At 50.5% G+C, this 504,660-nt stretch overlaps 13 protein-coding genes across 39 annotated transcripts; 5 read left to right on the forward strand and 8 right to left on the reverse strand.

Moving 5' to 3' along the window:
• Positions 1-220: 220 nt before the first annotated feature.
• ccr12a (chemokine (C-C motif) receptor 12a) lies at positions 221-1,696 on the forward strand. The gene is made up of 2 exons (XM_018751512.1): positions 221-300; positions 528-1,696. The coding sequence occupies exons 1-2, from the start codon at positions 280-282 to the stop codon at positions 1,605-1,607; spliced, it is 1,101 nt and encodes a 366-aa protein (XP_018607028.1). The 5' UTR covers positions 221-279; the 3' UTR covers positions 1,608-1,696.
• Positions 1,697-5,200: 3,504 nt separating this feature from the next.
• hecw1b (HECT, C2 and WW domain containing E3 ubiquitin protein ligase 1b) lies at positions 5,201-50,825 on the forward strand. 7 transcript variants are annotated; one of them, XM_029253421.1, is made up of 28 exons: positions 5,201-5,357; positions 15,924-16,277; positions 16,743-16,850; positions 20,039-20,133; positions 23,023-23,098; positions 23,696-23,865; positions 28,088-28,230; positions 28,397-28,497; positions 29,078-30,454; positions 30,772-30,873; positions 31,247-31,397; positions 33,783-33,901; positions 34,064-34,185; positions 34,907-35,092; positions 35,881-36,015; positions 37,054-37,159; positions 38,078-38,174; positions 38,514-38,597; positions 39,087-39,193; positions 40,048-40,162; positions 40,621-40,734; positions 41,052-41,204; positions 42,476-42,574; positions 44,593-44,722; positions 45,037-45,183; positions 45,282-45,396; positions 46,050-46,248; positions 47,940-50,825. In XM_029253421.1, the coding sequence occupies exons 2-28, from the start codon at positions 15,989-15,991 to the stop codon at positions 48,049-48,051; spliced, it is 4,752 nt and encodes a 1,583-aa protein (XP_029109254.1). In that variant the 5' UTR covers positions 5,201-5,357; positions 15,924-15,988; the 3' UTR covers positions 48,052-50,825. The 7 variants fall into 7 exon arrangements, with proteins under 7 accessions (XP_029109254.1, XP_029109252.1, XP_029109253.1 ...); XM_029253419.1 differs by having other exon boundaries at positions 15,953-16,277; XM_029253420.1 differs by having other exon boundaries at positions 15,953-16,277; positions 29,081-30,454.
• A 2,679-nt stretch (positions 50,826-53,504) lies between these two features.
• Positions 53,505-57,342, reverse strand: coa1 (cytochrome C oxidase assembly factor 1). Its single transcript, XM_018751509.2, has 5 exons — positions 57,278-57,342; positions 55,827-56,022; positions 55,339-55,490; positions 55,153-55,229; positions 53,505-54,537 (listed from the first exon to the last, which is right to left on the reverse strand). The coding sequence occupies exons 2-5, from the start codon at positions 55,918-55,920 to the stop codon at positions 54,426-54,428; spliced, it is 435 nt and encodes a 144-aa protein (XP_018607025.2). The 5' UTR covers positions 55,921-56,022; positions 57,278-57,342; the 3' UTR covers positions 53,505-54,425.
• blvra (biliverdin reductase A) lies at positions 56,029-65,956 on the forward strand. Of its 3 annotated transcripts, none has more exons than XM_018751507.2 (7): positions 56,029-57,036; positions 61,072-61,198; positions 61,964-62,083; positions 63,314-63,411; positions 63,745-63,852; positions 63,946-64,114; positions 64,787-65,956. In XM_018751507.2, exons 1-7 carry the CDS (start codon positions 56,832-56,834, stop codon positions 65,058-65,060), a joined length of 1,101 nt encoding a protein of 366 aa, XP_018607023.2. In that variant the 5' UTR covers positions 56,029-56,831; the 3' UTR covers positions 65,061-65,956. The 3 variants fall into 3 exon arrangements, with proteins under 3 accessions (XP_018607023.2, XP_029109259.1, XP_018607024.2); XM_029253426.1 differs by having other exon boundaries at positions 63,946-64,305; positions 64,479-64,869; XM_018751508.2 differs by lacking the exon at positions 56,029-57,036 and adding an exon at positions 57,589-57,734.
• Positions 65,957-69,367: 3,411 nt separating this feature from the next.
• On the reverse strand, positions 69,368-99,989 carry LOC108934033 (TGF-beta receptor type-1). 2 transcript variants are annotated; one of them, XM_029253476.1, is made up of 9 exons: positions 99,806-99,989; positions 82,188-82,430; positions 80,656-80,892; positions 79,680-79,910; positions 79,397-79,564; positions 78,798-78,954; positions 76,164-76,288; positions 75,683-75,813; positions 69,368-73,465 (listed from the first exon to the last, which is right to left on the reverse strand). In XM_029253476.1, exons 2-9 carry the CDS (start codon positions 82,321-82,323, stop codon positions 73,340-73,342), a joined length of 1,311 nt encoding a protein of 436 aa, XP_029109309.1. In that variant the 5' UTR covers positions 82,324-82,430; positions 99,806-99,989; the 3' UTR covers positions 69,368-73,339. The 2 variants fall into 2 exon arrangements, with proteins under 2 accessions (XP_029109309.1, XP_029109308.1); XM_029253475.1 differs by having other exon boundaries at positions 99,729-99,989.
• Positions 99,990-104,463: 4,474 nt separating this feature from the next.
• On the reverse strand, positions 104,464-127,546 carry LOC108934014 (reversion-inducing cysteine-rich protein with Kazal motifs-like). Of its 2 annotated transcripts, none has more exons than XM_029253772.1 (21): positions 127,235-127,546; positions 122,275-122,333; positions 119,682-119,756; positions 118,327-118,363; positions 117,885-117,970; positions 117,645-117,692; positions 117,271-117,304; positions 116,560-116,757; positions 116,219-116,483; positions 114,728-114,901; positions 113,570-113,782; positions 112,879-113,015; positions 112,214-112,354; positions 111,622-111,810; positions 111,214-111,336; positions 110,806-110,977; positions 110,503-110,698; positions 108,532-108,742; positions 107,354-107,427; positions 106,475-106,630; positions 104,464-105,572 (listed from the first exon to the last, which is right to left on the reverse strand). In XM_029253772.1, the coding sequence occupies exons 1-21, from the start codon at positions 127,323-127,325 to the stop codon at positions 105,345-105,347; spliced, it is 2,907 nt and encodes a 968-aa protein (XP_029109605.1). In that variant the 5' UTR covers positions 127,326-127,546; the 3' UTR covers positions 104,464-105,344. The 2 variants fall into 2 exon arrangements, with proteins under 2 accessions (XP_029109605.1, XP_029109606.1); XM_029253773.1 differs by lacking the exon at positions 104,464-105,572 and adding an exon at positions 105,803-106,058.
• A 4,048-nt stretch (positions 127,547-131,594) lies between these two features.
• Positions 131,595-183,481, reverse strand: LOC108934015 (collagen alpha-1(XV) chain-like). Of its 8 annotated transcripts, XM_029253500.1 has the most exons (43): positions 183,249-183,481; positions 183,016-183,104; positions 159,919-160,466; positions 156,883-156,957; positions 156,430-156,576; positions 155,214-155,340; positions 154,246-154,286; positions 153,938-154,135; positions 153,069-153,095; positions 152,342-152,395; positions 152,068-152,154; positions 151,917-151,979; positions 151,458-151,580; positions 149,135-149,188; positions 148,816-148,851; positions 148,568-148,702; positions 148,429-148,482; positions 148,111-148,317; positions 147,961-148,011; positions 146,604-146,666; positions 145,897-145,932; positions 145,721-145,804; positions 145,156-145,221; positions 144,859-144,894; positions 142,689-142,751; positions 142,384-142,473; positions 142,262-142,297; positions 141,958-142,011; positions 141,748-141,804; positions 140,716-140,784; positions 140,544-140,585; positions 139,615-139,642; positions 139,298-139,393; positions 138,509-138,534; positions 136,372-136,479; positions 135,145-135,289; positions 134,946-135,019; positions 134,690-134,818; positions 134,356-134,457; positions 134,152-134,211; positions 133,531-133,728; positions 133,143-133,258; positions 131,595-132,489 (listed from the first exon to the last, which is right to left on the reverse strand). In XM_029253500.1, the coding sequence occupies exons 1-43, from the start codon at positions 183,266-183,268 to the stop codon at positions 132,273-132,275; spliced, it is 4,131 nt and encodes a 1,376-aa protein (XP_029109333.1). In that variant the 5' UTR covers positions 183,269-183,481; the 3' UTR covers positions 131,595-132,272. The 8 variants fall into 8 exon arrangements, with proteins under 8 accessions (XP_029109333.1, XP_029109334.1, XP_029109329.1 ...); XM_029253501.1 differs by lacking the exons at positions 183,016-183,104; positions 183,249-183,481 and adding an exon at positions 163,927-164,437 and having other exon boundaries at positions 148,111-148,146; XM_029253496.1 differs by lacking the exons at positions 183,016-183,104; positions 183,249-183,481 and adding an exon at positions 163,927-164,437 and having other exon boundaries at positions 139,298-139,390.
• Positions 183,482-201,631: 18,150 nt separating this feature from the next.
• Positions 201,632-244,038, reverse strand: LOC108934026 (solute carrier family 12 member 7-like). Of its 5 annotated transcripts, none has more exons than XM_029253291.1 (26): positions 243,838-244,038; positions 221,137-221,231; positions 220,607-220,738; positions 218,560-218,706; positions 218,053-218,107; positions 217,676-217,806; positions 216,635-216,876; positions 216,076-216,287; positions 215,396-215,563; positions 214,381-214,479; positions 214,114-214,171; positions 213,728-213,902; positions 213,348-213,466; positions 213,164-213,262; positions 212,761-212,880; positions 212,532-212,636; positions 212,236-212,404; positions 210,518-210,713; positions 210,138-210,304; positions 209,379-209,510; positions 209,122-209,229; positions 208,545-208,643; positions 206,890-207,059; positions 206,328-206,342; positions 204,791-204,924; positions 201,632-204,692 (listed from the first exon to the last, which is right to left on the reverse strand). In XM_029253291.1, the coding sequence occupies exons 1-26, from the start codon at positions 244,001-244,003 to the stop codon at positions 204,601-204,603; spliced, it is 3,405 nt and encodes a 1,134-aa protein (XP_029109124.1). In that variant the 5' UTR covers positions 244,004-244,038; the 3' UTR covers positions 201,632-204,600. The 5 variants fall into 5 exon arrangements, with proteins under 5 accessions (XP_029109124.1, XP_029109127.1, XP_029109125.1 ...); XM_029253293.1 differs by lacking the exon at positions 243,838-244,038 and adding an exon at positions 237,177-237,429 and having other exon boundaries at positions 201,634-204,692; XM_029253294.1 differs by lacking the exon at positions 208,545-208,643.
• A 10,649-nt stretch (positions 244,039-254,687) lies between these two features.
• On the forward strand, positions 254,688-357,094 carry LOC108934016 (potassium voltage-gated channel subfamily H member 2-like). Its single transcript, XM_029253491.1, has 15 exons — positions 254,688-255,056; positions 260,496-260,726; positions 303,418-303,579; positions 304,064-304,566; positions 305,158-305,382; positions 346,529-346,951; positions 347,966-348,362; positions 349,285-349,484; positions 350,023-350,275; positions 351,388-351,581; positions 351,813-351,915; positions 352,032-352,328; positions 352,789-352,975; positions 353,722-353,911; positions 354,396-357,094. Exons 1-15 carry the CDS (start codon positions 254,981-254,983, stop codon positions 354,594-354,596), a joined length of 3,642 nt encoding a protein of 1,213 aa, XP_029109324.1. The 5' UTR covers positions 254,688-254,980; the 3' UTR covers positions 354,597-357,094.
• Positions 357,095-363,371: 6,277 nt separating this feature from the next.
• On the forward strand, positions 363,372-425,413 carry LOC108934017 (microtubule-associated protein 4-like). 6 transcript variants are annotated; one of them, XM_029253816.1, is made up of 18 exons: positions 363,372-363,605; positions 372,885-373,071; positions 381,426-381,536; positions 381,946-382,014; positions 382,790-382,969; positions 386,360-387,616; positions 388,104-388,106; positions 404,367-404,914; positions 405,711-405,941; positions 406,768-406,954; positions 407,319-407,381; positions 407,830-408,074; positions 409,115-409,186; positions 411,479-411,571; positions 414,999-415,080; positions 415,753-415,859; positions 418,996-419,164; positions 421,451-421,621. In XM_029253816.1, exons 2-18 carry the CDS (start codon positions 372,897-372,899, stop codon positions 421,453-421,455), a joined length of 3,597 nt encoding a protein of 1,198 aa, XP_029109649.1. In that variant the 5' UTR covers positions 363,372-363,605; positions 372,885-372,896; the 3' UTR covers positions 421,456-421,621. The 6 variants fall into 6 exon arrangements, with proteins under 6 accessions (XP_029109649.1, XP_029109647.1, XP_029109650.1 ...); XM_029253814.1 differs by lacking the exon at positions 418,996-419,164 and having other exon boundaries at positions 421,451-425,413; XM_029253817.1 differs by lacking the exons at positions 409,115-409,186; positions 418,996-419,164 and having other exon boundaries at positions 421,451-425,413.
• A 6,140-nt stretch (positions 425,414-431,553) lies between these two features.
• Positions 431,554-448,028, reverse strand: LOC108934025 (myosin-7-like). Its single transcript, XM_018751493.2, has 37 exons — positions 447,828-448,028; positions 447,205-447,348; positions 446,962-447,118; positions 446,847-446,874; positions 446,429-446,534; positions 444,418-444,510; positions 444,271-444,334; positions 444,070-444,168; positions 443,865-443,968; positions 443,567-443,705; positions 443,262-443,380; positions 443,000-443,149; positions 442,664-442,834; positions 442,169-442,478; positions 441,918-441,994; positions 441,600-441,805; positions 440,864-440,987; positions 440,644-440,780; positions 440,283-440,538; positions 439,945-440,187; positions 439,680-439,856; positions 439,395-439,540; positions 439,211-439,301; positions 438,691-439,080; positions 438,377-438,503; positions 438,181-438,299; positions 437,890-438,086; positions 437,213-437,396; positions 436,963-437,128; positions 436,746-436,870; positions 435,665-435,973; positions 434,718-434,921; positions 434,336-434,632; positions 434,107-434,211; positions 432,821-432,916; positions 432,159-432,293; positions 431,554-431,599 (listed from the first exon to the last, which is right to left on the reverse strand). Exons 1-37 carry the CDS (start codon positions 448,026-448,028, stop codon positions 431,579-431,581), a joined length of 5,817 nt encoding a protein of 1,938 aa, XP_018607009.2. The 3' UTR covers positions 431,554-431,578.
• A 10,986-nt stretch (positions 448,029-459,014) lies between these two features.
• LOC108934018 (myosin-7-like) lies at positions 459,015-484,241 on the reverse strand. The gene is made up of 39 exons (XM_029253512.1): positions 484,214-484,241; positions 475,892-475,933; positions 475,404-475,612; positions 475,162-475,305; positions 474,919-475,075; positions 474,790-474,817; positions 474,106-474,211; positions 473,916-474,008; positions 473,750-473,813; positions 473,363-473,461; positions 473,169-473,272; positions 472,941-473,079; positions 472,682-472,800; positions 472,417-472,566; positions 472,109-472,279; positions 471,614-471,923; positions 471,198-471,274; positions 470,874-471,079; positions 470,520-470,643; positions 470,219-470,355; positions 469,887-470,142; positions 469,514-469,756; positions 469,221-469,397; positions 468,963-469,108; positions 468,786-468,876; positions 468,307-468,696; positions 468,032-468,158; positions 467,846-467,964; positions 467,564-467,760; positions 467,126-467,309; positions 466,876-467,041; positions 464,695-464,819; positions 464,231-464,539; positions 460,316-460,519; positions 459,934-460,230; positions 459,709-459,813; positions 459,511-459,606; positions 459,273-459,407; positions 459,015-459,035 (listed from the first exon to the last, which is right to left on the reverse strand). Exons 3-39 carry the CDS (start codon positions 475,602-475,604, stop codon positions 459,015-459,017), a joined length of 5,817 nt encoding a protein of 1,938 aa, XP_029109345.1. The 5' UTR covers positions 475,605-475,612; positions 475,892-475,933; positions 484,214-484,241.
• LOC108930074 (myosin-7-like) lies at positions 483,767-498,387 on the reverse strand. Its single transcript, XM_029253513.1, has 39 exons — positions 498,380-498,387; positions 498,061-498,096; positions 497,743-497,948; positions 497,307-497,450; positions 497,064-497,220; positions 496,735-496,762; positions 495,483-495,588; positions 495,309-495,401; positions 495,132-495,195; positions 494,915-495,013; positions 494,718-494,821; positions 494,421-494,559; positions 494,162-494,280; positions 493,897-494,046; positions 493,617-493,787; positions 493,122-493,431; positions 492,934-493,016; positions 492,559-492,764; positions 492,313-492,436; positions 491,947-492,083; positions 491,589-491,844; positions 491,206-491,448; positions 490,913-491,089; positions 490,666-490,811; positions 490,454-490,544; positions 489,977-490,366; positions 489,753-489,879; positions 489,544-489,662; positions 486,994-487,190; positions 486,568-486,751; positions 486,318-486,483; positions 486,102-486,226; positions 485,688-485,996; positions 485,371-485,574; positions 484,987-485,283; positions 484,667-484,771; positions 484,474-484,569; positions 484,214-484,348; positions 483,767-483,787 (listed from the first exon to the last, which is right to left on the reverse strand). The coding sequence occupies exons 3-39, from the start codon at positions 497,941-497,943 to the stop codon at positions 483,767-483,769; spliced, it is 5,823 nt and encodes a 1,940-aa protein (XP_029109346.1). The 5' UTR covers positions 497,944-497,948; positions 498,061-498,096; positions 498,380-498,387.
• Positions 498,388-504,660: the final 6,273 nt, after the last annotated feature.

The following is a 504,660-nucleotide window of genomic DNA, read 5'->3' on the forward strand; positions in this document are numbered from 1 at the left end:
CATCATTTTTATTTTACTGGAGCAGGAGACTACAGTGTATCAGTCACTGTAGAATAACGTACATTATTAGCCCGCTGATATGTCAGAGTAGCGGTGTAGAATATGCATTTTACCCTTTGTTTTATCCATTCTAAAGGTCTGTAAGCAAAAAAAAAAAGAGGATGTGGAACCTTGTCAGCAACTCCCACTTTGTGTCACAGCAGAGCAGCATCAGCTCTTCGGCAGACCTTTGACTAAGTGAGAGCTGAGCAGCTGAGAAGCAGAAACTCTGGAAACTCGATGTCTTTTGTGGACCCGTCGGTAAGTGCACTGCTGTACGCTGTATTGTTGAGCGTTTCAGAAATAAACCATTGACTGATTGATTGATTGATTGATTGATTGATTGATTGATTGATTGATTGATTGAAGCGAATCCCTGCCTCGACCTTCTGAGCAGCATATTTTCCAGAAATGCTTTGCCTCTTCCCTCATCATCTGTTCGGCTTTAAACTAGAGTTTTCTCACAGCGCGTGACTTTACGCTGACAGGTTGATGGCAACGGAACAATGGACTACAGCGATATCGAATCCTTCTTCGGCGGCCCGGGATACGGCGAGGAGGACGAATATGACATCAAAACAGATTACGTGACTTTGTGTGACAAAACCGAAGTGATCCGCTTCGGGGCGCAAATCCTGCCAGCGTTCTACTGCACCATCTTCTTGCTCAGCCTGCTGGGTAACGGCCTCGTTCTCTACATCATCTACATGTACGAGAAACTCGGCACGGTCACCAACATCTTCCTCCTCAACCTGGTCATCTCCGATCTGGTTTTCGCCCTCAGCCTCCCGTTCTGGGCCACGTACCATTCGTCGGAGTGGATTTTCGGAGTTGCCCTCTGCAAGCTCGTGGGTGCCGTCTATTTTCTGGGCTTCTACAGCTCCATGCTCTTTCTGATGCTGCTGACCTTCGACAGGTACTTGGCCGTGGTCCACGCGGTCCCTGCTGCGAAGAGCAGGAAGAAGGCCTACGCCCTGGGCTCCTCCGTGGTGGTGTGGTGCGTCAGCTTCCTGGCGACAGTCAAGGAGTTTTTCCTCTACAACGTGCAGGACATGGAAAACTACAAGAAGATCTGCGAGGAAACGGGCTTCTCCAAGGACGTCCTGAGCAAATGGCAGCTCGTGGGCTACTACCAGCAGTTCTTGCTCTTTTTCCTGCTGCCCTTGCTCGTTGTGCTCTACTGCTACATGAGAATAACGCTGAGGATCATTCACACGAGGATGCGGGAGAAGTGCAGGGCGCTCAAGCTCATCTTTGTCATCATCGTGACGTTTTTCATGTGCTGGACGCCGTACAACGTGGTCATCTTGCTGCGCGCCATACGGCTGGGCGGCGCCGCCGACTCCTGTGACACCGGACTCGACTACGCGCTCTACGTGACGCGTAACATAGCCTACCTCTACTGCTGCGTCAACCCCGTCTTCTACACGTTCGTGGGCAAGAAGTTTCAGAATCATCTAGTGAAGATGCTGTCAAAACATTTCCCCTCTTTGAAGGATCACGTGTTAGCAAGTCAGAGTAGCAGAACGACATCGTTCAGGAGCCCCACCACTGTCCACGAGTACTAATGCAGCTCAGCGCAGGGCTGTGATTCGGTTGTGTGTGTGTGTGTGTGTCTAAATACGTACATATATACTCTATATATACTGTATATTCACGTTCATATTCTTATTCACTTTTTCTGCATTTTTTTCAAAAAGAGGAAAATATATAAATGTGAAATTGGAAAGATGCTCAAAATGTCATGTTTCGTATCCCAACTTATTAACCGTACGCGAAACGGCCATGAAGATGTTGGGGATGGCCTCAGGTCAAGCTGGCAGGGTGAAGAACATCTACTGTACTGTCAAGGTGACACTCGGGTACTTTGCGAGGTTTGAAAGGTCTCACACACACAACACTCAGTAATAAAAAAATCACACCGGAGCTGCATTCGGCAGTTTCTGTGGTGCAGAATGACAAGACACGAGAGGTCTGGTGTTTAACACATTGAGAGAGGAACTCAAACCACAGCACAGCTGCCTTCACCGAAATCACATTGATCTTCGAGAACAAAATCAACATTTTACATCACATTTTTTGCAAGTATTTCTTATATTTAGGACAATAAAACAAAGGATTTAGACAAAAATCAGCACAAACATTTTAATATTTTCAAACTTTTTACAAGTTACATTCAAACAATATGGGTTTTAATATGTCTGTGTACCTGCACAGTACATGTCTTTATTCTGCTTATTGTTCTTCTGAATGGGATTTTTCTTTCTAATGCCAAAGCTAATGTTTGATCTCATATATATATATATGAAATTCAGTATTCATTTATTATGTCACTATATGAAAGCCCCTGCGATGTTTGCCATATACCGCATGTAACACTGTTCAGTGTACAGTTCATTTTTCGTCCATCGCTGTTCGTCCACAATACATTTGGCACCTTTTTGCCACTTTTGACTCTTTCTTTCCTCACTTGTATCTGAGCCACAAATGATACAAAAGTGCATTATGTTCACAGGAGCAATTAACACAATGCCTTGTTTTAATTTCAATAAACATTCTGTTGCCACTCAGGTGCTTCTGAAGCCTCATATTGTTTTCTTTGACTTTTTCATAATTATTTCTGGTGCTGTCCATGCTCTCTTCTACGTGCTCACCCTCAGGCGATGGCTCTGCGCTGCTCTGAGTGCAGCACAAATGAACTGGAGGGACTTAGAAGAATTGAGCATCAGGAGGAAATGATGAGTCAAGTTGAGCCAAAACCCTCTGTGGAAAGAAAGTGCCGGATGGAAAAGCAAAGTCCAAAAAAGCAACACGAAGCTATTCTTGTGTTGAGTGTGGACGGAGAAGGTTGGAAACTGGCGTGTGAAGCTTGGAGAGCAAGTTCTCCTTCTGCCCTTTCGCACAGCTGCTTCCTGAGCAGAAATTCGGGTTCTTCTAAATCAGTGGCGGAGCGCGTGGGACTTTCGCACGGCTCACAGCCCAGCATTTCGCTAAAGGGCGAACGGGCCGCGAAACTGCAGCATCGCTTGGCCTGGAGCTCCGGTGCGGCTGCTCGAGCGGAACGGTCCGGTCCTGGTCCTGGTCCTGGGGAGCCTCACCTGCTGCTCTGCTACTCTCCTCGACTTAGCGCCAAAGTCCCGCTCTTCTTCCGTGTTCCCGTGTGTTTTCTGTGCTCTTATGGTTCGGTGTGTGTGTGTGTGTGTGTGTGTGTGTTCCCAGTGTTGCCCAGTGTGTTGAACTCGAAGGCTGAAGCCTTTAGTCAATAAATAGTCAAAACTGCACAGTCTTTCTTCCTGGGCTGAGATGTTCCACAGCGGTCGAAACACTCACTCGCGTGCTTTTTCACACCTCTGATGAAATGCAGTCTTTGTTCGCTGACGTCTGCTGATAAATAAATAAATGAACAAATAATGTAAATGTAATTTCGTAGAATGGTTGCACTTTTCTCTTCCTCCTTTGCAACTTGCATTGCTTTGCAGCGGTCAAGAGCAAAGTTCACGTAGGTCCCGTCCCGTCCCGTCCCTTTACTGTACCTTCAGACAGAATGTGTCTCTCTGGGCTCCTACAATAAAACCCTTGACCTTCTGAAGAGCTGAACGCGCGCCTCTTTTGTGTCGCATCGTGCTCTTGGGCAGCTGGAGCTCAAGCGACACTTGCCCAACGTTTCTGGTTATCGTCCTTTCCACGACAGCGTGGTCGGGCACAAGGACACACGGCGCGTGGCCGCAGGCACAAACGCGGGCGCTGCGAGGACACGCCTGGGACAGGGTCTCCTGCAGCATTTCCGCAAGAGCACCGTCTTCTGCTCTTCTTGGAGATCTGCGTCCGACGACGTGGTGAAAGTTCATCCCTCTCGAAACTTTCGTGGGAAGTTTTTCTTCCTTGATTCTTCAACCCTTTAGGATGCGATGGTCCTCAGGAGTGTGTGAGAGCACAGAGAGAAGGGCTCACCTTTACCGCACTGCACCGAATGCCCAGCAATGCCTTGCGTCGCCCCCCCCCCCAGCGTCATGCATTTACTTGTTTGCAGACGAGATGTTGAGGGTGCGTGCGGTGGCCCTTCGCAGACTTGTACGTTCCCAGTCGCTGCTCAAATGGGCGTTCGCCTGGATGCGGTTAGAGCCGCTCAGGAGCTCACTTTGCTTTATGCGGCTCCAGGGGGGTCTCGGTTTTCACTAGATGAGCCATGGGCTGAAAGGACAGAGAATAAGCGCCGAAATAGTCCAAGGACAACAGCGCCGCCTACTGGATGTTCTCAGGACGGAGTGCAGTACAGTACAGGTAAGGCGTACGGTGCGGTGCGGTGCGGTACGGTACAGGTACGGCGTACAGTACCACTCCCTCTGCGGGTCTGAGCCCAGCCAGCAGCCCTTCTTCGTCCCGGTGCGGGTACTTCACCACATCACCGGGGTAAAATGTTCGGTTCGCCTCGGAAACACAACCCCGAGCACTTTGTTATTTTAGGCCGCATACTGAGAGCGAAACCGAGCTTGGGCCCATCGCTCTTCTTGCTCCGTTTCACGTTCTTCGTCACGTGTCGTACGCCGCAGCCTGGGCCCGGAATCGGAAAGCGCGCGCCGGCCGACCCGGGCGAGCGCGAGACTAGGCCGGCGGCGGATTCCTCACCGCGGCTTCGTGTCGCGCACTTTTTCGGTCTCGATTTCCACTTTTATTTCACCGCATTTTGCGTTTCGCTTTTTCCTGCCATATGATCAGAAAGTCACAATTCGAGACGTGCGGCGCTAGTTTCGAGCAGCGACGCAAAGTAACAAAACTCAAAGTGCGAGGGTCTCGCGGTTGAGGGCAATGACATTTTTTCATTTCTATTTAATTATCTTGAAATTACGTAGCTCCCTAACAAAGGAAGGGAACTCAATCGCTGTACGGTACTGTAGTACAGTAGCGGGCGTCGAACTGACTGTATTATGACGTTATATTATGTTTTGACAGAGTGAATTACGAAGGAAGGGCGAATGTACCGCGCGCCACAGCAGCCTCCCTCCTATTTCTCCTCAAGCACGAGCCCCTCGGGCCCCTGCTTTGGCGCGCTTGGCGCGCGACCTGCCGTCCCGCCGAAGCGTCTCCGGCGCGGGGGGGCAGATTGCTCTCCATTGGCTGCAGCCGCTCGCCTCCGGGGGGAGGAGGGGGGGGGGGAGGCAAAAGAAGGACGCGCCGCCGCAGATGATGCAGCGATCGGCAGCTGCGCGTTCTGGACGAGTCGGTGGCTCCGCTCGCGCGCTGGACATGGGCTGCACGCGCACTGCGACTTGGGGGCTCGTGACACGAGAATGATTCACAGGCAGGTGATATTGTCCCAGGTGAGGCTTTCCTTCCGCTCGACGTCGTTTGTTTCCCGGAGGGATGTGTGTGTGTGTGTGTGTGTGTGGGCGGGCGGAGGCATGCTGGGATACTGCGATCGCGAGGACAGCTGAGCCAGTCGACTCGATCCGTCGGAGAGCGGACGGAAGCGCAGCCCCCGGACTGCGGCAACGGTGCCCCCCCCCACCCACGACCCCCGGCGTCCCCGGGCCTCACGGCGTCCCTTCCGCAGCGCCGCGCGCCCGTCACCATCACCGAGTCCGTGCTCGTGCCTGTCGCGTCGCGTCGGCCCGCGCGCGCGCGCGCCCCCGCTTCTCCCTTCTGTGATCGGAGCGAAGGGCCGGTGGACCTGCCGTGTGTTTCGCTTCTCGAACGGTGAGCAGATGGTTCATCTCCTTGTGGGGCCTTTTTCACTGGGGGGGGCATCCTTTGGGGGGGGGGACATCCTTGGGGGTGTGTGAGTGGGCGGCGGCACTCTATAAACAATGGAGCGCAGCTTTAAAGAGCCCGCAGCCTCCAGGCCTCCATTTGTACCCCCCCCCACACACACACGCGCACAGAGAGCGCAGCCGTGACACCGCAGCGTGTCCACAGGTCACACCGGGCCACCTCATCGAACCCTGGACTGGGCCACATGTCAGTTCCCCATCCGGTGGGCAACACCCCCTGCCCCCCCTCTCCCCCCGTCCCCCCCATCACAGCAAACGTGTTCAGCTACCGACAGGCAGTTCCCACGTTGCACCCGGTTCTTCGCTTTAATGTAGCGCGACACGGGTTCGAAATGACAAAGCGTTGTTACGACGTACTCTTTTCCTGTGCGAAATATTTTTTCAATTTTACAAAGCAAAGGCTTCCTTCGTACGAATCCGTAGTTTGTTTGTGTGCGTGTGTCTCACAGAGACAGAGAGATTAGTGTGATTTCATGGCGAAAGCTGGCTGTGGATGTGTGTTTTGTGGTGTGTGTCCAGTAGTGAGACACACGCGTGCGCGCACACATCCTGCAGGGGCCCGGAGCTCCGAGCCCGCAACGGATGAGCGCTGAACTCCAGCAGCTTAAAGGCCTCGTTTTTCGTGGCCGACGGCATCCGGCGCTTTCCGTGAATCGCGGGACGATCCTGAGCCGAGGCGGCGTTTTCACCGCGCTCTTTACTCGCGGACGGCCGCCGTCCGTAGGAGACGTTTGCGGGGAGGTGCCGGACGGGGACGCTGGTGGCAGCGGCGTGAGAAGATCCGCACGGCACCGTGAACATCTAGCTGATGTGTTTCTCCAAAGGCGCTTACAGCGTTAGTGTACCGTGCTTACGCTTATTTACCCGCTTGAACAGCTGGGTCATTTTACTGGAGCAATTCAGGGTAAAAGTACCTCGTTCAAGGGTCCTACTGTCAGAAGCGAGACTCGAACCCGCAACCCTTTGGGTCCAAAGCAGCCGCTCTAACTACTGCGCTACCAGCTGTCCCCAGAGCAATGGGCCTCCTCATGTAGCTCTTTGTAAGTTATTACTTTTATTGTTAATAAAAACGTTCTCATTGCATTTCATCACTTACTATAATGTTTTTCTTCTGTTTCTTAACAAACTGAGTCCAGTAAAACGCTTTGCCAGTAAATGTTCTCGTCCCTCTTAAGGTCCCTCGCAAAATTGCGGTAGCAGCAGAGCGAAACATCCTACGGAGTGCGGCTTTTCTCGTACGGCTTGGGGCCCGTCGGCCGCACACCCTCCGTGATGCACGTGTCCCTCCGCGTCCCTCCTTGTCCCTCCGCGTCCCCTGTGGACGAGGCGCCCGACTGCGTTTGCGAACAGGACTTCCTGCAGAATGAGCGCTGCTGACAGGAAGTGAACGCGTGGATCCCTTAGCGCGTCGCCTTCAACACGAGCGCCTTCCGACACGTGACGTGACGTGACGTGACGTCCGTCCGGACGCCCTTCCTCGTTCGCACGGAGCACCCGGAGTTTCCCTCGTCCGTCCGACGGGCCCCGTTGCGTCCCTGCCCGCCGGAAGGCGGTTCGTGTGGCCGATGCGTGCGATGCTCGAAAGGACTCCCCCGCGCTCCGTCTCGTAAAACGCGTCTCGTCTCTCAGCCGTTTATTGCTTCGTCCACAAAGTCCTCGGGCGTGCGTGTGTGCGTGGCTCAACGGTGAAGCAACACACGCAGAAAATAATGTGAAACGCGAGGGTTTCGTGCAGCAGGATGAGCCCCTTAATCCCTCCAATAGATTAAAGTGAGAGTTTGTTGTTCGGATGAGCTCAGCTGTGCGGAGGAACCGGAGCCTCTGCAACATGACTGCGGCGTCGAGAAAAAACAAATGGACAAGCGAAGTGTGTGTGTGCGTGTGCGTGCGTGTGCGTGCGCGCAACAGCGTTCGGTCTAGTAACCGGAGACGTGGTAGAGCTGCTGGTAAAAGTGTGGTGCGAAAGCTGGAGGTCCTAAGCCAAGGACTTTGTACGAACAGCTGAGCGCCTCGGTTGGCGAAATGCTGACGCGCCAAACCGGAGGAAGGTTCGGGTTCGGGTTCAGCGCTTACACCTGCCTTTTACTACATTACAGCAGGAACTTGACTGGTGTGGCCCACCTCGGAAGGAGAATGGGCCTCCTGCCATTTTCGAATGTGGAGAAATATGGAAATATGAATGTTGAGAATATGGAATAGTGTACATTTCTCTTGTTGGTCAATGTGAATAAAAATCTCCCAACTGTAGCCCCACTTCGCTGTGTTAGTACACATGGCGATACACGTGTGTGTGTGTGTGTGCGCGCGCTCGCAATGGGTGAAGCACTCACACCACAGCAAAGAGCAAAACGGCCCGTAACTGAAAAGCCCCGGGGGGCTTCTTGCATACGTTTATTCTGTGTATACGGCTGATTTGTTATATCTCTCTTTGCAGTAAATTTTCATAAACATAACACGTTTGGCATTATTTGTTAATTTTTCTCTTAATTGTAATTTATTTGTAGCATCGTGTTTTTGTGGTGACGGGGTTAGGCGCTGTTTTTGGCTTCTTCTGTTGGATCACGTCAGGGCAATGTAACAGGTACGTGCGCACACACACACACACACACACACACACACACACACACACACACACACACACACACCTGAGTCGCTGATTCAACTCCAAACCCATGTCTTCGGACTGTGTGAGGAAACGGGAGCACCCAGAGGGAACCAGCACTTTACATGTTCAGTTGATAATAGGTGGGAAGGAGCTGCAGGCAGACAGTGGTACAGAATTAGAGTAATTAATGTAAATGTAATGAACGAAAGGAAACTTCTTTGTGTTGCATCAAGTCAAGTAATGGCCTCCATTTTAATAGGATTTGCTCATTTATCCACATAAACGGTGGGATTTTTGGGGCCCAGGGACACACACACACACACACACATACACACACTTGTAGCTGCAGAAAGAAGTAAAGCGAGTTTCCAAGTCATGAGAATCCCCCCGCAGAGTTTTCGGCACGTCCCCGCATCGCCTCGGCGCCTCTCCGCCACCGTGGATGCGTTGTTGCAGTACAGGTGAAGCACCTGCAGGGGCGCCACAGAGCCACCAAAGTGTCCAGGTTTCCCAGCAGGCACTGCTCTCGTCCAGCTCTTTGTGCCTGCAGGTCCGCTGGAGCTCCGATTCGTTGTGCGCCTGAAGGCACCAGGAAAAGGCGTCCGTGTCCTTGCGTCCGTGTGGCCTCGTGCCTTTGGAAACGCCGTAACCGTGCGTCTCATCCCTTCCTCGTACAAGTGTGGCCTTTGCGGGATGTTTGTGACGCAGCTACAAAGTTCTTCCTTTACCTCCTGGAAGTGTTTGCTTTCTCACGTTCATGTCCCTCCATGGTGTGAGGCGAGAGAGCGTCCTGTTCTGGAGTTGTGGAGTTCGGTGAAGCGTGTGGCGACGGCAGAATCTGCGCCCTCCTTCTGCGCGCACGCACACGATACGCTGTTGTCCACCAGCCGAAACCTTTGTCTGTTGAAACGTACAGGACTCGCTTTAGTACCTATCTGCTCGCGGTCATTTACCCCTTTTTACCGCGGGATTATGTTTCCTGGGGGACGGAGACTCAATACTGCGCTTCGTGTTCTACGGCGGAAGCCCGGGTTGGAACCGCTGCGTTGCACGATACCTCACTTGTGAATAACGTGAGAACCGCTGAGTATGTTGTTCTGTCCGCTCTGCAACACCTGCCTTTGGACAGAACCGCTCAAAGCGTCCTTGTGCCGCAGGCCGAACGCACTGCCGTCTGTCGCTCCTGTCAAAACTGCTCCTCTGGTCCCTTGTGCGGGCTTTTGCGGACGATCGCTTCTCGAGCGCTTCTGCGGGGCTCCCACACAGCGAGGGGCCCCGCGGGGCTCAGCTCAGCTCCGTGTCTAACCCTGTTTTCGCAGGACGTGTCCCTTTGTTCGTCCTGGGTGTGTGTGTGTGAGACCTTCCTGTAACTCCCCGTCTCTTCTCTGTTTTTCTTTCCCCTTCATGACACCATTGCTTTGTCAGCCTACAGTAAAGCTCAACCGGGAGAGATGGAGAGACCCCTGAAAAGACACCTTCACCAGTTTCCTTTGGCTGTCCGACAGGTCGTCCAACAGGAACAGCTTTGCACACGACCTGCTGCTCAGATGTTTTGCTGCAGTTTTTCTTTGAACAGGTGGCGCAACGTGGTTCCCTCTGTGCTCTCGTTGAACACACTTGCATTGCACTGCATCCCTGTGAGGCAGGAGGGACACTGCGTTGTCAAACCCTCAGAGCTTTGCCAGTAATTCCATGAATTCTTCCTCAGGACCTGAGGTCTTTTTCAGCGACTCGTTATGCTGCTGCACCTGTGTAGCGTGAAGGTCAGTGTTGTCCTCCTGTAGCCGCCAGCGACCATCTCATCCCATCTGAGCTTCACTCATCATATGGGTCTTTTCTGTAGACCAGCTCGGCGCCGCTGTCCCCATGACACGCACGTCTGACACGTACCCCCCGCCCCGACTGCGTTGACCGGTGGACCGTGGCTCGACTGTCCCGCGCAGAGGGTTTAGGGTGCCGTGGACCTGTGGAGCTTTGCTGGGTTTGTAAGAGCAGAGCCCTAACTGGAATGAGTCGGTCACGGTTGTGGTCAGACTTCCAAATCCTATAAGAAGTGTTAATGAGAAGGACAAATGATCACGTGTCCCTTTGTCACAGGGGAACGATGTCCAGCTTTGCGCTCTTCTAATGCATCTGGCAGCATCGGAAGTGCTGCTTGTAACGTCTGCTCGCAGTGCTGCGTAGTTTGGTCAAACCACTCTGATGTTGCATTCATGTGACACGTGGTGTCAAATTTACCACAGTACACTACGCACAGTCCTGTAGGATCTCTCTTTTCTAAACTGCCTGTTATGTCCATGTCTTGCCAGTAGTGTGAAACTCCAGGATTGTAAAAACGGCCGAGAAATGTGCGAAATAAGTCCGTTACTTGTCTCCCTTCGTGTACCTTCAGCAATGGCCATCACTCAGAGTCCGGAACCTTTTGGGGGCGGCACTGTCATCATACCACAGCGGCGAGTCGCAAATTATTCAAGGCTCGCGATTTCTGTTTTTGGTAGGAGGGAAATGCATGTTTAACAGCTGCAAACGAAAATGTGCAAAATTCCCCTTTGTAAGATGAAGGGACTCCTTCCTGGATCGGGGCCTTGTCGTGGCGGAAGGGCTTGCGTGATCTAGGGATCTCCAGAGCTATATTGTCGGGAGCAGTATGCTCCTGGTAGGGTATCCTATGGCGACCGGGTCTGGAGTGAAAATCCAGACTAACACGATCTGAAAATCCCCTACGGCAAAAGTGAATAAGATGTTTACCCTGCCCGGAATAGGGTCACCGGGACCTACCCCTGGAGCCAGGCCTGGGGGTAGTGTTCCTAGGCGAGCGCCCAAAAGGACAACGCGGGTAGGCCATGTGGGATCACCACCTGCAAGGTCAAGGATACAGTCTGGTATGGGCAACCCGACAATAAATCATTACAATAGTCCAACCTGCTTGAAACAAAAACGTCAACCAATTTCTCAGCATCCCGTCTTCATAGGAATCGCCATAATTTAACTATGTTTCTTAACTGAAGGAAGCACGACTTAGTCAAAGCATTTACATGAGTTACAAATGACAGCTTCCCATCCAACAGGACACCCAGATCCTTGACACAATCCGTACGCTTGAAGGTAATACCATTTCTTGTAAAGATTGGTGTGATTGTGTCGAGTTTTGGCATCACCACCCACCACAAGTACCTCTGTTTTACTGGCATTTAGAGATAAAAGAATTATTACTCATCCATAATTTTATACTGGTAAAACAATTAGCTAACGACACCACATGTGAAGGATCGTTAGGCTGAAACGATACATAAAGCTGTGTGTCATCGGCATACGAATGGAAATTCACATTATGTTTGCGAATAATGTCACCCAATGGTAACAGTGTGAGAAGAGTAATGGCCCCAACACAGAGCCCTGCGGCACACCATACTGAACCGTAGTTGAGATGGAGGGGGTGCAGTCATCAGATTTTAATACAAATTGTTCGTGGTTAGCTAATACAAGTCAAACCACTTCAGAACGGTGCCTCTTAGTCCAACCAGGTTTCCAAGTCTACTCAGTAGGATACTGTGGTCTACAGTATCGAACGCAGCACTCAAGTCTAGTAACATAAGAATAGAGATCTGACCAGCATCGGAAGAAATGAGAATATCATTAACAACACATGTGAGCATCGTTTCAGTGCTGTGACCAGTGTGGAAACCGGACTGAAATTTTTCAGATATATTATGATGATATTTTACAATTTGGGAAGCTACAATCTTTTCTAGAATTTTGGATAAAAACAGTAGATTGGAGATGGGTCTGTAATTACATGGGTTATTTGGATGCTTATAAGTGTACTTGGTACCAGAGCTCCCTAGATCAACAATTGACTTTGTAGTCGTTTCATCTGACTTGAGGTCAAATGTTCTGCACAGTCGGGTGAAGAGAGGTGCTGAGCTGTCAACCGGTCACCATCTGTTGGTAAGCTGGATCAGATGGTGGGGAAAACTGATGGACAGACCTTGTAGACCCAAGCATATCGTGAGGGTGTGCTGGGAATGACTGTCGTGTGCTGAGAATGACTGGAGGACCCTATCTGGAATGATTTTTACTCCCACCGCCGTGAAAACTTCTCCCATGTCCCGAAGGAGGTAGGGGACATGGAGTCTGAATGAACCCTATTCAAAACCACCATTGTGGAAGCAGCCAGGTGCAGCTGTGGCCAAAAGCTTGTTGGTGCCAGTCAAGGCAGCAACCAGAGAACCCGCTGGTGGACACCGGTGGTGAGGGAAGCTGTCAAGCTGAAGAAGGAGGCCTTTAGGGCCTCGTTGGCTCTGGGGGCTCCTGACTCAGCAGATAGGTACCGACAGGCAAAAAAGGCGGCAGTGACTGCGGTTGCAGAAGCAAAATCCAGAGCATGAGAGGAGTTTGGAGAGGCTATGGAAAATGACTTTCGGTCGGCCTCAGAGAGGCCCCGGTGGCTCAGGAGGGGTCGGAGGAGATTCGCTCAAGCTGTGCTCAGCAAAGGTGGAGGAATTCTGACCTCAAATGAGGACGTTGTTGGGAGGTGGAAGGAGCACTTTGAAGAACTCTTAAACCCGAGTGATATGCCTCCCTTACAGGAGTCAGGGGCTGAGGATTTCAGGCTGTCAGAGTCCATTTCCCTGGTGGAAGTCACTGAGGTAGTTGGTAAGCTCCACAGTGGCAAAGCACCGGGGGTGGATGAGATTTGCCCGGAAATGCTTAAGGCCCTGGATGTTGCAGGGCTGTCATGGTTGACACGCTCTGCAATGTTGCATGGACCTCGGGGACAGTGCCTTCGGATTGGCAAACTGGGGTGGTGGTCCCTATCTTTAAGAAAGGGGACTGGAGAGTGTCTGCCTACTATCGGGGTATCACGCTTCTCAGCCTCCCTGGGAAAGTCTATGCCGGTGTGCTGGAAAAGAGGCTCCGGCCGATAGCTGAACCTCAGACTGAAGAAGAACAATGCGGATTCCGTCCTGACCGTGGAACAGTGGACCAGCTTTTTACCCTCTCACAGATAATTGAAGGCGCATGGGAGTTCGCTAATCTAGTCTACATGTGTTTTGTGGACTTGGAGAAGGCCTATGACCGTGTTCCCCGAGAAATTCTGTGGGAGGTGCTTCGGGAGTATGGGGTGCCAGGGCCACTACTGGGAGCCATTTGGTCTCTCTTCTCGCAGAGCGAGAGCTGTATCCGCATATTCGGTATTATGTCAAGCCTGTTTAACGTGGGTGTTTGACTCTGCCAAGGTTTTGCTTTGATCTCAGAGTATAGCTGCTTCTCCTCCGTATTGACAGGAGCCAGTTGAGGTGGTTCGGGCATCTGGCAAGGATGCCCCCTGGGCGCCTCCCTTCGGAGGTATACCAAGCACGTCCAACTGGGCCGAGACCCCGAGGTCGGCCCAGGACCAGCCGGAGGGATTATATCTCCCAGTTAGCCTGGGAGTGGATGGGGATCCCCCAGGTTGAGCTGGAGGACGTTGCAGGGGACAGGGATGTCTGGACTTCTCTGTCCTCTCTACTGCCAACGAGACCCTAGAAGGAAAAGCAGGAAGATGGATGGATGGATGGATGGAAGCTATAGCGACATTGGAGGAGCAACAAAACTTTTACATTGGCATCCAGAGACCGCAGAGGTGCTCTAATGGTTTAAGGTGGGCTCTTCGTGTTAGGAGAATGCTGCAGGTTGCCATAGCGCCTACCAAGGTGGCACCACAGGACCGGTTCACTTGGGCATCGCCTTTGTCCTTCACTAACTACAGGAGACAAGAAGTTCTGCTGCAGTGCACAACAGTGGGCCCCGGGGGCCACATAATAGCAGTTACTGATCCCTAAGTAGCAGTCATGGAGCTGTGAGCAGGTTTTTTTTTGTGTGTGTGTGTGTGTGTGTGTGTGTGTGTGTGTGTGTGTGTGTGTGTGAGAATTTAATGCATAAATTGTACTTTTGCTGAGATGTACGTCGCTTTGGACAAAAGCGTCTGCTAAATGAATAAATGTAAATGTAAAGTCGCTACCTGTCTGTTGTTCTTTTTAATGAAGACATTTGTGTGGATGGTAAATGTAGTGTACAGTAGTTATACAGTAATGTAATAAAGAGCGTAATTAATAAAGAGTGTCATTAGAAAGGATACACACCTTAACATATGTAAAGAAAAGAATAGTAATAATGGTTATTACGGGGGGGGGCGTGGTGGGTTTGCCCTGGGCCTGTTTTGTGGTGGGTCTGGGGTTCGAGTCCTGCTTGGAGTGCCCTGTGGCAGACTGGCGTCCTGTCCTGGTGTGTCCCCTCCCCCCTCCAGCAATACGCCCTGTGTTGCCGGGTTAGGCTCCGGCTCCCCACGACCCTGTATGGGACAAGCGGTTTCAGATGGGGGGGGGGGGGTGTGTGTGTGTGTGTGTGTGTGTGTGTGTGTGTGTGTGTGTGTGTGTGTGTGTGTGTGGTTATTACATGTATCCGTCCATCCAGTAATAAAGTTATCGTTACAGCTGATGATCAGGATGAATCCTGTGTTGTGTTCATCGGTGTCACTATGGACCCCCCCCCCCCAGTAAGGCATGTAAAGAGACCACCAACCACATGTCACCTTTGCTCATTCACCACCTTAACCACCCCGCCCACCCCACCTTAATGCTTCTTACATCAGTATATCATTTTGTGGACTCGACACGTCTTTTTCAAGCTGAACCCTGCAGATGAGTGTGTGGGGAAATAAAATGTGCTCTTGCGTGTCCACAAGCGACACTGCTGTAAGAGACTTGTGATGCAAAAAGCTATAATGTATTTTTGACCCGGGGGGCGTGGTGACGCAGTGGGTTGGACCGGGTCCTGCTCTCCGGTGGGTCTGGGGTTCGAGTCCCGCTTGGGGTGCCTTGCGGCAGACTGGCGTCCCGTCCTGGGTGCGTCCCCTCCCTCTCCGGCCTTACGCCCTGTGTTACCGGGTAGGCTCCGGTTCCCCGCGACCCTGTATGGGACGAGCGGTTCCGAAAGTGTGTGTGTGTGTGTGTTTTTGACCCCATAATTAGCACACCCTCCACCCCACCCCCCATCTCTCGCCTGCTCTAACAATAATTGCCTGGCCATCTAATAATAATGAAGGCACGTTTCCACCCCCGTAGGCTCCCTGCGGTGCCACATCTGAACCCCCTCCCTTCCCTTTTTTTTTTATTTTTTTTATTTTTTTACTTTCACCTCTTGGACGTTTGTTCCAGTGTGAAGGTTTCGGCCAAAGTCACTTGTGTCAGCGAGGCCGTTTCTGCTGAAGATACCGAAACAAACGTGGTTTAGTGGCCTTTGACTTCCTTCAGCTGGACCTGTTACTTCCACAAAATGAACTGATGTACAAATAATGTTGGAGATGTGATTGCGGTCAGTGGCTGTGCTCAGAGGGCATTATGTGCTTAAGTGCGGTGCTCACATCTGTCACATGCTCATAGCTGTGCCATGATTGTTCACTGCACTCTGGTGTGCTGCCCCTTCCTCTTTGAGCTTTTCCTCTTTCCTCCGCTCTTTGTTGTACGCAGCGTCTGCTCTGCTCTCTCCCGGCCTCCAGAACTTGTACCAGAACCGATTCCTCGGCCTAGCGGCCATGGCATCGCCCTCACGAAGCTCGCAGGGTCGTCGGCGGTGCAAAGACCCCATCCGCCACAGCTACAACCCCGAACAGTTCCAGAACGTGGACCTGCAGAACTGCGGGCCGGAGGGCCCCCCCGTGGCTCGCTCCACCAGCGACACGGATCTGGTGACCTCGCAAGGCCGCTCAGCTCTCACGGTCAGCAGCTCTTTCTACACGGTTGGCCAGCCGCAGGATCTCGTCATCTGCTGGGACATCAAGGAGGAGGTGGATGCCGGGGACTGGATCGGCATGTACCTCATCGGTGAGTCTCTGCGAAGCTCCGCGACGGCTGCCGACAGATTTTGGCGCGCTCGTAGGAAGGCGCCGCTTGCCGAAATCAGCTACTACTTGTGGCTCTTCCATTATTGTTACTGTCGTTACTCCGTCGCTCAGGCAGTGCTGTCACCCGAAGGGAGCTGACCCGCTTGTCCAGATTCGTGTAAAGGTCACGTAAAATCCTCCTCATCATCTACAAGTCAAATTCTAGTCAGAACTAGAGCAACTGGTGTTCTCCAAGGACCTCGCGTTCTTAATGGATCTGCTGCACGCCACCTTCTGGGGCTTCAGCCAGCAGCTTCCAGGTTGAGGGTCGGTCCCTGGCCGCTATGGACCCTGCTACAACCCAGCGAAAGGAGAGGGTGGACGAGCGGATGGCAGGAAGGAGCGTGTTGGTTGGCAAGAGTAGTTGGTGGCCTGCACCGTGCCATCTTGTGCTCTCTCCCCGCAGATGAGGTCCTGTCGGAGAACTTCCTGGACTATAAGAACCGCGGCGTGAATGGCTCTCACAAGGGCCAGATCGTGTGGAAGATTGAAGCCAGCTCCTACTTCGTCGAGTGTAAGTGAACCTCTCGAGCCGTGCTTCTGTATGGATGGAGCATTCTTACAAGGCTTTGAATCCAGCTCATTTGCTGCTGTTTGCATGTTCTCACTGGTCTCTTGCATAGTTTACCATTTGGTGCTCTGGTTTCCTCCTACAACCCAAAGAGCAGTGGTTCTAAATTGCCCATAGTGCATGTGTGTGTGAGTGAATGAATGAGTGTGTATGACCGTCTTGTGATGGACTGGTGACCTGTTCAGGGTGTATTCTGCCTCACGCCCCATGCTTCATGGATAGGAGCACCGCAACCCCGCACTGGACAAATAGTTATTGATCACAAATGAATATATTTGCGAGAGAATGAGTGAGAGAATTTCCTTCCCCGCTCAAATGATACCTGTAGTCTTATGAAGATGTTTCCAACTTTTTCCGAATTGTCCTGAGAGAGATGGCGAATGGTCATTCGGTTTCATTTACTTCTCACTTACTGGGGTTTCCGGTGTCTGGTCTGGAACAGATTCTTTACACTAATTAGTGCAAATATGATGAGTTCCAAAGCATCTATACTGTGGATTAAGTGTTTACTAAGTTATTAACATCCATCAGGAAATATTTACCCTGGCCTTCTGAGCACAGTGATATCCAGCCACAGGAATTTATCTTCTAAAATTGTTATGTGTTCACAGTCTGTACTTCTGGAGTTGTTAGAGCTACTTGGCTTTGATGAATATTTTCTGAAGTGATTCTCAGTTTGACTAACAGAGATGGTTTCATATCAGTGATGTTGATCATCTTTGTACATTTTCCCCTGTACCGTACATCCTGAAAGATAGGAATGTAATGGCCGGGCTGCGTCACAGGTGTCCGAGCGAACCGTGTCCAGGGCTGCCCATCAGTGTCTAAATGAAGAAATTATATTTGTATAATGCTGAAGTATTAGATACATACATTTTTTAACAAGACACAATATTGTCATTATTAAATCGTTTACAGACATATAGATGGACGTACCCTATATACAGGGTACTTTTCTTGCCAGATGTAATTGTGATAAAAGTTCAACACAGATAACCTGTGGTCCAGGCCATGGTGATATCCCACCTGGACTACTGCAGCTCTCCCCTGTCTGGTCTCCCAGCCTCCTTCATCCAGTCTCTCTAGTTGATACAGAATACTGCGGTATGAGTCGTGTTTGACCTGCCAAAGCATTCCCATGTATCCCCCTTCCTCATCTCTCGCCGTTGACTTCCTATAGCTGCTCGGATCACATTTAAGACTCTGGTTACAACCTACAAATATGTTACGAGACCCGATCACTCGCTATACCCCAACCAGGGTACTACGCTCCTCCACATCTGCCTACACAATAGGTCCACAATGAAAAGCACAAAAGGTTTTTGGTTCTGGCTCCAGTGTGGTGGAATGACCTCCCGCTCTCACTCAGAACTGCCGAATCCCTCTCCACACTTAAGTAGGATCTCAAAACGCACCTCTTTCGCAGCCATTTCTCCCCTGATGTCCTGTGTGCTTAATAAACGTGTACTACGGTATCTGTTTAGTAATTTAAACAGTCTGTATACAGCTACTGGTGTAATGTACATTTGTTTATACTGTGCTATGTGACAAATTGACTGTACTCAGGAATCGCGTGTCTACATCCAAGTCTCTCCTTCTGTCCATATAGTGAGCTCCTATATTGTTCTCTGAGATGTACGTTGCTTTGGACAAAAGTGTCTGATTAAATGTAAGTGTGACGGAGGCTGGAAATGAGCACACTTCACTAATACTGCGGTGAACTGGAGTTGTATAGTTCTATCCATGGTGTAACTCATTTAGCCCTGTGTCCTGTGCTTGCAGGATAGGCCCTGGACTGCCATGACCCTTAAAGGATGGGGTGTGAGTCCAGTAGCAGTAATTATTATCTGGTTTTGGACAAATGTCAGCAAGTGCAGAATGCGTGTGCAGGGAGGTGGGCAACAGCCCACGAGGACTGAAGATTCATCAGGCTGAGATGAAGAGTTTGTGGGTAGAACATGTGTCACACAGGTGATGCAGGTGAAGAGACTCAGGTGGGGCGAGGCCAGGAGGCAAGCATCTGTGCCCAGAAGCTCCACATGATGCGAGCCTGAACTCCAGGCGGGGTAGCAGGAAAAGTAGAAAGTTGTGGGGTAGAGCGAGCTCAAGGTAACAGGAGGAAAGGGTCGTGTTCACTCTATAAAGATGTGGATAAGGTACTGGGGGCAAAATCGAAAGGTGAGGTTCCCGTGAGGCTTCGGACAAGAGAAGGGACTCAAGTCCCCAAACTAATTGAGCGTGGAGGTTGGAGCCGAGTTCAGTGCAGCGTCAGGTTGAGGAAGGGAAGGGTTGTACGTCTGGACCGAGGGCAGGGGGGTGTCGGAGAAGGAGGAATGGCCAGGCCTTTGGGTTCACTGGGCGGTTGCTGGGAGGAGGTTGATGTTCACAGCAGCGAGGGACCTGGGACCAGTGAACAAGGAGTGGCTTTTCTTCTCTCCTGCGTTACGCGAGATGGCCCACCGCAGGCCGGACGCCCCGCTCGTGTGAGCTAAACAGCCGAGCGCATCGTTTAGTCCGTGTGCGACTTGCTGCCGTTGGAGCGAACAGCACAGAAAGACGAGCCGATGTCAATGTTGAGGAGCTAATTTCATACAAGTGCAATTTACTCGCTCTCTATAAGACCTTTGACAGGAGCCATTTGTGCACAGAACTCACCAGAATGAATCTGGGCACTTTGACTGCACCTTGCTTTGGTGACACAGTAAAAGTGTCCCATGACACATTGGCCTCCAGGGATGAGCTTTGCTGGAAAGCAGAAAACAGGGAGCGGCACTGCCTGCGATATTTTCCACACTTGTTCTGCTCGTCCAGTCTTTCGCTCCTGGGGTCTGATTTCGCAATATAAAATGCTGCACGTTTCACTAGATCCCCCAGTTGGCAGCCACCCACGTGCTTTTGTGCCAACAAATTACTGTACTTGGCACAGCTTTGGCTCCGACGCGGACATTTCTGACACCGACATTTTCTGTGAAGCACCGGTTGACCTTCTGGAGAACATGAGGTTGCAGCTTGGCGTGTGCCACCTTTCTCCATTGCCTCCCGGTTCTGCCGAGCTTGCCAAGCAGGTGAGTTGTGTGTGTGTGTGTCTGCTGTTTGACTGTAGCCTTTGCCTTCCTGTCCTCTTCCTGCAGCGGAGACCAAAGTCTGCTTCAAGTACTACCACGGCCTGAGTGGGGCGCTGCGAGCCACCACCCCCAGTGTGACGGTGAAGAACCCATCAGCACCTGTAAGTCCAGCAGTCCTCTCCCTGCCTTGCAGTGTCTGTCCAGCACTCGGACTGGACTTCTTCGCAGCTGGTTGTCTCTCTCCAAGCCAAGTGTCACAGCGAGTTCGGCGCACAGAACGACGTCCTTCTTGTTAGGACCGCTTCCTCGGTTTATGCCAAGTGTTCGAGATGCCCCTACAATTTGTGTCCTTCACTGTCCGCTGCGGGAGACGGTACACGAACGTGATGTGGAGTTCGTGGCAAACGTCGAGCAGCGAGCTTTCGCTGCAGCAATGTCCTCTGGCTTTTCTCGAGGATCTTTCTGTGTGTCATGGGTAGTGCAGAAATAGGCCATGAGAAGGGCGGTCTTCTGGGGCAACATTATTTGTGAAAACATGAAAGCCCACGCAATCCTTCTTCCTTCGCTGTGGGAGAAGTCGCCACGTTCAGGACACCAGACACGTTTCTCTGAGCACCAGTCAGACGGAATGAAACGGCACCCAACCCTGGAAGGATCTCCGGTGCCTACGGGACGTGTCTGTGGCATCCGAGCGAGCGTCGGGCTGCTCGTTTAGACGAGCGAAAGGCCCGCCAGCACCGACCCCGCAAACGCAGACGACGAGCGGGTCGCCCCGTTTCTCTGGGAGAAGTCTCTCCTTGGGCCGTGTCCCTGCTCTCTCCAATCTGCCTCCCATAACCCTCTTGGCAGAGGCACCGAACGAGGCCGCCGTTCAATACGTTTCTCTAGATTTGAGCGCAAAGACAACGGTGCTCGGACGCTAGACTCTAAGGCCCGGTGGCCTTCCGTCAGCACAACTGCGCTGGAGATGCTGGACAACATTGACATACATACATTGACATGACATACATTGGCCGCCTACACTCTCGTGTCTTACAGAGGCATCATTTTGAAAACATGGATAAAATACATAATTGTTTCGAGTAATAAAATTGGCACACGTGTGCCCATCGAGTAAAGTTCCTGCACGAATAAGATGTTTCTTTGTGAGAATAGCAGAAGCTGCGTGGTTTCAGTATCGTTCACGGGGGGTCGCGGTCTCCCATCCATCCGTGGACCACAGCCAAGTTACTCCTGAGCCCGTGATGATCAGTGATGTCGCTAAGCGCTATGATGGTTCGGGTTCGTTTCACGCAACCTCAGACACTCTCACCTCGTGTCTCAAATATATCTGCTACCATCCACCTTTCCCTGACCCATCTGGACAAAAAGGACAACTATGTAGGATGCTGTTCATGGACTTAAGTTCAGCATTCAACGCAGTCATCCCTCAGAAATTGATTACAAAGCTGAGCCTGCTGGGTCTCACCACCCCCCTCTGCAACTGGATCCTGGACATTTTGACTGGGAGGCCTCAGTCCGTCAGGATCGGCAGCTCCACCTCCGGCACCAGCACGCTGAACGCCGGCGCTCCCCAGGGCCGTGTGCTCGGTCCACTGCTCTTTACCCTACTGACTCATGAGTGTGCTGCAAAGTTCCGTTCAAATTATATCATCAAGTTTGCTGACGACACTACAGTTGTGGGCCTCATCAGCAACAATGATGAGTCAGCGTACAGAGAGGAGGTGAACCAGCTCGCAGAATGGTGTAGAGACAACAATCTATCTCTCGATGCTGATGAGACTAAAGAGATCATTGTTGACTTCAGGAGGACCCCAGTAGACCGCTCACCTCCGCACATCAATGGAACAGCTGTGGAGAGAGTCAAAAGCTCCGAGTTTCTTGGTGTCCACGTGGCGGAGGACTTCTCCTGGACCCTGAGCACCACCTGCCTAGCCAAGAAGGCCCAGCAGCGTCTCCACTTCTTACGGAGGCTGAAGAGAGCAAAACTCGCCCCTCCCATCCTCACTACGTTCTACAGAGGGACGATAGAGAGCGTCCCGACCAGCTGTCTCGCCGTGCGGTACGGGAACTGCGCGGTCTCCGACCGCAAGACCCTACAGCGAGTGGTAAGAACAGCTGAAAAGATCATCGGAGTTCCTCTTCCCGCCATCGACTCCACATACAAGAACCGCTGCATCCGCAAGCTCACCGGCATTGTGGACGAGCCCTCTCGCCCCTCTCGCGGGCTCTTCGCCCTGTTGCCATCTGGCAGGAGGTGCAGGAGGTGCAGGAGGTACAGGAGCATCCGCGCCACCACCAGCAGACTCCGCGACCGTTTCTTCCCTGCTGCCTCTCAACTCTCACCTGGCGCAGTCGAACAGCGACCCCAACATGACTCCATACGCTACGAACTTCCTACAGTTCGCGGCCCATGTCCGCGTCCACGCCCTGTCCTGTGTATTTACTGTCTCGTACTCTGTCCTGTGTTGCACCGCCATGGTCTCCGGAGAAACGACATTTCGCTCCGCTGTACACAAGCTGTATGGAGGAACGACAATAAAAACAACTTGAACTTGAAAGGTGGACCTGATTGGCCACTGCTTCTATGCTCCACCCACTGTGGGCGGGTCACTGGATTGGGCCACTGATTGTTAAAGAGCCACCACATCATTTATTATTGACTATTAAAAAAAGGGTTATAATGTCTTACGTGTAGATAGAGTTGCTGTACATATAGAACAATTTAACCAGCAGAAAATTCCAAACTGACTGGACTAATGGGTGGAGACAGGTGAGCTCATGCAACGTTATCATAGGACTGAGTCTCCCAGTGTCTGTTTCTTCACAGATCTGGTCCACGGTTATTAATGCCGCTTGTTCTTAATAGGTCCCTATTTTCATATATCTGCTGTGCCGAGCCGCTGTGAGACGCATTGCATTGTGGGAGCTGCGTTGCCACCCTCTGCGTTCCGTTGCTGCACTCGACGTGACAGTTGCACCGTGTACGCTACATCGTGAGAACGGAGCTGACGCTGTTCCCCATCCCCCCGTCCCCCCATCCATTCTAGGTATTCAAGCCCATCGCCACAGAGGAGGTGACGCAGAGCCAGGGAAGCCGCAGACTCATCAGCTTCTCGCTTTCCGGTGAGCACCCCCCTCCCCGCGCACACACCCCCAGTGTAAGTCAGGGACCCACCCTGCACTGCCCTGGGTCATTAGGTTGCGGTGCTGACTTTACCATACTGTGTTACCGTACCTCTGCTCGAGGAGCGAGCCTCCCTTTCTTTTCCAGCGCTGTGTTTTTTGAAAGGTGCCGACTCACCGACCTTTGCCTTTCCTGCCGAGTCAGTCGTCGCGCTGCGGCCTTTGCGGAGTGCGAATGGCGCCGCTTCGTCGCCCTGATAGACAGTAGCCCCCGCGCTGATTCTTTCCCTAACTATCGCATGGCCTTCCTCACAAAGCTCAGTAATAAGCTTGCATCACCCCTGTTGGCACCCATGCACTTACTCTGTCATTGCCCACAAAACACGGTGAACCTGTCGAAGAGGGAATAGAGCCACAGAGACCCGTCACACAGATGTTGTGGAGAGCTTAAGGTTGCCGCTCACGCTGTTTGGATTATAAACACAAAGTAGGAGCTGGTTGCCGCTGTTGAGTAGTTACTCTGGCTGTACTGTACATACAGCAGTATTTGCACCACGTTGCTGACCACACCCCGCCCCCGGGTGTGTTTCTCCACAGATTTCCAGGCCGTGGGGCTGAAGAAGGGCATGTTTTTCAACCCCGACCCATACCTGAAGATCGCAATCCACCCCGGCAAACACAGCATCTTCCCTGCCCTACCTCACCACGGCCAGGAGAAGCGTTCCAGCATAGTGTGCAACACCATCAACCCCGTGTGGCAGAGGGAGGTGGGCTCTTCTACCGTGTGCCGAGGGAAGTGGGAACGGGAATCTGTCCAACTGGCCTGCTCACACCTCCGGGCTCTCGGTGTCCCTTCGCTCTCTGTGCGCCACTCGGCCTTTCCTTGTGGCCCATCAGGAAGCGCAGCATCTTGTGTATGGAGACGGAGGGGAAGCGCGTCGACGAGCATGCCCACGGGGTGCTGGCTGGAGACGGATACAGTACAGTAAATATAGCCCCCGCTCCTCGGAGCCCCAGCAATTAATCCTCGGCAGCGTGTTTGAGCGTTTTGCCGGACGCCTCGGAGTACCTCAGAGCACCACTAGGTCAGGCGAGTCAGGTTAGGGTTAGTCATGCTGTATTATCCTTCAGCTGCTTCTTCCCACAATGCACTCTGCTGTTTGACACAAGAAGGCTAGAGACAGGTAGGTAGTGGACCCAGTTGCGGGTTGGTTTTAATCTTTCAGCGAGGTTTGTAGGACTGGACGGAAACAAAGTCAGGGACAGACGAAGGTCTTGCAAGGCACGAATGTCACAATACGGGCAATCCGAAGGTCAGTAGTCGGGAAGAACCGGCGAGAGTCAGAAACCAGGAACACGGGAAGAAGCAAGGCAAAGACGCTGATACTGCAAAACCGCAAAGGTGTTTGCGAGAATCCGCGTCATGGTGTGGACTCGGAGCTCCTCATATCCCAGTGGTTCAATTAACCGCAGGTGCTTCGCTCGTTCCCGGGGGCGTGACACGTGGGATGGGGCTCCAGGCGCTCTGAGGTACTTTGCTCTGTCTCTGCACCATTTCCGTTCACTGGGTTACTGCCACTATTGCTGCATTTTTGTCGGTTTCTTGGTATTTTGTGCTTCTACCACAGTAGTACTTATCACCAAGTATGCGATTGTTGCCGACTTAATACCTCTGACTGTAAAGTGTGCAACGGAAGGTGCTACGAGAAGAGCTGCGCTGCCGCTGAACCCCATCAGCCCATCTGGGTGATGTCCCATTGCTGGTCTGGAAGAGCTCTTGTGTGTCGCCCGCTGGTTCACAGCTCAGCGTAACGTTAGTGAAGCACACGGAACCGGCATGTAAGGAAGCTTATTGAAGGTCTTGCACCGTCTCTCATAGCAGGGCTCTTCGTTCTGTGTGGACAAGGGTGCGTCTGTAAGCAGAATCCGTTTCGCAAGTCGCTTGCAGTGACGCTTGAGTTCGGGGGACTGTCTGATGACCCTCTGGCCTCTCGCCGATGCAGACTTTGGGGATCATCGTGCTCGAGGTCCGCGTTTGCAAGCTGGAGGACGTGCGACTGTCTGCGCCGAGCGGCTGCAAGTGTGACGCCGAGCACTTCCGCAGGGTGGCATCTCGATTTTCGGGAAATAGTTCACCTCGAGTCAGGGTCGAACGCCTCAAGTGGCAGCAGTGACAACAGAGAGAAGGACTCTTGATTTGCTCTCGGAGTCGGACTGCGCTCAGCTGAAATGTCTTTCTTCCGTATGGGGACGTTTGCACTTCAGCGCTCAAAGGGTCGAGTGATGAAAAGAAGCACGAGCTGTCGCGTTTGAAAGTCTGCTTTCCTTGGAAAAATGTGATGATCACTTATACCGGATAATCTGCGCGGCCGGTGACGTTCGCCTTGCGCTGCACAGCCACTGAGCGTCTGAAGCGGTAGAAAGAAGTCGGGCCGGGCTGCTGGGAGCACGTGGGATTTGTGGGAAGACTGGAATGAACGGGGCAGCTGTCAGGTGTTCAGCACCTCTTCCCTTTCTGTGTGTGTGTGCGCGCGCTCTCAGCAGCAGGCCTCGCTCCGGCTTGCTCTTTAACGCTTCCGTGATGCGGAGGACGAGCTCTTGTCCATGGCGTCGGGACACTTGCAGACTTAACTATGTGACATCACCATCGGGGGGCAGGATTTCCACACGCCTGCGGATGTAAGGGGGCGGGGCTCAGCCTCCGCCGCCGTTCTCGATATTCAGCACAGATGTGTCCTTCACCCCAGGGAAGACTTACCGTCTCAGCACAGCCAGGAAGGACGCGGTGGAGCCGGCCCTAAATATAGCTCCCCTTCCGCAGCTCTGCACGGCACGGAGGACCCGCCCAGAGCGTCACGTTTGCGTCGTCGTCTATTTCGAGCAGCGCTAATGGCTTTCGGTGATACATTTCTCTCTTCCTGCATTTTTAATAGCGCTTGTCTGCATGTGCATTCCTGTTCCCCCCGTTCTTGGGCCTAACGGTAAGCGTGCTTCTGGCCGTCGGGTTGCTCTTGCTGCGAGGATGTTTCTGTCCTGCGGATGACGTGACCGAATCGCTGCTCCGTCGGGCCGGACCTTTGGCGGCGGACGAGTAACGGATTCTCACCAGCCGGACAGGAGAGGAGGTTCGCTTTGTCACCTTGCTGTAGAAGTTGAAGTCGAAGTCTGTGTCACTACTCGCTCAGTCTTTGTTGGAGCTCTTGTGCCGCTCACAGTCGTGAGTACTGCGGACTGACCTCCCGCAGCGCAGAGTCCCCCCTGTGGCTCCGGCTCCTCTCGCGTAGAGCCGACGGGCCGTGACACAGATCGCTCTTGTCCCCGTGGAGTGGCTTGTGCTGCACCAGTACACTTGGGCCTCATGTGTACGTTTCCGTTTTTTTCATTTGGCAGGTGCTTTTCTCCCAAGACGATAAAAACCTCATTGAACGGAAACGGTTGGGTCTAGAGCTGTGGTCATAATTGGAATCCCGGTCTGGTTCCTAACTCCAGCCGTTGTGTCACGGTCAGTAATGGCTTAATAACACAGATGTGCTTCAGTCTGTTCACAGGTCAAGTTCTGTAAGAACACATAAAGCTACAATTAATTAAAAATTTGGCGTAAGACACGTTTATTTGCTTTGTCTTCACCAGCCGCTCATCCAGCGTGAAGTCTGTGCTTCCCCGTCCTCTGGCAGTGGGCATGAAGCACAGTTATCATTTATTAACCTCAAGTAACATCAAAGTCTATTAAATATTACTGAAAACCAGGATACATCATCTCCGCAATCTCCTGTTCACTGATGTTCTTTCCCATGTTCTGGGGTAGCTGGTAGCATAGTAGTTAGGTTCAAATCCCACCTCCAGCTGCAGTACCCTTGAGCAAGGTCCTAATCTTGAAATTACTCCTGTAAAAGTTTACCCAGCTGTATCAATGGGTAAACAGTGGTAAGTGGCTTTACACTGCAAGTGGCTTTGGAGAAAAATTTCAGATAAATGAATAAACATAAACGTCTTCCTGCACATCAACGAAGGACAGTGATGGGAGAAAGAACGTATTCAAAAGTGTTTGACTTTAAATAAAATTTTCAAATCTGACTTAAGATATTACTTATGACTTAAGAGTCTGACCTCTTACACTGCTGGACGAGGCATTAAACCAGACGCCCGGAGGCTAGCTTGAACCACGGACGAGTCCGTGATGTTGACCACTGCCGTACCTGCAGCACGTTTCAGTGAGCGTTTACGTACAGTATGTAGCTCTTCCTGTATGTGTTTCGCACGACGAGATTTTGGTGCTGAAGAGGGAGACACCGCAACTCTAATACAAAATAAGCAAGTGGACCCGAAGTGCAGAGTGTCGGGAGCTACTTCTCATCCATCTACACAGAAGGAAGGACACTGGTATTTGTCACTGTGATACAGTGTGCAGTTATGGAGCAGGCAGAAGGTCGGGAGGGAAGCGAGTCCAAAAGAGATGTGTATCGAGTGGGATTCAGCAGTATTGAGGGCCAGAGGGAACTCATTCAACCACATTGGAACTGGAATCGAGAACCTCTGGGCTTTTGATTTTGGACCTTAGCTGCAGCGCAGCATGTTGCTGGGCGCAGTGTGGACTTGTGGAGTTGTCTAGCGATGTCTAACCCGTGCATTTGCTCTCGTGGCTACGGGACTTGCATTCAGCTGAATGTTCGCTGTTGTCCAGCTGACACTTTTCTCCAAAGTGACTTGCAATGTTAGATTTGAGCAGCAATTTACACCTTCGCACAGCTGGGCAATTTGTACCGTGCCAATTCAAGGTAAGTACTGTGGTGAAGGGCTCTGCAACAGCAGTGCGATTGTAGAACGGGTGCTTAGAGTGGAAGGTAAAGGCTGTAAGCACTATGCAAACCCATGGAAGAGACACAGAAGTACGTTTAGCGTATGTAGGTGTCCTTCGACACGGGCGCATTTTGATGGCTGAATTTGGTCGATGGACTGCAACCCCCTTCTGTCCCTCCCTCCTCCACCCAGCGCTTCAACTTTGTGTCGCTGCCCACGGACGTGCTGGAGATTGAGGTGAAGGACAAGTTTGCCAAGAGCAGGCCCATCATCAAGCGCTTCCTGGGCAAGTTATCCATGCCGGTCCAGAGGCTGCTGGAGAAGCACGCTATCGGGTACGTGTCCTACGACGTGTCCGACCCGTCCGACCGTCGGATGGCGCACGCGCTCTTTTCCTGCCTGAGGTTCGCCGCTGGGCGTTTGCTGCCAGGAGCCGTGTAGAGAATGCTGTAAGAGGAAAGGAAGGACTGACACAGAGTGTCTCTCTGTCTCTCCCCACAGCGACCGCGTGGTGAGCTACACTCTGGGCCGCAGGATGCCCACAGAGCATGTGAGCGGACATCTGCAGTTCCGCTTTGAGATCACCTCCTCCATTCATCCAGGTCCCTCCGCTGTTTCACGTGCTGCTGCTGCTGTCTTGTGTACTTTCACTTCACAAACGAACCTGTGTCAGTCAGTGTCGCTGGGCTCTTACCGCGGTGCATGAGGGCCCACGGCTATTGGAGCAACAGGGATGCGGACCGTGGGGTTTCGTTTCCGTAGTGATGAACGTTATGGCCACGTATGTGTCGTTGGGACACCTTCTTCCAGAAAATAACCCTGGCGAGAAGGAGCGTGTCAGCTGTCGCATGTCTTCAGTTAAATAGTTTTGTGGCCAGTTGTGTTCCTGCTCAGTGTCATTTTGTATTTAACTATTAAATGAGTTTATTCCATAGTTTAAACATAAATGTTCCGTATTTGTCCAAAGTGACCCTGTTGATGGACAGGAATTACGTTCATGTTATAATGAACCAAAGACCTTTGAGGTCCAGCATGTGAAGTGGTAAAGTGGAGAGCTCTATCGTGGACACAGGGAGGTGTGAACACACACGCACACGCACACACTTGCACGCGTCACCGGCGCGCAGTGCTTCTGCTCCGGCTGCCCCTCGCTGCCAAGTGATCGGTTCTCTTCCATCCCAGCAGATGACGAGGACACCTCCCTCGGCATGGACTGTGGCGCCGGAGCAGCAGCAGCCGCCACCGCGGACCAACGGGGGGACGGCGCAGCGATGCAGGCGGCAGAAGGAAGCCCGGCCGATGACGCAGCAAGCGTGGGGCCCGAAGCCCCGGAGCTGCCCGCGGATAGGGTCCCTGGGGAGACGGGGGCCGGCAGCGATGCGGCGGAGCCCCCCCGCTCGGAACTCGGGCAGCCGGAGCCCAGCGGAGCCCAGGCAGGGGAAGGCGGAGGTGGCAGAGCTAGCGGAGGGGCTACATTGGGCGGCCCTGCCCAGGAGGAACACCGTGAGATACAAGCCCCGCCTCTGGTTGTTTTGGGTGCACCCGGTGTACAGGGGACGGCGGAGGGCACGGCGAGTGAGTCTGCAGGACGGTCAGACGTTACGGTCGGCAGACAGGAGGGGGAGGAGGCAGAGACTCCGCTGCAGGATGAGGAGGACGGGGATCCGGAGTCCGCGTCACCCTGCATGAGGGGTGGGACCAAGCGCAAGAGCAGACCGTGCTCTCTACCCGTGTCCGAGCTGGAGACGGTCATCGCCTCGTCTTGCACCGAAGCTGAAACGCCGCGCTCTCATTACATCCGCATCCATCACCTGCTGCACGGCCTGCCCACGGCCCAGCACGGCCAGGAGGCTCCCGGGGCCCCAGAAGCCCGTGACGGCGCGGAGGCCGTGGCAGGCGTCCAAGCAGAAGAGTGGCCCCCAAAGCCTGCAGAGGATGCTGGGGGAAAAGAGATGGGGAGCTCCGCGGACGCAGGGGCCCAGGAGACGACCGCGGAGGCACCCGAATCCCCGGAGGCGGCTGAGGCCCCGAAGCCCACGCAGGGCTCCCCAGGGCCCTGTTTGAGAAGGACGCTTCCTCGCAGCCTTTCCGTGGAGCGCCTGTCCGACCTGAACCAGCTGCTGGAGGGGGCGGAGCCACGTCCCGAGAGCGAGAGCGACGCAGGCGGCCCGAAGCCCCCAGGCGACAACGAGTGCGACCTGTGCGATACCTCCTGGTACAGCACCTCCTGCAACAGCACCTCCTGCTACAGCAGTTCGGCCTACGAGGAGCGCCAGGGACCCTGTGGCCGGCCCTGCTTCTCCTCGGTGGAGAGCGCGCGTCTGTCGGAGAGCACCGTCTTCTCCTCGCAGGACGACGAGGAAGAGGAGGAGGAGGAGGAGGAGGAGGAGGAGGAGGAAGAAGAAGAGAACAGTGCTTTTGAGCTGGTGGCTGACTCGGCGCCGAGCCCGGAGGTGCGGGAGCCCGGAGACGGGACGGCGCAGTGGCCGGGAGGGAGGGAGCAGAGCAGCGTGCGGAGCGCCGAGTCTCCGGTGGCCGGACCCAGCGGCAGAGCCGGAGGTGAGCGCCCCCCGGGGGTCTGAGGGGGCCCCGCACGCCACACCGTTGAGGTCGCATCCCGTTCATCCCAGGTGAAGAGACGCATCGTTAATTCTCGGTGTAGCCGTGAACGTACACGAGCTGTGGGAATGGAATTGTCATTGACCTGCACTGTACACGTCCACTGAGGTTCGTTTGTTGTCCTCTACCAGCTGGGGAGGGGCTTCAGCTCTGAGTCCTCCTCTTTGAACCCTCTTTGTTCTGGTGGAACCGTTGCATTTCAGTCATTCTCAGTTCCCGTTTTGGGACTCGACCCCCAACTTTGTTCCTGTTCGTAGGCGATTGCCCCTTGCCCGGCAACCACCCGCCAGTACGCCAGCTCCCAGCTTTGCGACCTGACGCCCACCATTACCCAACTATTGATGAGCCCCTGCCGCCAAGTAAGCTCTCCCACCAAACCATCTTGTGATTATGCCAGTAAAACACCGATTCCATTCCGCTCCCTTCCGTTGCTGCGCTGCAGTTTCTTACCGGCATGAACTGTTCTGCTCCTGCTTTCAGCTGTGTGTATTTTTCTGTGTCTGCTTGAGTCTCTCTCTCTGTATGTTTTGTGTGTCCTGTGACTTCTGCTACCCTCTACGTCTGTCTATGAGGGAGGGGATGGATGGATGTTCATGGCATAACAAAGTGCACAGTCCCCACAGTCCCTGTGTCTTCCCATGTTCCTGCAAACCCCCCGCTTGTGTGTCGCCCTAAAGCGGCGCCTTCACGCCATCAGCCCTGTCGTTGTTCTCTGTCGCCCCACACGGGTAGACTGGGAGGCTCGCATCGACAGCCACGGCCGAGTGTTCTACGTGGACCACGTGAACCGCACCACGACGTGGCAGCGACCCACCACGGCCGCCATGCCGGACGGCATTCACCGCTCCAACTCGGTGCAGCAGATGGAGCAGCTCAATCGAAGGTGAGCCTCTGCACGGGCGTCACCGTCGCTTGAGTCGCGCGGGACATGAAGAGGCCGTGTTGACGGTGCTGCGGGTGGGTGGGGGGACAGTAGGACGTCCTGCTGCCGAAACAAAGTCCACTTCCGAGCAGGTAGAAGGACTTTCGTCCGCGTCGCTGTATGAACGTGGAACGACCAGGCGGCTCTGGTGACACGGCACACATCCTCCCCTACCTGCACCGACGTTAATTTCTGCAGAAAAGTAATTTTTCACGTGATGCCTTTTACTTGGTTACGTTGATTTGTGGTGAATTCCTTCAGCCCTCTTTTTCAGTTCTCCTGTACAGTTTATGACTTTATTTATTTTTTAACTTTCTCCCCTTAAAACAAATCTTGTGACACTGAACCCAGAAGCGACACTTTTCATTGCAAGAGTTTTCTGTGCGTTTCATTGCCGTCGTTTGTTTTATTCCGGAATTTCCTCCTCCTTCCATCAAGTTCAGGAGTCATTGATGTCACGTCCACGCCCACAACACAGGCAACAACACCTGACCCCGCACTAGCTCCTGAGTAATCGCTCACCCTATAAAGACCCTCTTCAGCTCCTGTACCGTTGTGGAATCTCGTTTGGGACAACCGCCCTTCCTCGCGTTACTACACACACTCTTACTCTATTCACGATCTCCGGTTTTTTGACTCCTCGCTTCGTTCTCCGACCACGTCCACGGATCCTCGTTCCTGTCCTGTTCGCCTGTCCCTGGTTTTGAGACCTTCCTTGCCTCTTCCCTCAACTTCTGACGAACAACGCTGAACTGTGTTCCGCGTGACAGTTGAAACTTCAAAATCGAATCAGTTAAAAATATTTTCCTCATATTTTGTGAAGTTCATAAGATTTTGTCTGAATTGTTCTTAAATAGAGTTACTGGGGAAGTTGTTCCTCTTTTGTTAATGTAAGTCTCTTTACCGCGGTAAGAGAAGCGGCCGTTCGTGTTTTGCTGACATGTAAATCACGTTTGAAAAAACTGACAACGTGTTCAGAGTGGAGGTGGTATTTCAATGGTGCGCTACTTTTTGTTGCAACTGCCACTCACAGCGCCTGGACCCTTAGGGGCGTGGGTTCCAATCCCGGATCGCGTCGGTGCAGTCGCAAGTTCTCCCCGCGTTTGTGTGCGTTTCTCCGCGGCCCACAGACGGGTGTGCGTCACTGCGAACTCCTGCTGAGGATTTGGGGGTAAACATTCGTTTCAGAACCGTGTTGTAAAAAGTGCTCAAAGGTGCGTGAAGATGTTTGAACGTTTTGTCGAAGTGTGCAGGTCAGCTTGGAACCGCACTCGTCTGCAGGCTTCGGCTTTTCCCTCACCGAAGAGGCTGGAAAATGCGTGAGTGGCACCGTGCCCTCGTGCCGCATAGAGTAATTTAACGTGTCGTGTGGCGCTCGACACCTTTTCCCACCTTAGTGCCGTGTGACACCACGGCTGTGGTTACGTAGCCTCCTGGAAACGGCTCCGCACCCACACGCACGTGACCTGTCGGTGCCGAAGGAGCTCGGCGTCGCTGCTCGTGATCCTCGTGATCAGCTCTACTTTGGAGACGCTTTGCTCAGCAGGCGATGAGCTCAGAGCGCCGTTTAGCTCCTGGCGCCGAGTTTCTTCTTCCCTCAACGCGCACTCTCAGAGAGCGCTTTGCCTCTGTTACACACACTGCAGTTGAGCGCCGCCAGCACTGCAACCCCACTGGGAGGCTGCGAGAGGTGTTCGGTTCTGCAGTGGCGCTGCGATGTGCTACATGAACCTCTGCGCAGGGATGACTGCGAGGATGACTGGGGGTTACAGGGATCACTGTGAGGATGGCTGTGAGGTGCAGGGATGACCGCGAGAGCACAGCACCTCAACTGACTGAGTAAAGTATTTTCATGGAATGCGACCGACCGTCCCGGGTTTTACCTTTCTTTGCATCCTGAGGGTTGCTTTGCGTTACTTTGTGTTGCTCTGCGTTCCTCCATGTTACTCCCCGTTGCTCCGTGTCACCCGCCGTCACTCTGCTTATGTTCCGCGGTTAAGGGATCCGGACTTGTACCTTAGAGGTTGCGATGCTGGTCAGGGAGGCTGAAGGCGCCGGAATCTCCTTCTCCACTTTTGTCCTGTGCTGCGGAGGAAGCTCCCGACAGGGACCTCGTGGCTCTGCCGTTGTTTTCCTTCCGGATGGTCGTGGCAGGTCCAGGTGGGACGGCCTGTGTTGCTGCAGGGGCGAGGAGCTCCGGGTTCATCATGCTGCACCGAAGCAGCGTCGTCCTCTTCGCCGGAGTCCAGGACGGCGTCAGTACACTCCTCCTTGCGTCCTCCCCTGCGATGCTCCCGCTCCCCATGTGGCTCGTTGAGGACCTTTTTGACCCGAAGCTCCTCTCAGGTACCAGAACATCCAGAGGACCATCGCCACCGAGAGAACGGAAGACGAGGCCGGCAGCCGGAGGGGGGAGCGGATGGTGAACGTGGACGGCGACACTGACGGCCCATCGCTGGCTCACGGTACGTGTGAACGCGTGCAGCTGGGACGCAAACGTACGATGGAGTGCAGCGGGATCCAGAGGCTCTCCTGGCATCATCGCCTGCTCGCCAAGCCCATTTCCCACCAGCAGCACGTGATGTAGCAGACGAACATGACCCTGTGCCGTGTGTGTGTGTGTGTAGAGATGAGGAGGGAAGGATCCTCGTCCCCAGTCAACAGTCAGAAGATCACGTTGTTGCTGCAGTGCCCAGCAGTCAAGTTCATCACCCACCCTGAGTTCTTCACAGTCCTCCATGCCAACTACGTGAGTAGTAGAGTGTACTGGCGATACACTCCACACCTCCATCGAGTGCTGCGCCGATACTCTTCCGCCTACCTGACTACATTTACATTTATTTATGTATCAGACTCTTTTCTCCAAAGCGACGTACAAACACTGTGTGTTCATTACATTAGCAGAAATAGACCCTTAAACGCGTGATTCTAAAGTACAGTCAGTTTGTCTTTTCACCATTTCTCCATCATTCAGCACTTATCATCTGAACTTTATAGAACATGAGCAGTTACACATTACATGAATTGAAGAGATCATGGGAGAAGTGAGTTTTAAGACCCTTCTTCAGTATAGAGAGAGAGAGAGATTCAGCAGTTCCGAGTGAGATGGGGAGGTGGTTCCACAACATCGGAACCAGAACCGAAGACTTTGTGCTTTTGAGTTTGGACCTTTAGTGCCCGGGACCACCAAGCGAGCAGAAGTAGAGGAGCGAAGGGGTCTGCTTGGGGTGTATCGGTTCATCAGCTCTTGTAAATATCTGGGGTCGGTCCAGCTGATGTATCTGTAGCCATAACCAGGGTCTTGAATTTGATCCGGGCAGCTATAGGAAGCCGGTGCAGAGAGCCGAGGGGAGGAGACACGTGGGAACTTTAGGATGTTTGACGTCTTTCTTGCTCGTTCCACGTGTCGCGCTGCCGCTCTGTCCGTGCCCAGGAGCCGATGCGTTCGCTCCGTTCCCCTCTCCCAACAGGGCGCCTACAGGATGTTCACCAACAGCACGTGTCTGAAGCACATGGTGCTGAAGATCCGGCGCGATGCTCGCAGCTTTGAGCGCTACCAGCACAACCGCGACTTGGTCGCCTTCCTCAACAGGTTTGCCGACACGCAGCTGGAGTTGCCCCGCGGCTGGGAAATCAAGAGCGACCAGCAGGGCAAGGTGGGCACGGGGTCTCGGGGTGTCGGGGGGTCGGGGCGTCGAGTGCGCTGGGCTTAGCGAGCAGATGGAGCCTCCCGAAACACCGTGCGTGTTGAGTGTAGAGTGTTTGCCCAGCATTCCTGAGAAGCCCTCGTAACGCCAACTTTCGTGCCTCGGAGATGCACCGAGCCCGTTTTGCGGAGCCCCTGAAAGCCCCTGTTCATGCTGAAATACAAGTTACGTTGCCATCACACAACGTGACGAAACACTTTCCCTTCACTAATGTCCGTCGTACTCTGTGGCTTTTTGAGCACCGCCGGTATCAATGTGCTGTGTGTAGACCTGCACCGTCCCTACGTACACACACACACACACACACACACACACACAGCACACCTGCTGTATTCAGTGCTCACGTGTAAATTGAGCTTTTAATGCAAAAAACAACGCAGCAAAGAGAAAAGAAACGTATGAAAACAAGACAGACGAATTCGCGCTCGGCGAACAAACTGACGCGGTGTTTCACAGCACCTGGCCTCAAGGACTGGACATGGGTTCGATACCCACTCCGTCTGTGGGGAGTTTGCGTGTAATTTATCATTATTTATGCTTTGCTCAATCTGTGGCGTCGATACAAAATGATAATGCTGTTAATAATTTACACACCAGGGTGTGTAACTGGGCAGCCCAGGCTGAACGCGCTGCTCATGGCTGCTGCTCATGGCTGCTGCTCTCTCAGGGTCTCTCCTTAACCACAACGCGCCTGTTCGTCTCGTTTCAAATGACCGTTGGTCGTCTTTCTGCCCCAGTCCTTTTTTGTAGACCACAACAGTCGTGCGACCACCTTCATCGACCCCAGGATCCCTCTGCAGAACGGGCGTCTGCCCAACCACCTCACCCACAGGCAGCACCTGCAGCGACTGCGCAGCTACAGCGCAGGGGAGGTGAGTGGTTCCCTGGTGTGTGTCGCTGTGGTTTTGCGACGGTATCTACAGTACTGTGTTACATGTTCTTTCCCACATACCAGTTGCACTAAATAATAATAGACATTCTTTATTTTGACACTTTCGCGTAGATAAAAGATGCCAGGGTTCTAGCTTAGTCCCTTTCTACACAAGTTGAATTATGAAAATATTAACTTATTTTAAGTCCATATTATTATCTATGGCATTTTCTAACATTTCCACCATTAGCAGAAGGAACGCGGTAAACCATCATTTACCTGCCGAGCCAATAGATGGCAGTAAAGAGCACAGAGACAAAATTGGAGTGAGGGACCAAATTGTTGCCTCTGCAGTGTTTACAGCTCCTGTCTGCTATTTTTGTGTGTGTGTGTGTGTGTGTGTGTGTGTGTGTGTGTGTATCTGAGGTTTTAACCAGGAAATGTAAATGTACTGAGGAATGTCTACATGATTAAGCTTCTATTGACTGTAAGTTCAAGAGCCAGAGTATGAATGTTCTTCTCTCCATACCAGTGGACAGTATGAGCAAACCTGGTAACCTGGGCAACAGCTGAACAACTGGACGGAAAAGTGAACACACGGAACGCTCAGGTGTCCGGGAAGACGTATCTGACGTACCGATTTCCTGCTCAGGCTTTTTAACGGCCGTGCTGTGTGTGGTTAGAGCGTGATGTGGACACTGTGGACAGTGTGGATGGAGGAGGTCCTGCTTGCACAGGGAGGCCAGAGGAGCGGTTCGTGTCCTGCAGACCCGTCGTGTTGCGCGAGCGTCGCATCACTGTAGGCGTGCAGTTGTGCTCCAGCGCCGGCTCTCATAACGCCAGCCTTCCTCACGTGGGCGTCCACTGAAGTGTCCTCAGAGCCCTCGTGGCCTCACACACACACACACACGTGCGCACACTGAACGAATGCCACTGTAATTCTGCTGAGATGGACGACGAGTCTGAGTCCGTTGTGGACGATCGATCCCTAGAGAAGCGGAGCTTGTTGGCCGACGAAGGCTGTCCTTGTCATTGACAGGCATCGGAAGTGTCCCGGAGTCGAGGAGCATCGTTGCTGACAAGGCCCGGGAACAGCTTGGTGACTGCAATACGAAACCAGTACCACCAGGACCAGATGCCTCTTGGTATGTCGCACACGGGTGCACTTTTGGTCCATCTGTCTATCCACTTGTCCACTGTCTGTAGCCGCTTGTCTGGTGAAGGGTCGCAGTGTCAGGGGGCCTGTCCTGGAAGCATAGGGCTCAGGGCAGGGTAGTCCCGGGACAGGGCAGTCACAGGCACATACGTGCGCGTGCACACACGCGCGCACATGGTAAGGGTAATTCAGGGTCACTGGCTCCCCTGAAACATGTCTGCACAAAGATAGGGAAACACCAGAATATTTTGTCTCTTTTCATTTTTATTCTTCGAAGTTTCCATTTACACCACAGTGGCAACACTGGGATACACTGAAGTGCGTTGTTGGAAATGCTGTAGCCCGTCATCCTTCGTCCGAACCCTTGCAAAACACACCAGTGCCCAGTGACCTTTACTGCGGCACTCTTGCGTCCCATCTGTCCCTGCTGGGGGGCTCTGGGCAACACTTCCCGTCTCGCCGTACACTGACTCTGATCCCGCTCATTCACTCGGAAATCGGGAGGCTTTTTGTGGCGCCGCTTCCTGTAGAGTCCGAGGAACCTCCGACCCCCCGCGTTCCCCAAGGTGTCGCGATACAGCTGAACGGCGTGGACATGTGGTCTCGGGGCTGTGAAACCACGAAGCATAAAGGCTCGATTGTTCTTGTACGTTTGCGATCGCAGTAAATCACAGTATCGCTGCTCACTTAGAGGCCTGTAGAGATTCCGTTCCTGAACGTGTCGCTGCAAGAAGGCTAATCAACCAAAGTCGTGCAGCTCATGAGCTGCGATTCTCAGAGGCCATCGTACCCCCCTCCCTCCACCTCCCGGACAGTATCGTTCACTGTGTCCCGATGATCTGATGAGTCATGGTCATAGGAGTTTCTGTTCTCCTCAAACTGCCCTGAATGCTGCCGTTCCCTCCAGCCTACAATGACAAGATCGTGGCCTTCCTGCGTCAGCCCAACATCTTCGAGATGCTTCAGGAGCGACAGCCCAGTCTGGCCAGGAACCATGCTCTAAGGTAGGGGGACAGGATGCCTTCTCCACTGCTGCGCAACGAGATGGTTGTCTGACATCGCTGCGTTGCGCCACGGGACGCGCTGGGCCTCACCGAATGCGTAAAGTTTCCCGGTCCGTGTCCCAAGATGCAGTGGGAACCAGACATTGTTATGCACAAACGTTCTGCCTGGCATGCCTTTGCATGGAAATAAAATTTTAAGCATCACGAATTCCGTCGATCTGCTGTAGCCTTCGATGGCTGTCGGGTGTGCGGCCTTAGCTCTCGCCTGCAAAACGATGAAATCGTTCGGTGAACATCACTGAAAACGTCCCTCACGGTCATCGTTTCCTGCTCTGACAGGGAGAAGGTTCACTACATCAGGACAGAAGGTACCCACGGCGTAGAGAAGCTGTCGTGTGATGCAGATCTGGTCATCCTGTTGAGGTAGGGCTCCTCAGGCGATGAGGCGCTGCTTTGCAAAGTGCGGGGCAATCTCCTGCTCCTGTCCCTGAAGTTGAATGTCAGTAAAGAGGAACATGAGCATGCTTGTTGGGGCAGCTTGGACTCTTCGTAAGAGGCTTCTCCAGAAACACTGAAGATGCTGGCGCCGGGGTTGTGTGGAGAGCCGGGAAATGGACTGTTTGGCCTCATTTTACCTTGATTGAGGGAACCTCTCTGGGTTTCTGCTGGATCACCATACTTTGAAACCAAAGCAGACAACAAAAGCAGATATCAGTAACCTTTGTTCTGTATGGTAAATGGTGTCACACACTGATGTGGTCTGCGGTGCGCTCTCTTCTCTGTAGGTCCCTAGAATATATGGAGCCTCATTAGACCAGTAGGTCACTCATGGTGTGCAGTTGTTGATGTGCAGCTGACATGTCTTCTGCTTCCTCTCACCACTCTGAGGTCTTTCGTAACTTGTCTCCCCAGCCTGTTTGAGGAAGAGATCATGTCCTATGTCCCTCCCCATTCCTTCCACCCTGGGTTCAGCTTCTCGCCACGATGCTCACCGGGATCCTCCCCCCAGAACTCTCCGGGTGAGTATCAACGTGGCACCCCAACTGATGGCCCTTCTACGCGAGCTGTCGTGGAGACAAACGGTAGAGAGGACCGTGACTTTGAATTTCACCAAAAGACCCTATGGGTGAAATGTGCTATTAGTCAAAAGTTTGAGAACATCTGAGCAGTGCGGGCAATACATGTATCGTGCCAGCTAGACAGAAGAGTGACAGCAAAGCAATCCAGTGTCATCCATGTGTGGGAAGTGCTGCACAAGAGTCATTTCCAGCATTTTGAATGTCCTGGAAGCTGGCGGCACAGTGGTTTGAAGGACCCAGGTTTGAATTCCATCCTTCTACAGTAGTACCCTGAGCAAGGCGGTAATCATGAATCGCAGCAGTAAAACTCCTCCAGCTGTATAAGTCATTGTCAGCTGCTTTGGAGGAAGGCATCAGATGGACAAGGAATAACATAACCAAATGGCTTATGGAAAAAAAGAAAAGGGAAAGAAAAAACACCTAGTTGTGTACTCAAACTTTTGACTGGTATCATACAGAGGACCTGAGGTGTATGTCTCCTGAACCCCATGTGGCCGAGGGCGGAACGCTGCTCTTATACCAGAAGGGAACTATCCCGTGGCGACATTATTATTGTCCGAGATGCTCTTTGCTCTCGCGAGTCTGGTTTGTCTGCTTGCTTTTCGTCCGCTCTGTCGTTTGCTCTGTCACTGAGCTCAGCAGCCTGCTGTCCTTCCCTCCGTATTGTGGAACCGCTCGCTGAGCTGCTGCGGAGACCCACGAACATGGGAAGGACAGAAAGTCCGCTGTGTGTGTCTGTGTGTGTGTGTGTTGGCGGTACATGTGGCTAACAGTGTCGTTGCCCGTCTGCGCAGGACTGCAGAGGGCCCGCGCGCCCGCGCCCTACCGGCGAGACTTTGAAGCCAAACTACGCAACTTCTACAGGAAGCTGGAGGCCAAGGGCTACGGTCAGGGGCCTGGGAAAATCAAGTAAAGCCCGTCGCGAAACCGCTAACCATTCTGGAGACGCCTTAGTCTCCGTAACAGTTGGGGCGCTGTGTTCCGGCTCCAGGACTGCAGCTCGAGTACCGAACGGATCCTGCCGTTGCAGCGTTTTGCAGCTACGGTTCGGGCTGTAAACAGTGTGTGGCCGCGCTCTGGTCGGCTCCTAACAGGTTCACCGTAGGTCAACGTTGCACGCACCTCATTACAGAAAAGGCGAAGCTCATCGTCACCCGGCTCGACGTTTGGTGACGGTTCGGCCGTCGCTCCCAGTTACAGCTGAAATAGCGTGAAATAGCGTGGCGCAGTCTTGCCTCCGTGTGTCACCACGAAGGAGGCCGCAGACTTTGTTACCCGTCTGCGATCCAATGGAGGAGCTGGGGGGGCGGGGCGGGGGTTCAAGGCTGTCTCTCGCTCACTGCTGCCCCGACCCCTCTGCTTTCTAGGCTCATCATTAGACGGGACCATCTGCTGGAGGGCACCTTCAACCAGGTGATGGCCTACTCCCGCAAGGAGCTGCAGAGGAACAAGCTGTATATCACCTTTGTGGGGGAGGAAGGGTGCGTGTCCACCGCGAAAACAAACACGTGTCAAATGCAAACGCACTTTGGCTTTTGCTTTTCTGCTTTCTGTTCTGCGTGCTCACACCATCGCAAGGTCTGCAGTAACTCTCCGCTACCCTTCACCCTGTGGGTCTGTGTACAGTGGACGTGTGGCATTTCCGGCTCTCCATAAACGGCAGTGAAGAAATTCGCTACGCTTGCGGACGGGTCGCTCGCCCGCCTGTCACACGCCACCCCGGCGTAACTGTCTTTTGCCACTTTCGGGACCAGTTTGCCGTTTCAACTCGTCAAACTCTTGGTGTCCATCTCCACAGCCTGGACTACAGTGGCCCGTCCCGGGAGTTCTTCTTCCTGCTATCCCAGGAGCTCTTCAACCCCTACTATGGCCTCTTCGAGTACTCGGCCAACGACACGTACACGGTGCAGATCAGCCCCATGTCCGCCTTCGTGGAGAACCATCTGGAATGGTGAGGGCCTTCCGTTGTGCGCTCTGCCATCCACGAGCGTTTCTCCTGCCTCCTGCAGGCTGAACACTCTTGTGTGCAGCAGGTTTGAGCACCTGGGTGTCCAAGACAACTTACACTGTTAGGTTTGTACACAAACCCCCTTAAGAGTTATTGACTCAATTATACGGATATCTTACTGGGGCATTTCAGGGTAAGAGTCACTTGTTCAAGTCAGGGTCACAGCAGTTCAGATCCCATCCCAGAAGCATGGGGTGTTTCTGATGAACACTCACAGCAGCAGAGAAATGCCTGTTCGTGTCTGGCTGCAAATGAGTTCAATACAAAGCAAATATACTATGAGCCATTTGTCTCAGGGGCAGCTGGTAGCACTTAGAGCTGCTGCTGTTGGACAAATGTTGTAGGTTTGAATCCCACCTCCAGCTTGTTCAAGGGTACGACAGCTGAGGGTGAGATTCGAATATCTGACCTTTGGGTCCAGGCAGCAGTTCTAACCCCTACACTGCTAGCATTCATTTGCACACTCACACTGAAACATTTGTCCAGTACATACAGTATTTCATAAAAACAAGTCAAATCACATTGTTTTTTATTTCTTGACTGTCTTCCTGTGACTGACCATTAAACTTAGGCAACTTTAATGAACTTTTATTATTAATGAAGGAGATGAGTAGAGACATATTACTACTGGATGATTTGAGAACATTTTTTATATTCATTTAAAAAAATTTTTTAAAAAATGTTAATATAGCATGCCCTGCAATACACCTGTGTCGGGTGTATCCGGCCTCATAACCTCTGTTTCTGCGATAGGCTCTGAATCACCGTAGCCCTGACTTGGACAAGGGGTTACTGATGAGGAAAAAGTGAATGTGTCAAAGCATAAATAATTATGTGGCGACAGATAATCAAGTAATTGCTGATGTTATGTAGCCCCATCATACTGGGGGGTGGGTCACAGAGGTTAGCAGAGCCCCCCTCAGCAAAATATCGGTGTCTTGCAGGTCATCCTTGGGTCGTTGGTGCATCAGCGAGATCTGAATGGCTGAAGCTGATGGACAAGGGTCAGGGGTAGGAGGTCAGGTAGTCAGGGAGCCCATAGTAGAGGTGTACTACTGGCTGCATGATAGCACTGAAGAAGTTAGGAGGCCACACTTAGCAAGGCACAGCGGGAAGGCCACATAGAATCTGCTGCTTAGGGCTCATGGTTGTTGGGTGGTGTTGGTTCAGTGAATGTGGGTCAACTGAGCTCCCTGTGTGGTCGTGTCGCCTAGGTTTCGCTTTAGCGGGCGCATCCTGGGCTTGGCACTGATCCACCAGTACCTGTTGGATGCCTTCTTCACTCGACCCTTCTACAAAGCTCTGCTCAGGCTGTAAGTGTTCCTCCACCACCTTCTACACCTGCACAATCAGCACCCCAAACAAAGCAAAGGATGGTGCCCATAATCAGTCCAGTTGAACGTCCCTCTCAGATATTTCTAGGAGAAACATAAAGCCAAGATGGATCGTTTCAGTTGCACCTAAGAACTAGCAGGCTTTTTAACCCTTGGAGACTAATGCCCCCCAAACAGTGGCATAATAATTATTGTGGGGTGAATTTTAGAGCTCCGGATGCAAGTTAAATAGGTTTAATTGAAAATGCACAATGGTGAAAATTCTGAGTTATAGTGCATGAACATTTACACATTACATGGATTTAAGAGATTATGGGCAAACTGAGTCTGGAAGAGATGAGTTTTAGACCATTTTTAAATGTGGACAGAGATTCAGCAGTTCTGAGAGAGAGGAGGAGGTTATTCCACTACATTGGAGCCAGATCCAAGAGCCTTCATGCTTTTGCTTTTCAACCTTTCATGTGTGGGACCACCAAGCAGGCAGAGGTGGAGAAGTGTAGCAGTCTGGTTGGGATATAGCAGATGATCAAGACCTGTAAATAGCTGGGAGCAGTTCTGTTGATGCACTTGTAGGCAATAACCAGGGTCTTAAATTTGATCTGGGCAGCTATAGGAAGCCAGTGCGGAGAAATGAGTAGAGGAGATACATGCGAACGTTTCAGCAAGTCCAACACAACTCGGGCAGCAGCAGCGTTCTGTATCAACTGTAGAGGTTTGATGGCAGTAGCAGGAAGGCCAGATAAGAGAGAGTTGCAATATCCAAACGGGATGTCACCATGGCCTGGACGAGTAGTTGGGCAGAGTCAGCTGTAAGTTAAGGACAGATCCTTCGGATGTTGTGCGGGATGAATCTGCAGGTCTGGGTTGTGGCTTCGATGTGCAAGAAGAACATAAACTTGAGTCAATCATCACTCCAGACTCTTAGCCGAGGAGGTCGACAAAATGAGTGAATATAGACTGTGACAGGAGGACAGACCAGCTGGGAGGTGTAGGATCTCAGTTTTGGAGAGATTGATTTAGAGGTGGTGATCACACATCCATGCAGAGATGTCCGACAGGCAGGCAGCAATGCGAACGGAAATATCTGATGCTCCAGGTGGAAAGGAGAGGAAGAGCTGGGAATTATCAGCGCAGCGGTAATACTTGAACCGATGGGAGGCTAATGACTGGGCCGAGGGAGGAGATGTAGATGGAGAAGAGAAGAGGACCCAGTACCGCGCCCTGCGGGACACCAGTTAAGAGGGGTAGAGGAGAAGAACGAGAGCTCTACCAGACTGCTTGGTAGAATCTGTCAGACTGGTAGGACTCAAACCATCTTAGTGCCTCTCCTTTGATCCCAAGCTGACTAAGAGAGGAGAGTAGAAGCTGGTGGTTGACAGTGTCTAATGCTGCAGACAGATGGAGGAGGATGAGAACCGAGGAGATGGAGGCAGCTCTAGCCGACTGGAGAGCATCAGACACCGCCAGGAGCACTGTTTCGGTGGAATGTCCAGCTTTCCAGCTGAATCCAGACTGATATCTGTCAAGGATATGGTTCTGGGTGAGGAATTCAGACAGTTGATCACAGGTTGCCCGTTCCACAGTTTTTGACAGAAAAGGGATGAGGGAGACTGGTCTATAGTTTTGGACTGAGTTTGGGATCCAAGGAGGGTTTCTTTACCAGAGGTGAAATGAGGGCAGCTTTGAAGGCAGATGGGAAGCAATCAGAGGAGAGCGAGGAGTTGATGATCTTGGAGATGAAGGTGGCGAGTTGCGGGGAGATGGTCTGTAGGACTGTCAATATCAGTCTGTAAGACCAATGACAGTAGCAGTCTGTAGAACTGTAATTTGTTGCAGTAATACATTTTAATTTAATGCTCAGAACGTTCTAGAAATGGAACTCATCCAATGTGGACTTGCATGGGTTATAATTTCAAAGGCCCTAGCATAGCCTAACAGGGCACGTAGAGCTCAGACCGGTAGCACCGCTGTGCTCAATGAAGGCATTAACGTCACAGAGCCACTGACCTGAGTGACCTGGAGTACCTGGACGAAGAGTTCCACCAGAGCTTACAGTGGATGAAGGACAATGACATTACGGACATCCTGGACCTCACCTTCACTGTCAACGAAGAGGTCTTTGGTCAGGTGAGTGACAGCGTGCAGAGTCTCCAAACCAATGTGGTTTTTTTAATTGTGACAGAAATGAAACGGGACGATCGTACGGCAATTGTATGGTAATTGTAGGGTAATCCCACACTACACTGGACATTTACCTCGTCCGAGTGTCTGTTTCCGCAAGAAGCTGTTCTTAGACAATAAATTGTTGAATTTTCACTCATGGAGCAACTGCATTTCCTCCTGGCAAGTCATGGAAATATACTTTAATGTCTGTCATGGCACCCTGAAGGTCAGGGTTCGAGTTCCTGCCCTGAGGCCCTTATGTCTTTTCTCGTGGACAGGTCACGGAGCGGGAACTGAAATCGGGCGGGGCCAACGTCCAGGTGACGGAAAAGAACAAGAAAGAGTACATTGAGCGCATGGTCAAGTGGAGGGTGGAGCGAGGCGTGGTGCAGCAAACCGAGGCTTTGGTTCGAGGCTTCTACGAGGTCTGCGCTGGGGCTCGAGGCTGGCGGCGGGTGTGGGGACAGCGGTGTCTTACAGCAGCGATGAGTGCCGTGTGACGCTTCCCTCCATCTTGTCCAAGGTGGTGGACTCGCGCCTCGTGTCGGTGTTCGATGCCCGGGAGCTGGAGCTGGTCATTGCTGGGACGGCAGAGATCGACCTCAACGACTGGAGGAACAATACAGAATACAGGGGAGGTCAGTGGATGTGAGCCCACCCTCCACTACCTGGAGCGCCGTTTTTAAAGATGCGAAGGCACGGTCAACCACGCTCGCTCAAGAGGCCGTGGTTAGCAGATGGCTACGGGTTGTCCTCTGCCCCTCCAGTGCGGTGAAAATATCAAAAGCAGGCCACCGTGACCGTGCTTACGGATCCTTTCGAGGAGTTCCCTTGCTCTTGGTTTGTTGTCTCTAGTTTTGGCAGGTGACCCCATGTGTGGTGTTGTCCAGGAGCTCTAAAGCACCGCTCGCCGCCGTCTCGTGTTGCCCGTGTTACCGCTAACGCTCTAAAGCCCCTCTTGTGAGACTCACCCCGTGCCTCTGCACCGTGTCCAGCAAAGACGGGCAAAAAACGTAGTGAAACGTTTCCCAACGAGTAGCTAAGTAAAGTGGCGTCCCGGGGCACTCCTCGCAGCTGACCGCCGGGCACCTTCCGCGTTCACCCGGTGCCGCTCGGAGCCCGAGTCCCACCGCCGACGCCGTCCGTTTGCCCTGTTCACGCGCTCAGGTGGAAGGCGGACGGCCGGCGGAGCCGCACGCGTCGACTCTTCGGTGTCTTTTGTTGTACTTACCTCCCGCCTTGAGCCGCCACCTTTTCCCGTTGCCTCACTGCGTTTCCACCCCCGCTCCAGGGTACCACGACGGGCACATTGTGGTGCGCTGGTTCTGGGGCGCCGTGGAGCGCTTCAACAACGAGCAGCGGCTGCGGCTCCTGCAGTTCGTCACAGGCACCTCGAGCGTGCCCTACGAGGGCTTCGGCGCCCTGCGCGGGAGCAACGGTCTGCGCAGGTTCTGCATCGAGAAGTGGGGCAAGATCACCTCCCTGCCCAGGTAGGCGCGGCACAGCTGCGGCGAGAGCCTCCGGTCTGAACATCTTCATTTAGTGCCAAGAGTGTGCGGTAGTGATCGGGGCCACCAGAAGGATCTCGGTTTGAATCCCACTTCTGCCGCAGGTGCCTTGAGCACATACTTAGTGCAGCTCATGTTTCACTTCATCTACCAGCTGTGCCAGTAAGAGTCGTACAGACGTACCATCGAAAGCCCCCTTGTAAATAGAGGTTGTTGTTAATACGAATATGTACAGTATGTTACATCTCCAGCATGGAGCACTGAAAAAGTGCAGCAGGTTTTGAGAGCCCTACAAGTGAAGTGAGATGCTACAGTGTTTGAGTGCAGTGGGTCTAATCCCAGGATGTGAACCCACAATGTGTAACACTGATACCATGGAAGGCCTCAGAAGTTAATATCCACCCTGAACACTGATAATGCAACTTGTGTGAACAATTAATAACATTCACGTTACATTCATCTGACATCGTTCTCCAAAGTGACTCACAATGTTAAGGTATTTACAACTATTTACCCATTTATACAGCTGGGTAGTTGTACTGGAGCAATTTAGGGTAAGTACCCTGCTCAAGGGTACTACAGCTGGAGGTGGGCATTGAACCTGTGGGTCCAAGGGCATCAGCACTAACCACTACACTACCAGCTGTCCCCATCATTTAATAAGTTATAATAGCTGAGCAGTGCAAGGCACTGTGTTCAGGTTGCAGTCTCCCGTAGAGGCATGGGTTCGAATCCCTTTATACCTGACAAAATTTCATATTTCCTTCTTTTGGCTTATAGGTGGCATAGTGGTGAGAGCTGCTGCCCTTGGACTCAGAGGTCACAGGTTTGAATCCAAGCCCCAGTTGTAGTACCCTTGAGCAGGGTACTTACCCTGAATTGCCCCAGTAAAATTACCCAGCTGTACAGTATATGGGTAAATAATTGCAGGTAGATTAACACTAAGTCACTTAGAGAAAATCATGAGATACATGAATAAATGTAACTGGTCAGTGATCTGCATGGATGGTTAATGTTTTACATGAACTGTAGAGCATTTGAGAGAAACGTGTACGTGCTCCCACTTTACAAAAGCAATGTAAAGGTAAATGGGTTAAATCGTGGTGTCCCCGGTGTACTATCTGGAGTAAAGGGAGAAGAATTACCTCCTCCTTCAAAGAAGCCGCAACAGGGTGGTTAGTTGTGCTGAGCTGCCAACAAACACGCATCAGTGAGCAGGTCGGCCGGGAAGCACCGCGGTAGAGCAGCCAGATGTGTCCCGTGTCTTGAGGACAGAGTGTAACGGCAGACGCTGGAAGTGGACGACCGGTATCTCGGAGACACTGACAGCGGGGGTGAGGGTCGCGCAGGGATGCGAGCGCCATGAGCACAGCAGCAGGGACTCTCACCGAGCTGTACATTCAGCTTCGGTCCTCAAGAAACGTAAAGTGTTTCTCATTTCGTCGCATCGCTCGTCATTTCGATGACAGCAAACCGCAGCTTCCGAGCTGCCAACTCTCGCCGCTTTCCCACACGAGTGCTTTGCGTGAGTAGCTGAGTCAAGTACAGCAGCAGACCCTCTCCAAGGACTTGGACCAGGCAACTGCAAAGTTAGAGGTGACCCCCGACTCCTCCCAGACCCCTGTTTCCCTGTGCCGTGTCCTGAGGCCGTTCTGCATTGTGCTGTGTTTCAGGGCACACACCTGTTTCAACCGGCTGGATCTGCCCCCGTACCCCTCGTACACGATGCTGTATGAGAAGATGCTGATCGCCGTCGAAGAAACCAGCACCTTCGGCTTGGAATGAGGTTCCCGCTTGGTGACTGTAGGCAGAGACCTTCTTTTCAGACGAGAGTACGTTTTCAGCAGAAGCATTGTGTTTTTTACTGTCTATTTCTGGGGGAAAAAGAAAAGAGGGAAAAAAGGAAAAAAAAAAAAAAACTGCATGTGTGACTCACCTGATGTAACGCACTGTCTCTGGAGGCTTTGCACAAACCGAGACGTATGCAATGGCTGAGACGAGGCTCCAGCCGACTGCGCGCGCCGCCATCGCGCCACCCGCCTCCGCTCCGCTCCACCCGCGAGGCCACGGGCTGCTGCTATGCACCGCGACGCACTCCCCTGTGCCCTGAGCGAGGCTCATGTGGACACAGGAAGTGACGTCAAGGGAGACAAGTCAGTGGTGAATTTCACGATGGCTGCAGAAGAGCTTTCAATGTCCACGTTCCAAACAAGAGAGACGTTTTGTTCTGTGCCTCTCTCTCTCTTCCCCTCTCTCTCTCTCTCTCTCTCTCCCCCTCCTCTCTCTCCCTCCTCTCTCTCTCTCTCTCTCTCGCTCTCCCGCACAGGGAATGGATGCTTTTATACGTCATTCCAGGCTTGTTTTACATTCCTCGGAAAGTTGGGCTGGGTGGAAGAAGAAAGGTTATTGCAGCTGATTTAAGAAGAAAAGGGAGAAAAGCAGTTGGTTATCAGGGACACAGTGGCTCGTTCTGAGGACAGCATTGTCCACCCGTCGTTCTCGTCGCTTTGGCTCGGTGACATTTTGGTGGGCGGAGCCTTCAAAGAGTCCCGGTGCCCGTGAACACGTGTGGATATGAGCGAAGAAATATGTGCGTGAACAGCAGTCCTCCGGTCGAAGGCTGGAACCCGAAGCCTTGAGAAGGACTCTGTGACCAAGCACGAGGACTGTGGACGACACGCCTTACCGTCCGCGCCGAGCACGATGCCGGGCGACGCGCTAGAAGCATGTCGCTCGGCTCAGGATCGAAAGGACAACGCAAGGAAATGGCCTCATTCCATCCGTTCTTGCACGCGACTCGGTTGATTACGGAGATGAACGCGAAAGTTCGTCTCTTTGCGTTCGGTGCCGTGTTGGACTCGGCGGATCGGAGCCGAGGAGCTTTGCCAGCACGCGTCTCCCGTCGCAAAGCGGGGCTCTGCATGTGAGGCCCGTGCGGCTGAGGAAAGGTGCGTTTCTTCATTGCGTCGAACGCACTTGGAGCCGAAATGGGATGTTGAGTTTCATGAAGATTGTTTACAAACTTTCCTAGAATGTAGGTCATTGTCAGTGATTTTTAAAAGTCTCTTCTGGTTTAGTTTCTTTATGGAAGGATGCAAAATCACCCCCCCGACACACACACACACACACACACACACACACACACACACACACACAACCAGAGTCTGTGCCACTGTCCCACTGACCACATGCACCGGCCAATGAAATCACCAGGCTCTTTCACTGGAATGTGATTTACACTCCTGTTACACACAATGTGTCTCACAGCTGACTCTTTCACGAAGCAAATTTTAGCGACGACGTCCACCTGCGGGTCACGTGTCCTCCGAGGAGCGGTGGAGGAGGAGGAGGAGCGGTCTGGAAAAAGAAACTTTCCTGAGCGCTGCAGAAGGAACCCGTTTCCAGCTCTGCTCAAGTGTCCGATGCCTGATGCCGTTGGTTTCCACCTGCGTTTTGTACCCCCCCCCCCGTTCAGGTCATTGAGTGTCATACGCACTCATCGTCTGCTCTACGGCCAAGACCTTCTTCACGTTTCTCGTTTCACAAACTCATTTTTCTATTTATCGTAAAGAATTCCGCTGTCAGAGATCAGTCGCTCTTGACGCTGTCAGGGTTCATCTCAGTTGTTCCCCCCGGTGTACCGAACACCTGCTATGTCCGTACTGAAAGACGTGGTCTTCGTAAATCGGAGGTCATCTGCCGCTCATCGTGCATCGCGACGTTCATGTTGGAAACCTATGATTTGTGCTGACTTTCCTCACTGGAAGGTGATCGTCTCCTCTTGTGCGGAAAGTGCATTTATGATTGATAACTGACAGTTAAGAATAATGTAAAATGCCAAATATGTGGTAGGCATTTATAATATTAAGTAATATATATTTCTTAATGCCAATGTTATATCAAAAGTATTTACCCATTTATATAAAATCTATGTATTAAAATGTAATGTGAATGAATTCAGGCAAAGAAATTAAATTATGTTAAAGTTTAAATGGAAAGAAATCAATAAAAATCATAGTGGCTGCTGTAAAATGGGTTTGAATAGTGCTGTAATTTAAGCACAGATTTAAAACCCATTTAATATAATTCCAAAAAAAAATCATCCCTTAAGAATAAAGGAGAGAAGAAGCTGGAAGGCCGGCCTGCCCCCCCCATAGGTGTTTCTGTGTTCCACGTGTGTTGGTGCGCGGAAGGTGAGCCCACCTGCCCCGCTACGTGCGCTCTTTGGCTCAGCACCACCTACTCGCCCTTCCTGTCTTCCTGTGTTCTGAGCTGCTGCCGCCTCCACTTGCGGTCTTGGCGGTCGCCGCCGCGCTCATGCGGGAGCCTTCCGTTGGAACGATGGGTCGCTCGATTCTCAGGCTGCGCTTTCTATCCGGTCATATCACTGTAGACGAATGTCAATAAACAATCATTTTGTACCGTATCGCTGCCTCTGACACCTTTCTTCGCTTCGCTCGCTGTGCTCATGTACTCCGAAAAACACTGCATCGCAGAAATTTGGCATTATTATCGCAAATGAGGGGGCACGGTGGCGCAGTGGGTTGGACCGGGTCCTGCTCTCCGGTGGGTCTGGGGTTCGAGTCCCGCTTGGGGTGCCTTGCGACGGACTGGCGTCCCGTCCCCGGTGCGTCCCCTCCCCTTCCGGCCTTACGCCCTGTGTTACCGGGTGGGCTCCGGTTCCTCGCGACCCCGTATGGGACAAGCGGTTCAGACGATGTGTGCGTGTCTGTGTGTGTTTCAAATGATGTGTCAAGCGACTTCTTCCGATGTTTCGGGCCACATAACCAACTCTTACGTGCAGTTGTATATATGCGTGCGTCTGTGTACTCCTGCTTGTCGATTCGAACACCAAGTGGGATGCTGGTTAAGGTCTGTTCTCCGAAGACGCTTCTCCGCTCCAGCCTCCTCCGTCAAGGTGGCCGACTGTTCCGCCGAAGGGCCCGGCTCTCGAACGATTCCGTTCAAAACCTTTTTTCTGAAAAAGGACGGCGACGAGCCTCCTGCGCCAGTAGGGTGCGTGTCGAGTCCTCGCACCCGGGACGTACAGCCCTTCGCCAAGTGTCATTGTGTGCATAATTAAGTATTGCTATAATTACTTATTAATGATTAACGGCTGCATATTAAATGTAAATATTCAGGTATTCGTCACCAGCTGACAGGAGCTGCGTCCCTTCATTTCGCTGCCTTCGCATTTCTTCGTTTAGCGGATGCTTTTCTCCCAAGCGACTTAGAGCGTTAACGTACCTGCAGTTTTTTAACCATTAACACAACCGGGTGATTTTACTGTAGTAATGTAGAGTACTTACCTTGTTCGGGGGTACCACAACTGGAGGCGGGATTCGAACCTGCGACCTCTGGGTCCAAAAACATCAGCTCTAACCACTGCTACGGAGCTCTGCTGCACGTGGACGCCCTCTTAGTAATCGGCGATGTGTGTGACCGTGTGTCGGATTCCACAGGTTACCACGAACCCGAAAGGCCCCGTGACGCCGCTCAGCCCAGGTCGGAGCAGAAGGCACGGATTGGTGGTGCCGCTGCTGTGCGCGTGTGCGTGTGCGTGTGCGCGTGCGTGTGCGCGCGGCCCACAGCGCAGCCGGAGGGAAAATATTTGACCGGCGCGTGGTGGTGCGAGACGAGGCTTTTACGCAGAATAAGGCTCAACGGCTGATGAGGCAGATCCTCGAGGGCGTCGTGCACCTGGAGCTCAAAGTTCCCTGGCGCACGTCCGTCCCGCGAGGGTGCGAGAGCTCGATGCCGCGGGCCAGCCTTAAGAAGTGCCGAACAACGAAACGCCATAACTATAAGAGCCGCGTGCTGAGGGCTGAGCAGGAGCTCAGGGAGATCGTGGGACCCCCGAGTATGTCGCCGAGTGCCCTGCTGCGGCTCGGTGCTTCCGGCGCTTTCAGTTCTGCACCCTAAAGCTTGTTCTCATTCTTCCGCTCCATGTGTTTGCAGCTCCAGAAGCGCTCAACTTCGACCCGATGAGCGCGGCCACAGACGCGCAGTAAGACGTGTTCTGTCCTTCCTGTGTCGAGCTGCGTCACAGCGAGATGGTTTGATGACAGGTACCTATATGATGTGTTTCGTCTCAGAGACATGGATATATTTACACCACTGGAAGGGAAAGCTTCACTCGTCATGTCAGTTGGCTAACAAACGACCTTCTCTCAGTGGTCATGATCATTCGGATTGGCCCACAAGCGTTCCCCGTCACACGCCGTCTGTACCCATGAGCTGGTGCACTCATCTCGAGTAAGACGCACTACTTGGCCTGTTGATCGAAACACTTCCGAGAGCTGAGAAAGGCTGCTGCTCTTTGTTGCCGGAATGTTGTAATATGACAGACTGGCCACAATATACATATTTTGATCTCTGCTTAAATTCAAAAGCGATTTCTTGTATATTTCCATGTTTACTGTGTGGCGCTCAGCAAATGTAGGATGACGAGACCCCGTTCCCCAATACACACGCGTACCTCTGTGACCAGGTGTGGGCAGGCAGTCCTGAACATTGACCGCCTTTCAGATGAACCGGTGAGCGATGACTGCTAATTAATTCATCTTCATCACAGAAGAAGGGCAGGACCTGTCAGACTCCGCTGCTTTGGAAAACAGGAATCTCCAGTTGCTCCACTTAATTAAGGACCATGAGATGTTTCATATTTCTTTCTAAAACTGCAAAGCTAATTGTGACTGAAAGAACCTTCATGTGGACATAAAATGTAAAACTAAAAGTGAAACTAAAAACCTGTTGCATCTTGGAAGTTTACTTCTTTTTTATCAGACGCTTTTGTCCAAAGCGACTTCCGATGAACTCTATGTAGTGTTATGAGCCCACACACCTTATTCACCACGGTGACTTACACTGCTAGATACACTACTTACACTGGGTCACCCACCCATACGAGTGAAAGTGGAGATAAATGTTCAGACACAGAGGGTCATTCCCATTGTGCTTCACGCTCACATTAAAATTGTTTCATTGCGATTCCCTATTAAATATTATTACTGTTGCATTACAGTTATGTTATTGGATTATTTTGCATGCTGTTACACCACTGAGTGTTAAAATTGAAAGCGGCTGCCAGTTGCATCAACACCTTGAAGTTCTCGTAGGGGACGATGCTCTAGGTATCGCTGTAGCTGTACATGCAGTAGAGTAGCGGTAAAGAAGAGCCCACATGGCATCATTCATGATTACTTTGCTCCTGCGAGTCACTGAATGAACTGCATGTACATGTTGCATTTCTGTATTTATTCCAACACATGTAAAACAACAGTAGTTTATTTTTTTTTCTCCTCAACAAGTGATCATGTTTGTCAGGTAAGTTTTAAATCGCCTTGGATGAAGGCTTTTCAAGTTTCCACATTTCTCTGACAGTTCGGTCAATTGACAACATAAGGATTTGGTGATGACGGACCTTTAAGAGACCATCGAAGTGACCAAAAACCAGGAGCTGTACATTAAAGTGGGGCTTTCTGTTTCACACCATCTCCTGTATGTGTGATTTTACTGATTGATTGATCGATGAACTCGCACTGAGTTCTGCGAGGTTTGCGATGCTGAGATGCACCTGCCGATGGTGTAACGTTGAAATTCCCTTGTCCTGTTTTTCTTCATTAGGAAACGTTTCTCGCGATGCTCTCAGGTGCAGTATGTTGACTTTTTTGTGCTGTATTTGTAAATTACAGAAATAGGAATATTTCTCATTAAAATAATCAACACTATTCCTCAAATGACTGTATGTAATTGAATAAATAAATGTGTCAATACGTTGAGCAGACATGACCGTGATCTCAGACTGGTCTTTTCTCGGTCCTCATGCCGATCCCCACCTCCCCCATTAGTGGTGGTTGATGTAACAGGAGAAAAAGTTCATTCAGTCTCCTGCAAAATAATTTCTCTAATCTTTTTTTATATTTGGGCAGGAAGCGCTCATGTGGACAGCTGAAATAATCTCAACCGAAAACCCATTCAGACGAGCCTCGTGTTCTCATAGAACCGTCTGGACTTCACTCGTTGCTTCCACAGCTTGTCCTGGGTGGGTCTTCTCAGGCTGAGGCGATGCCCGGTTTGGGGAAGATCCTCCTGTTCGATGGATCAGTACGGCCGAGACCCGCGGCGAGCTGCTTGGTGACCAGTCGTCTTTGCTCGCGTCACAAATTTCCATCTTGGTCTCCAGCATCGTCTGGTTCATCTGAGCTGCTGCTGAGGACATCGATCCGGCGGCCATCCCTGAGCAGCAGAACAGCTTCTTGGAGACACCACCTGGGCCAAACGGAGACGTCAGAACAACGGTGCGTATCCAGCAGTGCAGATCATACATGAGGCTAACAAACGACTGCACGGAGGCAGGCTGTCATTTCAGCTCCTGCTAGATGTCAAGCTGCAGTAGCCTGGAGCAAAGTACGGTACTGGGACTGAGCTACAGCACTGCACCGTGTAAACTGGTTTCAGTCACACGTTACTCTGTGTGCCTCAGCCAACATTCACACTGGACACTAGTCTGGAATTGCTTCTTTCTATATCACGATCCTCGAGGATCTTTGGCCGGGTCCCGCTTGGGGTGCCTTGTGACGGGCTGGCATCCCGTCCTGGGTGCGTCCCCTCCCCCTCCAGCCTTGCGCCCTGTGTTGCCAGGTTAGGCTCCACTTCGCTGCAACCCCACTCTGGACGAGCGGTTTCAGACCGTGCACGTGTGTAACACGATCTGCCCAAGCGCCACGATTACGACCAACGTGATGCTCGTAAGCGAAGGCCTTTGGCAGCAGTGTGACATCTGCACGCTAACGGACGATCGGCTTGTGCTTCCAGCGTGCCCGGTACGCAGAGCACCTTTTCTTTTTCACCGTCACCTCTTACCGACACTGCAAAACCTCCCACCTGTTCAAGAGGGTGTCCTTGCTTGACGATGTGTAGAGGTATCCTGCCGATTTAGTTCCAGACACAGGGATTTTTATCTGAAACACACAGGAACAGAAGCACCGCTAACACCGAGTCCAGCAGGAGCTCCGCTACCCCACGGAACGGCGGCAGGAAGAGCGTGGGGGCCGGGGGCCGGGGGCCGACCTGAGCTCGGGCAGGGCTCACGCGGTTGTGTCCGTCCGTCAGATGGATGTTGTAGACCTTCAGTGGCGGAGCCCCCAGGCTTTCCATGGCCCCAGAATGGCGCTTCAGGTGCTCAAGAGCCACGCGGTAGTAATCGGAGCGGGAAAAATTCTCTGGAAGAAGACACATGGACCACACGACCTGGGTTGTCTCCAGATGTGAGCAGGACTTCTCCGTGCTGTTATCTGCTGTGCAAGTACAGCAGCGTGTACTACTGAAATGGGGACATTACATGTGTACACGATGCAGCACACAAAACACAAGTAGCACTTGCTGGGCCTTCAAGCACAAAAGGGCACAAACGTGACGAGTAAACGAGGCGCAGTCCGACTACTGAGCCCCGGACGACTGAAAGCAACGCGATGAGCGTCGGTTCCGCTGCTTCCCACAGAAGCGGTCGAAAGCATGAGTGCCCTCGGGAGACGCTTTCCGGCCCACGGGGGACTTACTTTGCATCAGGTAGTACATCGTGGCGCAGCCCCCTCCCGTCGCCACGGTGATGAAGATGGCCATCTGCTGGAGGCTCCTCAGAGGCACCGTCATTTCGCCCTGCGAGCGACGCACGCAAACCGTCCGGGCGGAGGCGAACGCAACTTGTACGCGACACCGCACTTACTCAACGCACTCTTTGCGCCAACTGCGTGCCTTGAAAAGAGGGGAGACCAAAGAGCAGGTCGCAACTCGAACTTTCTCATTCTTTCACATTTTCGTGCCTTGATGAGCCTCACGAGTCTGGTTCCGGTTGCAGATGGTGACGATTCGAGGAAAAGCGGCCGTAGACTGCGTAGTACACGAGATGAAAGATGACGCGGCTTCGCCCTCGTTGGCGCTCGAAGCTCGAGTTACGCGGGACGCGACGGGTGGCTTCGAACGAAGAGGCCCGAAGGAGCGCCGAAGGTACGGTCGGCTCGTAGTAAAAAAACCATTTCTCTTCTGCGTTCGCTGCACTCGCTGCGCTGGGCCGCGCTGGGCCACGCCGGGAACCAGCAAACGGCAAAAAAGGCGAAACTCCCAAGAATCAATGTGTGAGAGAAACGCGTCGAGCTATTTTGTATCACGGACGTTTCCGCGGAGCAGTAACGATGGAGCCGCGAATAACGTCACCGCAGCCGTAATAACGACCGGATGCACGGGTCGGGAGAGCGGGAGCAGGGCCCGGTCCCCGCAACTCGCCACGTGACGTTGGCACCCTGCTCAAGGGCACCGCATCAGGAGGTGGGATTCGAACCCACAACCTGCGGGCCTGAAGGCAGCAGCTGGGTCGCAGCCCGCAATTCCGTGTAGAAGTGGCTCGACTTTGTCCTATAAACCACGGCGACGTTTGTTACAAACATCATCATCTTTCTTGCTTTCTTCTCTCTTTGTGTCGCCCGAAATCATCGTGTGTGTGTGTGTGTGTGTTAGTTCACAGAGCGACGAATATCGACGTGTGTATAAACACAGCGAGCAGCACTATGCCATGGTGTGTGTGTTTTGTACTCCCTTTGTCGTACAGTGTGTTTACTGTGCTGTCAGCCGGTGCAGCTCAGCGACGCGTCCCGCCGCGAGACGCGGCGACGGCGACGCGACGCGCGCGCTCTGCCTCCGGCTCCTGCGCAGAAAAACCTGGCTTCCAGCAGCAAGCTGAGACGGGAATGATGAGTAGCGCCGCGTGTGACGGTGCGAGTGTGTAGTGTACTGTACTGTACTGTACTGGTATTGTATTGTATTGTATTGTATTGTATGTCACACGTCGTGAGTTAAGATAGAAATACTTATTTATTATCCCGGACGGACGCGCAGAAGTGCCCAGCACCACGCACGTGACGACCGCTTAGTTAGTTTATTAAAACGAATCGCTGAATTTCATTTTGCCAAGAGTGAAATCATAAAGAAATTCATGTACAGTGTGATGACTTACCGAAAACAGACAACGGATGCGCGACGCACCCGAAGCGTCACAGCAAAGAACTGGGCCGCCGAAAGAAAAGAAGAAAAAAAAAAAAAAAACATGGGGGCCGCCATCTTCCCTACAAAACGACAAAACTTTATTGACAACATGTGTTCACGTTCCTTTGGCCGACTCTGGATTTAGAAGCGTTACAAGAACCGAGTGTTACGCATCGGCCGTTATGTGAGCACTTTGCATGAGGAACCGGGCAGCAGCTGCTCTGGATATAGCGCTATAGCGCTGTATGTACATTATGTGTATATTCGTTCGGCGCGTGCGTGAGAGGAGATGACGTCACGGGGACACGCTCCCCTCCGGCGAGTTACGAAAGTTGCCGCAGCGGCGTCAGTAACGTCAGTGCGCGCGGCACGACTCGAGGAGCAGTTGGAGAAGAAGGCAGAGAGACGAGGGGGGGCGGTCGCGTTCGGTGAGTGAACGGAGGGCGGGAGGGACAAAGTGTCGCGGTTCTGGCGCGAGGAGCCGCCTGACGACGCCGGTGACGCGCCTCTTCTTTCCTTTCGTTTCGGCACCAACTTTCTTTCTTCTTCTCCTCCTTCTCTTCTCTCTCTTCTCCCCCGTCAGACCCGTCCGTCGCCCTTCTGCTTCTTTCTCTCAGTCCTTCCTGTGACTCAGTGTCTCCGGTCCGGCGAACAACAGATTCACCTCATCTGACGCGACTTGGCTTGGTTACACAGTTATTATTACCACAGTTAGAAACTTTTTATTATTTACCCGGTAATTTACTGGAGCGATTCGGGCTCAGTACGTGTTTGTTCAAGAGCCTCGAGGGAGGTGGATTTCGAACCTGTCCCCTGCTAGAGAGAGAGAGGGGCAGGCAGGCAGGCAGGCAGGCAGGCAGGCTCGTCTTGCTTGTTCCTGTTAGGTGGGGCAATGATCGCTTCTGGCGACCTCTACCACGTTTTACTGTGTCCCGCTCCAGACCACAGCGATCTGCAAAATCCATTCCTTGTGAACAGGAGAGAGACGCACTTGTCTTGGCAACTTGGACCTGGCCGGCCATCCATCCGTGCAGAGCGCAGAAATCATGCGACGCATTCAGTCCTTAGGGCGCAAGCCTCCTGGGCCTGCAGAACCTTCTGGACTCCGGCTCGTACTTCCCTTCCCTTCCCTTCCCGGGCTGAGGTGACGCCCAGTCTGAGGAAGATGCTCCAGTCGGACACGTCGGGACCCCGTGACCCCTGGCGAGCCGCCCCCTCTCCGGTCCCCTGCGCCTCGTACTCGCGTTTGAACTCGGACGGGAAGGATGACGAGGACGTCGTGGTTTGGAGAACCTCGCCGGAGGGCGAGCGCGGATGGACGGTACGCCAAGCGCCCGGGTGGAAAAAGAGCGCGAAAAAACAGTGGGATTCACCGAGTGCCTTGATGTACGAAGACGTTATTTGGTAGTCCTTCGTGCGTCTGGACGGTCCTGGGGCCGCTGCGCTCGCGGCTGTAATCGGGCTCTTCTCCGCACCGACTCTCTTCCTGCTTTTCGCTGGGCTCACGGGTGAGAAGGCCCCTTCACCCTGCTCGCTACATCCGAAGCGTAAAGTTGACCGCGTACCTCTTTCCCCGACTCGGCCTTTTCCTTCCTTCCTTCCTTCTCCGCATCCCACCGGAACTACGCTCTCGCTTTTCTCCACGTCTCTTTTGTCTTCGGGCAACGGTGCGAAGACCCGTCCGGCACGACGTGGCGCCGCCTGCTGCTCCCGCTGCTTTCGGTCGCAGCGAAAGGGTTCCTGGCCCAATCCAGTTTAGCTGACCTGGTTTCAGTCTCACCGAAATAAGAGTCCACTGCTGAGTTTGGACACGTGTGCGTCCACAGTTCTCTCTACGCACGCTGTCCGTCTCAGGGAGCAAGCTGTGGGAAATGGCTCGCATATCCATGCCTGCTTCTGCCCTGCCGCAGTTTGACCTTCCTCTTGAATCCGTTTGTGTCGAAGATGCGCGTGTCTCGCCGAGCGTGTCGGCAGGACGTCAGAGACGTGCGACTGCTTTGTGTCTGCGGCGTAGCTTTGGGGTGCAGGTAGTCCTTCAGAAAAGCGCGTACCCCGGTGCGAAGTTGTGTCTCTCTAGGGTTTGCCAGCTGTCCTAAGAGTGAAGCAGTAGCTTCTCGGCTCTCATCTGCTTTCCTCAGACTCCGAAATGTCTGTGACTCACATGTCTGGACAACAGGAAGTTGGTCACATTAACAGCTCTTAAGTGGGGGTTCGTTCTCTTGCAGTCAGTGCCTCCTGGTCACTAGTGCAGTGTGTCCACTTTGAGTCGCGGTTGATCTTCTTGGCAAGCTGGTGCTGTTGCCAACAACACGATGTCCAAACCACATTGTTGTCCTCAAAGTCTCTCACCAGAGAAATGTCCTCATTGTCGCTCTTCCCTGTGAGCGTTTTGCAGAACTCCGTGTGCGTGCGTGCACAGATACCGTGTCTCAATTCTGTCGTTGCACAATCATCACGCCCTCGTCCCGCATTCATGGCTACGACAGTCATGGTTTCTCACCGTTCCACAGCAGTCGGCACCGCCTTTCTCCCCGTCTTGCTTTTCCGGAAGTTCTCCAGGAACAGTGACGCATTTTCCGCCTCTGTGCTTGCGTGGCTCTCGCGCGTCCTGTCAGTCGGGTCCATCCCTAGTTGCACGACAGCGGTCATGCAAACGGATCGTTGATCTTTTCATTTTTCTGCCCATATTGCTGTGTGGAGTTTGCATGTTCTCCCTGTGTCTGTGTGGGTTTCCTCCGGGTGCTCTGGTTTCCTCCCACACTTCAAAGACATGCTGTTCAGATTTCCCGTAGTGTGTGAGTGACAGAGAGAGAGAGTGTGTGTGTGTGTGTGTGTGTGTGTGTTCCACTGATGTGTGGATGAGTGACCCAGTGTAAATAGTGCATCTAGCAGTGTAAGTCACCACGGTGCATAAGGTGTGTGGGCTTATAACACTTCATAGAGGTCATTGGGAGTTACTTTGGAGAAAAGCGTCTGAGTAAACGTAAATTTCATACTCTTTGCTGTCTGTGCCGAAACACTGCAGGGTGTCTAGTGACAACATTTTTATCATGTTTTCTGTTACAAACTCGGGGCTCGGCCTGGTTGTGTCGTCTTGGCCGTATCTCTCGTGGAACCTCCTGAAAGCGTGATGCTCTTATCAGACAGACACACACCACAGGCAGGCGGTACAGGGCATGTTAACAACACAACTGATACGACGTTGAGCTGCGTTTCTTCCAGGACCGCAGCGCTCGGCTGTTCGGGAACACGGGCTACGTAGGGCGGGGCTCGCTCCCAAAACGCCCACGCAGGGGATATGTTGTTCGGTCGCTTTCTTCACCTCCGCTGCTCGTGGGACAGAGCTGGACCTTCCTCAATTCCATAGGAAAGAGAGAAGTTCTGAGGCCTTGAGGGAAAAATTAATTTTGAGCTGAAAGGTTGCAAGTTTGAAGCCCTGCTTATGTGTGCAGTTGTGTCCCTGATGAAGGTTCCTGTCCCAAAGTGATGCTCTGAAAAGGGCGAATCGGCGCAAGTGTCTCCTGTACAGACTGGACCTTGCGAGTCACTGGGCAAAAGTCGTAAATAAAAATGAGTAAATAAAATGCTCTCTTACGACAACATTGAGGTCCTGGGCTGAGTAGCGATAGTTTGTCACTGCGTGTGTGTGTGTGTGTGTGTGTGTGTGTGTGTGTGTGTGTGTGTGTGTACGAATGTGCGTGCGTGCGTGCCCGCCCCCCACACGAACCTCTCTACAGTGATGCACTGTCTGACTTGATCCCCCAGGAAAGACCATGTTTGGCGTAGTGGTCGCAGGCCTCGGTATCGCGGGACAGGTTCGGATCAGGGACCTGCTTTCGCCGCTGCCCTCCAGCCCGGCCGAGAAGATGAGCATTAAAGGATTTGTGTCCAGGTGAGCGACCGCACACTTTTTACAGCCGGAACCCGATGATACGACCGGGCTCGGCTGCAGCACAAACGTCGAATCGGTCCCGGTTGCGTGAGCGGTGTTGGGGGGGAGGGGATGGGGTGCGGTTAGGGGGGTTCTGTTTCTGTTTGTGGGCCTGCGGGACGGTCGAGGTTTACTTTACCGTCTTTGTCTGCACCTTCTTTGGGGGAAATGTGGCCCCGGGTGTGGGACGGTGCCAGTGACACCTGCGTGCTGTACTGTTACTAGAGCAGCTGCTCGTCGAGTCACGGTTGATGGCGGCTCCCAGTGTCCCGGCGAGGAGAACCGTGGTCTGAGAAGTCGAGACGTTTCGGCAGGAAATGAGCTGGCGCCACTTCCCAGCTTGCCGGTTGCTCTGCGTCGGTCTTGCTGATCATCGCCAGTTGGGATGGCGACTAGCATGGGGTTAGAACTGTTCCCAAAGGTCGTAGGTTCAAATCCCACCTCCAGCCGTCGTAGCCTTGAGCGAGGTACTGACCCTAAATTGCTCTGGTAAAATTACCCAGCTGTATAAATGGGTCAGTACTTGTAGGTAGACTAACATGGTAAGTTACTTTGGAGAAAAGTGTCATAAATATGCATGTAAATGCACCAGAGTGAGAGTCACCGTGCTCTTTTTGGGACCTGCGTGCGTGCGTGCGTGCGTCTTTGACATTCCGTGACGTTCAGTCCGAACTGCAGCCCTAACCCAGAGGTGCGGGATGCCGTGATTCATCCTGTTTCACGCAGGAGGAACCTGCAGGAGCAGCAAGGGGTGACGCAGATCCCTCTGGATGAGGCCTTGAGCAGGGAGGACATCCATGCGGCCATCGTGAGCACGGAGAACTCGTCGCACGAGGACTACGTCAGGTATGGCGGCCCTCGCTCGTACAGCACGGTGCGATAGAATTGCGGTACGGTTTCTGTTCGGAGCTGGTCAGGTGTGTCGGAAGGAGGACTGAGTAGCTCCCCCCCCCCCCCCCCCCGGACATTTTACTTTTTCCTCCTTTTGACGTGCGCAGTATATAGTGTGCAGGGTCTCCGCAGCTGCCATGGAAGTGGTGTAAAAAGTGTACGAAGCGCTGACCTTGGAGGCCCTTGAGGTAAGCGGCACGGTGTACTAGAGCAGTGAGCTTTCGGTCCCATTTCTTGCTCAGTTACTCTGTTTTTACATCATTGTCACTGAGCTCCGCTTCCTACTTTGTTTGGTAGAGCAGCTTAGTCGTCGTTAACTAATGAACCAACCCCCAAGCACTCGTTTTCCGAAGGGTGCCGACCTACTGCACACCTGTAGAGTGGTGCCCCCCCCGAGTTGCTTTTGTTTTCAAGAAGATAGCATAAACTACCTTTTTTTTTTTTTTTTTTTTTTTTGGAGCAAATGTGTGTCATTGAGGAAGCCTGCAAGGGCGATGGCAGGTGCCTTCATCATCAGATGTTCACACTCTGCCTAATTTCTCTCCCTAGGATGTGTGTGTGTGCTTTTCCTTTGCCTTATTTCGAACCTGGTAACAAAAAGCCACGTGCTTTCAGCTGCATTGCGAGGGTGAAGCAGGATTAATGATGTGTTGCCGTTCGTCGCGCTCCAGCCGGCACAGATCACAGGAGCCGCCGTGTAACAAATGGATGGTTATTTCGGGGCCGTTTTAATGAGGTTTTATGAACATTTTCATGATTCACTGTCAGCTGTTTTGGGGCTAATTATCCTGCTGAACACCAGGTTCCCTCCTTCACTGGGACAGTTACTCCTCCTTGACTGCTGAGGATTCATCTCGCACTCGCTGTCCGCTCAACGAAGGCCCCGCCACTAAAACCCAAAATCTACGTTCTCAGCTGCAGCCTCGGTCTCTTGTGGCTCTTATGTCTTGGTAATTGCTTTTGGTTTCAGGAAGTTCTCCTCCAGCTCTCCACGCAAATGTTTCCTTTCCCCGTAAGCCTGACTGCTGTGACCGATTTTCGCCAAAGTGGTATTTAATGAGCCGGCTGTCGGTGAACCCGGCAGACCTGGCGGCTCCATTGCTTCGTCCCCGTGATGTTTCTGTGCGCTCTTCTCCAACCGGTCTGCGGCGCACCACTTATTTCATTCATTTCGCTAACAAACAGGAAGTTCCTGGAGGCCGGGAAGCACGTGTGTGTGGAGTACCCCATGGCCCTGTCCTACGCCGCTGCTGTGGAGCTCTTCCGATTGGCTGACGAGAAGGGTGAGCCGCTCCGGAGGAGATTTTGCGGTGATGCCGAGTGACCTGGACTGCGCTTTAAGGGGTGACGTGATGTGGCTCAGGGTCACCTGTGTGTGGCTCCCAAGATGTAGATCCTCGCGACTTCGTCCCATCTTTGGCAGATGGACTCTCGTTTCCCCTCGTGTGGGGTGTGACGGTCATTTGAAACTTGTAGCCGAGATCTTGTCAGAGGAGTTAGCAAACGCATCTTTGTGTTGATGTGTCGTCTTGGCGTAGAAAGTGCTCAGCAAGATTTGAGCTTGAGCATCCTGCGCCCTTGTAACGTGAGTGGCGCCGCGTGTCTCCGTGCCGCAGGGAAGGTGCTGCACGTGGAGCACATTGAGCTTCTTGCCGCTGACTACAGGCAGCTGAAGAAGGAGGTGTGTGGGAAGAGCCTCCAGGAGGGAAGCCTTCATTTCACAGGTGAGCAGCTCTGGGACCCTGCAGCTCAGGCCCTTTGGCCCACAAACGGCTTTCTGAGCTGCAGCGCAGCCCTCTGCTCTGCTTCTCCCGCAGCTGGACCCGTGGCTCCGGGCTTCGGGTCCCTGGCGTTCAGTGGGATCTCCCGCCTCACCTGGCTGGTGGACCTGTTCGGCGAGCTCAGCGTGACGGGTGCGAAGCTGACGGAGGAACCCGAGAAGAAGTACACGAAGCTCACAGCCCACCTGCTCACCCAGGACCGCAGGTACGAGTTCTCCGCCCGCGGCACTCGAAGCGACAGCTCCGTCGCGCGCGATGGAGTTTCCTCTTGTCCGAGTCGCTGCGTTTCACGAGGAGTGCGGCGGTGGACACTTAAAGCACCTCGGCGGCGAAGAGGAAACAACCTGCCCTTGGCTCGGGCCGCTTTCCTACGAACGAGAAGTGACGACGGTGAAAGTACGGGCGTCTGTGTCCTGTAAGCTTGAGCATTCAGGGCCCCCATGTGAACCTGTGTCCATTTGGTCAGTCTGTAACTCAGGGTTACTGACCGGTACGTCTGCGACTGCGTTGCCTCTTCATGCGTGTCACTCTGCTCCGCAAATTAATTCTGTCGTTGTGTCCGACGCCAGGAATTAAGGCAGGAGGTGGGATTTGAACCCGGTCATTTGGTGGGCCCTTCAAGGGCAGTGGCTCTTCCCACCTGTCCACCTGGAGACAGAAGTCCCCGCCGCTTAGAGGAGCAGGGCAGCGTCAACAGTCTGCCGCAAGTTCCTAGGGACTTGGGCGACTTCCGTACGTTTCCGCGCGTTCGTCGAGCACTTTTCCCCGACGCGACGTCGGCCTAAAAGAAAAACTACAAGGGAAGCATTTGACGTACCGCGGGAGGACCAGGACGTGCCGCCTTCCTCGCTGCTTTCACCCACTTGTTTCCCCGCAGGTCGCTCACCTGGATCGAGGAGCGCGGCCCTGGCCTGCGGCGCAACAAGACCATCGACTTGCGCTTCGACTCGGGTCGGGTGGACCAGCTGCCGGCAGTGCCGCGGGACCCCGTGGGCCTCTTTGCCCAGGACCTCCGCATCTTCGGCCGCAAGCTCCTGGGGCAGGTGGCTACCGAGGCTCTGCAGGCGGAGCGGAAGCGTGTCCTTCACTGCCTGCAGCTTGCAGATCGCATCTCCCAGCTGGTCCAGGCACCGCAGCAGAGCGCCTCCTAGTGGCAGGTGGCGTCACTCGCAGCTGTGGTGAGGGAGGCGTTGTAGTGCGGCACCGACACCCTTTAGAGCGACAGTTTAGCGGCGAGAGAGGAACTCGCCAAAATCTCTTAATGAATTTTACTAAGTGCGGGAGAGTGCTTTGATCATTTAAGTTACATCTCAAATGTTTTTTGAAAGAATGATTTCTTTTTTCCCCACTATGGTGGTTTTTCTGTTTTATTTTCCATATCACCTTCTCTTGAGCTCGTGGAAAATTGTGGATGTAGAGCTGATGAGAGAGAGGTTCCTCCCTGCGTGTGCGTGCACCATCAAGTGCTCTGTTGCGTTTCCAGTCCAGTCCAGTCCCGTACGTTGATCCTTTATTTGGGAAACTATGAAAGGAATGACAGCTGTTGTGAAATTTCAGAAGAATTGGAAGCTGAGATGTTCCTTTCCATCGTGCTGCTCTGACAGTCGGCACGCACGCTGCCGTAACACTCCGGTGCTTTGACTGGTCACTGAACAGGAGGTAATAACGTTAATGTTAATTTCTTGCATTTTTCTCCCTGTACTAATATTGAATTTTTTATGGTGTCATGAATTTCTCAGCACCAGGCCCGAGCCCAGTGCGGCCTGAGCGTTTCCGCACTCCACCCCGTCACAGTTCATGTGGAATGTGGCATTTCCTCTTAGCAGTGTGTCAGTGTGTGCCGAGGGCCGCGAAACACGGACTGGTACTTTTTACTTTAGTAAAATCAGTAAGGGGAGGAGGGGCTCTAGTTCACCAAATACTGTTAAAGTATGTAAAATACTGGGCTAAGGATAATGTACATGTTGACACTCACATTACCTGTGTCAGTTAGTCCACACTGCTGTTGTGCCTTTTTTTTTTTAAAAAAAAAAAAAAAAAAAAAAAAAAAACACTCCATAACCTAACATTTTTGCTTTTTCTTCATCCATTAAAAAGCATTTTGAAAAGCTGACACCTGCGGCAAACCGGTCTGGATACTTTTGTGTCCTTTACTTCTCTTGCCTTGCGCTAGAGGGGCGACATTCTCCAATAGGTCAGCATTTACAGCGCAACCCTGCAGTAAATCTTGTCGCTGTAGAAAGACACTTTCCTGTCCATTTCAACATCTGTTAGCTGGTGGCCACACAGTGTTGTCTTTCCACGTTTACTCCTCATGCAGAACGACAAAGCGTCACTGTTTTGTCCTGCTGCGAAGCTCATTCGTCGCCCAGTCGAGTTCTGAAGGTAATACCGTGGTACGGTGAGGATGGCACCAGGCCCTACGCCGCAGGCAGCCAAGCCGAGTTGGATGCAAGAAGCTGGGGTCCAGCGTTGCTCCCATCATCTGCTGGAGGTTTCGGTGAGGGAACCTGTGCGCTACGTCCAGCGAATGAGCTGCCGGTCGAACAGAAACAGCGACCGGGACCAAACGAACGCCAAGCTTTCCCCTCCTCCAGGTTTGCGTCACTGGACCGTTTCCATCGTGACTCTGCGGAGAGCCGCCTGTTCCTCGTGTGGACACGGGCTGGATGTGCACGGAAGGACCGCGTTCACCAGGGTACAGGGTCGGTGTTGACTTAATTTACTGTGTTTTCATGTTACTCTCTGCTCCCACAAAATGCTCCAGGTGACCTTGACTGCAGTGCAACTTTTATCATGCAAAAGAAACTCAAATTCACACCTTGTGCATCAAACAGTGATGGGACACAAGTGAGTGTTGTACATCGTTTTGTTTACCTCTGGTTGTGCCTGTTTTGTAATCAATGACTTCATGTAACATTTGACACTGCTTATTGTGTTCTTAAGTGAAATAAAGTGAGTTGTACAGAGACTTAACACACTGTATTTATTAAGAAGGGCAGGAAGCAATGAATGAATGTGGGTCCTTTAGTGCTGTCAACCAGGCTGTAACTGGAGAGTCCAAAAAAAAAAAGCTGCCTAATTTTAATGGTACATACTTACCCTAAATTGCTCCTTGTTCAATGGTATGTGAGCTTGAGGGGGGGATTTGAACCGCTGCCCTTTGCAGTATAAGGCTGCAGCTCTACTCCACTAGCAGCTCCCTCCTTTCTACTTCAGACTCACTACCATCCAGTTCCTATATTTCTCTAAAGAGCTTATGGAAGGTGGAAATTGCATTCAATGAGAATCACAACAGTGTCCCTGTCCCTGCATCCTGAGGGTGTCTCACTTTCACTCCGCTGCCAGTCAGATCCACTTTCTGCTCATTTCCCATTTCCACTACTGCTCCATGTTCACATCTCACCCTGGGTGGACTAGACACTCCCCTGTGGAACCCAACAGCACGCACACACACAAAATGTTTACAACTGCTTGTCCCAAGAGGTGGTGCAACAAGCCGGAGCCCAATCCGGCAACACAGGGCGTAGGGGACAAATGAGCGAGAGACGCAGGAACCCCTGCTGCAACGAGCCCTCACGTCCCTCAGCTTGACGTTTCATTCATCACGTGTCTTTTGGCTCTCGTCGGACAACGTGACCAGAGAATGATGGTGCAGCGGTTAAGCTGGTGCACTCCTTCCAAATCGACAACACCACACCAGTACGAATGAGTTTCCTCTGCCCGTACAGCGGCTCCGAAGCAAGTAAGGGCAGATACGGAGGAGCTCCTGTGTCACGGCAGCTGGAATTTCTAAGGGGCTCCAGGTGAAAGCAGGGAAATTAAAGATCCTCATTCGCGCTGCCCCCCTGTCCAGCCCATCTAGACAGATAGGTGTGAGGGTCTGCCGTCTTCACGCCCTTCTCCCTCTGCTACAGCAGGTTCCCGATCTTCTCCTGCACTCTTGCAGAAAGCCGAGCTCATCCGCGCAGGGAAGTAAAAGCCGAGAGGCCGACGTTCCGCATACCTCCGAACGCGTGAACTACTTTCTCGGATCCCTCGGAACACTGCTGCTTGGGAACGTTGTGGGTCCAGCTCACCTTCCAGGTTCATCACCTTCCACAAACAAACATCGCATTGCTACACCCGAGCTGCGAGAGGCATACGACGCACACGAAAAGGTCTTCGTGTGCCTTCCGTGCTAGTAAAACTATGACGTGGGTCGAGGGAAACGTCCATCAGGGGGCAGGAGGCCACACGGCCGTCCCCGAATCGGCGTTCCGGAGCTGCGGGGCTCGGCGGAAAGCGCCGGTCCTGAGGCCGAACGGACAGCCGGAGTTCGGGGCCTCGTGTCGTCCTGTTAAGTCCAGCATGCTGGACTTTCCCCTGTGCCACGACTCGATGACGATATTGCAACGAAGCCCCTCAAGTTTCCCGAAGACCATTGAGGAAATCACGAGCTTCTGGGGACCCTTAGCGCCGTCTCGCTCTCGGTGCTCGCTGGGTCTGACAGCGTGGAACCACGTCGTCTACACTGGCTCCTGTGGCTCGAATCAAAGGGGTTTCACGCAAATACGTACGTTTACGCTCAAGGCACCGGGGCTGAGAGGTATATCCACCAGCTGAGCGCACTCTCCACTAAGCGGTCAAAACCGCTGACTGAAGGCTCCTTAGATCCTCTGGAAACCCTCTTGTCCAGAACAGGGCCAGGGAGGTCTGGAACCTATCCTGTAGGCATAGCGCATGAGACAGGTTACAGTGCAGTGAAGAAACCAGCCAGCCCATCACAGGGCAGGCAAACGCACGCACGCACGCACGCACGCACCTACCATGGGCAATTTAGGCTCACCGATTCATGTGAAATAGGTGTTTGGATTGCAGAACGACACCAGAGCTGGATTTAAACCCGCGTAGCCCTCGCTACGGCGTCCAGCAGGACTCGGGACGTTTGGACCGTGCACATGCGCAGAGCAGGGCCTCGTTCCGCAACGTGACGCACGAGCGACCTTCTCGTTTAGGCCATTAGCTGGACGGGCTGAGTCACGACCCGAATCTGGACACGACCGATCGCTTCCCTTGGGGATCCGGCTTCCGAAGAGTCTCCCGTTTCCCGGAGGACAGACGTCGGCGCCTCGGAGCGACACGGTCCATCAGAACTTCACCCAACCGCTAGCGGAGTCCCTCCGTCGACCGGGGTCGGTCCATGGTTCTGTTTGATCGGTGCTTTCAGAACCTTTCGTAGCGACCTAAGCTAAGCTCCCATTGGCACATTTTACCTGGGTACCGGTACCACTTGTACCCATTACATCGAAACAAAGATCCACAAAAGCGTTGAGGTGACGCACAGCACTATCTACCCATTAGTGACTGTACCTCTTTCACTCACTCACTCACTCACTCACTCACTCACACCTTTTCACTGAAAAACAGTGAAAAGAATGGCAAGAGTTCAGGGGGAAAAAAAACAGCAGAACGAGGAAAATCTTTTATTCACATAACTGCTGCACCAAGTTAAAAATCAGCATAAGAACCACTTGTCGCTACTTTCCTCTGCTGATTGTTCAACCTTCCTGTACATGCGACAGCCGCCAACATGTGGCACTTTTGGACAACGGCTAGACGGTCCCTCGAAAAGTGTCTTTGGTGCCGCCCTCCTGACTGTCAGCAAAGCAAAATAAAATACACCGTTCAAGAAATTTTCTACATTGCTCAGAGGGAGGGGAAACAAAACAAAGGGGTTTTGCCATTATTTATATGCATCGCAAATATGACAAAAAGCATCAGACTAAATTGTAAAGGGAAACATTACTTTCTACAATATGGGCACAATACAATCACTATAAGCTTATGAGTACCACTGACGAAATGTGTAACATTTTATAGAAAAAAGGAGGGGGCGGCAAAAAAAAAAAAAAAACCTGCAGGTAAAACAAATTCATTATGTACACAGAGATAAAAACACATTGGTCTTTTAGAGAGGAGGTCTGTCACTTTTTATACCTTTTATCGCTATCCTTTCATTACATTTCATTAAAGTTCATTTTCTTTCCATAAATTAGTTCAGAAAAAATAAAGTTAACGCAAACACAGGAACTGAATCACATATAGTGCATAATTCCGGGTGGGAGGAGAAAAAGATATGGTAAAAGAGTGAAACTCAGGCACTAAAAATATAGTCAAGCTTTCCTCTACCTGTGCACAGTGGTCTCACTAATGCAGCCAAGATGCAGTCTAAGTGAATAAGCACCTTGGCTGGTTTAAAGCATGTTGCTCCCTTTTGTGACCAAACCGAGCAGCCCCGTTGGACCGGGGTTAAAGGTGACAAGTGTTGGCCTTTCAAAGCGGACAACAGGCAGAAAGAGACCAAAGCGTCGGGATTCCCTTCCAGCGCTCAGCTTTGACTCTGTCCGAGTGCTGCAACAGGAGAGAACCGGAGTCTCTTTAATGATGTTGTTTCATTAAACCGATACCGTCTCCCCCAAGACAAGGCCAGCGAAGGCAAAAATAAACACGTTTTGAGTCCTGCATCACATTTGACATTCACTTCCGGGAAGCGTACGGAAACGAAAGTTGTGTAAAAGGACCATAAGACGGCGGAGCACCTTGTACAAAACTAAAATTTCCTGCCCTACTCTACAACGCTTTCAGTGGCGTTTACTGCATCATTTCCTCCTGTTCTGAAGGGTGCAAATACTTCAGAACATCTCTGCTCTGTTAACAGGTATTGTGCCACTTCAGACTTACTGGTTTGGGTCACAAAAGGGTTTGCGGAGTAGTCCCCGTTGTTTTACGGCGATGGCCTCCGCTCCGCGCTCGGCGGCCGTCCATCTCTCCGTCGGTGCCCGAAGCCACGACTCCCCTTCTTCGCGAAGAAGAAAAGCTCACAAGCAGCAACAATCACGAACACCCGAGGAGCAACGATACGGTTGGCCGAAGCGGTCACCGTGGTGCGGGATACCCGGATGCGTGTTCCACCGAGGAATACCAAAATATGGTTTCCATCCCTTTAGCACGGAAGCGGAAATCAAAAGGCTGCCGGCGATTTAAGACTAGAGTAAACGCAGTAACGGAACGAGGACGGCCCGCTTGCGACACAGCGCGGCTGCGAGAATTACAGAGGATGACATTGCTACCGGCTCACTTGTGTTCACGGGCGTTACCAGCAGCAGTTTCCGATTCCACGTCTCTACACCTCCGTTGTTCGCACGTATTCGTTCGCCTTTCAGAGACATACAGCTGAAGAGGCTGACAAATGTCTACTTGCTCTGCACAATGATACTGTACTTTAGAACGACTCTCCATGTTAACGTGTAACGGGACTCCATGACACATTGTCTGCTCGGCTCACCATATTCCCAGGGCGAATTACTTCTGGTCGACGCCGTTTTGCTAGACTGCAGAGGAGGAGCCGGATCTCACGGTGCACTTTCACGCCTCGTCCGACTACGTCGAAGGGCAAAAGATGAGCTTGCTTGCAAAGTGGTCCCCTGTTGCTACAGACACAAGGGACAGTGAGGAAGACTGCTGCAGAGTGCCTCCTTACCCACGGGTCTGCGCTCGCCACGTCACAGACCACAGCGAACCGTATTATCGCAGAGCAGAGCAGACGGATGCTCAGAAGTGCACTTATTACTAAACAGAAGGAACCAAGCATGGGTGGGGGAGGGGGGAAATGGCTACATGGACACAGATTTAATACCTTCACAGAAACGTTTTTCCTAGCACACAAAGCTGTCTCAAAAGTAAATACGCTGTACGTTGCGTGCTAGGAAAAACGTACGTCGGCATACGCGCTAAAAATTCATCCAAATTCCGTAATCAGAATATCAGATTCACCCATCAATCCTACAAGCTGACACCCTGCGTGGTAATATGGTGCTTTATAAGTCCAACCCAATCGTGTACCTTTCTTCCTTCCAACAGGGTGATGACGGCCACAACTCCGCCACTCGTTCGGAATGTTGGGCCACAGCTCACAATTAATAAGATTAGATTTCTATTGGTCCCACAAGACATGCTCTAATTAAACTCGAAGACGAGCACTTGTAACAGCAATTTTTTTTTTAAAAAATGTACATTCGTGTAGAAAAATTGCCACAAAATGCTGAAAAACCTATGGCTTTGAAAATATGCACTTGCTATATTTGAATAAAATGTACCACTCTGCACACCATGAATACGTATGTGTAGAGATACAGAGGGGAGGAGGAAGAAAAAAAAAAAAGCACACACACACACACACACACACACACACACACACACCAAAACCAAAAGAAATCAAAAGCCTAACATGTGAGAACAGGACAGTTCCGTTAATGCTTTTGTTCGCAGCAGTAAAGATGTGCCGAGGTCCTGGCGTGGGGTCAGCAGCGGACCCCGAGGAGCAACGCGAACGGGCCGCTGCGTGGACGAGGAGGCTGGGTGCGGATGGCCGAAGCGGGAGGGTGCGGCGATGGTGCCGGTGGGTATTCCCACGCCCCTTCCCTGACAATTCGATCCAACCGCACGCAAGCTCCTCACATGCTGGCTACTGGTGATCGGGTCTGATTCAGAGTACTGGCACTTTCTGGTAAAACCTGGCTTGGAAGGCATGGTTAAACAAACAGCAGTAACTGTATGTACGTGTGTGCATACGTATGTATACATGTGAGCACATGCATAATGCATAAGCATGTAAATAGACATGAATACACGTGTATGCAGGCACGTTATATATTGCATATGTCGCATCTTGTTTGCCAAGACAGAATGAGGTCATGTTCAGTTTTTGTATGCAAAAAATATTAAAAGTGATCTGTCAAATATAATAGAAAAAAGTAAAGAGAAAAAAGGTGCAATACATTCCCAAAGAGACAGTCAGCAGGCAAACAGTTGTCTCTCCAAGGCAAAGCAAAAACGGGGGGGTGGGAAGGATGGAAACACCAACTTTAAATACTTATCCTAAAAACTACTACAAATAAAATGGAATACTATGCATTTCATTTATCTGTAATGCTCTCTTGATGTTGCTACACCAGTCTCCCACTGTTAGTAACATCGCTTAGGTGACTAAAATGTTCAAATGCAGCTCTTTTTTCCTGCTTGTTCTTTTTCTCCAGTTTTACTGATGACAGGGAAAGGAGGGTGGGTGCCCAAAGTGCCTGGGGGCGGGGGGGGGGGGGGGGTCCAAAAACAGGCAAACGGAAAGAACACCCTCGGCTCCGAGCTGGGAGAAGGGCTGCGGGGACGAGTTTTCTCGGGGGTGGGGTGGAGGTCAGAACTTGTCACCACCTTCCTCCGCGGAATCTGCAGGAAAATGCTGCAAGAGTGCAGGCCACTACCTCGGTGAGGTAGAACAAATATCCTTCCAAGTATTGAAATGGTTGTCCAAAGGGGGGGACCTCTTTACTGTATTGCTTTTCCCCTCTTCAAGAAAGAAGCAGCAGCACACTGGAGGACGACAGGAGCGGCTCTACATCTTGATGCCCTCCTGTTGGCTCAGCTGCGACAGAGACTTCTTGATGCGCAGAGCGGTGAGGCGGGCCGCCCCGCTGGCGTACCAGCATTCCCTCATGATCTTGGCCATCACACGTAGTGCCTGCGGGTGAATGGAGACAACGGTCAGCGTCACACGAACATACACACCGAGAGACTCAACTGTATCGAAAGACATGTTCGCTGCCGATTCCAGACTAGCAGACACACTTTACGTGTGGCGTACAAGCAAGAGCACTTAACGTGCATCTGTATGTACCTACAGTACTAGGCGGGGTAACAGGAAATCAAATCACATGCAAGGTAAGGGGGGGGGGGGGGAATTTCATGTCATAACTACTTAAACATGTACATGTTTAATTTGTTTAATAATGGAAGAGCCCAAGGGGGCGGCGGTGGCGCAGTGGGTTGGACCGGGTCCTGCTCTCCGGTGGGTCTGGGGTTCGAGTCCCGCTTGGGGTGCCTTGTGACGGACTGGCGTCCCGTCCCGGGTGTGTCCCCTCCCCCTCCGGCCCTACGCCGTGTTACCGGGTTGGCTCCGGTTCCCCGTGAGGGACGAGCGGTTCTGAAAATGTGTGTGTGTGTGTGTAAGAGCCCATATGCAGCTACTTGTGTAAGACACCAGTTTATAATGTGGTGTGCGATAAGTTGACTGTACTCTACAATTACACGTCTCCATCCAAATCTCTCCTTCTGTTGATGTGATGCACTTTTTGTATCATTTTCTGAGATGTATATTGCACTGGGGAAAGTGTCTGGTAAATTAATAAATGCAAATATAAATGCAATGACTAAAGCACTCAAAACTAAGAGTGAGTTACACTATGAACAGGAGGCATGCTTTCTTTTTATAAAAAACACAGTCCTACAGAAATTCTTATCACCCTAAACATTAACAGACACAGCTAATGCTACACATTTCAGAGCACAAGACATCTCAATTTTTAACCATAAGTGTGAGCACCAACTAAGCAAGTACACATGCTAATCAAAGCATGAATAAAACGCTTCCTCCCAGCCTGTTACAAAATAGCCTTTAATGTTTGCAGGTCTAATTGAGATGTTGCGTTCTTGTTGACATTTCCTGTCCAGGAACTGCCATTTCCTGTGACATCTTTCAAAAAAAAAAAAGTCGGGAAAAGCAAGTGTACAGTGACTGATGCTGTATGTGGCCTGACAACAGTATTAGATATCACAGAAATGTGGAGCTGAGGAAGAAAAGTAAAGAGGTGCCATAAGCAAAGTTTTTCATGTGCTTTTTACTGCAACTCCCTAGCAGCACTGTCACAATAACTGGGACTGCCCTGCATTATTATTATTGCTGTTTATTTAGCCTTTGTCCCACGTGATTTACAATGTTGGGTTTCTAGGCAAGGCAATTTACAATTTTTTTACCCATTTACATAACAGGGTATTATTCCTGTTGTACTTTGATGAAGGGTACTACAGCAGCAATGGGGGTTTGACATGGGAACCCAGAGAGAGAACCATTACAGCACTCATTGTCCCAACCTGATCTGTCATCTAACCCCCCCACCCCTCTCAACAGACTAAATTAGACTCCCATCAGGCTTAGCCACACACTGCAAGGGTTAGTGAGAAATTCAAACAGGCAAAGCTAGGCTCACCATGACTGTTCGTGCCTTGGAGAGGCCATTAAAACACTAATCCTGTTTTAAAGAGGCTCTGTGATCCAAAGCTACGGAGACATGACCCAAAGTCAAACGTACTCGCGGGTGGCTTGCAGCACTACCATGGTTATTGCTTCCAGCTCCCTGCTTGATTCACGCAATATGTTGCTCTCCTTGAGGGGCATGGTGTGCAAAAGTACTCCGACTGTAGCGCTACTGACAAAGAATCAACTGAACCATATTTACAAACAACCTGATTGTAGAGCCTGAACAAACAACAGCAGTCTTTCAAACTGTTCTTAATGTAGCAATTCCACTGTTTCGATTCAGTGATTCCTTCCATCCCGACATGATATTTTTCCACAAGACACTGAGACCAAAGGGGGGGGGGGGGGGGGAGTCCGATGTTGCCCATTTACTATTCAAAGCGCCTGCCCTCAAACGGCATCTGATGTTTTATACAGGCTGTCAGATATTGTTACCTCAACCCAGATTATTAGATTGGGGGTAGGGAGGTGGTTATGAGCATAAACTGGGTTTAAACCAACTGGCTGTTTTGCATAATAAAGAGCTGCCAATAAGGCAGGGAGACAATTGCATGTGCTGCACTCGTGAAGGGTGGGAAGAGGAGTGGGATTGATGGTGACGATACATCGTGCCATGCCCAGCCAAGGTCACATGACACATACCTCGCAGCTCTGCCACTTGTTTGGAATGTTGGGCCGCAGCTTCTGATCACAAACTACTTTCCGCATCTCCTCTACCGAGGGGTCCGACTGCACCAGGTCATAGTACGGCAGCTGGTAATCCTCATGGATACCTGCAGGTGGGAGACCCGATACCATCAAAATGTGACACAAAAAAAAAAACAAAACCAGGGAGCACAACAGATGGCAAAAAGTTTCAGGGGGATTAAACTATGCTTCACTAGGAGACTTTACAACACTAAAGGACAACACTAAAGGCATAAATTCAAGAGAATTATGATCACTGAACACTTTCATTAAGCTCAGGAACAATAAAAGCTTTCATTTATTTGCCATTATAACTTGTAAGGCCATAAAAATAAGCATTATACATCAATATGAAGTCCAGGAAAAGTTCCTGTAATCTTCCATTGGCTGTGCACAAAGACAAGCTATAGGGATGGGGTGAGAGAACAGTGCTCACCTCCAATGGAACAGCGGCGTGCAATTTCCCAGAACACCAAGCCCATGGCATAGATATCTGCTCTCTTGAAGGACTCAAAGTGCTTCATGTTTATTGAATCATCCAGGACCTCAGGGGCCATATACCTATGGGAAGAGGTACAGGTAGATTACAAGAGGTCAGTCAGTTCCTCAAAACTGGTTCCTCAAGTGAGAGCACTAACAAAGTAAGAACAGTTACCCTACTTCTGGAAATTAGTCTGCAAGATGCCATCTGCAACAAAAAAAAAAAAAAAAAAAAAAACCCCAAACGGCACAGCTCTCCGGCTGCTCTTCAGCGGCGTATAGCACCGCACCAATGACAACTCCTAAGTCGCCTAAAACTCAGTCCTGCAGCAGAGGGAACGCCGTTTCCAAAACTTACATTTACATGTATTCATTTAGCAGACGCTTTTCTCCAAAGCAACAAATATTTCATCGAAAATACAACGTGTTCATTACATTAGCAGGAAGAGACACTTAGATGCAGACATGTGATACTTAAGTACAGTCAATTTGTTTCTTTCCACTATATGAACCAATGTTCATCACAAAAGTTACATAACTTCCCACTCATGGTAGAGTTATGGTTTAATAAAATTAGTCATTTAAGTTTGGCCTCTGTAGCACGCCAAGGCGGCAACGGGAGGGGGTGGAGATGGGGGCAAAGCAGCCACAGCTGGGGCTGATTACACTCCCTCTTTCTTCCCCGGTGCCCAGCAGTAGAGAGAAGAGACTGAGGAGGGAAACGAGACAGAAACGAACCCGAGCTCGAACCCGACCCCAGAGAAAACGCCCGCGTCCCGACCGACCCGACTCTCCCAGACCCCTCACCCGCATGAAACCTCATGCTACCTGTTCCCTGGTCCCCCTTTTCCATCCTGTTCCTTCTCCCTGCTCTAAGGGCAAATAAAAGGCTTCATCTAGGGGCAACTGCACCTCTCGTCTCCTGCCTCGTCTCTTACAGCCTCATTTTTGTCTACCTTTTTTTTTTTTTTTTTGAAAGAAAAGAAAAATCTGCCACATATTTTCAGCTTTCAATCACAGGTTTGCCTGTGTTACAGAAAACACACAGAAACAAGGTACTTCGTTGCAGTTACACAGTAAATTGTTTAGCAGGAAGAAAGGGTATTGGCACAGCCAATCCCTCCCAGAATCCAAAGGGTGAAGTCAAAGCAACAAACCTGGGGCTGACATGGCGGGTGGGGGTGGGTGGGTGGAGGGTTAGTGCCCCTAGTATGGTTGATCACTGCAGTTGATCAACCATACCAGGGGCACAAGGGCAATAAAGCAATGAAACAGCAACACAACAGGGTAGGACACAACTATGCTTCGGATGGGATGGAACCCAGGACAAGGCAACAAAGCACAGGGCAGCTAAACCAGGGCAATAAAGAGACTGAAGGGTACAAAATGTGAACAATTTTTTCTATTTTATTTATCTAAAAGGCATGAAAACTTGATGACTAATTTTGAGTGAAATGGAAATTTCAGGGGGGGGAGGGGGGGGTGCAGTGGGTTGGACCGGGTCCTGCTTTCCGGTGGGTCTGGGGTTCGAGTCCCGCTTGGGGTGCCTTGCAATGGACTGGCATCCCGTCCTGGGTGTGTCCCCTCCTCCTCCAGCCCTACGCCCTGTGCTGCTGGGCTAGGCTCCGGCTCCCCGCGGCCCCCGTATGGGACAAGCGGTTCAGACAATGAAAATTACAAAAACCTTAAATACTAAGCAAAGGGTAAAAGAACAACAACTTGCAAAATGGCTTGATAAATCTGTCAGTCTCATGAGTTTCCTTTTAACGTGTTGATGGTCGCCTTTTCTCAACATTTCCGAAAGACGGGGAAGAAGAAAAACACCAAGAGTAGATGCGTGTGTAAACACAGCTTCTCCTCAAATCCTCTCTCTCCGAGGAGAAAGAAGGTGACTACTCTTGTTCTGTGTTTGGGCTCCTCAAACAATAGCAGACTCCCTGATTTGTCTGCTACTGCCAGCGACCGCACACAGAGTAGCAGAGCTCAGGAGAGATAGCAGCCAATTACACTGTTGTCACGTCAATGTAAAGCCCCAGCACCACAAATGATCTGTTCACCAAGCACCCAGACTTCAGCAGGACACACCCAAACTAAAATCCAATTTATCTACACCACAGGCACATCTATCTTTTCATAACTGTTGTGCTCTAGAGGAAGTTACAGTAACTTTAGTTCTCGAAAAGGTTTTAGAAGACAGTCGGCCAGACAGCGTGCCTGTGTCAGCAGCAGGCTGCAACTCAATAAGGTTTGTTTTTGTTCAGCAGACATTCCTCCGCCTGCCGGTGCTGTAAACATGCTCCATCACGCCAGAGCCAGCAGAAGGGCTGGGCTGCGGTTTGTGTGATGACTCATCCTCTGTCTGTGTCTGCGACTACCACACATTCTCTTTGTTCGGTGTCACGGGTACATGCTCCTGGCTTGCGCTTAAACAAAGAGTAGACAGACACACATGACCTATATAGACAGGCAGAAATGACTGAAAACATATGGACAGGATAGACAACACCCACACACGCACGCACGCACGCACGCACTCACGCGACATAAAAACAACAGACAAATTCTACCAGAAGCAGCACCCAACACTCACCTCTTTGTGCCAACTCTATGGTTGGGGGCAATGTCAATAGTGTCTGTGGCGGAATCATGGCGAACAGCCAGGCCCAGGTCAGCAATGCAGCAGGTCCCATTCTTTTTCACCAAGATGTTTTTCGATTTCAGATCACGGTGGGCAATTGCAGGTTTGCCTTGAGTAGCAGAGAGACAAAACAAGGTATCGGACAGAAAAAAAAAGAAAAAAAAAAAAGGTAGAAAAATAAACGGTGTCTGCAATTCACAGTAAATTACTCGGCTAGCAAAACAGTGTTAAGATAAGCAGAAATCAAATGAAAACCCCAGTCCACAGGTCAAGATTGATAGTGCAACTGAAGCAAGTGAACTTAAAATTTGGTAAAATGCTGGTCCAGAACATCAGTGGAAGACAACAAAGTGTGTGTGTGTGTATATATATATATATATATATATATATATATATATATATAGAGACATACACACATACTTGCACTCAAAACAAGCTCATTAAACTGATATTCCTCAACTTGTATGCAAAATACAAGCATGTGAGCATGTGTCAGAGAGCGAACAAGCGAAAGTGTGCGTGGGGAATGGTCAGTTCATATGGCCACTCACCCTGTGTCCCAACAATCTCCATGTGCAGGTGGGCCAGACCACTGGCGGTGGACAGGGATAGCTTGATCATGCCCTCCACAGTGACTGTATACCTATTCAGGTAGTCAAACAGAGAGCCGTGCTCATGGTAATCGGACACCAGCCACAGCTGTGTCCACGTGCCATTATCTGTGTGGGGTAGACATGCAAGGATGAGATCCAAGGCAGAAAGGCTGGGGGGGCATCAGCATCACAAGGCAAGTGACTCCAAATACAGAGTTGAGATACAGTGCCCTGTCCTCACCTTTATTGTCGGCAGCAATGAAACCGAGGATGTTTTCATGGCGAAGCATAACAGTCTGGTAGATCTCGGCCTCACGAAACCATGAGCGCTCCTCTCGGGAGGAGAAGATCTTAACGGCTACCTCCTCACCGCGCCAGCGTCCCCGCCACACCTCACCAAAGCGGCCTTTGCCAATGCTCTCTTGAAGAATAATGGTTCTGGCAATGGTCCTCTGCACGAGAAGGGGCAAGCCTGCAAAAAGTGGGGTCACATGCTGGTCACCACACTGGCTTAACAGGTCAGTCATACAGTCACCCGTCAATCACCTGTGCTTCAGTATTTTCACTCAAATGGTCTATTCCTACATAATACTAAAAAAGCTAATGTATTCCAGGAAGCTTGGCACAAAACTGAAAAAAAACCCTGCTATACACAAGGGCAAATCATTGCAGGAAGTAAATATAAATGGGTTATTATAAATGCACAAATCATAAGTAGCTTAACATTAAGCTGAAGAAAATCAGCTAAATGAATAAATGCAAGTTAAATTCTCAACCTAGACCATCTCAATGACCACAGGTCACTCATATTTTACATTAGTGAACTTTACATTAATGACCACAGATCTCTAATGCAATCCAAAGACATACTGTTCAGGTTCCCCTATAGTGTTTGAGTGATAGAGAGTGTGTGTGTGTGTGTTCCACTGCTGTATGGATGAGTGACCCAGTGTAAGTAGTGTATCTAGCAGTGTAAGTCACCGCTGTGAATAAGGTGTGTGGGCTGATAACACTACATAGCATCCATTGTAAGTCGCTTTGGAGAAAAGCGTCTGCTAAGTGAATAAATGTAAACAATGTTTTTGATGACTTCGTGTACCAATTAATCCAATAAAGGAACAAATACTTCAATTAGATCAACTGGAGACCTGCAAAACCTCCAACAGTAAATTGCAGCTGTGGTCAACTGTTTCTCAGCCACAGATGGTCATGTATACCAGAGCCAGAGCCTGAGGTGGTCATGTCATAAATGAGATCCTTAAGGGTGGTGCCATCAGCGAGGAAGGGGAGGTCCATGGAGGGGTCCTCCTCATTCGGCACACGCTGGTGAATGACAGAGCGGCTGTGGCAGATGTAGAAGACCAGCACCAGCACAAAGCAGAGCACACACACTGGGCCTGCAATGACTGCCGCCAGTGCCACCGGGCCCAAGGACGTGGGTCGTGGAGGGGGCACTGAAGGACATAGAAGGAATAGAGGTTAGGGTATCATAGCGCAAAGAACCCCACAGTGAAGAGACAAAATAGCTTTTACTTAATTTCCAAATAACACACAGTAATAACTGCTGGAATGTCATTACACTATGCTTACACCCTCAGTTTTAAATTAGTCATGGTATCCTACTGTCATATCGTAAAATCCCACTAGTTATCCATTATTAGTACAGATACAGGGTTACCTATGACCAGTTATCCTACCTCTATTTTCTTTCACAAATGCCCTCATTAAAATCCATTCCCTCACTCACATTTCAGCACTTCAACAAGTTAAACAGTTCATTTAATGTGCAGCATTTATGCCTATAATGCAAACCTCAGAAAGTGTCCATGCGTTTCACAGGGGGGACTGGAAAAAGAGATGATGGGAAATAATGCAAAACAAACCCTGGATGTTGGTTGTGAAATTAATGGTTTGTCAATGAGGTACAAAAGCAGCCAAGAGCATTCCAGTGTTGCACATTAGACTCTCTACATGCAGTTTTCCCACTCATCTTCTCTCAACGTCTCAAATGTTGTGAAATATTTTTTGGAAATGAGGAATAAGAGCCATGCACCCTTCCAAGAAGTCAAATCAAAGAATCTCTTCTGAAAGGCATTCTATTCACAGCGTGCTTAGCGGAAAGGAGCTCACTGCTTCCCTGAATATTCTCACCATGGTATCATTGACTACACACAGTCACTCACCTTCCTTCACCATGTCCACACAGCTCAGGTGCTGTCAAGTGGCAGCACTACCTACCACCATCTCTATGAACATCAGCCAGTTAATTTTGAAATGCTTTCCGAAATGTCTGCTCAAACTGCGGGAAGGCTATGTTCACTCGCTCGTACTGTCCACCATACCACGTCTTAGCAGTGTGACAGCAGAAACAAAAACATCACCGGTGATCACAGAAAAGTTTCAGGACACATCATCTGGTCCCTTTCCAGCAACACTCAAAAACAGGTAACAAGGGTCAGTTTTCAGTGGTAGGCAAAGCAACTGCCTTTTGGCCAGAGCATAGGTTATTAGGCTCAGACAGACACTAATGGTGAAGTGGTTCCATATGGTTATATGGATACCTGCATCTTAATTAGAAGAGAGTGTAAAGCAAAGAGGGAAACACTGGGGGGGGGGGGGGGGGGGGGGGGGGAAGACACACAGCACTGCTCTTGCCTTAAAATACCTCAGCTCTTCTTGTTTGAAAGGCACAGAAGTAAAACAGCAAACTGATGCTTCTCCCACCTGACAATGCCACACAGCATCTCACCTGGGTCTATTACGGGGTCTGTGTTGCAGAGGTCAGTGTTGCAGCACTTGGGGTGGAGACTGACGTCAGGCTTGACAGACTCGGTGCACACAAAGGGCCGGCCGTCGGGAAACAGGTCTTTCTTTTGGATGCACATCTTCGTCTCCACAGTGATCGTGCTACCTGATCTCTTGATAGATACATAGCACACCCCATCTGTCTGGCAGGTCGCGTTGCTACAAGGGTGGCAATAGCACTCTAAGGCTGAGAGAGAGAGAGAGAGAGGCATTTAAAAAAAGGTTTTTAAAATTTTTGAATTTTAAACCCATCAAACCAAATCAGCAATCTGTGGGTTTGAACACTGATCGTTAAGTACATTTTTTTAAAAAAAAAAAAACTGCTTAATAAAATGTCTTTCTGCAGAAAGGAGGCATGTGGAACATAAAACAAAGAATTAATCATGGACACTGCATTTACAAGCATGTTTTAACTGTTGAGCCTACATGTTGCACCACAGCAGTCTGTAGCACATTCATTCATTATTTATAGTCTTTGACTTGCATAGTTTCAAGCAAAGTCACAAAAAGTTAATACAAGTAATACAGCCCACACTTCAGAGGACACTGTTTTCGGGGAGCCTGTTATAGATACCAAGCACTTTGCATTATTTATTTTCTTTTGAGGATTTCAAATATCTTCTTGCATAAGACAACCTTGATTAAGCAGAATCTGCAGAACAGCAGGTAATGTGAAGACCAAAATTAATTTAAAACTTAACATAGCTTCAAATTAGCAGTCATCAGCCTTTATAACATTTTTGAAACATGCTGCTGTAGGGTTCCTATATGGTTTCAATATTAACAGTCTAGATGCTAGTTATTCACAAAATATTTCCTCGTACCAGTAAAGCATGGATGTTAATTACATTCATTAAGGGTCCATTTTGTTGAATTAAAAAAAAAAAAAAAAAAAAAAAAAAAAAAAAAAAAAAAACTTATACCCCCTTAGTTCCTTTCACAAAACAAGGAATTTACTGGAGATGTCTTTGGAAAACTGTTCAATATTAAAAAATAATAATCTAGACTGCCAGACTTAACCAGGGATCAGCACACTGGATGATAAAGGGAACCGATGGGTTCATAGGACTGACCATAGCAGCAGGACTCCAAGAACCAACTCAATGGTGCTAACCTTCCATCATCTCCCGCCAGCTCCACACCGCATCCCATTAAAAACAAGCCCGTGAAACAATTTCCGTTGGGTGGGGGGCACAAGTCCCCTGCATTATTTATTCAAGCAACAGATATAAAGCTCCATTTTATAGTGGAGAAACCAGTGTTTGGCGGGGTGGGAGGTGGGAGAGCCTTTAGTCTTACTGTGAGAGTTTTGTTGGGGGACGGAGCCGGTGCCAAGATACAAGCTTACAGCTGCCTAATGATTTATTTAATGATTTGGGGAGGGGGGTTGGGAGACGAACACCGACTTCCACAACTAGAGGTCCAAGTCCTGCATTTAAATGTGAACTTATTCCACAAGAAGGGGGTACAAAAGAACTATAACACATGAGGGGAGGTCAACTGCTGAGCACACTGCCAGTGTTGATTGGTTGCACACTTTCTTACGCATGCACATGCACCCACTGTCTTCATCCCCTGCAGAGCACACAGCCCACTGGTTTGACAACTGCCAACAGTCCAGCCAAGACCTGGAAAATGAGTCATCTTCACTGGGCGACAACTTCCTCATCCTCCACCAGACTGGGTACTGCTCTTAGCAAACACTTACTTCAGCCCAGTTTATCCTGCGTTTTGATGACCTTTCTTCTCCCCTCAGCTCCAGACTGTGTGGCATTGTCTACATTTACCACAGCTATGTGCTTTAACATGACACACAATGTGCATCAGTGACTGGAGAAGAACCAGTGGCTCTCAGAGAAGCTGCAAGTGTGGTGTCAGGCTAAATGGAGGCAACGGCAAATGCTAGGGAACAAGTACCAAAACGATGTGTGGGGTTCACAAGTGGGCTAGCCATGTATAAGTGGCCTTGATCCAATCTGTGGGTGCACTTCCACAATTGACTGAAAACCAGACAACTTTGGGATTTACATTTACTTTTCTCCAGGTGACACACATCTCACGAAAAATACGTGTTCATTACATTAGCAGCAAGAGACACTTAAGAATCACACGTCTGTATCTAAGTGCAGTTTGTTTCTTTCCACCAATGTTCATTACACGAGTCGCTACATAAAACTATCACCTTCCTAGTAATTTTTTTTAAGGGGATTTAAAGGAAAAAATACCATATATATATTCCCTAGCAGACAAGAAGCATTGATGGCACAGTTGAAATATATAAGTGCTATAAACAGACTTCTATGCCGATCCTTTTCCAGGAAGTACTATAGAAAGCAATTATGACTGTGGTTCAGGTTTGGGCTGAACTTGATGGACAGCTCCCCAATGACAACCCGATACCAATTTTTCTGGATGCTGAGGTCCAGATGCCCCAAGCTGACAATTAGGACTGATGTATATGCCGACCTGGGGATCAAGATGCCATTTACCAACATTATCATTATTACTTGTTACACACTGACTTACAAATTGTTACTTTCTAGAATGCCAGGAGGGGTGGGGCAACCACTGGCCCGTGGACCCCCAGAGGTTTTTATTTCTCCCTCAACCTTCAGTTGGGAGTTTTCGTTCCTTTCCCCGGTGGCCAGTAGGTATACTTATAGCTCTATAATTTCTTCATTATAGTAGCCATTAGTTGACTGTCTTCTTTGTATCAATTTTTCTTGCTTTATATCTGTGTTAAAGCACTGTGTCACTGCATGAGAAGAGTGCTCTATAAACAAAAATAAATGTACTGTTTTTTTAAAAAAAAAAAAAAAAAAAAAAAACCCTTGTAGAAATGCTGGTCTTCTGTTCGAAAACCAATCAAGCAAAGTCCAATTTGCTTTTCTACAGATCATGCCTGCTACTGAAAGTGCCGTAAGGCAAATAGGAGAACTGACTGAAAGAACGGAAAACATTTACATTTATTCATTTAGCTGATTCTTTTCTCCAAAAAGGTACTTACAATATTAATCTGCCTACAATTATTTACCCATTTTTACTGGAACAATTTAGGGTAAGTACCTTCCTCAAGGTGCTACAGTCAGAGGTGATATTCAAACCTGCAACCTTTGGCTCCAAAGACAGCAGTACTAACCACTATGCTACCAGCCATTCCCAAAACTCTCAGCAGTTCAGTGATCAGGCATCAATTTACTAAACAAATTAATGCAGCAGAGAGTAATTCTAAACTAAATCCAAACTGCCTTCACAAATGGAAGCAGCGCTACTCGCTATGCTGCCATCTCTCAGCGCCTGGGTAGTGCGAGAGGATGTGGGGTCGATCCCTTCTCAGTCTGTGGCTTTCGTTGTTCTCCCTGTGTCTGCGTCAGTTCCCTCCCGCAGTCATGCTGTTCAGGTAGATTAGTGACCAAGTCACCCATAGTGTTTGAGTGACAGAGAAAGTGCATTTTGCTCCTGTATGCATGAGTGACCCATTATAAGGGGGTCACTTATGTGTGGTGGAACAACCCTTCCCTCTCACTCAGAACTGCGGAAACTGTCTACATTCAAGAAGGGTCTGAAAACTGTGGCCTTTAGCATACACCCCCACTGGGCACGGGCCCTGCCAAACAGGGTGATCTCCAGGGAATATAAAGCATGCAGTTTATATTATTTCTGCAATTGTTTTGTTACATGTTTACTTTCAAAAGTTAGGATTCAAATTTAGCAGCTGGCTTTGTGACTAGTGCTGCCACTTTGAACAGAAAGGACAAAGGGTTTACACCCTGGATTTGCTGTAATAGCCTTAAAGGCATTTACCCTCAGCTGATACTTTAAAAAATTGCCCCGCATTTATAAATGGGTAAATTTTAAGTAGCTCTGGAGAAAAGCACCAACTAAATGAATCGATATTCCATGATGGACAAGACGTTCCATGCCGAGCTGGGGATTCAAGCTACCATATAGCAACAATATCATTGTTACTTGTTAACTGGCTTAGAATTGTTACTTAATCTCGAATGCCCAGGAGGGGTGGGCAGCCACTGGCCCTTTGACCCACAGAAGTTTTTTCCTCCCTCGATTTTCAGTTGGGAGTTTTTGTTCCTTTCCTCCGTGGCCAGTAGACATGCCTATAGCTCTATAGAAGTACTATATTATGATAGTAGTCAACTGTCTATGTTTATCTGATGTATTTGTTTTTCTTGCCTTACGCCTGCATTAAAGCGCTATGTCACTGTGCGAGAAGAGCTTTATAAAAATAGATTGAATTGAATATTCACTGTAATGCACACACTGTATTATAACGATGTAGTGAACACATTGTATTTATCATGTCAAACTGGAGGGGGATAAAAGGTGAAGGAATGTGTGGCCATTAGGTTTTTTGGGTTTGAGACACCAAGTGTGTCTGTCTTGTAAAATGTCAGACATTTAAATGTCTGGCAGTTCTACTCAAAATTCCTGTTGTGGAAGTAAAATTGACCATAACAAATGTAACATTTATAAAGTCCACTGTATTAAAAAAAGGGGGTAAATATTTTGAAAAGCCATTGAAGTATTTTTTGCTATATGGGACCCCTTTATATGAGGGCTAAGTGTACATGTCAAAGCTATTAACATACACAATGCATAAAACAACAAACCTTGCTTTTTAAACATAACTAACCGGGAAGTAAACCTGAAGTTTACACAAAGCTGATCTTTGCTACACTATCTTTGACAGCATTTCAGAAGAACTCATTTTCCTTGTGTTACAGTTACCTTGATCACTATTGTCTGAAATGTCAAAATGCTGTATACCATTTAAAAAGCACATTAATTTAATTACAGCAGACTGGGGCCAAAGTTGGTTTTAAAACATGGAATGAACAGATAGTACTTAGCAACAGAGCACCCAGACCTAAGAGCACCTTAGCAAAAGAGCAAGAGACCCTGGGGAGACAGAGAGGGAAAATGAAGAGGCAAAAGTTTAATTCAATCCCCAAGTCTACAGCCAACCAGACTGTTATTCAGAGTTCAGGAATCACAAATAATAGGATTCTGAGCGACACTATGACCTCTGATGCGGTAACTGAATCACAGAGTATTCAAAAGCAAGGAGCAGTGCGATTCTGCAGCTAGACAGTGGGAAGAGTCCCGTGCCCTGCGGAGGCAAAGATAACTGGACACGCTGCACTTTTCATATTCCCAATGGAAAACTTGATAAATACACACATCCGTATTAGCACGTACACACACGGGAATTTCACATTCATCACGACCCGGCGCTATCCACGTATGTATCCCCAGAAACACAGCTGAAATTCTACAAGGCAGACAAGCAATTGAATTCTACAGAATGTGGACTTGCCAGCAAATTGACTGACCGTGGAAAAGGAGAGTAAATGCTTAATTTGGCTCGCACACATTAATCAGATTTTTATGTTCATGGACGGGGGGGGGGGGGTACTTGGTACAAGCAATAACATATAGACAATAAAAATGTACAATTTCATCTTACAAATGGTCTAAAGTTTCATGGGAAAAAAAAACCTTTCTCCAGTCATACTTCAACTGGCTGAACAGACAAGCAATCAACATAAGATGATGAGATGGAGAAGATCCCAACCATAGATCATAGATCCCAATCATGCCTGAAGGAAAACTAAATGACTAACATGCTCTAAGGAACACTTTCAAGTTAGCTGTGGATTATAGAAACATGTAAAATACAGAAAAGGCTGTAGAGTAAAAGGTGGACAGACTCAGAGGAGAGCACTGGACCAAAAGGCTGCCCAAGTACACTGTGTATCTACAGGAATTCTACACACACTGTCCAAGAAGGGGGGAGCAGGGACTTTTGTTCCCAACAAGACAAACAGGATGGAGCACTGAAAAAGGCAGCGAGAGGAAAAAGAAAAGAGAAAGAGAAAAAGCCTTTCCTATACTCCACCATCAACACAACAGACAGTGAATTAAGCAGCCTCACAGCCATTTGTGATGAATGAAAACTGCAGCCCATTACCGATTACTTCATGAGGTGCTTCAGGCTTGAGAGGTGGTGCTTATATAACTTCAGGGATGAGTGAACACAGTTGTACAGAAGAGACGCTCCCCCACAAAGGCAGAGATGCCATTTTTCAAAGCAATAACTTCACAAAAGGCAAACAAGGGCTTTAAAGGAGATGGAAAAAAAAAATATATATTGCAGCTAAACTCTGTCCCTAGAGCAGTCATGCATCACAAGATTGAAAAGAGGAATAAGACTTTCAGTATGCTGCTCATGCTCCTTCAGACCATGACTCTTACAGATACATGCGTTGTGTTACGATTTAGTAGTCCTTCACGTTCCTATGCCCTCGGTTTCCTCTCCTCCACACATTTCTCCAGCCAGCGAGGCCTGGTGCAGGTGAGCTCATCCGACATTTGTCCATCCATACCACAGCATCACTGAGAACTACACATGTTGGTGGAAGTTCTTCATTAGCATATCTATCAGACCCTAGAAACTGAAAGGAGCCCAGAAAGTTAGTACTAGATCCATGTCTCAATGTTATCAAAGCATCAGCTGACATACACCTTAGAAAGCACCAAAGGAACTCAATGTCCTGCCAGCAAGGACGACCAAGTGTACACTTGCTTTTCTACATAAAGACAAATTACATGACAACTGAAGAAAGGCTGAGGATGGTCAATGTGCAAAACTGTACAATAAAAAAAGAAAAATGTTACTGCTGCACACACTCCCAGTGTATTTTTTTTTTTTTTTTCCTGGGGGGGGTCTTGGGGAAAAAAAAAAGAATCCAAAACATTTGAAACACATTCTTTATTGCACAACAAGGTAAGATTTAAAAGAATGCCAACAGAAACTTACACTTTCTCTTTGCAGGGGAGGGGGAGAGAGAGAGAGAGATTATAAATCAGACACTGCATGGGTGAATTGTGTAACAGGTACAATTGTGGCCAAAACTTGCAACCAAAAGGAGTTTAAAGTGAAAAATAGTAGTACAGTACTCCAACAGTGGTGTAAAGGAGAAAACCCAAGCAACGCAAGTAATTTTTGGTGAAGGAACAATATTTAACACACAAACCACTAACTCAGAGAAACTGACAATCAAATTCACGGACAACATTTTAAAGGCGAGAGCAACCGAAACTCCTCATAGGAAGAAATGATATCACACCACAATACTAGCGCTTGTTACTGTCAACTGCTACATTCAAACACTCAGGTTAAAAGGCTCTTTGCTCCTGAAGTACAGCAAGAAAGATGTTAATGTGGTGCTTAAAAGCAAAAACATGCTAGCATGAGTACACACGGAAACAGTAAGAGCTTGTGATGGCACAAGGAGCCAGAGGAAATGGAGTAGCATGAGAGGCTGAGAAGATTGAAGAAAACTGCCTGAGACCAAGGGTTCTGTGCTGCTAAAGGACCCCCCGAGGGCTCCAGCCACCACTATCACTACTTGTCAAGGCATTTTGTGTTAGAGATGACTTCACTCCAGCCTAGACACCAACTGCCTATTGCTTCTAGCTACTACCTTCCCAATGTTCATGTACACCAAGACACATGAGAGCAGGCTAGGTGTGGCCACAATAAGGACCTCTAAGGGTGGGACAGGTCAATGCCCATCAAAAGAGTTCCCCAAAAAGCTGGGAAAGCACAATATTTTTTTGTGGTAAGGGATCCTCAGAAGCCCTTTGTTACAAGCAACATTTAACTATGTACTACAAAGGCTGAACAGCTGAATTAATTACGGCATCTCCTGGCAACCTTCACACTCCCACTAGATGTGTTTGTGGGTGGACCACGTGTGTATCATGTGAGAAGGCAATACACAAGTGCAAGAGAGCACACGTGTACATGTACACACATACTGGCATTCCACATACAAACACTGAAAATCAGCTGGTGCATTACCATGCTTATACAACACTGGGAACTCCCTTCAGCCGCTATGCCGGGTCTTTCGTCCTGAGGAGGCACACTTGTCTCTGCCACGTTCTCCATCAATTGCTTTCTGGCACACCCCCATCCTCCGCTTCCTCTGTGTGTGTGTTAGTTGTTTAAGCATGTATATATACACACAAACATTAAACTATAAAATCCTTGCTATTGAAGAGAACCAGCTGCATGCTGTGTTTTACTGTCTGATAAACAAGGCAAGTATTACACAAATTCACTGTGTCAGGGCTTCTCAAGCTTGGGAGTGATCAGCTATGGGGGGGACGGGGGACCTCTCATTTAACCAGTAAACTCCCCCCCAACCCCTTTTAAACAAAAGGTCTTACACAGAAAGCCTATTCTAATCCAATTGCCCTCACCCTAAATTCATGCTGTGGTTTTCATAGCACTAGTTGCTCTCTCAGTTATTTTAATTGCTCTGGATTTGCTCTAGAAACTCACCTCAGGTTGCAGCCTGAAGCAATGAATAGACGAGTCCCTCCTACCACCCACCCACCCACCCACACACACACACACACACACACACACACACACACACACACACACACACACAAATCCAGTCTAACAAAGTACATGATCAGCAAACTGAATATGATAACCAAACTTCCGCTGTCGAAGTATCGCGCTAGGGGAGGGACCAGATGCCCAGGACCAATGAGGCAGTCCTGCAGTTATAGATTTACAATATACATTAACCACATAAGTGAAACAAAAAGAAAGAAAGAAAAAAAACCATACACCCCTACTTTCAAGAAACTACTGAGGTACATAAACAATGAAAACAAATTATATAGCAGATATTTCTCCTTTTCTCTCTTGTATCTCTCTCACACACACACACACACACACACACACACACACACACACACACACCCCTACACCTTCTCAGTAACTCTCCATGTGAACATAGTGTTAAACCTGGGCACCTTAAACAAACCTCTAACTCTGGTACATTTATTTCCTGCACAAAAATGGGTGTGCCTCCCCAAACATGTCACACATTCTCAGACAGCATCTCTCAACAGCACTGTCCAGCTACACAGCTAGCCCAATTCTGCCAATAAGAAGCAAAACACTGAAATTAGAAGAAAAGCCAAAGCTTGACTTCCACCAGTTCCTGAAATAATGCCGGTGGGCAACATTTAACTCAGGAAAGAAGTTAATAAACATCAAGATGCTACTGCTCACAGTTCCACTGCACAAACAACTTAAACTCTCCATCAAGGTTTGCACCAATTTGCGGATAAGTTGTTCTTCATCAGGTACATTAACAGGCAGGCAAAGCATATCAAGTTAAGTAAGCAGCCGGCCACGTCGAAGTTTACCACACAGCCCGCCCTCACTTCCATTCTCCAACACAAGTGAAGAAAGAGCTCAGCGAGACAGAGCGAGGACAGGGCTATGTGCCATCGAACTGCAGAAACCACGATGGAAGTTGCCTGGAGAACCAGCTAGCACCGAGTGTGCGCACGCAAAAACGTTCTTGCTTCTTTGTTATGGTGCACTGGATGTCTGAGATACGTGAAGGGTGAAGAAAATATTTAAATTAAAAAAAAAAAAAAAAAAAAAAAAAAAAAAATTACTTCTCAATCCTTTTATTTTGCTTCACATGAAAACATTCCCACCTGACTAACTCATCTAAGCATCAAGTGTGTATTCTAGCAATGATGCATCTCTGACTCCTCGTGCCACGTTAGCATAATTGGGCAGCTTCTGTCACCAGAGCACCTGCCAAACCCGCATAAAGTATTATCATTGGATCGAAGTGAGTGCCGTCTCCTGCGGCAGCCTTGCAAGCTTGTGACAGCAGACTTGATGAGGCGATCCTCTCACACACGCAGAGGGATGATGGCTGGGAAGAGTCTGGGATATTTCACACACTGGTCACGTACTCATGGCGGCTACACGCTTTACATACTGTATGGCTTCAGAACCTTCACGTTTCTATTTTGTGGACAACCCAGTCATTGCTCAAAAACACAGAAGGGAAAAGAATATAATTCATTTATTTTGTAGTGCAGTTTCCTTAAATGTGCAGGCTACAAATGAGAAAGAGCTGCAGGCAAATATTGTATTCACCTCCGCACCATCTTGGGTAAAACTGATTTACACCACGCAAGATGGGGGGGGGGGGGGGGGTGGTTTCAAAGCAAACTACATGTATGCTGATCTGCTGCAATGCATGGAAACCAAACCATTCCTGGTTTCTCTGGTTCAGATCCACCGAACACAAATGTACTACCAAGTACCCAAGCAAAAAGGTGGTAAGGTAACCTTTCCTAAAAGCCCAGTATTCTGATAAAGAAGTTCTACATTTCTAGGGTAGGAACACAGCTGTTCATTTACTGTCCAGATGTGGACCCAAACTGAGGCATTCTTACATTCCAAGAAGCAACACGCTTAAACAAAGATGTCTGGACTCAACAATAAACGCCTGTGTTAACAGCACTGACTTTCAACTAGGAGTAGACAATTAAATTCTTTTCTTCCTACATTATTGTATTTACTAAATGTTAACTGCAACCTAAACATGGCACCAGTGGGTGGCAGCGGGTTAATTGCTGATCCTCGCAGACTTGTGTCGCTATCCTTCCAGCGAGTTTATTCTCTTATTACTTATGATCGTCAAATACTTCTGGAAATATGCGAAACAGCACGATTAGAAAATTTGTAACAGTGCGATTAGACAATTCTTGGCATAAGAGAGCTCAACTCGCTACCTTCGCTCTGCTGCAAACACGGCCGCGACCCACCTGGGACCACTCAGAAGACGTGAGCCTAGAAATGGAGCCGCAGGGTGAGAGCGAAACGTTGTGAGCTACGACCTCCGATGCCCAGCATTTTCCTGTCCAACGTTCAGTCTCTGGACAGCAAACTGGATGATCTCAGAGGTCGACTTAAATTCCGAAGAGACTTATGGAACTGCTGCGTTTTCTGCTTTACGGAGACGCGGCTCACCGCCAGCACACCGGACCATGCGGTCCAGTCCATGGACCATCAGAACACCGCGCAGATCGGACTGGTTCGTCAGGGAAAAAGAGAGGAGGGGGCATATGCTTTCTTATTAACAACGCATGGTGTACAAATGTGGAAGTGATTTCAGAGAACTGCACTCCAGACCTTGAATACCTTCTGAACAAATGCCGACTTTTCTACCTGCCCAAGGAATTCTCGGCCGCGCTCACGGCCGCAGTTTACATCCCACCCCAAGGGAACACACACAGCGCTCTAAACAAACCTCTGTACCACGTCGTCACTAAGTACGAGAACAAGCACCCAGATGGCCTCTTCATTATCTCTGCCTGGGACTTTAACCAAGCCGACTTCAGGAACGTTTACCCAAAGTACCCTCAGCACACTGCCTGCCCCACCAGAGACTCAAACACCCACGACCACTGCTACACTTCACACAAAGGCACATACCCCTCCCTGCTGCATCCACACCTCGGGCAGTCAGATCACACCTCGATCCTACTGCTCCCGGTCTACAAGCAGAAACCGAAGCGAGAGGAACCTGTGACGCGCACTATGCGGCGCTGGACACCGGAAGTGGAGGAAAGGCTCCAGGGCTGCTTTGACTCTGTTCAGAAACTCATCCTCCAATCTGGACGAGTATGCCACGGTGGTCACGGACTTCATCCAGTACTGTCTAAGTGTCTGCATACCCCACAAAACAGTCCACTCATTCCCCAACCAAAAACCGTAGATTACCGCTGAAATCCAAAATAAGATCTGTGTGCAATCCTGCGCATTTCAGTCTGGAGACAGGGATGCATACAAGAAGTATAAGTACGAGCTCTGCAAAGCCATTGCCAGCACAAAACAGGAATACAGCAGGAAGGTAGAATCACAGTTTAACTGCACTCAAGTCGCACGTAGGTTGCGGCACGGAATCCAAACTAACAGACTATAAACCACAGACGCAGACATTAACAGGTGCCGCTGCGTTTCTCCCCAGCAAACTGAACGTGTTTTACGGCCGTTTCGAGCTCGCAAAGACCCCCAAGTCCAAGCTCTCGCAGCGCTGCATGACTCCAGTCTCACCGTCTCTGTGGCACAAGTAAGAAAAACTTTTAACCAAGTCATCCGCAAAGCTGCTGGTCCAGACAGAATTTCAGGGCGAGTTTTAAAAACATGCAGTGAGCAACTAGCTACTGTCTTCACGGACATATTTAACACCTCCTTAAAAAGCTCAACTGTACCCACCTGTTTCAAAAACGCCATCATCCCCGTTCCCAAGAAGAACAAAGTGAGCTGCCTTAATGACTATCGCCCAGTGGCACTAACCCCCACTGCAATGAAATGCTTTGAGAGGCTGGTGCTGGGACACATTAAGGACACCATCCCAGACACTCTGGACCCACGGCAGTTTGTCTACCGCCACAACAGATCCACTGAAGACGCAATATCACACACACTTCACACCATTCTGTCTCACCTGGATAATAAAAACTGCTACGAAAGGCTATTATTTGTGGACTATAGCTCGGCATTTAACACTGTCATCCCGACCAAGCTGATCCACAAACTACTAGGACTGAGTGCCACATTGTGCAACTGGATCCTGGACTTCCTCACCAACGGACCCCAGCGTGTGCAGATTGGCATTAATACCTCCACCTCACCTATCCTCAACACTGGCACTCCACAGGGAAGCGTCTTGAGTCCAGTGCTGTACTCCTTGTTCACACATGACTGTGTGGCCAGGCACAGCTCCAACACCATCATAAAGTTTGCTGACGATTACCACCATTGTGGGTCTGATCACCAACAACGATGAGACGGCCTACAGAGAGGAGCTGAGGCTCCTGGTAGAGTGGTGCTAGGACAACAACCTGTATCACAACGTCGGTAAAACTAAGGAGCTGGTGATTGACTTCAGAAAACAGGATATGGCTCATGCACCCATATACATAGGAGGGGACATTGTAGAGAGGGTCAACAGCTTCAGATTCCTAGGAGTCACCCTCACTGCCAAACTCACATGGACTGAGCACACAGCAGAGCATCAAAAAGGCCCATCAATGCCTCCACTTCCTCAGGCGTCTGAAGAAAGCCAGGATGTCCACTACAGTCCTCACCACTTTCTACAGGTGTGCTGTGGAGTCCATCCTCACAGGGTATATTACATCCTGGGGTGGTAGCTGCTCCATACAAGACAAGAAAGCCCTACAGAGGGTGGTCAAAACAGCTCAGGGAATCCTGGGCACACAGCTACCAGCAATCCAGCACACCCACACCACACGCTACCTCAAAGACGACGAGCATCACGGAAGATCATAGTCACCCCACACGGGCACTTTTCTCTGCTGTCTGGAAAGTGGCTTAGGTCTATTTGAACCTGCACTGCGAGGTAGAGGAACAACTTGTACCCCACTGCTGTAAGAGTATACATCACCAATGCGCCATCTTTTGTAACTACAGTTGTGCTACTCCTTCCAAGCACATTGATAGATTACATTGTCACTTTAAGCATTCTCATGTTCTGAGTTCTCTAGCTGACTACTGTTATTTATTGTTACCATTATTTGTTGTTTATTAGCATTACTCACTGTTATTGTTTTGTTCAGTATTTCTATTGTTTTTGTTCATAGTCTGTGGAGAAGCATTCAACAAGAATTTCATGATACTTGTACCTATGACAATAAACTTGTAACTTCAACATTTCAAAAGGGAGAGAAAAAAAAAAATCAATTTAGAACAGAAAATAATTAGGTACAGTCTAGGTAAAATCTTACCTCTAAGAAAACCTAATAATAAACAGGGCTGCACTTTTTCATGCTTGAAAACAAAAAGGCAACAGTTTTTTTTTTTTTTTAAAAACTAAGACCATCTCACCAAGCAGGCGGCAATTCAAACCGTCGTGCATTATGCTGTGCGTATTCAGGTTCAGAGAAGGTGTGCTGCAATTAAACCACCAGTTTGGGTAGACTGTATTTATGCCATCTCTCCAAGATGGAGATAACTTCATCTACTCATTATCTTGCCTAAATTCCTTTTAAATAACACTGCCAAACTGCAAGGTATATTTTAAGCCACAAGAAATGCAACAGGACCGCACAGATTGTAACACTAGAAGCCAATGCCCTTTCTCAAATGACATAACACTGGTGTATCCAGCCATAAAAACGGGAGGAAATTTGTTGTGTCCAAACTAAACGTCATGGAATTCAGGTCATACCTGCAATACAAATCAACACCAGAATAGAAAGATAAAGATAAAAGAGCGGCACCGAATTTGCATTCTGTCACAAGTGAACATTTTCATGTTTTATTCCCGAGTTGAGATATTTTGTATTTGTTAACTGCAAGTGCAAAAGCAGGAAAACTGCAGATAATTGAGCAAGTTGTGTGTAAGCTTTGCTATGAATTCTATGGCAACATGCAAAGGAACAGGAGGTACATGAAACTTCAGGAATCTATGTTTCTTCCAACCATTTACTTGCTACTGTTTGTTTACAAGACATCAGTATTAAACTATCTACTCTGGACTTTTCAGCCAGGTCCCCTCCGCCATTAATGTCTATTTCTGCTTTACTTACAACTAAGCAAGCAGACATAAGGAGAATATCAGCTGACTGAGCATATTGATTTTGAGAAAGTGGAAAACACCTGAGAATCAGCTACAGTAGCGGTAGAAGAGTGATCATAAAATAAATTGTTCCCCCCCAAATCTCCACATTTGAGCTACAAGAGGCATTTGCATCATGTACATCTAAATTCAAACGCTTACCGAACTGTTAAAACTAAGTTCTTAAGACAGTCCTTAATAGAGCACAACCAGACACTGAAGAGATAAAAAGACATAAAAAGTAAAGAGAATGGGAGAAAAAAAAAGAAAAAAAAAAACCTGTAAACCTGAGGCAAGGAAGTATTCACTGTAATACGGCAAAAAGGAACATTTCCACACATCAGTCCAGGACTAGACACACTGCCATACTGATCTTATGAAGGAGGAAGTGGTTGGTAAAAGCAGGAGTGTATTTTACAGGCACCACTTCTCTGTAAAATGCACAAGTGTAAGCAAATTTTACATAATAAGAACAGTCAAGATATTTATTGTAATATTCAAAGACTCACATTTGGGCTGGGGGACCAGCTTCCAAGGCCCTTTGCCAATTTGACTAGCAAGGATTTATTCTGCATCTAGAAATGCCTGCACCACAACTCCACTCTACAGACGCACATCATTCTGTTCTACGGATTTGGCTTACTATCCTCCGTTAAGATGTCAAGAGCGCCGATGGCATTTTCTGCCATCGTTTATTTGCCGATATCCCTCACGCCCCAAACGTTCCGTTTTGGCCACAAGGCCCTTTTCCGACATCGCCGAACTTGGAGCAAACTTAAAACTTGGACCGGACACACCCAATTGAATGGTACGGATGCTGTGTTAAAACGAACAGTCAGCGAACAGTGACAAGACAGCACAAGCCTGGGCAGCCCCACGAACTACATAACCCACGAGTGGACTCAAGGAGACCCTTGGCCTTGCCCTTGCCCTTGGCCCAAGGCTTGGGACACTGCAGCCAGGTAGACACGTGCACGGCAACGGCGCCGACACGACCAGGTGAACCGGCGGCAGACTTTGACAAACGAACAAAACAAATTCTTTTGTGTGGAGCCAAAATGTCAGAGTTTCGGGAATTATCTGGTAATACTTTTCGGTTCCCGGAGCCGCGGCTGTCCGTATTTTCTGCAACTACGAAGGCAGACAAAGAAAGAGCAGGGAGGGAACGAGCCGGTCCCCGATCCTCCAATCAGAAGGAGCGGGAACGTGCGCGTCGCCGCTACTTTCCGCACAGCAACGTGACGTGCGCGGGCTCGAGGTGCCCGGTCGTTAGTCCCCACGGCCGGTTTTCGCTGTATTTTCGCGCTAAGAGTCATTGGATTCGAGCAGCGCGTCTCTTCGCCCTGAAAATCCCGTTGACGCATAAAAACGGAGCCCAGTTTTACCTGTGGACCCGAAGGAAAGGCATTGAGGGGACGACGGTTATAATCGAAAGGCGGTGTTATTACCTCCATCATCATCATAAGCGCTCTCTCTCACACACACACACACACACACACACACAGAGAATTCGAAGATCTCACCAGCTGAAGTCGCGCAGAAAAGACGCACGCAGACACAGCAACGAGTCTCTCGTTCAACGAGTCCTTCATCAAACATCACATTTAGTGAACGCTTCCCTCCCGTCCTGGTGCATCGCAACGCAAAACATCCGTCCGTCGCCCTGCTGGACGTGTTGTGTGGTACACGTGTGTACCGTACACAGGCTACGGATCACTGCCATTTCACTTTATTACCCGCAAGTCCCAGGACTAGAACTGTCAGTGATCTCCAAATGCGCTGCCTTAATTCACTAAGGAGATCATGTATAAGGACAGTTAGTTGCTGGTATGAGTGGCGATGACGATGATGATAATAATGATATTTCACAGAAACAAGAGCACGAAATCCCGCCACTCCGCGTTCCGCTTTCTTCGACGTTTCCTCCGTTTATCCCTCGTTCGATGACACGCAGTAACAGTTAAACGTCTTTCTTACAAGAACTCCGACCCCGCCGCCCTAGCGGAGAACGGAGAAGGTAGACGCACCGGTTACATGTTACAGTTACAGGTTTACACGTGCGGACTGGACCAGTGATGGTCGATGGGCTCACACGACGCAGCGATTCCGTGCACGAACTGACACACGACGTGCTTTGATCATGTGTCACAATGTGAGACACCGCCCGTATTTTGTGTCTCTGCTGCATCTTTCTTTCTTTCTCTCTCGCTCACACACACACACACACACACACACACACACAGAGCCCTTAGCAAAACGAAACCCGCCTCACGGTTCCGACGAGCCCCTCGGTGAGTCACGGAAGTCCGTTACTCTCAAGCCGCCACAGACAGAGACTCGCTCGGCAGCCCGATTCTCTGCTCGCGAATAAGAACCCCACGATAAACTTCACAGTTCCGGGTGGACGACGGACGTGTCGTGTCGTGTCGTGTCGTGTCTCGGCTGGACGGAGGAGCGAAAGGGGAAACTCGTCTCTGGAGTCTGGTAACTAGCAGCCCAGTCTCTCTAGTGGCGGGTGGCTGTATGTAAATTAATCATTTAATGCTGCGTGTATCATACGTGCTGCTGTGTTTCTGGCTGTGCCGGAGCCCTCGATCGCCAACTTTTGCCAAGGCCAAGCCAAGGCTCCGCTGCCTGCCTGGCTACTCTAGTCGTAGCACTTCCTTCCCGGGCGGCGAGCTCCTCTCTTTCTCGAGTCGACTCAGCCTGAGGGAGGGACGGACGGACGGGCGCCTCCGACTCGAGTTCCCTTCTTCCTTATAAACATTCCTGACGGCGCGGCTCCCTCCCTCAGACCTGCGCCATCTTTGTAAGCAGCGAGTCTTCAGCCCGAGGCGAGGCGAAGAGGACGAGACGTTTTCTTGAAAGCGCCACAACAACGGATGTTCTTACAGCGAACGCCGGTCGACGAAGCCGCACGCAAAACTTCCAGTTGAAAGCGCGCCGCTTTACAGACACGGAATCACACGAATTCGTCCGCTTACCGTGAATCCCGCTCCTCGCAAGCAGGAGCAATAAGAGGAGGGAGCAGTAAAGCGCCTCCATCGCGCCTCCAACTTACTTCACACGAACGACGGCCTGTCCGGGAGACGGCTTCTCGCGCACAACTTCTCTAGTGCTCGCTCGAGGGCGAAAACAAACGTCCGATTGGCTGGCTCCTCCGACACGCCCCGCCCACCCCAACTCAACTCCGAGTGTCTCGCGCCTCTTTCCGTTGAGCGCGTTGGTCGCTCTTAAGTTGTTAATTTTCCATGCTAATAAATATAGATATGTAAAATATTAAGACGTTAACTAATCGCATGGAGTGCAGCTGCTTTGTTAGTGCATCATGATGGAGTCCAAGTGGAAGGTTCAACACGCACTTGTTTTTCCCAGTCATCAGTTTCTTCATTTTTAAAAGGTCTCGTTGGATGCAACGACTTTTCGTCTCCGAATCTTCACGTCCCCTTTAAGTTCAGTGCGGCTTCGGAGGCGCGCGCCACGCGCACAACTATCACGCGCGTTTGAACTGGTGGTGCGATGACAGCGCGCGGGCTCCAATCCCCCCTCGGTTCGTGCCCGCGAGCTCGGCGGTAAGGAAGAGTAAATTTGCGGGCGGTACGCTGGTACAGCAAGTACTAGTAGCGCTTGGGTTCGACCCCCCTCAGTCTATGTAGAGTTTGCATGGTCTCCCCGTCTCTGCGTGGGTTTACTCAGTCCGGGTGCTCCGGTTTCCTCCCACAGTCTAAAGATGTGCTGTTCCGGTTCCCCCTTAGTGTGTCAGGAACACAGAGTGTGTTTCAGTGATGTATAGATGAGTGACCCAGCATAAGTAGTGTAAGTTACTCTGGTGAGTAAGGTGTGTGCGCAGTAGGTGCTAGGTAGGTGTCTTTTTGGTACGCAATGCTGCAGTAAAACTGCTCCACGGAGCGAATCGAGGTGTGTAGCTGTGCCCTGGGCTTCTGCAACGTCCTCGTTTGTTCGCCTGTCAAGCCAACCGTGAACCGAGCGCAACAAAGCAGCAGCAAGCGGCACCGGTGGACCCTGGCCAGCCTTTGCCGTGGACGGCTGCTTGCCCGACCGCCTGCGTTGTCTACCGGCGCCCTTCTGTCTGAACGCGGCTGCTTCTTCTTCGGCCCCACGACTGCCCCGGGGGTCTAAGCAGAGGAGCAGAGGGGCCCGCGCAGCCCGTTTTGGGTCCTGGAGTCCAGCGCAAAGGACAAATTGTCACTGTTGCAAAGTATAATTTCCAGAGAGACAAATTATCTCGTCACTGCAGTAAGTGTCGCAACTGACATTTAAACAGCATGCAGGACGTAGAGTCATCACTTAGCAGTCAAATTCCTACTTTTCCTGAGACAAACACAGACCCAGGACAGACAACCCTGCCCCTAACCCTAACCCAGGACATATGATGGCATCTCAGGCTTCGCACACGTTTCCTCACTTCATTTATCACACCAGTTATTTCAGGCTTATTTCCACAGTGACTCACTTCCCCTGTTGTGGGAATGCGTTCTCTGAAATGCGCTGGACTGCAGCCCTGAAACACTCGATAAATGAGTGTATTTGAAAGGTGCTCTTTTTTTTTCAACGGGGGCGCGGTGGTGCAGTGGGTCGGACCCGGTCCTGCTCTCCGGTGGGTCTGCGGTTCGAGTCCCGCTTGGGGTGCCTTGCGACGGACTGGCGTCCCGTCCTGGGTGCGTCCCCTCCCCCTCCGGCCTTATGCCCCGAGTTGCCGGGTAGGCTCCGGTTCCTCGCGACCCCGTATGGGACAAGCGGTTCAGAAAGCGCGCGCGCGCGCGTGTGTGTGTGTGTGTGTGAGAAAGGTGCTTTTTCACGATTAGGGCCTTATGGGTCCCAACATCCTTGTGTGCCTTTCTTCTAATGGTGCACGTAGCGCATATTACAGCTTCTGTATTCCAGTACAACGGAAACTCAGTCACCAGGATGTGGAGAGAAAGCAAACCGAAAGCCTTCCTATGTTTCGTTTCTTACTACGTGTTCAGTAAATTCCACAGCAAAAATGTCCTTATTTCATAGTTTGTGCATTACTTGGAATGAAGAAGAGAAACTTTGCTGTCTGCACTTTTTCATCCCAAACAAAGAATAAGAAGGAAGGGGACGCTGAGCCGACGATGCCGTCACTTGGGACGGGGTGCGATCCAAACCGAGCCTTCAGAACAGAACGCTTGCGAAAAGGTCACTGACGTTCATCACGGCACAGATCTACTTCTGGAGCTCAGTTCCTCAAACTGGTCACCAGAGCTCGTCATGCTTGTCATCTTGTTTTCCTCAAAAAGACGGTGTGCTTTTTAGGTAAAAACAGAGACATTGTTTTCGAAGACGGAACAGCGGCGAACCCAGCGGACCCGTGACCGCACCATGAGACGGGTTCTCGTGGAGTATGAGGAGAATTAAAAACAGACATATGTGTCATATCCAGCTGGCATCCTTTTGTTCCCTTTTTCTTCCTAATACGGACCATATGACCGGACCCCCAAGATCATCAGGACATGGTGCAAAGTGGCAGGACGTTGCACTAGAAAAGCAGATGTGCAAACATGTCACCCGTTGCCTCTGGATACCACAAGGAACAACATTTAGTGAGCTTTCGTGTGCGCAACGGGGGATCGGTAGCTCTTGGACAGAGTTCCTTGCTCTCGGCGTCTGCTCTAATGGTTCACAATGGGGGTGACGGTCGAGGACACGGCTGACTTTTATAATAAGACGTGCTGATATATGACCGGTCTCTTTCCACTCACCGGAGCCCGTGCAGTAGGACACGTGTCCATCCACTCATATCTGCGTCCGCATTTTCGCCCGCGGCACTGAGTTCACTGGGGGACCATGCTTTTTTGACCACAAGAGATGCCGCTGAGTGAGAGATTTAGTGAAACTTTGGCAGTTATGATAATGATTATGACATCAGAGCTTTTTTGGTCTCCTCTTGGAGAAGAACCCTCACCCACCGTTACCCTGCGTCACTCTTCCGTGTCCTTTAACACCTGAAATCCGGCAATCCAACTGCACAGATGACGTCTTTCTCGCGTCGCTGAGATGAATCCCACAAGTCCCGACTGCATCGCTGACTTGTCCGTATATAAGGAGTTTGTGTTTGAGGCCAAGTGGAGCACGCTTGAATTCCACTGCTACTCCTGGTACGGACTGTGCCGGTGCAGACTGGAGCCCTGGCTGAGGTACGGAGGTGGGCCGACTTCCTGGAACGGCAGAGAGTGTGTAGGACACGCAGCCAGGTGGGACAGGAGGCTCCTTGGTGCCACACAACAACTTCAGTCTAATGTCAGGTGATGTGGAGAAGCTCTGAATAAATGTCTGCAGACAGCTGGTGGAGTCCATGAGCACCGGAGGAGTAAAACACCTCTCTGTCCTCTGCAGGACACCATTGTAACAAGTCGCTCGGGCAACTGGCACACGAAGCTAGAAAAATACCCCCTTGAGCCCCCACTGCCAAACTCCAACATGGCAGTGAAAGAAAAAGAAAAGGGACTAAAGGAAAGACAGTGGTAACACTCAGAGCTCCAGCTCAGTCTCTGTTCACCGTTTGTTACTTTACATTGGACATGGAGCCAAGTGACTGGAGGGATGACAGCACTTTGGATCATCACCTCCTCATTTGATTGGAGAGATAGAAGGGTCTACATTTAGCTGACACTTTACTCCAAAGCAACTTACACCGTTAAGGTACTTACAACTACGTACCCCTTTGCACAGCTGGGTCACTATACTGGAGCGATGTAGGTAAGTACCTTATTCAAGAGCACAGCAACTGGAGGTGAGATTCAAACCTGTGACCTCTGGGTTCAAAGGCAGCGGATGTCATCACTACACTACCAGCTACGCCAGGTTACATGTGTGTAGAAAGAAGAGCTGGAACAGCAGACAACGCACACGCTTCCATCCTGCAGGACCCGGCAATGAGTGTGGAGTAACACGTGTAAACTGGAGACGAAGTTCACCCGCTACAGCACACACGTGGTGTGACAGAGCACCTGAGCTTCCGCTCACCTTGTCGTCAGGTGGCCCCTTGACACGTTGATAGAGAGCAGAGCCGCAGGGGAGGCGTGTGTGAACTGGAGTGTGTGAGTCGCAGGTGGGTCAAAGAGGGGTACAGGAGAGGCCCTGGGAAGGAGGTGTGGAAGAAGAGATCAGAGGATTCAGACAGTTTGAGGGGGGCGGGGGCTACATCATGTAAACAACCCTAACGGAGTCTTTTCTCTGTTCTTTGCTTAGAGAAGCACATAATGGGCAGCATGAGGGAGGAATCAAACTCTCAACTGCGCTTCTTTATGCACAAAAACTATTAAAAGTTGTACATTTTACAGTGACACCTCGTGAAAAATATTTGTTTTGAAATGCACTGTTTCTGCACTCAGCACTTGTGTGATGTGCTTCTCTCGTACCGTTTACTCCCAAAAATGGTCTGACTAAATATTTATGCGGCAGCGACTGAACTGTTTTCCCATCTTTTGCTCACACACACACACGCACACGCCACTTCAGTAACGTCTCTGCGTCCGCACGACGGACGAAATTGCACTGGAGACCCAGGATGAACACGACGAAAAAGTGGCGTCAGTCAAGTGTGAGGAGGGAGAGAAACGTGTGAAAGCCTCTGTTGCCCCAGTTGCCCCACGGTGGGGTATCCAGACGCACAGTGAGAAAACACACCTGTGTGCTTCAAACATTACATTTTATGTTTAATAAAATACACATTTCTCACAAAAAAGACAAATAGTTCACAACGCGGTACATTGCACCTTAAAGTTACGCTGTAAGTGCCTAAACATTTGTACACTTTGAAGTATAAATACTTTTGGTGGAGAAAGTAAGAGGAGGCAAAAACATGGTAAAACACAAAGTGGAACAACACGAACGAAGGACATGAAACATCACAAAGGAACCTGGATGAAAAGGCACAATAATACTGAGAGGCTGGAAACACTTCTTGTGTCTTAGGAAGCAAGGACACACACACACACACACACACACACACACACCTATGCTGCCCTGAGAGTAGAAAGGCTACCAGGCTTCCCCACTGTGCCGCTGACACCCAACACACAATTACTGCTTTACGATACAGAGTAAACGCTGGGAACTACCCATGCGTGAAAATCACACGCAGGAGGCGATTGTCGAAATCATTGTCATGGCTACTGCTGTCCGTTCAGCAGGAACACGGCCGTTCGTCGTCTATGTGGAGCGACACGATCAATTCCCTTCTGTCTCTGAGCTAACAGAAGGTAGCGTGTGTGCGTGTATGTGTGCATGTGTGCGCGCCCTTTCCTTCTCCAAGCACATCTAAGTGGCCCTCTGCACGACGGCGCTGGCTCTGAGACGGCTTCGGAGAAGGGGAGGGACGCTGCGCTTCCGCTCAAGTTACGGTCAGTGCTGCACTTTCTCTTTGGTCCTCGGGGCTGTAGACCCACAGGAAGAAGGACACAGATGGAGTGCCCAAGCATCTAGTGGCCCCCAGCGGGACATGGCGAGAGGGACTCGTCCCGGGGCGGACGCACTCCCGATTGTCAGAGCTTTATGTATGAAGGGCATTTTAGCACTGGGCCCAGAAGGGACTCGTGTGAGGGGCGGAGCCAGGGTCAAAGGTCACACGCAGCTGGCTTCAGCTGGGCGACGCAGCCGGCGAGCACCGCAAGGGTGCCGAGGAGCAGGCTGGGCCCTGCAGGCGGGCGCGCCGCCTTGCTGAGAGCAGAGACCTTCACTTCCGACGAGCCGAAAGCTGAAAGGGGCACGAGGGACACCAGGGTCGGGCTCCCGTAGCTGATGAGCGAGTCGATCTTCTCTGCCTCCTTGTTGCACAATTCAATCTGGAGTGTGAAGAAAACAGGCGGTGTTCAGTGGAATCAATGCAGGACGCAAAGCCGAGGGGGGTGGGGCATAATACCGACATACCAAAGTCATGCACGGCCTGTTTGTCTCATTACAAACCCAAAGGTGGGACGATGTGTCCCTGAGTATGTAGAACTATTCTTTCATACAGCAGGGTAATTTTACTGGAGTAATTTAGGGTAAGTACCATGCTCATGGGTACTAAAGTGGGAGGTGGGAATCGAACCTGTGAACTTTGAGTCCAAAGCCAGCAGCTCTACCTGCTACACGACCAGCTGCGCCTTTCATTAACGGTTTGAGGGGAGGCGGGGTTCTGGTTCCCTACACCGACACTTAGAAATTGTTCAGCCCCGTTTGAGCTTCCCATGTAAAAACGTGGTACCACCAGCGCTTACTTACACAAAGGGGGCACCCTGCCGAGTTCCAGTGCCCTTCTGGGATGTCGGGACACTTTGTGTTCTGCTCTGGGGACAAGATGCGACACCTCAGCGGCTGAGAGCACAATGTGAGCAAAGAGACGCTCAACGTGTGGTAAAATGTGGTAAAAAACAGCTCGGTGCCCGGGGCCCCCGTGGAGCGTAGGATTTCGAGCGACGATGGGAGACGCGTCCTCTCGGTAAGCTCTTTGCGTGAGCCGACACTGCGGTCTGTCAGAGGCCGAATGCGGTCGAGGACATTGGGTTCGGACCCTAAGCTAAACACACGTACTTACCATTGTATTGAGCTGGGTAATTCGGAGGTGAAGTACCTTGATGAAGAGTACCGCAGCGGCATCTTTTCATTTCCAAGCTGCGACGGCCCTGCCTGCCACAGGAGACGCTGAGCGGCCGCCAGGCTATCGGCACGAGCGACAAGTAAAGATGACTTCCTGTTACCGTACCTGTAGCGCTGTGGGCTGTTGGTCCACAGGCACCACGAGCACCACCATCTCCGAGTCGATACTCAAGTAGCCGAAGACGTCGCACTGGGGCACGGAAACGTAGAGTCGGAGGATCTCCAGAACGTCGTGGACTGTCACAGGCTGCTCGCGGTTCAGCTAGGAGACAGCGGAGACGCTCGGTGTGAGTGACGCACCGCAGACGGCGTAGCCATGGAACACGTAGCGACTGCAGGCACATCCAGGACGGGGTTCAAACAGACACAGACACAGATGCTCGTCTCGTAATGCCACACACACACACACACACACACACACACACACACACACACACACACACAGAGGTAGGTCTTTGCGCTAAGTTAGGATCTTTCCGCACTTCTTCTTTTAAGAAGCAAACACAGCGAGATGAAGCGCAATGATCTCAGTTGATCACGTGACCGGTGAGCCGTTGCACCGCCAGGTAAATCAGTCGCAAAAGAGTTACAAATTCATGAGTGATTCCATGAAGACATTTCTACAATGTGTTATAAAACACTCTTGCAGCACGTTAACCCCCCTGTGACCCGACGCAATTTGAATTAACAAACCGATAGTCTATTTCGACTTTCAAAATGAAAAGGTTTCATTAGAAGCCAACATAAAACACCTTTTAATCATCATCATCATCATCATCATCATCACCGTTATCATTATCGCCACCACTGCCATCATCATCATTACCATAATCATAATCATCATCATCATCATCACCAGCAGCAGGCAGTGACGGCCTTCTGATTAACTGAAGACCATCTGGAAAGTATTTCTTGCTGTGAACACAAGGCAGAGGGTTTTACCAGGGTAGAATCGGGTCAGGTGAGGGGCGGCTGCTGGACTCACCTTGGCGAAGACGTCCATCTGCACCTTGTTCCACAGGATTCGCAGCATCCCAGCACAGAGTGGACAGCAGGCCCCTGTGGACAGCAAGGCAGTGTGGCAGCATCTTCCAGATACCACGCGATGCGCCGCCGTGCCGACCCCTTGGGTCGTCCTGGGGGGTGGGGGGGGCACTGGCCTTTAACGCAGATGTCCAACACTGACACATACTAGACTGTGCTGGATGTCAAAAGCCATTAATGTTTTGTATTAAACGGTTCATTGTGGGATTTCTTCTTAAATTCCTGAGTTCAGCTGTGTTTGTACCGCGGTCACCATGCAGCAAGTAGTCAAGTTCCGTTCCTCCCAAAACTCGGTTTACGGTAAACGACCCTAACTGCTCAACAGCAACATAATGGGTTTGGAAAACCACGTCTCTCATGAATGGAAGCATCAGTGGGGTGCCGTAGAGCACCGGTCCAATGAGGACAAAACAAGTAGAACACAGCAGAACGTGGGGTCTCATGTAAATGGATTTGGCTCCCATGGTCACCAAACGCTGGAACCGTTGGGCACCCAAACCACAAATGACCTTCTGTAAGTAGAGTTCATGGTAACGAGGGTCTGACAAACACTCACATGTAGATCATGGGATCACTGGACTTAGAAGACAAAGGAAAGGAAACCAAGGAGTTCCTGCGGTAAAGTGCATGAGAGAAAGATGCAGCTGGTCTATCATTTTGGGCAGTCGCCTGCAAACACACAGCTGGGACACACCGCTATGGACACACGGCCGGGACACACGGCTATGGACACACGGCCATACCCAAAGCCTTCTCGCTGTAGTATCTGTCAACGGTTCATTCATTCTCAGTAGATGATCTTCCAACACAGTCACTGTGGTCCAGACTCTATCCTCATAAGCACAGTGTGTGTAAGTGCGTGTGGGTGTGTGTGCGGGTGCCCAGGATGGGATGCCATTCCATCGTAGAACAATCTCTCTCTCACACACACATACACATACACCAAAGTTTTTCAGTCTCCGGCTGACCTGAGACCTCTTCGGACTGCAGCAGGACACCAACGCCGGCGAGGCAAGAAAACGTAGGACTCGAACCCGAGGCCCTGATGCCGCCCCAGTTGGAGACGCACACCGGTGTGGGGGAGACCAGCGATGTGAGGACCGGGACAGGAGCGCTCACCTGGTGGAGTGACCGGCTTGCAGCCTCTGGCGGAGAGAGGGGGGCAGACGACGCTGCTGCAGCCCGACTCGGGGGTGAACTCAGACACGCCCCCGACGGCGTAGCAGTGCCCGTGGTAGTCCAGAGCGACCCGGTGCGAGTGGGCTTCGCACACTGTGCCGTAGGTCTCCCCGTCGTGTCCACACACCGGCCTGCGCTTCCGACAGGCTTCCTGCGCGCAAAGGGACGTTACTGGAGGGACACCGTGACGTTGCGGGAGGGAAAGATGCGGGAACCACGGAGCCACCGAACACGTCTATTTGGAGGCGTCTCCGGGGACAACGAGGCTCTTGAGCTGACTGCTGGTTCTCGCTGCAACGACACACCTCACTACTGGCCAGGAACAAGGCTGTACATGTCCAGTGATCATGTCCAGTCAACGTGTCCAGTGATCGTGTCCAGTCAACGTGTCAGGCCCACTGGACCAGTTGTCCAGTGAATGTGTCCAGCGATCGTGTTCAGTCAATGCCCACGTTGCGATGTAGCTCTAGCTGTACATACCAGGCACTGTTTCTCTACATGTCAATACTCCATTGAGACACACAGAGAGACAGAGACCAATGGACTGGGGGGGGTTCAAAAAAAGTTAATGAAGCAACTTTTATAGTAATGCCATGATGTCATTTTCCTGCAGCGTGCGACTCATTACCTAAGAAGGGGTCCGAGGGCCTTTTTGACGAGTAGCTGGACAGGGAGCTGAAGACAGGCAGGCGAGCGAGACAGAGAAACCGAGAGCACCTCTCTGACAGCGGGGCCCAGGGGAGACGGACAGCGAGAGGGCCGGGCTACGAAAGTGAGAGCCAAGAGGGCAACGGCAAGCACGGCATCTGGTGAAGGACCAGGGGAAAGGCAGGCAGACAGACACACACAGACAGGCAGGAGACCGCAGTTGGAGGCCGGAAGAAAGAAAAGCTACATTTTCACTCTCTAACACAGTCATGGTGTCACCGAAAGCAGGAATGAGTAGGAAGCGGTGAGACAATGATCCCTGTTGGACGTGTGAGGGGACGTGTGTATTACACTTCACAGGAAGCTCCACATATAACTGGGTGAGCTTGTCAATAATTCTGCAATTCAGACACTTCACCTACACTATGTACACAAACGCTTCACACCTGGTATGGAGCCATTAACTGTATTAAATACTCTATAATGTGGTACAGCTGACTGTATATGGACGGCACAGTGGCACAGCGAGTAGTGCTGCTGTCTCACAGCGCCTGGGTGGTGCAGGAGGACAAGGGTTCGATCCGCGCTCAGTCTGTGTGGAGTTTGCATGTTCTCCCCGTGTCTGTGTGGGTTTCCTCTGGGTGCTCTGGTTTCCTCCCACAGTCCAAAGACATGCTGTTCAGGTTCACCCATAGTGTGTGAGTGACAGAGAGTGTGTTTGACTGACGTAGGGATGAGTGACCCAGTCTAAGTAGTGTATCTAGCAGTGTAAGTCACTGCGGTGAATAAGGTGCGTGGGCTGATAACACTACAGTATCCATTGGAAGTTATTATATAGACACACTAATCCAGGGGTAATTAAACACACAGCTGCAAAGGTGACGTGTGTGTGTGTGTGTGTGTGTGTGTGTGTGTACACTGTATATACACATGTACACGAACACAGGGAGCTGAGTGTGTTGTGTCCAGCACTGTCTCCAGTCACCTGATGATGGCATCACATCTTTACACTTCATGCTTACCACTGGGAGGCGCTCTGGGCACAACTGCTGGTGAATGAAAACATGGAAACGTCTCGCCCTGTTGAGCTGCGTGGAGGTGTGTGAAACCCAAACTAGAGGAAGGTCTTCGTGAAGACAAAAGGTCCTGTTCGACTCCAGTAGTGTCCACCCGCAACAAACCACCCTAAACCCCCATTCACTGTTCACTGGAAATGAGAGAGAGGCACGGAACAGTGTAAATGAGGTACCCGGGACCCGGTACCTGGCAGTGGCCGGTGTAAGACAGGTTCCTCCCGCGCTGCTGCAGCACGCAGAGGTTCGGGTGCTCTGTGTGTGTTGTGTCACACACGGGCTCTGCTCGGGTCGTGTCGCAGGTGAGGGTTCGAAACAGGCACTCGTACTGCCTGCAGGGGTACTGGGTGGTGCTGGACAGGCACACCTGCCGTTTGGGCGCGCACCTGAGGGCAGAGCGAACGACACGGCTCACACACACACACGGCAGTCTGCAGTTCTCAACATTCGCAACATGCGGAGCATCTTAGCACCTCCGAGATGGACTCCTCACCTCTGACCTTTCTGGCAGGGGTTGGGGTCGCACGGGTCACGGCTGCGGCAGGTGCCAAAGCTGAACTGGTTGTCCTGCATGCCCACGCAGCGCGCCACACAGCCGCTGGGGTAGGTACGCCCGTTGTGCGCACACACAGGCACAAACTGGTCGGGACAGCCGCAGGGCAGTCCTGTGAACACAAGGACACAGCGGTCTGCTTGGCACGGAGCTCACGAAGGACAGCAACTTCACGTTAATCTTTGGCGTCGGACACGAAAGCGAGACGTTAGTGCAGAATCAGCTCCACCGTGACTGGAACGAGGGCAGAAGGCAACGTGGCCAAGGGTCATTTTGTAATGGAGATCCCAGGTCATGGGCACCACCCCGGTCCAACCGCTCCTCCCCCGAGGCTCGGCGACCCCTCACCGGTAAAGCTCTGCCGGTCCTCCTCGGAGCTGAAGGGGCTCAGGCACTGGCGCATGGAGCACACGGGATCCCCGGCAAAGCAAAAGCACAAGTTGCAGTCCACCTTGAAGGAGGCCCCGTGGTCTGAGGAGAACAGCCAAGCCGAGGTCGTCAGTCATCTCGTGAAATGCACTCGCTCCTCATTAACACCCCCACCGCTCACCAAGCACAAACTTGTGCCAGTTGCAAAATAAAAGCAGGTGAAAAGGTCAAAGGAAGAATTGTGCCCCAGGTTAACTCAGGTGAACCCAGAATGTGTCTGAGCAGGTTGTCAGTCTGGGCTGTCAAGAGCATGCAGACGCGATACCGACAGCTCTCACCACTAGGGGGCACCGTTACTAAGGCTGCGGCAGCGGAAATGCCACGTACTCTTCCTTTGGCCTCCCACGATGCAGGTCTTGGAGGTGTCGATGCAGGGCATCTCCGCGCAGCTCTCCAGCCTCCCGCTCGGCCCGCAAACACACACCTCGTAGCAGCCGACGGGGCCGCTGCGCACCGGGACCTGGACGAGGGCCTCCATGTGCACCAAGACGTCAGAGGCCTCGCCCAGTTTGCAGCCTGCAGCCACAGTGGGCCCATGGAGGAGAAGACGCACGCACACACGCACACACGGTTAGAAAAGGCAGCTCCTCAATTCTTCATCACGACACCGCTGGGGGTGCCACACTGTTACGTGTAACGGGACAGGAGCTCTACTGTGACGAGAAGAGTGTCACATGGCAGGTGGTATTAGAACTTACTGACTGTACCGTGTGTGTGCTCATACCCAACACTTTACACAGAGGTGTGTTGTGGGATGAGGACGTGTGGAAAAGACATAGAAATTGAGACAAAAGTGAACAAACATCTATACATCGTAACGCATCATGATATATCATAACATCTCCTTTTTCCATAAGTGGACGGAGTACAGCCCTGGGATCCCGGAAGGGGTCTTCAGAAGGTCGTGGGGGGGACGTGCCTGGGACACATATATTGGGCAGGCAGTCGTGGCCTGTCTGGCAGCCCTTCCTGTTGACCTCACACAAATGGTTGCTTGGACAGGGGTTCGGGTTGCAGGGGTGGATCATCTCCTCCACAAGGTGACCAAATGAACCAGGTGCTGCGGGAGGAGGGGAAGGGGGGGCAGAACCTGCGATCAGAGTCATGGAGCAGCAAACGTGACACAGACCTAGAAGGAGCCCCGCTCGCACATTTACCTTTATCCACTTAGGTTCTCTCTAAAGTGACTTACAGTGTTAATCGACCTACAACTATTTACCCGTTTACACAGCTGGGTAACTTTACTGGAGTAATTTAGGGTAAGTACTTTGCTCAAGGGTACTACAGATCAAACCTGCAACCTTTGGATCCAAAGGCAGTCACATGAAGCAGTGCACTACCAGCTGGCCTACACAGACACACACACACGCGCACAAAATACTTACCCTAAATTGCTCCAGTAAAAATTACCATGCTGTACAAGTGGGAAAATCACTGTAAGTAGTTTGACACTCAATCATTATGGAGAAAAGTGTGAGGAAAATGTAACATTTTTAAGGAAAGGGCTCTATGTTCACATGCGTGCGGACACGGCAAGGTGAACACACACAACACGCTGCCCGCCTCCCCGACCCCCCCACTCACTGAGGTATCTCTCCAGGGGGATGCAGAGCTCCGGGTCTTCGATGGGGGACAGCAGGTCACAGATGCTCTCGGGAGTCTGGCCTTCGTGAAACTTGCTGTGGTCTCCACACTGAGTCAGAATGTCCACGCAGTCGGACCTGGAGCACAGGGGATGGGGGGTGTCAGCGTGAGCAAAACACTTCTTTTGTGCCTCGTGTACCTGTGGGTTGGAGAGCACAGAGCTTCCAGAACTCACCATGCACAGAGCCAGTAGGACATGAAAAAATGAAAGAGAGGGGAAGACCTTCATCACACAAACACACACACACACAAGGAGCCATCCAGTTCCCAGTGTGTGTCATGGCAAGCTTGATGTGTATCGTGGTCAAGCAGAGGGTCATGACCGCAAACTCCTCGACCGCTCGAGTGTGTTCTCACACCTGCCTCGCTGTGCTTCGGGCGCTCTGAGGGGGGCCCGGCAGTCCTTTCCAGAAGCAGCACACCAATGGTGCTCTTCTAGGCTCAAATGTTCACAGTCACAACGTATCTGTTCCTTTGTTAGAGCACACGGTGACCCCTGCTGGACCAGAAGTGGACCGCAACCCTAACCCTAACCCTGAAGTGGACCGACAGGGACCAGCATTGGAAAAGAACATGCAGTAAAAAGCCTGGAGCACAACAGGGTTGGGAGTGGGGGGGGACAGACACCTACTTGCAGATGATGCTGCTGCGTGACTTGCTGGAACATGGCTTGATCTGCAGCACACAGGCAACCGCCTTCCACACCTCCGGGAGACACCTGCTGATGTCCAGCACTGGGATGTTCATCAGGGGCATCTTGATGGTGCCCTTTTCCCACAGGCGGATGTCGTTCATGGCGCCCTGGTCAGCCTGAGTATTGCAGCTGCGGAAGAGCTCCGTGGGCCTGTGGGACAGAGAGAAGAATGGGGGGGGACACTTGCCCTCAGTCACTAACTCTGTACAGACGTCTCTTGGGTGAGCGCAGACCCGTCCGCGATAACGTGCTTGGCCTGAACACGCAGTCGGGTCCTCAGCGGTCCAAAAGATCCCTGTGGACACCGTGACCGCGATGGAGACGCAGGTGGACCGGAGTGGACCTCGAGACAAAGAGGTTGCGAGTGGCGCCTCGACAGCAAACGACGGTTCACAAATGACTAAACAGAACATTCACGTAATTAATACCGAGAAATGTTTCACGTTTTCACTTATGGAGCCGAACGGGCTGGACCGACAGACCAAAGTTCACAGCGTCCTTCAGCGTCCATCTCACTGTCACGCTACAATCATCCGGAATGTCTGGTATGCTCAGGATTTCCTGCTGCTCAACAGGGAGTTGTGTTTAAACCCCACCCCCCCCCAGGGATCAGTCTTCAAAGCTCAAATCGGTTCAAGAAAACACTGGGGGGGGGGGGGGGGGCACTGCTGCAATGCCCTGGAGTGGAGCTGGGAAGGCAGGATTTTGGGGGGCGGGGGGGCACACTTTTGGCACACTAGCACATCCTTAGAGTCTAACTTCCAAAACACACACACACACACACACACACACACATCCTTGCCCCCCGTGAAGTTCCCAGGCAGTACTTCTGAGCTGTGGGAACAGTGATGTCATCATGAGCAGAAACTATCACCGTGTTCAAGAGCAGCGTACCGTCCACAGACACAGAGGAGAGCAGTGAGGACTCAGGGTAAATACCGCAGTCAGCTGACGTGTGTCTCCCTCACACTCACTCACTCACTCACTCACTCACACACACACACACACACACACACACACACACACACACACACACACACACAGTCTACCAACAGTAATCAAAGTTGGTGCCGCACATGCAGCAGCGGGACTTACCTGTGGTTGAAGTTGGTGCAGTAGGTGAGGTCTTTGCAGCCCAGCTGACAGGGCTCCCGGACATCAGCCAGACAGCTCACCAGTTCCGTCTCCAACGGCGTGTATTCGCAAAGCTGGTCAAACTCTTGCCACGTCTGACCTCCCCAGTTGGTGCTGCTCTCCTGACACAGCTCCCTGCGTCGGGACGAGAGAGACGCAGCATCAATGAGCCGCCATCCAGCCCTCGTACCGCTAAGCCCCTCTCAACCACCGGACTCTCCTCTCCTACCTGTCAGGTAGATCATTCTAGGTGGTCTGGTGTGGCTCTGATCATTTCCTCAGCCTCTCTCACCTGGTGTTCCACAGGGATCAGTACTGGGCCCCCTACTCTTCTCCATCTGCTCCTATTCCCTCGGCCCAGTCATCACTTCTCACGGATTCTCCTACCACTGCTACGCCGATGATGCTTAGCTCTTCTTCTCGTTTCCTCCTGGAGCTACAGATGTACCCTGATGTATCGCCGCCTGCCTCTTGGACATTTCTGCTCGGATGTGTGATCACCACCTACAACTCAACCTCTCCAAAACAGAGGCCCTTCACCTCCTAGCTGCACTGTCGTCCTGTCGAGACTCTCTGTCAAACTGGACAACTCACTGATTTCACCTTCTTCATCAGTTAAAAGTCTGGGAGTTTGACGTCTGATTCACATCTCTGCTTCTCTGTCAACATGCTGATGCCACCAATGGACCAGGCTGGTCTTAGAGATACAGCCATCTCGACACTGGCTTCCTATAGGTGCTCATATCAAATTCCACACTGGTTGTAAACCTATGAAAGCATCAGTGGAACTGCTCCCAGATATCTGTCTCGATCTGGTCCTGGAGGAACGTTGTTTCCTTTCACTGTGTACTGTACCAGCTGTATATGGTTGACATGACAACAGAGTCACTTCGACTTTGGCTTGACCTGATCACTCGCTATGCTCCACCACCTCCCCGCACTTGGTGGTCCCACACAGAAGAGGTCCTCAGTCAAAAGCACAAAGGTTTATTGCTTCCGGTTCCACTGTGGTCGAATGAGGTCCCTCTGTCCCTCAGAACTGCTGAATCCCACTCAATATTCATGAAGGATCTCAAAACACATCTCTTTTGAACTCGCTTCTCTCCTGACCTTCTGTCTGCTCCATAACTGCACACTGTATCACAGCGACAAATACCAGTGTACTTCCTATCTGTTCAGCATGCTGTTACTCATGTAAGGATAGTGTTCGTGTTGCACTGTCAGACACTTGTCCTTTACCAGCCCTGTATGTAGGTACCCATGTACTGTACGCCTGTTTGAACGGTGACATCACTCAAACTCACCAAGTGTGTGTGTGTCTCTTGTACAGCGCTTGGCTACATGAACACATGAAAATGTCATTTAAAATGTTTTCCTTTGCAGTTCATGTGCAGCACTGCCCAGAGCTCTCCTCTCCCCTCCCCTCCCGTCCCGTCCCAGTCCTTCACTGACCTGCACAGCGAGGTATTGGCCTTCGAGCAGCAGTGCAGCTTGGCACAGTCCATCTTGGCAGTTGGGGAGGTGTCTGGGTCGCTGGGTGGGGGTGAGTGTGCGCTACCCAGAAAGCACTGCCACATCGGGTCCTGGGGCAGTGGCTGGCGGTCACAGTCTGCGATGAGCGCCTCGATGATCTCTTGCTCCGTGATCAGCGTGTGCAGGATGCGCCTGCAGGCGGCCTGGCAGGAGGGGTCTTCGGCACGATCGCAGCAGTACAGGCCTAGCAAGGCAACAGCGGTCCGAGGTGAGAGCGGCCCGAGGTCAACGGCAAGCAAGGGCGGCTTTCTGATACTCACTGTCAATGGGGCTCTTGACTGGGTACAACTTGGTGTAGTTTCCCACACAGCTGATGAGCTGGGGGCTGATGCTCTCGCAGTACTCCTTGAGCGTGGTAATCTGGGACAGGCTGGGGGAGGAGTCTGTGCGGAAGATGGCCTGGCAGTACTCCCTGCAGTTGGTGTGTCTCCCCACGTAGCCGCAGCACAAGGAACCCACTGGCGCGCGCGCACGCGCACACACACACACACACACACACACACGCCAAACAAACATGGCTTTAGTGCAGGCAGTAAAGAACACGGTGGTGTGTGACAAACACTGAATTTTTCACATGGTGTGTGACAAAGACTGGAACCGCTCATTGATACTTCTCCCCTCGCAGTGCTGCAGACCCAGAGGAGCACAACTGTACCCAAGCGGACGTGAGCAATTCAAGATTCATCTCGGAGCTGGGAACGCAAACAGGCTTTCCATGTGGCGCCCAGCTCAGCAGCGGAGGAGGTCGGAGGTCACGCCTGTGCCCGTGAGGCAGCTTACAGAACAGGCAGGAAACTCGCTCCCTCCCCTGGGTAACCGGTGCCCAAACAGCATGCTGGGATCTCTCATTTTAAAAGATTTTCCACACTAGGTGAAACAAAGGGGTCCCTCTGCCGTCCCCATGTCTGCACTTTCACATCTGTACGGACACTTTTTATTTTTTCTCTTGGAAATAAATATTTGAAACTTACTCTCATTTTTGGCGATACAGCTGTAGAGAGGTTTCTGTGAAATAAAAGCGCATCTGTTAGCAATTTTCATTCATCTACTTGTCACAGTCATATTTCTTATAATTTTGTGTCGTTTCAGTGGCTGCTGTGAACCCTGCAGTTCTTGGCGTTTTCCTGAAGCTCTGCTCTAAAGACACTTCATGTCAAGTTCATCCTCTACACGTCAATGTTCCTCCCTCTTTGTGGTGGAAAAATACAGAATGTTCTGCGTTTCAAAGCCCCCCCACCCCCGCAACAATAAACAAACACAAGGCCCCCTTAGAGCCCTAATGGCCTGATGGACCCCCTGCTGAGCCCCGGGTTCAAGCACCAGGACACGTGAGCGGTCTGCTTACCTCCGAGTCCTTCTTGCATACTTTGGTGATGTCAGTAATAGATGCCGCCTGCAAGGTGAGAATGTCCCTTCAACATACAGATACTGGTGGGGGGGGGGGGGGGGGGGTCATTGCAGGAGCGCAGATGTGGAAGGAGGAGTGTGTAAAAAAGCCACAGCTGAGCGCCACCATCGCTCACACCCGGTGCCTTTGCCACCCAAGACTCGCGTGCAGCTGCACCGTGACCACAGGGCTTCTTACCGACTTGCAGTGGCGCCTGCAGTCCACCGAGATGGCCAGTTCGCAGCATCCAAGCCCCACCCAGCCGTCTGACTTCTTGGACACCCCTGAGAAATTAAGAACGAAGGAACTGTGAGGTTAAGGCTTCCAGAGCGCACTGTACCGAGTTCCTGGCTAACCCCCTTCCGCAGATCACGCTTATGGACTCGGTTCCACAAGCTTTGTCGAATTTCGTACGAGCAAAGTTGTGCTCGTATCCATAGGGCAGTGGGACTCCAGCGGCTCTGCGATCGCTTTCTCCTCTCCTCTCCGAAGTGTGGGCATGAGGAGGAGCGACCTGCAGACCTGTGAGGATCTCCAGCACTGCGATCATGTTCTCATTCCCCGAAGATACATAACACCAGTGCAGCGGCGCGCGCGCACGCGCACACACACACACACACGCGATTAGTCAACGTCTCACCTGGTAGCGTCGTGTTGATGCAAGTCCACAGTTCAATCTGTATGTGAAGAAAATAATGCCAATTATATATCTATTTATTTTATTACATATATTAAATAATGTGTATTATTATTATTGCATGTAATATTGTATATATACTGTATATAATATGTATTTATTTTGAAACAGAACATGTTTGTAAAATGAAGGAGATGAAGAAGATTCCTTGATCATTAGTGAAAAAGCACAATGCAGCACAGAGTTCAGTGTGACTCCTCTGAGCCACACGACGTGACTGTCTGTCAGGTCTGCTTTCATACATTTCATACTTATATTAATATTCACCAGACAGCTGTGTCAGTTCTACAACAATGGAGGACTAAAGGAGAAAGTGAAACATATAAACTTCATCTGAGGATACAGTGTAATAAAAAAGTAACAAAACGGTAACCTGGAAACAGAACACATGCCATGAGCTCAGGTTCGGGGAGACGGGGAAGATCAGCCAGAGTCCATGTCCCTCCGCAAGGAATAGTTTAAAACGAAATGAGAAAGAACCAGAGCGTCGCGTCTGCACCATCAAGTCAAGCGACCGCACTGCCACCGGTCAGAGCGCTCGGGGATAAAGAGGCAGCCTTGTCTGCCTCACAAGTTCGCGGAATCTCGTCCAGTCCACCGCTCCCCTCGCGATAGCCAAGGGAGGACCGCTTGCCCCTCGTTCTCCCAGTCCCTCTTCGCCCTTTTCCACCGGTTCCCCGATCCCTGTCCTCTCGGTTCCGGACCTCCCGGTTCGCCTCCTAGACCTCGATTCTCGTCTCGCCCCACGGATAACGTCCGCACCTCCACCGGCCCTTGCCTGGCCTCTTGTTTAAGTGCTGAAGAATAAACAAGCCGCGACTGGGTCCTCACCTCCTCCTCGGTCTCCTGTTCTCGTCACTGACAGAGTTTAAAGATGTATAACAGCAGCCTTTGGTTGCAGGGCTTGAGTTGCATCACTTTACATTACTGTACGTTTACTGAGCGTGACACTGGGCCGACAACACTGCCCTTGGACACTCGTGGCAATCGGGTGTTTTGGCACAACCTGACAGTGCAGACATGGTGAAGATGAGAAAAACGGCTCCACTGCACACTGTGGTTCACTTCTTAGGGGAACATGGAGGGAGAAACATCCCCTGCTGAGCATCCCGAGGAAACGTCACATCAAGACTGCGAATGCCGCATAACACTGCAAGAGTGAGTGTGTGTGTGTGTGTGTGTGCGCGTGCACGCTTTCCCCCAACACAAACCTTACTGCAGCGATTGCAAAGAGTCCTTGAAGAACTAAGAAGTCCGTCATAGACAAAGGTCTGCAGCAGAGTAACGAGTCTTCTTACCATATGTTCTGGACAGTAGCTGGGCAGTCGGTGCAGGAGGTGTTTCAGACGCGACTCGCTCTTTATTATGGACAGCTGCAGACACAAGGACAGAGAAACCCATTTTACTATGGGAGACTGAGCCTGAACAAGGTGATGTTAGTCTTCAGAAGAGCCTTTGCTCTCAGTCACCACTAGGAAAGTGAGGGCAGCAAAACCGGTCCAAGGTTCCCAGACTCCTTTTCCAAAAACTGTGGCCCAGCCGTCACCGGATGGCGAAACACCGAGAGCTTCCAAGTGAGCAAACTTCACTGCAGGTCATTTTCCCTGCAGCAAACCACCGTCAATGGGTCCACAGGGCAACGCAGGAAAAAGGAGACGGTCACACGAGGGATACGCCAACGGAGTTTACGTTAACGGGCAGCGGCGTTTCCTGGAGGTCCCTCAAGGAAACGTGTGCAGGATGACAAATGTGCAACTTCCAGGCAACGGAACTAACGAGGGATCAAGGGCCCTTACTGCACTTTCACCATGTAAAGCACACAAAGAGAAGGGAGCCAAAGCAAAGGTGAACGATTCACTCCATTTAGAGGCGATACGGCTCTTAGAGAAGGACCCAAACCCCCATCCTCACCACATTCTACAGAGGGACCATCGAGAGCATCCTGTGCAGCTGCATCACTGCCTGGTTTGGAAACCGCACTGTTTTGGATTGCAAGACCTTGCAGCAGATAGTGAGGACAGCTGACAAGATCATCGGGGTCTCTCCCACCCATCGTGGACATTTACACCACACGCTGCATCCACCTTCGGCAAAAGGTACCAAAGCACCGGGCTTCACGGCCACACTGTGTAACACTTTCTTCCCCAAAGTCATCAGACTCCTCAACACTCAGGACTGGACTGGCAGTAGAAGTTGCGCGCTGGTCAGCGCTGAACTGTCTGCTATTGTACCCTTTGTTCTCTTTTAGTCATTGTTGGAATGTCTAGCGCTGTTTACACACGTCTTGCACACGGTCGTCCAGTGACCCGTAGAGCGGTAGGACGGTGGGCGGCAGCGGTGCTACACAGCGCTGCATGGTGCTACGCCATGTACCTGCAGTAACAAGACAGGAGTGAGGAACAGACAGCAGGAGGGTTCAGCTGGGAGGGTCCATTAACCTCTCTACTGTACTGTGACCCCCAGACCGTGGTACTTGGGGGGGTTGCCAATGGAGAGCAGCAGGTGTGAAACGTTCGGTACAAAAGGGCCTTTCGGACGCATCTTCCATGGCCCGCGTCACCAAGACGGGGTCCGGGGGGAAACAAGGGAAAGGTCAGCAGATCTGGAGGGAGGGGGAGAGGTGGGCTGGAGGGGGCGGGGTGTTCTCCTTTTCATCTCTGAACATGAAAAGAGGGGAGAGTTTGGAGCCCCTGTCTTTGGTTTGAGTTCTTCAGCACAAGGTACACGTTCAAAGCGATGCACAACTGCTCACGTTTCCTTTCCCCTCCATCCTTCAGGTGCCTTCAAGAGCTGTAAAGGTGCTAAAGATGGAGGAATTACTTCGTAAACGTCCTGGAGAACATGTCTCGCACTGATTCGGTGAAATAAAAAAAAGTGCTTTGGTTGGGGGGCCAAGCCACACACTTCTAGATGGGCAACATATACTCATCTCCATTTCGAACTGTGCCACAGTATCAGGGGAGCCACTCGGGCACCATGATCTCTACATCTGAGCCCTACAGATGCTATTCCTACTCGACAAATACAGACTGTTGTGAATTTTATTTCAACATAAGAGCTACAGCACCCATAAAAAGTATTTGCCAAAACTGTTTCAGTCTTTTTTTTAATCACCACGGGTTTCCCTGGGCTCCGTTGACACTGCTGAACAGAAAAATACTGTAATGTTAAAGTGAAAAGACAATTTTGAAAATGCACGTTTTAAATTAATTGCAAACGTAAAACACATAATAACTGAGTGCTTAAGTACTGTGCCCTTCAAGTTGACTTTTAGTAAAGGCACCTCAGTGACAAAGCAATTAGAGCTTTGAGTCTGTTTGGATAAATCTGTGCGACTGTTGCACATCTTGACACATTTTTGCCCATTGCTTTTTTCCTTCTTGTAAAACTGCCCAAGTTCTGTCAACTTGGATGGGGACCACGAATGAACTGCAATTTTAAGGTCTTGCCAAATTTTCTCAGTGGGATTGCGGTCTCAGCTCCGACTCGTCCGTTCAAGGACATCGAAAATGTTGTTTTTAACCCATTCATGTACTCTTTGGGGTCATTGTCCTGCTGGGAGTGAAAACTTCCCGCAAGTTGCAGTTCTCTTGCAGACTGCGGCAGATTCTCCTCCAGGATTTACCAGTATGTTATGTGGGTGTATTCGTTTACCCTCTATCTTAATGAGCCTTAAAGTACCCATAGTCGAGAAGCAGCATTATACTGCCACCACCATAGAGCACAGAGTAACCAACAAATGTTTAACGGAAGATGTTTTTTGATTGCAAGCTTGATGTTTCACTGACGCTAGAGTAAGGATATCCATGTTATTAAAGCTGCTCATATGACTGCGGCTTGTGGGTGTGGCCTCACTGCCAAATAGTAAGCAGAGAAGCACATGGATCCTACCTGGTCACAGGCTTCCCTACAAGGTGACAGTTCAGCAGCATGGTGACAGCACGAGGAATCTGTTCAGAAGAGAGACAGGGAGAAGGGAGATTAGTGCTTGTCCTTCTGTCCACTCGCTTTGTGTCTCTGTAAGACCATACAATAATACACAAGGAAAGATGTCCAACACTCTATCAGGATCGATAAACAAACAAAATGGCAATTTTTTTCTCTTTCACATCAGCAGGAGTCTTGAGCCAAAGGCCCACTGTAGGCGGTACGTTGAAGGGCAGGTAATGTAGTGGGTAGAGCTGCTTCCCCTGGACTTGGAGGTCCCAGGTTCAGATCCCAGCTCCTGCTGTAGTACCCCTGAGCAAGGTACTATAAGGTACATGCTCCAATAAAAATTACCCAGCTGTGTAAGTGGGTAAATCACTCTTAAGTAGCTTCAGACTAAGTTGAGAAGAGAAAAGCGTCACCAGAATGAATAAATGTAATTATGTAGCAGACACAGAACAAGAAGAGCTCACTGACAGGCAATAAGAAAAACCGTGGAACACCAGTGTAACAGTTACAAAGTGTGCTGAAGGGACGTCTGCTGTGTCCCTTTCACTGAACCCGGGGAGACGGTGATGCACAGGGGCTCATTCTTGCAGTTACACAGAAAGTTAGTGTATGAGCTGCAGCAAAAAGTTTTTAAGCATTTACCTTATTTCGTTTCTCAGATACTTTTCTCCAAAGCAACTTCCAATGAACTCTATGTAGTGTAACCAGCCCACACACCTTATTCACCGCGGTGACTTACACTGCTAGATACACTACTTACACTGGGTCGCTCATCCATACATCAGTGGAACACACACACACTCTGTCCTTCCAACACCTTAACAAGTGTAAAACAGAGTTATGTGCTACTTTGAAAACGTACTAAAGCAGCTCTTCTGTCCACAGGGACCATGGAAACAGAGCACCACGTACACAATGCGCAGCACACACACAGCACACAGAACACACACTAAACGATGTAAAGGCGGTTGTGCGGCAGCACCGAAACGAACTCTGGGCGATGACACCTAGCAGAGGGGACGAGCTGGACGATGGGAGCGGGTGAGGGGGTGAGGAGGTTCATCTGGAGTGAATAACGGTGCCCCCCTCCATACGCAGCCCCACACGGCCTCTGCTGTGGAGTTCGTGGTCTGGTGCCCCCCAGCACTGGCAATGAAGCCAGATGCCAACCTGCACGTGCTCAACTCCCACCTACAACCCCCCCCACGTACACATGGGGTGCCACACCCACAAACCGCACAGCTCTGTGCGTGTATGTTTGTGTTTGTGTCCGCGTGTACGAGGGCAAAACAATACAGCGAGGCCGTCTGTTTTGGACAGGGACTGCAGCCACTGGGACGGGTGACCGAGAGACAGGAGGAGCAGATCGAACGGGAACACGGAGCACAGGGAGCGAGAACTCTGCGCGTGCACATCACGGCAACATCCGCCGTTTGTCTGTGCAGTGCGGACCTCTGCGTGCCTTTAGTGCGAACGCACGAGCTGCTCCGTTTCCTCCTCTTGCTGTTCTGACCCTGCGTCCTGTTGCAGGTGACCAACGAAACGTTTCCGCCCGCGACACTTCTCAAACCGCACGAGTTCCCCCGCGGTCAGCGTCCACTGCAGCTCCGCTGCTTCGGCAACCATACGAACGTCCGTGAAACGACATGCTCCCGAGCGACTTCCTCCTCCTCCTCCTCCGGGCTACAAGTCGCCTCTGTAATGAGCTGCTGCCTTTCATTGGACCCGCAGTTAGTCTGTTCCCCAGCGGTCCTGCTCACTGCCGAGTCCTGGGCCGGCACCTGGGCCAAACAAACCAAGTAAACAGCAGTGAGGAAAGCCACGGGAGAGCTATCGGCACTTCGTTTCTGCTGCGCACTTTACTCACCTTGTAACGAGACCCTCCAAAAACCGCGCACGTTACACACACCTCACTGCATTCCTGAACGGGCAGAGCGGGCACTACGGTCAACTGCTCTCAGGGAAAGCGGCGGACAGGATTCTGCGGCGCACACGTGACGAGGAACAGGTAAACGCCGTGAAGGACCGGCCCTGCTGGGACCCCCTGAGCCCCTTTTAGTTGCCAGGTGCGAACACAGGATTTATCGCTTCGTGTCACTGGGAAGCCAGGGTGCGAGGTGAGTGCACGCTGACGATGGAAGAGGGCGCCGGGGTCAGATCGCCGTGTGCTCGCCCAGTGCAGGAGGGAGGTAAAGGAGGGTGCATTACCTTTATACTAGCACACATGTAGAGGTGGAGCACGGCGACCCACACCGTGAGCAGCTCACCTCTCCGTGTCCTTTCGCCGCTGTACGAGTCGTGCCTGACGGCCGCGTATCTCCTACGACACGAACCAGCACTCGTGTTCGTTTTTAAATTTAAATTTGAAATCCACCTCACTCAACGCTGACGCTGGAATTTACCACGTTCTCCGCAGCTTCAAAACATTTCTTTTTCACTCAAAGTATTAAGCTGCCCACGCCGCTGTGTGGCGACAGCCCCCGAATTCCAGCACGCTGCCCCCCCACGATGTTTAGAGAGCGGCCGAGAAGGCGTGTCCTCTACCGGCCACGTGGGGAAGAGCGGGGTAAAATCGTATTTCTTCCACGGCCCGAGGAGAGCAAGGTGTTTCCGAGAGCTGCAGAGGCTCGGAATCGACGCCGAACCCGAAGATGAACTCCAGCCGAACCCCGGCATCATTTCCTTCGTCTCCTAGGGAAGCGGCACAAGCGAAAGAAGCACACAAGTGACCGCTTCCCGTCTGCGCAGCACCACGGCGAAAAGAGCAAACAGGGCAAAGAGCGAATAAAAGAAAGAGTGAATAAAACGAACAGGACGAACTGAACAAATGAGGGCCGTGCGCCGCGTCTCCTCTAACTCGCTGCCCCGCTCCGTTCATTTCTCTTCGGCAGGAGCTCGCCTGTTAGCGGAGGTCACTTCCCGTAACCGAGGTCATCCCGCTCGCACTCGTTCAGGGTGACCTGACCGCGGTACGGAGATTTTGCTCTTCCTGCGTGTAACGGTGGCCCCACCCACCTCAAGCATAACCATCACCGCAAACAGAACAAGCGTGTGGATGAAATGCAAGAGCTGCAGCTGAAGACACGGTCCTGTGCGCTTTGTGGACGCTTTCAAAAGACGACAAGCACCCGACCGCTGCGTTTCCAGAGCAGCCCAGAGCGCCAGACGACGGCCTGCAGCCCCTCCTTTCCTTTCCTTTATTCTCACTTCCTTTTTTTTTTTTTTTCCTCTCCAAGCTGGTGTCCAAGCCGGAGGGTGTTGTGAACAACGGCGCCATCATCTTCGGCAACAGTCAACAGCGACCGGTACTGAGGGCACCGTGACCTGCCTGCCAAGGACTGTTTTGTTTCACTTTGTTTGCACAGACTGAAAAAGCACGTATTTTAACTGCTAAAGGGGATTTTTCAGAATTGAAATCTTTTTGCTATAAAATTATTTCGCCAAATGAATATTTTAAAACAATGACTTTATACTTTATTTCTCTCTGTTGTTCTCTTCACAGTGCAATCATTTGAAATTGTGCTACGGCGCTACAGCGAGTAGCGCTGCTGTCTTACAGCGCCTGGGTGGTGTGGAAGGACGTGGGTTCGATCCCCACTCAGCCTGTGTGGAGTTTGCATGTTCTCCCCGTGTCTGCATGGGTTTCCTCTGGGTGCTCTGGTTTCCTCCCACAGTCCAAAGACATGCTGTTCAGGTTCCCCCATAGTGTGTGTGTGTTCCACTGATGTATGGATGAGTGAGCCAGTGTAAGTAGTGCATCTAGCAGTGTAAGTCACCGCGGTGAATAAGGTGTGTGGGCTCATAACACTACATAGAGTGCACTGGAAGTCGCTTTGGACGAAAGTGTCTGATGAATAAAGGTAGCACAATTTTCCCCATTCACACAGCAGGGTATTTTTTTTACTCTAGTCTATCACTCAGGATGAGTCTCTTGATCAAGGCTACTAGAAGAGCGTGAAGGGACTGGAACCTTCTGACTGCAGGACAGCAACCCTTAGCAGAGCGCCACCACCTGGTAACCCTCGCTGTGTCAGCCTTCGGCCACACACACACACACACACAGGGGGACAAACTGGTCCACAGCTCGAGCGCGGTGAGTGACAGTGACACTCCGTGTTCTGGTCCCAACCAAGTTCGTGACGAGGCGCGTGCAGCCAGCAGAGTAAAAAACCTCACGCGTTTAAGCGCGAAAAGCTGACGATAAAGGCGGGATTTGTCCCCCGGCGTAACTTATGTTATTTTCCCCAAAATCAAAACCATGTCGCCCCGTCACGTTTTGCAGCGCGAACCGAGTAAAAAAAAAAAAAGTAACGTTTCCGCCGCCGGCGGACAAACTGACGACGTCGCGTAACGGTCGGTTTTAACGGGCGGTGGTCAGTGCGCGCGACCCGTCAGGCGGGCGTTAGCAGAGCAGCACTGTGTGTGTGTTTTAGTATTAGCCGTTTCCCGGGAACTGCACTAGTAGTAGTAGTATAATAAACAGCGACTCCCGCCCACAGCACAGAGAGAGTCCGGGTTGCAGCCCGAACGACTTTTTTCCACAAAAAACACACCGAGTTGCCGCGGGCTTCCAAACACCTTTTCCTACCACTAGCGGGTTTTATATATATATATATAATAACGTGTTCAGCTGTGTGTGAAAAGCCCACCGCGCGCTGCGTGTGTGTGTAAAACTCCGGCTCGGCTCGGCTCCTTCTTTCTCGAGTTCTGTGTCGCCGGGGAAGAAGAAGAAACACTCGCTGGAGTAAAAGATGAAGGAGAAGGTCCGACTTGACTCGAGCCCCCAACTGATCCAGTCGCGAGGGCGCGCGCGCGCGCGCGCACACACACACACACACACACACACACACACACACACACACACACACACACACACAGTGTAAAAAGGACCTCGGTCGGTCGCTGTTACGCTCACCCTGCGCGTGGAGGATGCGACGCACGTCGATCGCGAGCAGCAGCACGAGCAGCACGAGGACCGGCGGCATCTCCGCGCTCGGACTCATCATCTCACCGGGAGCCTGAAGAACGTCATCATCATGGTGCACGAGACGGGCCGCTCGCGGGCTCCATGGGACACCGGGCGGGTCCGGGGGCTTCGCAAAGCTCGCGCGCTGGACACACACACACACACACACTGCGGAGCTCTGCGAGCTGGACCCCACCGGCCTGCACTGAACCGAACCGAACCGAACCGAGCGGAGCCGAGCTCAACTGGCCCCTGGGCAGAAGGCTGACTGCGCATGCGCGGCAGGGACCCCCGCACCCCGGGGTCCCCCGAGGCGGAGGGGGGCGGCCGGTTCGACGAGGCTGAGCCGTCGCGCGACAAACAGGGTGAAACAGGGTGAAACAGAGTGTTTAGAGGACGGCTTCGGCAGGACTGTGACTTAGTTACTTGGCGCACCGGTAACTAAGATGTTGAGCTCAGTCCTCCGTACAGCGTTCCGTCCTCCTCGAGTGGCTGTAATGACTCGGCGCACCAGCAGGTGGCGCGGTGGTTCTCGCCGCTGCCTCACCGGGCGCAGGGTTCGAATCTCCCTCCTTCTCTAACGCGCTCGATCGAGGATGTTTTACCCTGAATTGCTGCAGTGAGAAAAGCCGCCTGTCCGGCATCGCGAGCCGCTTTCGCGACGAACGACCGTCGAAGCGGATGTGCGCTCAGCCTTCCGCTTCCGCGCAGCAGGGGAAAAGTCTCAGGCGTGGAGGAGGCGCCGGGAAGTGCCCCGAGTCGTGACTTTTTGGCCTCGGGGCCGCCGAAACAATGGGGTCCTCGCAAGAACCACGAACACGTGCATGACGCGCCGTGTTCTGCACTCAAAGAACATTCCAGAAGGCCTCTGGGGAAAAGCTGCTGAAGCCCGTCAGTCTGGACAGGGTCACGTGTTACTCAGATGAACCGCGGTCAGAAGCACGTTCTTGAAAGAGACAAAATTTTGGTGAGCGCTGAATCTCCTAGTGAGTGGCTCTCCTGCCAAAGTCTCCGCAGGAGGGGGGGGGGGCAACACGATGGAGGAGCTCAAGAACCGCAGAGAAACATCCAGGGAATCGTTGACGTCTCCTTCCTCAGCTCGGTCAATGGCTGTGGCCCCCGCATAAGAAGGACTCTGTGCCAACATGGGTGGGGGTGGGGGTGGGGGTGGGGTGGCAGGCAAGGTGGAAACCACTGCTCAGGAAAAAGAGCGGGACTGTTATTGACTGCGAACGTTGGCCAGAATGTAGAGGGGGACAAACCCAACAGTTTGTTACAGATTTGAATGGTAGAACGAACGCGGTTCCGGTGACCATGTGTCCCGTCACATTGTCACAACAACTGTGTCAAAGTGCCACTTGTTCCCTTTCGCTGCTCCAGTTGATTTGAGCAGCACAAATTTATTTGTAACAGTCGACAGCACAGGCAGACGGGGACGAGGTGTTGCGGTGGTTGGAGAGAGAGAGAGAGAGACACAGAGATGGGGGGTGAGTGGAGGGAGAGAGACGGGGACAGAGACAGAGACAGCTTGTCCTGCAGACATTCACAGCACCAGCACCTGCATCTTCTGCTGCCATGAGGCTGAACTATGAGGAATTTCAGCACTTGTCTGGGAGTTTGCCGAGAGCCACCGGCTCGTCCCCGTGTCACTGCCGGCTGAGGACGGGCGCCGGGCGAGATGGAGAGCCGCTCCGCGTAAAGACACATGTGACTCACACCCGTTTACCCTGGGAGGAGAGTCTTTGGTCCCGCGGTTCCTTCAGCCAGGCTGCCGGTGCACTGTGTAACGCAGAGGAGAATGTCGGTGGAACCAGTGGCTGTGTGTCCTTCCACACAACCTGTGTCAAAAGTTTGGGTACACCTGGACGACCTGGACAACACCTGGGTGAGACAAACACTGACAGCAAGTGCCCTGCATTACTGGGAAGTGCTCCAGAAGAGCTGGGGGGACAGTGTCCACTCGTTGACCTTTCCTGCCCCGAGTGCGACGTGGTGCAAGCTAGTTGAGAACATCGAGTCTTTTCCCTCTTCAGGCTCTTTGGCGCAGCGAGAGCTGCACAACCGAGTGAGACTTCTCTGCAGGACTTCTTCATCTCTAGAGGACAGCTGTTGTTATGGGAAAAGTCCACATCCAAGGACCAGTGGTTTTGGAGCTCCGCCGTATTCAAACGAGCTTTTGGAGGGAAACCGATCCATCGGAACAATTATTTTAGCTGTACGCTGCGGCGCCTCTGCAAACATCTCACTTCCGAGAAGGAAGTTCCAAGAAAGAGGGCGCAACTTCCCAAGAACAAAAGGAAACGTTTAAAGACATTCCTCCGAGAATGTGGTCCACACATGCGAGGCCATGGTCGAAACGCAATGAGCCTGAGCCGTTCTTTGAAATCCAATCCGCGTAAGGAGCGGAAGCCTCGTTTGAACCCCACATGTGCTGTAGCGCTCATCGTGCTTCAGATCCGGGCCACTTCCTTCTCATATCTCTCCTCGGAAGCCCACGAACGCCGAGCCTCCCAGCCTGCTGTAGGAGATCTGCCCAGCGAATGAACGACGCGGGACCAAGTGGACTTTTCACGCCCAAAGTGACGTTCAGGAATAACAGGAGAAAATTTAAGAAGCACAGCTCTAGTTTAAACATCATGACCAACACATGTAACTCCTATCCTGAGGGCTATGGGGAGAAGCACAGTGCAGTACAAACACTTCTTCATGATGGGCAGCAGGTGGCGTACTAGTTAGAGCATTTGCGGGGCGGTCAGAATGTTCCAGCAGAAATGACTCCACTGTATACCCTGGTAAATGGTTAGAAGTAGCGTGGTGCAAAACCCAGACGCTGTACGTCACTTTGGAGAGGGATTTGCGCTAAATACTTAAGTGCGATTCTTTGTTTCGTCGCTCTGCCTTTGCAAGTATGAACAAACAGCCAGCAAATATATTTCGGTACATTTTCAAATTCTGTTTCCATTTAAATCTAACCGTTTTTTTTCTCCACTGCAATTTATTCACCACAGTTTAATGCAAGTGCTGTGAACAAGCTCTGGTCACGTTATGTGAGGGACTGGTGGGCCGTGGGGAGGGAGAGAGGGAGGGGGGGCGAGAGAGTGAGTGAGAGAGACCCCCCCCCCCCCCCCCCCCCACAAGAGGCCCCCAGGCAGGAAGTTGTAAATTGAGCACAAGAAAAATGTGGTAACTGCAGCAGCAGGCAAAGTTTTAGGCAAGTTTGTCCACACACATTCTCCCAGCTCTTGACAAATACAAGCACCTTTAAATAAAAGGGGGATGAAAGGGAAACTGAAAAACATCACGTCTTTGTGCGCAACTGTGCGTTTGGGTGTCGTAGAGCGGCTCCGAACTCGACGGTCGTCCGGATGCTGCTCGCGCTTTGTTTTCCCTTCCACCCGCGTCCAGCCGTGTCGACGGCTATCGCGCGTCGGGTCCGGGCCGCGGCGGGAAAGCCGGGCCCCCCCCCACCGCGTTTCCTCGCGTTGCCATCGGCGCAACCCGTCTGCGGCCCATTTCACGCCCTCGAGTCCAGCAGCGCGGCCGTCACGTGGCGCGCTTCCGCGGCCCTTCGTGAAAACGCTGACCCATTTCCCCGGCGCGTCTGTTTTTCAGACAGAGTGAGTCCGCGGCGTGCTCGTCCCCCTCCCGTTCGCGTGTCCAAAGTGATGCGTGTGGCTAAACGCAAAAACATGTTCTCGTGTCCCAGGACCCCCAACCCCCACCCCCCGGCAAGTCGTCTGTGTCGCACGCGTGACGGTGGAAACGAGCCCATGGTAACTGTAGCCAAGCGGCACTCTGAGCGGACACAGCAGTCGTGCTACTACTCCGCTTGTGCCGTTGTCCCACTCTGCTTCTTCCTGAGGGTGGGTGGGGCTCGCGACGTTCATTCATACTGACATATGACATTTTTCTCATTTCTCATTTCGCCGAGCTCAGCAAGGTGACGTCTAACGGAGCAATAAAGTTTTGCAGGGGACGGGAAGTCCCTTCGCGGTGCGGGTGACCTTCAGTGGTCCTCACAGGACAGGTGGATGCAAAGAGAGGAAAGCGTTAGAAAAGGAAAACTGCGTTCTTGTCATTTCTCGCCCTTTGGTTGATTTTTCGTAGAGCACAAGTCCATAAGCACAAACACACAACCTTATTCCATTTCAGTTACAAAAGACGTATTTAATGTAAGTGAGATGAAGACCAATTATTCTGTTAAAATCCAAAACATTTTTGCTACTTTCAACTAATTTTATAATACAAGTACAAATCATTGTCACATTTTTTGCCCAACAATTAATACCTACTGCAAAATAAAGAAAAAAAGACCTGACAAACTGTTACTCTAAGTAAAAAGAGATGGACAAAAAGACTAACTGTGAAGGAAATATAGTAATTTCACACTGAACAACAGTTCTCGTATCTTATTGAAACAAATGAACCAAAGCCTAAAAACACTATTAATTATTCATCTGCATTATGTGCTTTTGCTGTACAAATGAAAACACTGAATTTTATTTAAATACTCAGAAAGATGTGTAGCCCATAACTAAAATGCTGGGAAATGTGTAAAAGACAAAAGATGTCAAGGATACAAAGTGACACACAAGTATTTGGAGGCAACGCACTGCACCTAAAGGGTTAATTAGGCAGCAATTAAAGTGTTTTCTTGCGTGAAAATGGATAAAAGAATCGAGAGCGCTGCGGAGCCGAACTACAGGAGGCGCTCGTACCGCACGGCTCGGAGAGGAGGCGTCCCGCCGAAGCGTCGCCTCTTCCTGCCGCTCGCACCCGCAGTATGATTTGAGAGCGCAGGTGGAGAAGAGCGATACTCTGACAGCGCTGAGAGGAACCGCGGATCGCTCGCCGAGGCATCGGTTCTTCGGCGTTCCTTCCGTCGGCCGAACGAGGCGAGGGCTACGCCGCGCCCTCGCGGAGCCATCGACACATATTTACACGTCCCGCAGCGCCGCGCCGCGCCGAGGTTGGGGGCGGCGGTCGCTCAGGTGCGCCGAGGCTCCGCCACGTAGCTGTTCTCGACGCACAGCACCACGAAGCGGTTGGAGCAGCCGCGCGTGTGTTGGCCCAGCAGCCGGCCGCTCTGCAGCGCCGAGGCTTGGCCCGTCACGGCCGCGTCGCCGGCGCGCCACGCTTCGCAGTAGCCGGACGTCGTGCGAATCCCCGCCGCGCTGGACCCGTGCCACACCATCTTCTGGGGCCTGAGCGCACAAGCACACGCGGAGAACTCGGCAGGATGAAGCTGCGGATCTTACGCGTGAAAGCTGGCGACACCTTACTCCACGTGCTGGGCACGTCCACATCTCGTAACGCTTGCTATTTTTTCATCGTTCAGGACAGAGGTGTGACTCTGCTAAGCGCGACCTGCAGACTTTAAGCACCTCTGTTCCTTCCAGACCTCCCGGGGCTGTTTCGTACAAAAAGAGCCTTTACGTAATCTCGGAGACCCGGCCACCCGTGAAAAGCAGAACCGTTGCTTTTCAAGCAGCTCTGCCAGCTCTACGTTGTCGGGTCGCTTTGCGCGGCATATACTGTACGAGGTATGCTTCGTTGGTCGTGGCCGTTGGAATAGACAACGACATCGGCCGCGGATGCTCGGAGACCCGTTTGCCCCTCTCCATGGGGGCAGATCCCAGGTCCCAGAACCCTTCCTTGGGCTGGCGAATCCTACCGCTGCCTGTGCGCCGACGGCAGATCATCTCCCACTTTTTCCTTTCCGCGCGCTAACTGTGCCTGCTGTTCACGACCAAGCATCGAGCAGCACCTCCGCAGGCGCCTTTCTCAGCCCGGCACGTGACGCGGAGCACCAGCTGCGCTAATAACACGGGGGGGGCCGGCTGGTGCCGACACTCACCAGGATGGGTCCGTCATCACGTTCCGTCCGTCGAAGGAGTAGATGGGGACGCGGGGCTCAAACGCGCCCCCATCCCCGGAGAAGATAGCCATCCAGTTGATGAAGAGCACCTCTCCCTAGGGAGACAGCAGATGAGAGGATGAGCCGGGATGCAGCGAGGACAAGGGCGGTTAAGGACACCGGAGGCAGGTTTCAATCCCACTGCCTGCCTGCTGCACGGTTAATGTTCACGGGCCCGTTCCAGTAAGCAAACCGATTGTGAATCCATGGGAAACTTACTCGTTTTCTCAGTAACAGCTTAGAGTGTTTATGAGGTTCTCTTTGCCCTCCCGTTAGCAACTGGGCAGGACCGGGCAGGACAGAGGCAGAGGCGGAGGCGGCAGCTGACCTTAAGGTTGACGATGGGCAGGCTGAAGCGCTCGCCCTTCTTCACAACAGTGGCCAGGTCTTGCAGATGAGAGGAGAGGAAGGCCCTGTACGTCGAGAGGAGCCCCATGGCGCGGGCCTGCTGGTAGCACTGGAAATCGGCGCCACGGATCCCACGCATGTCGCCCGAGAGCGGGGTGTTCAGGGCCACGAGGTGGAGCTACGGCGCATGGGTCACAAAAGCCAGACACACACACCGTGTGGCACCGCACTCGACGGTCAGCAAAGGGGAACCGCTCTGGCTCCGGTTGCACTTTTCAAGGAAGCGACTGGGAGAACGTCGCGTAAATTCCCCAGATGAGCCGTTCATTGAGGTTCATCAGGTGAAAAGATTTCAGTCGGGAGACACGCGGTTTTACTCGTGTCGCGTTCCGCACGATCGTAAAGGTCTGATACGGATGGAACGCAGTTTCATATGCTTCGCCGAAAATGCATTTTCATTACTAATTTTTTCTGGCTTGGAGCCAAACAGTTTGCAAATGAGCCTAACATACGAGCTGAACGACTGTTAAACGCTGCGGGCCAGTGAACTCGAACGGCTGTGAATAAAGCGGCAACAGGTGAGGAGCGTGGCCGTGCTTACCCCAGGAGCGGAGTGGTACGTGTTTGGCAGGATGCTGTAACCAGGCGGCTCCTGAAGCTCCTGCAGAGCATGGGATGGACACGCTTCACAGAGGGTCTCGTTCAATGCCTCTCGTGTTGTATTTCGCAATCACCGACCGAGTATCACACTCCTGTTCATCTCACGAGACAATCACGAGGGCGAAGAAGGCCGGAAAGCAGTTACCTGGCTGCGGATGCGTGGTCCGATTCGCTCTCCCGGTCGGCCCGAGTCCTGGGTGAAGGCGGACGACGGACCATCGGCCGGGATGGCGATGAGCTCTCCGAGCTGCGGGAACGACATTCGCACAATGACGTGAAACGCAGCGCACGAAACAACTCGAGCCGAGCAGCACGTCGGGACACGAACCAACGGGCATTGTTGCGCGGCGATTCCACGTGGAGTCCCCGCCGAGGGCACTGAGCGAAGAGCGGTGCCGCAGCCTTCAACCGCACCCTTTCGTGATGAGGATGATGACCGGTGTTCGCTCAGAAAAAGTGTCAGACTAACGGCTTGGTACCTGGACCTTCCTCCAGCCTTCTCGCACCCGGACGTAGAGCTCGCTCCTGTCGGATACGTAGGCCACGCTTCCCTCGGCCGTGCGGTACGTCTCCCTCAGCAAGGCATCCGAGCTTCGGAACGCGGTCACCTAGGATTAGCCCAGAGTCGTCACGCACGGAGCCCTTCCACGAAAACACAAAGGCTGGATACGTGTTTTTTTTGGATGAGCATCAATCCCAGAGCCCATCGCACTGACCCCGTGAAGCTGCCCTTACCGGGTTTGCGTGCCCAGGGGGTCCGGGGAGTCCGGGGAGCCCGGGGGGCCCGGGGAGCCCGGGAATCGACACGGCTGAAACCACACAATAGACACACGAGATGCGTAACTCAATTTCTGCAGATGTGTTCCTGGCTGTTGAAAAGAAGCCGACACTTTCGTTGTTCACGCTGTTTTTAGTGGAAAGAGGAATCAATTACCTGCGCCAAACATCGGAGGCGGCCCCGGTGGCCCCGGAGCTCCAGGGGGGCCTCGCGGTCCCGGCCGTCCGTACCCAAGTGGTCCCGGTTGCCCCGGCATACCGCGGGGCCCCGGGGGGCCAACAACGGACTCGCCTTTGGGTCCCTGAAAGGAAGGACACGTCCCCACCGACACGCTCACATTACAACTTTGCCCTTTCAAAGCAGCGCGACGACACACGCTGTTTACCGGTGTATTCACTGTATCGCTGTACTGTGTGTGTCGGGGGACTCGGGCCACAGGCCTTCTGACCGCACTCGAGGCAGAGGAGAGTCTGAGAAGAGCACAGTTGGTAAACTTGCGGCTGTCAGACGTCTCCGAAGCGGAGGGCAGTAACCCAGCAGTGTGTGTTCGCGCTTCGTTGTGCGCGCACACACACACACACACACACACCGCATCCACTTTCGGGTGTTTTGGAAATTACACGGCAAATGTGTCACACTGACAATGACGTTACCTTGAGGAGAGCTCGAAAAACGTTTTAATCACGTAACGTTGAGTGCGCACAGATGTAAGTATCGCTGCCCCGCGAGAGAACGAGAGGAAGAGGCCGACGTGGATCACGGCGAAGGTGCGTCGAACTAGGGGCTGAGCTCCTCTCCACCTGCTCGCGGCGTCCAGGACTCTAGCGAAAGTGCTGCAGAGTTACGCCAGTTTCGCTTCACCGGGACTGTGGTTCAATACCCTTACGTGCTGCGGTTTACAAGGCGTTTGTTCACCTTCGCGAGGATCGAATCGGGGTTCCGGGCCCCGGACACCGGAGCGGCGCGACACGCTTACGTTGATTTGCTCGCTTTTCGCGAGATGCTTCTCCCTCATTTATACGGTGCTTCTTCCTTTTTCTCCGCCTTTAGTGTTCTGTTCTTGCACCGAAGGTCGAATTAACACCGAACGTCAAGGCAGAGTATCGTATTTGTACGTATGTAGAGGGCCGGGCGCAGCGACGCGGCCGGATGGAGCGGCGAGCGAAGGGAAGCCCTCGTTCTACTGTGCGAACCGGTCAACGAGGGCTCACGCACGTACGCTATTAGTCTATATTGATGGTGTGCGTTTAAGGGGCACCTGCTGATATTTTAGCACGAGTGGATGTTAGATTCACCGTTGAAGCGCGTGACGATGGCGTGTGTGCGTCGCGGAGGGTTTGTCGGGGACCCCGAGCCGTGTAAGACGGGCGAGACCGCACTCACCACCAGGCCAGAGCGTCCCGGGGGTCCAGGTGGGCCCAGGGCTCCCGCCTCCCCCTTCTGCCCTTTCTGCCCCTTCTGTCCTTTGTAGCCTTGGCTCCCTTTTTCCCCCTGAAGGAGACACAACGCGAGTAAAAGTACGCAGCATCGGCACCAACGGCGAGGTTTGCGTGTTTCTCATTTGTGCCGTAGAACCTTGACTCGTAGGAACCACGTAACGCCGGCACGACGCTCCTAAAGAAGGACGTCGCCGAAAATCGGATGGGCGCCGTGGGACAGCGGAGGGAAACGGACTGCCGCACGCACTTGGGCCTCAACCGATGAGTGCGAGTGGCAGCGGAAGTCGCTTCGTCACGGTGAACGGAAGCTGAAGGACGGAGCGTGAGCCTACTTTCATTCACACGTTAGGTTCTGCCGAAAACGTCGCGCGGAGCTCAAACGAAACGAAAACTCGCCGCGACGCTTTATTCCCATAGTCCCCTTTCATCAAGAGCTCATGCAATGCAGCGTCTCGTTGCTCTTCCGCACCTCGAAGGACGCGAGTGGAACACGACACGTAGTTTCTCATCTCTTCTCGGCGTGAAGCAACAGTCAAGTTTTGTGCGCTTTGATGCGACTGCAAATAAAATGACGGATCTCCACAGCTTCCTGTCCAAACATCTGCGCTGTGCTTTACACAAGTAAGACGGCGCCGCGTTCCTCCCGCAGCCGTCAGCGTCGGGGAGGGAAAGGAGCGTGAGATGCGCCGCGGCGGAGGATCACATGGGGAGAACAAATCCAAAACTGCCAACTGCATGTCTCATGGTGAACAAAAAGAGCCACAAGGAAGCCACCCATGCATCACACAAACATGTCTGTGAGCGTGGGATTAATTGCAGTGTGGAGCAAGAAAAGCCTAATAATGGAAACATAACTTTTTATTTGTTGCCAAGTTTCTCTACAAGTTCATGATTTCTCAGTGACGTGGCGATAACACTTCTGTGTGGATTTCCTTCGGGTGCTCTGGTTTCCTCCCACACTCCAGACACATGCTGTTGTTCAGGTTCCCCTATAGTGTTTGAGTGATAGAGAGTGTGTGTGTGTTCCACTGATGTATGGATGAGTGACCCAGTGTAAGTAGTGTATCTAGCAGTGTAAGTCACCGCGGTGAATAAGGTGTGTGGGTTGATAACACTACATAGCATCCATTGTAAGTCGCTTTGGAGAAAAGCGTCTGCTAAGTGAATAAATGTAAATGTGAATGTAATAAGAAATTAACAGATACACTGTCCTTCCTTAAGGCCTTTAGCCCCCCCGATCCCACCCCCATCCCCCCATCTGCCCCCCACTGTGATTTGAGGCTCTATTCGATCTCAGTGCGTTTTGCTGCCACCCAAAGGCCGACAGAGGAAATGCAGGTAATTTTTCAGCGCAAAAGGGACTTTTGAGAGAATGAAAAGGGCAAAACGCAATTATAAATAAACATGTAAAGTGAGATGTGTCTGTATAGTGGAAAATGTATATCTTGGATGAGATTCAAATGTAAAAATATCACAAAAAACTGGCAGAAGGAAAAGAGCAGTGAGGAAGGCCTTAAAAGCACAATAAGAAAGCAGAGAAAAAACATTGGCCCCATCCTGAGCCTCCTTACTCTAACCTGTGGCTTTGCAACACGGAATGTAACATCGGGTAAAGGAAAGCATCCCGTCGCCACGCCGAGAGGAACAGGAAAAATTTGCAGCGTAAACAAAACTGGCACCATGAGACACGGAGAAATAAGCAGCGTATAAAAACAGGAGTGACAGACAGCGCTTCAGAAACATCGAATGTTTAGCTCGCAGCGAAAAGAGGCCAGCGGAGTCCTCGGGACGGAGAGGACGGCATCGCCGCACCCCGCGGTGTCGCGGGAACGCGGACTCAAAGCGCACGCACTTACAGTAAGTTTGCACGAATAAAAAAGACAAGCGGAGAAGTACGAGCCGCACAAGTTGCACGCGGGTGAGGAGCAGCCTCTTCTTGACCTTGGGCCGTTCTGCACGTTCTGTACCGACGCTGGCTTTTTATACGAAACCACTTAACGCTCACCTTGCGGTGCACGGACAGCACAACGTGTGCGGCGCACTTCGAAGATGTGTGCGAAAGGACGTGAATCCAGACTCACCACAAAGTCGTCCGGCAGATGGGGAGCTGCGGGGGGGGGGGGGGGGGGGGGGGACAACATGGCACTCAGTGGTCTCAATGGTCTCAAGATAAGCTTCACTCCACACACACCTGATACATGCAGCAGATCTACGCAATGAAATGTGTTGCATTTAACTCGCAACATATGCATATACAGTACATACCCTACAATGTATTATACATACATCTTGTGACAAAGTACACAGTTACATATTTACAAGAAACCAAATCATGTAATAATTACAATGATAGTACAGCAGGGCCCATGTGATGTGAAAGCTGATGTACATGTTAATCCAAGACATAAAGTTTTACCTGTGGGTGTATTACTTCCATTCATCAGACTGCAACACACACACATCGTCCGAAACCGCTTGTCCCATATGGGGTCGCGGGGAGCCGGAGCCTAACCCGGCAACACAGGGCGCGAGGGGACACACCCGGGACGGGACGCCAGTCCGTCACAGGGCACCCCAAGTAGGACTCGAACCACAGACCCACAGGAGAGCAGGACCCGGTCCAACCCACTGCGCCACTGCACCACTGCACCACTACGCCCCTGCTGACTGCGACACAACTTGCACTATTAAGCTACCTGTTATTATTTCCCTATTTTTAGAGCTGGGTAATTTTACTAAAGCACTTTAAGGGTAAGGGTCTTGGTCGAGAGTAATACGGCCGGAGGTGGGATTCAAACCTGCAACCTTGGCGCGCAAAGCAGCACCTCCGGCCACTACGCTACCAGCTGCCCCTACGGCGGTCACGGTACCTGGAAGACCGGGTTCTCCGGGAAGTCCCGCCTCCCCCTTGTCTCCCTTGGCCGCCACAGCTCTCCTCCTGGCGCCCGCTGGATCGAGGGAACCTTCTTGGGAGAGCAAGAACAAGAACAGTTTGGACGGTTTGACCGAAAGGACGCGGCAGACCCGAAGCACCAAGGAGGCAGCGAGGGCAGCGTGTCAGCGAGCCCCGACTTCCTTCCCGGCGCTTTCCCTTCCGCCGCTGCGGCTGCTGTCATCGCTATGACTCTCGTCGCTTGTATCGATGTACCCGAGCGCAGCAAATGTGCTCAAGTGCGGCAGAACTGACCTGGTGGGAAATCCTTGCTGGTTTTCACCTGGACGAAAGGCAATGCAGACATCAGGAGAGCCTTTGTTACAATGTCTCCAATGGCCACTTGTCCTTCTGAACTTTACAAAACATTTATTTGTCTCGGATCATGCGGTTGCACAAGAGACGAAAAGCTGTTTAGTAAAGGAAGACATTTAGAGCAAAAGCATCCAGTTACGTTCATTAAAAACGAGGGCAGAATTAGTCAAAAGACCAAGGACGTGTTCCTGAGCGTGCGCGTGGAGCTCTGGCGCTGCCCAAAAACACGGCACCACCGACGATTACATTCCATTCCCACAACGTACTGTGCGCTCATGACAGGGTGACCCTCAGGAACGGAAGAAGTTCAACACCGACTGGAGTTAAAGACGAACCCTGAAGCCAGATGCTCGTTTCAGGGAGAGAGGCAACTTACGTTTCTCTCGTTAGCTGTCGCAGCACAGTTAAGGATCCAGGAGACCCGTAAAGTCTCCGAAAGGACACTTCATGCAGCATGCGTACAGGGGTACCGTGACCATGCCTGCCTGGGCTCCAAGGCATTTACGTTTGGCCGGGTGTTCACCACACCAGCATGAAGCGAGCTTTCTCGTTCAGACCTATTGGCACGCGGGGGATTCGCCATTCTGACCCTCCTAAAACCCGCCACCTCCGTCCGACCGCTGGTGTCGTGACGCTTGGGGAGGATGCCGTTCGCACGGCGAGCCAGCGGAAGGCAAGCGCACCGCACCGAAAGCGAGCTTCATACTGGGGGTGCGTCGCAGCGGTTAGGGTCTCCAGACACGAAGGACGTGGAGGCAAAGAGCGAGATGTACGGGACGGTGCTGGTGAGTCTGTCAGCCGGTGGGGGGATGGGTACGGGCACACTCGAACCCCGAGCGCGAGGCTCTCCGGGGCTTTCTTTCACTTACTGGTCTTTTGCAGTGAGGTCTGGGAGGAACCGGAAAGACCCTCTTTAAAATTTAGAGGAGAACGCAAGGAGTTGAGCAACTGGGAGGCAGGAGGCGGAAGAGCAAGAGCCTAACAGAGCAACTTCACAGAACAATGTGGCTCTGCAGGAAGGAGGAAGGCGGCAGCACTCACTCCGTCGAGGCCCGTGACTCGACCAGGGGCTCCCGGGGGTCCTGGGGGTCCCGGGGGGCCAGGAGGACCCTGTACACAGGTAAGAGCGTTCACGAAGGCTCCCAAAGTGTGCATAGAGTAGAACATAGCAAGAATTCTCACTGCACATTTCCACAGTTGCTGCTTCACACACATGGACATGTATTTCATGGGTGTGTGTGTGTGTGTGAGTGACAGGGAGAGAGTGTGCTCCACTGATGTATGGATGAGTGACCCATTGTCAGTAGTACGTCCAGCAGCGTAACTTACCCTGGTAAATAAGGTGTGGGCTGATTACACTACACGGAGTTCACTGAAAGTCGCTTTGGAGAAAAGTGTCTCATAAACGAATAAACATAAATGTAAACGAGTTTCTTCTGCGAAGACGTTTCCGTGTTTTCAGCTGAGAAAACGAGGAAAGCGCCTTCGGTGTTTCCGGCCTCCTGGCCGTGTCGGTCCCTCGGGGCGCGGCACACCGCCGAGCACCTTGCATCGCTGCGTGGAGAAGAGCTCGATATAAAAACAAATGTATTTGAAGCGAAATTAGCGGAGTTCCGTCTTCCGACAATTTCGTATAAAACACCGCGGCATCGCTTGTCGAACGGAAAGAAGGGAAACGTTGCGTCTGTGAGGGTCATAAGAAGCAGTGAGACGAAGACACACCGAGTGTCACCTTTACGTTTACGTTCATTCATTTATTTCTCAGACGCTTTTCTCCAAAGCGACTTCCGACGAGCTCTATGCAGTGTTACCAGCCCACGCACCTTATTCACCGCAGTGACTTACACTGCTAGATACACTACTCACACTGGCTCACTCATCCGTCCATGAAGAACATTTACACGCACTCCTTTCGCAGACACCTTTCCTCAACACGACGCACACGCATTCCGAAGCGACCTGAGACTACGGGCAACTCCCACTTCCCGTTATTGACATATTTGAAGGTTGCCGACAAGCCAGAGAGCAGCGAAACGAGACAAACGTGCTTCGTGAAGACGAGGCGGAACCTACCGGAAGGGCCACGGAGTCCCCCTTCTCACCCTTCCTTCCTGCAATTCCGGGTCGACCCTGAAGCGAGACGGACGCCATGAGGTGCACCGTCCAAGGGGCCCAAGGGGCTGTGTTCAGAGCACGTTAGCGGTGCGTGCGTGGGTGAGGTGACACCTTCGCTCAACAACGTTCTGTCCTTGGATGCCAACGGCGCAGAGAACGAGCGCTTACTGGGCGACCGGGGAATCCGTACTCTCCTTTCGGTCCAGCTGGTCCGACTGGCCCCTGTGACACAGCACGAGCTCCGTCACATTTTTCGCATTTGTGCAGAAGAGAAAAAGCTTTTACTTGCACTTTTTACCAGTCAGTGTCACTTTGTTGCCGACATGTTGCCGAACACGTTTGGCGTGACATAATATTCCAGTAATATTACACGACACATTTTATAGTGTGAATAGGGAGCAAAAAAAAAAAAAAAAAACACACGGAACCGAATAACACAGATACGGTTCGTAAGGCACACGCTGCGTTTTACCATAATTCCTGGAGGTCCGGGAAAGCCGCGGTCACCCTGGACAAGAGAGACGAAGCGTGAGCGTCCAGCACGGCCAAAAGCGCACAGCGACCACCGAGCGAAGGAGCGGAGCGCGCGGTCACCTGGATCCCTTTGGGCCCCCGAGCTCCGATCGTCCCCGATACGAGGGATCCGTCCGCAGCGATGGTGACGCCAGACTCCCCCTTCTCACCCTTCACGCCACCGATGGAGAAGACACAGAATTAAGGCACTCCGCGCGCTACGTGGCCGGAGTGGACGTGCCGTTCGGCCCGTGAGGACTTCGCTGGATTTTACACAACGTCGGCACTGGGTATCCGCTACATAAGCACGCGAGTCGTACGTTTCTGGCTACGCACTGGTTAGAGCCGCTCACTGCACCAGCAGGGTCGCTCCTTCGACTCCGTACCTTTAGGCCCGGTGGTCCCCGGACACCTGGCGAGCCGAGCTCCCCCTTCGGTCCTCTGGGCCCCTGAGCAGAGAAAACACTCGAAATTCAGTGCAGCTTGAAAGTGGCAGGAACACTGGAAACTGAGTGCTTCTTAAGTGCTTTCCACCGCGAAACAGCGTCGCGAACGCACAGAGCCGTAATAAGCTGTTCTCATCAAAGCCGCAGAGGAGGGCGGTTCGGGATGCGACGAGAACCCGGAGGCGGCGAGCGAAAAGTGCGGAAGCGCGACATACACCGAAGATGCCCCGTGCGCCCTGATGTCACCGGCAGCTATTCCACGCGAGGCCGATGGGTGTATCGGTGAGTGCGCGCGGCTGTAGCGCCGATGTGACACCGACCCGCTTCTTTTTCCAGGACGGCGGGGAAAAATGTGAACTATTATTCCACGAGTCCCCAGAGGAAGGATGAAGATGTTATTACCGAGACGTGCGGCCACTTAGAACAGTTGTAGACGACACACGGCTGCACGTGACGCATATGGTACGTGAGGGTCAGGACTCAAACGTCGAGGCTCACGAAGCACAGGAGGAATTTTATTTTGCCACTAATGTCACAAGTTGTGGTCACATAAGCTTTGATGTGGAGTTGTAAAAAGCTGCAGAACAAGGTAAGATGAGTTTTTTCTCCAAACCTTAGACGGAAGATCAACTTTTATTGTTCTCGGGTCTTACAGACTCTTAAGAAGCAAAAAAAAGAAACATGTGAACCAAGTGACCACATACCCCTCAAGAATAACATTCGCTGAGCTCCTGGACAGCTTCCTGCACGCCTCAGTAATACTGCGGTAAACAGAGTTTTTTTAGTCTCTCGCGTACTACTAGGTGTCCGATTACCAGAGGACTCAGCCTGCCGTGAAACCAAGAGACAAACGAAATCATGAAGCAGTTCTGACTCTTTAACATCCTATAATTAAATCACAATCTGCTGTCACACTGGGTCGTGTATCACCCGCACGGCCCGTTCCGCTGTCATTGTCAAGTCACTCTCCTCGCTAGGGCACTTTCGCTGCTTTTGCTCATCGTGCGGATTTACACTGACACCCACTTTAATTTAATACGTGAATCTGACCCTTGGGCATCTCTGCATGGATGTCTGATCACCACCTCCAATTCAATCTCTCCAAAACTGAGATCCTACACCTCCCAGCTGGTCTGTCCTCCTGTCACAGTCTATATTCACTCATTTTGTCGACCTCCTCGGCTAAGAGTCTGGAGTGACGATTGACTCAAGCTTATGTTCCTCTTGCACATCGAAGCCACAACCCAGACCCGCAGATTCATCCCGCACAACATCCGAAGGATCTGTCCTTAACTTACAGCTGACTCTGCCCAACTACTCGTCCAGGCCATGGTGACGTCCCGTTTGGATATTGCAACTCTCTCTTATCTGGCCTTCCTGCTACTGCCATCAAACCTCTACAGTTGAGTCGTGTCTGACTTGCCAAAGCGCTCCCATGCGTCTCCTCTACTCATTTCTCCGCACTGGCTTCCTACAGCTGCCCGGATCAAATTCAACACTCTGGTTACAGCGTGCAAAACCACCAATGGATCTGCTCCTCGATATCTACAAGATTTCGTTGTCAACAGCCCAACCAGACTGCTGCTGCTCCTCCACCTCTGTCCGCTGGGACTGTTGATATAATGTACTTGTTGTGTTGTTCACAGGGATCCATGTCGCTTTGGAGAAAAGCCTCTGGTAAATAAGTCAGTAAATAAATGGGAATGAATAAATGTGAATATAAATGTGAAGAACATTAGGACGTGAAGAAAAATCATAGTTGATAAACTCTACGTTTTGCTCTTTCACATGCTTTTTATTTTACCTTCAAAGCACATCTGGACAAGGTATTTTCTCAAGGGAACCGGGTTTCTACTCCTTGTGGGAACTGCTGCTCACAAATCATGGCACACTGACACACACACACACACACACACACACACACACACACACACACACACACACTCAGATTAAGGTAAACGATGGCTGTGAGTTCACTTGTGCAAAACTGACAAACACACGAAAGGTGATGGTACGAAAAATTGCGCACTTGCACTTTTCGGAGACGCTCACAAAGACTGACGCGCACAAACGACGAGAGAGAAGAAAGGAAGAGCGGCGCGGCACTTACCGGGAATCCTGCTTGGCCAGGTTCTCCCTCTGGACCCTGTGACACGCAGAAGACAGGAAGTGAAGCAGAGGAGGCGCACGAGTGCGTTAACTACTCCGCGCACGTCCGCGGGAACGGCCCTGTTTTACAGCCGCTCGGGCCGCTGGGAAATTCATCACGCTTCGGCTCCACCTCGAGTCACGCACCTCTGCACTAGGCCGTGTACGCACTGCGCGCTCGCAAGCACGTGCGCGTACGTTTCTGTGCGTGCGCGTGTGTGTGTGTGTGTGTGTGTGTGTGGAGCGTGAGACTACTCACTGGAAGTCCCGGTGGTCCCCGGATCTCGCCGAACTTTAATATTCCCGCTGTGTCATTGAGAAGGAGCTGTGGGGGGTGAGGACACACGAGCGGTGAGGACCCGCCGTCGCCGCACACTGCAGCATTCGGGAGGCGCTTCACTCAGACGCTTCAGCAAAACACGCAGATGGAGCATAAAAACAAACACTGCTGCTAATCCCAGCACTTACTTCACATTAAATCTGCACTGACGTACAGTAAATATAAAGAGCCAAAAAGAATCTTCCATGAAGGGATGATTTTGATGTAACGTGGTAACATGGGACGAGGGGGGTGCGATGCTGCAGCAGGTTTGGCCGGGTCCTGCTCTCCGGTGGCTCTGGGGTTCGAGTCCCGCTTGGGGGGGCCTTGCGATGGACTGGCGTCCCGTCCCGGGCGCGTCCCCTCCCCTCCAGCCCTACGCCCTGTGTTGCCGGGTTGGGCTCCGGCTCCCCGCGACCCCGTCCGGGACGAGCGGTTTCAGTGTGCGTGTGGTAACATGGGAGCAGCGACAAGGTCTCTCTCCTTAGCAACGGGCACGGCTTACATCTAGAAGATTTACAACTGGCCCTGGTGGTCCGGGGAGCCCCGGAGGTCCGGTGATGCTGATCCCATCCGTCCCGCTCTCCCCCTACAAGAAAAGCCAACAGTCTGAACTGCCATTTTACTCGTCTCTACAGCCATACGACGAGGATGAAGGGAAGATGAAGGCGATGTTGACACCTTTGCTCCTGGGTCTCCCTTCTCTCCAGGGGGGCCCTGTCCGGGACACAAAACACGGAGCGTTGAAAACCATTCGCGAGGCTCTTAATACCGATTTAAGCACCGAACGCACGAGAAGAGCGACACCGCGCGTACAGAACCGAACACAGAACAAAGTCTCAAACATGTTGGTGCCAAACTGTCACACATCCACCTTCGTTCAGTTGCGAAATCACTGTGGCCTCTTTCCAAAAAAGTTTCTGAAACAGCTTTTGTGCTGTACAAATGTAACGTTTCAAAGTGCTTTGGAGAAACACGCATAAGGCAAATAAAAATAAAGATCAATTAAAAAGGTAATAAAATTGTGTCTCAATGCAGACAGCAAATTAAATCAAGCTGAATTCTAATGTTACAGACTTTCTTTTCTCGATCCCAGCTTTTATGAGGACCCCGAAGACGGCTTATGCGGACGCTCCACGGTCGAGCGGTAACTAAAGCGGATTCGATCGGTATTTCGGAAGCCCGTTTCTTCGGGATTAGCGCGTCCAGCTCTTCTGGCGCACCGAGGAATTTGCTCATCGCGAGTACCACAAACCAGGCCCGATACCGAGATTGCCACCTTTAGAAGGAAGCCTCAATCTCTGGCTTCGGGGACGGCGGCGGCACTTCTCTCCTCGGCTCTGACGACAGATCCCTCCCTAAGCGCGCCGGCTACGCGGAGCACTGACCCTGGATCCCGGTGGCCCGGCCGGTCCTGGGGCTCCCTCTGCTCCTGGAGCACCAGGCTCACCCTGGAGAGACAGGGACGGAGACAGAGAGAGAAAGAAAGTGAGAGACAGCGGCTTTTGGGGGCACTTAAACAGCAAACAAAAGCAACAGTCTGTCTCTATTAGAGCAGCGCCAAGCGGAGCTCAGGGCAATCACCTCGATACAGCCATAAATAACAGCCAGTAACACTAGTATAGCTGCCGACTTGTGATGGGGGGGGGCGTGTCACCAGTGTCACCATCGTCACCATCATCACCGCCATTATCACCATCGCTATTCCTTCTATTGCCGTATTACATTGCAGAAATAGACTGTAACTCGTTGACAAATTAACTTTTGGGCTAGTTTACTCGACATGGCGACAAAATTTTGCAGCACTGGTGCAGGAATCCAGGCTGCGATCACTTTTGTGACCCGATCGCAGAGGGTGAGTGCGATGCTCGTCCCTGGAAGCAAGTATCCGTACAAATAGTTGATCAAAAAGACGGATCAGAGACGAACGCGTGGCTGGTGGTGGGATGTGTGCTGAATTTATATTGCGGCTATTATTTATTTATTTATTTACCTCAAAAGTGGAATTTAGCAACAAAAATCCTAAATTTCGTACTCAGCGCTCAAAATGGGAAAAATTGCGGGAAAATAGGAAGCGTTGCTGTCACGCCCCCGACCGCCTGCCCAACTGACCGCCCCTGCAGCTGACCAAGAGGCAAAGGATAAAGAGGCAACCCGGACGTTCCCGAGTGCGGAACCTCGTCAGAGACAACCGCACCGCTTCCCGATCGTCCGGCACCCTTGCGCTTCTCCTGTTCGGCTACTCCACCCCGTGCTTCTGCCCTCCTGGTTTTCGCCTCTGCCCGTCCCGCCGGACAGCGCTTGTACATCGACCGAGCCCTGGCCGTCCCTGACCGTTCGCTCGCCTGCCCCGTTGAATAAAGACGCGCCTGAAACTGAGCCCGTCGGCTGGATCCCCGAGTACGACATGACAGTCGCCGTCCGTGCGCTCGCCTTCACGGATGGACAACGTAATTATCTTCACTGTAACAAAAGAGCTAAACGCAAACATCTTCAGCTTTGTCATTTGTTTTGTGATCCTACATATTTCACGTAAAATCCTAGACCTCAGCAGCCCTCACGAAACAGAGCAATGCGCTTCGGGCACAACGAACCACGGGGCTCGCAGTTCTCCCGGCGCAGATGCTCGGGAGTAATCGGGCGGGATCGGCAGAAACGAGGTGCGCGTAACGCGGGGATCCGCGGCTTCCTCTGAGCGGGATGAATGACGAACACGTGTAGCCTTGGCGGGCAGGATGCGCTCACCTTCACAGAGTCTCCGGGAGGTCCGGGAGGCCCAGGAGGCCCGTCCTCACCCTAGGGGTAGGAAATAGCGTTAGGCTCTTATAACATAGCGTAACGGCTAGAGCCGCGCTCGGCTCCCTGCCCGGCCCCGCTTTCAACCCCGTGTCTTACCTTTGGCCCCGGAAGTCCGGGAGGACCCGAAGGACCCTGAGGGAGGCAGCGAGACGAGATCAAGACCCGTATATCGGCACCATCGTGTCCGTGAGCCGTACCGCGGCTCCGCCGATAGGGAGTTTGCGGAAATTCCTGAGCAAGCGTTCTACTATCAGCTGAGCTGGGCAGTGAAAGAAAGCTGCTGAGAACTGATGGCAAAGCGGCCTATTAAGAGAAAGGGCGATACTGAAAAACTATATTAGTACTATATATATGATAAGAGAGGAGCTACATTAGGTAGCGGGACGCTCTGCCTCTCCTGGGATGTGTACTCACAGGAGGGCCTCTACGCTCTTCGAGGAGCGCTAGTTTTCCAGAGCCCTCCGTTTCCTGCAGAGACAAGAACGTGACCGCAGCTCAGCGGAGATCCTTCGAGAAGGGACGGTTGTTCCAAGATGCAACGGTAGACTCGCACCTCAAGGTCAAAGGTTACGGAATGGCCCGGGGGTCCCGGAGGTCCCGGGGGCCCCCGGGGGCCGGGCGGACCCCTCGGTCCTTCGGGTCCGATCGGTCCGGGAGGACCGGCCACCCCTGGTGCACCTGGATCTCCCTGCAAAGACAAGAGGAAGCACTAAAAATGCATTTGGCAGTACGTGTGAGAGCATCGTTTCAGCAAGAGTTACTCTGTCCGGTGCAGATTTACAAACTTTGAGTGCACCATACCTTTAGTCCAGGTGGGCCAGTTATACCCTGGTCACCCTGTAAGGGAGGAATACGCTGGTCAGCTTCAGAGTTACACAGTCACCGAGTAACAGCACGGCGTTGCCTGCAACACACACATACACACGCACTCACACACACCACGAGCAAACTCTGAAACAAACAGGAAGAACATGTGAAATATAACCCTGTATACTGTACGTCGACCAGTGAAAACAGAAGCCCATGAACAGTTCGTTGTTTTTATACGTACTGTATATACAGTAGGCATTACTCTATTACTCTTATATTTCCCCATCCCTGGAATCAGTCCTCATGGTACCTTTTCTCCTCTGTCTCCAGGAGGTCCTGGTTTGCCAACAGCTCCAGCAGGGCCCTGAAACGGGCACCAAAGCACACTTGAGCTCCCTGCCTTCAGCCCTTGCAGCAGATTCAGCCCTTGTTCCTAATAAGCCTCATGTAAGTGCTGGGCGAGCGATAACCTGTCAAGTACGCTTCCCTCTTTCTTTCTTTCTTTCTTTCTTTCTTTCTTTCTTTCTTTCTTTCGCTTCCACCCGCTCTGTGCAGCATCCACACTGAGCGGAACGGCAATATTTTTCATGCTCGCATGATGATATGATATTGTCACTTCTAATACACAGGCAAAACGCAACATGGAAAACATACCTAATAAATACGTGCTCTCCCGTATTTGCCTTTACATTTGTGTTTACAACCGTTCAATTTAAATGAAAGAAATTTAATGCAAAAAGAGCTAGTAAAGCTTCCCGATGCCTGTAATGAAAAGGCAGATTTTCTCCAACACTGTGCCAACATCATGTTTCCCAAACAGCACACAGCTCTGAGCCCCTGTTCAATGAACGTATCGATAGTCATATGTCAATAGTCACGTATCGATCGTAACGTATCAATAGTTCACTGTGCATATCGTGTGTAAGCTGTTAGCTCTTTATTGTTTCGCTAAAAAACACAAATAGAGATTTTAAAAAACACGTGTATTTTGCACTACTGCGCGATGCCACTTCTCTTCCTAGGGTGAAGTCAATGGGTACGCAGAGGCTGGAGGGAGGCGGGGGCCGACACGGTGACCGCACGGTGTCCCGCCTCACAATTTTAAGCACCGACTGACGTTCGAGAAGAACAGCTCGGGGACAAGATTCTGCTGTTTGTGGTCCTTTGCTAAGAGCTGCACGGAGACGGCGGCGGCTTCGAGCCGACCGGATGCGAAAATACAACGTAGGCGGGATTGACGGGGGGTGGAGGCAGACCACCGGTGGAGTGTTTACTCTAAGGGGAGCAGAGCCATTTGGAAACACAGGAGGCCGCCGCTCCACGTGCAGCGAAGGCAGCGCGCCGCTCAGACCGGACAGGCCGTCCTTCCGGGATGCTACAGAGGTGCGCGGGGCCACGGGCATCATGGCTCTTACAAGGGTGCGCAGTCTCACGCACGCACACACAAGTGCATATTTTATCAGAGAACTGAATTCTGACACTAATGTGTGACTGCTGTTTGCAGTTCCATTGCATACTAAATGATTTAAGACCCCTAGGGAGAAAAGGGCGACTGATGAACGTACATTAATTTCGCTGTAGTTACAAACATGCACCGCCAGCCCCATGCGCTTATTTCACGGCACGTTATTGCTCCGAAAGCTCAAGGTGTGCGGCACGTGCCCAGGTGGGCCGCTTCGGGGTCAACCCTGGAAACGTGCGAGCTTTGAGCTTTTGGAGAGGAAAAGCGCCTTTCCGGGCATCCCGGTTCGGCAGGCCGAGCGGAACCAGGGCGGTACCCGGCCTGAGCCGTAACCGGCGAAACCAGAAGCGGAGCCGGACGCCGAGTCACTAAACCACTCCTCAAATAGCTGTAAACAGAGGCCAAGCGAAACATTTCAGATGCATCTCAGGAGCTGCGGTCGAACATCACCAAAGTAATATGTCATTATAACCCTACGACAGAACAGCAGGAAGGGAAAACCTGAATTCCATGTTTTCTATCAGTAGTCAATAACATTCAGTTGCTTTAGTGTTTATGTTTTTGTCCACTAAAATCTCTAATAATATTACCGCTCACCTTTACCCAACACGTTCCCAAACTTCTCTCCTAATATCTACATTTAAACGTCCCGTCTGAACATCCGGACACATCCCTGATATCTGACTGCTGCGTATAATATCCTAGTGCTGTTTTCATTTAACTCCTCCAGCATCTTTAATGTTTCCCTGCTTAGCATCTTCTTACATGTGCTGTAAGATGCACCCTGGCGCTCATTATAAGATTCCCAAACATTTCCCTAAAATCAAATACAGCAGTGCTTCCAATGACTGATTCTTTGCTCATTGTTTAATTCATATATATATATACATATTTATACATATATACACACTTTATGTATAACTGTACACTGCCATTATATTGCATTTCATTCACTTGATTGACCCTTTTCTGCACTGACCCGAAAAAAAAAAAATGACTTGGGCACCAATGCCAAGCTGTTGAAAAGTCGATCCTTATATGTAATGCTCCCCTTTCCACATACTTCCATCTCGCGATTCCTTGTCGTTAAGCGGCGTCACCTATCATCTCAAATAAGTGGTAAAAAGAAAGTGAGACCGGGAGAGCCTCAGGCTGATGTGGGAGTACTTACAGGCAGCCCAGGTTTCCCCATCACTCCGTCCTTCCCATCCTTCCCTGGGGCACCTGGGGCAGCAGAGACTGCAGGACTGCTGGGACCAGGAGGTCCAGGCTTTCCTGGGGGGCCAGGAGGACCCTGGAAAGAATTATTTACATTTTTATTTACATTTATTTATCAGCCCACACAGCTTATTCACCGCGGTGACTTACACTGCTAGATACACTACTCACACTGGGTCACTCATCCACACATCAGTGGAACACACACACACACTCTCTCCGTCACTCACACACTATGGGGGAACCTGAGCAGCATGTCTTTGGACTGCGGGAGGAAACCAGAGCACCCGGAGGAAAGCCACACAGACATGGGGGAACATGCAAACTCCACACAGACTGAAGCGACACAGAGTTTCTGCTAGAGATTCTAGTGTACAACTTTTTGAGAAGCAAAATAAAATGTCCTACTGACTCGGAGGGGCTCTTTTTCACTGTCGATGTCACCGAACCCGGAGCCGTACGCATCCATCCCATCCTGCAAGCCACAAGGACAACCGGTTCACCAATGGCTGCTCCACAGACCCTCACGAAGAAGCATGCGGAGCTCCCATGCGGGCACTCACCGGAAGACCGTCTGGGAGGGAGGGGCCCGGCCGTCCCGGTGGTCCCGGCGGTCCCGGCGGTCCGGGGACGCCCACTCCGGAGTCGCCCTGTGGAAAGAGTGCGCAGATCAGAGGAGGAATAAGAACTGATTTGTAAATTTGATCAGTATCTGTATCATTACTACTTCAAACATACTTTTTATGAGACGTTACTGAATAAGTTTTGGCACTGAAGGTGTTGTTATCGTTTTAAAGTCACTTTTATTATTGTTTTTACTGCAGGTAAATGTGATACCTTCTCCCCTTTCGCTCCCGATTCTCCTGGAACACCCGGAGGACCAGTTTGACCCTGCGTGACAAGGGAGGAGAAAAGTGCCCCTGACTGACGGCAAGTAGCGGGAGCCACGCCCGGAAATCATGAGCAGCCAAACCGAGATTGTGCTTTAGAAATTATCAGAATGAAATTTTGAAGAGAGGCCGAGGCAGCATTCGGGTCTGGAGCAGCTGGTAGCGTAGTGGTTAGGGCCGATTTTGGACCCAAAGGTCGCGGGTTTGAATCTCACCTCCAGCTGTAGTTTCCCTGAGCAAAGTTCTTGCTCAGAAATTACCCAGCTGTGTACAAGGGTAAGTAGCTGTAAAGTAGCTTAATGTTGTAAGTTGCTTTGGAGAAAAGCATCAGCTAAATGAATAAATTTAGGTTGAGACACTGGGAGCGAATCATACGCTAAAAGTAATTTCTTTGCCATTTCTTAATTAGAAAATAAGTTCAGTGTCATTTCTTGCGTCTTCTGTCTCCAGACCTCAGCTATTTCGACGGATTAACGAAAGGACGGACGCCCGAGCGTGTTGCATCTCAAGCTCAGACGCTGCTAAAGGACAGTCGAAGACGCGAAAGAATCACTGCTCTTACGGGCTCTTCGCTGTACGCTGCTCAAGCGATGAAAAGGTGTTTCGAAAGTTTGCTCTGTGGTACAAGAGAAAGACGGAGCAACGAAGATCGAAAGGAAGCGAGCAGCACTTACCGGGCCTCCTTTCGCGCCCCCAACTCCCTGCGAAATAAAGGTCAATAGGTAAATTCTTCCTTCAAGTCGAGGTCTCTGCGAACGACAAGATGCGAGGAGGCGGCCGGCCAGTCGGCCGGCCGTCCGTCCGTCACGCCAACGCCCCGCGCCGGCCGGAGCCGATGACCGACCGCCATAGTGGACGAGACGTGTCCGTGTGAACCGGGACGTCAACTTAACCCTCAGCTGCAATGTTATGATTAGCTGTAAATTGACTTAAGAGTCTGTTTTAATCTAGAACGGCCGGTGGGCACTAGGACTGGAACCCCCACAGGTTCTTTTTTCCTCCTTCGACTTTCACCTGGAAGATTTCTGTTCCTTCCCTTCGTGCCCAGTAGAAATACTTATAACTTTAATAACTGTGTGGATAATGTATCATAAATAACAATAATATTGCCTCATTTGATTCTTTTATCCCTTTGTTGAGCGCTCTGCGTCACTACGTCAGAAGCTCACTCTACAAAAATACATTGAATTGAACTAAACCGAACTACACTGCGCGCTGGTTTTCATTATAATACACGTTTCGATTGCTTCATAGTTACATGGAGAGGAACTAAGGGGCTCATTCATTATCCTTCACTGAATAGTAAATTAAGTACTAACTGAAATAAGACTTGAAAAATATACGGAGTCTGCAGCCCTTGAGTTCGCCACTCTCAAGGAAACGGAAAACATGAGTAATATCTCCTGTTAAATGGCAACGGTGCACATTTGAAAAGAATGGAACGTTTCACCAGAATTACAAATGTTGGCTCTATTGATGCCGCGCAACTTGACATTTCGGTGAGCTGCGTGAAAAACGTTGGCAACGTGAGGGATACGCTTACGGGCCGGCCGTCCTTCCCCGGGGTCCCCGGCGATCCCGGTGGCCCGATAGGTCCGGGGGGACCCCCAGGTCCTGGCTGGCCCACCCTCGTGCTGGCATCTCCTGGGGGACCGGAGGGGCCGGGCGGTCCCCGTGCTCCCGGAGGGCCTGGAGGGCCCGGTTCACCGCGCTCCCCCTTCTGACCGTGACCGGGGGGGACCTGAAGGGCAATCCCTTGTCAGGATAATGGACTAAGCAGGAGGAAGGCATTAGTAGGGACTCTGAACCCAGTGTGTGCGTGCGTGCGTGTGTCTGTGTGGCTGCACTCACCGGCTCCAGCCTCTCCCCCACTTCCTCCTCCTTGGCTTGTGCTGCAAAAACAGCCGTCGATCAAGCAAACCGCACCCGTCGATTCCGTAGCGACACATTGTTCAGATACAGTACTTTCTCACGTCTGGGATATTCTCTTAAATTCCACGATCAAAGCACAGTGATTTCATGTTGTATTTAAGGACCTCACTTGCGTGGTGTGTTAATGAAACACTCCGTCCCTCCCATTGACCCTAGAAAAACTACGCTAGTACACTGACTCCTCCTCCTCAGCTTACAAACACGGTTGGGAGTGGAGGACTGTTCATAACTCCTGTTGTTTGTATCTCCCTTTCATTCTAATCACACAGTCGCGGTCAACAAAAGCCGAGCAATAAAGAAATGCCGCTGTTTACTGATGGATTCGTTACGACGGATACGATGGATCTCGGATTTAGTCGTAATAAATACACGTCGTGGAAATAAATACATAGAGAGACGACAGACAGAGACAAACATTCATCGGAGACAACTCATAGTTTTAGCAAAACAACTGAGGGAGCAGAGCAGAACTCCTGCTACTTGTACTCCGACAATCCTGCCGAAAGCCCTGAAATACTCTGAACTACTGTGCTGTACCACTATTCTCTGCCATATACGCTGTATTAATTCAATGGATGTTCAAAGCTTCACTTAATGTTTTTATTAACTTGATATTTGCAGTAGTAAAATGACGTTAACTCTATACTGTAACGATTTTCAGAGTGATCTGCTTATTCGGTGTTTTTCTGCGTTTGCGGACGAGCCACGATACAGAATTAAACAATAAGGTCTCTTCGACAGCAGCTCCATAATTTAAAAGGACTAAGTAGCAGCCAATATGAGAATAAATTTCCAGAGATAATCAAGAGTGGTATCAATTAGCGTCGTCCCAAAAAATCTGGGAACAAAAATCCAGGATGGCAGCGAAAGGGACGGCCGAAACTCACTGGTCAGAGCAACGTCCTCGATGGGTCCCTCAGCGGGGGACGGGTGACCCGGGTCCTCTTCTGGCCCCGCCCCCTCAGGTACCGCCGTGGGAGGGGCTCGAACCGGGGGGCTCGCGGTATCCTCCGGCTAAGGGATAACAAAGTAGAGGACATTGAAGCGCTTCTTTCCTTGCTTTTCTTTGGCCGGGAGAGATGCTTTCGTGACAATTTTACAGATTTATGAGAGCTTTGCCAAGATGCCTGGTGTTACAGTAACAAGGAGCATCTTGACTGGGGTTTAACCCGACAACGGTCCGGTCATGACCGCTAGCGGCTACTCATGTCATTGAGGAGGCACGCACACACACGCGCACGCACACACGCGCACACACACACGCGCACACACACACACACTCAGGGCCACAGACTATGTTCACATGAGCACGTTGACATGTTCGGATACCCTCGGGCCTTCTGGAGCCGGGCCATCGCCGCAACAACATCTGGAAGCTCCAAACACAAGGTGTAAGTGAACGTATTTAGTTTCTGTGTACGGGGGAGGATGTGGAGAGTAAAAGACAGTAAGAGACGGTAAGAGAGAGTAAAACACAGTAAGAGACAGTAAGAGATAGTAAGAGGGAGTAAGAGAGAGTAAAAGACAGTTAGAGACAGTGAGAGTAAAAGAGAGTAAAAGAGAGTAAAAGAGCACTCCTGCAATAACAAGCAGTTACAGCCGGAGGCCAGACACCCCACATCAGGAGGAGGGGGAGGGACACAAGTCCCAGAGCTGTGTGCACCCGCTGCCAGTCAGACCAGGTACCTTCCCTGCCTTCCTTATACAAGTATAACGGTCCATATTTGAACTTGTTCTCAGCTTACAGTTTTTGCTCTCACCACATGCATTTTTGACAACGAAACTGTAAAGTGCGAGCAAAAATTTCCACGAAGGGTCAAGCAGGCTACTGACGTGACGGGGCTTAGCGGGGGACACGTCAACGCAAAGAGTCTCCATCATCGCATGTCATGGGAGGCTGGAAAGGCAGGAGTAGCACAGAGGCCGCAGCGTGCACCTAACCCTAACCCTCCGTGGAAATAAATCCCGCGCAAGAACCCGAGCGGCGGCACGGAGCATTAGCGGCGAAGAGCCGGGCGGCAATATGCGGCGCCGGGGCGATACGCTCCGCGTCAGCGTATCCGGAGCAGGAGAGGCAGGAGAAAGACACAAACGCACACGTACGTATATCGGCGGCTCCTTTGACCGTGTCCCGAGGCCGCCGGACCCTCCGCCCACCGGTGACACGGCGTTTTCCCTCCCTCGCTTCGCTTCCTCATTCTCCGCGTCCCGGTCGTCCAAGTCATCGTCCCCACTGCCATCGCCGGAGGCCTGCTTGCACAAGCTCTCGTTATTAATGTACTTTCCGATCCAGTTGAGGGCTGCTGTGCTTTAAGATATTCAAATATTTTAAGAGTGGTAATGAAATGATGAAACAAGTAACACGCTGGAATTTCGAATCGCGGCAACAATAATGTTTCTAGCAATACAAACGCTTTTCAGGAGTTCTTTCACTCCGGTCACTCGCTTAAAAGCTGTGCCCGAACACAGCCCGACAAACACACCGCACTCACGAGCACAGGGAAGAGGGCTGTTCGCACTCAGCGCGCGAAGGGCTGGGCCACGGCGCACACTCACATAGGGGTCGTCGTCCTCGCACTGCTGGTCTGCTGCTCTGGGGTCTGGTTTGATGAGCAGCTGCTGGATGGAGCCCTGCATTTAAATGAGAGGAGTGAGAGACTCTGATAGTGGGCGCTCTCGCATACACACACACACGCACGCACACACACACACGCACACGCACACGCGCACACGCACACGCACACACACACACACACACACACACACACGCACACACACACACAGCACTGCAGCTGAACTGCCCGACACTTTATGAACTTCACTGTGAGGAGGACAGGGTGTAGTCAGAGCAGGTGAGACTATTTTTTCAAGTTTGGCACTAACATTAACTTATTAGAAGGTGGGATGAACTCATTAAAGGTGGCAGTTTTTAGGGTCAACGTGCTGCTCAGGAATAATTGTAGGAAAGACTTTGTGGTACGCCGAGGCTGGGGGAGAGGCGGATGGTGAGGAGCAGGGATTTTACCCCACCTGCGGGTAATAATGGGCCCTGTTTTACCCAGTCTTCCCAAACAGTAGGGGAGACCGACTCGGGAGTTCCAGACGGATGCTGGACCCGAGAGATTGAGGAAGAGGGGTTAGGGGTTGGGTCTCTCCTTGAGGGTTAGGGGTTGGGTCTCTCCTTGAGGGGTTAGGGGTAGGGTCTCTCCTAGAAAGGTTAGGGTCTCGCCTTGAAGAGTTAAGGGTAGGGTCTCTCCTAGAGGGGTTAGGGGTTGGGTCTCTCCTTGAGGGGTTAGGGGTAGGGTCTCTCCTAGAAAGGTTAGGGTCTCGCCTTGAAGAGTTAAGGGTAGGGTCTCTCCTAGAGGGGTTAGGGGTTGGGTCTCTCCTTGAGGGGTTAGGGGTAGGGTCTCTCCTAGAAAGGTTAGGGTCTCTCCTTGAAGAGTTAGGGGTAGGGTCTCTCCTAGAGGGGACGCTTGCTCCGCTGGCACTTCCGGGGCAATCGTGTGAAATCCCACCTACAGGGCACCTCACTTTGTGCCCAGGTGGTGGAGGAATTTACCTGCGTACCACTCAAGAGTCACTTTAGGTCACCGAGCGGTCAGAGCTCTGCACACTGTCCGCTGTACTGTCCAGTCCCGCTGCACCTTTTCGACTTTCTGTACGAACTCAGCCCGGTCCACATACAACAGCAGTCAAAAGTTTGAGCGCACGTGCCGGACACGAACTGGCGCTCGGCGTGAGCACAAAATGAGCCGACGTGTCTTTCCAGCTCTTCTGCAGCAGCACTTTTCACGCTCCTTTTTATGCTGCCGTAAGTAGCGCGGAAGAAGGAAAAGCAGCTTCTAGCAGGATTGTTCCACACGAGATGTGAGAATCCATGCAAAGGCCACAGTTAGTTACCTGAACGAAGGTAGCGGAGGGGAGGCAGACGGGGTGCGGACTTCATGCGCATGTAAAGCAACCCTTCGCTGTAGAAATTGCGCTGAACGGAAAGAGTTGCGGTTTCTGCCTCCATTTTCACAGCTGAACGACAGAGGAGCGCAGAGCAGAGTGTGTCCCCGTCTCCATACACGCAACACCGGAGCAGCAATCGGTTGAACTATCTGTCACCGAACTTGTTTCCCAGAGTCCGTCCCACGGTCGCACGGCCGTTCGTTGGTATGCGGCAGAAGCCAAGCAAATATGACACCGGATTCACCGGAGAACCGGAACGCCGCAGTGGTGCGACGGAGCCTCTTTAGACACGACTGTCGGGGGACCGCGTCCTGCGTAGGCGTGACCTTCTCAGCGAGTGGCTTTTCACTTTTCCACACAGGCACCCAGCAGCAGCTCTAAAGCACAGGGATTTTTGTGCATGAGGGTTAACGTTGCCGCCGACGCCCCACCATCAATGCAAAACATGTGGTGAGGTAGGTCAAGCAGTCCGAACGTACGCACGAGTACTAACCAAGCAACGCGCGAGGCACGAGGAGAGTCTACTGTATGTTACCCTTCTAATACGGAATCGTAAAATGAAATTCTCACAAACACGTTGAGGGATGCTGCGCTTGCGCACCGGAATCGTCCTTTGCACGTCCACTCCCGCACCGGAAGGAGCAACTCCCGACTCCGGCTGAGCACCTGGCGGCAATCGGAGCGCTCGGCTTTAAAAGACCCTCCTCAGCCCCTTTGCAGTCGCAGAATCTCATTGAGACAAGCGTCCCCTCTGCGCCCGCGTCCTGCTCTCCTCCGTCCCGCGTCCTGCTCTCCTTCGTCCCGTGTCCTGTTCTTCGTTCCCCTGCTTCTGACCATTCGCCTCGCCCCGACTTCATCTACGGCTCTCGGCTCCCACTCTGACCGCCGATCGACCGACGTTTCGCCCGTCCCCGACAACGAGAACTCGCCGGATCCCTCGGTTCCAAATAAACGATCCCGCACTTGGGTCCGGCCGTCCCCACGGCCCCCGTCCTGCATGACAGTAGGTTTCAGGCCCGCGGTCTAAAGCAATAATTTTCGCAGGCCATATTTCTGAAATTTCTCCCCATAACTATTTTAAACAAAAGGAAACGTGTGCAGCTTACACGCAAGCTAAGGAGACAGGAGATGTTTCAGCCCACATTTCTTACAGGAAAACTGCAGCTTCCAGCTCACGGCGATGAACACGTCTAATGCTTCATGAACGGGGCCCTGGGTAGTGCTGAGCCCAACACCAGAGGCTCCTGGCACAACACTAATCCTGTTTCGCAAGCCCAGAAAATACTGCAGCCCATTCTGCAATCGATCCATCAGCAAGGGAAACGTTTCAGGCCGTTTCGGTCTGTCTGGTGGCTGCCGTTCAAAATGACCACCTTGCAATTGAGTCTGGAAAGCAAAGCACGGGCAGATCCTCACAAGATCTAGGGAGTAATAAGCAGACCGGCTTCTTCCGGCTTGCACGACAATACCGCGAGCACCGGTGTTGCGCTCTCGCACGATAACCTTCCGCATACCGTACACCGCTAGCAGGAGCGACTCGCGCGGCGCGAGTGTGTCGAGTCGGAGTCCGCCCTGGAACGAGATGCCGGGCCGTCGCAGGAAATTGACACGGACGCTCGCGCGCGAAGGTCCACTCACCACAAAGCTCTCGAGGCCCGTGCCCCCAGCATTGCCCACAAAGATCCCCGAGGCGCTCTCGAAGCGCAGGGGCCGCGGGCCCCTCCGGAGAGCCGCAACGTGGAACTCCTCGCAGTCCATGTGGAGTCGCACCTCTCCCTCCTCCACAGTCAGCGTGAACCGACTCCACCTTCCTGTCAGATTGGGCACCTTGAAGGAAGCCGCTTCGCGGGAGCGCGAGGAGCCCGGCTCGCTGTAGTACAGGAGCACCCTCTGCGTTGAGTCCTCCACGGGCGTCAGGGCCACGCCTAGGTAGACCATCTTCTGGAAGGCATCGGCGATGGCGAACAGCACTCCGCCCCTGCTGCTGGCCGGCCGTGCCGTCACGATGACGGCGAAGTCGCGGTAAAAGGGATCGGGCACGAAGGTCTTGGTGAGCCGTCCGACGTTGGCGTCCGGCCCGAAGCTGTACGCGGGGAAGCCCTCGAAGCCCGCGGTGAAGGAGACGGAGGGAGGCAGCGGAACTCCGATGAGCTCCAGCAAGTCCAGCTGCTCGCTGGACCCCCACTCTGCAAAGCACAAAAAGTAGCGCTCAGTTTGGGAAGAGGCAGCGCTCAGCGGGATGACTTTCTAGCAGCATTTTCACCACCTTTCTTGGGAAGTTTTTTTTCACTTGGCGTTTGCATCACTCTTCACATTTGCGTGAAAACAATTCTGGAGCAAGCCAGGGTGACTTCTTCAAGGCTTTGACGGAGGAAGGTGGGATTCAAACCCGAGTCCTTCGACCGGAAGGAAACACTTCACTTCCTGGATCTTTGAATCGGTTCTTCCATTGTTGCTTGGGGTTTAACCCGACAACGGGACAATGCTTATCGTAACTTTAGAGCGGGAACCCATATATGGCTGGTGTCCTGATCTGAGCGTGTCCCCCTCAGCCTTTGCGCCCACCGATTCTGGGACAGGCCTTGGTACTTAACCAGACGGTGGCGCGGTACCACGCAGCGGCCACTTCGGGTCCTTTGCTGTCCTGTGCATCGACTGTCCTGTCCTGCGTATCTATTGTCCTGCACCCGTCTCGCACCGCGAAACTGAAACGACATTTCGTTCCACTCCGTACAGGCTATATAGAGGAATGACAATTAAAACCCACTTGACTTGACTTGACCTCCATGACCCCGATCAGGCCAAGCAGTTACTGAAAAGGGATGGAACCCAGTGAGAAACTGTTTTTAAATGTGCTGTATAAAACAAAAATTACATATATTCATTTAGCCGACACTTTTCTCCAAAATAACATACAATGTTAACGTATTTGCAACGATTTACCCGTTTATACAGCTCAGTTATTTTTACATGAGCAATTTGGAGTTAGTACCTTTCTCAAGGCTACTACAGCCAAAGGTGGGAATTTGAACCTGCGACTTTTGGGTCCAAAGACAGCACCTCTAAGCTGCTGGTAAAAGTATTAATAAGATTATTGTACCTATTGAGACAATTCTGCAATTCTTATAAATATTGTCATTACTCAGAGCACTTGCAAATCCTCTCTGCTGAGCTACTGTTACGAACAGATGGACGTGCTGTCGACTTGAGTTTGTGTCCCAGCGACCAGTCGTGTTGACTCCAAGGTTAGGGTTAGGTTAGGGTTAGGGTTAGGGTTTTCCAGTGCGAACAAGCAACATGTAAAGCGTGCACACCCTGAGCTGGACTCAAGCCCCAGACTCAACAAGCAGCTCATGAGCTGAGGCACCACCTTCACCCACGATCCCGCTGGCTCCCGCATTATTAGACACAGTAAATAAAACCACAAAAAAGTGACACGCGGAAAATCGAAGCTCAGGCTTCTTGTGCCTTTTCAGCCCGGCACTTTCTCTAAACCCTCTTCCCTTCAGGGTTCATCGCTATTACAGAAGGTAAAAAGTGACGACGCTTCTGCGATGACTGACGCCGCAGAAGCCCATGAGACGGTGATGTGAAGGAAAAGCCTTGAGCAGCTTGTGGAAGAGGCTGTTTGACCTTTTTGGTGCTGATGTTGCAGTGAAATTGCTGATGCTGTAAAGCTCTGTTGCTCCTTGAAAGCGTGACTTTATAATGCAGCTCATTACACACAGTTTACAGAAGAAACAGCACTGCTGCCTCACGGCGCCTGGGTGGTGCGAGAGAACGTGGGTTCGATCCGCGCTCAGTCTGTGTGGAGTTTGCATGTTCTCCCCGTGTCTGTGTGGGTTTCCTCCGGGTGCTCTGGTTTCCTCCCACACTCCAAAGACATGCTGCTCAGATTTCCCGTAGTGTGTGAGTGACAGAGAGAGAGAGTGTGTGTGTGTGTGTGTGTGTGTGTGTGTGTATGTGTGTTCGACTGACGTAGGGATGAGTGACCCAGTCTAAGTAGTGTATCTAGCAGTGTAAGTCACCACGGTATATAAGGTGTGGGGGTTAGTAACACTACATAGAATCCATTGTAAGTGCTTTGGAGAAAAGTGTCTTCTAAGTGAATAAATGTAAATATAAGAAATGACGGCGCTGTAAAACATGAGCCTATTACACACTAGAGCACTTTCAGGAGCTGCCTTGAAGTCTCACTCCTGCTGTTTTACCAACGTTCATCAACTTTCTTACCCTGAAATGATGCAGTAGGAACATAAATGGCCACATCTTAAAGAAAAGGTGACAAATTAAGGTGACAAACCTTGCATACCATGGGGCAACGCCCCCCCACCCCCCCACCCCACTTAATAAACTTGAAACACTTCCATACAGTCTGTTTCATACGAACTCTGACTGGACCAATTCATCAAATTGAATGAAATTAATGAAGTAGAACAATGTCACTGTAGGGTGTTGATCCTTCGAACATGTCTGCCCCCCCCACCTCCTCCCTAGGAAGTGCCAGTAGGTCCCCAGCGACCCCCCCCCCCCCCCCCCCCCCCCCGAGGCCTTTGGGCAGAAAAACACACATGACTTCTAAGCCCCTGCATAACAGGTGCACAACAGCTCAAAACTGAGAACTTGTCATACGAGGCTCTTCTGGACACATCGGCGTCACAGCAGTAATGTCTCTTCAGCAAAAACTTTCTTCCCGCAGTTAAACAGAGAACATGAGGAGTAATGTTCCACAAACAGTGGAAATAATGTTCGTTACTAAATGTCAAGTTGGCGTTTAGTTATAATCAGGCCTCAGATTTCCTGCACATGTAATCTGGCGAAAGGCTTAAGGTATGAAACAATGAAAGAGCATAAAGGTGCAGATGATAATAATAATAACAGCGGTAAGAAAGCAGCAGTTCAATAAAGAGAGCAGCGCAGCCCGGTTGTGTCAAAACCCACCGAAGGCTCATTTGCAGTAGCTGCTCAGCCCTCTAATTCTACTGTGGAGCAACGACAGCGTTGGTCCCCCTCGCAGATGCAAGGACGCACACCCTGTCCACGCGCGCGCGCACAATCGCCGTCCAGCCTCTTATCTCGCATTCCAGGCGACGTTTCTCAACTAATCCTCCCCAAATCCACAGCATCATGTGACGGAGCAGGACGCGGGAGCAGGACGCCGAACGAACGCCTAGAGCAGCGCATGGAAGAGAGCGAGTACGGCGAGAGCGGAAGAGTGTATCCGAGCACCGTGCGCAGAGAGAGCTGCAAAGGAGGTGTCGCACGTGACAAAGCCCAGGTTCCCTCGTCCCCGTTCGGTACGTCACGCTCTCCTTCGGCTCCGCACCATGCATGACGCACGACGCAACGCGGAAGAGCGCAACAGCGAGCGGCTCTACGTGCGTCGTTGGGGATGTTCCTTTTGCTTCTTACACCGGTTTCTATCGGAACAGCTGTGCAACTCCAGCAGTACATGCAGGACTGAACACTTGCTCCTCCTGTGCGCTCGGCACAGGATATCGCTGATCGCGTTTCGCATACTGAAAAAGAATCGGCGCAGAATTCTCTCCGTTTTATGTGAAACGCAAGCACATATTTCACGTGCGGTTTCAGCACCGCTCTGCTACGACACTAGAAGAAGTCTCCATGATCCACGCTGCAGCTCACCGTTCTTCCGCGCTTTCGGCGGTCTTTTCCTGGCCCTGGATTTCACGACCCTGTCCGCCGGTGCTCTCTGCGCCACGGCCGCCGCGGCGGACTCTGTCCACAGCCTCCCCGGGACGGAAAGCGCGGCGAGTGCCGCGGTGACGGGGGCCGCGGCGGTCTCCCCGCCGCTCCGCGAGGGCCACCGCCGCTGGCAGTGTGCGGGGGTGCACAACGCCAACATGCAGCAGAGGCGCACGAGCCCAGCCTCCATCCTCACTGAGCCCTGGGGCTGCAGCAGGGGAAGGGGAAGGGGAAAGGGTTAGGGGTGGGGGAGAACAGAGAGCCCTCGAAGCGCAAGCCGATCTGCTCGAAAACAGGGCCAGGCCCCTCCCAGCTCCCTGCCCCCCGGTGCTAACAGGCACCCGGCCCCACGCCAGCCTGACGATTCGGAAGCGGCCGAAGGGCCCGTCGAGTCCGCCGCACGGCCCATAGTGCCACGAGCTCCGTCCCTGCAAGTCAACCGCCGCTCCACCGCCGCTCCGCCGCCGCTCTGCCTTCCGTGACGCAAATGACACAGAGCATCAACGGCGGGTCGGATCCAACACCCGCTTGGCAAACAGCTTTTTGTCCCCAGCACACAAAACAAGACCCGCACAGCGGACGCTGGCTGCTGCGTCCTCCTCGTCGCCCTCCTGATGAGTTAACTCTCCCATCATGACTTTGACTGAAACACACTAGTGATAATAACAATAATGTGGCGCGCAGCGCCGTGGGTTTGGATGGCGTGAAGAAGGAGGCAGAGGCGGCGTTCGTTTCGAGCGTTTTATCCAAACACCGGCACGCGCGGAAATAGCGCTCTCGGTCCAAGGACCCCGTTTCCTCCGGGACCTGCACGTCTCGCCAGCCTCCCCAGCCTGCTTAACGCCCCCAGGCTCTCTCTCCACACACTGGCAAACACAGTCACACCATCATTTCCCACAGAAGTGCCCCCAGCGGTTTAACACGTTATTTATGTGGAGTTTGCATGTCCTACCCATGTCTGCATGGGTTTCCTCCGGGTGCTCTTGTTTCCTCCCACAGTCCAAAGACATGCTCTTCAGGTTCACCCACAGTGTGTGAGTGACAGAGTGTGTGTGTGTGTGTGTGTGTGTGTGTGTGTTTTGCTGGTAAAAAGCATTTTCCGGTGAATCTCTTAAGGGCAACAAAATTATTCACTTTAGCATTTAATTTTTCAAAAAGAAATTAAATACATTTTTATGCTCCGCTGCTTTGTACTGAAGAACGAATGTAACTCGTTCAGCACCGTCGATCCATCACTTCACCGTGCGAGAGCAGCGACCGTGCAGAGCCCAGGGACACCGAAGGCACACGGAAGGGGCTCTGAGGCTCTCCGGACGGGACACCGGAGGGCCTGCTGCTGCTGCCGCTGCTGCTACTGCTGCGATCCGCTCGTGGATGTAAAAACTCCTTTCAAGGAGGGGCAGCACCCAGCTCCCACTGTCAGCTCCCATCGTCCCGTACCCCATCCCGGCAGCGCTGTCGCCGGTCCCGGACGACGCCGGCGGTTTACTTTCGACGAGTGCCAGGAACTGAAAGGCTGCGGTTCCGAAGCGTGCGTTACTCTGCGCACGAAGCGGCGATTAAATGTTTCGCCCTCTGGAGAGACAAACGCTGGCTGGAGATACCGGCGAAGATGCCGGAAAAGCGGCACAGAAAAACATGTCCGTTTACAAAACATATCAACATCCGCACACAGGGCCGCACGTGGGAGAAAAAGGCAGAGACGCCGCATTACGGAGAGCTCTGCTCAGGACCCGAGGAAGGGAGCGCTCCCGCGCGCTCGCAAACGGAGCCGAGTACCCGGAAGGTGCGGCTCGTGGGCTTTTAACGCGTTTGATCGGTGCGGGAAAGAGGTTCGTATGAGTATTTGTGCTCTGTGGGGGGGCCATAGAAGCGCGCGGTCATTCGTGCAAGGCCAAAGCCTTGGTCGCCCTTTACAGGCCTGCTCCAGATGCTCCGTTCGACTGGGAACTAGGACCGATGCCTAGGTTTTCGCGAAGCCTGCCATTAGAGCGGCTCACTTGTCTGGCATCTGTAACCCACATGCACACGCACAGTCTGAAACCGCTTGTCCCAAGCGGGGTCACAGTAAACCGGAGCCTAACCCGGCAACACAGGGCGTAGGGCCGGAGGGGGAGGGGACGCACCCAGGACGGGACCCGGACCCCGTTCCTGCCGGAGAACAGGACCCGGTCAAACCCGCTGTGCCGCTGTGCCGCTGTGCCGCCACCCCCCCCGTAACCCACCGTAAGGTTTTCGCTTTAACCGGATTCATTCAGAAACTCACCACATACTCAGTTCAGTTCAAACGGCAATATTTACAGTGGTACAGATCACACACAGCGCTACGAACGTCATGATTTTTTGTGTTCGGACAACCCTGCTGTAAATCAGCTTCATTTCGCTTGGCAAACGCCCTTGTAGGAAGCCTGCGGATATATAAACGATAACATGCACGTGTGCTAAATCGCATAACGGCCGTCGCTGTGAAAAACAGGTTCGTCAGACCAGGAGAGAAAAACACTTCTGTACACGTCCTGTTACTTATCTGGGGTTGCTGCCAACTCTTGTGGACGCTCACCTGGCGTCCTCGCTTTCCCCATCCGAGCCCGAAACTGCCCTAGCAACGGCACCACGAGAGCACTCAAACTGTGCTTGCTAGCCATGTCAAATAAAAAGCGCCTTAAACGGCGTCACAGATGCAACGTTTTACTGCCGCTGGCACATATGCGACAAGCGACGTAGAGCGGAACGATAACACATAGTGCCTTGCAGCTGCATAAACTGTCAAAGCCTCCGTAGGGCAGACCTCCGAAGCAGCTGCAACCTACATGTCAGGACTTGAAGAACGACATGGTATAGTTAACGGAACAGCCTTCAGAGGTCGGGGTGGCTGCGAGTCGCGTGCTGTATGTCGTCACTTACGGGACTGCGTCTGTACTGCGCTCATCAAGGCAGCGCTCGGAGCATGAAGAACACGGGCGTGCAATCCATAGTGCTGCTTTGAGATGAGATCCTGGCCTTTGGGAAGATGCACGGCGCTCGCCAGATCCTCTTCGGTGTCGTCGCAGGAAAGACCTTCCGGGCTCGGATGAGCCGGGCTCTCGTCGTACGGACCCTGAGCTCCGTCCGGCGGCGGGAGTCCAAACGCAGGAGGTCTGGAAAAGCTCTCCGCTCCACTCCCAGCGGAAGTGGAGTTGTATGCTTTTTATGCTTTCCTAACAACATCATCATCACGCTGCAGTCCAGGCTACTCTGAAACAAGGTGAACGTGGTAAATTCTTGAGTAGATGAGTGAATACTTTGCGGTGATCAGAAGGTCAGTGCTCTTACTGCTACTTGTTTATGTGCGAGAAGGAGACAGCGTGCAGGGAGTGAAACGAGCCCAGGCTAGGAGGATGTTCTGTGCGTGCCAAAAATACGGTACATACACATACATATCTCCAAACAACATGACTTTGTGAATCTGCAAACGGAGTATTTTCGCCGAGTTCTGGAATCGCTAGGCTATCGGAATGTAATGATCTAACTCGCCCACTAAGCCTCGAAGTACCCGTGGCTGCCGTTGTGTATGCGACCCTCCCCAGAGGTCACGGGCTGCTGATCACCATCACGGCGGAGCAGCTAGACTCCGCACGACAGGGACCGCTGCTCCAGAAACAATTAGCGAGGCCATCGAAATCAGGGGCCGGGGAAAAGCCCGGAAACATCCAAATTAAATTGCGCTTATGAGTCGCCATCAAGTCAATAGTAGCCGGTTATTAGGTTTTTTTGGGCCTTTGGATCAAGACCAATTAGTATTTATCAGAGGGATTACAGTGATTTACTGAGACAGACCATATTTCAACTTTTCAGAGCTGGGTTTTAAAGAGTTTTTTGTGCTCAGACATTCCTAGGACTCACATGGCAGAATCTCTTGCCATATTTTATGTCGTTGGAATAAGCGCAGTACGTAAAGTTTCACGTTCAAAAGGCAGTTTCAGCATCGATTGTTCTTTTCAACCAGGTCTCTCCCATTCCTGACACGCATCAGCTTTAAATCAACTTTAATTTCTGATAAAAATATCATTTTAAAGCCTTTGCAGATCAATCACTGCATTTTAAAGAGTCCAAGAAATGAACTTACGCAGCTGACGGGGCAACAAATACTTTAACAGCACATTGTTTCATACTGTAATTATTAAAGATTAACAAGCAGTGGTGCCCTGAGGTATGCGAAGTACGCTGAGGGAGCAGCTTTAACCCATCAGCTGAGCTTCGGTCATTAATAAGCACAGATAAAGTCATAACTGCCCAAGGACAAAGCCTTTCACACGGGGCTGTTCATTCTATCCAGCGCATCGCATGAACGCTGCTGTCGGGGTCCCACATGTCCACGTTCATGTCAAGCACTCGTAACAGAGGCCGCGTAAACTCAGGCAAAGTGCATTCATTGAGGGGACCAGATCAGGAGCAGAGATCTGAGCCCACACCCTTCGATTGCAAGGTGATGGTTTTAACCACTACGCCACCTGTGGCCGTATCCAAGAGCCCCAGGATTACAAAGCAATTCCGATTCGATCCACATTGTGTGTCCTCATAAAGAACACTTAAAAGAGAAGAATGTCGTTACTAAAATGTTTCTGCTGGAAAATTTCATCGTGAAATAGAGCATCTTCAAAGGTTAACAGCAAAAACAACTGTAGTGCCCTGTCTAGAAATGTTGTCCGTCATGACAAAACTTTATTCCTTCACACAGACAGAGTAAAAATGAGCAGGTAGCTGTTCAAGGCTCCGCAGTTCCCCTCCTGGCGCCAACTTTCTCTTCATGCATCACACGCGTTCGTTCAAACCTCGCCGAAGCTCCACTTACCGATCAAACGTGAGACAACAGAACAGCGAAAGTACAACTTGGATCATTGCACTCGGTTGAAGATCTCACACTGAATTTATCATCTCAATGATTTTGAACAAGAGCTGCTCCACTTTACATACTCAAAATCATACATTTCCAACAGGCCTAAATAACTTCACCTCTCAGCAAGAAAAGTGGGCAGAGAAACCCTCCGGCTGACGTATGATCATGTCCATTGAGCTCCACGACATTCTGATAACCACGGCGCTCGACACACCGCGGAGCGTCACACAAGTACTTTATTCACTGGGTGGAGACGACTGAACGAACTGCTGGAGGTCTTACTGACGCGTGTTTTTCCATTCGCTTCCAGCACAGTGGTACTTGCCATGATATCGCTCCTTCCTCCCTTCCTCTCCTCTCCTCTCCTCCTCCTCTCCTCCCCACACTCACACATCTGTTTTTTCAGGGTTTACCCTTGTAGGAACATTCTTTAAAATGTTCCAAGATGCTCAAGGTATACAAAAACACACACACACACACACCCCCAAGGCCAAAGACTGCCTCGACTGTTCCCCGCTCCCCGATAGGTGTGAAGCCCACCCGATACTGCCGTGGCCCCAGTATCCTAAAGCAGTTCCCTTTTCCACATCTCCACTCAAAGCTGCCTCTGTATTTGGATGCTGAGCTCCTTCCTCCGCCCTCCAGCTTCTCTACATCCCCTCCCCTGCACTTTCAGCCGAGTGCAGCCTCGTCCAGCGTGTTTATAGTAGGAAATGTTTAACTGTATACATTTCCTCGTACTGTTGTGCCTAGTTTTCTAAGCACCGCTTTAAATGTCGCTGCTATGGTCTGTGCTTTTTTTGATGTTATTCGACAAAAGTGACCCGCAGGTTTGATCTCCAGCTGTAGAATCCTTGAGCAAGGTTCTCACCCTAAATTTACTTCAGTGAAAATTACTCAGCTGTATAAATAGGCAAACAACTGTAACTTTAGCACTCTAAGTTCCTTTGGAGAAAAGGGTGAGCTAAATGAATAAATGTAAATGTATGAGCAGCCAGGTGCTACCAGTCGATCGCATTTGATCAGTTGATCATCAGGAAATCTGAGCGCCTCCATAAAAGCGAAACTTTTGCCGTTTAGTACTCGGGGGTGTGTTGACACCGTGCCAAGGAAAAAAGACATGAGCTATGAAGTGAGAGGACCAATCGCTGCTGTTAATCAGTCTGGAAATGGTTCTAAGGCCATCCCCAAACAATCTGAAATCCATCATTCTACCGTGAGAAAAATCATTTTCAAATGCAGAACTTTCAAGACAGAAATTCTTCCCAGGAATTCACCCAGATCAGATCGTTAAACGCTCGGAGAAACTGCAACGAGCCCAAGAGTCACATCTGGGACCTACGGGCCCTGTTGAAGTTCGCGACAGTTGCATCCGAAAGAGACGGATAAGTACGGCTTTCGCAGAACTGTAGCCAGGAGAAAGCTCCCGCTTTCCAACGAAACACAGCAGAACAACTGAGATTTGAAGCGCTGCATCTGAACGAGATCTCTGGAACGATGCCCTTTGGACAGACGAGACCAAAGTGGAGGCGCGCGGTCATTCGGCACAACATCGCGCTTGGTGAAAACTAAAGAGCGTATCACCACAAACACCTCAGATCATTCATAAAGCACGTAGCGGAGCTTGTTTTGCAGCCACAGGGCCTGGGCACCTTGCAGTCGGCGAGTCGACCGTGAACTCCTCTTTATAGCACAGTATTGGAGAGAGAAAGGCGAGACCCTCCGACAGCTAAAGCTTGGCTGAAATTGGGTCATGCAGCAGGACAACGATCCCGAACACAGCAGCACATATACAACTGAATGGATGAAAAAGCAAAGAAGCAAAGTATTGGAATTGGAAAAGTCAACAGCCAGACCTCAGCCCCACTGAGATGCTGTGGTAGGACCATAAGAGAGCTGTGTGTAAACAAATGTCCTCAAAGACCAATGAACAGAAGGAATGTTGCAGAGAAAAGTGGGCCAACATTCCTCCAAAATGACATGAGAGTCGTACAGAAAACAATGACTTCAAGTTATTGTTTCCAAAAGTGTTTCTACAAGCTACTGAGTCACCGGGTCTACTTAGTTGTTCACTCATGGCTTCTGTATGCTGACTTGTTTTTTGTTAAATAATGACATAGTGGGATGTTATAGGGGCGGAATGGTGCTACAGCGAGTAGCGCAGCTGTCTCACAGTGCCTGGGTGGTGCGAGAGGATGTGGGTTTGATCCCCGCTCAGTCTGTGTGGAGTTTGCATATTCTCCTTGGGGTGCTCTGGTTTCCTCCCACACTCCAAAGACATGCTGTTCAGGTTCCCCCATAGTGTGTGTGTGTGTGTTTCACTGATGTACGGATGAGTGACCCAGTGTAAGTAGTGTATCTAGCAGCATAAGTCATCACGGTGAATAAGGTGTGTGGGCTGATAGTAACACTGCATAGAGTTCATCGGAAGTCACTTTGGAGAAAAGTGTCTAATAAATAAATGTAAATGTTCTTTGTCACCTGTTACATTTTCCTCATTTTAAGACCTGGTAAGGACCACAGGACTTTTTTTTTTAATGTGCTGATACATGAAACCATACAATTAAAAGAGGGTATAGTTTTTTTCACATGACTCTACGTTTGCAGAAGAAAGAGGTAGTTTTTTTACTCTCAACTTTCTGTACATTTGTTGCAGTAACATTTATACAATTCCACTGAACTGTTTTTTTTTTCTTTTTTGTACCTCGACATATTACCTCTGCGAAAAGCCCAGCTAAGAAGCTGCCGTAGTGAATAAGGGCACAGAACTGTAACCTCGAGTACGAACTCTGGGTTCCGAAGACACTTTTGAATAATAATCATATTATTCAAAAGTCACTGTGAAAATACATCCTAACAGAAAATCCCTAAGGGAGGTGTTTCATAAATTTCATAACGCAGAAGAAGCCACAAAACTTTGGCACGGATGGTATGAACACAAGGCCTTCTAAGCGAACAGTCTTCCGGCACGTGAGGAGCTCTCGGAGGACCGTCTACGATATCTACGGCCCCGTGTTCGCATACCGAGGAGCAGGAGAGCCAGTGAGGACATGACGTTGCTTTGCACAAACTACTGTGATGCGTTATGCCCGAGGTGAGGAGAAAGTACCCAGATGCACACGAGGACACAACGCAAGGAATGCCACATGTGAAAACCCCCGCCAACGCAAACAAAGAGATGTACGAAGGGTCCTTCGATGGACCTCCCGAATCGCAAAGCCGGATGGTAAGCACGGCCGCTTCCATCCGCTGCTTTGGCCTGGATTGACCCGGTGTTTGTGTGCCATATGATCGGCAACGGGCAACAGAGCAGGGTTCGAGGGTGGAAGCCACAGCGCGGAGATGTGAGGGTCACTCGGGTTTGTAGGGGAGGTACGGGTGAAGAATGAGGACGCAGGAGAAGTTGTGGGAACGCAGGCCAGCCGCTTGGGTGAAATGACACCGAAACCGTCCTCATTAGAAACTTGTCAAAGAAAGAGACCGGCAGAGGAGCCGCAGAGCCTGCGACGAATCTTCCGCGGCTCAGCTCACCAAAGGCTCCGTTGGTCCAGTCGCTTGTACCGAAGAGCGTCAACGTGTTGGATGTTGGGCAGTTACTGCTGTGCAAATCAAGAGTACATTACAACGATTATTCTTAAAGAGCAATTAAATACGAATTTATGAAGAACTTTGGGCCTTGGTGTATGATGGTTATGCTTAACGATGCAATTTTATGATCAACTTCAGACGTGAGGTGGACATAACTGACAGCGCTGTGTATTAACGGGCTGAAGGGGTCGTTATTTACACCCCATCTTCACGGTAAGTTTGCCATCGGTTGCATTTTCACGCCCTCGCTACCGTCCGACGCAGGCGCGATGTCCGACAAACGCCGAGCAAACAAACCGTAAGCTTTGCACCAAAGTGCTCGCGAGGAAGCGCCGAACGTTCGGCAGCACAGCCGAAGGGATAAAGCGGGCGCTTTGTGATGTAAATTAAAAACATTTCATATGTGTCAAAAGCTTCGTAGCGCAGCTGTGCTCAGTGAATTGTCAGTCGGGTTGTGAGTTCGTGAAAGCTCCTCCTGCAATGCGCGCATCGCCGTCCGGGACACGTTCCCTCGGCGACGAGGACGGAAGAACCCACGAGCTCCTAAGCGTCGAACTGAAAGCGCAGGTCATTCGAATGGATCTTTGGTCCGGCGGCAAAAAGCCGGAGTGTGCGTTTCACTACAAGCGCTAACAACGACACGTGTGTGGAGACAGCAGCCCCTGGGAAGAAGAGAGGGAGTCCAAGCACGGCGAGGGTCACGGTCGGCAGCTCTCGGAGTAAAAACGCGGACGCCGGCGGTCTCGTCCGCCGCCAATACGTTTTGAGTACGAGTAGCACTGCTGCACAGTTCCAGCATCGATGATGTGTGTGCGCGTGCGTGCGTCATCGCGGTAGCCTGCCCGCGGCCTTCCTCTCAATCACAACCTGTAGAAACACAGCGCAAAGCGGCAGGGCGACGTTTCCAGCGTCCTGGTTCTCGCAGCCCATCGGACGAGAGCGCCGCGCCGGAGGAGCCTTTACAAACGATGCGGTGCGCTACGTACAGTACGTGCAGTACGTACCTCATCCGGAAACCTGGCGAGGCTGAGCTCATTCGGCCCGCCTGTGACAGACTGAGCAGGTCGTCCCTAAAAACTTATGAAGGTGTGAAAGCACAGCGGGACATTAATGCTGAGAGCCATTCTCACCTCTTGCTCCAGCGGCAGACCCATACGGCCCCCCCCACCCCCCCCGACCACGTGCTCCCGCACGTTCGGTAAGGGCTTCACCGCGTTCTGCAATGAATGGGCCTGTGTTCACTGTGGCAGGAAGGAAATGTAACGTGTCTGGAGATTTAAAATGCACCGCCATGTTTCAGAGAAAAATCACAAATGATCCTCAGTGAAAAACATCATCGTCTGCAAAACCGGAGGGAATAAAGCGAATTTTTTAAAACACGCAGGAATAGTTTTATTTAAAAAGAAATGAAAATGAACTTGAATAAAACGATGCATGCCGAGTAGATCTGAAAGGCGAAGTTCCGTTTAGGACTACTACATCACCCCGTACGGCAGAATCAACTTTCAGCGAAAGCGACGCAACCGAACGGCCCTTCGACGAAACACATGTGCCGAACAAGTCTGAGTTGGGCAGTGGAACGCGACCCCCTTCACGATGGTGACTTCAGTGTCCGTTTGCCCTCGTCTGCATGAAAATGCATATTTCAGTGCTTTACTCTGTCCTGGTAGGGCTTTGCGTGCGTATGCGTCAGTGCACGAGGGTGCGCTCCCTAACCCTAACCCCAACCCTAACCCCCGACGCAAGCGGATTCTCAGAAGTCGAGCCCCCCTTGGAAACGTCGCAGTTTGACGGGAGGTTTCCACCGAGCGATATATACACACACACACACACACACACACACACACACACTGTGCTTGAATTGCTTCGTTTGCAAGGGCCGTATGAAGAAAGTGTGTGTGGCTCAAGACCAAATGCCCTTTACAAGCGCAGAGGGTAACTACATGCGCTCTTTGTTCATTGTGTTCCTGCAGGGCTTCTCCAAAATGGGTCTTACAGCATAAATGGCAAGTATTTCGTTGACATTTGGGAAGATGATTCACACCTCCAGCGAGTATCCTTTCCATCAAATTCCATTTTTCAGCTCTATAAACGCAAAGAGATGAAGAGAGGGGCTGAGTGGACACGGTTGCAGCTTGTAAAATCGTGGCATTTTCTGCTGATGAAAACATTAGCAGAACCACTGTTAAAATATACAAAACTATAATTAAAGAATTGAATGGGCCAATGTTATGGTGCGGCAGCAATGCGTTCCTACAGTTCTCTATGTACAGTTTGTACATGTCAGAAAACAAACGTTGTACAATTGTACAAGTGAAGCACATTCTTTTAGAAAAAAGCACAAGTCCAGGTTGCTTATTCTTCCACGGGGAAATGAACTCGATCATTCACAGGCCCGTGGGGTGTTACCTCAACAATACATGTGCTGTGCTGTACTGCCCCCCGCGTCTCTCTTCAACTAGCAGTGCGTCTCTTATTCGCAGGGATACGGCAGCCACGAGACACACTGCTGCAACTTTTGGGTACTTTGTCGTCAAAAGCATCAAAAAGTGAACCTTTAGCCCATGCACTCGAAACCCTACCCTCCCGGAGACGGGGAACTCGTGTGGACGCCTAACTTTGACTAGTCAGTTGGTTATGAACCCAAGAGAGACACCGTGGCCCTATAAAAGAAAAGCGATGCTCACTTCGGCCACTCTCCCTAAAGAGATGATGGCTCGCCTCTGACTACGTTATTATTTTGGCCCGAAAGAGGTTCCCACACGTTTCCCTGAATGAAAAACCACCGAGTTCAACAGTTCACAGCCCCACAGAAATAACTGTTGCAGCGTGATTGACTCTCGCTTATTTTCCACACAGGTTTCAGATATGTTATTTTACACTGAAGCAATGCTTATGGCCCCCTCACCCCTCGCCATCCAGATACCGCTCCAAAATCGCTTGCTTGCAGTTCCACTTTGGGGTTGGATAGGATGGGTATAGGGGGTTGTGTCCATAAAATAAATGGAACCATTGAATGATCAATGACTCTGGTGAAAGCTGAGATGCCATTTGAGGCTCCGGGAAAGACTGCCGTGTCCTGTAATTAGTGCTGCTCGGGGCCTCATTTATCTGACGGCACTTAACATGCCTGAAGATACAAGAGTACGCCTCTCTTAGGCTTTTTCCACATGTTACAAGTTACAGTTCAGGCAAAGAGAGCAAAAGCATGATGTTTAGAAGTGAAATACCCTAGTGAACTAGAGCAAAACTGAGGTCACAGTTCACCTCAGGATCATCTGGTCACACGCCAGGGGTCAGCAGTCATGTACGACCTAACCCCATCCCGAAACACTGCAAAAAGCCGTTTAAAGGATTATTAAGCTGGATCAGATACAACGATTGCTGGGAGTGCAACTGTTTACTCTTAGTTTAAAAGCACAGGAACCATTAGAAGGCCAAGCTCTAAGTCCCTTTTATAAGACTCACTTGAAAGACTATGAAACCAAACTCAGCTTCAGCAAACACTGTTATGGTAAAGTTGTGATGAGAGAAATATAGGATCCATATGATGAGTGTAGACTCGCCCTGTGAAACCTCCTCATCACCTCAAGAGAACACAGGAAGAAAGATGACAGGGTGGCAATTTAATGCAGACAACAAATGATCAACTGCATGCTCCAAAACTTGAAAAGTATCTCGTAAAAAGATATAAACTATTAAATAAAATGGTTTAGTAAAGGAAGCAAAAATAATTATTACACAGTAGTCACACATGGCTTCACACAACTAAGACACCCGAAATCCAGGTAGTCGGAGTACATGATGCACCGGAGAGTAAATCTGTCACGGCCGCGAAAACACCCCGGCCGAACGCACCTGGCACACGTCAGCGGGGGCGAGGACAAAGGAAGCCACGACGCTGCTGCCAGATTGCGGAACGTCTATGAGACAACCGTCCCCTCGGCGTTCACAACGTGCCTCCTCGGCCCTCGCCCCGTGTTCCTGCCTCGCCGCCCCAATCCCAAATCCTCGTACCCCGAGCCTTGAGTCCGTCGTCTCCGACCGCAGCTTTGTACGAGTCGACCTCGGACATCCCTCGCACCGATGTTCGCCCCCCGATTCTTTGCCCACGCCCGTCACTCACCACATCTCTTTCCTTGCCCTTTGGATGAAAGAACAAACGATCCCGCACTTGGGTCCTACCTGCCGTCTCCTGCCCTTGTGTGCGTGACTAAACCTGTGATGGTTTTTCTTCTTCAGCTGAAGAGGAATTACGGTCCAGTCTTTCCAAAGTCGTGTCTTTCCACGTTCACCTCCCTCCATTGGATGTCTCCATCATTCCATTCCAGTATCATGCCACATGGCAATGGGATACCCAATGAGATCATCTGGATACAGGACTAGAGGAGTGCAGGCCGTTTGGAAGTCATACCAGAGTCAGCTAAAAGCCTCCTCACAAGAGTGGACTTCTGCTGACTATGCTGGAAAAAACATCCCCAAAGCACAGAACCCTGCCAAGCTCAGAGGGGTACAGCAGGCCGCATGGACCTGGGCAGCCCTGGCACCCGTGTCTCTGAAACCCGTGCGATCCGATCCCCTTCGGACCAAATGCGGCGAGGCTTCATCCGCTGAGCGCTTCAGCTCTTCCAACCAGAATGCTGGCTTTTACCAGCGCAACATGATACAAAGGGTTATTCTTACAATTTCCAAAGCTGCATTTGAAATCACTCCCACTAAAGAAAACCTCTGAAGAAATTGTCATTAGCCGCCCTGTGTTTTCCAAGCAGATTCTGGAAGCAGGACAGCAAAGACAACAGGTGTAATGTGCTTTTATATTGTATTTTGGGATGTCGCTTTGGAGAGAAGCATCTGCTAAATGAAAAAAATGTAAATGTAAGTGCTTCATATGGTGCTGAAATCATGCTTTCATAGTTATGTACAGTAGGTGTATTACACTGTTGTAGTGATACTTGGGGAAACTGATGTAGGGTTTTCGAAAACATTCTCATTCTACCCATTTAACACAACGGGAAACAGGCTTTTGGTATCTGAGATTCGTATGTCCACACTGTTCTCAGGAATGGATGAATGCCCGTATTAACGTGAACCGAAATGCAGGGGGTTTAAACGTAGCACAGGGCTCATCCCATCTTTTCTTGGAACTCTTCCTCTTCTGATCTCCCAACAGCTGCATAGTTTTGTTCATTGCCACGTGCGACAATAATCGATGCGTTTGCTGCCTGTATGTCACCAGGACCAGCAGCTGCACGGGTAACGTGCACGAGCAAAATGGCGGCATCAGGCAAACAAAGTGTGCTTTAGAAATCGTGTGCGTCTCACGTCATCCCTTGTTGAACGCGGTTTTCTTTAATCCGAGATAGACGTCAGTTTGGGGAAAAGCGTCTCGCAAATGGATAAATGTAAATGTGAAAATAAACAGTAGTGGAACAAACTATTTTGCTTGTTAAGTCCGGTGATGTAATTGTGAGGCACAGACTGTAACTTGATTCCCCTTTCCTTGCTCTGAGCTCAAGCAGATGAGTCTTAAACTGGTCTTAAACTGTCAGAATCAGGATAAGCATTTATTATACAGTATTTATCAGTAAATATCTAGATATTTACATGGATAAACATAACAGCTGTCATTAAACGCTCAGAAAATCTTGAGCGTGAAACTGTTGAAGCTCTTGGTCTTTGACTTTGGCCCAGTGATGTCTGAACGATTCTTTTCATGGCTACAAACTCAACTCCTGCCAAAGCTGTGCTGGAGGCGACCAGGTGTTTTGTCCCTGCGAGGACAACAGGAGCAAAGCGGAACAAGCGACACGCTCCAAAAGCTTAAGTTTGCAGAAAGATTTTTTCCTTTCATTTTCCACCTGTACTCTCGGTCTTCCGGAAGGAAGAAATAATCCATCCGAGCCCATCTCGCTGCTTCTGCTCCGAGACGATCCGAAGCGTAACGGAAGGTTACGATCCCGACATTCTTACATCGTGTCTCCAGGGCAGAGGATGGAGATTTAACCGGAGTTACCCTTTTCATTCGGTGTAAGAGTTCAAGAAAACTCTAATATGTGATGGAAAAAATATTCCGGAATTCCACGAAAAAACTTTCAAAAACAAGCATATAAAGACATAAATAACTCAGGGAAGCATCGAACTTTCCAATGAAAACATAAAAGGATGTTTGAATACAAAACCCGATGGAAAAAACCCATGTGCATTATTCTCAATTTAGCTGCAGAAACACCCCAGCCCTGCGACCCTCACCGTTCCAGCTCCTGTTACGGTAAACAGTACAGTAAGTGTGAGGGCAGGTGCTCCTTGGAGCCTCTTCTCCTTGACCTCTTCAGGTTCAGCTCCAGCACCTATCAGCTGCGTCACGAAATTCTCACTGTCAGCTATTTTCATAGTGGGGTGGAGTGGAGTGGAGTGGAGTGGCATGGGGTGGCGTGGCGTGGCGTGGCATGGCATGGTGGGTTCAGATAGCGCCCGCTATGTGGTGGGTCTGGGGTTCGAGCCCTGCTTGGGGTGCCCTGGGATGGACCGGTGCCCCTCGGGACAAGCGGTTGTTGACAATGGATGGATGGAACTATTTTCGTCTGTCCCTTCTTCACAAAACAGACTTGTCATGAGAAAACCCTACCAAAGCAGCATTTTTTTTTAAACTGGTTAATAAATTTGTCTTTGTTTACTTTTTAAGACTGACAAGAGACTGCAAAGTTGTGTCAGTGTTCTGGCCGATGGAACAAATTTGACCAATTTTTGCTAAAATCCAGATGGTACGATGATATGCATTACTCATCTCATACTGCATTTTGCACCTTTTTCAAGGCTCTTTAGCTGCATAACATCAGCATTCCACACTTCGAGAGTCATTAAAAGGGCTTCTAATTTCGCCCTATTTGCGAGTTTGGTGTTTCACTTATTTGTTGCCCTTGCAGCACCTCTTTTCCAAAAGCGGTACTTTTTTGCCGCGCACAAGAAATTGAACCGGCACATTTTACTCCACGTTATGAAAATGTCCCCTTTGAAAGAACGTGAAGCACGAAGAGAAACGCTGCTAATACAAAATGCCAAGTTACAGACATGGCAGCATCCGTTCCTGTGCAGAAATACTGAGTTTTTTTCAATATACAAAACAACAACCCTTCGATGCTCCCGACCGAGAGACTTCCTTCTGAAGGATTTGTTTAACGGAACTTTTCTAGGCTTTTTTGGCAGCTTTCATCACAGTTTAAAAGTGAACATGTAAAGGGGATGGACATTTATTCAAGTTTCAGCCTTTTAAAAGAGACGCTTGATAATTCCGTCAATGCGGTGAGATGCTCTGTCATTAGAGCGCTGGTTTTACCGCGTCCAATTTCCTGCGGGAAAAGAGGATACTGATTATCGCACACAACACTCAATCATCTCCTGTGAGCCATGACAAGTACAGAAGAAGACCACCAATCCATCAGGTCACGAGCTCATGCGCAGCCTCCTCTGAAGAGGCAATCCCTAAAAATGAAGGTTTCGGCTTCTTATGACACAAATTTGTACTGTAACTGGAGGCAAATCTCCCACTGCGAATTTACACCTGAATTTGCCTGTAGTTTCAAAGCGGTCTGTAGCATCTAAGTTTCAGATGCTGAGAAGAACCGGTCCTTCCAGTTTTAGAATGAACTCGGCAGCTTCAGTGGACGAACCATTAAGGCTCCTGCTTCAGGTCCTGGCGTCAGCGAGCTGCACAGCTGGACAGTTGGGGCAGAGGACAAGCGTGGACTGTCCCGCTTAATAAATGTCTGTGATCGGAGCGAGCGAGTCATTAAAAACATGAAAGGATACTGAAGCAGGGAGAGGAAGAGGAGGAGGAGGAGGAGGAGGAGAAGGACACAAACCCAGAGCCCAGTGGGAACGTTTGCTACCAATAAATAGAAACAGGAACCAAACAGAAATGTTTTTCATATCATCCAATGCTCATTTAATGTGCAAAATTTAGCTCACTTGCAAGTGCACTGAGTCCACGCGATGTAAATTTCTCCTTTTAAACAACAGCCGGTGCAGCGGGGCTCACTGGAACAGTGGGATATTTGATCGCCCAGAAGACTCTGACCGGTTCTGACACCACTGCAAAGATGGAGCTGCTCTAATTCACACAGTTAACATGACAAACAGTGACTACTGCAGCTTATTCCGCTGGCGGGGGGCCTATTCACAGCTGTGCCACTGCGTTCACAAATTCTTTCTGCTTTTTCTTCACGCTGTTCAACTATTCAACAGTCCAACCTGCGGAACACTTGCCTAAAAGTGTTTACATTAGTACTGTATCCATGAGCACGTTGTCCCACGCTGTACTATACAGTGTTGCGCTATTATAAACAGAACAAAGACGTATTAAAGAGGCGGAATGAAAAAATGCTGAAATAAAAGCAGGGAAAACCCTGCAAAACTACGGTGGCTCTAATAGCATCAATAATCCAGTCCTTTCTTGCGGTGTCATCTTGCATTACGCTCATACAGAGCGCAACCCCGAACCGTTTTAAGCACCTGCTGTGTCCGAGCAGAGGAACCAGATTCACCTCCCAGTCAATCTACTATACTTATAATCTACTATATTTCTGTGCTCAAGTAATTTCTTCTTGTCATGAATCTGCAAGAAGGGAAACTCAGATGCTTCACATTCTCACGCCAGACTGCGTAACTGAAAAGCCAAGAGAAGCTGTTCACAAAATACCTACATGTCAAGAGATCCCCACGTGGACGTAAAATAAATTGCTCGGTTGGACTTTTCTGGTACGTATGCACTGCCTCGCCCCGTCACTAAACGCCTGACCAAGTTAGGGCGGCAGCAGTCCGAAGCCTAGGGAACCACAGGACACCAGGCGACCGAGGGTACGTCCTGGAGTCTGTCGTAGGGTTTGCAAACGCACGCTCCTTCACTCGCACAGACAATTTAGTGCGATCAGTTCATTTGAAAAACGTGTGTGGGCGATAGCAGGAAACCAGAGCACCACGTGGAAACCCACACAAACCCAGAGAGGACATGCAGACTGCACCCAGACTGAGCTGGATTCGAACCTATGCCAGAACAGCCCAGGCACCGAAGCAGCAGCGCTGCCTGCTGCGCCGCTGTGCCCCTTTGGTGTCCGTGCAATTCAGTCGAAAAAGATTAATAAAAGGATGAACATCACGGATAAAAGTGGCTCAAATTAGACTTCCGTGCAGGATCACCGGGCTCACTTTCCGTGAGAGGGCGAGGATTTCGGCAGTCCAGCAGAGCCGAGGAGCGGAGACACTGCTGTTCTGGATCGAGAGGAGTCAGCTGAGGTGTCGTAAGAATGCCCCCGTGGTCATCTCCCCCTGGAGTTATAGCAGACATGTCCCACCGAGAGGAAACCGCGGGGCAGACTCAGGACACGGTGCAGAGGTCAGATCTCTCGGGCGGCCTGAGAACGCTTGGCACGTCCCCAAAAGGAGCTGCGAACCACTGCTGGGAACAGGAAGGTCTGGACCTCCGTCCAAAGCCTGCTTCGCCTGTGCCCCCCCCCCCCATGACGAGTGCATGGAAAGTGAACTGAACTAAAAAGAGGAAGAAACTGGATTCAAAGTGTTCATATATGAAATGCAGGGTTTATTTCTAAGCCACTTCAACAACTGAAAAGTGTTTCAGTGAAAACTGCAATTCGTCTTTCTTTGTTCCTTGATGGTTTACAAAAAAAATATTTATTACTGCACTAAATATTTAATCTGGTAAAAATGTGGCCCCAGCTTTTAAAGGTTCTGCACAAAATTTACACAAATGTATGCTGTCATCAGTTGAGCTGTTTTTTTGCAATTCTGAAACACTGTCACTACAATGGAAACCATTGTTATTGAAACTGCCCGGGTTTCTATCACACAGCAAAAACACCTAATCAAAGAAATATCTGAAAACATATCAGAGATGATAATTAGAAGTAGATGGAAATGGACACGGTGTCTGGAGTAACAAAAGCTAAGTTTTGTTTTCCAGCAGTTTTTCTATCGACTAAAAGATGTTGTTGTTGTGATTAGAGAAGAGAAGAGAAGAGAAGAAGAGAAGAGAGGAAGAGAAGGGAAGACTCCGTGACGAGTAGACCTGGTAAAAGTACTGTACTTGACATTATTACCGTGTTAATGCAGTAAAGTACAAACAGCTCAGTCACTCTCGTGAAATCGCAGGTATGAAAAGTTGCCACGAAATGATGACAAGAAGAAGATTCATCGGTGTTGAAACAGAAAAAACAACGTTTTTCTCGGCACGTGAATAACTTTACATGAACAAATGAATCATGAGCGAAGCGCGAAACAACATCATAATTACTAACTATGAGTGTTTGTATAAATACATTTATTTACATTTTTTAAGTTTGTTTTATTTTTTTTGGGGGGGGGTGTTCCATCTCGGGCACAGATTAATTTAATACATCATCATGATGCCTTAACCGTTAACGTTCAAATCGCGCACATTTTACATTTTACTACAGTAAACAAGTAGAGCGGCTTCAGTTCTGGGGAAACGACGACGCCACGAAGAAGGAACGCGGAGAAAAGCGGAGTGTAAAAGGTGTGTGCGCGAGACGTACCTTTCATCACCTGAGCCTGAGCGCCGCACGCGAGCGCGTGGAACCACAGCAGGAGGAGGCTCACGAGACGCGGCCACGCGGACAGCAGCCTGCGGGAGAGCGCGACACACACTGACACTGACACCGACACCATCGCATCGCACCGCATCGCATCGCATCGTGTCACACCGACTCTGACAGTCCGAGAAAAAGCGACGCAGAGACGAGTTCGCGCAGAAAAGCCGCTCAGTTACCTGCGCTGCAGCATCAGCATGTTCGCTCCCTGGTGCTGCTGTGCTGCTGCTGTGCTGCTGCTGCTGCTGATGATGATGATGTTGTGCCTCGCGCTCGCGGAGCAAACAAAGGGCGCCTCAGTTGTGCTGAGCCCCTCGACCCGACCGACCGACGCGGTGAAACCCGAGTCCCGCGAGCGCTTCGGACCTGCGCGCCTCGACCCCCCGCGGAGCACCTCGTGCAGCTTCCAACTTAGCGCGAGCTCCTGGTCCTGCACGCGCGCTTCGAGTGAAACATCATCGTGACGTACTACTGTCCTCTACTGTACTCTACTGTACTCTACTGTACTCTGCCATACTGTATATGAACGCAGATCTCGCAGGGAACCACATCCTCCTTCAACACTTTTTCATCTTTTCATCACGTGACTCTTCTGAAGGCGCTTCGCTTCTCCGGTAAGTGCGCGGTGAATGTTCCCGCCTTTCGGCTCAGTTTCCGCCAAACCCTGACCCGCTCCGCGTGGCTCGTTCCGCCGAACGTGACGCCGAGTCTGAGCACCGAGGGCTCCTCTCGACCTACAGCTTCTTTTGTCCACTGCGTGAGGACAGAGTGTCCCCAAGTCGCGGCTCTATCGATTCTCCCCAGCGGCCCTTTCCCGTCGAGCGACGCCAAGACGTGTGCGTTGAGCGAGGAATCCGCCTCCGTTGCGCATGGCGAGCGTGCGAGACGCGGCTCCGCACAACGTTTCCTGAGCCGCTCGAGTCGGACGGGACCGCAGATGCGCGGCGTGCGTGTCTGTCGGTGTTTTGTGTCGTCCGCACGTGACGCTGCTTCTTCACTTGATGAACGATGCACGGTTTACGGTGTATGCAGTGAACATCACCAGTATCTCCTGGCATCTTTGACTCGGTGCCGCGGAAATTGGGATGCTAATACAGGACACTTTGATGACACCAAGCGGCACGAGCACCAACGTGGCTGTAAGGGCAGTGGGACGTGGCAGCGCCACCCTGCTAGGTCCAAATGCCAGCGTCGTCTCGTGTGGCGGAACACAAGTGCTTCTCCAGCTTCTTCCTGCAGCTTCCAACGCGCAAACTGCCACACACACTGAGCTGCGCTCAAACTCAAACCCATCCCCACCAAGCGGTCAAGCTGTGGGGCACCGGCGCTACCTGCTGGCCCACCACGTGCCACAGTGATGAGGTGTGCACCCGCACCTCTTTTTCAAGCGCTGCTGGAAACAGCAGGATAAAGTTCGTCACATGAGGCCAATCAAATGCTTCATAGTAACGAAACCCAAAAACCTTGAGTGCAGGTGGGGTTTCTGTGTTTCTGGAGGACAGCAGGCAGGGATGGAAGAGGCAACAACAGTGTTACATATGTTCTGTCCACACTGCCAGTCAAAAGTATGAGGACACCCGGAGAATCTAGGCGATTCCGGCGTGGGACAACCTGCGCAGAGCAGGGAGAGCAATGTGCTCGTGTCCTGCATCTCTGGGAATTGTACAAGAGCCGGACAAACATCCTGAGTGGTTTTCTGCACAAACGTGTCAATCGAACTTCTCGTGAAAAAAAAAAATGTGCTGAAACGTGTCACTTGTACTGTATTGGTATCGTCCTTCTGGATGTGTGTGTGTGTGTGTGTGTGTGTGTGGTGAGTAAAGAGGCCACTGCGTCGGTGTGCATTGCCATGCTGTCCAGAGCATCCTGCTTTCAAGAGAACTGTGTGAACATCTTTTTTCTCGCACATCACATCCTCCTGAATAATGGGACGACACATCAGCACCTGCGCAACGTGAAACATTTAGTGTGTGGTCCTTGAAAGGCGCTGAGTGCTCGCACTTCACTTGTTCTGCGATTCACACAATACACACATTGCACAACTGCCACCACTTCATGTGAGGTCTCTGGTGCTCACAAGAACTTGATTAATATTCTCAAAGAGGTGTGGAAGGTGCAGCTGCATCACCCAGTCTGTGTTTTCATCTCCATCTAAAATTTTTCCAAGCTCCTTTGAAACCAGAGGAACGCGAGTCAGCTGCATGTTCCTCGGAAGCGCAGTGTGTCTTCTGCCCGCTGCACCTCCCCTGACGTGCTGCTGGAGATCAGGAGACCGGCTTCCTTTCAAGTGCTGTACTGCCAACAATGGCTCCTAAATGCAGGAGGTTGGAGTGAGTCCCTTGTTGATCTTTTTTTTGTACAGCATATCTGTGAGGGGATGGTGTTGTTCCAGCACCGATGGTGACGGTAACCAAAGTTTGCCCACTGGTGTTTATCGCGCCCTCACAAATAGAAGCTTGTAGTGCTAATATTACTCTATATTACTGTAATAATGTGGTAATAGTACTTATATTACAGATATTGCAAGCTTCCAGGAACTTTACATATACATCATACATTTATGGTTGGGGTTGGGGTTTAGTTTAGGGTTAGGATTAGGTTTTCTACAAAACAACCCGCTAATCAGGATAAATGAAAATGCATTGCAAAGCAGTGAAGAGCTTTAGCAATAGGCACACGAGTAATGAAGTGCAGCTAGTTTGGCTGATACCACTGTTTTTGGTTGTACATGTTATTCGATTAGCTACCCGTAGAGTTAAAAGTCAGATAGGAACCACAAGGATGATGATAACAGATGATGGGATGCAATGTATGTCACCGTTGAGGCGTCAAGAGAGAAGAACATCCTTAAGAGATGTGCTTTGAGACCAATGAATGCTGGAAGGGATTCAGCAGTTCTGAGGGAGAGAAGGAGCTCAATGCACCACATCAGAGCCAAGACCAAAGAACTTCCAGCTTTATTGGTCTTCTGAATGTTTATCGTGAATGTGATTTAAGAGATATAGGACTCCAGGGTTCTGCTGATGTGCTTACGCTGTGGACAAAGCCTTTTTGCATCTTACTTCACCCCCCTGAAGAGCAAAGCAATGCAATGTGCTACGCACGAGATGTTTTTAATTTGAAGAGTACATTATGACCCTTCCCTGATTCATCTCAGCCATAGAAAACACACAGAGTTACTCTGCAGACCAGGACAGGACTTGCGGAAAAGCTGAACCTGCTGAGTGGAAACATTACCGCCACACAAATGAAATAATTATGTTCCAAAGTCCAAACAAAAGAGGGAATGAAGCCCTTCAAAGGAGAGCAAGGAAACGAGCCTGGGGTGTTTGTCCTCTTTTCATGGACTGTGCGTGGTCTTGTGGTGAGATGCTGGCTTGCAAAGCAAACAGAAATGTGTGCACTGATCAGCCGTTCGCTGAAATAGAAGAGCCTGAGAGCGGAGCTCCCAGTGACATCACATGAACATGTTCCCAGAGCCAGGAGGCATGAGGACAAGGCGAGCCACGTCAAGTCCTGCCATTCATCCATCTGCTTTTCTCCACCGATCACTGATCTAATCAATAGCAGCGAAGAACTGGGTTCCCATTGCATTTCTCTCTCTGAAGCTGCAGTAAACAAGGATGAGAAGCGAGCTGCAATCAGGCATAATTCCTTAAAGCTCAGAGAAAAAAGGAAAAATGTTGTAAAATGAATGTAAAGTTTGACATTATTTGAGTTTCCTTGCTTGAAACCATATACAAATGTGTGTGTGCGCGGAGGAGGACACACACACACACACACACACACACACACACACACATATCCGGGGTCCTCTCCTGTCCCAGGCCTGTCATGGACTTGCAGGGATTGGTTCCCGGGGGATTGTGGACTCCCACTCTGTGGCCTATTACTGGGTTTAACGCTGTGTCCAAATGAGTACACATAGCTGTCAATTTTCTGCCTCTGGGGTCGCGGGTCAAGCAGTCCTTTTGCAGACCCGAATGTGCATGTCCTTAAAATAAGATTGGATGCTCGGTGAAGCTCGATCCAAACTGAAGAGAGTTCTGCAGTAGATAAATGAGCCTGAAAGCTCTGCTGTCTCATTGGACAATGAGAGCATTGAAAGGGCTCTCAATTGTTCGCCGCAGTGAAAGACCTGCAGTATGGGATCCTTGTGGAAAAGACACAATCACCTCTTCTTCAAACTGTGGCTGAAGCATTATAGCTGGGCCAGTTTTACAGCTTCACACATCACTTCTCCTTCCCCCTCTGTCACCACAACCACCATTTGTTCAATTACACCTCTAAAATCATAAAATGCGGCTCCAGTTACGCTTGTTTGTCTGGGTTCTGGCACTATGGTCATTACGCATTTTGCACAATGAAGTACATATGTCACAGGCCTCAAGCATACGACTTTGTTTCACATTTTATACTTGTAGTTTCTACATTTATAAAGCCTGGTATCTGCTAAGAAATTGATTCAGTGGAAACTAAATAATAGCTGCAAACCATTTTTACTGGGTGCTGAGAGCCCAACTGGGGCCACTGGGTGGGTCTCCAGGAGGGACAAGGCAGGACACACTGCTCAGGCTGTATCTCTGTTGATCTTTCAAACACTGCTCAGGAAAACGGACGATTTCAGATCCTATGGAATCTGAATCAGAAGAGCCAGATATTGTCCATTCATTCTCACTTAACTCTCGGAACTGGAATTCTATGGGGGGGGAGAAAGAGGTTGCATTTCTGTCCCCCTGAATATCCAGCAAAATGTGGCAGAGTCACCCAGAAATAGCGTGGTTACCAGCGTCAGTATTCATTTTTACCTCCCTCTACATCAGGAGGCGGTGTCTCCCAATGAAAGGTCCTCCAGTCCACATAAAATGAACTCTTGAATAAGGGAACACCTAAACTCTACTGTTTATGGTGGGGAGCAGCATTCTTACAGTAGACTTGTAATTTTTAGCACTCACTTTCCTCCTCCGAGTGACATACAAATCAGAGCAAACAAACATATAGTATTATCACACCCCGACCGCGTGCTCAACCACCACACCTGCAACAAATCATGGAAGTTGAGTATTAAGAGGCTGCCCGGACTCCCCGATCTAAGCGCAGGCATCATCCGGCCCTACACGTCACAGACCTCCGCAGGGTTTTTCTTTATCGGAAAAAAAGACTGGGGGTTACGCCTTTGTATAGATTATCGGGGCTTAAACGCAATCATGATTCGATACCTCCATCCCTTGCCCCTGATCACAGCAGCCCTCGAACGGGTGCCCGGGGCCACTGTGTTCACCAAGCTAGATCTCCAGAGCGTGTGCAACCTGATCCGGATATGAGAAGGGGACGAGTGAAAGACTGCGTTTAGCACCACCTTGGGCCGCTATGGGTCCCTTATGATACCTTTTGGTCTGTCGAACGCACCCTCCGTGTTCCAGGCATTTGTTAATCATGTTCTCAGAGACCTGGTCAAAAACTGTGTCCTCGTTTATCTGGTGACATCTTAGTGTTTTCAACTGACCAGAGAGGAACATGTACAACAGGTCAGGGCAGTGTTGGAGCAGCTCCTACAGAATCACCTCTATGTCAAGGGGGAGAAATGTCTACTTCACTGGTCCCAAATGTCTTTTCTTGGTTATGTCCTAAGCAGGCAAGGGATGGCCATGAATCCCGAGAAGGTACGGGGTGTGCTGGAATAGTCGAGGCCGAAGACCGTGAAGGCATTGCAAAGGTTCCTGGGGCTCACTAATTTTTATTGAAGGTACATCCGGGGATTCAGCTCTGTAAGCACCCCTTTTCACAGCCCTCACAGCAGGTAAGGGAACCCGTCTGGCTTGGACTGACAAGGCTCAACACACCTTCGAGGACCTCAAAGATAGGTTCACGTCAACCCCCATCCTCTGATACCCGGACCTGGGAGGAGGTGGATGTGTCTGTTGTGGGAGTTGACCCTCTAAGCTCCATCTCTGCGCCTACTTTTCACACAAGCTGTCTCCGGCCGGGAAGAATTATGACATCGGGAACCGGGAGTAGCTGGCCGTAAAATTAGCCTTGGGAGAATGGCGGCACTGGCTGGAAGGGCCGCACACCGCTTTCTGATACTGATGGATCACCACAACCTAAAGAACCTCCAGTTGGCACGCCGGTGGAACCCATGCCAGGCCAGGTGGGCCCTGGTCTTCACCCAGTTCTGGTTCACGGTACTGTACTGACCGGGCTCCAAGAACACCAAAGCCGATGCCCTGTTGTGCCTCCATGACGGCGACCCGTCCCCCGAGCCCATCTTGCCTCGAAACTGTGTCGTGGCCCCAGTGCGGTGGCAGTTCTTCAGAGACCTCCAGGCAGCCCAGGTGGCCAAGCCCGGTCCCGTCAACAAACCTGCAGGCAAGGAGTACGTGCCCGTATTCATGTGGCTGTCCATCTTAGAATGGACACACAACTCCCCGTAGTTGGGCACCTGGGCATTTGTCGGACGCTCTCCCTCCTCCAGGGAGATTCTGGTGGCCCTCGATATGGGAGGATATGTGGGAATATATAGAGGCCTGCACCATCTGCCCCCAGCTGAAGACCCCAACCCAAAAGCTGCTGGAATGTTGGAACCCCTACCAGTGCCCTCTCATCCCTGATCCACGTGGCTGGGGACTTCCTGGTTGACCTTCCCCCATCGGAAAGTAAGACCACGGTTCTCACCCTGATCGATCGATTCTCCAAGGCCTACCATCTGATTCCTTTGCCCAAGCTGCCTATGGCTCTGGAAACAGCCAAAGCTCCATTTCAGCACGTGTTTCGCTTCTTCAAACTCCCAGAGGACATCGTCTCTGACCGGGGCCCGCAGTTCACCTCACAGGTATGGCAGACCTTCTGGAACAGGCTTGGGGTGTCCGTAAGCCTCAACTCCTCGACCTTTTGCCCACGTCTTCTTGACTCTGGCTTCAGCGTGCCCCCTGTAACGAAGAACGACAATCGACCGACCTCTGCCTGCCCCCGACTATTCTCCTGCCTAGCCCTGAATAAAAGCACCCACACCTAAGTCTTGCCTATTGGCTTGCTGTTTGAAACATGATAAGTATACTGTATACTGTACTTCACGCATGAAAGGTAAAGCATGGAGGTCCTCAGTTCTGGCTCCGTTGTGGTGGAGTGACCTGCCCCTCTCACTCAGAACTGCTGAAACTCTGTCCACATTTAAGAAGGGTCTGAAAACTAACCTCTTCTGGACTTACTTTGCCCATCATCTCTCAAACTCGTGTATGGTGTAAATGTTCATGCACCGTAACTTTATGATCATGCCCAGATAAGCCTTTACACAGCCGCTACTCCTGTATTACATGTAAATGTTTGGGTACTGGGGGGGCGTGGTGGTGCAGCAGGTTTGACGCAGGGCCTGCTCTATGGTGGGTCTGGGGTTTGAGCCCAGCTCGGGATGTCTTGCGGCAGACTGGTGTCTCGTCCTGGCTATGTCCCCTCCCCCCTCGGCCTTGTGCCCTGCATTGCCAGGTTAGGCTCCGGTTCACCACGACCCCGCTTAGGACAAGTGGTTGCAAACACTGTGTGTGTGTGTGTGTGTGTGTGTGTGTGTGTGTGTGTGTGTGTGTGTGTGTGTACCTTTAAAAAAAAAAATTGTTGGAAGGTGATCAGGAATTGTGTATTTGGAGTTTTATGCACCTACTCATGTGATGAACATCGGTGCATAATGTGGAAAGAAGCTAACTAGGTTCACTTAAGAATCACATGTCTCTTTCTCTTAATGCACAAATTGTATTCTCTGAGATGTACGTCGCTTTGGAGAAAAGCATCTGCCAAATGAATAAATGTAAATGTACATAGATTGAATGTTGAATGGACCTCTTGGCTCTTTGTTGGGTTTCTGAGCAGCGGGAGGACAAATAACAGTCAGATAGAAGCAAAAGGCTCTATTCCATCATGAGAGCTTAAAGGGCTGATTAGGTGTTCCGTCTCAATAGGGCTAACAGTATATCAGTAAAAGCTGCGGCTTGTAACACCCATTTTTATTGTGCATATTTATCAGAAAGACGTGGAAGAGTTTTTCGAGAGAGGAGCTGAAGAAAGGCAAGAGGACAACCAACGCAGCGCTCTTGCTGCCCTTTGTCTCACGATGGGGAGGGTGACAGGAACATGCAGGTCAGGACACAGCAGAGCAAGCGCCTCCGTGCACCATCAGCTCTTGTATCTGCGAATGTACATACACTGCGGTTCACACCTGGGACAAGTCCACAGCACATTCTGAGCAAACCTCTTTGGTTTCTCGATTGCCTCCTTTGAGACAGATATGTCACAGAACAGTCTTATTATTATTATTTTATATTTCGGGATTTTATGGGTCACAAATAAACTTTCCCCTTGAGCTGAGGAATGTGACAACCTTAATGTAGCTTGGACCGGCTCTTCAAATCCAAGATCATGTACTTGTTTAATCAGCACCAGCAGAAGGACCTGTGCAATATTGTACAGTCCTGTACCGGTGAAACGACAGGCTCCTCTGAACTGATCGCGACAGGTCGAAGGGGATTGAACACTGACCAGGTGGGAAAGGCCAAGGCCCCGGGACCTGCGTCCACACACTGTCAAAAGTTGGCTTCGAGGGCGAGCGAGGGAACGGTTTGTGTCGTTTTGCTGCAGTTTGCTTTCCTGTGAACCATCCATCGTGTGCGACTCGTGAGGAATGCTAGCTGTGGGAGGCCGTGGCTCGACCGCAGAGGTGGATTTGCACGGATACAGTGGCTCTGACTGTTTCTGCTGCTCTGCAATGTGGGACACATTGGCTCAGCTCATCGCACTGGGTGCAAGATGACCACAGTCACATTTAAACTAAAAACTTTATTCTGAACTTAAAGAAAATATTAGAGAAGTATTTCTGAATGGTTTTTAAGAAACTTGATGGAAATATGTGAACTGAAGTGATGCAACAAGAGTTTTAACAAACAGCGGCGGATAGGGTTCGATTCTATAAACAGCTTCATGGCCTCTCCCTATACACGGGTGTGTCTTCATTCGGAGCCAAGTCTTTCCTTGACATTAATTGAAAGTCCCAATTTAAAAGTATTCACTTGAGTGCTTTTAATACTTTATTTAGCTACAGGTATATTGGTATATTTCATGTAGTTAGTGTAGTTTGCATATTTAAATCCTATTTATTTGTCAAACTTCCTACCTTGCTATAAGAAGTCTCTCCTGCATCAAGGGTGAACAAATAAACTATACTTACTGAGGTAACACTATTAAGATAATGAGGACAGGACAACATAATATACACCATAGGACACAATATATCAGCTGTTGTTAGTAAATTGCTAATGATAAAACAGTTACATGTAAACACTGAAGTACCTACCCTCTTGCTGCACATAGAAGACTAATGACTGGCTGTGGTATGATGAGTGCAGTTCAGTCAGCCATTCAGCCATTCATTACAAAATGGAACAAGTGAAGACATTTTTACAACATGCTTGTGGTACGTGCTGTGCTTTTCAGAACTCGGCCTCTCAAGCTGAATGGTCTCCATTCAAGCCAAAAAGTCTGCTGCCACGTCTCTCCCAAACTCATTGGAGCAAAGCACGGAACAAGAATGAGGTAAGCCAGCGAAAGCATTGTGTTGTCATGGCAACTGCAAGACATTCAACCAATTTTTTCATCCCTCCTATGGCCACAGCAGCTAGTCAGCTCTTACATCTCAAATTGAAAGAGGCAGAGCAATGCAAACTTCCTGCTGAGGCTGAGTTCCAGTTCTCCACACAGAGTGCACTAACCATGGTGTAAGAGCCAGTGATTTGCTGCTTATGGTTACAGAAAGCCCAGGCAGTGTCATGATGAGGAGGAGGTTTACTGCCATTCTGAACGAAGCTCAAACCATCCCAGGCTGATTTCAGCTCTCGAGCCCTCCACCAACAATCCCCCCAAAACCAGGTGGTCTTTCAGCTCTCCATGCTATTTACCCTGAAACGTAAATGTCCTCAGCATCACACAGCATACGAGTCCAGGGAAATGGAAGGTCCTACAGCATAGCCTGGGAAGAGTAAGCCAAAAAGAGTAAATAGGGTTCACAAACAACCTCCCAGAAACCACACGGAAGGTCATAAAAGCTTCATAGCTGGTAGTACCAGTTAAAACTGCTGCCTTTGTAACCAGAAGTCACAGGGTCAAATCCCACCTCAAGCTGTAGTAGCCATAAGCAAGGCATTTACCCTAAATTGCTGCAGTAAAGCTACTGAGGTGTATAAAGTGGTAAATAATGTAAGTGTTTTTGGAGAAAAGGGTCAGGTAAATGACTAAATGCAACAGCTACATCACTGCAGGGATTCATCATGCTTCTGCGCTACAGACAGTATTAAAGGTATGCTTCTGAAGCCAAGGGTTAGTGGCAGAATTTACATGTGCATTTGGGGAAAGAGAGTCAGGACTGTGACAGTGTGAGTTTTAAAAGCAGTGAGGAGTAAGAGCATGTTTTTGGAAAAAACGCAGAAGACGGGAGACAGTTGAAAGATCATGATATTTAGGTAGAATTACATTAATTAATATAGGCCAGCACAAGGTGAAAAAAACCCTAGGCATCATTAAGTTAATCGGTAACGCAACAATTTAAAACAATTCACCAACTGAGAGACAGCATCATCAATGCAAGGCAACAAACAGGTTTAGGGCCAGTTTTTACAGCAATGACCACTGGATAAATGACTGTAAGCTACAGCTGCTGTCCAAGGCAAATTATCAAGGTAACCGTTTTACTTCTGTCTTCTTGCAGCATGGTGTGATAATTATGTGTGAAATAATTATTTACTTTGTTAAAATATTATTTTTGTGCCATATTTCTAGTTTCAATACATATAAATAAGTGAAAATGTGTTGTGTCTGAACAATGATGAGCAACAACCAGAAGGGTAAACATTATAATTACATTCTGACCCATAAATGTGGGTGAAAGTGTTTGTTTTTCCCGATTGTGCAGCTGGTGACACGACAATATCGGCACGAAAGCGGTAAAGACAAGGCTAAACCCCCAAGGCGCTCACTGAGATGGCAATCGGGCCACTGGGAAGTTCCCAAACGGAAGGAGCGACGGGAGCGTGCCGTACATTGTGCCTTGGGCAGCCGGGGCGTACAGGGGCAGGAAATCTAGAAGGCCAGACATATCCGCACCTCCGCATTTCAAAAACAGCCATTTGTAATTAGCGCATACCCATTAAGTGATTTGTGGACTGTGAAGGAAAGCATGTAGAGGCACTCGCATGCCAAACATACACAAGATGCCTTTTCCTCTGTTGGCGAGCAGATGCCCCGAAAGACAAGCTGCTCCATGTGAGTGACAGGGAGCAAAGTTCTTGGCTCCTTTGATTATGACAAGTCATAATAGTTGGACCTGAGGCAGCAAAGCATACCCACGCAATTGCACTCCCACCACCGTGTTTGTGGCAAAGTCTAAAGGGGAATAGTTGTTTAAGTGAAAAGATTCAGCCCTGCTATTAAGCTCTCGATCCCAAAGCTGTCTTGCTCCCAGAGGACACCAATCTGAAACAGTAACGCTCATTGCTGGCGTGTTCGTTCAGCACACACACCAACACACGCACCAGCACATGCTCACTTTTCAGTTCGGTGTTATTCTGCATTAAGTTCTTCATTATGGTAGCCATTAGTTGACCGTCCTCTTTGTTTGTATCTGGTTTTCTTGCCCTATGTCTGTGTTAAAGTGCTCTGTGTCACTGCGTGAGAAGAGTGCTCTATAAAAAAAAAAAAAAAAAAAAAAAATAATAATTTTCTCACCTAAGTGTAGAACCCAGTGATCTTATGCGCAATTTGTTTACACCGTCTCACAGGAAAGATTGCGTGTGGGCAAAGGATCCTATCCGCTCAAGAGCTATCACCCGCAACAGACAAGGCCCACCCTGTCCTTTGTGTGGCACAGTATTGTTCCGCTGCCTTGGAAAACATTAGAAGATGACACAGACTAAACCATGTCACATGAGCCCAATACCCCCCAGGTAAAAGCCAGGAATCTTGTGGGTTGTAGCAGAGGAGCAGTACAACACAGTGCTGATTGTAAGAGTTAACAAGTATGGTATCAGCATTCTGGGAACATCACAGGAATGTGTTGAAGGATCAGCAATTGCTCTTATTTGTTGAGGCAAAGCTTTAAAGTCTTCTTAACCAACCAGCTTGTAGAAAAGGGAAGTTTAGGCACTATACACGTGAAAATAGTGAATGTTAATGAAGAATTGCTTCCTGGGGCATTGGAACTGTAAACATGTAAACTTTGTTTTTGGAGTGACAGGTCCAATACAGCAAACGCAGAGCTTGAGACCAGGTTGCTCCACCGTCCCCGATTCTTCGGTTCGCTCCTTGATTCTTTGACCCACGCCAGCCCCAGACCATGATTCTTGCCTTGACCTTTGGACAATGAATAAAAGATCCCGGACTTGGGTCCTACCTCCTGTCTGCTGCCCCTGTGTGCACGACAGCTCCACAATCATAAAGATGCGGGGTATGCTTCATGGGAGAGGAGCAAATCAGAAATCACTGCTATCCAAGAAGATGACAAAAGCTCATTTGCCAAAGAGGACCTGGAGGATCCCCAAGCCTTTTAGGAGACTGTTCTATGGACAGATGACTCCAAAGTGGAGCTTTCTGGATGACATGATCCCACTATTACAGAGCAAACACAGCACTCCTCAGTAGAAACACGATAGCAACAGGCAGACATGGTGGTGGTAGTGTCATTATGTGGGTGTGCTTTGCTGCCTAGGGGACTTGGGCGACTTGCCACAGCCCAGGGAGCTGTGAACATTGCTGTGCATCAGAAAATTCTGAAAGCAAGTATCCAGAATATCCAATCATCTATTTATGAGCTGAAGCTGAAGTGTAGTTGGGTCATAAAGCAAACAAGTGATGCAAAGCACTAAAGCAAGTCAAGCTAGAGCTAACGAGTAAGCAAATAAATGTAAATGTAAGTCCATGTTTCTAAATGACATAAAGAGTGGGTTAAAATCCCTCCAGAGAAATGTAAAGTACTGATATTGAATTATAAAAGTGGTGCAGCCAGTTATTAAAGATACGGGGACAATGACTTTTTCCAGAGTGTCAGTGTTATTTAACTTGGTTCATTGGAAAAATGAAAGAAAGATGATGTGTCATTTGTTCACTCAGGTGCTATTTTGTGTAATTGTCACGTCCACGGCCGCACCACAATCGACAGCACCTGACACCGATCAGGCACCCGGCGGCAATCAGAGCACTTACCTTTAAAAGACCCTCCTCGGTCCCTTTGCGCTTGCGGAATCTCACTAAGACACCCGTCCCATTTGCCCCTATGTCCCGTTCTTCTTCGTCCCTAGCTCCTATTCGCTTCGTCCCCTGACTACGTCCCTGGATCCTCGCTCCCACTCTGACCGCCGACCGACCGACTCTTTGCCCGTCCCCAACAACGAGAACTCGGCTGACCCCTCGGTTGCTGACGAACGATCCTGCACTTGGGTCCAGCCGTCCCCGCGTCCTCGGTTCCGCGTGACGGTATTATTAGATTTATTTGAATACCGGAAAATATTAATTGTTGGAAATATTCAATAATAAAGGAAATCAGGAAGGGGGCAAATGCTTCTTCATAGCACTGTAGGTCTGTAATTATAATTTATTTTCCTACAGCTGTGGTTCACTGTAACAAGAACAACATTTTTTTTCAGCTCTGCAGCCACCTGTAACACATGGGTCCATTGATTATTCGGGCAAGAGATTTTTTAGAAGTTGGACAATGATCTGCCAGCCTGGGACACAATGTAGAAGGACACGCCAGAACGAGAGCACAAGTATCAGACTGACTAACAAGAGAGAGACACCTGGCATGTTGGGAAGTGAAGTTTGACCTCCGACCTCTGCGGGAAACCTCCGTGAACATGCTGGAATGAGAGGGAACCCCCCCAACTCCCCTGTAGGCGTAAATGGCTGTGCTGGAGTAGGACATGGGCTCCACAGCGTCGTCCGTGGACAAGGGGCGGGGGGTGACTGTTGGGGGTTTACGCCTTCAGGAGTTTGTCGAGAGGGGTGTACAACAGTGTTGCAGTGACACACAAGAGCCGTCAAGAGCTGCATCAGGGACGTCAAGATCTCGTACTTTGATTTTGATGATGCTGTATATATTTACTTATTGTATAACTCTTTAATCGTGACCTGCCCCGACTAAACCGACAAGGTGACTGGGCGAAGTGAGGAAATAGCGCTCCTCTGGCACTCAGAGCACAGCGTTATCGACGGCAACCCCCCCCGGCTCTCGTCAGCAGCTTCTCCGGTCCGTGACAGGGCCGCCGGGACCGAGGAAACTCCAGGCGTTGTCTCTGTTGCTCTGTCCACGGAGATTTTGGTGCGGCGCGAGAAGAGGATGTCTCCAGCCTCAGGGAAGTGGGAAAGGTCAGTAGCAACAAAGATGTGAGCGCAGTGCCAGACACCGAACAATGCCCTTTGAGTCAGAGTGGGAAAACAACCTTTTGCACAGGCAGCTATTTGTTTGTGCTCATCTTTAAAGTGTCCTCATGTTCGTCACAAAGAGCCACAGAGCATCACGCACTCAATGGGTCCCTTGAGCGCAACCGTGCTTTTAGACGGCCTCAAAATGCCCCGCACGAAAGGCCAGTTCCCCCCGTTTCCGACACATGGGCTCGCAGTGAAACAAACAAACAAACAAACAAACAGAATGGACCGAGTTTAAGGTTCAGGTGTATAAACGTGTGTGTTTTCCATAAAAGAAAAAAGTATCCTGATGGCCATCCAAAGACGATCGGCTGTAATTTTTAAACGCAACGTTGGCCAAATTTGGGAAGCCTTTGAGAAGAAAATGTCCATCCATGCGAGGCGAGGGACAGCATAGCGTTCCAAAATTGGAGACGCAATTACGGTCCGACACAGAGGCGTATTGTGGGCGACGGCCTTCTGCAACCCTGGAAACCTGTGCGTTGCGCCGACCGGCTGTTCCGAGTCGCAAGAAGAGACTTTGCCAGCAGGAAGAACCCGAAACAGGACCTCCTGTGAGACACGGGGAGGGAAATGTCCATTGTAAATATCGCGGCAGAGGGACACATAATTATAATGACGCCCTTTGTCATCAAAAGGATTCATCCGGCTTTCCGGTGCTTAGATACAAAATTAACCGTAGAGTCAGAGGAAAGTACGACACTTCACACCGCTTGGATTCCAGACATCTTCTGTCGCTTCACTGCTGACTTTCTGCTGAACTGTGCACTGCAGCTGTGCTGTTTGGGCTGTTCCGCTATACGTACAGTACGTACGGCACATGGGTACGTGAGGAGCGCTGTGCACCGCAAACACAAACGCCGTTCCATCCTCAACATTGTCACTGCGACGCCTGCTGGTTCCGCTCGTGGCTGTCAGGCAAACCTGAGGGTTTTAGACGACGTCTTACGTGTCCTTCAAAGCGATTCCGTGTGAAAACAGGGCTCCGCTCCCTCCGGCGGCCGAACGCGCACCGCCCAAGCTTCGCGCTCGTCGCCATGGCGATCCAGACACACACACACACACAGGAAATGCACCGCTGGATCTTCCTCTGACCAACGTGACGAGCAACGGAAGTCTGTCCGTACCCTGATATGTTCATAAATCCAGAGTGACGTTTACCACTCAGTCACATTCAATAATAGCTTATAATACAAACATCCCTGGATTTGTTTGGTGGTTAACCCTGTCGAAACGTCAGATAAAGCTAAAACAAGTTTAAGAATGTAACGTAAGGCTTTTATTCCTTTATTTTGAATTAAAGTGAGGGGGCGCGGTGGCGCGGTGGGTTGGACCGGGTCCTGCTCTCCGGTGGGTCTGGGGTTCGAGTCCCGCTTGGGGTGCCTTGTGGCGGACTGGCGTCCTGTCCTGGGTGTGTCTGGCCTTCCACCCTGTGTTGCCGGGTAGGCTCCGGTTCCTTGCGACCCCGTATGGGATGAGCAGTTCAGAAAGTGTGTGTGTGTGTGAATTAAAGTGCATTCAGAATGATTGGGGAAAGAAAATCCTCACCTGCACAATGTGCTTTGCAGTTTTCGTTGCTCACTTCATCCCAGAAGCACCCGTCTTCCTCAGCTTCTGGCCACTTTCAAATTCATCAAATACACGATAGACTAAAATGTAAACTATACACACATTCCTCAGTTTATTTATGGGATTTCTGCATTTCTTACTGTGTTACCAGTCTTGTCCTTTCTGCTCTGCCCACCTGCAGTGTCATCTCTCACTGCTCATCCCCACCACAGCTGCTGGGGCTCCTCACTGACCACAGTGACATCACTGAGAAGTCTACCAAGGACATCATTCCAAGTATAACACACACACACACACACACAACCCCTCATCCCATACAGGGTCGCAGGGAGCCGGAGCCTAATCCGGCAACACAGGGTGAAGGGCTGGAGGGGGAGGGGACACACCCAGGATGGGACACCAGTCTGTCGCAAAGCGGGACTCGAACCCCAGACGCACCGGAGAGCAGGACCCGGTCCAACCCACTGCGCCCCCCAAGTATAATAAACCAAATAAAATATGAAATGTGTCTTATAACACATGTACAAAGGTGGAGAAAAGCATGGGCACATGAGCGGAACTTTCTAGTAGCACTGACACATTTCTCCAAAGTTGTGCGAAAGGCGTTCAGCGGGGTGGCTACAGTTAGACTCCCCCACCCCCCGTATTTAGTTACGCCATCACAACTGGAGTTTTGTGCCTCGCGCAGCCCTGCCGATATGCACAACGGCTCGGAGGCCATCTTTTGTCACCGCTTTCTCGAACCAATATGATTATGAACCAGAAAACTGCAGGGTTCCTTGCGTTGTTCACGTGTAGAGTGTGTCGCACTGTCTGCGTCTGCACTTCAATGGGTCACCTGAGGTCGACACCACAGAAGCGTGCTGAAGCTCACGGCCGTTTTACCGTGTGTCATCCATCATCATTCGTGTTTGCACTGTGGTGCTCCATCCCAGTTGGATCCTGGCACCTGTATTTTCACCTCTGCCGTGGCCATTTGACCTGGTTGCACCTCGAAAAGGAAGAAGGAGACTCAACGGAATAGTAAGAGCGTAAGGAAAGTAGGGCGAAATGACCGACGTCCTCGAGGAGCCTTCGGTCATCTTTGTGTCGCCCTTGGTTTGAGAAAGCAGAAGTACGGCAACGAGGAGAAACGGTAAGAAGAAGAGCTGGAGGTTTGAGAGCTCAGGTGAAGAGCTGTGACACGGAAGCTCCGAAAGGACGATGACGTCCCTGCCGGCGTTCCCTGGACTCGCGTCCCACGGCCGTCCCCAGCAGTCGGCTTCGTCCTTCTCTCACAGCTACGCGACACCGCTCATATAAATACATCTACATATGTATGTAGAGTATGTGTATCTCTAGAGAGACATACCGTAGAGAGGAAAGGCAGAGTGACCTTCTGCAGGTCTCTGCAGCTGCTTCACTGAGCCAGTGAGGGTGAAACTCCGTCCTTCGAGCTCAGGCAAACATTTCCATAAAGCAAGTTGCGCATTTTTCACAGTCCGAATGTGGAGTTTCCCTCACCGGGCTTTCGGTAGACGAACCGACAACATCTGCCCCGCTCTTCGGAGAACTCCCCACCGATGAAGGATGCCGCTGGGCTTCTTTCGCTCCTCGCGCGCCGCACTGCGCAATAACGCTCGGAAAGCGCCGGAACGCACGGTGGAACGCTCGCTTGAGCTCTAGGAAGCAACCAAGGAGCAGCGAAGAGTGTGTGTGAGCATGAGAAGGGTGCACATGACACGCGAGGCGCAAACAGACGCTGGTGCCACGCTGGTGCCACGCTGGTGCCACGCTGGTGCCGAGTCGCACTGTAAGATGAGAGGCGTGGGACGTGCGTCACAAAGGTTCCCAGGAGGCAGCAGCGCAGCACGCGGGTGGAAGCGTTCCGTCGACCCCCGAGTGCGGGCTGCTCCTGACGCTCGCTGGAAAACAGAGGACCCCACACTGCGGTAAAGTGGCGAGAAACACCGGAAAGTTCCTTCGCTGTAGAGCAGTGTTTCAACCGGCAAGTGAACAGAGAGCGAGAGCCTCTTGTGGCCCTGGATGAACACTGCAAAGTGAGAACAAACACACGCATCTGGAGGAGGGAGAAACTTTAAAAGAATAAAAATAAAAATTGACACTTGAGGCCACAGTTTGAGAAATTACCCAGCGGTCACGTGGTAAAGCAGAGTTCCTCCAGCCAGGGGCGCCGCCGCCCTCTGCTCTCGGTCGCACACTTTGAGCCCTGGAGAAAGGTGCCGTACGCCGCAACGGCCGTGCCATCGTGTGTAGAGCGTGACGTGTCAAACACAGAGCGCGGGACTGCGGAAAGCCGCCTCTGGAAGGATCGCCGAGAAGCTGCGTCCACGAGCTCCTGCAGATCACGGGGGCTCCGGAGAGGACGCCGAAAGCAGCTCTTATCGGCAGCGCTTCCTCCAGGCCCGCTGTGCCGAAGCTCATCCCGAACGGATCATCCCTTCTTCCTGCTCCGAAGCCGCCTGTTGGCAGCCAGCTCTTGAGCGAGGCCTTTCGGCTCGCAGCAGCAGCACGTCTGGTCTCCTCTACGAGGAGATGATCAGGGAGTGACAGCACCACCTGCCCCCCTGGGTTGCTCCCCCCCCCCACTGCCCATGAATGAAGCTCTCAGAGCGCAGGGAGCCTTGGAAGTAGCAAGCGCTCAACGGGCGGATTTGGACAGAAGTTCGGCAAAATATTTAGCGATATTTGGGCGCGAAAAGTATTCTTTGTGAAGATCAGTGGTCAGGTGCGGTACGTTTCAAAGTACTTCATCGGTATTTCACTACTCAAAGTAAACACCACAGAATTCGAGATACGTGTGCGAACCTTAACTGCCAACTGACGTGATTCACGCCAGGAAATCAGTTCTAGCAGAAGGGCTTCATTCCGAACTTTTTGTAAGTAAACGCGATTCGCCTGCAATTTGTACATCCAAACTTAGGATATATATCATATCGCCAGTGGAAACAGCGGCGAAAACAAGCAGCTCCGTAACCGCGAACAAAGCGAGCAAAAAGAAAACGCGTCGACGTCCTCGCTGTCGTGATCACAAGGAGCGTGGTGCAACGAGGGTAAAGAGCGTGTAATTACAGCGCTAATATTTAGGCACGTAAGGCTCCAAACAGCTCCGTCAATGAACCCCCTGCTTTGTACTTCCGCACACCCTCCGGCAGGTGAAAGAGACGCGGGACTTAACCTTCAATTCCTCAACGGACAGACGGATTCGTCATTTACCGTAGTCCAGTTAAAGTACTTTCACAAATCTGCAGCGAATCCTTAATAGAATAACGACGGTAATGAAAAGGGGCTGCGCGTTCAGCACGTTCTCCACATGCGGGACGAGATGCGGCCCCTCCTGTCCCGCGGACAAACCCGTCCAGCCCAAGACGACCGGGTCGGAGACACAGGAAAAGACATTTTGAGGAAGAAACCGACGACACGTCGGCTGTCTGCGTGCGACTGCGACGGAAAGGACCACATAAGGTATGTGTTTACCGTGTGTTTACCGTGCGTTTACCGTGCAGCCAGCCGCCAGAAGACTCACGTCGCCGAGCGGGACGATGCGTTTCGGCAGCGACGCCCCGGAGCCCGATCCGCGTCCTCGGTCGGAAAGCAGCCGACGCAGTTCGCCCAGGTGACGATACGCAGCGTGCGAGAACGTCCGATGGAGCAGAAAAGGTGCAAAAAAGCACACATTTGTACAGCTTCTTTTTATTCTCATTGGCACGTTTGAGGCCATGCAGAGTGAAATCACAAGCACAGTTTATAAAGTCAAACTAAAAAAGTGCTGTACATTATGTTACATTTGCTATGCAGTTCGTACGACGACAATACAGGATATACCGTATCTAATTAGAGGTTAAAAAAAAAGCAAAAAACAGCAGTAGAGCAGCAGGCGAATGATCCACACGGTCTGTTCTTTCCGAACGGTTTCCGCCCCAAACATCGGGACACGCGAGAAGGATCCCGAAAAAGGAGCTTCGGGGTTAACTGTCCACTGAAGCGGCACGGCAGACGCCTCCAGCTGCTTTATTATGAGGTGCTGCTGGGTCGCAACAGCTGCTTAAACAGCGCAGACTCACACGCGTGCAGCGTTTTCCATTATCTGCGCCACGTCCGGCCGGTGGACTCCGGAAGCTGAGCTCCTCATACCTTCTATGTAGTTAGAGCGGGTTTCCCGGGAAACGCGGTTGAAAGAGATGAGGGCGAACGGAACGGGACGGGATCGTTTTCGGGAAACACGTTAAGTCAAACCCTACGCCGTAAACGGTGTGTCACGAGTCCAAGACGCGGCTTCTGGTTCGCGCCGACTTCACGGCTTCGGCGGAAGGGACCCGGAGGCCGCTCCGATGCGGGTGAGACTCGCCGTCCCGGTGGACGTCTCCACCACCTCTTAGTGCGGAAGCGCGTAACCGGTGCGGTGAAACGAGGACGCGGGGGGGAGCAGAGGGACGCGCGCAACCCGCCTCCGCACAGCAATAATTCGCTCGAATACTGTACGCTTGAGACGTACTTCCGGAAGATCCCTCACCGCACGACGCGTCCGCTTTAAGCCGAACCAAAGGCGAGGGTGTGCCGGAGCGTCCCGGCCTTTCGGGAGGAGCTAAAGTTTGAGCGTCGCTCATCCTCGGTTCCCGTCCCAGGTGAACGGATGGAAAATGAAAACGGACGCACGTTCGGCGCACCGACGCCTCGATCCGCCGGTCGGCGGTCTGAGCGCGAGAAGCACCGCAGCCCCCGTTGCTTTCCATTCCCGGAGGGGCAAACGCTGAACGGATGAGTTCTTTAACGCAGCGAGGTTGCGCTGCGCGCGCGACTTTCTGATATGTCAGCGAGAGAAAACGCAACGCCGTGGAAGACGGACTCGGCGCTCAGTGCCGCTTCCCCAAGCAAAGCTCTTGACGCCGGATGCACGAGCGTCTGCGGGAAAGTCGCGTTTCCGGTTAGTCCAAAACCCGAAGTAAAGTCATCCTGTGCTTGTCCACTGCGCTCCTGTAGTCGTGCAGGTGCACGCGCGCACGTTCCAGTTGGCAGCCATCATAATAGACAGTGTTACCCTCCCAGCGTACACATTAATGTCCTACAAAGTACTTGTAATGTTATATATGTCGACGTCTGAGTAACAGGAGAAGTGCGAACACACCCGGCGCTCCTATGTGCACCTTTTCAAGACGTCACCAAGAACAAAAAGCAGAGCGGATTTGTAGTCGGTCTACACTAAAAGGGAAAGAGCGGAGCACATCTGTACCTGCACCGTGTGCTCTCCCGTGTGCGCCTGCACACACACACGCACACACACACGCACACACACACGCACACACACGCACAGACGACATAAATGACAATGGAAACGTGCTCCGAACACTAACTGATTCGAGATCCCCGAATTGCACAAGAACAGTCGAAGTCGGGGGTGCCGGGACACATCGCCCTCCGGTCCGGGTGAGAGGCGGCTCCGGGACCGCCGCACCTCGTCCTCGGTTGGCCGCGAGAGGGCTTTCCCGCAGACCCGCTCCAGCGGCAGCGCTACGAGTAGATGGTGATGACCTCCCTCCCGCTTCCCCGCACCAGCAAGACCCGGGGCAGCCCCTCCATGAGGACCTCCAGGAACTCCATGTCTGAGGCGCAGCGGTCAAGGAAGGAACACCGGCTCCAAAGCGCGCTCCTTGCGGCGGGAACAACATCTGGCATCATTTCAACCCGAGGCAGAGGATACAGTTCTCGTCTCCGCCCTTGTTTTTGGGTGGACCCGGCATGTTGAGCAGGACCAGCTGGGCTCCTCTGGACTTGCTGCCGATGGCCTTGTTGAGCTCCACGGCGGTGTGCATCCTGCGCACGTTGGACTGGTTCCTGCGGCACGGCACGGTGTCAGAGCAGGCCGGAGAGTCCGCGGAGCAGAACGGTGACGTCCGTAGCGGCACCCTTCTGCTCCGCTTCTTCTCCCCTGCCTACGGCTGCGACTTTTCCCCGGCTGCTCTACAAGGGCCTGCCGCTGCGCTCGACCCTGTACCTTAGAAGCTCCGCCGAGATCAAAACTCGTAGCGGTGCGGCGACCGCGCCGCTAGCCAGCAGCTGGCAAAATTTCGATAAGGGGAAGCAAGCGGCAGGTCCGTAGATGACAAAACAAAATGCGGCGGCGTGTTAGTGAGCATCCTGGAGCTCCACGCGAGCGGTGTGTGTTAGCGAAGCTCAGCAGCTCTTGTCATCATCATGCAGCATCACGAGTTCTGCGACATGCAGCACCATCGGCGCCGTCGGTCGGGCATCGAGAGCTTCGGCGAAACGGCAAGCGAAGAGGAGAACGGAAGGGTCTTCGAGAGGGACACGTGGGTCACGATCCTCATCCTCTAGTTCGTTCTGAACACGTGGACGACGACGGATCTTTTATCGGACTTACGACCCGGTTCAGCAAAGGTTAAACATGTCGTGCTAAATGTACGCAGTGAGCCGACCGCACGCGATAAGATGCCACGATAGAAATGATGAGCAATTAAGAAATTCGGTACCATAAAGTTCTCTTTTCAGGAAAATTAACACCCGTTAACAGTCAGCTGTTGTTTTTTTTTTTGTTTTTTTAAATTAATAAAGATGTAGTTTTCAGCGACTTCCCTACAAACCACAAACAAAAGTGACTTTGGCTCCAGACTGCTTCTTCAGCGCTGGACCCGAAACAGCGGTTTTCAGTTTAATGAATCCAGGCCTTGAACCATATCGAATTATAGATTTGGATTCCGACGCCTTTTAATAAACGCTCGATCCGACGTGGAGCAAAAGCGGTAACTCTGCGCTTCTACTCCGAAGAGCAGGAACAGGAGTTCACAGGAGTGCGTATGGAGCATGATGGTAGCAGCGGGGATGGAGCCGAAACACACTCTGGGCGCCTTCTCCAGGTCAGACCGGTTACGCAGCCCACGCGCACTAAATGCACGACATCACGACATGCGAACCCAACTGGGACACTCCTCGGGGTTAGGGTCAGGGTCAGGGTCAGGGTCAGGGTCAGGGTTAGGGCTGCTCCCGAAGCTCCCTGGGCGTGCTGTTAGTGAAACGGTCTGTGTCTCTCTTCCTTGCAGCCCTGGACAAACTCTGAGTAGACTGAAGGAAGAGCACAGAGCAGCTGCGTGCGTGCGTATACACAGACACGCACGCACACGCATGCACACACACACACGCACGCACACGCACGCACACGCACGCACACGCACGCACACGCACGCACACACGCCGCTGAGACAAAGAGAAAAGGGACTTACAGACTCTCCCACTCTCTAGAAGAGGAAAACAAGAACAGAAACAACACACGGCGGTTTAGACAAGTCTGCATTTGAGTCCAGCACTCGTACCGAGGGTGCGGTGGTTTAGACGTCACGTACGAAAATGTGCGCTATGAACAAAAGCATATATACATATACACACGCATATACACATCGCACACTGTAGAATTCCGGGCCCTGCCGAAAGCTTTCGGCGCCTACGCTGTTTCGAACGCCTCTGGGCCGCTACGCTCGTCTCGACCTCCGGAGGTGCCGTCCGTCATCGCGGCATCACGAGGGGGTCCGAGAAGCCCCGAAAGAGGCAGCGCGGACGTCGGAGAGACAGCCTGGCGTATCTTTCCGAGGGACGGGGAGGATCGGGGACTCGGGCGGCACGCGAGGCTGGAAAGGACACGGCGTTCGCCTCCTACACACTGGTTTCAGGAGTCGGAATCCCTCAAAAGGAGCGTACGACACGACGGCTTTCGTGCATCGTCACATTTTCGCGCCTTTGGGAAGACCCGCTGCTCCTCCAGCAGCGACGGGCTGCTCTCAGACTTACGGCTTCATGTTGAAGAGGTCCCGCACCCCGACGTTGGCCTCGCGCTGCCGGTTCCGCTCGCCGATGAGCTTCTCCTTGGTCCAGGTCATGTGCACTCGGTCAGGGACGGGGCCGGCCTTGTCGTTGAGGGTCGCGTGGGACTTGGTGTTCCTGTCGTGAATGAGCTGGGCCTACGTGTGCAGGAGAGGGACCGGTCAGCGCGGGGGAGTCCCGCGAGCGCTCCTACACGACCGGACCGAACCGGAGCACGCGGTCCGCCGAAAGACAGCCTGCGAGGGGAAACGCAGCTTTTCTCCGCTCAAAATGCAGCAGGAAGTGGAACAAAGCGTAGCCGGTCGTGAGCCGACTTCAGGTGAACATATAAGGAAGACTCGGAAGAATTATTCTTCATTATGTTGTTCGTAAAACAAACACCTGACAATCCTGACTTCGCGCGCACGCACACACACACACACACACACACACACACACACAGTGTTTGCAACCACTTGTCCCAAGCAGGGTCGCGGGGAGCTGGAGCCTAACCCGGCAACACGATGCTGGAGGGGGAGGGGACACGCCCAGGATGGGACGCCAGTCCATCGCAAGGCGCCCCAAGTGGGACTCGAACCCCAGACCCACCTGAGAGCAGAAAAAGGTCAAACCCGCTGTGCCACCACACCCCCCCCCTTCGTGCAAAGGATATTTTGCAAACGAGGAACTCTTCTTTCTGTGGGACAAACCCCCCCCCCCCGGGGTGAAGGGTTTGACACGTAACCTAGAGCGACTGGTACAAGAAACGAGCCCAAGAGGGAATCTTGTGTGCAGAACATTCAGCAGAAGAGATGGTACCTTCACACTGTGGTGGAGAGTAACGGACGGAGCGGCGCAGCGCAGCCACTCGGTAACATGCAAAACGCACACCCTGGAACGTACAACTGCAAACAAACATGCAAAACGCTCTAATGATGCCATTACCAGCAGGAAATAAATGCTAACGTGACGACTGTGGGTTTTGCGCGCGTGCGGTTAGCGGCATTCCTGCAAAACGGTTAATGGGCCGAAAGCAAACAGGAAGTGGTGCGCGTCCAGGGTGGAAGAGACGGCGGACAGTGAAACTAGTCCATGCGGTGCACCAGGCTCCAGGGTCCAGTGGACGACACGACGGCGCTGCTCTACGACGACGCATGCACATACGGGGGGGTGGGGGGGGGGTCAGGACGTTTTCAGCTCCACAGTCGCTTGTCCCTTAGGGCTCACGCTTTGTCCTCCATTCGTCCTCGCGTTGCGATGCGGGTTGAGGGGAGCAGAGGGGGGCGAGGCTGGGGCGCGCTTAGGGAGCAGGGCTGAGACGATACTTAGGAGTGTGCGGAGCAACGTCCGGGGGGGGGGTGGTTACGGAGCACGGCTGAGAGGGAAGGTGCGTCAACCTGTGCGCTAAGGAGGGAGGGATAGCTGCGTTAGGGTATGAAACGGGGTACGAAACAGGGTGCGGGGCAGGGCTCAGCGGGCGGTAAGGACGAGGGTTCAGGGGCAGTTAAGGGCGCAAAGCGAGGCGCTAAGGGGCCGCACGGCGAGTCCCGGCGCGGGCGATGGCTACGACTGTGGCTCTGAAAGCGTCACGCAAAGGCGGAAGCTCTCGGCGGAGGGACGGACGCGGAGGCTGGTTCGGCTACCTCTCCTTGCCGCGTGTGGTCCAGAGGGAGCTGCAGCTCGTTACCGAGTCTGTTCTTCCTCTTGATGGAGCTGCGAGACTCGTCCGCGATGCTCTGAATCTGAGGCGCACGTGGCCCCCAGCCCCCGCGGTCAGCAGGGAGACAGGAGAGGCCAAAGGTCAGTTCCAAACCAACACGGCCCGTGATCCATGATTCCAGGGTTTCCTTTTCACGCGCTTAGCGGCCCCCCGCCCTTCGACTCGGAGGGATCATTAGTGCGCCGACTGACCCCGGACCCAGATGTGCGCGGTGTATGCGGGGTGGTGCCGTGGCACGGAGGTGCGGTGCGGCACACCCTATGGGTTCAAACACTACGAGTCGGGTTACGTGCGTGCGAGACGCTGAGGGCGTCGCGAGAAGGCCTCGGGACCCGATGTCCAGTTACGTGCAGTTTTGGAGCGGGAGGAGACTGCGCTGCATCCCGAACGCAAAACACTAGAGACTCTAGGCCAACGAGGCGAAAGTTTCGCGCCCGTGTTTCCGTCACCGAAAGCGGCTCCTCCGTAACGGCGTGACGCGGCCGCGTGCAAACGGGTACCTCTCTCTCGCGCTCCGTCCTCGACAGCTGCATCTGCTTGAGCATCTGGGAGCGCTGCTCCATCACCAGGGTCTTCTCGTAGGTGAAGGCCGAGATGTCGCGCTCATGCTGGGCAGAAAGCGGAGATCATCGCATCGTTACTCGGCTCGGCCCGACGCCGCACGTTACGTGGCGAAGGCGGGCGAACTCCGTGGCTTTTATGCACAGACACGTTCCACATCAACGCCGGTCATGACGAGCAGCGTCCGGATGCTCACCATCTCCACGACCTCCACTTCGGCATCGAGCCGCAGCTGGTAAAGGAACATCTGCAGGTCCTTCTTCATCTGGATGCTGTTGTCGTCCAGCTGAGCCACAGTGAAGAGGCGCATCTTGCACTTCCTCCACACCTGGGGAGGCGGAGGTTTGCGCGGAGACGAGTCAAGACGGAGAACGCAGTTTTGCAAAGCAAACGCTGTCATTTTCACGAACCCAGAAGCGGCGGCTTGAGATGCAAAGCAAAGACAGAGAGCGAGAGGGACCGAACACCAGCTGGCCATAGGAGCGGGACAGATTTGCACACAGACTGCTTTCGATCCAGACCCCCTGCACTCGCTACTTATTCTCCTTTCTTGGAAACGATGGTAGAAAAAGAAAGAGAAAAAAAAAAAAAAAAAAAAACTGTGCAAACATGGTAACTTTTATAGGCAAAACACTACAGCAACATGAGGGGAAAAGCTCCACCTGGACGAAACCCTGCGCACAGAAAACTGCTCTTCATTCCAAGTCTTGTCATTATTATTACAGCTGCAGTTAGGATTCGTGTTTCTCGCAACATTTTCAGTCATTTACACATTTTTCCCCTTCATTTATCTCACTCACTTCCTACACGTCTGCAGCCATGTTAACCCTTCCTCGCTTTTTGATTTTGTGCAGAAGTCGCCGAACGAGGCGTTTGAAAAGCCCGAGAGGCCGTGTATGCGAGGGAACGGGGGAGGGGTGGTGGACCGGAGGACGCGTCCTCGGCGGAGTCCTACTTTGTGTTGTCGGAGCAGAAAAGGCAGCAGCATGAGCAGCCCCCCGTCGTGCACGATCCACCACACGTCGATGGTGCCCTCCAGACGCTCCTGGTTGCCGGGAAAGCCGTCCACATTCTTGGCCACCAGCAGAGCCTGATGGGCCGCTGTCGTCTCCCTCACGGTCTCTGGGGGAGACAAGGTGTTGGCGAAAGCTCCGATCAATCGCGGCGACCGTTAAATGGCATTCGGTGCTCGAAGACACGAGGCGTCCGTTCTGCCGAACTCTGCTCCGCTCCCTGTTCCGCTATCCGTACCGGAGATCCCCGGTGAGGTCCGGCTCCGCCGGGATGCAGCTGAGCCCCGAAATTCTGAAAGGAAGAGACTCGACCGAAGCTCACCGATGAAGTTCCTCCGGGAGACCGAGTCCTGCGTGTGTTTCCAGCTCGTCGGCCAGGCCATCAGTACCGAGTTGTGCTTCATCCCGCCGAGCCCCGCCGTCTGGATGAGGTGGGAAAAGCCGTCGCGCAGGTTGGAGGACGCCACCACGTGGCAGAAGCCCTTGGTCTTCTCAGCCAACATGGCAGACTTCACGTTCTGCGGGAAGACCAGGGAGGCGGAGAGCAGGTGAGAGGGCACTTTGTCGTCGTGAAGGGCTGTTCCGTCGAGCCGGAAAGGCTGGTGCTTTCAGCTGTTGCTGTTGCGCGCCGTGCGCCCCGTGTGTGTGTGTGTGTGTGTGTGTGTGTGTGTGTGTGTGTGGCAAAAAGACAACGAAACAAGATTTTGTCATGTCACCCACTTGCCAAATGTCAGCCAGTGAGAACACAAAGGAATGGGCTCTTACAAGGTCACCGATGGTCCGGGGACATACGAAAACACTTCCAAATCACAAACTTGTAACGGGTCCCTTTGCGTGGAGGAAAAGAGGAGCCTGAGCTCACTGACAGCTACGGACATGACACTTCCACGGTTGCCGGCAGTTCAGGAAGCGACGGGTGCCGTCCATCCCGGGCGTGAAACCGGCCGCTTTGGCACCAGATGCCCGTGAGGAGCCCAGCTGTTCCGGGTGCAGCGAAATTTGGCATTAAAAACACGAGTGGAGCCTTCAGCAAAACTGCACTTGTTCCGCAGGGTGTGTTTGAGAGGAGCGCAGCGCGTACAGATTGTTGCGTATTCCGAGAATAAACCAATTAAGGTATTTAAAAAGATATTGAACAGTTTTGCGGTATGAAGCAGACAGACATGTAACTCCTGCAGAGAAGTGTCTGCAGAAGTAGAACTGACGGTTAGAGACTGTTACTGCACGCTGCCGCTGCCGCGAGTCGGGGGAGAGCGTGTCCAGCTGGGACCAGGGACCGCGCTAGGGACCGCTCCAGGGACCGCACCAGGGACCGCGCTAGGGACCGCGCCAGGGGCCGCTCCAGGGGCCGGGCGCAGGCTCAGCCCAGCCTGTTTGCTGAGGGACCATTCATGTTTACATGAGAATAAGAGCAGCCTTCGGTGGCTCCGCGATCTGGGTTCACCGAGGGAAACAGAGCACAAGTGAGCCATAAACAATCGGGACCGATCAAAACGAGGAGCTTGACGCAGACAGCCGAGGAAAGTGAACTTTAGCAAAAGGACCTTTCAACAGTGTCTTCATTCAAACGATACAAGACCGGAGCGAAAAGACGACAAACGCGGCGGATCCCCTCCGTCCCCAATTCCGCTGCGACTAAGAGGCGGTTCGTTTCTCGGAACGTTCACAAGTCGAACGCGACATGGAGCGGCCTAAGTCACGGGTCCAACACTCTTACCCCGTTAAAAAAGGCACCCTGTTCACTTGCGAGAAAAGCGTCTGCTCGACACGGTCATGCGAATGACCAGCTGCATCGGCCTCGACCGCCACAATCGTTCCGCGTTCTGCCAGGGGGTGGCGCCGTTTCCCGAGGTTACGAAGAGATCCCTGCCGTCTCCCGGGAAAGGAAGCCGACAACAACGCGATAAATCGAAGCCGCTCGGAACGCCGGGCAGCGACCCAGTTCGGCGGGACTCGGTTCCCTCTTGAACGGGGCCCCGGATGCTATAAGAGAGCCGGAGGGCAGGGAGTCTAGCCCGCGCTCGGACCCGCTCCTCTCACCTGCTCGGACCGCTTCGCCTCGGCCGCCTTGCTCATGTAGGTGCCCTCCAGCACGGAGCCGATGATGGTCAGGCCTTTGCCGGCCTTCAGCTGAGTGGTGAAGGAGAGCAGGCGCCGGTGCTTGACCCCCAACTCCGCATCCAGGTTGAGCAGCACCAGCAGCTGAGGCCTGTGGGGGCGATGGAGGGACACCGACGTCTCAGCGGGGACTACGCAACGGCCGCGGGACGGCCGAGGGGGCCGTGACACGAGGCTCCCGAGTCCCGGCGCCGCAGATGCCGTCCACCTCCCCTCACCTCCAGTTCTTGGTGTGCGGCGGCGCCTCCTCCAGGCGGATGAGGGCGTAGCGGGCGGCGTTGAGCGACAGCCCGCGGATCCCGTCTCCCCACTCCTTCTCTGCCCTGCAAAAGGAGGAGCCGACTGGAATGCGCAGGTACCGGAAAAAGCCACATCGCAGCCACTCCTTTGGTGGAGGCAATGCGGACAGCGCTGTGCGGACGGTACCGTGCCGGGTACTCATCTTACCCTCTGTATTCAATGTACTTGTAGATGCACCCAGCGATCAGCATGGCCACCAAGGCGTAGTACCAGGACGAGATGAACATCAAGGAGAGACACAGACTCATGCCGAGGAACGAGAGCGTCCTGCAGGAGCATCACCGACACACACATTTACCCTGTGTTTACCTTACCTTTACCCGGCGCTTTCCTCCAGCGTCGCTTACCGTGTTAATCTGCTTACACTTATTGTGTACCCAGCATTTGTACAGCTGGGTAATTTTACTGGAGCAATTTAGGGTAAGTGCCTTGCTCAAGGCTACTACAGATGGAGGGGGGATTCAAACCCGCAACCTTTGTGTTCAGCTCTAACCACTATGCTACCGGCCCACACTGGTCACTGACACATCACCCGGGGGGGGGCACTTACCAGTGGTAGAACTTGAAGCGGGGTCTCCAGTTGGGGGTGCGCAGTAGAGTCTGGACCGCACACGCCAGGTTCACAAACAAGTAGCACATCAGGAAGAACCTGCAGGTGAACACAGTGACGGGCTGTGAAGCGGGGGCCCCTGGAGGAGCGGAGGGCGGGGGTCCGGCGCAGGACTCGCACTCACATGGAGAGGATGGGGGCCACTGCGTCCAGAGAGGCTATCAGGATCCCGATCTCACATATGCCGGCGGTCAGCAGCAGGGCCCACGTGGGCTCTCCGTTCGCTTTGCCGTGACCGAACACCTGTGAGAGCAGAGCAGCCCACGCGGGGGCGCAGTAGTTAAGGACCTCCTCAACAACAAGTTGCCGGGTCTCAACGGTCCACCTACACAGCACGATTGACTTCATTTCGCTTCACTTTGTTCCCAGGGGCATGTGGACAATAGGTCAAAGGTCACACAGGGGAGACCCCAAAACCAGCAGGAGCCCAATAGCTAAGGCTGCAACTTGAGGTGGGACGCGGCGCCGCGGGGGTGACCCCGGCTGCACTTGGCGGGCTCTGACCTGCAGGAAGGGCACGATGCCGTCGCGGGCGATGGCCTGGAGCAGCCGGGGGGCGCCGGTGAGGCTCTGCAGCCCTGCCCCGCAGCAGGAGAAGAAGGAGCCGATGACAATGACCCACGGGGAGGGCCAGGCCAGCGTGCCGATCACCAGGTTCCTTTTGACCGAGTCACCAAACCTGCGGAGACCGAGCGAACCCCCAGTCCCACATTCGGCTCCCTGCGCAAGCGCCCCCGCCCCCACCCCCACCCCCACCCCCACCCCCGGTAAGGAGCGGCCGAGGCATCGCGAATGCGGTACAAGGGACCCGGTTCCACGGCGCACTTTTCTGGGGGAACCGCAGTGTCGCGTGCGAGAATGACGGGCGGCGGGAGCCGAAGAGCACTCACTTGTCCCTCAGAACAACACCCTCGATGCAGGCGCCAAACAAGACGACGCAAGACATGTCTGTGCGATGCAGTTAAGATCTTTAAAACATCTTTGAAAGTAAATGACAACGCGAAAACAAAAAAAGAGAGGCAGCCGTCTACATGAAGTGACATCTTAGCGAGAGACGCCCGTCAGTTCCACACTTAGACATTACGTGCAAACACCGTACTGCGGAGTTTTACTCTTCCTTACACACCTCTACCCCCTGAGAAAGTGAGAAAAGATACAGATAAAGGAGGTGGTCGCTATGGCCAGGATGGTCCCAGTGGGAATGGACCTCTGGGCATCTCGCAGGTCTCCGGACCTGTTGGATCCAGCCATAATTCCTGGAAGGAGCATGCGCAGGCACACACGCAGAGGGTTGATGTCAGCACCAATAATTCACTGGCAATGTAGTATTTTAAAGACGAGCAGTACAGTGAAAACACAAAATTCATTGCAATATTAACGTTAGCGGACCATCAGGGCGGCAGGGTCTCGCAGCAGCCAGCAAGGTGGTGCTGCCTCCCAACACCTGGGTTCCAGTCCAGCTCAGTCTGTGTACAGTCTGAATGTTCTCCCCGTGTCTGTGTGGGTTTCCGCCGGGTGCTCTGGTTTCCGCCCACAGTCCAAAGACGTGTTTCACCTTAATCAGGCTTTAGTGCGTGCAAGTCTGGCTGCCCTGCAGTGGACTGATGTCACCTCACCTCCAGTGTGTACCCCTACGAGCCTGGCACCCAGCGATTCTGGGATCGGGTCCGGACTGCCACGACCCCGACCAGAGCAAGTGGTTAACGAAAGTGAGTGAAGGGTATATCACACACACACACACACACACACACACACACACACACACACACAAAATTGCGACTGGGTGAGGGCATTAATTCATGGCAAATTGTAAATTAGTTTAGCGGCCTGAAAAACGCAGTTCCTAAAGCACTGCTCTATGAACCCAGGCCTGTACAGCGTTCACTGTATCACTGACAGTATCGCCCGTGTGAAAGACTCAGCAAGCAGCTGGCAACATTCCTTATTTGAACCCTAAAAGACCGGATTTCTGCAACGCAGCATTTTACAACTGAAAAAAGGAGCGAGTTACCAGTGTAAAAGAGCGAGTTACCACATTGTAAGCACAAAAAAAATCACTTTGGGCCGCGCACGTCTTCCAACGTAACAGCAGTTTGCGTTACGGTCATAACGTCTCCCCACGAAGGAACCGGAAGATGACGGCAGGTGGACGAAGCGGCGCGACCGGCGTACCCGTCACTGAGGGAAAGTAGATCCCCACCAGCAGCATGAAGGACGTGGCGATGTCGTTGAACACATAGGGTAGGTAGCCGTCCCTCGAGGCGTCTTGGGCAGGCAAAGAGGGCTGCCCTTTCTTCTCTACGAGCATCCCGGTCGGCCCGTAGTTGCTCCACAGGTTGTCTGCAACGCAAACGCAAAGAGAGCAGCGCTGCGGTCGTACCGACTAGTAAGACGGGGAAACGGAGCAGCGCTTCCAGGGCGCCGGCCTCCGTGGCCTCCGTGGCCTCCGTGGCCTCCGTGGCGCTTCCACAAGCTCTCCTAGGAGTCTGTCCTACCGATCCTCCGTCGCTTGGCTCGGACACGCCAGAACATTATGGGCCACGACTGAAGAAGCGCAGGCCAACAGAGCCCAAGCTGAGCAGTGAAACCCTTTCCAGCACCGAAAACCTCTGTATGGGGTCACGGTGAAATGCCCGGTCAGAACCACGTCATTAAACAGCAATTCAAGGTAAAGGTCAATCCAGTTCGACCCCCAAAGACACCTACTGTACAAATGTGCACAAAACCGACTTTTCAAATGCTCTACGTCCTTCTAGGCTACGCATGGACACATTACTTTTTACGTTTGTGCGAGGAACAGTAGAGGCCGAGGACAAGGACGACGACAAGCAGCCCGAGAGCGGAGCACTGACCCGAGATGACGCCGCTCAGGAGCCCGGGGATGCCCTGTATCTCGCTCACGTTGTTGGAGGCGAAGTACTCGTCGCAGGAGGCGTTGAGGAACGGGCTGTCGCAGAAGAGCTTCCACAGCTCCGTGCTCACCGTTGCGTTGCCGAACACCTCTGTCTTCAGGCACTTGTCGAAGTCGTGGTTCTCCAGGCTCCGGTTGCCCAGCAGGCAGACGCTGTGGGGGTGGGGGGCGGGGGGGACACTTTACCTTCTTCGTAACGCGTTTTTCATGGCGCCGCAACGCGTTTCTGATGGTTAGGGTTTCAGCTGTCCAATCTATGCCCGTGTGCTGCGTTGATGTCGATATACGGCGGCCTCCTGCCGCTTCCTTCGCACGCGTGTGGAATTCGAGTGGAACCTTCCCAAGGTTCCTTGCAAACGACTAACATGAGTCAAAGGGCTTCCTTCGAATGTATTCGCTTACAAGCGTGCCGACTGGACAGCTCCTCCACGCAGCCATTCGTTCATCGAACATCTGCAGAGAAACATGACGGGAGGGGCTCGACGGCGAGGCCGACTTACGGGAAGTCTGGGGGCTCGATGACCGTCTTGATGACCCCGGCGTACGTGGCCAAGATGGAGAGCACCACGCAGGACAGGAAGACCAACGCCAGCTTGTTGACGTACTTCACGCCCACGAAGACCACCAGGGCCATGAAGAGCAGGCAGCAAGTGCCGTAGATGCGCATGTTATTGAGCATGGCCTCCGCCGCGTCTTCCTTCTTCTCCGCCGCGAAGATGGCAGCGTTGGGCACTATGTAAGTCTGGGGTGCGGCACATCGAAAAGGCGGGGTAAGCATTTGCTCCGGGGACCTCGACATGTGTGCGGATGCGGGAAAAGCGGCCTTTCCGACCCGCCGCGAGCGGTACGAGAGAAAGCCAAAGCGCTTGAGGCCGTGCGATCGGAGGTTAATTCAAGCGGTGCTCAACTTCTGACGGGGCTCCGCTGCAACAACCTCATCATAAATCAACTTTGTCCTGAGTCACAAGTCTCTTTATACTGTGTTATGTGAACCGGAAATATCAACAATTAACATGCATCAACAAGCACGCTGTGATGTGTAAAAGGGCTTCTTACATTTTTCACAGATTTTTCACGATTCTCTTAAAAATGAACACTAATATAGATAATAATGAGAACAGTTTTATAATTACATTATGTATTATTATTTTCACTTTCATTGCAATAATTTATTGTATTATTACCATATTCCGCCACCTTTTCAGCACCATCACCAGTCACTTTTTTGCTTGCTGGCCATTTTAAATAAAACATAAGCTGAAGGGAATCAAAAAAGTTTCCGTAACTTTCGCAGCGGATGAACGAGACCCAAACGGGAGGAAATACGGGCGCCGTCGTACGGCGGCCTGTCGTCGGACGTTACAAGCAAGAATAAAACGAGGTTCGTTCGACGGCGTCGCAGCTCGGGGTTGTCCTAAAGCCCGCGTGTCATACAGCAACTCGAGGAGCACCTGTACCGCACCTTTCATGTTAAAGCTCTAGAATGCGACAAATCTGAAGTCGCCGTACGAGTCCGCGGCGAATCGTGTCGAGCGACTTACAAGAAAGATCTCGATGGTACCCAGGATGTACATGGACCCGGCGAACGTGGTGCCCAGGTAGAAGCAGAGGCCCACAGCTCCGCCAAACTCGGGTCCCAGGGAGCGGGAAATCATGTAATAGGAACCGCCAGCTGTGAAATGCAGCGAGACGTTTATGGGGTCAGTGGACTAACTGACGACGGTGACAGTTCCTGCCGAGCATCACGCTACAAACCAACGGAATGCACCTCTGCCCACGATGACGTGCTACTTGAGCGAGAGGGGCGCGGGTTAGAAGGACAAGCCTGAAGCTGAGGAGAAGGAGGAAGCGCTCCCCACGAGCACACCGTCCCTCGCTGCGCTCACGGTGCAGCGCCGAGTGCGACTGAGAGCCTCACCTGGTACCACGCCGTTGGTTGCGATGGCGCTCATCGATATGGCCGTTAGCATCGTCTGGAAGAGAAAGGAAAGCTGTGATGCGCTCTTCAACACGCGCACGCACGCACACACCAAACGGCTTTTCTGCATAAACTCATTACACTGAGTGAGGACAAAACGTTTGCATAATTACATCCACGCTTTCCAGGCCTTGTTTGTTCGTTTGTTCTTTTTTTTTCCTTTTTTTTACTGACGTCTGTATACAGCGGTGACTCGACTTAAATTGCTCCTGCACTCCGAGAGAGAAATCTGCACAGAGCACATCTGTCTACATCCGACCGCAGGACGTCCCAGAAGACTCGCGTCAAGGACACGTGTGCCAGCCAGGCGTCGCGCCTCTGAAGCTACACGAGTTCGGCGGCTGAAACAAATCTCATCTCCGGGGTCCCCGCTGCGGCGTAACCCATCGCGCTCCTCCAGGGTTCGACGCGAGCCGCAGCCAGGAGGGATTCACCGCGTTCACTCACGCAGGAGCAACACATGAAGACGATGGCGAAGGTCTCCAGGACGCCGGCCGTGCCCACGATCCAGGTGAGACGCAGGAAGAGGATGACGCCCAGGATGTTCTGCATGCAGGGCAGGTAGACGCCAATGAAGGTGCCCATCTGTGGATTCTGCAGCGCAGGGAGAGAAGGAAGGAAGAAAGTAAGAGCGAGGTGCCGTTTGGGACCGACGCCGTGAGGGCATCAGCAGTATCGCACAAGAGCGCAAAACGCAGCTCAGAGAAATAACGATGGCGCCACCACCGGGTCCGGCTCATTCCACAACGGCCCACGTCCGTATCGCACATGACCAAGATCTCTGCACCTACGTAGATCATATCAGGAGACATACGGCGCGCTGCACGCGCACGACGCACTGGCTCCTGTCGCCTGGAGGCGACGGCGCCGATGGCGTCCCGGTCACACGAGCACCGTGTACGACGGACGAGAACGTTTCGCAGCGCGAGCACCAGCGGAACGGTCGGCTCCCAATCCTCACAACTGCTCAACGTGTCAAAGCCAGTGAGCGACGAGCTGTAATCGACAAGAAGGTGCAGACGGTAACGGCGCTGAGCTGCTGTCGCTCAGCAAAGCGCCGAAATGCCCCTTTAAACGCTCCTTCGTCCACATGGTTCCTCGACTCCGCGAAATCGAAGCCCCTTCTCGACATGCCGCCCGGGGCTCCGTCCTCCAGCCGCAGGTGTTTCCGGAAGCCCCTCGCATCCCGCCGAGCCACAAGGTGGGAGCTCCCAGGGCCTCGGCCGCCACGTACCTCGTATCTCTCGATGCCTTGCTGGACTACTTGGATCATCCCGCCTGCGGACTCCCCGCCCCCCGGCCTGCCTCGGCATCGTACTTCCTCAGCAGCCAATCAGCAGGGGACTCGGGTTCGCGTTCTGTGGTGGAGCTCACAGCAGGAGCTCAGCGCCGGTCGCCAGCAGCGTGGCTCTTTTCGTTACTAGAGCAGGGTACCGAACGCCACGCTGGCACCTCGTCGTGAACCGTTCTCGGCACATTAACCGGTCGGGCAGCGGCACGAAAACACAACCCTGTGCACAGCGGCAATGTGGAATGTCAAACCTCTTCCTGTTTTATTAATTAATTAATTAACTTATTTATTGCGCAACAGTCCTGCCAAAAAGTTCCTTTTGTGTCCCGAGCTCAATTTAATTTCCTGAAAATATTTCGGCCACCCTCGCGGTCAGAGAAGCAGAATTCGTTCCGGGAGTGTGTCTCAGCGTGTTTTTTGTCCTTTGGGGACTGAGGGTGTGACGGTTTTCAGGACAATTTCAGTTCATCGTCACACAAGCAGTTCCTGCTTCCCGGCGGCATCAGCATGTGAGGCTTTGTAATAAAGTCACGTAGAAGGACAGATGGGATCAAATGTGTGAGCTGTTGCTTCGAAAGATGCAGAATATCATTATTATCCATCATTTCTAAGACTGATAATAATAATCATTATTATTATTTAGATGATGCCATTGTCTGAGGTGGGGGGGTGCGACGGCGCAGTGGGTTGGACCGGGTCCTGCTCTCCGGTGGGTCTGGGGTTCGAGTCCCGCTCGGGGTGCCTTGCGACAGACTGGCGTCCCGTCCCGGGTGCGTCCCCTGCCCCTCCGGCCTTACGCCCTGTGTTGCCGGGTGGGATCCGGTTCCCCGCGACCCCGTATGGGACAAGCGGTTCAGACTGTGTGTGTGTGTGTGTGTGTGTGTGTGTGTGTGTGTGTGTGTGTGTGTGTGTGTGTGTGTGTGTGTGTGTGCATTGTCTGAGGTGATTTACAATGTTCGATAATGAACTATTGACCAAAATAGGGGACAGCTGTTCTAATCAATCAGCTTTGTGCTGCTGCCAAATTTGTCCCAATCTATCATATTTCCATAGACAGACAGTCCCCATCTATAGCCATGCATTGACTACGCAGGTGGGTGTGCGAGCAAAGTCTGTCACAGCCAAGTGTGTTGTGCGTGTCGCCGAAGGGGGTCCAAGCACACGGGAACCCAGAACGGAGCGTAAACGGGGCCGACGTTCTACCTTGACCGTCTTCCTCTTGGCCCCCTCCTCGTTCTCGGCCTCCTCGTGCTCGACGACCCCCTGCGTCAGGTTCGTGTAGTTGGCCAGTTTGTTGAGCAGAGACGAGACCATGGGGTTGCTGTCCATCTCCTCCTGCAAGCACGCACACACACACACACACACACAATGACCCCAGGCACCTTCTCACCTCACTGGCCTTCACTTTCCGCCTTTCTTAAACACACGTGAGTCCGTCTCTGAAAAGAGGCGTCAGGAGCTGCTCTGCGGGGAATTTCTCCCAGCTAGTGGAAGCGAAGCGCTGCAGTCCGCAGACAAACTCGTTCGGACAAACAAACCTCTTTAATGGCAGTTCCTCAATGAAGGAATTTCCGCAGGCATGAAGAGCCAAGCATTTTCATCACTTTCTGCCGAACGCACTCAATACACTGTATGCGGAACGCAGACTGGGCTAAAAGCAGCGTTCTTATGTTATTTATAACTAACGTGGTACATGAGGCAACACTAAGAGGCACTGGAGCGCGGTGCAGTACCTCGAAGAGCGCCATGTTCTTCCCATCGTAGTAACTGTCCTGCTCCGTGTCGGCGTTGCTGATGAAGGGACTGCTCTCTCTCGGGATGCCATCCTCTGTGGACAGACAGAGAGAAGGTTGCAGGGCCAGCAGAGCTCATTGCAGCGCAAAGGTCACGTACGTCTGAGCGTGTGTGTGTGTGTGTGTGTGTGTGTGTGTGTGTGTGAGACAGAGAGAGAGAGAGAGAGAGAGAGAGAGAGAGAGAGAGAGAGAGAGAGAGAGAGAGAGAGAGCAGGACAGCAGCGCACTGCAGTTAAGCGACCGGGAAGGAAGAGCCCATTCGGTCGAGCAGTGGGGTCAGTTCACGTCTCGTACAGGTTGCCGAGACTACGCCTCTTTACCGGAGAAGAGTGTAAAAGTGGGGGAAGAACAGGCGACACTAGAAGAAACAAAGAGCACTCGACTGTCAGGGGTCCATCCATCTTCCTCCGCTTTTATCCGGGGCCGGGTCGCGGGGGCAGCAGTCCGAGCAGAGTCCTCCAGACTTCTCTCTCCCCGCACACCTCCTCCAGTTCCTCTGGGGGAACCCCAAGGCGTTCCCAGGCCAGCCGGGAGACATAGTCTCTCCAACGTGTCCTGGGTCTGCCCCGAGGCCTCCTCCCAGTGGGACAAGCCCAGAGCACCTCCCCAGGGAGGCGTCCAGGAGGCATCCGGAACAGATGCCCGAGCCACCTCAACTGGCTCCTCTCGATGCGGAGGAGCAGCGGCTCTACTCCGAGCTCCTCCCGGGTGACCGAGCTCCTCACCCTATCCCTAAGGGTGCGCCCAGCCACTCTGCGGAGGAAACTCATTTCTGCCGCTTGTATCCGCGATCTCATTCTTTCGGTCATGATCCAGAGTTCATGACCATAGGTGAGGGTAGGAACGTAGATCGACCGGTAAATTGAGAGCTTCGCCTTACGACTCAGCTCCCTCTTCACCACAACAGACCGGTACAATGACCGCATTACTGCGGACGCCGCACCGATCCGTCTGTCGACCTGCCGCTCCATTTTTCCCTCACTCGTGAACAAGACCCTGAGATACTTAAACTCCTCCACTTGAGGGAGCAACTCCCCCCTAACCCGGAGGGAGCAATCCACCTTTTTCCGACTGAGAACCATGGCCTCGGATTTGGAGGTGCTGATTCTCATCCCCGCCGCTTCGCACTCGGCTGCAAACCTCCCCAGTGCACGCTGCAAGTCTTGACTTGATGAAGCCAGCAGGACCACATCGTCCGCAAAAAGCAGAGACGAGATCTCGCGGCCACCAAAACAGACACCCTCCGTTCCCTGACTGCGCCTAGAAATTCTGTCCATAAAAATAATGAACAGAATCGGTGACAAAGGGCAGCCCTGGCGGAGTCCGACATGCACCGGGAACAGGTCTGACTTACTGCCGGCAATGCGAACCAAGCTCCTGCTCTGTTCATACAGGGAACGAACAGCCCGTAACAACGAGCCCCGAACCCCATAATCCCGAAGTACCCCCCACAGGATGCCACGAGGGACACGGCCGAATGCCTTCTCCAGGTCCACAAAACACATATGGACTGGTTGGGCAAACTCCCACGAACCCTCCAGCACCCTAGTGAGGGTATAGAGCTGGTCCAGTGTTCCACGGCCAGGGCGAAAACCGCATTGCTCCTCCTGAATCCGAGGTTCGACTATCGGTCGGATTCTCCTTTCCAGTACCCTGGCATAGACTTTCCCAGGGAGGCTAAGGAGTGTGATCCCCCTGTAGTTGGAACACAATCTCCGGTCCCCCTTCTTAAAAAGAGGGACCACCACCCCGGTCTGCCAGTCCAGAGGCACCGTTCCCGAACTCCACGCGATGCTGCAGAGGCGTGTCAGCCAAGACAGCCCCACAACATCCAGAGACTTGAGAAACTCGGGGCGGATCTCATCCACCCCCGGAGCCTTGCCACCGAGGAGTTTTTTGATTACCTCAGCAACTTCAGCCAGGGTAATGGACGAGTCCCCCTCCAAGTCCCAAGCCTCAGCTTCCTCTACGGAAGGCGTGTCGGAGGGATTGAGGAGATCCTCAAAGTACTCCTTCCACCGCCCGAGAACATCCTCAGCTGAGGTCAGCAGCGCACCACTTCCACTGTAAACAGTGTTCGTGGAACACCGCTTCCCCCCTCTGAGTCGCCGGACGGTTTGCCAGAATCTCTTTGAGGCCAACCGAAAGTCTTCCTCCATGGCCTCACCGAACTCCTCCCAAACCCGAGTTTTTGCCGCGGCGACTGCCAGAGCCGCGCTCCGTTTGGCCCGTCGGTACCTGTCAGCTGCTTCAGGAGTCCCATGAGCCAGCCAGGCCCAATAGAACTCCTTCTTCAGCTTGACGGCATCCCTTACTTCCGGTGTCCACCACCGTGTTCGGGGATTGCCGCCGCGACAAGCGCCGGAGACCTTATGGCCGCAGCTCCGAACCGCCGCCCCGACAATGGAGGCACGGAACATAGTCCATTCAGACTCAATGTCCCCCGCCTCCCTCGGGACCTGGTTGAAGCTCTGTCGGAGGTGGGAGTTGAAGACCTCTCTGACAGGGGCCTCCGCCAAACGTTCCCAACGGACCCTCACTATGCGTTTGGGCCTGCCAGGTCTGTCCAGCTTTTTCCCCCGCCATCGAATCCAACTCACCACCAGGTGGTGATCAGTTGACAGCTCAGCCCCTCTCTTCACCCGAGTGTCCAAGACATATGGCCGAAGGTCAGAAGAAACGACTACAAAGTCGATCATCGACCTCCGACCTAGGGTGTCCTGGTGCCAAGTGCACTGATGGACACCCTTATGCATGAACATGGTGTTCGTTATGGATAAACCGCGACTAGCACAGAAATCCAATAACAACTCACCGCTCGGGTTCAGATCAGGGAGGCCGTTCCTCCCAATCACGCCCCTCCAGGTATCACTGTCGCTGCCCACGTGGGCGTTGAAGTCCCCCAGTAGAACGACAGAGTCCCCAGTGGGAGCGCTTTCCAGCACGCCCCCCAGGGACCCTAAAAAGGCCGGGTACTCTACACTGCCGCTAGGCGCATAAGCACAAACGACAGTGAGAGACCGTTCCCTGACCCGAAGGCGTAGGGCGATGACCCTCTCATTCACCGGGGTAGACTCCAACACATGGCGGCTGAACTGGGGGGCTATTAATAAGCCCACACCAGCCCGCCGCCTCTCACCTTGGGCAACGCCAGAATAGTGGAGAGTCCACCCTCGATCGAGAAGAGTGGTTCCAGAACTCAAGCTGTGAGTGGAAGTGAGCCCGACTATATCTAGACGGTATCTCTCAACTTCCCGCACCAGCTCAGGCTCCTTCCCCGCCAGTGAGGTGACATTCCAAGTCCCAAAAACCAGAGTTGGCGCCCGAGGTTTGGGTCGGCTGGGCACTCGGCCCTGACCACCGCCCAAATCACAATGCACCGGCCCCTTACGGTTTCTCCAGCAGGTGGTGAGCCCACCGAAGAGCGGCTCCACGTCACGTCAGGCCCTGTGGGCATAGACCTGGCCACCAGGCGCTCGCATGCGAGCCCCCCCCCCAGGCCTGGCTCCAGGGTGGGGCCCCGGTGACCCCATACCGGGCGGGGTAAACGAAAGCCTTGATTTTTTCTTCATAAGGGGTTTTTGAACCGCGCTTTGTCTCGTCTGTCATCCAGGACCTGTCTGCCATGGGAGACCCTACCAGGGGCATATAGCCCCAGACAACATAGCTCCTGGACTCATTCAGGCACTCAAACCCCTCCACCACGGTAAGGTGGCGGTTCACGGAGGAGTCAGGGATTCCGTGTGAAAGATGCGCAATTGCGCGCTGCTCTTGGTGGACTGGAGAAGTACGGACCGGAGCTCTGAGGGAGCATGCGCTCAGGGGTAGAGTTCCCTGCAGGGCGTCTTGGTCATCACTGCCAGTCCACACGGAGCAGGGACGGCGCTCAACCCCCCCACTGTGCCCCCCCAACACGTCGGTGCAGTACCGAAACAGCCGTACGTTTCATCTGACATTTTGCTCCAAAGCGACCGACTGTGTCAAGGCATCTCCAATCATTTACTCATGTATGCAGCGGAGTACATTTACTGCAGCTATTTAGGGCAAGTACCGCGCTCAAGGGTAAATGTACATGTATTCATTTGTATCACATGTATCAGACACTTTTCTCCAAAGCGACGAACATCTCACAGAAAATACGTGTTCATTACATGAGCAGGAAGAGACACTTAGATACAGACGTGTGATTCTTAAGTGCAGTTAGTTTCTTTCCACCATATGAATCAATGTTCATCACATGAGTAGCTAAAACTTTCAGAATATCGATGATTCCTGATCACCTTCCTACTACTTACATTTTTTTATTTTTTAAGAGATACATATAAATATTTAGGTACATTACAGAAGTAGCTGCGTAAAGGTTTTTCTGGGCATAATCTTAAACTTATGGTGCATGAGCATTTACACTGTACATGAACTTAGATCATGGGCAAAGTGAGTCTGGGAAAAGTGAGTTTTAAGACCATTTTAAAATGCGGACAAAGATTCAGCAGTTCTGAGTGAGAGAGGGAGGCCATTCCACCACAACAGAGCCAGAACCGAGAACCTCCGTACCTCCGAACTTACTTTTCGTGTGTGGGACCACCAAACGGGGAGAAGTAGAAGAGCGTAGCAGTCTGGTTGGCGTGTAGCAAGTGATCAAGTCTTGTAGATATTTGGGAGCAATTTTATTGATGCATTTATAGACAATAATCAGGCTCTTGAATTTGATCCGGGCAGCTATAGGAAGCCAGTGCGAAGAAATGAGTAGAGGAGACGCATGGGAGCGCTTTGGCAAGTCAGACACGACTCAACTGTAGAGGTTTGATGGCAGTAGCAGGAAGGCCAGATAAGAGAGAGTTGCAATATCCAAACGGGACGTCACCATGGCCTGGACGAGTAGTTGGGCAGAGTCAGCTGTAAGTTAAGGACAGATCCTTTGGATGTTGTGCGGGATGAATCTGCAGGTCTGGGTTGTGGCTTCGATGTGCAAGAAGAACATAAACTTGAGTCAATCGTCACTCCAGACTCTTAGCCGAGGAGGTCGACAAAATGAGTGAATATAGACTGTGACAGGAGGACAGACCAGCTGGGAGGTGTAGGATCTCTGTTTTGGAGATGTTGAGTTGGAGGTGGTGATCAGACATCCATGCAGAGATGTCAACAGGCAGGCAGCAATGCGAACGGAAATATCTGATGCTCCAGGTGGAAAGGAGAGGAAGAGCTGGGAATTATCAGCGTAGCGGTGATACTTGAACCGATGGGAGGGTAACGACTGGGCCGAGGGAGGAGGTGTAGATGGAGAAGAGAAGAGGACCCAGTACGGAGCCCTGCAGGACACCAGCTGAGAGAGGCAGAGGAGAAGAACGGGAACCCCACCAAATCACTTGGTAGGATCTGTCAGATAGGTAGGACTCAGACCAACTTAGTGCTGCTCCTTTGATGCTAAGCGTGTTCTGTCCACTCCGTTCTGTTCCTGTGTCCTGCTGCTGACCGCCTCCATTGCCGTCGGTACGACCCACAGGTCACCCACGCTGTGGTCGAGGGACTTCGGCAGGGCGGCCAACCGTTACATCTCTGGGGTCTTTGTCGGTGCTCAACGGGTGGACGGGTCCAGCTGAACTCTCAGCGCAGTCTTCCTGTCTCCCATCTGAGGATTTGCCGTCCGTTTCCGCACCCATGTGTCTCGTGTCGGCGCTGCGCTCTCTGGCCACTTTTATTACATCGTGCAATTTCCGTAAAATATAACAATGTGTTTTCGATGCAATTAATTGACTCGAGTGTCAAAGTCATGCAGCGTGCTGTACATACAAGTGGGATGTACAGGGTACGGTATCAAAAAGCACAATCCCACGCAGGCTTCACACACTGCTCTGCCGCGGTTCCACGTATATGGACGGACACCACGCTGGCCTTTATAACCCACAGTTACAAGGAGCGAGAAGAGCTGGACACGGGTTCCATCGTTGCTCCAGAGAGGGACCAACATGCGTCTGCATGCTTATATATGATTGTTCAGAAAAACGAAACGACACTCAGCTTGTGGTACAATAATGAATGAAGGGACTCGGAAGCCCCTGTTGGATGTCGGATTTGGGGCGATGATTGAAGAGCTCGAGGTGCGCGCTCCCATCGCTGCTCAGCATCCTGTATATGATTGCTACCATGTGTGGTTATGGAGAAGCCACCTTTTTCATGTGGTCCCGCAAAACAGTGACAATGACAATGTCCGCAGGTGTATGTCCATGCAGTTCAATTCAATTCAATTCAGTGTATTTTTATAGAGCTCTTCTCGCACAGTGACACAGCGCTTTAATGCAGGCGTAAGGCAAGAAAAACAAATACATCAGATAAACATAGACAGTTGACTACTATCATAATATAGTACTTCTATAGAGCTATAGGTATGTCTACTGGCCACGGAGGAAAGGAACAAAAACTCCCAACTGAAAATCGAGGGGGGAAACAGTTGTCCATCTACACGACCTTCACTTGAACAAAGTCACACAGATCTCAACAGGTTTGAGCACCTGAACACCTCTATGACTAGAAGAACTTGATCTACAGTCTACAAGGGTTGGACCTTCTTTCACTTGTCAGGCATTCCAGTAACAGACACTCTTCTCATCATCATCAGTCTTTTTCACAGAATATTTCAATATCCAAAGTTATATATACATTTATCTATTTAGCAGACACTTTTCTCCAAAGCAACTTCCAATGAACTCTATGTAGTGTTATGAGCCCACACACCTTATTTACCGTGATGACTTACACTGCTAGATACACTACTTACAATGGGTCACTCATCCATACACCAGTGGAACACACACACACACACACACACACACACACACACACACACACACACACACACACACACACAATGGGGGAACCTGAACAGCATGTCTTTGGACTGTGCGAGGAAACCAGAGCAGACACAGGGAGAACATGTAAACTCCACACAGACTGAATGGGGACCAAACCCACATCCTCTTGCACCAGCCAGACACTGTGAGACAGCAGCGCTACTCACTGTACCACCAGGTCTTCCACCAAACTGGAGGCATTTTTCACTCTCAGTTCAAGATGCTGACGGAGCAGCACTTTCTGCAACTTCCTTAACACTTAAAAGGAAACTCTAGAGTGTCAGTCACAGCAGACTGACACCACCGAGAGAAACCTGGATCCAGACTGAAAGGTGGTTCCGAACCCATACCTTGGCTATTCATGCATCCAGCTGCTGCGGTCAAGGAACTCAGGGGTAGAGCTGGGCTGGTCTGCGGCGCCACGCAGCAGCTCCCTCCGAACGGCTCTCTGAAATCCCTCATCGGGCCCAAGAATACGGGGGGCAGGAGAGCCCCCTGCGGCCGCCAGCAGAGGGGTGAGACACCGCAGTCTCTGGGGTAAATACACTCGCCAGGGTTGGTATTTATAGCCCCGATCGTCCGTCACGTCACACCACTAATCCTCCTAGCTCACCTACGCTGGGCTGAGCCTCATCAACACCCGGACAGTAGGCCAATCCCGTTACCTTCTTCGAGTACAAGCACCTGTGCGTGAGCGCACACACACACACACACACACACACACACACACACACACCGCTCCACCGCCACCCCGACCCTCACCCGCAATGCTGCAGACCGTGACCTCGGCAAAGTCAGAGCACTGCTGACTGCTCGGTGCCGCAAACACAGCTGAAACACAATAGCTGAGGACCATTCATTCAAGAGAAGAAGGAAAGAAGTCCAGGTGCCATTACTGTGTCACAACACAGGGCTGAGCTGCCATCCCATAGGAAGGGGAACCACAGGTCACTCTCAGGACCTGCAGCTGCCGCTTCTGGCCTCCGGTCCAGGTTGCAAAAGCGTCTGCTAAAGGAATAAACGTAAATGTACGGCAGCTTGCGAAGGACCCTCCGCCACGGTCTCCTCAGCCCTCGCTCACACTGCAAGGACACCACCTGCAGATAGATGTGTCTGTGGTGTCAGGCAGGTTGACACTTTTCGAACTCGAACCAGGCTCATAATCGGTCACGTGTCCCTAGAAGAGAATGTTGAAATACAAAAAATGTGAAATATTAAATGTCGGCAGAGTGCAAGAGCACGACAGGAGAAGGACTTATCGACTGATGTGGGCTATAAGAGGCAGACTGTCCGCTTGCTGGAAAACATCATCTCCTGAAATTCTAGAGCGGGGCCCTTCTCCACATTCCACTCCAGCAAAATCAATGACAACACAATTAAATGGGCCCTATGCAGAAATTCAAGTAGAAAGAAGAGCCATTAATAGCAGCTTCTCCTCGGTGTGGCGGACAAGGCCGAAGAGGGGTAAAAGTAAGCCACGGAGAACGAGATCCGGGAAGCGACGGAGAGACACGAGGCCGAAGGTAATGGAGTCGGAGACCTTGCGCGGAACGCCCGAAAGGACGTTATCGAATTGCACATAAAACTACAATGAGTGCGAGAAGCAGACTTCCTGACTTCAGCAGGAGCGAAACAGTAAATCTGTTTTCGGGCCCTTTTTGTTCTCCACAGTAATGCAGGGCTGAAACAATGAGAAGGGAAAAGGCTCAGAGAGACCAGTTCAGAGAAACAAGAGTTTTTTCAGCACAGCAAACATCCTTTTCCTCAAAGCCACTTCCTTTAAAAAGAGGTGGGTGTGTGTGTGTGTGTGTGTGGGGGGGGGGGGGGGGGCAGAAAACGTTTCCACTTGGTCTCGACCTTTGAAACCTTATTCCACGATTTGTGAGAAAAGGGCACCGCATGTGGGCCGTGTGCCAAGATGTGCCCCCTAGTGGCCGTCAGCCGAATCGCCTGGTGGGCTTACAGGTGGGGGTGGGAGTGGGGTTGGGGTGTGTGTGTGGGGGGGGGGGGGCAGGCTGCGCAGACCTCACAAGAGCACCTTGGAGGTTCACTGGCCGCAGGGCTACAGACCGTCTGTTCGTCAAGCCAAGTCCACCGTTGTGCCACCGTTTGCCATCGCTGGACAGAGCACCGAGTGGTCAGTTCGGTCGCTTCGGTTAGCATCACCCACCCACCCGCCCGCTTCCCCATAGCCTCCGGCCCGGACACGTTACGAGTCTGACGCAAACGTGCGGGACATTCACGGGAAACGGTAAAAACACACAATGCTCCCTAACCGATTTAGGCCAATAACGTCCCCTCGGCCACAGACCCGTGGGGTCGTCGCTTTCCCGAGCGAACGGGTCACTCCGGCGCGAGACGCGTCGCCGAAGTGTCCGTCCGCAGAAAGGGGGCGAGAGCAGCGGCACTGCGTGTGTGTGACGCTGAGCTGGGTGTCGCGAGCGAACAGGAGTCTTATCTGGACATTGCAGACTGGGCTGCTGTGGGGTCTCCGGGGGGGACAACGGAACCGGTTGAGAGTGTGTGTGTGTGTGTGTGCGCGCATGAGTGCGAGTGTGCGTGAGTGTGTGTTACATTGCTCTTGTGTTTACAGGGTTGACTGACTGGCTGACTGACTGTAGGTAATGTACTGTGGTACCGTTCATCCAGTGTACTGTGGTATCGTTTACCCAGCGTACCGTGGTACCGCTTACCCAGTGTACAGCACTGCATCTTACCTTAGACGAAGAGGTGTCCGCTAAATACTACGGTACCCATCGTAAGCTCCGTGGTGACAAAGTGATTGTTGATACATTGTTATAACGAAGGAAAAAAACCTGTCAGTTGTACCAACTGAGTCATTTACTGCTTGTTATTATTGCGTTAAGCGGAGATGTTGCTGCACGACTCCACGGTCTCCTGAACCAGGATTCCGGCCACAGCGCAAGTGCGACGCGCTCACCCGAACGCCTGCGGGCAACGGACGGGACGCCGGCGTCATCGCCGCACAGTCCTCCGCACTTGCGCCTCCATCCTACCCCGAATTTTACTTCCTCGCTTGACAGCGTTTGCCGCTTTCATCCGGACCGTCGGTGTAAAAATGTTTCGTCGCCTTCGTTTTCTCCGTCACGAAGCGCAACGGTGACCGAGCGTCTCCGGGAAACGGGGACAGCGGCGTTGTCCGCGGGCAGCGGGGACGGTGTCGACACGGCGCCGTTCACCCACGTGTCCCCGGGCCTTCGGGAGGCTCGAGACCCCGCGGCGCAGCCAGGGAAGAGTTTCTCTGCAAACTCTGGCAAACCAGACAGGTGTCCCCTGTTTCCAAAGTCAAACCGTAGCCCTTGAGCTCCCGGGCGTCCTTTGGGTCTCCGAAAGCGCAGTTCCTCAACTCCCTTTATTAATTAATAATAATAATAATAATAAGAATAATAATGAGAAGAAGAAGAAGAAGAAACCATTATTAGCAAGAGGCACTCACTTGTTCTGCCTCCTTCCCACACACTGTCCTCTTGGTGGACAGTAAACAGCCGACATAAAAGAGGACAATGCCCACTTCTCTTACGCAACAGCTTAAATAAGGCGAGAAAGGGAGCCGCTCCACACCCCCCACCCCGTCCCCCACTCCAGGTTAAAGGTCCGGGTTCACCCTGCCGGCGGCTCGCATCATCTCGGCCCGTACCGCGGTACCGGGGTCATAAGAGAGACACGCCGGACTGGCAAAGAAAAAGTGGAGTTTCTCGAGTTCGCGTGTTCCTCCCTGTATCTGCCGCCCTGAGGATGGACGGAAAGAGAAGACGCCGGCAAACCGTTCGCACGGCTCCCCGGCCGCAGAAACCGCGTCGCGACCGGGTTGTTTTCACGAGAGCAGCTCAGGGTAAAGCGCCTTGTTCAGACGGGATTCGGATCCGCACAGCTGCAACGACTGCGCGACCTGCCGCCTTCACCGGTGGCCTTCGGACAGAAAAATTCGGCACCTCCCGGTCCCAGAGGAAGTACGCAATGCAAATTAAACACCGGAATTAAGAGGGTGAACGTGGACCGCGGGAGGGCGCGGGAAACCACAGCGGAGCTCCCGATCGATCAAAAATGCACGTGAACGTGGCAATGCGCTCTCTCTCTCTCTCTCTCTCTCTCTCTCTCTCTCTCTCTCTCTCTCTCTCTCTCTCTCTCACACACACACACACACAAGCAGGGTCCACGGGGTCGTGGGGGCGGAGCCAGAGAACCGGTCGCACCTTCGCGCAGCTGTAGTTGCTGGGAAAGGGAAAGTAGGAAAGTCTTCATTCACGTGCTGGGCCCCTGTCTGGGGTGCGCGCGCACACACACGCACACACGCGCACACGCACGCAGCGTTATGAGTTTTGTCACTGAAACGCGCTGGAATCAGAACAGATTTAATAGTCACTGAAAGCAGAGATGAAATTCTCCGGATGAAACAGTCAAACACACAAAGTGTTTTTAGCTTTTTATGCTTTTTCACGGCAGAAATTGGGAGTTGATCGGACAGGAAAAGCAGACAATTCAGCTGCCAAAATCAAAGCAGCAGCAAAGAGCAGCGTAAAGTAAACACAGCGACGGAGAGAAAACACACACCTGACCGGGGGGGGGGGGTCGAGTGCGATGAAGGCCCCCCCCACCCCCACCACTGCAGAAGTGACACCTGGAATATACAGTACGCCACATCTCAAAGGACCTCGACTGCGTGGAGTAAACTGCGCCCGCGGCACACAACAAGGGCCCAGAGAGTGCCGACGCTCTTACCGCGGTACACTTGTACTTCTGCTTAGGAACAGTGCTGGGACCAGAAGTCTGTTCATAACTTGGAACTGTACATAAGTCCAGACAGTGTGTCGCAATCGGTCTCTCGCTCACTTTCAGTAACCGCTCGTCCTCGCCAGGGTTCGGGGGTCGAGAGCCTATACTGTCCGTGGGACCCGCACACACGCACACACACCACAGGTCATTTAGTTACTAGGTTCCCACGCAGCTAAAAGCCAAAGAGACTCAGGAAAGACACACAAAGACCTCACAAGAGCACCTTGGAGGTTCACTGGCCGGAGGGCTACAGACCGTCTGTTCGTCAAGCCAAGTCCACCGTTGTGCCGTTTGCCATCGCTGGACAGAGCACCGAGTGGTCAGTTCGGTCGGTTCGGTTAGCGTCTCGAACCCATGTCTGTCACCTTGCGTCACAGCAAACAAAAGCTCAACGCTGCTGCTTCAGCCCTCACTTCATTCACAGATGAGGTTTATATTCTCTCATTTATTTCACACTTTTCTCCAAAGTGACTTATAATGTTAAAGTACCTGCAGTAATTTATCCATTTTTAAAGCTCGGTCAATGTGTGTGATGTGTGTGAAAAATCTGCGTGACGCTGCTTCCCTCGGCCGTTTGCTACCCCCCCCCCCCCGCCCCTCCCCTATGCCCCCCAACCCCCATCACCTCCCCATGCATTTTGCTGCCGTTCCAAGCCGGACAGTGGAAACATGGGCCATTTCTAGTCTGCAGCAGAGAAATCAGAAAAAAAAGAGGGGGAAAAAAAAGAAATATGTGAAATAAACCAGGAAATATTTTTGTCTTAGGGGGCGCGGTGGTGCAGTGGGTTGGACCGGGTCCTGCTCTCCAGTGGGTCTGGGGTTCGAGTCCCACTTGGGGTGCCTTGCGGCAGACTGGCGTCCCGTCCCGGGTGCGTCCCCCTCCCCCTCTGGCCTTACGCCCTGTGTTGCCGGGTAGGCTCCGGTTCCCCGCGACCCCGTATGGGACAAGTGGTTCTGAAAGTGTGTGTATTTTTTCTCTTCAAAAATCTGTCACTCGGATGTTCGTAGCATGAGTTTTCTTTCCACGACCGATTTTCTTCGCTCTCCACTATGAGTTCACATTTACACTTGTTCCGCTTTGTGCCATTCTGTGCATCAGCGCATTTTGTTTCCCACCAATACCATGTTTTTACTTCCTTGCCCTGACCATTGCCGAGATACCCGTTTGACCTCCTCGCCTCGTCCTGAAGAACCTGTTTAATTATTGCTCTCTCCTCCGCGCACCTCCATCCCACGTGCTGGGCGTGCCCGAGCAAAAGGGCAAATGTGAAGGAACCTGCACAGGAAGTTCTCGGTCCTTTCGTTTACAAACAAGCACCGAGGTCCCAAAGCTCCCGCAGCGGGGACTGAAGGGGAAGGAAAGTCTTTCTATGCCAAAGAGCACACGGTGCCACCTCATTTTATACCTCTTGTACTCTAGTAAGAGCACAGCAGACAGCCCCTGAGGTCATATGTACTCCTGAATGCAGGGAAATAAATAAATTACTGAAGAGAAGAACATTCTTACATTCCTGAGGGCCGCGTCTGTATTACGTAACTGCAGTGCTGTTCGAGCGCTCGTGCACTTTCAGACACACCTTTGCTGGGTGACAACACACACACACACAGACACACCTGAGACCGAAATGCCCGTCGAAACTTGTTCCACAGGGAGCCCTGCCTGTACTTGAGCGCTTTCGGCACCTGGTTTAAACTAAGCCGAACGGGGTGAAGAACAAGACAGATCTTGGGACTTGAATTCTCGCTCCTCTATCTTCCAGGAGTTTCACGAGCCTTCCCGTCGTACCCTTCGGGAACTTTCCTCACGCACCTCCCAGACAGCGGATCGTGCCGCTCAGGCCGCTCGGAGGCGCGTGGGAACAGCGTGCCGGTGGCCAGAGGTGTCGTCTCTGCTCTCCGGAAAGAGCCGAGCGGGAGAAGAAGCGCCGCCCGACACCCCGCTGAGACTCGGCTCTCCTACTTTTACCGAGGAGAAAAGCGTCATTTAGGTGACGGAAAACAATGGTCTGAAGGAGCTCACGGCGCTCAAAGGAATCACTGCTTTTCATTTCCGCCCTTTTCGCTCGCTCTTCCGAGTCTCTGAGGCAGTAGGGAGGAGCGGCATTAGCTAAGAAACACCGAAGAGGCTCGATGCACCACGATGACCAGTACAGGACGGGCCGTTTGCGTTAACGCCGAGGGAAAACCAAAACAACAGAGGGCGGCGCTGAACTTTTCCCGAAAAGCTCACAGGGAAACGGTCCTGGGAACAAAGTTACAAGGAAGACTCTAAATCAGTCCTGACTAGGAACTCATCTGCATTTATTGCACGGGCCCTCAGCGGGAACCCGGTAGGTGCCGCAGTGCGTAAAGCCGGTGCCTCGCAGCTCCCGAGCCGCATGACGGCTCTGGGTTCGAGTCCAGATTGGGGGGTGCGATGTTCGCAGACCCACACAAACACGGCAGAAGGCAAAGACAGACCACCTCCCTCCCTCCCTCTCTCCTTTGCCCTGGAAACCACATGAGCGCTCACCACGAGAGGGACTCAACGCGACGGCCCTTCCGTCCACCGTCCCTTTATGGCCGCTAGGAACATGGTGAAAAGCTCGGTAGAAGCGCTTGCCCGCCAATCTGAAGGACCCTGGCCGGAATCCGCACTCTTGCCCTAGTACCCATGAGCAAAGTACTTACCCTAATTCCTTCAAAAATTATTGTGCGGCCCTATAAGCACGTATATAATCGATGGGAGCTTTGCGTACAATCCCAATATTGTGAGTCGCGTTGGAAACAGGCATCGGCTCAAAAAATGCATATTAGCACTTTTTCAGCACAATTAGATGTCATTGTGAAACAGCATTACGCTTCCGGTGATTGTACGGTATCGTAACCTACGTCGTCCAAACTGTAAGTAAGACATTCTCTTCAAGCTGAGAACAGAGGCGCTGCAATCCATAAAAGGAAGAATCCAGAGATAAAGGAGGCGACGAAACTCACATGGTGTAAGTGATACAAGGGCAGCCATGTTTGTTTTGGAACACAAAATGCTGATGTGCGTCAAGGAGGCCCTGTTTGGAGTCAGACTGCCAGTCACGGAGGTTAGAAGATAAGCCCGGGCCTCGGAAGCGAGCGGGTCGAGGAGCATAGAGCCTTTGGGTCCGGCCAGAAGTCGGGGTTTTCGTCGGCAGAGTCACGAGCGACTTCCATGCTTCCTTACTTCCGAGCCTCTGCATGGACACGGACAAGCTCAAGCGCGAACAGTAACTCAAAGGAACTTCTACAGAAGAGTTCTTTCCTAAAAAGGCAGCGGTGGACGAAGAAGTGGACAAGCGGAGGTGCTAGAAGCAGAATTCCACGCAGACACCATTCGCGATCATTCGCGATGATGCCGTTGTCCTTCGCCTCCGTTACGAAGAGGTGCTGGCCGGAGATCGGCCGCTGCCTCGTGTGTCCCGGAGGCCCCGGGCGCAACGGAACCTCGCTTGTTCCGCAGCGCCCGGCGACCAATGGGAAAGGCGACATTGAGGCCAATCGATGAGTTCGACAAGTGGCGAGGGGGTGAGGCGGTGGCGAGTGGCCCTGCGACAGGGCACTTATACAACGGCGAAGAGAGCAACATATGGAGGTCAGCCGGAGCAGTTCGCTTTCACACGCCGTGAAGAGAAAAACACTTCTACACATAATATCCATCACTTCCCTTACGGTGTGCGGGACGCTTGGAAATGGGCACGGGAGCAGAGGAAATCCTTCCGCAGGCTACCGGGTGGGCAAAAGCACAGGATGAATTACTGAAATAGTTTACAAGCAATTCATACTTGACTGGCAGCAGAGGCCAAGAGTGACACACCACATGTCCACACGCCCATACGCGCGCACACGCACACGCGCACGCACAAAAACCGTCCGAAACTGCCTGTCCCGAGAGGGGTCGCGGTGAACCGGAGCCCAACCGGGCAACACAGGGCACAAGGCCGGAGGGGGAGGGGACACACCCAGGACGGGATGTGACACACTAGAACGGATTAAAATAACTCGGAATGAAACAAAAAGATGAAAAAATTGTGCGATACAGAGAGGGAGGGAGAAATGAGAGAAAAAAATGAAACGGACGCAGAGGGAAACAATGAGGAAAGCCGACTGCTTTGCATCTCAGGCACTGGGGCGCGCGCACACACGCACACACACGCACACACTGAACAGCACAGCGCAAAAAAACACCTCGCTGTCACGTCGGTGTCCGTTCCGCAACCCTTCGAGTACGCGTGCCAAAATGGACTCGGAGCCGCGCTCACGGACAGCAGCTCCGCTGCACCAGGGCTCACGGATCACAGGTGGCCCGTCGTCCCGGCGTGTCTCGCTCACCTGAGAAGGCCTCCTGGGAGCGGTGCGGGGCTTCCTCGTCCTCCTCCCGCAGGTCCACCTCTCCATCCTCCACCGGGACCACTGTGAAGTTCGTGGGCATTTTCAGTACGTGTGCCTTCCCTTCGGGCGTGTACTCGCCTCCCGGTATTCCGCTCTCTCCTCGCCCTCCGCCTCGACTCGATCTGCCCGCAGTTTGAAGTTCCCCGTTCCGTCTCGCCTCTATCGCTTAGATACTGGGCCCCCATGTGACCAGACCTCCCTCCATATAAGGAGCACTGGCGCTGGAGTCCTCCCTCTGGGCTAAGCCCCTCCCTCCCCGCACACGTGCCGGCAGCCTTGCCGCTCCCGCCTCTGCTATCAGGAGTAGCTCCGGCCCTGTCTGAAAGAGGAAGCCTGGAGGGGGGGGGGGGGGGACGGGACTGAGGCAGAGCGGTCCTGGCCGCTGTCCTTTTTGCACATGTGTGATTAGAGGGCGAGGAGCTGCTGACGGTCTCACCGACCGCTCGCCCACCAGCCCCCGACCCCCCTCCGAGGACAGGAAACTGAAAGAACAATGTCGTCATTCAAACACGCTCAGCAAACTTGACATTTACTTACGACGACTGACGTGTAAGAGCCACCGAGAAAGACGCACAGACGTGTTGCGGAGGGAGAGGCGCCTCCGAAGGGGCCCCTAAATAAGACGTGACTTTTTTAAAAGAAGAAAAAACACAACAAACGGATGCTGGTTTTGAGGCGACGAGTCGCCGAACTTCCGAACGCTCGTAAGGAACGTGTCACAGCGCTTAGAAAGGAGTTGCGCGGGAGCTGCCGCTGCTGACGCCAGACGACTTTTCCAAAAAGCAGGACTGGGAAACCGAAGCGTTTCGCCGGTTCAAAATTAAATCAAAGGACGCGTGGATTCGTCTTTTACATTCACACAGCGGCAGGAAGGACACTTCGTGGAACATCATCGTCCGTGTCGCCTCCGAGTCGCCGGAAAGACAGCGGAGCGCCGGCGCTCGCAAACAGCCTGGGGCCACTTTGTACACGAGGAGGGGGGACGGCGCAGCGCAAAGCGGCGCGAAGAGGAGCGTCGGAGAGCGTCGCCCTAGACGGGTGCTTTGCGAGAAGCCCGAAGACGCACACACACGCGCACGCACTGTTCTTCCAGTGTCTCACAAGCACTTCCCACTCTGACAGTGACTTATTTTCACCTTTTCAGCTTCCCACCCTTACTTTCCGAGGGACATCGGGCAGCAAACGCGTTCCGGACCCAACGTAACGAAGCGCCTGCTTCCCTCCCTTCCAGGCGACTCCCCCGACGCGGAGAGCTGCCGACGCAGCGCGAGTCCTCGGAGCGAACAGAGGCGAACGTGACGCATCGGGGCAGCTGTGCGGAAACACCTTCCTCAGGAGAGAGGAGGGAGAGCTGCGAGCAGGGGCTTCGACCCACTGCTAGTAACGCCGCTGTTAGAAAGGCCGCGCCACACACTCCAACTGTGGACCTCAGCGGGACCACGTCAAACCCTTACACGCGTCTTCGCAGCCACACCGTTTCTAGCCCGGCATTCAACGGACTGCGATTTCCCAGCATGCGCTGCATTCACATTATGTACCCGCAAGCGTCTTCTCCACGCGCATCACGGGCAGGACATGCAACGGCACAGGGGGACACGGTCCCCGCGGGACGAAGCTGTCGGGGCCGTTTTCATTTGGCGTTCGCGTGTCCCGGCGCCACGCGGTCGACGCTCGCAGCGTGAGAACAGTTGTCGCTCTTACCGTTTCACCGCAAAGGGACTCATGTCGCGTGGACACGAGAACTGCGTGTCCTTGTCAACAGCTACAATCACAGATGGGATGAGTAAACGAAGGCGAGGCCAGCGCTCTGCTCTAGGTCCAACCCGTAGTCATTTTCCACCACGGAGCGAAATACTAGAGCGCTCGGCGGAGCCGCTTGCTGCGAAATCTCGGAGGCGTTCCTGCGATGCATTTCACGGTCGAACGACTAACTGCCCGGGACAAGCTGTGACCGAAGGAGCGGCCACCCAGTCACGCCGTCAAAGTAAACAACAGCCCTCGAGTCCTTTCACTGCTGTAGCACGCAACTACGCTCCCTGGGGAGGGGGCTTTAAGCCACATCTTCTCTTGCCTCATACATGGACAAGGCATCTTACATTTGTTCATTTAGCAGACAGTTTTCTCCAAAGCCACTGACAACATTACTCTACATACCCCTATTTACCTATTTATACAGCTGGGTAATTTAGGGGAAGTACCTCGATGGAGGGTAGCACAGCCGGAGGTGGGATTCGAACGTACGACCTTCAGGTCCCAAGGCGGCAGCTCTAACCGCTACCAGCTGTCCGGCTCTGGAAGCGCACAGAAAAAGGTAACCGAGTTCGCCCAAGTTCAGCCGAAGTCAACAAGGCCGCGCGCCCGGCTTCCTCCTCGCACGCAAAACGGTCACGAACGGGGGACAAAGATCGACCGCGGGGCTGCGGGACAAAGGGCCCAGCGGCGGTGCCGCCTCACGGCTTCGCTTCACCGACTGCGGAAAACAACCGACGCCACGCTGACCCAATATCGCCGGCTAGTGGCCGCATCATGTCCCGCTGTATGTTTTCCACCAGCGGACAGGACTAATTTCAGAGGTTGCTAAGCACAGCCTGCAAAATATTTTCATTGGAAAATTACCTGTAAATAGCACCGTTTGTCACATAAGCAAGCACTTGTTACACTTTCGACTCGTTCCGACATTTTGCTAGCCCATCTTAAAAGGGCCCTCTCCGCTGCGCCGGAGTGGCCCCGCTGGGTGGAACGCGCAGTTTCGGGAACACGGTAACGCTGTACGAGCGCTGCGGCGCTTGAGCCGAACAGACGCTTTACCAAGATGTTTCACATTAAATTTATAAAAAATTTTTCTAAAGAAGAAAAAAAATCAAAACCGTCAAAAATGAAAAACATTCAGTTCCTTCTCAGTAAAGTTTTCCAGTCATTTCGCTATTTACAATAAAGGTCACTTGGATTACTTCAATTACTTTACTTTCATGCAGTTTTTTTTTTTTTTTTTTTTTTTTCCAGGACATAATCGGTCTAATCCTGAACCTCGGAAAAACAACCTGAAGCCGAAAAACAAGCAGGCGCCGGAAGAGGGAAAAATACCGCAGCGTTGCTGTCCATGAAAACGGAGCTCGTGCTGTTCGTGGGCATCCCAGGGTGTCCTTATTCTGAAATGACCCAAAACAAGTCACGTAGTGAAACGCTGCTCAGTTTGTTGATGTGCCGAACACGCTCGGGGGACGGGACTCCGCTCTAACCTACGTGCAAATCGCTACGATCCTTTCAAAAACAGCGAACGTTTCAGCACCCAGTGGAGCGAGCGCGAAGAGTCGGCGAACGACTTTTCCCGGGGAGCCCCAATTTAGCCCGTGACGGCCGAGCCGAGTCGAACGACGCGGCGCCGAGCGAAGACGTCGCCCTCCGGTCTCAAGCGGCCTGTCTCGACGGCCCAGCCGTGCCGCGGAGGCCGTTTCCTACGGTATTCCGATCGCCCGCCCGCCCGCCAACCTCTCCGAATCGGTTCTTACGAATGGACCGAATACGGAAAGGACGGGATTGTGAAAGTACCGATGCCGTTATTTCGTGCGGTGAAAAGTTCTGCTTCATTCACAGCGTGTCCCAAGCTCACCCCAAATCACCCAAACGCGACGCACTCAGCCCTTCATGTTTGCGTGTTTTCTGTGTCATTCTGCTCTTTTCCATTTGTTCCTGGAAAATAAATGTTTAAACTTTCTCATTTTTATTTGCAAAACTTTTTTTCCCCCTAATGTGCAGTTTCAGTAACAAACAGGCCTGCAGATAAAAACACTTCCTCACCGTTCTACACGCCAGAAGTTTTTTCCATCTACCTCTGGAGCAGAGCGAACAGCAACTCCTGCTCTTTTTTCCAGTTTATTTTATGTTTCACCTTTTCCTTCTCGAAGTTGCACATGAAGAAATTAAACAGTTATTATTTTACGCTTGCTGTTTTTCCATTTTCTGGAATTAGAGGGTAATGTTAAGCGATACAGAAATCTCATTTTCATAAAGGGTGAATGTGATGGGCCTCATGCATACTACATTTATATTACATTTATTCACTTTTCTCCAAAGCCACTAGCAACACACACACACACTTGTCCCATACAGGGTCACGGGGAACCGGAGCCTACCCGGCAACACAGGGCGTAAGGGACACACCCAGGATGGGACGCAAGTCCGTCGCAAGGCACCCCAAGCGGGACTTGAACCCCAGACCCACTGGAGAGCAGGACCCGGTCCAACCCACTGCGCCACCGCACCCCCATGCTACTAGCAGCATTAAGGTTATAATTATTACAAGCTTACAGTTATTTATCCCAGCTGTCCCTTATAAAACAAAGTTTAAAAAGTAATGATTCCTGCAATTACTTACTGCCATTACTGTAGTAGTGTGTGTGGATTCTGCCGAAGAAGATGAAAACGGGCAGTACGCTGGCACAGCGAGTAGCGCTGCTGTCTCACAGTACCTGGGTGGTGCGAAAGGACGTGGGTTTGAACCCCACTCAGCCTGTGTGGAGTTTGCATGTTCTCCCCGTGTCTGCGTGGGTTTCCTCTAGGTGCTCTGGTTTCCTCCCACAGTTCAAGTTCCCTCATAGCATGTGAGTGACAGAGAGTGTGTGTTCTACTCATGTATGGATGAGTGACCCAGTGTAAGTAGTGTATCAGGCAGTGTAAGTCACCATGGTGAATAAGGTGTGTGGGCTCATAACACCACATAGTTTCCATTGGAAGGTGCTTTGGAGAAAAGTGTCTGATAAATAAATGTGAAGCAATGTAAATGTAACATGTTCACACTCAACACACAAGTTGACATGGTATCTCACAGTGCCTGGGATGTGCATCTGACATGGGTTTGAACCCCACTCATTCTTGATGAAGTTTGCATGTTCTCTCCCCTTTGTTTCAAGTCAATCTGTGGCTCTAAATTGCCCGAGTGTGTGTGTGTGTGTGTGTGTGTGTGTGTGTCTCACACACTGCTCTGTTGTATATATGAATGCATGGCAGAAAGGAGTATAATTTAATGTATCTCACATTGTGAGTAAACATGGAAAAATGGTCAACTAAATACTAGTTAGTAATCACTGTAGGTGTGGATGAAAGCATCTGCTAAATTCATTAATGTAACATTTCTCCCCCCCCACACTTCCGGTGTACAAAATCCAAATTCTGTCCTCTAAATGCAAAGAAATGCCTGGAAAGTGGAAGGACGGGCATTGAAGGAAACTCCTTCTTGTGAAGTGCGAGTCTCCATGTGCCGACACTCATCGCGTTCTTCTCTTCGCACCTTTCATCTGTATCCAGCGCCACTTCGGTCTCCATGGCAACAGAACACTTCTTTGCAGCGCCGCGAGAACGAGCTGCTCTTAGGAACACCAGACAGGAGAGACCAGTTACCTGGCTGTGCAAAGTAAACACGAGTTACGTTCTCTCCATGTTTTTGTGGGTTTTCGGGGGGTGCTCTGGTTTCCTTCCACAGTTCAAAGACTGTATATTGGTGAAGCTAAATTGCCCGCGGAGTATCACTGTGTGTGTGTGTGTGTGTGTGTGTGTGTGTGTGTGTGTGTGTGTGTGTGTACAGGCGGTTATCCTGCGATTCCAGTAGGGTCCAGACCGCCAACACCCTGACTATGACAAACGGTTGTCAGGTGAGGGAGACCTGTGAATAAATCTTTGCTATCGAAGGTCACGGGTTCAAATTCCACTGCTTCTGCAGTTCATTTACATTCATCCTTCGGAAACTTCTCTTCACAGCAGCGTACGATTATTACCATGATTGTTACTACGACGATTATTACTGTGCAATGATAAGAGGGGCGGCTGGTAGCAGGCAGAGCTGCCTTTGGCTTCGAAGGTTGCTGGTTCGAATATCACCTGCTGCTGTAGGACCCTTGAAGAAGGTATTTACCCTGAAGTAGCGCAGTAAAAGTGCCCAGCCAGGTATAAATCATGGTAAAGAGCTGCCAGCTAGACGAGTAAATGCAGGAAACCCTCCGCACACGTGTCTTCGGACTGAAACACGGGCATAACACGCGATGCGAGCGCCACGCGGACGGAGAGGGGCTCGAACCCACATCCAGTCCTGTAGCCCAGGCGCCCTGAGCCCCCCAGCGCTACTCGCTGTACCGCCGCGTCCCGTTGAACGAGTTCCGCCGGAGCAGTTCTGGTCCTTTCCTTTGCGTCCCTGCAGCTGCTGTGCTTCCCCACCGGGAACTCGAACCCAGGTCTCCCGGGCCACAGACGAGATGAAGGATGCGAACCACAGAGGAGTGACATAAATGAATAAAAGAAAATAACAATCGTCGACGTCACGATTGTCGTGACATGATGACCGGCGACGGGCACGGCGCTGCTCTCTATCTCACGGTACTCTAGTAACTATGGTAACGTAAATGTAACCGGTGGTGCGCACGACGAAGAAGAAGAGATTAAAGAGAAAGGAGCAAAACCTTTAAAAGTCCTTATATATGATGAATAGTCTCTCAAAATACTAACTGCTCACGGGCTCCTCACGAAAAAGTGTTTGTACCCTGGCTGTACCTTAACCACATTGAGCAGGTGACTGAGTGTATCAATACGCGATCACGTTGTCCTCACTCACCGCGCGTGGATTCCTCAGATCTCTTACCGCCGGACTGCTCGTGCTGCCGCCCCCCCGCGGGGCTCACTCCCCCATCCTCTTCCACAGGTGAGATGTCTTCGTCCACCGCGTGCGGACTTTCTTCTTCTCGTTTCGGCACCGGGATGACCACGAACCTGTCCCCCATTGCGGCACCGGGCGCGAGTCGAGCGTAGTAAGCTGGAGCACGTGGGAGGACGAACGAAACAAACGTTCCTTCATTGATATATCGTAAAGGGGCGTGTCCTCGTCGCTCCCCTCTCTCGATTGGCTGCGGGAAGTTCGGACCGGACGAATCAGCGTCGAGGCGGGAATCGCGCGTCGCCGCGGAGGGTCTGCTTCGTTTTTTTGGAAGTCTGCTTTGATTAAGTTTCTCCGCACGCGTAAAAAGCGTCATTATTATTATTATTATTATTATTATTATTATTATTATTATTATTATTATTATTCAGTATTAACTACAGTTCGTTGTTTGTACATACTTTTCATGGTAAATCTTTTCTTACTGTCACAAGTATTAGTGTTAGTGCCTGAAATCAGTTTAACTGTCCTACAAATGAACTATTTGTAATAACATTAGAATACATGACATATAATTTATATCAGGCTGCAGGGTAGGAAAAATACTGTTTAGGACTCACCTTCCAGTCTGAAGGTTCTCACATTTAGTTAAATATATGCAAATAATCATATTTTTCACTTGTTGAAGTGAGTCACTAAAAGTCCCCCCCCGAAATGCAAGTATACACCGATGAGTACGCTGTGCGAAATACCGAATTGTTTTCAAGGTCTTGTTGTCATGGTCTGATGCTGTCAGTGATTCACACACATCCCATGAATGAGCCAACGTTCCGGAAAACATCCGGTGTGTCGCCATGCGCAGTAAACTGCTGAAACGAGCAGGAGCCCTTCTAGGCCAGGAAGGCAACCGCCATCTGCTGGAGAGGTCAGAGACCCCTGGTTGTTGAGAGAGACAACCTGCAACGCAGCACGGGAGGATGGAGGCAAATACGAGCGAGCGACGGGGTCGGGATGCGGGACGGCCGACTGCGGGCCACCGCTGGACCTCCTGCGGCTTCCTGCGGCTTCCTGCTCCTGGGACTTGTGCTTATGCCCCGACCCCTACGCCGTGCCGTGTGGCTGCCCTTCCCGTAGTCTGCCGTGGTTTAACTGAACTCCTCCGTGAATAAGTGTGCGGTGAGCTTCGACCCATCGTGTGCTGTGGTCCAGTTATTAATGAATGAGCTCAGTGCTTATTGTCACGTAGAAAATTGTGCCTATTTTTACTTCTTAATCCCCCCCGCCCCCATTCATTGAGCTGCACTTTACTCAGCTTCACTGTCCCCAGAATACAGGATCCCCAGAAGCCAATGAGCACAAAACGCTTTTTCACAATAGAGTGACGGAGAGGGGAGGAGAGAGGACAAGAGGCTGGAAAATTAAGGAATGTAATAGAATGAAACTATCAGCGCAGTGCCTTTAGATTGAGCTGCTTCCCATTTAAATTCAAGCACAAGTCTGCAGGCTTCTTTCATTTAGTGATTCAGCTGTACTGAGAAGTAGGGAGGGCGAGGTGCGGGGGTGCGGGGGTGCGGGGGTGCGGTGGGTTGGGCCGAGCCCTGCTGGCCGGTGGGTCTGGGGTTCGAGTCCTGCTTGGGGTGCCGTCCTGGGTGTGGTGTGTCACTTCGCCCCGGGTTAGGCTCCGGCTCTCCGCGACCCCGTATGTGTGAGAAGTATAGAATTTATTGTAATAGTTTTGTCTTGTGTTCTAGCAAACTTGAATACGAGGCACTAAACTGGAATGGAGGCCAAAGACACTTACATTCTGCGTAAACATTTCAAATGCCGTCTTTGGCTGTAGCGTTTCATGCTACGAGGGCGCGGTAATAAAACACCGTGTTCTTTGCCATCGAAGCATCAGAAGCAGCGAAGGGATGAAAGGAGCTTTATTACGGCTGAAGGCCATGCGCCCTCTGTAGCTCTAGAGGAAGTGATTTCTTTCGCTGCAGGGAGAAGCGTAATCGTCGCTCGGAGTCAGTCACAGTTATTTCTTTGTTTATTTATTTATTTATTTATTTGACTGGTGCCTTTGACCAAGGCAATTCACAATGTTTGGGATTTACGAAGCACAAGTGCTTATTATGATGACACATGATGACAATGCGATGACAACAATGCAGACAAAATATTGTGCTGCAGATGAAGCGAAAACTGCGCTCGACATAAACATTACGAACATAAAACAAGCACAGGCTGGAAATTGATGAGTATCATAAAAACGGGCCACAGATGTCAGATTTTACCAGTTTTTTTTTTTTTTTTTTATCCACAGGTGCTTTTTCGTGTCTTGAAGCTTTTAAACTTGAGTTCATTTATTGATATTTCAGTTTAAAAATATGGAAATTTCTGTCATTTTCATTATTTCAAATGCATATCTCATTCATATACCTGAAGTTTTCTGTCCACACACACACACATTTTCAGAACCGCTCGTCCCTCACGGGGAACCGGAGCCAACCCGGCATAGGAGGGAACACACCCAGGATGGGACGCCAGTCTCTCGCAAGGCACCCCAAGCGGGACTCGAACCCCAGACCCACCAAAGAGCAGGACCCGGTCCAACCCACTGCGCCACTGCACTACCGCACCCCTGTTTTCTGTCCATATTGGCAGTAATGTAATAATTTCAAAGTTAAACTTTTTAAATGACTCACTGTACACTACAATGGAATAGTAGGGTTACAAGTTTTAATGTAAAAATGTTTCTTTGAAATGATGTTTATTTAGATCATGTGTTTATTACTGATTAATATCTTGATATTAATTTTTTTTAATCTAGTTTAATCAATTTCTGGAATTTGTTCAACACACGGTATGCAACGCAGTACTATTTACAGCATCTACAGTATTTTGACATTTTATTGTCCTCTTCTGGTTAACTTGTGCACTGCAGTGCAGATGGAAAGTGGTACAAGTGGAGCAGAAGGGGTTTTGCACATTATACCAGCTTCACAGTCCACTGTCCTCCTTTGCACCCTTGAATTAAATTAAATTAAAAAAAAAATGATTGTTTCTATAGAAAATGTACACAACTTGTTTAGAACTCGTTGCTGAGTGGAAATAGCTTACTTTAATAATGAATTTAATAAGTTACTCCAGCAAAAGTCTGGTATTTTTTTGCACTCAGACTTGTATTTTCATTTTGCTCAGGAGTTCACTGTGAAGAAATGGTCTCATTCATTTTCCCTTCGTATTTCTATCAACGACTCATAGATACATTTTCCAATTTATTTTTTTGTTTTTCACTGCACTTTCTTCACTTGTCTATGTTCTTTCTTTAATAAATGAGTAAGAGAACAGAAGAGCACTGGGTTACAGGCAGAGGTGGGTAGTAATGCATCACCTTTACTCCTGTACACGTACCGTCACGTCACCGGACAGGAATTAGGAGCAAGAAAGAATAAAGGAGAAAAGCTCCACCCCTGCCAAGTTATGGAACCTCCTAGAGACCACAGCCCTACATGCATGTGCTCCTGTATTCTGGTCCTGCATCTTACTCTTGCACACTGATCCTGTATCCTGAGCTCAACATTCAAACCTTGGTTTTTGACCCACACTTTGACCTCAGCTTCAGATTTGCTGCCCCATGCCATAAACCACACGCACACACACTTTCTGAACCGCTTGTCCCATTTGGGGTCGCAGGGAGCCGGAGCCTAACCCGGCAACACAGGGCATAAGGCTGGAGGGGAGGGGACGCACCCAGGACAGGACGCCAGTCTGTCACAAGGTACCTCAAGCAGGACTCAAACCCCAGACCCACCAGAGAGCAGGACCTGGTCCAACCCACTGCGCCACTGCGCCACCACGCCACCGTGCCCCCCTGCCCTAAACCACCTCCAGAAATAAAAACTACACTTGTGGTTTCCCGTGTCTTTGCGAGTGACATGTTACTGCTTCAGTAAATGTCTTAAAAAAACATACTTTTTAGGGTCATTTTTCACACTGATATTTTTTACTGTTACTCAAGTACATTTGCACAATAAAAACGCACTTTTACTGAAGCTACAGCCAAAGCGTAATCTGTATAAATATTCCGATGTTGTAGAGTCGCGATGTTGAGATGAAACAATTTTATAACTGAGTTGTGTTGAACTGTGTTGTGGACCATTACAGTAAACATTTATCCTTTCACATTCCCAGAATAAACAAAGCGTCAACGTGTCAGGAGTGGCCTTGCATTTAAACTTGTATATCTTTTCTGAAATGTGTGTTTATTGCCGATCAAATGTTTACAAATCCTGCCGACAGGTGCCGGTAAACCACACACACACACAGGAGAGGAGTGCAGGAGCACATTGATTCAACAGCCCCCGTCTGCTTTCCGTTAGTCTTGATGACTCCAGTAGTGCCGGGAAGAATTGTAGCTCTGTTACCATGGAGACTAAAACGGAGACAAACTAGGATAAAAGTGGCAAGAAAATGGGAAATATCATTGAACAATTTTAGTTATGAGAAAAGTTTTTAATTAATAAGTATTTTAGTTTATTCTAGCTTATTACATCCTTTTAATTTATTCTGTTGTGGTTAATGAGATAAAAACTGCATGTTTAATGGACGAATCCATTTACAGATCAGACTCCGGCTGTTTTTATTGTCATCCTTCTATACAGCCTGTGTACAGTGGACCGAAATGTCGTTTCTTCGGAGACCATGGTGCAACACAGAACATAGTACAGTAAAGTAATGAATAAATACACAGGACAGCACGTGGACGCGGGTGTGGCTGCGAGCTCGAGGCAGTTGTGGTGTAGTGTAGTGCTGTAGAGTTAATTTCTTTGTCATGTTAATGTAGTTTGAAGCTAAAAAAGTATTAGAAAGTTTTACAAATCATCATCGGTTTTACAAATTCAGTTCAGTTCTAACTATAGCTGATGTTTTCATAGGACATAAAGAGCTAATAATTAATAAAGTGACGCCTGCATTAGCTTGTCACTTATTGTGACCCAACAGTAAAAGCGACTTTGGATTAACAAACAAATGAAGCAGCAAACAAACACTTGTGTCCATGAACTAAGGAGCTGGACTGTCTGGTTTCACATGATCACACAGTCATAAGCAGTTTTTAAGAGCTCAGCAGAATCTCTTCTTTTTTTGAGAGAAGCAGCACATGGGGGGGGGGGACTGAGAGTCGTTCAAAGGAGCAGAGATGCCTGTTGATGCTGATGGGAGCGACACAGCTCTGATTGGAGCCCTAAGCGTCTCGGAGAAGTGAGTGAAGGGTGTATTGATGAGATCTCTTCTAGAATTTTCTGCTGCACTGAAATCATTAGGCTGCCGTTCCCTGCGAGGAACCCGGGCTACGCCTTACAAAAGGCTGCAGTTAAATGCACTTGACTTCGGCTTTTAAAGCGAAGGCCTGGTTCTCCAGCGTAGATCTGGCAGAGAGATTCCGGAAAAGCCCGGAGTTTCGTTTGATTTTCACCTTGACAGGAAGAGGTATTTATATCATCATCATTTCATCGGCTGCAGCGCCGGACCTCAGACGTGAAAAGTGAGACGCTTTGAAGCTTCGGTTTTATTCTCAGCACGAGCGAAGCTGAGACCGCGTCTCCGAGGGAAAACACACGCAATCGATGGCCAGTTCATGGCGACAGATCTGTGGGAATTTCCTCGAACAAAGAGTTTGTGCAGGAAAAGCGCCGTGCAGCCTGGTTACAGCAGCCTGCACCTGCGTCACATTTTTACGTGCGCATTTGCCATGATCTCCTCACCGAACCCCTGAAAAACGGCAGTGTTTTGGCAGCGGCGCGCCTCTCACATCCATGAGCCCTCGTGCCAGAATCCAGTTACAGGAGATCTGCAGCACACGTTCAATGGCTTTGCTCCATTAACAATTTATGCTTTTTAAATTAGCATTGGATGCATTTCGGGGGGTTGCTCAGGCTGGAATCCAGTGAACCCACACACAAAATCGTTTTATTATTACTATTATTTCAATAATTAATTGGGAAAGGGTTATTATAGTTATTTATGAGTGTTTTTTTTAGGAACTCAAAATGAGTCGGTGTCCATTTCTTAGGCTTTCATTGTGTTTAGATCTAGTTTTCTCTCAGAACCGGTGCAGGTGTCTGGAACCCAGGCACAGATGGGACCGCTGTGCGAATGTCAGGGCACCGTTACCCCAGAGGACCCTGCGTGGGACCAGGCTGATGCGGCGCACTCTGCCACCCCGCCCCACCCTGCCCTCAGCCCGGCTTCTCGTCCTTGGTGCCGTTGCGGAAGGGCACACGGCAGTGGGATGGGGCCTGAACTCGTTCGCAGGAAAGCGAGACGCCAGTCAGGGTGGAACACAGGGCAAACCCTGAGTCGTGGTGCAGAAATAGGGGACAGGGGTGGGAAGTGGGACTGGGACTGGAACAGGGACAGGGACTGAGATGGAACAGCGACAGGGACTGGGACGGGGACAGGGACAGGGACAGAGACTGGGACTGGAGCAGGGACAGGGACAGGGAATGGGACTGAGACTGGGACAGGAACAGGGACAGAGACAGGGACTGGGGCCCTTTGGGTAATGAATCTATTTTACTGAGCAATGCTATCGAGCTCTGCAGCTTTTTCCAGAACAAGTACATCATCCATCTATCCATCCATCCATCCATTTTCAGGGACTGCTTGTCCTCATGAGGGTCACGGCGGTCAGGAGCCTATCCCGGAATCAGTGGGCGCAAGGCAGCGCAGGGGGACACACTGAACATAAAGCTATGAAATTACAGACCTACTCACACAAATTCACACATTAAAATGATCACAATGACCTGTTCTGATCAAAAGCTTTATTGTTTCATATGTTTTCCTGACACTTTTCTCAAAGCAACTTGCAGCATGAAGCTACTTACGCTCACTCACTCATACATTTTCAGAACCACTTGTCTCATACAGGGTCGCGAGGAACCGGAGCCTACCCGGCAACACAGGGCATAAGGCCAGAAAGGGAAAGGGACACACCCAGCATGGGACGCCAGTCTGCCGCAAGGCACCCCAAGCGGGACTTGAACCCCAGACCCACCGGAAAGCAGGACTGCAGTCTAACCCACTGTACCATCGCACCCCCTACGCTCATATAAGCGCGTAGTTTTGCGGGAGCAGTTTAGGGTTAGTACCTCGCCTAAGTGTACTACTGCAGCCGGAGGTGGGATTAGAACTTTCGACCGTTGCAACCAAAGGCAGCAGCTCTAAGCAGCCGTCCCTCTTCTTAGTGTTTTTTCAGCCGATGCTGCTGCCCAAAGGAAACGCGAATGTGACGTTTGTACACGACGGTACTCACAGCTATTCATCCATTTATACAGCTGGGTGACTTTTACTAGAGCAATTCAGGGTAAGTACCTTGCTCAAGCCCACTGCTTAATGAGTCATAAATCGTGGCTGAGATTTCCAAAACCCACTGGTGCAAGAGCCATTAGGAAAATGAACGTGTCAGTGTGGTTTAATTAAATAGCAGGTAAATAATGTCAAATGAAAAGAAAACTGTCCACATGAAACTGATAAATGGTTTTTAAATATTTCTGTTGGCCACAGATTGGGGAAGTGGCTCTTCTCGTGGCGCTCGGAGCTTCTCTTGTGCGGTCGCAAGTTCCCTGATCCGAACCCCTCTCCTACCGCAGTGTCCTTGTCCTAAAATGTCAACTTTGTACGGGAAGCCACTTTCTAACGATTCACCCGTTTGTAGCGCTGGGTAGCTGTTCCCGGAGCACTTCTCACTTTTACTCCAGTTTACAGTTTAAGTTCATGACCGGCTCCACATACTTGACCGTGAGTCTTGCTTTCCATCTGAGTCGAGTCGAAGCTAAAGGACAGTCCTGCCGAGGACGACGAGCGACGTGGGGACGGCTGTGGACGAGTGGCGCTGTCCAGAGATCTGCGTTGAACTGCCGGGTTGGAAAAACACAAAAATCATCGTATTTTCAAGACGACGGGACGGCAGCCGTCAACCCGACAAGGGAAACGTCGCCTGCGCTGCTTCCTTCACTACGTCGTTATTATTGTCATTATTTTATTATTGTTTATTAAACAACATTATGTTATTATCAGAGTCCTTTCGCTTACACGGCACGAGTGTTTCGGCCGCCTGTGGAAAGACACGTGAAAGACGAAGGAGCTGTGATCTGTGGGTCCTTTCTTGGACACGGAGTCCATACCAGGGGCCCTTTCCTGAAGGCTTGACCCCCCGAGGTTTTGTCACTTTTGTTACCGTTTTCTCCCACAAACTCCCAGCGCTCCCTCCTCCCTCCTTTCTCCTCTTCCGCCTTGCTGTTCTTTGTACCCCGACCCTCTTTATCTTCTCCTTCCCGCGCTTCTCCTCTGCAGCCTCTCCTTAACTCTTCACCTTTTCCCACCGGAGCCCGGGGAGCGGAGAAAAGGTTGTCGCCGTAACAACAGCCGAACTTAGCGAGTGCAAACGCTTGACAAGAGAACTGTGCAGGTCCCCTGAGTGCTTCTTGGCGTGGAATCTAATTTATTTATTTAATATTGGAGTTACAGCTGCTCACTTCACTGCAGTTCTTGGTGGGAAAACAATTTGCCGCCGCAGCGTTTTCCTGTTTAGTAAAAATATTCTGGGCCATAAACACCATACCTGGACTGGGATGTGATTTATATTCTTTTCACACACACACTGACTGAAACCGCTTGTCCTGAGTGGGGTCACGATGAGCCAGAGCCTAACCTGGCAACACAGGGCGTATGGCCGGACGGGGAGGGGACACACCCCGGAGGGGACGCCAGTCCGTCGCAAGGCACCCCAAGTGCGACTCGAACCCCAGACCCAACAGAGAGCAGGCACAGGCCAAATCCACTGTGCCACTGCACCCCCTCTATTCTTTTCACGTGCTGGTAAAATTATTATTTTCTTGTGGTTTTTAATAATAGAATTTGGCAAAAATTCTTAGCCCACTGACTGCTGGGACATACAGTAAACACACACACACACTCTGAAACCACTTGTTCCAAGCAGGGTCGCAGTGAACCAGAGCCTAACCTGGCAGTACAGGGCACAGGGCTGGAGGGGGAGGGGACACACCCAGGACGGGACGCCAGTCTATCGCAAGGTCCCCCAAGCGGGACTCGAACCTCAGCCCCCCCGAAGAGCGCAGGACCCGGCCAAACCCGCTGCGCCACCGCGCCACCGCACGTACAGTAAATCATTGTGAAATTTCTAAAACTCACACTTGCCAAAGTTCTTAGAAACATTAGTCCGTGAATAGAGTTTCACTAAATAGCAGGTAAATGAAGCCGAATTAAGAAGAAACATGTTTGTCCAGGTGAAATCGAGAAAGACTCTTGGAACATTTCTGCCGCCCGTAGGTTGAGGGAGCCGATGGCAGAGCGATGGGGTAGGCTACTGCCTGGATGTCTGAAGATCTGGGTTCGATTCTCCTAGCTGCTGTAGTAGCCTTGATCTTACTTGACTTACCCTGACTTGATACAGTAAAAATACCCCGCTACATAAATGGGTAAAACATTGACTGCTTGTCTAACAGGGTAACACACCTTGGACCTTGGCTCATCATACTGTGCCAGTTCCTACAAATTCACCGGATTCTCCGTTCAGTTCTGCAAATTCAGTCAGAGGCCTGATGCTGCACAGTTTCACCATGAGACGGACTTGGATCTTTCCAGAGAAAACCTGGAGGGCGAGTCTGCGCTACTGAGCGGAGGGGGCGGCGCGGGGCCCAAGTGCGCCCCCTGGCGGCGGTCCGTGTGTCGGCAGGGTGAGCGTCGAAGGGCGGGAGGCGGAGGAGCCGAAGCAGAGCACAGTAGAGTACTGTACTGTACCTCAGCTGAGGGTAAAATAACAGCGATCCGCGTTTCTTGAAACTTCACATATTCGCGATAACTGGTCCGAAAAGTGAAAGTGCAGCGACTGTAAGACGAACACAGTGAAAGAGGGTGGGGGGGTAATAAAACATACAGTTGTCATTGGGCTGCTTTAAATGTATGTTATGTATGTTGTATGAACACGTGATGTGAACATTTTATTTTGCAGTAAACACGAGCTCAAGACGACTTGTATTAAAATAGAAACATTCTATTATTTTATAACGTACCAATAGTTTTTGTACAGCGAACACCTTCGTCCGGGTCGGGGGGCGGGGGGGGCAGTGTCACGTCATGCTGAACTTTGCGTCGTCGGATCTATTGACACTGCAGGGTACTCTTACTGTAGTACGAGCAGTCCACAGTACAGTGTTTACCCCAAGGCTGCTGGTTCCACTCTCACCTGCTGCTCTCTTGTACCCTAGAGCAGGGTACTTACCTAGATTACCGCAGTAAAATCTCCGGCTGTATGCAGGGGTGAATAATTGCAAGTCGCTTTGAGGAAAAGCGTCCGAGAAACGAATAAATGTATCTGTGTGATCTAAGAAATGTACCTCTGCAGCAGGAGCGGGCTTCGAACCCACGATCAGCTGTGAATGAAGGGAACGGGCCGCGACCTCAGTTCACCTCGACATCCGTCAGCGCGACGAGAGCTTAAAAAAGGGAAGTGCGATCAATGCAGTGCGATGGAGCCCAAATGATTGATTTCCGATTGATTATGGACAATTTATTGGCTGCTTTCTCAGCAGCGACTGAGTGAAGGGTGGAGCAGCTGAGGGGACCCCCCTCCCACTCCCACTGCCACTCCCACTCCCACTCCCACCCGCGCGGAGAGATGCTCCGTCCGGGACGGAGGAGGGAAACGCCATGACGACACCAGAACCGTCACACCTCCGCGTGCCCCACATTTCGCGCGTGCCGCGCGAGGGGCGGGTCGCGAGGCGGAATTTCTCCACTTTCCCTGCGTGACGTCAGAGGAGAAGAGGAGCGGCGCGTTCCGCTCGGGAAAGTGAAGAGAAAAGCGCCTCGATCCCGCAGCATCTCGCGCCGAGCGCGCGGCTCCTGTCTGTCCGTGGAAGTTTTTTTTTTTTTTTTTTTTAGATGCGTGTTTCGGTCGTGGATCGCGGTCCGCGCGAGGAAGGCGCGGCGCTCCTGCGGGTGACATCGCCGGTCGTGTCGGACACCTTTGCCCCGTAAGGTCTCCTCACATCCAACCCCCCCCTCCCGGGGGTGGCACAGAGGGGGCAGGATGCCGGTCCGACGGGGGCACGTGGCTCCGCAGAACACCTTCCTGGACACGATCATCCGCAAATTCGAGGGCCAGAGTGAGATCTCTTTATTCTCATCATCATCATCATCATCATCATCTCTGTGTTGTCGCCTCCTCTCATTGTCGTCATGTCTTTATTGTCATCTTCTCTTTATATCAATGTGTCATTTGATTTGCGCCGAACGTGCGTCGCTCATCCCCCCCCCCCCCCACCAGACCCCCTGCATGGCGCCCGTGGCTGTCGGTGCTGCGAACACACAGTCCGTCCGCGACTCGCTGTCTCTCCCTCTGTGTGTGTGTGTGTGTGTGTGTGTGTGTCTACGGGCACCGGAGCTCAAGCGGACACGCGGCACACGGTGAAAAAGTGTGTGACGCGCGAGACACACACACACACACACACACACACACACACACACACACACGTCGGCAGCGCTGCAGAACTTGTGGGACGCGACGGGGACGAGCGGAAGGAGCAGCTCGAGACCAAGTCCCGCTTTGTGTTCGGACACATGAACGAACGAACGAACGAACGTGTTGCGCTTGATGCGTCGGAAATCACGGCGCGGTGACCGGCTTCGCTCGAGCTCGTGCTCGTTTACTTTTACGCTCCGGCGTCAGTACAGTACAGTGCGAGGTGCCCGAATGGACAGTGTGTGTGTGTGTGTGAGTGTGTGTGTGTGTGTGAGCGAGCGAACAGCGCAGTGCACTCCAATACCTAGGCTGGGGGGTGAAGGGAGGTCGTCCACACCTGCAGCGGTTCACACACCTGTGTGGTGCTGCAGCTCCAGCGCTGGACACTGATTGATCCCTTTGCTCTGTTCTCCACAGGAGTGTCGACACTTTCCCCCAAGGCGACTTCCAGTGAACTCTGTGTAGTGTTACCAGCCCACGCACCTTATTCACCGCGGTGACTTACACTGCTGGATACACTACGTCACTCATCCATACAGTGGAAGACACACGCTCTCCCTGTCACTCACACACTACGGGGGAACCGGAACAGCATGTCTTTGGAGTATGGGAGGAAACCAGAGCACATGCAAACTCCACACAGACTGAGTGGGGATCAAACCCGCATCCTTCCGCACCACCCAGGCGCTGTGAGACAACAGCGCTACCCGCTGTGCCGCTGTGCCGTCACACACTTCGCTCCACTTTATGGCTCAGCAGAAATTTCCTCTTTTGTGACTTCATTCACTCATTCAATAACTGCTCATATTCAGTGTAACAACCAAAAAAAAACTGTCCATAACCCTCTGCTCGTAAAAACGATATCTGAGCATGTCCTTGGAGTGTGTACTTTAGCAGTGTAATGGGTAGCTGTGTGTGTGTGCGTGCGTGCGTGCGTGCGGAGCGTGTTTCGGTTCGGACCGACTGCACTGTAAAGTATTCTTCCAAAGTGTTTTCCAGCCCTTCATTGCCACTTTGTGCAAAGCCCTGCATGGTTTTCCTCCCCCCTCAGCCTCCCGCCTCCTGCACCTGCGATATATGAGCCGTTTCCTGTCTTCTGTCACTTGTTGGCATTTTGCTGCATTTCCCTTTAACAGTTTTTTCTTATTAACGTCACTGGTGTGGTGGAAAAGGCTTTGAGGCCGTTCGTTGAGATGCGGCACAAGAAAGGACTGAATGGGCCGAACGGGATTTTACTGCGTTTACACACGTTTCCCACCTGCACTCACCTCTGCTGCTTTAACAAACTCACTTTAATTCTGATGAGTTCATGAAAGAGGGTATGAACTCACGTTTCGTACGTGTTTACAGGTCGGGCTCTGAACCGGTACCTACGGGACGAGGCATTAAAGACAAATCTGACCTCCGGCTGTCGGTCTTTATAAAAGATTAAAGAAAGAAAGAAAGAAAGAAAAAAAATAATAACCCTAATCCTCAGCAAGAATTGTCCTCCCCCTTAAAGATGAATACTCTTTGTCTTCACAAGGCCGAAGCTCCGTTGTTCCTCATTGATTCTGATATGTTCCTTTGATGTGCTCACACTCGTTCCCGGATTAATAAGTCACGAGAGTATGGTGTGATGAAATTTTGATTTAGCGTGACCCTTTGAGGAAATAAATTGATTTAATTTGTGCAAATTCTTTGCGAAAGAATAATATAATCTCAGCCTTTACACACGCAAAGAAATATTCTTTTAACTAATTGAAGGTGGCAATTAAAACTGCACTTCCCAGCATTATAGAAATAATCACAGTGTGTCGCTTTGGATGGGATTGAAGTGAAAACAATCATCCTTTCCCAATAGACACACTTTTAAAATCCATTTAGATCGCCCGTTAATTTCCGCGCCTCCTCGGTTCCCCCGCCAACCTTCAAAATTAATTCGGCAGCTGGATTTGCGACAGTGGGTTGCGGGAACAATTCTGGGAAGCGTCCACCTGACGGCGTGTGGCCCCCCCGTCCCTCTGTAGATAAACGGTGCTCATCCATTCAAAGGGGCTCACCAGAAATCCCTTCCGCTGTGCCCTTAATCACGCTTTCTGGAACATGTACCCTCCAATTAAGGGAGCGTGAAGCATGAAGGAGGGTATTTTTCCCTTTCGACGAGGTATCGCCCTGGCAACTCGCGTCGCTCCGGGCTGCCGGTGACAGGGACGGAGGGCCGCCGCAGTTGGCCTCGGGAAACGTGACGTCGATCTTTATTTCAGCTCAACTGGAAAATGTTCCCTCTGCCTTCGTGGGGCACGTTTTTCCGAAAGGAGCCGCTGACTGATGCCGCAGTCCATAATTTGGCGATTGGACACAAATAAGTGAGATTCACACACAGCGAAAGCGGCTCTCTCCAACAGCCAGCGTTCGGTTAGTGAGCGTGCGTCTCCAGCGCACATCAGTGATCGCGAAAACGGTGCCGTGAGCGACAGATGCGGTCCTTTGCGCTCTTATTATGCCTTGTTACGCATTTTTCGTTGCGCTCCCGGTAAGCCTGGAAACGCCCAGTTCCCGTCACGCTGTCACACACACATATGGCATGCCGGCGAGCGCGGCTGCCGTCCCGTTGCCAAGAAGCGTCCTCCTCTCCGTGCCGTCGCCCTCCTCTCGCTCAGCGGGGGGTCCGTGCGCGACGCGTCGTCCGTTTGGTTCCCGTGTCGCGCTCCCGCCCCGATGCCCTTTCCGAGCTCTCCGGGCGAGACGCGTCTGCGCTCCACGAGCGCTGCAAGGCCGTGGCGAAGAGCTCCCGACGGGTCCAGGGCCCCGGCCAGGTTCCTCTCACATTGGGGGGGAGGGGGGGCTGTCCGATGTACCCGCTTTGGGCTTCAGCAGGAAATGGAAATCCTTGAGGATCCGCCTTGAGGTCTCAGTAAATACCGACAGCAAAACAGGAAAGTACGCGTCGCGCTCGCCCCCCCGCAGCACATCCACAAACACGTTGTGGCAAGCCTGCCCCCCGTGACACGTTCACCCACACGGAAGAGCCGTAGTAGGTCGGCGGTCCGAGGGAGATGAGCGGTGTCCGCGCTCAGCCGCTTACCGAGCCGTGAACTGCAGGCCCACAAGTTGTTCCCCCCTCAGTTCAGCTCATTTAAGGGTTATTTTTTCATGTATTAATGGCGATATTAAGTAGTGTTTTCTTCTTGCGAGGGCCATCGTGTCTTTCAATCACGTCTCCTTCCCCTGGAAGCCTCACTTGGGAGTCTCATTAAGGTGTCTTCTCCTCCGTCTCCTGGGGACACGGCAGGATGAAGCGCTCCCGTCCAAACAGGAGCGAATAACGACACGTCCCGGACAAATTGCTGCCGCTGCCACTCGGTGTGTCTGTGTGCTGCCGCCACCAGTTCGCCTGTCACACGCTAACTTTACTCTGTCCTTCTAAGGAAGGACCCGGAGAAGTCCTGCAGCCCACCTCCAGAATACCGCCGATACGCCTCGAACGGCCGGCGCTCTACGGGCAGCTGCCTTCCTATCCCGTCCACGTGCCGTTCTCGCGATTAACGCGAGCGGCGCGGCACCACGCGCTGGCTGTGTTTCCAGGAATGGCTCGAACCCTGTGCCGTGCAAGTAGAATGTAGGATATGAGGTCAGTTTCGTGAGGTGAACTGCTAAAATAAAGTGTGTCAGCGGCGATGGGTCCCCGAGGAAACTCGTCCCTCCCAGCCGAAGCGGCGCATTTAACACGGGGCCGGTCATCCGTCGGCTTATCGAAGCAAGACGGTGACTAAGAGAAATCAGCGCGTTTCTAAAAGTGGCTCCAGCTGTGTGTGCGGCAGCACGAGCCAATAAGACCGCGCCTATGAATGTTTGCGGGTTATTTATAGCTTTTGCTAATTAAAAGTGACATCAATTATCGAGGGGGGCCGGAGGATCCGAAGGCGAGCGGCGGCACCGCGTTGCAGAGCGCGTGCGAGATGAGGATGCCGAAGATGTTGGGATCCCCCCCCCCCCCCCCCCCGAGAGGGATCGCGATCGATAGAGTCAATACGTGAGTTCGGGGGGCATCTGTAGGAGACGTGCAGTTAGAAGCCAGGAAGAGTTTCTGCTCCTCGTGAACAGCTTAGTCCTCCAAGTAATAGTGCTGCAGAAATGGAAACGAACGCAGAGACTTGCTGTGTTTCATATGAATGCAGAGGAGAGAGAGAGAGAGAGAGAGAGAGAGAGAGAGACGGGAACGCTGTGCTTCACGGCCACTCGTATCTCCAAGAACGCTTCGCCTACGTTCAGCACTCCGGCACATATGCAAACACTGACCGAGCAAATTCTCACTTTCGGAAGTTTTTCAAAGTTGGAACAGCTCTGCAACCAGGTCTTCCTCCCTCCGTAGCGTCTCCTCCAGAGCACCGGTTCGGCCTCTTCTGTGTTCCGCAGGAGAAACCAAGGCCGGAGAAAATAACGGCACATTTTGCACCGTGACGGAAACGTTGCCGTCTCATCTTACCGTATTGAGGACGTACGCGAGATCCCGGAGCTCATTGCAGTCACGTGAGATCCTTCGCAGGAATCAACACGGATTCTTAGGAAACCGTTGGGCGACGTGAGGCTCCCTGCAACGTGCTTCTCCGGGCGACGCGTTCGCGTACATCGTAAGGGTTTTCCCCCGTGTAACAGCTCGCACGTATCTCCTTCGGGGCGCGGCGCACATCCGCAGTGGGGCACTTGGGGAACTCGGGGTCCCGACTCAAGGGGAGGCTCGTCGCTGCTCGTTGAAGGTTCTCCTGAAGGTTCGCCTTCCATTCACGGACTCGGTCTGGACCGATGGGGTCGTGAAGATGCGTTCAGTAGGTGCTCACATCATCTTTGTTTGCTCTGGTTATCTCCGCTGTCATGGCCCGTTGCAGAGCGCAGGGGAACGCGACCATTTATTGCAGCTTTTGGCAATTCGTCTCGGACGCCACCGCTGCTCAAGAGACGCTTTTATTCCGCGCTTGAGGCAACGAGCGCGCTTGTCAGAGTCGCACGGGGCGGTGCAAGACTCTGGTACCGGCAGGGCCGCAAGCGAGCGAGGAATCCAGAGGCGACAGCGAGTGACGCTACCGTGTCCCTGTCCCCACAGATCGCAAGTTCATCATCGCCAACGCCCGCCTCGAGAACTGCGCCATCATCTTCTGCAACGACGGCTTCTGCTCCATGTGCGGCTACACGCGCGCCGAGGTCATGCAGAAGCCCTGCACCTGCAACTTCCTCTACGGGCCGCACACCAAGAAGCTGGCCGTGGTGCAGATGGCCCAGGCGCTGCTGGGCTCCGAGGAGAGGAAAGTGGAGATCGCCCTCTACAGGAAAGATGGTAGGAAGCCGTCCAGATGCGCCAGGGCCGTGAGGTTGGGAGGCACCCGGACACGGGAGTCCTGTGCTGTTCTGTCATGTAGAACATAGCGCTGAAGGGTCTCTCTGCTCGGAGCGAAACCGTGTGCAGTGCATGTGCTTTCCTCACGTCACTCGATAACAAGCAGCCCTGCAAATTTCTAGATTTCCGATGGAGCTCTTGACACGCTGATGACCTCGCTTTGCAATTTCACCTGATATCGTCGGTACCAGAATGCTGATTTGAAGAGCGCTGGATGTCGAGGCGAGATTAAGGGATTTGCTCTGCATCGGGGGTGGGGGTGGGGGGGTTGCGTCGCGCGTCGGTCACGAAGTTTGCTCTCGGTGCATGTAAAGCAGACTTTCCGCCACGAAGATCTGCTCTCTTTGAGCCATCAGCCAATCAGAGTTTCCGCTGTTTATACTGAGCGACGTGTGTGTGTGTCGCGTCCCACGTATACATGGCGTCCTCGCGGGATGGGCCTTAAAGAGACACGTGCAGGAGCTTGCTGGATGACTTGGGCCCGGTGGCTGCGGGCACCGGGGAGAGTCCGGTGATCCCCGCCGGACCCCAGACTGAGACCCCGGTGTCAACATGGGCGGGGGCCGTCGAACCCGTCGGCGTGCTGTGCGGCGGGCGGGAGGGAGCCGCGCGTTGGGACACGGCCGACGGCTCGTTGCCTTGGTTGCTGCAGAAACATTGCCTCGGCCTCAAGGACGTGGGCTGCGCTTGCTCCGAGACACAGTGCTGGGTGAGGACGCTGCTTTCCTAGAGCCCCGTGTTTACACTGCTGGGAGCGTGAGGCTCGCCGGCGCCCTGCCTTCCCATCGGGTGTGACGTATACACACACACACACACAGAGTCAGACACACAGACAGACAGAGCGCAGGAGAGCCATGGTCAACATGGGCTGTCCCACCTTGCCTTCCTATGAACCCCCTTGTCCCGTCTTTCTTCCGCCATTGCGCTGTGAGCGTCATCCTTGGAGATGATTTACAAGCTCACCCCCTACCTGCAGCTGCCGCTTCCGATCCGGGCAGCGTTCCATTAATCATTGTGAGATGTAAACTTCTTGCTGTTGTCAGGGTGGCTCTGCCATCTCCCTGCTGCTCCCCCTCCGAGTGTGAAAAAATCGCTCCGAGGACAGGCTCTGGGTTCAGATGTCCCGTGGACCGGCGATCCATCCTGAGCAGGTTTGTGGCGAGTGGGACGTTTGGCTCAAAAATACTATCCCCCTCTCCCCCCGCTGGACGTCGGGAAGTATGGTCTTTGGGGTATCACTGTGTACCTGCAGTAAGAGCGAGGGGGGAGGGGGCGCTGTCACGGAGCGGGGGCGTACCTCTCGGGTATCGACGCGCAGCCACTGCAAGAGCAGGTAACTGTAAGTGGATTCAGGTCAAGAATGAGGCCCTGAGGCTGGACAGTTCCTGCTCTGCTCTCCTCGTGAACTCGCAGGAAGATACCATCTGCTCCCGCAGCTCGGAACAAGGTGCGCACCTCGGCTGAGTCATTTCGCACTTGACACCCCCTCACCGGTGCATCGCTGGACCTCCTGTCTCTTTGCCTCACGCTTCTGGTGCGTTTACAGCATATATGCTTTTGAAAGGCCTGTTCCATAATTAATTCACCCAGACGTGTGTTCAGTCATTATTTATGTTGCCTGGTGCAATATGGTTTCCTTCAGAAATGAGATGGAGCAAATGATTGGACTCAAGGACTTTGCTTCCGGGGGGCACAGTGGTGCAGTGGGTTTGACTGGGTCCCGTTCTACGGTGGGTCTGGGGTTCGACTCCCGCTTGGGGTGCCTTGCGATGGACCGGTGTCCCGTCCTGGGTGCGTCCCCTCCCCTTCCAGCCGTACGCCCTGTGTTGCCGGGTTAGGCTCTGACTCCCTGCTACCCCGGATGGGATAAGCGGTTCAGACTGTGTGTGTGTGTGTGTGTGTGTGTGTGTGTGTGTGTGTGTGAGACTTGGCTTCCACTTTGACTCCAGAACAAGAAAAGGCAACAGAGTGTGAACAATCCACACAGCAGTGCTGCTATTCTCAGTGTCCTGTACCTTGTTTCCAAGTGTCCCTGCTCTGGATATTCATTCATTCATTGTCAGTAACAGTATGTGTGATGCAGGGTCATGACAGTCTGGATCCTACCCCAGATGCACAAGGCATGAAGAAGGGAACAGCATGAGACAGTCGCTCAAACCACAGCACACGGGTGGCAGATAGAACACAGTCTGGACAGGACCCTGGTCATCTGTCTCACACACACACACACACACACGCACACTACAAGCTATAGTTCAGAGAGACAAATTGACATGAAGCACACGTCTTTGGTCTGTGGGAGGAAACCTGAGCACCCGGAGGAGACGCATGTGAGACACACAGCTCTGCCAAGACTGAGTGGTATTAGAATGAGCCACCGAAGCAGCACGATGCCCCTCTGACGTGAGCGGCATCCGAAGGCGCGATGATATCGGCCACCTTGGTGGGAAGAGCCGAGAATTTGCCGCTTCGCACATCTTCGGCTCCCGGCTCTTGGAGCCGCGGTCAAACGGCATCGAGTCCTTCGGCAGATCGCTGAGGCTGAGCTGCAGCGCAATGATCATCCGCGAGCTTCTTTGCTGCCGGGAAGCGAGGCGACGCGCTCCAACCCGCCGCTGGCGCTACGGCCCACCTGCTCACCGCAGCACGCAGCCGCCACGCGGAACAGGCGGAGAAGGATGGGGCGAGAGGCAAGTTTCCGAACAAGGCTGTCTTTGGTCCTGTTTGTGCTCTTTCTTCTCTCCTCTGGACGACGTTCAAATAATGGATTTCGGGAAAGCAGCGCTCTCATTATGATGCCTCATTAATTGCTCAATGTGCTGAGATCGCCGGAGTGCTCATGGGAGACAATGCTGCAAGTTCAAGGCTTGACAGAAAGAAAATAATAGGGGAGCGAGCGAAGATACGGAGAAAAGTGTGTGTTTCTGTGTGTGTGGAGGAGCTGAGCCGCGGTGCACCGAACACGCTGTGTTTTATGGAACGTGAGAAAACGCTCGGACCGTAATTTCAGCCGCGCGCCGGAGACGCCCGACGTTATGCGGAGCGTAACTAGTTTACCGCGTTCCGTTTGCAGACGGTGCGACGTTTTGAGCTGAGACGGAAGCCGAACGTAACGGGCCTCCCCTCCACACAGCGCTCAGTGTGTGTGTGTGTGTGTGTGTGTGTGTGTGTGTGTGTGTGTGCGTGCGTGCACGCGCACATGTGAGACTGGGAGAAAAAACCACTGACATAGCCCGACACCGCACCGTGGCGAGTGCTCTAACGGTGCCACCAGGGCTCAGTGGGTGGTGTCCGGCTGCACATGAGTCACCACCTACGTGCCACGACGCCCCGCCGGGGTGCCCCTCTGAGGAACAGCCCTAGGACTCGTCGCGTGTCGGGTCAAGGTCTTTCGGGGGACGCTACCCTGGAAGTGCGGACGGGCCTCGGCCGAGCGTCAGTGACTCAGGCTCGGGGAGAACGTCCTTCCAGCGCTGGTGCGTCGCTCGCCCTCTGCACTCGCTCACGTGCACACACACACACACACACACACACACACACACACACACACACACACACACACTGCTGAAGTTTCCCTGGCCCTTAGAAAATGCCATGTGCACTGACCAATGCCGTTGGTTTGGTTACGGCGTGGGGACGGCCGGTACTGTAGTGGTTAGAGCCTCTACCTTTGGGCCCGAAGGTTGCAGCGTCGAATCTCAGCTCCCACTGTAGTAGCCTTAAGCAAGGTACCTACCCTAAATGGCTCGAGTAAAAAAATTACTCAGCTGTATAAGTGAATAAGTAGTTCTAAGCTGCGTTGTGAAAAGCATCAGCTAAATGTAAACCGAATTGTTTAAAATAGGTTGTGCCCATGATCTGCAAACGGAGCCGTGTGGCGATGGACCTTTCCAGCCAAAAGCATCGTGCCGCCTCAGCCCTCCCCCCCCGGCCCCAACCGAGCCTCCTGCAGCAGATCGTATTTTTAAACTCCTTGTGGCACCTTCTACTCACGAAAAGCTCGGAATGCGCGGGGCCCTCGGGGGCAATTGGGAGGCCCGGGGGCTCCGAGGAGCGAAGACGGCGCACCGCAGAACCCCCGCCGTCTCGTCGGCTGCTCCATAAATGGCCCCATCGGCAACAAAGGTCCAGCACAGAGCCAGCTGTAATGTACCGCTATCGATTAACGGTCACGGTTCTTCTCAAGCGCTCCAGGAAGACAGACAGACAGACAGACAGACTCGTGTTTTTGCTGCAGAAACATCGAAGGTACTTTAGGTGCGAGGCGTGGGCTACGACGATGCGGAGAGCTGCGAGGACGCTGTTACTCAGGAATGCGACTCTCGACTTACTACCTTTCTGCGCACGTATCGAACACGATATTTCGCGAGATTTCCCACCGATGTGCTTTTTACGGCGTCTGAGGCTGCGGCCGAAGGTTTCCTCCCCAGCTGGTGAAATTCCGGCGCGAACGACGGCGAAAGCAGGGGCTCGAGGACCGACGGCTCACGTCGAGCGGCCGGGAGACGCGCCAAGCGGTGCGATGCTAATGAGAAGTGATGGGGAGGACCGTACCAATCAGAGCCCCTTCCTCATAAATATGGTCCATGGCCACGTTTAAGGTCACCATCCGTCAAACGGGCCGTGTTCATGGAGCCTCTTTACGCCCATTATGTTGCATTATTTATTGGCTCGGCAGCATTTTCTATCGACTGGGACCTACGCCGAGGGTCACGCCGCAGCGCCCGTTTTCGCTTCTGCAGCCCAGCATTTACTGGAGCGACTGGGGTTAATACCCCGTCTGGGCTGTGCCCCCCCCAACCCCCCTTCGCTGACCTGTGCTACTTGAGCATCTTTCAGTGAAGCTGAGTGGATTAGATGGCTTTGATGGGTAGAAGGCACTTGGAGAAGGGGGTGCGGGGTGAGGGGTGTGGGGGCTGGTCTCACGGGGGCCGCAGGGGCTGAGGGTGTCTTGGTGAAGGTTCCCCCACTGCTCCATCTTGCTGTCCAAACTTTTGAAACATCAGACGGATGGAGTGACAAGCGGTCTCACTGCACCCACACACTCTCTACGGGGGGTCCCTCGAAGCTGGGGGGCAGAGACTGAGATGGAAAAAGCAGTACAAGTCCCTGCTAAAAGCAATACACAATATAATGAAGTCTGTCTCGCTGTCCCACTGTCCCACTGTCCCACTGTCTCACTGTCTCACTGTCTCACTGTGACACTGCGAAACGGGTTGCTGTTACTTTGGTGCACTGCAGCTGGGCCCAGCTGCTCGGACCTCGTGCACCGCACTACAGTCCTACTTGAGGGTTCTGCGAGGTCAAGGAAGCTGCTTTTCTCCAAGGACGCCGAGCAGCGTCTCGACCAGTGTGAAATTTCAGCAGCTGTAACCCTCCACCCAGCTCTTTCGTTCCTGGCGCGACCCGGTGTCCCTGGAGCCGCTCAGGCGCCGTTCGGTGCAGGACCTCCTCACTAGGAGCCGCGGCGTCCAGCAGTCGCCCTAGAAGGTCTCGCCTTTCATGACAACGACTGGGGACGTAGAGGGGTGGAGTTGAGCCGGCATCCCCCAGGTGGACAGTCGGACCCTGCCCTGGTACCCGCAGCTCTGTGGGACGCGTGGGCCCTGCTGGAGTTGCACCCGTGTCACACTGGGCCTGTGCCTGCGTCTCTCTGCTTTGCCCAGTGTTAGTGTGAGGGGCTGAGCTGGGGGGGAGGGGGGGGAGGGGGGGCGAACAGCATGCAGAAGATGGAGCTCAGAAGGGCTTTAGGTTCTCTGAGGATTCAGATTCTGAGAGTCAGTGAGTGAGTTAGTGAAGGAGGGTGTGTGCGAGTGAGGGCTGCACAGATACACAGATTGGGGAGGTTCTTTGTGTGTGTGTGTGTGTGTGTGTGTGTGTGTGTGCGCGTGTGTGTTGTGTGCGTACTCTCACGGAGCAGAGAGAAGTGGGGTCCTGCAGCTCTGCTCTCTGTCACCGAAACCCAACGTGACGGCGCCCATCTCTTCTAGAGACGTTCCGCACACCACGCAGAACAGACCAGGGACCACTGACAGGGGAGTGGGGGGGCGAGCTGCGGGGAGGTGTGCGGTGAGGGGGGTGGGCTCGGGTCTGGAGGACATGGTCGGAACTACGTGTACAAATGTGTGTCGGGGACCCCGGCAGGGGTGGTTTGTGGGACGGCACCCGCTAGGAGGGAGTGCGGCGTCAATGGGAAGTGTGTTGTGTGTACGCGGTGCGTGTCTTTTCAAAGAAGCACGTTAGCGGAGAGCATCGTGTCACACAGTAACGTGCGTTTCCATGATAACCGTTCTCAAGTGCTGCCATCGCCATGGAAATGGCTGTAGGAGAAGCAAACACCTGAGCCCCTGCGGATGGTTCTGCCGCGGCACCGGGGTCCCGGCCCTCGGGGGCAGCGTGACCGGGGCCCTGTGAATGAGAAAGCCCGGCCGGGTTCGAGTCCCACACGCCGCCCGTGATCCCGCGCCTCTGAAGGCAAGCCCAGCGAAGAGCCCCGTGCGGCCGAGCCCCGCGCCTGGGGGCGGAGCTACGGGGACTTCGTCACGGAGCCGTTCCGGGCGAAGGAGAAACTCACGGCAGGGCCGACATCGTATCGCGGCCAGGCAGCCTGATGAGCGCCGCCGGCGAGACGCGGGTTCGAGAGCTGAGCTGCGCCGGGGCCCCGATTCGGTCACGGGACCGAGGGAATGACGGATGGCGAGAAAGCGGTGCCACGTTCCACGGCCGAGCCTCGGTTCGGCGGCGTTCCGCACTCATCCTCGACGCGGGAGAGGAACTCCTTCTCGCAGGTCCATTTGTAAGTGGAGTCAAGCGACATTAACGTAAAAGTGTCAAGAAGTCGTACCGCAGTAAAATACCGCAGGCGACTGGCGGCGATGTCGTTGGGCAGATGAGGAGAATCCCCACGCCGAGTTAAAGGTCCGGCAGCGAACGACGACAAGTGTCCATTGTTAGCAGTCCATGGCCGAGCAGATACTTTTACTCCAAAATGACTCAACACTGTACCTCTTCATGAACTTGTACTTTTTACTGGACCAATTCAGCTGATGCGGACGTCCTCTACAGTACAAGAGCGAGACGCCTGCTGGGATTTGACCTTGGCGGCCGTCAGGTTTGCGTCCGCCGACCAGAGGCCTCCAGATGCTGAATAGTTGTCCGGTTTGACACAAGAGCCGAGTGTCTTCGTTATAGCGCCTCGAGGGGGTATGGAGCGTGCACACGCGCACACGCACACACACAGACAGACAGTATGCTTCTGCTGCAGTGTGTTGATGCCTCTCAACGGTCAGTATGAGCCGCTCCTCCGGCTGGGTCTTTTGCGGACCGTGTCCTCGTGGTCTGCGCCGTAGAGCCGGCGCCGGACTGCACTCCGCCGAGGCCGTGACGCCGAGCGAGCGCGCGGATGGCCGAGAGCAGGACGGTTGCGGGACGCCGGCTGCTGTCCGCACGGGGGTGCGTCGCAGCGTTTGACAAGGGACACCGGCAGCTCGTTGTCCATCCGGGGCTTCGGCGAACAGCTCATTACCTACGATTTACCATGGGACAAAAGCTCTGTGCCGCTCACGGGTCGCGGCGACGCCGGCGCTCCGCTGGTTTGTTGTCTCCGTCCTGCTGCTTCAGCAGTTTCTCTTCCTTTTTCGCCCAAAAGCTGCAGTCAGTCGTTGCCGTTCGGTCCGTCGCTTCGGGACACTTTCGTGACGGCTGACAAATTAATGTGACATTAAGGGAACTGCCAGCGTGTGGCACTCCGGACGTGCCGAGGACGGTTACGGGAGCTTTAAAATCTGCCGTCTCGGTGGGGGAGGAGAACTCCGTCCCTCCGAAAGCTGCGGGGTCTGCCGGGTCTTGAAATGCTTTGAGAAAAGAAGTAAATTTTACCTGGAACACCAGGTTTACCATGTTCCTTTCTACACAATGACATCACCGGTATCGCTCGGTACACGCAGCGAAATGTAGCGCATCCCTTATTAGGAAATCAATGTAAAATTGGCCAATAACCATGTTTACCTTCGCTTATCTGACATGTTTCCCGGTTAATACCATACATGGTGAAAGACAGCGTGCTTTTACAAGCATCCCGTTTTTGTACCGTGCTCATTAGTGTTACCTTCAGGGACTCTGCTCATTGGTACATTTTTAGTACAGTTGATGTCTCTGGCCACACACACACACACACACACACACACGCAAAACCTATCAGTGCTACTGCTCTTGTGCACATGGCACAGATCACCCGTGTGCAGCGTCGTTCACACGCGTGTCGTCAATAAATACCGAGATTCACTGGGAGATGCGGAGCGAACACATACACCGTTTACTGTACGTAAACATCACTTTTAATAAAGAAGGAAAGGCTTTCCAGTTTTATGTATTTTTGGTGGCGGGGGGGTGAGGGAAAGTAATTGTGAAATTAATAGACACAGGAAAGTTCCATTCCCTGTATTTTATGGTAAAGTGTGTTTTTACATTCTGCATGATATGACATCATGCGCAAAGGCAAGACATTATTGTACATAATTTTAAAATATTGTAGCGGGCCGTGTGTGTCTGGGTTCGGGGAGTGACTAGGTGGTGTGTGTGTGTGTGTGTGTGTGTGTGTGTGTGTGTGTGTGTGTGTGTGTGTGTGTGGGGGGGGGGGGGGATAGGGGGGCTGTGGGCTGAGCTCGCAGAGTGTTTTGTTAAAATAAAATAAACAATAAACAACGACAGCAGGGCTCGTTCCCGCCGGGCTACAACTCTGTTCGTATTTCTGCGTGCGTCACATGCGCTCCGGACGACGGTCCTTTGGCCGCTCGCCGCCTTCGCCATCGCTGCTCACCTCTTCCAAGTGCCGCTTTTACAGCGAGTTCGTGGAAAGGCGACACGCAGCACGTTGGTCAGAGCTGTCGCGGCGTCACGTCGCGGTGTCACGAGGACGTAGGAGACAGGTTCGAATCCCCTCGCCGCGGCGGCCTAGATCGAAGGCCTAACCTTAAATGTGTCGAGTGAAAAAAAAGCCCAGCCGTGCACACGGGCGAACGACTGCGAGCAGAGGAACGTGAAAACGTTGCGCCGCGGGTCGCTTTGGACGGTCGTCTCGGTCGAATAAAGGAAGGGCAAGAAAAGGGTCGTTAAAAAAAGAAGCCGAGACGCCGGCTCGTCCACGCGCTCGTGTTCGGGGAGACGCTGCGTGGGGACGTTCCGCGCAGGACAGCAAGAGGCAGAGATGTTGCACGGTGCGGAAGAAGGAACATTTGTATTCGAGACGCCGTTGCTTTTCTGGCTCTCCGTGATGCGTCGAGATTTCGGCTCAAGGGAAGCGGAGCTCGGTGCCGCTCCCGTTTCAGCGATGCTGCCGCCACTTTGACCGCACAAGTATGACCGCGAGGTAAATAACGAGGGCGAACGGATGAAAACGCTTCCTCCTCCTCCGTCCGGAGGTGTATTTCGTCTCCGGACAGTATGGACGCATATCGAGAAATACATTCAGGGTCATCGGCGGGCTGGGAGGTCGGCGTTTCGGCCGTTGCGACCGCTTTATCCGCACGCGTTCCCTCGACCTTTGACCCTAAGGAGAAGCCCCTCCCTGGCAGCTGGAGGAGCGGCGCGCAAGGCCAAGTCCTCCTCGATCCGCCCGTGTCGGAGGAATTCCCGAGGCGCAGAGACACGCACGTGGACTTCCCCGGACGCTTTCCCGGGCTCCGTGTTTCCCGAGCGCGTCGGCACGGTCCGCGCCGCGGCGGAGATGTAACGGCGGCTCATTATCCGGCCCTTTCTTTCCCTCTGCGTCCTTATCGTCTCGTCCCGTCCCGCAGTCCTGCTAATGAGGCCTCCCGTCCGCGGGCCTCGGCGCTCGGCGCTCGCTCTCTTCTCCGATGGAATAAGAGCCTAATTGCGATCCGCGCTGTCACACCGCAGGGCTTTGCCTCTCACCCGCTGCAACGGCGCCGAAAAAGGACCGTTCCTTCAGAAAGTGCTTTGTGATTCTTCTCAACTCGCGTCTCCCACTCGAATAATTAAAGCAATTTTATTCTTTTACTCCTAAAGTGATGACAGTTAAGAGGAGGCAAAGTGTCTACTTTTCGTTTTTGCCGATTTGCACTTTTTTCTTGCTCCAGGCAGCACGTTTCCCATCACAGGCGCTTTACATCAATAGCTCAGTTATTGTTGCGAGGCGAGGTCATGAAACGCACGTGTCGCTTTGGACGCCCCGAGGTAAACCGAGCAGCTGCGGCAGTTTCGGCGTGAAAATGATTCTTTATTTCTCTTCCGGGTCTTTCTCGCCGCGGCGCGTATCGCCGAAGAGCTACGGCTCGTGGTGCTCAAACCGCGAGTTTCCCTTCGCTTCTCGTCTCTTTGGTTATTTATTATTGCGAGATGAATGGATTGGCGCGCTGCACTGTTTTATTGCACTAATACTGCTCAGGAACTGTGAAGCGTGTCATTTGCGCAGAGTTTCATCATAAAAACACTGCAGGCTGATGTCTGCTGGTGTCACCGCGCTCACGTTGCTACCGACCAGCGCAGGGTTTCCCCTCTCTGTGTCCCTCTTCGCTCCGACGGGTGGATCTTGTCAGCGCAGCTCTTGCTCTCGGTGGCCTGCAGTTCCTCCTGAGCAGCAGCAGCAGCAGCAGCAGCAGCAACCCTCTAGCTTTATATAATAAGGTAAAATAACGATGAACGACCATCCATTCGGCTGAGTGTAACACGTACGCCCAACGAGGGAACTGCGGCGCGAGCTGGGTTCTGAACCCGGACCCTTCCGCCGAAACACGGCGCCTCTAAGCGCTTTGCTACCTGCTGCGCCGCTTCCTTCGGGAGACCTGTACCGGAGACGCGACCCGCAGGCTGCCGGCGCGTCCGAGGGGTTCTTACGGCGGCGTGCGCAACTTGACGGATCGCGCCGGAGATCCCTCTCACCTCGCTATCGGCACAGCGCTCCATCATTCGGGCCCCAAAGCCGTAGAGGCTCAGCTCGGCGCCTGGCGGACGGGACGCGTCGTTTCCTCCTCGGCGCTCTCCGAGTCACTGTACGCGCGGACGAAATCGCGGCGATGCCAGCGAGGACTTAACGTGCGATGGCGATGACTGCGCTGCCGTAACGGGACCCCCAAGGACAGAGCGGCGAAGGCTGCGAAGGAGAGAGAAGAAGAAGATTCATCTCCTTCCGCTGGCAGCGGCCCGACTTTGCGCCGGAAGCGAAGTGCAGTAGGGGAAACATCATGAGTCATGTGTCACCAGCCCAGCGAAGCCTCCGGAGGCGGACGTCCGATCGCGCGCCGACCGCCCCCGGCGGAGCGGGAAGCGAGCGACGAAGGAAGGTGCGGAACGTACAGGAGGTGTCCACCTGATGCACGCAGTCATCTCCAGACTAGCGAAAGGTCTCTTTCGGCAGCGAATGCAAAAAACTCCCATATTTCTGCGTCTCGCACAGTTTGGACTGCGCTGCCGGCCTCCCGTGAACACGCTTCTCCGGGCGTGTTCTGAGAAAGGCAGCGTTTCACATCTGGCACATCTGGAGTGGGTTATAGGGCGTGGGGATTGCGCTGCATCGTTCCCGGCTGGAATACGCACACACGCACACGCGCGCACTTGGTCCTGGAACGCAGAGTGACACGCAGAGCGGTCGGTGCTGCTGGAGTAACACTTCCTCCAGTCCTTGTGAAATGAGCTCGACTGAGCGAGTCCGCTGCGCTGGTTTTGCGTTTTCCTGCTTCGTCTCGGCCACTTCGGTCTCGATGCCCAGAGCCCCAGAGAGCAGAGCGGGAAAGTGGACGCGTTAGCTGGTCCGAAGGGTTATTGCCGGAGCTCTCGCTCTAGCCCGCTCTTGAGGGGGCCGTTTGGGGAACGCGGCTCGCATTCGCAGTTCCGGAAGGGACGCCGGCCTCGGATTCCGGCAGAAATGTAGCCGAGCGGCCGAGCGGCCGAGCGGCTACGCGTCGCTCCACGTCCCCCGGAGTTCGGCTCGATAGCCGGAGAGGGACCGCCGTCAACGTGGCAATTTGAAGCGAGACCTTGCTGTCTAGCGCACGCGTGCTCATCGGACGAGGCCCAGTTGCGCACGGGCTACTCGCGACGGGCCGACCGGTCGAAGCGCAAAGAATGTGAGCGAGAGCGTGCAACCGCGTGTGCGCTGGGGTCACGCAAGGCCGTGCAGGATTTCGCCCGGTCCTGACGGAATGTGTCTGCGGAACGTTCTTCGCCGTAATCGCTCCTGCAAAAATTCGCCCGAACGGAATGCTGATGAAAGGCTTCGCGAGATGTAAAAGTGCCAGCGCTGCAACTTGACCTCGATAAGGTAAATCCGAAGGCGTTACTTGGCCTGGGGAAAAAAAAAGAGAAATCGAAAGCCCAAGTGTGAGAGAGCTGAATGAAAATGTAAAAAGCTCCTGCCAGAAGCAGTTGGGCTTTGAGAGCCGTTTAGTGTCGCACCTCTGATTGATGTGGAGATGGAAGTTGGAAGAACGTGCAGCGGTTCAGGGGCTGCCGTGGACCGCCTGGACCGCCGTCAGCTGCTGTCGACCACCATGGACCGCCGAGCGCCACTTTTATCGCTGTCCCTCACGCGGCGTAATGAAATTTTCACGTTGGGACATAATGCCCGGCTTCGGCACACGGGAACCACGCGTTGCACGACTCTTGCTTCATCTCACCCCCCGGCTTCCCCTTCGACATATTTCCCTCCCATCTTGTCAGGTTTCATATCAGCGCATTGTTGATCCCGTGAGCTCTTAATACAGGCAGCTCCCATACTTTACTGATGCCTCCGTAGATCAGCGTATGAGCGCTTGGAGGGGGGGCAGCTTACTGGAAAGGCACATGAGTCCAATCAGACCAGATTACCTACCTGCTGCTTTTATATGAGGAACAAGAGTCCACAACCTTATAAGAGTCATTTCTTTCCTTAACCCTCCACTTTTCTCCAAAGCAACTCACAATGTTAAGGGTACAAACTGACAGTGACATACAAAGCTGGGTAATTTTACTGGGTTTCTACAAGTTTGGGGTAAGTACCTCACTCAAGGGCACTATAGGCAGTGGGGGGGATTCGAACCTGCGACCTCTGGAGCCAAAGGCAGGGGCTGTAACCGCTACAGTCCCTCTTCCTCCCGTCTTCCTCTTCTCTGTCGATGGAGCCGTAGCTGAACACTTTAATAAAAGGTAACGTATAAGAACATGTGAAGGTCAGGATAATGCTGTGGAAGGTATATTTATATTTATATTTATATATAATGCTATTATGTTACACCGTATGTAAACTTTCACTGAGTAAATGTCTACAAATGTGTTTTTACGGTGAGAAACAAGCGCAGACCCGACCTACCTATAGCAGCCTTGAGCGAAATATTTACCCTAAATTACCGCAGTAACACTCTCCTGCCTCTACAAATGAGTAACTAGCGGCCAGTTGTTTTGGAGAAAAGGTGTCGTACGGCATGTGGGTTTTGTCCTTGTTGTTGTTGCTGCTGTTGGGACGTTTACAGCCGTAAATGGAGCACAGGGAACTTGCTCAAGGAACTGGGCCTTTCCGGATCCCTGCGATCCGAGGAAGCGGGTGTCCACACGCTCTTCCGCGTAGACCGCGCTGGGGGTGTGTAGGGTGCGCGTGCGGGGGTGCGTTGCGCACAACGCAGAGGCCCGTCGTCCCGTCACTCGTAACGGCGCACGTTTCAGGGCTCGCTGTTGTTCTCGACGAAACAGCGCGTGCGGTGCCTCCCCCGTGACGTCGCGTACATTCTGATATTCACGGGAAGCGAACGCGACGAGCTCTCGCCACTTAACGTTCCCGCGTGGGGCTTCTGCGCAGGACGTGGAGCTGATCTCCGATGGTGACCACGTTCTGGAGAAAAGGCTCGGCCTCCTCGTTAATCCCTCTAATCCGTTCATGGCCGCTGGCCTTATAATTAGGGGGCGTGATGATTGAAGCCATTAGAGAATTTCATTATTCTTTTTTTTAATGACCGGCCTGTGAGCCGAGACGCACGCGCACACGCGCACGCACGCACGCGCACACGCACGTACACACAAACAGAGTCCCACACTTGACGCTGTCTTTTCTCGCCCCGTATTTCGGCCCCTCTCAGCCACCTGTCTTCGTACCGACACGCCTTTCCCGTTCGTTGACCGAGGCCGTCATCCCATCAAGTGCCGGCGATGACATTCGCACCGATGGAGCACGTCTCTCACGCCGTTCCCAGCCGGGCTCTGGGCGGCACCGCGGAACGAAACATCGTCTTCGGAAAAGGCAGCTTTGGCTTCGCTGCGTCTCGCCGGTCCTTCCTGCGCGTCGCGCACTCCATCGCCTCCGCGCTTCCTGCGATCTTGGTCTCGTGCTCTCGGAGGACGCGAGGGAGGCGAAGCAGAGCGGTGACAGGAAGGTCTGCAGCAGGAAAGGAGTGATGGTCACAAGGCCCGCAGGCTGACGCTGAGGTGGAGGTGGAGAAAAACACACATCTCGCCCGAGGTTTGTCCTCCAAGGTTCATCCAAGGCGGCAAGATACCGAGATGCTCGAACTGTTCCGGTCAAGCGCGCGGTTTTATAAGTGGCTAAATGGGGTGTTTTTGATGGCTGCATCACCGGCGTAATGAACTAATGAGCAGCAGCAGTGAGACTCGGTTCTTTCTTCTTCTTCTTCTCTTTTTTAATGCTCTGCTAAGCCCATTGTCATTGCCTTCACTCTGAATTAAGTGGAAAACGTTCCGTCGTGGGAACTGGCTCTGCACAAATTGCGCAGCGTGAAGGTGGAACCTGTGAAAGAAGTAATGATTTTAAAGAAGGAGACTCCCGGGGGGTCGTGCGGTGCCAGCAGTGCCGCGAAGAGACGTTCCTGCTCCATGGCGGTAACGTCCGCCACCCGACCGCAAATGGTCGGAAATTGCGCCGCGATGCCCTTCACGCAACTTTTCAACATCCGGCGCCGAACTCGTGTGTCCGAGGGATCTTTCCAGCGGTTCTCTTGTCCCCGGTCGGTCGAGACAAGTGGCGAGGAGGGCGGAGATCAGCCCTCCCCCCCCCCCCTCGGTGTTACTGCCGATTCGCTACGGTATCGACGCAAAAATTATGAATGAATTATATAGTGAAATATACGCTCAGTTAATACTAACGGCAGGTTTTGTGTCCAGAAAAAACTCGATATACCTTGGAGAAACAGCCCTGCACATCTCTGCTTCTGTTATTATTATTATTATTCCAGGGGCTGCCACCGTCAAACCCTAGTACAGAAATGAACAAGCGAAGGCTGCGCGCTGTGAGAACGCACTTCGAGGCCGAGCGCTGCTCGCCCAACGGCTGGTTCCCCGCTAGAAGGCGGGACGTCGTCTCGGAGAATCTGTCACGCCGAGTCGAGTCGCGCTGCTGGGATTTTTGAAATTATTGGTACATTTGTGTTGGTGAGCCCCTCTCTTTTCACTTGGCAGGGAACTGGCGGGCAACCTGCACACTCTGGGAAGGAACCTCTTTCGAACCGGTCTCTTCAAAGCACGTCGGTCGGTGATATGAGCTCGAACGTGTCTGTTATTATGGGATGCTGCTGAGAACCGAAGCTCCGAGGTCCGACCAGCTGAGAATGATGATGAGCATGATGATGAGGATGATAAGGTCAACACCTTTTCAAACATCTCAAGGTGTAAAAAAGTCTGCTCTGACACTTCTCGGAGATGATCAGCTTATCGCGAAACTGCTCCGCTGTCCTTCCTCTGCGGAGGAAAGAGAGACTCCTGGAAGTGAAGGTGAAACTCCAGCAGCCAGCTTACGGGAAACTGAATAGATGCCTGTGAATCGATAAATGGCCTTTCATTAGGGAGCCCTTTCTCATGCCTGCGATGAAGTAAGAGGGTCAAGCGGTCGCTCCTTCACTATAGACATCCATACTGAGAGGAATGTCCCCCTGTCCCCAGGATGGAGGTCTTGTGTCTCCATAGACACGTGGCTAAAGACCACCAAAGCGACTCGTAGAGGCTGCAGGTGAGACACAGGTAGAACCTCCACCGTAGGGTTCGCTGTAGTGCCGGTCGAGATCTATCTGAGATCCAGGTCCCTGACCCCATCCTCCCCCCCTCCATCCTCCTAAATATCACAGCCGCCGTTTTCTCTGGCTGCAGGTACCCACAAGCCCTTCGGATGTGAGTCAGAGAAGGTGTGCAGGAGCTGGCTGATATTTCCCAGCATGCCGTGGGAAGAATGCAGGAGGGGAGCCCAGGGTTTGGCCCGCAGCCGAAACGAGGCTTTGTGTCGGGAAGCAGCCTTTGCTGCCGCTCCGAGATCTTAGAGGCTCTCCCGGTCCTGCCTGCTCCTCCCTGTTCGGCCCTGCGGGTAACATTACCCTGCGTCCTTTACCCTGCGCTCGGCCGCCGCCCGCTCGCCGCCCGCTCGCCGCCCGTCCTCCTGTCTCCAGGAGGTGGATGAGACAGAATTCTCATTCTCATTCTCATTCTCGCAGGCGACCGAACTGATTCTGAAGAACAGCAGCAGCATTAATCGAAAGCACTTTCTCAGCGTCGTGAGCAGATAGGAGCAGAGTTACGGCTCCAGAGCGGAGCGTCTCCAGCAGCTGTGCGCAGAGCAATGTGTTTTTCCCTCTGCGCCCCGAGAAAGAAATGAGCTCAGCGACATGTTCATATTTTAAATCGGGTTATTATCCATTCCCAGCCCCGCCCATCTCTGTCCGCAGGGCGCGGAGCGTAAATCACAAACGGGTGGATGACCTTGGTGGCACTTAGGGAAGCTTGTGGACGCAGAAAGCCCTTAATCCCAGTCGCCGCTTCTCTCGCGCAGGAAACAAAGGGCTCTGATTTGCTGCAGTGTCCTTTGCTGTGCTCTCAGTGCTCATCATGTTTGTTACTGTGGGAGACGCTTTATCGGCGCTCTGACCTCTGCCCGTATTAGGACCGTGTCCTGTCCCCGTGTCTTATTCTCCAGGGGCTCTTCCCGAATTTGACGCTCTCGTCGGGTCGCCGGAGTCCGTCCCCGGCAACATCGGTAATATTTCGGAAAACGTTGCTCTTGTTGTGATTGTGATTATGTGTCATATACATCCTATTTTTATTCAGACTCCTGGCTGAAGTGTCAAATGAAGGGCACCAGGCTGGAGAGCAATTTATTGACTGGATGCGTCCCCAGAAGGTGGTCGGTTCAACACCCATATGAATGCTTGCTGCCGCGCCCTTGAGCACAGCCCTCGATCCAAGTAATTTCAGCCAAAATGCACAGCTGGATGAGCTGCAAAACAGTAAGTTGGATGAAAGCATGTGCCAGTATCAATGAATCAAGTTTAAGGGCGATGTGAGACGCAGGGAGAGCGGCCAGTTTGCGTAAAAAAGGGGGTTTCTTAAGTGCCCGCCGTTAATTGTGCCTTTTCTGCAGCAATGAAGACCGTGGCTCCGAGAAAAGGCGTTGAGAAAGGACAGCGGGGCGGTAGGGGTGGCGGTGCGAACCCTCAGCTGTCCGTGTCGAGAGCGCAACCTGCTCAATTGTTCAGCTCCTCACACCGGCGCCGCCACCGTGTCCGCAGCGCACGACGCTTCACATACCGGCATCCCATGCAGGGTGGATGCGGCGTCATGCCCCGAGCTTCCGGGATAGGCTCCGGACCCCACGACACTTGCTTCGAGATCACGCCGCACGCAAGGACACTATTTCCTGCACTGCACACCCAGCAAACACGTTCTCCTCAGGGTTTGGTCGTCGCTCCCGACTTCCTCGCCGCATTCCCTTCTTCACTGATTGCATTCAACTTGTTGTTTCCCATGTTTTTTTTATCCGCACAAACTGAAAGTATTTGACTCCCTTACGAATCTCTGGATTTCCCTTTGGGGCACTTTGCTACAAGTCCGTTGCTCACGGGTGCGACATCGGTGGCCGGTAGTAGGTCTCGACCCACTAATGTTCAAGTCACAAGTCAACGTGGAGAAGCTCTGCGCTTTAAACAAGAGTCAGGGCCGAATATCGATGGTATGTTCAAAATAGAGTCTTTAGTTTCGAGTGGCATCCCGCTGTCTGTGAGGACGTCCATTCGACGTCAGTCCGTTTGAAGATGTCACATCCCACGGGGTCACTGCCCCTCCTGGTCAGAGGCGGCGCCACTCAGTGCCGCTAGCTAACGCTCACCTATCACCTCACAGTCTCGTAGGACATGGAGGTATAAAAGGAGCCAGCGGAGCAGAACTAGTCGCGGATTCTTAATCAGCAGTTCTCTTGTGCTTCGTTGGCGATTGGTAGTCTCTTGTTCCCACAGTTTGTTTTCTAGGTGTGCATGTTCCAGTCCCGAGTGCCCGTCCCGTCAGTTCCTGCCTCTTGTTCTTCAGTCCTGGTCCATCGTTCCTGTCCGGTATTTCGTCACGTCTCAGGGTTGCGGTCAGACTCACAGATTAGCGTTTCACTGTTCACCGTAGTTCCAACACCGTGTGTGTTTCCTGGTCTCGTGTTTCTTGTTTCACTTCCACCGAGTGTCTTACAATACTCACCGTACACGTCTAACCTCACACTGCACGTGAAGTCATTATATATTTCGTCTGTGTTTGGACGTAATAGCAACGCGCGTCCGTGTCGGGCTCCCGTCCGGACGCTACAGAAGAATCCGCCTGCTAATATGACTTCAGCGGAATGGCGTGAGCTGGCGGATCTGACAGAGGCGAACCAAGAACGGCTCCTGGTTTGCGCAAATGCCGCTAGCCGCCTCACAGATCAGTTGGGGCGGTTGACACGACTCCTCGGTCGCGGTGGGCGGGGCGCCGATCCGACCAGTTCGCAAACGCATGATGATTGGCGGACATGTCTTTTTGATCGTCTTTATGCTTCCTCGGGTCCTCGCGCGGAGCCCACGAGCCCTGTGCAGACCAATGGGATCAGCGCTACTGAGCAGCTGTCCGTTCCCTTCCCGGAGGCTTTGCAAGGTAATAGAGGTGAGAACCAGAATTACACAGAATACTCAATCTCCAGTCCAGCCTCTCTGTTCCCAGGGCCCTACTCTCCAGAGTCACCCCCTAGCCCAGACAGAAAGACAGAGAGACAGTTCTTCCCCAGCACCAAGAGTTTTCAGGTGCGTTCCAGGTCTCCAGTGGAGAAGACATCCAGCCCCCGATTGTCAAGACCACTCTCTCAGGAGTTCTCGCCGGATTACCGGAGCAACTCCAGGTCCAGCCGGACCCCGACGCCGCCAGGGCAGCAGGTGCCCTACAGCCCTGTGGACAGTGAGCCGGCTCAAGCACGCAACCTTGTCAGCTGTGCAGGGCTCGAAGAACAGTGCGTCAGACAGGGAATAATACGACTCAGTAACGGGCGTTTGACAGAGGAGGAAAGGAGGCGCCGTTTTCTGCAACGCTTGTGCTTTTACTGTGGAGCTGCGGATCACGTTCAGGTTTCCTGTCCAGTGCGGCCACCCCGTGGATCCCAACGGACCGACTTACTGGTGAGTGATGTATCTCTCCATACCTCCCTGTTGACATTACCAGTTACAGTATCCTGGGGTTTCCAGCAGCAGCAGACGGAAGCTATGGTAGACAGCGGCGCTGCAGGGAATTTCATGGATCATGATATGGCCGCGTCCTGGGGCTTGCCCTGTGCCCGATGCCCAAAACCCCTGGCTATTAAAGCTATTGATGGCGCTCCAATCGGGTCGGGGCGTGTAGAACAGCGCACAGAGCCCGTTACTATGCAGGTAGGGCCACTCCATAAGGAACAGATATGGTTCTATCTGATTAAGTCCCCTGATAACCCCATTATTTTGGGATATCCATGGTTATGCACCCATGACCCTATTATCTCTTGGAGTGAGGGGAAACTGCTGTCTTGGGGACAGCAGTGTCCCAAACACCTGGAGACGTCTTGTAACTCCACATCCATAGAGAGCCCTAATGCAGATCTTCCCCTGCAGCTTCCAAGGGAGTATGCAGATCTAGTGGCGGTGTTTAGCAAACACAAGGCTGCAGAACTGCCTCCTCATAGACCTTGGGATTGTGCTATAGATCTTTTTTCGGGCACTACACCCCCTAGGGGGCGGGTATACCCTCTTTCTCAACCTGAACATCAGGCAATGGAGGCTTATATAACGGAGGCACTAGAAGCCGGATTCATCCGGCCGTCTACCTCTCCAGCTTCCGCTGGCTTTTTCTTTGTTGAGAAAAAGGACGGGGGTTTGCGCCCCTGTATTGATTATCGGGGGCTAAATGCCATTACTGTGAAGTACCCGCACCCCTTGCCTCTTATCACGTCGGCCCTCGAACAGGTTTCCGGTGCTACCATCTTTACTAAACTGGACCTTAGGAGCGCATATAACCTGATTCGCGTTAGGGAAGGGGATGAGTGGAAGACCGCCTTTAGCACCGCCCTCGGCCATTATGAGTACCTGGTCATGCCTTTTGGCCTGGCGAATGCACCTTCCGTATTCCAGGCTTTTGTTAATGAAGTACTCAGAGAACTAATTAATCGCTCAGTATTAGTGTATCTGGATGATATCCTGATCTTTTCTCGGTCCCGTGAGGAGCATATTGGACATGTCAGGGAGGTGTTGCAAAAGCTGGCAGCACATAAGCTGTACGTGAAAGGGGAGAAGTGCCAGTTCCATGTGCACTCTGTGGATTTCCTGGGGTACATCCTAACACCCAACGGGGTCACGATGGATCCACAGAAGGTCTCGGCAGTTCTGTCATGGCCCCAGCCAAAGACAGTAAAGGACCTGCAACGGTTCCTAGGTTTTGCGAATTTCTATAGGCGCTTCATAAGGAACTTCAGTTCCGTTGCAGCCCCGTTGACTGCTCTGTTAAAAGGAGCCCCTAGGCGCCTGACCTGGACTCCTGAGGCGAGTCAGGCCTTTGAAGACCTAAAGAAGCGTTTTACTTCTGCCCCAATCCTGAAGCACCCTGATCCCAAACTGCCCTTTATTGTGGAGGTTGATGCATCTGAGGCCGGGGTAGGGGCAGTGCTCTCACAGCGCCAGGGAAGTCCCCTGAAGCTCTATCCATGTGCGTATTTCTCACACAAGATGTCGCCTACTGAACAGAATTATGATGTAGGAAACAGGGAGCTCTTAGCCATAAAGATGGCCTTAGAAGAGTGGAGACATTGGTTAGAGGGGGCTACGCACCCATTCTTAGTGTTAACTGATCACCGGAACCTGGAGTATCTGCAGAAGGCAAAGAGGCTCAATTCCAGACAGGCGCGGTGGGCCATGTTCTTCACCAGGTTCCGTTTCACGGTGACCTATCGTCCTGGCTCCAAGAACGGCAAGGCCGATGCCCTGTCCCGTTTGTTCGAGGTATCGCCTCAGCTCTCCCCACCAGACACCATCTTGTCCCCGACGCAGTTTGTGGCTCCTATCCGTTGGGCTTTATTGGACGATATCCAAGCAGCCCAACGTCAAGAACCCGGTCCCAACGAGCAGCCCCAAGACAAAGAATACGTCCCGTCCACTGTTCGGTCCGAGCTCCTACACTGGGCCCATGATGGTCCAAGTACAGGACACCCAGGGGTCAACCGAACCTTGAAGCTTCTCGCTGAACGCTTCTGGTGGCCATCCATGAAACAGGACGTACGAGACTTCGTCCTTGCCTGCACCACATGTGCCCAGGCCAAGGTCCCACGGCAGCTGCCAGCAGGGCTTTTAGAGCCACTCCCGATTCCCAACCGTCCATGGTCCCATATAGCGGTGGACTTCCTTACTGATCTTCCGTGTTCTGATGGAAACACCACCATATTGGTCGTCATAGATCGCTTTTCCAAGGCCTGTCGACTGATTCCTCTGAAAGGTCTACCTACAGCCCTGGAGACCGCGGAACTGCTGTTCCAACATGTCTTCCGGCTGTATGGCCTGCCAGAGGATGTCGTCTCGGACAGGGGACCCCAGTTCACCTCAAGAGTCTGGACGGCCTTCTTTGCCCGCTTAGGAGTCTCAGTCAGCCTCTCCTCTGGTTATCATCCACAGTCTAATGGGCAAGTGGAACGCCTCAACCAGGAGGTTGGACGTTACCTGCGGAGTTACTGTGCTCAGAATCAAGCGGATTGGAGCAGATACCTCCCCTGGGCAGAGTACGCCCAGAACTCCCTGGTCCATTCGTCCACAAACTTAACTCCTTTCCAGTGTGTGCTCGGTTACCAGCCTCCGCTGTTCCCGTGGACGATGGAGACCAGTGGGTTGCCAGCTGTGGACGACTGGTACAAGAGGAGTGAGTCGGTGTGGGAATCCGCACATGTCCGTCTCCAGGAGGTGGTATCCCACCAAAAGGAGAAGGCCGACAAAAGGCGTAGGACTGTATTGTACCAGCCAGGGCAGAGAGTATGGTTGTCCACCCAGGATCTCAAACTGCATTTGCCCTCGAGGAAGCTTGCCCCCCGTTTCATCGGCCCCTTCAAGATCCTGAAGAGGATCAACCCGGTTTCTTACCGTCTTCAGTTGCCCTCGCATTATCGTATCTGTCCCACGTTTCATGTTTCGCGCCTCAAGCCCCATTGTGTTTCCGCCCTGCAGAGCCCAGCAGTTGCTCCACCTCCACCGTTGGATGTGGATGGTTCTCCTGCCTACTCCGTCAGGGCCCTCTTGGACTCCAAACGGAGACGGGGTACGCTGTACTATCTGGTCGACTGGGAGGGCTATGGGCCGGAGGAGCAGTCTTGGGTACCAGCACGGGACATCTTGGACCCAGCTCTTATTGAGGACTTCCATGAGTGTCATCCAGATCGGCCTGCTCCGCGACGGCGGGGGCGACCGCCTACCCGCCGGCGTTCTGCGGCTGGAGCCGCCCCTGGAGGGGGGGGTACTGTCACATCCCACGGGGTCACTGCCCCTCCTGGTCAGAGGCGGCGCCACTCAGTGCCGCTAGCTAACGCTCACCTATCACCTCACAGTCTCGTAGGACATGGAGGTATAAAAGGAGCCAGCGGAGCAGAACTAGTCGCGGATTCTTAATCAGCAGTTCTCTTGTGCTTCGTTGGCGATTGGTAGTCTCTTGTTCCCACAGTTTGTTTTCTAGGTGTGCATGTTCCAGTCCCGAGTGCCCGTCCCGTCAGTTCCTGCCTCTTGTTCTTCAGTCCTGGTCCATCGTTCCTGTCCGGTATTTCGTCACGTCTCAGGGTTGCGGTCAGACTCACAGATTAGCGTTTCACTGTTCACCGTAGTTCCAACACCGTGTGTGTTTCCTGGTCTCGTGTTTCTTGTTTCACTTCCACCGAGTGTCTTACAATACTCACCGTACACGTCTAACCTCACACTGCACGTGAAGTCATTATATATTTCGTCTGTGTTTGGACGTAATAGCAACGCGCGTCCGTGTCGGGCTCCCGTCCGGACGCTACAGAAGACGTATTAGAGGTAAAGAAAGTGGCCAGTGATTATGTGTGGGTTTGGCGCATTGATACACATGGACACTGCCGGTAGCCTTTAAGTCCCACGGGCTCCGCAGCCGAAAACCATAATGACATTCTGAGGTCAGTAGGGGGACATCGGTGACCTTTCTGTCTTCTCCAAAGAGCTAAAGCAGCATCTTAATGAGCAGAGTAGCCGTGCTGTACCTCCTGTCATATGCGGCCATCCTCCTGCTTCGAAGTTACCAAGCTGCGCCGTCTCCCACAAGGCAACAGGGCATCGTTATGCATCGAGAAGTTATTCCTGTTATTTGGTTTTCATTCATTTATGCGCTTTTCCTTCCAGATTCACTTTGTCTCCAGGAGGTGAATCTGTGTAGGACGCAGGTAATTTTGCCCGCTTTGTAGGAATCTTTGTCATTGGAGACTCTGCTTTCTGGATTCCCAGCGGAACAGTGTTTTTATCTGTATATTGTGTAAAATAGTGTGCATCAATGAAATTCCTGAAAGCAGTAGACATGTTAGGTTCACGTGACAGTCGGATCAGTAGTTGTGTTTTACCGTGTTTTCGGTTTCCCTTCGGAGGCTGTGCCTTACATGGTGCCTCATGGTACTTTTCATTTTTCACTCTCTCACCTTTACCCAAAGGCTCTCCTTCGATTCATTCTGGGGCAATTCAGGGTAAGGACTTCGCTTAAGGGTAATACAGCAGGAGCTGGGATTCGATCCCATGTCCTTCTGCTGCAAGGTTACAGCTCTCACTACTATGCTACCCTCAACCCAGGGGCACATGTATTCTTGGCAACAAAGTGAATCTTAGTGCTGGTGATGAGGATCACTCGTTGGGCGCTGCGTGCTGCCAACGGTCCGGCAGACGCGGTGTTTGTCGGCACAGCGGAAGAAAGAGCGAAGAAGCGCCGCTGGCCGAGTTGCCCCTGCGGTGTATGTGATGTTCTCTGAGTCCGGTGTCCTCGTGATCCCGCACAGCAGGCTCGCTAGACGCTGAAACGATGTGAGTGAGGGCCGGCGTTGGAGAGTCGCTCTTCCCGAAGGCCCCGCGCCGCTGCTGGGAAACCTCCCGAGCTGCTACGGGTTGAGAAGCTCAGCATCTGCCACAGGGGACGCCGAGCAGACAAGTGTCCCCGACCGAAGGGCTTTAACGCACGGGATCGTTCGCACCCCCCAGTCCCACCCCACCCCGCTCTCCCGTTCCCCACCCTCCACTCTGGAGGAGAAAACGTCGTCTCGCGAACTTTGACTTAAAGAGCTCAAACTGATGTCCCTTTCAGGGATCTGACCCTCATTTGTATTTGAAACTCGCAGGTATGTTGATTGCGTCTCAGTGTCAAACAGGGACGTTGCCGCGGCCCCACTCGCTTGAGGCTGTTATACATCAATGTCTGTTAGAGAGAAAAGCAAACACTCGCATGGTGCAGGGAGACGTTTCAGCTGAATCCAGCACTTCTGCATGGGTGTGTTACTCCCCGCTGCCCTTTTTTCAGGGGAGAGGGGATCCTGCCATCGACTCTGAGCATCCGGCACCTTGGGGGTCCTGCTCTTGAGAAGAATAAAATCAAACATCTGTAGGTCCTTGGTTGTGGCTCCACCGCACCGCAGCCACGGGCAGATGAGGGCAGATAACTAGATGGTTTTTCCAAAGCCGTCTACTTATCTGCCTTCATCGTCGCTAATATGAAGAAAGCCTCGGAAATGTGATCCGGCCACTGCAGCATCCTGTTTCCGGTAATATGCTGAACAGGGTGCGTTTCCTGTAAGATCTCACGAGGCCACGTGCTCTTCGGTGCGGCGGATCTGGTTTCTTTTGAACGGCAGCAGACGAAACGAGGAGGAGAAGGAAGTGACCGGTGGACACTTCTGGCTTTCTGTCTGAGTGACACCCGAGCGTCACCGTCCATCCGGCGTCACGGGCCGAGTCGCCGCTCTCGCTCTCGCTCTCGCGTTCGGCAGCAAATCACCGCACTCTTGATTCTGCCGGAGAGAAGATGAAAAAACAAAGATTGTTGCGTCGGACCTCATTTACCACGTCGGAGCTCATTTACCACGTGCTTTACCGATCTCCTGGGGTCACCCTCACACGTCACGCTCGTCTGCTTCAAACTGAAAAGTCTCTCCCCTCACGTCTATTGACCCACCTGTACGTTTCCTTCCGAAGGTCAGATTATCCAAATCTCTCCCCGAGACTCAGACCAATAGAGCGGCGACACGGGTCATTCCATCTGTTAGGTTTAGACCTCTTATGGTCTTATGATGGCTAAGAGCTTGTTCTCAGTCATTATCCACACGATCCTCTCAATATGCCTGCAGTCATTGAGCTCCGGTGATTTTTTGCTTTCGGTGCTGCAAGACGCCAGACGCAGATGCGCTCTGGACCTTGGGTAAAGGGCACATGGTCTGCAGAGGACATCGCGAGGCTCTTTCCATTTAGATAGAGAAATATTTTACAACTCATTCATGTTTCCTCACGATAAATGAACATCGCCGTGTGTTCAGTGGAATAAATTTCAGGATCGTTCTTTAAACGAATATAAAAAAGCAGGACGGAACCTGAACTAATGTTAGACACATACTTGTCTTCGCAGCGGCAGAATGCAGTTCATGCCACTTACAATATTTAGCGGGGCCGAGCCCTGCGTCTTCACGGATTCCATGGAACCAGTTGTGCTGCTGAGGACACTCAGGGAGTCTGATTGGAGACGAGGAAGCTTTCGGCATCGGATCGTTTTCCAGTGGAAGGCAGCCGTAACGGACGCCTGCGCTGGGGATGAATTAGTAAGATATGGTTGTGTGGTCCAACCCGGTCCAACCCGGTCCGGCCCAGATCAGCCCAGTCCAGCTCAGTCCTCAAGGTAGAAGCATTTAGACAGATAAACAGGCTACTCAGAGGCTGGGAAGGTGACACTCTGGTGCCTGCATTAAGGAAGTGACGTTGCTGCGGGTTCGAATCCCATGAGGGACACTGAGGTTCTACTCTTCAATTCTGAACGTCGGTGAATATGGAGAGAAGAATCCGGAAGCGTTTACAGCCTGTGAAATTGTCACATGTGACTGTTTGCTAAATGCCAAACAGTAATTTGGCCCATTTTACAGTGATTGTTGATTTGTTCACTGCCTAGTTTTAATGTGAAAACGCAGTTTAGGAATGTGAAAAAGCTTCACTGCGGGGGGCAGAGAAATCCTGTTTTTAGTGTCTTATTCAGAAAGATGTCAGAAAGGGGAAAAACGGAGGCGAGCCTTTCCTTACCGCTCATTCGTTATTAGTCAAAATTATTATCATCATTTATTTTATTTGTTTATTGTATATGTATTATTATGATATGCTTTATCGTTATATCGCAATTTCTCTTCGGCGGACATCGGCTCTGCCTCACTGAAACGTTGGAACTGAGTCCTCTGCCACGCGGGCTCAGGAGCCCTTGTTTGGTGGCCGCTGGATTTACTCGGAGGCCGAAGGAAGCTGAGCCCTCGGCCCGTGGGCTTCGGGTGCGAAGGAGCCGCGCTGCTCTCCGTGGTGCTGAACAGACAGCCGACCGCAGACTCACCTTCGCTCCCAGAATCTCCCTCCTTGTAGCCCACAGGTTGTCCCGCTTCCCGGGGTCCGATGCCACTGATTTCACAGCCGTCTGCGTGCTGGCCGGCCCATCTTAGTCATTTCGCTTGGTCTCAAAGTCATCATTGCTGTTAACCTGCAATTACATTTACATGTATTCATTTAGCAGACGCTTTTCTCCGAAGCAACAAACATTTCGGAGAAAATACAGTTTGTTCGTTACATTAACAGAAAGAGACATAGTTGCAGACGTGTGATTCTTAAGTAAACCTAGTTTGTTTCTTTCCGCTTTACGCGCCGATGTTCATCGCACGAGTAGGTGCACAAAACTCAGGAGAGTCGAATCCTCATCACCTTCCGGTAGTGCTGTGTAAAGGCTAAAGGAGAAGAGAAGAGGACCCCCCCTTTAGCGGGCCTGATGCCCTTGTCGAGGGCAATGTACAGCGTTACGGTGCTGGGTGCTGGGTGTACTGGAGCACCGGTCAAAAGTTTGAGTACACGCGGTGAAAGTACTTCTTTAAAGCCCTCGACTTTATGTAAAGCGTGTGAGCTGGAAATGTGGAATCGGCGATTTTCTGCTAAAGCTTTCTGCAGCTATTCATGTGATGAACGTTGGTTCATATGGTGGAAAGAAACAAACTAGGTTTACTTAAGAATCACACGTCTGCAACTACGTCTCTTTCTGCTCTAATGCATACATTGTATTTTCTGTGAGATGTTCGTCACTTTGGAGAAAGTGTCCGATAAATTAATCCATATAAATGTTAATGTAAATGTAAATGAGCTGACGTGTCTTCCCACATCTTCTGCGGCAGTTTCCCGAGCTGAGGGCACTTGTGGATTCCTTTGCTTTCACCGTTGCCTACACCCCCCAAGAAGATGTGTTGTACTACCTCTGTAGTACCCTTGAGCAAGGTACTTACACTAAGTCGCTCCGGTAGAGTTACCCAGCTGCATTAATGGGTAAAGGGTTGTCGGTACCTTACCACGGTGAGTTGCTTTGGAGAAAAGCATCAGATAAATGAATAAATGTAAATACTAGGTACTTGTGTTTATTTTTGCCCTTTATACTGTCTCCCGCATTTATTCCCATAAATAATTCTTCAGCAGATAATGTTGCGTGAAGAACTTTTTAAAATGATATTTAACGCAGGCAATGCAAGATGGGCATTTGAAATGACTAAGCGTGCGCTCCATACCGGGAGCTGGGTGTCATACAGAGCAGGAAGCGTCACCATGTCGTTACGCGCCTACGTTACTTGGCTCTTTCCGGCGGTAGAACGGAACATTAGGAGCGTCTCGGTTTTTCACTTGTCATCAGCTAATGGGCCCTGTGCTCCTAGAGATTGCTCCCAGCTCTCGAATCAAGACAAGTAGCAGCGAGATCTTTCCTTCCCAACCTACCTGTGGCCCCGATGAAGAGACCTTTGCAAAGCCTGCTGATGTGTAAGAAATAGCTTTTGGCTCATTAACGTCGGATCTTCTTGTAGGGAGATTGCCAGTGCGCACTGGGTCAGAAATATTAGTTCGCACAGCCGTGCCGTGTGTGTCGGCGTCACTGTGGAGCGGAATAAGTGACACACGTCACGGGGGATGTCATTACGGAATCACGGGGGCCCGCGGTGCACAGAACCGCTGAGCGCAGCTATGCGGCACAATAGAATTTAGCCAGGAAGTCGCGAGAAGCGTCCTGTTATACGATGTTTGTACCGCGAAGAGCAAGGTGACCACGCGGAGCTCCTGCTGCTCGCCGCTCCGGCTTCCCGGGGTCTCGAGGGGCCGGGCTCGGAAAGGGGGAGGGGCACGTTCATCCGCAAAGAGCATCCCAAAGGGCGGTCGCGCGAGCGAATTAGAGAGAGGAGATTAGGGACGTGAAGCTGATTTAATCCCCGAGACGATGCCTCGTGTCTCTGCGACGTGACCTTGTGGGCTCGAGCGGTGACGTGCGGGGCGGCACAGCGGTGGGCGACTCGCGCAGCGGACTCGACCTAGGTGGGCGTTGCTGGGAAATTCAAGCCGACCCCCCCATCCCCAGCCTCAGGCACCGTGACAGGAGACTGGGATGCGATACCACGCCGCCTTACTGTCCGCCTGCAGAAAACGGGTGCGGGCTCTGCAAAGTTGCGCGGATGCGTGTAACAAGGCCTGGGTGGCTCTCTGCGTCCCTCAGGGCGGCGCTGAATCCCAGGGACGTGTTGGATTCGCACGCCGACCGCTCGCCGTCAAACCCGGGGATGTGCGAGAGGACATGGGACTCGCGCCTGTCCCCGACCCCGCTGACCGCGCCGCTCCCGTTCTTCGGTTCCTTCGGCACCAGCCGGATCCAGAATGGGACACGAGAGACGTGCTTGGGGACAAAGGAACCGTCTGTCGGCATCAACCCAAACGGACCTGTGGCCGGAGCGCTTCACTGGAACACACTGCTGTGTCTCGCACTGAGACGCTCTGCTCTTGTTACTCCAGCACCGGATCACTGAGTCGATAGCAGTATTTGTGGTGCGTAATGTTAACGCGGTACGACAGCTTGCAGCGCGGTGGCCGGAGCCGCAGCTTTTAGACCCTAAGGTTGTTGGTTTGAATCTCAACCAATTGCTGTAATACCCTTGAGCAAAGTCCTTACCCTGAATTGTTCTGGTAAAAATTCCCCAGCTGGACGCAGGTAGCCTGTAAGCCGTTTTGGAGAAAGGCGTCAGTGAAATGGTATCAGTGTGGTATTAATGCGGTATGTCTGCCTTTAGCCAAGTATCAGCCTTGGAGTTGGAGGAGCCCCCCCCCCAGGTCTAAGTTTAGGGTGTGTCTGTCATTTTAGACCATCTGCCAAAACCTGTGTGTAGTGCTCAGTGTGTGTGGGGGGGGGGGTTGTGTCACTGCTGGGTGATCACCATGGCAACCAATCATGGGGTGGAGGTGACAGGAGCAAATTCTCCAATGGGGGGGAGACCAGTAATAAGGACTTAATAGCTGGTTCTTTTACGCTGTTTCTATGCAGCAGTTTCATGAGTCTTCAGCTCATCCACGTAGAGCCACGTAGAGCCACGTAGAGCCATTCACGTCTTCTGTCCATCGCATCTATTAAACACGGATCAGTGTTTGTGCTTCCCAGGGAGAATCGAGACGCCCAACAACACGGTGCTCTTGCATCTGTTGTCTTGTTGTTGTTTTCACTTTTACCTTTCCACGCGTTTTGAAATGCGGAGCCGAAAACCTCCCGGCGAACACGTTCCGCCGCGGCGCAGAAGGTCTCTTGTTCCGTTTCAATGCCGGAGCACAAGAAGCTTTGAAAGGAATCTGATCCGCAGCCTCCAGCGTCTTGCTAGGAGACGTGTCTCCGTCGCTCGAGGCGAAAGCGCCCTTGTCTGTCCGTCCCCACGCGACCTCCTCCGGCTTTGTGGGTCGAGCCCCGCTAATGTGGGATGGGAGCAGCGAGTGACACGGAGGCGATTCTTTGGTCGGATCCCCCCCCCCGTGTACAGCCAGCAACGCTGCTGTCGGCCACAAGGACACTTGTAAGTCCCAAACCCCAGGGAGACGGTGTGTGTGCGTGTGTGTGTGTGTGCGCGTGTCTCAGATTCAGGTGCCGCACAACAAACAGATCTCCTTTCAGGCTCTGACGATCCCTTTGGTCATGTTCGCTGCGGACACTTCTACACACTGTGACTCATTCGGCTGGACATTTTACTGGAGCAGTTGAGGTAAAACACTGTTGTTCCAGGTGCTCCAGCAGAACCGTCACAAGTCTGTGCCTTAACCGCTGCACCCCCTGCTGGCCCAGGTGTAAAAGTGCACGCGTTGTGTGCTTCGGACCGACCCGCAACGAAGTCCGGCGTGAGCTGCGGCACGGGCTCTGCCTTCGTTGGGACCCTGTACCACGCTAATGAGAGAGTGGAAGTTCTCCGGAGACACCGAGCTTCCCTACAAGATACCGTGGTTTTCCGCTTTCCGTTCGCCAAGCTCTCCGCACGGCCGCTCGCCGTCCCGCCGTTAGTTCCGCCAAGTCCGTATCGCTCGCGTCTCTCAGTTCCGGTCGCGCTCTCCGCCGGCTCCTCGTGCCGATTGGCTCCCGCTGCTCTCGGCCACTTTCTCCCAGTCATGAGCTCCGCAGACCTCCGCCGCCATCAGCGACGGCCTGCGCTTTACACCGCTGCTGCACGGCAGATGGAGTAAAAGCGTCGCGTGGAGCGGCTGCGCTCCTCTGTCTTTCTCGAGTGCCGAGCGTGTCTCCGGCCCTACTCAAAAGTGCTCTGCTTGTGCTCTACTTGTGCTCTGCTTGTGCAATAAATGATGATGGGGATGAGAAACGTGGCTGCGACGCCTGAAGGTTTGTCCCGAGGACAGACGTCTAAAGTGTCGCTGCCCATGAAGGGGTGTCGGGGGGGTCGTAGCACCACTGCAAGGTGCGAAAACTAATTAGCAGGCTCAGCGGGTGGGTGGGGGGGGGGGTGCCTAGTGCTGAGTTGCGCTGCTGAGGATTTTGACATTATCAGTTTTAAAAGCACGTCTCAAAAGCCCCCCCCCCCGCCAACTGCCCCGACAGCGCGGCAACCTCCGCTGACAGAGTTTGGCTTCGGACGACGCTGAGCACCGATCCGAATCCCGCAGAGGAAAAGGTTCTTCATCTTTCTGTCGCTCACACTCCTCTTCTGTCCCTCTGCGACGAAGGACGCCTGTCCGAAACACGAGCCTCGTCCGCAGAGCTCGCGCGTCCTTCGCTTTCTGCGTCTGCGTCTCAAACAGCGGGGACGTCTCCCGTTTCAGCCTCGTCCTCACGACCCGCTCCTCGCCACCCGGTCCCCTCTCGACAGTTAAGGCAGGAACGATCTGTCGTCCCGCAGGACTGTCCCACTCAATGGTGAAGCGAGGAGCCCGGAGTCCATGACCTTCAGGAAGAGACTTTCGGACAAACTGAGCAGAACCAGAACCAGAACCATGACCTGCTCTTCGGTTATTCTCGCTGTCTTCTGAATGCCGTGTTTCTCCGGCTACCCGAGGGCTCCGGGCCCTGCTGTTCGTTGTACCCCGGTGAAGCTGCGGTCCGGCAGCGCAAGGAACAGAAGAGCTGCAGCGCGCCGTGTCCTCCCCGTCCTCGCCGTCCTCCCCGCCCTCCCCGCTCTCCGGTCCCCCGGGCTGTTTTACCGAGAGCCGGAGGTTTCGGGTCCCCTGTCTTCTGCTGTAGGTCCGGCTCCGTCCAACGGCACGACCGGGGCGCCGCTCGCAGACATGTTTTTCTTTCATTTTTTTATTACATCATCCGTTCCTTTGTGTTTGCGCCGGCTTTTCCTCTCGGGTTGCTCGAGCCCCCCCAGCTGTGTGCGTTTGTGCTGCGTGCGTGTCCTGCGTGTGTCCTGTTTGTGTCCTCGCGCGCGTCCCCTGCGCGTCCCCCTTCTCTGCAGCTCATGTGCTGCGGTGCTTTGAAAAACTTTTGCCCACATCTGAGAGCTTTCGGTGAAGGAGCTGCGATGAAAGTTGTGCTCTGAGGTTCTACACACTCATTGTGTTTCTGTGCCCAACTCATGTGTCCCACTGCAGAGCTACAGTCGCCGTAACCAGTAGCGTTTTGTTCCATAAGCACATCGGCGGAGTCGTGGCTGGCTGGAGGGGAGGTTCTCTTTCAGGTCCTCTTCTCCATAGAAATACCTTTCGAGGATTCGGGTTCATTCTGTGGCCCCCCTCCAAAAAAATTCCTATTTTCTTGGCCTTTGAGAAGACAATCCTCCGCAGATTGCTTTCTTAACATTTAAGGGTTAGTGGAAGATTTGGACAGTACCGCGGTACAGAGGAAGCGCTGAATCTGGCTGTGTCTATATGAAATTGGCGCTTTCTCTCAGCGCTCACGTGGCCTTCCTTCTCTCCGCAGTCCAGCGCGTGTTTTTCCGGGGAGCTGGTGGAGCTAAATCATCCTGTGTGTGCGCGCGTGAGAAGCACAATCCGATCCGCTGTCGGCTACAACAAGCACTTAAGCTGCTTCCCCCAGGTTGGGTAGCGAGGTTATCGCCGCCTGCTGGGAATCGCTGACATTTACCGTGTTACTGCTGCTTTAATAGGACTCCGTGAACCTGGTCAGCTTCCGAAGCCCATTTTCCATCTTTCCTAAAGGGCTCCCACAAAAGGAGCACAGCAAGTGGGGGAAAAAAGCTCTGTGTCTGATTTCCGAGTGCTGTACCTCATTTTTCCTCTCCTTTCCACAGCCTCTCTTGTGTGTAATACGTGTGTGTGTGTGTGTGTGTGTGTCCCGGGCAGCAGTGGAAAATAACAAACGTTGTCGGGACAAGATTGAGTCGACCAGGTCAAGCGAAACAATCGCTGTGCTCATATATCTGCCGTAAAGTGTGCAAGGAAAGCCGTCTGGGGGTGCTGGGGGTGTCACAAGAGCTCAGCAGTAACCCGGAGCACGGTACTTGCTTCCTCACTTACGTGGTACTTACCCTGAATCGCTCCAGGGAAAATTACCCGTCCGCACTGATGGGCGAATCACTGCCACGTCCGTTCCGTCGCATCGTAAGCGACCTCAGCAGAGGAGAAGGTGTGCGTGTGAAGCGACGCTTCGTAATCGCAGACCTTTCGTCGCCACACAGCTGCGGGAAGAAACGGTGACGCTCAGCTGAGGTCCAGTGGATTGGAAAAGGTTCTCTTGACACATTTCCTGTGTGTTTTTTGGGGTCGGTCAGTGCTACGTGGGGCCACTCCTACACGAAATGCATGTGCGCGCGTGTGTCGAGATGCTCCTCCAGAGCCCACCTGTTTATAGCCAAGCCTGCTTTTCTCATCTGCATCTTGTTTCCATAGAAGTGCATGATGAGACTTGATCCCAAAACCCTTGGACAGGTACAGCGGGACGTGGAGAAACACGCGGCTGGGGGCCCGGAACAGCGCGCGAACTGAAGGTGGGCGCTGTCTCGTGGAGAAAATACTTTGTCGTTTGATCTTCGTGAGATGAGAAATATTTCGACATTTAAATATTCCAGCAGAGTGTGTAACGGTTACGCTGCGAGCACCTGCGTTTACCACGCTGCTCCTGCCCTACTATAAATGATGCTGCTATGCGAGCGAGCGCTGCGCTTGCGTGACCCCCCGATAGCGCACGCGCGGCGGAGTCGTCGAGAGACGCTGAAACAGGGGTCCGGGCTGCCGTCGCCATGCAGCGCCGCGCCAGCGACCCCCCTGTCGGTATCGGTACCCTACTATTTATGGGTGTCATCGAGTGCCCTTTGCGTTCGGGCCGCAGGAGCGACGTCGCGAGGATGACGACGTGGCGAAGGAGCGGTAAAGAGTTACCAGTGTTACAGTAACGCCTGCGGTGAATCGTGGTGCGACGGCGCGCTCGCATTCGCTCCTTCTAATTTAGATCCTGAAATCGGGGAAGAGAAACCTGTCGCCCGTTTACTCACAACCACAGAGTCAATAGAGGCGAGCGAAGGCTCTCGGTTCAGGGAACGGGACTCGGTCGCAGTCCGTGTTCCCCGTCTCACGGCCTTGTGTACGCTTGTTTCCGGGCAACGGGCGCGGCGTGTCGACGGCGGGCCTGCTGCGGGGGAGGGGGGGGGGGGGCTCCCGGAATAATAAATGACACTTTTTAATTTTATTTATGCGCTGCCTTTCTCGCGGAGAAGGTCACTCGACTTTAGAAAGCGGCAGTTGATTTGTGAGAGCAGAGAGCGGAGGAGCGGAGGTGCGAGATGAAGAAGATGAAGAATGAAGTTGCCACATTATACACAATATAATGACCCCCCCCAACGGCGCTGCTGATGATACCGAAGACGTTCCCTTGTTACGAAGTGTCAGCGAACGCTGTGAACGCCGCCTTCATTTGGGACATTAACATCTTTCAAACCGCTAATCTAATATGTGCCCCGAAATGGGTCCCAGGAGCTAATCGGGGCTGGACGGGGGGGCCGAGCGAAGGCAATTACGGCGAACCTCCGGGTTAATGGAGCCGCAGCGCCGACGCTCCGTCATTTGTGCAAAGCCGCTCTCCTCGTGCGGATGACGCTTTTAGATCCCAAGGGCACAACCCCCACCCCTGTAGGGTACGTAGGTGACCGCCGCCCAGCCTCCAGCTTCGAACCTTCAGCTTCATGGTCTCCTCTCGCACCACGGTGCTCCTTTAGCTTACCACGGTGAGGCTCCTACCTGGCAGGGAAACTGACTCACCTGCAGGTGCAAAAGTGTCATTGGCTGCTGACAGTGCTTCTGAGGAGCACAAAACTGGAGCGAGGGACGAGCAGCAGCTCAGGGCTCCCATTCAGTAGCTCTTCATTCACTGCACTAATTACTCTAATTACTCTCTCTTAATTATTAACATTTATTCGTTCTCTCCAAAGTGACTTACAGTGTTGAGTTACTTATTATTTACTCATTCCTACAGCTGGGTAATTTTACAGGAGCACTTTAGGGTAAGTACCTCGCTCAAGGGTACTACAGCTGGAGCTGGGATTCGAACCTGCGACCTCTGGGTCCGACAGATTTCTTGCACGGTAGATCGTGGGGTGTGCTCAGCGGAGTCTACGCGAAGGCGCGCAGAAAACAAGCTGGGGTAAAGAACGTGATTCTTACAGCACAATTTACCTGTCCCCCAGGCGAAGCCTCCATTGTCCTCTTGAAAGCTGCTCCGAGTTTCCATTTGCAGGAAGGTGAGAGAAGGTCACGGAGGTCTTTTTGTTCCAATGCGCTGTGTTTCTTTGGATTGACCCTTGGTACAGTGATGCATTTGCCCCGATGCGGTACTTGGGGTCACGGGTGAAATGGGGGAGGCCGCGCCCATCGAGAGGCCCCACGCTGCACTGGCCCTGCGACGCACTAATGCCGCTCATCAGTCACTTGTTTCAGGGAATAAGTCCCTATCGATCCGAACAACGTGTGTTCCTGCGCACATCGATCGCGCTGCGGGGGACGCCGGAAATTACTTCATTATTGGCTGAGGAGATTAAAGAGCAAATGGCAGTTTGTCCCTCCGTGAAACGCGACCCGCGGGGCCCCGGGGGAAGCGCGTCCAGAGGCACGCAGCCGCTCCTCGCTCCTTCACACACTCTGCAGACAGGCTGCTAAGGCTGGACGGTTGGGGCAGAACAAAGGGTCAGAAGGACGATGGTATTGCGCAATGTTGTGGGAACAGTTAAGGGCTCGCTGGGCTCCTGAGTCAACGGTTCGAACCCAGCTCTGTGTGGTGGAGTTGGCAAGGACCGATCAGGCGAAATTGCCCGTAGAGTGTGTGCGCGTCTGTGTGCGTGTTTGCGCATGCGTGTGTGTTGCTACCCCGTGATCGACTCCTAGTCTAGTGCCCGGTAATTGGGGGATGGGCTCCGGTCCCCCGCGACCCTCCGCAGCACAGCACAGGAGAGGAGAGGCGGTTGCTGAGACAGAGGATGGATGGGCGTTCGAGGCACAACGTTCCGTCACAATGTTACGAGGAGATCAGGCCCTTTGCTGGAAGTTTCCATGATTTGTAGAGCTGGTGTCACCGGATGTGGGAGACGCATTCGTGGTCCCTCCTTTTCCTTGCGCTCCTGTAGCTTCTCAGGCTCTCGGGCTTGGCTGAAGGACTTTGCTGCCTGCAGCACTTACTGTGACGTGGAGTAAAAGCGGAAGGAATGGAGCAGGACGACAGTCTTTGTGAAGCTGTGCTCCTCGTGGAGAGTAAGGCGCGTTTCCTCTCACGTGTCAGTTGTGCGTCTTCTCTGGTCCTGTGTGGAGCTGGACTGGAGCCGGACTGAACCCGAACTGGACCTGGACTGCAGCCACACTGGAGCCGGACTGGACTGTGGCTACGGCTGCAGCCGGACTGAACCCGGACTGGACCTGGACTGCAGCCGGACTGGAGCCGGACTTGACTGGACTGGGGCTGCAGCCGGACTGAACCCGGACTGGACCTGGACTGCAGCCGGACTGGAGCCGGACTTGACTGGACTGGGGCTGCAGCCGGACTGAACCCGGACTGGACCTGGACTGCAGCCGGACTGGAGCCGGACTTGACTGGACTGGGGCTGCAGCCGGACTGAACCCGGACTGGACCTGGACTGCAGCCGGACTGGAGCCGGACTTGACTGGACTGGGGCTGCAGCCGGACTGAACCCGGACTGGACCTCGACTGCAGCCGGACTGGAGCCGGACTTGACTGGGGTGGGGCTGGGCTGGAGCCGGTCATGAGCAGGCGTCTCATTGCAGTGACAAAGCAGGCCCAGGGGACAAGACAATTTGAGCTCCGAGCAGCTCTCAGTGAGATCAGCCCACATGAAGCAGTGTGTGTGTGTGTGTGTGTGTGTGTGTGTGTGTCTGTGTGTTCAATTTTATAAATAGTGTGTTACCATGGAGTGTAAAGCAGCCCATCCGTCTCCCAGTTTGCAAATATCTGCTGGAGTAACGAGCGTCGTTCTTCCAGGTGTATCTCAATGTACGTCCGGATTCGCTGACAGCGACGCGCGCGCACACACGCACGTACAGAGACTCAGTGCACAGCTGGTGTGTTTCACTGCAGTTTTACATTTGTTATATTGTGTGTGTGCAGCTCAGTTCTCCTGCTCTGTGGAATCGCGTGGGAGAAAAGTGCAAACTTAACAGGCCACATGGGATCACCTGGAGACACCGGTCCACCCGTCCATCTGTCCATCTGTCCATCAGTTGTCAGTTAGCAACTGTCCACTGTAGAGTCAAGGAGATCTGGAACATGTCATAACTTGCATTTCTTGAAATTTATTTAAATTGTTATATATTATTATTATAACGTTACGCTGTGACCCCACTCTGAATCTGCGTTACACACACTGTTATATTAGAGTAAATTGTACTGCACAGGGGGGTGCGGTGGCGCAGTGGGTTGGACCGCAGTCCTGCTCTCCAGTGGGTCTGGGGTTCGAATTCCGCTTGGGGTGCCTTGCGGCGGGCTGGCGTCCCGTCCTAGGTGTGTCCCCTTCCCCCTCTGGCCTTACGCCCTGTGTTGCCGGGTTAGGCTCTGGTTCCCCGTGACCCCGTATGGGACAAGCGGTTCTGAAAATGTGTGTGTGTGTGTGTGTGTGTGTGTGTGTGTGTGTGTGTGTGTGTGTGAGAGAGATATGTTGTAAGGAATACATATGCTGTGTCCTACTCCTGCACCCTCTCACCTGCTCTGCAGGGCTGTCAGTGCACATGCAGCAGGAGGGTAAACAGCAAGGTACAGTGAGGTCCAGTGAGGTGGCATCATCACATTAGGCAGCACACACTGCTGTCATCAGGTGCAGGACCTTTGTGTCACATGTCATAAGAAGAAGATGATGAAGAAGATGAAGAGTGTTAGGCTGGCACTGTGGTAAAGAAAGCTGCAGGGGGCTGATCGGAGAGTAAAATACAAGTGTCGCTTCGTACTCTAAATATGAGGCGGAATATTGGAAGAGCAGCGAAGACAACGTTACGATGACCTTTCATCCTCGGAGTCGTCGCTATTATTTCCCCAATTGCTTTTCCAATTCTCAGCCAGCTGGACGCTCTGATTTCTTCTCATTTTTCCCTCCTTCTCGCAGCGCTGTTCTCTCTCCCCTGCGGAGAGCGCCGGCGACGCGGGTGCGAGCCTTCGAGGAGAAGTGGAGTTTCACCGTGTCGGCCGCAATACAAGCGCAAAACTAAAGTGACCCTCGCGGCCGTATGGAGGGAAGCGAGACGAGCCTCCCCCCCGAGCCCCAGCCCCAACCCCAACCCCAGAAGTCCCTTTTGTGCAAAACTTAGAGGGAAGCAAATCAACGCTTCATCTCCGTAACGGGTTCCCTCCCTGCCGGAATCGCTGCGTTTCGGCGCCGTCGGCCGAGGTCGTCTCTTGGGCCCGTTGCCGTCGAGCGTTTTGTGACGACCGAAAACCCCCGACTGCAAAGGCTCCGCACATCTGAAGGAGAACTGAGGGAGGGGAGGGCCGCCGTGTCCACGCAGCTGGACAATGAAGAGGACCGAGGGACGATCGACTTGCCAGCGGGGGTCTTCGATGTGCGGCGGGACCCCCTGTGCAGGAGGTCGCCGTGATGCACCGTCGCCCCTCGGTCCTCGTCAACAGTCGCACCGCCCACCCGCCGTGTCTCGGTTCTGCGGACCCCCCTGTGGGCTCAGCTGGTGTTCAGGAAGCCCCCGCTGCAGCTGCGTGCGGGTGAGGAGCAGGATGGTGGGAGACACCTGCTTTAACCGGAGCCCCGACGCCAATGCTGCTGACGGCCCCATCCATCAGCGTCAAGCGGACGCGGAGTCCCCCCCCCCCCCCCCCCCAGGCGGCAGGTCCATCTGTCAGACCCTCAACTAATGCCGTCCATCTGCGTTCTTTCTCTGTCACTGCCGCTCCCTCTCCCCCTTCCTCCTCCTCAACCCCTCTTCTCTTCCTGCTCTCTCATTTCCCAAATGTTCTCCCATCATCCGTCTCTTTTCTTCCTGCTCCCCCCCGTCTCCCCTCTCCCTGTTGTTCCTCAATAACTGGATCTCTGACTCCCCCCTGTCTATTAGCAGTGATGTCCAGCAGAGGGTGGGGTGCTGTGCACACAGGACGCCCCCCCCAGCCCCCACTGAGACTCCACTCTGGTTCCATGACCCCCCCCAAAGTAGCTCCTGACATCAAGTTCGTGACACAGAGCCCAAGATCGGTAGTTCCGTGCGGAGTGTGGGGCTCCTTTGTGACCCTGCGACCTCCAGAGTGCAGAAACAGGACCTGTAAGGTTTTGTTACATTTTGTCTTAACGCCTCAAACGTCTCAAACACCCGAAACGTCTGTAACCCCTCTAACGCCTCGGCGGTAAAACAGGCCCTAAATAACGCGGACGAAAGGTAACCCATTTCCTGCGTGCGTGGCGGCTCGGTCGGTCCCTCTGGACTGGGCTGCGGCAGAACTCCAGACAGAGAGGAGTCTCGCCGGTCCTGCTCCTTCCTCCGAAAGAGTCTATTTTTGTAGCAGCGTTTCTCGGATGCCGTATTTTTTCTCATAATGTTCGTCCCTGTCAGCAGCAGCTCCCCCAAACCTAAATTTACCTGAATGATTTTCATTCATGAACATTTTCACTTCTTTCTGGTTTGTTTATTCTCAGTCGTCATAGTAACACACCTTAATGTGGGGTTTAAACGTATACGGCTTCTGAGAGCTGGAGGTTCCGAACCCAGTGCTGAGTTGGGAAATGAAGAAGGGATCATGTGATGAGGACCCCTCAGTGTGTGTGTGTCTGTATGAACATACACACACACACTTGAATTCTTTCAACGCCGGCTGCGCGGTAAACATACGGCCCGCTCAGTTTAAACAAAGCTCAGTCCCAGAAAACAGCTGTGCAGCTGTGGTTGTCGGCGTGTACGTTACGGAATGGCACGTTTAACGTGTCTTACTTTTACCACGGTCTGAAGCGCTTCACTCGGCGAACGCGGCGTCAGATGAATGTTTTCACTGTACGGTCATTTCCGGTCACGTTCCAGGGCTCCTGCAGGAACACGGACCCTCAGGGGCAACACGCCTGTCCGGGGTCTTCCCTACACAGCAGGAAATAGGGAGTGTGTGCAGCGTGTCTGCACCTCAGGGAACAAACTGCACTCTGGGGCATCGGGGTGGGTGGCCAGGTGTCGGTGTCAGTGGAGGGGGGGGTCATGTTGAGTCACAGGTCAGTCGCCGAAAACATAACTGAGCCTCGTCCTGCTACTGAATCACTGAACTGCTGCGTGCGTGCGTGCGTGTGCAGCATGCATGCATTCAGAGTGTTCATTTCTACAAAGGGAAGCTGGCCTTGGCCTTTCATAAAATATTACCATAAAGGCCACATCTGTAGAAACGGAGAGCCTTTCTGCAGCCAGGCGTTGGGGGGTGTGGGGGGTGGAGGGTTGTAACATCTGACTTCACTGCGGGGGAAGACGACCGAAGCCTCGGGCGTCCACGCGCAGCTCGCCTTCGAAGACGAGAGGCGGTGGCGACAGACTCGGCGCCTTGCTGAACGCCCCAGGCTCCCCCACCCCGAGTGGGGTTCATCTTCCTCGTGCCTGCGTGTGTGCGCGCGTGTGTCTTTTCTCAAATGATTCTATTGCCCATTTCTGTAAGCAGTGTGTCACTCCTCACCCCGAGACACAATGGCGGCGGGATGGAACCCGCGCTCCTGTTGCTGCGCACCCGGCGCTCTCCGGGACTTCCGTCTCCAGCGGACGGCTCTCCTGCGTCATCCCGTCTCCCCCTGGTGGAAGCGCACCGTGAACGTGCGTTGTCGGGGGCCGCGCTTCCCACACCGGCGTGGATGCGTTTTCACGTTTTTTTTTGCAAGCGATGAGAAAAAGTAAAGAAGCGGCAGCAAAAAACATCCGAAGGATCGGGCAAATTCCTGCAGCGTTCGCGCACGGAGCCAGAGCGCCCTTCGGCTGCGTAAATGTGGCCGTCGTGGTGAGCGGCGATGTCCAGGCGGCGAACGTCGAGCCATTTTGGAACAGTGTGTGCAACAAACAAATAAAAAATTGGCCCCTAACAGTTTGCGTGACTTGCGTGGAGTCGAGGCCTGGAGACGGAGCTCCGTCGTACCCGAGCGACGTGGCCGACCGGGGTCCCTCGGAGAATCATCCGAAATGCGCCATCGTTGCTGAAAGGACCGCAGGACTCGAGCTGCCGGAGCACAAACGCTCAGCTTGTGTTTGCGAGTACAGTCGCGTCGCATTCGTCACTGTCGGGACGCGGAGCCGCTTTCCAGCTCTCGGTCAATTAAGTGCAACGAGAAACATCTATTTTGGGGTAGAAATGCGTTCGCTTTTGGGCACTTTGCTACAGAGGCACATAATTCTTTAATGGAATAGTTACATTTAATGACCCCATTTGAATCGATTTAGTAAAAAAGGAGGTAAGTAAAGTAGCAGATCATCCATTGTCAACAACCGCTGGTCTCAAGCGGGGTCGCGGTGAACCGGAGCCTAACCAGGCAACACAGGGCAGGAGGGGGAGGGGACACACCCAGGACGGGACGCCAGTCCATCGCAAGGCACCCCAAGCGGGACTCGAACCCGAAACCTGCCACGCAGTGGGCACCGGCTGAACCCACCGCACCCCCCCTGTACTAGCACATCATGGGGACTATGAATGTAACCAAGTATTTCCCACAAGCAACTTTTTTTTTTTTAATGAACTTGCACCTAGTTTCGCCTGCAATGTTGGACATTCGGTTACGGTGGTGGGTAATGAAACCTGCAGTGACCCCTCATTTGTACAGCAGGGCAAATGGATTCAGGGCACGTTTCTTGATGAAGGAGGCTACAGCTGGGGTGGGATTCAAACCGACGACCTTCGGACTGCAGCGTGACGGCCATGAGCGCCATCGAACACAAGGGGGCAGAGTGATGAAAATGACAAGATCTTCATGAGGACAAGGGGTCTGGGCTGCCGTCTAGGTCCGTACAAAGTGTCGTGGTGACGCACCGCATGTCGTTCCCGGACGTGGGAACGTTGAGCTCGACCGAAAATAAAACACGTTGCGCTGATGCGGTGGCATCAGACTAGGGTTCGAGGACTTGCTGATATTACCGAGAGTATGACAGCAAGTAAAAATGCAAGATGTGTTTTAAAAACGAGGCTGCAGTGTTATACTGATGGAAACTATGTCTCTTACTCAGTTAAAGCGTTGCTTCTCCACAGATAGGCGTGGAGGTGCACTCTGGGTACCGTGTGGCATCGCTACTTCGCTGTCCGTGTAGGAATGCGGTGCCTCCCGTCTACGTGCTCGACTGCGGCACTTTGTTCGTCATGTAATTAATAGAACGTTCCCTTCCTGCGAGCCCCTGCTCTCGGACCCCACTGGCGGACAGGAGCCCACAGGTTTTGCTGTTGCTGCCCCTTCTTTGCGCAGGCGCGTGCTTCCCGTGCCTGGTGGACGTGGTGCCGGTGAAGAACGAGGACGGCATTGTCATCATGTTCATCCTGAACTTCGAGCTGGCCGCCGAGGGCAGGCGCCCGAGCCCTTCGGAGAGAACGGCCAATCACAAGCTGCCCATCCCCTGGCTCTCGTCAGGTACCGCCCCCTCGGCTCTAGTCCCCGCCCCCTTTCCCGCGACTCCTCCTTTCCGTGCGCGTTTGGCCGTGCTCTCCTTTGTCCCTCTCACGTAACCGAAAGCACTTGTGTAACGGAACGGCCGGGAATCGACAGAACTCTTCTGGGACGGCAAAGGTCAACAGGAGCCTGAGATTAAAACCGTCATTAGCATTTGTTCGAGCCGCTAAATCATAGGTTGAGCCTCACCTCACGGGGGGCCGCTTGTCAAGCTTTTAATCTCTGATGTGACCTGAAAGGACACTTTTGTCTTGCAGCTTCCCTTGACCTTTGAATCGAACCCAACTCATGGGGTCTCTTGGGAAGCAACGCTTGGCTTGTGATCCGGTGAAGTGATGCCTGTGGGTCACATCTGTTCCTCTCTCCTTTCCCTCTTTTCCCTTCTTCCTCCTGTCTTCCTCTCCTCTTCCTCCCTTCCTCCCCCTTCCCCTCTGCCGCGCCGCAGCTCGGAGGCGAGGGTTCAGACTGCCCCTGCCCCTCCTGCGCTCTCACAGCTCCAGCAAACAGTCTCTGCAGAGCGATCCGGAAGCGGGGCGGAGCCGCGACATCTCCTCTCACCTGGTGAACGAGTCCTTGGCCCTCGGGGAGCTCCTGTCCCTGGCAGAACCGGCGCACCCGGAGGAGCGCCCGCCCACTCCGCCTCCGCCGCCAACGCCGCCTCGGCCCAAAGGCCAGCGCGGCCCGCCGGACGACGAGGCGCCCCCGCCCCCGCGCCTGCCCCTGCCCCTCCCCTTGACCTTGTCCCTGCCCCTCCCCCTGTCCCTCCCCCTCTCCCTGAGCCAGTCCTCCGGCCGGCTGCAGTGCCTCAACCCCGACACCTCGCTGTCCAACTGCAGCCTGGCGCGCTCACGGGACAGCCTGCACAGCCTGCGCCGCGCTTCCTCTGCGGACGACATCGAGGCCATGCGCTCCGACTGGGACAGGAAGCTGCGCAGCCGAACAGGAAGCGCAGGCAAGGGACTCGTGCTTCCAGTTCCAAACTGGGAACCCATCTAACATGTTCTCTGTAGCGAAGAGTAAGAAAGAAGCTGGAGTAAAGGGCTCGCAGCGAAGTAGAAAACCTCTTTGGCTGGAGCTGTAAGACGCAAGGACTCGTAAGGAAGGAGCGTTCGGACCCGGGGCTGAAAGCAGGCGCCCTGCTCCTGTCCCTTGGACTCAGATATCTGGCTCCATCAGTAGTAAAGTGGGTTTCAGAATGTCCTTCGTCTGGTGCCTTCGAGCACAGCTTCGTAGTATTGACCTTTGGGATACCTGAAAAAGTATGCGGTGCTGCTAGAGAGTGTGTAGGGAGATGCTCATAGTTCTTGCATGAAACACTAAAATAAAACTAGAAAATGAATAAACGACGATGATTTACACACCTCCTTCTACTTACCGACTTGGTTTAACAAATTCAACTTGGCCTTCACTTATTTTTACGCCTTTACACCAACTGCGTGTTTCCGTATAGCAGAGCTCTCTCGAGGATGAACATTTGCGACCCCGAGCTCATCGCTGTGCGCGCTGCAGTGTACGGTGTGGAAAGGGTTCAGTAACGAGAGTTCCGTTGCAGGGGCGATAAACCACAAGAGCACCCTGGCGAACTCTACCTCGGACTCGGACCTCGTGCGCTGCCGCGCCACGAGCGCCGTCCCTCACATCACCCTCAACTTTGCGGAAATGAAGGCGGACCCTTACATCGCCCTGCCGGCCGGTGACATGGACATCATCGCCCCGTGCAAACTGATGGACCGCACGCACAACGTCACCGAGAAGGTCACCCAGGTAAGTGCCGAACGATGGAGCCGCGCGGTCGAACCCGAGCCTTCCCGGGGTCGGAACTCGCGGCCGCGCTCCTCCGTAGCCCCGCTCCACCGCGGGCCCGCGGGCCGCAGTCTGCGCGCGGGGATTCGGCCCGACCGGAGCGCTCATCTTCCGGGACTTACGCGCTTCGTAGCCCCCCACACATTCTCTACACGCCTCTGTTTTACTGCTGAGCGTGTGTTGAGAGACGGTGATGGATCACCTGCGTGCCGGGTGTGAGCAGAGCCACGTGGGTCACGTCGAGTGTTACATGTTATTGAGGGACGAATTCACCATGTTTGGCACCCTAATTACTTTTCTTCCACGTTGGAAGAAGGAGTAAGTGGTGCTCGAGTACGCATCCACACGCACGTGCGCGCGCACACACACACACACACAGAGTCACACATAGCGGGGTACCAGGGTTCACATGAGGGCATTTGTTCATGTAAATGATGTGCAAAAGGACCCCTTGTGGCATGTTGATGCTGCTCTCCTTTTGCACAACACACACGCACACACACACACATACACACACACACATTTTCAGAACCGCTCGTCCCAGAAGGGGTAGCGGGGAACCGGAGCCCACCCGGTAACAGAGGGCGTAAGGCCGGAGGGGGAGGGGAGACACCCGGGACGGGACGCCAGTCCATCGCAAGGCACCCCAAGCGGGACTCGAACCCCGTGTCAAACAAACTGGTTTCTACCACTGTTAATAATAATAATAATAATAATAATAACATTATTGTTTTTGTTATGGACAGAGAAGCGGCACGGCGGGTAGCGCTGGGGCCTCACACCTCCTGGGCTGTGGGTTCAGATGCGGGTTGGAATCCAGCTCAGCGTGAGCGGAATTTTCATGTTGTCCTGACGTCGGCACAGCTCTCCTCCCAAGTGCCCTCGGTGTGCTCGTGCGCGAATGAACGAGTGCGTGCGATCGCCCTGCTGCGGACTGCCGTCCCGCCCAGGTGCGTACAACCAACCAACGTCAACAACCGCTTGTCGCTACGAGCCAGAGCCTGTCCCGGAAACAGCAGATCGATAAACACGATCCTGTGGTAGAAAAGTGGATATTATTGTGGAAGAACAATTATTAGTAGTCATTATTAGTATCGTGGCACGCAGCACCATGGGTTTGAAGAGGACAAAGAAGATCGCAGAGGCAACATTCATCTCGAATATATAATCGAACACTGGCACACAGGGAAATAATGTCCAAGAACCCCATCTCCTCCAGGACCTGCACATCTAGCCAGCCTTCCTAGTCCACTTAACAGCCCAAGACTCTCTCTCCACACAGCCCGAAAGACAGTCACCCCATCATTTCCCCCAGAAGTGCCCCCAGTGGTTGCACACGCTATTTACAAGTTACCCACAATGCAACTTTTTATATTACGCAAATCTTCCCGCCTAAACACAGTAACGTGGGTCGTTACAGTATAATCCTCATTGCGATCGCTGTGTGTGTCCTCATTCAGGCTCATACAGGCTCATACAGGCTGTAAGGGAGCCACTCTGTCCCCACAGCCCGTCCTGGGCGTCCCTGACGTTGTGCCAGTCACACGTGGGGGAAGCAGGTCCTCGTTTGTGCAGCTGAAGAGCCCCATTAGTCTAGGTGGCAGTGTGTTGACAGCGCCCCCCCCGGGAGGCCGGAGGCCGAAATGCACACGGAGGGAGAGCCGTCTGATACCACCTGCCCCACTGTGGTCATCGATTGGTCCACGGTGTGACGGCCCCCCGAGGCGAAACGGAAGCTCGCAGGCTTCTGCAGGTGTGTTCGGAGCCCCTGCAATGCACCCCCACCCCAGTGCCGTGAGCTCCGATCCTCTCCTTTGTTTGCTGCCAGGTTTCTGCTGTCCTCAGCAGCGTGTGGAGACTTCTAGAAGCGCCCCCCCCCCGTCCCCGACGCGGTCGGCCTGCGGGTTCCTCACAACTTTTCTTTTCAAATGGTCATTGCTCCCTTGTCCTGTAGGTGGCAGCATCACCTCGAGCGTCTGCATCACAAAGTAGCAGTAAAATGTGCTGTGGCTTCAAGTTATTAAAACTGAAATGGAGCCCAAGAGCAGAGACCTTTTTCTGCACAGGAAGACTAAATTAACGTGATATCCGGCGCTGGATGTCGGGTTCATTGAGCCGAGTGGATGGCCGACCGTGAGCACGAAGACGTGAGTTGTGAGGAGACGACTGTGACTCAATTAGCCACACTGTGTGAGCGGTGAAAGGGCCCTTTCACACACACACACACACACACACACACACACACACACACACACGTACAGAGGTGAACACGCAATAAGACACACTGAAGCGATGAAACGGCCGCTGTGAGCTGTGAGCACACTGGGAGGGGAGGGACGGCGGGAGGGACGGCGGGAGGGATAAGGACGCTGACAGCGCAGCCCCATGTTATTGTGGGACATCGTTTCATCTCTCTGACAGGAGTGGAAATATCCCAGGAATGGCCCTCCTCAGGATACGGGTGCAAAGTGCTTTGGATCCTAGAACGAGCAAAGATGGGGAGGGGGCAGCGTTGCCGTGACTGTGACCTCTGTCTCCGGTGCTGGGGCACCTTCCGTCCGATTCGGAGCCCCGGTTCGAGCCAGGATGGGTCCCACGTGCACGAGCGACAGGCCACTTACGTCAGAGCCCCCGGGGCGATTGGGGGGTTCTGACGTCACAGACCGAGAATTGATGAGAGGCCCGTCAGCGTGCGGCCGCACGCGCACAAGCACGCACACACGAGCGCACGTACACACACACACACACACACACACACACACACACACACACACACACACAGAGGCGAGCCGAGACTGCTGGCTTTGCCTCCTGCCGCCGCACACCCCCCGGCCGCTTCCGCTCCCCATGTGCCCTGACCCATTTTAACTGCTATTAGCACATTAATCACGGTGGTGCTGTCAGAGGAGGAGGATGAACAGGAGTAAGAGAAGCAAGAGAAGGAAGGAGGAGGAAGAGAAGGAGGAGGCGGAGGAGGAAGAGAAGCGCGGCCCACTGCTCCTCTTCATCACAGCCACTAACTGAATGCACTAAAGGCCTGAATGAATCCACCAGCGATGAGGCACTAATTGCAATGAGTTATGAGGAGGTTGTCTGTCCTCCCGCAGCAGCGTCCAGACCCCTCCTCCCCCCCGTTTACCTCCTTTTACCTTAACGCGGCCGGCCGCCACCACGTTTTCCTGCGCGTGACGTCACGAGCTCTCTGTCGGCTCCTGCTTGTTTCGCAGTTTGACCTCAGCAGCTTCTGCTCGTGTCAAATGGGCTTCAGCTTCAGTTTGTCAAACTGCTCATGTGGGATCAATGGCCTGTTGGCACGCAGCTACTTTTCCTTCATGTCTGAATGGCGTCACCTTTGGAGGAGAAAACGTGGCACTGCAGGTACGTTCTTGACACGTACCTGAAACATGAGCGGCCGCTTCAGCCGTCGTCTCTTTTTTGGGGACTTTTACAGCACGCTATTAAAGTGCTCCATAACCGCACCCGCGGTACCGCGGTACAGTCTGTGTGGAGAGTGCGACGCCAGCGGGGACAGAGCAGGATGATCCATCGCTGGTCTCTGGGGGAGTCCAGGGTGGAGAGGACTTGAGGGAAGGGCTGGGGGGGCACTGTATCATCTCCACACAAAAGTGACACACTGACCCCTCGTATTTCCCTTCACTCACTTCTCCGTGGGCAAAAAGCGAACGTTCCGGGTCATTCCTCCCCGCAGGAGCCCTTTAATGACTCACCGAGTGGCTCCGTGTCCCGTGTGTGTGTGTGTGTGTGTGTGTGTGAGAGAGACACTCATCAAGCCTTTTCTCAGCTGCAGCCCCCTGGCATTTGCGGAGGTCCCTTGTGTGTGTGTGTGTGTGTGTGTGTGTGTTTACTGCCGGTGCCGCTGCCTCCAAGCTTTCTTTCTTCTCATGGCGAGATGCGAGGGGATCGATGGGCTGCCCCGCGGTGCTGTTTGCTCGCTCTGCTTTTGGACGCTTGGGTGCAGCTGGGTGGCCCCTTTGGGAGCCCGGCGACGTTGCTCGTTGCCTGGTAAACAGGGTAAACGGTATGGGGGAGCTGGGGGTTAATAGCGTGGGGACGTGAGCAGACAGGTGGTGAAGTGACCCGTCGGCTCGGGACGAGGGACCCCTGCGTGAAGTCTGCTCTCCTCTTCATGTGCCTGCACACCTGTACATCCGTGCCAGGTGTGTGTTTGGTTGAGTTTCCATGGTAACCATCTGTCTCGATGCAGCCCTTTCCTCTTCTCTGGGCTGCTGCGGAATCACGGTCCGGCACCCCTGGAGCCAAGAGCTGCGTCTGTGCAAAGCGTTAGAAGAATTGGTGGCAGAGGTGGGGGGTAGAAGGGCGGTCCTGCAACGACCATCGCGTTGCTCTGGAGGTCAGCCTTACTTTGCACATTTACAGTGCTTCTGAAATAACCGTGTTTCCTGTGAACTCAACTACAGTAAATGCCCCCAGAGCACATTTCAGCGCTTGAGCTTGAAGCGGAGTGTGGCGGCCGGGGGTCCCTTTGGGTTCGGCGCAGAGGGAATCCTGTCGAGATGATGCTCTGATGTTCCACCACTAGTAACGGTGGACGAGCAGAGGGACGCCGGAGAGGGACGTTCCATGGGCTCCACAGCGGGATTCGACCTCGGCGGCACGTGGTCCGACTTGAGCCGCTTGAACCTTAAGAGGAGAGTAAAATGACTTTGTCTCATCTCGCACTTTATGAGGAAATTGGGAAGTCTGGCACCAATGAAACATGAAACCTGGGGAAGACACTGCTGCTTCTGTGGCCCTGAGGCAGCGGGGAGTGGGGCTAGGGGGGCTAGGGGGGCTAGGGGGGCTGGGTGGGACCATGCCGAGGATGCTGAGAACAGCCTCTGTGTTCGTCCGCTTTTAGACCCTTCGGGATCTCATTTATTTCATCACCTTCTGCTCACATTCTTTCCTTTTTTCGTACCACCGACTTTGCACCCCCTGCACGACTGAAACAAAACAGAGTTGCAGCGGAGGGGAGGGGGATCACCCCCGAAGGCATCGGATAAGTGCACAAGTACTGGCTGTCTGTATTTCCCCAGAAGCACCGGCAGGTGGCGAAGCGGTTAAACTGTTACGTTGCGCCCCACAGCCCAGGGTTCGAATCCCTTTCTCCTGCAGCAGGGTACCGCAGCGGCACTGAGCAGCAAACGCGACCCTGAGTACAAAGAGGGAAACACCTGTAAGTAGCGTAACGTATAAATGTGATTGACAGATTGTTTGGAGAAAAGCGTCGGCCACAGGAACGAACGTGACGTGTTGCGCTCGGAGAAGCAGGCAGTCGTTCACCCTGCGTTTCGTCCTGTTCCCGCCACCGCATGGGATTCGAACCCTTTCCGAAAGGAACACTCTGGAGACCCCGAGGAACGTGGCACAGCTGCTGGAGGCGAAATACACATGCAGACAAGCGCAACGAACATGCGGTGTGATACCGTGGTAGATATCACCGCTTTACTTCACTCGTTGTTTAACGTTTGCTCCGTCCCGCACGTTCACCGTCTTCACCCTGGTAAAGCGGGGCCTGCGAGTGACGGCGACTTTTGAACAAAAGTGCTCACCTTCGTGCTAGAGCCACGGACTGAGTGTGTGCGGTGAGCTGCGCTCTAGAATGTTCCCTCCGTACGTCTCTGCTTCATTGTTCACAATCTAACGCTGTTAACGTTGTCAGAGTGAAACGCGGCGAAACACGGTGCGGGAGCCGCAGAGCCTTCCCGTCAGCGTATTGCTCACGTAACCGGGCTCTCGCTCCGCTGTTTCGCGCGGGGACCGCTTGTTATATCGCCGTTTTTCCTGCGCTCTTGCCGTACAGTTTAATATGCTGAGATTTGGAGAGGAAGGAGCCCAGAGCATCGTTTGGAATCATTAACATGGATGATATTAATGAAAAGGGCAGGTTTTGTCAGTTGAATCGGGGGGAAATAGGAACCTTTTTTCCAGACTCTGCAATCAAAGTGTGTGACGCTCAACACATTTCCACAGTGTGTCGAGGAACTGCTCTTTACGTGGCAGTACCGCGTTATTTCTTACTGTGCTCTGCAGGACTGCAGTATAATACCATACTGTATTTCGGCCGCTTTTAAAGGCGCCACTTTTGCGAACATCGGTGCCGCTGTTTGGTGGCCATCGGACCCCGAATGTCTGTGCCGAGAAGTGTGGTGAAGAGCCCTGAGCTGTTTAAAGGCACGAACCTCTTAGCTCTGCTTCTTCACCTTCGGAAACGGTGTGAGCGCACATCCGGTCCCACCACACACACACACACACACACACACGCACACACACACACACGTGATGCTCCGCTCATCTTCATGGCTCATGTCAGAGCGATGGTCCCGTTGACCCGCCGCAGTAAGGGAAAAAAGCATGCTGTGCTTCGTTGTTTGAAACACCCCTGGGCAGGGAGGGAGTGCGGAGGGGGGGTGCGATTCTCCCCAAAAGCTACGTTTCCACCTGACCGGGCGAGCGAGAACTCGCAGCGAACCATCCGATTAATACGGATACGAGCCATTAATGACGGCTCAGTGCGCGCGACACGTGACAAATGCCCTCTCAGGGCGACTTGGTTACATCACTGTCCTCCTGGGAACAGAGCGGAGGGTGGGGGGGGCGGGGGGAGGGGCAGTGAGTCATCACACCCGGGCAGAGTAAGGGAGCACCGGCCAGAACGGGCCAGCCGTTCTCCCAAAAACTCTCTTTGCGGACGTGGACGTGCCCCGGAGGTCCTGACACTCGACGCGTGGTTAGTTCTTCAGAACAGACGTCCCAGAGCTCCTCACCCCCGGACCTTGTCCTCTGGAGGAGGCCATTTGTCCTCGTCTCATCGGACGCGTACCTGAGGGTGCTCGTGACGTCGGGTGACACTCGCCTCTCCTCGGGCCTCGTTCCGTACCGCGGTGATGTCCTCCGCCCTGCTTCTCGTCCTGCTCCGTGGGGTCACTGCGGAAGGTTCCACAATTCCACTTTTTAGTCTCTCTGTGCTGTCGAGAGCATCAACTTCTACGTGTTCGTGTACTGCAGGGCCAGCTGGTACCGTCGTGGTAAAAAGGTCCAAAGGTTGCAGGTTCAAATCCCACCTCCAGCTGTAGTACCCTCGAGTGAGGTATTACCCTAAGTTGCCCCAGTAGAATTACCCCGCTGTGTATAAATGGGGTAAATCACTGTACGTAGATTAACGCTGTCAGTCACTTTGGAGCAAAGGGTGGGATAAAAGAATAAATGTCATGTTCTCATGAGGAGTTTGTGCGCTTGGGGAATGAATGACTCTGAAGGTCAGCAGTGGGGAACAAACACTGACAATAACTTGCCTGTCAGTGGTGCCCAAGCTGGAGTTTTACTAGGATGTGCTGCGCGGTAAAGATGAACACACCTTGCTCCCCATGCTGCCCCCCAGAGCCTCCTCCTGTCTCGCTCACGACTCCAACAGCGAGCGGAACCCTGAGCAGCGGCTAAAAGTGGACGCGGGTGTCATTTGTGTGGCCTCCCGAGCAGCTCCGTGTCCCTTTCCTTCCGCGGTTCCGCCGTCCTCATCCCGCTTTTCGCAAAGTGTACGAGTGGCACAGCTGCCCTGCTCTGCGTCGCTTCCAAAATGTTTCTTTCGTTCTATCCGAGTTTTTGCATCCACTTCAGCAGCAAGTCGTGCAACACCAGCGCTAAGAGGCCAAGGAGGAGCGAGAACTAAACGTTGACGTCTCCGTGTTGCCAACTGGCTCGGCCCGTCAATGGGGAGAGACGGAGGACGAGTCGCGCGACGAAACACACGAGCTCTGCTGTCGTTTCCACACGACATTTTTTAACGGAAAGTGAACACCGATGAGTCGCTGTTCCCTCCGTTTGTTTTTCTCCGCAGTTTGTGTCGCACGCAGCGCGATGGACACACGGAGCGCGACCCTTTCCTATCGAAACCCGTCCTGGTCCAGACGCTCGTGAGCACACACCTGTTGCAAATGGACCTTTCGTCCAGATTCTCGCGTCTCGGAGGCTCCGTGACAAAGCGCAATGACGGTTTGATTGGGTCCCGCGCAGTTTCGCCGGGTGTTGAGAGCCGTGGAGGGTGGAGGACCTCACAGGAACACGTGACGTCCGCCAGGTGTCGGTGCTGCCGGTCTAGTGTGGCGGTATGATGAGAAAGGGCACCACGTACCTCACGGTCGCAGCCCAGGTGCACTTGCGCACTTTGGACCGTTCAGTGTTTCTCGCTGTCCAACCTCAGACAAAGTGCTCAGTTTCACCATCTGTCTTCCTCCTCCTCCTCCTCCTCCTCCTCCTCTTCCTCCTGCTCTTCCTCTTCCTCTTCCTGTCATATCAGCACACCCACAAGCACAGATACGCTTTCACTCAAGGCTGATGTCCCGCTCTTTGCAGGACGCACAGCACCGACACCCTGGCGGTCAGTGGGCCGGCGCTACAGCCCACTTAGTGCACCCGGTGCTCTGGCCGCTGGCTCCCCAAAGCGCTCTGGAGGGTCCCTCTGCACGGGGTCCGCAGAGCTCCGAAGTGACAGCGCATCCCCTCAACAGCAGCGAGAGGCGCGACGTCGCTTTACTGCGGTAAAAGAGAGCCGCGGCTGAACATTTTGTTTCCTTCCGCCGCCACGAGGGACGGTGCAGTGACACATCGCGTCACCGCTGCTTTTCAAATAGAAATGGGAAACGGGGGTCAGAGGTCACTGCAAAATCTCGCTGCGACTCGGCGGATAATAAACTCTGAAATACGCAGGTAGGTGTGATGGAACGGGTTCCATTCCGTCCGTCTCTCTCACCGTCGCCGTCGTACTGGGCTGGAGAGCTCGTGTCGTGGTGGTTAGAGCTGCTCCCTGCGGACCCAAAGGCCACAGGGTCGCTTCCCACCTCTCGCCGTAGTACCCTTGAGCACGGTACTTGCTCTAAATGACTCTAGTAGGAAATTGTCCTGCTGAATAAATGGGTGAAAAATTCTAAGTCACTTTGTAGAAAAGCATCAGATAAATGTGTTTCTCCTTGACTTCTTACATATTTAGAAAATGTTGTCTCCTGAATAACGTGGTGTTTTAGCATCTAACAGGTTTTTTTGCACCAATGACCTTATTACAATAACGCTTACGATTTTAATGACCTTTTACTCATGATGCCTTTGCTGATTACGGAGCACGCACACATTTCCGGTGGCATTCAGGTAATCGGAAGCTAAATGGAATCAGATCGCGTCACTCGGGGAGACAGTTATTTTCCGGTGAACTCCGGCACTGCGCAGGGCTGCGGGTGGGCGCCGCGGGTCACGAGCGGAGCCGTCGTCATCGCCAAACTCACTGTCCAACGGTGGGACGGCGAGAGTATCTGAGTGAACCTTAAAGCTCCATGTGAGACAGGACCCCGTCGGGGGGCTTCAGCCCCACTGGCCTTTGACCCGTTCCACCCGTTCGCCCTTTTTATCGTTGCTCCCCTGTGCTCACGGAAACAGAGGGCAGATATTGGTTCCCTTCTCCTGTTTTACAAAGAAGGGGGGTGCGGTGGTGCAGTGGCACAGTGGCACAGTGGGTTTGGCCGGGTGCTGCTCTCTGGTGGATCTGGGGGTCGAGTCCCGCTCGGGGTGCCTTGCGATGGACTGGCGTCCCGTCTTGGGTGTGTCCCCTCCCCCTCCAGTCCTGAGCCCTGTATTGCTGGGTTAGGCTCCGGTTCGCCTCGACCCGCTTGGGAGAAGCAATTTCAGACAGTGTGTGTGTTACAAAGCAGGGGGGATGTATGTTGGGGGGGGGGGGGGGGGGTGCGCAGGCAGTGTAGCTGAGCTAATAAATTAGACACACTAGAGACAAAGAGGCAGAGGGAAGGTTCTTGGTACAGCAGCGGTACATGTCGTCAGCTTGTGGGCACGTGTGTGTGTGTGTGTGTGTGTGTCAGCAAAATTTACATCACACTGTGTCCATTTGTACAAAGGGACACCTTTCTGGAAAAGTGTAGTGCATTTCAGTAAAAACAAGCTGTAAACGTGCAAACTAAGAGCAGCACCCCCCATCCCCTCCCCCGGATGCATCATTAATTTCTTTGAAACATTAAAGTTTCTCCACACTTTGCAGTGATGCTCTTATGGTAACAGTACAATTTGCAAAAAAGAGTCTCAAAAGAAACAGCGGTCGTGTTGTTGTCATATAACTTGTTATGAACACAGGCATGAGAAAGGGGGCAGGGCTGTGCCCCCCAGTGTGCCCCCAATACCTGACAAATTGCTACAACATGCGGTGATGAAAAACTGCTCTCTTCTCCATATGAAGTTACAGGGATCTACCTCAAGAAGCACTTCTAACACTAGTTTTCCCAGAGTCTCTGTGCTCAAGTGTTGGGCCTCACAACTCCTGGGCTGTAGGTTCACCTCAGTCCTACTTGTCTGTGTGTAGTTTGCATGCTCTCCCTATGTCTGTGGGTTTTTTCCAGGCGCTCTGGTTTCCTCCCATAACACATAGGTGACTCTAATTTGCCCTTGTTATGCACATTTACGTTGATTCATTAGTCATTTTTCTCCAAAGTGACTTATGCTGTTAAGGTTACAATTATTTACCCCTTTATACAGCTGGGCAATTTCACTGGAGCAATTTAGGGTTAGTACCTTGCTCATGGCTACTACAGCCAGAGGTGGGGATCAAACCTGTGACCTTCAAAACCAAAGGCAGCAGCTCTAACCACTGCACTAGCAGCTGTCCCTATAAGCCCCTGCATGAGTGGCAGAGTGTGTGTGACTGCCTTGTGGGGAACTGGCATCCCATCCAGGGTACATCCTGCCTAACGGAGGCTCTGTTATGTACCTGGGTGCTGCACCCTGTCCTCTCACACACTTACCGACCTGCTGATTGCTGTACACGCGGCCATGATCGTGTCCTGCATGGACACACACACCAGGGTCGCGCAGCAGAGCCAACAAACACACACCGAAGCCCCCAGGAGCAGAGCGAGTGTTTGCCGGCAGTGAATTTGTGGAGATTCTGCTCTTTGTGGTGGAATTTTGGTAGACACAGCAGTGCATTGTGGGAATTACTGACAAATTTTCTGAGTGACGGAACACTTTCCGGTACCCCGGGGAATTTCTTCCCAGTTCAGCTCCTGGTAGAGCACTGCAGTGTAACTGAGTCCGGGACCCGCTGCCATTCTGGGAAGAGGGTCCGTGTTTCCGCCGACTCCTGAGACGTCCACATGTTGCCCTGGTGCCTGTTGGTGCTGCGTTGGCTCAGCGCTCTTCCGTTCGAGCCCGATGTGACCGCCGGTTCAAAGAGAGGGGCTGTGTGTAGGGGCAGGTGTCCCTGGAAAAGGGAACCACTCTGGGTCTCACTGTGTCATCAGCCTGCTCCGTGGCACAGCGCTCTATCAGAGATACCGGTGAAGGTAAAATAGCGGTACAGTTTCCCCCCCAGCCTGAGCTTGTCCATCTCCTTCCTTGCACTCGTTCAACGTGGGGTCCTGGGCAGCATGAGTGGAGGATGTGGGATGTGTGCTTGAGTGCGTGCATGCGTGTGTATGCGTGTGTGTGTGTGTGTGTGTGTGTGTGTGTGCGAGAAGTGCACATGTCCAATTGTGCGACTCGTGGGGAGTGGTGGAAAATCAATGAGGCTCAGCCTGTCTGGGTGGTACCAAGCAGAGCAGAGGATCGGACAGCCAGCAGCAATGAGAGCGAGAGAGAAAGAGAAAGAGAGAGAGAGAGAGAGAGAGAGAGAGAGAGAGAAAGAGAAGGGGGGACAGAAGAGTGTCCTGGACACAGAGCTGCAGGTCCTCAGTTTAAGTCTCAGACAAGGAGTTCAGGGAGAGACTTGGGAGGTGAGCGGGAGACCGACTCCTCTCTCCACTCCTCTCGCCTCCTTGTCCTGATCAGGAGAGGAAGAGAGAGAGAGAGTGTGTGTGTGTGTGTGTGTGTGTGTGTGTGTGTGTGTGTGTGTGTGTGTGTGTGTGCGCGCACACACATGGGAGGGGGAAGGGAGGGGCCTGGGGGGGTGGGCTGGGAGGAGGAGGGTGACCAAGAGGTGGCGACTGCCACTGCGATTCTCAGCAGAGTCCACGGGATGAGAGGAGGGAAAGAGGGAGACCGAAGACCAAAGACCGAAGCCTCCCTCTCTTCATCTCTTTGCCGGTCCTGTCCCTGCATTTCGGAGGGAGGAAGAGAGGGACGTAGAGGAGCAGAGTTCGGTGGGTTGGCGGTTGGGTGGGGGGGTGGCATGACATGACCCCCGCAGGGTAGTGCTACAGCGGGAGGGAGCGGCGGGTGCGCGAGGCGAGGCGAGGAGAGGCGAGGCGAGGCGATGTCCCTGAGCGGAAGAGACAGCATTCCCCAAGAGGGGGCGCTGGCGAGCGGCGAACGCAGGAACACCCGCGTGAAGAGGGCAGTTCGCATCTCCAGCATCGTGGCTCACGAGGTGAGTGAAGAGCCCTAGAGCGGTGCCGTGGGACAGCGATGGGGACAGGTGCATGTAAAGAGTGTTGACAGCACTCCTCTTCCTTTTGCTAGAGCCTGAAGTGTTTTACCGCGCTGGGGCACGACTGGTCGAGTGAAGCGTTTTGCACAATTAATGTCACTGATGTTTAAAATGTCTGATATATAATGTGCAGCGTAGCGTTTGGCACCTGCGTCGTACAATGAAAAGGACCCACAGAAAGACGTAGGTTCAAGTCCCTCTCCTGCTGCAGTACCCTGATCGAGGTACTTACCCTGCAGCGGCACAGTAAAAACGGCCCGGCTAGCAATGAGAAAATGGCGTGGTGCACAAAAGCGGAACACTGTAAGTTGTGGCGCTGGATGAATGAGCCAGTAATAATGTGGTATTTGCTGCGCCGTTACTCACTGAAGTACAGCGTTCCTCAGGTGAGTCCCAAAGCGCGGTATTTTAAGAACAATGAAGATGATGGTTGTGCTCACTGTTCTGACTGGTGTAACTGCTGTGCGTGTTTTGTGATGCAGTGTTTCCTTCTGCTCAAGAGCCAAAAATCCGCGGAAAGGTGCAACGTGCAGTTCACTTCCCCAAACGAAACGCTGAGCTTTTCCACTCGGTTCAGCGGTGCGTTTTCTGTCACGTTGCATTACAAACACGAAATGTTCACCGACTCCTTCGCTCCTTTACCTTGGTCTCAGTGACCACTCGCTGACCGCTTGCTGACCGCTCGCCGGCCGCCCGACTGCGTGCCATGGGGACCTTGGGAGGAGGAGACAACCCGTTTGGAGATCAGTAGAGCAAAGGGTCCCGCAGTGAATTTCCTCGGATCTTTAAGGGGATTTAAAGTGACGCGGCACACGTGTGCGACCACAGTAGGGGACAAGTGACATCTGTAGCGCAGTTGTGCCTTTTCGTGGGGTTTACACACTGGTGTCAGCTCTCGGAACACAAGCGCACGGCCTTGTTGTTGTTGCAGAGCCTTGCCGAGATGTCGATGGAAACCGGCATCTCCGTGGATGGGAGGTGTCTTATCGAGGAGCTCTTTAACGGGGCCCGTGTTCAACGACAATACAGAGGACAGGAGTCCCAATTCAGAGAACTTGTGCATCTATCTTAGTTCCTCATGGTGCCACATGGTGGAGACCTGGAAGTGCCGTTACAGCTGAGCTCAGGAACGCACAGAGGAGGAGGAGCCCTGCAGGCTTAGGAATGAGCTCGGCGTGTGTGTGTGTGTGTGTGTGTGTGTGTGTGAGATCACTGTGTGTATCCGCGTGTCTCTGCGTGTGTCTGTCCAGCCGCAAAGTAGGACATTCCCTCCATCGCAGGTCAGTGGCGACGAGAGGCGACCAAGCGCCGTCAGCAGAGAAGCTGTTGCGCTCGATTGTTTGTGACTTCATGAGTTTGCCTCTATGGTTCTGGTACCACTGGGCCCAGCGCTCAGCGAGCTGCTTTAGCGGAGAGTTTTTATGAGACCAGCCGACTCCTCTGTGCAGAAGCTGCAGGTCTGCAGATGATGATGATGGTTATTAATATGGGATTAGGCCGAGAGACAGCCCTTTCTTTGGCCGTCGCTCCAGGAAGGTTGTGTGGAATCCGCCGCTGTAAACAGATGCTCCTGGGATCACGTCACCTGTGGCCGTCCAAGCCTGCAGCGTTTGTGTTCTGTTGAGGCCGGCCGTTAATCCAGCACACAGTAAATGAGGGAGAGCGGCAGGCTTCCCCCGTCCCAGGCGAGCTCTCAGCTTTTTAGTGGAGACCCACATGCACCGAGGCTGTAGCTCGGCGTTTGCCGTGGTGTGTAGGGAATTCCCTCGCCCTCCCAACGTCAAGCCCTGTCTTGCCGGAACCAAACGCAGGAGTGGGACACTCTGACCCATATAAGAACGCAGCTCTCAAAAATGTTTGGATTTATTATACCCCACGGTGCTGTAGCGATTGTGTTCGTAGGTAAAACCCATCAATAAACATTCCCCCCAATCCTTTAACAAACAACCTCAGTAATGGCTGTGCTGCAGCAATAATCTAGTGAGCTGCCTGATTGGACTGGGATGTTGGGATGTTGTAACGGCTGCGCTGACGGTTTCGATGGAGACGTCAGACACACAGAGTGCAACTTGCTTTCTAATTCTACAAAGTCTCCAAGCCTGTTTTCAATACTGGCACTCTGCTGTTTCGGGGGCAAGTTAAGGCTTCGAACCTCAAGGCTGCTTCCTCCAGTCCTCCTGCTGTAGTACTCACGTGAACCATTCCTGAATTTGAGTAAAATAGCCGGTGGTGTAAATGAATAAAGTACGATTTAAATTTCGTCGTTGTTTGAACATCATAGAGTGGTGTTTTTATACACGCCTACATGGTATAGCCTCGATCACAGAGTGGTGTTCTTATATACACCTACATGGTATAGCCTCGATCACAGAGTGGTGTCCTTATACACACCTACATGGTATAGCCTACTACACACCTTGGTTATATGATATAGCCTATTGCTCCCAGGCTACAACCCTAGTAAATACATAAACCAGTAGCATAGGTGTTTATTATCATTATCAAGTATTATGTACTGTACATAATTGTATGTGCTATACTTTTATACGACTGTGTTATGCAGACCAGAGGACACGGGCAAGGCAGAACCCAAGTGCAGGATCGTTCATTCAGGGCCAAGGGGATAGACTTGTTCTCGTTGTTGGGGACGACGAGCAATTTGTCGGTCGATCGGCGGTCAGGGTGAAAGTAAAGATCTGTGGACGAAGTCAGGAAATGAGGCAAATGGTCCAGAACCAGGGAATGAAGGGGAACAGGACATGGACCGTGGTGAGTGCTGTTACTGCAGAAGGGCCGGTTGTCTCTAGTGGTTGAGTAGTGATTTTTGTAGCCAAGTGTTTCCAATTGAAATCAGGTGCTTAACTCGAGCCAGATGCTGCCGGTTGAGGTGTGAGTGTGGTCGTGACAGACTGGCAGCGCGGTAGGTTTGTTTACAGCAGCAGCAGCAGCACCACAAACACGTGAGTAACACATTGCACTACGACATTATGATGTCGTCAGTCGAGAATTTTTCATCTCCATAATAATCTTATGGGACCAGTGTTGTATTTGTGGTCAATCGCTAAGTGAAACGTCATTAAGCGGCGCATGACTGTACCGTTTTGCCAGTTTTATTACATGATTGCCAATGTAAAATTTGATTGCCTGCTTCCTTGATTGATAATCTTTGTCCTTTTCTCTGAAGGCTGCCTGAGAACATGTAATGCACCCGAAGGGGGGCGAGTGACACCCTATAAGCTCTGCCTCTGTGTTTCAGGCTATGAGCAGATCTACTCAAGGCCTTTGAGACAAAGACCTGCCCACCCTTTGCTACCTGACGCCGGAGGTACTGCTGCAACGGGAGCTCCTTTCTAACAGTGGACTCCCCCATCTGGGGACAATTGTCATTTTTAGCATGGCTTTTGGGTCGCTGCGTTCCGTTTGGAAAGGGAGTCGTGTCGATGAATCACAGGGGTTGCGGTGCCAATGTGTGCTGGTGCAAACAGATGGTCTGAACCGACCTTCACCTGTCAGAGTGTAGAGTGCTTTCCGCACGTTGTCGCCCGCTCCTTTGCAGCTGAAGCGTTCGCTCTTCTCTGCCTCGGAAGCTGCTGTCTGGCCTCGTAAGTGTCACAACATCCTTTGTCACCCTTTGTCTTATCATTTTGAAGCAGCACTTTGTAGTGCTTTCAGCTGTTTCCAGTGAGCTGGACCTCTGCTACTTCTTTCTTCACATAGGATATAACGGAACTTGTAGTATGAGAGCACACTGAAGGTAGTTCAAGTCCACTTCAGCTTCTAAGTGTTTAATGTCTTCATGCATTTTCTGACATTTCGGAGTTGTCATGTCCACGCCCACAACTCAACCGACAACACCTGACTCTGCTCCAGCACCTGATTAACCACTGACCCTTTAAAAGACCCTCCTCAGCTCCCATACCTTTGCGGAATCTCATCAGGGACAACCGCCCTTCTTTGTGACTCCTTGCTCATACGCATCTCCAGTTCTCAGGTCACGTTCTTTGGTTTTGACCCATAGCTTTGTTTCTTGACCATGTCCACGGATTTTCGTTTCAACTCCGATCGCCGTTCGACCAACTCTTTGCTTTGTCTCCTGACCTCGCCCATGGATTACCACTCTGACCCCAACCGCCGATCGACTGACCCTCCGCCTGTCCCCGATACCGAGAACTTGCCTGATCCTCTGATTCCAGATGAACAACTCCGCACTTGGGTCTTTCCGTCCCGGTTCTCTCGGTTTGACGTGACAGGAGTCATGTTTGTTTGTCACTGAGTTTGTTTTGTTGGGTTTTCTCTAGACCCCGAAGGAAAGTTGCTTGCTGACACAACTGCTGTCTGCTGAATACTGCTGACAGCTGGGAGATATCTGAACAAAGGGGGTCAAATTCACTGACACCACAGCCACCGAAGGCCCTGGGGCATAAGGTCAGGCAGCCATGTTCGCCAACGCCCATAGTGCTGGAATACTGGGTCCTGGACCCAAACAGCTGCACTCTTCAGCAGAGCAAAGCAGGTCAACTGTCCACCAGTCACCTACCTCTGCTTTCCACTGTCAGGGAGCATAATGTATGCTGTAATGGTGGTCACCTGTATCATCCTAGTGTTTGTGTCTTTTCAGTTCTCTGTTCAGATGAATAGTGGTAACAGTAATGATATAGTGTGACGAATGTGCACTAATACATCTTAAATCACAGTGTTTTACTGGAGTGCATAGAATCAAAGGACAGAGCTTCCATGCACTGATCAGATCACGTGATTCACACCACCGAGCTCTTTGGTTTACTAATGTGTCCCTGGTGATCTGAGAAGTGTCTGAACAGCAGTAGTATTCGTGACGTAAGGTAGGAAAATTTACCCTTCTCTGCGTTACATTATATTCCGGAGTTATGCAAGAAATATTCAAATAGTTAAGTCATCTCAAGAGAGACAACACATGTGTTCTCCACTTAACCTAGTGTACGTTCACAGGCAAACGCCTTTCTGTCACCTACATTGAAATCTGTCACTGGGGTCTGATGAGAAAACGGAATCTCGTGCAGACAGTTTTTTCATCATTCATTCTTTGCACACACAGATACGCATAATTAAATGTCTGCTTTTTGCAGTGTCAGATACGGGACGCGATGTCTTGGATTATCAATACATGGAATGGGAGAATTACGGTAGACACAAGTGCACAGTTCATTTCAGAATCTAAGGTGTCTTAATGGAATGGAAACGGAAACAAGAAATGAATGGAATGGAAGACAAGAAACAAGGAAGAGAATGACGAAGGACTGTGGGAGGCTGCAGCAGATCTTTCAAGGCGGGTGGACAAGCATGTAACGAGCAAGAGTCCATGGACGCCGTTTCTCACAGCTTTTCTTTTAAAGTTCTCCTTGAACATCTGATGAGAAGTGGTCCAGCTGCAGTGGAGGCAGGAGAATAGTTCTTGTCTTTAAGCATATTTAATAAATGATGCTTCTTCTCCAACTAATGTTAAGCTACCTACAGAAATTTACCCATTTATACAGCTGATGAATGTAATTGGAATATTTTATTATAAGTCCATCATATCCAAATACACTACCAACGTTCCCATGTTAATTGAACAACATGGCCCAGGTGCAGCCAGTCAGCCACTAAACTAGCCCATTAAAGCCCAGACCTGGAAAACGTCAGCAGAGGAAAAGGAAGGTTTTAATGCTGGTGTGAGAATGGTGTTCTGTGCCAGTGTACTTTGCTGCTGAGCTTGTGCTCCAGTTGTTGAATTATTGTCTCTCTTTGGTTGTTATTAGTAGCTTTGACTTGGTTTTCTTGTGGGCCATGAGAAGTAAGAATGAAAGGACTCGTTACTCAGCTGGTGATGTTGTGGTTAGAGCTGCTGCCTTTGGCCCTAAAGGTTGCTGGTTTGATCCCCACCTACATCTGTAGTACCCCTGAGCGATGTACTTACCCTAAATTGCTCCAGTAAAAAATTACCCACCTGTATAAATGGGTGGACAGTTGTAAGGACCTTAACATTGCAAGTTGCTTGGAGAAACGCATCAGCTAAATGAATAAATGTAAGTCATCCTTCTGACATCTCCTGGTGTGCTCATATACTGTTAGTGCTCCTGGGCTGTTGCAGGTTAAGCTCCTCGGTGACTCCTGTATCAACTCAGACAATGAACTGAAGTCCAAATTCAACTGATTTTTCATTTAAAAATTTTCTTAATTTGACCTACATGATCTTTATAAGAATAGGAACAAATTTAGTTGTCACCCAGGTAGATTAAAACAGATTAGTTGCTCATGTCCGTTAGAACTTCATTTGTGGATTCCTGGAAAATGGGTTACGTATTCACCAAACCAAATGGCATCATGAGATATTCATGGTGGCCTAGACATGTAATAAAAATTGTTTTACGCTCGTGTCCTCTTCCTGCATCCTAATGAAGTTTTATGCAGTTCTGAACTGCTTTAGTGGATGTGATGGCCTCGCTGACCTGTTCTAAGGTTTCAGTGACCATTAATTCTTTTATGCAAAAAAGAAACTGGCAAAGGCAGGTGGTGTGGACAGATGTATGATCCATCGTTCTAAGGCCTTGGAGGCGTAGGCCTCCATTGTCTTTTCTACAGGTATACAGAGTGGATAAACTCTCCCCTGTGGTGGACTAGTGCCAGGCAATAAACCGATGGCATAGTTCCAGGACCTCTGAGGGAGGAGCTCTGAAGCTTTGGACTTGAAGACATCTGCTATGTTCCTGTAATCATATCACTTCTGGACCTCCTAGGAACCCTGTTTTCATTCATAGCACTTCATCCATATAGTCCTGGAGCTCTTGCAGGTGTTGCCATGAATGTCCTAGAGACTTCTGTGCATGCTGACTGTATTTCCCATGGAGTCCAGCTCCACTTGGTGCATTTTTAAATTTAAGATATAATCTTCTCTCAGTACATGGGAGCAGAAATGCAGCAAAGACGAGTTTATTTCAGGGAGTGATCAAACTGAAAGTAAAAGCAAGGAAATTAATCATGGAGAACTGTGGAATGTGGACACTCGGAGAGACTGTGGACAATTTCTCCCTCAGCTGTCCTTTTAAAGTTCTCCTTCAGCATCTGATGAGAAGCCGGTGTGAGAGGAGGGGGTCACGCTGCAAAGAGGGGCCGGTGTTCCAGGTTCGTCATATGAAGAAGTGTGTTGCTGCCCTTTACGCTGCACACATGTGGGTTTTGGTGGGAAATCAAGCAGATATTCTTTTGTGTTTGTAAATATGAAGCGTTACTCACCCCCACCTAGCGTGAGTGTGGAGGTGGGGGGATGTACATTTACATTTACATTTATTCATTTAGCAGACGCTTTTGTCCAAAGCGACGTACATCTCAGCAAAAGTACAATTTATGCATTACATTGAGAAGGGGACATAGCTGCAGACATGTAAGTCTCAAGCAAACCTAGTTTGTTCCCTACCACTTGCTGCACTGAGGTTCATCATTCGAGTAGGTGCATAAAAACACAGGATAGACAAATCCTTCCACCATTTTTTTTTTTTTTTAAATATTATAAGATACACAAATGAGCAAGTACAATGCCAGAGTAGTGACTGAATAAAGGTTGTATCTGGGGATGCTTCTGGAGTTATGATGCATAAACAGTTACACCATAAATGAGCTTGAGAGATCTTGGGTGAAGTGGCTCTGGAAAAGGTGGGTTTTCAGACCCTTCATTGAAAATGGACAGAGTTTCCGCAGTTCTGAGTGACAGGGAAAGCTCATTCCACCACAACGGACCCAGAACCGAGAATCTCCGAGCTTTGCCTTTCGTGCGCTGGACCACCAAGCGAGCAGAAGTAGATGAGCAAAGAGGCCTGGCTGGGGTGTAGCTGTTGATCAAGTCTTGTAAATATTTGGGTGCAGTTCTATTGATGCATTTGTGCACAGTAACCAGGGTTTTGAATTTGATTTGGGCAGCTATAGGAAGCCAGTGCAGAGAGGTGAGTAGAGGAGATACATGGGAGCGCTTTGGCGAATCAAACACAACTCGTGCAGCAGCATTCTGTAGAAGCTGCAGAGGTTTGATGGCGTTAGCAGGAAGGCCACACAGGAGAGAGTTGCAGTATCCAGATGGGATGTCACCATGTCCTGGGCAAGTAGTTGGGCAGAGCCAGTTGTGAGGTAAGGACGGATCCTACGAATATTTTGCAGGGTGTATCTGCAGGACCGGGTTGTGGCTTCAATTTGTTGAGAGAATGACAGACTCGCATCGATCGTTACTCCCAGACTCTTAGCAAAGGAGCTAGGCAAAATGAGTGAGTTATCCAGTTTGATCGAGAGGTTGTGACAGGAGGACAGGCCAGCTGGAAGGTAAAGAATCTCTGTTTTAGAGAGGTTGAGTTGGAGGTGGTGATCAGACATCAATGCAGAGATGTTTGACAGGCAGGCAGCAATGCGTGCGGAGATGTCTGACACACCAGGTGGAAAGGAGAGGAAGAGCTGAGTATCATCAGCATAGCAGTGGTATTTGAATCCATGGGATGCTATGACCGGACCGAGGGAGGAGGTGTAGATGGAGAAAAGAAGAGGACCCAATACCGAGTCCTGTGGAACACCGGTTGAGAGAGGCAGAGGAGAAGAATGAGAGCTCCGCCAGACTACTTGATAGGATCTGTCAGAGAGGTAGGACTCAAACCATCTTAGTGCCGCACCTTTGATCCCAAGCTGGTTAAGAGAGGAGAGTAGAATCCGGTGATTTACAATGTCAAATGCTGCAGACAGATCGAGGAGGATGAGGACCAAGGAGAGGGAGGTAGCTCTAGCAGCTTGGAGAGCGTCAGATACCGCCAGAAGGGCGGTCTCTGTGGAGTGACCAAATTTGAAACCAGACTGATAACCATCAAGGAGATGGTTCCGGGTGAGGAAATCGGACAGTTGATCACAGGTTGCCCGCTCAAGGGTTTTCAACAGGAAGGAGAGGAGAGAGACCGGTCTGTAATTTTCAACCAGACTGGGGTCCAGGGAGGATTTTTTTAACAGAGGTGAAATTAGAGCAGTTTTGAAGGCAGCTGGGAAACAGCCAGTGGAGAGTGAGGAGTTGCTGATAGAAGAGATGAAGGAGGAGAGTCGCGGGGAAATGTTCTGAAGGAGTGATGATGGGATCGGATCAAGCAAGCAGGTGGTGGCTCTGCGCAATATCAAGAGGTCAGCAACTTCAGATTCAGAGAGCGGCTTGAAGTTGGAGAGGATAGTTTCGCAGGGAGGTCCAGCGTGAAGCGGGCAGGTTGATGGTGAGAATTTATCAGTGATTGCTTTGACTTTGTCTCTGAAAATCAAAGCAAAGTCTTCAGCAGTGAGAGAAGAGGGAGGAGGAGGTGGCGGGGGGCACAGAAGGGATGAGAAGGTGGCAAAGAGTCTGTTTGGTTTTTTAGATGCAGACTGTATTTTGTTGTGGAAGAAGGAGGTTTTAGCTGAAGAGACAGTAGACTGAAAAGCAGCTAAGAGTGACTGGTAAGCATCCAGGTCCGATGGAGTTTTGAATTTACGCCATCTTCGCTCTGCAGCCCGCAGTTTGGACCTGTTAGTATGTAACGTATCAGACAGCCGTGGGGCAGCAATGGGGCGTGCTGGTCTAGAAGACGGAGGACAGAGAGAGTCAAGGGTGGAAGATAGGGCAGAGAGGAAAGTCTTAGTGGCATCATCTGTAGATAGATCTGAGAATTGTGGAGCAGAAGGGAGAGCGGCCAGAGTAGCAGAGGCAAAGCAGGAAGGTGGGAGAGATTTTAAGTTGCGGCGAAAAGTGACATTGGATGCAAGAAGAGACAAGGAGTTAGTGGTGAGGGAGGGTTGAAAGGAAATAAAGAAATGGTCAGAGACATGCAGCGAAGTGACAGAGAGGGCAGGACAGCCACAGTTGTGGGAAAATACAAGGTCAAGACGGTTGCCCGCTTCGTGAGTAGCAGGGGACTGGGACGGGGAGAGATCGAAGGACTGTAGGAGCAACAGAAGGCCGCTTGCATGAATGTCATCGACATGCAGGTTGAAGTCACCCAGGAGAATCAGCGGAGAGTTGTCCCCTGGCAGAGAGCTCAACAAGATGTATGTCTGCTCAAAAGAGGGGGAGGAAGGAGTTGTGATGAGCTCTGAGGGAGGAAGTGATGCCTCTCTCCAGCCGTCACCTTCCCTCTCCAGCGATACAAGATCCACTTGTTAGATGGGCGATTGAGTGGAAGTTATTTCTACGAGGAAATGAGGCGTGCTTAGAATTTGATTGCTGTTGATTAAGGTGTCCACCAGTCCCCAAACGCCACACATCTTAGGGACTAAACGCACCTCCACCCCGTCCATCGGATTAATTAATTCGGTAAAATGAACCCGTTAGATGAATTTCCATTGTGAGGGGGTGAAATTACCATTATTTCTAATGGATAAAATTTATTGGTTCCTGAATAAAAAGAAGGGGGGGGGGGGGGGGTGCGGTGGCGCAGTGGTTTGGACCGGGTCCTGCTCTCCGGTAGGTCTGGGGTCCGAGTTCTGCTTGGGGTGCCTTGCGGCGGACTGGCGTCCCACCCTGGGTGTGCCCCCCCCCACAGCCTTTTGCCCTCTGTTGCCGTGTTAGGCTCCCACTCCCTGCGACCCCATATGGGACAAGCGGTTTCAGATGATGTGTGTGTGTGTGTGTGTGTGTGTGTGTGAATAAAAAGATCTCACCTAATAGTAAAACAGCACTGAACGGTGTCCTTGTGCACAGCAGTGACAACACTAACACATTTTGTATTTCTGTTTATGTCACTGTTGAAAGCACACCGACGCGGTGCTGTGCAGCATCCCAAACAAATTTCCAGCACCACGTGATCTTCATTTCATTTCAAGATGTAACTGTTATTTACAGTGGCTGTAAGGTACTCATGTTGTTAAAGCTCTTTATATCTATTTATATTGTGGCGCATGTGGGAACACCAAACAAAGGGAGGAGGGACAGCGTGCTCAACACGATGTATTTCCCAGCAGCGAGAGGGTGTGTAACAACCAGTGTGTGTGTCCCTGTTGGAGAGATTCCGGCGCAATCCCGCACAGGGAGCCGTTATTCGTCGCCGGTCACCAGTTCACTCGTTCTCTAGACAGAACTAACAAAAGAATCAGAATCAGAATTTATCTTCTCATGTGTGTCTTGTCACTGTCATTCTGTCTGTGCTGTGGAAGTTTCTGTCACCAAGACAAATTCCTTGTATGTGTGAACATACTTGGCAATAAAGCTCGTTCTGATTCTGTTCTGATTCTGATTCTAAATGAATGATAATAACGGCAATAACAGCTGTCGCTCTTATCTATGTGGTGTTTTTTAGTTTTCATATTAGAAGACAAGTCCCGCTTGGGGTGCCTTGGGATGGACTAGCGTCCCGTCCTGGGTGTGTCCCCTCCCCTCCGGCCTTACGCCCTGTGTTGCCGGGTAGGCTCCGGTTCCCCGCGACCCTGTCTGGGACAAGCGGTTCAGAAAAAAAAAGAAAATTAGATTTCATACTTTCATATTAGACATGAATTGAGTTTTGTGACAAGTTAAGACCGTTAATATGACAGGACTTTGGTTTCCCATGGTACAATAAGCACAATGAAGTTGCTCTCCAGAATTCTGTGTACCACAGTGTTTACCTCATCACTGGGAATGGGACTGGTGTTGTCACGAGTCGCTCATGTGCGGCTCAGTCACTGTATTCATGCTCGTCCTACCCGCTGCAAGCGTTTCGGGCTCAGCACAAAGCACGTTTCACCGGAAAAGCCTTTGCGCTGCAGTTATGAGCCCATTGTGTGAAAAAGGGGAATCTGCTGTATTTTCACGAGCTCTTCTTTCATCGTATGGGAGCCTGTTGCGTGAGGAACAGCTGCACTTTGTGTGGATTAGTTGCTTTATTCCACGACTTAGTTCTTATTCACGGGGACGCTAATTGGACACATCCACTACACCTAGTGGGGTGATTGACCACACCTGTACCCTGTTTATGGCTATGTTGACCGTGTCCACCTTAGGAGCTCAACTTACAGCCTCTTGTGGTCCTGCACTGCGCTGTTGCAGATTAATGTGGTGGAAGATCAGATCACGCGCAGCTCTTCTCTACACTTGAGCGCGCCGTTAGGTTGGGTTCTCGACTTCTCCCCGCTGGCGCCTGTGGAGAAATTTCTCAGCCGGGACTGAGTCCGCACTGCACTGCAGGCTGGGGGGGTCCGACTCCGACTGCGTTGTTGGGGATGTTTCCAAAGGGCCATCTGCTGTGGACACCTGTACGTGCAGTATATCTGCTCTGCTACTGCTTTACACACTCTCACTCTTACTTTTACTCTTACTTTACTCTTTCTTCACCCTGACGGAATTACGACAGAAATGAGAGACATTCCTCATGATTGACATGATCTGTAGAGCGGAAACATGTGGACACAAAAGGCCAATGATGAATTAATGAATCTGTCTTTACCCTTTTCCCTCTGCTAATTAAAGAGCCAGTTTATAGTATCAAATGGCATTTAAATCATTAACTAACTGCAGAGAAGACGATGGTGTCTTTCGCTGATGGTGCCTCCTGTTTGTCCCACCGTCTAAGGGATCGGATCTGATGAACGTCGGAGTCCAGAGTCCTGCCGCAGGCTCGCTGTAATTAATACCCAGCATGCCTTAAGAACCTCCTGCTGCCCGTCTGCGCCAGCGCACTCAGTCCTGCTCCTTGGATCCTTTTCAGAGAGCGAGTGTACTATAGAGCTCAATAATTAATTAATACAGGGCACGCGTGCGCACACACACACACACACACACACACACACACACACAGAGGCGTTTCTGAGCTCAAGTACGAGCGTCTGTATGAGCAACCTCAGCTTTCCCAGGCTGCCGTAACAGGGACTCCCTCTTTAAACCTCTTCGCTCCAGTCGGATCGCAGGGCCTGCAGTGTTGCTTTCTGTAGCGATGACATTTTTACCGGGTGGGGTCGCTCCACCCCAGCCCAACCCTCCTCCTTTTGCAGCCGGGCCTGGGACCGTCCTCGGCGGAGTCGATAACGGGCGCTACTGTAGCGCAAAAGGGCTCACAAGTGTTTGTGTTCGTAGTGCAGCGAAACAAACACTATCTTCAGCGCTTTTCATCATCAAGTCCATCGTGTACAGATTGACGTCTTTCGAAAGTGATGTTTCAGCTGAAAGGGGGCGCAGTGGGTTGGACCACAGTTCTGCTCTCCGGTGGGTCTGGGGTTCGAGTCCCGCTTGGGGTGCCTTGCAGTGGACTGGCGTCCCGTCCTGGGTGTGTCCCCTCCCCCTCCGGCCTTACGCCCTGTGTTGCCGGGTTAGGCTCCGGTTCCCCGTGACCCTGTATGGGGCAAGCGGTTCTGAAAGTGTGTGTGTGTTTCAGCTGATTTGTTGTCATTGCTGAAAGTGAATTTGGCAGGAGAAAGCTGCAGGCACATGAGGCTGGAGCGAGGCTTCGACCCTGTACGGCTACGTTATGCTTCGGGTGCAGTAACTGCGCACACAGGTACACGGCACGGCATGCTGGAAATGCCTTGCTCCTCTCAAAGTGGGTAGCAGGACATTAACTGAACACTTACAAATGAGAAAAAGCATCATTATTTGTCTGCATAATTTACAGACGCTTGCAATGGAATGAGTCGCCTATGAATAAATGGGAGTGAGTGTAAAAATGTTTAAACCCAAAGGGACTGACTTATTGTCATAAACAAGACTCGCAGGCAGAGCTGGTGATGGAGCCAAGTGCCGAGTTTTCAACTGAGGAAGCAGCAAAGCACGGTCGGGGCCGAAGCTCTTTGGATGAGAAAGAGCACAAAGTGTGGTTATAGGTGCAAATACTCTGGTACGCTGAGATGCCGCAGCTTCCCGGAGGTGACTCTCTCCAGTCTGTCCTTCCTCTCGGTTCTCTTCAGGTGTGTTTGCCTCACCTCTGGCACATCCTGTATGTTCGGCACCTATTTTGCTTCCTGTCCCTTGAGACATGTTTGTTTAATGTTGAGTCGTTCAGTAAGTACCAAACCCTGCATCCTTCCTGCCCACTCCTTCCTCACAGCCCTCAGCTCAGGATTTCCCTCATCTGTCACCAGCAGAGCCGCCACTTTTACTCTCCGTCTTCCTCTCTTGACCCGGTCCATCCGCTTACTTCCAAACAGCACCTCCCATCCCCGGCCTTGGCTGTCCGATACTGTGTGCACGAATCGATGAAATCTTCAGCTCTTCCCATGTTCAGCTGAGTGGAGAAACCAGGAATGTAAGAGTCCCATGCAGTTACCATATTATACTCTACCATCTCTGCTCCAACAAGGTATTTTCATGAAAAACTGCAGTTAGCATCTAATAATCCGCATGCACACTTTTCAACCTTCTCTACCCTCTTTGCTCCTCATCCACCATCCTCTGTTTTACTCCTCATACTTGAAGATTTTGCCCCGTTCTTCAGAAAAAAGAAATCAGTGCCCTTAGAAGTCCATCACATTCTCTACATCCTCTTCTGTCTCCCATGGCATGGCACCACATTTAAACCCCTCTTTGAAACCAACTTCTACAACCACCTACTGTCACACCACACCACCACCTGTCATGTTGTCTCCGTTCCCTACAGTTCATCTTCCTGCAACTAGTTTCTTTTATTTCACCATTCATCAATCTTTCTGTTTTTTTCTGGTCGCTTCAAAAATGCACATATCTCATTGCTGAAACCCTCTCTCAGCCTCTTAAAGACTGAAATCCTCTACCACCCTGCCAGTCCTTCCCTCTGTCATGAGATCTCTCTCTCACTGGACAACTTGCTCATCTTGCTCTCAGAGATGCTACAAAGTGTGGGAGTAACAGCTGCCTCTAACCTTTTCTTCTCTCAATACATTACAGCCATAACTGCATAGACATATCCTCTTGAACATGTTTTACACCTGTCAGTACTTCTCACCGCTCTCTAGCCAGCTCCGCTCCAGGCTATGGTGAAATCCCCCTTGAATTCTGCATTGCCGTCCTCTCTGGTCTTCTGGCCTCTGCCATCAAGCCTCGGTGTGTTACAGAATGCCGAGGCAAGCGTTGCGTTTGGCCTGTCGAAGAGTTTCCCTCGATATCGACTCCTTGCCTCTCTGCATATGTGTTCTGTAACTGCCCACATTAAGCTGAAGACTAGTTATGGCAGGCAAAGCGATCAAACGACCAACACAGGAGGACATGCAGAACATGACCCATCCCTACACCTCAGCAAGAACATTGTTCTCCTCTACCTCTGGCTGCCTGCTCATCTCCCTCACAAAGGGCTGAAAATCTAAAGCATGTCGGCTCTGTCTTGTCTGTCTTGGGTCAGCTGTGGTCGAATGAACTCCTACTGTCCCTCGAAACTGCTGACTCCCATCCAACATTGAAGGGTCTTCAAGACTATTGTCCTTCTCTGCGGCTGTAAGTTGCTTGGGGAAAAGTATCTGTCAAATGCGTGAAATGTAATACAGTATGAGTGTAATGTCTGTGCTGAGCTCCTGTTCTACCCCCATTTCTTACATATAAGATGCTTTCATCAACTTTGTTATTGGATTCAACCTATGTATTGGTTTCACCGAATAAGGAAATTAATCTAACGCCCACCAAGTACAGAATGGAGAGAACTACAGATTAACAGACACATTTGATGCCATAGGAAGTATGAAGAGTGTCGGGGTTCCGTTTTTTCTGTGCGTCTGTAGTCGTGCACAGCATGAAGCTTAAATGTAACCTTTCGTCGTTCTGGTGTGGTCTGTAAAAGACTCAGCCTTCCTCACATTGGAAATGAAATGATGGTAGAAGTTGTAACGCATCTTTCTGGCTTGTCCCTGCCGTGCTTGGAAGGAGACTGGCTTCTAGATGTATTATAATATATCTCAGGTCAGTTATTAAAGAAACTAAATTATAAGAAGGAGATGGAGCTGGTGAAATAGTACAAGTAATCTATCTTATGCTGAGCACAATGTGAAAATATCCATAAAGATGATGAAAATAGCCCACAGGAAATGATTCCTGTCCAAATTAATGTGCGGATGGGCATAGGAGACATCCCAGAGATGCTGCAGGTGAAAAGTCTGTAGAAGATCGATGAAAACAGTGACGGGTGCAAAAGAGTGGTTATTAAAGTTCCGACTTCCACAGTCAAGGCAGTGATAAATGTTGCGTTTGAGAGTGTCTGTGTGTCTATGTGAGTGTGTGTGTGTGTGTGTGTGTGTGAGAGAGAGAGAACAGGGCTGCTCGGTCCATTTATGTGTGCGCTTATATTCACCTTGATCACAATTAAGGTGGAGCATGGTAAAGACATGCAATTTTAACCTCGCCTGTTTAGCCGCCATCACCATGAATACCGCGACATGGTACCGAGCATGGTGCTTTCTTCTTGTCACAGCCGCCGCTTCAGAGGACTGAGATCTCTTTCCACTTGTTTATAAAAAGTGGTTACGTAATCGTGAGAAAGCGTGTTTCCACCCCCCGTGAAGGGCCACAAATGTAGTGAGTGACCCTTACACTGCTAATGTATCACCACTATTTTTCGATGCTCCAATATTTCACTGAATCCCAGTCTTTCATATTTTCCCATTTTCTCTGCGTTGATATTTTTTCATAGTATAGGTCACAATTTTGGACAATAGTTGACAAACTGCTGCGCCAGCCTGCTGTTTGCTGGTCACTGCTCAGTTGCTGTTCTCGGTGTTTGCAGCGCCAGATTCAGCCACTTGTGAGAAGATTCAGGGAAGAGAGGACGTTCAAATGCACTTAATTCCCCGGCTTTGGGGGAGAAGCTGTGTCAAGACGGAAGAGACGCTGCATGATCAATCTGCTTCCAGGCTGAGGGAACCCTTAGGTGATACCTGCCGCAGGCAGTTGCTCCGCAGAGCCTGGTCTTTCTATCACAGTTTATCGTGCAAAAGAAGGGCTTTCGGGGAGAAGACGTCCCCCCCATGCAGCTAGGTGGCCGCTTCGGTCTTCACGCCGAAATGTGAGATGGGCCCGAGGCCAGTGGTCTGTCGGGGGTTGACTCTGCGTCCTGTGAAATCGCAGCACATTAGTCGGCGTTGACGGATCCATTGTGAACGCTGAGCGAGGGGTTACGAGACCTCCTGATGCAGGGCTTGCGCGAGGGACTCGCGTACACTTTCCGAACCCCCCGGGGATGTTCCTTCCACCCTGCTCTATTAAGGTGTCTCCCTGCGCCTTAGTGCTCCATGGCAGTTTGGCCGACAGGCTGCCGTTGTTCTCCATGCTGATAGCTGGTGCCATGGGAAGAGCGGGTCAGTGAGGAGGACCATGTTCCTGTTCGTGTGTGCGGCTGGAGATCGCACCGTTTTTAACGCCACTGCCCTTGGTCCCGTGCCTCCCGAATTCACGGCGACCAAATGGTGATGCTGCTGCCTCGGGTAACTGAGCGACACAACCTCCTGCCCTGTTTTATGGTCGCTGAGAATATGATGGCCTTGCTCTGCATGCCCACGGAAGCTGATGGAAGCGTGCGGAAACAATGCAAGATGACGCAAATATGGAATTGTGGAGGAGTTATTGATAGAAACATGACAGTTGCCCATCACGTTTGTGATCAGCTTTGACGGGCAGGGGCCACAAGGTGAAGAGCCTGGAAGAGCCCTGAATGGGTCGCGTAACTGTAGACGAGCAGTGTTTATTTTTACCATGCAGTCCCGCAGGCCTTCACGCACAATACTAGTTGCATTAAATTACCGTCGACAGGAAACCGCCCTTTAGACTGAGCATGACAGACTGAACAGCAGAACGTATCGCTATCAATTATGTGCAAGCAGCGCTAGACCTTGAGCTTGTGTGGAGAGCTGGAGGAGCCACTGCGCTGAAGGGTCCTACCATCGCTTCATGGGGTGATGGATGGCCGGGAATGGTCCGGAAGGTACCGCTGCATGTGTTATTCCTGAGGTCATTCGCTTAATGAGAAACGGAGCAAAAACCATTTCATAGTCAGCAATAAAAACCAGCAAAACCTGCTTTTCTTTCAAAGAGGGGCTGTGTGTCGCATTATCCGTTTTTTAAACGTCTTCTCTCAGCATATTTTTAATATGACAGCCTTCATTTTTAATCTCAGCTCACTGCATGCAAGGATTATTTCCTAAAACCTGTGCACATAAGAAGAAGGAAAAAAAAATCCAGCCCAGATGTTAAGTCGGGGCTCAGTTTTCACTTTTTAAGCCCAGTTTCCTTTCGTTGGCCAGTGTGTGGGTCTCAGACAGTCAGAATTTGGAGGGTTAATAATTCGATCAGCACTGACAGTGCAAAAACCCATAATTCATGCCATCTTTTTTATTCCTCCAACTATGTGATATTATTGATATTATGATCTCAGAGCAGGCAGCAACGTGCTTTAAAGAGGTAAAAAAAAGCAGAAGTGCTACAGAGCGCAAAGGAAGCCCATGAGCAGTGATTTAATGGCTTTTCTAGGAGACCCAGTGCTTCTGTGTCTCTTTTCATTCCCACACATGTGGTGAAGAGATGTCAGCATCTCATCTCCTCTCTCGCTCCCACATGTAGGACCACGGTGGCTGCCGTCACTCAGATTTGTCCCTGGATTGAAGGACATACCCCCCCCCCCCCCCCCCCCCCCCACACACACACACACCAATGGGAAGCGCTTCATTCTGCAGGGGACCAGCTGCACAGTGTTCAGGGTCATCACTTCCCAAGCTGGAGGTCCCTGGTTCAAATCCCGACCCCTGCTACAGTACCCTTGAGCAAGGTGCTTCAGCAAGTTCTCTACTGTAAATGAGCCTGCTGTTTAAATGGGTGAATAATTATAGTTTCCTTGGATAAAGGACTGAGCTGAATAATGGTTAGTAATAATAACTAGTGAGAGGCATTCCATCATCCAAAGACAGGTTCTGTGTTCAGCCAGTGAGAGGTTATCCCTCAACCAGTGAGATGGTTTCCAGGACTTTCTGATACGTTTCCTCAACCGCTGACGGCTGCCTTGCCAGTAAACACCAGGATCGCCCGCTTCTCAACACGGGAAAGATGTGTCGCAGCTGCAATATTTACACCCTGCTCAACCTGTTCCATTGTGTGTCTCTGTGGAGAACAAGCAAAAAAATGTGTCGGATGTGTTAGATACAGGCTATAGTGTTCAGACCCAAACGCCGAACACAGTGAGCTGTGATGATGTGATTCTGGGTAGAATTTCTGCTCTACTAACTCCAGAGTCCTAAGATTCTTTCTCTCTCTCTCTCTCTCTCTCTCTCTCTCTCTCTCTCTCTCTCCAGCCTTGATTCTGAGTTGTGCCACCCAGTCTCTTTCTTTCCCTCTCTCTTCCTCCCTCCCTTCGTCTCTGATTATCCTCAACAGAGCATGTCTGCTCTGTGCTTTTTTTCTGTCTCATTGAAGCCGCAGCAGTGCAGGCAGGAGTAGCTGTTGTGCCTCAAAGCTCTCAGGATCATCGGTAAGACGAGAGCGAGGGATCTCCGCAGCCGTTCGCCTCCGCGCTCCCCTTCGCCGCAGTAACTCCTCTGGTGTTTAGAGTTTTTTAGTTTTGTTTCTGCACAGATCCTTGTGGAAGGCAGTAATTTCCAGAACCCTACAGAAGAGTTGGCTCGCTGCAAATCCCGGAACGTGCTTCTTTTCCTCCTGGGGCGGGAGAGACGGCACCCTCTAAACGTGCTGAGAGGTGAAGGTGGACGGGACGGTTGCGCCGTACGTGGAGCGCAGGGGCCAGCGGACAAGGCTTTCCCAGGAAGAGCAGCCCTGGAAAGAGGACTCGGGAGGACTGCCGGATCTGGGGGATGGCTTGATGCCCGCAGCAGGGGTCCCGGGATGTGTGTTTGGCGTGAGGCCGAGGCGGCGGCGCCCTGGTGCCTGAGCGGCACGTCAGTCCCGGCAGCTGCTGGCTGCGGCGAACCTCCCGCAAGTTGCTGAGGATCATGGTCCCACCGCTGGTCGTGAAGCTGCTGAATGAGCTGCTCCAGTCCAGCCCTCGTCCAGCCGTCCACATGCCCTGTGAGCTGGGACTGCAGAGCCTCTGGTGCTGGGACAAGAGGGCCCCCCGGCTGCCCGCCGAGGGCAGAGAGGTGAGGGCTGCAAGGATGGGGAGTTGGGGGGGTGCGATGGCACCGAGAGCGGCCGCTGGACTTTTGGTCATGTTTTCTTTAGAGGCAGCGGTGTGCTGAGAGCTGGGCCGATGGGTAGTTATTGGATCCGTCTCACAGTCACGCACCACCCCCCCCGACCCCCTCAATTTGGCTCCTTTACCCTGGAGCATCAGCAGGCACCTTGTTGGTAAGGAGGAGGGGGGAAGTGATTCAGACCTTGTGATTTTCTCCACTTTGACAACTTGCCTCCCCCCCGATCTGGGGCCGACTTGAGGAAAACAGGCAACGGGGTCAAGCAGGGCTGATTGTTGTTCTTCGGCTGATTTTGTTGTTTGCTTGACCTTCAACCCTTGGAGGCATTTCGGTGGACTGGGAATGGACCACAAGCGATCTCAGATGTGGAAGTGAGCGCTGGCGAGGAGCTCAGAGGCGAGATCTCCGTCACCGCCCTGCAGCTTTATTCTCACTTGTCAGCCCCACGATTGCTGCATGAACTTCTTCATAAGGTGCATTCATAGAAAAACCCTTGGTTGCCTTAGTCTGCTGTTAGAAGGGCCTTAGAGTGGTTGGTGAGGAGTTTCTGAGCGCACTGTTCCGAAAGAACCTCATTAAGCGTGACGGTTAATGACACATTGCTCTCCACACTGATTCATGGTTCTACCAAGACCGTGTGCAGAAGGTCTCTGCGGAGGGTCGTCCATCTCGGTCGAAAGGTTGGCGGGCGAGTTACATCTCCCTTGTCGGACCTTACCGAGACCCGCGGGATGCGCCGTCTGCTCGCCGTCTGTGTACGTTTGCCGGTCCTTGACAGCTGCTGAACGTCAGAGGGGCTGCGAGGCCTGAGCTGAGAAGCGCAGTGTGAAGACGGAGCTGTGTGAGGAGCACGTTTTGATTCACTGTGCGAACGAGCGCATCTTCATGTTTAATCAGTCACTCACTCAGTCGATCAGTCACGCCTCGGAAGATCGGTCCGAATGCACCGCTCTGACGTGTTTTTGAAAGGAACCTCAGCAAGGCGTGTCGATGCTCTGTCTTTCTACTTTTATGGGGCTCCTACGGACATTTCTAATTGTCGCGACATTTTCTCGTTTCTTCACGGCACACTCGAGTATTTCGGGAAGTGCTTTCCTTTAAAGGAAGTTTTTAATATGAAAAGACTGCCGCTGTCGTGATGTAGCAGTGTTTACATTCATCTAGGAATAAACTGCAAGGCTGAGCCATGATGATGTAATTATCACAAACGTACCACAGTTAATGGGATTAAGAAACATGTCATAACTCATATAAATTCTCAGTTGCGCTGTGGCACTTTGTCCCCTGCTAGTCACTCTCTTCCAGCAAATTTTCAAGCACTTAATGTAAGAGGGAAAATTAATGGATCTAATTTTATTCTTGTCGCTCTGTCGACTCTGTCAGGAGCTGTATGTTAACTGGAACCTATGTTTCTTAATTGAATGTTAATTGCAAGTTTTTAAGATCCAATTTGAAACGCAATGTTGTGTGAGAAGCTCAAAATGACATGTTAATGGTCACACTGAGAATATCCAAAGGCAGTGATGATGAGATGATGGATATTTATTATGGTCAAAATAGCTCTGCAAGGAATCCTTTTCCCTTCAGTAAAATTACATTAATACACTAGTGGACTGTTTTTTGTTCCGAATGCATCTCCCTATCGTAATAGCTCTTTCATGAGAAAAATTGCATTAATATAAGTAAGTGATGGGCAACGCTGAGGTCCATCCAGGCCTGTGTCAGAGCCTGACTTAAGAATTAAATTCTGGATGGTGGAGTAAAGAAGGGAAAGTGTTGCACCAATGCTGTTTTTTATGATTCATTATGATCACCGCCAAAGATTTTCTCTTTTCTTTTTTTTGGAATGAGTGAGTTTAATCATCTCTCTGCTGCTGTTTGAGGAGATTTACTTTTACTGAGCACATGTCACATGTCACGTGTCAGCAGTCTCTGTAGGTCCTTAAGTCACTGGAGAATCATGTTATCCATGATGAGAAAGCATGTGTGTGTATAATTGCTTACAAGTGTTACATCCAGCTTTTATAAATAATTTTTGCTGAAGGATGTAGGTTCCCTGGTCTATGCAGGACCATAGCTGTAGAAGACAGAGCAGTGGGCGTTTATATTACATTTGTTTGTTTTATCTGACACTCCTCTCCAAAGTAACTTATCATGATAATCTATTTACCCCTTTATACAGCAGTGATTTTACTGGAGCAATTTAGGATTGGTACGTTGCTTAAGGCTACTAGGGCGGGAGGTGGAATTCAAACCTGTGACCTTTGGGTCCAAAGGCAGCACTTGTAACCATTACACTCCAGCTGTGCCTGCATGTATGCTGAGGAGGTTTTGTGTGTGTCAGTGCACACTTGTCAGCCCTAGTGATGTACCCGGTGGCTGGTCCCCAATAGGGTATCTATCCTCCCTTGTGTTTAGTGACCAACTGTGCGTCCCTGGTCATCCCTTTGTCCTTAACTGTGCGCCCCTGATGCATGGTCCCTAAAGAAACATGTGCCGTTGACATTGTCCCTGGCGATTGGTCTCTAACAACACGTCCCTCGTGACATGTCCCTGGTGACATGTCATTGACTGCAGCCCCTCTGGCCCTCCTTGGTTCATGAGGTTGAGTAAGAATATGAGCTCTCAGCCATTTCAGCGGTGAGCGAGACACGGCGCTGACAGACGCCCCAAGCGCCTGACTGCAGCGGCTGGAGTCCGGTGAGCAACACGGTGTCTGGTGCCACACTTTCAAACACTGCTTTGCTCCGATGACGTCGGCAAGAGGGGCTGTTTAACTCGGGCCACGGGGAGACGGCTCTCCAGCTCCGGGAGCGCGATCCGGGTTCCATCCGTTCCTCGCAGTAGATGGTGTGTCCTCACTGCGTGAAACCCACTTCAGACGGCAGTGTCAGGTTGCTGTACAGTGACGGTGCGGTCAGGAGAGCGGGGTACTAGGTCCCAGTGGAATGAGTGGTCTCCATGAGCAGTCGTGAAGGGCATTCATGTCCTCATGTTGCTCATAAGGCATGTGCCTGTGTGCCTCTCATGTACATTGTGTACATGTACATTCTGTGGACAGGGGCCTGCTGCTGCGCGCGCACACACACACACACACACACACACACACACGAGGATTCATAGCCTTTCGAAGCACTAACTCTGGAAATGTTTATGTTTAAGGCTCTTAAAACTTTTGTTAATCTTGATTTTGGAGCCACACAGAAAAACTAAATCTAAAGGAGAGGCTGAAAAATCAGCAGCAGAAGAGCCTTCGTGATGGCGAACTCAGCCAAGTCTTATTCACACAAGTCTTCAAAACTGCTTTTTCATCTCAGATTCTCACTTTGCCCATTTTCCCTCCGCAGTTTTATTTGTACGTTTTTCACACAGAGCAGAGATTCTGACCCTTTCCTAGGGCCCTTAAAGAATCCGAGGAACACTGAAGACCCCTCCTGGAAAAACGTCCATGAATAAGTTCGGGGACGGTACTGCTCTCACTTCATTGTCGCTGAAACTTCATTTGTTCCACATATAGTTTTGTCTTGGATCATAATGGCATGTTCATATTTTCCTGTTGTTTTTTACCTTTATTTACTAGTGTTATTTCCAAAGCAAGGCTTGTGTTCATGGTGAACATTTGTAGTAAGACTTGCAGATCGACCTGGTATAGACAGAAGCACTTTTCTGTTGTATCTGCATGGAAACAGTCGCCAAAATAAAGGAAAGAGTGGCGCTGAAAGGGAGGCGCTCTCGAAGAGCTGGAACCTCCTCTCTGTTCTGTGTGTCCAAGGACAAATGCCAGCTGTGTTCTTATTATTTCAGGGAGTATTAGGTAAATATTGATGTCCAAGTCTCCACCAGCAGAGTGTGGCTGGATGGGCACAACACAGTAACCCTTCCGAGCAGAGCTGCTTCCTGAGCCTGAACCTGACCCTGAGTGTGACGCTGCACTAATACACCTTTTGTGGTTGAAGGAGTTCGGGTTAGCCCCTGGAACAAGTTTCACATTATTTGGAAATTATAAACAAGAATAAGAAATTGGACAAGAAAAAAACACCTGTCAATCAAACCTGTGCGGTCCTTGATCTATATGCAAATTAAATGAACTCAGATGAATAAACTGGGTGTAGGACCAGCCTCACACACACACACACACACACACACACACACACACACGCACACACTGTCTGAAACTGCTCATCCCAAGTGGGGTCGCAGCAAACCGGAGCCTAACCCGGCAACACAAGACGCAAGGCTGGAGGGGGAGGGGACACACTCAGGACGGGACACCAGTCCATCACAAGGAACCCCAAGCAGAACTCGAACCCAGACCCACCAGGACCCGGCCAAGCCCGCTGCACCACCGCACCCCCCAGGACCAGCCTCTTGTACTCAATAAGTCACATTTAATCAGCGCCTAGTTTGAGAAGGTGTGTGGTCTCCCTTCCGAAGCTCTTGTTTCACCTCTAGATGCTTGGCTGACAGACCAAGATCAGGACAATGACTGTACCCTGATTCCATTATTGTTGGGGTATCAAAAGACCCTCCTGAAAAACATTACAGCCCACATATGTCACATGAGTTTGGCATTCCAAATGTGGGCGCAATACATGCTTCGGTGCACGTGCGGCAGCGATGGACACACACTGCAACCTAATGATGCCTGAAGGAAGAGCGACGTTCCAGTGCCAAGGAGACCTTTGTAAACTAGCTGATGCAAACAAAAGCAATGGAACATCGTTGTGTCATAACGTGGCGTACGTTCCAAAGCATCTGTGCTAAACCTGCTCTTTAAATCATGTCCTTTGTCCTCGTACAGGTTCTTTTCTAATTGCTCTTGACCTTGTTCTGCCTTCCTCTGAATCTGTAAGAGGCACCAAGAATCCAGCTCACGTGGAACGAAGAAGAGAACGTCCTCGGACTGCTGGATGAAGAATTTCAGTCCCTGTCCCTCATATTATGCATCTGCTTGGAGGACTCTGATCCTGGGGGGGTACATTATAGCTTAATAGCTTTACACGGCAGCCATGGATGCAGCAGAATACTTAGAGATCCAGTTCTGTAGACCTTTTGCTTAGGAGCACAAGAGGAGGTCCTCCTTGAACCTACAGCTGCTTTTGGGCAAGATCTGAGCGCTGAGACCAACCTAAACTGTTCTGCTCCGCAGGAGACCCTGGCCGGTTCTCTGTGAGCTGCGGGAAGGGAAATTATTTATGACTAAGAAAAAAGTCCCAGATGAGCATCATACCAGTTATCATCTGATCTACGGTTCAGTTGGACATTTGTGTCGCAGGGCGGCGTTTGTTACGATATCACCCCTCAAATGGCGATTTCGTAGATGCAAAGAATCACAAAGGTCCACCTGGGCTTAGTGGAAGCTCCAGGCTCAGACAGCGTTCTTCAGCCACACTCCCATGTTACCCAGTCTGCCTGGTTCCACCAAAAGCCTAAGAACTTCTGACATGCCCCCCAACCTTGTGTCCTCCCCACTAGAGTGGGAGGTGTAGCGTCACTGGAGCGTGTTGGAATATCTGTGCCGGTTTATGTAACGTGGCTCTCTGGAGTCGAAGCCTCTGGGCTCCTGGAGGGATGTGGGGGGTGCCTGTCACCCTCCACCATCGTGCTTGAAGCCATCTCCTCTCCGCCCACTCCTGCGGCTTCCATCATGCACATGGATTCAGAGCTGGAACCGCAGCATGATGGTTCTCTGTGCACAACAAATGGAGGCAATCAAATGTTTCTCTGGTTTGTCCATCATTTTGCGTCTCTCAATATTATGACACTAATTGGGTGTCAGGGGTGAGGGACGGGACACTGTGGAGACAGAGGACATCAGAAATAGGCTTCCGTTGGTCATGATCCAGTATGTGCACAAGGTTTACACTTGTGATGTGCTGCAGGGTGGCGGCGCGAGGCCTGTGATCACGTCTGAAACGGCCGAAGGAATCCTGAGCGAAACATTTTCTGGGAAATAAAATAATCCTTCTTAATGTCACTGAAACATTATAAACATGGGATTGCTGCTCTTGCTCTTTATTTAAATGTTCTGCTGCTCTGGTGTGACAGCCTGCATGGTGAGCAGGGGGAATAACACCAGCGAGGACTTCGCTAATGAAACGTGATCTTTCACACGTACGTCACAGCGGAGGACACCCCAGGGTCGTTCCGACGGATGACACCGGTGCAGATTCGAGTGGGGACGTGGGGTTGGGAGACGTGGGGGAGGGGGGTCAGGACGCGTCAGCTGGGCTTCTGGCCCGAGGAGAAGGTCGGCTCTGGTGGCCAAGTACCGCGAGGGTGCGGGGGGGGGGGGGGGGGGGCGCGCTTCCGCATCTCATCCGCTGGTCGCAGCAGAGGAGCGCGGCCACTCGTCACATTTACTATTTTATAAACATTAACATCATTTCCATTTTTAACTTCTGCCTTCTTCTTTGGGGTGTAAATTGATGTCGATGCCCAATTTCGCCCAAGTCCCATCATCTCTCCTCAGGAAATAATGGGCCTCCCAGCCCTCCAGCGTTGCGTTGTATTACGAAGCCATGGATTATAATGATACTTGAGTGCCGTTTCAACTCGACTTCAATTTCATCCTTTCGTGACCTTATTAGCTTCTCCGAACTCGGTGTTAATAATGTCCGTCATTACAGTGACGCAGAACTGCCCTTCAGCTGTCAGGCCTTTATTTGCTTGTAAATCACGAAGAGTTTTCCTCATCGTCTCACTTTGAGCCTTTGTGGACGAGAGCTCTTTCAAATCCCCTGGGATTCGGTTTCTCATCAAACCGTCACGATTCGCGATTACTGGGCAGCGGCTCTAGGGGGAAGCTCGGCGTACTTCCCGTGGCTCCGTGTGTACTTCCTGTAGCTCGGAAGCTGCCGGGGGCCTCTCGGCTGCAGGACAGGCGGCGCGGTCAGAAATCCGTCCTTGACAAGAGATGAGCGTGATGCAGGCGAGATGTTTTCGCCCGGCAGCTTCGGCGCAGCGGGGCTCACGAGCGCCGTGCGGTCCGAAGGCGCGTTGCCGCCGTGTTCGCGACCGCAATTTAAAGCGCGATCAGCACAAGGGAGCTGAAGACGGGAGGAACCCGTCTCGCTGCTTCGGGACGTCCTCAGACGGTAGAGGGCGTCTCGCGTGTCGTCCGGCCTGGGTTCGGGGTGCAAATCTCGGTCAGTCTCTCCTCCCTCCTGCCCCCCCCCGGTCTGAGTTGGTTCCGAGTCCCTTGGAGCCCCCCCACCCCCCCACAAGCCCCAGCTTCGCCCTGCTGCTCCACTTCGCATTCAGGGAACTGGATGATTCCATCGCTAATGCTTGAACGCACCCCATCGGCACTTTCTAAAAGTGTTTGTGTGCTTTTGGCATTGCGTTTGTGGGGGGTGGGGGGTCTCCTAACCTCGGCTGAAGTATTGCCCCCCCCCACCGCCCTGCCCCTTCTCAGCTGCGTTTGCGCTAGTGGGTGTCGGCCAGTGCAATATTGTAGCGCTCTATGGGAGTGGGGTCGCAGTCCGAGAAGAGGGTTGGGTTGGGGGGGGGTGCTCTCGTGTCAGGATCTCTTTGTTCTTCAGCACTTTGACATTGAAGAGGAAGAGAAGCTGCTGTATGAACAACAAAATCATCTCCCATATTGTCACGGTGGCTCAGCGCGGTGCGTTACGGTGTCGCGGCGATGTTATTGTAGCAGCCCGTCGCTCATCAGGCCGAGTTGTGTCTGAAGAGCCGCTTCCGCGGTGTCTCCAGCGTCCGCGGCGTCCGCAGCAGAGACCCGCGGGGGCTGGACGACAGGTGCTCTGGGAGCTCTTTCCTCGCGTGATCGAGCCGAACGGAATTGAACCAAACCGAAGAGCCCGAGGACGTCGCAGTCCGTCTGTGTTCACACGTGTTTCTTTATTTCCTCTCTTTGTCACATTATTCACCTGTTTAACGTTTCCTCTTTGCTCAATTATTCATTCACTGCTTATCTTTCCATTTCATACTGGACTCGTTCTCCTGCTCACCCAGCACCTGCTTGGCTGTTGCTGCACCTGTGTGTGCGTGTATGAGTGTCTGTGTGTGTGTGTGTGTGTGAGTGAGTGAGTGAGTGTGTGTATGAGTGTGAGTGAGTGAAGGAGTGAGTGAGCAAGCGAGCAAGTGTGTGTGTGTGTGTCTGCTCCTGTCTCGGGGACGAACACGCCGTCGTCCCACAACCCCCTGCAGTGTTTCAGTCCGTAGCCAGAAGTGTGTGTGCGGTCCTGCGCTCCGGGTCACCTGTGTCATTGTTTCCTGGCGAAACTCCTACCGATTCAGAGGCTTCGCTCCCTCTTTTGCTGGTATGAAGCTAGGAGGCGCGGTGGAGCAGCGGGTTTGGCTGGGTCCTGCTCTCTGGCGGGTGTGGGGCTCGAGTCCCACTTGGGGTGCCTTGTGATGGACTGGCGTCCCATCCTGGGTGTGTGTGTGTGTGTGTGTGTTATGAAACTTTTATTCAGCGAGACTTGTCCTGCATCGCTGTGCTGCGGTGCGGAGCGAAGACACCCCGTCACACTAAAAACGTTGCTCTGTGTGTAACAATGTACTCTGTGTTGCTCTAATGTCTACGTGGCCTTATTGTTTTTGAGCACCATCACATCTCCATGGTTCCCTTTGGTCTCCAAGGTGCTGTCGCTGGGTGCCGATGTACTGCCGGAGTACAAACTCCAGGCCCCCCGCATCCACAAGTGGACCATCCTGCACTACAGCCCCTTCAAGGCCGTGTGGGACTGGGTGATCCTCCTGCTGGTCATCTACACGGCCATCTTCACGCCTTACTCAGCCGCCTTCCTGCTCAACGACCAGGAGAACGGGAACATGCAAAGCTGTGTCTACTACTGTAGCCCGCTTAACGTGGTGGACCTCATAGTGGACATCATGTTCGTCATTGACATCGTCATCAACTTCCGCACGACCTACGTCAATGCCAACGACGAGGTGGTCAGCCAGCCCGGGCGCATCGCCGTGCACTACTTCAAAGGCTGGTTCCTCATTGACATGGTGGCGGCCATCCCCTTCGACCTGCTCATTTACCGCTCTGGAGAGGAGGTGAGCGCCCACGACGTGTGGCGTAGACCCGAAGGGTTACGGCTCAACTCGAGCTCAACTCGAGCTCAACTCGAGCTGAACTAGCAAATGCAGTACGATCGTTGTTCTTCTTCCATTCTGCTGCAGTGATCGCGTGAACTTCATCGCCTCTTTATATCGTACATTTCCGTTTATGGTCGAATCTCGGTCCAGGCCGTACCGCGTTTCGCACTCGATGCTTGCAAGGTAGACTCCGCGTGTGTGCAATCCTGTGTTGGACACGCTGATACTGAGACACTGACTGAATGGGAGAATAACGTTTGAAGGCATAATAAAGTTACTTGTTTGAAAAGGGGATGCAGGGAAACCCTATTTTAAGGATTAGTGAGTTAAAGTCGGGCAAAAATCCGCCAAAAATAACGAAAGTGTGGCAGTTTTAATTGGTTTCCTTGTTGCTTTGATAACGAACACAAACTGACAAGTTGGCAACAGGATTGAGCGTTCGACCAATGAAGCAGGAATAAATTCCACGATTAAAGTGAAAATGAACTTCCCTTGAATGTCTTTGTTCAGACTACAAATCAAAGATGTCTGGTGATCCAAAAAAAAATCGATGTGAAGCCCAGAAAATGTTCCATCTCACAGAACATCCAAAACTCTATTGATGTCCTCCTCTAGTTTTATGTTTGGACCTGCAGTTCAATCTGTATTTCGGATTGTTGCCGTTACTTTGTGTTCAAGTGTAAGTCGCGTGTCCGATTTTCGTTGACACGGTGGACAGTGTATTGCAGGGACACACGGACACACAGGCACATGAGGACTAGGGTACTGTAAACGATACTGTAAACGATACGGTAAACGATACACATTGAAGCTGTGCTGTAAACTAGAGATTCCCAGGTGAAACAAAGTTTAAAGCCAGCTGATACTTGAGTCATTCTTCTTACCTCCGTCTTTCTCGTTTTGTTACTTTTTACGAAAGTATGTTGTCGGTACTCTGCCTACTTGTGTACCTGCCCCCCCCCCCATCTCCAGACCACCACACTCATCGGCCTGCTGAAAACGGCGCGGCTGCTGCGACTGGTGCGCGTGGCACGCAAGCTGGATCGATACTCAGAGTACGGCGCCGCCGTGCTCTTCCTGCTCATGTGCACCTTCGCGCTCATCGCCCACTGGTTGGCGTGCATTTGGTACGCCATCGGCAACGTGGAGCGCAACTCGTCGTCGCGCATCGGCTGGCTCGACTCGCTGGGCGAGCAGCTGGGGAAACCCTACAACGAGACGGCGCGAGGCTCAGGACCCTCCATCAAGGACAAATACGTCACGGCGCTCTACTTCACCTTCAGCAGCCTCACCAGCGTGGGCTTCGGCAACGTGTCGCCCAACACCAACTCCGAGAAGATCTTCTCCATCTGCGTCATGCTCATTGGCTGTAAGTGACCCTTTACGTAAGTCGGTCCGGCTCTACGCCGTAGCTCCTCGCGAAACGCCCGCGACCGGGTCCGAGTGAAGCTTGAGGCCGAATAAAAGCTTTTACGTTGTTTACGTTCAATCAGAGACAAGTACAATGAGTGCGTCGCGTGAGCAGGAACACGTTTCTCTTGTGTTTCTTCATGAATCCTGCTTTGCAAATGGTCCAAATGCTGGAAGGAGAAGGAGGTGTGAAACGGGCGGCTCACCAATGACTCGGCGTCCTATTAGTGCTCTCTCAGCCGGTAAAAATAACGGAGCCGCTCTGAGTTCCTGTCTCCTGCGCTTGTCCAGCGGCACAATTTACTGCGCTGCTAAAAATTGCACTCTGCTCGTGTAGTAAAATGTGCACCAGTGGGCTGAGAACAGAGAGCAGGTGTGACGGAACCCGCAGTCATTAAAGCGCTCGGCTCCATTCATTTGGGCGCCGTCTCTGCGTGCGCTGCGCTGCCTCCTGCCGCGTGACAAATTATCGGCCGTCAAACTCGGCCCTACTGAGCTTCACCGGGCCAGTGTAAATATCCGCGCTCGGTGCTGCCGGGGAGCTCTCGACGAGGTGTCCGCACCCAGTCTTCGGTGAAGACCTAGAAGCGCGCCTGGAACCAGGCCTAGATCCAGGATAGTAAGCACCGCCATCATTTCGCCGTGTGCTCAGCGACAGAAGCCATGTTTTCTTGTTGGTTTACTTCCCCAGTACCTGGGTAAATCTTGTCCAGCTTCCCCAAAGTGCTGCAGTCTCTCCGTGCTCCGTAGCCCTTCCCTTAAGGCCCCTAAGCCACGATGCAGAGTGTCGGTTGTGTCCGAGAGGGACGTCGGACACTCTCTAAGCTCCCAACCCTGTGTCCGTCCCCTCCTCCTCCTCCTCCTCCTCCGTTTGTGTGCAGCCCTGATGTACGCCAGCATCTTCGGGAACGTGTCGGCCATCATCCAGCGCCTTTACTCGGGCACAGCCCGCTACCACACGCAGATGCTGAGGGTGCGAGAGTTCATCCGCTTCCACCAGATCCCGAACCCTCTGCGCCAGAGACTGGAGGAGTACTTCCAGCACGCCTGGTCCTACACCAACGGCATCGACATGAACGCGGTGAGAACCGACACGCTTTCGTGGCACTTTCGTCTCCGCACTCCCTTCGCCGGGTCCGGGAACCGGACTCTTCAGATAGCCGTGTTCTCATTGGCCGCAGTGGACTCTCTCGCACTGCCTTAAAGGCTCAAGAGCATCTCTCTTCCAATAAGACGTTAAGCATCAAGTCACTTTGTGTTAATGACATCGAAGATGATGATTCGTTTATGTGATGCTTTTCTCCAAAGTGGCTTGCAGTGTTCAGCTACTTAGTTACTTGCTGGGAGGCCGTAGTGTCAGCGAGCACAGCAGCGCAGAGCGTTTCGTGCGACGGGGAGGGGCTATGACAGTCGGTGCCCAGCAGTCCATCCCCCCAGTCGTCATGGATAATGAAAACAAGGGCGGTTAATGGGGGGGTTCCCAGGCCCAAGGGACTGCAGACACCTCTCAGCGCCGCTCGTACAGCCCACGGCCTCGTACCGCAGCGGTGTCAGCTTTACTGCATCTCTCTCGGGTGTGTGTGTGTGTGTGCATGCGCATTTGGGTGTTTGCTGCCCAGGTCCTGAAGGGTTTCCCCGAGTGCCTGCAGGCCGACATCTGCCTGCACCTGAACCGCAGCCTCCTGCAGAACTGCAAGGCCTTCAAGGGCTCCACGAAAGGCTGCTTGCGCGCTTTGGCCATGAAGTTCAAGACCACTCACGCCCCCCCAGGCGACACCCTGGTGCACGCCGGCGACGTCATCACGGCGCTCTACTTCATCTCGCGAGGCTCCATCGAGATTCTACGTGACGACGTCGTCGTGGCCATCCTGGGTAAGCGAGTGCGGGACCGCAGCCCCGCGTAAGTGGGCGAGTCTCACTTTCAGTCCGCGGCCCAGACCCCCAATGCGGACGCTGCACACGCGACCGTACGCTTTCAGGACTCACCTACCCTTAGAGTGTCTATCGGTGTGAATGTGTCTCCTCTGCACAGAGCGCATTGCTGTGGGCACCTTGTATGTGTGTGTGTGTGTGTGCGTGTGTGTGTGTGTGAGGGCTATGCAGTGGCCCTTGGTGTGAAGACGGGATGCGGGGAGTCCTAAACACAGGTTCAGTGCGGAAACAGTCAACTGGAGGCTGTGGCCAGGTTGGCACCACGTGTTCTACAGCTGACTCCGTAGCGCCATCTGCCGGCCATCGCGCTGTCTTGCACTGCGCCTCACTAAGTGCACAGCGCCATCTGCTGGAGAGTAACAGCAGTACCAGAAAACTCTGCAGGTACATGTGGGACACGTGGTGGTGGAGTGGGGTTCGAACGCAGCTCAGGATGTGTTGATTTTGCGTGTCCTTACCGTGTTTAATCTCCTAAAACATGTACGGAAGACAGCAATGACAAACATCTTGTTTTCCCTCCCTTTTTATCGAGACCACGAAGAGTGGCCTTCCAGTGGATTCCACATCTCTCATCATACAACATAGTTTGTGAAATTATGTCTCAAGAGATGTCAGAGATACATTTGCAGTTAGTTCTCCAGTCATCTGTTAAGGTTGCGGTGGAGTGGAGTCTATTCCAGAAGCGCTGGGCACAAGGAAGAGGGGGTTACACCCTGGATGGGACACCAGTTCACTGGGGGGCAGCTGTGCGCACACACACACACACACACACACACAATTTAGCGTCACCAGTTCCCCAGAACTGCACGTCTTTGGACCCTTAGGAGGAAACTAGAGCACTTGGAGGAAAGTGACACAGACTTATTGAACCCACGTTCTCCCGCACCACCCAGGTTCTGTGAGGCAGCATTGCTCCTCACTATGCCACTGCACCGCCCTTCTTCCACACCTACTATAATTAATGTTATGACTATTATTAGTATTATTATTATTATTATTACAATAATTGTCTCAGTAGTGTAAATTATGGTGGCTCTCCTGTCCTCACAAAGGGAAGAATGACATCTTCGGGGAACCCATCAACCTGTACGCACGGCCAGGGAAGTCCAACGCAGATGTGCGCGCCTTGACCTACTGCGACCTCCACAAGATCCACCGCGAAGACGTCCTGGAGGTGCTGGACATGTACCCAGAGTTCTCGGATCACTTCTGGAGCAACCTGGAGATCACCTTCAACCTACGAGATGTCAGTAGCTTCTGGCAGTCGGAGGCACCCGCACATATTTGTGACCTGCGGCCTGATCTCGAACCGCCTCTTGTAGCGCGTTTCTCTCCTCGTGTTGCTCACCTCACACACTTGTCATGGAAACACACCACATTCCAGCTATAATGCGCAGCTCTCTTTTGCCTGTTTGCCTTCTGTGTCCATGACCGAGTCACGCAGCTCCACAGTCTCCCTGCTCGCTGTCCTCCGCAGACTAACATGATTCCCGGCTCCGCGAGCAGCGATGACTCCGACGGCGGCAGCTTCAACCGCCTGCGCCGCCGAAAGCTCTCCTTCCGCCGTAGAACCGAGAGAGGTACGGCGCCGCCGTTCGGGACGCTAGCAGGTACCGCCGGAGCGCCGCCGTGCCTCGGGACGCCTGCAGCCTGGCGACCCGCCTGGAGTCGCTACGACGGGCTCTTGTCTCTGCAGACGCGGAAGACGTGGGGGAGATCAGGCAGCCCCAGAGGAACGCACGGCGCTGTCTACGGCGGTCGGCCGGCAACAGGGTCGAGGGGCTCTGTGCCGAGCGGGAAGATCCTCGCAGTTCCGTGTCGACGCCCTCTCACTCTAGCGGCGACGAGGGGGAGGACCCCGTCCACTCTTGCCCCGTCCCGCCCCCGGCGCTCCTTGACCTTTCTCAGCGCCACGCCGCCCACTTCACCTTCGGCGATGCTCCGGACGGCGACGGCGACTCCCAGACCGGCAACACCTGCAACGCCTTGTCAGGTGGGCCTGTCGTCCTCCGTCTTCACCTCCAGCCTTCTGCGGCTCCTCGATGTCGCCGAGGTCACTCGCGCTGCTGCTGCTGGCAGGTGGGCTCTTCTAGGCCACTGCCCACGATGGAGTGTTTTCATCTGACGAGATCGGGACCCCGTTCGCCCAACTCTCACGTCACTGTGGTCCACGAAAGGAGGGTTGAAGCACAGAGTTATGTCACTTTCTAAAGCAGTCGACTGTCTCCTTCTCCTTATGTACTCGGGAGCCTGTTGGTTTACAGACAATACAAAATAAAACTCTAACCTGAGTGTTTAAGCCTTGTTGTACCATGTACCCAACACACACACAGACACACACACACACACACACGCACTGCAGTGATCTACTCCCTACATAGTCAATAGCACCTTTGATGTGTCTGGCACCGATACGCACCTGAGCCCCCCTCATGCGTCGCTCTCCCACCCAGGTGCCCTCTCCGGGGTCTCCAACATCTTCAGCTTCTGGGGCGAGAGCCGCGGGCGCCAGTACCAGGAGCTACCCAGCCGCAGTCTGCCTTCGCCACCCCCCCCCGGCGTCCCGCTGCACGGCATCACCCAGAGGCAGCGCAGTGAGCTGGAGAATCGGCTGGAGCTGCTGCAGAAGCAGCTACACAGGTGGCACCGCCTCCCGTCAGCAGGGCCTCCAGCGTCGGGCTTCGTCATTCGTACCCTCAGCAGGGTCTCTTTGGTTACTTCGATAGAGGGCCTCCTCAGCTCAGTGTCTCCAAAACGCGATGTCTCCTCGGTCCACTGTCCCCACGCAGGTGTCATCAGTGGGGTCTGATCTCTGGATTCTCCCAGAAACACTAGTTGTACATTAGGTGGGACAGCTGGTGGTGTAGTGATTAGAGCTGCTGCCTTTAGACCCAAAGGTCATAGGTTCAGACCCACCTCCAGCTGTTGTACTCTTGAGCAAAGTACTTACCCTCAATTGTTTCAGTAAACTTACCCAGTTGTATGAATGTGTAAATAAGTGTAAGTAGGAGTCATTATCATGGTAAGTTGCTTTGGAGGGAAGCGTCAGGTGAATGAACAGATGTCACATCTGCAGGCAGTGCTGTGTGTCAGATGGATGAGCTGTATGTGTGGGAGAAGACGACCTGGAGATGTTAGGCGGTGCAGTCCATGGTCTTCAGTGGATTAATGAATAAGTAGCAATGATAATGTGGTGAGAGTGATGTCTGGACACTGTGTTTGTGTCCCAGTCTGGTGTGGAATGAACTTTTGTTTGTGTGTTGTAGCTGCACACATGATGTGACCAAACAGTTGTCCTCGGGGGGGGGGGGGGGGGGGGGGGGGGTCTTCTACGCGCTCTCCCCCCCACGGCCTGTCCTAACAGCTCCTCGCGACCCTCTGCGCAGGCTGGAGACGCGGATGCTGGCCGACATCGGGGCCGTCATGCAGCTGCTGCAGAAGCAGATGGTGTCGGTGCCCCCAGCGTACAGCACGGTGTCCGCACCCCCGCAGCCCTCTCTCCACCCGCAGCCCGGGGGCCTCTCGCTAGAACCCCTGAGCTCAGCGGAGCCCCGGCCCTCGTCCTCGTTCTCTCAGGTACTTGGTTGGTTGGGCGTCTGCAAGGGCCGCCGGGTGTGTGGGAACAACACGTTCTGGTTCGAAGGACTTTTGTGACGCAAAAACAATCGAACAATAAAGCTTCCGGCGGAAAGGAAAGGGAGAGAAGTAACCCTCTGGGGGTCCGAGTGCCAGTGCACCCCCTCTCCCCCGTCCAAAAGACTTTCGAACAAACTTGAACAGCTTTTTATTACATTACCACAGTCACTAGAAGGCAATAAGTCAATGAGCTGAGGTCCAGGTGCAGGTGTGTCCATACTCTCCCGTCAGCGTGGAGCACTAGTGTGCACGTCCCAGTCCTACTCCCACACGGTGAAGTTGCACACCTGATGGTCACGTGACATGTCAAGTTTTCAGCAGCTATGTGTGGCTTTCACTGCTGTGTGAGGGAACTGTGCTTTTGGGTTACTGTCCTTGTTGGCACCCTCTTCCCCGCAATGTCACCTTCTGTGTCTCTGCCCAGATGCTGGACTCCCAGGTCTTTAAGAACCTCCCTGCCCCGTCTCACGAGTCCAGTCACGAAGGACCTCCCTTAGGCCTCTCCAGCCCCCCGGAAGCCGCCCTCCCAGAACCCGAGTCCCGGCGCCGGCTCTCGTTGCCGGAGCAGACGGCCAACTTAGACTCGCGGATCCCACAGAGACACGGCTCGGACCCGGGGAGCTAAGGTGGCGTCTCGCTGGGTCTCTGCGCACCAGTGGCCTCGTGCGGTTTCCTGCAGGGGAGGGGTCCGGTGGCTGTGGGCAAAAGAACGCGAGAGAAGTTTCACTCCCATCATCTGGCAAGGACTTGATGCACCCGAGGGAAGGTGGACCTGCCCAACTGCTGGAACCTGCTGGAAGCTGCTGGAAGCTCTTCATCTCCCCTTCCAGCCCCAGCTACCATTAGGGAGAAACACGATCCTCGCGCAGGACTGTCCGCCCTGCCGAGGGCCTTCTTGTGGACGTGTACAACGTCTGCACAAATGTCCCTTTACTGCTGTATGGACAATATACAAGTAGCCATTATGTCTTGCACTACTATTTCGGACTCTATATCTTCAAGTCCCCAGAGCTTCCGAAGCTGGTGGACGGACGTAAGTGTTAGCTGGCCTAACGCTTGTGGGCCGCTGGGACCGAGCAGCAGTCAGGTGCGCTGCGCCCACTCGCTCCTCCAAGGGGGGGAGCTAAAGCCATGAATCCCTGACGCGGACAAACATATCAGACTCACAGCGGACACGTCGTCCAGGGCTTAGGGAGCACTCAGGAGTCGGCGAGAGATGGCGACACAGTCTCAGTGTGTTCGTTCAGTAGCGCAGGTGTCACTTGCACTGCATGAATGGAGCGGTTTGGGAACCCCACCGCACCCCACCCCACCCACCCCCAATCTTTCACCCATCATCACGCTTTCTAAAGGATGATGTCTTCACCAGTCTGTGGGTGGCGGGGGTTCTGAGGTGGTTCAGCCTTTCCGGGCCATTGTGGGACGCCCCGCTGCGTATGATGGGGTGTAACTCCTGTTCGGTGTGCACGCACAGCAAAACGCCTGTCGCTCCATGGAAACGCTGAAGAGTTGACGGTTTGAACTCTTCTTTGTGTGAATATGCACCGAGTTCTTAACTTTTCCCAAAGCCGCAACCTCTTCTTCCTGTTGGACTTTGCTCTTCTCTGTTTTTTCTCGTACATCGCTGGCTTCTCCCTGTTGCCATGCCAACCGTGCACTGTCTCTCTAGGGGCATTACACATTTGTGAGGAGAACAGGCGCGTTAAACCCCCCCCCCCCAGTAGTAGTTCACTAGTTCGCCACACAGAGCGGTAGCTTAAATGTGACCAGTACGAGTTCTGTTTGCGTAGCCCTTTCCTAAGTGAACCTTTACTAAGTATCGTAGCTGAAACATGGACTTATTGTGGAGAGTAAAGAAAACTCCCACTGGAAGAAAAATGTGTGTTTATCATCATCAGCTGCTCTCCTGCTTTTTCCTGCTTTCAGAAACTTGCTTTTCTCCGTTGTGAAAAAAAAAGAAATCAAGGGGTGAGTTAATGGACTCGGTCCTGTGGAAACTCATTTGACGCGGCTCACGGACACATTCGATGGCCATTCGCGTTTCTGCACCTGTCCTGTTGAAGTATCGCAATCATGCTGGACACCACGAGTTCCGCATGTCTTCAAAAATTAGTCCAAAATGTTACTTGGCAGAGAATTCAAAGTCGTACAACAGGTTCATGTTTGGGCGAAAATGAAAAGAAGGAAGCGGTCAGTTTAAATGGTGTCTGGTAAAGCGTGGTACCGTGTGACAGCGAAACTGCCCTGGGCCCAGTGTTGAGTGTCAGTCCTTCTTCTTGTACGATCTGCCTCCACTGCACTCAGCTCACTGTTGCTGGGGGTGAATCTGTTCCACTGTCCTTTGGCTGTTGAACTGCACAGGTACACACACACACACACACACACACACACACACACACACACACTTTGTAAGAGTGAGATGAGGGGTTGTACACTTATATGTAACGTACAGATGTATGGAGGAAAGCCAGACAGACATTGTAGGGACGTTGGAGCTCTTATACCTACAATCCCCCGATCTTGTATGAACACACACATTAGGAACGTGAGCCATGACCTTCGAGCGCCGGAATGGAGCTGTTTGCAGCACCTGGAGTCCTGATGCTCGAGCCATAAAGAGTCTTTAATCGATTAGAGGAAAACATTATTAAGCGACGGAAAATTCATGCAATTATCACCATTATTAAAAATGATTCCAGGAAAATGCATATTGGAAATGAACGGGTTTTCACAGAAGCAGCGAAGGTGAAGAACCTTCCGGAAGGCTGCAGCGGAAGGAGCCACCCTAAATCAGCGCTCGTAACCCTGCGGCCCAAGGTTTTGTGTCTGAAGCGCTGCCACCACCTGCGGTTGCCTGGGCCGACCACCTACCTCCGAAATGAGACGAAACTGCAGGCTCCCCGTTGTCTGCTCCTCGCTCGTCCGCTCACATGGTGTGAGGCTGTAGTTGTGTGTGTTTTTTTTAATACTGGAGATTCTCCATAATGCCTGTGATTGAAAACCCGTCCAATTTACAAGTGATGTTTGTCCGCCTCTGAACACACTTGATTTTTTCTCTCCGCAGGCGGATTTGTTTCGTACCGCTGTATGTATGTATGTATGTATCTGTGTGTGTATGTGTGTGTGTGTGTGTGTGTGTGTGTGTGTGTTCTCTGTTTTTTCCTGCAGTGGTCGTTTGCTTTACTTCTTGTCTTTCATTTCCTTTCACTTTAGTTTTCATTTTAAAATCATAGAAATAATAATTACTGCCCATGGCTGAAAATGAAGGAATGAAGGCTTTTATAGCTTTTTATTGGCACAGTGGCTACCATAGTGCTTAGAGCCGCTGCCTCTGGACCCCGAGGGCACAGGTTTGAATCCCCCCTCCAGCTGTAGAACCCTTGAGTAGGGCACTTACTCCAAATTGCTCCGGTAAAATTACCCCGCTGTATAAATGGGTAAGTAATCGTTAGTAGCTTTGGAGAAAAGCATCAGATAAATTAGTAAATGTCATGTATTTGCCTCCTGCGCTTCTGTAATGATCTGTTTCCTCTATCAGTACAGCTCTTATTGCATGAGGGTCCATGTAATCTGGATCGTTTTGTTACAGGGCCACTGCCGCCGTTACCATTTAGGCCACACAAATGGACACTCTGCTGTATCTCGTATGAAGTCCACTGCAGAAAGGATTTGACCTCTTTTCCGCAGCGCACATGAATTAGGGTTGTAAAAGCGCTGTGCAACATCGCGAGGGACTGAGCGAGTTGTTTTTGCACAGCCAGAAAAGGTCCCCTGACGACAGCTCTGGGGTTCCGGCGAGGATCCTTGGGTTCGAGTGAATCCTCCCACACTGGACTTACTGTTTACTCTGCACTCTCTGCACCGAAACGGGACGTGACACCATGTCGTGGCGACGAGTGTCGCTTCCGCGCGCCGATTGGAGCATCTGCGCACACGGCACTTGCACCGAAAGGCGTCGAGGACTGTGAACAGCTCTTCCGAACGGTGCAGATTTGCACTCTTTATTCTCTGTACATACTGTAGAAACATGTAAAAGAGCCAATGTTGGCACTGATATAGCGAGCGCTATGCACATGCACACACACACACACACACACACACACACACTCACTCACTTGTTTGGCATGCTTCAGAATACTATTGGTAGAAATGTCCCTTCTGTTCACCCGCATCATATTTATGATAAGAACAGTAACCACAGTGACAAGGAGATGATCACATCACGAGCATAACAAAGACTTTTCATTTGCACGTCACGCTGCAGCTCTCCGGCCATCGAAAGTGCTACTTTCAATGTGCGGAGCCCACAGCGGGCAGTTCTGGGCTCGGTGCGACCCGGTGTGACCCGGCGTGACCCGGTATGATCTGGAGCGACCCAGGGCCCGGACACAACGCTCGCCGGGTTCCTTCGCTCACCTGTAGGTTGTGTGTTTGGTCATTCTTCTTCATTATGCAAATGCATGTTCAGCCCCCCCACAAAGATCACAACAGGCTCATAGGAATGAAACATGTAGCAGATGTTCTTGTCACTCTTTCGTCAGGCTGTAGTCACCCAGAGCATGTTCTGTCCATTATTCACTCAGCGTCTTCCTGGGGGGGGGGACAGAACCTGCTGAACACGCACCTCATTCTACTGCCCTGTTCATATCAGAGCTTTCGGAAAAATCACCAATAAAAAGCACATTTTGCTTGAGCAACAGCACGACAAATGGGTGACTGCAGTTTCAAAAATCCAAATATCTCTCAATAAAGCTCTTGGAAAAATGATTTTGTGCTGTTTGTGAGTATTTAGAAGTAGTACGTTTAAGTTGTTGCTCCGGTGTATTTACGCACGGTGCGTGGGAGTAAACGCCACAGATTTACTGCTGCAGGAGTTGAGAAATGGTGCGGGAAAACAATATCCAGCCCGCGTTGTTTAGGAGGAGCTCAGCTGGAGACACACCCTCAGGAGAAAGGAAAGAAACGGCTCTCATGGCTCGTCATCCTGTGACGGCCGCGCGGAGGAGTGCGGTGGAAGCGGCGCAGTGAACCCTGCTGTAACAGAACATGGTACAGTACACCGTGTACATGGACACGTTTTCAGTCTTTCGGTTCATTCAGCAGATGGGATGGAGTCGCTTTCAAGAGAAAGCATTTTAATTCAGCAATGATAAGTGTAAAAAAAAACAGCAAAAAGCACAAACCTTTGGGATGGGTGTAAAACTGTAAAGGATGATTTGGGCCAAAGGAAACACTGAGACTTGTAGCACATGTTGCAGCACTACAATTAAGTGTTAAGTGTGGCCACGGGTCCAATCGAATACAGTCATGTGAAAAAGTAAGTGCACCTCATGGAAAATTCTGTCTTTTTCAACATATTTGGACACGTAAACATGGTGGCACAATGGTACAGCAAGTAGCAGGGCTGTTTCACAGCACCTGGGTGGTGCAAGAGGATGTGGGTCCAATCCCTGCTCAGTCTGTGTAGAGTTTGCATCTTCTGCATGGGTTTCATTCGGGTGCTCTGGTTTCCTCCCACAGTCCGAATACATGCTGTTCAAATTGTTTTTATTGTCGTTCCTCCATGCAGCTTGTGTACAGCGGAGCGAAATGTCGTTTCTCCGGAGACCATGGCGGTGCAACACAGGACAGAGTACGAGACAGTAAATACACAGGACAGGGCGTGGACGCGGACATGGGCCGCGAACTGTAGGAAGTTCGTAGCGTATGGAGTCATGTTGGGGTCGCTGTTCGACTGCGCCAGGTGAGAGTTGAGAGGCAGCAGGGAAGAAACCGTCGCGGAGTCTGCTGGTGGTGGCGCGGATGCTCCTGTACCTCCTGCACCTCCTGCCAGATGGCAACAGGGCGAAGAGCCCGCGAGAGGGGCGAGAGGGGTCGTCCACAATGCCGGTGAGCTTGCGGATGCAGCGGTTCTTGTATGTGGAGTCGATGGCGGGAAGAGGAACTCCGATGATCTTTTCAGCTGTTCTTGCCACTCGCTGTAGGGCCTTGCGGTCGGAGACCGCGCAGTTCCCGTACCGCACGGCGAGACAGCTGGTCGGGACGCTCTCTATCGTCCCTCTGTAGAACGTAGTGAGGATGGGAGGGGCGAGTTTTGCTCTCTTCAGCCTCCGTAAGAAGTGGAGACGCTGCTGGGCCTTCTTGGCTAGGCAGGTGGTGCTCAGGGTCCAGAAGAAGTCCTCCGCCACGTGGACACCAAGAAACTCGGAGCTTTTGACTCTCTCCACAGCTGTTCCATTGATGTGCGGAGGTGAGCGGTCTACTGGGGTCCTCCTGAAGTCAACAATGATCTCTTTAGTCTCATCAGCATCGAGAGATAGGTTGTTGTCTCTACACCATTCTGCGAGCTGGTTCACCTCCTCTCTGTACGCTGACTCATCATTGTTGCTGATGAGGCCCACAACTGTAGTGTCGTCAGCAAACTTGATGATATAATTTGAACGGAACTTTGCAGCACAGGTTCCCCCATAGTGTGTGAGTGACAGAGAGAGAGTGTGTGTGTGTGTTCCACTGATGTATGGAGGAGTGACCCAGTGTAAGTAGTGTATCTAGCAGTGTAAGTCACCGCGGTGAATAAGGTGTGTGGGCTGATAACACTTCATAGAGTTCATTGGAAGTTGCTTTGGGGAAAAGTGTAGATAAAGAAATGTAAATGCAGACATTTGCTCTTCATTGAAACAGTTTCTGTAGATAAAGGTATATATATAATATATATAGATAGATAGATAAAGGTGATGAACTTCAACAAAACAAGGAAAGTTTCATTTTTCAATCATTTATTCAAGAAAAAAATGTAACTAATGGAATATTGCTATGTGGTAAAAGTACAGCCCAGGTCTCAGAAGCTGCTATTGCCCTTTCAGCAGAAATAACTTCTCGTAGCCATTCTGTACAACTGTCTACCAGTCTTTGGCATTGACTTGATGAAATTTTTGACCACTCTCCATTGCAGAATTCCTTTAACTGTGAGATGTTTGAGGGTTCCCTTGCACGTACAGCCCATTTCAAATCCCCCCCACAACATTTCAGTGGAATTCAAATCTGGGCTTTGACCAGGCCATTCCATAACCCTCCATTTCTTCTTTCTCAGGTATTGCTTGCTAGATTTACTGGTATGCTTAGATCATTATCCTGCTGAAGGTCAACTTCTGGTTCAGCTTCAAGTTTTGGGCAGATGGCTTCACATTTTCTTGAAGCACTCTCTGATATGATGCAGAATTCATAGTTCAATCTACAACTGCAAGTCAACCGGGCCTTACACAGCTCGTTAGCCCTGTCAGGCCATCCATTTAGGAGAAGGACACTGCGACACAACACCTACGACCCGGGGACCTCGCTGTCACCGTCCCAGTTGCTCGGCCATGGCGGATGAACACCAGGTATAAAGGGTGGGGCCAGTACTGCGCACACAGCACTCCACCTAAAAACTCCACTGCACAAGTTCGAAATGAAGATAAAATGTCTGCATGTCCAAATTTGTTGAAAAAGGCAAAGAATTCATTGGGGAGTACTTACTTTTTCACATGATTGTAGTTCTGTCCTCAGATTTCTTTTTTCACAAAGTCCAAATTTCCAGCATCAAGGGATAAATGATTGAGACTCACTCAGGCCTTAATGTCATGAAGATAAAGAGCAGAGTGTTTTACAGGGAGGAGCCACAACATAACATCTAATTCGTCCAGTTCTGTCCAGTTCTGTCCAGAGTGCGGGCCAAGTGGTACAAAGGGGCGAATGCGAGGGTGCGACGTCACTCCCGCTCGTTACACTCATCAAAGCGACGTGCTTCATTGGCGCAGGTGGAAAAATCGGCCGCTGGATGGCGCTGCAGCTCAGTGCAGTGAAGGAGGCGTCAGAGGCTTTTTCTCTTCGTTCTTTGCGAAAACTGTGTTGACTGAGATTTGTTTTAATTGATTCTGTTTGTTTTTTGATGTTCCGGAATATGTGCTCCTCAGGGAAATTCTCCTGAAACAAAATCATTAATTATGATGTCACGTCATTGGCCCCGAACTGAGCTCCGACGGAATGGCTGAAAAGCACAAAGCATGAATCTGTAAAGCGACAGATTTAAAAGTCGATAAGTAGTTTGGTAAAAGGAGCACAAGACATTTTGAAAGGAACAAATAAACTGTATGGCGCTGCCACCCCGGTTTGGACTCCCCTGTAACAAGATAAGATAAAATAAGATAAAATACTTTATTGCCATTGTATACAATACATTGTGTGTGTGTGTAACCCTAAGAGAGCAGCAGCAACAACAACAACACACCCCACAGGACTTTGAAACTATCTGGGGGGGCTCAGGACGACTGGTCCCCCGCGGGACTACTGTGTACTGCGTTATGGGTAATTATGTGAAGTTTCCTCATTTCAATCAGACTCCCTGAACTGATAGAGTAAGAAAATATTCACTGGTTGTAAAGTTTATTATCTGACTTTGTCCAGAACCTTGGACAGAGAATCCAAGTACTTCAAGGTTAATAATGAATAACTGATGAGAACAGTCATCCATCCATCCATCCATCCATCCATCCATCCATCCATCCATCCGTTACCAATGACCTGTGGTCCAGTGCAGGGTCGCAGTGGTGTGGAGCCTATTCCTGATGCATAGGCTGTGAGGTGGGGTGTATCCTGGGCGGGACACACACTCAGGGCAATTTCGCATCACCAGTTCTCCTGAAACATGTCCTTGGACTGCGGAAGGAAACCAGAGCACCTAGGCAAACCCAGTCAAGCTGAAACCCACCCCTACGAACCCAGAGCCCAGTAGCTGTGCTGCTCAAGAACAGCAGAATAAAAGAACAAAATGAAATGAGAAAATACAGTGATTGTAACAATAATAATAATAATGAAGCAAAGGAACGACAAGTCCTCAGTCGGGACTTTTTTTTTAAACCGGTTTTCGGTCACAGGAAGGGTCGTCCGTCCAAGTCACGTTTATTCACTCAGCAGATACTTTTCTCCACAGCAACTTACAATGTTGAACTCCTTACAATTATTTACCCATTTAGACAGCTGGGTAATTTTACCGGAGCAATTGAGGGCAAGTACCTCGCCCAAGGCTACTACAGCCAGAGGTGGGGATCGAACCTGTGTCCTTTGGACACAAAGGCAGCAGCTCCTGTGACAGCAGCGCTCGAGGCCCTGCAGGTTGCCTGTTCGAGTCCCTCTGGCAGCTGCTGGACGCAACAACCCTGGAGCCGAGGACCCCGGTTCGGCGAGCGCCGCACCTCACCGCCCGTCGCACCGAGATCCTCCTCCACCGCGCCGCCTGGTGGCCGCGAGCAGCTGCTGTCCAGCGATTGGACAGACGCGGCCCGTAAAAGGAGCCGAAGCAGCTCATTGGCCGCCTCAGCTGTCCGTCAAGCGCACGGGGGCGGGCAGCGCGTGTCCGCCAGCAGGACGAGGCGAGAGGCGTCGCTCGGGAACTCGCAGCGCGTCCCCGAGTCGCGCTCAGCCCACTTTCCGCCCAGCCGCTGGCCTGCTGCGTGAGCGCGCACGCCGGGGTCCGCGTTCTTGTTGTTCTTGCCGTTGTTGTTGTTGTTGTTCTGCGCTCGGCGCGCGCACGGCTCGGGAGGAGCGCGCATCATCGCGCGCGGACGGCGACCTGCGACAGAAATAGACGGAGATCACGGTGAGTTCGCCGAACCCACGCGGACTCACTGGCGCACACGCCACGCGCGAGGACGCCCACGGTCCCACTCCACTCGTCGTCTGTCTCTTTTTCTCCCCCAAAAAACTTTAGTTCTCAACTTATGACATCAACTGGTCCCTTCGCTTCGTCGCGCGCCTCCTCGTCATCAGTCATCCTCACCTGTCTGTCAGCATCCGATCACATCTGTCCCCCTCTGTCCCCGTCCCTGTCCCTGTGCGCGCGCACTAACCGTAACGTGTTTCCTCCTCGGCGTGTCGAACCGAGTCGAGTGTGTGAAATAGATCATACATGATATAATAATATAATTTAATTAACGGCACTGTGCTGTATTGTCAGGTGAAAGGAAGAAGAAGAAGACGGATTCATGATTGTGATTATTATTATTATTATTATTATTGTGTCAGTGATACAATGTAGCCGAGTGTGAGTTCAAGTGTAACCCGTTTGTTTCCCAGCTGCTCTGCGCTGCTTTTTTCTGCGTTTTTTTTCCTGCCGCTACAATGTATACTATTGCGATTCTAACGTGTATTATTATTGTGCGCAGTATTATTTATACGTATATTTTTTTCTGTAATTTGTGTAATAATGCTTGTCCCTCCACCCTGTGATGTTTTCCTTTCTTCTTTAAATCATAACCTGGGCAGCAGCTACTGTACTGTGGTCCCCTGATACCTGGATAATGATTTATAAAACTTACTTCCAAATGTCGAAATAAGTCTTACATCAGGGGTTACACATCATATTGATGATGCACGTATTATTATTATTATTATTATTATTAATAATAATAATAATAATAAGTGGGACAGCAGGCCAGGGATTATGCCTCTGCTAAGAGGACCCTCTCTTAGATCTCTGGGATTCAGAGGGATTACAGTGAAATCCCCCAGCGTGTCGCTCCAGATGAAGGACCAAAGCTGTGCTTGGGGTGGGGGGGGGGAGGGAGTCCTCATGTCTGTTTACCCCCCCAAGCCTCAGTAGTAGACCAGGGTTCAAGGCTGTGGTCCAGCCCTGGGACGTTGGTTCACCCCGTAGGTTCACTCCTTCTGTGAACGTGTGGTGTGAGACGCGGCTGCGGTGAGCTGACGTGGACACGCACTCCGTCCTCGTGACGACGAGATGACGCGGCGCTGTGCTTCCTCATCCTTTGCCCCGTCCGGGTGTCCAGCCAGGGTCCATTTCTCTGCCGTGGCGTCGGGCCCTCCTGTCACACACAATGTGCGTCGCCCCGCCGGACACGGGCTGAGTGTGATGGCAAGCGACGTCGCAGCCCTTCCCCGCTTGTTTTTTTTCTTGTGTTTGTATGAGTGTGTGTGTGTGTGTGTGTGTGTGTGTGTGTGTGTGTTCGCATGCTCTTCCTTGTTTCGCACTTGGCCCTTTTACCTTAAAAGCCATTCGTGACATTTTGCAGCCAGCGGAGACCCAGGTTCATACGAGCAAACGTGTCCAGTGAGGAGGCCCCTTTCCCGGGTTCCCACACCGAGTGCGTGAGCTCGGCTGGTGTGTGTTCAGAGGGATTGTTTATGGAATGATGAGATGAGATGGTGATCAGTGGTGCCAAGTCACATTTCGCTGGAAAGCTCTTTCTGGCAGTTTCTGACCTTCGGACTGTGGCTCAGCAAAAAGCCGAGAGAAATGTGATCGTGGAAGCGGAAGGACAGCCGGAAGGTTGCCGTTTCAAGTTCAACTTGTGTTGCAGTACCCTTGATGAAGATACTTAACCTGAATTCATTCACTCACGTCAGTAATCACTTGTCCCAATGTTGGGTTTCAGTGGTCCGGAGACCGTTTTGGAAAACAGCACGGTGGCACAGCGAGTAGCGCTGTTGTCTGACAGCACTTGGGTGGGGCGAGAGGACGTGGGTTTGATCCCCACTCAGTCTATGTGGAGTTTGCATGTTCTCCCCGTGTCTGCGTGGGTTTCCTCCGGGTGCTCTGGTTTCCTCCCACACTCCAAAGACATGCTGTTCAAGTTCCTCCGTAGTGTGTGAGTGACAGAGAGAGAGTGTGTGTGTTCCACTGATGTATGGATGACTGACCCCGTGTACGTAGTGTATCTAGCAGTGTAAATTACCACGGTGAATAAGGTGTGTGGGCTGATAACTCTACATAGAGTTTGTTGTAAGTCACCTTGGAGAGAAGTGTCTGTTAAATGTAAACAGAGCGTGAGGCTCTTACCCTGAATTGACACAGTTATTTACTGTGCTGGAGAAATGGCTAAAATCAGTAACAGAACTGAGTGCAATAAGTGAAGAAAAGCAGCGGAGAGGCTGTGGGACGAGATGCTGAGAACACTGCGAGAACATGCACGTGGGCCACAGTCCAGATGCCGTGAGGCACCGGCGCCGCCTGCTGTGCCGCTCGTCCGTAAACGCCGCTGCTTTTCCGTAAAAATGGGAAAAGACCCGAAATCCCGCCGAGATAATTCATGGCGTCGCTTTCAGCTGGGATTCCTTTTTCCGCTTTGGAAGCTCAGGACACTTTTTCTACCGCTCTCACTCTCTCTTCCCTCGCAGTTTTCCACGTGGCCCGTTCTTCTTGACCGTGCGCTCGCTCTCTTGCGCTCTCCGACTCGGCACTTCGGGAGCTGCGGGCCGGCGCGACGCTCCGGGTGCGCGGCACCGAAAGGGCATCAGTGGGTGCGAAACGCTGGTGTGGCTGAAGCAGGCCTGGATCCCGCACACACGCGGTCACGTGGACAGCGGCGGTCATCGCTCCGCATCCGCTGCTGTGTGAGTGACTGATGAGCGCACAGGAAGTGATTGTCGGTCAGGAGGGATCCGCTGCTCGCGCGCAAGTCGACTGCCGACCCACTGCAGGTCATCCCCGGTCATGCATGCGCACGCACACACGCAGTCAGCAGTTCGGGAGGGCGCTTCTCACTGTTCTGATCGATCGATCGATCGATCGACTCACCGTGAGCGTATTTAAATGAGCCCCGTCCCCAGCGTCAGCCTCTCTCCGTTTCATGTCTCGTTCTGAAGTGCGCGGCAGGGTCGCGCTTTGGCCGGATGCTCCCGCACGTGTTGGGAACCATTCGACACTCCCCTCGCGTGGGCTGGCTGTTTAAAAATGTTAATATTATATATGGGATATTAAAAAGTGTCGAGAGTCGTGAGTCGGGTCCACGAGATAATTGAACAAATGTAGGCTGATTAACGGTCTGAGAGTGAATGTAAAAGTTGTCCCAAATGCAGGTCCTCAGGAATTGGCGTTCGGTGCGTTTTGGTAACATGGGAGACGCAGCGAGACGTTTGCGATGAATCGGTTTTACAAGCAGGGATCAGCTCTGGTATCACGTGACTGTGGTTTACATAAGAGGCCTTCCTGTGTGACACACGTTTCTCCTTCTTCCCCTTTTGCTCCCGTGGAGAGCTGCAGTGAGAAGCGCATAGACAGACAGACAGACAGACAGACAGACACACACACACACACACACACACACACACACACCACTTGTCCCAAGCAGGGTCACAGCAAACCAGAACCTAGCCTGGCAGCACAGGGCTGAAGGGACACACTCAGGATGGGATGCCAGTCCATCACAAGGCACAGACACAGGCCAAACCCGCTGCGCCACCGCACCCCCCCCCGGCCCCAAGTAGGAGGAATAAAAAGGCAGCTGGACTGAAGGCTTCAGGGAGGAGGGATATTGGGGTCTTTTCTTTTCTTTTCTTTTCTTTTCTTTTCTTTTCTTTTCTTTTCTTGTTGCCACCTCTCACCTGGAAGGGCCTCTTTTAGTTCTTTTCAATTCTTTTTGGTTTTTGGTTAAAAAGTCCAGTTGTCCTGCGCTTCAGCCCTGCCTTGTTTCCGCCTCCGCCCTTCGGCCGGTCTCACCGCACCGGACCGCGGTGCTCTTACACCGCAGGTCTCTCCTGCGCCCTGGTGCCCCAGGATGGTTTCACTCGGATGGTTTCCTGCATTTTTCTCGTGCCTAATTTCCTTTGCACAAACACAGCGTTCATGTAGCACGGCGTGCTTCTCCATCGGAACTCGTCGGTCGCTCGCTCGGTCAGCAGCGCGAACGCATACCGGTGGGGACTGCAGCGTTTACCGTGGCCCCTTTTCCCTTTCTGGGCTCGTGACTAATTGCGAACGTCGGTGAAGAAGCGAGGCCAACGGTCACATGCAGCGATGCGGGTCTGCGGGACGCGCCGACAGACGAGCGAAGGTGAGAAAGTGCCGAGACGTTTGAGTTGCCGCGTCATTTCTCCGCGACTCCAACGGTCCGGGTCGCGCGACAGGCCGGCGTAGGAGGGGTGGGCCGAGCGAGACCGCCAGGCGTGGTCGGGACGGGATGGGGTTCCGGGCAAGTGGACCGCGGTCCTAATCCCCGACAGCACTGGCAGGGTTCCCAGAATTTACTGTCAGTGCTGCAGTCAGCACAATCTCACATCGTCTCCGCGTCGGGGTGGGGTGGGGGGGGGTGCACAGTGCGCAGACAGAGAGAAGAATGTGTCGGGTTGGGGGGGAGGTTGTGTGCTTCCAGCATCAAAAGAGACTGCAGTGAAAGCAATTTACTTTCATTTGTAGCACAGAAGATTATTACATAACTCTGTGTGTGTGTGTGTGTGTGTGTGTGTGTGTGTGTGTGTGTGTGTGTGAGATGGAAATGGCGCGGGTCCCACACTGGCAGAAAACAACGCAATGATCCTCTGAGGAGAGATGCTGTGGGTGTGTGTGTGTGGGTGTGCAACCGGGTGAGAAGAAATGAGAGAAAGCCGTCTGACTGGTTTTCCCACATTGCAATCCCAGAATTCCCCTGCACACATGTGGGTGGTGGGTCGAGACCCCGGGTGCCAGACGGAGGAGATCTTCGCATAGCTGGACCTGGAGTGGGAAATGTTAGGGGGACGGTGGATACCTGGCTACTCCCAGAGTGGGGGGGTTTAAACACCAGGGGAACGAGTGTTTCTCTGCTCTGTGTGTGTGTGTGTGTGTGTGTGTCTTCGTTTTACGGCGACTTCCCTCAACTTCCTGTGTTCACAACACAAGAGTGGTCAGAACCCCCTTGCTGGGGGGGTCACTGCACACAGGTGGAAGGGCACCAGATGAGCAGTGCGTCCACACACACGCCACTGCCCCTGAATACATACATACTGCACTGAAACACACGCACACACACACACTCTCCTTCCCAGCAGGTCCATCTGTGTGCCGCGTGCTCCAGGGAACGGCGGAGAGGCGCGGTGTCACAGGCAGCACCTGGTCCTCGACGGTCATGTCGGCTCGCTGTCCGGCCCTCCGGCGTCCCCCGTCCCCCCGGACTAGAGACACTGGGAGAGTCGTCCCGGCGCTGCGCTGCTTTCCCGTCCGCAGGGAGAGCCCATGCCGTCCGCAGGCATCGTGGGTATTGCGGCTGTGAGCCGCTCCCTCATCATGGCTGTGTGATGGTTGCGAGGGGGAGGCAGGATGTGGGGGTGGGCTGTGAGATGCCTCTTTGCTCGGGGAGAGTCATGCAAGAGCGGCGGTGCACAGGGGAAATTATAATAATAACAATATTAATAATCATAATTTTCAATGGCCATTTCAGGCCGTCAAGGAAGTGGGGGGACAAACGTGTATCGCGTACAGTGTCACTAAATAGAGCGTTACACATATAATATTTTCAGTACTACGTGTGGAAGGTGTCCTGGGGGGGATGAGGAGAATGGGAAACGAAGAGAGAGCAGAAGTGGTGATGATGATAAGCGATCGACGTGCTTCTTGCTGGAGAATGGGAGCCGCACCCAAAGCTCACTCTCACACACACACACACACACACACACACACCCTTTGCCTGCCGGCTGATATTCTCTCCTCCCAGCTGCCAGATTTGACTTGTTCTGTTAGACCGGCTGCTCTGCGCCCGGTCTCACGGCGCTCCACTTTCGGCACGCCGTAGCCCTGAGCCTGGTAGCGAGACGCCGCCGTTCCTGCCTCTCGACGCGAGCGCACGCTCTCTGCTCCTGCACTTTGCACAGCGTTCCCTTGAAGGTTGTTGGTTCAAGTCCCAGGAAGGGCCCTGCTCAGGGAGGTATTTGATGCGACTCATTCTTAACTTTGTGTGCTTGGCTACGTACTTCACCTGCCTACCTTTCAGTGTGTGTGTGTGTGTTCTAACCCCTGTTGAACACCTTGTGTTTCCTGCTGGTCAGCAGTGCAGTCAAGCGGCACAAAGACACATGCGGACGAAAGTGTGTAAATCGCAGAAAGGAAATTGCCGTTGTTTCCCCAGGAAAGTGTCTTTTGTCAAAAGAAACAAAAAAAAATCCAGGGATATTAAAGGTTTGTTGTGTAGATTTGAGGGTGACGTCCTAGGTGTTACCAAGTTGTTATTATTATTATTATTATTATTATTATTATTAGTATTATTATTATTGTCACTACTGACATGTTGTTTGTTACACATGTTGTAACCTAATCACAGCAGTCCTCATACTGTTACACTTCTGTCTCGCAGTGGAGTGGAGTGTGTGAGAGTCTGGGAAACGCCTCTTTAGCTCCCTCCCCTCCCAGGGCTCAGCTCTGTACCATTTCCGGTGTTGTCTCCCGTAAGGTTCCGTGTGGAACGCTGCGTGCATTACATGAGCCGCTGGACAGAGGGTTTTTTAAATTACCCAACAGGTACCGTAGTACACGTTTACTGAGCACAAAGGCAATCAGGGAGAAGTAAGTCTGAAAGAGGTGAGTTCTGAGACCCTTCCCTAGTGCAGAGAGGGATTCAGCAGTTCTGAGTGGCAAGGGGAGGTCAGTCCACCACATTGGAGACAGAACCAAAGGTCTTCGTGCTTTTGATTCTGGATGTCTTGCGTGTGGGACCACAACTCTCCTGAGTGTGTGCCGTTCAGTCTCTCACTTCGCACAGTTACGCACCTCAGAACTCACACTGTTCCGAAAGAGCAAGTCTGCGAATTTGCACTAAGTTCTGCATTGGACCTTTTTCACCGGAAGATCGTGTGATGAGAACCGATTTCACCTTGCTGTGGTTTTCGCTTCAGTCATCGTAGGTGTATGAAGGGGGACGGACGTGGACAAGTTACCGTGGACAAGCTACCTCGATCCTGCCCATTAATAGACTTTCCCACAAAAAGCACCTTCGCTCTTCAGCTGTTGCTAGAAGATTGTTGCTCGAGGTCCAGAGTTCGGAGAGGTGTTGGCACGGCGCCATTTTCACTTGGTCAATGATTTAGCTCAGAGTCCAGCTTTGGTCGCCCACAGGCCGCCTGGGAGCGCGCAGGACGTCCTTTGGGAAAGTCAAAGGTTCGGCGACGCTCGCTGATGCTGGTGGGACTCGGAAGGCAGGGAAAGTGCCTAGAGGCCCACGAGCCCATGTTGGATGAGGTGTGTGTTGTCCCCCCCCCCCCCCCCTTACATTGGGGCATGGCTGGAGGGTGCAAAGTGCTCCAAAGTCCTGGGTACAGAGGAACATGTGTCTTCACACACAGACACACGCACGCACCTGTTTTTCCGTGAGCAGTGAAGAAAGTGAGAAAGTGAGTGTTGCCCGACAGTGTCATTGACTTCTTTGTGCTTCAGAGCTCGCAGGACACCAGTGTGTTCAGGAGGAAGGTGAGTGACCGTCTCCACCGTGTTCTGCTGCGCTTAGTTCCCCGGGGAGGGGCGTCTCATGACACCCTGTCGAACCCTGGACCTTCCTCTTGGATGAGTCACGCACACGCAGCCGGTAGGACCGACGAGAAGGTGCAGGCTTTCGGCTCCTGGGAGGTGAGGTCGTCGGGAGGCCTCCCGGTGTGCACTGTAAACAGAGTAAAGTAGGTTCACAAAGGGCGCGCCAAGGTTGCGGAGCACACAGCCGAAAGGCCACGGCACGGCGTGGTGCCGCTTCCTGTTTGTGCGGCCGATCAGGTGCATGTGCAGCGCAAGGAAAGATCAGCGGAGAATGGTTGCCACGGCAACGCTGTTGACTATCAGAAATGGAAAGTGCCCCCGTTACTCTTACTGTGTGATGTAAAGAAGAGCAACACCCCCCGCCCCCCCCCCCCGTCCGTCGAGTGTCCCCAGACTAAGTAAACGGATGGCAGAGCCGCTGGATCTCCAGCGCAACAGTGGAACAGCTCCAGGGGTAACTGAGGACAGGCTTTCAGCCTCATTTCCAGCCAGGATGAAGGCAGCTGCACCCCCCCCCAGTGCCCCTTTGCTGGCCTGTTCAGGGTTCCTCTGCCCTGTCCTGCCCTTGTGGAGTGTCCAAAACGCCCATGTCCCTGCTGGATGTGGCCCTACAGGCCACCCGTAGCCCCGCCCTCGACCCCCTTCTCGCATCCTGCGCTGCTGCGGAGGCCCCCTGCCAAGCCCACCCCATGGCCAAGCTTTATCTGCTTAATGCGTCCTGATCCGGGGAGCCTGTGGACATGCCGAGAGCAGCAGGGGACTCGGCAGCAGAACCGTGGCCTCCGGACCCTTTCTGGACTCTCTTGCTTTTCATTTTCCGGGGTCTTGACCGGGTAAGAGGGGGCTGCGGTGGTGCAGCGGGTTTGACTGGGTCCTGCTCTCCGGTGGGTCTGTGGTTCGAGTCCCGCTCGGGGTGCCTTGCGACGGACTCGCGTCCCGTCCTGCGTGTGTCCCCTCCCCCTCCAGTCTTATAAGCAGTGATTTCTTGGAAATCCACCTCTGTCCAAACAGAGTCGTTGAGTGGAAGACCTCAAAAATGAAGGTGTGTGTGTTGGGGGAGCTGGAGAAGCTGGCCAGGGAACCCATATTATTAATGAATTAATAATATTGATATTCATATTCCCCCAAAAAGAGGGTGTTTGTGATGCCCTTCGCTCGCCTGCACATGACGACCGTGACCTGGACTACAGCACCTCCTCCCTTGTGGTCCTTTACAGTGTTTCCGCTGCTCCGTCCACTGTGTTCTCACCTGATGAGCATCGCATTCACAATTGTTCGTGAAACGTCTGTTTTCTTACAGCTGTAGCCCCGTTTATGAGTCACGTATCTGTCATTTATAACGATTATAACTGATAGAACGAGGTCATTTTTTCTCTGGTGATTTTAGGTGAAGGGCCTTATTCAAGGGTGCAGCTAGAGGTGGGATTCAAACCCGGGGCCTTTGGGTCCGAAGACAGAGGCAGTTAGTTACTAGTGCGCTACACTGACGCTGGTGCTGGGCTTAGCGTGGCACAGTACGGTAAAGTAGGGTACGGTACCCCTCTCAGAGGGCATGCTCAGTGTGGTGGCTCTACAGACATGTCCTTTGTGGCTCGGGGTTTAAAATGGGAAGTGACGGTGTCTCCTTCTTTTAAACCCCGCCCCCAGGCTTCCGGGACAATGGACCTGAGTTTGAGTAACGCCCTGAAGGACGCCCCGCCCCCCCAGCCTGAAAGCCTGGTGCAAAGGGACTTCATCGCAACGCTGGAAGCTCAGGCCTTCGAAGACAAAGTGGGGGAGACCGTGGGCAAGAGCGAGTACCGCCCCCTGTTGGACGTGGACGGAAGTAGAGCGGGTGAGTGCAGAGACGGCGAGAAACGCAGTAGAGTCGGCGACTCATTGAGCCAGAACACGAAGGGTGGGTCTCGCTCGTTGCAAAGACGCGTTACAGTTCACCTTCCCGATAATCTCATCGACAGCCTGCGGTGGAGGGTTGCGGAGGAGCACAAAGCACCTTCATCTCGCCTGCGCTCCCGGAACGTTCCGCCCGCTGCCCACGCTAAGCTTCCTTTAGCCGCTCGGGAAGTTAATCGGTGCGGCGACATTATTCCCGAAGTCGCACCGGGATTACAGGCGGGAGGCCAGAGCTCAGGGCGGCAGCTGTGAGGGGGGGGTGGCAGCATAGCGGTTAAGGGCACCGTGTGAGAGGGCAGGCACCCTGCTGCAGAGGGTGCCCTCACCAAAAGCATCGAATGTGCTGTGACCCGGTCAGAGGGTCGAGAGAGAGCACGGCGAGTGCTGTCCGCAGCGTCACCGTTGCCCCCCGTTTTCCCCGCTTTCCCACGTTTACTCTCATTCGTGTATTTTCACTGCTCCTGCTGCGACCGGTGTTGGTTCACGTGCGTTCAGCGCAGCTCCTCTCCACTTTCTCGTGCAGGAAGCCCTCCGTGAACCGTGGTGTTTGTAAATAAAGTAACTGTAAGCAGATTAAAGGAGTTTGCGCCAACTGAGCGGAGCTGATTCTGAGCAGAAGGGGCGGAGTTTCTGTTTAGTTCCGCCTTAGTGGGTGTTTGTGAGGCAGGAGGGGCGGGGACTGCCATTGGATCTCTTTTACTGATTGGTTGAGAGGCTCGGGGGCGGGGCTTAAAGACAAAGGGGGTGGGGCTGTGGTCGTGTTTTTGTGGATGTCATAGGTGGTACCAGGAGAGGTCATTAGCACATCTCCGAGTGTGGTACCCTTACGTTTACGTTTAGGCCGTGATGAAGACGTCATGCAGTCTGTGCAGAGGTGTGAGTATGTGTGTCTAAGGCTGAGTTGTAGATATAGACGTGCCCACGTGGTTCAGTAACAGGAGCTCCTTGCTGAGCTCCACAGCTCCTCTTTGCTCTTGTATGAGTGACATGTGACATCTGAGCTCCAGTTCCTGACCTTCGGGCTCCACTTGGGCGGCCGTTTCTCTCTTGGAATCGTGGGAATCGTCATACATCTGGAAGGATCTTTCCTGCCAAGAAGTGGCACCTGGTGGTTGGAGAAGCTCTTGTTGGGCTCCTTCTGAGGTCTCTTGTTAGTCGTGTTGTTTTTCCGGGAGTTTCTTTCGCCTTTCGCTGCCCTTGGGTCGTGCATCTTTCCTGAGAACAACTGGCCTGAAGATGGAGCCGCCGACCCCGTTATTCTGATATCATCATCATCATCATCGCTGTCGGTCCACGTGCTCCGACCGTGAAGGGCATGGAAAACGCGAGCGCCGTCGATGGGCCAGGAAGTGCGACGCGGTCTTTTTGCGGTCCTCCTTTCTCCAGCAGCTGACGAACCCGTTCCATAAATCCAGCTACACCCTCCCCCTTAATGAGCCTTTCTTTATTCAGCTCGGTACAGTACCACACTTTTTACACTGTTGATTTACCCATTTATGCAGCAGGGTATCGTTACTGCGTCACTTCAAGGTTCAGTAGCTGGAGGGGGATTAGAACCAAGAACCTTCACATTGACAGGCCTCAGCACTATGGTGTGTCCGTACCTCTGTGTGAAGGTTCTTGGTGTTAGTGCCTCTTCTACCTTGTTCTGTACCGTACTTTACTGTACTGTACTTCACTGTATCCCATCCCTCTGTGTACCCTGCTAAACTCGCCGCAATTACCACTCCCTCATACTGTTTACCATACTGCATACTGCGTCACAATTTACACCCATTTTACACTCCTGTCATATTCTATCGCCACACTGTGTCACACCCCCCTCCGTGTCAAAACACGCAGTGCGCACACACACACACACACGACAGATAACTGACCACTGGCTCCGTACACATTAGCGTCCTCAGTGTCCCCGTGGTGGACGTTTCTCACAGGCACCAGTGACCTTGGGAAGTGACCCTGCGCGGTGTGTGGGGGTTGGGGGGGGGGGGGCGGTGTTCGGGGCCCTGTTGTCGATACTGTCAATATTATTGTTGTTGCAGAACGGTGGAAGGGTGGCGCAGCAGAGCCCTCCTGGGATTATTTACTCCATACATACAGTATACACCTTTCTGTGTGTGTGTGTGTGTGTGTGTGTGTGTGTGTGTGTGTGTGTGTGTCTCCTCCTCCGCTTATCATTGTCCACTGTCAACATGTAAATACTGTGTGATCACTTTAGTCCAACCCACCCCCCCTTCACCCAGTCATAAAAAGGTGACTTTTATTTGTTGCTTCCTCTTGCTGTACGAAGGTTCTGCTCCTCACTGATGGACCCTTGCAGAGGTGTCAGTCGCGGTGCCCTGTCCCCTGTCCGCTGTCCCATGTCCCCTGTATGCCGTCCCCTGTCCCGCCACTTTGATGGGGGGTGTGGTAGCGGCGAAGTGTCGCCCTCTTTGCCACCGCCTTCTTCCTTCGAGGGAACGTGGGAAAGGGACAGGTTGGGTCGGTGGCTCCGGTAACATTGTGATCTGCTGCGTAGGTGACGACACACCTCTTTCAGCCGCTGATTACCGCGTTTGCTGCATTTGCTCCGGCCAGCGGTTCCACATTCCCAAGGACCAGATCGGCGGCTCGCGTGGCACGCGGACTTCTCCCGTGCACATCGCCCTCCTCCTCGTCTCTCTCGTTCTTCTCCGGTCTCACGCGCGCCGAGACACACTGAAACACACGCGTTGAGACTCGGTGCCGCAGAGCCCTTGTTTGCACGCCGGGGGAATCGGTGTGACAGATTGCTGGGACGTCTGTGTTTTGTCGTGTCGTGCTGTCAAAGTGGCCCCCTGTCGAGACCCTCGTACCCCAGCGGACACGGCGCTCAAGGACTTGGGTGCCCTCTGCTGGCCGAGGTGGCGAATACCGTGGTTCCTGGTTTGCGATTCACACCTTCGCTCGTCGTTTCTGCCCTACAGGTACAGTTACGCTTATTCGTTTGTCACGCTCTTTTCTCCAAGAGAACAACACAAAGACAGACACATGATTCTAGGGTCCATTACATCTGTCTCATATCATGGTAAAAACCAGTGTATATTGCACCAGTATCTGTGAACTGTATATATTCTTTTTTATGAGTAAACAGATAACACACGTACACATTTATTGATAACTCTGTTTGTGTGTGTGTGTGTGTGTGTGTGTGTGTGTGTGTGTGTGTGTGTGTGTTTTCTTCCATGTCAGGCCACTCCCCCCACTCCGCTGTTTGCATTACTGCTTAATTATTGCTTACTTTGAGGAGCCAGCAGTGTGTTTCTGTTTGGCCCAAACACAGTCCCGACACACACACACTCATACACACACACACACACACACACACACACACACAGAGTGCTGCGTTAAACCTGCAAACACTCCAAGCGTGGGAGTTTGGCATGTGACGCTTGAGAAGGCCGGAGCCCACAACCTCCTGGAAACTTTGCTGAAGCCCTGACAGCCCTAGAGTGGAGAGAGCAGAGGTGGTGATGAAGATGATGGTGATGATGGTGATGATGATGTTGATCACTGGAACATTTCAAATAGTGACTCTTTAGTTCCACTGACTTTCTTGTTTTCCTGTGAAAAATGTCTGTGAAGCTCAGCACCGACGTCGTCACTCTATCGATACTGTTTAAATATGGATGTCCTTGTGTGAACCGCAGTCGCTCCACGTTCACCTCGGAACCGTGTCACCATCCCGAGATGCTGAGAAAGCATGCGGCCCGTTTCCGGCATTTTCCGGTGCTTTCCGGCTGCCGTAGAACGGCGAGAAACATGGAGGCGCTCGGGATGTTTGGTCACAGCTGTTTGCCGAAGTCTCTTGAGGTCTCTTGTCCCTCAAAGGCGTCAGGAGCTCGACCCATGAAGGACCCGAGCTGCTCGCTCGTTGTGGACCGAACCGCCGCCCTTCCGGCCGCGCTCCCTGGGAGCCATATGGACGCCCCCACAGGGTCCGGCGATGGAGGGTCACAACTGCCGGGGCCCATTTGATGTTCAGTTTGGGTCGCAGAAGCCACTTCTTCTCTCGGTGTCCTAGCGGCGACTCGAACCCGTGTTACACACCTGCCTGAACCACTTTTGTGTTTATATCAACTTTTATTCCTTCAGCAGACACTGTTCTCCAAAGCGACACACATCTCTCAGAACACAGTATACCGTACGCACATCAAGAGAGGTTTGGATGCAGATGTCTCTGTTCTTGAGTACAGTTCATTGGTCACATACCACAGTATAAACCAGTGTACATTACACCAGTAGTTGCATTTGCAGTTTTTTTTTTTTTTATTTGTCACAATTTTAAACATATAACAGACAAGTACACATTTACTGAGTAGCTTGGAGATGAGGGGAGAAGTGAGTTCGAAGGAGCTGAGTTTTGACACCCTTCTTCAGCTTCGAGAGGGATTCAGCAGTTCTGAGGGACAGAGGGAGCTTGTTCTACCACAGTGGAAGTGAAACCAATAAACCTTTGTGCTTTTGATTGTGGACCTTATGTGTGTAGGACCACCAAGTGGGGTGGAGGAGTGCAGGACCGCAGCGGTGTGGTTGCGGTGTAGATATCGGGGAGCAGATCTGTTGATCTTTCCCATCGGTTCGGAACACAGCTACTTGTGTCAAGTCGACCAGCAAAAAAGAGAGAGAGTCCTGTGTCTCTATGGTAAAACTATTGACACACTTTAGTTTACTCTGTTTCAGCGCAGGGGTGGGGACAGTGCCCTCACTCGTTCCGCGCAAAAGTGTTCTTTTTGCCAGTATGTTGTGTGTGTTTTCAAGCTCTTGACTCTTCCAGCTGGTGCTCCGGCTACATTTACATTTATTTATCTATCAGACACTTTTCTCCAAAGCGACTTCCAATGAGCTCTGATAACCGTAGTGTCATGAGCCCACACACCTTTTTCACCGCGGTCACTTACACTGCTAGATACACTACTTACACTGGGTCACTCATCCATACGCTCACCTTACTAATCCTCACTGTGCCTTTGAGCTCATATGTGGGACGTGATTCATGAGACAGGATGAAGGGAAAAAACAGGAGCTCCATGGTGCTGCTCGTGGATCAGCTTCCCCGGCGCAGCAACCACGTCTGAAGTCACGGGGATAAGAGACGCAAAGCGCCATGATGCTCGATAAAGAGCGGCACAAAAAAGCGCTCCTGCGTTTCCATTTTCCATGGAGACTCGTGCAACGGTGAGCAGTAAATGTTCCAGTCGCGCTCAGAGGTGTTCGGTATTCACCGTATTCGTACTTCTCTGCTTCTCAGACGGAGTGTTTGAGCGCCAAGTTTTCCCCTGCAGTCGTTGGCGTTTCGATGGGCAGTTCAAGGACCCACACGTGTGTGGCAGCTGTCTGGGTCCAGTGCACAATTGGTTACGGTACCGCTTTTTGAGTGACCGAGCTGTTAGGTGGGATGTTCTGCAGAGCTGTGCAGACGTTCGGAAGCGAGAATAAAAACGTTCCGTCCTCTTCCAGAACGTTCTCTGCGCTCCGCTCCGGTCGGCTGCAAGGGGCCTAGTTTCGCCGCAGTATAATGAGAGAGCTGTACACTTCTATGCTGAAGAGGCCGAGGCAGCGGAGACCCCAGGAGCTGCAGACGCCTCGCTGTGCTTGTCTGCCCCCCCTTCCCCCCCAGGCATTGTGTTCTAACTGTATTTGCTATAACTTATGTCACAATTGTGAGAATCATTTTTCTCCCCTTATGTGCAGAAACGCCTTTAAGAGGAACTGACTCAGTGTTTCTTCGCTGGATATGTGGCACATAGAATAAAGTCAAATACAGTAAAAAATGTGGTGAAGTAAATTCAAATACAGTGTGGACTTTAAAAATAAAGAACAGCAGATATGAGGAAAACAAACACAGCAGAAAGTAGGTAATGAAGCAACAAGTGGCACAGCAGTCCAAGGTCCCGGGTTTGAATGCCTACCCCAGCTGTAGTACTGCAGTTACCCTGAATTACTCCAGTAAAAGTCACTTAGTGTACAAATGCAGCTTTGTTACTTGGACAGAGGTGTCTGAGTAGTCTGAATAAGAGGTTTGGAACGTCACATTTTGTGAGGACAGTTCAATGTGTGTGTGCGTGTGTGTGTGTGTGTGTTTGCATCAGTGTAAGGAGTTATGCTCAGGTGTGGCAGCGCCCCCCGGTGGCCGTCCTGTACGATGTCCGGGCTCCAGGCTCCAGGCTCCAGGCTCCAGGCTAAGGTCACGGAGAAGCAGCCCTCCTACCAGCCAAGCTCCCCACCGGGTGACAAGTCCCAGATTGTCCCTCACCCAGGGCAAGATGAGCCAAAAGAGAAGGGCCACTGGCGCCGGCTCGCCACCGCCATCTGTCCGCCCCCCCTCTCCCCCCATGCCCCTCCGTGTCCCTGGCTCCAGATCGCTCGCGGACGGGCCTGGCGGCTCATTCGCGTCTCTCATTCCCATCTTGATGAGGGGTTAGAGAGACGTTGCGGAGGCCAAAGGGCCCGAAGGGAGCAGTGTATGGAGTACTCACATGAATACAAATAGTAAAATTGCGGTCATAACTTCTCTCAGAAAGTGTCCTTTATTGAAGGGTTGTACTTTCTTAGCCCAGTAAACCCACGGTGTACGGTTTCTTGTCTTGATTATGCACTTGATTATGATTATGAGCAGAATGCGTGGGGAGTAGGAGGAGAGTGGGAGGGGAATGGGAGAAGGAATGGAGTAGGAGATATTTGGGAAGGAAGTGAGAGGAGGAAGGGAGTGGGAGGGGACAAGACATGTCCACTCCATAACCTTGACTTTTCACGCAGTTCTGCCCTCTTCACCCATGGTGGCATCTCCTCCCTCTGTAGGTGGGGGCCTTCACGGGTGATGCGACTGAGACTTTGCCTCCTGTGTTTTTCCTTTGAAATAATTCCGCTGATATCTAAAGGATTCCGACTTTCAGACGGACCGTACTTGTTCTCACCCCCCCCAGGGCACGGTGTCCGTTCCCTCTGGATCTCAGGGAAGAGCTGAGAACATTGAAGGTATAAATTCATTCAGTTCTAAGAGAACCTTTCTCAGCACCTGTAATGAGACACTGGTACACCTCCATGGATCAGCAGTGTTTGCTGGCACTCGAGGACCTCTAGCTGATACACTCGTGTGTGTGTGTGTGTGTGTGTGTGTGTGTGTGTGTGTGTGTGTGTGTGTGTGTGGTCCCAGCGAGAACTCTCTGCCCTCCGGTTTTATTTCAGCACCTTGGACAAGGACACAAGAAACTTTTCGGGATCAATCAGGAAGTAGAAGAAGAGGAGGTTGTTTCAGCACGGCCTTGAACCAGTGTGGTCCACCCATAGTGTACCAGGTGTACCATGGTCATTCACAGTGCTGACCATCCTTTCTGCTTGACCGCCTGGGCTTGAACAGCAGGGCCTCTACGGCACAGTGTGTTCTCATATTTTACCACATTCCTTCTGTGGTGAAAATACGACTTGGCCAAATACAAAATATGAACTTATAGCAGCTAATATAAGTGAATTTTGTGGATTGTTGGTTATTGTCACTTTATGTGGAAAAGTAGCATTCTACTGTGGCAAATGTGAACTTTTTTGAGTTGAAGACGAATGTGTTGCGAGGGGGGGGGCGCGGTGGCGCGGTGGCGCAGTGGGTTGGGCCGCAGTCCTGCTCTCCGGTGGGTCTGGGGTTCGAGTCCCGCTTGGGGTGCCTTGCGACGGACTGGCGTCCCGTCCTGGGTGTGTCCCCTTCCCCCTCTGGCCTTACGCCCTGTGTTACCGGGTAGGCTCCGGTTCCCCGTGACCCCGTATGGGACAAGCGGTTCTGATAATGTGTGTGTGTGTGTGTGTGTGTGTTGCGAGGGTCGCTTAGTGGTGGTTAGGGTTACATTATGGTTATGGTTAAGTTTAGGGTTAGGGTTGTTCCTTGCACCATCTAAACAGTGGCTTCAGTCATAGGTTTGAATCTCACTTCATCTGTGGAGTTTCCACATCCTCTCTGTGTTCATATGGGTTTCCTCTCACTGCTGCAGTTTTAGATTGTGATGATTCTACATTGCCTGTAGTGTGTGTGTGTGTGTGTGTGTGTGTGTGTGTGTGTGTGTGTGTGTGTGTGTGTGTGTGAGACTGCCATGTGCTACGACTGTCATCCCAACTAGGGCTTTACCTGCTTCACATCTAAAGCTTTTGAGATGGAGTCTGGACCTCTGCAGCTCTTCATTGAGCTCAGCTTTTTAATCAGTATACAAACGGATGGATGGATGGATGGATGGATGGATGGATGAATGAATGAATGAATGATAAGTCTTGACCTGTGTCCCTTCATGGTAGATCCTGTGGTGATGCCAGGTGGACAGACAGCAGGGCAGTACCAGCAGCCACAGGGCGACATGTGGACCCATCCCATGGAACAGCAGATCTGGACCGGGGACTTGCTGTCAGGTGAGACCTCAGAGTGCAAACCGCCGCTGCGGTCCGGCGTCAGTCTGCTCCCGTGCGTCCCGGTCGTGGTCCCGGTCCAATTGGCAGCGCAGTTCTCGCATCAGCTGTGCTTCTCCAGGATCTTCATCTCCGTCCTGGCGTCTCCAGCTATTTATTGTGTTTCCCCCCCAGACCGATGGCCCATCAGCCTTAGGTATTCATGCTGTACTTTAACCGCCAGGGAACTTGTGCCAGTTCTTTGCGCGATGATCCATTCTCAGCCCGTTCTCCAGCTGAACCATGTGGCAGAGAAGTCCGAACAGGACAATTTGCACCATGAGGTTCTCATCTGTTTTTAATTCTCTCCAGTTAGATGTGCTCTGCGTGCGGCTCACCTTTTGTATTCTCTAACTTGTGTTTCCATTGCCAGGGATCCCACCTCCCGACGCCGATCCGTGGGGGTCCCTGCCGTCAGCCCCCCACACGGACACTTTCACAGGTGAGGTGCGAAATGCCGACCTCATCACTGCCGAGTTTGGGGTCTTCTGTTCACAGTCATCCTGACGGTGGAGAACGAGCAGATCGGTGTTTCGTCTCAGTGAGCGCAGTCAGTTGCTGGGCTTTTCTTCCTGCTCTTTGCCTGCATTCTGCCGTAACGGCGCTGTCGCTGAGATCACTCGTGTGTTTGAGTGTGTTTTCTACTGTTTCTAGGTGGTGCTTTTCAGGGAGGATGTTGCTCGGCAGTGTGGAGGAACTGTAGGGAGCAGCATCTTCGGCCTCCGTGTCTCTGTTTGCGTTTAGCATTTAATTAAATAGATACTGAAAGAATAAGTTCTCCTCGATCTGTTTTAGCATGTTGAAGTTGACTCAGCCTGCACAGATTCTGCATTTACTCCTCTTTCTGCATGTCTCCTTAGCCTTACTTTTTAGTTGAAAAACATTGAAGTATTGTTTTTTACTTTCATTGACACTGTTTTTCGCCAGTAAACTAAATAAAAATTATTTAGGTAATGAAAAGATACACTTTGTGAGATGGGTTTCTTAAAGTGACATCTAGATGGTAAAACATGGGAAAGTGCTTCTTTCCTACTTGAATGAAGAAGTCTGTCAGGAATCAAGTGCACAGAAAGTGCCAGTGTGTCCCGTTCACGTCGACGTTTGAATTAAAGCGGTGCACGTGTGTGTGTGTGTGTGTGTGTGTGTGTGTGTGTGTGTGTGTGTGTGTGCGTGCATCTGTGCGCGCGCCACACAGTAATCAGTTTGTGGGATTTCAGGATTGTCTCAGACTGGGATGCCGATGAATATGGATGTGGGCGTAGCCCCCCTTCCGACAGCAAAGCCCCCCAGCATGCCCGAACCTCAGAAGGCGAACCCGCCGCTCGCCCCCGAACCCCCAGATCAGCCCCAGATGCCGAACCAGGCCAGAGAGCAGAACGCGCAGGACAGCACGGCGGGTAAGGAGAGGCAGCGCTCCGATCTGCAGCGGTGGCCCTGCGGGCGCCGACCGCCGTGTCCGTTCTTTCAGTCTGCTGCAGAAAGCTTCCGTCGATGCGCTTCCGTCGGGTTAATGGTTACAGTGTTCGTCATTTCCAGTGTCTCTAAAGAACTTAACGTGCCGCAATGACCCTAAATCAGTGCTGTTAGCGAGAGCACGCAAGAAAATACTTTGGAGCGGAAGGCGTAGTTTTACGACAGCAGCAAGGAGCCGAGCAGCCCTCTGAGCCACAGCGGTTTTAGGTGTCGAACCCCTAGTGTGGCTCTAGCCACGAGGTTGATTCCAGAAGATTAGGGATGACAGTAGGAAGCTCCTGCTGGGCTCGTCTCACTTCGAAGTCAAATTGAAACCCAATTTGTACTGAAAGGCCCTTGGGCCGATTCTGAGGTCGAGCCACCAGGGGGCGCTGCATCGAAAGTCCCCCGCGCTTGAGCTGTTAACAGCTCGTGTGCCGCACTGCCTGTCTTTCTGTGTGACGAGACGCTCATAGATCACCCGAGTCAGACCGTGATTCTTTGCAGTTCATTTTTTACGCATCTTTGAGATGGGAAAATCAATGGTCTGAGAAAACTGTGATTCTCCTGTAAAAAGTCTGGAATTTTTCCAAGACCACGAGTGAGGGACCGGCTGCGGATTCCTTTCTGACCGTCTCCAGACAGTCATCAAGCCTGCGGGTGTGAAGCATTGTGAAAACAAGGGTCTGTCCACACGGAGCAGGTTTTCCCCATCCCTGCAGCAGCTCCTCCTGTGACTGTCCCGTTTTGTTCTGGAAGTTTATTTTGGGTTTTTTATTTTTAGTTCCAGCAGTTGCTGCATTAAGGGGACCACCATCTCTAAGACATTCTGAATGAATGGAAGGCGCTCAGTCCCCACAAATATGGAATTGTGGCAGGTCTACTGACATGTCTGTTACCCAGCATGCCCTTTTTAGCGCTCGCTGTGCTTTTGCTATGAGCAGAGCAGTTATGCATCGACATTGCGACAGGAAGTGAAATGTGGAGCGAAGGTGCTGCAGTGGAACGCAGTGAGCAGAAATGGTGCAGTGACTCCCTGGCAGTGTGGGATGGGCTCTTGCCGGGAGGGTCCAGCCCAGGTCTAGAGTGACCAGGTGAACGACTATGAGTCACAGAATGGTTACGTGACTCGACTCAGGAAGTAAAGCCCTCCACACTTCAGAGCTACTCAGTGTGTCTGGAGCCCTGGGGTGTAAAAGGAGCTTGAGGGAAGGAACAAAGGTGGGTCAGTGAGTAGCTGGCAGGGTAGTAGCTGCAGCTGCCGATTGCTGGGAGGAGTCCGGTTCAATTCCCAGCACCTGCTGCAGTTCCTTAATCCAGGTGCGTTCCCAGGAGCAGAAGGTGAGAGTCAAACCCAGGCCCTTTGAGTGCAAGGAGGCAGCTCTGCCCACTTTAATTCAAATTACTAATGAGAATTGTAGCCCTCGTGCCTCATGATGGTTGGCGTCACTGTCTGAAGGTCCACAATGCATTGTGTGGGGAGCAGCCAGTGATGGAACGTGCTGGTGTTCCAGTGAAAGACACGTCTTCAGGTGCTACATTGGGGCTTATGGGCCATTGTCAGACCCGATTCTCTCTGCCCTGTTAAGTGTGCAGTGCACATAGAGTCCAATTCCTTTGGGGTCTTTCAACGCCCAGCAGTCACGGCCAAACCTCCGGTCCATTTCCAAAGTCCCAGGTGTCCGGTCTCCTTCCCCAGAGACTGTTAACCGCACTCCGTCCGACACGGTGACCCTGCAGCAGATGCGACACAGACGCAGCACATGAAGCTCCCGCTGTTTGTGTTGGACAGCCCTGTATGAAGGACGCCGGGAGGGGGTCCGATTCCAGCAGCCAAATTAGAGGCGCCGGCCGAAGCCAAGGGGCCCCGCCGCAGACCGGGAGGTCCACATTGTATAAGGAGGTCTCGCTCCAGGGCGCTCAGAGCGCCACGACATGGCGCCACCCTCAGTGGCCGATCTGTTCCGCATTGCAGACTCCCAAAGTGCAGGAGAGAGCCGCGGCGAACCTAAATAGGCCGCTTTTGCCCCAGTTTCTCGCTCGCTCTCTGGCGCCGTGCCGCAGCACTATGGGACTGTCATGTGTTTCACTTCTTGCCTTTATCCCCTGGAATATTCTCCACGAAGATCTGTCAGCGTTGTCTTTCCGGCACAGTGGAAGATTTATTCTGCTGCTAATGGACTGACAACATTTACAAAAAATACATCAACACATGTGCTGTGGGACTGTTTTCCTGCTGCTGCTACAAAGTCAATTTCACAATGTTTTTATATTCGCCCATCCTTCACTTGTCGGGGCTCCCATGTTGTCTTGCACTGAACGTAATTTAGTTTCAGTACAGAGTTAAATGAATCTTTCTTTCCATGACTCTTCATTCCACGTTGCTGTGTTGAAAGACTGGCGAAGCGCTCACTGGCGATGGGAGTCGTGCTGTCGGGAGTTGATTGCCTGTACGGGATTGATCGCAACCGTGTGTTTGTGCCGTCCGTGGCGTCTCGATCTGGATCGCACACAGCGCATTTAGGGTATTGCAGGTTTTGTGTGTGTGTGTGTGTGTGCGTGTGTGTGCGTGCGCATTCCAGAGAGCTATCTGCTCCTTTCTCACCTGTGACCTTCAGGGTCCTTGGCCAGCCGCAGCTCCATTTTTGACTCGTCATTTCTCCACACGTGCTCACCCGCATAGCGCTGCCACACAAAGCCGTGTCACCAGGTCCTGGAATGGAGACATACCATGATGCCCTGGGCCGTCGCATTCGGCGGCTGGAGACGGCTGCTCGTTGTGTCCGTTCCCACTGGTTTTTCCCGCTCGTTCAGAGAGCGAACGCAGAACTGTCTTCACCGTGTGTTCTTGTCCATCGTTGAGCTGCTCTGTCCTTACACACCAAAGTCTCCGTCAGGAGCGTCATCAGTTTTCACTTGGTTTCCAAAGTCATACATGTGGACTTTGTGATGAAATGTTTCCATTATTTGTTACATAGTTTCAGCTCAATTCAGTGTAAAAATCTGTGTTGTTTTTTTTAGCCAAAACTGTTTTCAGGAGTTTTCAGGGGTCCTTAGCCTTCTCCATATTCGTTCAGGGTCCGTGGCCTAGAAAAAGTCGAGAACATTTCTCCCAGCAAAAGGTGAAGCTGAAACGTGGCTAATATGCCAATGTGGAAAAAGCACGACGTGAAAAGCAGATGATCATGTTAACAAGACACCTTTTGCGTATTTTAATTCAAAGGTGTTTGACATCTTAGTCTTTCCACTCAGGCTGAAATGTTTCACTTTTATGGTTTGTACCTGGTGCTCAGATGTGGCTCGAATGTAACTCTCTTTCCATCTCTGTACATGAGCGCACCTGGGGGGCCCCTGGGTGGAGGAGGGTGGTCCACCGGCCGACGTGCCCTTTGGTCCCGGCTCCTCCGCTGTGTTCGGCCTCCCGAGCCCCCGGCGGCAGATGACCTCGCCCAAGGAGGACTGCGAGGGGGATGTGTCTGACAGGAAGCAGCAGAGGAAGAAGAAGAAGAAGAGGCCCAAAGAGGAGCCATATGACTTCATAGAGGACCGGGGTCCCCTGGAGGCACTCGGTGCTGGGGATGAGCACATCTTTCCAAGTGACATTCCGAATCCGTACAGAGACGTGGGATGGCATGGCGAGGAGGGTGGCCGAGGGGTGGCCAGGGGCAAGAAGAGCAAAATCAGGAAAAAGATCCCAGAGGAATGGAGTACCTTACAGGAGTCCCCCGTGCCATCTGCAACCGCTGAACCTCAGGAGCGTCCCGAAGACTTGCTCACTGGCCTGGGCCCGCAGCCTATGGAGAACAGCAGCCCTGGCACAGTGGGCCCAGTACTCAGTACCACGTTGAGCCCAGAGGAAGGACTCAAAGCCTTGTCCCATGTTGACATGTCCGTTTCTGAACAGTTCCTCATAGACGATGATGCCATTAGCAAGGAATTTTCCTTCCTGCCCTCAGATCCTGTGACCCCTGACATCCCTCCCTCACCAATGAAAGACTTTCCCTGTCTCATCCCTGCAAGTTCTCAGCCTGGGAATGAACCCATACGGAACACCTCAAACGCCAGCTCACCGAAAGGGTCTCTGATGAGCAACAGCGCTGTCCCCTCCTGCCCACCGCCTCCTAAAGAGCCCTCAGTATCCGCTGCAATGGCCCCAGCTCCCACGGAGGAAAAAAACCTTCCTCTGTACACATGCGTGACACCTAATGATGATGCCACCCATACGAGCACCAAAGATGCTTCTTCCTCCCCCGCTGAGGTTGCTCTGTCTCCCGAAGCTGAGCCCTACGTGTTGCCATGTGCCCCAGCGCCCCTTTCCTCTAGTGTCACGGCTCGTTGTTGGTCTAACCGAAGCGAAGAACATCACGTGAGCACCTCGCCACCCCAACTCACCACTTCTGTGAGGAGCCCCACCTGTCGAATGCCTCCAGCGGCCAGCCCCCTTGTCTCCTCTACCAGTCCCATCCCCCCAGGTAGCTCAGGCCTGAACCCTGCGGCGCCGCCATTTTTCCCCAGCTTCATGGAGTACCAGACACCCCAGCTGCAAGGCTGGAGTGAGGAGCAGGTGCAGGCGGGGCCGTCCACACTGGAAGGTTGGTCCGAGCTCACGGCATGGCTGTGTGGAGGTGCTCTGGGCTGCCACCCCGACCTTCCAGTCCCTCTCACTAACTGTGTGCTGCTCTGAATCTTTCTCGGGCTGAGCGTTGTGGGTCTAGGCTCCCTTTCTTGGGCTTCGGCATGATTGGAACTTCCTTGCTGTGCTTCCCACAATGCACCTCTGGCTCTCAGTGGCATTGGGCGTACTGATACGAAATAGGGTTTATCGAATCAACCGACCCCAGTTTGATTTGTCCTTCTCAGCTCCTCTTTATTTCTAACATTCTTGCTCTTTCTGTCATAACACTGCAGCCCCCCCCGCCGCTGCCCCCTCGTCTGCCGCACTTTTCTTTGTTTGTTTGTTTGTCAGGTGAACTTTGCCTTCAGGGTGAGATGCAATGAAAGTAATTTCTCTCGTTTCATGGCCTGCTGCCGGCTCGCTGCGCACACGTCTCCTGGCGATGGCTGGCTGTCCTCGGGAAGTAGGTAAGTCCCTCGATTCTGGTCGCCGAGCCTTTTCTGTGTCCTCGGCAGGGGGGCCGAGCCACTCCCTCTGGGGAGACACCCTAAGGTGGGGGGTGTGCACAAAGAGCGAGGCAGCGTTGCACTTTCAGTGCTCAAGAAGAAGAACATGAGCTGTGAAATGATGACGATGATGATGACCATTTTAACGCTGAGCCTGTGTGTTGGTGGCTAAAAGAAAAGCTTTTTCCCGGCGTTTCTGCTCATTTCCGCTCGCATCCTTCGTCCTGGGAATGTCAAGACGTCCTTGTTTTGACAGCTTTCTGAAGCATAGCATAAAGGTCAGCTGGAGCAGCCCCTTGTATCTGGGGGATGTGTGATCGCCTCCCACTTTCTCAGTCGCGATCTTTGCTTGTCTTCCAGCCTCTCCAACTGTGCTTTTCACTCTGTTTTTGCAGCATAGTTCAGGGTTCGGAGGACCTTAATCTCCATCCTTTAGCAGGCGGCCACCTATTTATAGATGACTTTGCACAAGTGGCAGCGCGAGTGCATCTGTGTGTCCCGCGTCTCTCCCTCTGCACCTCTTGCTCACCGCAGCACTTCCTACGGCTAATGTAATATTGATGGGTGACGCACTATCCGTTGTTACATAAAGGTGAGCAGTGCCTCCCTTTCTGTATCGGGGGTCTGTGCTGGAGGGGTCCCGTAGTCACTCTGGGCTGAAGTCTGAAGGGCGTCGCTCAGCATGCCACCGGTTCACCGTGGTACCCTTCACCAGCCGACCGGACGAGCATCACAACGCAGAACAGAGCCGTCACTCCACTTTCTTGGGGACATTTCTGTTTGGTGGGGGAGGAGAGTGTGTAGTTACTCCTCCATTGTAGTAGTTTGCACTTAAATTTATTCACTTTCTGACACGTCACAAAGCAACTTTAAGTGTTAAACTACTTACAATCACCTGTTTACCTATGTATACAGCTGGATAATTTTTCTGGAGCAATTTAGAGTAAGTGCCTTGCTCAAGGATACTGCAGCCGGAGGTGGAAAGTGAACCTGTGACCTTTGGGTCCGAAGGCATCGACTCTATTCACTACACTACCATCTGACCCAGTACTCATCCTCTTTGTCCTTTATTCTGGTAAACAGCCATGATGTGCATTTGACTGCCAGGGATCATCAAGAGGACCAGGTGGCAGAAACATGGTGTGTGGAGCAGTGAGTCTGGAGGAGAGGCGCTGAGGTCAGATGTGTAGAACAGAGGTTTGAAGTTTGAGGAAGATGCAGTGAGGCAATGAGATGAGCCGTTGCGATGAGGCAATGAGGAGATGAGATGAGTCCAGGTGTCTGTGGGACGGGTCATCACACCGCTGTCTGGAGCGTCTGCAGGAGAAGAGGCGAGAAGAGGTAGGTGTTTGGTGGGACGAGAGACACTGAGAGCCGCTTACCTGTAGGAGAGGCGACAAAGTCAGGTGTGAATGAGGCTGTGAATGTGGAGGAGATACAAAGAGGTCGACTGTGTGCAGGACGGGAGGAGAGAACCTGGCTTTATAGGCTCCCCAATGGCGGTCTGTGGTGGTCTCAAGGGACCCCCCTCCCCCAGCTGTCTGGTCCGTGGCTATAAATAGAGGCCCTCAGACGGCCTTGGAGGCCTCTCCCACAGCACGAATGCAGTCCTCCCGCCATACTGCTCCTTTTTCCTTCTTTTTATAGGGAAATCGTTGCATGAGGTCATATCACCAATGGTTTGCTCTGCCTCTATGTTGAGTAAAAACAGTTTACGGTCACTTCCTGCTGCCCACGGTCCTCCAGTAATCACTGCTGGGCATTTAGCAGTCCATCGCATCGCAGTCCAGTTCGCCGCTGAGTCTCTGTGCATTGACAGTAATGTCTTGAGACAATGAAAACCACAGTACTGGCCGCAGGGCACATTATTGTTAGGCAGCCGGGGGGTTATTGTGTGGTTATCGATTGTAACAGGATTTCTAATGGCAATAGATACGCAGCGATGGACGTAGGTAATAATGGTGCTGCGCAACGGGACTGAAGGTCAGTTCTCCTTCAAGTGGTGGATGGAGACCTTCAGTCAGTTTGCCTCGGGTGGTGGGGAATGATGGGGGTTGGGAGTGGGCCTGTCTGGTTTCCATGGTAACTAAGCTGCTAATGTTGCCTTGACAACAAGGACAGCTGCTGATGAGAATGTAGGATGAGAGCAGGACGGGCTTGTACACGGCTTATCGCGCACGTAGAACCAGAAAGGAAACGCGCCAGCACACAGATGTGTCATCCGTTCACAGGTACACACCAATTCAGTAACGCATTCCGGAAGCATCCCGCAAATAGAAAAACTACACGTTGTTTCAAAAGTATCAGTTATAACGCCGAGTGGCGCAGTCATTCACCGGTAGCTTTGTTAACGACTTGGGCTTTTACCTCCAAGGTTGAAACCCTCACTGCTGCTATAGTACCCAGGATCGAGGTCCTTAAAGTAACCGGTACAATACCTGCTACTTTGAATGGGCTGTAAAAATGTGAGGCGCTTTGGAGAAATGTCAATTAATCTAAATTCTAGGCTCACAAATTTGGTAATTACACCCCACAGTTAGTCATGCAGTCAGTATTTCATAATTATGCTGTATCACTTAATATGGAATATCAGGAGGCCTGTCTAATTTTTCTGTTCATAAGGTCCCCTGTTGTCAGAGATATTATCAATGATCACTTTATTATTTTGTTCATGTTATTCATTCATTGTATCATTTATGTTGTGAATGTTTCCAAAACACCTTTTAATGTTAATCTACTTACAATTATTTACCCATTTATACAGCTGCGTAATTTTACTGGAGCAATTCAGGGTAAGTACCTTGCTCAAGGGTACTACAGCCAGAGGTGGGGAACCTACAGTCTGTGAGTCTAAAGGCAGCAGCTCTATCCACTACGCTACCAGTTGTCCCCACGTTATTTCTGAGACACACTGCGCTTTGTGTACGTTGGCTCAGATTGTGAGAAATATGGCAGTTTCAGCCCAGATTTGTTCTGAAGAAATTGCATTAATAATGAACTTCCTTCGAAAGAAAGGAACCCGAAAATAGAAATGATGAAGCTGGACCTTCATAATGATGTGTAACAGTGTATCACAGTTGTTCAGTACCTGTTCAACGCTCGACCATTAGCTCGACTTAGTGGGTGGTAATGACAGCGTGAGACATGACAGCGCCACTCGTGTTTTATCGGAGCTTCGGTGAGGCGAAGGTTGAGTCTTCTTTCCGACAGACCAACTGTCCACATCTGTGACTTCTCAGTGGACAAGATATGTCCTGGTAGCTGACACGTGCTTTGATTGAAAATAAATGTGACGTTGGCAGACTCCGGGGTCTGGGGGAAACGCATAAATATTGAAAAGAAATCATCTGAGAAGTAGGGCACTTGAGAGGCAACACCACTAATGTGAAACGCTCGAAGTGTGTGCGAGCAGTACGTCCACCGCTCTCGTGACGAGATGGTTGCGTGAACATCTCCGGTTGTTGCTTTTTGAAGAGGCCTGATTTTGTCGTCCCGTAAGGGTACCTGCCTTGTGGCCGAGCATGAGACAAACACGGTAGAAGTACAAAGTTCACGCTCGCGCACGAAAAAGAGGCACGAGAAAGAGGCCAATAAGCAGCAGAGCTCCGAACGGCAGGTCCAGCAAACAACGTCAAACCAATATTTTATTGCTCTCCTTCTGTTGTGATGAAAAAAATTGCTGTTGTGAGTCGTGCTACGGACTCTCTTGGCACTTGAGCAAAGTGAGGGAATGCTTTACCTCCTTCGGGCCGCAATGACAACTGAAGAGATGGCAACGTTTCGCGGGAGTGTTACTGTAGCGCTCGAAAACAGGACCCTGCTGGTAGTAAGTCGCAATTTTTCCACCTTCAAGTAGCAATTAGCTTTGGAAGAACTTGTCTGCTACACAACGTGTTCGTTCTCTGCATTCACTTGGGCAAACTTTTGTTGTGCACCCTGTCTCATACGTAATTGAAGCGAATTCCCGCCGGTGGGAGCGGGCTGCTAGGTCAGCGGAGGTCTTCCTGCCCCATCTCAGGTGCTGCTGCTGAAGGTGAAGGCAATGCTCATTCAGTTCATCACCCTAGACGTGTTCCATCGCTGAGGAGAATTCCTTCCGGAGGCAAAACAGCTGGAAGAAACAGTAGGTCTCTGCTTGCTTGCAGTTTTGAGCTGCCTCCTCACTACCAAAGTCATTGAGTAACGTGGCCTCTTTCTATTCTGTTTTCTGGAATCTTCCTTCTGCCGTTCCAGTGAGAAGGAAACCAGCATCAGTCTTGTATTCAATTGGTAACTCTTTTGGCAAAGGGGCATTATGATGTTATATGATGATTAGTGTATTATTATTACGTTAACATTAAAGAAAATGGTCTCGGCTTCTTGTGTCACATATACTTCTGCTCTGTGTTTAGTGAAAACATCCGTTTTATCTCCTGTGCTACTTGTTCCTGCTCAAAGCTGCTTTGGCCAGTTCCTCTCGTAATTGCTGTCACACTCATTCTTGTAAACCGTTAGATCACTTGACGTGTTTCTTTCCCTCCGCAGAGTCAGTGATTCATTGACAAAATCAAGTTATTTTTGATATTCTCACAGATGAGCCCACTCACTGTCTCTCTCACTCACTCAGACTGGTCATTAATACCATGGATTAAGTTTCCTTATTTTACCGGGTTTACAAGTTTTAAATAAGGCTGATCGAATTTGGTGCAGCCGACACAGCGGTGGACTGCCCACCGTCTGCGTTAAAGACGATGCTATATTTGTCTTCACGTAACCCAGTTTCCTCGCCTGCGTAGCTCCGGACATGAGGAAGGGAAACAGTCGTTAAGCAGTGTGCGGAAAAGCTGGGCTGGACCAGCCAAACTCGAGCGTTAAGGCAAAGTAATGAAGAAGATGTGTCTGTAGTGGTGTCAGGCGCTTCTAGAAGAATTGCACGGAATTGGAAACGACAGCAGACCAAGTGACATTTAAATCGACAGCTTGTGAATCGCAGAGCTGGGCCTCATGGGCAGCTTGTTGTTCCTCTGCAATTCGGGGCCGTGTGGAACACTTGATCGACTCTCTCAGTAAACCCTAAAGGAGGAAACGCGGAATCCGTGAGCTCTGTCCCTGTGGTCCCTCGGCAGTCGCCACGTTTGCACTAGGAAAGAAGGCGAAAGCCGACGCACTGCTGCCCGTCACTTTCTTCACCTTCACCTTCTCTCATTCTCCTTGGAGCACAAGCGTCCTCAGATAGCGGTTATCTGTGGTTTCTGTGTAGCAGCCTTACCAGACATGACCGATAGAGTTCCCATCAGGCAGTTTTCAGGGTAACGAACGACCACAACTGTGGTGAAACCCACAGATTCTGCACTCCTGCTGTGCTGTTGGTACAAGACCAACCCCCTCAGTTTGCCTTTGGGAAACGGAAGTTGCCGTTTGCTCCGGACATCGTTCCGTTTCGCTCTCGGTAAACTTGTGCTGTGGGCCGTCCTTAAAAACTTGTTTGCAATTCCCGAGGTTTTTGTCTCTGAAGGTCAAATAAAATGTGAGGCAAAAATGTACCATGTTCAGAATTCAGAATTACGATGCCTACACGGTGAGAAGACTGTAGAGAATGGATTTGAATATTGCAACATTCTTGCCTGGTGTGTGCGTGTGTGTGTGTGTCTGTGAGTGAGACCAATCCTCATTGCATGTAAATGTTGTAAAGCAATGACAATACTTGTTCTATTTTGTTATATATTAACAGGAGAACTGTTAGGTTTGATCGGTGTAGATGTTTGCTTGGAAACATAGTACAGGTCTACACATCTTGCGGGAATCCAAGCCCTCTGGGCACATTTCTCATAATATTTTCCTCTCCTCTTTCTTTTTGTTCTTCTTTCACTTTTCCCATCTTGCACTTGTCATTCTTCGAACCTTTCTTTTTACTCCTTGCTTTACCATAACTATACAGCCCCTAATCATAGCAGCCGCTGTCACAGGGAGCCTGTTTCCATGGAAATGGGAGGCTGTTGCCCTGGAGATGTAAGGAATCGGAGCAGCCAAGGAAACGATGGGGTGTGACACAAGACCAGAAATAGAAACACGATAGACCCCCCCACCACCCAACCCCCCATGCAGCGGCAGCAGCAGCAGCAACTATTTTTCTGTAGTGTTCTAAACAGCGGCATCTCCACTGAAGCAATGATCCGTTCCACCCATCGCAACAACGAGGAGTCCTCCTTTTGTCCAGCCATAGCGCAGTTATAGACACTGCCTTATAAAGCACGCGCCAGTGTTACACTTCTTGTTCCGATTATATGATGAGTAACGTTACACTCCATTCACAGCGTTGCCTTGAGTTACATCACTGATGGCTTCGCTGTACTTTCACACAAGCCAGTCTTCACACAGCATGCTGGAGGCTTCCACTGAAAACAAACAAACCCTCATCCGCTGATGAATGGCTGGAATTATACCCAAAATAAGAGTGCTTTATCTGTACTTCAAGGCTCACCCACGATTTTTCTCAGCGGACCCTGAAATTCCCCCATCAAGTGTTTCTTTTCTAATTTCACTGTCTCCGTCAAACAGTAGTAGACACTGGTCCCTTCGCCGTTCCGTACAGCGGACGAGTGACGCGTTTCACTCGTTTATCATTTGGCCCATAAAACAAAGACATTATCTGAGCGTTGAGAGAAAATAAAGACTTGAAATGAGCCGCATCTTTTTTTACTCTCACGTTACTATTTTTGGCTCCAGATTTGTTTCGCTTTGCGAGTGTCCTTTGTTTAAGGTTTGAGCCAATGGCTGCTCCTCGTGTGCCGTACTTCTTTATGCGCTGTAAAGCCAAAGCAAACAACTCAGTGTTCTTCACTAAAGCTTGTTTGGGAAAGGAAAGGACTGCATTGTGATGGTGACCGTGGACTGAGAACTCAAGTGCCGCATCGGTGCTCGTACTCTCTGGGTCACACTTCTGCATCGGGTTTTGGAGCTTCGCCACTTTAGAGCATCAAGGCACTTTGGCTCATTTTTAACCTGAACAGGCACATGCTGTCATTCGCAACAGGAGGAGTTCACCAGATCCTGAAGATGCATACTGAGGATTGATTCTACACATCATCCAATTATTCATGGTCTATGAAAATATAGACCATGGTATATCTATAATGATATATATAGACTATGACATATAGACCTGACATGATATATAGACTATGATATATCTCATCCGCAGTCCCTCATTCCCTTCGCACCTCTTTCTGAATGAAAAGAATCAATCGATTGCTGTGTATAGTGGGTTCAGAACAATGAAACACTAGCTGGAATTTAACAGAGTAGTCTGACTGGTGGCTGCCGTAATTGGTTTGGTTTGGTTTTACCGTGTTATCACCTTGCTTACTGTAATCAACTTGACATCCTGCCTTGCACTCTGAGGATGTAGGTTCGAATCCTATGTTCTGCTGCAGTGCGCTTGATAGAAATACTTACCCTGAATTGCTCCAGTTGAAATGTCCTTCTGAATGAATGGGCGAAGTATTATACATAGCTTGGAGAAAAGTGTGTGTGTGTGTGTGAGGAGAATGTGGGCCGAGCCGCGTACACCGACCAGTTTGCTGGGTGGACCATTATGTAATGTGCTCTCATTAAAGTTTGAGGAAGTTTTTTTTTGTCTGAGGCTCTTTGCATGTGCTGGTGAGAAAATGGCGAGTCAGCAGCCCCCCGTTGCTGTGTCTGCCCCATAGCGTGCATACACACGCACGCACACGTGCACACACACACACACACACACACACACACAGAGTGGATGACAGGGAGGAGCGCCTGGCTTATGTAACTGGGGCCACAGCAATGAATGAGAAGAGAGGACAAGAGGCCCAGTTTGGGAGCACAGCACTGTTGGAAACACTAGCCCCCCCCCCCAAAGTGCTTGCTTTAATCCAAGGGAACCAAACTGAGTGGTGCAGCAGATTCTGTTTTACACACATTGTTCATATTCTTCTATATTATGTAATGAGAGGTTTGAATGTCAGGTGACACAGTTGGACAGGTATCTGGACTTGTGCAACAGCAGCGGTTGGTGCTCATTAAAATCTGTGAAGAACTTCTGCACCATTTGTGTGTCTTTCCCCACGGTTGCGGAGACTCCTTCTCCGAGGTGTGCGGCGGCGCAAGGACCAATAGCAGGTGCCGACAGCAGTGAAGCCGGAAGCAGGAAGCACTCGGGGTTCAGATCTTTGGGCTCCTTGAGCTCAGAGTTGCCGTTTGCCTACATGAGGTTCATGTGCGGTCACAGAGATGGAGAGGACAGTGAGCAGGTGCTCCGATTTGGCTTCATTTAAAGTGATGCACTGCTTGTGCCGCAATGATCTTCATGATGAATTACAGTCTGCTGAGCCTTTGGCGATGTGTTCCAGCCAAACGGCCTTCCTTGAAATGAGCTTTTAAGGCACCTCCGTGCTGCCCTCACACGCATTTTTCATCTCGTTGTAAGATGTACTATAGTACTCTAGTACGGCTTCATTGTACCTTTCTGAGCTGGAAGTGCCGCTCCTTTGCATGAACGGCAGCGCGACCGGGGTGACATCCCGCTGCTCTGCGTGGGGCGGTAGCCACAAACACCGGCACCCAGAGCCTAGTACCGCACAGCCGGGGTACCGGGCAGCTGCAGGCACACAGCTGTGGGAGTGAAGTGCCGGAGCGAGATGGGGGCACTGAAGGTCGGGAGGAGTAAAGAGCGGGAGGAGCACGATGAGACGCCTTGGATTCCGAGTTGTGGCTGGAGAAGGAAGCACGCTTGCAGGATAAACGGATACTTTGCTGGAGCGCGATCGTGCTTAGAAACATACCTGTGGACTGAGAACAGTTCCCTGGGTCGACGCAAAGCGCAGAGCTGCGTGTGTGTGTGTGTGTGTGTGTGTGTGTGTGTGGGTGTGTGTGTGTGTGTGTGTGTGTGTGTTTTGCTGTGACAAACTGCTCTTCCGTTGTTAAAAAAAGACTGACCTGAGAAACCAACCCTGGGTCTCCATAAGCATGGTAAAGGGGGCTTGGGGCAAAAGAAAGAGGGGAAAGTGAGAGTGAGCGAGAAAAAACAACAAAGAGGAGGAGGGGGGCTGCTGCTCTCTGCCATTGGAGGAGAGGCCTCTCGGCACTAGCCAATAGGGACCTGCCGTGGAGTCATGTGACCAGAGGCAGCGCTCGCCTGTGATGTCAGGAAGAGGGAGAATAAGCAGCGCGTCGAGCTCAGCCTCATTGCTCCTCCCGGCCGGCTCGGAGCGGACAGGCTCGACGAGAAGCTCGCCACGTTTGTGTGAGTGAACGCGGACACGCACGCACGCGCACACAGGCAAACGGCAGAAGAAGCACCTCACCTGCTCTGTGAAAGAAGGGGGGACGGCAGAATATATCATCAGGCCGGAAACGAGAGAGGCCAGCCGGTAGCGGGTGCGAGAGAGAAAGGGGCCGAAGGATGTCTTCTTTCTCCAAGCAGCAGTCGGCCGATCCCTTCTCGGAGTACAGTGAGCTCTGCAAGGTGTCTTCCGTGCAGGAGTCGCAAGGCCCGCAGGGCTGGGCTTGGCAGCACGGGGAGATCGGGCCTCCCCGCAGCCTGGCCGGACCCCCCCGCGTGCCCGGGCTCACCGATGAGGACAAGCTGTGCTTCTTTGACGGACCGGCAGGAGTCGGTGTGGAGCCCGACCTCAAAGTGCCGGGAAGGGCCGCGGGAGGCGTGTCCCTGGGCAGCGCCGGCGAGAGCCCCGAAAGCCCCCTTTCCTCCTCCCCCTCGCCCTGCAGTAAGTCTCCTGCCTCCCCTGGAAAACTGGGTGCCTCACCCAGCTACAAGAACAGTGCGGCGACGGCGCCAACCAATGGTTCGCCCTCGCGCCACTCGGGCGGTTCAGTGTCGCCCGACCTGCACAAGCCAGCTGACATTAGCGTGTGGAACCCCTCCTTCGGCGGGGCGCCAGAGTTCAGCCCGAAGCCCGGCGCTCAGGCACCGCCCAACTACTGTGTCATCGGCATCGTCAATGACAACTACCTGGACGGTGGCGATGACGTCTCGGGAGCGTCTTCGGAGGAGAGCGAGGACGAGGTGGCGCCAACCCTGATGGGCCGTGCCGATCAGCAGCGCAAGGCAATGAGGCGCGCCATGTCTGAGTGCTCCCACCTGTCGGTGCCGGCTAGCCTGGAGCTCCCGGACAAGTACCCCGACAAGTACGGGGCGCTGGACGAGCTGCCCTCACCGGGGGGTGGACCACGGCATCCTCTCTCCTCCATGAAGCGCTCGTTGACCGTGTCCGACGAGCAGCCGCCCACACCGCCGCCCACGTTGTCTACGGCCGGCGTCACCAGGAATGACCTGAGGCAGGAAGCAGAGCCGAGTCCCAAGCGGGCGCCGTTCCCACCGCTGCCGAAGGGCGGCGGGAATTTCGCACTCGAGGCACTTGATGTCTCGCAGCCCGAGAAGGACCAGGGCATAATGCTGCTGGTGCCCATCGGTGGCCAAGCCTTCAACACCACCGGTGTCACCAACGGCAAAAATGCCGTGGAGGGTAGGTGATGTCACCAGCGGCCACCTTGCCCAGCCCCATCACCCACCGGTCACTGTCTGACAACAACCTCTACTTCATCGCACACGTTTTGTGTAGATAGTTTGGTGAAGATCTGTTCAGCAAATGTGCATTTTCTGTTGGTTTATTCCGGAATAAGAGAGTTGCCGTGTTACAAAGGGGGCAAACAGGTGGAGGGGCAGGAAGCACAGGTGCTAAGAGGGGAAGATGTGAACCCGGGTACCAGGCAGAAGCGTGTGCGTGTGTATTGTTTGTGTTCTTGATTTGTTGCTGTTGCGATGGTGAGATGCAAATGGAGGAGAAAGTGTCCACACTGTTAAGGAGGAAGGGCAGTGTGCAACCGCCCCCCTCTCCCCCCATTCACCACACCTTCTTCACTTCCCTGGACTCCATCAGCGATGACCCACATTGGATTTCTCTCTTCGGTCTGACTGATGGAAAACACAGCGAGTGGTTTTCAATGAACGAGAGCGCTCGTCCCGTGGACGTGATTTTGACCTCCTCTTGTAGTGTCGAGTTCACTGGGAATGTGCAGCTTATTGTACCTTTTTTTTACCTCGTCTCATAGGGAGCGGGAGCAGCCTGGAGTGGCGGAGACGTTGAAGGCAGTGTGCATCGCTTGTTTTTCCTGGCAAGGTCATTCAAAGACACCGTGGTGGCGGTGTGTTCTCGCAGAGGGGGAGCGGTGCACAAATACTTATTATGATAATGATATGTGGGGTCTGACGCTGTGCCCTTCCCTTCTGAAGGCAACACGGTAGTCAGTGCTGCTCCCTTCAGGTTTCAGGGTTTTATGCTCAAATCCCATTACTGCTCTAATACCCCTTAGCTAGGTACTTACCGTGAATTGTGCCAGTAAAGAGCGCCAAGGTGTATAAAGGGGTAAATCGCGGTAAGTGACCTTAGAGGAAAAAATGTGTCAGTGTCCAGCCTTTGTCAGCTTTTCACGTGCTGTCTTCAGGCATTTGGACATTGAGTCATTGACATTTCTTTGCCTAAGTGAATGTGCTATGCATTGTTGAGAGGGAAAAACACAGTGTGTTTGAGTTGTGGCCCTAAACTCCACCAGTACTGAGGCAGCTGGTCACTCATACTCAGGGCGCTTTCTAAAGGGGGACATGAGTGCAGGGCTGTGTCCCATATTGGAAATCCAGTCTACTGTCTACCGGCTGCGACTCTGTTTTTGATTTTGGCATTTCTGTAGCAATGTCCGCAGTGTCATATTTTTGAAACCTGGATTTTGTATTCATCATTTTTTGTGTGCAGCCCCTCTTTCCAGTGACCCCCACTGATGACCGGTCAGTGTAGACACAGTATATGTTCTCACACTGACCGACCACCAGCTGACTGTGAGATGCACAGAATGAATCTTTGAATCTTTACTCTATGGTCACAAGAAGAAGCTTCTGTGACGACTGTGTGTATGTGCGTGTGTGTGTGTCTCTGTCTGTGTGTCTGTGTGTAGCTGTAAGCTTTTATTTTTTAATTTACCGGTAAAGCCGATGCCTCACTGCTCCTGAGCTTCTTGCTTTGGTGTAGATTTGAATGCTGCTCAGGGTGGGTGGAGTTTACATCCTATCATTGTTTGTAGCCCAGGCATGAAAGACAACAGTGGTAAACCACATTTATACCCTTCCGTACCAAGAAAAACACACTAGCAGTCGCTGTGAGTCATTTTCCACTCAACGGCACTTGCCTTTCCTTTACCATACCTGGAAGTTTTCATTGAAATGGTGAAAACCAAAACCAGGACAATTGCCCCATTAAATCAAGTGGACAATGATACAAGCAGCAATAGTGCCCAACAAAGTTCATGGAAGCCGAACAAACATTAAATAGGCAACGGTGTTCTTCCTCCAAATTCTTCTGCCTTCTCTCTGTTACTCTCAGACAAGCTGCCTTATGTAACTATCTCAATTGTCTCTTCAATCTGGGGCAGCTAGTCTTCCTTCTCTGTGAGATTTGCCCCGTGCCATGGTTCCATGTCTCGCTCGCGCATGAAGGCCCTGGTGTCCACAAGGGAGTTGGGTGTTACTGCTGGGCTCTTCATGGTCTTGCTATTACCAGCGGTGTCGGCACAGCAACGCTAGATTAGGCAACCGCACCACTGAACAGCTGACGTGAGCTATGGGGAGATGCTTCGCTACAGTGGCGTAACCGTTGGGATGTCGTTTTGTCGATTCGAGCGAACGGCACAGTTGGCGTTATTGTGGGGAGAGGATCGTTCAGCAGCATCACACAGCAACGGCAGTGTTAGGTGAGGTCAGAACAGGCTGTGCTGTTCTCATTTGCCTACAGGATGTTCATGTAATTGATGTAAAGTTGGTAATTGATGGAGATATATTTAATAGTTCAACCATGCTGCTTCTTGAAAACTCAAGTTCCTGTAGGAAGCACATGGCTCATGTTAATTTTCAGAGACATGCTAACCAGCAGACCAGACAAGGGAGTCTTCGTAAGCTTAGCACACTAACCACTGGACCGGTTATGATCACAACCCCATGGATGGAGATGAACAGTCACGAACCAGAGCTACGAAATGCAAGAATGAATAGCTGTTACTTTCACTGATTGTTGCCCAACCGTAACTGATGTGCCAGGTGACCTTTTGGTGGCTCTGCCACAGTTTCGTGAAAAGGCCGTCAACGCTTCCTTTTACAAACCCCACCGTAGAGTCCTTTTTTTTCCACTCGGCACATTTTGTTTTGGCTTCAGTGCTGCTGTTTTTCTCTCGTGGCCTGTCTGCTCCACAAGGCCCCTTATTGTCCGCCTTCCTCGTGTCTCCGTCCGCGGCCCTGTCTCCTGTCTCCTCGGCTCTCGAGCTCATCCTGCCCCCATCTGTTTCTGAGGCAGAACAAACCAGGGTTATGTAAAGAGTGGCAGCCAACAATGTGCTTTTCTGTCAGCTCAAGGCTTGTCATTTTCTGTCTGCCACACACTCATTAGACCCCCACCCCAATATTCACTCCCTTTCCCTGGCCTCTCCACACTAATCTCCTTTCTCTCACTGCTCTTGGTTCTCGTAAACAACCAGAAACGATTAATGCAAAGCAAGGGACTCTATAGAAACGAATGAGATATGAAAAGAGGTGGTTGGCTGTGCTGCAGCCTCAAAGTCGAGAAAAGTGTGAAAGTCAAAGTCGAAGCTGCCCTCCAGGACAGACTTCCCCGTTTATTCTGCTTGAATTATCATCTCTTTTTTTTCAGAATCAGAATCTGATATATTTGGCCAAGTATGCACACACACATAGGGAATTTGGCTTCGCTTCCCAAAGGCTCATAGTGTAGAGTAGGCAAAAAAAGCACAACACACATATACAGACATATGAACATATATATATATATATATACGTACAGCAAGTGCAGGGATGGGAGGGAGAAAATAATGAGGGAGGGAGTAAGCAAGAGGGAGAAAGTATTGCAGAGACTAACAACAATCAGCTGTTCATGGACATGACAGCGTGGGGAAAGAAGCTGTTTCTCTATCTGGTTGTTTTGGCGCACAGTGATGTGTAGCGCCTGCCGGATAGGAGACGTTTGTCCCCCGCCGTCAACGTTTACGTCGACGTGTACATGTAGTCATTTAGCAGACACTTTTCTCCAAAGCGACGTACGTCTCAGAGAACAATGCAGAGTGCATCACGTGTGCGCAACACCCGTCTCTCAGAGTGAGACGTGAAAACATTCCGGCCGTACATCTGATGACGTCTTTCGCCGCACGGTGGTTTGTCTGCGAGAACAAGCAGTGTGACACCGACCTCACGTCGCCGACCCGTGACACTGCAGAAAGCAGGAACACGGCAAGGCGCCTCTTCCGCCCGCGGCGCGTGAGCGTCTCACGCGGCGAAGCGAAAGAGGCCTTCGTTCTTTATGTTGAGTCTCTAAGTGTGTTTTCTTGAACGTGGTGTTGCTGATGATGGCACAATGTAAGTTGTATTGAAATGCTCTAGAGAAAATTTCATGCTTTAATTTTTTGCAGATATAATAACCCAAAATGGTAAATTTTGGTGTGTTATTCTTCGAAGGTACGACGAGGTGCAGGGTGTGTTTGTAGAGTGTGCTGTGTTTTCAGCTCACAGCTTTTGGTACACAGGCAGTGAAAACTTGGAGTGGCTGGTTAAGATCAAGTCAGTTATTCCTGCTATTGTCACTCCTTTCGCTTCAGAGAAAGCTGGATATAAGCAATTATTCAGTGCTTCTTTGCCAAGTTTTTGCCAAGTCCGTCAGTGACTGCCTAGCTCACGTGGAGTGACTACCGATGCTGTTACACATCTTTTTAGCAGGAGAATAACTGTCTGAAAGTTGTCTTACCAAACCTTGCTTAGAATTTCCTTTTCGTAATATTCCCTCAATATTTGCTCTGATGCTCAACAGTATATATGTCTGTTATGTTGACTTATGAGCTGAATATGAATGAGTGAAGTTATAATGTGCTAACATATGTCATAAGTACACTGTAACTACTACAAGAATGATTTCATACTTTTCATCTTGGTAAATATAAGCATAATTGACATGAATTTGTGTTCGCTTAGGTACATAAATCACTCCTCTTTTGTTGACGCTAACTTTCAGTGGAAAGAACCACATTTTGCACTGAAATGCAGAAGCTACTGTGCTCCAGATTGTTCGCAATCCTCTGGTGAAGTCGATGAGTGTCGGGTTTAAAAGACGGCCCCTCAGACTAAGAGTGCTTTGAGCCGTTGGCAGGTCAGTGAGCTTTGGGTTAGGTGGCCAAACCGAGTGTTCCAGATGGTCCTCGCCGTGCTGGGAGTTTTCCATATATGTTGAAGACAGCTCGCCATTGGAGCACGACTGCTAGATGTGTCAGTGGGAGATGCGCTGGCTTTCCTGTGGTGGTGTGGCGCTGGCTACATTCAAGAAGAGGGTGTGTGTGTGGAGAGTGTGTGCAGGCGGAGTAGTGTGTATGGGTGGTGTGTCTTGAATTTAGGAACAGCCCGTGTGGGATTCAGTGATGGACCCAAAGGTCACAGGTTGAAATCCCACCTCCAGCTCTAGTACCCTTGTCAAGGTACTTACCCTAAATTGCTCCAGTGAATGGGTAAATAATTGTAAGTACCTTAACATTGCAGGTCGCTTTGGAGAACATTGTCTGTCTAAACCGCTTGTCCCATACGGGGTCGCGGGGAGCCAGAGGCTAACCTGGCAACACAGGGCGTAAGGCTGGAGGGGGAAGGGACACACCCAGGACGGGACGCCAGTCCGTCGCAAGGCACCCCAAGCGGGCCTCAAATCCCAGACCCACCGGAGAGCAGAACCCGGTTCAACCCACTGCGCCACCGTGCCCCCCCACCGCTTTGGAGAAGAGCATCAGATTAATGAATAAATGTAAATTCATGCAAAATCCATGTTGATTTAATTGGCATCACTTTTATGGAGCTCTCTCTTTGACGGACCCTTCAACACCTTTGATTAATCTTCACCGCAGTGACTTTTTTATGACTCCTGCTTTACTGTTGATTACAGAAGCTGCTTGAAAAACCTGGATAGCAGTGTGTGGTACGTTGCTTAAGAAATAATTTCAGAACAGCTGGTAGGGCAGCTTCAGATTTCAAGGTTAGTGAAATACTGAGCTTATGCAGATGAGTAGCCTTGTTGAGCATTCAGGCCGTTGCTGAAATTTTATTAGCTGAGCAGCCTTTGAATGATGAATTTGATCCATGCTCACAGTATTTGCTCCACTTCACAGTGCAACCTGAGAAGGCTGACACGTTTGAGAAGACAGACAACTCCCAGATGGTGGAGAAGATCGATGCTTTGGAAAAGATGGACAAGCCAGAGAAGACAGACAAGCCAGAGAAAGTGGATAAATCAGAAAAGATTGATAAGGATGAAAATAGCAACAAGGTAGAAAAGGTGGAAAAATCAGATCAAATAGAAAAGCTGGACAAGGAGAAGGAGAAGATGGCAGAGAAAGTAGAAAAAGACAAGGAAAAGGTGGACATGGCAGAAAAAGTGGAGAAAGAAAAGGAGAAGATTGACAAGGCCGAAAAGATGGACAAAGAGAAGACTGACAAGACGGAAAAGGTGGACAAAGGCAAGGAGAAGATGGACAAGAAGGAGAAGCCAAATAAAGCTGAGAAAGCAAGGAAGGCGGATAGTAGTGAAAAGCCGGACAAAACGGCAAAAGTGGAGAAAGCAGAGAAAGCCGTGAAGGAGCCTGGGAAAACGGCCCTCGCCAACGGGACCGGTGCGGCTCCTGGCAAGGGCCTGTCTGCTGCAGACAAGAAGGCCAAGGTAGGCGGCAGCGTAAGGGTCCCGTCGGCATCACCCATTGCTTTGCAGGCTTCCGTTGCTTCTGATGCTCAGGGTGTGTGGATGACCTCAGTGAGAGGAAGGTAGAGCAAGTCTGTGGAAAAGGAGGGTACATCTGAGACTGTTCACTGCTGTCTGATTCAAAGCCAATGAAGGCATTAAAGGACTCGACAGACACAGCTGTTATTGTTCTCAGTGAAAGTTGGGATAGTGTGGCTGGTTTTGGGGTGAAGGCACGGGATAGCGGGGCTTTGAAAGCAAAAAAGGGTTTATTAGAAACCCAAACAAATTAAACAAGCCCTTCTGGGCACTAAGACAAGAACCAAACTCAAGGCAAACCAGCCTCTCATGGGGTCAGGCTCTCAGCCTCTTCTTCCTCAAACCATCGCTCCTGGAGTCTTCGGGCCAGCTGCCTTCATAGTCCGTGGAGTTGGTCCTTCAGGACCGGCAGCTGGCCGTCATCATTCAGTTAGGCCAGGGGCAGGTCCATGGGAGCTGTCCATCCCAGTGCTCCCGCCTCCTGCCCTGGGTTGGACCACCCACCATCTCACATCAGGTTCTCAAAACCAGTTCAAGCTGAATGTGTGTATGAGTGTGCTGCTGGGCGAATGTGTAGACAGTAGTGTCCAAACTCGCCTGTGGTTGGCTCGTGCTTCTGTTTATGATTTATGCTGCTTCTGCTGCTTTGTCCTCCTGCCATTGTTGCCTGGATTTGCAATTTTCTTTCTCCCACCCTCGTTTCTCCCCCCATTTTTTGGGTTTGCTCTCCATCCCATAGCCAACTACTGGGTTGACCAAAGCGACCTCCGCCAAAACGCGGCCGAACTCGCTGTCCACAGGGGACGCCACCCCAAAAGGCCCACCCCCTGCCTCCAACTCCTCCTCTGCTACCCTTAACAAAAAAAGCCCCGTTTCCAAGGCAACTACCCCTACCACTGGCACCAAGCGGCCAGGGCCCACTGCCAACCGCTCTCTCTCTGCCACAGAACCCCGTGAGGTCAAGGCCAAGGTGAGTCACCCCCCCACCCCACCGGCAGCGTCCTCTTTGGTCACAGCTCTCATCTTTCTTCAGTACCTTCATTCTCCTGTGAACCCAATGTCCGATTGGTCTCGTGGTCTCATTCTCCTTCAAGTCCCTATTACCTCCTCAAGCCCTCCGCTTCTGTCTTTTTGATAGTACCCTGTTGTCCTGGTTATTGGATTCCAGCGTCTCTCAGTTCATTCGCCACACTCTAACTTTCACTTTCAGCCAACTCTGAAACGCAGCTGTCTGGCCTCCCATGTGGTGTCCGGTATTTACTGTGGTTGAGGGTTTTTTCTGCTTTCAGACAAGGCCCCGGTTTTTTTTTTTTAAATTGATAACAGATTCCTCCTCTGTGAACATCAATAATTCCTTCAGGTTGGTGGTTTTTAACTGTGAAACATGAAACTTAAGAACGTTTACATTGAAATATGTGAATCTGATACAACAAAGACTCATTCATAACACGGTCCAAAATGTTGGACCTCATTGCCTGCAGCATACCGGGTCTACACTGTATTTTACCTCACTAAGCTGGAGGTAAAGGATACCGCCAGGAGTTGTCAGCTGTCTCCCTCTGTCGGTAACAGTGTGTAGCTCTGTAGTATGTGGATCCGCACACACACACACACACACACACACACACACACACACACACACACACACACACACACACACAAGCGCACTCACGCGCGCACACACAACATGCTGCTGCTCTGCCAGTCGTCCATCTGCTGCGTGTCTCAACTGCCCTCATGTCACACATTCCTCCCTGCTGCTTCTGCTGTCCATCGTCTTCCTTTTCTCTCCCTAGACAACCGACGGTCGCACCACAGAGAGGCTCCCCCCCGTGCCTAAAGCCAACGCAACCCCGCCAGCTCGAGCCTCTGTCACAAAGAATGGCTCCCCCACCACGGCTGCCGCTAAACCAGCAGGGGCCCCCCGCGCCACCCCGGTGCCCCGTACCTCCACCAGCGCTCCTTCGCTGCGACGCACAACACGTAAGTTCTCGTCTCGCTGTGTCTCTCCGTCGGCGTTGGCAACGTAGTCGTTGTCCGCGGCTCGGTCAGTGGACACGTGTGCTCTGTTTCATTTCTGCTCTTAATGAACGATGATCGTGAATTGGTTTAAGTAGTGTTGTAGAGAGCAGGTAGTGAAGACCTGGTCTCCTAATCTGAGGGCTACTGCTGTAAGTCCCAGGATGGGAAGCAGTTCCTTCCGGTAAAACACCCTACTCTAACATGATGAGACACGTAAGGGTGCTCCGGGTGAAATCATTAGTTGAGCAAAATATGACATTCATGTGAGCGCAAAAGGTCCGCAGAGCTCTCAGTGCAGATGATTCCTGTCTTCTGGTTCACGCAGCGGCCAAGAGTGAGAGCAAAGCAGGCGAGGCGAAGAAGCCCAGCACACTGAAGACGACCACTGGTAGGGCGCCAGTCTTGTGTGTCGTCTCGCGTCGTCCTCTCCTCCTATATCTGCATGGCGAAGAGATTTTTTGGTACAAAGCTCAAAGTCATGTTGGCAATGCGAAGTCACTGGTGTGAGGGGAGGAGGCAGCTATGACAGCGTGAAGGCTGAAGGAACGGGATCGCTCTCGACAGGTCCGGACGCGAGCGTCATCAGTTTTTCGGCCGATGGGCACATTCGCTAGTCATCAGTTTCACATCCTGCTGACTCCCTCGGGATCCGCATGTGAAGAGCACTGGAGGGGCCATCTTTCATAACTTTTGCGAGTTTTCAAACATGCCCTGCACGTGGTGCCACTGATGGCGACGTGTGATGTTTTTGTTTTTTTTTTGGAAGAGGGCCATGAAAGATCTGTCAGGAAGTGTTAGGGTGTGAGTGCCGCTGCTGTCTGTGTCTCACCCTCCAGACTCCAGTCGCCCACGGACCACTCCGACCCGGACGTCCTCCACCGCCCCCGGCACCCCTGGGGCCGCCCCCGGTAGCACCAAGCCCGCCGTATCCAACGCGGCCGTGCCAGAGCGGAAACCCCCGGTGCCCCGCGCTCCTCGGGCAGCACCCCGGCCCGGCACGGCCCCTCCGCCTGATATCAAGAACGTCCGCTCCAAGATCGGCTCCACGGACAACATGAAGCATCAGCCTGGAGGGGGCAAGGTGCGAACACCTGGCACTTGATTCTTAATTTCCAAGGCCCGGAGTTTTAGTCGGATATGAAGTGAACTCCGTAGCCCTTAGCCTGCGAAGGGTACAAACTCTCACTTTGTCCTGCACTCTCCCTGCACCTTACAAACGGGTGCTTTTCACATACCGTTACTCCTGAGCTTTATTAAGCGAGCTGTGAATGTGCCTGAGATGAGCAGAATTGGTGTTTGACTTTAACGCAGATGGACTTAACTCCTGCAATACTCGCTAACCCATTAATCCATTTCGAAACTCACTCGTCTAGATGCTGTCACTTGAGCGTCACTTTCTGTACCCAAGTCTCCCTTCAGGGTTCAGTGGTTATGCTCACGGTTTTATCCTTTAGTAGTTCTCCAGGGGTCATCTGAGCCCGTAAACAGTTCCCAGGCTGATGAATATTGACAAAAAACCCCAACAGTTACAGTCAGTTAAGAAACACTTTAACTTCCAGGTTTCCTTTGCTCTACTTCCTCTGGTTTTCTTCTCAGGGGTAAAAATGCCCCATCATACTGATCTGCCATCAACTGCTTGTCCAATAGGCTTCATCCCTAGATGCTCCTAGGTAGTACCCACGTAGTACGTACTGTCAGCACCTCCTGTGTGTCGGCTCGCTTTCTTGGTCTGTCTCTCACGCTCCCCCATGCTTCACCTCCTCCTTTAAGATAACTAAGTAACACGCAAAAACCTGCCTCTGTGGCTGAGAGCTTCCTTTCGCCTCCTCTTGTTTCTTCTTGCCCTTCGTTCCTCTCCCTTTGGCACATCAGCGGCGGTCTTCTTCTGCAAAAGAGCTGCATTTGCGATCCTGCGGTTCCTGTTGTTTTGTGTGAAGTATAGTGACGTTGGACATGTGTTGCTTGACAGCGCTCCTACACTCCTGCGTTTATCCTCTCGGTCCCCTCGAAGCGCTGCCCTTTGCATAGCAAGATATTTGTATGAAACCCCATTCTCCAACTTGCCCCTCATCCCCACTCCTAGAAGTGGAGTATTTACCCTGGGGGTGATTGTCTCTCCAGGTGTCCACATCACAGGGCAGAACTGACACCCTGGCAAAAGGCTCCCTCTGCAAAGAGACCAGCCAGGGCAAAGTGAGTCCATCCCATCATCACTATTGTCTCCCTCTATGTCTTCTTCTTTCTCTCTCCTCCTTCACTTTCTTGCTCTGTCTCTGCTCTTTCTCTGTCTTGTCTCCTCTGTCCTCCGTCCCCCTTACATTGCCCTGTTACTTTCTTGTTCCTTCTCCTCTATTACATATTGATTTTGTTGATAATGCAGGTGAGTCTCTGCACAACAAACCCAGCAGCTGAGTGTCACCAAGTGTTTTGTGAGGCATTTCAATTCTCCAGTTCCCTCAGCCTCTGCACTCAGTTTCCTTGTGCCATTTATTCCGTTTGGTTGAGTTGAAGCACATTAATTTGCTGAAGTGTGGGCCGTCTTGTGGGCCGTCTTGTGGGCCATGACCCGCTGCCTTGATTCTGAACTCCTGGAGAGCCAGCAGTCCACCGTGAAACTTGGCCGTTACAGAGTTCAATGCACAACCACGGCGCTGAGTGGGCCCAAACCATGCGCGGAGGAAGATTTCAGTGTGACAGTAGCCGCAAATGCCACTACTGATGCGTGTTGACCCTACAGTATCAGCTGAAGCATACACGTGTCATGTGCGCACCCTTGTCCTGCATGAGGGTGCAATGTCCCTTGGGGCAGAGCTCTCCGAAAACGCTGACTCGCTCGACTCTGGTTTGGTGACAGCGCCACCTGTGGGTGTTTGGTAGGTTGGTGGTACTGAGGTATCTAGGTACAGCCTTTATATTGTTCGTGATTCTGAGATTATTAGTGTGCATGGAAAAGGGTGGCAATGCCTTCTCCTTGTTCAGAATTTGCATTCTAGCCTGTGTTTCAGTTACATCTGCAGACATTAACATTTATATTTATTCGGCGCTTTTCTCCAAAGCGACAAACATCTCATAGAAAATACAATGTGTTCAATACATTAGGAGAAAGAGACATCTAGATGCAGACTTGTGATTCTTAAGTACAGTTAGTTTGTTTCTTTCCACCAAATGAACCAACGTTCATCACACAAGTAGGTATATAACACTTTATCTGAGTATCGACGATTCCTTACTAGTAATTTTTATCTATATATATATATAACACACACACACACACATTTTCAGAACCGCTTGTCCCTTACGGGGTCACGGGGAACCGGAGCCTACCCGGCAACACAGGGCGTAAGGCCAGAGGGGGAAGGGGACACACCCAGGACGGGACGCTAGTCCGCCGCAAGGCACCCCAAGCGGGACTCGAACCCCAGACCCACCGGACAGCAGGACTGCGGTCCAACCCACTGCACCACCGCACCCCGACTATATATATAAACATTTATGTTAAATTACAGGAGTAGCTGCATAAAGGTTTATCCGTTGTTTAACAGGCATGATCTCAAAGTTGTAGAGCATGAACATTTACACATTACATGAACTTAGTAGATCATGGTCGTTGTGAGTCCAGAAGAGGTGAGTTTTAAGACCCTTTTTAAATGTGGACAGAGATTCAGCAGTTCTGAGTGAGTTCAAAGGCAATCCTATGTTTGTGTTAATGTTCTGGTTTTTCTCACTCTGTGGACCGGTATCAGTAGTCAAAGTGCTGTAACGTAATGAAGAATGTGTGTGATAATTGTACTTTTGCCAAGTTCAGCGATGAGGGGTGAGTCATGGCATTGGTTGTGCTAATGTAAGCATGACATGCAGTATTCAAAGCTAGATAGACAGTTGTAGTTAGAACTGTAATAAGATTGTGACTTGGTTAACATTTCTAACAGTAATACACTATACTGTGTGAGCAGTATAGACTTTTCATCAAAAATTGTGACTGCTCTCTCAGAAAACTTAGTCCACTTCCACCAAATTCCCCAGAACATCTCAAGAGAAGCTACTCTAGTGGTTCTAGCAGAGCGCTAGGAGACCACAGGAGGAGACCAGCCTAGGAGACCACAGTAGGAGACCACCCTAGGAGACTACAGTTGGAGTCTGAATTATACCCAGGGGGCCACGGAAAGACTCTTGAAGTGTGTTTCATGGCTCTTGAGTCACAGTGGAAAGACCAGCCTCTTTCTTTCTCCTGTAAGAGCTAGCAGGGGATATGAAACTACATGTTTCACTCAAAATGACATTAGTTCCTGCCACCTTGAGGTAGTTGTAATAAATACAAATGGTTTTAGAATTCGAAATGGAATTCATCTACACAAAGGCTGACTCGAGATCATAGGACTGATGCTTTAACTCCTTGTAGAAGCTTCTGCTGACCCCTTAGATCCCTGGCTTCTAAACCTGGCACGGTGGTGACCCTGTCCTTTCTGCTGTTGTTCTGTGTTGCAGGTCCAAATAGTGAGCAAAAAGCTGGACTTCAGCCATGTCACGTCTCGCTGTGGTTCCAAGGACAATATCAAACATGTGCCAGGAGGAGGGCATGTAAGTACATGTCTTGACCTTATGAGCCTAATGCAGCAGACATCAGGACAGAGATCACAGTGGAGATCTCACCTGATAGATATCACGGAAAACACCTCAGGTCAGAGATCTCATGGACCAATTACTTCCCTAAAACAACAGGATGGCAGTATCGTTTGCAAGGGTGCACACTTTGCGGGGTGCGGTGGCGCAGTGGGTTGGACCGCAGTCCTGCTCTCCTGTGGGTCTGGGGTTCGAGTCCCGCTTGGGGTGCCTTGCGACGGACTGGTGTCCCGTCCTGGGTGTGTCCCCTCCCCCTCTGGCCTTACGCCCTGTGTTACCGGGTAGGCTCTGGTTCCCCGTGACCCCGTATGGGACAAGTGGTTCTGAAAATGTGTGGGTGCACACTTTGACTATTTTTCTTTTTAAAAAAAAACCACACATAAAACTAAAAGTACACGTACACACACACACACACACACACACACACACACACACACACACACACACACACACACACACTTTCAGAACCGCTCATCCCTTACGGGGTCACGGGGAACCGGAGCCTACCCGGCAACACAGGGCGTAAGGCCGGAGGGGGAAGGGGACGCACCCAGGACGGGACGCCAGTCCGTCACAAGGCACCCCCAAGCGGGACTCGAACCCCAGACCCACCGGAGAGTAGGACTGCGGTCCAACCCACTGCGCCACCGCACCCCCAAAACTAAAAGTACTTTTCTAGAAATTTTCTTGTGTAAAAAAATAGAAAAGTAAAAGTAAAAAAATGCCGGGTCATAAATTACTAAGATCTCAAGTTCATTTTGTTCAAATTAGGCTTTTTAATGTTCTGAGCCACTGGCAATGTTAGCAGCTTCAATATATAGTTTTAATTCTTGAAAATATATATCTGTACGTCTTTTCAGTAAATTAAATCTACTGTGCAAATATAATTTCTTAATTTATTTGATAAATAAAAGGCCGCAGTCCGCTAGGTGTTATTATTATCCATTATTTAGTTGTTGTTTTTGTCCATGATGACTTATAAGGTTAAGTTTTTAAACTAAGCTGCCTACAGTTTTTTACTCATTTGTGCAGCTGGAGCAGTTCAGTACAGAAACCCCTCTACTAACGTAAACTTGACTTACTTAAATCCGAATTTATGTTAAACATTTCAGGCATACACATTATTTATGGATAACGCTTACGCAAAACATCTGAAATATGTTAAGCGCAAGTTGGTGTAGCCACACAAGGCAGGAAGCCGCATCTTCTCAGTTCCCGCGTTTTGAGCCGTGAATGCATCTCCTCTCCTTAGCGTAGTGCTTTTTTCCCACATTTTTTACCCTTTTCATTATTCACAATGCCTGGTGGTAAACGTGCATTTGCAGGAAACAAGAAACATCTCGCAAGCATCCAGCAATCGATTTGGAGATGAAATTGGAAATAATAAGGAGTATGAAGGTGAACGAGATTATGGTCTATAGCACGGGAGCCAGGTTTAGCCGTATCAACTGTGAATACGAAAGTGAAGGATTCTGCACGTATAAAGGAGCACGTGAAAGGAACGGCTAGTATGAAAACAGCAGTAATAAGGAAGAAATGTCAAAGTGCAATAACTGAGGGGGGATCTGACTTATGTAACTTTTGACTTATGTAAGGGGTTGAAGAATACTCTATCTGCGTCGGTCAGGGGGTATCTGTATATGTGTCTCGATCAAGGGTTGTGCAGCAGGAGTACGTATTTGAACTCATGTCCTTTGAGTGCAAGGTGACTGCTCTCATTTCACTAACTGCAGCCCCCAAAGAAGAGTTATTTTCTTACTTTACAGTGTAGCTGGCACCATAATCCAAACTGTTTAACCATTTATACGGCAGGGTATTTACATGTAATTACATTTACATTTACATTTATTCATTTAGCAGACGCTTTTGTCCAAAGCGACGTACATCTCAGCAAAAGTACAATTACATGTATACTGGGGCAGTTCAGGGTATGTTGCTCAAAGCAGTGGTGGCAGGGGTGGGATTTGATCCAGCAGCCTTTAGGTAGCAAATCAATACCATCAACTGGTCCGCTACCAACTGCCCCATGATTGGAAAATGCAGAAACAAAGTAACATTGTCCACATAACTAGTGACTGAAAATGGCCAGTCAGTTCAGATACTTAGAATCCAAATAGTTATTTAGCTAGTAATTATATTGACGTGGTAATTTGGAACTAACAGAGCAATGGCTTAGTGTATCATGTTTTTAGGAGTGCACGTGGAACTCATGTACAGGACATTGCCATCCTTTGAGCGCCACAAATGACAGCGTGCGTGTGAAATGTGGTCAGTGTAGACGACACACGTGTAGTACAGTATACCTTATAGGTTGGATAACTCACATGTAACCAGGCTGCTGTTCCATTTGGATTAGTGCTGTGCCGGGGACTGTCCAGCTTCGCTGTACAACTAGGAGAATATTATCTTTATACTCAAAAGCTGTATGAAAAATTAAATCACAATAAATGCCAAATAAGCTCTTTTAATAGCTGGACAGCTGGTGGTGTAGTGGTCAGAGCTGCTGCCTTTGGGCCCAGATTTCAAATTTCAAACATCGAATTCCCCCTCCAGCTGTCGTACTCTTGAGCAAGGTACTTACCCTCAATTGCTCCAGTAAAACTACCCAGCTGTATAAATGGGTAAATAATTTTAAGTAGCTTAACATTGTAATTTACTTTGGAGAAAAGCATGACATAAATGAAGAAATTAAATTTATTTTATTGTGAAGCCCCGGAATGGATTCTGAATTATTGAACAGTCCAGTCTGACAGCAGAGGATCTGCTGATCTCTGGCTTCAGTGTGGGAGAATTCCTTATGTAAAGACTTTGATTTTTCAATTTTTCATTTTATCAGCAATTAAAAATTTATTTTTTTTATTGTTAATGTTATTCGAATTTCAGAGATGTTAGTATTCTAAGCACTGCTCTAAGTAGGTCATCCCACACTTCTCATGACTTAAACAGCAGTGCACTTCAGACCGCTTGTAACGTGAGCTAGCACTGTCGTCTCTTTTATTAAATGTGTCTTCGGTGCCTTCTTCCTGCCATCCCCTCGATAATTTGCGCTCCTCAGGGGAGACTGTGGTTTGGCTGGTTTACTCTTGGGCCAGATGCATTAACCTCGAAGTGTGTTGAATAAAGAGCTAGAATTGACTTTCATATAATCAATGTCATGTGCAAATGTAAGACACGTGTTGTTATACATCTTACAACCATTTGTATACATGAAAAGAAAAAGTTTAAAATCTTCTCAGAACAGAGCAAGCTATTGTACTGCAAATCACCAATGTCTTCATTTCATTCAAACTTAAGGAAGACATGGATTAAGTCTTAGCTCTTCTGATTGTGTTGTTATTTTCATATTTTCATGGTCTCAGTTGCAACTGTTCAATATGTATCGCAGATCCAGATACGCAACAAGAAGGTCGACTTGAGTAAGGTGACGTCAAAGTGTGGCTCCAAGGCCAATATCAAGCACAAGCCAGGTATTTATTACTGTCGTTATCGCTTTAACATTTTAATTGTTTATATGTGTGTGTGTGTGTGTGTGTGTGTGTGTGTGTGTGTGTGTGTGTGTGTGTGTGTGTGTGTGTGTGTGTGTGTGAATGTTTTTTGTATACTTAAGTGTTTTCTGAGGATCATAGAGAATACTGGTGGTCTTCGTAGCTCCAGTAGATGGTTGAGGTGTTCGGTTGTTCGCCAAGCTTAGCATTTAGGTTGCAAACATTTCATCACCAGTCAAGGTGACATCATCAGTGCACAAGCTGAGTGATTTGTGTTGGATGCTTCCTCCTTTATATATGGTTTGATGGGTGGGATTGCCTGAAGCTTGGAAGTGATTGGTTTGTTTCATGTGACCTTGAGTACGAGCAGTTCTTCTGATTTCTGATTGGTCGGTTGCTGGTTTCGAACCAGAACCGGTTCAATACCGGTTAGGTCCTCGCTGGTCCTTGCATCGTATTGGCTCATAGATGGCGTCCAGCTCGATATGTTTGTTTATGGAATTGACCGAAGAGTACCAGGCCTCAAGGAACTCCCTTGAATGTTTGGTACCTGCCTGAGAAAGAATTTCTGCACTGTCCATAAGTGTTTTTTTGTAGCTTTGTCCATTCTTTGTACCTTCAGTGACAAAAAAAATAAATTTTTACCTGTTTTAGGAGGAGGAGATGTGAAGATCGAATCACACAAGATCAAAATCAAGGCTCAGTCCAAAGTCGGTTCTATGGACAACATGAACCACAATCCAGGGGGGGGCAATGTCAAGGTAAGGTCGAGTATGAGAATGCTGATGATGTGCTCAACATTGCTTTCAATATTTCCAGAGTATAGAGTGTTTGTGTACTGATAGAGGTACTTTTGATACAAAGTACACAGTGTGATAACAATTGGAATCAGTGGAAAATACTACTTGTGCCACATGCATTTGTTCACATTTCACTGTTTGCTTGCTGCTTTATACATGTTTTTTCTTTACATTTTGACAGCCTCAGTAAATAATTCTTAGAATTTTGAAATGTCCTCCTTTTCAGTGAAAAGATTAATGAAGCATGCAGTTTAGACATGGTACAACAAAGCCATTGAAGGACATAAACAATATGTGTGTTTACAGTGAGGACATTGTGGACAGTCCCTCTACAACTTGCAGATCTACTCAGGTTTGCAGTATAAAAAGGATGAAAGTTGTATTTTTCTCTTCCATTCTGTTCTGTCAGCTCATCGTTACCTAACAGATGGAAGATGGTTGTGAGAGGATCTCATGAAACCGCCGAGGTTCAAAAAATTAACTTATGTTTCGATAACTTCTGCTCTTATGTTTCATCTCGTAAAGAACTCTTTAGTATGGCTTTGATGATCGTGGTTTCAAGGTACTGTATATGGAGCTGCTTTAAGAAGACTGAGACGGAGGCAGAAATAAATGTGTGCATGAGAAGAGCCCTGCGGGTCATGTTCTCTTAGACAGCAGAAAAACCGCTGGAGTCGTCTGCGTGTTGTTTCCGAGCGGGAAGAAATGTCCAGTCGGTCCCCATGTTTGGTCTCCTCCGAATTGTCCCCGTCAATTTCACTCTGCTCTTTCGTGGGATCATTTCGGGGCCATGTGCTGGAAGGGTGTCGCTCATGTGTCTTGCCTGGTGCTCCAGCTGGTGCACAGCAGCCATGTGCAACGAAGGGCTATTTTTGAAAAGATTGGGCCCAGGGGGTGATAGGGTCAGGGGTCAGGGGTCAGGGGTCGGGGGAAGCAGGAAAGGGAGCAGTGTGACTCGAGGGGAAACTGTGCTTGCTCAGGTCCAAGATGAAGGGAAAGGCAGAGTAATAACAGCCCTTTCTTTGTGGCCCCTCCCTGTGACGGCGTCATGCTCTCCGAAGGCGAAAAACACCTGCTGAGTGTCTGTCAGAGAACGAGCTCAATGTCACACGACCCCTCAGCCTACAGAGATTCATCTTTCCAAGAGCATCATCACCACCTTCATGGCTACCTCACTCATCACTTACAGGCAGTTTTCATAAGATTTTTATTTTGATTTGCTCTGGATACAAAATCGGGGGGGGGGGGGGGGGAGAGGGGCGCTGAATCGGATTTCTTGCTGCGGATATTGGTACAGATATTCTGTTAAATACCCTTTACCGTAGTGGTGAAGACATTTTTTCTGGAAAATATTAGTGAGCGTTTAATATTTAATGTAACCTTTTTTGTGAAACGCGTTTGGAAAGAATAGATACATGGACATGGATGTTTCATTGATCTCAGAAGAAATGAAAGACAAATGTGAGCTAAAGTGCTTTTTGCTCAGGCACTGAAATACACAGCTGAAATTGTGCACATGAACTGCAGTAAACTTTTCTAGTGAAAAGCTGTGTTGGAACTGTTCCTCGAAACAAAGTTATTCCCCTTGTAGACATGTTCTGTTACATATAAAATAAACAAACAATCAGATAATAGTGAAATAATCTATAGATCCCAGATTAGGCCACATAATTTTTTTTCTGTGCCTGACATGAGCAGTGAGGTACAGCCTCCTACAGTGGTGTGTCTATATATGTATGTGTATATACACATTTTCAGAACCGCCTGTCCCATACGGGGTCACGGGGAACCGGAGCCTACCCGGCAACACAGGGCATAAGGCCAGAGGGGGGAGGGGACACACCCAGGACGGGACGCCAGTCCGTCACAAGGCACCCCAAGCGGGACTCGAACCCCAGACCCACTGGAGAGCAGGACTGTGGTCCAACCCACTGCGCCACCGCACCCCCCCATCATGTGTATATATATATATATATATATATGTATATATATTAGCACCCACAACCAGTTTTTGTCCCCATGCACAAGACCCTCAGCACTCATTACTGCTCTTTACTGTGTTTTGACCATACGCTCTGTACAGCTGAACATTCACTTGCCATCGAACTGAACAAGTGCAGTGATAAAGCCCAGGGCTCAGCAGTGTCAGCGCTGCGACTCGTGCAAAAATGCTGCAGAAAAGTGCGCGACTGTCCATAGGAGCCGACAAGAACCGGCTCACCTGCAAAGTACGGCGAATTGGCGGCGCGGTCGGCTCGTGACCCTGGGCTTTGTCCTGTTCCACCTTCCCATCCGGGCTCTCGCGGGGCTGCGGTGAACCAACCGTACTCTATGCGCTGGCTCTTCGGGCAGCCTGACGTGGGGAGACGAGTCCCCTCCGAACGATGGCCAAGATGCGGAGTCTACCACCGGTTGCGAGTTTAATGAAGCACCGGAGGAACTGGGCTTGTGACCTGAGTCCAAAGTACTGCAGGTGTTTGGTGAAGCAGTTTTTTTCATGACAGATTGAAGACCAGTGGTGGAAAATGTACATGTACACGTAGTGCTCAACTGTAACTTGGAATGCTTCACCAAATCTCAAGTAATGGTTTTGGATAATAATTACTTCTGCTAATAATAATAAAAATAATATCTGTTATTATATGTAAATTAAATAATTAGATGAATAATAAATGAGAAATTCAGCAATAAAAATCTTTGAAACGTGTTTAATTCTGTCTATGGAAATTAACCACAGGAGCACCAGTATCCTTCATAAAACTGTTTTTTTTTTTTTCTTGCCTCATGCTCCAGTGTATGGAGTAGTGTGTGTGTGTGTGTGTGTGTGTGTGTGTCTCTCTCTCTCTCTTTCTCTTTCCATCTCCCTCCCCCCCCATTTCTCTCTCTCTCCACGATGGATCGCGGTCATTTTAATTTTGTGTTTTAATCTTTGATTTCCCTCCATCATCAGATCAGCATCTCGGACCCTTTTCACATTTCCTTCCCTGTTTTCTAGTCTTTTGTCCACACGTCCCAGGGGCACTCGCGCACCCCCACTCCCCATCCCATGCCCACCCCCCTCCTACTGACATCCTGCTGTCCCACTGTGTGTTTTTAGGCTGAGGGGCTGCAGGAGACAGCCGAGGGCAATGTGGCCCCCGCTATTGGTACCCTGCCCACATTGGCAGGGAGCGTGGCGCGGGAGAATGGCCTGAAGGAGGGTGTAGCCTGTCGGGGCGAGGGGCTCCGTGACCCCCAGGGCCTGGACACGCACATCCCTGAGACAAGTAAGTGTGCTCCAGCCACACCCCGCATCCCACCCTCTTTTACCCCCCTCCCTGACAGCGGAACCCTAGCTGGGCCTTAGCCCACGCCCCAGGGACTCTCTCTTTAAGCCCCGTCTCCTCTCAGCTGATCTTGTGCACATCCTCTGGAAAGGAAGGGAGCGGAAACATACTGTTTAGCAGCAGCTCAGCACCAGGTGCCAGGAGGAAGCCCAGAGTGCTGGGGAGGGTTGGGGTGGCGTTACTAGCGAAGGGCACTCAGGGGCAAACACAAATGAGTGAATGTTTGCCGAGGTGCGTCGGCAGTGGAATCTGGGGCGCTTTGGAGATGCGTACAGTGTTTTCTCTGGCTGACGATCACTAGTGCAGCGTCCGGTCAGTTTTGCAAGGCCTGCCCACCCACCCGTGCGCCCACCCACCCGTGTGCCCACCCACCTGTGCGAGTCCTCACACAGCTGGACTTTCACTGTCCACAAGGAACTTTTACTGTGCAAAAGCAGCTGAAGAACCACAGGCTGAGTCAGCAAGTCTGCAAGTTATTGCTCATTCTCTACATCGAAATCTTTGACATGTCCCTCCCAGATGCCTTCAGCACACTTCTGTAACTTCTGGTCATACCTTCTCCTTTGGTGTAAATATCCTGCATAGCTTTTGAAGGACTGACATCCCCCCCACCAGCCGCCCGTCTTGTTCCGTCACTTCTCCTCTCCCCTCCTGCAGGAGTTTTACGAACAAACCACAATCTGAATGTTGTCTGCGCGTGCGTGCGCGTGCGTGTGTGTGTCTGGCTGCCCGAGTGACTCCCCTGGCATTTCTCACGTTTGAACTGCACATCCTTTTCTGACGGTTGTAAGGTAACTTTTGGTAATCCTTCATTGAAATGTAGTCCTTAATTAAAATCATTTTGTGGCTTAACAAACCATTAAGTAAGCAATTAGCAATTGAATGAACAACAGTGTCTTTACTAAAGTCATTAAAAACAAATTAGACATTTAAATTTAAAGGTTAAGAACCTAAACCTAAATTTACTCTCAGAGAAACAAACTAAATCAAGCAGTGGGTGAAAAAAGCCAAGGGAGCAGCGGAACATCATGAAAGAAAACGAAATAAAGTTGTTTAAATGAATTGACTTGATTACTTTCAACTAATGGAAAGTATTGATGTGGCAGCTGTGGGTAGCTGGCAGTTTCCCTTCATTAATGCCTCTGTTGTATGTGTGTGCGTGTGTGTGTGTATATATATATAAATATATATATATACACGCACACACACTTATATATAATGTGTGGCAGTCCTCCTGCGCTCATTGAGCTCTTTGGTTGCTGTTACAAACTGTGCACTCAGAAACAAAGCAAACACACACACACACACACTTTCAGAGCCACTTGTCCCATACGGGGCCGCGGGGAACCGGAGCCTACCCGGTAACACAGGGCATAAGGCCGGAGGGGGAGGGGACACACCCAGAACGGGACGCCAGTCCGTCGTCGCAAGGCACCCCAAGCGGGACTCGAACCCCAGACCCACCGGAGAGCAGGACCCGGTCCAACCCACTGCGCCACCGCACCCCCACAAACATACATACAATACTCAATATTTACGTATTAATTCAACTTTTAATGCAAAACAGTAACAGCACAGTAAAGACGAAGGAGCCCGATGAAAACAGAGTTAATGAACTGACACTTTTGGAACAAGTTGAGTGGGCTGTGTGGACAGTCTGTCCAAAGGGCGCCGAGACCAGCGTTACATATGAGGGTCAGTAGGTTGTAAGAGGCGACAAGATGGAAACGAGGGTTAATGTCGTTGAGAGGTGTAACTGTGAAAAAGAACTTGCGGTGTCTGGTGTCATGCCGCTCATCTCTCGGGAGGCGCGCAAATCCAAATGGGACCTTGTGAAAGAGAAGAAGCATCTGGTCACCTCAAGTAGGGTTAACGTTAAATGAAAGTTGTTGTAAAGCCAAATTCTCTGAACCAGAACGGGCGACTCTGGGGTACAGCTGTGGTTTAAAAGTCTAGTTTTCTCCATAACAGTTTAATCGGATGAGTGTTTGCGTTAGTACAGGTCTGGGTTTAGTTTGTCTTTTTTCTCTCTTTATCTGCCTCTTTGTTGCTTTCAGTGTGAACTTGTGATGGACTTTTGTTTTCCACGCGCTTAACTCTGCTTTCTGCTCTCGCTCTCTCCCTTTTCCCTCATCCCCCCACCACTGCCACCCCTCTCTTCCACCTGTCGTGCCGTGCCGTGCCGCTCTGCCCTTCCGCCGTGTCTTTCCCTTCTCCGTGCTGCAGATTGAGTCTCACAAGCTGTACTTTCGCGAGAACGCCCGGGCTCGCACGGACCATGGCGCTGACATCATCACCCGACCCGCCCTGGGCGGCAACCCTTCCCACCTGCAGTGCAGCACCTCTCTCAGTGACTCTCTAGGGTCCTCCGGCTTCCTCCGCTCCCCCCCGGCCCCCTCCCTCGTTTCACCAACGGGCCAGGCGGGCGACGGCATGCTGGCAGGGCAAGGAACATGATCTGAGGCATCCCGGCTCCCTTTCACCCTTCGCCCTGTCACACTTCCTCATGTTGTATGCGTTCGCCTTCCAGTGATTCTCCCGCCGTCCCCTGATCTCCTGAGTCGCCATTGTACACACAGCAGACGAGACCAGGCCAGGCCAGGGCAGGGCAGGGCAAAACAGGGCAGGGCTTCAGTTGAGAGCTCTTACTTTCTCATTTCTGAACCCTGCTGCCTGCAGGAGACCTCAAGTGTTTAGTGTCATCACAATGCGCCTCCTGAGATCAGGCTGGAGACCGAAACCCCTGACATCCATCCGGGGCTCAGACATCCATTTTCCAGCCTGCTCCCCGTTTCCCGACGACAGCGCCTTCATCTCCATAGTGTACCTTTCACCCACCAAGAGCACGGTTCCTTTCGCCCCATCCGCTGTTCGATGTGTCCCACTGCACTCCTGGTAAGAGGGCAACTTCAGAGGTTTCTCTCCAGCGTACACGTGCTGGTTCAGATCCAAGAGGATGGACTGCAGGGCTTTTATTGATCGCAGTGAGTAATGATCAGGAAATGGGCACGTGGGACTGCTGTGTGATCCCAATGACTGTAGACCACCAACTTACCTTCTTCCCCAAGTGAAGACCCTACATTTCGCTCGTTTCCACCCTCCACCAACAAAAGTGCATACACCGTAACTAGAAACACGTAGACTGTTTGAACAGTAGGCTACTTAAATCTCTTTAAAACTCTGTGTTTTGTGACCATGTGTTTACGTAATTACCGTAACAAGGCGTGTTGTTTTTCTTTCACTTTCTGTTTCGTCATTCTCATCGTTCTTACTGTGGATTTCCTCTCTAAGCAATACTGTTGTCTTCGCCAGTAGGATACGAACATTCTCACACACTCGTGCATTTGTAACCTGTGTAGGCAGAGTCACGTTCGGGGTTCCAGGTGGCTTGTCGGACAGGCAGAAGAAGTTGCACGAATGATGGGCGGAAAGAGTAACAGCAAAGGTACAGATGGGCTTGGTTCTGTGGACAAAGTGAAGAACAGTCTGTGTAGCTGCCAGAAATTCTGGATATTGCCTTTTATGCATTCTCTTTGTCTAATAAAAAGTGTGCGCACACACACACACACACACACACACACAGAAACCATTTTCCCTGAGGAAGCAGAAGGTCGGAGGTCTGGTGTAAGATTAATTTTTCATTATAAGGAAACGCTCACTGTGAATCGCCACCCAAGGGAAGCGCTGAGGGGACTGACTCCTGTACGCAGGGAGTTTTTCTTCACCCAGAAGCAGGGTGAGCTCGAGGGCACCACGGGAACTCGTTCGCAGAAACACACAAGAGCCAGAGAGGATCGCGTATTGTGGCGCACTTGTGACTCTGTACTTTAAAGCGAAATCCAATGTGGAAGACACTGTTTGTCCTGTAGCTCGACATTCATCTCGCCGTTAAAATCAAGTGTGACATCTGAGATGGCCTTGTGGCCTTTAGCCCTGTGGCCTTGTGGGGTGTGACGTGTACCTTCATGCAGTTCACTTAGAATCTCAGATGGTTGAAAACAAGGGAATAGCATCATGGAAACTGAAGTTGCCACTTTCCTCCTTGGATTTACACAACTTTAAAACTGTCACAATGCCAGGCTTTCAATGAACCGGTTATATAGCGGACAGATTCTCTTTCTAGAAAGGAGCATTTTGAGGATACAGGCCAGAGAGGCAGCAGGGCGAGACTGCACTGTCTTGTCCGTTCTGTGGACGTTTGGTAAAGGACGCGATTACAGTGCGACAAGCAGCACTAACCAGCACAATGATGATACTCGATATTGTATTTCGGAGCCTTCACAAGTGAAATGCGCTGCGTAGAGACACATTAAAATCACAACTCTATTAATATGCAGGGGACTAGCATTTAAGTGTAATTTTTTCGATGCCGATTGCTGCATACAGTATATAGAGGCACGTGGACACAATGGAATGTGTTTGTGACGGAGGACAGCGCAGCAGCAATGTCTCTCACTGCATCGACTGGGGCTGCTGTGACTGCTGCTCGATAAGGATGGAGCCACAGCTCTTCCCAAACCAGCAGCATGAGCACAGCAGGCAACTTGGGATCTTTTTTCACTTAGAACAGCACACTTACTCAGCGATCGTGCTGCAGGCTTTCGGTGATGACGAAGTAGGGAGAAGATGATTTGACTGTGTGAAACAGCACAATATGTGTTCTAACCCTTTCACAAATAAAGTAAATGAGTTTGGACTTCACTTATCGCAGTACTTGCTGGTTTACTAATGAGAGGAGTCCCATTAATGCCCAGCAATCAAAGTGGTAACTTAGGGTTAACTGGATAATTGGAATAACAGAATGAAATGAAATTAAATTAAATGTAGGTGAAAGTGCTGCAATCATTCGGCGTGAAACCGTTTGGATTACGTACTGGTGTGTTACACGCTCTGTTCACATGCTACTCCTGAGTGATCTACCGTCCGCCGTAGCGCGGTGTGAGGCGCCGTTCGTCCACCGCTCTTAGACGATAGCTGGTGTGTGTGCTCTCCTCTCTCGTCTAACAAGTGGCTCTTGTGTGGAAATCAGTGTCGTGCTTCTGGTGCCATGGTCCTTCTGAGACAGTGCCTATCCAGGGCCTCCTTCATGCGAACTCATGTTGCCCGGTGTACTGGTGTACTGGTGTACTTCGGCCTCAACACCCTGTTCAGTACTCTTGTAGCTCTTGATGTACATGCATCGTACCGTTGATACATTCTACAGTATATTGCCACTGGAAGTGAAAAGTGTTATTTCTAGGGTTCTATGGATGTTAAATGACACCTATAGGATGTTGTATCTTTCAACTCTTTTTTTTTTCTTTCCTGAAAGTCTGCCTTTTTTTAAAAAAGGGCTGAAGTTAAAGAATGTTTTTAAAACATAACATGTTTAAGAAGCAAGATACAGTATATATGTGTATTTTTTTTCTGTTCCCCCAAACTCTGTGATGAAGGGGTGTGAGTGAGGTGCTTTGGAGGGATTATGGTGTCGTCTTTTATTAATTAATGGTTGCATTTTCACAAAGTTTCCTTGTTGTAACCTTGGAAAACATTTAGCAGTTCATTACAGTCATAAAAATGATGAAGCTTAGATTTAAAGGGATAAGGGTTCCTGCTTACAAAAGCACCAGCAGGAGTGAACTGATTGTCTAATCCTTCATTCTAGGAGCAGACAGTCCAGTGGTAGAAAGGAAGTGTGTTAACCTTCTGCTCGCCCTACATTATAACTAAATCACATTTATTGAAACATTTACTGCACCTACTCCAAGATATGAAATGTGCCAGTAAGGAGTAGGGTGCCCTTCTTCTGTTTTACCCCGATAACCCTCCAGGGCACCACAGCCACACACACACACAGCTTGAGAGAGTCAAGGAGATGAGGGTGGTGACCGAGCACACTTTCGTATGAGACTGAGAGCAGCTTTCAGGCTCTCAGTCACTCGCTCTAACTCCAATCCCCAAGTTCTGCCTGTGCTATTGGAGCATGCCAAGCGTGTCCACACACTAACGGAACATACCGGAACAGCATGTGGAAGACAATGAATTCTATTAAGCAGACATTTGTCATTTACACGTTTGGTTTTATTTTTATTATGTTACTTTATTTTATTATTGTCAGTTTTTTCGCTATCGTTTTAAATATCTTCTGGTTTGAAAAGGGGTGTTTATTGTGATTAATTGTTAACTAGTGATGTGATTATAATCATAAAATAAAAGGATACCTTACAAAAAGTTTGCATTTTTGTTTTGATGAAAGGTCAACATCAGGACTTTCGACACTCGTGATATTTCCTCATTTCCGTATGACTGCTTTGGTTTCATAGCAGTTTGAAAAGAGCTGCTTTTTGGTCACTGTTTATAATGGCAATAAGACCTGTTACCTAGGAAACGGGATGGGACAGGTTAGTGGGGACATCCTACTCCAAAGTATGTTAAAACACATATGCGAGATCCTGCCTGAGTTCCATCATGTCTGTTTCAGTTGGATTCGGCCTATGTCCACCATCATAACGTAAGAGCTGTGAGGCATCAGCACCAGCCACTGCACTACCAGTGTAAACCTAAGTGTATACCTGGGTTAATAAAAATTTTTTCCCCATTTTTCATTCTGACATACAGGCTAAAGAAATAATTTATTAATAACTGCCATTAACACGATAATGGAACATCATGAACCTATAGCGCTGTCCAAGACCACACTCAAATGTCTCATGACGCAGCTGTGAGGACACTCTGTTAATTGCAATAGTGTAATGGCATCACCATGAGATAGCCTTTTACCTTTACCCTTTTCCCTGGAAACATTTGGAATTTATTGAATTACAAAACTCATCAGAACGTCACGTCTTAACTCCATTTTAACTTTTTCATTGGGGTTACAGTAATAATTGAAAATTTGCTGTATTAGAACGTAAATCCATTCGTACTTCAAGAGTATGAACTGCAGTAGAAAAGAACCTTTAAAATCTTTAAAGATATTTTTTAAGGTGCAATGTCTGGTGTTCTGATTGTTTTAATATTTATACAATGCCAGGACTGTAAAATACATAAGTTCTTTCAAGAGAACAGGATTGTGGTGGTGATGATGGCACCATACTTGGGCCCATTTAACATCAACATCAATTTAACATCAACCTATGAAGATGATGCAAAACTACTAGAGACAAACACATGAGGTAAATGTTTAAAGACACAATACAGCAAAGGCTGAGCAGTCCCAGTGTGTCATTAGAAGAGATGGTTCTTCAGAAGGCAGTAGAACTACTATGAGTTACCCGAACCCTAACCTAACCCTTATTTTGCTTGATGCAAAATAAGGACTTGTGGAATGTGTGGAACAGAATACCATGTTGAAGTTGGCAGCTGGGACAAAACATTATCTCTACAGCTGCAAATGAAGTCGTTGGCTGCTGAAGAGAGCAGACACTCGTAGAGCGAACACTAAAGAATCAAGATGTGTATGACTGGCAACCTTCTGGAAAGGAGTTCACAGTGGTAAGGCCTTGTTCTTCCTTCTCCATTATGCTTTCATTTCTTTTTTAAATGCACCCGATAAATGCACCTTGTCTCTTGTCTTGTCTAAGAGACGCTCAAAACGCTGTTGTCCTTCACATGTGTTCCTGAAAACTTTATGTTTTAACTTCTTTTTTCTTATGTTATATTTAAGTAACATATCAAGGCAATATGGTAACATGACACAAACATCAAAATATAATAACATTTCATCAATGGAGACTCCAGAATAATCTGTTTTCATTTCTCATTTTTGTGAATTTATTACCAGACAAAAACAAAAAAAGGATTTTTGGGATGTCGTAACAGTAAGTATACCAAAGAGGAATTTGATAATAAAATAAAACACACACACACACACACACATTTTCAGAACCGCTTGTCCCTGACGGGGTCACGGGGAACCGGAGCCTAACCCGGCAACACAGGGCGAAAGGCTGGAGGGGGAGGGGACACACCCAGGACAGGACGCCAGTCTGTTGCAAGACACCCCGAGCGGGACTTGAAACCCAGACCCACCAGAGAGCAGGACCTGGTCCAACCCAGTGCTACGGCACCCCTTAATTATTAAATAAAAATAATTAAAAACAAGAAAATAAAATAATAATGATTTAAATAATAATAATTGCAATAAAACTGATGTCACGTCCACACCTGCCCCGCAATCAACAGCACCTGATGACAATCAGAGCATTCAGCTTTAAAACACCCTCCTCAGCCCCTTTGCACTTGTGGGATCTCATTGAGACAACCATCCCCCTGCACCTACGTTGGATCACATGTAATATTCTCCTTCGTCACTGTCTCCTGTCCTTTGTTCCCTGGCTTCTGACCACTCGCCTTGCTTTCTGACTTTGACTACGGGTCTTCACTCCCACTCTGCCCGCTTATCGACCGACTCTTCACCCATCCCCGACAACGGGAATTCATCTGTTCCCTCAGCACTAAATAAACAATCCTGCACTTGGGTCCAGCCTTCTCCACGTCCTCTCTTCTGCGTGACAGAAGATTCCACCAACAACATGGACCCAACAATGATCAAACAACCTTGTGCCTTGCAGAGCTCTTGCATTTGTTTCAACCGGAGAGAAACCCAATAACTGAATCAATGCAAACTTTGTTGCCAGATCATGCGTCACCGCCAGGTGCCGCTCCTGCTTCACCAACAGAATCCTGGCTTGCTACTCTCACGCCTTATGTTGGCAACCTATAAAACTGCCAAGGGTTTCTCCTGCAGTGCAATCTGGTGTTCTCCAGCTGACTGCAAGCCAGCCACACTGATAACCTTTTTGGTGTCCCTGCTGACAGGCCCCGCCCTTGCCTGGGCTACCACGGTTTGGAAGCAGAACAAACCCAGCTTATATGGGCAGTTCAAGAAGCGGTTCAAGGCTGTTTTCAATCACCCATCTTCTAGGAGGACTGTGGATTGTCACCTGCTGAACTTGCGACAGGACAACCGGACCGTCTCGGAAGTGTACCCTGCACCCCAGATAGTCATGTACACCCTAGTAGACTTCGAAGCGGCATGTAACTTCATGGATATTGCTTTTGCGAGGTCGCACAGCATTCCCACGTGAAGCTGTGATGTTATGTTATGGGTTAGTATGCTCAACAGGCAATCGCTGGAGTAGGGTGTAGTGGAATCCCTCACAGAGGGGCCTGGGCTTCAGATAGGGGCTTGCCATAGGGAGCCTTTTTCCTTCTCACGTCCCCTGACACCCCGGTCATTCTGGAGTACACCTGACTAGCTCAACATGACCCTGTTTCTCCTGGAGTTCCAGGGAGTTGATTTCATGGGGAAAGCAGTGCACCTTCTCTTGTCTTTTCCTACCCTGTAGAGCCACCTCAATAGAGAGACCTGAGTCCACGCAGCCTCTGGCTGTGCCAAAGGAGTATATGGACCTCACTGAGGTCTTTAGCAAAGTGCGGGCGTCTGCCCTACCTCCACACTGTCCATGGGACTGTGCTATTGACCTTCTGCTGGGAACTCCCCCATCCGCGAGGCTGGGTTTACCTGCCATCCCTTCTGGAGCAGCAGACCATGGAGAACTATGTCACAGAGGCTCTGTCCTTGGGTATCATCAGGCTATCTACCTCACCAACCTGTGCAGGCTTTTATTTTGTGGGGAGTAAGGATGGCGGGTTGCGCCCCTGTATTGACTACCGTGGCCTCAATGATAGAACAGTTAAATACCCCCATTGCTATTAATCACAGTTGCACTGTAACAGGTCCATGAGGCATGTGTTTTCACCAAATTAGATCTGTGCAGCGCATATAACTTGGTCTCCATACAAGAGGGAGATGAGTGGAAGACCTCAGTTAGCACCGCTTTGGGCACTCTGAGTATTTGGTCATGCTATTCGGTCTCGCTAATGCTCCCTCTGTTTTCCAGGCCTTTGTGAATCATGTGCCGGGAAATTTGGTGAATAAGTGCATCCTGGTTTATCTTGATGACATCCTGGTGTTCTCGTGTTCCATGACCGATCATGTGGGGCACGAGACAGGTGCATGGCCACCTGTTAGATAACGGTCTCTTTGTAAAGGGTGAGAAATGCCTTTTTCACCAGGAGCATGTGGCCTTCCTGGGTTTCATCCTTGGCCTAGATGGGGTGGCAGTGGACCTGGCTAAGGTCCAGACATTGGTAGATAGGCCCCGTCTGACCTCCGTAAAGGCTCTACAGCGGTTTCTGGGGTTTGCAAACTTTTACCACCGGTTCATTCACGGCTTTAGTAGCCTCGCTGCTCCCCTCACCTCTCTCCTCAAAGGTAAAGGGTCCTGGCTCACCTGGCAGCCAGAAGCCCTTGAAGTATTCCAGGACCTCAAGCGGCATTTTACAACCGCTCCGATCCTTAGGCACCCTGATCCATCACTGCCTTTTATCGTCAAGGCAGATGCTTAAACTGTGGGTATAGGGGAAATTTTGTTGCAGAGACAAGGAAATCCTGCCAAGCTCCACCCATGTGCATATTTTTCTTGTAAACAGTCACCTGCCAAGCACAATTACAATATCAGTAACAGGGAATTGTTGGCTATCAGATTGGCTTTAGAGGAGTGGAGGCACTGGTTAGAGGGGGCCACTCACCCATTGTTGGTTCTCACGGACAACCGGAATCTGGAGTACCTTAGGACTGCTTGTTGGTTAAACCCCCGACAAGCCCGTTGAGCACTTTTCTTACCAGGTTCCAGTTCAGCATCTCATATCGTCTTGGCCCCAAGAACACCAAGGCTAATGCTCTGTCCAGGCTCTATGACAAATACCCAACCCCAGCCTCACCGGAGACCATCTTGTCTAGCACCTGCTATGTGGTGCTGGTGCATTGGCAGTTCACTCAGGACCTCCAGAGGGCCCAAGGAGAGGAACCTGCTCCACCCAGCACCCCCAAGGGCAATGAATATGTCCCAGCCAGGATGCATCCCCAGCTGCTCCACTGGGTGCTTGATACCCCAGTAACCAGTCACACAGGATGTCGACGGACCTTCTCTCTGCTAGAAAAGAGGTACTGGTGGCCCTCTCTTAGACAGGACGTGCAAGAATTTGTGGAGGGATGCGAGGTGTGTGCCTAGGTAAGGACCTGTTCCGACACATTTGTCCTGCTGCACATACTTGCTTCAGTGTGACAAAGCTTTGAAGGACTTTAATGTTCCTTAAGCGCAATGAAATGTTGCCTGAACTCATCCTCTTACCTTGACAGTTTATCCAAGATGCAGATGTGTGAACAAGTCACTGTATTGATGACTGTACAGTACTGAAAGTGTTACAGCTGTGTTTATTGTACAGACTTGCTCATTTTTATTTTAATTATTTTTTTTTGTTTGTTTTTTCCCTTTCCTCGATGCTCACCTATATGCAAACCAGAGTCGTTGCTGGAAAGGAGACTCCCATGTGTCACTCACTACTAAGGATGTGCAGGACTCATTCACTGTGTCCTGTACGAAGGTGGACGGGGGGCTCCATGTGTCCCACAGGTGAGGAGTGACAGGTGCAGGGGACATCGTTTTGTTCCACGTTCCACTAGACAACCTCCACTTGCTCTGTGGACTTCAGACATTGCTGAAAGTGTAGCTCTTTGAGCTGCACAAGAGCACTGAGGCTTTTATTTCATTATTATTTATATCAGTTACCTGCTGCCCATTTTCATATCTGTGTAGCTCTTGTTATTTTCCTTATTTTTCTGGTTTCTTTCTATCAGTATTATGTGAGTCTACTTAATTGTTCAATATTGTTATGTTTTTCCAAAACCTCTTATGAGTTTGATGGTGTATTTTTATTTAAGTTGCATTTTCTCCATCCCTGTGCCACTATCATATCGTTGGTCCATTCAGTATGATGTCATTTCCATTCAGTGGTCTTTGAAATGTATGTATGGAGGGTGTAACTGTATGTATGCAGGGAGGGAACTGTAGGAGCTGCTGATGGCGTAGGGGTTAGAGCTGCTGCTTTGGACCCAAAAGTCATGTGTCTCACCTACCGCTGTAGTACCCTTGAACAAGGTACTTACCCTAAATTACTTCAGTAAAAATCACCCAGCTGTATAAATGGGTGAATAATTGTAGACTGACACTGTAAGTCACTTTGAAGAAAAGTTTCAGGTAAATGTGTATCGTTTCTCCAGCTACATATGGGTTTGCTGATGAAGGCTTCCTACCCGAACGTGTTCACCCTGAAAAACAACATGTTTTTTCGGAAAGTTTGCTGGCCCATCCAGGTCACAGTTTCCTGTGTTGTCTTCATCCCTTTACATGATCTGTGCACAGACAAGTGGTTTTCTTTTCAATATTGCTTTTATTCTACAGGATTCCATCACAGGAAAACTAAACAATGGGGAACAGGGAAGTGTTCCGGTGAGTACGCCTGAGGTCTTCATTCTTCAAATTTCCCCTTCTGAGAAAATCGGGCCATTAAAAAAAACAAAGACAGGTTGATAAGATGACTAGTGTTCTGACGGTAACATATTTGACGCCATTACTACTTTTCATTTATACCTGTGTTCATAAGAGTCAACAAGTCAAAGCTTATTTGGTGGAAGGGTGCAAATATTAGGAATGATTTCCTAATGTGCATATTCTGACATTCATAACCTTCCTTCTCTGCATAAAATGTCTGCTGTATATAAACGGTATTTCTAACGGGGTTTCTAATCATTTACATTTATTTATTTATTTGTTTAGTAGATACTTTTCTCCAAAACAACTTATGATGTCAAAGTACTTACAACTATTTACTGATTTACACAGTTGGGTAGTTTTCCTGTAGCATTTTAGGGTAAGTAACTTGCTCAAGGTTACTGCAGCAGTAGGTGAAATCTGAACCGGAAACCTTCACTCAAACCACTGTGCTATACGCAGTCATTTCTACACCCATCTTCAACGTCTCCGAGTGCTGCTGTATGCCACCAGGGAGAGGAGGAATACGATGTATTTCCACCGAAGTGGTGACTAACCTTCAAGCCTACGTCCCTGGTCTTGGCTCGCAGCTTGTTGACCTGTCCCTCCGCTATTTCAGCTCTTTCTTCAGCTTCATCCAGCTCATGTTGTATCTTCCGGAATTTTCCCAGATTACTGTTGGCCTGTTCCTCCTGAAACACACATAGAGCAATGCTCATTTAAACTTCACGACAGTGTTTCTTTAATCCTTTTAGTAAGCTTTCTTTTTTCTAATTTCTGTTTCTTAATTGGAGGTAGATATTTTCTATTAACTTTTTTTTCTCTTTCTTATATAAATCATGTTGTTTCACAGTAACCTACAAGTTGCAGATGCTGTGAATGCAATGTTTGGTTACTTTTTCAGGTAAGATATGAGGCCGTTTATCTTGGTACATCATAAAACTCACAAGTAATAAATTACATACTGCAGGTTATTCTCGAGAGCAGTTCAGAAGCTTACACCATGAAATAAAGTTGTTACTGTGTTTGGCAGACTGTTAATTGTACTTGTTTACAGTTTGGCAGAATCAAATAGATATCAAATTAAAATAAATTGTTTTTGCTAATTTTTCTGCACATATTTTAAAAACAAAAAATACAATAATCCCGCAGACTTTAAACCCTGCTGCACCATTTCAGTGTTTCATATTTTTAAGTGAATATTAAATGGAATACGTACAGCCTCCTCTGCAGACCTCTTGTAGGACTTGACCTTCAGCTGCAGCTTGTCCACCAGGTCTTGCAGACGAACCAGGTTTTTATGATCCTCCTCACTCTACAAAAATCATTTTACTGCAATGTCACCTTTAAAAATACCGTTTTATGTTATATGAAACAAACATGTTGATATTTTTAAAATTTTTTGGCTGTAAAGCTAAATAGGACCTTAATTTTTGAAGATGGAGTTTCACGGTGTGATATTTCCCTGATACAAGATAAGTTTGTAGATATTTCTTCAAAGCCAGTCCAATGTCCATCAAGATTGATTTGTAAGCTCGTTTGGCCTTGTCTGTCACGCTCACAGCATCAAGCCAAACGACCGCTCCTGCCACGAATCAGACTGGCTGGGTATAAATGAAGCTGTGTCTTCTTACCGGCTTGCAAAATCTCACGGAGCCCACCTTGTACACCCCCATCCCTCTTCGTCCCATTGTCCTTTGTCCCTTGTTTTTTGACTTCTCGGCTTTAGACCTCCTGTTTCGTCTGATCATTTTGGATACTCATCTCGTCACTCAGAAACACGTTCGCGCCTCGGAAAACCCACGCCCGTCCATGACCACGATTCTTATCTGCTCCCTTGTCAAGTCTCAAAATAAATGAACCCGCAATTGGGTCCACACCTCACCCTATGTCTCCCATCTATGTTTGTGACATTGTCATTGTTTGTCAAAGGGGACAGCAGTTAGTGGACTGTTTAGAGCTGTTCCCAGGTTTGAATCGCATCTAATTACCACCCAGTGCTGTGGTAATGTTGACCAAAGCACACACACACACACACACATTTTCAGAACCGCTTGTCCCTTACGGGGTCACGGGGAACCGGAGCTTACCCGGCAACACAGGGCGTAAGGCCGGAGGGGGAAGGGGACACACCCAGGACGGGACGCCAGTCCGCCGCAAGGCAACCCAAGCGGGACTTGAACCCCAGACCCACCGAAGAGCAGGACTGCGGTCCAACCCACTGCGCCACCGCACCCCCCATTTGACCAAAGCAGTCACACTGAATTTAAAGACTGCATTCAAACTATGATTAGTAAATGTAACTAACTAAATTAAACCCATCTGAAATTGGTACAATTTAATCTGTGAGTACATCTAAGACCTTTCAGCGTTTTGAAATATAAAGAGGGGATCAGATAATCCAACGGTTCTTTTTTTTGGGTTAAAATTATGTGAACCGTTACATACATGGAGCCCATGTATCAGCAAAGTAACAAATTCAAACCAGAAGAGATGTTCCAGTACCTGGTAGGTGAGCTCCTTAATGCGTCTCTCATATTTACGAATTCCCTTCACAGCCTCAGCAGTCTTTCTCTGTTCTGCCTCCAATTCAGTTTCCACCTCTCTTACCTGTGAAAGTACCGGTTGGGGAAAAAACTCTGAATACCACTAGTACAGGCAGTGCTCAGATTACAGTGGGGTTCCTTTTCGATGACCCCATTGAACTCGAAAATCCCCTTTATACTTTACTCACTCTGGCTTCTAGCTTCTGCACCTGCTTCTTGCCTCCCTTTATGGCAATTTGCTCAGCTTCATCGAGACGGTGCTGCAGGTCTTTGATGGTTTGCTCCATGTTTTTCTTCATGCGCTCCAGGTGAGCACTGGTGTCTTGCTCCTTCTTCAGCTCCTCCGCCATCATGGCAGCATCAGTGATGGCCTTCTTGGCTTTTTCCTCGGCGTTCCTGCATTCCTGCAAAGCCTCCTCTACCTCGGTCTGAAGTTGCGATGTATCCGCCTCCAGCTTCTTCTTCTGGTTGAGCAGGCTGGTGTTCTACACAGTTCCAGAGAAATTGGATTAAAAAAACGTAGAAATAAATGGCATCACATCAAATGGAACAATGGAACCTCTGCCTTACCTGTGAGTGCAGTAGCTGCACCCTCTCGTTGACGTCCAGCAGCTCTTGTTCAGCCAGTTTACGTCCTCTCTCTGTCTGCTCCACCATGGACCTGAGCTCCTCCAGCTCTGCCTGCAGGAGATTGTTGCGTCTCTCTACAATCGCAATGTTCTCCTTCAGAGCATCATTGGCATGGAGGCAGTCATCCAGCTGCATCTGGGCGTCCTGAGGAATGTTTGTGATCAGGCAAGCATTTTAATTCATCTATATGCAAATTTATTTACAATTGTTCATAAAACTTAATACATTCTTCCACCTTCTCTCATTGGCAATTTCTTTCTGAAAAAACCCTTTCTCTCATTAATTTTCATAAATAAAAAATTTAATTACCATTAGTATCAAAGGTAAAATTTTAATGTGTTCCAGAACCACAAAATTGACACCCATTATTGTTCTAGAATGTTACATAATGTCCCATTAAAATAGATGTAATTAATTCAGAAGTTAATATTACCATAAATTAATAACAGTGTGATTTTTTCATGGAAACAAATCAAATGTAATTGTGTCTCTTAATGTCTGTGTTTTTTGTGTCATTCATATTTTAAATATAGGTGGATATTTACTTCTTGGAGACACACAATGGCACAGCAGGTAGCATGGATACCTCTAATCGAACTAATCATTTTTCCTTCATGGTAATTTTAGTATTTATCAACAGGAATTCACTTAGTAGGGTGATTTCATAGAACAAATTGACTACACTATGTCTGAAATTGTGGTGCTTTGGGAAGCAATCATTGGATAAAATTTTACACATCACTGCAACAGAGCAATGTTGTGTTATGTTTGAACTAGAGCTCATAGTACATGATTTATTCCTTCACTTCTCTTTAGAAATTTATTACTGAATTTATTGTGAAATTATTATTATTATTGTTTATTGTTCTTGTTACTATTAAAGTTACCTTCAGACTAGCATGGATAACCTTCAGTTGTTTCTGTGCCTCAGATGCCTGCCTGTTGGCCTGGCTGAGCTGGATCTCCATCTCATTGAGGTCTCCCTCCATCTTCTTCTTCAGCCGCAGAGCTTCATTCCTGCTGCGAGTCTCTGCCTCCAAAGAGCTCTGTAGAGTATCTACGACCCTCTGGTGGTTCCTCTTTGCCTGCTCCATCTCCTCATCCTTCTCAGCCAGCTTGCGCTCAATATCAGCTTTTACCTGATTGAACTCCAGCTGGGCTCTCAGGATCTTACCCTCTTCATGCTCTAAAGTAGCCTTTTGAAAGGAGATAGGTATTTTAACAAACTCAATACAAAACATCTTACTGCTCAGCCCAAGACTGCAAAGCCCTGCAGAGTGGTGCACTTAGCTGAGAACATCTCCGGGACTGCTCTCCCCGCACTGCATGACATCTACACCAGGCAATGCAGAGTGAGGGCTCATAAGATTCTTAAAGACCCCACCCATCCTGCTAATTCACTTTTCTGCCTGCTGCAATCTGGCAGATGCTACTGTAGTCTGATGGCCAGAACTGAGAGGCTCAAGAGGAGCTTCTTTCCTCAGGCCATCAGACTCCTCAACATGGACATATCCTGCACTTTAAGGACTCTGGTGGTATAGTATTATTCATCAGTGCTGCACATCGCACTTTATTAATGCACATTCAGTACCTTGCACATTTTTTGTTCTCTAAATCTTAATTTTAGTTTTTTACATTTTAGCTTTAATTCAGTTCCCTGTATATTTTCTTTTTGTATTCTAACTTTAATTATATTCTCTTGTCTATTTCAAAATATATTTCTCTTTCAAATGTATTGTCTTGTTTGCACAGTCTACAGAGCTGACTAGATTAACATTCCACTACAGGTTGTATGTGTATATAACTGTGTATGTGACAAATAAAATCTTGAATCTTGAATCTTATTACAACGATTTTGTTGGCTGAAAATTAAGCAACGTACGTGATACTGTAAAATTAGTTTGTTAAAATGCAGTTTAGGTATCCAGCTACAAGAAGACATATTAAGTCAGCAATACAGCTCCTTACTTCTGCTTCTTCAAGAGCCGACTGAATATCACTTTTTTCCTGTTCCAGTTGCTTCCTTATTTTCTCAAGCTCATGGATGCTCTTCCCACTCTCACCAAGTTGCTCAGTCAGATCTGATATTTCCTCTTGTGTTCAAGAGACAATGAATTTGTATACTTTATTATTTTATGGAGAGAAAATGATTGGAATCAAGTTCATATTGACATTGACTTCTGACCTTGAAGGTTCTTGTTCTCTCTCTTTATCGTCTCCAGATGATCCAGACATTCCTCATAGCAATTCTTCAGCTTGAAGAGTTCAGTGCTGAGAGACCTGGCCTCCTTCTGGGAGCTCTCCAGCTCACTCTGTGACTCTTCATACTTCTGCTTCCACTCAGCCAGGACCTGATTGTATGAAGTACATATATCATTTGGAATGTGGGATCAGCAGGTACAGTATATCAGAAATTAAACTGATTTTTTTATTACTTTGTCAAAGTTTCTTTGCTTCTTGTCCAGAGCGGCAGCAGCTGCATTAGATCTCTCAACATCGACCATGAGGTCTTCAATCTCATTCTGCAGTCTGTGTTTTGTCTTCTCCAGGGATGAACACTTAGCGTTTACAGCTTCCACAGCCTCTTCTGCATCCTGCAATCGCTGAGCCAGTTTTTTCCTGGATGGAAATCAAACTTGAACTTTTGACAACATAATTTTCAGTGTACTGACAGCACTGTAATATGGAACAAGTATTTTCTCTCCGGAGGGGCATGGTGGCGCAGTGGGTTGGACCAGGTCCTGCTCTCTGGTGGGCCTGGGGTTCAAGTCCCACTTGGGGTACCTTGCAACAGACTGGTGTCCTGGGTGTGTCTCCTGCCCCTCCAGCCTTGCGCCCTGTGTTGCCGGGTTATGCTCCGGCTCCCCGCGACCCCGTATGGGACAAGCAGTTCAGAAAGTGTGTGTGTGTGTGTGTATTTTCTCTCCAAAATGTAAATTTAAGTTGTCCTCTACTTTTCTGTATTTATAAAGGTATTGCTATATTTGACTGAAAATATCATGCAGTCAAGTTGGTGACAAGAAGGCGTGAACATACAGTAGCTGAAGCTGACAGCAGTTCAAACCTCTGCAAATCTCATTACTAATCATCAGACATTACTGTAAGAACTTACTTTGCATCCTCCAGCTCCTCAGTCCTCTGGATGGCATCAGTCTCATACTTGGTTCTCCACTGAGCCACCTCAGAGTTGGCCTTGGAGAGACTACGCTGCAGCTCAGCCTTGGCCTCCAGCTCCTCCTCATACTGCTCCCTCAGCAGATCACAGTCATGGCGAGCAGACTGCACTGCATGGGCTAGGGCATTCTTGGCCTTCAAAGAACCAGAAAACAGGCACCAACGAATGGTTAGAGGATGTCATTTAAATGTCGTGGTAGGAGTGATTAGAGGAGATCCTTTGAAATACCTTGACTTCTTCTTCTAGTTGTCTTTTGAGGTCCTCAGTAAGCTGAGTATAGGACAGTTTACCTCTGGTAAGCTGAGATACTAGAGCTTCCTTCTCCTCTAGTTGTCTGGTAAGTTCCCCTATATTGGGAAAAATATTTCACATCGTTCTGTTTTTTTGTAGAATTTTCTCTCTTCTGATATATAGCAAAGCTTACCATTCTCAGTTTGAAGCTTTGCTTTCTGCGTAGTGAAGTCATTGATGCTACGTTGGCTTTCCTCAGCTTTGGTTCTGTATTCACTCATCTGGTCCTCCAGAGTTCGACACATTTTTTCTAAATTAATCTGCAATGATTTCAGATTGTCACACTATTATTTTAATAAAATTAATTGTTAATGGAAAGTTGAATTTTGTTTTTAAATGGACAAGTATGGAATTGTTCTTTAGTATATTATGCAGAAGTAAATGTTATGCTTTGTACTTGCCCAGATGAAGTCCTACACATGATACATTGTTTTTGGTTAACTTTACCTTAGCTTTGGCCATTTGCTCCGTGTTGGAGACGACATCGTCTAGCTCCAGTCGCAGCTCGCTCTTCTCCTTCTCCAGCTTCTGCTTCACTCTCTGCAGGTTGTCGATCTGCTCCCCCAGATCAGCCACACTGTCAGCATGTTTCTTCCTCAGTGTGGCAGCTGTAGCTTCATGCTGCAGTGTCGCCTCTTCGAGGTCTCTACGCAGCTTCAGGAACTCTGCCTCCCTCTTCTTGTTCATCTCAATCTGGGCAGCTGTGGCCCCACCAGCCTCCTCCAGCCTCTCGCTGATCTCCTCCAGCTCTCTGGACAAGTCTGCCCTCTGCTTCTCCACCTTGGCATGAGCAGCTCTTTCAGCCTCCAGCTCCTCCTCCAGCTCCTCAATTCGGGCCTAACAAAAGAAAATTTATAAAACTGTGATAACGTTTAAAAGTAGCTTAGTCTACATTATTTGTCAAGTAACAGTTACCTGCATTACATAATTAAAAATGGCCAGCATTATGAAATCAAGTAAAAATGACCTGCAGCTCCTTCATTTTCTTCTGATACTGAGCATCTGCTGCCTGTTCATCTTCAATCTTGCTGTTGAGATGACTGATTTCAAAGTCTTTCCTGTAAGAATGTTCAGAAAACCAATAATATGTAATGTTATCCAGTTACCCTGTGTGATAACATTTTGGCAAAGAAAAATATTACATGATTTACTTCTTCAGTCTTTCTTCCAGCTGTTGCTTCTCATTCTCCAGGTCCATTGTGTTTTCCTGGGACAACTTCAAGTCTCCCTCTAGTTTCCTCTTGGCTCTCTCAAGATCCATTCGTACCTTCTTTTCTTGATCTAGGGAGCCTTCCAGCTGAAAGTTACCATGAAATACAGTAGTTGTGGTTATATATAGTTTTCAGCGACTATTTTGACGTGTTTCTGGAGATAAGAACCAGATGACAGATTTGAATATCAAAGTGTTGCTTGTCTACATCATTGACAAAACTCACATCATCAACTTGTTGCTCCAGTTTGGCTTTGGCCTTGGTCAGTGTGTTCACTTTGTCCTCCTCACTCTGCAGGTCATCCAGGGTTTGCTGGTGAGCTTCCTGCAGAGCCTTCTTCTCCTTAGCCAGCCTTGCAATTATCTCATCCAGAGATGACATTTCTTCAGTCAAGTTCTTTACCTGTGTGCACAGAATATGACATCACTGTCTTTTCAAACAATTCCAGACTTAATAGGCTTAAGAAATACAAAGAAAAGTGACTGCTGACCTTGTTCTCAGTGGCATGTTTCTCCTTCTCCACCTTCGCCAGAGTCAGCTCTAGATCATCAATGTCCTTCTTCAGCTCAGAACACTCATCCTCCAGCTTCCTCTTTTTAGCAGTCAGCTCTGCATTCATCTCTTCTTCATCCTCCAGCCTCTCTATCAGTTCTTTAATTTTTGCCTCCATATTGATCTTACTTTTGATCAGTCCTTCACATCTCTCTTCTGCATCTGAAAGATTATCTTGTTCCTGCCAAAAGGTATTAACCCATGTCACTCTTCAGCCATGTATAATTATACACAAAGCATATTATGCATGTAATCTTGCACGAAGTAAAATCTTACAGCTTGAACTTGTAACTGTAAGTCATTCTTCTCTTGAACTAGAGAGACCATTTTCTCTTCTAGTTCTTTCCTACGGGTGTCTAACTTTGCATAGGCATCTTTCAGCTTTTGGAACTCCTCTTTCATGTTGGCTAGCTCCTTTTCGGCTGCAGCAGACCTCAGTAAGGGTTTGATTTTAAAGTAGAGCTTCATCCAGGGCCAGTTCTTTACACCCATGAACGCTCGGACATTCCATTGGATGACAAGTAAGGCATCCCTGTAATTTCATGCAAATGGGGTTCATAAAGTGTAGCAGTCATTTATTTGCTGGGGTTCATATATGCAGTAATGTATTTGCTTTTGTAAACAGTGGTATTGTTACCTTCGCTCAACAATCTTCTGGAATTCAAGTCTTGAAAGAAGTCCACGTGATCTAGCCTGGAGTCTTGTCATAATGAGAGACAAGCGATCGTCTCTCATCTCTTCCAGTTGACCCAGTAGACCAGCTTTGAAGAACACCTGAAAAGCAAATAGTGATACTCATTGATCTTTATATCCACGGAAAGAGCAGTAAAACATATATAAAAGGTAAGCTTGTTTACCTTGGTATGTCCAAACCTATACTGCTGTTGATCAATTTCTAGAGAAGCCAGCAGTTTCTCAGCTCCCTTTTTGCTATCTATGAACTGTCCCTCTGGGATGGCTGCGGGGTTAAGGATGCGGTATCTAAATATAATATTATATAATTAGGAACCTTGCATAATGATCTCTGTAAGCTACTCATTAATCTAAATACATGAGCAATAATAATTCAAACTGTTAAAAACAGTAGGCCTGTGCTTAATAGATGCACAAAGCATTTTTACACCTCCTTTGAACTTGTGTTTTGCTGCAATGTGTGTCCATTGCTGCAAACTGGTCACAGTGATGTCAATGCATGGAAGCAGGGCTGGGAGTTATCTAAGCAAGGTGCACATGTTGTAGGGAACTGTCCCCGTACTGCCAGTTATATCTTTTTTCAAGAGAGCATTCAGACATGGACAGTGATGGTGAAAAGCATTGGGGGGGGGGTGATACAGTAATAATGTACAGTAAGTGCATCCTGTGAAATGTACTTGTGAGGAAAGTCCTTGTAACCCCTTGTAAGTAGTGTATCTAGCAGTGTAGTCACCTTGGTGAGTAAGGTGTGTGGGCTAGTAACACTACATAGTATCCGTTCTAAGTCGCTTTGGACAAAAGCGTCTGCTAAGTGAATAAATGTAAATGTAAATGTAAGTCGTGCATTTCTGTCTTTGCTTCTAGTGAGCTCAAACCTCATAGCAACTTCATAGTATCTACCTCTGTTTGAAATCCCCATAGAGGATCCTGTTGGGGAAGCCCTTTCTGCAGATCCTGATGCCTTCCAGCACACCATTACAGCGCAGCTGGTGCATGACCAGAGGGTTCTCAATGGCCCCAGGAGTCTTGGTCTCATTGGGGATGATGCAGCGCACAAAGTGGGGGTGGGTTGACCTCAGGTTTGTCATCAGCTTATTGAGGTTTTCCTGGCAAAAGGATTGAATTTGAAAATTGTGTAGATGAAAAAAAGTGTATGTCATTTCAAGCAAGCATTCAGTTTGTGAACATTTTTGAGATTCTCTTATTCACAAAACTTACTCTGTGTAGAGCAGATACAGTCTGAAAAGATGAACCTTTTTTCTTGCCACCTTTTCCTCCTTTTCCACCTCCCTGTTCTGTTGTTGTTCATGAAACAACCCATTGGGAAAAGGGAAGAGTATTTTTTAAATGATTTAGTGCGAAATGTAATTTCTAATATTATTTCATAGTCCATGTTATCCACTTAATTGTCATTTACATTCCACAGCTTCAAATATCGTTTTTAGAAATTAAACATGCATATCCGTTACCTGAGTCAGCTCCAGAATAGTTTGCAAAAAGGTTTGCCAGCAATCTGAGAGATGATTTCTGATATAATCCAACCACAGTTTCATTCAGGGGGTCCTTGTTCTTGACCAGCCAGTTAGCGATGTTGTAGTCAACAATGCCAGCATAGTGGATCAGGGCAAAGTGGGCCTCTGGTTTCCCTTTAACAATCCTGGGTTTCTGAAAGTTGCTAGATTTTCCCAGATGGTTGTCATACAGCTTTGCTTTAAAAGTGGCGTCACTGGCCTTGGGGAACATGCACTCCTCTTCAAGGATGGACATGATTCCCATGGGCTGAAGTTAAAGGAAGTAAAGGTATAAATTCAAGGGTTACATTAAAGTGTAGAGTCTGACTTTGTGTAGAGTCAGACTTAACTCCAAGCACTGAAATGTCACTAGGAGGCATTTAGAGCAGAGGCTTATGTTACGTTAACAAAAATCAGTTGATTCTGAACATTGTCTTGTGCTCTTCGGCTCACCTTCTCAATGAGATCTATACAAGCTTGCAGGTCCATGCCGAAGTCGATGAACTCCCACTCAATGCCTTCTTTCTTGTACTCTTCCTGCTCCAGTACAAACATGTGGTGGTTGAAGAACTGCTGCAGCTTCTCATTAGTGAAGTTGATGCAGAGCTGTTCGAAGGTGTTGAACTGCAAGATAGTTCATCTATTATACGATACACTACTTACAGCAATTCACTCATCTGTATACCGGTGAACTCACGACCTCTCGCACCACTCAGGCACCAAGAGAGCAGCACTACTCACTGTGCCATTGTACTTATATTTGAAAATCAAATATTTAGCAGAACTCACTTCAAAAATCTCAAAACCAGCAATATCCAGTACACCAATGAAGTACTGGCGAGCCTGCTTTGTGTCCAGGGACTGGTTGATTCTTGAGACCATCCAGAGGAACATCTTCTCATAAACTGCTTTAGATAGAGCACCGACAGAGTAGTACACCTGAAAAGAGAAATGCTTGAAATGATTTGAAACACTGCTCAACATCACATTGTCAACAATTTATAACATTATCTATGTAAAATATTACAACATTGGAAGAAAATGTACTCACCTGCTGGACATTTTGTCCCTTGGTGACCCACTCATTCCCTACTTTGACTCTTGGGTGACACAGACCCTTAATAAGATCAGCAGAATTGAGACCCTGCAGATAGGAAACTTTGTCTGCATCTGTCACAAGTAAGAGAAGTTCATTACTGCATGACCTAATGCAGTATTAGGTTGATCACAAGTTTTTATGAGGATGTTGATTAAATACAAGTTTTTAAACACTGTCCATATAGACACAACCATATTCTGAAGTTGATGCATACCCTGCTTTTAAGAGCAATCAACAATCCAAATTTTCACATTCACCTTCAGTGCCATCAGCTTCTGCTTGCTCCTCACGCTGCTTCTGCTTGAACTTCATGTTGCCGTAGTGCATGATGGCACCAGTCAGCTTGTAGATGCTGTTCTTCTCCTCCTGAGTGAAGCCCAGAACGTCGAAGGCTTCCTGCAAGAAACAAACAAAATCTTGGTGTGGTAAGAAGGCTGTTCACTTTTGTTGATGCAGAAGCCACTTATCCCTGTAAACAGTAAGAAAATGTTTTCATTATGTTGTGTTTATTTTAATGTAACTGTAAATAGTTTTTGGTTTTGTTGGTTTTCTCACATCGGTAGCCATTAGTTCTTCAGCGTCATTGATCGACGCAACGGTGGTCTCTCCTTGGGAGATGAAGGCGTAGTCATAGGGGTTGTTGGTGATGAGCAGCATTTCTAAAATAGAACATACTATCGGTCAGGTATTCTGTATTGTCAACTGGACTGAATGTCAGATGATTTTTTGGCGCTTAAAATAGTGAGAACTTGTTACTTACCCAGTATATCTGGTTTCTTTTGCGACAGGATCTGGTAGAAAATGTGATAGTCTCTCTCAGCCTTCAGCTGGAAAGTCAAGCGAGACTTCTCTAGCAGATCTGACACAGAATATGGGGAATTAGTTTTAGGAATGAATCATGGATATTGCCTGAATTCAAATATTAGAGAAAAATATGCAGAAAACTGAATGATTTTCTTACAGGTCTCAATGTCAGCAGAAGCTAATTTTCCATTGGCAGCAAAGTGAATGCGGATGAACTTGCCCTGATGAAAAACAATATCATTCTTCAAATTCCATTTAGTGTTATTAATATTTGGGCCATTGATATACCAAATGAGACACTCACAAATCTTGACGAGTTGTCATTTCTGATGGTCTTGGCGTTACCAAATGCCTCCAGGGCTGGGTTGGCCTGGATGATTTGATCCTCCAGGGTCCCCTGAAAAAGAAAAGATGCATATATACACTCTGTATACTTTTCAACGAGTGTCGACTTCATGGTTTAATTCATTGTGTGCTTTTTTCATGATTTTGCATTTTTAAAGTAGAAAGTCTGGGACTTTAGGTCAATTTTTACACCTATTTCCAGCAGGTACTTGCAGATAAGGCGGTATTCATTGTGTTCTCTGTTTTGGTGATTTTAAACATGGCGCCGGCGCGAGGCAACGTGTTGATTGCTTCTCCTCGCACACTTGTTAGTTTAGTGTATATTATTTTGTTTGTTTGTGTCACTATTCCTCCAGCCAGTTTACTCTCTTATCACTTATGACCACCAAACACTTCTGCGAATACATGAAACAGTGCGATCAGACGCAAGTCTTAGCGTTAGAGAGCTGAACTCGCTACCTTCGCTCTGCCGTGAACATCATCATGACCGCCACTGACCTGGGACCACTCAGAAGACGCGAGCTCGGAAACGGGGCCGCAGAGCCGACGTACAGGTGAGAGCGAAACGCCGCGGGCTACGACCTCCGATGCCCAGCATTTTCCTGTCCAACGTTCAGTCTCTGGACAGCAAACTGGATGATCTCAGAGGTCGACTTAAATTCCGAAGAGACCTATGGAACTGCTGCGTTTTCTGCTTTACGGAGACGCGGCTCACCGCCAGCACGCCGGACCATGCGGTCCAGTCCATGGACCATCAGAACACCGCGCAGATCGGACTGGTTCGTCAGGGAAAAAGAGAGGAGGGGGCATATGCTTTCTTATTAACAACACATGGTGTACAAATGTGGAAGTGATTTCAGAGAACTGCACTCCAGACATTAAATACCTTCTGAACAAATGCCGACTTTTCTACCTGCCCAAGGAATTCTCGGCCGCGCTCACGGCCGCAGTTTACATCCCACCCCAAGGGAACACACACAGCGCTCTAAACAAACCTCTGTACCACGTCGTCACTAAGTACGAGAACAAGCACCCAGATGGCCTCTTCATTATCTCTGCCTGGGACTTTAACCAAGCCGACTTCAGGACCGTGTACCCAAAGTACCCTCAGCACACCGCCTGCCCCACCAGAGACTCAAACACCCACGACCACTGCTACACTTCACACAAAGGCACATACCCCTCCCTGCTGCATCCACACCTCGGGCAGTCAGATCACACCTCGATCCTACTGCTCCCGGTCTACAAGCAGAAACCGAAGCGGGAGGAACCTGTGACGCGCACTATGCGGCGCTGGACACCGGAAGTGGAGGAAAGGCTCCAGGGCTGCTTTGACTCTGTTCAGAAACTCATCCTCCAATCTGGACGAGTATGCCACGGTGGTCACGGACTTCATCCAGTACTGTCTGAGTGTCTGCATACCCCACGAAACAGTTCGCTCATCAGTATAATTTTGTCAGATATTGTTATGAAGTAGCCTGTAGTTTAGTGGTTAGACCTACCACTTGTGGCCTTAAAGGTCTCAGGTTCAAACCCACTTCCTGAGTCCAGTATTTACCTTAAATGGGTGAATGATTGTAAGTGGCTGTCATGTGCACGACACCCGCGCCTACCTTTTATCAAGGAGACACGGCATAAAGAGACCAGGAAACGACTCCTGTTCGCGGAACCTCATCTCGAGCAACTGCAACGCCCCTGTGCGTCACGTTCCTCATTCCCTTCCGTTCTTGATTTCCTGGCATCCGACCCTCACTGTCCCCTCTCGTCTCATCCTACGAAACCCTGTTTGCTCATCGCCTGACCCACGCCTGTTTTCGACCTGTGTTTTCTCCTGCCCAACTGGGTCCAACTCTCCAACTCCCTGGCTTCCCTTTTCCAGCATGACAATGGCTTCACATTTGAAACTGCTATCAGAAAAGTGTAAGTGCAGTGCGTTGCTTCAGTTCAGGTAAATGCCAAGTGAGACGTACCTTTTTCTCAGAGGCCGGATCCTTCTTTCCTGAAACGGCCGCGATGCTGGCAAAGTACTGAATGACCCTCTTGGTGTTCACAGTCTTCCCAGCACCGGATTCTCCGCTGTCGACAGAAACACGCTGATGTAACTATAAAGTCCAAAATGATCTTCTCTATTAATATTTCATTCATAACATGTTGCTCTGTCTCAAATTTTGCATTTATAAAAAATAAATTAACAGACGCTACTGTTATGGCTTATTGTAAAACAGGCGAGTAGAAGGAGACAAGCAAAACACACACACACACAAATTAATTAGCGACTTCTTAAATTTGAGGACATTGAGGGCTGAAAAATATATGATAGATGACAGGTCAGCTGTTTGCTAATGAGATCAGTTATTTAATGCTTCAGCTGTAAACTGTTCAACTTACGTAATGAGGATGGACTGATTTTCTCTGTCTGTCAGTTGGAGAGAGAAAAAATGTGTAAGAAATAAATGGCTGGATTTTTATGAACGGTACAGTATGGCAAATAGACAGCTTTTACCTGACAACATGTACTGGTAGGCGTTGTCCGAGATGGAGAAGATGTGAGGAGGAGCTTCACTCCTCTTCTTTCCTCTGTAAGCGGTCACCACAGCAGGGTCGTACACCGGTAACCACTTGTAGGGGTTGACGGTGACACAGAAGAGCCCTGAGTAGGTCTGTGAGAAGGTGAACGTGGACCATGAGAACACGGTTTCCACCGAGCGTGTGGATAAGTCTGTCGATCGTTGCGTGTTATACCCACGTAGATCATCCAGGCTGCGTAACGCTCTTTGAGGTTAAACAGCACGGCAGGTTCGTGCAGGAAGGTGAACATGGCCATGTCCTCGATCTTGTCGAACTTGGGGGGGTTCTGAGGGTGCACGTCCGACTCCTTCACATTTATGATCTGCGGGAATATAGGCATTTACTTGAATTTAATATTTATTTTTTAAATTACTGTTCTCCACCGGGTGCTCTGGTTTCCTCCCACAGTCCAAAGACGTGTTTCATGTGGATTGGTGACTTTAAAAATTTCACATAATGCATGTGAATGTCATTGTTGTGTGCATGTGTGTGGGGGAGCTGCCCTCAGATGGACTGGGGTCCTGTCCAGGGGGTGTCAGAGTAGGCGCCACACTGCCGTGACCCTGATGGACACAAGCGGCTAATGGGAGTTTGGCTTCTGAATTTGTATCAAACACCCAGTTTTAAGGAAATTAATATATAAATGTAGATACCTTCGTAAAGTAAGGCAAGTGTTGGTTTTTATTGCGTGTTTAACATTTAAATGAAACTTCAGAACAAGCTGTTTTAAGACACAAAAATGTTCTATAAATAATGTAGCATCTTTTGCACAGACAGTTTCTAACATGTCAGCATTCTTACCTTTCCTTTCTCTGTTTGAACGGTCACTTTGTCACCGTCTCTACTGACAACTGAAGCCTTGACAAACTCCTCTTCGGGGTCTGGAACAAAGCACTCTTTCTTCATGTCGAAGGGGCGCGTCTGCGCCTCCAAGCGCTCTTTGTCGGACTTCCTCAGGAACGGGGCTGCCGGCCCAAACTCGGCCATGGCTGCGTCACCCATTTCTAATGTGCCGCTTCAGAGAGAAGGTGTTCATTAAGTCAAGAATTTCGGTCGGCTACATTCAGTTCTGAATTAATGAAAATCTCTAAAACCATCAAAACTAAGGCAGATTGTAGGAGGACAGTGATGTGAAGTAGTTTATACTCCTTAAACAAGCATCACTTACCTAGGGAGGATAATACCGTTAGAATGAAGCTCTTTCTGGCTGCAGGGAAAGAAAGGCACATTAGAAATGTTCAGACATTTCTGATGTGTTAATGTGTTACTTGAGTTCTGACGCACGGCACTATGATGTTGCATTGTACGGGAAGTAAGCTGCTCTAAAGGCACAGTCCTACTGCTCAAATGTGCACCGAATAGAGGCCCCTGAATACTTACCGAGACGTGTCTGAGCTTCCAGTAGCCGAGTGCATTTATAAAGGAGTCCGCTCTCCCAAACTGGGCAGCAATTCTATGACGGCCCTATTTGGCTACGAACTGGGAGGAGCAATCTGTTTTTTCTACATAATACAGTCACAAATGGCACCTGAAACATAAGGAGGATAAATGGCGACACATGGAGATTTAAAAGAGTCGTCGTCTTTCTGGTCCCAGTGTTGTTCTTTCACCCTTAAAAGGAACTCCTTCAGTGATCGCCCTTCCGTCTCTAGAGATTTAGGGTTAAGAAATTGCATCGATATATTGAATATATCCCTCCGCGTTTGTGTCGTTACTCTTCGGACCCGTTTTCTCACATCCAGTCATGAATGATCCTGTGACGCTGCCAGAAAATAAAGTCGGTACACACACACACACACACACACACACACACACACACACACACACACACACATTTTCAGAACCGCTTGTCCCATATGGGGTCACGGGAAACCGGAGCCTACCCGGCAACACAGGGAGTAAGGCTGGAGAGGGAGGGGACACACCCAGGACGGGACGCCAGTCCGTCACAAGGCACCCCAAGCGGGACTTGAACCCCAGACCCACTGGAGAGCAGGACTGTGGTCCAACCCACTGCACCACCGCACCCCCCATAAAGTCGGTAGTGTAACATTTAATGGTGGCAGTTTTACTCCTGAGGTCAGACTCCAGTCGATAAACGGAGGAAGCGGTGCAGCGCAGTTTGATCGAGGTCTCTCTACACGCTGCAGTCAGTGCTCGGGTCAGTGGCCGAGGCCAGAGCACTGTCACTGTCACCGGGAGGAGAGCGCAGTGACAGAAGGAGGGCGGCAGCTGTCTATCGTTGTTACCCAAAGTGGGCTCTGCTCTCAGTCCCCGCTATCCACATCATATTATTATCATACCATTCTTTCCTTGTCCTTAATCTTGTGTACAAAGATAGGATTGTGTGCATGTTTCTTAATACCTCTTGTGATTGAAGAGGACAGCTTGGCTGGATGTTTATCAATTAGTTTTTCAGAATAAACCCAGTACTTTTCTATTGTCCAAAACATGAAACCAGAAAATAGTGTGAAATCCATGTCAGAGACGCAGTACCTGAAAACTCTGTCCAATATACAGTAATAACAGAAAAAAAAATCACAGCCTGTTAAAAATATAGAAATCATATTTAACACAGTCTGTTAAAAATATAGTGTCAAATCTACGTATTTCATATACAAAGACTAACGATACCTATTTATTACTATCGTGAAAAACACTATTATTAAGACTAGCTATTATTAGCCACTTAGGGAACTGAAGCTCTTCCTGATACAGTATTTAAACGGAGGAGAAAGTACGTTGGTCCAGCTATACTGGGGAAAAGCTCTTTGTTATTTCACCATGTAGCTGACACCTTTCTCCAAAGCAACTTACAAAGATACGCCTCTGTATTAAGCCGCTTACAATGATTCGGCAGTTTATACAATATATATTTATATGTTTTTTTTTTTTTTTTTTTTTTTATGAACAGAAGCAGTAAGTACCTGCTGAAGGGCACCACCGCAGGAGTGACGGTTTGAACCCGGGTTCTTTGTTTGGAAATCAGCAGTTATAACCGCTAAGCCTTTCTCTTCCTATGGCTGTTACTCCTACCCTCAAACAGAACTGAACTGGAGCGCTTTTGAGTCAGAGGTTTGGGTTCAAAAACAGTGTCGCTGAGCATCAGAGTGAAATTGTCATTTTGTTGGCATTGTGTTCATGGGAAATTTAGGAAAGAAATAAAGTAAATATATCATTTCTGCCAAAATTAATCTCATACCCTGGAACGTACTTGTAAAAATAATTTATGTGAATATTCAATGGTCATTTCTATTTAGATTCCAACATCTGAGACTATTATGTGATTAACGATGAAAATAAATCAAATCCAAATCAAATTCAAGACCCTATTTATTGTCTTCAAATGCGTCAATAGAACTCCCTTTTTCCGGACCCATTTCGCCCAAGATCTCTCCAGCTCTTGTACGGTGTAAATGTTCATGCACCGTAACTTCATGAACATCGCCACATAAAGCCTTTTATCAGCCACTACAGCGGCATTGTTTTTACTTGCTTGTGTATCTTAATATTACTTTTAAAAAATATGGTGGGAGGGTATCAGGATTTGTCTATCCTGTGTTTTATGCACCTACTTGAACGATGAACCTCGGTGCAGCAAGCGGTAGGTAACAAACTAGGTTTGCTTGAGACTTTCATGTCTGCAGCTATGTCTCTTTCTCTCAATGTAATGCATAAATTGTAGTTTTGCTGAGATGTACGTCACTTTGGACAAAACCATCTGCTAAATGAATGAATGTAAATGTAAATAATTATGATAATCAAATGATAATCAATTATAAAACTGAGGTCCAGATAACATACATATTTAAACATGCAGACACATGAAAATATAATATTTTCCAGTGTACAGTATTAATTTACTGTAGTTACTGATAGTGTAGCAAGCTAAGTATCGTGGACATTTTCATTGGGTGAGGTCACAGATTTAATAATATTTCTATTTATACATATCGCAGTATTTATTCCTTTTAAGAACATTGGCCTTTGTGAATTGGGCATGAGATAATCCCCCCCCCCCCCCCCCCCCCTTTGTGTCTATTGTTTGCACTCTAATACTCTAATAGAGAAGAGGCCCTTTTCAAAAAATTGTCCACATGACTGCACTTTCACCCTCTGTTTGCTGCATGAATTTTCTGTAAAATTTGAGACAAAAATATACTTTCTGTTTAAACAGGTGTAAGTAGTTAGTGTTTTTGTCTGCAGCAGAATTTACAACGTCCAAGGTAAGAATTCCATCATGTTTGACAGCTGCGTTTATTTGATAAATTGTAGCTTTCTGTAAAAATACGGACAGAAAAGTCCGGAAGGAACTTTTTGGTGCCCTTTCAAAGTTTCTATCAAACATCTACCGGCTCACTGTTCTCCGTCTAGAACTTGTACAGAAAAGTGCGAGAGGCTGCAGACCTTGTCTAGTGCACAGGAAGGCACATTTTATCAGTTTACTGTGATTTGTGTCTCTTAATTTTCCAGGAATTAAGGACACTGCAGGACTACTGGACACTGTAGAATACAGCAACTTTGGGCACGTGGTTCACTTTCTCTTTAGGTTCATGTTGCTAAAGTCAGTATTGTCACCTTAGACCATTATAATTGATATAATCTTGTTTAAAGGGTTTTTAATGTTACATACTGACACAAGACAGTGTATTTCTCTCCATAAAGCCTATTTTACACATATCCACCTTTAGGATTTGTTGTCTCTTAACTTTAACATGGAGCACAAAAGTTCAGAGACAGGACCCAAATCTCACTTTTTCATTGTCAAAGTAAGAAGTTATTTCTCATTTATGACCCCAGCTTTGCTAAGGCACGTATGTGGTCCATGAGATGACTTGAAGTAGCGAACTTTGAGAGATAATAAGTAGCGAATGATGAGTTGTGACACGTGTGATGGATCTAAGATCCCACAAGGATGAGTGCAGCTGTCTCTGCTGTCCCTCCAAGTGGCGCCGAGGTTACTTGTGTTCTTATAGCAGTTATCCGCTGGCGAATAGCTCAACATCGCTGTGCTCTTAAAATACAGACTCGAAAACAGAGTAGGGAAAGGATCCAAATGCAGAGTTTTTACATGAAAAGGGCCGATCAAACTTGGTGTCGTAGGGGAGAAACAGATCAGGACCAAAGAATTGTTTGTGGGATCATGGTCGGGTATGTGCGGCATCTAAGCTGGGCAGGAATTCTCGGGATCAGCACAAAAGGGTAGTTGGGAATGAAGCGGCGTCAATACCGACAGCATATCTTGTGTTCCCCAGCTCCTCGGCGGTGCCTTCCTCCTGTTTACCTGGAATGTGAACTTTGCTCAGGTGTGCTGGCCTCGCCTCCGTAAGGTGCTTGAGGTGGGCTTGAAAAGAAAGCCTTTGGAAATTGTCCGTTTTATTTTCAACTACAGGAAGGCAACTTATTATTTTATAGATGCATCTTTTCCAAGGTTACGTTGGAGTGCTTCTTAGTGGAATACCCTAGAATTGGCTAATTACCAACCAACCAATGTCAACAATTGCTTGTCCCAAATGGGGCCAGGGTGAGCTGGAGCCTACCCAGCAACACAGGGCACAAAGCCAAAGGGAGAAGGGACACATCCAGGACAGGACGCCAGTCTGTCACAAGGCACCCCAAGCAGAGCTCGAACCCCAGACCCGCCACACAGCCGGTACCGGCCAAACCCGCCATGCCACCACACCCCCCTATTGGCTACTTAAACGTGACTAAATTTGAAGAAAATTTGTAACAGCTAAAGATATATAAACCAATTTACAGTTAATAAATAGAGATTTTTTAAACTTTTGGGTTAGTTTATTGAGATTTGTGGCTTCCACAGATGGACACTTGTATGGTCAGCAACCCTTCAGTTGTACAAAGTTACAAGCCATAAGCCTAGTTAAAAAAGTAAACAATACTATGTTTACCCCACCCAGAATAAGGTCATCTTACCCTGGAGTCAGGCATGGGGGTAGTGTTCTTAAGCGAAGGCTTGGTGACTGGGCAGCCCACATAACCTGGCAAGGCTCAGCCTGAAAAGGTAATGTGGGGAGGCCATGTGAGCCCACCACCCGCAAGGTCCAACATGGGGGTTGGGTGCAATACCTTTCAGGCAGCAGGAGGGGGTAGAGTGGCACGTGGCGTCATGGACTCTCGCAGCAGATAGTGGCTCTTGGTACATTGAATGTAACTTCATTGAGGAAGGTTCAGAGTATTCAACCTTCTTGGAGAGAGTGGGTGGGGTTCTGAACAGGGCCCCATCTACAGACTCCATAGTCTGACTGGGGGGCTTCAGTGCTCATGTTGGCAATGATTGGGAAATCTGGAGTGGGCTGATTGGGAAGAATCTCTCTTCCTCTCCTTTCCACCTGGTGTGTCAAACATCTCCTCACGCATCGCTGCCTGCCTGTCGGACATCTCTTCATGGATGCATGATCACCACCTCCGACTCAACCTCTCCAAAACAGAGATTCTTTACCTCCCAGCTGGCCTGTCCTCCTGTCATGACCTGTCGATCAAACTGGACAACTCACTCATTTCGCCTAGCTCCTTCGCTAAGAGTCTGGGAGTAACGATCGATGCGAGTCTGTCATTCTCTCAAGATACTGAAGCCACAACCCGGTCCTGCAGATACATCCTGCATAATATTCGTTGGATCCGTCCCTACCTCACTACTGACTCCACCCAACTACTTGTCCAGGTCATGGTGACATCCCATCTGGATACTGCAACTCTCTCCTGTGTGGCCTTCCTGCTAATGCCATCAAACCTCTGTAGCTTCTACAGAGTGCTCCTGCACGAGTTGTGTTTGATTTGCCAAAGCGCTCCCATGTATCTCCTCTACTCATCTCTCTGCACTGGCTTTCTATAGCTGCCCATATCAAATTCAAAACCCTGGTTACTGTGTACAAACGCATCAATAGAACTGCTCCCAGCAATTTATAAGACTTAATCAACCAGTACACCCCAGCCAGGCCCCTTCGCTCATCTACTTCTGCTCGCTTGGTGGTCCCGCGCACGAAAGGCAAAGCTTGGAGGTTCTCGATTCTGGGTCCGTTGTGGTGGAATGATCTTCCCCTGTCACTCAGAACTGCGGAAACTCTGTCTATTTTCAAGAAGGGTCTGAAAACTCACCTTTTCCAGATCCACTTTGCCCAAGATCTCTCCAGCTCATTTACGATGTAACTGTTCATGCATCTTAACTCCAGAAGCATCCCCAGATGCAACCTTTATTCAGTCACTACTCTGGCATTGTACTTACTCATTTGTGTATCTTATAATATTTAAAAAAAAATTATAGGAGGGTATCAGGATTTGTCTATCCTGTGTCTTATGCACCTACTCGAACAATGACCCTCGGTGCAGCAAGTGGTAAGGAACAAACTAGGTTTGCTTGAGACTTACATGTCTGCAGCTATGTCTCCTTCTCTTAATGTAATGCATAAATTGTACTTTTGCTGAGATGTACGTCGATTTGGACAAAAGCATCTGCTAAATGAATAAATGTAAATGGCTTGCCCGATCTAAATGCAAATGGTGAAATGTTATTGGACTTCTGTGCTAGCTGTAGTTTGTCCATAACAAACACCACGTTTGAGCACACACTGGCTGAAACCACTTGTCCCAAGCTGAATCGGGGCCGCGGCAAACCAGAGCCTAACCTGGCAACACAGAGTGCAAGGCTGGAGGGGACACACACACACCCAGGATGGGGCACCAGTCCGTCGCAAGGCACCCCAAGCAGGTCTTGAACACCAGACCTGCCAGAGAGCAGGCACAGGCCGAACCCGCAGCACCACCGCATCCCCCATCTTTGAACACAAGGATGCTCATAAGTGTACTTGGTACCAGAGCTCCTTTGGCCAAAGGTCAATGATTGACTTTGTAGTTGTTTCATCTGACTTGAGGCCTTATGTTCTGGACACTCGGGTGAAGAGAGGTGCTGAGCTGTCAACTAATCACCATCTGATGGTGAGCTTGATCAGATGGCGGGAAAAACTGACAGACAGACCCAGTAGACCCAAGCGAATAGTGAGGGTGTACTGGGAACGACTGTCAGAATGATTTTAACTCCCACCTCCTTGAGAACTTCTCCCATATCCCAGAGGAGGTAAGGGACATGGAGTCTGAATGGACCCTGTTCAAAACCTCCATTGCGGAGGCAGCCAGGTGCAGCTGTAGCCAAAAGTTTGATGGTGCCAGTCACAGCGGCAACCTGAGAACCCGCTGGTGGACAGTGGTAGTGAGGGAAGCTGTCAAGCTGAAGAAGAAGCCTTTAGGGCCTGGTTGGCTCTGGGGTGTCTTGACTCAGCAGATGGGTACCAGCAGGCAAAAAGGTGGCTGCGGCTGTGGTTGCAGAAGCAAAATCCAGAGCATGAGAGGAGTTTGGAGAGTCCGTGGAAAGTGACTTTCAGTCGGTCTCAAAGAGGTTCTGGAGAACCATCCAGCGGCTCATGGGGGGATTGGAGGAGCTTCACTCAAGCTGTGCTCAGCAAAGGTGGAGAAACTCTGACCTCAAATGAGGACACTGTCAGGAGGTGGAAGGAGCACTTTGAGAAACTCCTAAACCTGAAAAATATGCCTCTCTTGCAGGAGTCAGGGCCAGAGGCTTCCAGGGTATCAGAGTCCATTTCCCTTGTGGAAGTCACTGAGATAGTTGGAAAGCTCCACAGTGGCAAAGCACCGGTGGTGGATGAGATTTGCCCAGAACTGTTTAGGGCCCTAGGTGTGATGGGACTGACATGGTTGACACGTCTCTGCAATGTTACATGGACCTCGGGGACAGTGCCTTTGGATTGGCAAACTGGAGTGGTGGTCCCTATCTTTAAGAAAGGGGACCAGAAAGTGTGTGCCAACTATTGGGGTATCACACTTATCAGCCTCCCTGGGAAAGTCTGTGCCAGGGTGCTGGAAAGGAGGCTCTGGCCGCTAGTTGAACCTCGGACTGAGGAGGAACAATGCGGACCAGCTTTTTACCCTCTTGCAGATAATTGAGGGGACATGGGAGGGGACTTGGAGAAGGCTTATGACCGTGTTCCCCAGGAAATTCTGTGGAGGGTGCTTAGGGAAGATGAGGTACCGGGGCCACTACTGCAGGCCATTCGGTCTCTGTACATACGGAGACAAAGCTGTGTCTGCATACTCGGCATTAAGTCAGGCCTGTTTAATGTGGGTATTGGACTCCTCCAAGGTTGTGCCTTGTCTCCACTCCTGTTTGTGGTTTTCATGGACAGGATATCAAGCCGCAGTCGAGGCCAGGAGGGCATTCTGTGTGGGAGTCGGAAGGTAACGTCTCTGCTTTTTGTGGATGATGTTGAGCTTTCAGCCCCGTCACATGGTTGCCTCCAACACGCACTGGAATGGTTTGCAGCCGAGTGTGAAGCAGTTAGGATGAGGATCAGCACCTCCAAGTCTGAGTCCATGGTTCTCTCAAAAAAGGATGGCATGCCCCCTCCAGGTAAGGGGAGAGAATTTGCCCCAGGTGGAGGAGTTCAAGTATCTTGGGGTCTTGTTCACGAGTGAGGGGAGAAGGGAGCGTGAGATTGATCACAGACTGGGAGCAGCGGCAGCAGTAATGCAGTTGCTGTACCGGACTGTAGTGGTGAAAGGGGAGCTGAGCCATAAGGCAAAAACTTTTTATTTACCGGTCGGTCTACATCCCTACCCTCACCTATGGTCATGAATTCTGGGTAATGATCGAAAAAATAAGATCACGGATACAAGCAGCTGAAATGAGTTTTCTCCGCAGGGTGGTGGGACTCACTTTCCATGACATAGTGAGGAGTTTTTTCTATCCGGGATGAACTCGGAGTAGAGCCTCTACTCCTCTGCATTAACAAGAGCCAGTTGGAGTGGTTCAGGCATCTGGAAAAGATTCCCCTTGGGTGCCTCCCTTTGGAGGTATACCAGACACAGTCAACTGGGATGAGACCCCGAGGTCGGCTCAGGACCTGCTGGAAAGATTCCATCTCCCAGTTAGCCTGGGAGTAGCTGGGGATCCCCCGGGTTGAGCTGGAAGTTGCAAGGGACAGAAACGTCCGGGCTTTTCTACTCTCCCTATTGCTACCGCAACCCAAGAAGGACAAGCGGTTGAGAAAATGGATGGATGGATGGAAGCCTGGTTAAGAAGTGGCAACATGAGAAACCATCTGTTTGCAGGATATTTCATTGAAATCAGTTATTTACTAGACGAAGAAAAAACGCAACGAGCCTTCAGCAAACATCCAGCAAACATTTTTAACACAGTTAAAGTTATCTGATGGATGGCAAAATGATCAGGACAGAGTTACACCACCTCTGTATGTCATTATCCATCCATCCATTTTCATGAACTGCTTGTCATGATCAGGGTCACAGTGGTCTGGACCCTATCCCAGAATCACTGGGCACAACACAGAGCACTTGGAGGAAACCCACACAGCCACAGGGGAAACATGGAAACTCCACACCTACTGAGCTGGATTCAGACCTACCCCCGCACAGCACAGTTTCTGTGAAGCAGCAGCGCCACCTGCTGCACCACCGTGCTGCCTCAACATGTTGTCGGCTACGGAAGAATATGTAGCAGTTCCTCTACTTGTACTTGGATCTCTAGAAATATGTATCTTTTACAGAGAAAAAACATAATTTAATAATTGCAAGATGGTGTGCAACTGGCCTTCATGTTTCAGAGATATTTGTCAAAAAATTATAGTCACTGAAATCAATGGACAATTTGTTTTACATTTATGCAAATTCTCCTGTTAGCAGAAAATGCATGAAAAAATGTAAAATATATTTAATTTAGTCTTTTGTGTTTTTTAGAAAAGTTCATTATAAAATCCTTTTTTAATTAACTCACAGTTGGGATCTGAAAAATTCAATTAACCAAATTTTTAGCTGAAGGTTGTAACTTGTAGTTTGAGCATTTATTTTATTTGATTTTAACACGCACATTGTCTGAAACCGCTTGTCCCGGCAAACTGGAGCCTAACTCGGCAACACAGGCCACAAGGCAGGAGGGGGAGGGAACGCGAGTTGATTTAAACAGAATATATTTTTGTAAAACATAAGCCTGTTTTACTTAGAATGGTCACCAATCAAGCCTGAGAGGCACATTCATATTTTTTATTTCTTTGGTTTCTTATAGGGGGTGCGGTGGCGCAGTGGGTTGGACCACAGCCCTGCTGTCCAGTGGGTCTGGGGTTCAAGTCCCACTTGGGGTACCTTGTGAGGGACTGGCGTCCTGTCCTGGGCGTGTCCTCTCCAGCCTTAGGCTCTGAGTTGCTGGGTTTGGCTCCGGTTCCCTGTGACCCTCTATGGGACAAGTGGTTCTGAAAGTGTGTGTGTGTGTGTGTGTGTGTGGTTTCTTATAGTCAACAATGAAAGTGAATTATTACAGCATTTCAAATGTCTGTTTTTAAATAATGACTTACATCTTTGCATAACTTTTGTGTCCCTCTCCTGGAGGTGATTCTGCCGTAGTGCTTGTCGGAAAAGCAGAGAGTGAAAATAACAAAAACCCTGCAGTAAATATTGACTGCAAATTTTTGCTGATGCACGTCTCTTTGGTCACTAACCCTTTTCTTCGGTTGGTTTTCCAGGCACACAAAGTACCCCACTCGGAGAGCCCAGCTCAAGGACACAGATGCAATGTGAGCTGTGCCTTGGCTCACCGTGGTAATGTACTGCAGAACAGAGTAACTTCAGAAGGAAGGTAAATACGTAAACAGTGCATAAGAACACAAAGTAAAATGTCACATGTTTAGCCTCCAAGTATCACTGTAACAATATCTGTACCTGACACTAGTACCATAGTGCTTTTTACATGACTGAATGGTGATGCAGTAAAAAAGCAAAGTTTAGAGCACCTAAACAAGAGGACCTCAGTTTGTTTGCAATATCAAGAAGACCCAAAGCACAAGACTTTTCAGCTGCAAATTCATTAATTTATTCTAAAGAAGGGAAAAGGGCAAAGGAGCAAATGCACACAAGGTAAGGATTTCCACAAAGGCTCCGCCAAGAGCGTCACTCTTCGTCATGCCCTTTCTGTGAAGAAAAAGACAAAGTGAAAAAATAGAATGATTTTTTCAGGAAATTTGGAATTATTTTGTACATTTGTACGTCACCCTCGGTGTGTAAAGCATGTACTGAAAGAGAAGATATTCTGATCACAGCAGGTATATATGCAAGGTATTTCTTTCAGATCAAAACAATCATAATGAAAAACACTTAATTTCAAATTAGTTAAATAATTAAATCACTTCAGTATATTTTTGTTCGTACCTTGGAACCCACGTCACGGCTCTTGGCACGCAGCTTGTTGACCTGAGACTCGGCGATGTCGGCCCTCTCCTCAGCCTCGTCCAGCTCGTGCTGCAGCTTGCGGAACTTGCCGAGATTGGTGTTGGCCTGTTCCTCCTGGGTCGCAGAGATACAACACGTGACTGAATTCTGGTACTTGGGCCAGAACATGCTGAACATCTCCCTCTAGCTCTGCGTAGTGACACAGTTCAATACGTACAGCCTCCTCTGCAGCCCTCTTGTAGGACTTGACCTTCAGCTGCAGCTTGTCCACCAGGTCTTGCAGACGGGCCAGGTTCTTTCGGTCCTCTTCAGTCTTTAAACAGCAGCGATACATCCGATGTAACACAAAATTACATTTCTATGTTCTCATCACCTCTGAAAAATCGAAACTACAGAAACAGAAACCACCGGAGACCTGGTAGGTGAGCTCCTTAATGCGTCTCTCATATTTACGAATTCCCTTCACTGCATCACTGTTCTTCCTTTGTTCAATTTCCACTTCATTTTCCAGCTCTTTAACCTGCAAGTCACCAATTCAAAATTATCCACAACTGCTTTAGTCTATTTACTAATTTATTATGTTTTATGTCAACAAATGTGTGGTTTTTGGAATGTGACATTGTGTGAACTGAATACTCACTCTGGCTTCTAGCTTCTGCACCTGCTTCTTGCCTCCCTTCATGGCAATTTGCTCAGCTTCATCGAGACGGTGCTGCAGATCTTTGATGGTTTGCTCCATGTTTTTCTTCATGCGCTCCAGGTGAGCACTGGTGTCTTGCTCCTTCTTCAGCTCCTCCGCCATCATGGCAGCATCAGTGATGGCCTTCTTGGCTTTTTCCTCGGCGTTCCTGCATTCCTGCAAAGCCTCCTCTACCTCGGTCTGAAGCTGCGATGTATCCGCCTCCAGCTTCTTCTTCTGGTTGAGCAGGCTGGTGTTCTACACGGTTCCAGAGAAATTGGATTAAAAAAACGTAGAAATAAATGGCATCACGTCAAATGGAACAATGGAACCTCTGCCTTACCTGTGAGTGCAGTAGCTGCACCCTCTCGTTGACGTCCAGCAGCTCTTGTTCAGCCAGTTTACGGGCTCTCTCTGTCTGCTCCACCATGGACCTGAGCTCCTCCAGCTCTGCCTGCAGGAGATTGTTGCGTCTCTCTACAATCGCAATGTTCTCCTTCAAGTCATCATTGGCGCGGAGGGAGTCATCCAGCTGCATCTGGGCATCCTGAAAAACATTGTTATCCAGAAAACATTTTTCTTAGTCTCTATACTACTAACACAATTAACATTCATGTGATTGAATATAGGTGGTCCCCGATTTATGATGGGGTTAGTTCCGCGAAACCCATTATAAGTCGGAAATATTGTAAGTCGAAAATGCATTTAATATACCTAACCTACTGAACATCATAGCCTAGCATACGTGCAGTGGCCATTACCGGCTTGCCGCCTTCATGCTGGGCAATTATCTTGAGTTTTTCCTCAACAATAATTGCCCTCATCATCTTCTTCCCACCAGTAGCAGGAGACACAGAGGGGCATTTTTGTGACATTACGGATACACAAAACGCAACGTAGATGCAGGGGGATATCTGTATAGTGATCGCGTGGCAGACTGGGACATGCAGATCGCTGTTGCTGCCCAGCATCGGGAGAGAACATCGCACCGCATATCACTTGCGTATCACTTGCCTGGGAAAAAAATCTAAATTCAAAATTCAAAGTATGGTTTCTACTGAATGTCTATCGCCAGCTCACCATCATAATGTCAAAAAAATTGTAAGTCAAACCCTTGTAAATTAGGGACCACCTGTAATCTTCCTCTGCCTTAAGAAAGGTTTTTTTTCTTTTTTTTTTTTAAACGAAAAACACCCATTTTGCTAGAATACCACTGAATCCCATTAAAATGGACACACACACACACACACACACACACACACACACACACACACACACACACACACACACACACACACACACACACATTTTCAGAACCACTCATCCCATACGGGGTCACGGGGGAACCGGAGCCTACCCGGTAACACAGGGCGTAAGGCCAGAGGGGCAGGGGACACACCCAGGACGGGACGCCAGTCCGTCGCAAGGCACCCCAAGCGGGACTCGAACCCCAGACCCACCGGAGAGCAGGACTGCAGTCCAACCCACTGCGCCACCGCACCCCCTCAAAATGGACACAATTACTTCAAAATTTATCATAACACAACATAAGAAGGTAGTTTCCCTTCACTGAAGTCATCTGTAACACAGTATAGATGTCTACCTGTACTCGCTCAGCTTTTTTGGAGCTATTGCATATCATACTGTAAGACCCATTTTACCAAGAGTTTAGAGTGGGAAAGGGGTGTCACTGGCGTTCCTACCCCTGACGACTGCATGCTTGACGACTGTGCACCCGGCAACAATTTGACCACCGTGACCCTCTCCCTTGACAACCCCAAGGACGCAGCATAAAGCACCCCCTCCGACGCACCTGGCCACGGAACCTCCAACTGAGAGACGTTCTCCTCACCTATCTTCCGAGGCTGACTGTTCTGCTCTGTTCTCTGGGTGCAACCCCGTGTGATACGAAAAAAGCAAATAAGCATCAGCAACTGTGTCTGCTTTCTTAATCCTCCACACTCAACATGACAAGGGGTCTATTGTAAATAGTTGAATTGTGAGAAAATTGGGATTAAGCGTTAAACCACTGGGGAGACTTACAGGGAATGTAATGGGTTGACCATGTTTGCCAGCAGGGAAGAGGTGGGAAGGTTGAGTTGAGGTAAAAGTCCTTGAAGAAAAGGGATCCTCGGTCCCTTTTGTGTGCTGGTGTTCTAATAAACCTTCGTAATCAACATTGCCTGTGTGTCCTTCTTTGCTCCATCTGAACGCAGAGTGCTGCGTGCCACATTGGTGTCAGAGTGGGATAGGGCAGGACGATGAGAAGCTGGATTCAAGAGCTGTAGAACCCTGAAGAAGGGGAAATCTGTGCAAAGAAACAAGCTGGCAGGGCGAAACAACGGTAACCAGTGAAAGGAGATCCTGTGACAGTGGGGGTCGAGGCGGAAGAGCTGTGGCAGAGCACAGGTGTCCAGGGGGACCCCAGGGAAGTACATGCTCCAGCAAAGATGGCGGAGAAGAGCTGCATGGTGCGGCCAAAGACAGGCGAGGAGGTCGAGTGGGGTCTCTCTGCGCTCACGGTAGAAGCGGCAGAAAGAGGGAGCAAACTGCCGCCAAGCGTGGTTGTTTGGGAAAGTTGCCCTGCGGAGAGTGACATTTTCCCGAAGAGGTCGGGCAACATGCTGGATGGCACGGAACAGTGTGCCTCGACGACCGACAGGCAGGGCTTCATAGCAAACCCTGTGAGCAAACCCTGGAACGCAAAGTCGCCTACGTATGAAAATATCCCCCCTTTCATGAAGAAAGTGTCCAACCTGCCTGAAGCCCTGATGACCTTTCTTAAAAAAGGGCAATGTGGCGGAGCAAGTTATAATACCACAAAAGCAGGAGTGCTGTGCAAGAAGAAGCAGCCAGTCTCACGAGCATCGTAGCGGACTTGGCGAGTGGGGAGGCGAGGGAGGAGGGGGAGGCATGAGCGGCAAGCAGGTCGGCCAATCCGGGTTCTCCGCCAAAAGGTGACAGAGCAGCGGAAGGTGCAGCGAGACGTTGGGGCACGCAAGAGGCGTGTTTGCCACTGATGGCAGAGTCAGGACAATGCATAGCGGCTGTGGGGAGTCAAGCTGATGGTCCCATGAAAGACAATCAGTTGTGGGGAGCACAAAGTGGTCAGCGAAAACCATGTCGGTGCCACCATGCCTGGATACGTGCGGGTGAAAGAGCTGTACTGGGTCTGAGGCTGGGTGGATGAGGGACGAGGATGGCCGCCCCAGCCCCCAGACACACCGCCATGGCAGGCTATATCGCCTGTCTCCCGCCCCAACAAGCAGCTCTGAGCATCTGGGACCTGTGTTCCTGACCGGAGGCACATTTAAGGCAGCGCTGGACAGTCAGAGATTTCTGGGGCAGGCAGCAGCAGGGACGCTGCTATTTTGTTGATGGGGGCTGTGTAACGACCTGCCTTACCGAGAGTTTTGGGTGGGAAAAAGGTCTATTGTAAACAGTTGAACTGTGGGAAAATTGGGATTAAGCATTCAACCGCTAGGGTGACTTACGGGGAATATAATGGCGTGACCGTGTTTGCCAGTGGGAAAGGGAAAAAGCCTGGGTGGCACTAAGCAGGCTGGGAAGGTTGATTTGAGGTAAAGGTCCTTGAGGAAAAGGGGTTCTCAAGTATGTTTCTGTACATACTTCAGAAACTTTGGAAATTCTGTAATGTTCTTCTAGTTTGCCTCGCTGTGCTTTGTGGTATGTCTGTTTGGGGCAGATGACTGTGAACAGCAGTTGTACGGGGTTCTGTCAGGCTTTTTGTCAATTCTTGTACTGTGAGCCAGGTCTCTTTCAAAACTACATTTGAGATATGTTTATACAAGGGGTGCTGGTGGTCGAGAACTTAACGGTACATGATTGAAAATATGAATGCAAAGAAGATCGCGTTGTAGCTCTAATCTTGTGCCACTAGGCTGTCGGGAGGTAGGCAGATTTCAAAGTTAATCCTTATAGATGAAAAGAAATTCATTGTAAGCTCTGAAGTACAGGTGTTACGGTGATAGCTCGTAGCCTAGTGGTAAGAGCTACTGCCTTTGGACCCAAAGATGCAGGTTTAATTCCCACCTCTGGCTGTAGTACCCTTGAGCAATGTCTTTACCCTAAAACTGATTCAGTAAAAAATGATCCAGCTCTATAAATGGCTAAGTAATTGTAAGCTGATTTGGAGAAAAGTGTCAGCTAAATGAATAAAGTCAAACTCTTATAGCCCAAATGGATGTATCTTGGGGAAAGCTCCAAAATTCTTTCTCTGAAACCACTCTTGACTTACCTTCAGATGTGCATGGAGACCTTTCAGCTGCTTCTGAGCCTCAGACGCCTGCCTGTTGGCCTGGCTGAGCTGGATCTCCATCTCATTGAGGTCTCCCTCCATCTTCTTCTTCAGCCGCAGAGCTTCATTCCTGCTGCGAGTCTCTGCCTCCAAAGAGCTCTGTAGAGTATCTACGACCCTCTGGTGGTTCCTCTTTGCCTGCTCCATCTCCTCATCCTTCTCAGCCAGCTTGCGCTCAATATCGGCTTTTACCTGATTGAACTCCAGCTGGGCTCTCAGGATCTTACCCTCCTCGTGCTCTAAGGAGGCCTGATAGGAACAAAAGAACATGACAGACAAGTGGAATTTTCCGAATGTGCATCCTTAATATTAAAATCCTTTACAGACCTATATGATAAAATATATAACGGTTAAGATACTCACACAAAGTTCTCTTTACTTTAAACAGGTCCCCTCTTACTTACCTCTGCTTCCTCCAAAGCAGTTTGAATGTCTGTCTTTTCTTGCTCTAATTGCTTACGGATCTTCTCCAGTTCATGGATGCTCTTGCCACTCTCACCAAGTTGTTCCGTCAGATCAGAAATTTCCTCTACAAAGAAAACAAACTCATTGTGCACTAAGACTATATAGGTGGCAACAGGCTACAAATTAAACAGCTATCACTGTGAACATCCTGTTCCAGACAGAGTTAAAGTCTTTTAACTTACATTTACATGTATTCATTTAGCACACACTTTTCTCCAAAGCAATGTACATCTCAAAGAAAATACACACACACACACACACTTTCAGAACCGCTTGTCCCATACGGGGTCACGGGGAACCGGAGCCTACCCGGTAACACAGGGCGTAAGGCCAGAGGGGGAGGGGACACACCCAGGACGGGACGCCAGTCCGTCACAAGGCACCCCAAGCGGGACTCAAACCCCAGACCCACCGGAGAGCAGGACTGTGGTTCAACCCACTGCGCCACCGCACCCCTCAAAGAAAATACAATATATTCATTACATGAGGAGAAGGAGACATAGTTGCAGACATGTGATCCTTAAGTACAGTTAGTTTCTTTCCACCATATGAATCAATGTTCATCACACGAATAGCTGCATAAAACTTTCAGAATATCGACGATTCCTGATCACCTTCCTACTAATTACATTTTTTTTTTTTTTAAGAGATACATATAAATATTTAGGTACATTACAGGAGTAGCTGCGTAAAGGTTTTTCTGGGCATAATCTTAAACTTATGGAGCATGAACATTTACACCGTACATGAACTTAAGAGATCATGGGCAAAGTGAGTCTGGAAGAGGTGAGTTGTCAGAACTTTTTTAAATGTGAACAGAGTTTCAGCAGTTCTGAGTGTGAGGAGGAGGTTGTTCCACCACAACGGAGCCAGAACCGAGAACCTCCATGCTTTACTTTTCGTGTGTGGGACCACCAAGCGAGCAGATGTGGAAGAGCGTAGTGGTCTGGCTGGGGTGTAGTGGATGATCAAGTCTTGTAAATAGCTGGGAGCAGTTCTATTGATGCATTTGTAGACCATAACCAGGGTCTTAAATTTGATCTGGGCAGCTATAGGAAGCCAGTGCGGAGAAATGAGTAGAGGAGATACATGCGAACGTTTCAGCAAGTCCAACACAACTCGGGCAGCAGCAGCGTTCTGTATCAACTGTAGAGGTTTGATGGCAGTAGCAGGAAGGCCAGATAAGAGAGAGTTGCAATATCCAAATGGGATGTCACCATGGCCTGGACGAGTAGTTGGGCAGAGTCAGCTGTAAGTTAAGGACAGATCCTTCGGATGTTGTGCGGGATGAATCTGCAGGTCTGGGTTGTGGCTTCGATGTGCAAGAAGAACATAAACTTGAGTCAATCATCACTCCAGACTCTTAGCCGAGGAGGTCGACAAAATGAGTGAATATAGACTGTGACAGGAGGACAGACCAGCTGGGAGGTGTAGGATCTCAGTTTTGGAGAGATTGATTTAGAGGTGGTGATCACACATCCATGCAGAGATGTCCGACAGGCAGGCAGCAATGCGAACGGAAATATCTGATGCTCCAGGTGGAAAGGAGAGGAAGAGCTGGGTATTATCAGCGTAGCAGTGGTACTTGAACCAATGGGAGGCTATGACCAGGCCGAGGGAGGAGGTGTAGATGGAGAAGAGAAGAGGATCCAGTATGGAGCCCTGCGGGGCACCAGTTGAGAGAGGCAGAGGAAAAGAACGGAAACCCCACCAGACCACTTGATAGGATCTGTCAGATAGGTAGGACTCAAACCATCTTAGTGTCATTCCTTTGACCCCAAGCTAAGAGAGGAGAGTAGAATCTGGTGATTGACAGTGTGGAATTCTGCAGACAGGTCAAGGAGGAATCTCACTAAACTTCAGCTTAATGTAAAAATCCTACCATACTTCTGTCTCCATAGCATGTGCATGTCTGAATTTTTTTTGTTTCTACCAGGAGCTTTGTTTTACTCTTGGATTCAATACATTTACTCTTTCACAAAATAAGTCACTTGACCCTGAGAAGCCTCCCAATAGACTTGCATCGCAATATTGCTGAAGTTCACTTGACACAACATGCCTCCTCAGATCACTAGATATGTGCTTAGAGAAAATTGGTGAAAGGATGGATGATCCCAAACCTTGAAGGTTCTTGTTCTCTCTCTTCATTGTCTCCAGATGATCCAGAGATTCCTCATAGGAGTTCTTCAGCTTGAAGAGTTCAGTGCTGAGAGACCTGGCCTCCTTCTGGGAGCTCTCCAGCTCACTCTGTGACTCTTCATACTTCTGCTTCCACTCAGCCAGGACCTCAATGTATGAAGTACATATATCATTTGGAATGTGGGATCAGCAGGTACAGTATATCAGAAATTAAACTGATTTTTTTATTACTTTGTCAAAGTTTCTTTGCTTCTTGTCCAGAGCGGCAGCAGCTGCATTAGATCTCTCAACATCAATCATGAGGTCTTCAATCTCATTCTGCAGTCTGTGTTTGGTCTTCTCCAAGGATGAACACTTAGCATTTACAGCTTCCACAGCCTCTTCTGCATCCTGCAGTCGCTGAGCCAGTTTCTTCCTGTGTGGAAAACATTTACATTTACATTTACATTTAATCCTTTAGCAGATGCTTTTCTCCAAAGTGATGTACATCTCAGAGAAAATACAATTTTTTTCTGTTTTCCTGCATTTATAAAAGTATTGCCATATTTGACTGAAAACATCATGCAATCAAGCTGCTGAAGAGAAGACATGAATATAGCTGAAGTTGACAGCGATTCAAACCTCTGCAAATCTCATTACTAATCATCAGACATTACTGTAAGAACTTACTTTGCATCCTCCAGCTCCTCAGTCCTCTGGATGGCATCAGTCTCATACTTGGTTCTCCACTGAGCCACCTCAGAGTTGGCCTTGGAGAGACTACGCTGCAGCTCAGCCTTGGCCTCCAGCTCCTCCTCATACTGCTCCCTCAGCAGATCACAGTCATGGCGAGCAGACTGCACTGCATGGGCCAGGGCATTCTTGGCCTTCAAAGAACAGTACAGCAACATAATATAGATAGAGTATAAACTTTACAGTTCATTATAACATTCCAGACATCTGATGAACTACCTTGACTTCCTCCTCCAGTTGTCTTTTGATGTCCTCGATTTGCTGAGTATAGGACTGTTTACCCCTGGTTAGCTGAGAAATCAGAGATTCCTTCTCCTCTAGTTGTCTGGTAAGTTCCCCTGTATTGGAAAAAATTGAGTGTCTTTAAGAATTTCCTCTCTATAGCATGCGTACAGTGATACTTACCATTCTCAGTCTGAAGCTTTGCTTTCTGTGTAGTGAAGTCATTGATGCTACGTTGGCTTTCCTCAGCTTTAGTTTTGTATTCACTCATCTGGTCCTCCAGAGTTCGACACATTTTTTCTAAATTGTTCTGCAATAATATTAAAAAGACATGCAAACGAAACTCAGTCCATTGTCAATAACTGCTTGTCCAATGCAGGGTCATGGTGATCTTGAACCTGTGTTGGAAGTTTTACTTCTTCTCAGTCCATTTTACTTGGTATCAAATTTATGCTTACTTTTGCCTTGACTGTCTGCTCCATGTTGGAGACGACATCGTCTAGCTCCAGTCGCAGCTCACTCTTCTCCTTCTCCAGCTTCTGCTTCACTCTCTGCAGGTTGTCAATCTGCTCCCCCAGATCAGCCACACTGTCAGCCTGTTTCTTCCTCAGTGTGGCAGCTGTAGCTTCATGCTGCAGTGTCGCCTCTTCGAGGTCTCTACGCAGCTTCTGGAACTCTGCCTCCCTCTTCTTGTTCATCTCAATCTGAGAAGCTGTGGCCCCACCAGCCTCCTCCAGCCTCTCGCTGATCTCCTCCAGCTCTCTGGACAAGTCTGCCCTCTGCTTCTCCACCTTGGCACGAGCAGCTCTTTCAGCCTCCAGCTCCTCCTCCAGCTCCTCAATTCGGGCCTAGGAGATAGAGATTGTTAGTAGAATCACAGAAGATTCTTCTTGACACTGGCAGTTCATATTTTCATTTTCCACATCTTAGAAACTACCTGCAGTTCCTTCAGTTTCTTCTGTAACTGAGCACCCAAAGACTGTTCATCTTCAATTTTACTGTTGAGCTGGCTGATTTCAAAGTCCTTTCTATGGAAGACAGTAAAACAGTTTATGAAGCATGAAACAGTAAATTGAGGATTTGTGAGAGACACCTATGCTAAGTTGTATCTTACTTCTTCAGCCTCTCTTCTAACTGTTGTTTGTCATTTTCCAAATCCATTAAATTTTCCTGGGTCAGCTTCAAGTCTCCCTCCAGCTTTCTTTTCGCTCTCTCAAGATCCATTCGTACCTTTTTCTCTTGTTCTAGAGACCCTTCAAGCTAGAGGAAGAAATAACAAGAAAAAGTCTAAAAAAGAAAACGTTTTCTGTTTTACTCATGTTGTTATTCATTGTCCATGAAATATGATTAGTATATTGCCTGCATTACTCACATCATCAACTTGTTGCTCCAGTTTGGCTTTGGCCTTGGTCAGCGTGTTCACTTTGTCCTCCTCACTCTGCAGGTCATCCAGGGTTTGCTGGTGAGCTTCCTGCAGAGCCTTCTTCTCCTTGGTCAGTTTGGCAATGATTTCATCCAGACCTGCCATTTCTTCAGTCAGGTTCTTTACCTGTTTTGTACATCAGGGGTTCACAGAGCAGCACTGCATCACCGGGTTTAGTTTTTATACTGCTGTTAAAGGAATGAATAGTAAAGACACGTGAAAAGGCAAAGGTGATGACCAACCTTGTTCTCAGTGGCATGTTTCTCCTTCTCCACTTTAGCTAGAGTGAGCTCCAGGTCATCAATGTCCTTCTTCAGCTCAGAACACTCATCCTCCAGCTTCCTCTTCTTAGCAGTCAGCTCTGCATTCATCTCTTCCTCATCCTCCAGCCGTTCTGTCAGTTCTTTAGCTTTTGCTTCTAGCTGAATCTTGTTTTTAATCAATCCTTCACAACGCTCTTCTGCATCTGAAAGATTATCTTGTTCCTAACACAAAAAAATTACATTTGAACGGTCATCTCATCTGTGCTGTACTGTTCCTTATGTAATTCAGTATTTCTATATTATATTTCCAAATTACTTTTTTTAAAAACCCACACATCTTATTTATACTTACAGTCTGGACTTGTAGCTGCAGGTCATTCTTCTCTTGGAGAAGAGTGACCATCTTCTCTTCCAGCTCTTTTCTGCGGGCCTCAGACTTTGCATAAGCCTCTTTAAGTTTCAGGAACTCCTCCTTCAGGTTGGCCATCTCCTTTTCAGCCTCAGCTGATTTCAGCAGAGGTTTGATCTTGAAGTAGAGCTTCATCCAGGGCCAGTTCTTCACTCCCATGAAGGCCCGCACATTCCATTGGATTATAAGTAATGAATCCCTGTGGTACATCATGTGGATAATTATGTACAATTGTATAAAATTATAATGAGTATATCATTTGATAGTGTCAGTACCTTCGCTCAACAATCTTCTGGAACTCAATTCTTGCCAGAAGACCACGAGCCCTGGCCTGGATTCCGGTCAAAATCAAAGCCAATCGATCATCTCTCATCTCTTCCAGCTGTCCGAGAAGACCAGCTTTAAAAAACACCTGGAAAGGATAAACAATGACCTTGACCTCCTGATGTTAAGGGTGCTAATGAATGATTTTTGAATTTCACAAGACACATAATGCTACCAGTCAGTTTTTGCTTGTTTAAATTATTTGTCCAAAGACACGGAATACACACAACTGTAATAATTATGCTTCCTTACTTTTGTGTGTCCAAACTTATACTGTTGATGGTCAATATCCAGTGACCCCAGCAGTTTCTCAGCTCCCTTCTTGCTGTCTATGAACTGGCCCTCTGGGATGGCTGCAGGGTTAAGGATGCGGTACCTAAAATGGAAAATATTTAATATCCATTCACCCAAGTTGGTGACAGTTTTTAAAATTCCTAGGTTGCACAGCTGCCATTTTAGGTGAATTGTATGTAATATTAAACTTTTTGTTGTTTTTTTCTATGCATGTATTTTGCGTTTTGAGAGTAAGTCTGCAACAAGCTGCTGTATAACTGCATGTCTGCATTTCTAAAGTGAGGCATCTAGTCTGAGTAAGATTTTATCTACCTCTGTTTGAAGTCTCCGTAGAGGATCCTGTTGGGGAAGCCCTTTCTGCAGATCCTGATGCCTTCCAGCACACCATTGCAGCGCAGCTGGTGCATGACCAGAGGGTTCTCCATGGCCCCAGGAGTCTTGGTCTCATTGGGGATGATGCAGCGCACAAAGTGGGGGTGGGTTGACCTCAAGTTTGTCATCAGTTTATTCAAGTTCTCCTGTTAAACAAAACTATTTACCAAATTGCTCCGCAAATTAAAACAAAATGGTTCACTGACATTTTCAATATCCAGTTTAAATCACTATGTGACATCATTTCTCATTCAGGGAGCTCACCCTGTGCAGAGCAGATACAGTTTGAAAGGAAGAGCCTTTCTTCTTGCCTCCCTTGCCTCCCTTTCCACCTCCCTGCTCTGTGGTTGTTGAATAAAAAAATCATGTGGGATAACGTTGAAATTTTATCATATCAAACAAAACTGGGGCTTTAACAGTATAGCTACAGAAGTCTTGCTATTCTAGTCTTTTTTTTGCAAATCAGTAAAAGTGCACTATTGGCTTTCAAGCATTGCCTTCTAACAATCTTCAGTTTTCTCTAGCAAACAAGCTTGCAAATGACTTGACAGAAGATATCTCACAACCCAGTCATCACTGACTGATATCCTACATTTTTTTGCAATTAGTGAGCCCATTTTATCAGACAGTTTGTGAAGTTAGTTAACATAATCCCTTTCTCTTTCACTTTAGAAATGTACCTGAATCTGTTCCAGCATAGTTAGCAAACAACATGGCCAGCAACTTGAGGGTAGACTTCTGGTATAACCCAACCACAGTTTCATTCAGGGGGTCCTTGTTCTTCACCAGCCAGTTGTTGATGTTGTAGTCCACCGTACCAGCATAGTGAACCAGGGCAAAATGGGCCTCTGGTTTCCCCTTAACAAGCCTGGGCTTCTGGAAGTTGTTAGATTTTCCCAGATGGTTGTCATACAGCTTTGCTTTAAAAGTGGCGTCACTGGCCTTGGGGAACATGCACTCCTCTTCAAGGATGGACATGATTCCCATGGGCTGAAGTTAAAGGAAGTAAAGGTATAAATTCAAGGGTTACATTAAAGTGTAGAGTCTGACTTTGTGTAGAGTCAGACTTAACTCCAAGCACTGAAATGTCACTAGGAGGCATTTAGAGCAGAGGCTTATGTTACGTTAACAAAAATCAGTTGATTCTGAACATTGTCTTGTGCTCTTCGGCTCACCTTCTCAATGAGATCTATACAAGCTTGCAGGTCCATGCCGAAGTCAATGAACTCCCACTCAATGCCTTCTTTCTTGTACTCTTCCTGCTCCAGTACAAACATGTGGTGGTTGAAGAACTGCTGCAGCTTCTCATTAGTGAAGTTGATGCAGAGCTGTTCGAAGGTGTTGAACTGGAACAGAGAAACATGAATAAAATTTTCCTAGTCTCTTACACACTTTCAGTTAGTGGGCAAGCAATTAACAATCCTTAACGTCACATAGCATTTCAGCAAAAGTGTTAACCCTAACAAAATGATGGTGCACTCACATCAAAGATCTCAAAGCCGGCAATATCCAGTACACCGATGAAATACTGGCGAGGTTGTTTGGTGTCCAGGGACTGGTTGATTCTCACCACCATCCAGAGGAACATCTTCTCATAAACTGCTTTTGACAGGGCGCCAATAGCATAGTACACCTTCACAGATACAGAATGAATTATTTGAAAGGTTTTTTTTTTAAAGTTTTTGAAAGTCCACAAAGTTTAGTTGTTTCAACCTTTTAGAAAGTTCTTCATAGAATCAAGCTTTTACCTGCTGAACATTTTGTCCTTTGGTGACCCACTCATTCCCTACTTTGACCCTTGGGTGACACAGACCCTTGATGAGATCAGCAGAGTTCAGACCCATCAGATAAGCTGATTTGTCAGCATCTGAAAATGAAATTAAAATCCAGCTCATAAACTACTTTATATCCCCTCCCACCTTATATATTTTGAGACTTGGCACATTGCCAGTGGCCAAAGTTGCCTTAATGATTAACATATTGTATTTTTTTGACAAGAAGATGCACCTTCAGTGCCATCAGCTTCTGCTTGCTCCTCACGCTGCTTCTGCTTGAACTTCAAGTTGCCGTAGTGCATGATGGCACCAGTCAGCTTGTAGATGCCGTTCTTCTCCTCCTGAGTGAAGCCCAGAACGTCAAAGGCTTCCTGCATGAAAAAAGGGATGATTATATTGGTTCTGGGTTCCTGGATCTGTAAACAGTTTTCTTAATCCTTGGGCAAATGCTAAAACGCACATCAGTAGCCATCAGCTCTTCAGCATCATTGATGGATGCAACGGTGGTCTCTCCTTGGGAGATGTAGGCATAGTCATAGGGGTTGTTGGTGATGAGCAGCATTTCTGTGGGAGAGTGAATGAAGCAGTGAAATGTACTCTCTCGTGGGGTAAAATATCGGACACTTTCAGGATGGAACAGATTGCAGGTCTTACCCAGTAGCTCAGGTTTCCTTTGAGACAGGATCTGGTAGAAGATGTGATAGTCTCTCTCAGCCTTGAGCTGGAAAGTTACACGAGACTTTTCCAGAAGATCTACAACCATGTTGGAATAGGGGAATTAACTATCATTAAGTACAACATAGTCTCGCAACAATATTCTTCAGTGGGTAAAAATGATATCTTTAGAGTACAATAGAGTACTTTTTTCTAGCCTCCAAGTAATCAATGACACTAAAGTATGCTAAAAATAAAAACAGTCCAAAACCTGTTTGCAGGAAACTGCCATGTCATTGAGCTTCAAATGTGTTTGTGTGATTCAGAAAATGAGGAAGAGTCAGTAATGAACACACTTGTACTCAAACTGAAGGACAAGGTTCTTACAGGTCTCAATGTCAGCAGAAGCTAGTTTTCCGCTGGCAGCGAAATGAATTCGAATGAACTTGCCCTGGTAAAAAAGATATGATGGAGAGTAAAATAAACACTGCGATGAACGCAACACAATGAACACTAAAAGACTACTTCAAACTGATTAAAATGAGACTCTCACAAATCTTGAGGAGTTGTCGTTTCGGATGGTCTTGGCGTTACCAAAGGCCTCTAGGGCTGGGTTGGCCTGGATGATTTGATCCTCCAGGGTCCCCTGGTGACATACACATCGAGCAGCAGAATCTAGGATAAGTGTCTCCATCATTCAGTGTCTTACTCATGTCCATCATAAGCATTCATCTTATCGTTACCTTTTTCTCCTGAGTTACATCTTTCTTCCCAGACACAGCTGCGATGCTGGCAAAATACTGAATGACTCTTTTCGTGTTCACAGTCTTCCCAGCACCAGATTCTCCGCTAAACATAGACATTCAAGTGAACATTTTTACTAATTTTCCATTCCAGGACAGTCTGTCCCGAGTGTCTTTCTTTCATATATAACATTCAATGGCTATTTGTGACACTGTGATCAGCCCAGTGCTACACAGAAGCGTTAGACTCTCAAAGAAACGCAATGAGACTGAAATCCATATTGTTCATATTGTATTTTTCAAAGTTAACTACATTTATTACTGCATTTACTCCTTCTTCAGCAATTTTGGGATGTCTAACAGTATTAATTAGGATTTAAAATTGAATCCTCACAGTAGAAAATACTGAAGTGTTACTGTTCCCAGTGGAGCAATAACAGGTACGTTTCAACACAAAATTGTGGTCACATCAGTGGGAGTCATTCATTGTACAATAATTACTGTCTCAGCCTGCATGATTTTTCACTTTCTTACCACATTTTATGCCCGTTGTACGCATTCATTTTTGGAAAATGTATAAGCAGCTGTGGGAAGTTACCACATAACTGTGATGTAAAATACTGCATTTGTGTTACAAACAGCAAGAAACAGCAGTGCTGAAGCAGTGAAAGAATAGATACTTACGTGATCAAGATGGACTGATTTTCTCTATCTGTTGATGAATTTCAGAGAATTATAAAAGAGTACTTTTTTAATGTTTCAGTGTTTACAGATAAATACTGTTCATAGTGAACTGTAAAAATTACTACCTACCTGACAACATGTACTGGTAGGCGTTGTCCGAGATGGAGAAGATGTGAGGAGGAGCTTCACTCCTCTTCTTTCCTCTGTAAGCGGTCACCACAGCAGGGTCGTACACCGGTAACCACTTGTAGGGGTTCACGGTGACACAGAAGAGCCCTGAGTAGGTCTGTGAGAAGGTGAACGTGGACCATGAGAACACGGTTTCCACCGAGCGTGTGGATAAGTGTGTCGATCGTTGCGTGTTATACCCACGTAGATCATCCAGGCTGCGTAACGCTCTTTGAGGTTAAACAGCACGGCAGGTTCGTGCAGGAAGGTGAACATGGCCATGTCCTCGATCTTGTCGAACTTGGGGGGGTTCTGAGGGTGCACGTCCGCCTCCTTCACCGTTACGGTCTGTGGGAATGAACGGCACTTCCTGTAGATTACAGTTTTCCAACAAGGACACGTTGCAGACATTGTAGTGAAATACGACATGATGGACAAGTGCGGACCTTGCCGTGTTCGGTCTGCGCGGTCACTTTGTCGCCGTCTCGACTGACGATGGAGGCCTTGACGTACTCCGCCTCGGGGTCCGGCACGAAGCACTCCTTCTTCATGTCGAAGGGCCGAGTCTGGGCCTCCAAGCGCTCCTTGTCTGACTTGCGCAGGAACGAGGCTGCCGGCCCAAACTCTGCCATGGCTGCGTCACCCATTCTGACCTCTGTCACAAAGATTTTTTTAGGCTTCGTGATGCTGTGACATAATTAAATTCTAACGGAAGGTATATGATGTATCTCACTATATTACATTTTTAAACAGATGTCAAAGAAAGCTGAACACTGAGTTAAAAATAAATGCAACACTAACAAGAATGTTGATTATAACTAAATTTAATTTGTTTTTCACTAATGTATTGTTCTGTCAAGAAGTGCAACTGCAAGAGATTTTTTTCAAAGTTAAAATCCAGTTGAGCACCTTTACACTTAGCAATTGAGCTTACCTTGGCCCTGCTGCAAAGGTTTGCTGTGTGTCTATATTGACCCTGCAAGGTACAGAAAGAAACATTCTGACACACATCACATTTTTGTAAGGCGTTACAGTCCCAGTGTAACAGCAACATATCCCTCTTGGAAATAACTTTCGGCTGTAACATGAATAAGTTGGTATTTCTGCTCTTATTTTTCCATATTGCTTTACTCTGAAACATGAAAGTACTGATGCGGTGTCTTTCTTTCTAGAAGTCTCTCCTGTGAGATTGCGCTCAAAAACTAGTTTCTTACCTTGGTGTAGTGAGCTGCCTTTGTCTGGGCAGCTGATGTGATTTTATAAGATCTCCTTTCCCTAATTTGGAGGTGGCACTTATTGAATGACGAACGCCTGTTCTCTATATGGGAGGAGATGATGGACCCAAAAGACAAACACAGGACTGTGTCCTCCAGGCTTTTTTTAATTTCACTGGGTCCTACTTTTATTTCTGGATTGAATTACAAGGCGATCCTTCTAAGAAGAGGAAAAAATATTATCTCCACACAATTGGTCTTCGGTGTGTGGGTTGCTTTGGCTTTATACAGGTGAGTTAGTATGAGGTCCTGCACGCTGTAGACGTGTACATTATTTATAACTTACCACTTTTCATGTCTAATGTACTGCAGTTTTATTGGAACGTTTTTGAAAGGTCATGTATTTTTGCATAGGACTGCAGCCTTCAAGTGTTATATGAAAGTTTTTGGCTAGGTATGGATGTACTGATGGAGTTGACACTGAACTGCACATTACTGCATATTCTCATGAAAATATTTTATGAGCATGTTTTATGTGTATCTCAGGTAGTTTAGTATGAGCACATTCTGTATACCATACAATTTAAAATGTTCTTTTCCAATGTCGTATTTTAAGCGGTACATTTAAACAAACATTGATGCTAAAAAAATGAGATATTTCAAGATAAAGAAAGTAGCGCTCCATGTACTTCTCATTTTCATGTTTTAATATCCGTTTGTCATTTTCGGAATTGTGAAACTCATTGTTCAATGTACTTCTTTTCATAGTACAAGACATTGTGTTTTTAGTTGTCTTCATGTCATCATTTGAAATGTAAGCAGTAATAAGGTGACAAGATGTTGTATTTTCACATGGTGCAGACCTTGGACTTACTAGATCAACAAGCGAGGTCTGCAGCCGCCTCTGAACGTTGACCAAGGTGAGTACAAAGTCATTGCTCCGTTTGGCCCCTATTATCAAATAGCCGCCAGTGGCATCTGTACTCAGTTACATCTTGTTGACTTTGCATTGTTTCCTTCTCTCCATCCTTGAGTACAAAGATAGCCTCGTGAAATTCCTGCTGAGTGCCTTGCACTGATTGAGGAGCACAGCCTGTGGAGCACAGTGAGCTCTCTGCTATACTGTACTCACATAGCAACAACAGGTGACCTGCCTGAAAAGGTCTTAGGGCACATAAATAAAGACTTACAAGTCAGAGCTCAATTTTCACACCTTTTTCAGAGGTACAGTGGACTTGTGTTACATAGCCAAATTAAGTAAAGAGTAGAAGTTAATATTTTAACAACAGCTTAGACTCACACTTTAGCGGAGACACTGGAGGGCCACAAGAGAATATTGCATTAACATCTTCTACATTTGGAAATTTTGACGTTTAAATTAATTAAGCTAATTTCAATGTAATGAAGGCTTTAAGACTGCAGAGTAAATTTACAAACATAGGGCTATAAGTGTAACACTGAAGGTTTACAATCTTCTCTACTTAGTTTTGCTCGGTTTTAAAATTTGTGATCATGTAATGTCTGGAAAAAAAATTGATTTCAGTTGAACTTTATTTTAAAGTAAAGTGTTGTCTCACAGTGCCTGGGCTGTTTGAATCCAGCTCAGCTTGTGTGGCGCTTGCATGTTTTCCCCGCATCTGTGTGGGTCTCTTACAAGGACTCTGGTTTCCTCTCATTGTCCAAAGACATACATTTTAGATAAATTGTGGGCCCTAAGTTGCCTATAACGTGTGAATGTGAGTAAGTTTGTGTGTGTGTGTGTGTGTGTGTGTGTGTGTGTGTGTGTGTGTGTGTGTGTGTGTGTGTGTGTGAGAGAGAGACTACCTGGAGAGCCACAACAGTAAAGAGGACAAGATGTTTACAAAAGTGAATATATCATCACTATTTAGGTAAAAGTATTTAACAGCTGCAAGAATATGCCCTAAACAGCCAATTTGCCATTTCCATAGATTTTTTATAATGTCTTATTAAAACTGTAGAATTTCCTTAGAGTACATGCAATGTCGCTGTTTACTCAACAATGTTGTTTAATTAAACGAAAAATCTACAGAAAAATGTTACATTATACAGTAATAACAGTCAAATCATGCTTTGATAGTACCAGTCAAAAATTTTTAGTACACACAAACATTTTTCATGTTTCTGAATGAAAAATTTAAAATTGTGTTTAAATCTGATGTATGGCAGTGTAAGCTACCCCGATGAATAAGGTGTGTGGGATGATAACACTGCATAGAGTTCATTGGAAGTCGCTTTGTAGAAAAGCGTCTGCTAAATAAATAAATGTAAATGTAAATCTGTGATTCCTCTAAATTGGGACCCTTTGCATGAGTAACATCTCTGTCCCGCCCACACACGCACCACAACCAGCAACACCTGCCTCAAGTCAAAGCACACACACACACATTTTCTGAACCGCTTGTCCCATACGGGGTCGCAGGGAGCCAGAGCCTACCCGGCAACACAGGGCATAAGGCCGGAGGGGGAGGGGACACACCCAGGACTGGACGCCAGTCCATCACAAGGCACCCCAAGCGGGACTCGAACCCCAGACCCACCAGAGAGCAGGACCCGGTCCAACCCACTGCGCCACCGCGCCCCCTTTCAAGTCAAAGCATTTATCTATAAAAACCGTCCCCGGCTCCTTCTCCGTTGCAGAATCTCTTAGAAGACAACCGTCCCTTCAACGTCCACGACTTCTCCTCAGCGCCTCATCTGTCCGCCTCCAAGTTCCTCACTCCCTGTTCCCTTGCCCGTCTCCTTGTCCCTGTTCCTGTCTTCCACGGTATCGAACCTCGCTTCGCACCCTCATACGCGTCGTCGGACTCTCCTCTCGGACAACGTTTGCACCTCGGATTGAACCACACTTGTCCCTGACTCAGAGTATCGCCTCGCCCCAAGTGTCTCTCTAATAAACGATCTCGCAGTTGAGTCCACACCTGGACCTCAGGTCTGTCCTGTGCGACAAACTCTACAGTACAAATGAGGAATTTTCAACAGGCGTACTCAAACTTTTGACTGTTACTATATACTTTGTTATATCAAGTAACGACCAATGTTAAGAAAGCACAAACATGAAGTAAGAGCTCAAGAGCCGGACGAGCGCTGCAGCGCCGTCACTCTTCCGCAAAGGTGTCTACAAATCACACTCCTCTACAGGTCAGCGTAACGGGTCGAGGGTCGCAGGCCACGGTTCTCCTCAGAACCACTGGACCCCCTCCAGAGCAGCAGAGACCGGTCTTCAGAAAGGTCAATCTCTCGACCGCGCCATTGCCGGCTCCTCGCTACATCGTCCGTTGTGGACGACGCCATTCGCACCTGTTCAAGGGCCTCCTACTCGCTGCAGCCCCAGTGACCCGTCAGCCTGACGCAACAGAACACAACTTTGCACTTAACAGATGCTGCAACTTGACTCCACATGGTCTTCCTATTATTAGCGTTTGTTTGAGTTTTTTTCACTGAAGGGATGCTATGAATGGTGTCACTTTCTCAGTCTTCTTTCTCACTCTGGTGCTCTTCTGCCACACGTACACAGAGTAAGAACAGGGTACAGAGCCGCTCATGTCATTGTCTCACCATGAACTTTGTCTTAGATTTCTGTCTCTGCTGAATGATGAGGTGAGTGTGTGCGGTGGTGTGCGGTGGTGTGCGGTGGTGTGCGATGGTGTGCAATGGTGTACACCTGTTTGTGTAAGCAGAGTGTCCATCATGAGGACCTTGGTAATGTGAGCAGGAACTCAGCCTTGTAAGGACTCACACCAAGGCAGCAGGTCTGTAATTAATGCCAAACAGCACCTGCTATCTCTCACACACACACACACACACACACACACACACACACACACACACACACACACACACACAACACACACACACACAACACACACAGGCTCTGAGACAATGAGCTGCTCTGAAAGACCACCTTTGGCACTGCAGCGCAGCACTTGGACAGACAGGGAGGTAATTGTATTATTTTTTGTTTACAGCTCTGTTCACCTAACTCTTCCACAGTGGTGTTAGAAAATAAGAAATAGTGTAAAAGATAAGTTATGAAGTATTTAAATAGTATGCCAAGGACGAACTGGTTAATATAATTAATTGCAGCAAAATAAATCCCTTCTACTGTTAAACTTCAACAATATATGTACATTGTAAAAATAAATTTTATGTGTGGTGTCATTTTTACCTGCAAACTGAAAATACATTAATATTGATTGCATTGAGCATAAATGTAGTGTAGCTGATAAACAAACGAATTCTTTTTGAATGAATGACTGAATGAATGGGTTTGGTTAGTTTGCGAGAAATTATATATGACATTAACCTATCTACATTTAAATGTTCCTTTATTTTTATTCATTTTTATTGATCTCATGGTGATATTGTAGGTCTTTCAGTTGGGGGAATATAAACATTACATAAATATTTATTTTTAGTTTTAGAGTCACAAATCTGGAAACCAGCAGTTAACTGAGTTTTATTACAATGCAGCTAAACATGTAAGTACAGTTTGCCTGTTTACTTTTAAAAATTCTTTCACTTTGCATGTTTAATAAAAACACATTTTGTGTTATGATTTGTCTGTTTTGTCATTAACATTTGTTATTAGTCATGTGTAACATTCGAAACGTACGTATTTGCACCATGAGAGGAAACCAGAGTAAAAATGTGTGCACGGTAATTTATACGTGTGTAATCCGCAGTCTGCAGGATTAACAGTCCAGGTGTCCCCTCATTCCCTTGATGGACTCGTCCTTTCGGTCCGAGTTTCTTTCAAATGGAGACATGTCCCTGCAGAGCGCAGCGATGTGCGGAGGGGGTCTGGTTTTTCCCGGCGACTCACGAGCGCTCCTGCCGGGTGCCTCCCTTTAGTGGCGGACGAGGGAAACCAGCAAGGAGCCCTGGGCCAAAGGAGCACTTCAGAACCCTGGTGAGCAGAAGGCTCTGTTTTGGCCAAAGCAATCCAGGTATGACTTTATTAAATATACAGCTACTGGTGCGATGAACATCGGTGCATATGGTGGAAAGAAACAAACTGCACTGAAGAAATCGCACGTCTCTACCTAAGTGTTTCTTCCTGTTAATGTAATGAACACGTTGTATTTTCTGTGAGATGTTTGTCGCTTTGGAGGAAAGTGCCTGATAAATGAATACATACACATACACATACACACAGAGTTAGAAACCGCTATTCCCAAGCAGGGTCACAGCAAGCCAGAGCCTAACCCAGCACCACAGGGCACGAGGCTGGAGGGGGACACACGCAGGATGGGATGCCAGTCTATCACAAGGCACCCCAAGCGGGACTCGAACCCCAGACCCACAAGAGAGCAGGACCTGGCGAAACCCACTGCGCCACCGCACCCCTTTAAATGAATACATGTACATGTATATGTAAATTATAATGTATTACAAATTACACCACTTTTTGGTGATTATTAATTTTGTCTTTTACTATTTTACCATTTTCAGCATCTGACAGTATTTTTGCATTTATTGTGTGAATTTTGTGCACTGTAATTGCAAGAAGCCCTTGTTTGCATTATTTGATGCTGAGCTGTGATGTTCTTTCTCAAAATATTAACTTTTTTTTGAATGAATAAAGGAATGAAATGCAAACACTAAAACAGAAAGCTTTTTCCTCAATCTTTTGTTCCTCAGGATTTGCTCCTATATTAAAATAAGCGCCAGTGAAAATTGCCTAAATGGGATATCAGGAAAACTGAGGACCAGTATTTGTTCCCCGGCTCCTCGTTTCGCTAATGTTTTGGGTGTTCTAAAATACAAACATGTTTCAGTCTATTTTTAACTTTTTATTTTCTTCTCTTGAGTATTTTCAGAAATTTCTGTTAGCTGCAAAGTGATCATGACCTGTGTTTCCTCACCCAGCCCTTAGTTGGCAGTAAATTTTTTTAATTGTATTATACTGTATTTATCTATTTATTTACTGTATTATCTGTTTAAACTGTTGAATTTTCTATTTTTATACTTAAGCATTTGTGTTTTATATTGTTCTCTGAAGAACTCAGGGTAGCACTATAATTTCAATCGTTCAGTTCAATTCAAATTCAATTCACAATGTACCCGAATAGAGTGGAACTATGGACCTGATTAATTCAACTCACTTTCACAGTTTCTACAGCTCCTGCCTGGTGTTCCTGAGTGTTTGTTTGTTACTCATTAATAACCAGATGATAAACACTGCACATGTTTATGGGATAAATAAGTCCACAATCACCACTGAGCAGGAGTTTGTGGAGACAAGGTACTTTTTCTGTCATTTCAGTTTTCATTTTAATGTACTTCAAACTTAGTACATTTACTTATTTCTTTTATACTCTTTTCCAAAGAAACACAACTATTTACCCATTTATACAGCTGGGTAATTTTACTGGAGTAATCTGGGCTAAGAACATTGTTCAAAGTTACTGCTGCTGACAGTGGAATTCAAATGTACAACTTTTCGGTCTAAAGGCAGCAGCAAGAACCGCTACAAGTTGCCCTGTGATGCAGAGGTCACAATGTCCTACAGCATTTTTATTTATTGATGCCCTGTCTAAGACTTTACAAAACCTCCCAAGCAAATAAATAGATACGTCCTTGTTTATTCAAGTTTTTGTTTATTGACGATGCGGTTCTATGAAGAAGTGGTTCTGTGTTGATGAACACTGGACATGTATTTAGTCAACAATTATTAATAGGAGGTTGTGACAATGAGATTTTTACTTTTTGAAGTCCTTAACCTTCAGAACTTAATTGTATTGTTTCGCAGAAATAAAGGGTAGTGCTTTCTTCATGGATCCTAACCCATGAAGGGCAACTCGGTATTGGATGTGGTGCTAAAAGGGACATTGGATTTGAACAAAGTGAGCTACAGAAAGACTTCCAGTCCCAGCTGTTTGTAAGTTGAGGACCCAGTATATTTTTATGTGCTGTAGCACATCATGAATAAAAATATGTAATAAATACTACGATATTAAAATAATGAGCCTTCGGAAAAACCGAATAAAAAATAAACTTTTCACTTCATATTTAATTTAATTGATATTACATTTACATTACATTTGTTCATTTAGCAGATGCTTTTCTCCAAAGACATCTCAGAAAATACAATTTGTGCATTACATTCGGAGAAAGAGAGACATAGTTGCAGACGTGATTCTTAAGTAAACCTAGTTTGTTTCTTTCCACTTTATGCATTGATGTCCATCGCACAAGCAGGTGCATAAAACTCAAATATATCATCGTCACTCTGCCTTTTGGTCAATATCCCCTTTTTGACATAAGAATATTTTAAATATGGTGTGGTGAAACAAAAGAATATTTTAAATACGGTGTGGTGAAACAATTTTAATACTACTCAGTTTTAAACACAAGGAAGTTCCTCCTGGACATATGAAGACTAAACGTTCTGTAAATATTGCTGTTTCCATGAGTTTGGCGACACAGCAGCTGTTAAATTATGACAAACGGCACCAAAGGTTTTAACGGCCTTTTCATTTATTCTACAAGACACTCAGTGAGGGACTTGAATGGCAAAGGTAAACTAAAGCACAACAAGGGAGAAATTTTCATAAAAGTCCAGTGTGAGAGCGTCACTCTTCATCGAGGCCTTTCTGTGTTTTCAGAGATAGACAAAGGAACAAATTCAAAAAGTGGGGAAAAATTTTTAAAGCAGCTGTCAAATTTTTCATTCACAGAATTTCCAAAATAATTGGTATTAATAAGCCTCATTGTGAGTGATGACTGAAGATGATTGATGATGTACATACTTCAGTGTTCAGTAAGTATTCAAGCACGGGGTTGGACAGGGTCTTATTGTTAAGGGTTAGGGTTTAATGGTGTAAAAATATAAATCATTTTTTGCCCTTTAGAGTTTTTTCCTTGACGTGAAGTCTAGAAAAGTGTCACATCGTTCTGTAACTCATTCGAACGGAGCTTTGGACAACATCACAACTGTTGACTAAACTGTCTTTAAACGTGAAAGGGTGGGATAGAGACGGAATAGTGACATCGAGTGAATTGTCCTTCTCAGTTCGTACCTTGGAACTCACGTCACGGCTCTTGGCACGCAATTTGTTGACCTGAGACTCGGCGATGTCGGCTCTCTCCTCAGCCTCGTCCAGCTCGTGCTGCAGCTTGCGGAACTTGCCGAGATTGGTGTTGGCCTGTTCCTCCTGGGTCACAGACACATAAAACATACATGAAGTCTGACCTCGGCGTCAATGGGCTGAGCTGTAATGTTCTCAGAGACGTGATGCTGTGTGTCAATATAACAAACTAATGTGAATGAAATACTAACAGCCTCTTCTGCAGCTCTCTTGTAGGCCTTCACTTTCAGCTGTAGTTTATCCACCAAGTCCTGCAAACGGGTTATGTTCTTACGGTCCTCTTCAGTCTTGCAAGACAAAGTACGGAAAGATTCTGCATTTTAGTTTACCTGTATGAGTCCATTCAGACAACAAGCAAAACTCTGATGAAAAAAATGACAGAACCTGGTAACTCAGTTCTTTGATGCGACGTTCGTATTTGCGGATTCCCTTCACAGCATCACTGCTTTTCCTCTGTTCCGTTTCTACCTCATTCTCCAGTTCTCTCACCTGTCATGAGACGAAATGAATCACTCATTTAGACCTATGAACACCGGGGCCAGTGTTGGGTCGGGGGGTGGGGTGGGCATTGCAAAGTGGAGTCTTTCATAACTCAGCTAACTGAAGGTATGCCAACCCTTTCTCCTCCACTGCCACCCCAGTCAAAGCAGTCAGATCAGCACTGTTCAATATAGTTTTTCACACGGAGTTCATAAGATACTCACACGAGCTTCCAGTTTTTGCACCTGCTTCTTGCCCCCCTTCATGGCAATTTGCTCAGCTTCATCGAGACGGTGCTGCAGATCTTTGATGGTTTGCTCCATGTTTTTCTTCATGCGCTCCAGGTGAGCACTGGTGTCTTGCTCCTTCTTCAGCTCCTCCGCCATCATGGCAGCATCAGTGATGGCCTTCTTGGCTTTTTCCTCGGCGTTCCTGCATTCCTGCAAAGCCTCCTCTACCTCGGTCTGAAGCTGCGATGTATCCGCCTCCAGCTTCTTCTTCTGGTTGAGCAGGCTGGTGTTCTACATAGAGGGATGTATAGTAGTATCTTCATAAGACAAATCATTCTAGAAGGACTACAGAAAAGACCAACAGTGTCCCTTCGCTACCTGTGAGTGCAGCAGCTGCACCCTCTCGTTGACGTCCAGCAGCTCTTGTTCAGCCAGTTTACGTCCTCTCTCTGTCTGCTCCACCATGGACCTGAGCTCCTCCAGCTCTGCCTGCAGGAGATTGTTGCGTCTCTCTACAATCGCAGTGTTCTCCTTCAAGTCATCATTGGAACGAATAGAGTCATCCAGCTGCATCTGGGCGTCCTTAAAGAGAGGTTATATATTTTATTATATATTTTCAGAAAACCAAATCTGAAATATGCTACAATAAAAACAAAAAATAATAAAAGAAAATTTGTGACAAAATAAAAGTTTACCTTCAAATGTGCTTGGATAACCTTCAGCTGCTTCTGTGCTTCTGTTGCCTGCCTGTTGGCCTGGCTGAGCTGGATCTCCATCTCGTTGAGGTCTCCCTCCATCTTCTTCTTCAACCTCAGAGCTTCATTCCTGCTGCGGGTCTCTGCCTCCAAAGAGCTCTGTAGAGTATCTACGACCCTCTGGTGGTTCCTCTTTGCCTGCTCCATCTCCTCATCCTTCTCTGTCAGTTTCCGCTCAATATCAGCTTTCATCTGGTTAAATTCAAGCTGGGCTCTCAGGATCTTGCCCTCTTCGTGCTCTAAAGAGGCCTTTTAAACAGAATGATTTGCCTATATGTCATTCCATGAAATCCCAATTTCCGTTTTCAAATCATCAGTGTCAATGCCAACTGAACAGCAGATGTAACTGCTCACCTCTGCTTCTTCAAGAGCTGATTGTATCTCACTTTTCTCCTGCTCCAATTGCTTCCTTATTTTCTCCAGCTCATGGACACTCTTGCCCCCCTCACCAAGTTGTTCAGTCAGATCAGAAATTTCCTCTAGGTAACAATAAGGTAGACAGTGTCTTTATGTATCTTTTAAAACTGAATGTACCAGTAGCAATGAAAAGGATTAAAACCAATGTCTAACCTTGAAGGTTCTTGTTCTCTCTTTTCATCGTCTCCAGATGATCCAGACATTCCTCATAGCAATTCTTCAGCTTGAAGAGTTCAGTGCTGAGAGACCTGGCCTCCTTCTGGGAGCTCTCCAGCTCACTCTGTGACTCTTCATACTTCTGCTTCCACTCAGCCAGGACCTCAATGTATGAAGTACATATATCATTTGGAATGTGGGATCAGCAGGTACAGTATATCAGAAATTAAACTGATTTTTTTATTACTTTGTCAAAGTTTCTTTGCTTCTTGTCCAGAGCGGCAGCAGCTGCATTAGATCTCTCAACATCGACCATGAGGTCTTCAATCTCATTCTGCAGTCTGTGTTTGGTCTTCTCCAGGGATGAACACTTAGCGTTTACAGCTTCCACAGCCTCTTCTGCATCCTGCAGTCGCTGAACCAGTTTCTTCCTGCATGAAAGTAAAAATGTGGCTGGTGACATTTTTGCAGGTCCACCCAAAACAATATGATTAAAACTGGAGGGTTTAATCCAACATAACAACTTTTTGCTCATCATACATCTTAGATGAAACACAACACAGATTAAAACCTTGTCTGTTGAAAGACAAACTATTATTTTATGGTAGTTGCAATTCCATCAGTTTACAGTTTTATGAACTGCAGATGAAGTACAAATAATTTTCTTTCATACTTTGCATCCTCCAGCTCCTCAGTCCTCTGGATTGCATCAGTCTCATACTTGGTTCTCCACTGAGCCACCTCAGAGTTGGCCTTGGAGAGACTACGCTGCAGCTCAGCCTTGGCCTCCAGCTCCTCCTCATACTGCTCCCTCAGCAGATCACAGTCATGGCGAGCAGACTGCACTGCATGGGCCAGGGCATTCTTGGCCTGTTAAATGTAGCAAAAAAGTATATTGGGCAATGTGTGTATTCAAAGTAGGGGGGGTGCGGTGGCGCAGTGGGTTGGACCACAGTCCTGCTCTCCAGTGGGTCTGGGGTTCAAGTCCCGCTTGGGGTGCCTTGTGGCGGACTGGCGTCCTGTCCTGGGTGTGTCCCCTCCCCCTCTGGCCTTACGCCCTGTGTTGCCGGGTAGGCTCCGGTCCCCCGTGACCCCGTATGGGACAAGCGGTTCTGAAAATGTGTGTGTGTGTGTGTGTGTGTGTGTGTGTGTATTCAAAGTATATAAAAATATGGAGTTCCGATTCTGCTTGTAAGTGAAGTGAACGGGTTTTTTCAGGCTCCACTCATCCTCCAAAAGTTTCAACAAATTACACACTTTGTCAAAAAAAGGGTAATAGCAATAACTCTACACTGGAAGAAAAATACACATTGCCACCTTCCCTTCTCTATAGGTATTTACAGATGAAGATTTCTCAAGAAAGTGTATTCTAGATTTTTTCAGGGCTTACAGACACATTGAACAGGATCAATAATCATAAGCCTCTTGATAATGCAGTGGTTTGTTTCCTATAATATACTGTAGCTTGGATGGTGCGAATAAGAACGCACAGACACCATTCATTAGGAAGGTTTACTGGACCACCGGCACACAGCAAGAGATACTGGCACAAACACAAGGCAATAAAACTCTCAGTCTGAGGACCCCTCTTTCTCAAAGACTTGCACTTTCACTTTCACTTGCACTTGCCACCTGCCACCTGCCACCTGCACCTCTCAAATTTTCCTTCTTTTCCCATGCTGGCCACCAGACACTCATCCCCTTATTTTCTCCGTGAGTCCCCACAGCAGTTGAACCACTAATTCACATTTTACCCACAATTCTCAGCTGTTGACAATAAACCCATTTTCCCACTCAAAAATGACACTTCCCAGTAATGCGGGTTGTTACAATACTGAAGAATGAAGCAGACACAAAGAGATCAATTCGGACAAGAGTGGGAAGGTTGGGAAGAAGGCATAAAGAATATAAATCATTGTTCCATTAGTTTAGGTCATAATATCATTCAATTCAAAATTTTCAAGGTTCCACTCCTGAAAATTCAAATTACTCCAGATTTATCTGGTCATGCCAGAGGATAAAAGAATTCTTTACACATACCTGGCTTTTTCCCTACAGTGTATTCTGTAGAGGGTACAGTGGCTAGGGGCAGCCAGTAGTGTAGTGGTTAGCACTGCTGCCTTGGGGTCTAGAGATTGCAGGTTTGATCCTCACCTCTAGCTGTAGTACCCTTGAGCAAATTACTTACCCTACATTGCTTCAGGAAGAATTAGCCACATGGTTAAGTAATTGTAACCTTAACACTGTAAGCTGCTTTGGGCAAAATTGCTAACTAAATGTAAAAATACTGTGTTCTGTGAAGTAAGAGTTGCTCTTTGGAGACAATTGAAAATTGCCCAATAAATGTCTGCTTATGATAACAGCTCAGATGGTAATATTGCAGAAATAGAAGTTAAAGTCCAGTGGCTGCCTTTGACATTTGGTGATGGAACTCAGCAATCTGATACTTTTAGGAGTTGAGATATGTTGTGTCAGATAAACTTGGTACTTTAGTTGAAATATGGAAGCCAGTGAAGAACTATTACCCACTAAAAGTGACCAGGATATGTAGCTAAGCATGTAACAGAAAATGTGCCCCATGGTTTTAAGGCACTTCTCGCTTTGGTTGGCGAGGTCTGGCCGTGTTCCATGTGTACAAGTGCTCTTACTCAATGTCACTCAGGTGTTGACAGACAGCCACAGACATTTCTTTTATGTTTATAGCGTTTCCAATGTTTTATCATCAGTGGGACTTGTGACATGTTAAGGAGACGTAGGGATTCTTTAATAAAATTTTAAACTTAGTTTTGTCATTACCTTATTGTGTTTAAGTAGGGGGGCTGCGGTGGCGCAACGGGTTTGGCTGGGGCCTGCTCTGTGGTGGGTCTGGGGTCTGAGCTCTGCTTGGGGTGTCCTGCGGCGGACTGGAGTCCTGTCCTGGGTGTGTCCCCTGCTCCCCATGTTGCCGGGCTAGGCCCCGGCTCGCCCCGACCCTACTCGGGACAAGCGGCTGTAGACGTTTTGTGTGTGTGTGTGTGTGTGTGTGTGTGTATTCCATTAGGGTAGTGTTAATGCTATTGCTTTTTTATTTTTATGTATTGATGTATTGTTTTCTATTGTCTTCACCAGTATAACAATATATATAATGTATGTACTGTATGTGTCCTGTATATGAAAAATGTAAAGTGGAAAAAATATATATATATACAGTAAAAACGTGTCTCAGAAATGGCTGATAAACTACCTTAACTTCTTCCTCCAGTTGTCTTTTCAGGTCCTCCATCTGCTGAGTGTAGGACTGTTTTGCTCTTGTTAGCTGGGACACTAGAGACTCCTTCTCCTCCAGCTGCCTGGAAAGCTCCCCTTTGGACGTGGAGAGCACAGTGATCGGCATTAGCAATTTCGAGAATAAAATTTTGCTTAATAAAGAAAGGAGCAAAGAGACATACATACCATTCTCAGTCTGTAGCTTAGCTTTCTGCATCGTGAAGTCACTTATGCTGCGCTGCGCTTCCTCATACTTGGTTCTGTATTCGCTCATCTGATCTTCCACAGTCCTGCATGTCTTTTCGATGTTTGTCTTAAAGAGTTAAGGGAAAGGTTTTCACATTTTAAGTGCATATGTGAACAGCTAAGAATAACATTCGGCACAATAACTCCACTTATTACGTCTGTACCTTGGTCTTCACAATCTGCTCCATGTTGGAGACGACATCGTCTAGCTCCAGTCGCAGCTCGCTCTTCTCCTTCTCCAGCTTCTGCTTCACTCTCTGCAGGTTGTCGATCTGCTCCCCCAGATCAGCCACACTGTCAGCATGTTTCTTCCTCAGTGTGGCAGCTGTAGCTTCATGCTGCAGTGTCGCCTCTTCGAGGTCTCTACGCAGCTTCAGGAACTCTGCCTCCCTCTTCTTGTTCATCTCAATCTGGGCAGCTGTGGCCCCACCAGCCTCCTCCAGCCTCTCGCTGATCTCCTCCAGCTCTCTGGACAAGTCTGCCCTCTGCTTCTCCACCTTGGCACGAGCAGCTCTTTCAGCCTCCAGCTCCTCCTCCAGCTCCTCAATTCGAGCCTAACAAAAATTCAAAGGTTCAACTGACAAAAGCCTGTACCCTTATATATACAGGATAATTTAGGTTATTTTTTAAGTATAAAATACCTGTAGCTCCTTAAGTTTTTTCTGTAACTGGATGTTCGCTGCTTGTTCATCTTCAAATTTACTGTTGATTTGGCTGATCTCAAAGTCCTTCCTGTGTTGAAGAACAATTTCAGATGAATTCGTGCACTGTTCTGCCTTAAATGACGTCTTAAATAATAGTACTGGCTTAATACAATGCGAATATAACATGACTAAATATTTCATAAACCTACTTTTTCAGCCTCTCTTCCAATTGCTGCTTATCATTTTCCAGATCCATTATATTCTCCTGGATCAACTTTAAGTCTCCCTCTAGCTTTCTCTTAGCCCTCTCAAGATCCATTCGTACCTTCTTCTCTTGTTCCAGAGAGCCTTCAAGCTGCAAAATAATTGTTTTTTTAAATATTCTACCTTTTCAGTCCTTCCATAATTACCAACTTCAAAAACACTGTCAACATGTTAACATTTGAAAAAACTCACATCATCAACTTGTTGCTCCAGTTTGGCTTTGGCCTTGGTCAGTGTGTTCACTTTGTCCTCCTCACTCTGCAGGTCATCCAGGGTTTGCTGGTGAGCTTCCTGCAGAGCCTTCTTCTCCTTGGTCAGTTTGGCAATGATTTCATCCAGACCTGCCATTTCTTCAGTCAGGTTCTTTACCTGTTTTGTACATCAGGGGTTCACAGAGCAGCACTGCATCACCGGGTTTAGTTTTTATACTGCTGTTAAAGGAATGAATAGTAAAGACACGTGAAAAGGCAAAGGTGATGACCAACCTTGTTCTCAGTGGCATGTTTCTCCTTCTCCACTTTAGCTAGAGTGAGCTCCAGGTCATCAATGTCCTTCTTCAGCTCAGAACACTCATCCTCCAGCTTCCTCTTCTTAGCAGTCAGCTCTGCATTCATCTCCTCCTCATCCTCCAGCCTTTCTGTGAGTTCTTTGACTTTGGCCTCCATCTGGATCTTGTTTTTTATCAGTTGATCACATCTCTCTTCAGCGTCACAAAGATTATCTTGCTCCTAAAGTTACATTTTGAGAAGCATTCAAACTCTATGGAACATTGTGGAATCACTCTTTTAATAGCAAAAATCAGGTTTTTTACTGAAAATACAAATTATATTATTTTGCAGTATCATTAGACTATTAACCACAGACTCACAGCTTGGACTTGTAACTGCAAATCATTCTTCTCTTGGAGAAGGGAGACCATTTTCTCTTCCAGTTCCTTCTTACGCATCTCAGATTTTTCATAGGCTTCTTTCAGCTTCAGGAATTCTTCCTTCATATTGGCCATCTCCTTTTCGGCTTCAGCACTTTTCAGCAAAGGCTTGATTTTAAAGAAGAGCTTCATCCACGGCCAGTTCTTTACACCCATGAAGGAACGCACGTTCCACTGAATGACAAGTAAAGCATCCCTGCAGTTTAAAAAAATACAAGTTATTCATAAATAAAGAATAGCACTGAAAAATGTTTGATTGTAAAAACAACTTTTAGATTGTTGCTGAATAAGACCTTACCTTCGTTCAACCATCTTTTGGTATTCAATTCTTGCTAAAAGACCACGAGATCTTGCCTGTATTCCCGTGATTATGAGTGACAAACGATCATCTCTCATCTCCTCCAGCTGACCCAGCAAACCAGCCTTGAAGAACACCTAAAAAAGAATCACACATCTTTATGAGTTACTTTGAGTTATTTTGCAATGAACATTTTTAAAATGTGTCTCATATATGACATAATAATAAACTGAATGACTGAAGAAATTTCTTTGTCCTTGTAACTTCTGGAGGTCATTAATCTCTACATATGTTTTATTTTATACTAAAATGACATATTGCTTCAGATTAATCATTGTCAACCAAAGTCAAAAATTCCTCCATTACCTTAGTGTGTCCAAACTTGTACTGATTGTGGTCAATGTCTAAGGAACCTAATAGCTTCTCTGCCCCTTTCTTGCTGTCTATGAACTGTCCTTCTGGGATAGCTGTAGGGTTCAGGATGCGATACCTACAGAATATTGGGAACATTTAACACGAAAACTTGAACATTAATACAAACATTGAAAACATGAAGTATTCACTGAAAGTTCAGAAATAAAAAATTACATTTTGGAAAATAAACAAATCTACCTCTGTTTGAAGTCTCCGTAGAGGATCCTGTTGGGGAAGCCCTTTCTGCAGATCCTGATGCCTTCCAGCACACCATTACAGCGCAGCTGGTGCATGACCAGAGGGTTCTCCATGGCCCCAGGAGTCTTGGTCTCATTGGGGATGATGCAGCGCACAAAGTGGGGGTGGGTTGACCTCAAGTTTGTCATCAGCTTATTCAAGTTCTCCTATACAATAAATTAGAAATTAAATGGCAAATTTATCGTGTACTTTTAGAACATGCAGTCATGTTAGTTTTTGTTACCTGAGACCAATAATATGACTATGAGTATGAACATCAGTATGAGTATGAGTATGAGTATGATTGCTTCTTCTGTGTCCTTTTGTTTAACTCACCCTGTGGAGAGCAGACACAGTCTGGAAAGAGGAGCCCTTCTTCTTTCCTCCTCCTCCCTTGCCCTTGCCTCCAGCTTCTTGTGCTGAAATTAAGTTATTAAGACTTTTGAAAAAAATCACTGACTGATATTCTAGATATTTTTAACAGTTTGTGACATCTTAGTTTCTCTTTCACTTTACAAATGTACCTGAATCTGCTCCAGCATAGTTAGCAAACAACATTGCAAGCAACTTGACGTTAGACTTCTGGTATAACCCAACCACAGTTTCATTCAAGGGGTCCTTGTTCTTCACCAGCCAGTTGTTGATGTTGTAGTCCACAGTACCAGCATAGTGAATCAAGGAAAAATGGGCCTCTGGTTTCCCCTTAATAACCCTGGGCTTCTGGAAGTTGTTAGATTTTCCCAGATGGTTGTCATACAGCTTTGCCTTAAATGTGGCATCACTGGCCTTGGGGAACATGCACTCCTCTTCAAGGATGGACATGATTCCCATTGGCTGAAGTTAAAGGAAGTAAAGGTATAAATTCAAGGGTTACATTAAAGTGTAGAGTCTGACTTTGTGTAGAGTCAGACTTAACTCCAAGCACTGAAATGTCACTAGAAGGCATTTAGAGCAGAGGCTTATGTTACGTTAACAAAAATCAGTTGATTCTGAACATTGTCTTTTGCTCTTCGGCTCACCTTCTCAATGAGATCTATACAAGCTTGCAGGTCCATGCCGAAGTCAATGAACTCCCACTCAATGCCTTCTTTCTTGTACTCTTCCTGCTCCAGTACAAACATGTGGTGGTTGAAGAACTGCTGCAGCTTCTCATTAGTGAAGTTGATGCAGAGCTGTTCGAAGGTGTTGAACTGTGATAAAAGAAGAAACACTGCAGTTATGGATATAACACATGCAATTTGTTATGCTTTATACAGAATGTAAAATATTCTATAAAATGTTCATTTAATACAGACTCACATCAAAGATCTCAAAGCCGGCAATATCCAGTACACCGATGAAATACTGGCGAGGTTGTTTGGTGTCCAGGGACTGGTTGATTCTCACCACCATCCAGAGGAACATCTTCTCATAAACTGCTTTTGACAGGGCGCCAATAGCATAGTACACCTTCACAGATACAGAATGAATTATTTGAAAGGTTTTTTTTTTAAAGTTTTTGAAAGTCCACAAAGTTTAGTTGTTTCAACCTTTTAGAAAGTTCTTCATAGAATCAAGCTTTTACCTGCTGAACATTTTGTCCTTTGGTGACCCACTCATTCCCTACTTTGACCCTTGGGTGACACAGACCCTTGATGAGATCAGCAGAGTTCAGACCCATCAGATAAGCTGATTTGTCAGCATCTGAAAATGAAATTAAAATCCAGCTCATAAACTACTTTATATCCCCTCCCACCTTATATATTTTGAGACTTGGCACATTGCCAGTGGCCAAAGTTGCCTTAATGATTAACATATTGTATTTTTTTGACAAGAAGATGCACCTTCAGTGCCATCAGCTTCTGCTTGCTCCTCACGCTGCTTCTGCTTGAACTTCATGTTGCCGTAGTGCATGATGGCACCAGTCAGCTTGTAGATGCTGTTCTTCTCCTCCTGAGTGAAGCCCAGAACGTCAAAGGCTTCCTGCAAGAAACAAACAAAATCTTGGTGTGGTAAGAAGGCTGTTCGCTTTTGTTGATGCAGAAGCCATTTATCCCTGTAAACAATAAAAAAATGTTTTTTTATGTTGTGTTTATTTTAATGTAACTGTAAATAGCTTTTGGTTTTGTTGGTTTGCTCACATCGGTAGCCATTAGTTCTTCAGCGTCATTGATCGATGCAACGGTGGTCTCTCCTTGGGAGATGAAGGCGTAGTCATAGGGGTTGTTGGTGATGAGCAGCATTTCTAAACACAAGGAAGAAACATTCAGAAATGCTGCACTCTCTGTTAAACTGAACTAGAGATATTTTTAGGGCAGGAAAAAAGTTCACTACTGACCCAACAACTCCGGTTTCCTTTGAGACAGGATCTGATAGAAAATGTGATAGTCCCTTTCAGCCTTGAGCTGGAAAGTCACACGAGATTTCTCTAAAAGATCTGAAATAAAGCAAAAAAAAAAACATATGTATATTTTAACTGATTAGTGGTAAATTAAACACAAATTAAATTGAGTGGAAAAAAATTATTTATGCATTGGAATTGTTCCTTTTCTTACATGTCTCAATGTCAGCTGAAGCGAGTTTACCACTGGCTCCGAAGTGGATTCGGATGAACTTTCCCTGTAACAGTCAAAAATAAATGTATGTATTTGTACTTTAATCCATAAATTCATACACAAAGAATCCTGTGTGCATTTTTTGTTTTTTGCTAAAGTATCAAGGGAAGCACGTACAAATCTTGATGAGTTGTCATTTCTGATGGTCTTGGCGTTACCAAAGGCCTCCAGAGCTGGGTTGGCCTGGATGATCTGATCCTCCAAGGTGCCCTGGGAGTAAACAGTTAAAGTATAAATGTGTCTATTTCTATTACTTTGTTCAGAGGGAATTAATATACTGGTCACAACCACCTTCTTCTCAGATGTTGTGTCCTTCTTCCCTCCTCCTGCTGCGATGCTGGCAAAGTACTGAATGACCCTCTTGGTGTTCACAGTCTTCCCAGCACCGGATTCTCCACTTCGTAGAGACAAAGTATGTAAGAGAGAAAGATAAGATAAGATAAAGATAGAGATATGATAAAGATGGAGATAAAATAGGTAAGATAAAAGACAGCGATAAAGGTAAGAAAGATAAGAGATCAAGTATGTAAGCAGTTTTTTTTTTTTTTTTGGAGTCAATATAACAAAAAAATACCTAAATCTGCATACCAAAAAAATTCCACATACTTCAAAGCAGTGTTTTACTTCTTCAATATTGTGCATTTTATGGTTTAAGTAACATGGACGTTTTATTTAAATGACAGTGAAATGAGAGCGAAGGAATGTGTGCAGCAGCCCTGGCGTATTTATAATTTCTTAAAGCACTAGAAGTCTTTGCACTTGTTTCTATTCTTTAGTTTACAGAACGCAACTGGCACGGCTCAAGTTTGTCCTGTAGCAATAAGCGACTGTTATGAACAAAGCAGTGGTTCTTCTGCGAGTGTCACTCCCTTGGTACGTAAGCAGCCTTTGCATTTGAAGATAGTTAAGTCACGGAAAGTGGCAAAAAGGGAATGTTTTTCCATGAAATATTTTTTAACAACAACTTTACATCTACATTTACATTTATTCACTGAGCAGATGCTTTCGTCCAAAGCGACGTCCATCTCAGCAAAAGTACAATTTATGCATTACGCTTTAATAGCATCAGTGAAGAAATGCACTCTCCACACATGCGGCAATGATGTTAGCTCTTTAATGCAACGTATCGTTCACGATGCTTGCAAGCAGTGTTAGACTGTAACAGCTGCTCTGAGAAGCTGCGGCCACTTTCCAGCATTCACCGCGTAACCACGGCTTTCTCTCGTGTTGACACGCACAAGGATGTTCACCCTGAATGTGGCTAAACCAGCCTTGAGGGTTTGTAAATAGTTCCTCCTCGTCAGGGATCACCAGCATCCTCTCAACGCCTCGCCTCTCAATGTGTTTTTGATCCACTGCTAATGAGTCTCAGGTATCGACTACAATGAAAAAACAATTACGTGGAGAAAGTGCACATGACAAGCATCGCTATCTAGTTCACTGCTTTGCTCACCTTTCTTTAGATTACACTTGTCAAGATGAATATGGTGTGACAATCGTGAGGGAAGGAGTTTGTACTTGAAAGAGGTGAAGTTAGACTTACGTGATGAGAATGGACTGGTTTTCTCTGTCTGGAATAGAGAAGCGGACGCTGTAAAGTGAGACACGACAAAACTCCACGTAATTTAGTAAGATTACCAGATTAAATGAACACAACAAGGATATTAAATTGCTGCTCTACTGTTTACATAAGAAAAATTAATATTCAAAGCAATTTTTCCCTCTAAAGTGCAACAATACAGAGCAATTGTTTAAAATGTTACAGAAGGCTGTGATATTTTTTGTGTTTTCTCCATTTCTTTTTTAAGAAAAACAGGTAACAGTGACCACGGTTGATAGTGTAAAGGTAAATGTAGCGTCGCCTTTCTTCACCCGTGAGCATGTACTGGTAGGCGTTGTCCGAGATGGAGAAGATGTGAGGAGGAGCTTCACTCCTCTTCTTTCCTCTGTAAGCGAGTACAACCTCCTGATTATACACCGGTAACCACTTGTAGGGGTTCACGGTGACACAGAAGAGCCCTGAGTAGGTCTGTGAGAAGGTGAACGTGGACCATGAGAACACGGTTTCCACCGAGCGTGTGGATAAGTGTGTCGATCGTTGCGTGTTATACCCACGTAGATCATCCAGGCTGCGTAACGCTCTTTGAGGTTAAACAGCACGGCAGGTTCGTGCAGGAAGGTGAACATGGCCATGTCCTCGATCTTGTCGAACTTGGGGGGGTTCTGAGGGAGGACGTCCGCCTCCTTCACCGTTACGGTCTGTGGGGACAAACAGTGAACAAGCTGCGTCGTGAAAAAGCTCCTCGGAACTGAAAAATTTATTTAATTCAGTTTCGGATCATTTTCACTTCAGTTTATCTTGGATGCTTAGCGACAGTAAAATAGTCCAATGAAATGCACTGTTACTCATACCATTGCTTTCCTTTGGCTGAATTAAAAAGTGTTATTCCTTGTAGCATTTCCCACATGTCCATTTTCCCTGAAGAATTTTTCCATTTTCGGATCCAGTACCGTAGTCGTTTTTTTTAAAACACCTCAGAAGGGCTCTTACCTTCCCTCTCTCAGTTTCAGCGGTGATTTTGTCTCCATCACGACTGATGATGGAGGCCTTGACGAACTCCTCTTCGGGGTCGGGCACAAAGCACTCCTTCTTCATGTCGAAGGGCCGAGTCTGGGCCTCCAGCCGCTCCTTCTCTGACTTGCGCAGGTATGGAGCTGCTGCCCCAAACTCAGGCATCTGAGAATCTGCCATGTCCACTGCCCCAAAACACTTGTATTTAGCATTTCTCCAAATTTAAAAGAAGCATTAAGTGCGATGTTTTAAATATATTTGCATTCGTAATCATGTTAAGTCTCTTTTCTCTCCTACCGTGTTCAGAAGGTCCGTGAAGGTATCGGAGCAGCTCTGTGAAACCGAAAGCAACAGAAATGAGGTTTGGACGTAACACCAGCAATCTGAGACTCGGCTGCAGGTGGCAGCAAAGGAGAAGCGGAGGTGCTGGAGCTTCGCGCCGACACCTGAGCGCTGAGACGGCCCGTGGGAGGACGTCAGCTGTGGGCTTGGGCTCCTGCTGTCCCTAAACCTGCCGCGCAACCCTTTTCGGAGCTCTGCGACGGCGCGCTCCGTCAAGCATTTCCTTCCCTACACGCCTGAAAAAAGTCTACCTCGAGACACGAGTAAAACTTACCTTGTGACGACACAGTAACCTGTCTGCCTGAGTTCGGAGCCTCTTCGCTCTTTATAAAGGCAGCTGAAGGACCATATTTAGAGATGGCATCTCAAGAACCAGGAACGTCATCGTGTCTGCGTGCGATAAGGGTGCAGAGGGGGAGCACACATGGGGGGGGTCTTTTATTTGTGTAAGTGGCCAGGGCAGAACACTCAGGTAAACACTCTGTGAATAGCCCATAATAGGCGTCATCTGTCAAGAAGTTTCTTCTGACACAAACCAGCATTGCTTTGGAAGTTGAAGACCAGCTTTTCCTCTTCTCCTGAGCAACAACATTGAACCTCACATTTCATGATAACTTCAAGCGATTACTTACACTGGTCACAGGAAATACTCATTTAATCAAGAGTAAAACAGGGTGAAATGCTGGTGAACCAGCAAAGATTTGAGTACAACATGGATAACTGTCGCAACAGAAGTGCTGCACATTTTCGTTGAGAATTTAGAACAACAGTTCCACAAATTTGCATCTCACCATCTGTGACAGTCGCTTCCCATCGGAGCCACTTCTATAGGCAGCTTCTTGTGCGAAAACACGGTGCTGGACACACGGACTGTCCTGCAGGAGTCGCTCCTCTGTCTACAGTCCCCGTCACCTGTCGTGGAACGCATGTTTAGCGACTTTCTACGTGGCTTTGGAGAAAAGCTTCAGCCACATGCATGTAATCCGTAAGAAACATGAGAGCAGAAGCAATTTCACGTTATCATTTGTGTGACATTGAGATGTGTAGGGTGAAACTGTTGCATTTTCTCAGGAACGCCTTCCTTGCTCATGTTCACAGTTACTGAGTACCAGATTGACACATTGACTGCATACAACTTGTTCTGTAAAAATGAAAATAATGAGTCTTGTTTGAGAATTATTCATGTGATAGTTCATTCTATTCTTACTGTCTCATTATACTTCCAGCTGACAGATTTTTACTTTAACAGAATAAGTAATTAAATCAAGCCAATTAATTTACATAAATGAATAACGTTAATTCGTGTGAAATGAATGTGAAACTCTTTGTCTCTCAAGCAACCAAGACAAGAACAATCAACAGACTGCTTGGTGTTTGAAAGTCCAAGTGGTGGGTCTCTGATACTCAAGAAGCTCACAGTGTCAGAGTCACTGAGAAGACTGAGAAGATCTAAATAACGATATTTAGGCGATGGGATGATGAAGCACGAAAAGCCAACCGGTGGATGAAAGTATTAATGAGAGAAAGCGGCGGCTTTGGTGACTCCGACTGTCCCGACCTTTGACCCAAGAAGAGTCCAAGGTCACCGGTAGCCTTTATCTCAGTTATCCCTCGAGAGCCAGCAGAACCTTTGCCCTCTGTTACCTCACGTTGACATTGCATTGTTTCCTGCTCTTTACACTCGAGTGCAAAGATAACCGCGTGAAATTCTTGACAAGTGCAACTCGCTGGTTGAGGAGATGGCTTGTGAAGCCCAGTGCTGAGGGTGTCAGGCTGCCTGCCTGCAACGTTGTAATTGCACATGAATAAAACATCATCTCCGTTCTTTCTGACTGTAAAACGGGAGGAAAAAAATATTACCGTTTTCATTCTCATTTCATTTTGCTTTTAGGAATCCCACTTTCCCAAATTTCCACAAACTAATCAGATGATTTGCTCCAATGGTTTGAGTTGAGGCTGTGCGAAGGTCTCAGTAGGAATGATGTACATTCATCTGTACCGTTGCTCCCTGTACGTTTGGCCTGTGGTTTGAATTCCAGGGCAGCTGCACTTCCTCTTGAATTACTGCTTCAGAATTGAAATTCAAATTGCTTTGAATTATCGCTTATCCTACAACGACTAAGAGGCAAAGTGTCTCGCGGTTCTCTTCCCTCTCTTGCGTTATGTGCAGCACGAAAAACACAACATCAACGAAAACAAAATCTGGAGGGGTGACAATCTATGAAATTAATTTAATTCTGCTCAACATTCACAAGGGGCAACTGATAGATTTTTTCCTGCATAACTTTAGGTTATTTCACTTTTATGTCTTGATCTTCTATGTTCCTCACACTTTATACCGGATACAAACCCGACTTATGTGCACCTCTCGAAACATCACAACAGTAGAGCTCGCTGAGACAAAAGACACCATATAAAGGCAGAGTTGCAAAGGTCCCCAGATAACAAGCGGCGAGTGCTGAAAGTCCCAGTCTCTGTGTAGGTGTCACTACGGCAAATGGAAGTGTGAAATTACTGCCCCCTTCACGGGCTTCACCATGGCAATGCAGGACCCCAGACTGCCCACATGAACTTTAGACCCTTTTCTCCAAAGCAACTTACAATGTTAATCTACCTTCAGTTATTTATCCCCTTATACAGCCAGGCAATTTTCACTGGAGCAGTTTATGGTAAGTTCCTTGCTCAAGGGAACTACAGCTAGAGGTGAGGCTCAAACCCGTTGGTTCGTCGGCAGCAGCTCTAACCACTACGCTACCAGCTGTCCCTGAACAATCCCTAAGTAGAGAGGATCCAGCCACTAGTACAATGCATGTGTACAGGATGTGTAAAAGATGTGTAAAAGAGGTGTAGAGGATGTGTAAGGCTGCCGAAGGAGTTCCTACTGACGAGTCGACCGCCCCGGACAGTCTGTCCACCAGCGGTCACCTTCCTTGGCCCAGTCCCCCCCCACCCCTAGCTGACACCCCCAGCGCCACCAGTGAGGTCCCCTCCACGGGGGTGGAAGACGACACTCGCTCGGCGGTCACGTGAAACGCGATTCCCCCTCCCTCGGTGCGACGGTCCCTCTATTATTAGTGCGGCCCTTTTTCACTCGTCTAAAGGACGCCGGGGTCACCGAGAGTCGCGACGACACCGCCTGTCAAAAAACGTGTAAGAAATGAGCGATCCACACTTCGAAAAGGTTTCTTCTAAATAAACAAATTGTCTCCATAGTTTCACTGAACAAAGGGACACACTTTGCTGTTCTGCACAAATGTATGTTTTAATAAGGTCTGCAAATTTAGTCAAGTTCACCTTCTTCCAAATTATTTGACAATTTTGTGTGATTGTGTGTCTTCTGTTAGTATTTTCTTATGCTCGTATTCATGTTTGCATCTAGTACAATGCTGAAACAGTTACCGTGGGAAAATTTTGATGCGCTGCACAAAGCATTTGCCTCTCATGTTATTTCTAAATAATTCTAAACGATATTGTAAGTAGCTGAACACTAAGTCACTTTGGAGAAAAGCATCTGCTAAATGAATAAATATAAATGTATGTGATAAATAAAAAAGTTTTGTTCAGAAATAACGGAACGTAATGCGCAGGTTTTTTGGACACACATGTATCTCACTGAAAATAATGCAGCAGCATGTATTACCGGTGAGACAGATGTAACGGAATAATATATGATAGTAACATGTATATCTGGTGGACCTTGGTAATGTGAGCAGCAGCTCAGCGGCGTGAAGATTCACACCAAGGCAGTAGGTCTGTAATTAACACCAAACATCTCCCTCCCGTCTGCCTGCGTCTGCTGCCGGAGCGCGCGCACACACACACACACACACACACACACACACACACACACACAGGCTCTGAGACGACAATCTGCTCGAAGGACCCCATTCGAGAAGGGAGCACAGCTGCTGGACAGACTGGGAGGTAAGAACTTTGTTCGCCGCTCCACACAACAACACCATCGCAGCTTCGGCACAAAGTCCAACTGCTCTGTGGCTAAGAATTGAATGGTGTGTTTTTACTGCATTACATAATGAAAGCAATGATTCATCAAGTTGAAGTTTGTTGTCTGAACCAAGTAAAAGCAACAAAAATGAATGTGTCCTTTGCTATCTTAAAAACTTGAGCTACAAATCTCAGGATATCACTTAGTAAACGTCAGTGTTAAAATGTGGCCTCCTTTCAGTATCTTCTCTGCACATTCGAGAAGCAGGGATGTAGGGCATCTTTTCTGATAAATTGTAAAGTGGGTCTCAGTAAGAGGTTCTGCTTCTGAGATGAATACAGCGCTACACAATATCGTAATGTGCACACCTGTCGTATGCAATCTAAGAAAAAGGAAGAATGAAGAATTATGTTCGTGTTCCAAGCCAGGTGATGTCAGAAAGCTGTGTGCTTCTGTGTGTGAGCAAAAGGAGGATTTAAGTGCTCCAGCAGTATTCAGCTCTGCTCTGTTTGACGGTACCGCGGTAAACCCTCCTGTGTGCTTCTCCTCCCGCGTGGCTTCGGTCCCGTGCCGCAGCTTCATGAGACAGTCCTCGTAGCCAGGAATTGTCCTTTCAGAGCTGCACCACTAAAGTGTCTTTTACCCTCGTACCTGATCCTGATGAGCAAACCCTTGTTACACCAGAACGGTGTAGCCAGTTTATGTAGGACAAGTGTGGTACCACGGTATCACCCTCAGTAAAGCAGGTGAATATTTATGGATGTGCTACATGTTACTTAAATGCACTAATATTAATATCATTAATCCATTAGCATTCCCAAAACCTACTTGACTTGAGGTAACACTAGTCCTTCTGCATCTGGAATGTCAGCGTCCGCACGGAGTGGTTGTCGGGTCCAGCGAAACGCCAGTGGGAGAAACACACAGCTGTTCAGAGGGGAAGCACCTCCTCACCTGGACGCCTTACTACCTGCGCCGTTCGGCCGCTGTTTCGCCTCTTACCCTGCAGGGTGAAGAGCTACGTGCTTCTGCATGGCCCACGCACACACACACACACACACACACACACACACACACACACACACACACACACACACACACACACACACACACACTGAGCTCGGGTGCGAGTGACCCTAAAAAGGTAAAAGGTAAAAACCGCTGATACCCGTAACCTGAGAAACACACTCTGAAGCATTTCGGCGACATCGCTCTTCTGTTTTCCAGTCACTTTATGAAACATATGGGAAGTGCGAAAGCGGTTTATTATGTCTGATCCACTTTCAAGACTCAATTATTCAGCGCCCCCCCCGGAGAAGACAAAGAAAAGGCTCCTGTGTTGTTTCAGCAGCCATAAAAATGTAGCGTGAGCCTGTGTGTATTTCCACGTTTTCCTACGCTCACGAAACCCCCCAGCTGTTCGGTTCTTCTTGCTTTTTTGTACGTTGCAATAACGTGTATAACTGCTTCTTTAATGTCTTTATAAAAGAGCTTCCTTACTCTCCGCTCATTCTTACAATATCACTGTCACTATTTATGCACTTCTTGCAGAAGATGAAATATGATGTGTAGTAAATGACGTAGATTACTTAAACCACAGGGACAGATGGTAGCGTAGTGGTCTGAGTTACTGCTGTTGAACACAAGGGTTGCAGGTTCAATTCTTTCCTCCAGCTGTAGTACCCTTGAGCAAGGTATTTACCCTGAACTGCCCCAGTAAATTACTCAGCTGTATAAATGGGTGAATAATTGCAAGTGGCTTAACACTGCAAGGTGCTTTGGAGAACAGTGTCAGATAATGTAAATAATCACTTTCCGGTGGTGTGTTTTTTTCCTTTGTGGTTAAAAGACTTAATACTCCCATCCCTGTCATAACGGTGTTAATTAGTTTCACAAAGTATAAATGTAAATGAAATCATCCCGTTGCGAGCGAATCAAATCACTATTATTTCTTGAGGGAAAAGAATTGCTTCTCAGACAAAACATAAAATGAATTAAAATAGCAAAAAAAAAATGTATTTTCATGCTGAACAGTGATAATACCCACGGCAACAAATATTTGAAACAAAAAACTATTTATACGTTTTCTACCTTTTTATATGTGTTCATTCATTCATTATTGATATCCGGTGTCTTTATGGAGGGTCATGGAGGTCTGGATCTTATTGTAGACGCGTAGGGTGCAAAACACAGGGGACACGTGGACACCAGCCCATTGCAGGACGTAATGTTATAGTTGTTTCATGAAACATTTTCATAATTTCATGCAGGAATGTTTGTGATATAAAGAAATAAGGTCCACCAGATCACTGTCTGTGTCCCTCTCTCTGCACAGCATGGAGACACTATTCACTATTCCACTAGCGGCAACAAGACGCGTTTCTAAGACGTTTGGCAGTAGATGATCTTCGTTTGATCGCAGGGTTTCATTTACACCAGTGATCATTGTTTAAAGGGGATTTCATAGCTTACATCAGACTTACGTAAAAAAACTGCCCAAATGACATTAGTTATGCACAGAAACCTTTTTGGGTCTGAGACAAACCTTTTGCATCTCTGTCCCAAACGACTCGTACAAGCAGAGTCAATGTAAAATGACCACGTAATGG

This window comes from Scleropages formosus, chromosome 7 (assembly GCF_900964775.1).
Source record: "Scleropages formosus chromosome 7, fSclFor1.1, whole genome shotgun sequence".
In the NCBI taxonomy this organism is placed as follows: Eukaryota; Metazoa; Chordata; class Actinopteri; order Osteoglossiformes; family Osteoglossidae; genus Scleropages; species Scleropages formosus.

Excerpts from the sequence above, each read along its gene's own strand:
- hecw1b (XM_029253419.1), top strand. The coding sequence starts at position 5,328 with ATGATTCACAGGCAGGTGATATTGTCCCAG. Across the intron at positions 16,851-20,038 it reads CAGCTCCTACTTCGTCGAGT|CGGAGACCAAAGTCTGCTTC; the intron begins GTAAGTGAACCT and ends CTCTTCCTGCAG. Across the intron at positions 33,902-34,063 it reads CGGCCCATCGCTGGCTCACG|AGATGAGGAGGGAAGGATCC; the intron begins GTACGTGTGAAC and ends GTGTGTGTGTAG.
- LOC108934026 (XM_029253291.1), bottom strand. The coding sequence starts at position 244,003 with ATGGGGGACAGGTTCGTGGTCATCCCGGTGCCGAAACGAGAAGAAGAA. Across the intron at positions 216,877-217,675 it reads GTACCATCGAGATCTTTCTT|ACTTACATAGTGCCCAACGC; the intron begins GTAAGTCGCTCG and ends GCCGCACCCCAG. Across the intron at positions 216,288-216,634 it reads ATCGAGCCCCCAGACTTCCC|CGTCTGCCTGCTGGGCAACC; the intron begins GTAAGTCGGCCT and ends CCACCCCCACAG.
- LOC108934033 (XM_029253475.1), bottom strand. The coding sequence starts at position 99,789 with ATGGAGGCGCTTTACTGCTCCCTCCTCTTATTGCTCCTGCTTGCGAGG. Across the intron at positions 79,911-80,655 it reads CACCTCAGGCTCTGGCTCTG|GCTTGCCCCTTCTCGTGCAG; the intron begins GTATACATGACC and ends CACTTTTTGCAG. Across the intron at positions 78,955-79,396 it reads GGAGATTGTTGGGACACAGG|GCAAACCTGCAATTGCCCAC; the intron begins GTGAGTGGCCAT and ends CTGCTACTCAAG.
- coa1 (XM_018751509.2), bottom strand. The coding sequence starts at position 55,920 with ATGACGGTGCCTCTGAGGAGCCTCCAGCAGATGGCCATCTTCATCACC. Across the intron at positions 55,491-55,826 it reads GATGTACTACCTGATGCAAA|AGAATTTTTCCCGCTCCGAT; the intron begins GTAAGTCCCCCG and ends GTCTTCTTCCAG. Across the intron at positions 54,538-55,152 it reads AAGGACACCCTCTTGAACAG|GTGGTGTCTCCAAGAAGCTG; the intron begins GTGGGAGGTTTT and ends CGTTTGGCCCAG.
- LOC108934017 (XM_029253814.1), top strand. The coding sequence starts at position 372,897 with ATGGACCTGAGTTTGAGTAACGCCCTGAAGGACGCCCCGCCCCCCCAG. Across the intron at positions 409,187-411,478 it reads AAGAGACCAGCCAGGGCAAA|GTCCAAATAGTGAGCAAAAA; the intron begins GTGAGTCCATCC and ends TCTGTGTTGCAG. Across the intron at positions 415,860-421,450 it reads CAGGGGGGGGCAATGTCAAG|ATTGAGTCTCACAAGCTGTA; the intron begins GTAAGGTCGAGT and ends TCCGTGCTGCAG.
- LOC108934015 (XM_029253495.1), bottom strand. The coding sequence starts at position 164,176 with ATGGAGGCTGGGCTCGTGCGCCTCTGCTGCATGTTGGCGTTGTGCACC. Across the intron at positions 154,287-155,213 it reads CGAGGACGTTGCTCTGACCA|CACAAGCCAAGGAGGAGGAA; the intron begins GTGAGTTTCGGC and ends CTGTTTTTGCAG. Across the intron at positions 153,096-153,937 it reads CGGGGAAGGACGGCCGGCCC|GGAGTTGGGGGCGCGAAAGG; the intron begins GTAAGCGTATCC and ends TTTATTTCGCAG.
- ccr12a (XM_018751512.1), top strand. The coding sequence starts at position 280 with ATGTCTTTTGTGGACCCGTCG. Across the intron at positions 301-527 it reads TGTCTTTTGTGGACCCGTCG|GTTGATGGCAACGGAACAAT; the intron begins GTAAGTGCACTG and ends TTACGCTGACAG.
- LOC108934016 (XM_029253491.1), top strand. The coding sequence starts at position 254,981 with ATGCCGGTCCGACGGGGGCACGTGGCTCCGCAGAACACCTTCCTGGAC. Across the intron at positions 348,363-349,284 it reads CTGCGTCATGCTCATTGGCT|CCCTGATGTACGCCAGCATC; the intron begins GTAAGTGACCCT and ends GTTTGTGTGCAG. Across the intron at positions 350,276-351,387 it reads CGTCGTCGTGGCCATCCTGG|GGAAGAATGACATCTTCGGG; the intron begins GTAAGCGAGTGC and ends GTCCTCACAAAG.
- blvra (XM_018751507.2), top strand. The coding sequence starts at position 56,832 with ATGCCATGGTGTGTGTGTTTTGTACTCCCTTTGTCGTACAGTGTGTTT. Across the intron at positions 57,037-61,071 it reads GAGTAGCGCCGCGTGTGACG|GAAAGACCATGTTTGGCGTA; the intron begins GTGCGAGTGTGT and ends TTGATCCCCCAG. Across the intron at positions 63,412-63,744 it reads CCGATTGGCTGACGAGAAGG|GGAAGGTGCTGCACGTGGAG; the intron begins GTGAGCCGCTCC and ends TCCGTGCCGCAG.
- LOC108934014 (XM_029253772.1), bottom strand. The coding sequence starts at position 127,325 with ATGATGAGTCCGAGCGCGGAGATGCCGCCGGTCCTCGTGCTGCTCGTG. Across the intron at positions 113,016-113,569 it reads CGCAGCAGCATCATCTGCAA|GTCCGACTGCGTGGACATTC; the intron begins GTAGGTGTCTGT and ends CCTGTGCTCCAG. Across the intron at positions 111,811-112,213 it reads GCCCAATATATGTGTCCCAG|GCTGCAAACTGGGCGAGGCC; the intron begins GCACGTCCCCCC and ends CTGTGGCTGCAG.
- LOC108934025 (XM_018751493.2), bottom strand. The coding sequence starts at position 448,028 with ATGGGTGACGCAGCCATGGCCGAGTTTGGGCCGGCAGCCCCGTTCCTG. Across the intron at positions 443,969-444,069 it reads AAAGAAACCAGATATACTGG|AAATGCTGCTCATCACCAAC; the intron begins GTAAGTAACAAG and ends GTTCTATTTTAG. Across the intron at positions 439,302-439,394 it reads CTGGAAGAAAGACTGAAGAA|GAAAGACTTTGAAATCAGTC; the intron begins GTAAATCATGTA and ends ACATTCTTACAG.
- LOC108930074 (XM_029253513.1), bottom strand. The coding sequence starts at position 497,943 with ATGGCAGATTCTCAGATGCCTGAGTTTGGGGCAGCAGCTCCATACCTG. Across the intron at positions 493,017-493,121 it reads CTATGCTGGAGCAGATTCAG|CACAAGAAGCTGGAGGCAAG; the intron begins GTACATTTGTAA and ends ACTTAATTTCAG. Across the intron at positions 484,349-484,473 it reads AGAGAGCTGCAGAAGAGGCT|GAGGAACAGGCCAACACCAA; the intron begins GTTAGTATTTCA and ends TCTGTGACCCAG.
- LOC108934018 (XM_029253512.1), bottom strand. The coding sequence starts at position 475,604 with ATGGGTGACGCAGCCATGGCAGAGTTTGGGCCGGCAGCCTCGTTCCTG. Across the intron at positions 471,080-471,197 it reads CTGTATCTGCTCTGCACAGG|GAGAACTTGAATAAACTGAT; the intron begins GTGAGCTCCCTG and ends TTTGTTTAACAG. Across the intron at positions 459,408-459,510 it reads AGAGGGCTGCAGAGGAGGCT|GAGGAACAGGCCAACACCAA; the intron begins GTACGTATTGAA and ends TCTGCGACCCAG.